Here is a 576716-nt window from a genome sequence, read left to right as displayed (position 1 = left end):
AGAAATTCTGTCTCAGATATATTATTCATCAAATGATATTTTTAAAGCACTTCAGTACAGCTTTATTTCAATTTTAGCCTCATAAAAAACAAGCATAGCATAAAGCAAAAGAATTTTTTCTTGAAAAGTCTTTTATGATCAATTTAATGGATGCAACAAATACACTCACAACTGAGGCAGTTTTGAGATAAATTGAATCACTTTAGTTCAAGATTTAAAGTAACTGTCAGCATGGGTTGAGTTAATCAATTTTACTGTTGTGAATATTGCTTAATACAACCCACTCTATTGAACAGGCACTCTGTGACAAGTATTGAAGTAGACGGCATGTAGGATACAAAGGTACCACATAGACATGAATGAAGTCTTCCCAGGGGAAGTGAAAATAAAGACAGGGAGGAAGGTAAAGCATATTTAGCATGCCTTTCACACTGTTTAAAGGATGGGAGACTCATACTTATATCTGTGTGTATATCTACATGTATGCCACTATATCTATCTCTCTACAGAGAGGTAAAGTTTTAAAAATCATACACACAAAGGGTGTGTAGTAGTCAGGATTTTAGTTAAATTATGGGAACCAACTCAATTAAGTATAAACAGAAAGACAATGTATTGAAAAGAACTTCTGTAATTACTGGACAGAGAAAGCAGGCTTACATGAAAGATGTACAGCTGGAAATTCGTTCCATAGCATTGGCCAGGAACTGCTGCTCCAGAAAACCCATTTTACTGAAATCCATACTGCTCCTTCAGAGGTCATTTTCTCTAGTCCCAGTGTTTTGTATTACAAACACTCATTGCAGGTCCCAGGATGCATCTGACCAGGACATGCTCACACTCTAGCTTCAAGGGAAACTGGGGAAGTGAGCTGCTGCTATCTGGATTTTAAGTTACAGTAAAATCTGTATTAGCTTCCTGTTGCTGTTGTAATAAATTACTACACACTTAGTGGCTTGCCACATCACTCCAATCTCTGTTCTCCTATTGTTACATGTGTTTGTGTGTGTGCACACATGCATGTGTGTGTGTGTGTGTGTGATCTCTCTGCCTTCCTCTTATAAGATGTGATGGCAGATAGGATCTGCTCCAATAGCTCAAGATGATCACTTTGTCTTTGTCAATTTCTCATCACTGGACCTAATACCTGACATTCACAACTTAAAGTAGGAAAGGTTTACTTTGGCTCATGGTTTCAGTCCATTGTTGGCATGGTGAAAGGTCCTGTGAGAAGAACAGCTGTTCATTCCATGGCATCAAGGAAGCAAAGAGAGAAAGAAGAGCCAGGAATGGGAATATACCCTTATATCCAGTGCCCTAACCCTTTCAATCAGGCCCTACCTCTGAGCATGTGAGTTCTGGGGGACATTTTAGATCTAAACCATAACACCTCAAGATTCTTAATTATATTTGCCAAAATATGACTAAATAGCAAATATTGATAGGCTCCAGGGAATAGAGCCTAATATCTTTGAAGGTCAGATGCAACAAATTATCCTTTATATTAGAATGGATGTGTCAATGTGCTCCACATCTCTGGAAATTTAAGGTGACAAACCCTTGACATTTTTTCAGATTATTTCCCACCCACTCTCTGACACATAAATGTCTTATCACCATGTCTAGAGAAGTTGCAACTTCATGCTTACTAGATCTAAATTTTAAAAAGTAAAGAATTTGTAAAATATGATACTCATCTGGATGCCATCAAAAAGAATGGTTAGTGTCTAATTAGTATATATTATTTATAATATAAGACCTTATAGACTTTTGTTAGAATCATGTCAGACATTCTATGAAATTAAATTGTCTTTGAAAAACAAGGGCATCAACTAAGTAGTCAAGCTCTTCAGTTCCTCTTGCTGTTCCCATCCTCCTAAACTCAAATTCTAGTCTAAGCTTCAATGTAGGTAGATTGTGGTACAGGTATTCAAGGCTTCCAATTAAAAAATGGACAACTTTCTATCTAGTCTAGTATATGTTCATTGAAGAAGGAAGAAAATCCAGAACACTTTACCATGATGTAATAGATATAATATATAATGCTGGTTTTGTGAATGAGGAACTGAGCAAATTCTCCCAAAAGGTATTCCATAAACCACACTTTGGAACACAAGTGTCTAAGTGTATTGGCTAAATAACGTTTCATTTGAATTGATCTTCTGCTTCCTCGGGAGCTACAGATATAGCCTGTAGAGCTCATCACAAGTTCTACAGTAGCCCTAGAAAGAACATATTGGCGGCTTCCCCACCTCCTGCGCGCCTGACAAGCTAGGGCTTCGTGGTGCCGAACCAGGCGCAGAGTCCCTGAGTAGGATCCAGTACGCTCCCGCAGCTATGGCCTGAGCCATTGTCCAGTTCTGCCACTCCCAGGACCTCCAGGCCACCCGGGACTTCCTGTTCCCTCAGCTGCGCGAGGAGGCCCCAGAGGCGCCTCGCGGAGCGACCCGGCTGTAGGGCACACCTGGCCCACTGGCAGAAGAGGGACTGGGTGTGAGTACACTTCTCCCAAGCAAGAAAAATTACCTGTTAAGAAGTGGGCACGAGTTGACAGTGGAACCCAAATGACAGTGGCGTGGCCAAGAAAAATTAATTTTGCTTTGTTGAGGTAAATCAACAAACTGGGAAGGTGATGGTTGGGGAGCATGGGAAGATGTAGAACTCCCAGAACCTGAAGAAGAAGGAAGTACTTGCAAGACACAAAAAACTTCCTGGCTTCAAGATTGTTTTATCCTTGTCTCCATCCAGTGACCTTAGTTCAGGAACAGAAAGCTGTGTTTCTAGTGCTCAAATAGAAACATAGTGATAAAGGAAAGGAAGAAATGCAGTTTGCCTTGGTTGGAGTCGTTAAGTGTTGAAGAAGGGGAATGTGTGACCAGTGCTCTGTGTATCCCACTAGCAAGCCAAAAGAGGAGTTCCACGGGGCGACCTGACTGGACCTGCATTGTGGTGGGTTTCACTTCGGGTTACGCTCGCTTCCACGCTGAGACCGCCGTGCTTCTGCTCGCACAGCTGCTGAACGAGGACAGGGTGCTCCAGGTGAAATGCAGGGCCTACGAGACCCCTCGGCAACCTGGCGACACTGAGCAGAGTGTAGAACTGAGTACCTTATATCCAGCTGCCACTGTGACCATTGACGGATTTAGCCTTTTTCAGCCTCTTCGTGACTGTAGAAACCAGGTAGCAAAAGCTGCAGCGTCAGGCAGCGAGGACATAGAGCTTATAAGAAATGGGGTCTGCAAGATATCTACACCATCATGGATCACGCTAGCATTGGTATTATGACCCTGTCCGCTTTCGATCAGATGAAGACTGCCTCCAACATAGGCGGGTTCAATGCGGCCAACAAAACAGCCCTCCTGCCAGGTCACAGTACATGTCTGTCGGCGCCAGCCCATTCACTGGCTTCTTCTATACGCTAGAGGTAAGCACACAGCCATTATTATCTCACGTTGCACTCGCAGTTGCAAGTAAACTCACTTCTGCTTTATTTAATGCTGCCAGCGGTTGGCTTGGTTGGAAAAAGTAAGCACGAAGAAGCTATCTAAAGGCAGAAGCCGAAGGTGCAACCAACTTCCTCATGAGCTGTAAGATTTGGGCTTCCAGATTCTAGACGCCATGGTGAAAGCATATGTTTGTCCCCGTGTAACACACTGGCAGCGGTGACAGATGATTTTGGCAGAGTTATTTTATTGGACGTAGCTAAAGGAATCGCAGTGCGCATGTGGAAAGATACTTTACGAAAATCCAGAAGACCCTGGGCTGATTTTTTTGCCCCAGTAGGAGGCAGTGTTTCATCCTGGGTGTTCGCGCTTTCTCTCTCCCACCTGAGCTCAGGTCGGGCGCTTTAGCAGTCATTGCTAAGTCCGCTCCTTTGCTCACCTCCTGGGTGCCTCTGCCTAACTTTACGTGCAGACGCCTAGGGGGGTGGTTTATCTGTTACAGTGTGGGTGCCGGTCCTGCTCGGGACACATCTGTGTGGGCTCCCTCTCGGGTTCGCAGGACGCTCCTGCCAGCTCAGTTCGTCAGTTCAGAGAGAGCCCCGCGCCCCTCAGCTTCTCCCACGGAACCGCAGCCAGGAGGTGACTTGAGAACATCTCAGCGAGCCACACACCCTGGAGTGAAACAGCGCCCTCTAAGGAGGGAGGAGAGAGCGCGCAGCTGCAAACCATCGGGCCACGTGTTTGTGCCGCACACCGGCTGGAAGCCATGATCACGGACGGGAGGAGCGGGCTTGCCCGCGCTTAGCGTGAAGAGTAATGGACTCAAGACAGTGAGGTACTCTGTACTGGATGGAGGCCACCGTCACCCTGCAGAGAGCTGCAGGGACAGCAGAATCTCCGCCTGCCACGTGCTCTGCCTCCGAGGAAATAAGTTTCAGAGAGATGCGTCGCTTCTCCTTGGAGGCCTTCTCCCAGCGTCAGACCAGTGTTCTCAGCGAGACTTGTGCAGCTGGCCAAGAAGACACAGCCATGCCTACTGTCGCATCCACTGTGGCGACCTCGCGCTGGCCTGGCCTGTCTTGGGGGACACAGCCCTCGGTCTCCTGTCCCTCATGTGCTGGCCTGAGGGCCTGCGAAGACGCAAGACAGTGTGGCTGCTTCTCTCCTGTCTCACGCAGAACTTCCTAGGTCACTTTGCCCTTCCTTGTCCGCGACCCACCCGCGCGCTTCGGTGGCAGGAAATTGATGGATCTTTTGTTTCTATTTTAATTAGGCCTTTGTTTTAAAGGCAAACCTGGTCATCTTCCAGAGTATTTTAGAAGAAGGGAATCCCAAACAGAAGGAAGGGAATGGGAGCAGAAGGATGGAGGGGCTATCAGGGCTTCAGTGCTAGCCGTAATTTTTGTTATCTCTTCTGTATAAGATATTTTACAATAAAATGATAGTGTAAAAAAAAAGAACATATTGTTCTCAATGTAGAATGTGTAAAAGTAATAAGGTCAGAGATTAACCATAAGGCCAAACAGACAGCCGACTATTAAGTGGTACAGTGTAACAGGTAACATCTAGCCTCTCTGGGAAGTGGATTATCTAAGCTAGATAGAATTTGACATAGCTGAAGAGAGAAAAAAATCTCAAATTCCCAAAAGTCAGGATAGAGATTCTAAAACTTAGCCTGTTTATAGACATACTTTTTTCCTTCTGAAATATTTTTTAATGAAAAACAATATAACAAAACATGCATTGCTATATGGCTGCCCAGCCAAAGCCTACAGCTTGCAGGCTCCCTTGCAGTGAAAGTAACTTGAATCTAGTCAGTGTGATGTGCTTGGAGAGATTGATATCTATCACTTTGAGGTTGCTTTGTGGTTAAGTGCTGTACTTTAGAAGCATAAAAAGATGAACATTTTCCTCTTTTTCCCTTTTTTAATTTTCCAGTCACTGGATATGTTACTGACTGTTACAGGTTTGCTACAACAGATCCACACTACAGCTTAGTCTTCTTGATAATTCTCAGTGCTTCCTTTCCTCAGTCATGATTGAGTATGACAGTGTGTATGTGCTTTTCAGCCAGTTCTGACCAAAGTGGTTCATGCATGAGGAGTGATTGAAAATTACAGTGTATGTTTAAGTTTTAAAAATGTATTGCACCGGGGATATAGCTCAGTGGAGCTATGGCTGCCTGGCAAGGGCAAGGTCCTGAGTTCAATTCTCAGTACCAAAAAAAAAAGTATTGCCATTAATCCCCCTCACAATAATTGCTCTTACTTCAAAAATACACCATTCTTGGCACTTTCTGAAGCAATTCTGGAAGTCTTAATTTTTAAAAAATTTAAACATACACTGTATTTTTTATTACATCTCCTATCACTAGGTACTACATCACTGAAGTCTAGTTCAGACGTATCCCAATAAAGGATATTTCTTGATTTTTTAAATCCCCAATCCTTAGCATAGACCCTGGAGACCTGGTTGGTCTCTTATTGACAGGGTTCAGACTATGACCTATACCCTTCTATTAGAGAAGCTAAGAAATAGAGTGCAGTAATTTCTTACTATCCTCTAAGGATTGATTCTACTAAGAATCAAAAACCTGGCAGGTTTCTGAGGATGCTTAAGTTTCTCATGTAAAATGGTATAGTATTTGTATAGAACCTCCACACATACATTCTACACACATACATACTTTTAAAAATCTCTAGTTTATGTACAATGCCTAATACAATGAAGATGCCACATAAATATTTGTTTTAATATATTATTTAGGAATTTTAAAAAATGGCAGAGTGGTGAGTGCCAGCAGCACGGTTTCTCCAGGACAAAGTGCCCAGGGTCTGAAAATCAACAACCCAGAGAGGAAACAGAGTAAATGTAGGGCACACGGAAACCATGAGGGAACTGACAGAGGAGAAGAAAAAATGATCGATTGCTACAGAAGAAACAGCTCACAGCCAAAGACTGGAGACTGCATAGTGTGGCAGAACACCTGGGTAGCCAGCCTGGTGAGGAGACAGCAAAAACAATTTTGCTGCTCACTGTGAAACGGAGACTAGACTTGGATTGAGAAAATTTTATGCAATTGGAGGCTGCAGTGAGAACACCAGACACCATTTCCTGAGTTAACAGACACTGTTTCCCAGAGTTAGTAGTTGGTGAGTGAGGTGGAAAGGCAACCCAGCACTCAGTTGCATGGATCAGCACTGGGCAGGCGGGGTAATCATTTTATTCCAAAAGGCTCTGACTTAAATTCCAACAGCAGAACAGCCCCGAGTTTGCTTCATTGCCAGCGCCCAGGAGTGGAAGGTGGGAAGGGCCATCCAGTCACAGTAGACTGCTGGCAGCTGAACAGTGGACTAGAGGAAATTCTGCTGAGAAGTAGGTAATGGGACTACCCGGACTTCACTCCTACAGCTAGCAGAAAGCAGTCTTGGCCCTAGCTACAAAGGACTGGAGGTATCCCCTTACTCTGCGACCAGAGGTGCAGGCAGGCAAGTGGCCTTGGCCAGAGGCAGGACAGCAACACCCCCACCCCCCATCATGTGCCCTGCGACCAATGGCCCTAATAAACAAGCTACCCTAGGCATCAGCGGGACAAGGGCATGCCCCACCCATATGGCTGGCACATGAGAGTAATCAGTGGTGTGGAACAGAGGAGCCCTTACAAGGTTTGGGAGGGGTCACCTGTGCACTGACCTGGGAGCAGCCTCAGGCTGGCTACATCTGAGGGTGCCACAGCAGGTAGGAGAGTGGTGGGGAGGCATGGGCAAGCTGCTGAAGGAAGTCTGGAAAGTTGTGGCTAAAGAATTGCCACAGCCTCCACATCTGGAGGCCAAACCCAGCTCCGTATCCAGCACTAATCTTACTGCAGACTTGGAGGGGTTGCTCCTCAGCACATTTTCAGGCTTTGTCTTGGACAGTAACACAGAACTGTGGACACCAGAGGAATTTTATTATTTTTCTTTTTCTTTGCTTGTTTCATTTTCCTTTTTCTGTTTGAATGGGGGGTGTTTTTGGTTGTTTAGGGTTTTTATCTTTATTTTTGTTCTGTTCTATTCATCTTCTTCCTCTCTTTCCTCAACTATTTTTCTTGACTTTATTATATTTTCATATGGGTGAACAATGTTTCCTGTCTTTCTGGTTGACTGTGATATTCTTTTGTTTTATCCTTCATTCTTTCTCTCCTGCCCTCTTCTCCAGTTTCTCAAAGCTTGGGTGTTCATCATTTGCCCTCCAGCCTAGCTTCTACTATATTTCTCTTCATTTATCTCTTAGTTTTATCCCCTATCTCTCTTAAATTTCCACCCAACAGAGTACAATCACTCTACTAAGGGGAAACTCATTGCATACAGGTTTCTGGTTTATGTTTGATTTCATTATATAATGGTAGCGCTTGCTCATACGATTAAAAATACGAAACTAATAGCTACCACAGTTTATCAGGCTTTGCTTGATGCTATTGTTATTGCTAATTGTACTACTTTAACCAGGATGTCATACCTCTTGTAATCAGTAGTTCTCCCTTGTATGACAACACTGTAATAGTCTGGGGTCACAACCATCACCATAGTGCAGTACCAAAGGAATGGGTACTGAGCTAAATATATAGCAGCCTCTATAGCCTAATAGATATTATCCTTAGTAAATTGGAAAGGTAGGATCTTGGGATAGACACAAAGACCAAGAGCCACCTAAATCTAGAAGAAATCTCTGAGGCATAGACATTTCCTAGAGACGCCTCAATACTAAGTAATAAAGCTATCTGCCATAAGAAATCTACAAGCAACAACTCAGAAAACAAAATAAAATTAGAAAATCACAAGATATAGAAGGGAAATGCAACCCCAGACCTCCTGTACATCCAGAATAAGTCCAGCAGACAATGAGATAGAGGAAATCAGAAGCCACCCATTTAAACTTTTTGAAATGATGGCAGTGGAAGGAAAGAAAGAAAGAAAGAGAGAGAGAGAGAGAGAGAGAGAGAGAGAGAGAGAGAGAGAGAGAGAGAAACCAAATGGATGAGGCAATAGAGAAAATAATCTTTCAGATAAAAAAATGACAATCAAAATGAAAGACATGCTCAATGAATTTAGAGTAGACACAAATTTTTTTAAATAGAGGAGCTTAGGAAAATAATGGAAATCAGGAATTCCCAAAATAGGAAAGAAATGGAATCCATGAAACAGATTCAAACAGATATCCAGGAGTTTAAAAACTCCATTGAAAGTACACGCAATCACTTGAACCAAGGTGAGGACAGAATATCAGATCTAAAAGACAGGATTGTGGTTACTGACCATGAAAAGAAAATAAAAATAGCAAGGGACCATGAAAAATCAAACCAACAATTGCAAAATGATGCAAAAAGAACAATATAAGAATGACTGGAGTCAATGAGAAAGCCAGAGACAGCACATATGGCATTAAAAAAAAAAACACAAAAAAAACAAAAAACAAAACCTGTTTACAGAAGTAATGGCAGAAAATTTCCCAAACTTGAAAAAAAAAATTAGACATACAAATAAATGAAGCATATAGAACTCCAAATAGCCATGGCCAAAATAAATCTACACTAAGACATATAATAATCAAAATTCCAGAAATTCAGCAGAAGAACAGACTATTAAAAGCTGTTAGAGAAAAGAAACAAATCACCTAAAAAGGAAAGCCCATCAGAATCATAGCAGACTTCTCAACATAAACCCTGAAACCAAGAAGAGCTTGGAGTGAAGCATTTGAAGTCCTAAAAGTCAACAACCTCCTACCCAGATTGATGAACTTCACAAAACTAACTTTCAAAATTAATGGAGAGGCTCGGGGATTTAGCTCAGTGGTTCTGCCACCTGCCTCGTAAGCACAAGGACCTGAGTTCAATCCCTGGTACCCCCCCCCAAAAAAAATTAATGGAGAAATAAGATGCTTCCATGATAATGTATTATTTAGGGACTAATGACAAGAAAAGCTCTGCATATGCTCAGTTCAGAAACAATTTTTTTGCAAATATTTTTGAGCCACAACTAGTTGAATCTGAAGATGGAAAACCTGGAGATACAGAGATTCAGTTGGTTTCCATATGTCCTTAGAATCATAAGTGAGAGATTTTTTTTCAAATAAGGAAAGAGTATTCAGATGTTCTGGACAATGAAGAAAGAATGAATAATCACTACTGCAGGGATAGAATTTATAATCTGCCTACTCTACTACTCTACTCTAGTGCCTGTACTAATAGATGAGTAGTAGATGCTTAAGTGAAGATGTGGATATTTAAATAAATAAATGAACAATGAACTTTTGGCTTAGTTTCTTACTAGTATTTTTTTTAGTTCTTTTATTGGTATATTTTAGGTATACAGTTCATCTACATTTATCATTGGGTGTTTGTACCTGTACATGATATATCTTGGTTCTTATTTTTTTCCCCTTTACCTGTGCACCCTTCACCCCCTCCACCCTTCCCTATTACATAGATTTCATTTCCTTCTTTTTTTTCCTTTTCTCATAGTTTTTCCTTTCCCTCTTTTCCTTTCCCCTTCCCCTCCCTTTACTCCTTCGTCTTTGGACCTTTTTTCCTATTTCAAATTATCAGTTATTCATTTTAATCATTTTAATCCTTGTTTACACTATCAGTTTCTCACACTAGTGAAACTATTTGGTATTTACACATATGTGTCCTATTTATTTCACTTAAGAGTATGGCCTCGATATGCATCCATTTAGTTATAAATGACTCTAGTTTTTTGTTCTTTATGGATGAGTAGTACTCCATTTTATTTAAAAAAACACTTTTTCTTTATCCAGTTTCCAGTTGATGGGCACTTGGGCTGCTTCCAAGCTTTAGCTATTACAAACTGTGCCACTATAAACATGGGTGCACATATATCACTGTGGTATGATTCTTTTAATTTTGGGGGGAAGATACCCAGCAGGGGAATAGCTGGGTCAAATGGGACCTCTAGTCCTAGTTCTTTGAGGTAACTCCATACAGTTTCTTACTAGTATTAAAAACACTCCATGGGGCTGACAGTCCGTCCACCTTCCCACCCAAACCTAGGCTGCACACAGCCCTGCTAACTGCCCTACTTCTTTTCCCATTATGCATCCTCTGTCTTCCATCACTATGTCTGGTTAGGGACCTATTCTAATCTAGACCATGCAAATTACAGTGGTGCATCCTGGCTGACTTCAAGCATCTCTTTGCACAGAAGACCTCTGCTAAGCACCATCAGACTCCTGGGCTTACTTTGCCACCACTAGCTTCTGCTCTACAGCTGAGTTGCATGCTGAGTCAAAGCCTGTCAACTTCCATGATGCTGCTTTTCTTCTCCACTTGTCTATACCCACTAAGTCCTATGTGCCTTGAAACCCAGCCCATTGTAATTCTGGCAACAATAAGTTATATTCAAATGTGGGTTTTAGTTGCTTAGAGCAAATAATTATACTAACACTGTGTAAACCTAGTCATATCAGAATCACTCATGCTGACAAGGTAAATTAAATTCAATAGGTCTACAGTGACTGTGAAGAATCTGCATTTTCAAAATTTTCCACAAGTAAGCTCTCAGATGTACACCTCAATTTAAGAGCCATTGTTTTAGAATTCTCTGAGTTCTATTGCTAGTAATTGTAAAACAAAGGATGTGACATAGGTCAAGAAGTAAAGGACCAAGTTTTCAAACGAGCTAACCATTTGACTTCAGGGTTAATATGAGAGGGAACCAATGGTTTTCTATGAAGTAAAAGGAACATAATTTGAGATCACTGAGGTCCCTTCCAACTTGGAAATTCTCATATACATAATAAAATGCAAAGCTTTTTAGAAGCATCAGGATTCTTGGTGAGGCAAGGGAAAACACAATTTTGAGGAGAGACAGATGTGAGTGTGAATTCTGCAATAGTCATTATTTACTATAGGATCATGGACAAATTGTAAATTTTGAAACACAATATCCTCATTTGAAAAATAAGAACAATATTGGCTCTCACATTTGTTATAAAAACCAAAGAAAAAATAGAGATAAAATTGTTTTTACCCCTTTGGGTTAATGTGAGAATTAAATGAGTTGAGACATGTAAGGCAATTATACACATATGACAAATGTTTGCTATTATTGTTTTATTTTTATGATAGGACTCTACAGAATTTCTGTCATACTTTTGATACCCATAAATGTCACTTCCTTTCTTTTTTACCTACCCTCTGGATATTTAATCTACCAAAGTGCTTTAAGCAGAAAGGTCCTAAACTCAGTGAATGTGTTAAATTGGTTTGAACTGGTTGAGTGACTTTGAGCTCTCCTTTTATCTCTTCTAGTTTATTTAAATGACTTATTTTTTTCTCTCTATTGCCAGTCCTGTGATAAGGTTCTTAGTACATAAAGCATACTCACTGAGTATTGTTCATCTGTTCCCTTGTAAGTGAGGTTCTCTCTGCTGCTTGTGTGATAGGATAATCAGATTGCCTGTAGGAAATGGCAGTCATGGAAGACAAATGAGCATAATATATGGTCTAAATTAGTATCAGTTCCTGCCCAATTAAGAGTGAAACAAGGGAAACATTTCTCTGAATGCAAACAAAAAGGGTACAGTCTCAACAGTGTTGTTGTTAATTAATCCATAGAGAGTTACAGATGGCCAATGACTCATTGATTTGAGCAGATGTGATTACCTCGAGGAATGGGCTACCCTGGACTTTGAGAGAATGTGAATAGATTTTTTTCACAACCATTTCCTGGAAGACTGAACGCATATTACTTCAGCAAAAATGAGATGAAACCTGAATGTAACTGACATGTAATATGTAATGTGGATGATGGAAGCATCTGGTACAACACCCTCATTTTAAGGATGAGGAAACTGGGATCCATAGAATTTTAATGCTTGCATGCCAATGAACTGTGAATCTAAACTTTTTTGCATAAACGTAGATAACAGAAACTATAGAACTAGGTTTATCTAGGACATCTAAACTTGTAATATTTGATGATGAACTTCTACATACATTTACAAACATTTGTTGTTTGTGGCCAAAAATGTCTGGAATATTGGAATTTATGTACATGAAATGAACAGAATGCTTGAAAGCACATAGTCCAGAAAATCTGGAGTGTCAGCACAATTGTCAGAGAGTGTGTGTTTTATACCTAATGAGAGATGGGGATAGCTAAGTAATTAATGGAGTAGAAAATGCATCCAGACTACTGGAATCCAGTTAGTGGCTATCCCTCTTACCAGCACTGTGTCTGACAAGGTTTCTTTTGCTTTCTTTGCCTCAATGTTCACATATGTATAATGGGATAATAATTGCTGGTACCTGCCTCTACTGCCAATAGTAAATGAATTAATATAAAGCATTTAGAAGAGTGTCTGTAAGGAGAGAAGGGAAAGGAAAAATTACGAGAAAAGAAAAAAATGGAAACAAAGTCTATGTAAATAAGGAAGGGTGGAGGGGTGAAGGGCGCACAGGTAATGGGGGAAAAAATAAGAACCAAGATACATCATGTATCAAGCACCCAATGATAAATATAAACATATTGTATACTAAAATGTACCAATAAGAGAATTTATGGGCCGGGGATTTAGCTCAGTGGTTTCGCCACCTGCTGAACAACCCCAAGGACCCAAGTTCGATCCCTGGTACCCCCCCCCCCCGCCAAAAAAAGCAGGAACAATAAGAGAATTTAAGCCGAAAAGGAGTGTCTGTACATAATAAGCATTATTAAATATTAACTTTTTATTTCAAAATGAGAAATTTCAGTTCTTATTTTTAAATAACTCAACAGCTATGGGCTGGTGGCAGGAATTTCAGGGAGTAGGGCTGCAGAAGGAGAAACCAGTGATAAGGCTTTCCAGGGACAGTCCATATTTCGGAAATAATTGTGGTCTTGTGTTTACCTTTTACACTCATGATTTTATCCTTCCCTTTGAAAACATCAGTTCAAAGTCAGTTCTACTCTAATCTTTTTTTTTGGACCGGGGATCAAACTCAGGAACTTGCACTTGTGAGGCAGGTGCAGTGCCACTGAGCTAAATCCCTGGCTAGTTCTACTCTAATCTTAATAATCATCAGAATTAACTGCTGGGGTTCTAGGGCAGTTCTTTATGACAATATATGGTAGCTGAGACCAAGAGTCTCTACTGGGCCTGAGAGGTCTCTGGTCTAAATGTCCCACTGCCTTTTTCCTTCTCACAGAGCCCTGGCCCCAGCCTCCCATGCTGAATGGCCCACTTTGCTCTTTCCATAGCGAATGTATATTTTAAACATACAGTTTTCTTCTATGAGAAAAAATATTATTTTAAGAACATTAAGTAATTTGGGGGTTACTAGCTGGATAACAATCAAATGTATACTTGTATTAAGACCCTCACCAAACTCTGGCAAGATTGTGAGACCTCCCTCCAATCCACTACTTCACTCTCCATAATATTAGTCCAAATTTTTAAAAATCACACCATAAAACTAGTATAATAAAGTCCAACAAAATTCTGATTGTTTTGCCATGGGTGACCACTTTGGTGGGACTTTAAAATATCATGTAGAAAGCTTTTAAAACATAAGTTTTTCACTTTAAGGATAAATTTATTCATGTCTAATGAAAAAGACTTAGTCAAATTTCTCTTCATAGACCTAAAACTCTGTATCATTTGCAGGACAGCAATGAATTTTCCCCTTCTTGTGGAAAATATGGAGTCTTATCTTCTGTACTGATAAATCATGCAATGAATTCCTACAAAAGATAGAGTTCTCATTATTGCAACAAATGGATTGTATTATACTTGCAAAGTTCCCATAAGAAATTGCCACAAAGAATTGTACTAGTTTGCTGTTGTTGTTTAATATTATTATATTTTAAATTTTCAGAGGGATCTACACTTTATTCCTATGTTAAAGGAAATAATGAAACATTCATTTGAATTCACCATTTCTTCTTACATTCTAACCTAAATTACTTCAATAGGTGTTTTAAAATGGGTTCACCTATCCGCTTCATCTGGAAACAATTTGTTATCAGTCAGACCATTTGTATACACATCCTAAAAAACTGGAAGTACATTTCTCCTTGGACATTTGAAACAAAATGAGAAATCTCACCAACAGAGTACTGAAAAAAATGTAGTGGCATCACATCATACTAATTATAAGGTTGTATACTAGTACCTAGAGTAAAAACTAAATGGTCATATCATACTAGGTATACTAGTATGATATACCTAGGTATACTAGGTATACTCGAATAAAAACTAAATGGATGTGAACAATATCCCTTGCCTGATTACTGGGTCTTTGTGTTGAGTATCACCTCCTTTGCTTTCTTTTTACATGTATTTATTTAGATAAAGTCAGACCTAGTCAATAGAAGGCACACCTCCAGTTTGGACAAGAATTTAATTAGCTCTGATTCTCTAGTATCTTGGTAGGTTTAGGTTGCTTTTTGCTGGAACGGTGTGGCTAGAAGATGTTATTGTTTGTGTCTAGATATCCTTCCAAAGCCTCATGCAGTCATGGGGGGAAGGACTTTTTCAGAGGTGGCTGGATCTAGAATATGTGGGGTTAAGGGGATCTAGATGCTGGGATTAAGGGGCAGTGATTAGTAAATTAGTCCACTGACTGATCTGGTACCACCCTAAGCCCAGTATCCTAGATAGAATATAAAAGGGACAGAAAGAACCTGCTATTGTCACTTGTGGATTATTGTTTCTCTTGTTGCCTTCTGCCTGCCACAAACTTTCTCCTCTGTAATGTCCCTCTGTCATGCCACCCTGCCTTGGAGCCAGTCAATTATGCATTGAAACCTCTACAAACTGTGAGCTAAATAAAACTTTTCTCTTTGAACTTCGGGTGTTGGATACTTTATCTCAGCAATGAGAAAAGTAACTAAGACAGATGATAATGCCTCAGGAGATCATAAGATAAGGCAAAGAAGAAGGAGAAGGGGTAAGAGAGGAAAGAGAAGAGAAAGAGGAGGAATAGGTAAGAAGGAGGAATATGTGAAGGAGGAGGAGGAAAAAGAAGAAAGAGGAAGAGGGAAAAAAGCAGAAAAGGAAAAAAATATATTGGATTATGGACTATGTGTTTGAAACTTTTACTACGAAAATTCGTTATGAAGTTTGTATAAGGAATACATTTTTATCACCCATTTTACAGAAGAGGCATCAGAGGCTGAAATTTAAATAATTTTCACTGGTTCACTTTGTGAGAGATTCTTTGTCTCACCTCTGTCTAGTTAAAAATTTCTCCTTCTTCGGGCAGATTTTCTCCTCTCCCTCTGTGTCCCAGAGCAGTGTGTGCAGATGATCACGCTGCCAGCTGCCAGGGCATTCATTTCCCCAGAACACTGTGAGCTTCCAGGGAGCTGGCATTTTCTCATCCGTCTTGCATGCTTGGCACCCAGCACAAAGCAAGTAAGCTGCAAATATCTACAGTGAGAATGAAAGAGCTATGAAGTCAAGTGGTAATATGATAACTTAGCATTGAAAAAGTTAACGGGATTCTAATAAAGACATAACTCACTCTTTATTGTAAAAACCCTGCCTACATTAAACCAAAGGAAAACATCTTTGTCAGATAACACTTTTCCTTCAATTCTTAAAATAGAAACTCTCTCTTTCCCTCCCTCTCTCTTCTCTCTCTTTCCCTTTGTCCTCTCATTATTTTTGCAGTGAGAGACATTTAACCTAGAGCTTTATGTCTTTGTTTTCAAAGTCATGTTACTATTTTTTGTGATCTTTAATAAATCTGCTCATCTATTACCCTACATTGTTAATAATCCTCTATGCACCCAATTCAGTTAAAACTGCTAACACTACTTTATGCTTGACAAAGCCAAGAAAACATAATTCTTGTCTCTTTCAATTCCTCTGTAGAAATATAGTGATCGTCAAGTCATCATAAGCTGTTTAAAAATATATATAGTTCTTAGAGATTTTAAGAAGTGCTTGCATTGGCTTGTTAGGGCAGCCATAAAAGACCATCATAGAGTGGGTACCTTAAATAGAATTTTATTTTCTTATAGTTCTAGAGGCTAGAAATCCAAAATCAAGGTATCAGTAGGCTTGTTTTCTTCTGGGTCTGTCTCCCTGGTCTGCAGATGGCTGTATTGTTTTGTTCATAGTAGTGAGTATCTTCCATTGGGGTGAAGTTCATCCCTTGGTGCTGTTCCATTCACCAAGAGGCCCACAGGGCTGTCCAGTTACCCAGCTCCACACTTGCAAGCCAGGCTTCTTACCTACTTTAAATTAGAAAACAGGTTGAGATTGTTTCTATACCTCAATTCCTCTCATCATTCACCTTACTGTGTGGGTTCCTGTTCCAGAGCACCCTAGTTATTCTGAGAGAAACTTATTTGGAAGGAATCACTAACTTGATAGTTCAGCTAGTCTCCCTGTGTCTGCAGATGAGCTCCTTTCTATGTGTGTCTTTACCCTAATTTCCTCTTTCTATTAGGACACCAGTCATATTAGGTTGGGATCCACTTTAGTCACCTCATTTCAAGTGCATTCCTCTTTATTTGAAGACCTTCAAATAGAGTCACATTCTGAGGTATGAGGAGTCAAGGCTTCAACCTACAAGTTTCACGGTGACACATTCAGCCTATACAGTGCGGAATGCCATGTCCATTGCTGGTGTTTCATTGGAGGGATGGGTCCTCAAAAGAGAATCTGTAGACAGGGCTGGGTGTCTCCTCCCAGCAGGTTCAACCCTGAGCCTAGTGGACTCTTTGTTGAGTTGTTAGGTTTAATGATGCCTGATAGGCAGGACAGAATTAGCCTAAAAATCTCTAATCTAGCTCCAAAGGTCTCAAAACTTACTTGTGCATGTGGTGCAGTGTTTGATCATGTTCTTTTATGAGGTGTTCTTCATCCCTCTGCTGTAAGCACTGAAGGTGACTATGATAGGAACAGGGAAAATGGTACCTAATAAACTACTTCATCCTCTCAGAACTATGTGGAAGATATAAAGTTATCTGCTGAGCAATGAGCCATGTCTAGGAAGTGCTGGGCAGTGGTAACTGCTTTAGGGTTTGGTCTCTGTGCTAACAGCCACCAAGCTTCCCTGCATACAGAGGAGGACAGCTCTTTAATGACAACTTATTTATAATGTCCGCACAGGAGCTTCCCCAATTAGTGACCAGCAACAGCCTGCAGTATCCTGAATGCCCTGGAAGAGGCCAGCTGTGTAAAAATGTCCCCTAGAATGATGACATTGTCCTCTGTCTATTTGTGGTGTCATTTACAAGTTAAAATAAAACTCTTTTGACAGGCGTTTTTGTTTCATGACTAAGAGTTGATAGCTCTGTGAATTGCAGTATGTTTTTATGAGCAGACATAACTCACCGGAATCTGCAATCCACTGGCACTTCTTCAACAAGGCCCTGACTGCAGAGGTCAGGCCCTTAGTTAGATATAAACACCTCTGTTTTCAAGTCCCCTGAGACACTGAAATGTTCAGTGTAGAGATACAGATGACAAACATACTCCTCCTGGCTACCATCTGCTTTCAGCCACCCCTGCCAGCTGCTGAGAAGAAATGGGATGAGAAACAGCACACGTTAAAAGTAACACAGTCTATTAAAACCCCTTGTGCTAGCTTTTGAAAGAATAAAATAGCTAAGAAAATGATCAAAGGTGCTTTGATATGTCACACTCTGGCTTACCCAGCTAACTTCTTTTATAGCTGCCACGAGAGATCTCCAAATCTGATCTCTTTTAGAGTTCCCACAGAGAGTGGCTCTCCAAAGGGAAATATAATCTGGACTTTCTAAACTGTTTTTCAAATTTTATATACATATATATATACATATATGTGTGTGTATGTATATATATGTGTATATATGTATTATATATATGTATACATATACATATATATACACATGTATGTATATGTGTATATATATGTATTAAATATGTGTATATATATATAGGAAAAAATGAATTACACTGAAAACCTATTTTCTCCCAAAATTGGTTTGCAAATTATCCCAATTGTTTACAGGATGGTGTCAGAATTAGGCTAATTTTCAAAAATAGAAAGTTGGAAACCTATTTCTCTCTCCTACCTATATTTATACTCATTAAAGAAGCTGTTGTTTATAGACAAAGTAAACTCAATCACTTCTGGGTAATAGCTTTGTTTCTCTTGCTCTAAAGGGAAAAAAGGAAATGACATTTTTATTTTTAGATCAATAATAAATGACTACAACTCATTTAGAATGCTAAGCAAGCCAATATACTGATTGGTTTATCAACAACAATTCTAAATGGTGCTTTAGCATTATAAATTAAATTGAATACTAGGCAAGCCAATATACTGATTGGTTTATCAACAACAATTCTAAATGGTGCTTTTGCATTATAAATTAAATTGAATGGAGCTTTAGGAAATTGGGCATTTCAATTGAAATTGTAAAAATCTCTGATCCACAGTACATAGGAGGAGGAAGTGACCACTACTTCACCCATAATAGTTCATGAAGGATCCCCAATAGGGCGTAGTTAGAGTTGGCCAGAACATCTGGTGTGAGTGACAGCCAAGAAAGATGAGAAGTAGTAAATCAAGTCAGCTTTCTCTCTACTATTTAAACTGTAGTGAAGGCAATGTATTCTGACCTCTTCCTATCTGACAATATTGTCTGCCTTTTAATAGTCCTGTCTCTATCCCAGATACTAAAAGCAAAATTTAAAGTATACATTTTTCCCTAGTATAATCTTTTCCTGACTTTCAGACTTTTTTCTAGGACCTCTGAGACGAGTCTATAAAGGGTCATAGGCATCCTAAAACCTACATCTTTAGAACTGAACTCATTATATTCTATCATTGACTCTTCTTTTCCCTGAGTTAACCTAATAGGTCAACAAGACACAGCAAAATTATCCTGATTCTTTCTTCCTTTTCTCTTTCTCTTTCATTGATCTAGTCACTGTAGTTTTCTCAACTCCTTCCCCTATCTCATACTTACTGTTACTGACTTGGTTAAAACCCTTAATACTTTCATTGCTTTGCTTGTTTGTTTTTTCAGCTTTTGTGGGGATCAGGCACTAATATTAACAGATTTCTGCCTTCATTTTATACTCTTGGCCCCTAAAATTGTAGCAAGAACTGTGCTGAGTAACGAGGATACAAGGACAAAAGATACCAGCCCAGCCTCATGCAACTGGAGAAATCATTAAACAGGATTTTTAAAAAAGATAGTGCACTCTATTATGTTTAATTGGTAGAAGGAAAGTAGTGGAGGGCCGGGGATTTAGCTCAGTGGTTCGGGCGCCTGCCTTGCAAGTGCAAGGTCCTGAGTTCGATCCCCGGTACCAAAAAAAAAAAAAAAAAAAGAAAGTAGTGGAGATGCAGACTTTGATAGTGTTTATGTCTGAATAGGATTTTGAAGGAGAAGTAAAAATTAGCTAAAGAAGTGGAAAGGATATTGCAAGCACAAGGAATGGTGTGTACAAATGCATGTGAACTGAGAAATCACAGTGAGTTCATACAACAGTGAGTAGTCTGAAGAGCTGAGAAGAAGGACAGGAAGAAAGCAGTATAAATATTTGTAAAAGCATTGAAAGATTTTTAGAATATGCGATGGTCTTAAAATATGTATAAATTTTTTCACGGCCCTTCCTCCCCAAAATGGTACTAGTTTCCCCTAAGCTTGAATGTGAAGCAAACTTGAAGACTCAGGTAATGAATAGAATGTGACACAAGTGATGCTATGTGGCTTCTGAGGCTAGGTCATAAAAAGATGGGCTTGTGGCTAGGCACAGTGGCGCACTCCTATAATCCCAGCTATTCAGGAGGCCAAAGCAGAAGGATCCCAAGTTCAAGGACAACCTGGACAATTTAGTGAGATCCTAACTCAAAATAAAAAATAAAATGAACTGGGGATGTAGCTCATTAGAAGAGCATCCCTGGATTCAATCCCCAATACAAATAAAAAAGACCACCTCTTCAATGGCTCTTCTTCATCTGGATAGGACACTCTCTCTAAGCAATCCAGAGAATACCCAATGCTGTGAGAATGCCCAAGTAACATGGGGATGAGGGGCAAAAGCCTTCAGCCAACAGCCAGCATCTACTTGCCAGCTATAAGAATGAGTCACCTTGGAGGTAGATTTCCAGCCCGATTAAGGTTTTAGATAATTGTAGTCCCAGGTGACATCTTGAATGCAATCTCATAAGGGAGGTTGAACCAGAAATACCCAGCTAACCCATACTTGAATTCCTGACCCACAGAAACTATGAGATAAGTATTTATTATTGTGTGAAGCTATTAAGTTTGGGATGATTATAGACCACTAAAAGAGGAGTGAAGTGATTAGACATGTTTAATAACAAAATGTAATGGTATTATGAACTACAGAGAAATGATTGGAGTGGAGATAAAATGAAGGTAAATAACCTACATAGTCTGTGACTAAGTAGAGAAATGATATGTTATATGCATGTACCAATTCCCCAGTTGAACATCACTTTTCTGTATTGCAAATGTACTCTAATAAAAATTAGGTATAATTTAAAATAACAGGAGACATATATTGGGTGAAAGAAAAGTAACAGTGGCAGTGATTTAGAAGCAAGGTCAAGTGCTATTGAAAACTAGAAAAACCTGTCTGATTAGTCCACATTTGACCTGAGATTGTCAGAACCGACTGATACAAGTGAGGCAGAAGAGATAGTGAACAAAGAGGATTAATTACAATGCCGCATTTGTACACACTAAACTTCTGGATACCTTGAAGTTTATTCTCTGCATAAATAGATCAGTGAAGTTTCAGAAGAAATTGTCTTCAATATCTTAAGATTAAGAAAGGCTCTCGAAAAGAATTGACTAAGCCCTCAAATATCTTTGCAGACAAAGGCACCAAAGTTCTGAGATGAGAAGCTCAAACATTCAACCAATGATACCAGTAGGGTTACCATATAAATTGAAGAAAATTTTTATACCATTCCCCAAATCAATTCTTATTTTCTCTATGTTCATTATATGAAGTAGGGTGTAGGAGCAATTTTTACTGAAATTTTATTAATCATAAGAAATATATATTTATTTTCAATTTTGTAGTTTTAGGATAAAATCCTAATCCAAAAACATTTCCATTACTTGCCTCCAAATATTAACCACCTTTTAAGCTTTCTTCATGTGGCCTTTTACAGATACCAACAATTGTGGATAAAAGAAGAACTCTTGAATGTCTACTACTCTAAATTTCACAATAATACAGTTATTTCTGTACATTTTATGGTTTCTGATAGACAAAATATTTCTGTTAACTAGGGTTTTAACTTTCTCGGTATTGCTTTTCTGTAATCTAATACAGTGCTTGGCATGAAAAACACTCATTAAACAGGAAGGGAAGGAGAGGTGAATGTGTTGCATTTACCTGTGAAATTCATTACCACTGTCTCCCTGCCATGGAACCAAGAACCTGCCCTCTAAGTAGTCTCTGCACTGGGTCCCATAGGACTAGAACTGTGGCCAGATCTGAATTACTGTTGTGGGAGAGACTTAGAATTTTCTGCCGAGGAAACCTCCTCCTCAGAAGCCCAACCCTATTTCTTTTCTTCCTTCTGCCAGAGTCTTTGCCTAGAATAGCAACTGGAGAAGTCAGTGTTCCCTCTTTGCCTTTTGTCAGCTTGGATCCCATATGCTCATGGAGGAAGTGATGGGGAGAGGCTCTCCCTGGAGAGGAATTCACTTAGAAACTCTCAGCACCACATTGCCAGGAGGGGCCCAGACTGCAAGGGGCATCTTTGTCTCTAGTTTTCACAATTAGAACTGCTATGTCTTGCACCTGTTAAGTGACCTGTGGCATACATCCCACAACAGACTGTTGGTATCATTGAAAGCTCTAAAATATTGGCCATCACTGACCTAGAGTTCAGTCCTCGCATTTCTGCTATTACAATCAGATTGTGAGATTTTTTTTAAATAAAAATTATTAGGCAATTATAACATTATCCTACTAATAGCCCCTTCTGGATCTGAGCTCTGAATGTGTCACATTTTAAAAACACTTACTTGTACCAGTTTTGAAAATAACTTATTGATTCTTCACTATCTTGTGTGCCCATTTTAAATACCTTTGAATTCCTGATAACACAAATTTGTATTTTGGCTTGTCCTTTACAAAAGACTGCTAAACTTGTTTTCCAGGCATACTATATCCTATTAGGATTTTATATTTTTTCACAGATTTATGTTAAACAGTGCCGAGTGGTTTTTTGAGGAAGGGAAGAGCACAGGGCAGAAGGTCTGTCACTGCTAGGGTCTCAGGGAAAAACTGGTTTGTCTAAATTCGGCTGTCATAATCTTCAAAGCGTACATGCCTTAGACTAGAGATTGCTAACTCAGCAGGTGCAGTGGGAGACCCAGACCACACCGGTGGTAATAAAAACCCTGGGAAGAACAACGGGAGCATTCTAACCACTCGGGAAATGCCACCCATAGAAAGCAAGGCATCATCTGCAAGGCACATGGGCTGCAGTATGACCCACTAGGCAGAGCAAGTCAATGCTATTGTGGGTGGTGGGCTCAATAGCACCATTGTGGCTGCTCTAATGACTTCAGTGACAGAGCAGGAAAAATTCCCTCTGGTTTCTGAGAGCTGAAATGCCCATTTCATCAAGCGGCCCACCTGCCACGCTCCCTCTTCAAGTGTGAAAGTCAGATTCAACCTAAATTTGCCAAAGGTTATGTTGCTGTCTTTTGAAGATCACACAGCTTCTTTGTTGCTGTTTATTTCCCAATATTTTGAAGTTGCATGCACACATAAACATGTGTGAGGGACTGAAATGCAGAAAAGAACAGACTGGTGTTCCAAATGTCACAGTGACTTAACTCAATTCTTCCTCACTCCCCACCGGCTCTTCATATGTTTGGTTTTCATAAATTAGGTCAGGTTGGTTTTGGTGCTCCCTGCCCATAAGGACACACAGATTTTATGTGGTATGTAGGATTTTTAGGTTGGAAAGAAAATAAATCAGACTAATTAATGCACACTGATGTCATAGTGATAAATCAGATTTTTTTCTTCCTGTCATACACTATTAAAGATAAAATTGCCCAGTGTTGGGGCAGAACAACTCTTCCTTATGTAAGAGAATTCCTCCATCCTCCTCAGGACATTTAGTAGCCACATCTGCCTCACTGCTGCCTCTTCCCTATCCTACTCTCCTACACTGTGATAACCCAAAGCTGCTTCCCTCCATCTCCAAATGCTCTCCATTAGAATCCACTGCCAGAGACTACCATGCTTATCACAGTGAGAACAACTGCAGTGATGCACTGAGTACTTGCTGGACACCAAAGTCTGTACTACCTGATCCATACTTAGTCTAGATAGACTAATCTCTACTTGGAAAATGCAGGTACTTGGTTAAGTGAATATTCGGGAGCAGAAAAGGTTTGGGTGTATTACTAAAATCGCACAGGAAGGTAAGTAATTCATGCCAAGTTTAGCCCAGACCAAAATAAGGAAATCTCAATCAACTTGAACTCAAAAAAGTTCTGCTTCATCACTGGCTATTTTTAAAAGACTATGTGCTACTTCTTAGGGTCTACTTTAAGAAATAGTGTGTTACTCCATTGCCACAACTCTAATAAAATAGCTGAGCATTGATTATTTTTATAAACAAAAGTGGTTTATCTAGCTCGTAGATCTGGAGGTTCAGGGGCATGGTCCCAAGATCATCTCAGCTCTGGTGAGACTCCATGTCAGATGGTGTCATCATAACGAGAGTACATGCAAGAGGGAGAGATCACATCAGCAGTCAGGAAGCCAGAGCACAGGGAAAGGCCAATTTTGTGGCCTAAACCTATCCACTAAACCTATCCTGTTAGGGGTCCCAGGATCTCTCATTATCACCACTGGAAGACCAAGCTACCAACACATGAACTCTTAAAGGACACATCCAAACCACCCCCAAACCATACCACAATACATAGTTACAAAACAGTCTGTAGCTATTTTATCTGCCATTGCCAAAACTTGAAGCATTCCTGTTCTCTGGACACCTAGGTATTTCCTTTAACTACAGCCCTAAACAATTTGGAGTATCTGACAGTTCTTGTGACTCCACCTGGCCTGGCCCACACCAATTCATCAGCAGCCAGGCAATGCTGCTCTGAAATTGGAGAGAAAAATTCCCACGGAGCTGTCATTTCATACAACTTCCTAGCAGTAGAGGTTTGCATTCAAAGAGCCTTACAATTGATTTTAACCCATGGCAGAAAGATGACCATGTGAGAATGCTTCTGTCTTTAAACAGTGGCTTCCTGGAGGAGCTTCAGGGCTCTCCAAACAGTGATGAGTATTTATATTGACTGAGGAACTAGAGATTGGCTACATCCATTTTTCATATTAGAATCCTTGACAACATGTGTTGTGTTTTTTTAAGAAAAGTATTTCCAACAGCTAAAAATACTTCCAGCTCAATGTTCACTGTTCTGTTTAGTGTTTGAAACAAGAATATACCTTGTTTAATTTACTAGGTTTGATCTCCAAGCAGGCTTTGTAATTTGAAGATTAATGCCTTGATCAGAAAAAAGTAAAGCTTCTTAATTATGTCATCTTTTTTTAGGAATTATGGAAAAGATAATCTCTGGTTTATTTTCTAGGCACTCTTACATGAACTTATGCTGAAGTTTTGGGGAACACTTAAAGCTCCTTACTTTCACAGATGGCTCTCTTCCACCATTACCTGTTTTCTCTCCAAGCACTCTAGAAGGTCCACATGAAAGATTTATTTAGCAAAAAAATCCAAGAGATTTTAACTGTGTGAAAAATCTCAGATGAGTGGCCACATGTAAAATGGGTTAGAATTCTAAGATAATGTTGCCTTTCTAAAGGGCTTGGATTGCCTTAGGAACCATATAGAGGTGAGGTCCTTGTGTTTTATTTTTGCCCTATGGAACCTGTACTGTGGGCTGGAGAAACCAGGCACCTAGAAATGCCAATGGACATAGATAAAACACAAGCCCAATGAAAGTCTGCTCCTTCTAGGCATTAGGCCAGGTAAAAGGGACCAAATAGCAAGAAAGGAAATTTTTAGAAAAATAATCATTCTTCTTCATCCAAAATCACAAAGACCATGGTCTCATTCTTTGCTAGCAAAAGCAGAGTGGGAACCTAGACTCCCACCCTTACCCAAATGATACCTAATAAGCATTAAGTGCAGTTAAGAACAGATGTGTTCATTTTACTTCCTGCTTAAGTTGTGATAGCTTTCATTTTGATTATGTCTGTGTCTCTAAGAATCAACGCAATTGTTTTTCACCACTAGGGAGATTTCTCCTTTTCTCTTGACTGGAGTTCAATTGCTTCATATTGTCTGGTTTTAAGGCATTTATTCAGAGGTATTATAAGAAAGAAAATACATTTTTACATGATACTTTTATCCAGAGCAAAATCAATCAACAAAATAATTTTCAAAATGATATAAACACACAAACTCTAGAATGAAAACCAAGATATTGTGAAGCAAGATCCCCAGAACTAAGGGGACTCCACCTACCCCAAGGTCCAGCTCTGCCACACACTCTTATTTCCTCATGCTTTATGTTTTCCTGGGGAGTCATATTCAATTTGTATTCCCAGCACAGGGACAAAAATAGCAATGAATTTTAAGTATTAAAGCCTGATATGATGAGTTTGATATAGTGGCCATTTGTTGGTTGATCTCATATTGTCTGTGTGGTAAATTTAAAAATTCAGTATAACAACAGTATGATCACTAGGTACAAATGAATGCTAATCCGCACCACTGGGGAAGTTAATTAAAATTTTGAAGTATGCTTATCAAGATTCCATGCTTCTTTCAGATTTGGTTTATTTACCTCAAATATCATTACCAAAATATACACTAAAGGATCTGTTGCATAGCATAAAATATATTGGTAATCATATGTGTTAATAATCAATAGTATTAACAATAACTGACTAATGTTTAAAGTGAATGATGTTTATTTGAAATATTGTGCTCTCTCTCTCTCAGTGAAGAATAATAATATAGCAGGTCCAGAAGTCATATATATTAGAAGACAGGCTCCTTCCTAAAACTGCTTTCCCTGTCAATGTCCTGTCCTCAGTCACTTCTCCTTTCCTACCACCTCTCGGGATAGGCTTTCAAGCTTGCTTTTAGGCATGGGCTTGTTCTCAAGTTGTCTTCTCATGAGAAGAGTAGTCTTTTAATCTCACAGTAATGATAACATGTACAGCAAACTGAGGTCCAAAGTAAGCCTGAAGCCAAACTCAGATGAATTCAGCCTAGATCAGTTGAATCACAGCTTATCCACAAACAGAATAAATAAATTCTTATTTATTATATCGACAGAAATTTTGTAGCATAATTACACTAATCTTGTAGCATAATAGATAGAAAAAACTATACATTCTTGTCAGTATAAGCTAAGTTTTGCTGCAGTAACAACCCCCCCACACACACACTTATTTATCACTTACATCAGTTGTCACCATAGGTCAACTGAGGCTCTGTTCCATAATTTCATTTAGGGACTCTGACATAAAATTCCTTGTTTGGACTTACTGGTCTTTTAAGCGAGGAACAAAGAGAAATAAAGGACTATGTGCTAGCTCTAGAAATTTCTGCTTAGAAATAACACATATGAATTTATTTACATTATACTGGTCCAAATAATTAGCATAGCAATGTCTGAGCAGGGCAGGATGCATAATTCCTCTACCAGGAGCAACACTACAGCAAAGGAATCCATAGGAAAACTTACACTTCACAGAGAGGCAGGAAATAATTTGAAAAAAAAATTGACCACAACAAAAATACCTTGAACATTTTGAGAACATAGTATAGAGTAGCTCAATTCCAATTCTTGACCCCATCTTTTATTTTTTTCCCTGATTGGCTCGAGTTTTGTTGTCCCTTGAATCTTCAAAGCAAAGAGCACATTTATGTATGCATGTGACTGTGCAAGCTATGGCATATTCCTCTGGTAGACTGAACCTATTGCTCTTCACAGGACAGACAGGCAGTGATGTAGGTCTTGCAATTTTTTCTCCCTAATATTATCAACAGTGCTCTGCTCTTCAAGCATCAGTGTTTTCCGTGGAAGATAAATTAGGTGTTATTAATTTTCCACATTAAGCGAAGTGTGTAGGGGACTGTATTGTTATAGGGATGTCATATTTTCTACTGCTTTGAAACAGCCCCCAAATGATGTAAAAATTGACACTAATGAAACACTCTACCCTACATCCACATTATTATTGATGTTATTGTTTAAATATGAAGTGTCTCCCAAAGACTCATGTATTGAGGGCTTTCCCCCATGTGCAGCAAAGTTCTGACTGGGGCCCAGAGAAGCGAATGGACCACGTAGGCTTTAATTTCATCAGTGGGCCGATCTACCAATAAGATCATAATTCCGTGGCATTATTGGGACATAATGAAAGAAAGAGTTGGAGCCTAGTTGATGGGTGTGAATCATGGGGGTCTGGCCTTGAGAACTATATCTGGCCCCTGGACCCTTTCCCTCTGGCTGTTGTTCTCTATCTCTTCCCACTGGCTGCCATGAGGTGAGAACCAGCTTTTCTCTGCCATGCCTTTCTGGCAGGATGTTTCTGCCTCCTCACAGCCCTAAAGCAATGGATCCAGTCAGCCAGCCACCAACACCTCTGAAACCATGAGCCAAAATAAACCTTTCATTTTTTAAGTTCTTTTTCTCAGTTATTTGGCCACAGCAAAGAAAAGTTGACTAACACAGGCCACAGAAAACACACCTGATATCTCATCCTAGCATGGAAAGAAAATTTTATACTTTTTTTTCTCTAATAATTAGAATTTAAAAACCAGTTAGTCAAAGTGGTTCATTATTTTTATTTTCCTTTCCTGTGGTTCTTTTTCAGCATCATTGCTTTGTATATAAGCTGGGATGGCCACCTTCTGTGAAGGAGGATTTGTAGGATAATTCAATTATCTATCCAGATGCTCAAGCAGGAGACCTAGGCATTTCCAAGGACGTGTATTCTATTTTCCTCTTTTTTCCCTGCTACTATTGCCTCAGTGCAGGCCCTTGGAATCATTTGCTGTACTAGTGCTTAACTCTCTAAAGGCCTTCCCACTTACCTCCACCCCCATCTCCATATAATAGCCTGTGAGACTAGAGAGTCCATCCTTAGTTTTCTTAGCTAAGAAGCATTGGATAGCATGTAACATAAGAACATTGATACCCTGAGACAAATTGTGCCCCATATATGAAACTTTAGCTGGTAATTTTGCATTTTTCTTTTGATACCTTATGTCCTTTTGGGGCACAAAAGAAAAAAGTCAAAAGATACATAGACTCTGTTTTGAAGCTTTCCTTATTGTTGGCCATCAGAGAAAAACAAAGGTCATTTGCACTTTAGATGACAGTAGAGAGACAGGAAAACTCAAGATATTTGAGCTCTTGATTGAGCCCTTGTGAAGTAACACAGTCTCATAACTTTCTAGTTGCTGAAAGTGCTTGAATACTTTTGGCTCTTTCAGGGAAAGACAAACCATTGCTGACATCTGAGTCTTAAGGGGACTTGAAAATAGTCATACATCCACTGTTGTAAAGTAGGTGATACTGTCTGGAATTAAGGAAAGAACAGTATTTGAATTTGGGGTTTGTGGTTAATCATAGTTGTTATTTTTCTATTTATATTTCCCATGTTTCATTTTGCAAAACTCTCTGTGTATATATGTATGCATATTTATACATATGTACAGGTGGGCACATTCATATGTGTGTATACCTGTACATATATACATACATATATACGTGTATACATATATATATGCACTGTGTAAATCTAATCTCCCTTATTTCTTATACAAAGTAATATGCTCTGTATTCACTTGTATCTTACTTGTAAACTCCTGAATGCACTTTGGAAATAGCTTTTTACCAGTTCATTAGTACTTTTTATTACTAACTATGTGTCTGCATCACAGTTTATTCAACTAGTTCTTAGGTTTTCTTTTTTTTCTTTCTTTCTTTTTTTTTTTTTTTTTTTGGTACCAGGGATCAAACTCAGGTCTCTCTGCTTGTGAGACAGGCGGTGGAACCACTGAGCTAAATCCCTGGCCCTCTTAGGTTTTCTTTGGTAAGTAGTTATTTCAAGACTTCTTCAATATTTTATTATTTCAAATAGTACTGTGATGTACAACCTTGTGCAAATGTTGTTTCATGTTGTGGATCACAATAAATTCCTAAAAGGAGTTTGTTTGGGTAAAAAGATAAATGCCTAGATATATGGTCAAACATTATTTGGGATGTTTCTCTGAGGGCATCTTTCCATGGTAGGGGTTTCTTTGTTTTGTTTTGTTTTTGTTTTTCAGTACTGGGGATTGAACTTAGGGTTTCATGAATGCTAAAAAATCAAACAAAAAACACTCTACCACTAATCTAAATCCCAGGCTGAGATTAATATCTGAACTGATAAACTTTAGACAAGAGATGGTCCTACCTAACGTGAATAGACCTCATTAGGAAAAAGTCCTCATCCCCCACAAGAGAAAATTCTCCAGCCTGACAGACCACATTGAAGATCAGCACCTGCTCTTCATTGGTCTGCAGCATGCTGGCCCACGCTGCAGGTTTGGAACTTGTTGGTCTCCACAGTGGCATGGGTCAATTCTTTAAAAGAAATATCCTTCAGTCTATATGTACATGTCCTGCTGGTTCTGCTTCTATGCATGAACACTCACAAATACAATGGTTATACCACTTTGCATTCCCACCAATCACAGATGAGAAAGTCTGCTTTACCACATCTCTATAGACAAGCTATTGTTAAGCATTTGAATTTCTGCCACTCTGATAGGTAATAAATGGCATAATGATATAGATTTAATTTCCATTTCTCTTATTACGAGCGAAACAGTACCTTTTCTTGTGTTTAAGGGCCATTTGTATGTTTTTATAATGAAAAGATTTTTATAATGTCTCTTTCTATGGACTAAACTAGATCCCTGTTAGAAAAGAAATAAGCCTGGGCACTCAGATATAAATTACTTAAGTAATAAACTGCTCAAATTGTCTTTTAGGAAAAGCCTCCAGAATCTACTCCAGGATGGTTTATAACTTGCTTCTCACAATACAGAAAAGAGCCAGCCTGTCTTGTCAATTTTCTTTTGACCTCACAAGCTCAAAAACCTCCCATGAAGTATATAATAACTCCCCCAGAAGAAGCACGCAACCTGTAAAACTCCTAAACTCCCCTTCCTGGCCATTCACTCAGCAACCAACTCCTCCCTTTTTCCTTCACGTGAGTCGCCCCTCTACAGCCTGCTGGGGAGTCAGACTTGATGTTATACCTCTTGGTATCCTGACCCATCACCATTTGTACAATCAAGGCTTTTCTTTTTGTAGAAAAAAAAAGAAAGAAAAGAAAATGGTGCCATAGTACTGGCTTCAATACAAGTTGGGCCATGAGCCCTTGCTCAGTAGCAGATAGACTAGGTTGATATGATTAGCAATTTTATTTCTAAGATTAATATAATCATTTTTTCTAATGAGAATACCCATTCTTTTTAAATGAGAATACCCATTCTTTTTAAATGAGAATACCTATTCCTTTATGGAATTCACAGTACAGATACTCTTTATGTTATTGTTTTAAATTTTATTTTTTATGAACCAGAATATGGTTAACAAAATAAAATATGCTAGGAACATTTCTTTGATAAAATGTGTCCTGATGAGAGCCTAGATTTTACAACAGATTTATGAAGCCCTAGGGAAGTAGAGATGCTTTGTGAGGGCACCTGGATTTCTGACCTGGCATCTTTCTGGTAACTAGGATAGTCTTTCCTTTCTTCTTCTCCCTCTACTTCCTTCCTCCCTATTATCCCAGGTTCTCTGAAGTTTTCTTTGTGCTAATTGAATAGACAAATCTGTGCCTTTTCCTTTTTGTAGTCAAATACTTTCTTTTATTAACACTAGTAAGTGTTATTAACACTAGTTGCTCAAAAGGTGCAAAGTGAACGCATTTCCAGTTAAATCTGTCTCCAAGGTGATAACTTGAAAGAAAACTGTAACAGGAATATTAATTTGCAAGACAAATTGCTCACCCCTAAGCGATATTCCATTTTCCCAAACTTGCTAGCAGGAAACTTGTTTAATGTGAATGAGGTTGAAGGGACTAGCAAGTAGTGAATTAGTTGTTCCTCGACACTAGACAATTACAAAACAGCAACTTACGAGATGCACACATCTTGTAGACATGTTCTATTTTCTTTAAATTTGAAAAAGTTGCATTTATTTTGAAACTCAGGAAATTTATTCAGCCAGTTCTCTTTGAAGGGGTTCTAGTCTTCTCCAATAATTCTATTACATATGCTTGTAATAAAAGCATATAATGAATGTAAGTTGTGTCACTTCACCATAAATTCCTACAAGAAGAGACTTTGGGGTCAACAAGAATTTAAGATTTATAAAAATTTGAATGCTTGACTTCTTTGTAAAAAAAAAATGGAGCATAAAGAGTGTTTGCTAAAGTCCCTACCTAAGGGAAAACGGGTTAGAGTTTTCTAAACTATAAAACTACAATGGTGAATATAATTTTGGAGACTGTGTGGGATTCAATAGATACAGCTTTGTTGCAGAAAGATTATATAACTGTTTATAAAACTTCACTTTTACCTTTATTAGGATGCTCTCATAATAAAATATGAGAAATGAACAAGAAAAGAAAAAGAAAACCATTACTAGAAGCTCACAAGTCAGAATTTTCAACAGAAGGAGACTCAGACTTAGTAGTTTCCTGAAGCTATTAAACCTGACCTCTGATTTTGTAAGGCCTGTACTCTGAAAGAATCTTTTGGACTAGAAGATTACACAGGAAGTAAACATGACAGAAATTGTCATTCCCCTTGTCACTCAAAAGACCCATCTGCTCCTGAGTTAAAGCCATTTTCTATTAAATTCACCAGCATGCTAATTAAAGAATGACTGGAGGACAATGATGCTGCCAGATGCTATGAAGATATATCACTGTCTTTTTATATGGTTAGGGAAACGTTTAAACCTGTAGCTGCTCTGTCTGCTCTACCCACCAACATAGCTAAATCTCATTTATCTGAGAAAAATCATTTCGTATTAGTGTCTTTCAAGGGGTAAAACAACTTAAAACAGGCTTTGATCAAATATTTAATGTCTTTGTACATGATTTAATTATACACATCAGTAATTACATGAGGGCAACTTGAACATGACATTCCTTGGGGTTCCAGATGTGTGTCCTGATAACTAATCATATTTCTCCTAGAAGTTATCCCTATTTAAAGGAGTAGAATCACAGAAATCCTCCAGCACAGGCATAGATGGGTGCTCAGCCCATGTCTATTACACTTTACTTGGGTGTATGAGCTTTACTGTATTTGAAATGCTCTCTTTGAGGAAAATTAGGCAAGTCAGAGAGGAGATGGAAATGGAAACTGGCATTAGGGTTGGCTTGCTATGGAACTTTTTTTTTTTTTTTTTTTTTTTTTTTTTTTTTTTGTGCTGCGTAAGGGTCTTGAAGGAGCTCCGTCCATCTCTGAAACAGCCCCTGGGCAGTGCTGACTGCTTTCTGTACCTCTCCCTTCACCACAAAGAAGGGGTCCTCCATGGACATGGCGTCCAGGCCCCCGGCCGCCTCCGCTGCTCCGCGCAAAGGGCGTTCGTGCCCTCCTGGCCTTCCTCTGCTCACTCACTGGCCTCGGCCGGGAGGACCCAGAGCGGAGGTTGCGCACTCGGGCCAGGGTGTCCGGAGGCCGCTGGTCCAGCGCTAGGTCAGCACCTCGGACCGAATCCTGGACTCCCTTGCTATGGAACTTTTGCTAATGATATCACGACCATCAGCCACCACAGTGTCTACTGATCACTTTCTTCAAGAAAATGTAAATCTATTCTCTTTTGTGAGAGCATTGTTTGAATTTTGGACGTTAGCACATTCTTCTCCCTTTTAAGTACATCCTTCAGAGCACTATGTTTTGATCAGCAGTGGATTTTAGCAGGAAAACAGGCTGCATATCACAAAATTAAAAACCAAAACACAACCATTAAGGGCTGCTAACATTAGGCGAAAATAGAGCCGTTTAAATGAAGATCACGAAGACTGAATATAGTCCCTTTCATTGATGGGTTTTAAGGTTTGTCTTAAATATTAAATGTAGTGCAAAGGAAAAAAATCAAAATAGTGTTGGAAGTTCTAGATCCGCTGCCATAACAGCAAACCCTCTCAGATTTTTGCATGACAGAATCAGAAGTAAGATGGGTCAGTAAATACAGGGTGCAAGACAGTCAGCATCTGCCTAGACTGTGGTGCAAATTTAGCCCAAAGACTTTGAGGTCAACTGGCTCCTTCTTCCCTGAATGCTTAGCATCTGAGTGACTACATACTTGCAAGCCATGATTAAAGCGTCAATTCCCTTCAGCCCTTACAGCTCCAAGGCTGTTTGCCTCCCAGAAGAACTGAGAAGAGATGCCCAGACACTGTTTCAAAGGTTCAGATCCATGTACTATTCAGAAACAGCATATCAGACATGAAGGCTTGCTTTTTTGCTGAGGAGACTGAAAGAAATTTGCTTGGAGAAAACTTATGATATTTTCAGTTCAATGCAGTAAATATTTTGTCACTCTCTTAGTGGACAGCTTGGTACCACACCAACTAACTCTAGAATAATATTCCCCTTCCCAGTTGAAAAAAAGGAGCTTCTATAGTTAATAGCTTTTGTTGCTTAGGAAAGCAGTAGTCAAAATGAAGTGAGAGTTTGGGAGTGGAGCATTGTTTTGTGAGCCAGTTGCTCTGGTGTGATTTGATCTATTTCATTACAACAGTGTCACACAGTATGACTCAAAAATCTGTGGATTTCCCCTTTTTCCTTTTCTGGGTTTGTTGTAATTGTTTCTCACTGTTTTTGTTTTTGAGGAAAATACTCACTATCCTATAAATGCCAGGGCTGTATTTGACAGCACGGGCCAAGACCACCAACATTGTTTCCTTTCTTGTTATTTATTTGGGAACAAACCAGCACAGGAGCTAAGAAGGTAAGCCACACTGAATTGGATGAGGAATCCATGGAATAACACAGTGGGAAAGAGTAGTGGTAGACAGTCCCTATCTGCTCTGTTTTAAATAAGTCCTCTGAGTGTCTTCCTTTCTGACTGTCAAGTTCAAGTTGACTCTCTTGTTTAAAAGAACCAAACAATCAATCAGGAGGTTACAACTTGATTCAGGTCTTTCAGGTTTCAAACCAACAACTTTCTGCAACCTAGAAGGAGGGATACTAAAAAAAATTTAAGTTTTAAAATAAAAAATCTGAATATTTCACTCCATTGAAAAAAATGGAGCATAAAATCTGTCAGAGGGAGATGGGGTTCGAGTTTTCTAAATTTTTAAGCCTGTACGTTTAGTTCTCATTGGCAACAATCCAAGAAAACATGTGTTGTGAATGCAGCCGCCAATGTATTCTGCCTCAGGCAAATGCTGAATTTAGACATTAAAGCACTAAATAAATAGGGTACCACTTGTTTTCTTTCCAACAGGATCAATCCATCCAGGTAAATTCTCTCTGTAGAGAAATTAAAAACTGGAGGAAATAAAATATTCTTGCATGAATTTCCTATTTTTTCTAAAAACATACAAAGTAAATTGATCCTTAAGAATCTAATTCATTATAAAAATTAAGTATACGTTGGGGCTGGGAGTGTAGTTAAATGATAAAGCAAGTGCTTGGCATGCACGGGGCCCTGTGTTCAATCCCCAACACACATATATGTAGTGAAATAAATGAAGATCCATTCATTACCTTGTGAGTCAAGTAAAGAGGGAAAAAAATTAGTTACCAATGTTAGTAGTCAATTACAAGAATGTAATTAAAAGTATATTAAACAGTATTGTGTTCTTAATTTATAACATGGCACTTAGAGACCCTGCTTAGGAGGAAATGGCTTTGAGTGGATTTTCCACTGGTAGGGTTATTCCATTCCACTTTCCTGAGATGGCTGGCTGTGGTTCAGGATGTCATTTGCAACTGTGTGGTAGGATAGCTGGATTGATCCTGCCTTATTAATCCCATCTGCTAACCAGTTGAAGTGTACAGTCAAGACAAAGCAATAATTTGCAGAGAAAATATTGTGTATGTTTTCATAAGGACCCCTAGCCCTTGCTCTCAGTAATAGTTAGAAGTGCTAATTCAGATAGGATTAATGAGCTAAGCCCTCTTCAGGACTTCATCTAAACCTCATTACCTGCCAAAGGCCCCATCACTGAACACCATCATATTAGGGGTTGTGGATTCAACATGAATTGGGGTGTGGGGATGGAGCACAGTTCAGTCCATAGAAGACCAAAAAAAACAAATGTAGTATTTATAAATGCACTTCTCATGAATTTATACTCTATTTTATTTACCATGATTTTTAATACTACTGTGGGTATGCAAAGGTGCAAAAATGATTGAGAGATACATTTCCTATAGATGAAACAATATTGCTATAAATATACTAGAATGTGTCTTTTGATCAATACATATAAGAGTGACTTGTCGGATCATAGTGTATGCATAAGTTTAGCCCCAAGTTTTCAAAGTGGCAGTACAAGTTTATAATCAAGCAGAAAGCCACACTGTTGAAAATTTTCAGATACAGACAAAATTATTGTTATTTCCTTCAATGAGAAGAAAATCCCACACTGGGATATATTTGTGTGTGTGTGTGTGTATTTTAATTTTCCATTATCTAAAAAGCTAGTGATAGAAATAAAAATTATTCTAGTACTACATATATATTATTAAATCATTAATAAATTACAGTCCCCTTGCCTTGCAATTTAAAGATGATTCTCTGAAGTGGAACTCAGATGCTACTGTCTATAAAGTTTTCTCAATTAGCAATAATGCCATTCATTTAAACTGTTTATGACGTTTGTGTCCCAATTTGTATTTTTGTCATGTTGGGTATCTCATCTTCTCTGATTTAGTAGTGGTTTCGATGTAGGAAAAATACAATTTCTGGCCTGCCAAAGAGTTTGTAGTCTCACAACACCATGGAATGATGTCAAGAACTAAAGGAGGAAGTTAGAAGAGTTTTATTAGAAATAAGGAGAAGAATAGCTCCTGGATTTCCAGGAGGAGTCCCAGATGAGTGGCTACCAAGACCCTTTATCGGGAGTAATTTACACAGCAAAAGCACAATGCAGGTACAACAGGTCAAACTACAATCAAACTATAGGATTACAAGTATAGCTGCTTAGCTAATATTGATCCACTAGGGAAGCCAGGCGTGTAGCAAGGGTATATGGCTAGCATCACTAACTTTAGCTTACCTGTAACTTCTAACTTTTTCTGATGCCTATCTGGACTTACTGGACAGGGTGGTGCTAATTACAGCATAATATCGATTGCTGTTTATCCCTGGAAAGGCATGGAGACCTGACCATTGTGTCTCCATCTTGAGGCCTGGCCTTCTTCAGATGTGACTCTAGCCACAATCTTGATGTCTTTATTTTTTTGTGCTGATTTCCTTGAGGACCCATGCCTCTCTGACTGTGTATTATTTTCAGTCTAACTTAGCTGCCTATAATAGTTTGAAGGCATGGAATATGAATATATATATATATATATATATATATATATATATATAATCAGTTTCACTTAGATTTTTGTCCATTTGCCCAGAGAGGTAGTTTGTTTGTTTGCATCTTCACTGCATAAATTATTTTCACATTTATTGTGGTAAATCCCATTCATTTATTTACAGCTTCATCTTGGATCAGTAACTCCTTTAGAGAACAAATGACTAAAGTCTTGATTTCATAAAATTTAAGTTTGAAGCTCTTCTCCATCTTGCCCCAGGGAGCAGGGTAGGGAAAGGAATGTGGGAGGAAGGCTGAAGGTCAAGCAATTTTTATTGTTCAAAGGAATGCACTGCAATATGCTCTCTTGGAGCTCTGGGAATTTAAATATCAGAAGGATTGCTGGCAGCTTAGGTATGCATATGCAGCGCTGTTTGGGAATGCTCATATGGTGTGCGCTGTGCTGTGCCTGGAACTGACGGCACCATCTGTTCTGTGCTTATTGAGCAATGGGACTTAGCCTGCTCTCCCCAAATGAGCACAAATGCACACACACATACACACACACACACACACACACACACAGGGCTCCAACTCCCACCCCAGAAAACACTTGACTTGCCTCTGTTTCAGGCTTAATTTCAGCAGGAAATTTGGATGAGTCAGGTATCAAAACACAGTCATAGTAGGGTCCTCCTCTCATGAAAAACTTGAGGTCCAAGTGACTAGGAAACTGATAATCATCACATGCCTTATAATGCCAGATGGCACTAGCAGGAAAAAAAAGAAGCATGCTGATAGAGTATCCCTGTGTAAGTCAAATCTGTACAGGCAATGTAATAAGACAGCAATATGGAAAAAAAGAACCAGCTTTTAAGAAATGTTAATAATAATTTTAACTGTGCCTACCTGTACATATTTACCCATTGTTTGGAAGTGGTAGGTTTTCCTCATATGATCATCATCATCTTCACCAAATAAAGGGAAACAAGAGGGTGATGTTCCATAGGTGCAGCTGTATTGTAGGAGATCATATGCCCTGACCAGAGACTGAGAAGTTGAGTAGCATGATTAATGAGCCATCAGTACAGAGAACATTTGCCCAGGATTTTCTGTGATTATCTTAATTTCAAGTAATCTTATTCTTTAAAAAATATGACTAAATGATCGGCTAAAGTTGGAATAATGTAATTTGCTTTTTATATAAGATTTTTTATATAAAAGGTTCACAAATCAAGAAAAGTTCTACTTTTTCAGACATAGAATTTTTATTTTTGATTTAGAAAAATATAGTCCACATAAAGGTGGCCCTGAGAATACAGATATATGTTGGTGTTATTGTATGTGGGTGGACGGAAGAAAAGATCATTTTCAAAGGTGTTGGCATAATCTGACGACAATCTCCTATTATAAAACAGAGAAATGCTGGGTAAAATGTAACAAGCATTCTCTTAAATATGTTAACTAAGCTTATAGGACAGTAAAAAGCAATTCTTGTGAGGCCAAAGTGAAAAAGAACAGAAAACCTCTGAACTCAGCTTGTAAACTGACCCTATGGGAGGCCTTTGGGTGAAGAGGCTGCTTGTTAATTTAAGCAATATAAGAGCTTCAGCTTTATGCCCAAAGAGTAACAGCCTGAGACAAAAATTTAATTCCAAATAGGATTTTTGCACATTCAGGAATTATCTACCCCTAAATATATAATAACTACAAAGGGAAAATAAATGTAAATAGTAATAAATAAATGTAAAATAGTAGATGTACAGTTTTACTATTTTACTAGTGGAATATCCTGATAGATATCAACTTAGTTACCTTTGTAATGCAGTCAGTCTTCTGTATCTGTAGTTTTTCCAGCCATGAATTCAACAAACAGCAGACTGAAAATATTTGGGAAAAATTTGCTTCTGTTCCAAACATGTACAGATATTTTTCTCATTATTCCCTAAACAATAGAAATAACAACTGTTTACATAGCATTTATACTGTATTAGGTATGAGTAGGCTAGAGATGATTTAAATCAACAGAAGGATATATGTAAGTTATATGCAAATATTATGCCATTTTATATACAGGACTTACATGCTGTATATACACAAGACTTTATATACAGGAGCATATGTGGATTTAGGTATTTGTGGGGGATGCCAAAGGACAACATTCCATACATACATCTTGACATTGAGAAGCACATCACTTCTCTGAGACCCTTCCCAGTGATCCATTACTTCAGTATAATCATGAAAAAAATCATCAGATAAAACCAGTTTGGAGGGACAGTCCTCAAATAGCTGAGCAGTGCTCTTGAAAAGTGTCAAAGTTGTGAAGGATGAGGAAAAAATGAGGGATTATCACAGACTGGAGAAGACAAAGGAGTCATGACAAATAAGTGTAATGTAAGATCCTAGATTACATCCTATAGCAAAATAATAATAATATGAAATCTCTAAGTTCTATTTTATTTTATTAACATTAGTTAATAATAATTTAACAAGTGTTATGATTTGGATCAAAAATGTTCCCCAAAAGGCTCAAGTTTTCAGAGGTGGGCTTTTGGAAGATTATTAGATAATGGGGCCTTGCCTCATCAATAAATTAATCCACCGATGAGTTCATAGCTGAATGTGCTGTTTGGAGGTAGGGCCCAATTGGAGGATATTGATATGGGAAAATATAACTCTCAACCTGTTAGATGTCAAATGTGCCAAGTCTGTGGTCTCACAACATTGAGGAATGAAGTCTCGAACCAACAGAAGAAGTTAAGAGAGTTTTATTGGAAATAAGGAAAAAAAAGAATAGCTCCTGGATTTCCAGGAGGGGTCCCAAGTGGGTGACCACCAAGGCTCTTTTTCAGGGGTAATTTATACAGCAAAATCACAGGGTACAACAGTGGGTTAAACTACAATCAACCTAGAGGATTAGAAGTACAGTCATTTAACTAATATTGATCTGATAGGGAAATGAGTCATGTAGCAAGGGTACATGGAAAGAACAGGCATTTTGGGGAAGGGAGGGGAGTATGGTTCTAGATGTTCTGGTGACTCACCTATGCATCTGATGCCTACCTGAAGCAGGTGGTGCTAATTACAGTACAATTTCAAATTGCTGTTTATCTCTGGGGAGGCTTGCAGGGTGCCGATTGAGGCCCGGTTCTCTTCAGATTTGCCTCTAGCCACAATCTTAATGTCTTTACTTTTTGTGTGTGCTGACTTATTTGAAGGCCTATTAATTTCTATCTAACTCAGCTGTGTACAATAACTTGGGTCACTGGGGGCATATCTGTGAAGGGTGTATCTATTGTGGCTCTCATGCTGCTCTGTTTCTAGCTTTCATGAGGTGAGCAGCTTTCTTCCAGCATCCCCTTTCACCATGCTGTTTCAGCCTTGGTGCCAGCCAACCTTGGAAACCTCTGAAAGCATCAGTCAAAATGAATCCTTCCACCTTTAAGTTATAGATGTCAAATACTTTGTCCCAGTGATGGAAAGGTGACTAATACAACAAAGTTAACTTTTTTATTTTGATAAATGTATTGTGATTATGGAAGATATTGAAATAAGGATGAAGGGAGAATGAAAACTCTATGGGGTTCTTGTATTTCTTTAAGCCTAAAATTATCTCAAAAAAATTAAGTGTTCAGAAGAGACAAACAGATACCAGTAACCTTATTGCAGTTTTAAAGGGGAACAAAACCCAAACCAAAACTAAAAATAAAACCAAGAGCCAGGCATGTTGGCACTCACCTATGATCCCAGCACCCAGAAGACTGAGGCAGGGGGATCACTATGAATGCAAAGCCAGCCTGGGCTACATAGTAAGTTCAAGATCAGACTGAATTACAGAGTGAGACTCTGTCTCAACAAAACAAAACAAACACACAAGCAAATGAAAAACAAAGCAAGAAAAGGGTGGGGAGAATCAAGTGAAAAAACAAAAAAAATAAGATAAAATGTGAAATTGAAAAGCCATTAAATCTGGCTGAAATCAATTATTAAACTCTAACAAGTAGGCAGCTTCTTCTTATTCTCCTTTGATACAACTACATAAAAGGATTACAACTATGTAAGAGGGCATGTGGGCATAGTGCCCATTCACACCCTCCCAGCATGACAAGTCACTGCTTAAGGCACTCTAAAACCCAAAAGGAAGTTGTCAGAGCAAAAGGCACTATCAACAGATCAGGTGGCTTGAAATTTCTTGGAAGTGGCTGCTAGTTTGTTTAACATAATTGTGGGTGGATAGTGTGACTTTAACAGAACCATAAAAACAACAAGGCATTCAACTAGCCCCAGATATTAGAAACGGGAAAAGCAAGGATTAGGGTAATATGATTCAAATGAACCAAACCTAGCTAATGATATGTATATTCAATCATGTAAATCAATTATTCCTGGTTCTTTAACCTATATTTGAAAAAGGAATTTGAGAAAATGTTAGCAGCATTGTCTGATAGCTCGGGAAAGTGTTACTACTTTTTTGCAACTTGGAGGTATAAAATGGGGGTTGAGGCTGGAATACAGGAACATTTTGATCTCTGACTTCAAATATAAGCGAGGTTCTCATCATTTCCTGTCTTAGTACAGTAAGTCCTCTATGAGTTCTGTTCCCAGAGAATTTTCGTTAGTCGATTTCTTTCATAAGTCTGGTAAAGTGACATCTTTATAGAAATATACAATGTAAAGAGTAAAAAAAAAAAAACACATACACACAAATACTATAGACTATTTGCACTTCTACAGTTACCTTAAAATGGTGGTACAGGGTTAGGTTTAGAGTGAGTTACTTCCGTGATTTGCTCAATCTGCGAATACGAAATGTGAGGTGCATTACAGCTCAAATGTAAGTTGAAGACTTCCTATATTTAACATTGTGGATACAAATCCAAGTACTGGAAATTTTTAAATGCAGGGAAGAAATCACAGAATGTGCTATTGGGAGCTGGATGTGTCTTTAGAGATAATCTAATTTGACCTTTCACTCCTGACATGCAGAAAATGAGATCTAGAAAGAATAGACTTGTCTAAGGCAACACAGGGCCATAGTGAGTCAGGCTTACGTTCTCTGTCTCCTGCTGCATTTCTTAAAAACAAAGGTATGAGCTGCTGTACGTGAACAACATGAAGACATCAAATCTCTAACAGCCTTTAAGATGTAATATGAAGTAGAAATACAATAGTGCCTTCACTTAGTTATTCATCAATTAGCAAGGAGACAAGTCATTTTCTTACAGTGAAAAAACGTACTTATTTTCTCTTTGAAGATTTTGAATTTAACTTTGAGGGGGACACAGAAAATGATCTGACCCACCAAGAAGCAAAAAAGAAGCACTCTCAATGAAAATAAATAAGATCTTACAATGAAGACATATGGGAACTGCTCACACAGTCTTTGATTCTATAAAGCTATAGAAGCATCCCCCTTAATTTTACACGGTCTATGTATATAAACCATGGGCTTTTAAGTGGAGCAATAAGCTAGTTTGAAACAAGGTATATTTTAGTTCATATTTTTCTGATGATACCTAGACTTAATATCCTACAAAAATAGGCATGCAAAAGGCATAGCACAGAATAATAATAAAATATCTTAGTAAACAAAAGATAATACTAACATGTAAGAACATAAATGCTGAAAATGAAAATACAGATTAAGTACATTAGAAAATACTTATTTTCAAAAAGCCAGCAGAGATACCTTTTATTTATTTTTTTTGAACACAGAAATGCTTTACTTATATAAACGCACACAAACTATAAAGCACTAAGAAATTTAAATATCCATGTCATAATGTGTTAGAGTCTGGATTTGGAGAGTCTCTCAAAGACCAATCAATGTGATAATAGCTTAGTTTCCAGGCTGTGGCATTACTTCAAGGTGGTAGAATCTTTAGAAGATGGGGTCTAGTGAAGGAAATGAAGCTACAGAGGGTGGTGACATGCCCTTTAAGAGGACATCACTCCCTGACCTCTTCTGTCTTTCTCTTTGCTTCTCAGGTGCCATTAAGTAAACAGGCACATGCTACTACCATGTTCTATGATGCCATAGGCCCACAGGTGATGAGATCAACTGACCATGAACTGGAATCTCTGAAGTGGTTAGCCAAAGTAGACCTTTTCTACTTTCAGCTGATTTAATTTTTTTTCACTTTTTGTTTATTTGTTTTTATTAGTATGTTTGTAGCACATTTCTTATGGGGAATTGGTACATGTAGATAATATGTCTTAATTCCTTTCTTTCAAATCTTTCCCTTCCCTCCCTTCCTCCTCCATCCATCTTACTTTTTTAACTGGGTATTTTGTAGCAGCAATAAAAAGCTGGTTTAACATAATGTAATGGTTAACCTTCATTGTCATCTTGACTGGCTTGGAAACTCCTGAGGAGATTAATAAAGCACACTTCTGGGTGTATCTGGGTGGACTGTACAGGCACAACTTTGGGTACCATATGTAGTCCTTTGCCCCTTCCTCTCTGGTGTTGTTCTCCTATTCAGCTTCCTGGCCAACATCAGCTAAGCGGCTTTCCTCCACCAGGCCCTTCTCGCATGCCATTTCTGTCTTCGAATGAGCCATCCATAGACTGAATTCTCTAAAACTATGAGCCAAGCTAAACTTCTTTTCCATTAAGTTTTGGATGTTGGACATTGTGTCCCAGTGGTAAGAAAGCTGACTAATACAGAAAATTAGTACCAGAGAATTGTGGCCATTTTTAAACTATATCTGAGCAAGTGGTTTAGAAGCATTTGGAACTGGCTTGAGGGAGGAGTTTGGAAAGGTTTGAAGGTGGTGGCTAGAGAAGCCATAGAATGCTGTAAGTAGAGGTTGACTGGCAATTCTAGTCAAATCTCAGAAGATCAGAATCATGACAGGAGTGCAAACAACAAAGGCCTGTCAAGTTGACAATGAAGCTTAACCATCACATTAGGTTAAGTAAGGTTTTCATTGCTGTGACAAACTCAGAAGATTTCAGTTCGGAAAAAGGATTTCATTGGCAACTGAATAGAGGCCATATATGTCACACTCTGGCAAAAAAAAAAAATTGTCTATATTTTTCCCATTTCCTGAGACTTGGTAGGAGACTGAGATTAAGCAAGATAGACTGATTGATATGGCAGAGGAAATTTCAAGGCAGCCCAAAGTGCAGGCTGTAACATGAATATTGCTGGCTGCTTTTAGCCCAATTTATAGTGAGAAATGAGGGCAAAAACTTGTCCTTTTTCCAAAAAGAACCACATGCAAAGTTGGATCAAAACAGGTATGGCTGCTGAAGAGATTAACTCTATTAAAAAGAAACCATGCCTGGCATAGTGGCACACACCTATAATTCCAGCACCCTGGGAGGCTGAGACAAGAGGATCAAAAGTTAGAGGCCAGTCAAAGCAATTTAGTGACTTAGAGAGACTCTGTCTCAAAATAAAAAATTTAAAAAGGGCTGGGGATGTAGCTTAGGGTAAAGTCTCTGAATTTATTCTCCAGCACCACACACACACACACACACACACACACACACACAAACACACACACACACACACACTCAAAGTACTTTGTAAATAGACAAGAAGAAAGATGTCTTGAAGACATCTCATAAATCAGCAAGAGCCCACCTATCACAGGCTCAAGGGTACAAAAATGTAAAGTTTTATTGAGGAGAGAGTCCCTGGGACCTTTGCTCATTTGGTTCTCCAGAAGTCATTGCATTGTGTTCAGCAATCCAGGCATTCAGAGGCCACTGTAGTCATAGTCCAAGGGACCCTGGCTACTGCTTGCACTGCTAGCAGATATAGGCATTGTCCATGTAATTCAGATTTTATTGACAAGCAGAATGCAAGAATTGTGGAGTCAAGGAACCTTCCATTCAGATCTAAGGAAGGTCTGTTAGGCCAGGGAAGGTGCCCCTGAGAATTCTGTGTGTGTGTGTGTGTGTGTGTGTGTGTGTGTGTGTGTGTGTGTGAGAGAGAGAGAGAGAGAGAGAGAGAGAGAGAGAGAGAGAGAGAGTATTCAAGAAAGTCAAAGATGCCAAAAACATGGAATTTCTGCTGAGGAAAGCTGCAGGCAGTGAACAGAGTCAGCCTAAGAGACAAACTATATGGGCTGCAACCAGCAAGACCATAGATATGGGGCCACCCAACCCCTCTGGAACTCATCTCACCACTGTGTGCCCAAGATGCTGGACATGGAGCTATAGGACTTAATGCTGGTCCGGATTTCACTTTTGTTGGTCCAATTCTTTTCTACTCCCCTATTTGTCCCTTTTGGAATATAAATGTTTACAATGTGCCATTGTGTCTTAGGACCATGTAATTTGATCTTGATTTTTTTTTTATAGAGGTGCACAGCTATGAGTTTGCCTCAAGTCTCAGAATAGACTTTGATTTGGACTTTTGAAAAATGCTGGAGTCTTTGGGGAAGGGATGTTTTCATTTTTTGGTTCTTCACTAGACAGTTGTATCATCTTAAGCAGAATCATTGTTATTGTATTATTTGGAGATCAAGTAGGGTCTAAGAATATGTGTTGGAGTATTAAGTTGATGAGAGGTGGGATGTGATGATTAAGTTTAATTATTAACTTCAATGGTTTGGGAACCACTGAAAAGATTAGTAAAGCATTTTTGAGTGTTTCTGAATGAATTCTGGAGGAGTAATTTGGCATACTATAACTAGTTCCTGGCCCCTTCCTTTCTGGTATTGTTTCCCTTTTCTGCTTCCAGCTGCCATCAACTAAGCAGTTTTGGTCTGCCGTACCCTTCCACTGTAATGTTTCTGCCTTAGAGTCAGATTCCCATGGATTGAATCCCTTGAAACCATGAGCCAAATAAAACCTCTCTTCCTTTAAGTTTTGGGTGTTGGATATTGTGTCCCAGTGACAAGAAAGCTGAATAATACCATAACATACATAAAGTGTACTTAATATTTATTTATTTTATGCATTTTTTGGTACAGGGGATCAAACTCAGGACCTTGCACGTGAAAGACAGGCGCAATGCCACTGAGCTAAATCCCTGGCCTGAGTATACTTAATATTTAAAGAATAACAGAATGTTCATCTTTGCTTGAATGGGTATTACTAAGTGATCAGTTTAGACTCTAGGCTGCGCTGTTTTTCCTCACTTCTTGATTCTTTTCTGGCTCATTCAAATTGACATTTTGGTTCTCAAAACTTATTTTTCCTTTTAATCTTTTTATTTGCATCTATTCACTTCCTGAGCCATATAGGCTTGTATCTATGAAGTCTGTGCACTTCATAATCAATGATGTTGTTGAAAAAGTGTGAAGTCCTCAATCCTAAAAGCTCCATGGAAACACAACTTTTGGCCACTAAGAGTGCTTCCTGTATAATCCAACATGCCTCGACGGCTCTCATCCCAGAGGAGACTTCTGGGTCAGCGTGCCACAGCTCCCAGCACAGAGGAGACTTCCAGGTTAGCATGCCACAGCTCCCATCTCAGAGGAAACTTCTGGTTCAGCATGCCACAGCTCCCAGGCAGGAGGAGGCTTCTGGATAGGCTTTCCATGGCTCTCAATGTATAAGAGGCTTCCAGGTAGGCATCCTGTGGCTTCCTGCACAGAAGAGGCCTCTGGGTTGGGGTGCCATGGCTCCTGGCCCAGAGGAGACTTCCAGGTCGATGTGCCATGGCTCCCAGACCAGGGGAGACTTCCAGTTCAGGCGTGTCACAGCTCCCAGCCCAGAGGACACTTCTGGGTCAGTGTGACACAGCTAGGAGCCCAGAGGAGACTTCTGGGTCAGTGCACCATGGCTTCCAGGCAGAAGGAGTCTTCTGGGTAGGCATGCCATGGCTCCAAGTGTAGAGGAGTCTTCCAGATAGGCATCCTGCAGGTCCTAGCACAGAGGAGGTGAGCCACAAGGATGGCAGGAACAACCCCCTGACCCCCCACATCAAAATGAGAAGACAGGTAAACAAGCCTCAGAACCAGAATTCCAGATCACCTACAGCAACCCCAAAGGGAAACAAGAATGAACACTCTGATACTCAACCACCTGGACTCCTTGAACTAGCAACAAAAGAGGATCTGGAAAAAATGAAATCAGAAATAATTTCTCACATAAGAGCGAAGATTGTGCCAATAGAGCAAGACATGATTAATAAATCTAGAGAGGACACAGATAAAAAAATAGAGGAGCTGAGGAACATGATGGAATGCCAACATAGGAAACAAATTGAATCCATAAAACAGATGCAAACAGATTTCCAGGAGATTAAAAACTCCATTGAAAGTCTATGCAGCAGAATGAGCCAGTGTGAGGACAGAATTTTCGATATTGAAGATAAGATTGCAACTAGTGACCAGGAAAAGCAAAAATTCTTTAAAATTTTAAGGGAACATGAGAAATCAATCCAGCAGCTACTAGATGATGCAAAGAAAAATAACATAAGACTGATTGGAGTCAATGAAGAAACAGGAGAGGGTGCAGATGACATAAAAAAACTGTTTACAGAAGTGAGGGCAGAAAAATTCCAAAGCAGGGGAAAAGAATTTGACATACAGATAAGTGAGGCATATAGGGCTCCAATTAGCTTCGATCAAAAAAAATCTACACATAGGCATATAATTGTTAAGATTCCAGAAACCCAACAGAAGAACAAAATTCTACAAGCACTTAAGAGAAAAGAAACAAATCACATACAAAAGAAAGCCCATCAGAATCAAAGCAGATTTCTCAGTACAAACCCTCAAGTCAAGAAGAGCTTGGAGTGATATGTTTCAAGCCCTAAAGGAAAACAGCCTCCAACCCAGATTGATGTACCCTGCAAAACTGTCTTTCAAAATTGATGGTGAAATAAGATACTTTCATGACAAAGAGCACCTTAGGAACTTCATGAATACCAAACCAGCACTCCAAAAAATTTTAGACAAAATCCTAGGAAAACACAATGAGGATCACAACCCCAGAAAGACCAGCAGAATGAATCCACTTGGCATGACAAGAAATTAAAAGCAAAGGGGGAGGATCAAACAAAAAGAAAAAGTCATGCAAATGATAACTCAATATGTATCAGTTATAACCATCAATGTTAATGGTCTCAACTCACCAATCAAAAGAAATAGACTGGCAGAATGGGTCAAGAAGCAAGATCCAACAATATGATGCATACAAGAAACACACTTAATTCAAAAAGAAACTCATAGACTGAAAGTTAAAGGGTGAAAAACAGTACTCCATGTGACAGGAACTCCCCAAAAAGCAGGAGTAGCTGTCCTCTTTGCAGACCAAGTGGATTTCAAACCCACACTGATTAAGAGAGACAAAGAAGGACACTACATCCTTGTAAAGGGAAGAATCCAAGAGGAAGAGATGACAATCATAAATATCTATGCACCAAACACTAGTGCACCCAACTATATAAAACAAATACTAACGGACATGAAAAACCATATATGCACTAATACAATAGTAGTGGGGGACCTCAATACCCCATTGTCACAAATAGATAGATCAACTAGACAAAAAACAACTAATGAAATACTAGAACTCAATCAAACTCTTGAACATATGAACTTAACAGATGTTTACAGAGTGTTTCACCCCACAAAATCAGATTACACATTCTTCTCAGCTGCACACGGGTCATTCTCCAAAATAGACCACACACTTCTCATAGAACATATTTAGGTAAGTGCAAAGGAATTGAAGTTATCCCCTGTATATTATCAGAACATAATGCGATGAAATTGGAGATCAACACCAAAAGAAACTGCAAAAACTTCATAAACACATGGAAATTGAACAACACACTTCTGAATAACCAAAGGGTCACAGAGAAAATTAAAGAAGAAATCAGACAGTTCCTTCAAATAAATGACAATGACAATACAACATATCAGAATCTATGGGACACAATGAAAGCAGTCTTACAAGGGAAATTCATAGCAGTGAATACTCATATTAGGAAAACAGAGTGAGCCCAATTAAACAACCTGATGCTGAACCTCAAGCTTCTAGAAAGAGAAGAGCAGGACAAACCCAAAGCTCATACAAGGGAGGAAATTATAAAGATCAGGGCAGAAATCAATGCAATGGAGACTAAGAAAACAATTTTAAAAAATTAATAAAGCCAAGAGTTGGTTCTTCGAAAGAATCAACAAAATTGATAAACCCTTAGCCAACCTTAAGAGAAAAAGGAAAGAAAGGCCCAAATCCATGCAATTAGGAGTGAAAAGGGTGAAATTACAACAGACCCAGAAGAAATCCAGAGAATCATCGATACCTACTTCCAGAACCTATATGCCAATAAGATGGAAAACACAGAAGAAATGGACAGATTCCTAGATACGTATGAATTACCAAAGTTGAAAGAAGAAGACCTATAAATTCTAAACAACCCAATATCAATCAATGAAATGGAAAACCTAATTAAAAACTTACCAACCAAGAAAAGCCTGGGTCCTGATGGCTTCACTGCTGAATTCTACAAGACATCTAGAGAGGAACTGCTGCCATTACTGTTTAAACTCCAACAAAATTGAAAGGGAAGCAATACTCCTGAATTCATTCCTGGAAGCAAGCATCGCCTTGATTCCCAAAGCAGAGAAAGACTCAACTGAAAAGGGGAACTATAGGCCAATCTCACTAATGAACATAGATGCAAAAATCCTTAATAAGATACTGGCAAACAGAATGCAGAAGATCATCAAGAAGATCATACAACCTGACCAACTGGGATTCATCCCACGGACGCAGGGATGGTTCAACATATGCAAATCAATCAATGTAATACACTATATCAATAGAGCCAAGGACAAAAACCATATGATCATCTCAATAGATGGAGAAAAACCATTTGACAAAATCCAACACACATTTATGATAAAAACCCTACAAAAAATCAGAACGGACAGTCTCTGCCTCAATCTCATCAAAGCCATCTATGAAAAACCAACAGCCAATATCATACTAAATGGTCAAAAACTGAAATGCTTCACACTAAAATCAGGGACAAGACAAGGATGTCCACTATCACCACTCTTGTTCAATATAGTTCTGGAAACATCAGCTATGGCAATTAGACAAGAGAAAGAAATGAAAGGAATAAAGATAGGAAATGAAAAAGTCAAATTGTCATTATTTGCAGGTGACTTGATATTCTATATAGAAGACCCCAAGAACTCCACCAAAAGTCTTCTAGACTTAATAACCAAATTCAGTAGAGTAGCTGGATACAACCTCAACACACAAAAATCAATAGCTTTCCTCCACACAAACAACAGAGTCACTGAGAAAGAAATAGGGCAAACAATTCCTTTCACAATAGCATCCAACAAACTGAAATACCTAGGAATCAACCTAACAAAAGAAATCAAAGACCTCTTCTCTGAAAACTATAGCACTTTGAAAAATGATATTGAAGGGGATATCAAAAAATGGAAAAGACATCCCTTGCTCCTGGGTAGGAAGGATCAACATAATAAAAATGACTATACTTCCAAAATGACTATATAGATTCAATGCAATCCCAATTGAAATCCCAGCAGCATACATCATAGACCTTGAGAAAACAATCCAAAAATTCATTTGGAACCAGAAGAGACCCACAATAGCAAAAGCAATCCTAAGTAACGGAGTCATGGCAGGGGGTATTACAATCCCCAACTTGAAACTATACTGCAAAGCTACTGTGATAAAAACATCATGGTATTGGCAAAGAAACAGAGATGAAGACCAGTGGAACAGTTTAGAAGATGCAGAAACAACTCCAAACACACTCAGCCACCTCATCTTTGACAAAGAAGCTAAACACCCTTACTGGAGGAAAGAGAGCATCATTAATAGATGGTGCTGGAAATATTGGGTTTCAATTTGCCAAAGACTAAAACTAGTTCTATATCTCTCACCATGCACTAAACTAAAATCAAAATGGATGAAAGGTCTAAATATTAAAACAGAAACACTGAACCGCCTGGAACAGAGGTTAGGTAAAACTCTTGAAGACATTGGTGTAGGAAAAGATTTTATGAACAAAACCTCAGTTTCCCATGAACTAGTACAAACAATAGACAAGTGGGATCTCTTCTTATTAAAAAGCTTCTGCACAGCAATTGAAACCACCAGCAGTGTGAAGAGACAATCCACAATGTAGGAAACAATTTTCATGTGCTGTTCCTCAGACAAAGGTCTACTATATAGAATCTACAAAGAACTTAAAAAAAATCAGACCTCCCCAATTTAAAGACCCAATCCAAAAATGGGCATCTGAAATGAACAGACATTTCTCAGACAATGAAGTAGAAATGGCAAATAAATATATAAAAAATATTCAACATCACTGTTCTTTTGAGAGATGCAAATGAAAACAACACTGAGATTTCACCTCACTCCAGAAAGAATGGCTGCTGTACTGAAATCAACCAACAACAAATGCTGGTGGGACTGTGGGGAAAGAGGAACCCTGCTCCACTGCTGGTGGGAGTGTAGACCGGTGCAACCACTGTGGAAATCAGTATGGAGATACCTCAGGGAAGTAGGACTGGAAGTCTCATTTGACCCAGCTATTCCCCTTCTGGGGATCTTCCCCAAAGAATTAAAAGAATCATACCACAGTGATATATGTGCACCCATGTTCATAGCAGTACAGTTTGTAATAGCTAAAATTTGGAAGCAGCCCAAATGCCCATCAACTGGAGACTGGATCAAGAAAATGTGGGTTTTTTAATAAAATGTAGTACTACTCAGCCATCAAAAATGAGAAATTAGAGACATTTATTGCTAAATGGATGCACATTGAGGCGATACTCTTAAGTGAAACAAACAGGACACATATGTGTAAATACTGAATAGTTTCTCTAGTGTGAGAAACTGAAAGTGTATATAAGGACTAAAAGGTGTAATAGATAATGTGAAATAGGAAGAAAAGGGGCAAAGTGGAGGGGGAGGTAGGAGGGGTAGGGGAAAGGAAAGAAGGGAATGGAATTAATATGAGAAAATGAAAATATGGAAACAAAGTCTTTGTAAATAGGGAGGGATGGAAGGGTTGAAGGGAGGGTAAGGGAAGGGGGAAAAAGTAAGAACCAAAGAGTATGTAACAGTGCCTATCTCCAATGATGAATGTCATTATATTGTACACCTAAAATGTACCCATAAAATGATATACAAAAAAAATCAGACATGCTTCCTTCCTGCATCCTATTTCTACTCCAGTCCTCATTATTCTTATAGCCAGTTAAGGTTACTTTTCCCTAAATCTTTCTCCGAACTAATCTCTAGGTTAGAAATAACATAACTTCATTTTGGCATCTAGGAGACTTAGAGAAACAGATTTTTTCTTTAACCCTGTGGTTCTTGTGAGGACTTGGGAGCTACTGAAACATACATGAGACAGCTTTTGCAATCATTCCTGCCCTACACAAGGGGCCTACATCACTTCATCGAGGAGCTATGGAGAGGTGAAAACATTTGCACATGGATACAGTTAGTAGGTGTCACCACTGCAGTATCACTCTAGATCATTCTGAACCAAAATACTGCTTTTTTCCTATGTTAATTCTATTGAGGTGAAATCTTGATTTCCTATGAAGCATCATTTCTCTTTTTGTGCTATTTATGTCTTCCATCCCTTGTGTGACTGCCATTACAACTTCAAAAATTACACCAACAAAGGTGTCTCTGAATAATTGTACACTTAGGAAGGGTGCTATTTTTTTTTCTTCATAAAACCCCAGATGCATAGTGCTCTCATTAAGCTCTGCTGACACATAAAATAAAACCCCTCCATAGTGATCTGTCTCCTCATTTGAAAATTGAAAGATAGGGAACTGAGCAACACATTAACCTTTCCAAGCTCTGTACTTAAGTTAATAAAGGAGTCATAGGAAGAGTCATTATATTTGGGAGCTGATGACTGGCAGTTTCTACAATGCAATGAACAACTAAATGTGCGGGTTATGATAATCAAATTAACATTTACTTCTATTGTATTCTGTTTGTAGGATCAAGGTGTAGCTTCGTGCAGTTTGAGGGAGCAATTTGTACTAAACTTATGGTATTTTTATCCATAATATTCTTATGCCATAGAATCCCTGTGCCTTAATGTATTTGTTTTCAAAGTATTGAGACAGAGCAAAGGAAATGGGGGTCATTGTAGAGAATACAGTGTGATGGTATGAGAAGGAAGTAAATATTTCCTGTTCTGCTATCATACCCCCTACTGCCTTAGTTCAATTCCTGTTTTCTGTTTTGTTTTGGTACTGTAGATTAATCCCAAGATCTGTGGACTGAACTACATCCCCAACTCTTTTTTTTTTTTTTTTAAGACAGGCTCTTGCTAAATCAGTTGCCTGGGCTGGGGTCTAACTTGTGGCCCTACTGCCTCAGACTCCCAGAGTGCTGGGGTTACTGGTGTGACCCACTAGAACCACCTTCAGCTCCTATTCTTAAGTATGATTAACTATTTCCATGATTGAGAAATCCAATCCAGGCAATTGGCCATTTGCACCATTTATCTCCTTTCTCCTCCTCCCTTCAGTGGCCAATATGACCTTCCCATATATATTTACCTTGATGTTATCCCCTTGTTTAACACCTTCCATTTTTCTGTCATTTGCAAAATCCTCAACATGAGTTAGGGGATCATTACTGGGTTGTGCTCAGTGAGCTAATCTGAGGGGTGACATGGATAAAAAATATATATATATATATATATATATATATATGGATAGATAGATGATAGATAGATAGATAGATAGATAGATAGATAACTGTCTTTTCAAAAGCTCTCAAGTAAGTTGTAATGCACAGTCAGGTTTGAAATCCTCAGGGGAAGGTGCCAAACCAAAATCACATGGACAAAAGGGGCCAAACCAAAATCACTTCAGACAAGTCCCTCCTCCTACTAGTGACCTGAGTAGTATCCTGTCTTTCTCAGGACTGTTGAGAACCTCTAATCATAAGATGAAGTCAAAACTCAGCACATACAGAAGATTGCCTCTGTGTAATCCCATACCTTCTCCAAGAACCCTGTGTTCCAAACAGAGAGCTATTTATAACTCTCTAAGTTTATGATGTTATTTTGTATTTCTCTCTATATATATTTTTGAGGCAGGGCTCACTATGTATCCCAGGGCGGCCTGGAACTCACGGTGATCCACCTGTCTCCGCCTCTCCCTCTTGAGTGCTGGGATTACAGGTATTCACTACCACGCCCAGCAACCTCTTTATTTTTGCAGATGCTCTTCCATTGCTCTGGGTTCTTTCTCCTTGTCTTCTACCTGGAAAACTCATCCTTTAGACTTCTTTAGAAATCTTCTTTGCTGAAATATTCCTAGCTCAGAAGAGTCATAACAAATAATCACTCATGCATGTTCTTCGTGCATGTTATTATTTAATATTATTAAATATTATTATTTAATAGTATTGCACTTGCAGTGTATTTTGAATTTTTTGTCTTCGTCCCTCTATTGTTCTCTATTGTTCATTAGCCTTCAGTTTTTTTGTTTTGTTTTGTTTTGTTTTGTTTTGTTTTTGGTAGTGGTGGTACTGGAGCTTGATCCTAGGGCCTCACACTTACTAGGCAAGCACTCTATCTCTGGGCTACATAGCCAGCCCTTTTTATTTTTTGAGACAGGGTCTCACAAAGTTGCCCAGGTTGGGGTCAAATTTGTTATCCTCCTGCCTCAGCCTTCCAAAATGCTGGGATTATAGTCATGTACTACCACATCCAGCAGCCTTTGATATTCTTACAGACAGAGTTAGAATCTTAGATAATTGGCAGGGCGGGGGGTGGTTCTGGTAATAATACCTTGCCCTTATACAGTATTTTCAATCAAATGGATGAATTTCTTTAAAGAGCAATTCCCCAAAAGATGGAATACCTAAATATTAGAAATAAAGGTAAATGACAAGAATTAGGCAGTCTTTGATCAAAATTAACTCAATAAGTCAAAAGTATGATTCACATCAATCACTGGCAGTTTGAGTCCTTTCTCTTTCCTCTTCAATCTGATGCTCTAGATCAGGGGTCCCTTGCTTGCTGAAAGGTACAGATATTTATCTGACGGTGTTCTGGAAAGCCTAATGCTTGCAGTAGTTGTTTTCTCATGAAATGATTTACATCAAGGATTAACTATCATCTACTGAGGAATCTAGTATATATACCAGGACTTATGCTTTGCATTAAACATAACAAAGATGCAATAAATATAATGGAATTATGCTCCAAAAATCTTTTGGGGCACAAGGAGATATTTGATTAATTCTGCCTAAACAATTATGCCTAGACCATGAATTCAAAGAATGTTAGTTTTGGCTTCCAAAAACTAATGTCTCAGTGAATAAATTGTTATTGTTCACAATAGAACATGTACAAACAAGATCACAATAATAAATTTGTTAATAGTTGTCCAGGAGCCCAACCCGTGAAAGATGCCAAGAATGGCAATAGCAGAATGCAATGATGAAGTAATCAGTGGAGCCAGACCTTTGTGTAGTCATTTAATGATACACTTAATCATTTATTAGTTCAAGGAGAGCCTTAGGTTTTAATTACAGTTGGTAACAGAGGACTTATTGACTGAGCCTGCATTCCTAATGTGAAGGTAGAAATCAAAATGTACCTTCTTCATTAATGGATCACGCTGACTTTAAGGAATGCAGAATTTCAACAAACTTACTTTTATAAAAAGAAAAATTACTCTGTTATTTTAAAAAGGAAATAAACCCTAGAAAAATTTAAATAAATATTTTAAAGTCACATGAATAAATTTTACTTCAAACTTCAATCTCACCCTCTTTCCAGGACATACAAGATTGGGTTACCATAAACAGTTGACTGGATTTATAATACAAATGTAAAGTGTTGCTGAACCCACTTAATTGATCATTTCCAAATATGCTGTGGTGTAGCAAATGGTACACTAGTAGGGCATAGTAATAAATGATATGTATTAAAAGGTTGCCATCCATCAATGATCTTCATGTCTGAGCTTCTTGCAAGACATAAGGTATGAGTAACTTGGGGAAAAAAATGATAATTTATTCAAGAACATCAGTAATGGAGAGCTATGGCTTAAATTTTCTGGCAGCTTCAAGAAAGCATAAGTAATTGAAATTTCCTGTTGTGATTCCTGTCTTCATATGGCAGAGCCTCCAACTTGAAAGATGGAGAAAATGTCAAGAATTTTGCTTATAAGCTCTTCGGTATATTCTGGCCAGTAGTGGGAATGGCCAGGACCTAGAGGCAGACAGACCTTGGCTGAAGCCCAGCTCAGTCACTTTTCACCCTTGCATGTTTGGCTTTCAGCTTCCTTATATAAGTGATAATGCTAATAGCAGCCTTAGAGGGTGGCTGTCAGGAATTAATGAAATAATATGTGAAAGGGAGCTTGGCATGAATATGCTTAATGAAGTTTCCTGCCCTTTTCCTTAATTTAGTGAGGCCCCAGGACTATTTCCCAGGTTTCTGGCGTCTCCTCAGCCTTCTTCCCAAAGCCAACATTAGGACAGAAAGACTGAGACACTCAGCTCAGGCACAAAATTAAGGAGATGCAAACAGTGTGGCTATTAAGACAATAATATTATAATGCAATGTTTTTTTTAAAACAAAACCACTATAAAAATAAAGCCCATGATGAAGACATTTAGCATTTTAAATTAAGATAGGATCCAACCCTCTTGTTACATGACACAGCCTCTCTTGCCTAACTAAACATGGACCTGTCAGGTCTTGCCTTTACTAATAAGTCTGAAATTTTGTTCATCACAGGTCTCTCATATTATTTTGATTTGAAAATATTTTTCTAGGTGCTATTTAGATAGATTCCCAGCCTTCTGGTAAGCATTCCATTTTATATCTGAGCCAAGCGGGTCTTTTGCCTCTTCCTAATGCCTCAAATGCTTCTTCTTTTTCCCAAGGCCCCATGTCTCAGTGACTTTTCTCTCTCCTTGAAATCTGACCTTCTGGGCTCAGGGCTCCTCAGCTGTAGACTGAAGTACAGTGGGTAGGCAGTCTCTCAAGTATATTTCCAACCATTCAGGAGTATGGTTTTATTTTATTTTGTTTGTGATGAGGTGTGGCAGGATCTTTCCTATAAAAGACCTGAATTTGAAGAAGCTCAAAAATTGGTAAATTCTGTGAAATTCCTACTCTTCCAATATCTGTGTCTGGTGAACTTTCAGTTACAATACTAGTCACTGATATTTACTGAGCTATTTTTATGGATCACACACTAACTTCTTCAAAAGTGGCCATTCGTTGAATCCTCACAACAGTCCTTTGAGGAAGACACCACTACTATTATCTTATTTTACAAAGGAAAAAACTGAGAGCTTAAGAGGTTTTCCTCAGATATACTGTAAGTAAATGTGAAAATTGGTCCCTTATTCACTGCTTTTCCAAATTCCTTCCTTTTAAGATGAAGACATCCATGAGAGCTCATTGCTGATTCCTACTCAGAGGTAATCCAGCTATTCTGTGGATATGTACAGTTGAACTGAAAATTTCACTTCTGTTTGTCACCAAGCATGGTGATGGTTCTCTGCACAGAATTCTTCCCCATTTAGGGGCAATGCCTTTTTCCTGCTTTGTACTTACCTTGGCTGGCAATTTACATAGAATGCATTGATATTACTAGCTCTAAATGCTCAAAGGAAATGTGAGATGGTAGGTTCAGTAGAACACTACATCTAAGAAGAATTTCTTCCAATTCACTTCTCCCCTGCATCCCACATAGGAAATGTGTCAGGTAGTGGCACTCGAGGTCTTCAAAGTCCATTGATGGGGAGGAATGACTGTAAGAAGCCAGGAAGCTCATGTTCCTGTCAGACCCTTGTGTCCCTTCTCCATCTCTGCCTGATGAAAAAGGGTAAGTCTCCATACCTTTGTATATACACACAAGAAACAAAACTGTGTCAGACTTAGCAACAGAGAGTTCTTTGGGCCTAAGGAATTGGCTTTTCTTCTCCCTGAGCTTGCAGCAGCACTTGTGACAGGCTTCCCTTGAGACAGCGTTGCAGCTCTGTGCTCAGCTCTGAAATGGAAATCTCCAATATAGTTTTCCTACTTTCCACCACTGAAGAATCTTTGAACCCAGGTGTGATTGTGTTAGTTGAACATTTATTATATGCGTAGCACTGGCTGAGGCATTGGGATATCAATATTCTATTCTTTAGTATTTTATAAACATGATGGAGGTTAAGACATTCAGAAGCAGCTGAAATAATACTGGGAGAAATTAAACAGGAGAGGTAGGAATCTTAAAGAAATACTTCAAAGGTTATTTATAAATAACAGTAATGATCTTGATATCTGATATCATGTCTAATGCCCAAAAGCACTTTTGCCTTTCATATCTTTCTAAATTGGAAAAGTAGTGTTCAGTATATGTGTGTGTGTATGTGTGTCAGTTATAAGCTGATGTTTCCACATAGATAGTTGTAAGTCTGACATATCCAAATGGAGTAGGTTATACTTATGTACATTATTTCAATTTAATTTAAGGTCAGCTTTAAATATGATCTCTAGACATTTCTTGAGTAGTTGGCTGCATTACTGATGTGCTTAAACCCCTTTGTCCTCCTTTCCTCAGTTAGAGCTATTCATCATCCACCCCATTAAGGGCCTGAGAGGCTGAGGACACTGTAGTCCATTTTTATCTGCGGTGAACTTGTCTTCCCTTGGACTCACACCCTAGAGTCCACCAGCATTACAGAGTGCATTACATACCAGGAAGGGGAGAGTGGGTATAAGATAATCTTGAATAAAATTGTCATTTGGAGTCATAAATTGATAAGGAATATTTTCCTGTCAGAGATCAAATTGATAAGGTCGATGTCAGTGGAGAAGACTCTCTACAAAAAGGAGACAGACTTTTTCTAAGTCTGCACTGATAAGAGTGTTTTATATTTTCAACTTTAGTGGCCTGTCATTATCCTAATTTGGTAAGCTCATGCTGCATAATATATCAACTGATCAGAGAAAGTAATTTTTCTTACTCCAAATCATGCTTACTTAGTACTTGTCACTATCTTTCATATATGCTCAACTCTCCTCTCACCAAGTAAACCTCTAACCAACGTTTACTGCTCCTCCCCACCCATTAAGTTTTCTGTTCAAACTGTTTAGTCACATCTACACTGCTTTTCCTAACACTACACATTTCTTACTAGTCAAATTCTGATCCTTAGTAACTCCTACCCCTGCTTTCTCTGGGATGCAAACAAACCATGGCTAGAGAAAGTAAGGGAAATGAGAACACCTGACACATTAAATATATGTTTTTATTATTTACTTTTCGTTAATTAACTTTGCTGGGATTTGAACCCAGCTCCTTTGCACTAAGCAACATCTTCAACCCTTTATACTTTGAGACAGGGCCTCACTAAGTCACTAACTTGCCCAGGATGGGCTTGCGTTTGCAGTCTTCCTGTCTCAGTTCTCAGGGTGCTGGGATTACAGGCATGAGCCACCACACTAGTTTCAATATTCTTACTCTATGACTTCAGTTGGCAAGTTATCCATTGATTTTTGTGCATGCTCTGTGCAGTAACTATCCAAACCTTCATTTCCTCTTATCCCCTCTTAACCTTGGCTTCTACGTCAAGGTTTCTGAGCAAGTGTTCTCTCACCTACCATTCCTCCACCTAAAGTATCTGTTTTTAGATGATATTAACATTCAATTTTGTTTTAATCAAATTTATTGAGGGTTCTTTTACATTTAATGGTAACACCTATATTAAGTGTAGTTTCCAGTACCAAAGTGGAGATAATTGTTTTCATTATGTGAAGTTATGTGATAGCATTCAGTTAATCTGCAACATTCACCATGACTTTAGACGGTGATCTATTTTTTGTCACTATAATTTTGCTTTTTCTAGGAATTATATAAATAAAATCATTCAATATGTACTCTAATTTGTCTTGTGCTCAGCATCATATATGTGAGATTCATCTGTTTTTAGATGTGAAAGCTTTGTAAAGAAAGCTTTGCTTGAACACAGGCACATTTCTTGTTCTGAAGTTTCCTTTGACTGATAATATTATTACTGCTCTAGTTGCCTTCTAATTACAATCTGCAGTGGTGCATCTTTTTCATCCTTTCATTAACTATCATGTTCTCATATATCAAGTTCATACTTTGTATACTGCACATAGTTTTTTCTTTTGTAAATCCACTTTGAATTTTTTTCCAGGACTGGAGATTAAATCAGGAGCCTTCATGCTGAGCTACATCCCTAGACCTTTATTATTTCTTATTTTGAAATAGCATCTCACTGAGTCATTAAATTGCCCAGGCTGGCCTCAAACTTGTCATCCTTCTGCCTCAGCCTCCCAGAGTGCTGGGATTACAGGTGTTCAACACCACCCCTTGTTACTATCACTGAATTTTAACTGAGGTATTTATATAATTTACATTTAATGTAACATTTAATACTAGTTATAAGTCTGCTATTATTTTTTTACCCTATTTATTTTTGTTCCTTTTCCCAGCTTCTTTTGGCATTATTTGCATAGGCTTTTACCTTATTCTATTGGCTTATTATCTGTACCTTTTTCACTTTTTACTGGCTGTATTAGAATTCACAATATTCTTATTCAAGTTTTCAGAGTATTTTTGAATGATTCAACTTCTTGTCTACTTATAACAGTATGTTTGCATTTTCTGCATTTCATCTAGTTATTTTTTTCATACTTTTTACTTATACATGTTACATAAACACATCAATTAGTGGTAAGCAGATATTCAACCTTACAAGAACAGTTTTAAAAAGAAAAATTATCTTTGCTATTTAGTCACACATTGATCATTTTGGGTTCTTTTTATTCCTTTGTGCATATCCATGTTTCCAACAGTACCATTTTCTTTGACCTAAAGATCTCTCTATATTTCTTGTGTTACAGAATTGATGGAAATGAAAAGTTTCAACAATTCCTTCCTTGCCAGGCATGGTGGCTCATGCCTATAATCCTAGCACTTGGGAAGCTGAGGAAGGAGGATTACTGTAAATCTGAGGCCAGCCTGGCTACATAGTGAATTCAGTGTCAGTCTGAACTACACAGCAGGACTTTGTCTCAAAAAAACCAAAAACCAAAAAACAAAATAAACCCACCAAAAAAATAAAATCCTTCCTTGGAAATCTTTATTTGCTTTTGTTTTTTAAAGAAATATTTACTGGGTGTAGAATTCTAGATTGACTTTTCTTTCATCAATTTGAAGACATTGTTATTTATGATTTATAATTTTTCATGTTAATTCATACATGTCTATTAAGTCATCCTTATGTATATTCCACATAATATATAATGAAATTACGCTTCCATTTTCCCAAAATTTCCTCTTAAGTCCTTACCAGCAGAACAATTAACATTCAGATTTTTACTGGAAATGTTTATGCTGATATAATATATAGACAATATAGGTTTTCACTACTGTTCTCACTTCCTTTTGAGCTTCCTTGAAGGTCTGTACTTCAAGCAACAATGTGTTTAAGGCAACCTAGGCTTTTTCTTCCTTATGTTCTTTGAAATTCTTCCAGCTTTTACGTACTATCCAATTCAAATCTAGTTCCACCTTTCAGTGTATGTTACAGCAGAACTCCACTTCTAGGTACCAAATCTCCATTAGTTTCCCATGGCTGTTGTAACAAATTACCAGAGATTTAGTGGAATGATTTATTCTTTCACAATGCTGAAGGCCATAAGTTTGAAATTAGTTGTCCCTGAGCCAAAATCAAGATCCAGGCAGGTCCACATTCACCTTTCCTGGAATCCAGGGCAGAATTCATTCCTCACCTCTTCCAGCTTCTTGTGGCTGAGGACATTCCTTGCCTTGTGAGAACATTCCTCACTCTAACCTCTGCATTCGTGATTTCACTGACTTCTCTGTTGTGTATCAGGTCTCCTGCCTCCCCCATCAAAAATACCTGTGATTGCCTTAGCACGCCCAGAGAATCCAGGATAGTCTCATCCCAAGAAACTTGTCTTTTCAGCCATATGAAGTAGCAATCACAGCTTTCAGAAAGAGGATTTGGATATCATGAGGGAGGAAGGAATAATTCAGACTACAACAGTGTATTTCTTTTCTTCAAGCAAAATGGTTCTTGTCTTTGCAGTTTCACTAAATGACAGCAGGACACACAGAAATCACCATATATAAGAAAAATCACTTTCTGGGGGTGGATTTATAGAAAGAAATACTAGGAAAGAAGATTGGAGATACCTGTAAAATGTAAGGTAGGATACAGGGTATTTTTGAAGTTTCTTTAAAAATTCAAAGTGTTTCAATATCTAAGACAAAGGATTTTTGTATATATCTAAATGAGAAAAAGTGAGAGCAGTCTGAGAGTCACAGCTTCACAAAGAAAAAATAAGATACAAAACAGAAGACAACATTGAAAGTCACCAGGAGCCTGGATAGTTCAGTGCAACCCAGGATTCTGAAAACAAGAAATGCATGCAGAAGTGGGAAAGGAGTTAAACTGAAATATAAGGTAAGGAAAACGGAAAAAAGAAAAAAGAAAAGATTTATGTGCCCAGAAAATAAGTGAGGGTCAATACAGGCTAGCTTGAAATGAAATCCAAATAAATAGAGAGATCCTTTGGCCTGAGATGCTTAACCTGGTTAATATACTGAACTGTTCAAATACATGAAAGTAAACAGAGAAACTAAGTTATGATGTAAGGTAAAGAGAGTCACCCCAAAAGCAATGGAACAAGCAACTATGGGACTGAAATCTCTGAAACCACAAGCCAAATAAACCTTCCCATCTTTTATGTTGATTATCTTAGTTTTTTTGTCATGCTCATGGTTGCACAAGTTTGTCTATGGTCATGTGGCCCTGTTCCTTTGGGCCTGTGGGGCACAGTATATCCTGGCAGAAGCTGCACACCTCAGCGCAGCCAGGAAGCAAAGAGAGAGGAAGAGGTGGAGCTCCAATATCCTCTTCAAGGAGACACCTACAGTGGGCAGACTTCCTCCCACCAAACCACACCTCTTAAAGGTCCCATCACCAATTAGTAGTGCAGCAGGCTGGGACCGGACCAAGCCTTTAAAACACAGGCCTTTGGGGGGTAGTCAAGGGCCAAATGATAGCACTGACTATCACACATCTTTCAGGTTGTATCTGAGCAGAACATGGAAGAATATATGGATTGAGTCAAATAAAGATCAGAGTAAGGGGGTTCCAGGTACGCACAGGAGAAGCTGGGTAAATTATGGCACTATTCTAATATTTGAGGTGGAGAGAACAGAATCAAGTATCTATTCTGGATATGTTACCTTTGAAATAACTATTAAATACCTAAGTGGAAATGTCAAGGAGGTAACTGTCAATCCAAGTCCAGAGCACAGAAGAGCACTCTGAACCACAGACGTTAATTTCGAAGTCATTAGCATTTGAGTGATAATTAATCTTATTGGACTGGATGTGGTGGGATGAGCAGATAGAGAGCAAGAACAAGTATTGAGCCCGGAGGCACTCCAGCAGTTAGAAGTCAGAAAAAGCAGCAGCCAAAAACAGAAAATGAGAAAGAATCAGTGAGGTATATGGAAGTCCAGAGAAATGTGGAACCCTGGAGGCCATGTGAAGCATTGAAGGAGATGTAATTTAGAGAAAAATCAGATACAACTTTATAGTCAATTTTATATTTACCAGTGAAAATCTGTTATGTTTAAAAGTAGCAGGAATATATACTAATTAGGGGGTGCTAGAATGCAGGGGTTTTTAGAAAGAAGATGGAAAGGGTGAAAGAGGAGACTAAGAAGCCCAAATCCATTCACCTGGGAGGGCTCTAATCTCGGAGAGTAATTTTACCCCCTTTTATTTTATTGAGTGTGACTGTAAAAAAAAAATTCTTTGAAAGTACACAGGATACTTTTTAAATAATTTTTGTTCTCATGATTCTACCACCCAACAGTATCATTTAATATTGCTGATTTTTTTCCAGAATTTGTTGATATAATACATAGACCATTAGCTCAACATGGAGACTGTGGAGATCAAATCCCTGGTTTTAAGTGATCTTCATTTACTGCTCTGAGTCCTTAACCTACGACTGTCTCTAGTTCAGTTGCTAAGGTGTAATATGAGAATAGCAGCAAAACCTACCCCCAGGATTTCTGTAAATATTAAATAAGATAACTCACAGAATGCTTAGAAGAGTACGTGATCTGAAGAGAATATTACATATGCTATTATCTAGTTGTAAACACATAACCATAATGAACTTTTTTTTGTATTAAATTCTTTTATTGGTACATTGTAGGTATACAACACAATTACATTTCTCATTGGGAACTCATATCTTTACATGATGCATCTTGGTTCTTATTTGTTCCCCATTCCTAGCCCTCCCTTCACCCCCTCCACCCTTCCCTATTTACAAAGACTTTATTTCCATTTTTTCCATTTCTCATCATTTTTCCTTTCCCTTCTTTCCTTTCCCCTGCCCCTCCCACTACCCCTACCCCTTTGGACCTTTTCTTCCTATTTTACATTATTGATTATTCATTCTAATCATTGGTACATTTTAGGTATACAATATAATGACATTCGTCATTGGAAATTTGCACCTTTACATAGTCTTAGTTCTTATTTTTCACCCTTGCCCAGCCCTCCCCTTCAACCCCTCCAGTCCTCCCTATTTACAAAGATTTTGTTCCTATTTTTCCATTTTCTCATATTAATCCCATTCCCTTCTATCCTTTCCTCTAGCCCTCCCACTTCCTTCCCCTTTGCCCCTTTTCTTCTCACAGTCTTACTTTCCTGCTAGTTCTTTCCATTTCATGTTATATCCTAATCAACTCCCCATCACACTAATCATTTTTAAAGGCCACACGGAAAACAAATTATACTTCACTCATTTCCCTGTTTTAACACTGTGAATTCCAAATTTCTGCTATTTAATTGATAAACATCACAGTTCTACATGTTCTGTAATATACTCATACATTTGTGCACCATATGCGTGTGTGTCCTAAGAAAGAAGCACACTGTAAGAGTGGCTGAACACAGATTTGAAGCAAATTGCCTGGAGTTTACGTTCCTTCTTGCCAGTTTACCAGGGCAGCAGGCTTATGCTTCCTGTGGCAGGTTCCTCATATGCATAAGGTTAGGTAAGTAATGCCACTTACCTCAAAGGCCATAAGGACTGAGTTAATAGATTGCCAGTGCTGAGAGCAATGCTTGTCAAGAAGTATTTAATAAATGTCAACCATTCGTTTATTTTGAAATATCTCTCAAGTATAATTATTAGCTCAAAAGTTATACTCATTAGGATGACCACTACCAGAAAAGCCCAGAAAATAACAAGTGTTGGGAAGGATGGCGCAAACCCTTGTGCACTGCTGGTGAGATTGTAAAATGGTGCAGCTGCTGTGCAGAAGAGTATGGAGTTTCATCAAACACTTAAAATAGAATCACCATATGACCCAGCAATCCCACTTCTGGGTATATATCCTAAAGAACTGAAAGCAGGATCTCAAGGACATATTTGCACATACGTATCTACTGAAGCACTAGTTACAGCAGCCAAGAGGAAGCAGACCAAATGTTTCCAACGACAGATGAATGGATTAAAAAGATGGTGTTGACACATAATGAAATATTATTCAGCCCTTAAACATAAGGAAATCCTGCCACATGTTACCACATGAAGCTTGAGGGACTTACACTGAGTGAAATAAGCCAGTCAAAACAAGGACAAGTACTAAATGATTCCAATTATATGAACTTTCTAGGGTGGTCACAATCATGGAAACAAAAAGTAGAATGCTGGTGGCTGGGAACTAGAGGGAAGGACATGGGAAGCTGATGAGCAGAGAGTCTTCACTTCTATTAGACTATGCATGCAATTACTGGTGAGTATACCAAATATGAATACTTACTTATTTCTGGTTTAAAGACTTTATAGGGTTTTTTTGGCATCATCCTTGATTCTGCATCACATAAAGATTCATGTGCTATTTTGTTTCACCATAAAAATACATGCAATATAAATAGGAAAAACAATGTTCTCTAAAGAATAAGTCTATTTGCTTTTATCAGGTAAGAATCATACATCTACATTTCCCTTTTCTTTCACAGCTACTCAGAAGTAACTTAATGGTTAATTACTGTAACTATTATTAGTCCAGGTTTGGAATAAATATACTTTTATTCCTCCCTCCATAAAACTTCTGCCATTATTCTATCTTAATGTGTTCTAAATGTTTTATTATAAGGAAATTCAGCTGGAAATCCGTAGAACATAAGATGTATATCAATAGAATTCTACTGCCCTCTTTGTTTCAACAGTAAATGTGTCAAGAAAGATATTTTAACCAAGGAAAATTTTTGTCCAGTTGTAAAACATACAGAAAAAATTGTTAAAACTCATTATGCTGTACTAACATGGTGTATAAATCAATACCAAAAGCCATTTTATGAAGTTAAATAATTATTCTTCATAAAGCCCTATTAGATTAAAAGAATGAACAAAGTTTCCCAAATTTAAACATTGTACTAATTAGTGAAATACTGATATGACCATTAAAATAATAAGGATATCCCCTTTCACCACTGTCATTCAACATTGTTTTGAATGGTGTACCTAACATTTTTTAAATTTAAAAACAAACAGTATTGAAAGACAAACATTTACATATTCATTTACATAAACATGTTAAAAGTAAACTGAGAAGTTTATAATTGCTTCTTGGCCTTTTGGCTAAGATTAAGTGGAGAAGTTTATGATATTAACTTGTGAAACATGCAATTAATCTAGCCTTTTAAAGATTGTATCCAAAAGACTTAGTCTACCTAGAGACATGTTTGTTTCAGGTATTAGAAACAGAATTAACAGTATTATTTTGCAGTAGAAATAAAAGTTTTCAGAAATGCTCTTTCTTTTATTGCTCAAATTCTATTCTGTTCTTGTATATAAAAGAGTTATCTACATGTTATGAAGCATTTAGAGGAGTTACTCCATAAATGCCAATTAGAGAACTGATTTGGCCTTAACCCATTTTTCCTATGTGTAAAATAATTAGCAACTACAAGGTAAAATTGCTTTTAAAAAATAGTAGCAAGAAAAAGAATGATTTTCTAATATAAATATATTTTCCATTGTACGAAACTCACATAATCATATAGTTTCATTTTTGTTTCAAATGAGTTACTTAACTTTGGCTGCTAGTTTGAATTATTGAAAACATTTAATTTTTCTTAATGGAAAAAAGTCCAATTAAGCAGTAAAAATTTCCAAAAACCCTTGGAAAATCTGTCACCTATAAACCAACTTGGTAAAGATGTAAATAAGCTGAAGAAAAAGAAGAAAAGGTCCAAGCATGGTTAACACAGATTTAATTTTAAAAAGTCAAAGTATAAAGGAGGTCGACATTTGCTCACATTTATTTCAAGAAATACTTATCACAAGCAGAACTCTACTGCCCTCTTTTGTCTCAAGAGTGTAACACAACAGAAGTGCCAGAACAGGTGTCTACCAGCAAGCACTAAAAGACAAAGGTGTAAGGTTGTGTTCTGGAATAGCAGCAAACTACTAGGGCAGAGGACACTTGCTTAAGTGACTTTTACTATCTGTTGTCTCAAATTTTGTTCACTGAATAAAGATTTACTGACTGTAAAAATGTTTTGATTATTGCTGAAAATACATCACAGAGAACAGAGCAAGTCAAAGTCATAAATTTAGAACTTTTTATGATTCTAATTTAGTGAGCCTAAGAAGTAGAAATCTAAAAATTATCAGATTTAACTTTGGCTGCACAACCTATCCTGCTTGCAAATGCAAGAATGTCTAAAACCAGCAAAAATAAAACAATTTAGGACTTTGTTGTCTTAGCCTCATAGCCATGTGATTGAAGCAGTCTTGTTAAGTGATCTAAAAACAAATTATGGATTCTCTTTGCTTAGCATTAAACTGCATCCAAATTTTCTCTAACAATTCCACTTTAAGTACTCAATCTTATAGTTGAGGTTTCTTTTTTTATAGGGAAAATACATATAGCCTTGGTTTTCTGATATCTATTGCCTTGGAACTTTCCTTTCTACCCCACGAATAAACAGAAAGTAGAGGGATAAAGAGGTTCTACTTCTATTGCAGAAATGCAATTAGTTATTTTTGCCAGTTGTACCCACCCACCATCTCAAATGAAGACATACTGTTTACATTTTCCAACAACTACAACCACCACCACCAATATTTATCCACATCAACTTATGATTTGGGGAATGAAGACAGGGATATTCTCTTAGCACCAACCTATGATTCCATGATTGCTGAAATTCTCCAATGGAAAAAAGAAGCTATAAATTGCTTTTATGACAGTGAAATTAATCTTTAACTGGACAGCCAAATGATAATGACCTTTTCTTTCACAATTTTAATATGTATTTTTCATAAAAAACACATTTCTCATTCATTTAACCAATTCATCCAAAGGAAAAAAGGAAAACACTGTAATTGCAAGTATCCTCACAATAACTTTTTATGAGATATACAAGAACAACATTTCAGCAACTTCCATAAAAATCTGGTATAAAAGTTAAAACATTTTAGAAATGATAAAATCAGTTTACCTAACTTACATTCCTTCAAAGACACATTTGCACGTCTTATCGTGGTTTGTAAACCAAATACAAAGTCTTTTTCCCTCTGAAATCCATATCAACTGATCACATTAGTTAAACTGCAGAAAGTTTCATCAGGATGCATTTCGATAAAAGCCATAAACACAAAAGCAGACAAACCTGGCATTTGGTATCGTGTACATGGCACATTTAGAAGGACCTGTTAATAAATTCCTGGAACATATCCATAAAATTCTAGGCACCTTTGCACATGCTGCACCTACGATGCTCACAGCATTCATGCAGAAGGAAAGACAACAATGTTCCCATGTTACTCAACAGAAAACTAAGGCAACTCATTGAAGATCATGTAGTCTGATCAGTAGCACAACACATTAACAATGGACCAGGATATAGGATAGGGCCTGTTATTGCTACTGATTTACCTCCCTAACTGCACTACGACATGATTCAGAGCATCAAAACAAGTATGAATTATTTTTGCCTGGAAAACAGACCACCAATCAGCATGGGTAACTTGCAAAGCATTCACAGTAAAACACTGGGATAAAGAGGGGAGCTGACTGAAGAGAGGGGAAGAGTGATCTGAAAGACTGTAATATGGCAAAGTTCTACAAAAACCTAGAATAAACTAGAACAAACTGAAAAATCATTCTAATTAGGAAGCCAATTTTCAGACCAACTGGAGTTGGTGCAGAAATAAAAAGGCAGGAAATTTTTCATCTTAATAACTCAGCGTTTGGCATATGTCCATGTAAATAACTCTGAAATTTCTTTGAGGTAGACAAATGTTAGGAATGAATTTATTTCATGCTTTAAAAGAAATGGAAGAGGGGCTCTATTTCTAAGACTATCTTTAAAAAGTTTTTACTTATTTTTTAAAACTCCTTTCAGTAAAGTGCTTAGATGTCAGCCATTTTATTGCATATTTAAAGGCTGACGTGAAGATCTTACAGCTAAAGAACCAATGTCAAGTTGGACTTTAATAAAAAAGGCCGGAACGCACATCAAAGTTCACAGCAAGTTTATAACTTTCTAGAACTTCTCTACTAGGCCCACACTGTTTCCTCTCGAGACTGTACTTCCTCTGTAGTCTCCATGAATCTCAGTCAGATCTGGTGCTCTTCCTTCAAAGTCCCACCAAAAGTATGTGTTGCTGTCACTGCTGACTGCTGCCCTGTGTCTCCCCTCTGGACTCTAAGCTACTCAGGGTCTTCAGGAATGTAAGATTCCCTTTGTAGCTTCAGTACCTACCACTCTACAAGCATGCACATGATTCACTGTCCCGTCTTCCTCACAATCTCCCAGCCAGCCCGTATTATGTGTGTTCAACCAACTGGAGGTTTATAGTTAGCTCTTCACATGACATTCAATGAATTATCCTAGGACTCATTTTTATTCCTATTGTTTACCCAGGAAGAGTTAATCTACCTGGGCAAGTAACTAGGTTACAATCTTGGTTCCTCTTTCTGATCTCATTAAATTACATTTCTTTCATTAAAACATCCTTATAGACTTAGAACATAAAACTAAGTCCCCATGAGTGGCAACAAAATGTGACATATAATGACTTATTGACAGATATTTTTGTTATTAAATCAGATAAAAATAAAATTTTGCTTGAACCCCATTTTTAAACAATTAACAAATCTGAGAATTTGAACTGACACATGGAATACCTCCAAGAAAAAAACACTATGTACTGAATGGAGGAACATAGCTATTAAAAGGGACATATTTTTGTACTTGTTTGGCCCCAATTTCTGCTACATAGATTGCTCCAGTCTTTCTGTTAACTTCCAGGAGATGTGGCAGAACCTGATCTGGTAGCTGGATGGTACTGATCACAGAACAGTCGCCAATGCTTCCCACTGGGGGTGCTGCCACAACCAACAGCCTGCTACGATTCAGCTGCGCCACGATCAAGTACTTCTCATCAGGAGTAAATCTAAGGGGAAAGACAGTTTACACCACAAATTCATCACAAATGTTTACTTTCTCAGCATTTTCATTCCCTGGAGTCCTGAACAATAGTAGGTAACTATCTCTGAATGATTCCTTTAATGAGAACTTAAATTTTATCTAATTCTGTTGAGAGAAGCAAGAGATCTGTGATGGTAGAGACAGAGATTAGTTTAAATTTAAAAACAAAAATTATCAATATGACAGTATTAAACAAAATTAAAGAACTCGAAACTACAGACTCAAACTATTATTTTCCTCATTTAAAAATTTTCCTTTTGTTTAAAAGTTTGCCAAAGGCTACAGGAGACACCTGTAGCATATCTTTATTATCTCTGATATTGGCATTCCACAGAGCACTAGGCGTTTAATTGCTTTCCATTTATATGGGATTCAAAACTCCAAGATATCACTTTTCTCTACACATACTTGTTTCAATCCATTTCCGCCTGGTTTTTCTTTTGTGATGATACTGAGGATTGCACCCAGGGCCTTGCACATGGTAGGCAGGCACTGTACCACTGAGCTATATCTCCAGACACTCTGCTTAAAATTTACAGTGAACATGATAAACCTTCACCTAAATCAGAGGAAACCTTAATGAGAGGAAGTAACATAAATCAACTAAGATAAGCATTTCAAAATAAAAAGAAAAAATAATCACCTGACTGAAGAAGGTCCTTCTTCTGTGAAACAGTTATTCCATGCGCCTAACCACTCCCCAGTGTCTTTACTGAACACTTGGATTCTTTTATTCCCTCGGTCAGCAACCCACACCTGAGAAACCAAAAGCATATCAACTGTGAAAAGAGTCACTGCATGAGAAGAAGGAAAAATAAGTGCTTACTTTTATTAGTCTTAAAAGACCCCAAAGACCAAATACCATAAATACCATTTTCAGCTGAGAAAAGACTAAAATTCAGAAAGGTTAAATGACTTGTCTGAACTGCACTTACAAGAAACAGGCCCACAATCTAATGGCTATCTGTCTTAATGTGCTCTCTATTGTATTAGACATGTGATTAACTAAAACAACTAAAAAAACTTGTGTAGTCCACAGTAATGCAGAGGATTAATAGATAGTAAAAAGCAACAGTGAGCCTTCTTCGTTCCTCTAGCAAGGTTCATCTTCACTGAGCACCACCAGCCTGTCAGTTCCTGGGCCAGGCAACAAGAGAAAAAAAGCAGCCTTGCTCCTTAGGAACTCAGCAAGGGAAGTATTTATTTACTCTTGTATCATTAAACCTATGCTATGTCTAAAGTGCTGAACCATTAAATAAGACAAAGGCTGGGAGATTTTAGTAACACATAAAGTATGATAACAGGTTTCATTTGGCTTTATCATATGGTGTAATGAGTTAAGAAATTGTTGGTATAAAAGAGAAAGTCCAGTTCATTCTAAAAGAATGTGTATTGCGTATTGTGTGCAATTTAATGGCATACACAAAGTGAAATGGTTTTTCATGACATGTACCTAGGGCTAGAGAGGCAGAAAAAATGAAATGGAGGAGAAAGGCAAAGCCTGCTGATCTCTACATCCCTCTTCAAGCTCTTTGGATTTCTTGGGTTTGTGGATTCCGGGACAATTTCTTCAGGGTAATCCTAACTCTATCAATGTGTGTGAATTTGGTGGCCATTGACTTCCTTTCCAAACAGAAATAAAGACTCATTATACCATTTCATAGAGAATCTGATGCCTAAGTAAATAATTTCTCAAGGTCTTTTCCTGATCTATGATTCTTTAGTAAAGATGAGTTTCCTTAAATATTTTGTCTCAGACAAATGACCAAAGAGGAAATAAAGTTTGCACCCTAGAACTGACTGATACTATATAGCAGTGATGGCAAACGTTTAAAGTGCTCAATGATACAAACAGCCTGCTGTAGCATGCTTGCTACAGGTTCACCACCACAGCTATATAAGTTATCAGTAGTGTCTTTTCTACTTAATACTCAACAAATTTTGATCATAGGAAATCCTATTTAAGAAATGAGTCTTTAAAAGGAATGAAATTTTCATATAGGGTTGTGGTGATGACTTAATAAGTTAAATCATTTAAAATGCTCCCAATAGAATTGCTGTTAGAAAAAGCACAGGCGTGTAGATCTTAACACTCATTTTTTATGACTTAGTAACACCAGAATTCTCTCAGCAAGTGACTCCAAAGCCTTTTAGGATACTGGTAAACACAGAAAGTTTGACTGGGGCTAGGTTTCTCATTCTCTGAAATTTGGACTTTTTCTTAGTCCACAAGGGAAATAATTAACCAAGTTCAGGAGGCTAATGTGTAAAAACAGAACTCTAACTTTCTAGTGCTCAATTTATACATAAAGTTCATCTGGTCAGTTAATTTCTTATGGTAGACAGGAATATTTAATGATCAAGACATTTATACTTTATTAAAAAATACCATGATTAGAAGGTTGCTTGATGGTCACAAAAGCAAAAGTGGAAATAGATTGTCTAATGTCATAAAGCAAGCAGCCTGATGTATCTATTATGAGTCCAAGATGTTTTGTCATTTAACAAATACATATGACTACTATGTGCCAGGCTGTAAGATATTAAGCAAGAGGTTCAGCATGTGCCTTTATATAGCCTACAATTAAGTGATTATAATATAGCATGACAGTTACCGTAATGGAGAATTACAGGCCACTATCAGAAAATGAGAATTTAATATAAAAATTTTTGAAGGAAATTTGGTTGTGGGAAGGTAATCTCAAAGTGGCATTTCTGCTTAGAAGGTAGGTTAAAAAAAGGTGGCAGCAGAAAGGGACAGAAAAGAGAGAATTAGATTGAAATCTGTTGGTTAAAGCTATTTCTAGGTGTGAGCTAATGAGGACAAGTTTGTCTACATGGCTCTCTTTTTCAGGGTTTCAAGATTAATCTCTAGTTCAAGCCCAGCCTGGGCAGCTGAGCAAGTTCCTGTCTCAAAGTAGAAAAAAAATAAAATAAAATAAAAGGAATGTGGGTATAACTCAGTCCAAGTACTGTGGGTTCAATCTCCAGTACTGAAAAAAAGATTAATCTCTCCCACCCCTTTTTGATCAACACATTCTTTTTTCACAAATTGAAAGCAATGAAACAGTTTTTTCCTAGTAGGAGGACAATACTTCTTTTCAGATAATTTTGTTTGGATCAATTCTTTACTCTTTCTCATCTATTTTGCTCACCGCTAAATAGCTGAGGAACCCCCTCATTACAGGAACAAAACAATTAAAGTATGTGTGCAGAGCCAGCTCCAGAGGAATTGCTCAAACCTACCTACTAACCAACACACATCCACACATGCCCAGACACACATGAATATGACAATGATCCAGACGAACATGCCCAGAGACACAGATCTAGACACACACACACACACACACACACACACACACAACCAATGTCCCACTCAATGACATTGTATTTTTACCCGACCAGCTGAATCAAGTGTAACACTGTGAGGTATATTGAATTTAGCAGGCCCTGTCCCATTTTCTCCTTGCAGCCAAAGGATCATGAAATCTACAAGCAACAAATATATATGGTCAGTGCAACATATAGAATGGCTTATACACTTGTATATTACATTTTTCAAATTGTAAAAAACTAATTATGTCTCCATTAGTTTAATTATATTTTCCTGGTTTCATGTACGCATATACCCATTTGCCTAATTCTTATACGGCTTCAGTTAACCTACTTCTTTAATTATCTCCACTTGAATTTGTTTATGATTGTTTCAAAATCATTGTTTAGGGTTTATGTCATCCTCTTCCTTAAACTGGCTCCTCTTCCCAACCTACCTGTTATTTGGTATTATCATTTCACTGAGCTTGAAAATTCACATTATGTTTTTATAGTGTGTCTCTCTTATTAACCACTCCAGAGTTTTGAACTGTGGTCCTCTGAAATATATGCCCATGTCCTAACCTCTTGTACCTGCAGATGAAATTAAATTAGGGATCTTGAGATGAGAGCATCATAAATTTAGAGTAGACCCTAAATCCCTGAAAGGGAAAGGAGTAGATCTGAGACCCAAAGACCTGGAGAAGGGGCCTAGTGAAGATCGAGACAAAGATGAGTTACCTGCCCCAAGGCAAGGCATGCCTGAGGTTAGGAGAGGCGAAGAAGAACTCTCCTCTAGTGCTACTAGCAGGAGCCTCACCTATCTTATAAATTTCAGACTTCTGGATTCTAAAAATGGCTAGAATAAATTTCTGTTGTTTAAAGCCGCTCTGTAGGAATTTTTTTTTTTTTTTTTTTTTTTTTTTGGTACTGGGGATCGAACTCGGGACCTTTCACTTGCAAGGCAGGCTGTGGAACCGCTGAGCTAAATCCCTGGCCCATAATCTCATGATGTTTCAATAAATTTAGTATGAAAATTTTAAACAAGTTTTTCTTTTCCGGAAGTGTGTATACATTTTTGGCAGACTCTGTATATTCTAATATAATACAGTTTCTTGTAAAACCTCTATTTTTAGAAAATCACTTTTCTACTAAAAACTTCCAAGAGACTCCTTAGGCCAGTGGTGACAAACCTATGGCACACATGCTGCAACAGGCACCAGCACTGCTATAGATAAAAGTTTTTAAATCTTCAGATAAGCTTTCAAAGACATCTCAAACCTTATTTTCCACTGTTCAGAGAGTACATTTTCAGCTGCAGTCCTGCTAATGATTACCTGTAGACTTTGTAAGATAAGGCCTGCTGGAACCCTCTGCCTGTCCCCTTCTCACCAACCACCAAAACCAATTTAGTTCAAGGAGTACTTCATGAAATCAATCTTGTCCTACTTCTCCAGTCAATTTAGTTTCTCCTTCTTCTAATCACTATTTTATTTTCAAAATCATTATCATAGATTGCATTTAATTGTCTCATCCATAACAGACCTACCTCTATTGATATTATGTAAAGAGGACATAGAACAGGGCCCTACTGAAAATATGGATGGTTAATCAGCCTGTAGCATATCTGACTCTGAGATTCTAGACTCCTAACTTCTCCATTCTTAATTAGATAGGCTACCCACTTATCTCAAACTGACTATAAATTTTCAAACTCCCTCCAGTTCCTTATGGAGGAAACTCCCAGGCATTGAGGTATAAGCCATAACAGCAAAATCATTCATTATTGGCACTCCAATCCAACTATCTTCCAGTTTTCTCCTAGTAATGTGTTTTAGTCCTTTACACACAATTCATGTATACACAGTTACAGTATTATACCATGTATAAAACAAATTAAATCTAATTTATATTTTTATGATATATAAAATTTAGTTATGTACCTTGGGACAGTTTGATCAATCTGTTATTCAATCCTCCATCTCCATCCACAACATAAATATCTCCTGTGTCCTCTACGTATAATTCTGCTGGATTATCAAATTGCAGGGGATTCAAACCAGTGCCTTTTTTTCCTGCAGTACCCAAGACTTGAATAAGATCACCAAAGGAATTGTATTTCTTAACAGTATGACCATAGGCTCCTGTAAAGATAGACGAGCATATCTCACAAATAAAACCACTATATAACATTCAGTTTTCAAATAGGCGGAGAACAAAATTTTGAAAGAATTAAACAGTAGGAAAAGGATGATAAGCTCGGATAATTTATTGTTATAACTGACAAGAAACAGAACATCTTTACGATACAGCCAAATTTGTTTATGAATCAAAATCTGAGTTACTCCAAAATAAGGAGACTGTAAGTTGAAAAAATAAACAAAAAAATGTACTCATATACAAAGTTCATGGTTAACAATTTTTTGTGCAACATTTTCTTTTTTAATCTCATGATCTTGAAAAAGCATTGCTTGCAGAAGGAAATCAAGAAGCAACTATAAAAGGAACAACTTACATTCAAAACTGTTATTTCAATCATTCATATACAGATCTTAAATTTTAATACAACAAAAAACTCCATAATAAAACTTTAAAAAAATATATTGTATTTTCTGCTGGTGGAAACAAATTTAAAATTGAAACCATTAACTTTTCTCTCCTAAGAGAAAAATAACCTTTGAATTAAAATTATCTTATAAGTGAAAGAATAAAGTAGATCACTAATTAGGGAAAACTATAAAGCGGCAAAAATAAACTTGAAGGCATAAAACTAACTGATAGGTATGCAAAAGACTAACTGAATACACTAAGCTTAACAGAAACAAACTGAACCAGTTCACATTACAAGTCTATCTTGAAAAATACATGTATTATTGTATTTAATTTGGACACTTAAGCTAAAGTTTATAGCAATAGTAAGAGAAAACAGTATTATCAGAGAAAGCAAACCTCAAAGTATCTGAAGAACTGACAAAGAGCGCAGAATACTAGTCAATAATTTTTTAAAGAAAATGACTGATTTGCAGCTATATTTTCATTAATCTATTCCTTTTAAAAACGGGGAAAAGAAATGTAATCTCAACCAGATCTCTTGGTGGGAAAATAAGCTATAATGGAAAAAATGAGATTGGTTATGCTCTTTTTATTTCTGGGAATCAGGGAAGTTTTATAAAAAAGAATAACATGAACAGAATGAATTAAAGGACAAGACCTTTAGCAGTGAATTCTGGGGGGGAAAAAAGAATACAAATAGTCAAATCTCACTGTAATGTTAAACTGTGATATTCTAGATTTTTTTTCTTAGCTAGATTTTTACCATCTACAATACATCTTAAAATAAATGGTTTATCCATTATCTGAGGCCCAGAAATCTTTTGAGTTCTGAGAAGATGTGTGGTGTGGCAATGGAATGACATATAAAAACTTAGACCTTGGACTGGGGATTTAGCTCAGTGGTTCTGTTGCCTGCCTTGCAAGCACAAGGTTCCGAGTTCGATCCCCAGTACCATAAAAAAAAAAGGCCTGTTGCTGCTTCCTTCAAATATTTCCTGATAATTAAAAAAAAAAAAGGAACATAACTTGGACAAGGAACATTAGAAATACTGTATTTATGATCCTATACCTTCCTGAGTCCTTAAGGGAATGCCAGCCCTTCTCTGGTATTGCTTTGTTAGTTCACCAGCACAAATGAACTGCTTTCTCTGAAAACTTCCTCTATACCTGTCATTTCAATTGTGCTTACTTTTCAACACTGTTTACAAAAAATATTTGCTAGTGGGAAGGATTCAGACATGCTTTGTCAGTAGAATTCCAAAACCATGAGCACCAGCTTCTTTGTACTCTGGACAACAAAGCAATTATGGCTTCTTAGCACCTCTTTTGAAAGAGAGCTGGTAAAGAAAATGTGTGGAGTCTATTAATTCTCTTTAAAAGACTGCCATTTTAGGGCCAGGGATTTAGCTCAGTGGCACCACGCCTGTCTCACAAGTGCAAGGTCCTGAGTTCGATCCCCAGTACCAAAAAAAAGATTGGCATTGCCAAAGTGGTGTGGACTTAGTCTGAGAAGAGTAACTGATGGTTTTTAAAGAGGAAAGGTCCCTTATCAAGTTTAAAAGAAAGATCACAATAATTATAGCCTCCCTATTGAATTTGTTAACTCTGCAGAATACAATAAAAGATTTTGAGAAGTAAGAACATGGGCAAAATGTGATTTCTAGTAAGGTAATTTAGCAGATACAGCTACACGTACCACTTCCTACATCTGTGATCCAGATGGACTGTTCATATGGTGTGCTGGCTGCAAACATACCATGAGGTGTGTCAACTGTGTAATTCCAGGCTCGTAGGAAATATCCATCCTCTGTGAACACTAATACTTTGGGGATGTTATCCCCTCTCTGAAGGTATACAAAAATAACTGCTTAGATAGGATCAGGGTTAAGGAATGGTTTTTTCATTTTGTCAAAAAGAAATAAAATTGAAAGATTAATTGAGAAATTTAGTAATGTTTGAAAAATTAACTTCAAAACCTAGTAATATATACAGTATATCATATTCAAAATCAAAATATTTACTTGAAACCCACTCCAAAGTCTCATAAGTAGCGTAACAGAAATAGTTACTTAATCGAGTAAAACATAAAGTCTGTAATTTCCTTTGAGTTCATTTTTTTAATTCCCATTATACTTACTTGAGCTACGTAAACCAATCCATTGAGTGAGTCAACTGCAACACAAAATGTCGTTCCAGTAAAGTATTCTGAATAATTAGGCCAACCCAAATCCAGCCGGTAAAGAAGTTTCTCCGTTCTCCAGGAAACTTGAAAAGCAAAGTTCCTTAAGACCTTAAGTAAAACCAGAAGATTAAAATTCAGTTTTCACTCTAGATAAGAAAATGGGGTTGGGTGGGTTTGAAGTTTGCCAGACTAAAATGATTCCTAAGAAATGCGCTTGTATGTATTTATTTGCCATTTGTACTTCTTCATCTGAGAAGTATATATTCATTTCAGACGCCCATTTCTGGACTGGGTCTTTAACTTAGGGGGGTATGATTTTTTTTTTAGATCTTTATATATTCTAGATATTAGACCTTTGGTTGAGGAACAGCTGGCAAAATTTTTTAAATATAGGAAAAAATGTTCAACATTACTGGTTATTCCAGTGATGCAGATTAAAACAACATTGAGATTCCATCTCACTCCAGAAAGAATGGCTGCTATCAAGAAATCAACCAATAACAAATGGTAGCAGGGCTGTGGGGCAAAAGGAACCCTTCTCCATTGTTGGTGGGAATGTAGACTGGTGCAACCACTGTGGAAATCAGTGTGAAGATTCCTCAAAAAACTAAAACTAGAGGTTCCATTTCGCACAGCTATTCCCCTTCTTGGTATCCTCCTGAAAGAACTAAAATCATCATGCCACAGCAATATATGCACACTCATGTTTACAGAAGCACAATTTGTAATAGCTAAATCTTGGAAACAGCCCCAATGTCCATTAACCGAAGAACAGATAAAAAGAAGATGTGGTTTGTTTGTTTTTTTATACAATGGACTCAGCCATAAAGGATAAACTCGAGACATTTCTAGATAAATGGATAAACCTTGAGATCATACTCTCAAGTGAAATAAATCAGACACACATGTGTAAATATCACATTGTTTCTCTGCTGCGAGAAATTAAAAGCATAAATAAGGACCAAAATATATAACTGATATTGTGAAACAGGAAGAAAATGTTCAAATGGGAAGGGGAACTAGGAAGGGGGGAGGGGGAAAGGAAGAGAAAAGAAAAAAACGAGAAAAGGAAAAAATCCAAACAAAGCTTTTGTAAATAAGGAGTGGAAGAGGAGTTGAAGGGATGGAAGGGGAATGGGGAAAAAGAAGAAGCAAGATATATCATGTACAAGTGCAAATTCCCTATGATGAATGTGATCATTATGTATATCTAAAATGTACCAATAAAAATTTAAAAATCTGAAACAGTAAAAATAGCTTCTGGTAAGCGATAAATAAAAGAAATGGGCTTACAAGTCTACAGATTAAAAAGACCACAATAAAGTCTGTAAATTATTCGACAATGTAGTAAGAGTTGCTGAACAAGAGAAAATGACATCCACAGTGACACTTTTAACACTAAGAAACCAAGGGACTCCAGTGGCCCGGCCTCAAGTGCAGGTTTTCAGACGAGCTAGTGCGGGAGGGAGCCAGGACCACTATCCAACACACCAGGACTGCGGCGCCGCATCCAACAGTGCCGTCCACACCACCCGACAGTGACTTCCTCACTAAACAACTCACCCCAGAGCCACAAAATCGCGCGTGCAAAACCAGACTTGCAAGAAAAAACCCAGCGCCTGCCGCGCAGACCCAGAATCTGGCCATGACCAGACAGAGGCAAAGGAAGAGTCTACAGGTCACGGGGAACAGCTAGGCAGCCTTGGGTGCGAGCAGTTCGTCGAAGCCCCTTTCTCCTGTCCCCGCTGCCTGTGGTGTGGACAATGAGAACGCAAAGGAGCACAGGGCCAAAGAAAACTTGAGAAAACTCCGTTCCGGGTTTCGAGGGCCTTCCCGGGGCCCCGCCCCCATGTCAGGGGCGGACATGCTTACCCAGTGACCACCCTTTCCCCACCCTTCGGGGTGGTCCAAGCGCAGATTCTCGTGGCCACCAAAATAGGGGTGCCTAAAGATATGCCTCACCCATTTGCCCTTCATTCTTTTTAATTTCATGTTGAAAAATCAAAGTATAGCCCTAAAACCTGACAAATAAGATTTAATTGACACTAACAAAACGGCTTACAGGCTCTGAGAAGGTTGTAAATCATATTTAATTTCGAAACATCCAGGCATCAGCTCTAGATGCCTACGTTCCCACATCAAGACCCCGCCGCTGGCCTTCAGGAAACGCGGCCCAGACTGGCGGCGCAGAGTTGAGCTTCCTTGAGCGCGACGGGTCTTATTGATAGTCCCCAAGAGCCGGTGGGGGTTGTTGGGGCAACCCGATAGGACGCCTGGTGCGGCAGGCGCTGAGGCTTTCGCGAGTCCCCCATCGCGAGGCTGTGTCCTCTTCGCCCGGCTCCGGGTGCTCTCGGGCCGCCGGCCTGCTCCCGGAAGACACGGAAGCTAGGTAACAAAGAGTCTGTCCCGCTGTCCGCTTCCTGGGCTGCGGGACCCAGGACTCGGGAGGAACGGCCGGGGATGCACGCCGCCCCGGCGGCCACGAGTCCTGGATCGCGGCAGTGAGGAGCGCGGCCCACGGCCGAGGCGCTGGTGCGGGCCGAGAGGCCGGCGCCTCCCTCTTCGCCGCCTGCAGGGCCCGGGGCGCAGGTGCCTCAGCTGCCCTGGACGTTTTACCCCGGAAAGTGGCTTCACCGGCTCCCGGCGGCGCCCAGCTTTCAGCTGCGCGGAACAGCGCTGAAATCTGGGTTTCTCTGCGGGACTCGGAAGACCCGGCTCTTCCCCGAGGTGTCCTGAAGCTTTGTGTGAAGAACCCTGACGGGAATGGTTTTTTGCTTTTAATAAAGTTTTTCTAAGTTTCGGATTTTAGAAAATTTTCCGGAGTTTGCAATACCCTACCTCCTCTCATTTTTCTCCTGCTCCTAGAGTGCTTTTCTTCTTCAACTATAAATATTTTTTGCTGTCAACGGAGCAGTCCAGGGATGAACATTTCATAATTGGACGTATAACTTAAACACGTGGAAACAGTCAAGATGGACAAAAAGTCCTTTGAAACCGTGCTGGATGAAATTAGAAAGGTAGTTACATTTGATTATTTAAATTCTATAATATACCACTTGCCATGGTTTAATTTTGGGGGTGCATTGTGTAAATTGCACAGAATAAAAGTCCTATCATTGCCAAGTGGGTACGAATTTTCACAAGGAGTGTAGAAGCCTGTAAATTGCGATGTTTCATGAACAGAAGTTATGTTAACACAGCTTGAGAATCAGTGCGATGTTGTGGAAATTATATTCAGTCCTTGGTTGTGAAGCAGCTTTACAGTATTTAATTTAAAACTATAATTTTGATAAATAATTGAATATTTCTGATTTTTACCTCATCTTTTATTACAGGAAAATGACCAAAAACTAGAACTTGAAAGTTTTTTTTAATACTGGTAATTATTACTATGAAGTATTTTTCACATTTAAAGATTAGCAGAATGTTTGTTGTCTTGGACAGAATTAAATTAAGTGTGACATTGTTTAAAGTCACTTTCTTAGGGATTGGCCGTCAGTATCCTAAGTTTTAAACAGTATCTTAAATTTCAAAACTTTTTCTCCTGCATTCTAAGTTTTTGCTTCTTTTCGAGGTTCTTGTGTGTATCCAGTTATGAACCAGACAACAATAGTTTTGGAGTGCAGTCTTGAGCCTAACTGTAGCTCAAGTATAAAAACAAGAGCTTACCTCTCTAGAACTGAGAGAACTTGATGCACCATAGTTATATCCTCCCCAAGTGCCTTGTTAAGGCGTGCAGGGCAGTTACTATTTCATACCTTTCTGTCTCTTGACTGACAACACAGAAATTTCTGCCATGTACTCTGGTGCTTGTTTCAGCTTATAAAGTTATTACTGAAATTGTTTCTGGACTTGCTGATTTACTTTATTTTATATAATGCTCTTTTCTCTTTCAAATGGACATGTTTGATTTTCACAACTTGAGAGAATTAGATGTTCCTTTTTGAACAATTTTCTACTTACACAAATCCAGTTTGCCCAAAGATTTGAAACAAAATACCAGTTTACTAATTGGATGGATAGAATTTGTAACGATTTGTTCAGGAGCATTTTTTTTTTAAATGCTGTTTGTAAGAAAATACTTTGTGACCTCAAGCCGATTTCTACTTTTAGATGAAACAGTGTCCGTGGGCCTGTTCTTTCCTTATCATGTATTGTAAAAATGTCTTGTAAATATTAGTGAGGGGAATAGAGATTACCCAGAGATGAAAGTTATTTTCATATAAGATGGCAACTTGGGTCCATATTGCTGGTCCGCAGTCAGTATTTGCAGGCTTTGTCAAATGCATCAACATTGTAGTAGTCTATTAAAATGGAATAAAGTAGAAGCACATGTAAAGTGGGCATTATTAACTGATTTTATCTTAATTCCTCTTAGACTGTGTAAATGTCATTTTAAACCAAAGCATCCCTTTCCCTGATTACCACTGTACTTAACCATTGTCATTAAAGCAAAAAAGCATGTAATAAGACTTTAGGAAAATAAATAAGGAAGAAAAATGGGGAAAAGGCAGTTCAATTTGCTTTTCAAAAAGGAGATAATAGCCATCAGTTAATGGGCACTTACTGTTTGCCTGGGTCCTGTTAACAACCCAGAAGATAGGTGCTTCTGATTTTACAGATGGTAGACTTAGTCTCTGTGAGGTTAATAGGCAGCTCATGGTTACCCAGCTGTTGAGTGGGGGGCCTGATAATCAGACTGAGGCAGTCTTACTCCAGAACATGATGCTGTTCTTGAGGGTACAGCTGTACCTCTCAGGCATTGGTGAAAAAAACCCAAACGTGTCAGGGCATCAGCACTGTCCAGGATTTAATTCAGCAACTCGCTTTTTACTCGCTTTTTCCAATAATGATAACCAAACCCCTTATTGTACATTGTCCGAATGCCATTTTTCCCCATTTCAGTGCAAAGCTACTGAGCAACCTGAATGTTTAGTTGATGGGTCTAAACATTTTCTCCTCGTAGAATGATACACAAGTATATGGAAAGTACTACTATTTTATAGCAAGAACAAAAGGATTAGGATTTTTGTTTTGTGGATTTTTTTTTTTTTTGACAGTTCTGGAAATGGAACCCAGGTACTCTACCACTGAGCTATGTGCCAGCCTTGGGATTAGTTTTTTATGATTAATGGCTATTGATCTATGATAACCTGGTATTTCCTCCTCTAAGGTTGACAAATAGCTTCAAGGGGAGCATGTGATATCAATTGGATCTAGATAATGTTGAATTAAAGCCACCACTTTCTCTCACTTGTAGGTTCCTTACAGAAACCTGACTTATTCAATACCTATTAGATGTCAGATCTAATATTGACTATTGTAATTCTCAGTTTCTTTTTTAGGTAGGTGGTAAATGGTATTTCCCTTTATGAATGAGGAAGCTTGAAAGGAATTCAAATGCCTCTCACAGGCCACACTGCCAGTTAGTGGCAGCCAGGGACAGTGAACTCAGGGCCCTTTAGCTCCTTGTGTTCTTATATCCCTGTGGAAGTACTGAGAGCCTCAACTAGATCTTGTCTTATTCTTCTTTCTCAGTGCATAATTGGTGCGCAGTAAATAATTCATGAGTAAGTAATATCTGATATATTTAGTCTTAATAACAATTTAGTTGGATGGGGATGTTTTGAAATTCTTATTCTTTATGTGCAATTTGTACCAGTGTTGAATCTTACTTACTTGAATTTTATTTCCTTTCTATTTTGTAGCGAGGCCCAGGGGGCACTCCTGCTCTGTCAGTGTATCCTTTACAGTGTGGAACTTGGGAGGTACAATGTCCTGTCACCACAGTGACTTCAGCTGCTTTTGCATTCCAGGGCCAAAGGAGACCTGTCACCATTGAGTTAACTGGCAGTTTTGATAGATGCATATTACTTTGCTGTTTATGTATATTAATGCTGCTTTTTTATTTTTTAGGCTGTTTTGACAGAATACAAATTAAAAGCAATTGAGTATGTGCATGGATACTTCTCTAGTGAACAGGTATTCCTTGTTATTTGTTTTTAAATAACACCTTTTTACACAAGTATTTTGGCTAATGTCTGTTTACCCTGCTGGATAAATGCAGAATTTTTAAAAATTTTTTGTTGCATTAAGGAACTTTAGATGTTTTCAGTTTGAACATACAACTACAGAATGTATAGATCAGGAATATTTTATAAACCTACCCACTTTTGCCACAATTCTTATTCTGGAATGATTTAAAAATACACTATCTAAAACAAAAAGCATTTCAAAATGTTAGTTATTCTAGGCGCAATATAAAAAATGTTTGTAATGGTAAAGTTACCTTTATTTGTATGGTATTTATAACACAATAATTGTAAAATTCACTATATTATAAAGTAAAACTTGAATAAGTGAAATATTCTTATGTGTTCTTATATGATGCTACTAAACAAAAAGTTGAATAACGGCACACACTGTCTAAAAAGTAATTTCTGTTAATGCCAGAAGATGACTAGTGTAAGTATGGTAGGTTAGTGAAAACTTTTATTCCACTTTAGGGAGGTTCAAAGTTTTAAGAAAGGAGATACGCACACACACACAATCTGGTAGAAATAGAAATGGACATCTGGAGAGCAGTTCTGGGAGTGAACAATGGATGATGCACCCATAGGTCAGGCTAGTAAATGCTCCAATTTTCATTTCTCAAGAGCTTGAAAATTTAAAAGTTTGAATAACTAACCCTGTACGAATTTTGCCTTTAAATTCTTAAAGGCTGTTTTATTATTTGTTACCTATACTGCCTTTTTAATGAGTTTTTCAGCTTTTCCACTGCTTTACCCAGTCATTTTTGTTCTTTTTTTTTTAAGTAACTGCACTTTGTTATCCACTTTCATTGATTTTTTTTTTAATTCATTAATTTTATTGGTATTTTTAGGTATACAGTATGCTTACATTCATTATTGGGAATTTGTACCTTTGCTCTTTTTAAAATTTAAGTTTTGAAGAGATAATTTCTTATAGCTAACACCTCTGCCCTCCCTCCCTTTCATTTGTGTGTCTGTATGTATGTGTGATGTTTTAGAGAAAACATCTTTCCTTGGTGGTGCATTTACTTTGCTAAAGTCCTTACAAACTTTATTAAGCCACTTCCTAATTGAGATATTCTAAATCTACTTACTATATTAAAATAAACATTGATAGTTTAATTTTTATAGTTTGTAAAACACAGTCTTTCTGTATCATAAAAATACTATTTCCATTAAGGTAAGGATAGGTACTCTTTCCAAATTAACTGGAGTACTTGTTTTTAATAGCAAACTATTAATTGTATGCTATTTGTGCATCTCTTTATAAGAAATGAAAATATTTTTACTTCACATGCCCCTCCAGTTTATATCATTGGCCTTGCTTTGTAGAATAATTGGAACCTTAGCACATTTTCAGGTACTTACAGTAAAATAGTTAACATAGATACACAGATTTCATGATTCTTCTTGCTTTTTTTTTTCTTTTGAGTATCTTTGAAGGCAGGGGTGGTAACCTGCCAAAACTTCAAAGTTAGAATCTTTTTTTTCTGGTACTAGGGCTCGAACTCGGGACCTTGTGCTTGCGAGGCAGGTGGTGGAACCACTGAGCTAAATCCTCGGCCCCTCAAAGTTAGAATCTTGATCCTTGGCTCACCTCTTACTGACTACCTCACAGTGTTTCCCCCACGCATTTCAACTCTGGTGGTAGAGGGTGGTTGTGGGAGCCAGCAAGAAACTGGGTATTTGAGCACTTAAAATGTTCCACCATGTAGAAGCTGCTTTAGTAAATCACAGTGATTCTTGTTTTTTAGGGAGTAGATCTCTGGTATGAGTGGTATAAGTAAAAGAGTAGATGTTAGTGGACCTACAGTAAATCACAAAATCACACCATTGTTAGTAATTAAAACTGTCACTTTCCATTATACATTTTCTATTCGTAATACATTTTTATATTCCTGAGCTGTCATTTTATTTTTGTCAGCCTCCTGTTTTTACGAAGATACTCTTTTTCCTCCATTGTATATTTTCCCTTCTAGACCGGTATTATCCAAGAGAACTTTTGTAATGGCGTGTTACTTTCAGTGATTTAAATTTACATAACCACACTTGGCAACTCTGTTGGACAATGCGTCTGTACTCTGGGACCTTGCTCATCACCCATACCCAGGCTGCATGTATTGAATAGAATTCCAGAAATCTTACAGAAATGTTTGGAAGCACACTGTCAATAGAGCTAAACTAATTCTTTTCTTTCAGGTGGTTGATTTATTGAGATATTTTTCCTGGGCCGAGCCTCAATTAAAAGCAATGAAGGCATTACAGCATGTAAGTAACTTATTTTTGTTTGGAATACAGAATTTAAGTAATGTTCTCAATTTTCCGTAATTCTTCTCAAATTACAATTTGTTTGCATCAGGAAAAACTAAACAACATATATATCCATCAACAGATGAACAGATTAAAAAAACATAGTATTTACACAAAAGATAAACTTGAATTATTTGTAGGAAAATGGATGTGACTTAAGTAAGTCAGACAAACAAGCTTAAATATTACATAGTATCTCTTATATGAGAAGCCCAAATTATAAAGAGCAAAATAAAAGATAGGCAATAGGAAGTAGGGAGATCTTTCTCAAATGGAAAGGGCATTAAAAGATGGAGTGATGGGAAGGAAAGGGGATGAAAAAAAGAATGAAGATGTGTTATGCACATGTACCAACTCCATACGAGGAATATAAATATGTACTAAACATGTACTAATTTAAAAAACTATGCTGGAAAATTTTGTATTCAGTGTAAGTTGCATATACTGTATTATTAAATTCTATACCACAGTATTTTAATTGACCGATTGGAGGGAAAATATTCATTACCAAGTAAAATAAAGGAATTAAATTAAGTACTTTTATGCACTTTTATTGTTTAATATCCATCTTTATCCTCTTATACTTAGTCTAAGAAGAGTCACCAAACATTATAGTTAACAGTTCTTTTGGCCTGTACTGTCCAAGTGATTTTCAGTGTTAATGGAAATCTGTATCCGTACAGTCCATTGCAGTGGCCATGTGGCTGTCGAACATTGAACCGTGTGCTTAGTCTATCTGAGAAACTGTAGTTTTAGTTTCATTTTATTGAAATTACTTTAAATGGTCACAAGTTTCTAGTGGCTGCTGCATAGGGTAATACAGTGTAGAACTTAGATCATCAGGGTGTTTAGATCAAACAGAAGTTATCTTGCTCTAGAAGAAAATTTGCCAACAAGTACTAGGCATGGTCAGGTTTAGTTGAAGCAATTTAAAGTAGGTTCTAGATACCTAAACTGATCTATCTGCCTAACAGTGTCTGGGTCTTGTTAGTGCTTCTTTTCCTCCTATATAACAATTACTTTTTTTTGATTTACAAAAGAAGGTTCTCTGTCATGCTTTGGAGGTGAAAGCCTTTTTTCTCCTCATAGCAGAATGAGCAAAGTAGAGAGCTCTTCTATAAGATATATTGCTGAGGACTTTGCCTTTTTTTTATCAGGACAACAAATTCATGATAGCTTTGAAGACCACTTGCTTTTCTCCCTACTTTAGAATTATAATTCAGAGGTGAAAAGTTTATCACAGGGACAAGTCATTACACTGACTTGTATTAAATTCTCACCTTTTCTGACTTTCTGATTTGACTGTTTTCATACTAAAGACTATTTGGTTGTATAAGGTATAATGAACATTTCTGTAAATTAAATGATTTAAAATAGTAATTCTAAGGATTTTTACAAATATATGTAAGGAAATTCATGATTAGGTATCAGTTTAAAACTATGCAAAGGAGTACATGTTTTTATCAATTCTTTTGGTACTACGTTAATGAAAGTGCTCGAAAAACATTAAAAAAAATCTTACATTGTTGCAATGCGTGTTAACATAAGACTCTTAAGAAAGTTATGTAACAGGGAAAGCTGTTTAACTCAGTGTTTCCCTAGCTTATGTGACCAGTGGGCCCTTTCCCACGTGACCGTAGCACCATGAACCACGGTCTTTGGGGAGTGTTGATTCGTGGCACACCTACTCTCACCTAACTGGTACATATAATTTTCATCTAACTCCTTCAGCAATTTAATCTCCTGTGTGTATAAATATCACCTTTTGGAGGAAAGTACTTGTTAATGTGTTTTACTCTATAAATTAACATATTGAGAAAAATGGATTAAAAAGATCACAGGATAATTTGATCTTTATCTGAAATGTTACATTGAAAGAGCATAAGTATAATTTACATATTATTAGAACTTCCTTTTGAATGGCTGGGACTTGCTTTTGAATAAATAATTTCACCTAAAATGTATAATGTCACCTAAAATGTTTATATTAATAACATTTAAGTATATTTTTTCAAAAAGAAATATCTAGGATGAAAGCTTTGTGTTGAAAAATAAACTATTTTTTTTTATCTTAATAGAAAATGGTGGCTGTTCACCCAGCAGAAGTGGTCAATATACTCAACTGTTTTACCTTCAGTAAAGACAAGCTAGTTGCTCTTGAACTATTAGCTTCGTAAGTATTTATTTTTTCCATTTTCTTCAAATTTGGATGCTTTTTAGCTTCCTCCTAACTCTTTGATGTGTTTTAGAATTATATAAATAGGTGGAACTCTTAATAAAATATAGTCAATGAAGAGGAGTGATGAATTCTGATTTCTTCATGTGAATAAATATCCAATGTACTTTTGTATACATGATTATAACCTATGAAATAGTGGGGCTTATGAAGATTATTTAATCTGATTTTTCTTCATTGCAGTAACTTGCTTTGTCTTTATACTCTAAAAAATTTGAAAAGCAAAATTGGTAAAGTCATAATACTTTTAAGAGTTAGACAAAAGTTCTTCTGCTTACTGACACATCTTTGGGCAAAGTATCTTTATTTTCTGAGCCATATTTCCCTCAATGGTAAAAATAAGGATAACTACTTACAAGGTTTATAATATTACTTTATAATTTCTAGTAATCAGTTAGATGAACCTCTCTTCAGTTACATTTACTATTGTTATATAAACATACTACTTAAAGTTGCTTATTAAAAGTAAGTTATCCAGGGCTGGGGATTTAGATCAGTGGTTTTGCTGCCTGCTGCGCAAGCACAAGGACCCAAGTTCGATCCCCAGTACCGAAAAAAAAAAGTTATCCCATTTTCTCCTTGTGTCATGGGAAACATTTACTCAGCTATGTTTGCATAAGCAAAAGCTGCTGACTTCTGTATATATGTCCAGGTGGTTAAGCAAAATGCTAAAATTGTGTTTCTTTGGTAGGAACATTGTTGATGTACAGAATTCTCGTCCCATTGAGGATTTATTCAGGATAAATATGTCTGAGAAGAAACGGTGCAAGAGAGTACTTGAACAGGTAATTTTCTGAAGATTGCTGTGAAAATGGCTGGTCTTTTTGAATGTTGTAAAGAAAAAAGTGCCCATCTTCCTGTGTTAGCTCTGGAGAATAATGTTGTCATGCAGGCTTAAGAGTGAAAAGCCAGTCAGCCCCTCCCCTGTACCTCATGAAGTCTTTATGTCTTGGTCCCTTGGTAGCACTTGGCCATAGTTCCAAGCCTTTGTTTTTAACTTTAAGTATTTAGAAACTTGACTTTTCAAATTTGTTAATCAGATTTATAAGAAATTACTACAGCAGAATTTCACTTTTATTGATTTAATATCTACAAAAGTGGGAATAGTAGTACTTGTCCAAACCTAGAAAACTTGATTCCTCATTTAAGGTAGTAAGCTCCTAGTATTGTGATGCCAGTAAACTGAATTAATAATTAGAAACCATGGGGAAAGGAAAGAAGGGGGAAAAAAAATAGGAGAAAAGGAAAAAAAATGGAAACAAAATCTTTGCAAATAGGGAAGGGTGGAGGGGGTGAAGGGAGGGCAGGGGAAGGGGGAAAAAATAAGAATCAAGATACTCATGTAATGGTACAAGATCTGAATGATGTATGTAAATGTATTTTATACCTAAAATGTACCAATAAACTTAATGGGGGAAAAAAAATAATTAGAAACCTGCTTGAGGGAGATGCAGGTTGGTGTCCCAGGCCTTGCAGCTCATACTACTTAGTATTCCCCACCTTCTCTAAACTCAGGGAGGGTAGGCAACTCTGGCTTAGTCCAGTGTTACTGTGGTAGAAACAAAGTCTGAGCCCGTGACGTTTTACTTGAATAATTTCCTCATTGGTTTTTTAAAATCTTCATGCCAACCAACCTATACTGCTATAGTTTTCTTCCTTATAGAGCATTCTGTTGGTGTCATTTTCCTTCTTGGAAATGTTCTGGAACTTTTATGTTCTGTGGGAAAGGTCTTTGATTAATGTAAGTTGCACAGCTTTTCCACAAAGTATACCTGAAGAGCCTTTAAAATATTCATACCTGTTAGCCTGAAAGTTCTTACCTTTTAGCCTGAAAAAATTTGTTCTGTGGAAATAAGTAGAAATATACAATTCATATTATAAGGACATTCACCTAATGTGATTTATAATAGCCAAAAGTTGAGGTGTCTTTTTAGAGTTAGGGGGCTGGATTATATAGCTCATATAATCATATGTGTTGTGAATGGATTTATAAAACTAATATAACTATATACATGTATATATACATGTAATTATATTTTTATGAATTATATTAATTATAAAACTATATATAGTTTTAAACATATCCAACGTAAATACACCTGCATAGTTTTATAATACATACAGATAGATCTGTTGGAATATTTACTTTATACAGTGATTTTCATTAATTTAATACATATTGGTTGAACACCAACTCAGTATATGTAAGGCTTCATTTCAGAAGCTTGGGATGCAGCAATAAATAGCTAGACCCAATCCCTTCCTTCACTGTCTCATAACTATGTAATATTATGTTGAACACCAGCCAAATAATTCTTGCCTATTCAGAAGGATAGCTGTTTGAACACTCTGTGGTCTGTTACTTGTATTTTTTCTCCTAAGTTGTATCTTCTTCTTTCATCCCTGTATCCTCCTTACCATCCCTGTACAATGAGTTTGGTATAGATTTGGACTCTGTTATTTCTTAGTGGTTGAAGAAAAGAAACAGAATAGACAATAAGACTTTTTTTGCACACAATTTATAGAACTTGTTATGAAGATATCTTTGTTTATAGGTCTATTAGTTGCAACATTAACAATATTGTGTTGCCTTTTTAGTAATTCCACTTAGGGTGATTTTTAAAAATTATTATTTAGGACATATAAGTGCTGACTGATATGTGAACAGACTGAATGAAATACTGTTCCTTAATTAGTGTTTTTAGCTGGGCTTCCCAATATCCTGAATACTTAACTGTTTGTTTGTTTGTTTATTACCACTGTCTTCTTTTTCACATTGCAGGCTTTCAAGGGCGGCTGCAAAGCTCCCCATGCTATGATATCTTCTTGTGGAACAATCCCTGGAAATCCGTATCCCAAAGGAAAACCTAGTCGAATAAATGGAATTTTCCCAGTAAGCACACTTTGATGACTGTATGTGAATCATCTTATGCCTAGGTGATATGTATTTTGTTTTGGTTTTTGGTTTGTTTTGGTACCAGGGTTCGAACTTGGGTCCTTATGCTAGCGAGGCAGGCGGTCAAACCACTGAGTTAAATCCCCAGCCCAGTGATATGTATTTTAAGTTAATGATATTTAAGAGAAAATACCAATTGATGATCCATCTGCAAAGGAAAAGAATTTTATGTTATCAGCATAATTCCTGGATTCACCATCAATTCAAAGTTCATGCGTAAACTTAACATTTAACATGTTTTTGTAAAATCTTCAGAACAAGCTAAACAAAATAGGATGATTTTGTTTTGTTTTCAGGTTTTGGTAAAGGAACATTTCTTAAATTCTCAGTATTTTTCAGATAGTTTCACAGTTAATATTTGAGAAACTCTGCACAGTGTCCTTCCTGAGAATCATGTTGCATAATAAAACTGCTGAGAAGTCCCTTAAAAAAGATACTTGTTTTTAATAGCATCTGGTGTTCTCAAATCACTTTATGAAATAAATTTTTTTAAAGATCCACTTTAGTTGCTGAATAACAAATAACCTAGGGGCTGTGTGGATTAAAACAGTAAAAATGTATTATCTCACTTAATTTTCATGGGTCAGGAGTCTGGGATTAGCTAGTTCTTTTGAGATAGTACATTTTTCTGAAAGCTTGATTTGGAGCTCAAGAATGTGTTTTTAAGGTAGCTCATTTACATGCCTGCCAAGTTAGTGTTGTTTTTTGGTAGGAGCCTCTTTGTTTTCGTCAGGACTTTTTCCATAGTGCTGCTTGGGTATCCTATGAACATGGCAGCTGGCTTCTCTCAGTTCAGATGATCCAAGAGAGGCCAAGTGGAAGCCTCAAGGCCTCTTATGACTTTGCATTGGAAGTCAAATGCCATCATTTGTGCAGTATTCTATAGTTACATAGGTCAGCCCTTTTCATTGGCTACACAATTCAGCCTTATCTGTTCTGGAACAGGACTGTAGAAGAACACTAAGAGATGTGGATTAGTGGGAGGCCATCTCGTAGGTTGGTTTCCATGCTAATGTGTAGTATTTAAGGACACACACTATCCAAAACACACGCTGTTACAGTTTAATCCTTTTTCTGATTTGCTCATTATAACAGTCTTTTGTAAGGTCCCCTGCCCTTAAAAACGTGGACAGTCACACTTAATATTTTCAGAGGACACTAGTTTTTTCTCATCTGTTTTCAACTAATACTGTTGTTCTTTTTCTTTCTTTGAGCATTACATATACTGTGACATTTCAAGTCTATAGTTGGTTTCTGTTTTTTTGTGGAGGAAAACAATGAGAACATGTTTTCTCCTTCTCTTTGACATCCCCTCTGTACATTACATGTTTATTTCCAAGTAACTCTGATGGTGCCATAAGGGTTCTATGACAGGAGGTTAAGAACTTCCTTATCAGGATTGTGCAGTCAGCCAGGGCAGAACTGGGTTTGGAATCTGAGTCTTACTCCTAGCAAGTTACATCCTTTTCTTCAACATAATACAATGTGGTTATTTGCTATTTTGGTTTAGGTTGGATTTTCTTTCTCTTTTTTTGTTTTGTTTTTAAGTTGTAATTTATTTAAACTTCATTTTTAAATAGGGAACCCCTTTGAAAAAAGATGGTGAAGAATGTACCAATGAAGGCAAAGGAATAGCTGCACGGATTCTTGGACCATCCAGACCAGTATGTTTAGGAAATAAAAGATGAAAGTTTTAATTTTTAATGCAGTTTTCTGTCTACAAAGAATAAATTAAGTTTTTGTGTTGCAAAGTTTCAGTGTAGGAGAAATTCTATGGGAGAATGGCCCAGGGCAGTGACAGTGAACTTTTTAGAGCTTTCAATGATACAAATGGCCTGCTAGGCACACGTGCCATAGGTTCTCCACCACTGGCTTAGGGAAATACAGTATAATTAGTTAGCAGTGTTATGGGCCCTTTTGAGGTTACATGTTGTATATAGTGAGATCTGTCAAATTATTTTTATTCTTTTCTCTTGCCACATTCACCTGTTCAATTGAAGTATAGAGTGAGGTGTTTGCCTTAACTGAGGTTTTGTTTTGGCCAAATCAATATAAGTAAAACAAAAATAAAGCCAGGTGGTTCAAAGTCTTTTCAAGGAAGTGGCTATGATGAGGCTGTAAACTGGACCAGAGTAGACACCCCCATGTGTGAGGGATTGTTGGAGTTCAAGGACTAGAGGCCTGTGCACAGCTACCTCGCAGTCCTCGCCTGTTCACATAGAAGAATGCAGTGGCTGTTGTTTGTAAGACTTAGACAGAAACTCATCCCCTCCCACTTCTACTCCAAAGGTATGTGCTCTCTGTAGGTATATGTGCAGAGTATAATTTAGCTTCAGGTATTTCTATTTCTTACATACATACCATCAGCTATAAAATAAAGTATGTGTGGATTTGTAGATTTCAAAAGACAATAGAAAGAACTAAAATAATGGACTCCTTATGCCATTGTACTTCTGTTAGAGTTGGAATTGTCAAGTGGTAAAGCAAGCAGTGCTTTTATCTTCCGAAAAGGAAGAAAGGATGGAAATGATAGGTTGAATTCCTAGAGTTTAAGAGGATATTGCCATTGGGGTTCTCAGGTAGGCGTAGGTGAGATTCCAAAATTAGCCTATTTTTGTGTGTTACTGAGGAGGAGATAGCAATTCTTGGATTAACATCAGCGGGGTCAGAGAGAAGTTTGCTATTTAGGATAAGCTCTGACCCTTCACTGGAGATGATTGGGTACTAAAATAAAAAGTACACAGCCCTTTTTGTCAAGATCTACCTTTGGAATTTGATAGGAACCACTCTTATTAAAAGCGAAATTTCCTTCATTTGTGTCATGTCTTAGTCTAGTCGTCTTTAAGACTAAATATTTTGGTTAAGTTTTATTTTGTTTTTTTGTTTTGCCAGGAGACAGCTTATTTGATTTTCTTCTAACTGCTATACCTTTCCCCCTCTTCTAGCCTCCTTCAACATACAATCCACATAAACCTGTTCCTTATCCAATACCTCCATGCCGGCCACATGCAACTATTGCACCAAGTAAGGAGTCCTTTAATTTCTACTTCTTTTTTGTCTGTTTATTAAATTGAAAGTAAGTACTAGTGTTGGTGCTTAGGAAACCTGCAGCTCTTCTAAGAGTTTGTGAGAGTTTAATTTTGCCCACAGTCAGCTTTTCGTGTCCAGCTACTAGTACCCTCTGTAGCAGTCAGTTTACTTAGGGTATTTTCCTTCTGATAAATTAATTGCACATTATTTTTATTCATTCTTTATTGTTATGGGTTTTCACTTCAGTAAATGATCCTCAAACCCTTTTTTGGTGGTTGGTGTGTAGAAGTATCATTAATGCATTTAATTTAAGTCAGGTACATATGCCTGACTGTAAGAATGGCAGATTCTTCCTGGCTTGCTAGTCAATGAGCTTATGTCTAGAAGGGCATGCAGTGAGAAGTAGGAATCACCCATTGTCTCACTGGTCTCTGTTTTCACTTAACCCTATACTCTAACTTCCATGTAAGATCTAACTTGCATATGACAGTATTAAAAATAGATTGGAATGCTACATTAATACAATTTGAACTCCTGGCCACAGAGTGATACTAAATTGTATATATTTTTTCTTTTTATTTTTACTTTAGGTGCTTACAATAATGCAGGTCTGGTACCGTTAGCCAATGTCATTGCTCCAGGTATACCCCCTCCACCTCCATATACTCCGAATCCAGTAGGAACAGGTAAAGTCATGTTATATTCAGTGTTAAAATAAGTAACTTATTCATTCACAAACATCCATTTGGAGGGGCAATTGTGTAGTGTGGTGTGTTCTAACAATGGAAACACAAGTTCAAGAGTCTGACAAGTCTGAATATGAGTCCTTGGTAGCACCAGGCTGCTTTCATTATCTTGATGGGCTTCCATTTTCCCATATGTAATAGAGAGTAACAATTTTAATAATATTATCCATCTGGACATGGTGGCATATGCCTGTGGTCCCAGGTACTTGGGAGACTGAGGCATGAGGGTCACAAATTTGAGGCTGCCCTGGGCAACTTAGCAAGATCCTGTCACTTAACTAAGTAAATAGGAACACTTTCAGTTAATATTAGATGACCTTATAATGTGTTGTATGCTGGGGAATCAGGGTACACAAACAGCCCTATTTACAAAGAGTTTGCAAACTAGTGAAAAATACATGTAAGGAAAGCAAGACAATTTCAGTATATTCTACTTCATTGGTTCTAAATTATACATTTTTTTATGGTTTAATTTCCCTAAAATTGGGATGTGGTTTACAGCAAATGAATCTTAAGTTTTGAGATATAAAGAGAATGAGCAATGCGACCATGTGCATATGTGGAAACTCAAAGGAGGGGGATCCAAACTAGTCAGTCACCCTAAAATAAATGTGAACTGTATGGTATACTGCTAAAGTTTGTTGACTCAGCAGTACACCTGCCATTTAACTGAATTAAGTTGAAGAAATAGCTAAGAAGAGACTGGTAATAAAATGTTGTATGAAGCATGGCAAAGTAAGAAGGTGATTTCTTGTGGCCAGGAGCTATTGGGCATTTTTTAAAAGCATCTTCAATTCCCCACTTGAGAGATTCGGATTCAATGATTTGGGGGGAGGGCCGAGATTATCTTTATTTTTAAATGATCTCCAGGTGATTTTTATCTTCAAGCAAATCGCTTCTTGGCCTTTTGGCTAAGATTAAATGTATCTTCAGGCACGTTTGAGAAATACTGTACTCTGTACATAACCCAGAAAGCGTCAGAGTATCTGGGGGTTTTTCAGGGCTTTCTGTTAACTACCAGATTTAAGAGAGCTAAGGCACTTTATACCTCCAAGTCTTTATTGAGAATCTTCGGGCATTTAGGGCAGATGGTTATCTGACTCAGCAAGGGAACTTCAGAGAAACTAGAATTACCAGATGAATACTCAAGGGGATGAGGGTTGGGTTAGCAAAGGATTTTTTCGCCCTAAGGCAGTTTATCATGTGCATATTTGTAGGGTGTGAAGGTGGTGGGTTGAATATTCCATGCATGGCAGAAGAGGGGAGGGAGTTACAATCTAGCCTGCTGTAGCCTGAGTTCCACTGCCAGTTGACATGGTGGCCCCATTGACTTTTGAATGGCATTAAGGTTCTACTTAGGTGTCCTTGGACCACATGTGGAAACACAGGCAGGTTATAGAAAAAAAAAAAAGAGCCATTTCTTACAAACAATATGACAAGTCATGAAGAAGTACAAATGCCACCAATTGGGCACCATGGGGATACGGGGCTTGTAAAAAGGTTAGAAGGGCTAATATTCCCAGCACTTCCCGTCTCATTCTTTTTCTTGATGCTCAGGCCGGCATCTTTCCAGAAAGGGGTGTTAAGCTTATGTGTAAAATTACAGTGTGTATTTAAAACCTAACAAGTTAACGGGAGGACAGCAGGATAGGACAGGGTGGAGGGAGAAGAAAGAACAATTGTTTATAATCCTCAGTGTTCATATATGTGTGATTTTTATTACAGGCATATTTTATTTTCTAACTATTTATTCATTTTGACACCTATTTCTGATTCTTAGTGTGTTAAATAATTTGATTAAAATTGAAATTAACGTTTATTTATTTACTTTTATGTAGAAAATGAAGACCTTTCCAATCAGTCAAAACCTACACAAAATCAAAGTAAGTACCAAATTTGATCCAGAGGTCACTGATATCTGTCATGGTTGTCTGCCTTGTTACTCACTGAGAACAGTGTGAGTTGAATGTGTTCAGGATGTTTTAGGAAAAGTTCTTGGATAAAGAACATAATTAAAACTTACAGTGGTTTATTAGTGCTATGTTTTATCACTATGAAATGCACATATTAACTGGATTTAAATTAATCTTACAACTTGATGTCCTATTTGCAAAACTTGCAGTGAAGTCTCAGTACTATCTGGAATCCGTGCATATTCATTTTATATTCTGATATTGGAAGCTTCATTTCTTTATATAAACACATAAACATATGGTATGGTAAAAATCCCTTTGACATATGGTAGATCAGATTCTACTTTTAGATTTATTTTTTTCAGTAAGTATTGTTAGGCATAATTTAACTTGAAAAAGAATGACAAGCACCAGAGGAGAAAGTGGAATTGGAAATGAAGTGTCACCCGGGTCTTGCCTCCAGGTGGCATCAGTGCTTAAGTATCTCATCGTCCCCTAGTTGAAGGTATGTGTGACCAGGAAGGAGGTGCCTTCTGGTATGGGACAAATACTGGCATCAGTTCTTCAATTGCAAAGTAGTACTCGAGTCTTAATTATTGTGGCACATGGTTATGAGGCTCAGTGGGAAAATTCTCCTCCCTGAGGATGGTACCTAATGAGTACTTCTGAGCTGGTTTCTAAAGGAGGTAGCATAGTTGGGTAGAAAGAACACTAAGTAAGATGTCAGGACATCTAGTTTTTTATCCTGGCTTTGTAACCACTTAGCTTTGTAACCTTGAGCAGGTCACTTAACTTCTATGAAAAGGAGATGAAGGACACTTTAATCTTCTGTTTCACTTCATTAACAATTCTATTTTGGAAAGAGGTAACCAGGTTAAATATCATAGTACCACTGGTAATAGTAGCATCCTTTGATTACCTATGCTGTGTTATTTGAGCATGATTAAGAAGTTAGTTTTTGTTTCTCCTTTTTTAACCTTATTAAGAAACTAAAACAATTGCATGGTTAAGAACATGGGTCTGACAAATCAGCATAATGAAAACCAGCAATTTAGATATTACAAGACCTGATTATACCTGTCATTGATTTTCTTTGAGATTTGTAAAATATGACAAATATTGTCGTGCATTTCTTTTGAGTTCAAATTGGACATTTTGGTGTGATGATAAATTCTTTCCCTTTTTCTCCACAGCATTTTCTACCCCAGCAAGTCAGCTCTTTTCACCTCTTGGTTCTAATCCTTCAACACCTGCTGCAACTCCTGTTCCCACTGCATCCCCAGTCAAGGCAGTAAATCACCCATCAGCATCAGCAGCTGCCACTGTTGCTGGAATGAATGTACCAAATGCTATCCTTCCTGTGTTCCCAGGGCAGGTCTCCTCAGCCATCCATACACCTCAGCCATCAATACCAAACCCAACTGTGATCAGGACCCTTTCGTTGCCTACTGCACCTGTAACTTCCATCCACAGTACAACCTCTGCTCCTGTTCCTTCCATTTTTTCTGGCCTAATGCCATTGCCAGGTCCTTCTGCTCCACCTACCCCTGCCCCTCAGGCTACGTCTATACTTCGAGCCACTCTTACTTCCAGTGAAGCATTTGCTTCCACTTCTGCCCCTTACACTAGTCACTTCTTTTCCACCAACACTACTGCTGCTTCTACCAATAACCCCAATTCCACTTCATTGTCATCAGTGTTTCCAGGTCTCCCTCTCCCCTTAACACCAACATCCCAAGGTGTATCCAATTCGACTCCTGTGATTACTGGTGGTTCTGCTCCCAGCGTTGCAGCTTCACTTGGCATAAATAATCCTCTTTTGTCTGTTTTAAAAGGCATTCTGACATCAAATGACACCAATTTAATCAATTCCTCTGTTTTGTCATCTTCTGTCACAAGTGGGCTGGCTTCATTATCCTCTCTTACTAATCAGAGAGCCTCAGCCCCTAACAAGTGCTATGCCCCATCAGCCCTTCCTGCCCCACAGAGGTCTTCTACTCCCAGGCTGGCCATGTTCCCAGGCCTGCCGTTTCCTGTGGCTTCCTCAACCGCCACTCCCCCTACACTGCCTGTGCAGTCTTCTTTGGCCACTGTTACATCCTCTTCAACATCAGTGCCAGTGAGCTGTGGCTCTTCAGCTGCCCTCTTGCATGGTCCCCACCCAGGTACTTCAGACCTGCACCTTTCATCCACCCCTGCTATGACAACTATTCCTGTTATGATCAAAACTGAACCCACAAGTCCTATTCCCTCCGCTTTTAAAGGCCCCTCTCATTCCATGAATCCCCCTCGTGGCACTTTAGGCTTGTCAGGGACTTTGGGCCGTGCATACACTTCTGCATCAGTGCCCATCAGTTTGTCTACTTGCCTTAATCCTGCATTATCAGGTCTCTCCAATTTGAGTACTCCCTTAAATGGTTCAAATCCCCTTTCCTCCATTTCCCTTCCACCACATGTTTCCTCCACTCCTATCACTCCAGTATTCACTGCTCTTCCTCCTTTTACTTCTTTGACCAATAGTTTTCCTTTACCTGGGAATCCCTCTCTGAACCCATCAGTATCTCTCCCAGGGTCATTAATAATCACCTCATCTAGCGCTGCCACCTCCACAGCCATGCCTCCTCCTAGCTCGACAGCAGCTGTTCTCTCAGGGCTCTCTGCTTCAGCGCCAGTCTCGGCAGCCCCCTTCCCCCTCAACTTGTCTACTGCTGTCCCCTCACTTTTTTCAGTTACTCAAGGACCTCTGCCCTCTTCAAATCCTTCCTACCCTGGCTTTTCTGTTTCTAATACCCCCAGTGTTACCCCTGCTCTCCCTTCGTTCCCGGGACTGCAGGCGCCCTCCACAGTCACAGCTGTCACACCACTGCCTGTTGCAGCCACAGCCCCCTCACCAGCGCCTGTCCTCCCAGGATTCGCTTCAGCGTTTAGTTCTAATTTCAACTCTGCTCTTGTTGCACAAGCCGGGTATGTGAATAGTTTGCAATAGGATAAAATTATTTTTCACATAAGTTTAGCTCATTGTCTTATGTTGTTCAAATGAAAGTCAAAATGGAATTATTTGGTGGTCCTAAATTATGTTTCTTTGGACCAAAACTTTAGCTCTAAAAAATGTTTCATGGCTCTTCAATGATGATAAGATAAATATATAAATGTCAGTGCTTATTAACAATTTTAGAATTTAGTATTTGGTTTAACTGTTACTATTACAAATACTATTTTAAAATACTAAAAAGTAATACTATTAGTATTTGGTTTAACTTCCTTACAGCATAAGTTATTAGATAAACTATAGACTTACGAAATTCAGAATAATATTCAATAAAAATTGAGTGGCTGATGTTATGGTTCTTTGCAAAAAAGGAATAGATTTCTAGGATTTTTTTTAACAAAATTGTGTTATGGTAAATATGTAAGTATTACTACTAATAAAGTTTTAGGATTTCTATTTGGTGATTTGCTTATAGCAGAAAGCATTATGTAAAACATAGATTTCCTGAATTCAAAATTACTTTAATTGAAATTGAGTGGCTGGTTTACTGGTTCCTTCCAATAGAAGAATGGATTCTAAGTTTTTGTTTTGTTTTAAATGTCTTATGATACTACTTGACAAATATATAAGCAACCTGTCTTATCTGCAGTTTGACCTGTTTTTCTGTCAACTGTAGTTTATCATCTGGACTCCAAGCTGCAGGCAGCTCTGTTTTTCCAGGCCTTCTGTCCCTCCCAGGTATCCCTGGGTTTTCCCAGAATCCTTCACAGTCGTCCTTGCAAGAATTACAGCATAATGCAGCTGCACAGTCAGCGTTGTTACAGCAGGTGAGCGAGTAATATCTGGTGTAAATAAAATAATGTGTTCTGTTAGTGATACGTAGGTATCCCAACATTGTCCAAAAGTAGGTTAGTTCTTCCCAGAATTGGCAAATTATGCTTGTTTTCTTTTAAAATTGTGACAAAGGTTAGGATGAAATCATCAGTATGACTTATTTTTCTTACTTGCAAATTTTTTAAATCTCAACTTATAGATTTTACTTAAAATGTGATCTTTTCAAGACAAGTTTAACTTGTCTTCTGTTTAGGCTATAATGGACCATTAAAGGAAAATGTCACTAGAAAACCTGTTAGCTTTTATTTGCAAGAATATTAAGTATTTTAATGGCATTTCTATGACTTCTCCACCTGAAGAAGTTTTAACATGTCATTTAAAATGTAGGAGACTGGGCCGGGGATTTTAGCTTAGTGGTTTCGCCGCCTGCTGCACAAGCGCAAGGACCAAAGTTCGATCCCTGGTACCTAAAAAAAAAAAAAAAAAAAAAAGTAGGAGCCGACCAGACTTTATCTTGCCAAACTTTGTTCTTTTCTTCCTTATCTGTAATATACCATAGCCAAAAAAGCAAGTCCAGAGTTGATTGAAGGAAACAGTCTGTTAAACTGTGCTTTTTTCTCTCAGGTCCATTCAGCTTCTGCTCTAGAAAGCTATCCAGCTCAGCCTGATGGCTTTCCAAGTTACCCCTCAACACCAGGAACACCATTTTCTTTGCAACCAGGCCTGTCCCAAAGTGGGTGGCAGTGAATATTTGAAAATTTTTATTCTTGGGAACAACATGAAATTTGCCTAAGAACTGCAGAGAACAATCTGACAAATGTGAAGTCAGCCAAAAGTCAGAAAATGAAAATGAGGATAATCCTAGGGAAATTGTGAAAAGAAATCCTAGTTGCATTTTTTAAAAAATGGTTTTAAGTATGAATACTCTCCATTCCCTTATGTAAATATGCTGACAATAAACTGTAAGGGGAATAGTATTTAAAAAATTATTTGTGGACTTTTCACCTTCCATCCTACAAAATTTTGTATCATGTATGTGGTCTATATAGAATATTAAAAGAAAAAACCGAACTCTTTATAGCCGAATACAGCCTTAAATCTGCTTGTATAGCATCCACGGACAGAAGTAATAGTTGTGCCTCAGATTTATGGGTTGCATGTGGCCCTGGGGAGTTACAACCCTTGGTATGCATGAGTGGTTCCTGTTAGTATCAGTTGGAACTCAGTATTCCGTATGTATCCGAAGAAGGGAACTGGAGACCCACCGTTATTTTTAATTTCTAGTATTTATGATCATACATACTGCTGAATTTAACTCAATATGTTTCAGGTAAGTGGAAAGGGTGCTTAATTATGTAGGCTCTAGAATGACTTTCAGGTGTTTTCAACTAAAACTATATATCCAGAACTACTTTCTTACAGAAATACAAGGAAGGCTTATTATTTGCCTTCAAAATAACTTGCCCTAATCTCAGCAGTATCCAGATGAATGAGGAACACTTGGGCCACCTCTGTTATTCATTGTACTCTGGAAGCTCTTGGTGAATGTTTACAATCATGGGATGTAATATTTTTATTTGTATTTAAATCAAATGCTTATCTGAAGTAATTATGTGACAGCAAATAGAGAAGACTTGCTCTGTTAGTAAATAAGCAGTGCGTACTCTATTTAAGGACCTGTGGTAATATAACATGATTGAATGTCATTAACTTAAGAGTGATAACTGCCACACTAGGGTGGGGGGTTAGAAAGAAAGAATTCCAATCCTGTGATTAAAAGTGTAAACTATAGAGTCTACTGTAGTACATTTCAGCATCTAGAAGTTTTACTTTTATAAAGATGGTGTCTGGAAGATGTTGCAAATGTATTTTCCTTCAACTTTTTAAGTATATTAAATATTCCTGTATGGTTAGTTTTTAACAATTTTTTAAAATAAACTTTATGAATATGACAAATACTTTATAAGTGTTTTATTAAATGCTTAGGCTTTTTGATTTTTTTTGTATGTGCAAGAGCTAATTTATTGAATTTTTTTGTCCAAATGTTGCAGCCCTATTTTACTATTGTTTGTCCATCTTTTAATTAATATCTTGTACAAAAGTTGTATTGTAATCAACATTTGAACCAACTGATACATATCTTTACTTTTTAAATTTTTTATTAGTACATGTTACAGTACATAATGATTATATTCATCATGGGGAACTGTGACATATACATAACTCATCTTAATTTTTTTCCATTCCGTGCCCCTTTACTGCCTCCCTTTTCCTTTCATCATTTGCTCCCCTTCCCATGTACAGAAGCTTTAGCTCTATTGCTTTTTCAGTTTTTCATCTCCTTCCCATCTCTTCCTTCCCTCCTCCCTCCATCTTTTGTTCCCCTTCCCATTTGAAAAAGATCTCCCTATTTCCTATTACCTATCTTTTGTTTTCCTTTTCATTTATATCTCATATGTCTTAATTACTTCTCCCTCATTGCTGAGACAAAAATACCCTGACACCCAAAGTTAAGGAAGGAAAGGTTTATTTAGTTCACAGTTTGTAGAGGTTTCAGTCATAATGGGCTGGCTCCAAGGCAGGGTGGCATGGCAGACAGGCATTGCAAAAGAGAAACAGTTCATTGCAGGCAGCTGGTAGCAAAGCATGCAAGAGACAAGACAAGCCTCTTTCTTCCCTCAGGCTACTGGGATTAGGGTGGTGTCAAACCAATCAGTGGATTTATTTAGTAATCACCCACTCTTAATTCTAGCACCCTTAATCTTAGCATAATCAGTCATATACTCTAGATCCAGCCACCTCTGGAAAAGCTCCACCTGTAACTGCATTGAGGCTTTGTGGGGACATCTAGACACAAGCCATAGCATATAAGAAGCCATGTGATATTTAAGCTTATATGTCTGATTTATTTCACTAAATTTTATGGTCTGAAGCTACAGCCACTTTTCTGTGAATGACTCAAGTTTATCTTCCTTTATGGAGAATGTGATAAATACATTTTCTTTATTCATATGTTGATGGACATACAGGCCATTTCCAAGATTTAGCTATTATAAGTCGTTCTGCTATAAATATGGATATGCATGTATCACTCTTTTGGAAAGATACCTAGAAGGGGATGGCTGGATCAAATGGAATTTCTGGTCGTAATTTTTTGAGGAATCACCACATTGGTTACCATAGTGATTATAGTAGTTTACATTCCCACCAACAATGTAGAAGGGCTGCTTTTTCCCCCTACAGCTTCACTAGCATTTGTTATTTGATTTTTTTTTTTTTTTTTTTTTTTTTTTTTTTTGGTACCAGGGATCAAACTCGGGTCCTTGCACTTGTGCAGCAGGCGGCAAAACCGCTGAGCTAAATCCCCGGCCCTTATTTGATTTCTTGATGGCTATTTTTTCTGGAATAAGATGGAATCTCAGTGTTTTAATTTGCATTTCTTGAATACCTAGCAATATGGAACATTTTTTAATATATGTATTGGCAGTTTTAATTTCTTCTGAGATGTCTATTCATTTTGGTTGCCCATTTTTTGATTGGATCTTTTATTTTAGGGGATCTTAATTTTTCGAGTTCTTTCTTTATGTATTCAAGATGTTAGGCTTTGATCCAAGGAATAGCTGGCAGTTGTTTTTCCTCATTCTGTAGGTTATCTCTTCACTCTCTGTTGCTTCCTTTGCTAGGCAGAAGCTTTTTAATGTGATATGATCCCATTTGTTGATGCTTAGTATTATTTATTGGGGTTCTGTTCAGAAAGTCCTAGCCTATACCTATGTCTTCAAGAGTTTTACCTATTTTATCTGCAAGCAGTTTAAGTATTTTCTGTTTTAACATTTAGGTCTTTGATCCATTTTGATTTTAGTTTAGCACATCGTGAGAGACAGACATAGTCTAGATTCAGTCTTCTGCATATGGATAGCCAGTTTCCCCAATACTATTTATCAAAAAGACTTATCTTTCTTCCTGTGTGTGTTTTTTACCCCTTTGTCAAAGCTGAAATAGCTGAAATGTGCCTGGGGTTGTTTCTGATTCTTCTGTACTGTTGACAAGCATGTCTTTTTTTTTTTTTTTGTCAGTTTCAAACTTTTAATCACTGTACCTTTGTAATACAACTTCAGATCTGGAACTGTGATTCTTCCTGCTTTGCTTTTGTTACCCAGGTCATCTTTTACTATTCTGGGACTTTCCTGGTTCAGTACGTATTTTAGGATTTTTTTTAAGACCTGTGAAGAAAGGTGTTGGTATTTTGATTACGGTTGCACTTTGGAAGTACAGTATAGACTTTTTAAAATAAACTCTAATCTTTATTTCTCTTTATGTTACTCTTGCAAATAGATGCATTATGTTTAGTTTTAAAATTCTATTCATTTATTTGTACATGTTTGTAGTACATAATATTAACATTCTTTGTGTGGTGTCAGTGCATGTACATAATGCATCTTAATTCCTTTTTTCCTTCCCCTTCCCTCCCTCACCTTTCTTGCTCCATCTCGTTTCCCTTCCCATTTGAGGAACATCTGTCTCCCTACTTCCTGTTATCTTTTATTTTACCCTTTTTTGTAATCTAGGCTTCTCATATAAGAGAAACCATGTGGTATTTAAGTTTGCATGTATGATTATTTCATTTAATATTATGGCCTCAAGGTGCATCCATTTTCCTACAAATGACTCGAGTTTATCATTTTGGCAGACATATTACAGTGATAACATGCATATCCATATTTATGCCATCATAATTCATAATAGCTAAATCTTATAAGCAGCATATATGTCCATCAATAGATGAATGGATAAAGAAATGGAGTACTCTCTGCCGCATAGTATAGCCATTTTGACTATATTGGTTCTGCCTAACAACAGGGAATCTTTCCATTTTCTGACGTCCTCTTCAATCTCCTTTTCAGAGTAGTGTAATTTTTGTTTTAGAGGTCTTTTACTTTCTTCATTAGGTTAATTCCTAAGTATTTAATTTTTCTTGATACTATTCTAAATAGTATTATTTTCATAACTTCTTTTTCTGAGTTTACTAGTGTACAGGAGCACTATCAATTCTGTGTTGATTTTGTATCTTGCTACATTGCTGAATTTGGCTATTCTAGGAGTCTTTTTGTAGAATTTTTTGGGGTCTTATATGTAGAAGGTCATGTCATCCACAAATAATGGTAATTTGACTTTGCCGTATGTATCACTTATTTCTTTCTGTTGCTTGATTGCTCTGGCTAATGTTTTAGGGACTATGTTGAACAGGAGTAGTGATAGTGGATGTGTTTGTCTTGTTCCTGATTCATAGGGAAAGCTTTCATTTTTTTTCCCCATTTAGTCTGATGTTGGCAGTAGGTTTGTCATAAATGGCTTTTATCAGATTGAGGTAAGATCCTCCTATACCTGTTTTCTTCAGGGTTTTTTTTTTTTTTTTAATCATGAATGGATGGTGAATTTTGTCAAGCTTTTTCTGCATCTATTGAGATAATCATGTGATTTTTATCCTTCTGTTTAGGTGATAGATTACATTTATTAATTTGTATATGTTAAACCATCCCTGTATCTCTGGGATAAAGTCTACTTGGTCATGATGTATGATATTTTTGATGATTTGTTTCATTGTTTCTCAGTATCTTGTTGAGGTTTTTTGCATCTATGTTCATTAAGGAGATTGGCCTGTAGTTCTCTTTTTTGGTTGGCTCCTTCTCTGGTTTTGGAATCAGAGTAATCAGAGTAATGCTACCTTTCAAGAGTGATTGAGAGTATGGGGTACTCCTTCCCTTTAGGTTTCATTAATGAGTTTGAAGAGTATTGCCATTCGGTCTTTCCTGAAGTTCTTATAGAATTGAACAGTAAATCCAGTAGGACATGGACTTTTCTTAATTGATAGGCTTTTTATTAGTATTTTATTTATTATTTCATTGTCTGTTACTGGAGTGTTGAGAGTTTCCAAATCTTGGTTCAGTTTTGGTAATTCATTTGTATTTAGAAATCCATCCATTTCTTCTGAGTTCTCCAATTTATTGGCATACAGGTTTGTGAAATACTTGCTAATAATCATCTGGATTTCGAGAGAGTCTATTGTGATTTTACCTTTTTTATTTCTAATTGCATTGATTTATGTTTTTCTTTTTGGGATAAGATTCTCTAAGAATTTGTCTATTTTTCAAAAATCAGCTCTTCGATACATTGGTGCTTTGATTTTTGGTTTTGGTTTTTTGGGGGGGTTTTTGGTCTCCATTGATTTCTGCTCTGGTCTTTATAATTTCCTTCCTTGTACTGTCTTTGGATTTGGATTGTTCTCATTTTTCTAGGACCTTGAGGTGCATCAGTAGGTTATTTGTGCTCACTCTGTTCTGATGTAAGCATTCATAGCTATAAACTTCTCTTTTAGGACTGCTTTCATTGTGTCCTATAAGTTCTGGTGTGTTGTACTAGCATTATCATTTAATTCTAGGAACTCTCATATTTCTTCCTTGATTTCTTTTGTGACCTACTGATTATTCAAGAGTGTGTTGTTTAATTTCCATGCATGTACAGAATTTCTGTGGGGTTTTTTGCCATTAAGTTATAGTCTGATAATGTGCATGGGATATTTCAATTCTTTTGCTATCTATAATTATTTTTATCCCAGAATATGACCTACAGTTACTATTATACTAGTTGCTAGAAATTATTTGTTCTTTTTAAGTCTATATTCATAAAATTTTAAGATGTATTGTACTACTTATATACTGTGACCATTCATTCGGAAAATAGATTGGGTAATCTTTATATAGTGTGATGCTAGTATAAGCTATATTTCTGCTATCCTAAGAGGCCCTTGAGCAGCGGACATAAATCCCTTTCATCTCTTAGATGTATTTCTCCAATCTTGCACATATAGGGCTTTCAAAGGTTTATATAAAAGTGAAGAAAACATTTTTTGAATGTTTGCACTAATGACTAGGTATTACTTTTATGTCTCTATTCCACAACCTTGTATGATAAGTACTGATAGCTTTGCTAAAGAAGCCAAGATGTAACACACAATTAAGTTGTAGATTTGAAAGAATAATAGGCTATTTGTACTACAAAGTGCTACAAAAACACTAATGGGAGGCCAGTTGGCTGGAGGAGGTGAGCCTTACTACCTGAGGTGGTCCAGAAAAGTTTCTCAGTGACATTAATGTCCTAAAGGATGACTAAGAGCAATTTTGGCACAAAACGACAGAATGGTAATATAGTCATAACTGGATAGAGCACAGTATTTAACTTGAAGCTAAAAAACAAAAGAGACATCCCTTCATAAACAACTTTAAGGAGTTGGGAATTTGTTCTGTAGTCAAAAGTTTGGAAATTTCTTAGAAAGCACTTTAGTAAAATCACTTAGGTTGCAGCATTGAGCTTATATTAGTGTAGTAGACTGAATGGTTATTGTAGAAATCCAACAATGAAGATTGTAAGACTGCCATAATGAAAAGGGAATAAGAGGGCTGGGAATTTAGCTCAGTGGTTCTGGCGCCTGCCTCAGAAGTGCAAGGTCCCGAGTTTGATCTCCGGTACCAAAACAAAAAACAACAAAAAGGGAATAAGAATGTTCTTATCTGTTCTTTTTATGTGAAGGCCTATAGTCCATATGTAATTTGCAGAAGCTGTTAATTCATATAATTGATTAAACTTAATGTTAAGCCTCACTACTTGATGGCCAGATAAGTTTAGCCTATAAAGTATAGTTGGTGTTATAATTTTAGAAAAGACTTGAAATCCAGTTTAATGAGATGGTTTTTAAAGGTGGCAAAACATATTAGTAAACAATATCTGGGGCCGGGGATTTAGCTCAGTGGTTCCGCCACCTGCCTCGCAAGTGCAAGGTCCTGAGTTCGATCCCCGGTACCAAAAAAAAGAAATAAAAGACTATCTAATTTTGTCATTTAAAAGATTAAAAAGTTGAACATTAGCAAGTAAGTTTATAAGAAGGATCAAAATTATTATCCTCAAGGTCCTTGTATTCAGATGAGACATTGTGGTACCAACTTTTTTTTTTAACTTACATAACCTCTAATAAAATTCTTGGTAAGAAGTAAAAGTCAGTGGTGTCTGTTACTCTTAATTGGTAAGGAAGAAATTAAATTACCCAGAAAAAGGCAAAAGAGGATTGTAAAGAAAGTGAAAGGAATAGCACAAAGATCTTAATTGTACTTCCTCTATATTAGTAATCACAACCCTTGTAAGTGGAAAGAAAGCAAGCTCAGAAAGTTTTCCTGCTGTCCTCTTGAATATTGAGGAATGGATCATTTCAAAGGTATACAAACCCAACAGAATAGAAAACACTTACTCATTGGTAAAGACCAGCCTAGCCATAATGCCAAAATTCAAGAGTAATATGAGAAATAATAGAAGTCAATCTTACTCAAGAAAGTATTAGAAAATTATAAATTATTTGCAACACAAAGCGTATGATACACCATAATGAAGTTGAATTTAGGAGGGCAAGATTAAAATAACAAAATCTAAAAGCGCTACTCACCACATTAATAAATGAAACACCATTTTCTCAGAATAGGCGCGAAAAGCACTTAATAAAATTCAACCACTGTAATAGTTTTGGGGTTTTTTTTTTTCAAGGTAAACTAGAAAGGGAATTTGTAGCATACATTATTATGAAGTGTTACAAGTATCTCATAAAGTTAAATCAATCAAGGAAAGTGCAGTCCAGCATTGTACTTGACATTCTAGTACAAAAGTAAAAAACAGGAATAGAGATGAAGATTTAAACCTGGTAATAATCATATGTGGCATACTCATTAGAACTAATAAAGTGTAGTGAGATTTACAGATGAATTATACCCAGTGATCAGTTTGCATTTTCACACAGCAATAGCAGGAAGCTATTTAAAAAAAGAACAGTGGCTTGTTACTGGGGAATAAATCTTACCAAAGATGTATAACCTTATAGAAAAAATTTTTAACTTTATGAGATTTATTGAAGCAAACTCACTTAAGTGGTAGACACACAGTGATCCTGGATACCAATACTGGCTGTCTGTAAAATAGCAAATTCAAATTGTCTTGGAATTCAACATGATTCCAATCAAAATTTCCACAGTTTTCAAGAAGTAGTATATGCTTATTTTTAAATTATGTGGATGGCCAAAGGATGAGGAAAAACAAAATACTTCTAAAGACAGATGAAGGAACTGATTTACCAATATCAAAACGATATTCCAGCTAGGCATCTTGGTACACATCTTGCCAAGGGTTCAAGGCCAGCCTGAACTGTAAGTTGTCACAGCCCGTGTTGCTGAAGGGGAGTGAGGAATGGTGAGAGATTAACAGACTTCCTCTCTCAAAATATGCTCTTTGTGGACCGGGGATTTAGCTCAGTGGAGCTGCTGCCTGCCTGGCAAGCACAAAGTCATGAGTTTGATTCCCGGTACCAAAAAAAAAATATGCTCCTTGGGAAGACTGTTACACCCATGGAATAAATAAAACAGTTATACAAAATATAATTTTCCAGGATTGGTCTCATACAAAGTACAAATGTTACTGGCCACCTTCCGACATCAGTACTACATAATACAATCAAAATACTTCCAAAGAGATCTTTGGCGATTGGTTGCCAGTTTACAAGTGATCACTCTCTCTGGTCATAGCTTAAAGGATAGGAATCACACAGGGGCCAATAAGATCTGGGCAAGCGCTTGTGTGCAAAGCCCTTCTGTGCTCCTAATTGTACAGGTCAATATTACTCCAAAAAAGGACTCTCTTAATGTCAGTTGCATAAATTGTAATCTCACTGCCTGCCTTACTACTTTTTTTTTTTGTACCAGGGATTGAACTCAGGTCATTGCTCTTTCGAGGCAGGCTGTGGAACCACTGAGCTAAATCCCGGCCCTCTTACTACTTTTAATAAGGATAAAGATGTGCTAATATTATATAGGCCGTCTTTTGTCATGATACCCCCTAATATTTCTGGCCCTTGATATCATGACCATAGACTACAAGTTCTAAAAAATACACAGACAACTCACTCGCCCCCATCAAATCATAAGACTTATTGTCCTAAAAATCAGGTCTCTAGTTACTCTGCTTGCCATCAGGTCTCTAGTTACTCTGCTTACTCTGCTTGCCTCTGTGGTTGGTTACATCCGTGGCCTTAACACAAAATATACAGTTTGTCAATTATTTAACAAAGCATCTCATGTTAGTGTCCTCACTCTTAAAGACATGACAATATCTGTTCTTAATTCATTAAATAGATTCAATCCTTTCAACCTGGCCAACGTAACATTGCTATGATCATGAAAATTCTGATTTTGCTGTTGCTACTAATAATGTTTACTAATCCTCTACAGAGTCTTCCTAAGACAACTCACTAAACTTGCCTCAAGACATCATCACAAGCTACAACTACAAAACAGAATGGGGAGATGCTGGGAGCGATGCGCTGTATATCACTATGGCCTAACTCACCTCCTCCCATGGAAGGCTTGGTGGAGCAAGGCCTGGCCTAGAAGTGGACTATCTTCCTTCCCACCTATTCGACAAAAACATCAAACATTATCTCCTACAGACCCTACCCATTCTCCCTGTTCCAATAAGACATCCCCTTTCAGTTTCCTTATCTACACTATAAATAAAGGTGCTAAAGATAAAAGCCAAACTTTTTGTCTCATCTGGACAAAGAGTTTCCATCTGGCCTTAAAAAAACTAAAAAGAGATGTCTAATTAAAAAAAAATGAGTAGCGTCTGTAAGAGGATAATGTTTAATGTTTTTTTTGACAAAGATAAAAAGATAGTCCTCTTCTCAGCCAGGCCTTGTTCTACTATGCCCTCCACAAAAAGAGACAAGTTAGACCATAATAATCTACAAGACATTGCTCCCAACACATAGTGAATATCCAAAAAAAAAAAAAAACACCTTGATATTTCAATTTTTAAGATTAACACCTTCGGAAGGAGAGGATTTTTAAAGTACACCAAGAATTAAATATATTGAAACCTCATATATTTGATATCACTGAAAAGGGAGGACATCAGACAAAACTAGGAGAATATATTTGTCACACAAACTGTCAAGTATTGATACATAATGCATAAATGTGTGTCAATACATGTATATATATTTAAAACTATGTATTAGTAAGAAAAAGCCCTCCCCTATAAAAGCAAGAAATGTGTATACAAGTACAATTCATTGAGAAGAAAACATGAATTGTAACTAGCCATTTTATTATCAAATATTAAAAGCTCTACAAAGTGTCATAAGTGATGAAACAAAGGAAATACTGGTACTCTGCCAGTAAGGTTAGATTAACGCCAACAAACACTTTGGAAAGCAATTTTGCAACAGTCTTATAAAGTTAAACAAAATGTATCAATTTGGATGTTTACACCTTGATTTTTATGACCTGGAGAAACAGTGGTGTTTATTACTTTTACAATTTGGTAAGGATGGAAATGTACAAAATAGTCACTGGGCTGGGGATTTAGCTCAGTGGCACCCCGCCTGCCTTGCAAGCTACAAGGTCCTGAGTTAGATACCCGGTACCAGAAAAAAAAAAAATTCATAGTGGCATTGCTTGTAATAACAAAAACCTGAAGTATTCCAACTAAGTGAACTCTGGCCTAAGGATACTATTACATATTCAGTAGCACTAAAGAATGTAAATGAACTTTAGAAACAATACGGTGTCCAAAGCAAATAAAGCTAAATAATGCATACATATACATGATAAAAACCCCTATAGAAAGTAGATGTTGAAAGGTCATTCCTCAGTGTAGGAAAGCTCATATATAACAAACCCGCAGTGATGATCATTTTGAGCTGTGGTGCTGCACACCTGTAATCCTGGCACTCAGGAAGCTGAGGCAGGGGGATTTCCAGGACTTCAAAACCAGCCTGTGCTACATAGTGAATTCAAAGCCAGCCTAAATTACACAGTGAGACTCTCTCAACCTCCCACCCACCTGCAAAGATCGTTTTGAATGGAAAAAAAATTGAAAGCATTTTCTCTCAAGACAGGAAAGAAGCAAAGGTGTCCACTCTCACCACTCCTGTTCAATATTGTTCTTGAAATTTTAGCTAAAGCATTGAGGCAAGAGGAAAAATATAAAGGAAACAAATAGAAAAAGAAGTCAAATTGTCCTTGTTTACAGATGATGCCAGTATGATCTTATACTTAAAAGACCCCAAAGACTCTCCCAAAAACCTTTTAGAGCTGATAAATGAATGCAGCAGTGTTGCAGGATATAAAATCGAATTTAAAAATCAATAGCCTTACTACAATCTAACCAAGCAGGTAAAAGAAAATTTCAGAAATGAACATTTCAGAATACTGAAGAAAGAAAGTGATAGAAATTGGAAAGACCTACATTCATGGGTTGGCAGAATTACTGCTGTCAAAATGACCATATAATCAAATGCAATCCCCATCAAAATATCAATGGTATTCACAAAACTAGAAGAAACAATCCTAAAAATCCTAAACACACACACACACACACACACACACACAAACAGAATAGTCAAGGTAATCCTAAACAAAAAGATCAAGGGTGGAAGCATCATAATATCTGATTTCAAATTATACTACAAAGTTATAGTGACAAAAATACCATGGTAGTGGAACAGAATGAAGGACACAGAAAACCACACAACTACAGCCATCTGAGAGGAGGCAAAAATATACACTGGGGAAAGTTTTTAATTAATAGTACTGGGAAAGCTGGCTATTTGTAAAATATTGAAACTAGATCCCTGTCTCATCCTGTACAATAATCAATTCAAAATGGATGAAAAAAATCTAGGAAGGCCTGAAACTTTGAAAATGCTAAAAGAAAACATAGGGGAATCATTTGAAGCCACGGGCACAGGCTAAGACTTCTTGAATAGCACACAGAATATTAGGAAGAATCAAGAAATGAGAAAACATCAAATTTAAAAGTTTCTGCACAGCATGAGAAACAACTAACAGAATGAAGAAACAATCTACAGAAGGGGGAAAATCTTTACCAACTACTCTTCAGAGGATTAATATCTAAAATATATAAAGAACCCAAAAAACTAAGCACAAAAAGTCAAACAGCCCAATTAATAAATAGGCAAATTGGGGCCGGGAATTTAGCTCAGTGGTTTCACCGCCTGCTGCGCAAGCGCAAGGACCTGAGTTTGATCCCTGGTACCAATAAATAAATAAATGGGCAAATGAACTGAACATATTCTTCTCAAAACATACAAATGGCCAATAAGTATATGAAAAACGTCCAGCATTTTTATCTATTAAGAAAATGCGTATCAAAAACCACACAGATTCTATCTCACCCTGGTCAGTAGGGCTGTCCTTTAGAATGTAAATAAATAAATACTGGCAAGGATTTGGGGAAAAAGAACACTTCTACACTGCTGGCAGGAATGTAAATTAGTACAGTCACTATGGAAATCAACATGGAAGTTCCTCAAGAAATTAAAAATTGAGCTACCATTTGATTCAGCTATACTACTTGGTCCAGTATATACTTGGAATTAGAAAACACACAATAGTGGTACATGCATACCTATTTTTACTGCAGGACAATTCACTATGGCCAATATATGGAACCAGTCTAGATGCTCATCAACAGAAGAATGAATAATTAAAATTGTGATATATATATATGTATACACACACTAGAATATTATACAGCCACGAGAAAGAATGAAATGACATAATTTGCAAGAAAATGGATGGATCTGGAGATCATCATGCTAGGTGAAAAAAGCCAGATTTAGACAAATATTGCCTATCCTCCCTAATATATGGGATCTTTTAGATCTTTTAACAGATGGCAAGAAAGTAGAAGGAAGACTATTATTAGACAAGAGGAAAGGATTAAGAGGGAGGGGGAGAGGATATAAGGGAGGATGGACATGAACAATATGTACACTGAACTTCCTATGTGAAAAGGGGAGGGTAGGGAAAGGCTTGATGGGGAGATGCAAATGATCAAAGCTACGTGTATGTATGATGCTGCCTTAATGAAACTCAGTAATCAGAATAACCAGTTTTTTAAAAAGAATGAAACATGCAAAAGAAAGGAAGACAGAAGGAAAGGAGAGAAGCAGGGAGGGAGGCGTTTTGGGTAGCAAATGCCCTAGAACATAGGCATGCATTTTAGGGAGAAATGATGTTGGATTACACCTGGCTGAAGAATGTTCCTTAAACAGTTTAGAACAGGAGAAAGGTTCAGGACTAGAATAGATTGTTTTAAGCAAGGATTTTGCTCTAAGCTGATCATTCAGAGAAAACACACTGAAAGAGGAATGTCCTGTAGGTCAAGAGTGAGACTATGATTAGAACATCTAAAAAGAGCTGACCTGTTTTAGGACTTTAGGGCAGGAACTGACAGAAGGAAAGTGGAGATATCATTGGGTGCACCTCCCAGCATCCCCCATGATGAAGTGGAAAGAGTCCACTAACGGTTCATCATCTGAGGCATGATCATTGACATTGAACAGACAAAGGAGGAGGAAACTTGAAAATGGGCTCGTTTTATTTCCCATAACCAGCTGTAGGAACTCAGCTAGTTGTAAGTGCTCATTATTTGTTGAAACCACTCTAGCTTTCTAGGCGGAGACGTTTGGAACATTTTGCAGGAAGAACAAAAACAGTTGCTTAGTCATATCCCAAGTGGATGTATATAGCAAGTTCCCCTGAGACTCTATCCAGCCGCCTCTGGGGAACAATTACTGTTTTTGTTGTTTTGAGTCTTGCACCTCAGTGAGGGGCAGTGATAGCATAAATGGAATTTGGCCAATATTAAGTGGAACTATGTTTAAAAATTAGCTAAACTCCAGCCTTTGCTGCATGTATGGGGTGGGGGTGGGGGAAGGGGCATCGAATTCAAAGGGAAAGGGTCTTTGTATTCCAGGAGGACTGAATATGCCCTAGACATGAGAAATGATGGAAACAGGAAATTTCCTGTTAGTCACAAAGATGATGACATGGTGGTAGAGGCCAGGAAGAAACAGGATGGAGTCTGTGTTTGACAATACAGAAAAAGGAGTGGGGCTCAAGTTTTCAGAGTTGTAGCAGACTGGTGTAGAACTAGACAGAGGTGCAAAGAGAGGTGATGAAAGTATTGACATACCCAGTCAATCAACAATCAACTGTACATCCACTAGAAATCAGGGTAAAAGGGAGGCATTGTGAAAACTAACCAAGTATTTCCATTTTAGAGAGAGGCTGAGTCCTGATGAAACCTCAAGCTTTCCATTTCGTTGATAAAGCGCATTACCGCTAGTCCTAGAGGGTGGGAGGGACACCAGGAGCCTTGGAGACAACGCTTGAACAGAGTTAGATACACACTTCGGGAGGGGGCGTCACAGGTGAGGTACTCTCGGTGTACATTCACTGCTTACAGAATTCGATTATGCATTAACAGGCAGAATCAAACATGGCATTGGCTCACATGTAATACTGGCAGCAGGTTTATTGGGTAATTCAAAATATGGGGTTAATGCCTCATTTGTATCTGGGCAGAAAGACAGAACTACATTAGAGACAAAGACATTCCTGAGATGCGGAAGTTTGCTCTGGCATGTCCAGGCATGTGAGGTGTAACAGGCCCGGACATTTTGAACGAAGAAAATTTTAAGTAGGGAATTTCCCGTAGTAAGTCCTGCTTGAACTACGGAGGCAAAATTCCCCTTTCACTGAGATACGTGTATGCAGTTCAGCTCCCACTCATGGTACTGATAGTTACCATTTTTCTATGTCAGTCATTATTCTGAGTGTTTTACATGTAATAAATCATGATTTTCACACAGACAACTCTGGTCTATACTAGTACTGTATCCCCATTGTTCAGTTGAGAAAAATGAAATACAAAGGGGTTACATAATTTACCTAAGGTTACACAGCTAAGTCATGGTAGAGCTAGGGTTTCTTTCTATCCAGGCAGTGTGAGCAAAGCCTGCTGTGGAGTCAGGTATCATTTCCACATTGGACTATAACGAGAATGTAAAAGGAAAATGCAGTGCCAGGGTGGCAGCACATGCCTGTCATTTCAGAACTCTGGGAGGCTGAAGCTAGAGGGGGCAAGTTGAAGTTCATCTGTGCACCTAAGTGATTTATTGAGACCCTGTCTCAAAAACAAAACAAATACCAGAAAAGTGGGGGAGGGGGGAGCACAAGTAAAGCTCAGGGCAAGAAGGCCTTGGTGTTCAATCTCCAATACTACACACACACACACACACACACACACACACACACACACACACACACACACGAGAAATGGAGAGAAAAGTCCAGGAGAGCAAAAGCAGACAGACATTGATTATGTGTGTGCGTTTGCTTTAAGCCTGTGTTTCTGGTACCCAGCCCTCTTCCCCTAAAGTTCCGAAATTCCCTATTAATTTTTATAATTATAGACTGAAGCGGCAGCCATGGTTATTACTGCAATTTGAGTTTGTGTAGAAGGCAGCTAACATTATTAAATATTTGGCAAAAGTAACCCAAAATCCGGAAAATTTTTAAGATGATGTTGCTAGGAAGAAAATAACAAGATGGTTGGTAAAAAACAGAAAAGACAAGATGACCAGAGAAAAATCAGACTTTGTTTTGTATTGTTTCACTTTCACACATAAGAAAACAAAGTATTTGTTTGGATGTTGACATAAGGGAGATAAAAATCAGAAAATTAGGCAACTGCTGTTTAAGTATTGGAATTTGCTCAAAATGGTCCAAATTATCCCTTCATTCGTTTGTTAAATATTAGCTATGTGCCTGCATTGCTCTAAATGCTGTGGGTGTAATGGTAGACAGTAACAGCCAGACTTTCTCCCCTCACTGAAATTTATAGCTTAAGGCAGGGACAATCAATATTCAATGTTCTATACTCCATATGGTCTCTGTCACAACTATTCAACTCTGTGGGTATAGTGCAAAAGTGGCTAGAGAAACAAATGGGACATGGCTTTGTCCTATAGCAGTGTACTTTAAAACAAACAAACAAACAAAAACATGTGGTAGAACAAATTTGGCTGGTAAGCTCTAGTTTGTCAAGTGCTGACCTAAAGGAAGAAACAGATGTAAGCCAAATATTTATATATATGATAACATGTGCAAAGGCCCTGTGGCAAGCAGACACGTAAAGAGTTAGAGGGACTGATAGAGCAAGTAAGAGGAGAGTCATGTAAATGAGGCTTGGAAAGGAAGGAGGAACAGACTTGTAGGGTCCCATAGAACAATAAAAAGTTTTGTGTACCACATTAACAATTGATCAGCGTGGATTATTTTAAGCAGGATAATGACATGACTAGATTGGAGATTTAAAAGTTCTTTCACTGGTGTACACTGAATCAGTTAGATTAAATTTCCTTTTATAGAAGATAGGAATGGATATATTTGCTTTGTGTAGCAGACACTTCATTGTGGTGAACAAATTATACGAGATACATAGAAGTGATTTAAAATATATAAATGGTACAGAAAATTACATTGTGATATTTTATAAGAAGCAATTCCATGAGGTCTTTTGAATTTTCTCTGTGACCAAAGACAGTGTGAACTCTTGAAAGAAATGCTTTTGTTTACACTGCCAGACTTCCTTCACCAAGGTGACTACTCCTCCGGGTGTTCACTGAGCAGAAGGAACTTCCCTCCCTCCATCAAGCCTTCCTATCTTCCCCTCTCCCAAGCCCATCCGGATTGCTGTGGGCAGCCCAGGCTTGGCTGGAAACCCATGAAAATCTACCAAGTATAAAAACTTCTTGAGAATGAGATGGATTCTGGAGTGGCTTCACCTGAGAAGCAAGATAAAGAGAATTTAGTGGGTAAGTTCCTTTGTCTTCCGTTTTATATACATACTAAACAAAGTGAGTGTTGAAGCATTAGAGAGAGTTATAGAGTAAGCACATACTATACTCACTGAAATTGGATTCCATTTCATTTAGCATCCAGTATTTTTTATTTACTGCTTATTTGCTTCTTACACAGCAGTCTACTTGCTATTTTTCTTCGTTTTGAGATGGAATTGTTTCTTGTATATCTTTTTTCACATTCCATAGCAAATATATGTTGAACAAGTTGATTTTTCTCCGCCTTGAAGTATATCAGATGACACTATAATTAAGAAAAATGTTGGCTTGAACTTCATGTTTGATAAATGGAGAAAAGTTGAGAAAAATAAAACTTGGCTCAGAAGTACCAACTACTGCCCTCAATACGAATGACTGTTACGTACTAGAAAGCATTTTACTTGCATTACGTTTTTAAATCTTACAATAATTCTGATGTAGATCCTCCAATAACTTCATTTTAAGCAGTCTTACAGAGACTAAAAACTTGCTGAAGGTGCAGAAAGTGATGGTGATAGTGTGAGTGTGATCTAATTTGTGCTGTATACTTCAAGTTGCTAAAAGTCATAGTACACATTGAAAATTGAGAACATGTTTGATTTAATTCATTTATAAAAGAAATATTAAACATGTCAAGACATTTACCTGAATTGGAAGAGAATTTGTTTCTATTGGAGTAGGCATAGCAGTATTGACATGCAGGAGGTAATAAATCTCATTTGAAAATGCAAGTGTGAGGTCTTTTCGAGGGTATCCTTTATCATCTTTTTAAATAAGAAGTTTCATGAGACATTTTAGTTTCTCTTTTAAAAGATTAAGATAGCACTTGGCAGATAGCATGGTTTAAACTGCAATTATCAGTGAGGTTTTTGCAAAGCCTCATAACTTTTCTTGGTTTTGAATTTTTAATATATTGAAAATCGTGCACTGTCGCAGAACAAAGCAAACAGAACCAGGCTTGTATTTCACAATTTGATTTCCAGTGATTTGAGAACTTTGTGAGAAATGGAATATCGACCATTCTCTGGGATTTAGGGAATAAATTTGCCCTGACTCTTCTCCAACTTGGATACATTAACAAGACAATGTTATTTGTTCTTTAAGCGGCTCAGAGATTTCCATTCCCAAACAGTGAGAGAATTATATGAATAGCTGAGTCTTTGTACCACCTCCAGCAGGCGTCTTATGTGGTAAGTGTGCAGCTGGCAAGCACCAGCTATTGAAATCCTCTTAAGTGCACCCCTAACTCTAAATTCATGACATCACATGTGTAAATTAAAATCATTTGGTCCTGGAGGCCTATTTACGAGGAGGAAATGCTATGAATCAGGGCTCCCTTTCCCCACAATTGTTAAACATTTGCTAGCACATCACTACTTACTAGCTTCTGTCATTCTCTCCTGCTTTCTTCTTCCTAAACAGGTAAAGTGAAGGTAATTAGAATCTACATTGCCTAAATTATAGATGTTCTTGTCAACATTAGTATGCAAAAGAATCCTCTTAGGAAACTTGTTAAAATGAGGACTCCTGGTCCCTCCCCAAAGAAATTCTAGTATTCTAGGTCTGGCTGGGCTTGAGATTTTTGCTTCCAAACCAGCTCCTAAGAGTTGGTGAAGTTGTCAGACTGAGATCACACTTTAAGTAGTGCTGTATTTCTTTTCAGCAATTCTGCACTTTCCTGAAAACTGTTCTTTGAAGTAAACTGTGTGCTTATTTCAGAGAAAAAGACTAGGGGAAAATGAACTAGAGATGATGAAGAGATAGTGTTTACCCCTAGGACTCGACTTTAGACTTTGTTTGATCCACATAGTCCTTGATTCTCTATAGAAAGAACCAAGGAGTTGCTAAAGTGTGCTGACAGGATTGGAAGAGGATAGAGAGCATTGTTACCACTTAGTCCCCAAACCCGGGGAAGGTGATTGCCCTCACTCCACACCCTTTATTTTCTTCCTGGGAAGGATTTGTTTTTTCTTGTTCTGGAAACACAAGGAACATTTTTACTCGACATATTTTTAAAATTTACTTTAAAAATTATAAATGTATCAAAATTAAGAAAGTTCAGAATCATAAACATAAAAAATTAAGAAAGCTCAGAACCACTATATTTCCACCACTCAGAAATAACCACTGTATATGCAGGCATGGTGGCACACACTTGTAAAACCAGCACTTGGGAGGCTGAGGCAGGAGGATTGGCATGAGTTAAAGGCCAGCCTGGCTACATAGACCCTGTTGCCAAAAAAACCCAAACAAACAAATAACCACTATTTGTAGCTTGAATAAACCACTGTTCACTAATTTTTTACCAAGTTTCTTTTTATGTATCTATTTCTAATTGGGATCCTACTTGCTATATAATTTTATATCCTTCTATTTTTTCTCTTAACTGATGATTTTCCTATGCTTCCATAAACTTTAAAAAATTATTAATAGGGGCCGGGGATTTGGCTCAGTGGCACCACGCCTGCCTTGCAAGCGCAAGGTCCTGAGTTCGATCCCTGGTACTGCAAAAAAAAAAAAAAATTAATAATATGATATTGTGTGGATGGATCATGCATGGTTCACTTAATTATTTTTCCATTGTTATACTTCAGCATGTTTTTTATTTACCACATGATAACTATCATGAGAATGTTTGAGTATAAATCTTTTTTGGTGCCGCTGGGGGTGGATACCAGGGCATCTTCACACATGTCAGGCAAATGCTGTAGCACTGAGCTGTGTCCCCAGCCCCTGGGCATAAATCTTAAGGGCAAAGTATTTGTGCTTGTGGCTAGCAATGCTGTCATTTCAAACAAAGAATTGAAAGTGAGTGGAGCATGGGGACAGAGGAGAATGATGCAAGAAAAACATTTTCTCTTTATTTTCTTCTCATAATGATGTGGGGGTGAGGGTACAGTAAGGCACAAAGTATGAAGGAGAACATGCAAGGGCATATGGTTCTCAGGTTAATTGACTCTCTTGAGAGAAAACAGTGTCTCATCTGATGGATCATTATTTCCACACAAGAATATTCAAACAGATCCAAATATCTATGTTGCTGAGCCTCATTCTGATACTTCAAAGTGGGAAAAAGTGTACCCTTCACTATTCATTTGGCATCCACTGTGGTTCATGAGGTGGCAACATAAATAAGATACCTGCTTTCAAAGCACTAATAATTTATAGGGAACACAAAGAAATTAGCTCAGAATGACAAAGAACTATGAAAGGTGATGATAGTGGGTGTATAGAAAGTCAAAAGAAGAGCAGCCAAGAGTAGGGGTGAGAGTTACAGAGAAACAACTTCCTAGAGGAGGAAGATGTCTGAGCTGAGCCAAGAGGCTGGATGACAGGGAGAAGGAGGGACCAGAGAATACAGAGGGCTGCACAAAAGATGTGTGAAGACATGAATGGTTTTCTGCATTATTCATGGGTGTCTTGGCTCTCTTGTTGGAGTCACTTTGCCCTTAAATGGAGACCATCGAAAGCTTTGGCACCTAAAAATCTGAAGGCCCCATGTGCTGAGAGACATGTGTCTGGTCTGAGTGGCAGGCTTGGGAGTTGCTGCTGAGTTCAGCTGCTGGAAATGAGAATCCTCTTGAGAAAGCTGCTGGGCAAGACTCTGGTGGTGGTGTTGGGCGTTGTCATGAATTAAGACACACGGGGCTTGAATTGTGTTGGCAACACTAAAATTCTTAAGCTGAATGGTGGATGTAGGTATCAAATCTATTCCTTTTCCAACCTTTTGAATGTTCTATCTCAAAATATATCTTAAGTAAATCTTTAAGAAAAGAGCAAATGGTAAAAAGGAACTCAGTATAAAATATGTTGTAAAGTTCATGTAAGTAGGCACCGATCATTGTTCTGGAGTTGAAATGTAAATCCGATGGTCTAGAAGGCTCTCAGGACAGGGGAATATTGTACTTGAAGGTTTATCATGAATAATAACATCACCACCCAGTTCTGATTTAGTAGTTCTGCAAAGGTATCTCTATTTTCTTTTTTTAAGGTTTCAAATGCTATCTCAAAGAGTTTATAATGTCATTTGCCAGATTACTTTAGCAGGTAAAAATCCTCAGGGGTCTAAATGTTTCACTGTATATTATTGAAAATGCATTTCTTGCACATACAGAAGAGTCATTACCCTATGGAGAGAAAGAGAGTAGGTCAGTGGTTGCCAAGGGCTGAGGGGATGGGAGAGTGGGGAAAGGCTGCTGATGGCATGGGAACTGGTCTGGAATGAGACAGTGGTGATGGTTGTTCAACATTGTGAATGTACTCAAAACCTCAGAATCACACAACTTTAGTTACTTTTATTGTACATGAATTATAGCTCAATAAACAAGCAAGGAAGAGTTTATTTACATCTGTTGTAACAGAGGCTGAATCAACTTGCCAGAGACAAAGGATGGTGGGGATTTTAAAGGCTGAGGTGAGCCAGGAGAAAATGCCTGGAGGAACTTGGTGGGAGGCCATCTACCATGTGTGTTTACTAATGTATTTCTCCTGTCTTCATGGCAGGAGGTAGCTTTACAACTTGGAGAAAGGTGCCCATCCAAGTTAGGCTTCTATTTCCCACAGAAACTGGGAGATACAGGCCTATCTTCCTTGATGCTTGTGTTCCAAAGGATAGCTTCTAAGTCCTTGAGAAAGATAGTCTCAGGTTATAGAACTGGGAAGAGAATTTTTAAAAGATTCTAATGTCAAAGGGACATAGAAAGAATTCACAAGCCAGGCGTGATAGTGCACACCTGTAATCTCAGCACTCAGAAGGCTGAGGCAAGAGGATTGCTCAGAGTTTGAGGGCAGTCTGGGCTACATAGTGAGTTCAAGGCCAGCCTGAACTACGGAGGGAGACCCTGTCTCAAAAAAAAAAAAAAATTCACAGTGACAAATTTTCTAAAGAATATTCTCCAAGAAAACGATAGTCAAGGGCCTAGAGCAAAAAAAAAAGAAGCCTGTCAAAGGTCGAGTCAAGCTGAGGGCTCTAAGGCCATCTTGGTCAAAGCTCACCTCTGAAGAATGCTAGGCCATTGAAGGATGATGAGAAGGCCTCATCGTATGACTCATGATTCCTTACATGTATTATTTCCTCTTAATTCTCAAGTTAGCTATTGTTGCCATCCTACAGAGGAGGAAACCAAGATGTAAGCAAGTTAAGTGACTTATGAGATGACATGTGGCTTCAAAGTGGAGTTGTCTGGCTCAGAAGGTGAGATCCACTGACTCTAGGCCTGCATTGCCTGACTCCAGTCTGCCCACAGGCTGGCTCTGCCATAGGCTTTTTACTCTCTTCTTTCTGAGAATGTAGCACAAGCTGTAAATTTTTCATCCTCAGAACTGGCTAATGTACTCTGGCTTTTATGTGAGTTATATGACATACACACAGTAAAGGGCACAAGTTCTAAGCGCTTGGCTTGGGAGACTGACTGTGCAAATGGACAGTGACCAGACTGTGTATGAAAACAGTGCTCTGAACAACAACCTGCAGCAACTTGCCCAAGAAACCAATCCCGTTGGATTGGATCAACAACCCCAGAAGACAGCCTCCAACATGTCAGACTTGCAGGAGGTAGATTGCTGTCTCTAGCAACAATCCAGGAAGCTAGACAACAACTTTTGTAAGAATCAGCCCCAAATGGCCAGGACTCAATTAATGACTTACAGCTTCCCTAACTTTTATCCCTGTTTCCAACTTAGAACCAACCAGAGAAAACCAAATACAGCCCCTAACTAGTCCCCACAGAACGCCCCACTCCTGGTTAGCCTGCTTGCAGCTTTTCCATACCAGCCACCCCCGTAGGACACTCTTGAGCCTTCCCTACTTTCCACTATATCATTTCACCACTCCTGTGCCTGCTCAAAAACAAGTGATGCTGGCTTACTCCTTGCTTTAGCAAGTTCTGAATAAATAGCTTTTGCTTTTCACATTTGATTGGCCTTACTTATTTCCTCAATGTGTAGAAGTGTATGTAATCAACACAGACAGGTCCAGCATCCCCAAAGTCTCTCTTATGTCCCTCCCCAGTTAATACTTCAACTACCAACAACCCCACTATCCAGAGATAGCTACTCCTATGACTTCAGTCATAGTAGCTTGTTGTCATTTAATAAATCACACACTCTAAGCCAAATCTTATACATGGAATGAGAAAGTAGGTACTCTTGGATGTGGCTTGTTTCACCTGATGTCACATCCATGAGATTCATCCACATTTTGCAGATGGCAGTAGTTTTATCCTTTTGCTTGCTGAGTAATACTCCTTGGTATGAATATATCACAACTTTTTTTATTCATCTGACTGTGGAGAGATTTGGTTGATTTTTCATTTCTTGCCTTTTATGAATAAGATGGCAATGAATGTTTTTGGACATGTTTTTTACCGTCAGCTCATTTCTCTCAGGTACCATTTACCAGTTGAATCATACTGATTCAAACAGTAGGTATGTGTCTAGCTTTAGTAGATACTTCTGAATAGGTTTTTGGCTGATCCTACCAATGTGTCTTCCCAGTAGCATATGTGAGCACGCTATAATCTTGGTAAAACATGGTATTGTTAGTCTGTAATGTTTGCTTTCTGGGAACTGTGTATCAGTATCTCAGTTGTGGTTTTCACTTTCATTTCCCTAATGTGTAATTTGCATGATTCTATTCTGGTGTTTAAAAATGTTATAATACCTAAATTACTTTTTCTAGTGAATAGTACTATAATAATACTATAATAATACTATTTTTCTTCTAACTAGTACTATATACATGCCTGTGATCAAATATTTTATGAGTGTTACCTAACATTTAAATGCCGTAGATCAAGCCAAAGTTGGAAAATAAACAACCAAGTCACTTAGCCTCTTTTATTTACTATGATTCATTTCTAGTTCTAATATTATCCAGGGGAGGCTAGAGATTTGGAATATTCTTCCCACTTTCATCCTTGTGAAAGAACCAAATGCTTCCTTGAGTGTTTATTCCAGGGCCTGAAGGGTATTTGAGACTCTGAAGCACAAAGTGTGGTACCTCAGTGCGAGTAACAGTGCTCAGGGGCACGCCTTGCCAAGTGAAGCTTGGTTATGCCTTCCTTCTGAAGTCAGGAAAGGCAGACAATTAGTCTGTAGAACTTGTGGTTGCCTTAGAGGGAGAATAAGATGGTGATGAAAACAACAATCAAGAAGTTCTGATTGCAAATGAAGGGTTGGCCTTAGTCATCTCAAAGTCTCTCAAGCTTCTGGGTCTTTCTCCTTTGTCAGTGGCTCTGGGCCTCAGGTTCCTATGTCATGGCTCTAAGTTTCCCTTTCATTTTTAAAGGAAGGTGTTGGCTAAGCATTCTTCTGTTCTTTTTCATAGCCATGAACACAAGGAAGTCTCTACTTACTTCCTGAGCTGTAGACCTCCTAGAAGTAAGCATAACAAAGTACTGATCAGTGATATTTATCCCTATTGTCTCTTTTCCCTCCTGGACTTGAAGTCTTGATGGCAAGTCCCACATCTTATTCTCCTTAGAGCTAGCTTTAGAGCTAGCAGTGTCTGGCATGTAGTTGGTAGCGTATTTGTTAAACGAATTACTGAGAAATTAGGGGCAATTTCTGGAAGGCAGCAAAAGCCAGTTCTCTAGCAGGAGTAAGCATATAGAATGGCTTTATAATTTAAGTGACAGTTGTCCACAGAAAATACCTATTTGTGGATTTGGCTACACCAGATGATTAGATGTGGTCAGGGCTTAGGTTTTTCTTCCCATCAGCCTCAAGAAAAGAGTCTGGCAGGAGCCTTGTACAAATTGACAGGAAGGCAGTATGGGAAATTTCTGAAGGTCTTTTGTAACTGAAAAAAAAACCCCATTTCTTGGGCCGGGGATTTAGCTTGGTGGCACTGTGCAGGCCTCACAAGCAAGCTCAGGGTCCTGAGTTCGATCCCCAGCACTGCAAAAAAAAAAAAAAAATTCCTCTGAGCCAGAACTGTAATCCTCAAATGCAGGTCTCAGCACAGCATCCTGGTCTTAAGTATAGGATGGACACCAGAGGGAAAGCTTGCAAAGCAGCATTTTGTGGTCTCAGTCCTGAGGGCTGAAAGAGCTCGGGACACTGAGCTACAGATCCTTCAAGGAGGCTGACAGTTGTACTCACTGTCCCACTGTAAACAGCAGCTAATGACACCCATCAGTTCTCAGTGAAGCTGGTGGACTTGGTGACTCTAATCGAGTGTAAATCTTGGATGGTTTTCATCTCTCTTTTCTTTCTCAGCATGCTTAGTACAACAGACCCCAGTCTGCTGCCCACATGTAATGATGCAAAGGTGAGGTCGGAGAGGAGCTCCTGCTCGTCAGGGAAGTTTGTGACAAAAATTCTTCATATGGCTTGGTGTTAAGCCTGAGACTAGTTTGAAAATGTGTAAGGCATGGCACAGGGCAAAAGTGTAGATTGTATCTTCCTTGGAATTCCAGTTGCTTGTGCATGCTGTACTGAAAACATCAGGTCCCAGAATCCCCCAAGGTGTCTGAATATCAAATATGGCAGTGTCAGCAGGCAGAAACACACCAAGGTGGCAAAATCAGGTTGCCTTCTGAGTACTTTAAAAAAGATTTTAGGGCCGGGGATTTAGCTCAGTGGTTTTGCTGCCTGCTTCGCAAGCGCAAGACCCGAGTTTGATCTCCAGTACCAAAAAAAAAAATTTTTAATACTAAATCATGCATCTAAACGTACTTTTCACCTCTCAGAATATAACAATCAAGAAGTCTAACATAATTTCAGGAGGATATGACTTGTGGAAAAAGGCATATGTGTCCTGTGGGTGAGGGTGCAGGTTGGTATCAACTCCTTGAAGGACATTTACCATCTATCAGAATGACAAATATTAATCCCTTCTGCTTAACATATCCACTGCCAGGAATTTATCCTACATAAGTAAGTACATAAAAACAGACATTTAGAAACATTCATTATAACAATGTTTGTCCAAGAGCAAAAGCTTAGAACTTGCCTAAATATTCAAAAGTACAAACAAAGAGCACAATAAAGGATGGATAGAACAAGACAAATGGGAAGAGGGAAAGGGTCCTGGAGACCAAGGGTGAGAGAAGAGGGGGAAGGGAAGGAGGGAAAATAAGTAGAATAAAGCTATGCCATGTACAAGAACCTAATAATCTCAATAACTTTAAAGATTATATGTCATAAACCTGAAATAGGATTAATAATATCAACGAGAGTGAAAATGATGAAAGGGGATTTAGAGCAGGAGGAAAGGGGATTATAAAAAAAGAATCCAGATGTATGATGTATATGTACCTACTCCCCTAGATGATTGTCAACAGCATGATTTGCAAACACATACTTATGAAAGGAAATTAGGTCCCAGTGAAATGGATTGGTGGTGATGGATTTGAAGTGGTATCATTTGGTGTTAGTGATGCTGACAGTTGGGCAAGGAAAAGACCATCATGACCCAAGTCTCCAGCCTGGGCAATCAGATGAATGTTCAAGGAATACTTGAGATATAGGCACCATATGGTATTTGTAGGATTCCTTAGGTGGCGATATCTAGAAGTATAGTGTTACCTAGTAGTTCTGGTGTTCATGTGGGGAATGTGACTTAATTGGGAGACATGTAGGGAGAACAGGGTGGGGGGCACTTGTATCAAGATTTTAGGAAAATATATATTTATCAGTAAGGCACATACAAGCCCGGTTAACACAGCCTTGTTTGTAAAAGCAATGAGAAGGGAATATAGAATGAGGATTAAAAAAGAGGTAAAATGGTAAATATGAAGAATTCTAAAACTAGGCAGCTTGACATGCATGTTTTACCAACAAAAATCCTGAGACTTGAGAAATTATGTATTGATACGACTAAAATTTTTAGGTGGTTGAGGCAGGACTTGAACTCAATTCTGTCTTACTGCATGGCAGTATTTATTAAGCCAAATCCTCCTACTATCATAATGTATTATCAACAAAAAGACATCTAATGTGATGAACCAACACTACTGAGTTCCATGAAAAGTCATTAATGTCAAATATCAAGATCTGACAAATCCCTGGAATTCCTATCCAAATATAAAGCAGGGTAATAGTAATAATGTGTGTTTACTAATGCAGATGTCAATGCATGGGTCAGAAGGAATATAAAATTAATTTCTTTTTAGTCCTCATCAAATCTTCCAAGGTAGGTAACTTTTGGATTCCCATTCTAGAAATGAAGAAAGGGAGACCTAGAGAGACTGTTAAGGTCAAACAGTTGATAAATGAAGGTACTGACACAGAAACTCATACCTAAAGGCTCTTCAAAATGTTTTTCCACGTGCTACATTGTCTCCTTCTCAGGATAATAGTGCCTACCGATCTACTTTGGGGGTCATTTTGAATTTCACCTGGAGAATTTATGGGGCCCATGAATGTGATTGCTCTAGTACAGATGGTCCCTAGATTACATTCTGAGAAACATTATTTTACGTGTTTTGAGAATAATATACATGTCAGCCCAATAGAAATATAGTGGAAAGAATTGCTGTTTGTTACTCTGAAATATCTTGAAAGGGATAGATCAATTTTAATTTCTAAAAACAGGAAATACCATTTGTGTGTGTGTGCACGTGTGTTTAACTGCATTCGTGAGTTTGAGTGAATTTAGGTTTCCTTCTCTGTAGCATCAAGTTTGACCAGCTGTCTGGACAAATTCCTCACATATTCAGCACCATGGCTTTTCTAGGAATCACATCATTTACAGGCTTACTTCTTTCTCACTTCTTAGGCATCAACAAAAACCGGCTTGGTGTATGTGGCTGGATTCTGTTTTCTCTTTCTTTCCTGTTGATGATTATTACCTTTCCCATCTCCATATGGATGTGCTTGAAGGTAACACCCTGGGAAGTATATGGGGCTCTCCAAATAAGCTGAGGAGCCATTAAGACTAAATGCTGTCACTTAATCTCTCAGATCATTAAGGAGTATGAACGTGCTGTTGTATTCCGACTGGGACGCATCCAAGCTGATAAAGCCAAGGGACCAGGTATGACACTGTGGCTGCCCCTGTCACAGATCATGGGTACCTCTTACTACTGCTTCAATCACCAATACTCTTCCTGGCAGCGCCTATGGAGAGTCAAAGAAAGATCATCAGAGCTCGAGCCCCCGCCTCTCTGTACAGTGGAAGGACGTTGTCATGTTTTGCAAGTTAGTGGGAATGGCCAGCAGTGTGACAGTTTAGAAACCTGAACCTGTTTCCTAACACTTCCTGTGAGAAGTCTGGTGAATGAACAATGAATGGCAGTTGCACTGCTACTTGTTATTTATTCCGGGGCTACTAAGAGCATATTGGGAGAATGAAGAGACAGTAAATGGTCCATATAGACCATTGAGTTACTCAGAAAGAGTGTTCAAAGAGCTAGATTTTTATTCTGCCTCTTTAAAAAGGACTACTGGGAAAACAAAAGATAATTTCTTCTTATTGTAAATTGATTAATAGACAGAACTGGAAACCAACGTACAACTCCTTTTGTCAAGTCCTCTGGTTCTTAAAATAAAGAACTTGAGGTCAACATAGATGTAATGATTTACTGATCATTATCCTTACAGTTGGAGGTAAAGATGAATGTTTAGGCTTTATAACACCAAATGCGGCATTTATTTCCATCTTTACAATCTTTGGAAAAAATATTTCAAATTGTCCATATTATAAAAGGATTTTGGGGGCAGGGGATTTAGCTCAGTGGTTCTGCCGCCTGCCTTGCAAGCGCAAGGATCTGAGTTCGATCTCCGGTACCAAAAACAAAAGGATTTGGGGGGAACAGGGTGAGGATGGGTGTCAGTTACTGAAACTCCCCAGAAATAAGATTTTGATTTACTATAACTTCTCTTAGTGTATGTTTAGTCGGACCCTACAAAATTATTCATGTTTGTTTTGACTTATAAGAATGATGATTAACTCTAATATTTTTGAGAAGATCTATCAAAAATTGTTTTAGAAAGTTCATGAAAAACAATGGCTATGAATTATATTTCTCTGACAAGACTTGTTTTCTGTCCCCATTTATGGTGTTCAGATACCTGTTTTGTGAAAAAGATACAAGCAACTTCCAAAGGCAAAGTCTGTAAATGAGGCTTAGCTATTTCAAGTAGTGTGACCTTAGTTGTCTAAGAATCTAAGGAAATGAGGGCAAGAATTGCTTATCAAAGATGTTCTTACGAGATTATCAAGACAGAAGTATAAGCATCATCCAACAGAGGATTAAAAGAGAAAGTTATGTCTCCCAGTCATACTCTATGTGATGGGGCTCAGATTATAAATTAAAATCAAAATAGAGCTAAGAGGGCCAGGACTTTAGCTTAGTGGCACAGTGCCTGCCTCGCAAGTGCAAGGTCCTGAGTTGTATTCCCTGTACCTCAAAAAAAAAAAAAAAATAGAGCTAAGAGAGGCAGAACAGCCATGACTTGGAGAACTCTAGGTACAAATGTATCTCTTTGAAATTAATTTTCCCTGAAGATTTCACTACTAAATGTCCCAGGATAACAACTCTCGTCATACATGTCCCTGGGGCTAATGACTTACCTCAGAATGTCATAAGGACCAGAGGGAAACAAGCCAAATTATTAATGGAAAACCCTTTTACAAATTGCTTATTATTCTGTGATAATAAAAGTATTAATGATAAGAGCTACCACTTTTTGGTCACTGTGTTTGGGGCTTTATTTCATTAGCATGTTGGTTCATGCTTTCTTTTCACTAGCTTTGTGTATGTATTAGGAAAGTGAAATTCAGAAAAGCTAGTGGACTGATTCCTACTGCAAACGCACTAACACTTCCTATTTCTCAGGGCTATGAACCTTAACTATGATGACCTGCCGCCAAAGATGAAAGAAAAGTAATCAGTAATTCTTGCCATGTCTCAGAAAGGTTTGGAGACCAAAAGAAAGAAAGCACCTGGTAGTGTTCTCTGTCATGCTATGGGCTCTTCCCATGGTACTCAAACTAAAAACTTGTTTTTGCTTTGAAGACAATAATAGTAATATAACCTTCCTGAAAATGAAAATAGATTAGTGTTCCCATCTTGTTGACAAGCATTGTAATTCTAATTCTTATAACTCCTACAGTAAAGAAAGAACAATTTTTAGGGTAATGCTAAGGTGTCAAATGAATTTTCTTATGTCCATCCTTCCTTGACAAACCCTAACCCCAACACTTCATGACTCAGAGAGGAGTAAAGACGCTTACAGTAGGGGGACACTGTTGTACTTGGACCAGAACACAGCTATGGAGAAACTGTTGATTCAGCAATGTACCATTCAGGGAATCTGAAGCCCTGTGAATATTTTAGTTCAGTAGTTTTGCAGTACAGTTGAAGATTCTGAGAATATAGATAGTCATCAATATTCAAGGGCAAAATCTATCGCTTGATATTTTTATATCGTTTTTTATTGTGTAGAAATGAATATCCATATTCTTTTAAATTAATGTCAAAAGAAGACTTGAATGAAAGTAAAAGATTTTAATTTCTAAGCAACTATTTTTCTTCAGTCACTGACTGATAGGGAGAACTCATTTTCTCCAAAGTTAGATATGCTCCAATCAAAATTTATCTGAGGAACACAGATAACTTCATGAAAATGCTGTACTATTTAGCCAGAGACTTTTTATTACAAGTATTTTCAATAGGGTAAGACATTAAATCAGTTTTCTTCTTTATAGGTTTGATCCTGATCCTGCCCTGTATAGATATATTTGTCAAAGTTGATCTTCGAACAGTTACTTGCAACATTCCTCCACAAGAGGTAAGAAATTACAGATGAGTTACTGGAAATAAAACCTATATCTTTCCTGTTCCATGGACAGCTGAAATTTTGTGTACATTTTAAAATTATATGGTGACAGATGAACTGAAGCCACCCGGGATCTGCTTGGGTTGCCCTCGTTGCTTTGGAATATACCAGGCTTTGTTTGGCAACTGAGAATGAAGGAAGTCAAGGCCAAATGCTAGAAAACTTGGAATGGCTGGGTGGGAGAAAGCCTGAGAGGAGAGATGCATTTGGCAGGGAAGCTAGGATGCAGATGACAGAGCAGAGGTTTAGGAGAGACAGGGAGGTCACTGGACTCGGGACAGTGACTGGTTATATTAAACTGTCTGTCATCTTCCAGAAGATTTTTTGGAAGTATCTACATGATTCACCTTTGGTTTTGACTTTAATTTTTTGTGTATATTTGATACAGTGAAGCCGAGTGGGTGTGGGGACAGAGCAAAGGTCGTACAGGGCTCACCTACATTTGGATTTCAAATAATAATTCTTGAAATGCTATGAGCAACTGACCAACAACAATAATTGTGGAGTAGGAAGAGGATAGAACTTATTGATAATCGGGTTACCCTCTCATAATCAAAGTGAACTAAAAAGAGAAAAAAATTGGGTAGGACCTAGGGTTGGGAAGGGCAAAGTGATGAGAAGTTAGGAAACTCAGTCAAGAAACGACAATGATGTCTCCCCATCACTGTCAGGAATGACAGGGAACTTAATGTTAGACTCATTCATGGAGCCCTTGGAAGGCTTAATGACCTAACTAGGGCTTCTCTGCTGTAGAACGGATAGTTCTAGCCTCTGTTCCCATCGTCTGCCCAGAAATCTCTCATTATCAAACTGGTTGATGCTGAGCCTCTCTATGAAGCTTGATTTTGCTATACTTGAATATAGAATGTGGTCTCTGGTGCCATCTATGTTTTCTAAGAAAAACTGCATCACCAAGTAAGATTAAAAAGTGAAAACCAAGATCACAGGTATTGTCAGGGAAGCGAGTGTTCTTTGTCTGTTAAGTGGAAGATGCTAGAGCTTCAGAAAGGCGCTACTATTACATTTCAAAATGGCAATGCTTATTCTTGCCTTCGTAAATCAAGGGCTGCTGTCTATGGGATGTAAGACTTCTCCAAGATAAAGTTACAGGTGTTGATTAGAGACCAAATCTGTGCAGAAATATTTTCATCAGGTAGGATCACATTATATTCAAGTCAGGACATGTTTTTGATGATGGCTAGCATAAATTGTCATTAATGGTTTCCTAGGGAAGAGAGCTCTTATGGCTGTCATTTTGTCAACTGCTGTGAAAGTAACATGTATGTGATTTTGCCCTCCCTCACCCTGCAGATCCTCACCAGAGACTCTGTGACTACGCAGGTGGATGGTGTTGTCTATTATAGAATCTATAGTGCTGTCTCAGCAGTGGCTAATGTCAATGATGTCCACCAAGCCACATTTCTGCTGGCTCAGACCACTCTGAGAAATGTCTTAGGCACACAGACCTTGTCCCAAATCTTAGCTGGAAGAGAAGAGATTGCCCACAGCATTCAGGTAAAGATACCAAGAACTAATAGCCTCCATCTTTAATTCGCTCATTGTAAGGGTCTGTGACTATCAGCAGTTCAGAACACTCCCTTACATGTGTGTTTGCACACTCACATACACACACAGATGCCTGCTCTGTGAGAGCAGAAGCAGTTTTTGTTTGTGATTTTGTTTGTCTGTTACCACAAGGTATACATGTACTTCAATGTCTGGATGGGAGAAGGGAACTGCAGGAACTGTATCCTTTACCCTTTTTCTTTGGAATTCAAAATTATGACCTAGCATTGAACATTTTACCCTTTTATGAGGATGTCAGAGACCGGATTTGTTTTCAGTTTTACTCCAGAAGTGCAGCATTTCACAAGTAATACTTGTATTACTAAATTGCAGTGGAATGTGAGTTAGAAGAAGATTTTTTTAGGACAGCAAAGATACCCCATGTCCGGAAATGTTAAAAATATAAAAAATACATTAACAGTAATAATTATTATCATTGAACTTGTAGTGTGTATGACCTCATCTCTTGCACATTTTAGTTTGTAAATTGCATTTCTGTATTGTCTTAAATCAATTACATTTTCTTCCTGAGCCCCCTTTTGGTAAGTTAGGACTTGAGTAGCTCTTGTTCTGTCATGTGGTCTCTTTCTTTAGGTAGTGCAAAGGCCCCAAGGTTTTATAGTTCTGAATGCAAGTCTCCCATATCATTTGTAAGAACCCCATGAGTTTTACAACTCAGATGCTTCCCATCCAAAACCAGGTCACTGGCTTCTTATGAAGTCTTACCAACTCCAAGATCCTGCAGAAATCAGACAGGTAAGGAATAACTTGCTTTGGGTGGTCAATATTTCTGCCCTCTCCTTTGGGCTCATTGTTTGTGAGCACATTGTTTCCCAACCATTCTTGACATCTCTCTCCAGGATAGACAGCAAGATGTCTTCCCTGCTTTTAAACTTTTAAAAAGGAGCAAATATACCCTTGACTTTAGGCTACTTTAAAAAAAATATTCCCTAAAAATTATGCACTAAAAAAGATGCCTTGTTTAAAAAAATATGTCTCTCTACTTATTTAACACTGGTCATGAAACAGAGGGTAAAGAAAGTAAGTACCCACTAATAATATTCACTGAATCATTTCTAAGCATGGTAGATGTGTTATATGTCTTTCCCTAAACCTCATGAAAATCCTGATGGGAAACCTGTCATAGGTGAAACATCTAAGAATCAGAGGGGTTAAGAAACTTGTGATTTACAGTTGCAAATGGCAGAGCCAGGATAAAATCCGTGTCCCTCTGAGAAGTCCATGCATTGCTCTCTGCTTGCTATCAGTGACAAGTAAATCCAGAGCCTTTGCTCAATCCAGATGGATATTACACATTTCCTGAAAGATGGTTGTAGAGTGGATTGTTCCAGTGGACCACCTATTAAAAGATTTGTCAGAATTTGTTCATGAAACCTTTGTGGGATTCACTTCAATTCCAAAAAGTGAGCCATGAGTTTGGGGAGAATTACCTTTCCAAAACAGTAGAAACTTATAGCTCATCATCTGTCCTTCCTTCCTTCCTTCCTCCCTCCCTTTCCCTCCCTCCCTCCCTCCCTCTCTCCTCTTCTTTTCCTTTCCTTTCCTTTCCTTTCCTTTCCTTTCCTTTCCTTTCCTTTCCTTTCCTTTCCTTTCCTTTCCTTTCCTTCCTTCCTTCTTTTTTGGTACCAGGGTACCAAGGATTGAACTCAGGACCTTGCACTTGCCAGGCGTGCACAGTGCCATTGAGCTACATAACTGGCCCATTTAGTTCTCTGATTAATATTTACTTTTTATAAAAATTTCTCCAAATAGACTTTGCTTGATGATGCCACTGAGCTGTGGGGGATCCAGGTGGCCCGAGTGGAAATCAAAGATGTGCGGATTCCTGTGCAGTTGCAGAGATCCATGGCCGCTGAGGCTGAGGCCACGCGGGAAGCCAGAGCTAGGGTAAGGACCACTCTGTACAGGAGGGAGAGCTGCCTCCTTCTGGGGCAGACAGGACAGAGCCTGAATGGAAGAGTAGGGTCTCTTGGTTATGGTTGTAAGAAAAGAATTTCTTGCTTGCAGATTTTCCCTTGAATTAAAAGGTGATCAACAGCATAATGTACCTTTTGGAAGCTGGGTAAGAGGTCAGTGGGATGCTTGGCAACTCGTTGCAGTTAACATTGTGAGGCCCAGCACTATTTGTGCATCAAAGTCCTAGAGAATTTAACAAAACAAAACAAGTACCCAGATGAAGTTGGTACCTGTTGTGGGCCCAGGTACCAACATCTTTATAAAACTTGTGTTTTGGAAACACCTCACTTGGTGCTTGTATTTTGAGCATCATTGGTTTAGATGTGTTAAGTATTACTGGATGTCTCAGTCAGTTTCCTCAGTGCTGAGACAAAATATTTTTGTCCCAGACCCACAGTTTAAAGGGGGAGAGGTTTATTTTGGCTCAGTTTTTGGAAGATTCAGCCTATATTCAGCTGGCTTTGAGGCAGACACAGCATGGTGGAAGTGTCCCTCTGCTGGAGGAAAACTGCTAATGTCATGGCAACCAGAAAGCAGAGAGAGAAGGGAGGTGCTGGGGAGGAGAGACCCTTCCAGACCACGCCCCCAGTGACCATCCTCTTCCAACCAGTCCTCACTTCCTAACAGCAGGTCAGCCATAGCATCCCCAGGATCCAGTCACCTTCCAAAAGTCCCACCTCTGAACTGGGAGACATTCTAGATGTAAACCAGCTCACTGGATGAAAAGGAAGTAATTACATGCAATGCAGATTAGAATCACAAAATTGAAACCTAGCCTGGCCCCAAGGGCTCTTAAAATATTGATCGGTAACTTTCATGTCTATGTAGATAGATTTCCCGAAATAGCAGACACAGAGAGCAGGAGCTTTTGTGTATTCTCTTTGGAATCTTCCTTGTGAGCAGATGAATGTTTTCTGTGCTCTCATTCCTTATTCATATTTGGTTTACCTGCTGAATTAAAGCAGCCCCTAAGTAGGGATTTGAAGAGGATGAAAGAACCATCACTTTTGCATATGAACAGTGAGCCCTGGCCAAGTTGTTCCTGGGCATTCTGGGAACCAGAAAGAGCACAGAGTGATGAAGAGAGTCCCCATGAGGTTATCAGGCTACTCCTTGTAATCGAGGGTGGCAAGAACTAGAAACAATTCTAGCATTATATGAATGAGACTAAATTGTCATCAGAATGAAGTAAAAATATCTCACATGATAAGTAAAAACAACAAAACAGCCAGTCAGAGCCCTTGAATTTCAGATATTTCTAAAAATGATTGCAGCAGTTAGGGAGACCCCAAAATGTTCTGGAACCTTCCCAGGATGGATGGACAAGTGTGTGTTTGGGTCAAATACAGTGCTTTTGTTTGTGTTTGAGAATGAAATCTAGAGACTTCTAATTTGTAAAATATCTCTCTGCGCTTTGTGCAGCCTCCTTGAATTTCTCCAATCACAATAGGATATGAAACTCTTATCCTGGCCTAAGAAGTAAGCAGAAGAAACACAGAATTAGGGCTGTAGGAGGCATCAACAGTGACCCAAAAAGGAAAGCCTTAGTCACAGTTACACATTTTATTCCTTTCATTTTAGGTCCTTGCAGCAGAAGGAGAAATGAATGCATCTAAAGCCCTGAAGTCAGCCTCCATGGTTCTGACCGAGTCCCCCATAGCCCTCCAGCTACGCTACCTACAGACCTTAACCACAGTAGCCACGGAGAAAAATTCCACAATTGTGTTTCCTCTTCCCATGAACATACTAGAGGGCATTGGTGGTACCAGCTATGATAACCACAAGAAGGTTAATGATAGAGCCTGAGGTAGCCAGTCCATTGCTTAGTGCCTGACCTGTGCTGTGGAGAAGTCAGCTGTTAGAGGCAATGAGAATTCTAGCAACGAACAAGGCATAGGAACTTCACAGCTGGAGTAGCACTAGTAGGGAAAATCTGCAGACACAACAAAAAGAAAAATAAAGCAAAACTGAGGGCTGTGTACTAGTTTTATTTTTAAGACATAATCAACCTTGCAGTACTCTTGTATAATCAATTAGTGATTATCCTGTCTTAGTAGCAGGCACTTTCTTGCAGTAGAGGAGGAAATCACTGGGTGACTATGATGGATTTCAGAATTATTTCTTGTTTTCAAAAATAAGTACCCTAGATCATTTGTAAAGTACCATAGGCCTCATATTTATACAACATAATTGCTTTACAATTCCAAAGTAATTACTTGTTATATCTCCAGTAGTTGCAATAAACCCCCTCAATGCTGCAAGTAATATCTGATTTTGATGTTAAAGACAGGATATTAGCCACAAACACGGTACCAGCCCCACAGGGCATCCTGCACTCAGCTCGGAACTGCAGCTGTCTTGGTGTACAGCACGTCCTGTTGGGACTGCTGGCCAATTCTCAGACTCCAGGCACATTTGTCAGAGGGTAGGACAAGGCACTGGAAGGCAGAAAATTCCAGTCAATTTATTTGCTCACTAGTAGGAATCCTTGTGAAAGGTTTTATTGGTTGAAACCACTGGGGAGCATCATCCTGAGGATTTCGTGTTTTCACTCTAGTAGTCCCAAGAGCTGCAAGTAATCAAGAGTTGTTTGTAGTCTGTTCCCTCTCCTAAATAACCTGATGCAAATAAAGAAGCCATAGAAAGTGAATGTGCTTTAACAGGTTATTTTGTTGCCAGGGTGGAATTTTCTTTTGATCTGTTCTGAGAGATGGGCTAGACTTTTTAAAGTTACTGTTTATTAACTGTTTTGTGTTACTCTGTGCTCAGTCTTTCATGGATACCAAGAAACAGCCCTTTTCTTACAGATGAGAAAGTGATGTCAAGAGATCCAATAACTTGCCCAGTTTCTCTCAGCCAGCGGGTGTTGGTTAGGGTTTTTATGAAGTCGGCCTGACTTCAAAGTCTATTCTTACACATTATTGAGTTTTACTTGGGGATGTGGAGGATGGTAGGGTAGGGGAACCGATGGCTCCAGTATTGGAGTACCAAACTTAGTTTCTGGATGTCAAGCCCCCACTGTAGTACTCAGGACTACACATGCATGTAAATGCACACTCCTCACATGCTTTGTACTCCTTTGCACACCCCACCCCCCCACAAAACCTTACCACCCTCACAGCCCCCAGTCCATCTCTGCTCACATCATTTCCCTGGCCCCTCCTCACATGCCTTTTGCTAGCACGTAGGCATTAGCTACATGTGAATGCATAATGGGGATCTCACTCTACCTTTGGTTTTTCAGCCTATTTTTCCCCATGAAATCATTATATGATTTTTAGACAGTCCACAGCTTATGAATCTCATGGTAGATTTTACTAACTCTATGGCTATGATTCCAGTGTTCCTACTTAACCCATAGGAATTGAGAACTTAGTTGCAAACTAGAAACCTCAGGTGGATTATCTACATGAGTCAGAAAATAAGTCCACAAAGTCATACCATTCAGACCTTTAACCTGTGACCCTACATTTTAAGAACAATGACACGGACTTTACACAGGCTAGGCCGTCTCTGTCACTGGGACCCATGTCGGGAGGAGAGTATTTTGCCTTTGTAAAAATCTCTTCTTAGCCTTTTCAGGAAATCTACTGTTCTTCCTTTTTTGCCTTCAGCTAACAATTTATAGCAAACTCCTAAATCAGTGGTTCTTACTAGAGATAAACATTATCTTACTCACTGGAACTTCTTTCTCAAAATATACAATGAACTCCCCCAAAGAAAATGAAACAAACAAAAACCAAAAGAACACACAAAAAGCAAGGAACGAATGCACAAATATTTGCATTCTGTGTGGATTGCAATTTGGGTGAAAGAGCTGTCAGAATCTTTAGGGCTATGGGAGATATAACTTCAAGTTATTCCATCCCTTTCAGCATAACCTGTATTAATTCTTTAGTACCTATTACAGTGGGTCACTGGTTACATTAATTACTAAGGCTGACTAAAGAAGGTTCCTCAGAAGGTGAGGATATTTGGGGACAAAGGAGCTGTAGAAGAGCCAGGAAAGGTCACAGCACTTCTGGAATATGAATGCCAAGTATAATATTCAAAATCCAGTCACCTACTCCTAGAGTAAGGCTAAAGTTGTTTTCTCATTGGGGAGAAGAGTGGAAAGGAGAGCAAGGCCACGAGAGGGAATCGCAGACAACTCTTTTGGAGAGAGAGACAGAAGGATTTATTCTCCTCACAGCGCAGCCCCAGGGCCCACAGTCATCCCATTAACATGTAAGCCAGGGCCGGTGATCTTCCCCTTTTAAGAACAAGGATGGCTTGGCCCTGATCACAGTGCTGAAACAGGATTTGAAGTTCAGACTTGTCTCAGACGTTTTCCCTTGGAGTAATACCATTGCTATCTTAGTTTGCTTGGGATGCTATAACAAAATAAAAAACAGGTGGCCTAAAAACAACAAACTTATTTCTCATAGTTCTGGAGACTGAGCAGTCGAAGAGCAATGCACTAGCAGACTTGATGTTTTGCGACACCGCACTTTCTGGTTCGCAGGGCAGAAAGAGTGAGAGGCCTGTCTGGGCCTCTTTTATAAGGATACTAGTCTCAATAATGAAGTCTCTGCCCTCACGATCCAATCACCTTCCCAAGGCTCCACCTCCTAATACTATCACCTTGAAGGTTAAGATTCCAGGATATGAATTCTGGGGAACACTGACACGGATGCCCATGGTAGACGCTTCCTGTTTGAGTGCCGATTGAGGTAATACTCATTCCAAGGGGCTCTGAGCTGCCAGAAGCTGATGGAAGGGCACTGAGAGGGCCTGGCAAAGGGGAGGCTGCTGAAGAGAACTCTAGATCAGAAGCAGTGTTGGTGATGAAAGCTAGAGAAGACGTGCAGGTCATTTAGCTCAGTGAGTTTGTAATCCTTTCTTTTAAAGCCTTGAAATATTCTTGTGACATATTGGGAGATAAAGACCCAGAGAAGTGAGGTGACTCCCCAAAGTCACAGAAATGAAATTATGCACCCTGTGTCTCAAACCGACAGTAATAAAGTATCAAGGAAGGCCAGTTTTTCTTACCATATGTTGAATCTTGTGTCACTCTAGTTTCTAGTTGGCATCATATCACACCGATTGGTCACTAAGTATATCTGGCTGTGTCACACTTTGAAGCAGGGATCCCTTGACAAATAATTACTTTCCAGAATCCTAAATTGGAAATGAGAGGGCAAGTAGCAAGATGCCCCTTTTGCTCTACTCTATTTTTCTTATGACAGAGTTGCGTACTTAATGCTGCAGTCCAATCCATCCCTTCCCTCTGTCTCCATTTCCTTTTCTTCTCCCTTTCTTCATACCACTCCTTTTCTTTCTCTCTCCCTCCCTCCATCCTTCCTTGACTTCCTATTTCTTTTAAACTCCAGACATAAATTTCCCACCTTTCATACCTTCCTTCAGAACAGCTTATTCTTTTAAGTTGCACCATCCTGAGTGGAGAAATGGAGAATGGCTATGAGAGAGAGAGAGAGAGAGAGAGAGAGAGACGGAGAGAGATGGAGAGAGAGGGAGAGAGAGGGAGAGAGAGAGGAGAGAGAGGGAGAGAGAGACAGAGAGAGAGGGAGAGAGAGACAGAGAGAGAGGGAGAGAGAGAGGAGAGAGAGAGGAGAGAGACAGGGAGAGAGAGAGAGGGGGAGAGAGAGGGAGAGAGACTGCAGAAAAATCAGTCCTGAGGACATCTTGATCTTAAACTTCTAGCCTTTAGAACTGTGAGAAATAAATAAACCACTGGTTAAGTTACCTAGTTTGTGGTTCTTTATTATGGTAGCCTCAGAAAACTACTAAACCCCATGTTTAGTGAGTGTAGGCCCATGATCTGGCAGCATGTTCTCAATGCTGGTGAAGAAATGTAATTGCCTCCTTCAAAGTTTTGAAACCTGGATACCTTTAAAATAAGATGAGGAGGTTTAAGGAATACTGATTCTGACAGTTTCTTATTTAATTAATATGAAGTGTGAACCAAGTACTCCCCATGTGACGCTCAAATATGCAACTTGTGGAGATTAACAGCTTTAGAATGACTCTACTGCACTTGTTTATAGTGTTTTATTGCCTATGCTGGAAAGCTTGTTTTATGCCCTTGATATGTAAAGCTTAAGTACAATGGATCTTCTAAATTCACTCCTGAACCAGTGTGATCAGTTCCCACCATGTGCAGTCTAGTAGTGCTGTTAAACACTACGAAAGGTGAGAAAAACAGTAGGTCCCTAGAAAGCGAACGGCAGAAGCCACCATGTGGCATTTCATTTAAGTGAGACGTGCAGGTTGTAGTAACAGGAAGAAATATAGCTTACATCTGACCTGACAATGTACTGCTTCATATGGAAAATTTTTGTGATAATTCATTTCTTTGAATTTGGCCTAACTCAAGGCTCTGACTACTGCAGAGCTATCACCCTGGATCTTATGAAGTCAACAAATTGGCCTGCATTCCTGTGGGCCAGAATCACTCATTCTTCTCCACACCCCCTGAGACGCGGTCAAAAGGGATCTATTTCTGTAACCGAACACCCTTACAACGTCACTATTTCCCCTTCCCTATTTGTATGAGATACCTAAGAAAATAACACCTTTCTTTGTGTAACCCCCTTCCAAAATAGTTGAACCACCCTTTGTTTTTTATTAAGTTATTCAAGGAATATCGCCAGATAGATCTTCCTTACAATAAAATGTTGGGTCTATGTGACTGACCCTGGGAAAATAGGAATCTGGAAGATAAAACTCCGGGTGCTTTGTTTCCCTGTATTATGGGAGAGCATGAGTTTCCTGCAGGCCTCCCCTTTACAGGGCTGCCCCATCTCAGCCTTTACCTCTGAGAATGCAGACTTGCTTCCCTTGAAAGTCTTGGTTTAGACAATTCTAGTACAGGAAAAAGAACACAAGTGTAAAACTTTTCCCTAAGTTTTCCCTTGTTTTAACTGCCAGCGTGAGAATTTTTTTTTTTTTTTAACCAATGTAACTTTACGCTTGTTTGGAACTTTATAACAGCTGTGTTATAAAAGAACAAAACCCAAAACAAAACAAAAATCCAGATCCTTCTGTGCTCTAAAAAAAAAAGATGACATCTTTAACAATCAATTTAGCATTAAAGGAAGACAGGCATTTTAAAGGTGAGAAGTCCAGGGTGGTGCATGCCTGTAATCTGAGCACTTAGGAGGGTGAGGCAGGAGGACTGCTATGAGTTGGAAGTCAGCATGGGCTATGTAGTGAGTTCAAGGCCAGCCTGAACTACATAGTGAGACCCTGTCTCGAAGAAAAAAAGTGAGAAGCAGAGGCCAAATTATGTTCAGTAAACTCGACTGTGTGTGCATCTATTTGCCTGTCCTTCCACATCGTGGTGGGAACAGGAGAAGGGTTAGCAGTTAGGGGGTCCTCAAAATTAAAGAAAACTAATTCACTAGCAGATTGTGGAGAAAAAGGTTAATTGCAGTAAATATAATTACTTCTCAATGTTGTTTTAGGTAGAATGTGAAATTATGGAAAATATTTTCTAATGGTCTTTTGGACATTTGTACTTTTTATTCTTTGCCTTCTTATCGTAAGAATTTATAATTAATTAGAATTTGGCAAGGAAAAAGGAGTCTTCATTGTGCTTTGTCTAAAAAATTCATTCATTCCAGATTTTCCCTAAAATGCTCCTCCTTGCTTCTCCTGGATTGTAACTTTGGTACACAAGCCAGCCTTTCTCTCTCGTGCCTAGAAATCCCTGCCAAAAAGGGCAGTTGCTTTTCTGCACATTTCTGTTGCTGACCAGAATCTTTCTGCTACCACATGAATATCTCTTTCTTAGCCTTGAAAACTATGAAGAGCTATTGACGTGAAAGGTTTTTTCTTCCATTTTGCCTTCTTTTTTGTGTTTTTCCCTTTTCTTTGCATTACCCTTCCATATTTGTAAGATACATCTCAGATGATCACTGAGATGGGCACAGTTTCCAAAGTTGTTCAGTCCAGTTGGCAGCAGAGATCAGAGGGTTGATTCATTATCACAAGTGAAGCTCAGCAGGTTTCCTAACTACAGTAGGGTCTAGTCATCTGCTCCTCAGGACAAAGGATTAGTCACCCAGACATGCTGTTTTCCTTAAATACACATTGCTCTCAGCAGGAGTCAGCTTCCTCAGCACCCTTTATGAATCTTATGAAGTCAACAAACTGTCTTGCATTTCTGTCGGCCAGACACTTGGTAGGGCAGGCACCAGGACCTTTTGAGCATGTCTTGCTGAGGATGAGCAAACATTTACTACCAGAGGCAGGATGGTAGTTGGGAGGGCGCACACATCTCATAGCTCCAGAACCAGAATGAAAAAAACTGACATACACTACAGAATACAGGAATTCTATGATTTTAGTGTAGATAAGTTACAGAAAACACCGCAATAACTGGACCATTTGAACATACATTTATATGGGCTTTATTTATATTAAGCATGTAATACACTTTGAAGAAAAACAGTGTAGGTATGAAACACAAATGGTAGCAACAGTTCTTTTAAACATGGAATTAGGCTGAATGACTCCAATTTATTTGCATTAATTAGATTTCCAGGAATAAATGTGAATACCCAGAAAATGTGCAGTAACTTAGCAAACACATGAAATAAACTAGACCCTGTTTGTTTTTGAAGAATTTCTATGAGAAATTAGCACAAGCTATTAAATTCTCCAAGTAATTCCACTACACAGATGTGTTACTCAATGGCTAGACAAATATAAAAAGTTACTAAGTATCATGGGAAGCACTTGGAAAGAAGGAAGCACTTAATGCAATTATAAAATGCACAGCTCCATGCCCAGGATAGTTTTATATAATACACAAATGGGCTTGGAAAATATCTTGCCAAAAACTTGAATTCCTCAAGTCACAGAAAAAGACTGCTTTGTACTATTTTTTGTAATGTGCATTATTTTGGCCCTTACAGAAATGGTCTTTTGTTCTTACCAGTAACTACTTTTCTATATTTCAATTACTTTTATTATAATTCTCTTTATTTTTAGTTTTCAAAAATTTCTCTCTTTTTATGGCACAAGACTGACAGTTCTTATGGGAGAGGTTTATTGAAACACTGGAAAAAACAAAAATCCACAGAAATTGACCTTCAGTGTTTAAGTGATTATGTAATCGGTGAGAGCACATCTGGCTGAGAGTAGAGGAGCATTGTGCATTTAATAATTATAATTTTAAAATGTCAATGCTGTTGAGATGATAGCAATTTTTTTGGCTGCTGGTTTCATTGTAAAGTATTCAATCATCCTAAAGAGATTCATACGGCCTGAAATCCTTAAAGGGATTTTAAAATCTTAAATGTCAAGGTTGAACTTCTGCTGAGAGAAAATCAAGGTGCAGATTATTATTCAATATGATGCTTTTGATTTTTGGCAGGAATTTTTTTCTTTCACCCCAAAGCTTTAACATTTTATACAAAAGGGATTTATACATAAATGTTGTGTGGACAGCCCAGCTTTCAGAGGAACGGGAATGCTAACTACGTAGGGAAAGTGGTAATGGGAAGTATTACTAAAAGAATGAAAAACAAATAGTCCAAAAAGAAAAACCTAGTTCACTAAGTAAAAGAAACAATGAGAGAGAGAGAGAGAGAGAGAGAAGAAGAAGAGAGAGATGGAGAAAGAGAGAGAAAGGAGAAGTAAAGTAGATGTTGTTGCTAGAATAGTTTTTTGTTTGTTTTTATTGTTCTTTAGTAAAACAGAATATTAGAAAAATGCACAGAAACAAACATCAGGAGAAAAATTAAATGCAAAGATAGGAAAGAAAGAAAAATGGATTGAGGCTTGCAAATTTAATATTCTCACTTTCTCCCAATAAAGTTAAGTCAAAAGAGACTCGGTTTAGTATATTTTGTTTCATCAATTTTTGTTTACGAGAGACAGCTGGCTTTTTTTTTCTTATTCAAAAAATCTCTGGTTGGGCTGGGTGGTGCATGCCTATAAGCACAGCACTTGGGAGACTTAGGCAAGAGGGTCACCAAGTTAGAGGCCAGGCTGGGATACACAGTAAGTTCAAGGCCAACCTGAACTACATATCAAGACTCTCAAAAAATTAAAACATAATTCTACATAGTCTTTCTGGTGGAAAGTGAAGGAAAATATTATACTCTATTTTAAAGTTTCTATCAGAATAAAACAGCTACTGAAATCCCGAAGTCCTTTGTTCCTTAAAATGGAAGGATATAGACAAGAGAAAAAATAGACAGTGGCGATCCTTAACCTACAGGCAATATTTCCCGAGAATTTCTGTCATTACTTTACAATACTAGGATCAATTCTAGGAAAATTTCTGAAGAAAACATATTAAATTTTGAACTAAGGCCAAAGAAACTCTTAGGATAGTAAATTTCATAAATGACCTCTCTGTTGACTTGAAAATCATCATATAATTTATTTCAGTTGGTACTATGCCTTCAGAGGTATGTTTATTTTTATGTGTGCATGCATATGTGTGTATTTGTGAATATGTGTGCAAATACTAGTATTTATAGCTTCCTTCCAAATTACACATTTCTCAGCCTTGGTATGTCAGACTAATTGAACATTTGAGAAATATTCACTTGCCATACAGTTGGTAAAGACAGTTGTTTTCATACTCTTATTATTGCTATCATGGCAAGAAAATTTAAAAGTTTCAAAAAAATAGTTCTCAAAATAATACAAGTATGAAAGTTTCCAATTTGTAAAATATTTGCATCTTTAATAATAGTCTTTCTTTTTCCTATTGAAGGATGGAACTGGTTTCCATGTTAATATTAAATAGGTGTTTTCAAAAGAAAATTTGACACTTTTAAAATGTAACTGTCATTACATTAATTCTGATATTGCTACTTTCACATTGTTCAACTTGGAAATACCTTAACTTCTAGCACTGAAATGTATGGAGAAAGGTTTTCTGTAATTTTTGTCTGGCTACATCTATTTCCATTTTTAATGTTGTCCTTAGAGTTGGTACCCTGGAAAAGAATTAAAGGGAAGATGACTTGGTAGTGCTCCGTTGTTCCTTATAGAGTCCTACAAGTCCTTGGAGCTTGCTACCGGTCCTTCCGGTCACAGATGCTATGCAGGGTCTTGGCAGCAGCTCTCTAACTGATCTTAACTCTATTGTCCAACTACTGAAGATGCTGGGGAGAGGGTGGGCTTCAGGAGATGCTGGTGGTGGTAAAGGTAGACGAGCTCACGTGCTGCATCCCTCTCTTGGAATAAAGTGGGCCTATCATCCACCAAGAGGAAAGGAAAATGCAGGGGTTACCTATGTATTACAACATATTTCCTCTGTGCGGGTTCATCATCAATTCCATCAAATTAATGGGTGGAAGTATTTTGTATTTGATCTGTGATCAGAATGATTTATAACAGACAGGGATTTTGTAGAGGAAGAGAGTGTATTGTACTATTGGTGTTGTGGAGAGATTTTTAAATTGTGTTTCACAGATACGTATGATGTGTTCTTGGTCCAGAGGAGAACTTGATGCAAGTTCTGACATGTTAGTCCCAGGAAAGAGCCTCAGGTGATTATAACCTCCCGGAGGACAGGGGAAGTAGCTGGGTTTCTACTTAACTTCTCAGAATGACTAATCAATCTGAGGTGAGCCTTCAGTAAATGTCAACTAAGGGAATGAACAGTAACAAATGAGACAATCATTACACTTCATTTGTGCATTTTAATACTTCATGGTTCATATGCTTAGGCTACATAAATATGAATGGTAATATTTATTTTCATTTTGTGGTTTTACTATTTAATATCAACAAGATCCTGATGGGGGTCAAGGGGTACTAAGTAACTAAGGAGCTATTACTGACTACATCCTGTTCTCTAGGAAAAGATATTTTATGTAATTGCTCTGATAATACCAGAACAGTTCTTTAAAAACAAAGTCTTGAAAATAAGGGTCTGTTTTATTTAACAAAAAACATATTACCTTATTTTTTCTACAGAAAGGAGTTTTAATGTATAGTATGTCATGTATTTAGTAAATATATATATTTTTAAATGAGGCAAAAATCCAAGTAATTTTTACTTACAGAAGCTATATCTGCCTATTTCCCATAGATTCTCTCTTTTTCCAAGGGGATGAAGGGAAAAAAGAAAAGAGAGAAGGGATGAGAAGAGCAGACAGAGAAAAAGAAGAACAGATGGAGAGAAGAGATGAGAAGAGATGGAGGAGAAATTTCTTTTTGTTAGAAAGGGATAGATTTGTTCTATAATTAATAAGCTCTCCAATTTATACATGATAACTTCATTAGAACAACAACTTGCAGAGTGAAATTTGGTGTAAAGCTAGCCTGGTTGAAAGGCTTAAAACAGATCTGTCATAATGATGCTTTCCTGATTACTGTATTCACTGATAGAGATGTGGAGATAGTCAGGTTACGAAGAGTTTCACTGCAAAAGTGTCAGGAAGTTGATTGAGAATTCTAGTTCTAAGTTTTCATAAATTGAGCCTAGTGTTAAATAGTAATAATCCCATGCACAATTTGGAACTGCTTAATTCATGTTAATTCTCATGCAAATTATGAGGTAGCCAAAAATGTAGCTAAGTATCTGCAAGAAGATAAAGCAAAAGAAAGGGGGATAATTAAGAAAGTATCATTACTAGTTTTGATAGTGAACTCCTGGGCTGTACAGTACTTTTTGTTTATATAGGTTCTTGGGGGAAATCCTTGAGATGCAGATGATACTTGGAGACTGTCCAATAGAAGATACTGCAGTCTACTTTATTCATTACAAGACTTTGAATGTGAAGTGCAGAGCTGCCTAAATGAAGGGAGGCAAGTATTAGACACATTTCACTTCTCTTCCTGTACCAGCACCAGCCGGGTCCTTTTCTCAATCAAAAGCAGGCTGGTGCTTACAGATGCCAAATGTAATGTGCTTGTATTACCTGAGGAGACATTTCGTTCCCAAAACCTCCCTTCCACCAGGATGTCCAGTTGGCAAGAGACTGGCTGGGACTTGGAAGGAATTCCAGGCAGTACCTTGATGTCAGTCCTTTGAGTACTTTAGACATCACTCTGTTTCTCCCAGCCTCATTTTTGTTTGAAATATATTTAGTAGCTTTTGGAAGATTAGTCATGAAACTATTGAAATTTTCACTTCCTGACTACAATTCTGCCATTTGATTTTAAAAAAAGAATTCTGCAGAAAGGCCATAGGAGGCTTGCTAATGAAGTCACTCAAATTCCTTGGTTTTGTAGGGTGAATGATCAGCAGTGCTAACAAATTATATTCAGGGCATAAGAGGGACCTCATGGCCCCAACTCAGTGATCTGAGGATGCCAGAGAATGATGCTTTCTTGCTAGATGAAAGAAGAATATGATCAACAGGCTGGCCCCCTGGAAGACTACTTCTGGAATTACTATTGCAGAGATTTCTATTGTTTTAATCAGATATGATTAGAAATCTAATAAAATATCCTACAGCTGCTTTTAAGTTCTGCATGTTTTTGTCTGGCTGTGCCACTCTGAGGGATAACCTCATATGCCACCTGTCAAAATGTTCTTTTATTCTACAAAGTATGTATAAAAGTCACTCTGGTTATACATATTAATAAATACCACTTTCTCCCTTCACCATCTGTAAAGATGTTTCTCATTATCATTTGTGGGTTCAATACTGCAAATAACAAGGCTCAATTCTTATAGAACACTGTCTTGTAGTGAATCTGACTCTATGGTGTTTCTTTGTCATAAAAATGTCACTCACCCTCTCATTTCCCACAAGTGTTGAGCACCAATAAGATATATTGCCATGTAAGAGCTCTACTCATAAAAATCTTTCCTAGAATTAACATATTCTTTGGTTTAATTTAAAATTAAATAGCAAATGAAACAAAGAGGATTTGAGGAAGATGAAAAGCAATTCAAATTCATGCAAGTGAATTCATTTCTATCTTTCTTTCCACTCTGTGCCAAATAGTAGAAAAGGTGATTTGTGGGTTCAGTTAGCCCTGGTCATAATTCTATGCTGTTCTCACCTAGAAAACTTGTCATAGTAAACAGTGTGTGTTTATTGTTCTTCCAGACTACCAACTAAAACCTTTCTAGTGATCACTGATTATATAATGAATAAAAAGTGTGATAATTGCACCTTCAAGGTTCACACTAACACAGTAAAAGCAGACTCCTCTCAAGCTCCAGAGAGAGTCTGTTAGCACCGTTAAGCAGGTTCATCTCTGTTGTGTAGATAACATGCATAAAATAAGTACATTTCCATCCATCCATGGCTCTGCCTGTGTAGGAGTGAGTACATCGTTGATGCCCCATGGGGAAGAGGAAAGCTGTGGTCTGAATTTGTCCTTGGATGCAAAGAGTAGACAGAATTCAAATCAAAGTATATTAGTACAGTCAGCTTCTCCGAGCAGCTTCATTACAGAAGTCCCCAGTTTTCTGCAGTTTATCAGAAGCATTTGGGGTCCTGTTTCAGACTTTTCCACGGCACTTGAGAAGAAGGCTGAATCTGACCTGTGGTCATCACACCTCTGAGCTGTCATTGTGGTGGCTCTGTGGGGACATCATGGGCTTGCTGCTGCCTGAGCCCTTCGGAGTGTCCTTCCCATTGGCACTCTTCTTGCTCTTGCACATCATTGCTGCAATGACAGTGAGGCAGATGGTGAGCAATCCCACTGCGATACCTCCCACAACAGTGACCAGGCTGAGCTCAGAGCTGGGACTGTTGAACTCCTGTGGCAGGACACCATCAGGAGGAACTCTCCCTTGAGGGATCTGCCTCTTGCTGGTGCGCTCCAGGGCAATGTGCTGGATGTTTGTTCCTCTGTTGTTTTCAGCACCGATTTCCCATGCCAGAGGGGGCATGCTCCTGATCTCCCTCTTCTTCCTGCTCTCCGCAGTCTCCTGAGGCTTCTCCTGCTGCACCAGAGTGTGGTACTGGTACTCCACACTTCTTTTGCCAATGCCTCGATTGGTGTTTTTTGATCTTACCGTATAAATGGTGTGTATGTACCATTCCCGGCCCAAAGCAACCTGGAAAACATAATCCTATTTGTTAGAAAATTAGGTTCCATACTAACCTAATTCAGGACTATGTGCAAGAGAAAATAATGGCAGAGATAATGGAAGTGATAATTTAGTCTGCAGAATTAATTTACTCAGTACTTTTCAGTGTGTAGTATGTGCAAGGCTTCATGTAAAGTACCCTGCACTATATCTTGTATAATTCTTTTTTTTTTTGGTACCGGGGATGGAACTTGGGTCCTTGTGCTTGCATAGCAGGCGGCGAAACCACTAAGCTAAATCCCCAGCCCCTATCTTGTATAATTCTTAAGGGAGTGTGTACTGGTGAGCATTTGGTATTTGCAGTCACAGGATGTGAGTGCTGTAAAAAACTTTTGATATGACACAGTCTAGCTTATTCACCTAAAAATGAGTAAATAAGAATACAACAGTTCAGTGCCTTGTTCAAGCTCACTCAACTCCTTAGAGGCAGAGGCAGGATTATAGCTCAAACCTTCTGAACCTCAGGATTCTTTTTCCCTATGTGTTTTTGCTTATTCACATGTAAGATCATGGCAGAGGGGCTGTGTTTTCAAGATTTTTCAGGGTCTGAGAGAAAAAGATAGATTTTTCTGATGACTCTGAACCCTTCAGGATTTTGAGAGGTCAGATCTTTAAAAATTAATAGTAAAAATGAAAAAAACCATTTAGACTTCTTGGTTGAGAAGATGTAGAATAACAAGTCTGCTTTCTTAAGATTCCTTCCTTAGGTTGAATATGAACTACACTTTTCCTGCCTGTATGAAAATCCTATCTGTATGATTTTCAGTAAATATCCCTAAAGGGTGAACTTGCTCCCAGAAGGATTCACAGCCTAAGCACATGTCTTAATGTGTTGAATTTTCCTGTTCAGTAGAACACCCTGCATGCCTCTTCACTGCCTAGCTCTGGTTCAGGATTTTCTACCTGGATTTATGAAGTCTTAGGGAGTGAAGATTTTGTTTGCTGTGCATAATTGCTTTTTTGTATACATCAGTTTATACAAATCACACTGAAAGATGGTCATGGAGAGTCAGGATGGTCAGGAAAGAAATTTTGAATAAGAAAAACAAATTACTCATCTATATCATATTTATGTTCTGGGCTGAATAATAGCCTTCATTTTACATGATCTTAAAATAATATCAGCACATTAACAAAAAATGATAGCTAAAATTTATGGAATGCATTATCTTATTAAATGTTCCCATTTTCCATATGAAATATTACTATAACTCCATTTACATATGAGACAGAAATGTTAGGTAACTTGCATGTGGCTCCATATTATTATAAGAGAGCTTGTTTGGGACCTACCTGAAAGAGTGGTGTTGAGTCAACTTTAAATCCATCAGATCCAGGCTGATTCACTAGGAGAATGGCTTCAGGGTCATCCACTGCTAGTTTAGCATTGAACAGGACATTTCCAAAACTGGTAGCTTGTGTCTCTGGCTGAGCTTTGTCCTTTAAGCAATAAGGAAAATGATGATTACTATAGATAACGCCAGCTTTTGCAAGGGCAGAATGTTTTGCTGTTAGTTTCGTGCAAATAAAAATTATCACAAAATTTAATTACATAATGCTTTAATTTAAAATGATGATACAGTTTTAAAACATAAGAAAAAGAATTAACCATGAAAAAATATATGCAGTTACTGTTTAGGTCAAAGCACTTACCACAATTTTAAATCTATACAAAAGTGAAGGAGAATCAGCTAGGCATCCATACTCTGCATTTGTCGGATTGTATTTGGGAACATAGCCATCAGCTCCAGTGCAAAGGAACACCTTCTCAATGCTACAGTAGAAGGAGTCACCCAGATTCTGGACGGGATCTACCATGACACGACCATAAATTATATCACCTGAAACAGATGTGGAAATATTGTTTTTGTTACATGATGGAGTGTCTCAGTTGTAAACAGTTGTAAACAGTTTTGACAATGATGACAAAGATTCTTTGCTTTGGTCTCTAATCTATCATCAAACGTGGAAAGCCTTTTTGTGTGTTAACTGCAGGAATTGGTCCACCCCTCAGGCCATAGATAAAATCACTTTGCAGACTGGCTGCAAGACTGAAGACTTGTGGAGTCTCAAATGGTCAGATACTAGTGGGAATAACCTCAAGGTCTAGCCTATAATTTGGCAATCATAATATCCCTTGTGGTTAAAGCCCTGTGTACATTAATTAGTTGGTGAGATATAAACTAATACAATGTAGAGTAACACTTAGAAAATATCAGTAAAAAGCTTAATTAGCGGCCAGGTGTGGTACACATGCCTGTAATTCCAGTACCTAGGAGGCTGAGGTAGGAGGAAATTGCAGCAAGTTCAAGGCCAGCCTGGACTACAAAGTGAGACCCTGTCTCAACAAAACAAAACAAAACAAAACAAATCCTAATTGTTCTATTTACTTTTGAAAGAGGGTTTTAATAAATCCTCCGGGCACTGGAACAAGTATTTCACTGCTATTACCAAACTCTTTGGGTGTGCTAGGTAAAATATCTAGGTGCTGGGTGCTGAGTATACACGAAGTGAAAAATAGGCATGCTCTTTGCCTATGAGGCATTTACAATCTCATGTAGCTGTGATATTTTAGTCCATGAAAATTGAAAAGTGAGCCAAAAAATTCAAGGAAAAAATCTCAGATGGGTTCCAAAAGTCACTTGGGTAAAAGAGATAGAGGTCAGCTTCTCAGAATAACAAAATAAGGGAACAAAATAAAAACACATCCAATAACATACACCTAATTTCAGTGACTCCTCATTGGATTCTAAAGTGACAGAACCACAGAAGAGACTATAAATTTCTCCCTCATATACAAACACACAAAAAGCAAAGCACCACGGATATACAGGACAAAATGAGCAACCCACTCATCTGTAAAGTAATACCTTCTGCAAAAGCAACATCACTCTCTTGCCCGAATCCCATGGATCCATCTGACAACCAGAGACTCTTCTTGGAGAGTAGGTACATCTGGGTATTCAAGCTAAACTCAGCTGCCACTGGATCACTGACCTAAAACCAAGAGTAAAGCCTTTTTATGTGTGGTTGATGGTTCTGAGGGTACACAAGCACACACCAAACTGTTCACAGACACACATGTTCACTGCACACTAACACAGAGATTACTAAGATCATGGCACAGCAAGTTTCATGTCCGACCAAGGCAACTGAGGAAACTCTAAGGTTGACCGTGTCCTTGAGAAGGCAAAATTGATGGAGTTAATTTTTTTGAATGGGACTAAAGAGCATTTCTTGAGTTCATTTCTGCTAGTTTTTGTGGCATACTAAGGACTTGTAAATATCACGGTCGTGGAAGTTGACATTTAGTGTGGGTTCTTTGAAAAAGAAACAATATTTCTTTTAATACATAATTAAAGGTGGTTTGAACTATAGGATTTTTAATTACCCTTGAAGATTAAGGACAAGATAAAGAAGTGCAAGAGAACTCTGGGGAAAACTCTCACATCTCTGAAGTAGCAAACTGCAGGAAGCAACAAGATGGAATCAGATAAGAGAAAAATATTCCTTGCATGAACTTAAACTATGGGTTTTGTACCCTGAACTATTACAGATAAAAGACAATCCTTTCCTCCTTCCCTTACTGTTTATCTGACTTCCTTTTATGCTCAGGATGCAAGAACTGAAGTCCTTCATTTGTGGAAAAAAAATTCATTGATCAAAGTAAACCATAACTTTAACAAAGTGGGATTCCATAAGTAATGGACAATAATTCTATGAGACACACCTGTTGGAATCGAATGTCAAGGTCAAAGGTGACAGGCTCTCTGGGGTTGCAGGTGACTGGCAGGCGGTACTCCTGATTGGAAGGTGTGGTGCATGGCACCAGCTTTACAGTGTAAGTCCCTGAGTAGTCACGTATCTTCGAGGAGAAGAGAAGACATTTACAGTTTTCACTTTAAAATCCGAGGCGCAATCAGAAGTCAGCAGAAACGGAAAATGGAGTAAGTTTTGTCACTTACTGCAAAGTCAGAGACAAAGCTCCATTGCTGTATAGGCTGGTTATAGGTTGGTTCACTCCTTATGAGGTGGAGGGAAAAAGTCAGGCCTGGGTGATCAGCTGATATGATCATGGAGCTTGTGAAGGAGGCTAGAAAAGTGGCAACAATCATGACAGTGTGGTGGTTAAACTGAAAGAACACACAACCATTTAGAGTTTTCAAAGTACCTTATCACAGGTCATTTGCTTTTACCCTTATATACTTGCAAAATTAACATGGTTGGTATAATTACTCTCCCCAGATGCAGAAACTGGGTGGAGAGTCAATATGTAGCTCTCCCAAGATCACACAGTAACTCAGTGCCTTTTCTGTTCTGTAATTCTTTCAAAGGTAATTGGTCAGAAATGCTTGATTTGCTCAGGGCCACTTTCCAGGCGACAGCAGCAGAAGTGAATGCATTTATTGTGCATCAAAGCTATGAATTGAACTTAAAATAGTCTATTAGCATCCGCATAGCTGGGCCAACCCAATTTATGAACAGAATCTCATTTTAATTAGATTTCCTGCAATTGAAGTTTAACAAAGATTCAGTTTATTAGAAAGGTGAACATGCAGGAGGGACTGTAAAGACCAGAAAATCCTCATTTCCCAGAATTGTCAATTACAATAAAGTAAAATGATTCTTTTTGGGCCTATATTTCTTTTAGCTCAATCTCATAAAATACAATGGATTCTTTTGCTTTTCTTAATTATTCAGCCCTTCTATCTCCTTTCTTAGAGCTCATGGATATGGAGATGGCAAATAAATTATTGTCCCTTTTGAATCTGACAGTTGGCACTCCAGTAAAAATGCAAACCAGTTTAGCAAGATAGAAAGTCAAGGGGCCGGGGATTTAGCTCAGTGGTTCCGCCTCCTGCCTTGGGAGCGGAAGGATCCGAGTTTGATCCCCAGTACCAAAAAAAAGCAAAGTCAAATTAAAAAATTGTGATAAGGGCTGGGGATTTAGCTCAGTGGTTCTGGCGCCTGCCTTGCAAGCGCAAGGTCCCGAGTTCAATCCCTGGTACAAAAAAAAAAAAAAAAAAAAAAAAAATTGTAATAAAATGTCTTGAATAAAATAAACAAGCACGGGACTTTATTGATTACTGTCTTTTAAAAATATTCTAGACACAGTGCATCACAGTGAGTAAAACTGCCTAGCCAGTCCTTATTAAACACAGCTAGTTTACAAGACTGAAACTTCAGTATGAAAGTCAAGTGCCACTTCTGAGTCTATTCTCACAAAACCTAAAAAAGAGCTGTGAACAGAGAAGTGTTTGCTGAATTAATCACTTGATATTCATTTTTTTGGTACAATCGAAGCAAAACAGAGAAAGGAATTGTTATTACTACATTCTCTCTATACGAACTCAAGAGGGTTTCCTTTTACATGTCCTCGGTGATTTTGCATTTTCTCTAAAAGTCCACATAACAGTAATTTTGTGGATGATGAGACACGGGTAAATAATTATCAAGCCCTCAAGGAGATAATTGCACATATAAGATTCATTTGACATGAAGGGCTTCAAAGCTAACCAGGAAGCATGTTGAAACGTGTGAGAATGGAAACACTATACGCTTGTTGTGTTGGGAGTGCTGATTAGTGGACAAAGGGGCTTACCGGGATGTGACAGCACAAATAAGCCATGGAACTGAGCCTCTGTCTTAAAGTTCACGGCCAGGCGCCCCTCTTCACCGATGCGCATGCTGGTCGGATAGAGAGAACCTACAAAGGGTGGAAATACAGGTGACTATAGACTGCTAATGTACAGATTCTTTCCAAAACTTAATTCAGATCTGTTTCATCTTGAAGTATTCTAGGCCAATGGTATTGTTAGAAGAAATGTGAATAATAAAAGTGGCAGAAGTTTCTTCGTTTTCTTTTTCTAAGGATAAAAGATGTCTATAAGGAAGGCAATATGAATTAGGTTACTGTCAAATACACAGATTAATTACCATAGGCTCTTTTTTTAAGCTTTAGTTTACAAATATGAAGCTATAAATTGAGAGACATGATGAAGTAGTCAAAATTGTAGAGACCTGGACATGTAAGTGGAACTGGGCCTGCATTTTTCAGAATGATTGCAAATTTTACAGGCTTACAGAAAACTAAAACTTCTCCAAGAAATGTTAACAGTTAGACAAAATTTAGCTCTGGATATAAGAAGCAAACAACAGATCCTTAATGCAAATGTTGAGGATCACAGAAAAGTCCTCATTAAGATTCATTTAAAAATACATTTTCTGGGCCAGGGATTTAGCTCAGTGGTTCCGCTGCCTGCCTTGCAAGCGGAAGGACTCAAGTGCGATCCCTGGTACCAAAAAAAAAAACACAAAAAAAACCCAAACTATTTTCTAAGGTGAAATGTAGAGTTAAAATACTTGACATAATCTGGAATGATTGTATAGGGTGATCATATTACTTGTCACATAACTCTAAGGTACTTTAAACCCTAGTAGATTCATATATGAGATGTGCTATCAATATATATTATTTCTATTTAATAAATGTACAGCTGGGATGATGCTTTAGATATTCATGGAAACAGAATAGTAATATTGTATAAGGCTAAAAAGAGAACGCACTAATTGTACAAATGGATTAATTAGCTTTAAACTTGTGGACTCTGAATTATGACTCTGATATGGAGATTGAAACAAAATTTTGCAGAGCCTTTGGACTCCACAGTTAGTTGAATTCAATGACCAGTTACAAAGACATTTGACTAAAGTATCACAGAATAACAGAATTTTAAATTGGAAAGAGATACTGGAGGTTTGTCTATCATTCAAAAGAAAGTAAGTACCAGGTAGTTTAAGCAATATGCTTGAGATCACACAGCTAGATAGTTGGAGAGTCAAAACTACTATATAGGACATAGTTTATAGTAGATTTTACCATGCATCTTTCATTTTAAGAAAGAAAATTGCATAACTTTTACCCTTGCATTCATCCCTTATTTTCAGTTGAAATTTCCTCTATCCATTTTCTAGAACCCATGTAGATCGTAGATTGTGTTGTGTGATACCTACATGATTAATCATCTAAGGTGAACTGCTAGACAAAAATATTCATGAAATGTATAAAGTTATATTTAACAATCATGTACTATACAAATTTTGAGGCATTGATATAATTGCATTTAACAAGAATTTTTCCACAACAAAAGTGAAATTATTTGATTAATGAATAGAATAAGAAAATATATTGTAAGTTGCTTCTATTATTTTTTGCTACAGTTAAAACAAATTCTCTTATGTCATTCAAATAGGTAAGAAAAGTCTTTTCAACCCACCTTGGAGTTCAGCTTCTGGTGGGCTGCCAATCCCATCATTCCACAAGATGGCAGTGTCATACACAAAAGTCAGACGAAGCTCTGACTTCAAATCGAAATGCTGCCAGCCTCCTACCCCAACTGGGGAATGGAACACATAGGAAACATACAGAGGAACTCGCAGGGTCACGTAGGACTGCACTAAGTTTAGGACCTAAAACAATAAAATTAAATCTATCAACACTATTTGTTGTTAACTCAATGAGCCTGAATTTGTACAATCTATTTTCTCCTCTCACTTAACTGAAGATTTTGAGTAATCAATGAGGAAATGGAAATGATAGTATTTTTACAACACTGCTTTCCCTCACTTAATTTTGGATCAATTAAATTATTGTTACTAGCTACCTTCGTTTGCAACAAAGGGTATGCACCAGCAATCCTTAAGATAAACATTATTTTAAGTGTACTACATTTAAATAGTATTTACTTTATGACAATTTTATTAAGCTATAGTCATGTATCATATAATTCACCTATTTAAAGTGGGCAATTCAATGAGTTTTAGCATATTCAAAGAATTGTGCAACCATCACTACCATCATTTTTTAGAACATTTTTATCACCTCCAAATGGAATGCCATATACTCTAGCATTCACCCACTATCCCTGCTCCCCATAGTCCCTGGAAGCAACTAGTCTACTAAATGTCTTTATGTATTTGCTTCTTCTGGACTATTTAGTCTGTTGCTTGTTTGGGACTATTATGAAAAATTCTGTTATTATATAAAGGGAGACTAGACAAGCAGTAAAAATCTGGAATCAACTATACTTAGTAATGACATATCATATTTAAAATGTTTCAAGAATAAGTAACTGAAGTGTCTTGCTTTGAATTTTATACTTTCCCCCTCCAGGTACAGAGAAGATGGGTTGGGGATTAAACTAATATTCACTTATCGAGCACTAACTACATTCCAGACAATGTACTAGATTTCCAATAAAAACTATTTAATATTTTCACTTATAATTATATTTATAAGTGTCTTTAATTATTCAGTCATGGCTGCCTCAAAATCTGAAATTGATTCAAAGCATTTACCTTTCATGGTCATTTTGACTTTTGGAAAGAGCAAGAAGACATACAATGTCAGATCCAGTGAATAAGGAGGATGAGGACATACCATGTTTTTACAAGCCCACATTTTCATGGGATGGCACTCAGCAGAAGCATTCACCAATTTTTTTTTTTACTCACACCTCATAAAGATACTCATGAAAGAAGACTTCCAGGATTGCTTCAGGAAGTGACAAGAATGCTAGGATAAGTGTGTTTGAGGTGAGGGGGAGTACCTTGAGGGGATTAATGGGAATGTGTCTTTTACTGTAATAAAAAAATGTTTTTGAGACAAGATCTCCCTATACAGTTCAGGTTGGCCTTGAACTCACAATGTAGCCTGGGCTGGCCTGGAACTCAAGGTAATCCTTCCTTCTCAGCCTCCGAGTGCTGTGTGCTAGGATTATAGATGTGTGTTACCACTTCCGGCTAAAATTTTTTGAATGGGTGAATGGACAGAAAGAGAAAGGCATAGGCAAATTACATCTCAAACAAATTTCCCACAGAAATCTTTAATGTAAATGCATGGCCCCACCAAAATTAGAACCCTGTTTATAGTCCATATGTTTTCTCCTCTAACATATCTCATTGCATTTCAAACAAAGCTGAGGGCAGTGCTAAGGTCATCTAACAAAAATGATCATTAATTAATTGTCAAAATATCTCTCCAAAGAATAGTAGAACAGATACAACCAGTCTCTTACACACAAGAGGAGATGGGTGTAGCTCAGATCACACTCCTTAGAAGTCCTAGCCAGGCTGTCTGACCAGGGCTCCCTCTGCACTGAGCAGACAAGAATAGATACATGAGTTAGTGAATAATTTATGTCATGAGAACTCTACTCTTGCATATCACACTATCATGGAGTTAAAAGTAAACTCCTCAAGTCATAAAAATGATGACCTGAATTGCCAATGAAAATATATAAAAGGGGAACCATCAAATCAATTATTTGAGTCCCAGCTATGTACAGTAGCTATCACTTGCCATCACCTGCTTGACCTGGACAGCAGGAAAGGTTCCCTTCAGTGCAAGTCCTTTGAGACAGTGTTTCCTAAGAGTGCTGTTATTGCTATCACAGAGTAATTGATCCTGAAATGCAATGTTAATGCTCTGGCAGTGTAACGGACAGTGACTAAGTCAATCCACCCTGTCCCTAGTAATTAAGATTCATATTTCATCCTGTGAGAAGCCACTATTTTTTTTTTTACAAAAAAGATTAACACTTAATACTTAATGGCATGGATTTCTGACTAAACTTTGGATTTTTGCCAATGCTGTACTTTATCCATCAAATATTACTGAGTGTACTATTTCACAGGGGATTACTAAAATTCACTTCCTATGAATAAGTTAATTGGAGTACAGCTCCATGACTAATTCTTTGATTTCCTTTGATTCTTGTACTAAAATAGAATTTGATCATTTTAGGACATGAAGTCAGCATCTTATTGCATTTTCTTATAATCCTGGGCCAGGTCTTCTTTCTGACTACTTAGGATCTCTGCATAAAGGAACTGCAGCCTAAATAGAACTGCTGTGATCATTCAGGTCACCTACCTATTTATTTCTTCAAAACTACAGAATGCAAAGCAATCAGTCTAACTTCTAGCTGTCACCTTAAAGAGTACACAATGTTCTTTCAGTCCGTACACAGGACATTTAAAGGTATTTGTTGATAGTAAAATAAATATATGGCAGATCTTAAACTGAGACATAATGAATGACTTCACCAGTTCTTATTGATGCTTTAAATTTCTTCAATAATCACAAAAAATACTTTAAATACTATATTTAAAGGGAAAGTATAAAAGGCAAATGCCCTGGAAAAGGTAATAACATTGTCAAATTTATATGACTTAGTAGCAAGTATGTATTTGGGGATGATACTGTCTACTCAAGGTACATAAGAAAGGCTGCTAATGGGTATGTGAGGTAGATAGGGAAGGGGGGGAGTAGAAAGAAAGATTATGTATTGTAATGAAAATTACGCTTATAATATTTTATACAGTGGGAACTCATGTTGAGAAAAATTGCAGTAGACTTAATTCTTCACTCAATTTGGTCATATAGTTGCAGCTACCCAACATACATATTGTCCTCTATCTTTCTTCTCTTCCCTCTTTCCCCCTCCTCTTTATCTTTGCAATGATGGGGATAGAATCCAGGGCTTCACACATGTTAAGCAAGTGGCCTATATCCCTTGCCCTATATTGTACTGATGTTTTCAAATTCATATAGAAATAAGATAGTGTATGTATCAAGACTAACATTTAAATTTCTATACCAGTGCCATTCAACAGTAATATAATGTGAACTGCATATGCAATTTTAGATTTTCTCATAATCACATGTAAAAACATAAACAAAAAAAGTGAGATCAAGGTAATAATACAGTCTTCTTAGCCAAATATATCAAACATATTCTGTCTTAGTATATAATCAATAGAAAATATTGTACAGTCTTTTTTGTATTAAGTGTTTGACATCTGGTATGTATTTACATGCCAACACCTCTGCATTCTACCAGCCTCACTTCTTAGGGCTCAACAAACATAAATGGCTGGTGGCAATCAGATTGGACAGCAGCACACAGCTGAACTCCTATACTCAATATCCTTCAACTAGAACATGCACATTAAAAATAAGAATCATTAAAACATTTTGTCAACATGTGTGTCTCACCTTTATGTAGAATATGTGGTTTTTGTTTACTTTACAGATTAAAAATGAAGGCAGAGCTGTTAGAATTTTATCTTTGGGCAAAGGCCTCTGGGTATTTTCCACTGGTTGAAATGTTTTTCTGTTGCTGCTTTTTTTTTTTGCCAGAAATGTGTACTCCATCAAGATAGTGGTGTCTGTGAATGTGTAGTGAAGGGTCATCTATCTTAATAGCTTCAAATTTCAATAAAGAATACACTTGGCTACTTAGTAGAGATCACTGTTTTTAATAAGTCCTTTGAATAGCACATGTCCAGGAATACTTGTGAGAAAGTGATGGTGGCTTTTGCTTAATTACAAGCAAGTTTGAAGATATAGGTATCAGAGAGGCAAGAGTAGACTCTGGGATGAGGGTCAATATTGGTTCAAAAACTCCTTAGAATTAAGAATGACTCTATGGGATATTTATAGTGACAGGCTTATAAATAATCTAAGTGACCAAGAGTGGAAAAGTTAACTATGATGGCACACTTATAAGGTGAAATCATGTAGTCATCAAAATCATGAATCTGAAAAATTTTCCTTGTCACGCAAAATGCTCACATGTTAAGTAAAAAGGCAGTAAGCAGAATATTATAAATTGCATTATGCCACTACTCTAAAAAAGTATGTGTATATTGAAAAGAGATTAGAAAATATGCCTGTGTACAAGGATAGTGGGATAATAGAAAATTTTATTTTCTTTTTTAAGAAATACTTTTTTGGTTCCCCAGATGTCTACAATATCATTTTCATTTAAAAAGCCCCATTATTAAAAATAATTGGTAATCTTGACAAAATAGGAAGCAATATACTATATGAAAGTTATACATTTTGGATTCCTCTTGCTATTTCTTGTGAAATCATTAATAGTGGTTTACATATAACAGAAACTTACTAAGTGTAAAATAAATGGTATGAAAAAAGTGACTTCTAAGATATTCTAACCTCAGAATTCATGTTGGTAAATCAAATAAACTAGTACAAAGGAGGCAAAATTACTCCTCAAAGTAGCTAAAAAACTTTTACTTTTCCCAAATCATACATCTTCTTACAAGTACATGACAATTTCATGTTTTAAATGCAACCCATAATTGAGGTTGTATTTCTGTGGCTTATTCATTCACATGAACAATGTTTTCAGTTCCTGTTTACCTAATAAATGAGAGAGTTACAATTCTTATCTCACATACAAACAATAAAAAGGGAAATGAATTTTTAAAAAATTTGTTTTTGAGAAAAACACTAAAAACTCAATATTTAAAAAAATTGTTAACTATAATAACCATCTTGCATCAAAAGTGTTTTTCATTGCAGAAATGTTAATGTTTTTAAATAAAGCAGGACACATGTAAAGGCGAAGTAGAATTATTTACAGAATTTATATTTTGTTTTCCTGCTATTTATCAGCTTTTATATTTTAGAAATTAATTAAATTGACTTTAGAGTTAAATGTCATTAGCAAATTTCCAAATTTCTTTTTCTTGGCAAGTAAAATTCTTAACTTTAAAAAAGTGACCATCTGACTGATGCAAGTGTATTTTATTGGCATGTAAGCTTTGTCTGGTATCCGTACCATTACCTGATATTTTCCCTGGTGCAGAATAATGTTCACTGACATTTTTTATTAGTTCACATTAGTAATGCAGAATAAGAAGAAAAAATGAAAACTGCAGCATCAGGATACAAGTCCAGTTTAAATTTTTTTCTTTCTTTTCTCCCAGAACACATATAAATACCTAGGAAATCCCTTTCACCTGCAAATGGGTTCAGCCATTCCCTTTCAACTTGCAATGTCATTTTTCATCTGTGAATAGATCATTTTTTCACCTGTAAAGTGGGGTTTCCTCTTTGAATGGATGACTGTCTTTCTGTGGGTGTACCATCCTCCTTCATCCACCAAACCAAGACCCAGATTATAGACTGACAAAGTCCACAGATTTCTGCCACCAAAAACACATAACTATTCCTAGTTCCAAACTGTAGTGTCTCTTCCTCTACCTGTTCCTAGCTCTTGCCCTCTCCCTCTCTCTCAAGGGCCTGCACTCTCATTCTTTGGATGTATACTGAAATTTCTGCCTAATAAACCTTCCTGAGCCTCTCAATTGACACAAACTGGAAAATTCTTTTCCTGCAACAGAAGTCAGTGAGCCTGTGAACGTATTTTATGGGTAGGGTGAGCTAGGTTCCTTATTTCAGCTTCACGAACCTCCTCAGACACTGTCTGGGGACAATGTCATCTGTCCCTTATTTGCTTATTTTTTAGTTTGTTCATATAAAAGAAAAACATGCAGTATTTAACTTTCTGAGTCTGGCTTATTTTGCTTATCATGATGGTCTCCAGTTTCATTCATTTTCCTGCAGATGACATGATTTTGCTCTTCTCTATGGATGAATAATATTCAGTTGTGTATATATCCAGTTTTTGGTCCATTCATCTATTGTAGGGGATCTAGGCTATTTCCATATCTTAGCTATTGTGAATTGTGCTACAATAAACATGGGTATTCATGTACCACCCTAGTAGTGTAGTTATTATGAGAAGGTAGTCAGATAACAATAAGGTCAGATAAAAGAAAAGAAACTAGTCCACCCAGATGAATAGCTAATTTAAGCAGCTAAGCCAAGCTTAGAGATGCAAAGATAAACACAAGAAAAAGAATCAAAGGTTGAGACATAAGGACTCTTCCCTCCAAGAAGACTATCATCCAGGATGTACTAAGTTAGTTAAGAGCCTTAACATCTCCTCTGTACCCTTGGCCTCAAGAAAACCTTACAAATACAAGATGACCAGTTTTCTCTTTGAACTCCTTTGAACTCAAGCTCCTTCCTGGTCTCTGCTTATGCCTATCAGATCAGGACAGGGACTCCCATTTGTATTTCTGCTCAGAAATCTTCTTTTATTATTTCTAATTAAACTCTCATAATTTCCTCTTTTGGTTTGTGACTTCATCTTTCATTGTTCACGGAACCATGAGCTTGGTTGGCACAGAAATTGTGATAACATCACTGGAGGTTCCACCAAGATTTGACATTAATAGTAGGTAAGTCCCCATGAGAGTTTTATTATTTTTTTCTTTTGCAATATATTCTTGTTTAACTGTGTTTCCATTTATGAGATAGATGTTTGTGCTTTTTTTTCTTACTGGGTAAACTTATAGCCTGATGTTTTTTCTGTCATTTCCCTGGTGGTAGCGTAGATGTGGGGAACAGCATGCCATATATAAAAGAGGTATTCCTCAGCCACTTAAAAGTGATGGGGGTGTCTGCTGCTCTAAAATCTGAAAGGACAGGTTTCACTGGGGAAATCTGGCATGATCTTCCTTCCACACTTGTCTGTCTCAGGTTCCTTTCTGGTTTGATCCTCTTCCACTGAGGGAACAATTTCATCTCTTGATGCTCTTGATGTTGGTCTTTTGAGAGAGATGAGAATGATAGCTCTTGGGTTAATTACTCTATTAACTCACTAGAAGCATGATAAAGACAAACCTCTTTCATTGCTAAGGACTCTTAATTCCAACTTTTCTACTCCTGTTTTTTTTTTTTCCTTTCATTTATTTGGAAGCATGATTTACTAAAGACTAGAGAGACCCACCCTAAAAAGGCTTTTAATCCCAATTCACTTTCTGCCTTTGGGGTAGCAAGGGTTTGGAAAATAGTGACAAGCTGAATAATGAAGTTTTTGTGCCTTGTATTCTGAGTTACTGTTGGATTAGGCACTTATCCATCCCTTCTCCACTGCCTGGGTAGGGTAGACTGACTAGTTTTTAAGGCCAATGAAGCATAGATGATTACATTAGTAAAACGGAAGGCAGTCTTTGGAGGTCTGCATAGGCTAATGGCAGCTTTAGTCAGAATGGGCATTAAAAGAACAGACAGCCAGAGGCCCTTGTCTCTGGGACACTGGCTCTCTCTGGTCATGATTTCTCTCCAGAATTTATCACTAGGCCAGCCACTGAGTTCTACACACAGAGATATGCTAACTGAGGGCTAAGAAAGGAAAAGCCTATGCCTAGTATGTGCCAAGCAGTCATAGGATCATGAAGGGGGCCCAAGCACTGGTAAAATAGGATAGTCATCTTCTAATCTCACTTCCTTGAGCACCTTCAGGTCACTGCTGCTGGCACTGGACAGGTCAGGTTTAAAATATGCCTTAGGTAAAGAGACAGAACAAAAGGGGATGGACAGGGCTGCCTTCTTTCCTCTTATTGTTTTTTCAAAACAGAAAGCTTGATATGAAGGGGACTCAAGATACCTTACTTCTTGACATGCATACTTAAAAAAGTAGCTAGGACTACTTTGAGCCCCAGGCTCCAAAGAAACATCATCTAGTCTTTTTCTACTCCCATACTAGGTCTGAGCAGCCTCTGAATGGCAAAAGTAGTTGCCAAAGAAGAACATATAAATTACAACAATATATCTTTAATAATCAGTCTGGCCCTTTGGAGAGAACATTTACATATACAACAGATGCAGCTATCAAAGGAACAGTTTACTATAGTGACTCTAATATAGAGGGCCCCGAGGAGCTTGTACTGTGGTAGCAATTATTCCAAAGATTGAAGTAAAGCAAGCTTAGGACCATTTAAAAAAAAATCCTTGCTTTCATGGGTATAAAAGGGTTTCTATCTCTTTTCCCTTCTGACTCTTACTGGTGTTAATTTATTACAAGGGATCTCTACTATGATTCACCTAAAAAGTGCTATAACACCCCCAGGAAAGGTTCTGACTAGTCTACTTGTAGTTATAACCTAAAACTATAACAGGTTATTATAATTCAACATGGCCTAGACATGTAGAGTGCAATCTGATTAAATGTGATTGTTTATATGTTCTCTATATTTTTTGTCTGTTCATCTGCCTGTTAATCTGTTTTAATAAATGGTTAAGATACCTGAAGCTGCTTCATTAAAGATTTTCTTTAGATCATATACATTTTATTTTTCATTTTTTTGTCCTTGTAGACTTCCAGCTCTTTTGAGACTTTCCATAGAAAATTGGTTGCATAGGTTTGTGGGGATAACCAAAATCACTTAAAACATTACTAGATGAGGGCTAATAGGCTCCAGGCTTACATCAGACTAGGTCCTGAAATCTCAACAAATTACTCAGAATCTGTTTGTATCTCTGATGTTCATCTTATGGTTATGGTATGACTTTTATTTTCAGTAATGAGAAGGCAGAAAAATCTTTTCAGAAGGATTTCATACAACAAGCTTGCCATCTACTTAAGGCAGCACAAGCTGGTTAAGAATTGGTGGTGTTAATTCTCACAGTGCTCTCTCTTATTAACTGAAACCTGCAGTTACCAGCTTTCACCTAATGGAATAGAGCTGTTAGCAGTTCACCCGTAGAAGCAGAACAGTGACTTTTCTAGTTAGCAGAGGTCATGGAGAGAAAACAGTCCTGCACTCAAAGAATTTAATAGAGGGATGGGAATTTTAAAAATTCAGCAAAGTAGAATCTATTTAGGGCATTTTATAGTCAGATTTAGTCTAAGGACTTAACACTTTTGAGGGCAGGCTTTGCATTCTAAATGACCTTGTCACACTAGTGAACTGGACATGTAGAATAAGACACAACTTTGGCAGGACAAATAGAAGACTGTCTGGGTCACACTGATAAAAGATGGACAAAGTACAGAAGACAGAAAACATTCCTTAGTGTGAAAAGAGACTACAGGCTAGATGAGGCCTGTGCAGAAGCTCTGTAGCATGAGTAAGGAATAACCAAATTATAATGGTATCCTATTACTGTATCTTAACTTTTTATACCAATGGATCATGTGGTTTGAGAGCTTCCTGAGAAAAGAACACTCAGAAAAGAAACAGAAGTGATTTAATGACTTACTGAAAGTAATCTCTGTGAAGGAGCACTAAAGGAACTAGAGATAATTTGACCTATAAAGGAAGAGGTTCAGATGCTATTACAAACTGTGTTGCTATAAATGTGGGTACACATATATCTCTGTGGTATGATGCTTTTAATTCTTTCAGGAAAATACCCATAAGAGGAATAGCTGGGTCAAATAGGACCTCTAATCCTAGTGTTTTGAGGAATCTCCACACAGATTTCCACAGTGGTTGCACCAGTCTGCATCCCACCAACAGTGGAGAAAGGTTCCTTCTTCCCTACATCCACACAAGCATTTGTTGTTGGTTAATTTCTTGATATTAGCCATTATGGAGTGAGATGATCTGTCAGTGTTGTTTAAATTTGCATTTCTCGAATGACCAGTGACACTGAACAGCTTTTCATATATTAATTTGCCACTTGTACTTCTTCACCTGAGAAGTGTCTGTTCATTTCAGATGCCCATTTTTGGATTGGGTCTTTAAATTTGGGGGGATCTGGTTTTTTTAATTCTTTGTATGATCTCGATATCAGGCCTTTGTCTGAGGAAAAACTGGCTACAATTTTTTCCCACTCTGTGGGTTGTCTCTTCACTCTCAGATGGCTTCTTTTTTCTTTTGTTATAATGTTTTATTAACAACAAAAACTGTAGGGATGGCATGAGTTAATTTTTTGGCTGTCATTTTTTTATTAGTACATATTTACATTCCTTGTGTAAAGTTGGTACATGTATATAACACATCTTAATTCTTTTATTCATCCCCTTCCCCTTCCCTCCCCTATCTCTTGATCCCCTTCTCATTTGAGAAAGATCTATCCCCATACTTCCTAGTATCTACCTGTTATTATTTTGCTCTTCATTTATAACTTGGTTTTCTCATATAAGAGAAGCCATATGATATTTAAACTTGTGTGTCTGCTTTGACTTAACATTAGAGTCTCAAGGTGTATCCATGTTCCTACAAATGACTCAAGTTTATCTTTCCTTACAGCAGAATAGTACTCCACGGTGTGTAAACACCGTATTTTCTTTATCAATTTATCTTTGATGGACATATAGGCTGCTTCCCAAATTTAGCTATTATGAATTGTGCTGCTATAAACATGGCTATGCATGTACAACTATAATATGATACCTTTACCTGTTTTGGGAAGATACCTAGAAGAAAAATACCTGAGTAAAATGGAATCTCTACTTTCAGTTTTTTGAAAAATCTCCATACTGATTTCCATAGTAGTTATACTAGTTTACATTCCCACCAACAATGTAGAAGGGTTCCTTTTTCTCCCAAAGCCTCTCCAGCATTTGTGATTATTACATTTGTTGATGATGACCATTCTTTCTGGGGTAAGATGGAATCTGAGTGTTGTTGATTTCTTTTTGTTGTTGTTGGTTTGAGACAAGGTCTTGCTATGTACTTTAGGCTGGTCTTGAACTCACTATATAGCACAGGCCAGTAGCCTTGAACTCACAGAGATCCTCCTGTTTCACTTTCCCCAGTGCTGGGATTACAGGCATGTGCACCACACCTGGGGCAGTGTTGTAATAATTTGCTTTTCTCAAATGGCTAGTGATGTTGAATATTTCTTTACGCATTTATTGACCCTTTGAACTTTATTTCATTTGCCCATTTCTTGATTGGTACTTTATTTGGGGGAATCTAATTTTTTTGAGTTCTTTATATATTCTGAATATGAGTCCTTTGTATGAGTAATACTTGGTGGTTTCCTTCAGTGCACAGAAGCTTTTTAAATTTGATATGATCCTATTTATTGATTCTTGGTACTATTTCCTATGAACCGGGATTCTTGCTCAGAAAGTCCTTGCCTACGCCTATGACTTCCAGAGTTTTACCTATTTTATCTTCCATCAGGGTTAGTGTTTATGTTTTAACATTTAATTCTTTGATCCATTTTGATTTTAGGTTAGTACATGGTGAGAGATATAGGTCTAGACTTAATCTTCTGCATGTGGATAGCCAGTTTTCCCAGCACCATTTATTAAAAAGGCTATTTTTCCTCTGCTGTATGTTTTTGGCCCTTTTGTCAAAGATTATATAGTTAATATATATTTTTTTGGTACTGGGGATCAAACTCAGGTCCTTGCACTTGCAAGGCGGCAGTGGAACCACTGAGCTAAATCCCCAGCCCTAGTTGAATGTTGTTAGAGTCATTTCTGCATCCTCTACTCTGCTCCACCAACCCTCATGTCTGTTTTTATGTCAATAATATGCTGTTTTTATCACTGCAGCTTTGAAATGTAACTTCAAGTCTGGGATTGGGATGCCTCTCACTTTGCTAAGGATTGGTTTTGCTATTCTGGGTCTCTTCTGGTTCCCTATAAATTTGAGCATTTGAAACATTAGCAAGTTCTAGTTCTCTGAGGAATGCTGTTGGCACTGTGATTATGATTGCATTAAATCTGTATATCAATTGTGGAAGTATGGCCATTTTGACTACTCATTCTACATATCCAGGAACAGGGGTATCCTTCTATCTGATGTCCTCTTGGATTTCCTTTTCAGAGTACTGTAGTTTTCATTTTAGAGGCCTTTCACTTCCTTAGTTAGGTTAATTCCAAAGTACTATATTTTTTCCTGCTGTTATTGTGAATGGTATTTTTTTCCTGATTTCTTTCACAGTGGGTTCATTATGCAATGATGAACAGTGCACAGAAATTCTATTGATTTTTCTGTGTTGATTTTGTATCCTGCTACATTGCTGAATTTGGTTATCAATTCTAGGAATCTTTTTGTGGATTTTTGGGTCTTCTATGCAGAGGATCAGGTCATCTTGTCCCTGAGCTGGCTATGGCAAGCAGAAACATAACTGCGTTTTGCCTCTGGCCACAGCTGAGGCCTCAATGGTTCCGTGAGGCTGCGGCCTCACCAGCAAGATTACATCAGTTGAAGACATCCTGGTTCTTTGAGAATCACATTAAACCAGTGGCAGACAGCACCACACACCTTACACCTCTGCATGCAGATAGGTGCACTTGGATGGTTTCTTTTGTTGGGCAAAGGCTTTTTAATAAGATGAGCTCCCAGTTGCTTCTTTGTAATATTTCCAGTATGACTGGGGTTTTGTTCATAAAATCTTTGCCTACACCTATGTCTTCAAGAGTTCTACTTATTCTCTCTTTCAGTAGATTTAATGTTTCTGTTTTAATATTTAGATCTTTGATCCACTTTGGTTTTAATTTAGCGCATGGTGAGAGACATGGATCTAGTTTTAGTCTTCAGCATGGAGAAAGCCAGTTTTTCCAGCACCATGTATTGCAGAGGTCATCCTTCTTCCAGTGAACATGTTTGGCCCCTTTGTCAAAGATAAGGTGGGTGAATGCATTTAGGGTTGTTTCTGCATCTTCTAATCTATTCTACTGATCTTCAGGTCTGTTTTGTTGCCAGTGCCATGTTTTTATCACAGTAGCTCTGTAGTATAATTTCAAGTCAGGGATTGTGATGCCCCTTTCTTTGCTTTGTTGCCCAGAATTGCCTTTGTTATTCTAGGTCTCTTCTGGTTCCAAACGAGTTTTAGGATTGTTTTTTCTAATTCTGTGAGATATGCTGTAGGAAAATTTTTTTCTTAAATTCTTTTATTGGTACATTTTAGGTATACAATACATTTACATTTATCTTTGGGTGCTTGTACCTGTACATGACGTATCTTGGTTCTAATTTTTTCCCCATTGCCTATGCATCCTTCACCCCTAAACTCTTCCCTATTTACATACTTCATTTCCATTTTTTAACTTTTCTCATAATTTTTCCTTTCCATTCTTTCCTTTCCCCTTCCCCTCCCACCACCCCTGCCCCTTTGGACTTTTTCCTATTTCAAAGTATCAATTATTAGTTATTAATCCTTTTAGTCCTTATTTACATTCTCAGTTTCTCAAACTAGATAAACTATTCGGTATTTACACATGTGTGTCTTATTTATTTCACTTAAGAGTATGGCCTCAATATGCATCCATTTAGTTATAAATGACTCTAGTTTCTTGTTCTTTATGGCTGAGTAGTACTCCATTTTATAAAAAAACCACATCTTCTTTATCCAGTTTCCAGTTGATGGGCACTTGGGCTGTTTCCAACCTTTAGCTATTACAAACTGTGCTGCAATAAACATGGGTGCACATATATCTCTGTGGTATGATTCTTTTAATTTTTTTGGGAAAATACCCAGCAGGGAAATAGCTGGGTCAAATGGGACCTCCAGCCCTAGTTCTTTGAGGTATCTCCACACTGATTTCCATAGTGGTTGCACCAGTCTGCACTCCCACCAACAATGGAGAAGGGTTCCTTTTTCTCCACACCCCTGCCAGCATTTGTTATTGGTTGATTTCTTGATAGCAGCCATTCTTTCTGGGGTGAGGTGGAATCTCAGAGTTGTTTTCATCTGCATCTCTTGAATGACCAGTGATGTTGAACATTTTTTCATATGTTTATTTGCTGCTTTTACTTCTTTGTGTAAGAAATGTCTGTTCATTTCAGATGCCCATTTTTGAATTGGGTCTTTGAATTTGGGAGGTCTGATTTTTTTCAGTTCTTTATATATTCTAGATAGTAGCCCTTTGTCTGAGTTACAGCTGCTAAAAATTTTTTCCCACATTGTAGGTTGTCTGTTAGCTCTGTTGGTGGTTTCTCTTGCAATGCAAAAGCTTTTCAATAAGATGAAATCCCAGTTGTTGATTCTTTCTGCTAGTTCCCATGCTACTGAGATTTTGTTCATAAAGTCTTTTCCTATGCCAATATCTTCAAGAGTTCTACCTAACTTATCTTCCAGCAAGTTTAGTGTTTCTGTCTTAATATTTAGATCTTTAATCCACTTAGATCTCTTTAGTGCATGGTGATAGATATGGGTCTAGTTTTAATCTCTGACAGGTTGAAATCCAGTTTTTCCAACACCATTTATTAAAGAAGCTATCTTTCCTCCAATGAAGGTGGTTGGCTCCTTTGTCAAAGACGAGGTGGCTGAGTATGTCTGAAGTTGTTTTTGCATCTTCTAATCTATTCCACTGATCCTTGTGTCTGTTTCTTTGCCAGTACCATGCTGTTTTTATCACAGTAGCTTTGCAGTATAGCTTCAAGTTGGGTATTGTGATACCCTCAGCCATGTCTGTGTTGCCCAGAATTGCTTTTACTATTCTAGGTCTCTTCTGGTTCCAAATGAAGTTTTGGATTGTTTTCTTTAGCTCTGTGAAGTATATTGTTGGAATTTCAAATGGCATTGCATTAAATCTATATAGCATTTTTGGAAGTATGGCCATTTTCACTATATTGATTCTTCCTACCCAGGAACAAGGGATGTCTTTCCATTTTCTTATATCCTCCTCGATCTCCTTTTTCAGGATGCTGTAGTTTTCAGTGTAGAGGTCTTTTGCTTCCTTTGTTAGGTTGATTTCTGGATATTTCATTTTTTTGGATGCTATTGTAAAAGGAATTGTTTCCCTAATTTCTCTCTCAATGAGGCTGCTATTTGTGTATAAGAAGGCTATTGTTTTTTGAGTGTTGACCTTATATCCAGCTACCCTACTGAATCTGTCAATTAAGTCCAGAAGTCTTCTGGTAGAGTTTTTTGGGTCTTCTATGTAAAGTATCATATCATCAGCAAATAATGACAGTTTAACTTCTTCCTTTCCTATCTTTATTCCATTTATTTATTTCTCTTTTCTAATTGCTGTGGCTAATGTTTCCAGAACTATATTGAACAGGAGTGGTGATAGTGGGCATCCTTGTCTTGTTCCTGATTTTAGTGTGAATGTTTTCAGATTTTGACCATTTAGTATGATGTTGGCTGATGGTTTTTCATAGATAGCCTTAATTGGGTTGAGAAAAAGACCTTCTATGCCAATTTTCTGTAGGGTTTTTATCACGAATTGTTGTTGGATTTTGTTGAATGCCTTTTCTGCATCTATTGAGATGATCAAATGGTTTTTGTCCATGACTCTGTTAATATAGCGTATTACATTTATTGATTTACGTATGTTGAACCATCCTTGCATCCCTGGGATAAATTCGACTTGGTCAGGGTGTATGATCTTCTTGATGACCCTCTGTATTCTGTTTGCCAGTATCTTGTTGAGGATTTTTGCATCTATGTTCATTAGGGAAACTGGCCTGTAGTTCTCTTTTTGGGTTGGGTCTTTCCCTGGTTTTGGACTCAAAGTAACACTTGCTTCCAGGAATGAATTTGGAAGCCTTGCTTCCCTTTTAATTTTCTTGATGAATTTAAAGAGTAATGGCATTAATTCTTCTTTAAATGCCTTGTAGAATTCAGCAGTGTAACAATCAGGACCTGGGCTTTACTTTATTGGTAAATTTTTTATTATATTTTCAATTTCACTCATTGTAATTGGGGTATTTAGAATTTCTGTATCTTCTTCATTTAACTTTGGCAATTCATATGTATCTAGGAATCTGTCCATTTCTTCTGTGTTTTCTATTTTATTAGAGTACAGGTTCTCGAAGTAGGTATTGATGATCCTCTGGATTTCTGCTGGTTCTGTTGTGACTTCCCCTTTTTCATTCTTAATTGCATGGATTTGAGTCTTTTCTTTCCTTTTTTTGATAAAGTTGGCTAAAGGTTTATTGATTTTATTTATTCTTTCAAAAAACGAACTCTTTGATTCATTAATTTTTTTATCATTCTCTTAGTCTCCATTGTATTGATTTCTGCTCTGATCTTTATAATTTCCTCTCTTATGAGGGCTTTGGGTTTGTTATTCTCTTCTTTTTTTAGGAGTTTGAGGTTCTGCATTAGATTATTTATCTGAGTTCTCTCTGTTTTCCTAATATGGGCATTCACTGCTATGAATTTCCCATGTTGAACTGCTTTCATTGTGTCCCATAGATTCCTAAATGTTGTACTGGCATCATCATTTACTTGTAGAAACTGTCTAATTTCTTCTTTAATTTCCTCTGTGACCCACGGGTTGTTCAGGAGGGTGTTATTCAGTTTCCAGGTGTTTGTGGGAGTTTTCCAGTTTCTCATGTTATTGATCTCCAATTTTATTGCACTGTGGTCTGATAATATACAGGGGGGTAATTTCAGTTCTTTTACATTGACTTAGACATGTCCTGTGAGCTAGCATATGGTCTGTTTTGGAGAACCACCCATGTGCAGTTGAAAAGAATGTGTATTCTGATTTTGTGGGGTGGAACACTCTTTCAATATCTATTAAGTCCATTTGTTCAATAGCTTGGTTCAGTCCTAGAATTTCATTGTTAATTTTTTGTCTAGATGATCTGTCTGTTTGTGATAGTGGGGTATTGAGGTCCCCTACTACAAGTGTATTAGTGCTTATTTGGTTTTTCATGTCCATTAATATTTGTTTTATATAGTTGGGGGCATTTATATTTGGTGCATATATATTTAGGATTGTCATCTCTTCCTCTTGGATTGTTCCCTTTACAAGGATGTAATGACTATCTTTGTCTCTCTTAATTAGTTTTGGTTTGAAATCTACTTTGTCTGCAAATAAGATTGCTACCCCTGCTTTTTTCTGGGTTCCTGTCATGTGGAGAGCTTTTCCATCCTTTTACTCTCAGTCTATGAATTTCTTTTTGAGTTAGGTGTGTCTGTTGTATGCAGCATATTGGTGGATTTTGCTTCTTCATCCATTCTGTCAGTCTACTTCTTTTGATTGGTGAATTGGGGCCATTAACATTGATAGTTATAATTGAGAGATATTGACTCATCCTTCTCATGATGTTTTACTATTGTTGGCTCTTATTTCTTTTTCCCCCTTTCCCTTTAGTTTCTTACCTTGTCTGGTGGCTTCCCTCTGTTGAGCCTCATGGAGTTGTGACCTTCGTTGCCTTTTTCTAGGATATTGCTTAGAATTGTTTGGAGTGCTGGTTTGATGTTCATGAAATTTCTCAAGTGTTCTTTGTCATCAAAGTATCTAATTTCCCCATCAATTTTGAAAGATAATTTTGCAGGATACACCAGTCTAGGTTGGAAGTTATTTTCCTTTAGGGCTTGAAATACTTGACTCCAGGCTCTCCTTGATTTGAGTGTTTGTGTTGAGAAGTCTGCTGTGATTCTGATGGGCTTTCCTTTATAGTTGATTTCTTTCTTTTCTCTAACTGCCTGTAGGATTTTGTTCTTCTGTTGGGTTTCTGGGATCTTGACTATTATATGTCTAGGTGTAGATTTTTTTTTGTCATGGCTGGGTGGAGTTCTATATGCTTCGCTTATGTGTATGTCCAATTCTCCTCCTCTGTCTGGGAAGTTTTCCACTATTACTTCTGTGAACAGTTTTTATGGTCAATTGCACTTTCTCCTGTTTTTTCATGGATTCCTATCAGTCTTATGTTATTCTTCTTTGCATCATCTAGCAGCTGTTGAATTGATTTCTCATGGACCCTTACTATTTTTAAGAAATCTCTGTTTTCATGGTCATTAGCTGCAATCCTGTCTTCTATATCTGATATTCTATCTTCAGATTCTCTTAATCTGCTCTGCATGCTTTCAATGGAGTTTTTAATGTCCTGAATATCTGTTTGAATCGGTTTCATGGATTCCCTTTCTTTCTTATGTTGGGCGATCATGGTTTCCATTTCTTTCTTATGCTGGGCATTCCTGGCTTCCAACATGTTTCTGAGCTCATCTATTTTTTTTTTTATCAGTTTCTGTTCTAGATCCTCTAATCATGTCTTTCACTCTGCTCACCATCTCTGTAGTTATCTGGGAGATTATTTCTGCTTTGAATTTTTCTAGAGCCTCATTCATCTGTTTTGTTACTTCCTGTGCTATCAGTTCAGGGTGTCCAGGTGGTTGATTATCAGACTTTTGCACCTCATTTCCCCCAGAAATTGCCTTTTGTGGGGTGGAAGTCTGGGTTTGTGGCTTGCTTAAATGCCTTCTCATTTTTGTTTTTGGTACTGTCCCTAGTTTAGTTCCTGGGTTGATATTATGAAGTTGTTTATTTTAAGTATCTTTGTTGGTCTATTTAAAACCCTTATGGAATGATTGCTTCTCAGAGGTGTCTACCAGATCTAGCTGGTCTTTAGGTTTTGAGTCTCTAATGGCTCAGAGGCTATCTCATTTTCATTATACCAAAAAGGAAAACTGTTTAGATCAATCACAGCATCTTAGCCCAAGTCATACCATCAGCAACACCATAGCATCAAATACCTCTTAAAGAATGACAATTTGTGGTAGTTATTAATCTATCACCTTTAAAAAATAAAGGGCCTCTTTCAAGGTGTGTCTCTCCTGTCACAATAGACAACATGGGCAGCAGTGTGCAGTTATAAGTGAATGAGTCTCAGTAAGCTAGTCCCAGACTCATGAGATTCAGGCAGATTCCTGGCTGTAAGTCCCAAGTTGAGCTCCTTGTCCTCCTGCAGGGTTGCACTGTGCAAGTTTCTACTGCAGGTTTCAGCTGCTTTTCCCCTGAAGAAAGTCCAGTTTCCGATGGGAGCTGATAATCCCTCCAATTTACCAATCACAGTGGTCTGGTGTGCCTTTATTGCAGAGATTCCCTTCACTTTTCCAGTGGGCTTATTTTCATCGGGGAGCCTGAGACAGGCACTCTCTCTGTTGTTCACTTCTGGAGCTCAGGAGAATGGCTTTTTTCCCCCTGTGCCTCTGCAGTGTGTAACTAAGTAGCTGCACAGCCAAAAAGCCAGAGGCCGGGGCGGAGGGGTGAGTATTGTTGGAGGCACCCTCGTGGCCCAGCCTTCAGCTGGTGGGCCTGCCCAGGGGTGTCCTCCTCACCCTGTCCTGGTGGCTGGTGGAAAGCTGGTGGAGCAAGCTGGAGTAAGCAGGTCCCAGTCAGCCTGCAACTGCTTGGTCCCACTTGGCCCTGCCGTTCGGCCCAGTCATCAGCTCTGCTGTAGGAATTTTGATCATGATTGCATTAAATCTGTATAACAATTTTGGAAGTATGGCCATTTTCATTATATTGGTTCTTCCTACCTAAGAACAAGGGATATTTTTTCATTTTCTGATGTCCTCCTCTATTTCCTTTTTCAGAGTACTGCAGTTTTCAATGTAGATAGAAGTCTTTTACTTCCTTCATTAGATTGATTCCTAGGTGTTTCATTTTTTTGCATACTATTGTGAAAGCTGTTATTTCCTTACTTTCTCTCTCAGTGAGTTTGTTATTGGTGTACAGGAAGACTATTGATTTTTGAGCATTGATTTTATATCCAGTTATGGTATTGATTTTTGTTATTAAGTCTACAAGTCTTTTGGTAGAGTTTTTGGGGGCTTCTATGGAAAGTATCATATCATCTGCAAATGATAATTTAACATCTTCCTTTCCTATCCTTATTCCTTTTATTTTTTCTCTTGTCTAATTGCTCTTGCTAATGTTCCCAGAGCTATACTGAATAACAGTGATGACAGTGGGCATTCTTGTCTTGCTCCTGATTGTAGTGTGAAAGCTTTCAGCTTTTGTCCATTCAGTATGTTGTTGGCTGTTGGTTTGTTGTAGATGGCTTTTATCAGGTTGAGATAAAGGCCAAATATTCCAAATTTCTGTGGGGTTTTTGTCATGAATGGATGTTGAATTTTGTCAAATATATTCTCTGCATCTATTGAGATAATCATGTGATTTGTGTCTTTAACTCTGTTGATATGGTGTATTAAATTTACTGATTTGTGTATGTTGAACAATCCCTGCATCCCTGGGATAAATCCTACTTGATCATGATGTATAATCCTCTTGATGATTTGCTGCATTGTTTGCCAGTATCTTATTGAGCAGTTTTGCATTTATGTTCATTAGGGAGATTGGCCTGTATTTCTCTTTTTTAGTTGGGTCCTTCACTGGTTTTGGTATCAGGGTAATGCTTCCAGGAATGATTTAGAAAGTATTATTTCTCTTTCTATTTCATTAAAGAGTTTGAGGAGAATTGGCATTAGATAGTCTCTAAATTTCTGGTAGAATTCAGCAGTGAAATCATTAGGACTTGGACTTTCCTCTGTTGAAAAGTTTTTAATCACATTTTCAATTTCAATGGCTGACATTAGGTTATTTAGAATTTTAATATGTTCTTGTTGCAGCTTTGATAATTCATATATATCTAAGAATCTGTCCATTTATTCTGTGTTTTCCATCTTATTAGAGTAATAGTTCTCAAAGTTTTGATGATCTTTCGGATTTCTACAGGATCTGTTGTGATTCTTCATTCCTAATTGCATAAGTTGGAGCCTTTTCCTCCCTTTTCTTGATGTTTGGCTAAGGGTTTATCAATTTTTTCATAGAACCAATTCTTCGATTCATGGATTATTTATATTGTTTTCTTAGTCTCAATTGTGGTAACTTCTGCTCTGATCCTTATAGTTTCCTCCTGGTATGAGCTTGGACATGACTGGTTTTTCTTTTTCTAAAAGCTTGACGTTTAACTTTAGGTTATTTATTTAAGCTTGTTCTGTTTTCCTGATTCACTGCTATAAATTTCCCTCTTAGGACTGCTTTCATTGCAACCCATATGTTGTAATACATTGTGTCAGTATTACCATTTAATGGTAGATACTGTTTAATTTCTCATTTAATTTCATGTGTAACCCATTGGTTATTCAGAAGGGTGCTACTTAATTTCCATGTGTTTATGGAGTTTTTGGTGTTTCTTTTGCCATTGATTTCCAGTATCATTGCACTATGGTAAGATAATGTGCAAGGGAGATTTCAATTCCTTTGCATTTACCTAAGCATGTTCTATGATCTGTGATCTATCTTGGTGACTCCCATGTGCAGCTGAGAAGAATGTGTATATTCTAAAGTTTTGGGTTAGAACATTCTGCAGCCATCTACTAAGTCCATTTGTTCACAAATTTGGTTCAGTTCTGAAATTTCTTTGTTGATTGTTCTATTTGTTTATATATGATAGTGGGGTATTAAGGTCCCCCATTATAATTGTGATTATTAGATTTTTCATGTCCATTAATATTTGTTTTATATAATCGGGTGTACCAATATTTGGTGCATATATATTTATAGTGGTTATGTACTCTTCTTGAAGTATTTCTTTAACAAGTATGCAGTATCCTTCTTTGTCTCTTTGGATAAGTATTGGCTTGAAGTTCACATTGGCTGCAAATAAAATAGCTACCCCTGCTTTTTTCTGGATTCCTGTCCCATGGACCATTATTTTCAATCCTTTGACTTTCAGTCTATGAATTTCTTTTTGAGTTAAATTGTGTGTCTTGTATGCAGCATATTGTTGGATCTTGTTTCCTAATCCATTCTGCCGGTCTATTTCTTTTGATTGCTGAATTGAGACCATATACATTAATGGTTATAGCTGATATGCATTGGGTTATCCTTATCATACTGTTTTCCTGCTGTTAGTTCCCTGTCTGTCCTGTTTGTTTAATTGCTTGCCTGGCTTGGTGGCTTCCCTCTATTGGTGTTCTTGGAATTGTGATTTTCATTTTCTCTTTGTAAACTGCCCTTCAGAACACTTTGTAGGGCTGGTTTGTTGGTTATGAATTTCTTCAGTTGTTCTTTGCAATGGAAGTATTTTATTTCTCCATTGATTTTGAAAGATAGTTTGGTGGCATACATTAATCTCGGTTGGAGGTTGTTTTCTTTTAGGGCTCTAAATACTTCACTCCAGGCTCTCCTTGCCTTAAGTGTTTAGTTTGAGAAGTCTGCTGTGATTCTGATGGGCTTTCCTTTATTGGCTATCTGTTTCTTTTCACTAACAGCTTTTAATATTCTGTTCTTGAGCTGAATTTCTGGAATCTTGATTATTATGTGCCTTGGTGTGGATTTATTTTGATCATAGCTATTTACGTTCTATTTGCCTCACGTATTTGTATATCAAATTCTTTTTTCAAGTTTGGGAAGTTTGCTGCCATTATTTCTTTAAACAGCTTTTGGATGACGTTTGTATTGTTTCTGGCATTCTCACTGATGCTGATCAATCTTATATTATTTTTCTTTGCATCGTCCTGCAATTGTTGGATTGATTTTTCACGGTTTCTTGATATTTTTAAGAAATCTTTCTTTTCATGGTCAGTAGCCGCAGTCTTGTCTTCTAGATCTGAAATTGTATCTCATCTTGGTTCAAACGATTAGCAATACTTTCTATGGAGTTTTTAATCTCCTGGATATCTGTTTGAATCTATTTCATGGATTCCATTTTTTCCTATGTTGGGCATTCATGGTTTCAATCATTTTCCTAAGCTCCTCTATTTTTGTTTTTATCTGTGTTTACTCTAGCTTCATTGAACATGTCCTTCACTTTAATTGTCATTTCTTTTTTTACCTAAAAGATTATTTTCTGTATAGCCTCATTTATTTGCTTTTTTGTCTCTGTAGCAATCAATTCAGAAAGTACCAGCAGGTGGCTTCCAGTTTCCTCTATCTCATTGTCCTCTGGATTTATCCTTGGTGCGCTGGAGGTCTGAGGTTTCATTTTGCTTCTGCGTCTTGTCATTTTCTAGTTTCTTATTTTATTTTGTTTTCTGAGTTATTGTTTGCAGATTTCTTATGGTAGATAGCTTTGTCACTTATATTGAGGTTTCTCTAGAAAATGTCTATTTCTCAGAGATGTCTTCTCAGTATAAGTGCTTCTTGGTTTTTGTGTCTATCCCAAGATCCTACCTTCCCAATTTGTTAAGGATGCAAGGTTGCTATCTACCTAGCTCAGCACCCAGTCCTTTGGTACTGGACTATGCTGATGGTTGTGACCCCAGACAATCACAGTGTTGTCATATAAGGGAGAGCAACAGGTATGAAATCCTGGCTAAAGTAATACAGTTAGCAATAGCAATAACATCAAGCACAACCTAGCAACTAACAAACTGTGGCAATTGTTAGTTTGGTACCTTTAACCACACAAGCAAACTCTACCATTATAGAACAAAATCCAACATAAACCAGGCACTTGTATGCAATGCGTTTCCCCTTAGTAGAGCGATTATACCCTGTTGGGGGGAAATTTAAAAGGGTAAGGGAAAAAACGGAGAGATAAGTAAAAAAGAAATATAGTAGAAGCAAGCCTAGAGGGCACAGGATGAACACCTAAGCTTTTGGAGATTGGAGAAAAGAGAAGAAAAGGAGTGAAGGAGAAAGCAAAAGAATATTGAGGTGAACCAGAAAGACAAGAGATGTGAAAATATCATAAAATCAAGAGAGATAGTTGGGGAAAGAGAGGAAGAGGACAAAGAAAATAGAACAAAATTTAAGGTAAAAAAACTTAAACTTAAACAACACACACACACACACACACACACACACACACACACACTCGCACACAGAAAAACCAAAACAAACAAACAAAGAAAAAGTCAACCAGACAGATAGCAGAAAGCAAATCAAGCAAACAAAGAATAAGGAAATTGATAAAATTCCTCTGGTATTCACAGCTCTCTTAGTGTCCCCGACAGAGCCTGACAGAGCCTGAGATTGTGCTGTGTAACCCTTCCAAGACTGCAGTTAAGTGATGAGTATGGGGCTGATTTTGGTCTCCACCTGTGGGACCTGTAGCAGTTCTTCAGTGAGCAACTTTTGCTGGGGCGGCTTACACATCTCCGAAGCCATTTCCCCACTGTTTTCTTAGCTGCTTTGGCACCCTCCAGTGCAGCCCGCCCAAAGTTGCTTCCAGGTCGGTGCACAGTCCCCCTGGGACCCCACGGCTTCCTCAATTCCACTCTGCTGACATTTTCACTGGTCTGGGGGAGAGGCACCCTTGTCCTGAGGCTGGCTAAGGCTGCTTGCCTACTTGGGCTGCCTGTCGCAGGGCGGGGCTGGAGTGTCCCCTTCCTGTTGCAGGTGAAAGCCCTTGCCCTCTGTGCCTTTGATCACAGAGCAGGGCTGGAGCCTCTAGTCCTTAGTGGCTTGGGATAATCCGGGTAGTCCCAGTCCCAGCTTCTCAGAAGCATTTCTCTCAATCTGCTGTCCAGCTGCCTGCAGTTTACTGTGAGGGAGCTCTTCCCTCTTGCATGCTGGGGCATTGGCAATGAAGTGGCCATGGGGCTATTTGGAGTGCAAGCTCCCTGTGCTTTCTGAAATAAGATGAAGATCCCTGCCCGCTTTGCTCTGTGTGTGGGGACTCTGTTCCCCCTCACTCACCAGTTGTTGACTCTGGGAGAACTCTGGGGAAGTTGACATTTGGGAAGCAATGTCTCCTGTTCTCACTGCTGTCTCCAATTACATAAAATATTTCTGATCCAAGTCCTGTCTTTCACAGTGTACTGCAAAATTGTTTTCGCTGCCTACCCGCTATGGTGTGGTCTCCATCTGCATTGGTGAGCTATTTCTTCTGTAGTAATGGATCCTATTTTCTTCTTCTCCTCTGTCAGTTCCCTCCTGGTTGTGTGTGCCCTCTCAGGACACAGACTCTGAGCATTTTGTCTTGGAGAAGCTGTTGCTGGCACTCACTGCTCTACCATTTTGCCTCCCTCCATGACCAAAGTCTTGAAGATATGATATAATCTATATACCATTCACTACTTTAATACATAAACCTACTTTTATAACTTTTTGTTGTGTCCAAATAAGACAGAGCATTGCTTGTAGTTCAAATACTCATTCATTACCATTTCAAATTATACCCGATATACTTTGACAATACTTCACTGGGGTTATAATAGAGAATCAATCCTCATTTTAGGTGGTTTGGTACAATATCACTGGTACCTGAGCATGTAAACAACAAATAATAATGTATACTTTGGAGATAAATCAGTATTTGAATTTTTAGATGTCAGAGTAGGTTCAGCGTCTCAGGCAATGATTATGTGCTATCCTTTTGATAAAAGATAACGCTACCTGACCCATTATTTAAAATACACATATTTTGATACATTGTTCCAGTAATTGACATGGATCATTACCATAGATTATACCATTCATGCCAATTGTCTGGTCCTCTTGTGACTAATAATCTACATACCTAAGATTTGAGTTGAGATTTAATAAAAAACCTATTACAGAACAGACCCCTTGGTTTATCCAGTGACTGAAACTGAGAAGTTAAAAATTCATACCTGTCCATCCGTCCCAATGGTGCCCCCACAGTCAGCCAGGAGCTCTGACATGTCATAGTAGCTGACAAACTCCCACAGACAGGCCTCCAGGTTCAGGTTCCGGTAGAAGCGTAAGGTGCTGGAGCCTCTGAGAGGTGCACTGTACTGGTAAGGATACATTTCTCCAATGACCTCTGGATTTTTTGTAGCATCAGTCAAGAAGCCATGGTGGGTCTTCACTTCCGTATAATCCAGAAGGTTGGAGCACTTGTGGTTTCCCACCCTTGTGCCATCAGGGCTGAGGGTCAGCTCAAAGTTGGAGAGTTCCCTGGTGGAGATGACAGGAAGCATGCCTACGGGGAAGCACAATCACCAAGTTTGTCTTACTGAGTCTGGGCACATGTTAGACTTACTTAGTTTTTGTGAATGCTTACGTGGTCAGACTTTTCAAAAGTGGGTAGAAAGAAGGCAGAAAGAATTGAAATAAGTAGAGAGACATGGTGCTCAAGTTGTAAACTGAGCATGTATTAGACTTCGTAATTTAGGGTCCTAAACTTTTCTATGGACTTGCTTACCCCCGTCACTTACCATCTATGTGTGGCATGATGACAGTGAGCTTGATGAAGTTTGGGTATTCTGGGTCCCGTGGGCCTGTGTAGCGTAATTTAGCTGAGAATGGCTCGGCACCCACTACCCCGGGCACTCGGGGCTGACAGAGACCTCAAAGAAAATGGACACATTTAAGCAAAAGAAGGTAACAGGTGACACCAAAAGAATATTTAAAAATTGGTGCTACAATCATTCTAGTTCTATATACTTTATTTATTTATTTATTTATTTATTTTTGGTGCTGGGAATTGAATTCAGGACCTTGCGCTTGCAAGGCACGCTGCAGAACCACTAAGCTAAATCCCCAGCCCCTATATACTTTAAAATTCCTTGTGGACTAAGGCATGGTTTAGAAAGTGTATCATAAGGAAGCAGAAGACCATGGCAGGGGGTCATTGCAGTTCACATTCTAGAAGCCTCTTAGCATTTTAGAGATTTAAGAATGTTTGATGGATGTCATGGCACACTTCTGTAAGGAGGTTGTAAATTCAAGCCTTGTGCAATTAAAACATTTAGCAAGACCCTGTCTGAAAAATAAAAAGTGTAAGACAAAACAAAAAAAAGCCTGGAGGATATTGCTCATTATGAAGGCCCTGGGTTCAATTCCCAGTACTGAAAAAGAAAATTGGAAAAAAGACAGTTATTGTTTAATATGATTTAATATGTGCTGGTCATTTCAGGTCATTTCACAAAATCACTTTAATATATAATGTGAACGGATATAGTAAAAAATGATTGAAAAACAAAAGAAAAAAAGCATAGTTCAATGAAGTAATTTAATGTTAGAATAATATATTTGATTAGTTGTAAAATATAAATTACTTATTAATAAAAATGAACAATGTAGTTTTTTTCTCCAGTGCTGGAGATTGCATGCAGGGCCTTGGTTCATGCCAGGTAAGTACTATAGCACATCTCAAGCCCTGAGCTACATCTCAGGTCCTAAATGTACTTCTGAATGCTGTTTGCAAAGAGGAATGCTAGAAATAAAAACATATACATATAATCTTTTTAAAGGCCCAATTGTTTGAGCTGTGGATGTGCTCAGTGGTAGAGTACTTGCCTGGGATTCTTGAGTCCACATTTCTAGGTTCAAGATGCAGAACCCCACCCTCACCCCATTCTTGTACAAGTGAAGAATTAGTTGATAAAGTAGATTTCCTGTCTTCCCATTGTGTGTCTAGCCATATCCTACTTCCCACCCCCAGTGCATCCTTGGCTGTAGCCTCCCTTGCAGTTACAAGGTAAGAGCAGTGCACACACCACTCCCCCTGAACTGTCCTTCCCCTCCTGCTCCCACAAACTCCTGCTTGTCTGACAACCAGTTGTGCTCCTTGCATGTTCATACCAGACCCTTGCCTTCCACCCTTTCTCTACCGATTCTTCCTCCTCTTCCTCTCATAAGCTCCCCATGTCTCTGTCATTCTCAATACATTCTGAGTTCTTCCATGCTTCCAATAGTCACTGGTCATGTTTTCCAAATTCAACCTAAGCATCACTCAGTGATGAGCTTTCCTGATACACCCAGGGCAGAACTAATTGTTCCCTTGTCATCTTTCAGTGTCTTATCCAGACTCAAGTGTGTGTCTGTCATCACCTTTCCTAAGGACTCCTTGGTGATGGAGTTCTGGCCTTATTTTTCATGTTGCTGGTATAAGGTGCTGAGCCTGGCATACTGTAGGTGCTAACAAAATGTAGAATGAATAACTGTTTTCTAATGAATATATCTGTAAAAATAGTTTACTTTTCAGTATATTATGGGGCACATGGTATATTTAAAAGAATAACCAGAAGTTAGACATCTGTCATATTCCTCGGTATCTCGGTGAGCCTCAAGCAATGCCTTTACCTTCCTCTCTGCCAATGGTTACGATAGAGCTCATCAGCTCCAGGCCTTCGTTGCCATTGGTGTTTACAGCACGGGCTGCGCACTGCACCCGGGAGCCAGGCTGAAAGTATATGGAGTCTAAGGTGATCATCTTGGACGATGTAAAAAATGTGTCAAAGTCCACCTCTCTCATGGGGCTGGTGACGCCATCAGGTCCTGTGGGAGCACTAATTAGCCATCGGTAGCGGGTCAAAGTGTCATTGATGTTCTCACTTGCACAAATGGAGCCTGTTTTGTCATAGTCTGAATATTTGGGGTTGCATGCCTATGAAAAACAAATAACTATGTTAGGAATGCTGTACAGAACAATGTGGAGATAGGTCCCCTCATGTTCTCTCTTAGTATTTTCATGAAACTTCCAAAATTTCAAATCGCATCCATGACAGCTTTTATGAACTCAAAGCTTTAATTTCAAACTTGAAATATGCAATATGCAAAATTATCTTTTTTTTTGTACCGGGGATCAAACTTGGGTCCTCGTGCTTGCAAGGCAGGCTTCGAAACAACTGAGCTAAATCCCTGGCCCCTATATATGCAAAATTGTTGACCACAGCATTGTGTCTTGAACCCCCAGAGTTGTTGAATTATCTCTATTCTTCTTTCCCTCATTTCTCTCTTCTCCCCTCCTCCATTCCTAGTGAGGGCATTGCAGTCCACCTTTCCCTTGGGGCTGGTCACACTGCCAGGGCCAGTAGGAGAGTTAGTCATCAGTAGCTGGTTTCCTCCATTCTTTCCATGTCCAGTGGGTAAGTGAATTTGATTGTCCTTCTTTTGCAATATTGCTTTAGTTGGTGTCTTCCTATCCATTCTCATAACAACCCCCCTGACTGATTCATGTCCCTTTTTTCCCAGCCAAGTGACATATAACTGCCCCAGTAACCCTTCAACATAACCCTGTAATCACGCTGTCCTTCTGGGTAAGAGCTCCTTGCTATCCAACAAATAAAGCTCAAGATCCTTCATACAGTGTTTAGAGATTTACATAATTTGGCACCAAATTATTATTTATGCCTGGTTAATTCACTAAGTATTTATTGCCTACTATTATAGGTAGGTCATTACTCTAGGGCTATTATGATATAGAATAAGTCATAGCTTTTGCTCATTAGAGCTTATAATTTAGAATAAGAGAAGACAATTATAAAAATAATGATAACACGCTGTTTCTTCTGCTCTTCATTCTTTGACTGCTGCTTATGTTGTGATGACTTGTTTTTGGAATGATCTTCCCTTAATTCTTAAACTATCAAAATTTTACCTGATTCTTCTAAGAATTCCCTCCTACATGGTGTCTCAGCTCTAGTTCTTAATTTGTAACATTCTTACAATAATGATCACATCTTGCTTTTTGTTTTTCAGCTACAAAGTCCTATGTTTTTCTATTGCTTATTTTGAAATTTTTAGAGTGCGCAGTTCATGGCTTATTTATTTTTCAGACATCAACATACACATCAGTTAACAAATCTTTGTTAGGCAAAGGAAGAAAAGTGCGAGCTCATTTAATTAATGTTATCTTTTCTTTTTAAACTTTAAACCTTAGACCTTGTAGAATTTTCCATTTATTTCTTTATGACAATATTTCTTGATGATTAAAGTTTACAGTTATTTTAAATCATTACTTTACAATTTCTCTCAATCTTTCTAATTTCCTACTTACTGTGATGCAGATGACAGGATAGCCAGACACAGGTCCAGCAACCTCCTTGTCTTTGGAAGTGTCATCATACAGTAGCAAGGACATAATTTGAGGAACAGAAGGAAAAGTGACATCTGCCATGCTGTTTATTTCTTCTATATACACAATGGCTTTGGCCATCTAAAAGAAAAAGATACTAATTAGTTAAATGTTAGAGTTTTGGTGTTTCTTTTGTACAGGACAATATCCATGATGCCCATGTAATATCTGTGATAAAAATTGTCACAATCAGAGTCCTTGCAGAGTCACAGGTCTTGTGTGGTTTGTTGCATGTGATGCTGGCACCTTGCTCATATCTCGTGGCTCCAGGGGAGAGCACCTGAGCCTGGGGCAGCTAATTCAAAGGTTGACCAGTGGTCCACAAGGTACTTGGGTTCTACTTTTTTTCTCCAATTGTGATGATAGTAGATAAATCTGTGTTCGTGGTGTGATGTACAAATTACATGAAAAAGTCAATTAGCTCATAGGGAGAAGAGGATGGAAGGGCAATCGGTGGGGCGAGGTGGCAAAAACACCTTGCTAACAATTTGCTGTGGCTCCTAAATAATCTTCAGACACCTGATAACTTCTATCACAGTTTGCAAACCTACCTTTACATGCACAGATGCTTTGTGACTTGCAATGGAGAGACACCCCATGCATCCACCTAACCTAGTGAACACTCAGCTGTACAGGAGACTCAGGGTATCAGCTGTCTCCCTCACAGACATTGGAAAGGACAGAAGTCAAAATGCAAAGTATGTTTTTCATTGAGTGCATATCATTTTTACACCTTTGCAAAGTTGAAAATTCTAAGTTGAATCACCCTAAATCAGGAATTATGTATACATTCTTTAAAAAAAGCTTTTATCACTAGAAGTGAGTTTAATGAATTTATTCCTTTCATCCACAAATTTCATATATTACTCCATGAAAATAATGATAAAAGATTAATTTTGATGTGATCGAAACTGAAACATTTTTTAAATAAAGATTTTGGCCTATTCTTCTGAATTATAAATATGACTTGAGAAAAAGTTGGGGCCGTCAGCAGAAATAGCACCAAGTAATTAAAATGACAAAAATAATTAAGAAAAAAATTTCCCTAATTTGACCTCATTCTAATAATGAAACAAATAATAAAAATGATAGTAAATTTACATAGGTATTTATATTAAATTGATGTATTCCTAAGATGAATTTAAAAATTAATTTAAAAAAATATTTTCAGTATAAAGGCCAAAATTCTATGGAAATTATGTGTATCATGAGGAAAAACTGGTTGCTGATCCAATACAAATTAATTGAGCATAGAAAACAAGTTTTAGGACTACAACGTTTTGGGTATAAGTCTTTGGACATCAAAGTTTAATCAAACTAGGGGGAATAGGTGAGAATTTTGAAAGTTGGTAAATGATTTTGTGGGTGAAAAAGCACGTTTTAATGAGTTGTGGTGCTGAATTGACATGTCTTCTGTGTGCAAAGCAGATGCTAACGGGAGTTCAATCCTCAATTCAGTCACTACTGACTGACAGCAAGGCAAGGGGCTGACAGGGGCTCAGTGACAAAAGGCTTGGAGTGGCTATAAACACAACTTGTCACAGAAAGAGAAGAATTTCTCGGTTATGATTAGAGGAAAATTTATTTCAGTGGTGACGAGGGATTATGCACACCCTTTTGTATAAAGCTTGTCTGAAATCTCAAGGCTCTATTGTACCATATGTGGTTTCTTACATGCATTTGCATAGTAAAATACTAACTCATAAACACATTGCAACCCTCACCTGTGTCTCTGCTATCATATTTTCATCAGGTTTGAGGTGAACTGTGAAGGCCTCTCGCATCTCTCTTAGTCCATCGAAGATTACTTCAATTTCAACAATGTGCTGGGTTTCTCCTTCCTTAAACTCAATTTCTACAAATGCAAAAGTCACAAATTTAAATGTTTTGCATATGAATACAAGAAGTTGAGGCAAGCTTTTTCTCTACATTGAAAAATGCATATTACTTTGTGCCCGGTATGTTTTTGTGTGTAAATGCATGTGTGTGCAAAAGGGAAGCAGAAGTTTGACAGACATCACTAGCTCTTACTATCCACGCTGGACCATAATCTTTTCTTTTCTTTTCTTTTTTGTTTTCTATTCTATCTAAAGGAAAATTCTAAACAAAAGTTACTAAGTTGATTTGTTGCCTCACTGTTTAAAAAACTGCTGAGTTATAGAACAATCAATAGTTCTCATACTGAGGACAATCAAATTCACCTCTTGTTCCCCAGAATTTCTAAATCAATGGGACCCACGTCATATGAATGGGACTGGAAATATAATTGTGAATGTATTTATGTTTATGTGTAGAAAAGTTGGATATAAAATTGAGTTTTTAAATGCAATATCAAATTATACTTCAAAACATTTCTCTCTGTTGTTGTTCTTGGAAATTTAGAAAAGTTATTATAAATAAGTATTAGTGGTTACCCTCCTTACCTAGTTCCTTCTCACTACAAGATTTGCTTCATTGTCATAAAAATTGAATTCATTTATCAGAATTATTTCTTAAACATTCAAAATGTTTAAATTGTTTCAAAATGTTAAATTCAAAAATGTTAAAATTTCAAAATGTTAAAAATCACTGGATTCGACTGAAATTATGAACAAGCAGTTGCCCATACTACTAAACTTAAATAAACTTTGTTGATTTTACTGTATCTTTTGAGAATCAGGATCAAAAGAAAACACACACACAAATAAGATATAGTCATTCCAAACAGAGGAGACAATAAATGTTGCTTTCTAATGTAACTATGGTTCAAAATCAATTATAAAGTCTTTGAGTTTAGCAGGAAAGAAATGCATTCCTACCATATCTTTTTGTACTTCAATTTTTAAATTATCAATTACAAAGAAAACTTTTTTCTTTAAAGTTGAGCTAGTAAGCCAGACATCTTTAAAACTAATTCTGTCTAGATAAAGCATTTTTTCCCCATGAGCCATAGTGTGCTCTTTGTGTTTGTCAGCCCTAGACTTCTCCAGCCCTGAGAGAACTCATGGTTTAGCTAATTATTTTTCACTTAACTTGCTTTTTTAAAAAATTATGTTTTATAATTTTATTAACAATTATTTAAATCATTTCATAATTTAAAATTATGTTTTAGAATTTTTAGAATTATGCTTTACAATTTTACTTTTTATTATGTCTATTTGAGGTATGCAATGTGACATTACAGATAATTTGGTTTGGTCTATGTGATGTGAAATAAAAAATTCATTTCTATCACTTAAAAATCTGGGGATTTCACTGGAAAATAAGATGTTTGAGTTCTTTTGTGCCTTCCTGCATGATAATAGGAGGTTATGATAGCACACGCTTTTCTCATCAAAGAATAAATTTTCTGGATCAATAACATTCCAATCACTCCATTTTCCCTTTGCGTTTCCCTCTCTTCACTCATTTTCTTCCTTCTTTCTTTCTTTCTTTTTTTTTTTTTTTTGGTACCGGGGATCGAACTCAGGTCCTTGCGCTTACGCAGCAGGCAATGAAACCACTGAGCTAAATCCCTGGCCCTCTTCACTCATTTTCGTTGGTTGTCTTTAGCAAGTATTAAAGTTTTATAACCCTTTGAATTATACAAACCAACTTTTAAAGAGTCAAAAATGATTTCAGCATTTAAATCATTTCTATCTGATTATATACTTGGTAGATGATAATCAAGTTTTTAAATCATATTTGTCTTAATCTGTCACTTTACTTTTCAACACAATTATTTTCAACTTTTATACTCAATTTTTATTACTTATTTGCAAAGGAATGACCTCAATTTAGACTATAAAAGGAAAAACTAGAGCATGTTTTACCAAAAAAAATTGTAAGTTTTTATTTAAACATAATATTGACACCAATATTATGTTTAAAAGACACTCAGTGATTTAAGATTATTTAACTTTTCTTTACCCCTAGTACTGGGGATGGAGTGCAGGGGCACTCAGCCAGTGCACTACACCCTCAATCCTTTTTGTTTTTATTTTGAGACAAGAGCTCTCTAAATCACTCAGATTGGCTTCAAGCTTGCAATTCCCTACCTCAGCTTCTCCAACCACTGGGATTACTGGCATGTCACCATGCCTGGGAGCATTATTTCACTTTTATCTGACTTCTTTTGTCAGTTCACTACATAGCAGTGATTTTGTTTATGTTTTAGCAAACAGAATCATTTTATTTCTAAGAAAAACAATTTTTGCTAAGGGTCCTACTACCAATATTTAGCAGGGTTTTTCTTCATGTAAAATCTGTTCATGTTAAAAAGGACAGATTTTAGACTTTATATTTTAGCAGCTAATCCATTTTGCTTTTTCTTCTTTTGGATTACATGTGATTTATTTTCTCAGAATAATCTGAGGGTAAGTTTGAAGCTATAGTGTTTTATCATTTTTTTACCATATAGGTAAAGAAAATAAACTTTTCTTTGTAGAAGATGTTATTATTTTCTATTTCCTAACTTCATTACTGATTCAGGAACATCTACCAGTTACTTTTTAAATTTCGCTGGTGAGTTAGAACATCAAGATGAATGCCTGCAGTATTATGGTTGTCAAGAAGTAATGATCACTGGAAATGAGAGGTAGATAAGCAGAAGTTCAAATAATTCATAAACTTGTTTTTTGATATAAGTTTATGTTTATTCTGTCAGTAAATAATTGCAAGAAAGAGTAAAGGAGGGAGGGTAGAAGGAGGGAGGAGAGAGACAGAGGGAGGGAGAGACAGAGATAGACAGAGAGAGAGAGAGAGAGAGAGAGAGAGAGAGAGAGAGAGAGAGAGAATTTATTTGTGCCAATTACTCATAAAAGTAGACAATGCAATGATCCCAAAATGTGGACCAGAGAGATGAAAGTCAACCTTAAGAGGCTCCTACATATGTCTCAGAGAACTCATGGTCTCTGTGCTTGGGATTTCACCAATTATTTTTTCCAGTACTGAGGATTGAACTGGGACATTCACAGTGAGATATATTTCCAGTCCTTTTTATTATTTTTTGTTTGTTTGTTTTACTTTGAGACAGGGTTTCTAAGTTGCCCATACTGGGGTCTAACTTGCAATTCTTTTGTCCAGAAGTGCTTGTATTATAGGTGTGGGCCACCACAGCTGGCTTTACCACATTTTTACTGCCCTTGATTGGCATAAATTTTTATAGCTTTGGGGGGTGGCAGGAGAGGAAGGGAAGGAGAAATAAAAAAATTATGTATATGTACCAACTCCCCATGATAAATGTAATCATTATGTACTGCAAATATGTACTAATAAAAAAAGTCAGCTGAGCCTTCCCAGTATTTGAGGTTGAGAGGTAAACTTGAAACTAAGTCTCATTTATAAATTTAAAATAGAACTATATAGATCATTACACTACACACTGTTTTATTTGAATCGCATAGCATCCTTTATTAAAGAACATTAAAGATCTGAGAGTTATATGACTTTCTACTCTCCTATCCTCACAAAATAAAAGCTTTCCCATCTTAAAAGCAAGGAAACAAACAAATGAAAAAGGTTTAGATTATAGGTTTGCTCTAAACTGAAATAGATTATCATCACAGTTATCATGCACATTTTAAATGTAACAGAAATTTTCAGGAAAATTATTATGTAATGTCCAATCAAGAGATGAAAATAAAACCAGCTGAAAGTTTAAAGTACACTCCAGACAGAAAGTCTTCTAACATATCTACTCAAAATTTCCCTAAGCCCTAACACATGTGAATCACAAAGGAAGCTCTGGGAGTCAAAAAGGAAAATTCTAGAAATAAATTGTTGTCTTTCTATTTAAGGAAACATGTCTATTTATATTCAAGCAGATGTTTCTCTTTGTCTTAAGGGTACAGCCCCAGGACACAGTGTTGGCATGATCCACTTGGTGACAGCCCCTGACCACCTACCTTCTGACACAGGGTGATAATCTTCCCCAGAGATGGCTGAGCCGTCTTTTGTGTGGACTCTCACGATGGAAACTTGAGAAGTGTCTCCTTGGCGCATCACTGGAATTTTTACAACCACAGACTGTCCTGGCTCTTTGGGTTCTGTGATGGTAAATTTGGTTTCTCCAAATTTGATCACAGTCTCTGAAATTGTGGAAAAAACACAGACAAATTAATCCTTAACAAAGAAAACAGTTTTTCTTCCATTTTAATCCTTCCTTTCATGTAGGAGGATACACTTCTGGCTTCTCTATTTCCTCAGTGTTAGTAATGAGAAGGAGAGGAAGGAGAAGGAGACATGTGTTGCCCAGTTGGTTTTTGTTTGTGTGCATGTGTATTGTGCTGGGAATAGAATCCAGGGCCTTATGCATGCTGGGTGAGTGCTTACCAGTAGCCTACATTCCCAGACCCCAACTTTATCAGTTTTAATAGTTTAGTTTGTTCCCCACATGTCTTAGTTATCTTTTCAATTGCTCTCGAACCCTTTTCAGAAAGAGGTTGTTAATTTCTGAGCCACCTAAAACCTTAACGGATAGATTTCTGTTCCCAATTCACAGGTGAGCATAAGCAATGGCTTCTTACTGTCAGCATCATCTTGGATCCTTATCAGAGTTTCATTTTGTTCACCAACTGCAGCCCCAAAAGGGGAGTTGCTTTGTGGGGTGCCAAGTACCAGGCGGAGTTCCTCTACTTCCTCATAGAGTGTATCATCCATCAGCTCAAGGATACATGGCTTTTCAGTCTCACCTGGAGCAAATAATAATGCCAGCAGGTCAATCATATCCCATACACCAAGAAGAATACAGCAACAACTAGGACAAAGGCATCACAAGAGCAATGATGTTGCTTTTCTCCTGCTGTATCAGTGCAAAGAACAGTGTTTGGCATGTAATTAGCCTTCAATAAATATTTACTGAATAATTAAATAAATGTTTAAACACAGGCAAGAATAGGCCCTTGTTTGCATAAAGAACTTCTCTAATTTCTGTTCTGAAGTTTTATCATTCATCTGAAAAGCAAGCAAAAGAGAAAATGGCCAATTTTCTTTATGAATTCTTAGCATTATGATCAGGAAGCAAATCTAGTAGATTTGTACTGGTTGGTCATTATTAATTTGACTGTATAATTAGTTTCTGGTATTATTAACTTTTGACTTATTGAATAAATCACTGAGCCAAGAACAATTATGTCCCTGGCTCCAACAAGTAGGACCAATATTATATCCTGAACATTCCCATATCTTAATAATTTTTAAAAACTTTTTTAATGACCATAAGATACCATCAGATGGATGATCACATTAATAATTCTTCAATTGTTGACCATTTGTTTCCAATCTTCTATTGCTGTGAATAATTTTGTGATAAATATCTGCATAGGGAAATCTTCCTGTACACTTTTATTTTTTAATGAATATATTCCAAGGGAAAAAGGATTGTGCAGTGGTAAATGAAAACAACTCAATCTCTCTGAGATTTGGTATCCAGACTGTGGAAAACAATAACTTGGAGAAGCATCAAAGAGACACTATTTTGTTCCCTGGGAGCCACAAAGGATCTTACCAAAAAAGTATTAAAAGGTACAGAAGAAACAGAACACAATGTTGAAAAGTGAACTGGACTTCCTCTGAAATGAGAAACTTCTCATGGCATGATGCTGCAATGTAGTGGACCAAGCTGGCACCAGTGTGTCCTTCTACAGGCAACAGCTGGTGAGTGACTCTAACACAAGTGTCCGCCATTCCCCTGGAGAGAGTGCTTGCTGGGAAGCCACTCTGGGGAAGGGCTGACTGTTTGAACCTGGTACCCAAAGGCTCTATTCAGTGGCTCCCAGTGTTATGTTCCCAAAATAACTAGGTGAAGGACATCCTCCAGAGACAACTGGCTATCAGATAACAGGCTGGAAAAAGACCCCATGATGGGTTTGCGGTAAAAGATACAGACCCAGCTCTTAGGGCCAGAGGCCAGGCTCATGCTGAGTTGCACGAGATTTAAAAACTATGGCACTCTCTGTTGTGCCTGCATCCAGTATAGATCTGGGGTCTGACTGCCCTCTTTATCTACCAGCATGAGCAGGGAGAGGGATATGTCTTGACTTGGATATTGCCCCAAAATTGTAGATTCTGGAAGAAAGCCACACATCCAAAATAAGAGAGGAATTTATATTTTTGCCTTTTTCTTTCTTCCTCCTTTCCTTGTTTGTTTTATGAGTGTATTATTTTTCCTTCTCTCCGTTTTTCTTTACTAGTTCATAAAGGGTAAGGGAATTCGCCCTTATCCATTTTCCTTGCTTCTTTTTTATCCTACCTCATTTTCTTACTTGGTTTTTTGCTTTCTTCATTTTTATCTATCTTCTTTTTAATTTCTCTTCCTTTAACTTTTTCTCTCATATTTCTATTCATGATATTCTCCTTTTCATCACCTATTTCTCATTATTTTTTTCTGTTATCCCTACTTAATTAGATAATCATCCCTCTACTCCATTAGGGTCCTTTGCTTCATCCTTTTTCCTTCTCATATCTTATAGTTTAATGTTTCACATTTTTCTTCTTTCATTCCCCTGTCTCCCATCCACCATATCTTTAGTAGTATAACCATAAGCATTATTAGTCTTTAGATAGTTGACTCTATGAAATTCTTGTTGAATACTTCCCCAAAGCCAATCTAGGGGGCATTGAGGGGAGAATAGCACAAGCCACACACCCAAATTATTAAAAAAGATAATGTAGGATGTTAGATCAAAGAGGTACTCAGTGAGATGACTAAAATGTAGAAAATATAACTAAACAGGTAATGAATGTAATAACAAAAATGATTCAGGACCTTTCAGAAGATACTAATAAAAAACTAGATGAGCTAAACAAAATGATACAAAACATGAATGACCAGTGTAGCAAAGAACTGGAGCCCATTAAAAGGTTTCAGTTAGAGATACAGGAGATTAAAAATTATATTGAAAGTACAGGCAGCAGAAATGACCAATGTGAGGACAGAATTTCAAAGCTAGAAGTCGATGATGCTTTCAAAGACCAATTATTCAAAGACACCTTGAAGACCACAAGAGAACATGAAAAAATGGGTCCAGCAGCTCCTAGATGAAGCTAAGGAGACTAATCTGAGTAATAGGAACAACTGAAAACCAGAAGACATGACAAATGGCATAAGGAACCTGTTCCCAGAAACAATGGTGGAAAATTTCTCAAATATAGAGCAAGAAATAAACAGGTAGACAGGTGAAGCATATAGAACCCCAAATCACAACCAAAAGAGAACTTTTCTATGCCATATAATTCTCAAAGTAACAGAAGTCCATCACAGGGATAAAATATTAAAAGCTCTTAGAGGAAAAGTGATGAGTCAAATACAAAGATAAGCCCATTAGAATTAAAGAATATGTTTAGCACAAACCTTAAAGACCAGGAAGGCTTGGAGTGAAGTATTTTAAGCCCTAAAATGTAACAATTTCCAACCCTGACTTACAAACCTGGCAAAACTTTCCTTCAAACTAACAGAGAATTAAGGTATTTCCATGACCATCAAACCAGCTTTATAAAAAATTCCCAAGGATATCCTAGAAAGAGACAATGAAGCCAACAATGCTAATATCTAAAAGAATGAATATACATGGCAGGATGAGTAGCTAAAAAAAATAGGAAAAAAAATATAAGGAAATCATCAGGAGGAAAACAATGCAATGACAGGAATAAATCAATATTTTTCAGCAATAATTCTCAACGTGAATGATCTCAACTCCCCATTCAAAAGACATATACTTGTAGAATGCATCAAGAAACAAAATCCAATGATGTGTAATATATAAGAAACATATTTAATTCCAAAAGGAATTCACAGATTGAAAACTGGGGACGGAAAACAATATTCCATGCAGTAGGAACATGGAGAAAAGCAGAAATAGCTATCCCAATTTTAGAAAAAGTGGATTTCAAGCCAAAACTGATCAGAAGAGGCCAAAAAGGTCACTGCATATTGTACTGGAACAATTCAACAAGTAGATATAACAATTATAAACATTTGTGTTCCAAACAGTCCTGCACTCAACTTCATAAAGCAAACACTACTGGACATGAAAAATCAGATAAATGTCAGTACGGTTGTAATGGGGATCCTCAATACCTCACTGCAAGGAATTTACAAAGAAATATCAGAATTGAACCAAATCTTTGAACAAATGGACTTAATAGATATCTACAGAGTGTTTCCTTCAGCAACAGTAGAATTACATATTCTTCTCAGAAGGGCATGGGACTTTCTCCAAAGTAGACTACATACTAGCCCATAAAGCATGCTTAAGTAAGGCAAAAGAATTGAAATTATCCTATGCATTTTACCAGATAGTAGTGCAGTGAAACTAGAAAGCAATGGCAAAAGAAACCACAAGAATTCTGCAAACACATGGAAATTAAACAATATCCTCTTGAATAATCAGTGGGTCCCAGAAGAAATTAAGACAGTTCCAAGGATCAAATGATTATGCCAGTACAACATTCCAGAATCTATGGGACACAAGGAAAGCAGACCTGAGAGCAAAGTTTATAGCTGTGAATGCCCACAACAGAAAAACAGAATAATTTCAAATGAAGAAGCTTTTCATGCACCTCAGTGTTCTAAAAAAACAAGAATGAGTCAAATCCAAATCTACCACAAAGAAGGAAATTATAAAGATTAGAGTAAAAATAAATACAATTGATACTAAAAAAAAAGTACAAAGAATCAGTGGATTGATTTGGTTCTTTGAAAGATTAAACAAAATAGACAAATCTTAGTCAGTTTTTTTCAAAACAAGGAAAGAAAAGACCCAAATCCACACAATTAGAAATAAAAAAGGCAAAATAACAACACTTCTGCAGAAATCCAGAAGATCATTGGTAATTACTTTGTGAATCTGTACTCAAAATGAAAAATTCAGAGCAAATGGATAGATTCATAGATATATATAAATATATATGAATATATGAATATATAAATATATATGAATATACATATGAATGTATATTCATGAATATATATGAATATATGAATATATATGAATACATGTTACTAAATCTGAACCAAGACATAATTTAATATCAGTCAATGAAATTGAAGTAATTAAAAAATGACCAACTAAGAAAAGCCCAGATCCTGAAAAATTCATTGCCAAATTCTACAAGAATTTTATTATCTGAAGTCAATACTCTTTAAACTCTTTAATAAAACTCTTTAATAAAACCAAAAGGGAAGTAGTACTTTCAAAGTCATCGCTGAAAGTAAGCATTACCCTGATTCTAAAAACAGAAAATGTTTATTTGCTGTTTCCACTTCTTTGTCTGAGAAATGTCTGTTCATTTCGGATGCCCATTTTTGGATTGGATCTTTAAATCTGGGAGGTCTGATTTTTTTTAAAGTTCTTTATATATTCTAGATAGTAGACCTTTGTCTTGAGGAACAGCTAGTAAAATTTTTTTCCCACATTGTGAGTTGTCTCTTTACTCTGTTAGTGGTTTCTCTTGCTGGGCAGAGCTTCTTAATAAGTTGAGATCCCAGTTGTTGATTCTTTGTGCTAGCTCACATGTGACTGAAGCTTTGTTCATAAAATATTTTCCTATGCCAATGTCTTCAACAGTTCTACCTAACCTCTCTTCCAGCCGATTTAGTGTTTCTGTTTTAATATTTAGATCTTCGATTCATTTCGATTTTAGTTTAGTGCTTGTGAGAGATACAGGTCTAGTTTTAATCTTTGGCAAGTTGAAACCCAATATGAAAAAAATGTTCAACATCACTGGTCATTTGAGAGATGCAAATGAAAACAATGCTGAGATTCCACTTCACTCCGAAAAGAATGGATGCTATCAAGAAATCAACCAATAACAAATACTGGTGGGGTTGTGGGGAAAAAGGAACCCTTCTTCACTATTGGTGGGAGTGTAGACTGGTGCAATCACTGTGGAAATCAGTGTGGAAGTACTTCAAAAAACTAGGAATAGAGGTCCCATTTGACGAGCTATTCCCCTGGTGGGTATCTTCCCAAAAGAATTAAAAGAATCATACCACAGCAATATATGTATACACATGTTTATAGTGGCACAGTTTGTAATAACTAAAACTTGGAAACATCCCAATTGCCCCATCAGTGGTGACTGCATAAAGATTTTTTTTTTTATAAAATGGAGTACTACTCAGTTGTAAAGAATGAGAAACTGGAGACATTTATAGCTAAATGACTGCACATTGAGGCCATACTCTTAAGTGAAATAAATAGGGCACACCTGTGTAAATACCAAATTGTTTCTCTAGTGTGAGAAACTGGAAGTGTAAATAAGGATCAAAATGTATAATAGATAATGTGAAATGGGAAGATAAGGCCCAAAAGGGAGGGGGAAGTGGGAGAGGTAGGGGAAGGGAAATGAATAAATATGATAAAAGGAAAAAATGGAAAAAAAATCTTTGTAAATAGGGAGAGGTGGAAGGATGGAAGGGAGAGCAGAGGATAGGGAAAAAATAAGAACCAAGATATATCATGTAAAAGTATGAATTCCCAATGATGACTGTCATCACATTGTATACCTAAAATGTACCAATAAACTTAATGAAATAAAAAAAAACAAACCATAAAATGAGTCAACCAAAAAAAGAATTACTGGCCAATGTCTTTAATGAATATAAATGCAAAACTCCTCAACAAAATCTTGGCAAATATAATGCAGCAAATCATCAAAAAAGATCATACACAATGACCATCCATGTAGGCTTCATCCCAGGGATGCAAGGATGGTTCAACACATGCAAGTCAATAAATATAATAACCACATAAACAGAAGCAAGGAAAAAAAATCATATAATCATCTCAATAGACAAAAAGCCTTTGACAAAATCTAACAACCATTCATGATAATATCCCTGAAGAATAGGTATTCAAAGTCTTTATCTCAATTTGATAGAAGCCATCTGTGACAAACCCGCAGCCATTATATATTAAATAGAGAGAAGCTGCAAGCTTTCCCTCTAAAATGAGGAACAAGATAAGGACATTTGCTATCACCACTCTTTTTCAATATAGTTTTTGAAACATTAGGAAGACCAATCAGGCAAGAGAAAAAAATGATAGGGATGTATACAGGGGAGGAAGAAGTTAAATTATCATTATTTTCAGATGATATGATCTTCTACATAGATGACCCCAAAAGCTTCACCAAAAGATTATTATAATCAATAGCCAAATTCAGTGGCACAAAAGGATACAAAGCCAACACTCAAAAATCAACAATGTTCCTGTAGACCAATAATAAACTCACTGAGAGAGAATTAGGGAAACAACAGTTTTCACAATAGCATCAAATAAAATGAAATACTAGGAAGGAACCTAACTAAGGAAGTGAAACACCTCTGTGATGACAACTACAGTACTTTGAAAAAGGAGATTGAAGAGGATATCAGACAATGGAAGGTTATCCTCTATTCCTGGATAGTCAGAACACATATAGTCAAGATGGCAATAATTCCAAAACTGTTATATAGATTTAATGTAATGTCAATCAAAATACCAATAGCATTTTTTCACAGAACTAGAGAAAAGAACCCTAAAATTCATATGGAACCAGAAGAGATTTAGAATTATAAAAGCAATTCTGGGAAACAAGGGAAAGGCAAGTGGCATCAAAATTCTGGACTTCAAGTTATACTACAAAGCTACAGTGATAAAAACAGCATGGTTTGGGGGAAAAACACGCTTGTGGATCAGTGGAACAGGTTAGAAAGTGAAGAAACAACTCTAGGGAGGGGAGAGAAGGAGGTTAAAAAAGGAAATGAGAAATGTCGTGTACATGTACCAACTCCCCATGAAATGTAATCATACTGTACTAAAAACATGTGCCAATAATAAATTTTAAAAGAATACATTCCTACAGGTATAATAATTGAATTAAAGTGATTGAATAGTTTCAGGTACTAGACACATATTAATAATATGGGATGTATTTCATCTCACTACATTTGAACATTAAGTTTAATTCCCAGCATTGTGAAAACTGTATATTTGATATGCTTTTTTCTGCTGAGTAAGTTTTGAATAAACAATATAGCCCACTACTGGGAATCAATAAGTGAATATGGAAAACAACCTGCCATTCACTGAAACTGCTGCAATCTACTTCATCTTATTATTTGTCCACATAAAGATATCTCCTAAACTTGTTGAAATGAAGGTGCTTTATTTCCCTCATATATATTTTTAAATAAACACCTGGCTTCCTCAAATTCCATAAACAAACTTCAAACTCAAACTTACCAGGGAGGAATGTGATGATTGAAATGTCAGTATTCGGGCGTTCTTCAAAGTCCATCATCACCTGCGCGGACCCTTGCCGTGTGTAGCATCTCACTGAAGACCTGTACTGGACATCCCCACTCCTGTGGATCACTGCAGTTACCTGCCCGTCATTTTCACTACCAGTGTATACTCGCTCTTTGAACTGCATCTTAGGCACTGCAAAAAACAAACAAACAAACAAATGAACAAACTCATGGATCAAAGTGAACAGAAAGTTCTTTAAGGAAAGAGCATTTTAGAAGATACAGCTTGATGGAGGGAACAGGAGAAAAGAAGTGAGAATTGGATCACAGTCTTGACTCAGTCATTTGGTAATGTTTTAACTTTGGGTAAATCACTTAACTTTAAGATTTTGATTTCTTTATTGTTTGTATTTTGCTCTGCTTATTTTGTGAAGTAAGGATATGCAACAAAATGCTAAAAAGTAGTAAAACAAAAAATCTTCAGGTCTTTCTAGCTGCATAAGTTGCTTGGTCATGAATTTTTCAGAATTTATTCATATGAAGAGCACTAAATATTGTGCACATAATTATAAACATAGTTTATGCAGATCATGTTGGGAAAGGTGATAGTGTGTGTATAATTATTAGGTGACATTTAAGCTGGGTCAATTAAATATAATTCTCATTAACAACAGGTTAGATTTCTGAAACAATATCAGAATTATCATGTTTAAGAGCATTCAAAATTTCCCTACTATAAAAGCCTTGAAAAAAATAGGTTTAAAATAGAAAAAAAATTGCCAACTATTCCTTGGAAAGAGGACTAACATCTAGAACATACAAAGAACTCAAAAATTAGACTTCCCCAAACAAAAGACCCAATCAAAAAATGGTCAATTAAAATGAATAGACACTTCTCAAAAGAAGTAAAAATGGACAATAAATACATGAAAAAATGCTCAACCTCACTGGGCGTTAGAGAAATGCAAATTAAAACTACACTGAGATACCATCTTGCCCCTCTAGAAAGAATGTGGTATTATCAAAAAAATCTATAACAAATGTTGGTGAAGTTCTGTTGCAAAAGGAACTCCTCTACATTGTTGGTGGGAATGCAAACTGGTAATAAGCACTATGGAAACCGGTGTGGAGATGCCTCAAAAACTAAAACTAGAAATTCCATTTGATCAGCTATCCTACCTCTAGGTCTCTTCTCAAAAGAGTTGAAGACATCATATTATAAGGATACAGTTTATAGCAGCACAGTTTATAAGAGCTCCATATTGGAAACAGTGTATATATCTGTCAACAGATGAATGGATAAATAAAATGTTGTATATATAAATGATGGAATACTACTGTGCCATACAGAAAGATAAATTTGATGCATTTCTAGGCAAATAGATGCAACTTAAAAACATACTGTTAAGTAAGTGAAATAGGTCAGACACACAAAATTAAATATTACATGGTTTCTCTTATATGAGAAACTCAAAAAATATATAGATACATGTATACAAATAAAGTACAAAGTAGAAGATAGATAAATAGGAAGTTTCTTCTTTGTAAGAGAGAATCTTTTTGTTTCTGAGTGTCTATTTGAATATAATGATACACAGTGTATTAACTATTGTTAATCTATTATTTTGTTATGAAATTTTGTTATATTTTTTAAAAAAGAAAAAGAATTCCCTTGTGATGATGTGTCAGAGAACCCTGCCCTATGTCTGGCCAGCTGCTTGTCTCATAACAGTGTATTTGGCACCTATACTTGAGTAGGGGCTGGCTGACGGAAATGGCAAAACGTGTGGAAGTAGAAAAGCCCACTGACTCTCAAGGATCTGTGCAGCTCCATCCGTGGCTCCACCCATCTGTGGTGAGGAAATTCCTAAAATGCCATCCAGACACTGATGGCACCACCACTTTTAGTCTTTAATATTTGAGAAGAATACATGCTTTCTTCCAGCACTGTCTAATTCTACCAAAATGAGCAGGAGGAGAAATGAAGACCTGGTCAGATAGTGTATTTGTATTGGTTGAACTGTGTCCATCCATCCCTGCAAATATCAAAGTCCTGAGCCCCAGTACCAAAATGTGGCCTTACTGGTGGGTGGTGTCTTGTAATCAAATGGAATAGGTCCTTAGGGTATGCTGTAGTCCACTCTAACTGGTGATCTCATGAAAAAGGGAAAATTGGACACAGAGACATATGTAGGGAAAAGGATGTGAAGAGACATAGGGACTAGACAACCATTTTCTGGCCAGAGAGAGAGGTCTGGAGCATCATTCCCTGACCATCCTTAGAAAGAACCAATTTGGCCAACACTTTCATTTTGACTTCTAGGCACAAGCTGTGAGACAATAAATTCCTTTGGTTTAAGCCATCATGTCTGTAGTCCTTTTTAATGGCAACACTGTCAAATGAATGTAGGTATACCATTCCTGTACATAGTTTGCCATTCTCCTGTCATTTATATAAACCCTAGCTTACCATTTTACTTATCATTGTAAAATTTATAAATACTCACAATCAGAGACAGAGTCGTTTATAGACACTGTTGCTTTGCTGGGCTCACCAAGGGCAGCATTCATAGGCATTCGAAGCACCAGTTCAAATTTCTCGATTCCTTCCAGTACTGGTTGTCCAAGGTCATCCAGAATGGTAACACGAACAGTCTGCATGTTGACTCCAGGTGCAAAATCTAAATTACGACTGATTCCCACATAGTCTGTTCCAGCTATGAAGTCACAAAAGAATTATTTAGTGAGAACTGAATTTTAAAAATTACTAAAAATAAATTATATAGATACATGGACATTCCTCCTTTCATAACAGTTCTGTTTCTGTGACTAGGTTGTTAAATGAATTGATTGCTAAATGGGAAACTGTATATAGTATCAACATTACAATATTCAGAACAAAGAAATGGTTAAAGGAAACTCCAACTTGATGACTTACTTTTATCTGCATAACTCTTACAGGTAGTACTGTAATGTCTAATGGACATAAAACTACAATACGGTACTGTACAGTACAACCAGCAAACATTACAGTAATATTCTACTGTAGAAGAAGCCATCATTAGGCTGCACTGCTATTCACATTCCTGCGTCATAAGTCTGAACGCAAATCATAAGTCTGAAAGGTTGGTCATAAGTCCTAACAGCTTGCCTTGTTTATCATTAAACAAGTAGGTCATTAAACAAGGAATATATGCATTTATAGCTTATTTTTTTAAAAGAGACCACTATAATACTATAGAAGAGTACCTTAACAAAAGGCAAAAGATTAGTGTTTACATAATTATTGAGGTAATGGTTCAAAGGTTTTGAACTTTATGTCTAATGGTTGGACACAGGGTTAGTTATTTTTGCTTTCTATGCTATAGTCCCTCCATCTTTATTAGAATCTTCCAATGAAGCTAATATAAGTGAGGTCTAAAACAATCAGCATGTCAATCACAGATGATCATAAATGATATATGAAATACATACTTTTCCAATTTTGTTCACGTTAGTTAAATGTCTATAGCTCTTATTTCTATGTTTCTGGACCTACTATAGAACATCCTATTTAAGTGTATGGTTGCCTGTTGGTTACTGGTACACATTTCAGGTACTATAGTTTCTGTCCCACATACTCAAGCCATACTCCTCCCCAGAGATGAGAAATTAGAACATACTTCAATTCTCAAAGACATATTTGATCTTTCTTTCATTTAATATTTTTCAGGCAATGGAATCTATCTATTTATATATGTCCTATCTATCTATCTATCTATCTATCTATCTATCTATCTATATCTACTGTTAACACTTCCACTTCAAGTAGTTAAAGCAAACCTGTCTTCCAATCTTTTACCATTACATACAGAAAGACTGGGAGGAGGGGAAGGTAGTTCAATCCTTCTGCTTCCTTCTTTGCTTTCATGCCTTTTGCTCTTCTGGGCTCTCATTTTAGATCTGCTTTGCCTTGGAATATGCACATATTTGAGTGTATCTATCTTTAATTCAGTTGTAAAATATCTGTATCACCTTGTTGTTCTTTCTGTGCTTTATTTTTCCTGTATCTTGTCCCTTATTCTCATTTCTCTCTCTTTCTCCATCTCTGATTTGAATTTTTCCCTTAAAAATTTCTAATTTGGGAAAAAAGTTTATTGGGCACCTATTACATACAAAGCATTGCTAGTTCTATTGCATTAAAAAGTTAAAACCTAAGGGTAATTTTTAAAACCATATGAGCCCTGCTTGCTTTATGTGCTGAATAATGATGTGTATATGATGTAAGTATGTTTGTACACATCACACATTCATTATAAAAGATGAATATGTGTATATAAGAGAGAGAGTTTTTATGCTGTTGGTCAATTAGGAAAAAAAGAGAAAATTTGAATCCTATGCTTGTCTTAAACTTTACAATCAACTTTATGAAGTAATATGTTCCAGAATAAGATATATATGAGTTTGTCTAAGAAGTGTGGGGGAAAGGTTTATAGATGTGGAGTACTTATAAGGACAGTTGGCTAGAAGGTGGGGAGGCAGCCAAGCAAAGATGCATATTTGAAGGCCATTTAAATATCATTTGATCTCTGTGAGGTGGTCATCATGAATACTCTGCACATAAGTCACATTAATTATTGAATATTAATATTATTGAATATTATTAGATTTTCTGAGTGGAAAACAAATTCATGGAAACATACAATTAACTCATAGCCCTTAAGTCTCTTTTCCTACAGTGTAAAAGAGTTCTTAGATTTACCTATCATAGAGTAATAATTTTAGGGGAAAAAAATCCATCCAGCATGCCTCACAAGGGTTGAGCATAAATTCTTTATTTTTCTGCCCTAATTATTTTGGCTGTAAATATTTGGTGTCATGGTAGTTGGATGCCCTAGAACAATCACAAAGACTGAGGTCGGAAACTGCTCACCATCTGCAGAAGGAGGGTCCGTTTTCTGAGATCTCACCGTGACACTGGAAGGCCTGGAGAGGTCGGTACCCACTCTCCACACCCGCACCTCCACGTGGCCCGCGCTCTCATCCACGGAGTACTGCACGTCCCCGAAGTAGAAGGTGGGTTCTGTGGAGAACGACAGAACCATTTTATTTTTTATTTTTACTTTTTCACATCAAATGCTTCCATCATGATTTCAGAGTTAGCTTCATCTCATATCATCATACTTTTTCCTTTAGTAAGCTAACGTCTCTTTAATATGTATATTTGTAATTTTCAGGTCAAAATATCACTGCTTGGGAACAAAGTACATTCTCATCTTGAGGCCTAAGAATTGGTTTGTTTCCCATATGTGAGATTATAAATAACTTCTAAATGTACCTCCGGCAAGTTTAGACAGACAAATAGAATCAAATGAAACATAACCCAAAAGACTGAGAATTTTTTTAAAGTTTGGCTTGGGTGCTCATTTTACCATCTCCTCTCAAATTTTCATTCTAGAACAGAGATGCTGCTGTGTGATTATGCTGTCTTTAGATCATTACATTTGGGTATATTTAGGTCTATTCTAACCACTAGACTTAGAACTTATTGGCATAACTAAATTGAGTTTATGTGATTACCAGTCCTGAAAACTTTAAAGGAAGCAATACCTAAGTGCTGGCTACCTGTAGTTTTGAGGATCTTCTATACCAATGGAGATTTCATTAAGAAGTTAGAACTTGTCCTCAGGTATGAAAATAATGTGACATAGGTCATTAAGATAGGGTATATGCTTTGGAACTTTGTATTTCTTTCCAGTATTGGTGATGAATTTGAATTGATTTACCTTCCTCCCTTCTTTTCATTTGGACAGTGCTGGAGCATGTGAGTGAATGTGTACAGATGAAGGTGTTATCTTACTAAATGCAGTCAAAGTAGACCTGGACTATAGGCCAATGCATTCCATACATTTCTCACTTCTAAGGAGGGGGCAAAGGTGAAGGCAGAGAAGCCCTGAGAATACTTACTCTGACCAGATGGCCAAACCAGGACATTTGCCTGTCTTTTCAAAGGCTTTTATAACTATTATGGAGGTCTGATCACCTGCATGCAACAAATGGTTTCTCTAAATCTCTTTACATTCCTGGAAAACTGCATCATCACCCAGGTTAGGTTTCTGAGACAGGGAGAGAGCTGTGAAACTCAGTAAGGAAGGATTGCCTATTGAATAGTGTTACCTCCCATCTTCCTACTCCTCACAGATCTGCATTAGAATGAACATATGGGCACAGAATAAAATCATTCAAGTGAGTTCAACCATGAAACACCAGAGAGATTATGTATTAGGGCAAAATTGTGTTTTGCATGTGTGTGTGTTTTCAGATTTCGTTCTGTCGACTACAGAACAAGTGTTTGTAAGTTCTCTCTTTTTTTGGTACCGGGGATCGAACTTGGATCCTTGTGCTTGCGCAGCAGGTGGCGAAACCACTGAGCTAAATCCCCGGCCCCATGTCTTTAATGTGTAGTTCACAAAAAAAAGAGAGTCCTATGTAATACTCAGAATTTATATCCAATTTGTCATTCAGAATGAAGATTAATGATAATAGTTACCACATGTGCTTTATGAGAGAAAGAGAAAGAGGAGCAGTAGCATGGCGCATGCAACAATGCCGCAGATCACGAGTAACAACCATACGAACAGTATTATCATACAGTTTAGAATGTGGTAGGTGCATTGATCATTACTTCCAGCAGAAAGAGGGTAATGAAAACTGAGTTTTAATCCTAAATCCCTCAATTTTAATACAGCAGTTAATAGAATTAGGAAAGTTAGTTAACTACTTCCTTAAAAGGAAGGAAGTGATTATTAGTAGTTTTAAATTACTTATATGATTTCTCTGCTTCTCTGTGCTCCACTGAGGATGACTAAAAATTGGTCAAATAAACAATTGGAATTATTGTAGTTGAAGTTTGAGGTGACTATTATGAGATTAAAACACAATTCAATAATTTCTATGACAAAACAAAACAAAAACAAAACCCCAAAGTTGAACTGCCTAGTTTCTTGTGCCATTAATAAAAAGAAATGGCTAGATATTCATCATCATCTTAGCCTCTCAGTGTAGATGAATGAGAACTGAAAATGTAGATGAAATCTCTAAAATTTGAATGTTTATAATTCTTTATTCAAAACTATATGTAATACAAGTGAATTATAGATCCTTGAAGCACTGTGATGAGTTACAAGGAAAATGGCAAGTTTTTTCGGGAACAATTTAATTGGTTCTGAGCAAGCAAAAGGAAGAAAGGGATAAATGGGTGAAAATAATGAACATATAAAGATAGCTATGCAAAATCCAGAATATTGCGTGTGCTAGCAAATAATTATTAGTTATGAATAAGACTCTTAACACACTTTTTTCTTTGGTAAACCTTTTTGTGGTCCAGGAACTTGTTTTATTATAATTTTTTAATTAAGCAAACTGAAGATCTTTGCAAATCAGTCATGGAAATACATTACAATTTAGAGCAAATTATATAAAGTCTATTTAATTCTCTAATTCAGCTCTGAAATACACCTTGTGTTTTATACTATATTCACTTTCACAGATTTAGTGGAGAAAACAGCTCGAGGCTGATACTATTACCGGGAATGAGAACATGATTGAGTAAAGCCAAACATCCTGCATCCCACACCCATACAACATCATAAAACAACCATTCTTCCTCACCCCACCATAGCCAGAAGCTATTCCAGAATGCATGTTTATTTCCTCTGCAGAGGGAAGATAAATCATAGCAAACTGTGTGTGCACAGCTCAAGGGAGGTTTTCAATTGGCTTATGAAAAGAGTGTGAAATTCCTACAGGATGTCAAAACCTACTCTCTGTCCTTTGTGGTCTTACACTTTTAAATCAAGTGCACAGATCAAAAGCACTGATTGCAAAGCAGTCTGTTTTAGCTCATTAAACATTAATAAGTCTTTCAGAGCTGGAGATGCTTTTACTCCACACAGCACAGATAGAATCACATTTGTTTCCTGCAAATGTAGAAGAAAAGGCTTGAAACCTATACAGGACATACACCTGCAACAAAGTACAAAGAGAAAGTTTCTTTTCCCATTGGTAAAAAAGTGCTGTGTGTGTGTGTGTGTGTGTGTGTGTGTCTGGGTTGATGTTTACATTTAAATTGTGTCTCATGAGATGAAAGGAAGACGCGCCAGGAGTAATTGCTACCTGGAGCCAAATTTTATTTACTCATGTGTACAAGAACCATCAGTCAAATAAGCTTTGTGGGTCTAACCAACATGTTTGCTTAGAAGTGAGTGGGGTAAGAGCTTTTATGTTGTCTTTTGGTTCAGTAATGAAAATAATGTAAAGGAGCCTCCTAAAATTGTCTCCCACTCAGATCTCTATTTTGAGCTTTGGACTTTGATAACTTATTACCTACTCAACCCACTTCCGTGGGCATCTCACGATAAACTTCTTCCAAACAGAGTCAACAGTCAGGTCCACTGCAATCCTCTGGGTTCTCTCTGCCTCACTGCCACTCACCTAGATGTAGCCAGAATCACTTACCTTTTGAATTCCCCCACTAAGCACTTCAGTAGACTCTTAACCAAAATGGCTATCCCCCAAAGCAGATTGCATCTTGGTAATTAATCCCTTTGCTGAAAAACTGCCAAGGTTTTTCTGGTTCTTAGAATTGTTCATGAATGTCTTAACATGGTTTACAGGACACAGAAATGTTTGGTCTCAGTTGTCTTTGAAATCTCACGTTAATGCCTTTTCTACTCAGTGATCAGTGTCTTGAATATCTTGGATAGGCACCTCCCGGGCTTTGGTGTATTTGATGATCCTACTGACTGTCACCTTCCTTATCTGAGTAACTCCTCTCTTCCTTCAGGCTTCTCCTGAGATGTTACTTCTGAGGAAAGCACCCACCTTCCTTGATTAAAGCTTTCACTTATTTTCCAGTATCACTGCGGATTTGTGTCCCCTACTGTCTCTGAGCCCTAAGGGGAAGAATATTGCTTCCTTTAGTCACTGGTGTTTTTCTATCTTAGCTCCATCAATCCTTGGTGATACGTTATCAATTAATGTCTATAAAATGAATTAGCATCAAGTAAGATGGGATTATTTATGGGTTACAGCAAATGAATAAATGCATCTCAGTAACAGGCAAGGGCAGTGTAGGAGCCTCTGAAGGAGAAAGGAGCTTGTCATTGACTTTGCCATAAAATTACTTTGTGGGGCTACCCCTTGCATCTAGAAGTCTACGAGGGAAAGTGAATCACAATGAACTCAAAGACAGGAACTCTTTTTTTTTTTTAATACTTTGCTTCCATGGTCCTCAAACTGAATGTGCCTTAGAGTAATCCTAGATTTAAAATGCAGATGTTTAAGGCTTCATCTCCAATTTATGCAATCAGAGTTTTCAGAGTTTACAGCTGTCCCAAGTATTGACATTTATTAAATGCACTTTATTTGTAGAGCAATTTTTGGTTCATGGTGAAATTGGGCAGAAGACACAGATTTCCCACATGCCCTATGCCTTGGCACATGCATAACACTTGTGTTTTTAAAAACCTCTATAAGCAAGTCACTTGGGGTCAGAAATCTGCTCATTGTTTTAATTAATTTCAGTGTTTTTAGCAATCTTGACTTTGTCTTAGATATCACACTAGTCTTAAATTCAGTTCCACGATGTCAGCCTCACAATCACCCTTTGAGGTATATACTATAGTAATCTTTGATGAAGAAATCAAAGATCAAGGAGCTGTGCCCCCAAACTGCACATCAGGGAAAGGGTGGAGCTAAGCTTCATATCTAGATAAAGCCATACCCTCAACTTCAATGAGGAAAGGCATCATAAAGATAAGTTTCATAAGATTTTAATGGACAAGAGTTTTACCAGCAATTCAGTGTATGAGAATATATTAAATAGAGATACTAATATAAGCATACAAAGAAACATAAAAGAATATTATATTCCATTCATTTGCATTAGAGTGCCATTGAAAACAAGCAAAAAATCCATCAGAAGAGGACTGATTAAAATATAGTTTCATAGGATGTAGTGATGCATGCCTGTAATCCCAGCACTCTGGGAAGCTAAGGCAGGAGAATCATAAATTCAAGTCCAGATTGGGCAGCTAAGTGAGATCCTGGGTCAAAATAAAAACATTTAAAAAAGGGCCAGGGATTCAGCTCAGTGTAAAGATACTGAGTTCAACTCCTAGTTATATATATGAATATATATATGTATATGCATCATAAAATGAACTACTAGGTAATTTTACACACACATACAGACCACACAGACACACACACAGAGACCATACATACACACACCCCAATTTTTAAAAGAGACCTAGTTGAGATATTGCTGCTAAAAGTGGCTCTGTAATGCTGTATCATATATGCTTCATAGGGCTTTATTAGCATTAATGATAAAAAATTAAGGCCAATCTGTTGTTTCTTTTTGTTAGCTTTGAATAGTTTCCTTTGTCTTTAATGTATTCTATAATAAAAGAGAGAATTATGCTCAAAATGAGCAGATTAAAAGTAGAACGGAACATCATTGTGGTAACCATGTGTGGTTGTCCCGAACTGAGTCAGGGGACAGGTAGTTAATCCACCCTTGATGGGTCACAGGAAGCAAAACTAAAGCATAACTCCAGGAAGCACAACACAAATTTTTTTCCGGCATCCCAGATGAGGAGGTTTCAGTCACCTAAAAATGCACACTAGAAAATGATAAGAAGCACCATAAAAATAAGTTCAAAGGACTGTGAATGCAAGAAATTATGTTGAGCAATAATAAAACCAATAAAATGTGCCAGCACACCTAAATAAATAATAGTGACAAGCATAAATAATAATCATAACTGATATTGCTGTGTTTAATGTTGAAATTAAAAATTGAGAGGATAGTATAGAGGTTATAAATGCAAGAGAGTTTGGTATCTAAATTTGTTTAATGTCCTTGTCATTTTCAAGAGGGCAAACTTTGTTAGACAGCTAATATTTTTGTTGAAATTATAAGAATTGTTATCAAAATGAAAGAAACTAACAGGAAAAAACTCAAAGGAAACTTTCTCGACACAACAAGTAGGAAGGCGAGGAAACTGAAGCAAAATTCATATGGAGAAAACCAAATAGAAAGCCTCAATATATCTAAAATTAGAATAAGTCCAAATAAAGATTTCCTGTTTAAAACAGCTTATTGAGTTGAACTATAAAACAAAACTACTTATCATTTATAAAAGATAGCTTATAGGTATAAAACAAAAAATAAGGTAAATGTAAAAACTACACAGACATAAATGTATATATTAGACTAAAAGAAATGAAAGCAAGGTGATATAGCAATATTAAAAGGCCAATTGTGCCTTCTGTGCAAGCGCAAGGACCTGAGTTTGATCCCCGGTACCAAAACAAAGCAAAACAGGCCAATTGTAACTTAGATCAAAATCTTTAATAAAGAGAAATTCTACAGTCCACCAAAATTTTATGATAAACTTGAATTTGTATTAAAATATGTCAAGAAAAATTGGCAGGATTATAAGAAAACAGTGATTAATCTACAAGTATAGTAGATTTTTTTATTGTACAACCTTTAGAAAATGATAGAGAAAACAGAACAATTTAGTAAAATACAAGAAAGTTACAACATAAGGTCTGTCTAAGGTGTTTACATGTTTCTGTCTCCCAAACAAAGACTAATAGCCAAAATAAATGAAATCTCCCATAAAACCACAAGAAAAATCCTAAAAGCAAATGGAAGAATTAGAAAATAATGTAAATATGCAAGTGTCAGAAAAGAAACTTGGATTTGTATGTATTTTTTTTTGTATTATTCAGGGAAACAAAAATTAGAAAACCAATGAGATTACAAAAGATTGGCAGAAGCTAAATAGTTCAACATTATTCTAAGATATAGCTGGTGAGAATATAAACTGATTCAATCACTTGAGAGAAATTTTTTTAATATGTGGTGAAATTAAAATTGTATAGCCAGCACAACCTTGCTACTCTGTTATTCTACCATTAGGTACATAATGTACAGAATTTCTGCACACGAGTATGTTTAACACTATATTAATTATACTTATAAAGCAAGGGGGGAAATTCAATATCTATCAGCAGGTGAAAAGATAAAATAAAACTTATCTAAAAGCATCAAAATACCAGATTTTCAAAATATAAGGCTGATATTTTTAAAAGACAAGTTGAAATAGATATAAATCTAACTCATGATTATTGCTGCTCTTGGAGACTATGGAGGTTGAAAGAAAACAGTAGGGACTTAATACTAGGTGTCATGTTTGATAACCTTTTTTAAGATCAGAAGTGGGCTGGGGTTTAGCTCAATGATAAAACACATGCTTAACACATACAAGGCCGTGGGTTCAAACCTAAGTAAGAAATAAATAAATAAATCTGAAGCAATTATAAAAAATGGTAACACTATTTAATTTTATATGGAAGGTATATTTTGCTCTATTACTTTTGTATTTTTCTGAGAGGAAAATTTTGTTCAACTCAGTTATAGAAAGGCATGCATACAAGGATTCTATTTTTTTAAATGTATGCTTTAACAAAATGAAAGAAAAAATCAAGAATATATGATAAACTGTTAATTGGTTATTTCTTAGGGATACATAGGATTATGAGGACATTTCATTGCCTTTGCCATGTATTTCTTACACAGATTTACTCATTACATATTTAACTTTTTTAAAGGTATCATGTATTTTTTTATAAATAGAAAAAACAAAGAAGGAGAAAAAAACCCTGATAACTCCTTCCTTTGAATGACATATTTTTAAAAAATGGTTTAAAATAATTTTGCGCCTTTCCCCATTTTGTTTCAAGAAGTACTTTAGATATATAAACATACATTCTTAAGAATGACCTCCTATCTAGTCTTCAGGAAGCATTTTCAAAATTCTTGTTGAAAACTGATGTTCAAATGTACATTCAATGGAAAAGCTTAAAAGCATATATCATTTAAAAGGCATCTTTTGACATTTTTTCTTGCCAACTTTAATTTTCTCAGGATAAAAAAGCTAATACATGCGTAGGATACTGATGTCAGAACCTTCCTATGATTTCAGCTGACAGTATACAGTAAACCTTTCTACAAAAAAGATAATGTTATCAGAGATTCCAGTACCAATCCAATTTCATTCCAAAACTCAGATCTGCTCAGTGTAAGTTCAAAACAAAATTTAAATGTCAGTCATCAAACTGTTGCACCATTCAGCAGCATGTGATGAGGCTTCATGAGTGCTCTTTATTAAAAAGCTATCGTCATATTCCATCCCCTCTAGGATTCTAGCAGAGGGTTTTTAAAATTTTAAATTTTTTCCACTCTCCCATTCTCTCTTGCTCCCTCTCCCCTCCTCTCTTTCCCTCTCCTTCCTTTGCTTTCTTCTTTTTTTGGTTCCCTGAACCCAGAGAGCACTGAGCTACGTGCTTTTATTGTGTTGTGCTGTTTTATGTTGTATTTTATTCCATTCCATTCCATTCCATTCCATTTTGAAAGAAGGTCTTGCTAAGTTGCCCAAGCTGGCCTCAAACTTGCCATACTCCTGTTTCAGCCTCCACAGTAGCTGGAATTGCAGGCATGAATCACCAGGACTGCAGCCAATCGTTCTTTATGGCAATGTTTCCCAAAGATGGCCACAGATCTGCATTTTAACTCCCTGAGGGATTTTTGAAGTGCCAGTTCAACAAAATCTCAATTTCTGACAAAGATCTTAAATGGTTTCAGGTGAATTACATGCATATAGGAGTCTGAGACTTAGTGGCAGCTAGTATGGGTGGGTGCAGGATCTCAGTGATTGCAGCGGGTGTCAGCTGCTGCAGTGCCGAGGTTCTAAGATGTGAGAAGGGCACACAACAACAACCAGGGAAGGAAACGTGAGCTGGGTCTTAGAGACTGAGTAAGGTTTGACACCCACAAAGGGAAGAGCATCTCAGATGGATGGAAAAAGAGGACAGGTGTGATGTGACTGCAGTATAGAGAACTCTGGGAGAGAGCAAAAAACAAGACAGGAAGGATGTCAGGATGAGAATCAGCTTGGGCAAGTCCCTGAATTCCATGCTAAGATCTAAGACAAGGGGAATTGCCACTAATTTTTAAGCTGTAGAAGATATACAGTCAGAGATCAGAACTTGGATTGTAAAAGAGAACTTTAGGAGCACAATGGAATAATTAAAATGGGTTTAGAAACTGGGGAATCACTCAAAGGAAAGGGAAGTCCAGCAGGTTCTGTTAGTGAGGTTTTAGCTAAGGTAGTGGAAGAGGGAATATTGAGAATTCAAATTGACAAGCAGTTCAGAAATAGAATGACAGTGTTTTGAGATGATGTATGTTTGAGGGACAATATCAAAGGGGATAATGGAGTGAGGTGACATACAGCTTGTCAACTAGGCAGCTTTTAAACTGAATGCTACTCATAATGTTACTCATTGGGTACTTGTCAACCAATTTCTCTTATACACACCTTATTTTAAAATTTTTTTTTCTAGTACATATTTGCAGTACATAATGATTACATTCCTTGTAGCGAGTTGGTACATGCACACACTACACCTTAATTCTTTCTTCATCCTCTCCTTCTCTCTGTATCTCTTGGTCCCCTTCCCTTTTGGAAAAGAAATGTCTCTCTGTTCCTTATTGCCTATCTATTCTTTTGCTTTTTAATTTATTTATACTTCAAGTTTCTCCTATAAGAGAAACCACATCACAGTTAAGCTTGTGTGTCTGATTATTTCACTTAACATTATGGTCTTAAGGTGTAGCCATTTTCCTACAAATGCCTCAAATTTATCCTTCTATATGGCAGAGTAGTTTATTGTGTATAAACACATTTTTTTCACCTATTCATCTGCTGATGGACATACACACCTCTTCCAGGATTTAGCATTATAAGGTGTGCTGCTATGAACATGGGTATGCATGTACCACTGTAATATGATGTCTGTAACTCTTTCTGAATGAGATCTAGCAGAGGAATAGTTGGGTTAAGTGGAATTTCTATTTCTAGTTTTTTGAGGAATCTCTTTTCTAATTTCCCTAGTGATATAACAGTTTACACAATCTTATCCTTAACTTTCGTTCTCTCTTTTCCAGTCTCACCTCCTGCCCCTAGCACTCTCATGTGGATGAATTTTCTTCAAATTCTTTGGGGAAGAATGTCAGTATATTAACAATCTCTATTATGCTGGTGAATCTTTCTTGTAGGGCAGATGAAAATTCTCAATTTTCTTGTGGTTAATAGTACAATTGAGAGCATCCTCTGGATTTTTCCAGAGATAATACATGTAATTAAATTTAAGGTTGTGAGTACAATTACTTGACAGGACTAGGAAAAATAATGTATTTAGTCAACATATCTGTTTTATAAGATGAAAACAAAGGCAAAAGTTGGAGAGAAGTGAGGATGAATCACTGATGGAAAGCATCCAAGTTATTTAATGTACATAAAATAAATTTCTTTCCAAACCTATATATTCAATGTGCACCTATCACTTTCCAGATTCCACTGACATAATTTGTTCAATAAAAAATCACTATATATTTACTTAATAGGTGAAACTAACACACTGAATATAAAAATATAGAAAAGAATAATTAATATTTTTTACTAATGTCTCCATTCCTGTACTATGCTAGAAGATATTTGGCTTCCCAGATGCCATTTTATGTAATAATGTTTGTATTTTTCTCTGTTATTAATAATAAATTTTCCCTTGGTATAAAACCAGAAGTGAGGAATAATGATCAATGAGTTAATGAACAAGATTGATAAATTTACTTCTGAAGTTCATTACAAGGGATCCTGAAAAGGGCTACTTTACTATCCTAAGGTGAATGGGCCTTAATTCAGAGTAAGGGTAGTATTATCAGAAGCTGTCTACTAAGGGGTATGACAGGTGCCTGGCAGGAGCTCCTCCTGCCCACACCCAGGAACTGTGGGCCATGGCACAGTGAATTCCACAGCCTTTCACAACTAAATAGCCTCTCTTTGGAAGACTGCCTAAGTGCCATTCCTCTCTGGACCACTTACTATCAGTATAACTGAAGGCAACTTTTGCTTCACATGTGTAAAACTGGGATGATAATAAGCCCTGCCACATGAACTTGTTTTGAAGATTCAAGGAGAGAATATATATATAAAAGGCTTAAAGCAGTGCATGGCATGTCACAGGCCCTCTGTAACTGTTATTCTTTATGCTCACTACACATGGCAGATATTGTATAACTTTATTACATATTTTGTTATATCTAAAAGTGAGCATGAGAGAGATCAGGCAAATAAATAATGCCCTGCATGTATGGAAAAGGACATTTATTATAGCATGTATGTTATTTCAAGAAAGATTTAAAAACAACCTAAATGCTTATTATTAGGAGATTGTTAAATATGTTAAAACTATACAATGGAATATTATACAGCATTAAAAGGATGAGCAGGGTTTGTAAGTATATGAAAAGGTTTTTATGATATATTGTTATATGAAATAAGTATGTTGTAGTACATATAATCATGTGATAATAACTTTTATTGAATACTTTCAGAGTATCTGAACTCTTTATATATGTGTATATGTATATGTACTTGTACATACTCAATCTTCCTAACAGAGGAAAACACTATTTTTAGATAGGTGCTATCATCACCCCCATTTTACAGATTAGGAAACGGAAGTCCAGAATTTAAAGATCAATTGTAATGAGTGGAAAAAATGTCAGACAGTCTGTCTCTAAATATGTGCTTGGTACAACTTCATTCTAGTAATAACTTCTTTAAAAAAAAAGAAAAAAAAATGTATACATGGGACTGCTATTTATGGAAAGAGCCACGTGAAACTAAAGTGAGGTCAAGGGAGAGATGTGGCTTTGGGAGGAAGATGACCACACTGTCACTATTTGTGTGCTATACTCCTGCTCAGAATTCATATAATACTCTTCTAATAAAAATATCATTACCAAACAAAGATCAACCTGTATAACCTGTCTTCTTTAAACATAATCTCAAAATACTACATTTAAGAAAAATACTATAGTGTAGGGAGCAATTCTACATGATTTTGGGGAAAAATCATTTCATAATTATATCATGATTAGGGCCTAGTTTTCCTGGCTACAGCATGTCCAGATATAACCCCATTTTCATCTGCAGTCACACCTAAAACCTCAATGGTCCCCTGATGCTGTGATGTTCCAGGGCAGGACCACACCAGCGGGAGACATCCTGGGAGGAACCAAATCTTCATCTGCATAGTTCCTCATTGTTCTAGGATCATTGCTGTTCCCTCTGAGTCAGTTGCTACTTTTGTTTCTGCCAGTGTTCTGAATAAAGGTGTGGCAAGCTCCAGGTCTGGGGTCTTTGCCACCCAGAGCGGCATTGATCAGGCCAAAACTCAGCTTCTTCCCTAAGTCTCATTTCTGTCTATATATTAATTCACCTTGTGCTGCTGTGTTTCACAGGAGACTAGGACTTACTGCAAAGGTTCTAGTAACGTCCCCTTTCCCTGTTCCCTCCACTATAAAGCAGAAAGTCTCTCTTTTCGTGATAAGGTCTTTAAAACATGTTTTACTCTTCCCAGATTCTGGCAGCATTATCAAATTGCTGCAGTATTTCAGAGTGTGGAGGATGAGTCTGCTTTCTATGGAACTGAGCCATTATTGCACTTTCAAAAAATTATTACTGAGGTGTCCCAAGGTCCTGCAAAGTTTGTGTCTGTCTTTCCACTCTTACGTATAACCTACTTCCAGTGGACACTGTCGCACGTGTCTGTCCTTTTCCCACTGCTCACTGCCCTTTCACACTGGATGCAAAGGACCCACCTACACTTGTGTCTCCCAGCACACAGAGTTCCCCACAGGCAGTGAGGATGGATTGCTTCTCTACCAGCTCTGAGAGAAGTATGAAGGCTGTTGTATGCACGTCACCACAAAAATGTGTGGGGACATAAATTAAGACTGGTGACTACTTTCAGGTGATCTAATGAAAAGCAATCATTTTGGTTGTAAGCTCATCATGTGTGTGAGATATCATCATAGTTAATGCAGTAACAATAATATAATAGCCACATTTACTGTTCTGAGACCTGAGTGACTCCATTTTAAAATTTGGCCCCATCTTAGAGTAAGGTGGCCTGGACATAAATTCTAGTTCCAAGAAAAACCACAAGATGTACTTTGGCCACCTGCCTGTGATAATGCTCAGCAGTCCCCTAGCAACTAGCCTAGCAACAGTTAATCAGTAGCTGCCTCAATGTCCCAGATGCCCTTCTCATGGCCTGCGACAGCTAATCAGTAGTTAACCCAATACCCCAGTATCCCAGATGTTCTTTTCGATGACTTGAGCAGCCGTTTGCAGTTCAGCGCGCAAGGCCCAACCAATTAGGTTTAAACTTTCAAAACTTGCTAAATGCTAGCCAATCGTGTGATTTGGGTGTGATTTGAAACCCCGTGCCTTTTTGGAAACCCCGCGCCCTGCTGTAACCTCTATAAAAACCCCTGGTGTTTTAGAGTCGGGGCTCTCAATCCTGACCCACTGCGTCGGTGTCGGATGAGAGTCCCTGCTCGAGCTTGAATAAACGACCCTCGTGTGCTTGCATTGGGAATGGCTTCCTGGTGGTCTTTGGGACTTCACAATCTGGGCACAACACTGTCTGCATTTACAAGTTGTATTGTCATCTCTAGAATCTTTGTTACATTAACTTTTATGTTCATTCAGCCTTGCAAGGTAATTACTTTTACCTGTTTACAAACAAAATGAAATTGAGGCTCAGAGAGGTTAAATAACTTGCTCAAAAATCACACAGCTAGTATGTGGCACAAGCAAGATTCAACTATAAGACACGGATACTATAACATTTGTATTTTTTATGAAGTAGTTCTTTATCTAAAAATGGTTTAATAACTATACAAGTGACTATCTATAGATATTTAGATTTTTAGAATATTTTCTTCAAAGATACATAATGAGAATCTGCCTAAAGGGGAAAAAAAAGGAAATTATACTCTGTGTAAGAGAAAACAACATGTTATATGTATCTATATTTCTAAAATGTTAAGATACATTTCTTTTTTTCTTCTTTTGGTACTGGGGCTCAAACTCGGGACCTTGTGCTGGCGAGGCAGGAGGCGGAACCACTGAGCTAAATCCCCGGCCCATGAAGATACATTTCTTAATTAAAAAACAAGATAATAGCATCGTAGGAAGAAGGAAAGAACATGAGCTATGATTTTATGCTTATTGTTCATGCCTTTAAATCTGTCACTCCTCCAGTAATCACCAATCAGAAATTATACATGTAAATTTTTATCCTTGCTCACTAAAGTGAACTTTATTAGATGTTCAGTGTGATTTATCTGGGAATCCCAACAGCTGAAAGAAGACAGACTATGACTAATAAGGTGTTAAACACAATCTGTGTGAAGTCTCTGGAATGAAAGCATGTGGTTGACACTCAAAAAATAAATAATCTTGACCACAGACTGCTTAACAATCTACACTTGAAACATGCCTACAGGAGGCAGAGGAAGGGACTCCATTTATAATTTAACAAATGTGGCCCTTTAAGGTCAGAATCCTTCCTTTGCTTTCTTGGTGCATGTTGCTTAGTAGGGCAAGAATTGTCAATTTTGTTGTACTTCTTCCCTGATAACAATGAGAAAAATCATTGTCCTCCTAGTCCCCTTAAGGTTACTACAAAGTACCTCACTGGAGAAGTCAAAGATTTGGATCTTGGATTTCTGGTCTGAAATATTGAGATAATCCACTGAGCCAGGTGAAGTTAGGTTACTAAGCCTTCAGGTCTGTGCATATTCGTCTGCCATTCTTAGAGATATGTGTTCTTCGTGTCAACATGCATTATACTAGTTGGCAGATAATTCTCTCACTTGTGAAATACAGTCAGAATGCTGAATTTCTGCATTCTTTAATGGAAAGGAAAAAGTTGCTTCTTCTCAAGGACAAAAGAGAATCAGAAAACCATTCTTGTCTCATAAATTATGACTAAGGGTTAGCAACCACAAACCAAGATGATAAAAATGTAGGCATAATGATTGTCATATGATTTCTCATATCCAGATAAAATATACTCAGTAAAATGTACTAACCCTAACGCTAACATCTTGTTTAATTATTTAAACTATTTAATTTATAACTGACTAATGATTAATCACTTAATTTACAGGAAGTAAAAACTAAAAATTTAAAAAATAAAATAATTAAAGTCATTATTTCCTAGGGTGCAGGTAGTAACCCCAAGTTAAGGCCTGAGGATGTCATGATGAAGACTTGCAAACTTCATGGGTAAAGGCTGCTCAAAGAGGAGGTGGAGCAATGCAATTGGACTGCTCACTAAGTGGCTTATGAAGGAAACTCAAAAGCTGATTTAGGGACATATAATGTTACTATAAAGCTATTTAACACTTCTACTCGCTACTGAGTATAAGCTGGAGCAGACAGAACTTTCTAGAGCAATGGCAATCCCTTGCCACAGACTTTAGGAAAAGATTTGATTTTCAGAGGATGAAGAATTCAAGAAAGCTGTAAACCACATATTTGGTTCTTGCAAGTACTGATGTTGTATAACCACAATAAATAAGATAAAGAAAGCTCCATACCTTTTGTCTGAATTTGATTATAAAAATAAATAAAAGCAAGAATATTAGGAAAGGTACCCTGCCACCATGCCTATCTTCATGCATTCACCCCTCCATTTATTTCATATTTATTAAATATTTGTTATAGATCAGGGTATGTCCCCCATGCCAGGAAGATTAATGGAGACAAACAAGCCCTCGAGTATGAAGAGTTCCTGGTCCAGTAGTTGAAACAGAAGACATATCCATGCACAGTGGTCATGGCATAATAATGGTAGTTAAACATAATGGTGTGCTAAGTTTTTTGCAGATGTCAGAATAATTATTCTTCATAACAATCTTAGGAAGCAGGTGCTATTATATGAACTAGGGTACAGAAAGGTTAAGCAACTGCCCCAAGATTATTTATGTTATAAAAACAGATGTGAGATTCAACACCAGGTAATATGGCTGCCTCTCCATGCACAAAGTAATTCTAACTACTTAAACTGTGCTATCCAATTTTACCACTTTATATTACAAAAGTGTATCTCTTTCCTCTTTCTTCTCCATGTGAAGTTATCATAATCTCCCTCAATCCTAACACCTCTTTGTCTACCACCACAATCACCATTGTTTGACCTTAAAAGTTTCTCCTTTCTTCCTTCCACTTGAATAATAACTTAACTCTATCCATTATCTTCAGGTTCCAAGATCAGTGATTTTGAAACTGAGACAGGACTTGATCCTCTAAAAGCTCCAGAAATACTTGGTCCAAGTTAACTCTTGCCCTTTTCATTGCAAAATCTAACCGCATATTGCCAGTCTTTGTCTGTCTTTGTCTCTGCAGAACTTAATACTGTGGACTACCCTTGCATCTAATCCTTTTCTTTTTGTGATACTATTATAGACAGCTGCGTTAGGTAGAAATATTATGGGCAGTCAGACAGGGCTAGGCCCTTGAGATAGTCAGGACAAAGGTAAAAACACATTACAACCATGGCTGGAGACACATCTGTTGGAGATCAGGCCTCAAAATAAAGACTAAATGACCAGGCCTACATACTTCCTCAAAAGACAAACACTGGGCCTAATGAAGTGTAGATACACATCAGTCAATCCAGTGGGTGACCAAGACCTCTGGATCCATTATTTCCTAGAAAAAGTCTTTCTTCCTTCCATGCATCCTTGTTATGTGACTTGCTTCCTCATTGGATCACTATTACCTAAGCAATTATATTTGTAACTTTATTGGTTGATCATAGCTGTAACCCACGTTGTACCTATGTGGGTTTTGCTCTATGAAACTTCCCTGTAAAGTAGAATTCCCAGTTACTCATTTGAGTCCCCTCTAGCCTCTCAGGAGGTATCCCCACAATAAATATTTTCCTCCTCTTAACCTCCCTTGTTCCTAGAATTCATTCTTTGATTTTAGAGAACATGAACTCTGCATATCAGACATCTAACAGGTTGAGAGATATAATATTTTCATATTTCATCTCCTGTTTCAATACCACTTTTTCCTGGCTCTTCTTTCACCATTTTCATTTCTTCCAGGTCATTAGCTGTGTTTTCTTTAAAGGAAAAATAGGAAGGTGACCATAACATACTTAGTAGTACTATAATTAGCAACTAGATTTTAAGACATCAATATGAATTAGCTAGGTGATGGTCAAGGAGGTAGAGTGGGAGGGCTTTCTGAGCAGAGGAAGCAGCACAGAGGTGAAAACAGGAGGAATAGACAGCTCTATATTTGGGAACTGCACAGTCTGGCAAGGTGGGATGTGCTGCTCATGGAGAGGAGAGGGCATAAATGAGGAAAGAGGGACACAATGCTCAGACCTGGCAGGACCTTGCAGCTGGAATCTCATGCCAGAAGTTAATAGGTGAGAGGTGTGCTCAGTTTGAAGAAAGTGAGGGGTATGATGGAATGTGCTTTTATGAGCCTGGAAGATGGACACTCTGGGGTTAAAGGTGGGAAAATTTGAAGCAGAGTGACTACAAGATTCTTGTAGGAATCCGGGCAAGATCTGAAGCTGACTTAGATAAGACAGTGGCAGTTTAGATGGGGGAAGATAGTAAGGGATAATAAGAGAGTTAAGGAGGTAGAGTTAAGATAGTAAGGGATAATAAGAGAGTTAAGGAGGTAGAATCAAAGATTTGGTGTGGGGAGTGAGAGGAAGGAGTTTATTACTAGCAGAACTCTTCAACAAAATGAGGAATTCAGGAGAAAAACCAGGGTAGAGCCAGGACTCACTGCTCTCCCTTATTTAGTTTTTTTTCTTTCCTGATTTTCTTTGATTTCTTCCAGAATGTAAGGCACTAAGCCCTGGTAACTTGTGTGCCTATATTACTTTTCTTTCACTATTTAAAAAGAAAAAGAAGATAGGAAGCAGTTTTTGTACATAACTAAATGATTGAGTCTTCCTTAATTAAAACACAAGGGTTTGATGGAGTTTCCCTCCTCAAAAATGTCAAGGGATGTGATGTTTTTATTATAGATAGCTAAGTGAGGTAGAAATATTATAGGCAGTCAGACCGGGCTAGGCCCTTGAAGAAGTCAGTGCAGAAGATGAGAACACATTACAACTGTGGCTGGAGGCATGTTTGTTGAAGGGCAGGCTTCAAGACAAAGATGAAATGATTAGACCTACTTCTCCAGAGATAAACAATCATGACTGGTACTCTAAATGGGCATCAGTCATCTCAGTGGGGGACCAAGACCTTAAACCATCCCTTCCAGTTAAGGTCCCTGGCTCATTCCTTCCAGGAAAGGTCCTTATTCTTTCCATGTACACTTGCTATGTGACTTGCTTCCCCATTGGATCAATATTACCTAAGTGACTACACACTTGTAATCTTTTTGGTTGACCATAGTTTTGTCCCACCTTATGCCCACCTCATGATTTTGCTCTATAAAACTTTGAGAAGTGGGCTCCTGGGAAACCCACTTTCCAGGTTCTCTTCTGTCTCTTAGAAGCTATCTTTCCCTTAATCAATATTTCCTACTCTTAACCTCCATTGTTCCTAGAATTCATTCTTTGATTTTAGAGAACAGGCACTCTGTGTATCAGACATCTAACAGGTTGGGAGTTATAATATTTCCCTTATATCATTTGGATGTTCTTATATCATCCCTGTACCATTTTGAACAAAGTAGTGAAGCTTGTCTTGGAGAATTAATCAAACATCGTTCACTAATGTTTGATTTGTCCTCTTAGTACACTGAACTAGATCCAGAATTCTTTACTATTTAAATGAACTGACATTCAGGAAGAGATGGTTCTAGGGGGGCCAGAGATTTAGCTCAGTGGTTCGCCTGCCTCGCAAGCTCAAGGTCCCAGGTTCCCCAGTATCAAAACAAAAAGACATGCTCTGCACTGATGTCGGTGAAAACAGGTGGATGGCACATGCACATTAGATTTGCTGGGAGGACAGGGATCTCAGGAAAGTGTGTATTTGTAAATCTCCATACCTCTTTCAATGCTGCTGTGCAGCATGGATTCTATTTTGCCATTTACTGAGATAGAAACCACACATACAGATATAAAGTCATCACCTCAAATGTTTCTAATTTTATTTCCTATTTATAGGATCATCTTGCAGCACTGAGACTGTGAGGATTCTAAGGCTTTGGCTTTTTAGTTTTTTTTTTTTCTTTTAAGCCTTCCCTGGCAGTAAGTGTGGTCCTGAAAATTGCCACTCTGAATAAATGTGATTCTTAAAAAGAATGAACTCTTTGTTGGCATTTTGACTTAGATCTTCAGCTTTGTGGACTGCTTCCTGGGACTGTGAAACTGACTGTTTGTGAAATTCCCTCAGGAAATTGAAACTGGGATCTATTTCAGCCCTATGAAGGTGTAAAAAGGAAGCTGTTTTCCTCTTACAATGCTTATACTCTCACTTTTTAAAAAGTGCTCACTATTAAAGAGCTACCAACCACTTTATTTCTTTTTTCAGGAATGTGTTTAAAGGCAGTGACCCTTATGTATTATGGCTTGGCTCATCCCAAAACAGTGCAGTTGTCTTCACAATGGATACTCTGTTACAGCCTAAGGGCCATGTGACAATGCACAGTAATTTAAAGGTGTCAAATCAAATGCTCAGTCTTCTGAATTTTTTGTGTGCAGGAGAACTGGCCTACCTGGAACCCAGGGCTGAGTTGTATGACCTCTGTGAGATTCCATCTCTTATGGAGCTGGGCCTTACCATTTGCCATGTTGTCTTGTCTGTTTATCTATTTCCTGGTCACAGTTCTCTAGGGACTTGGCTAATCCTATTCAATGCTGTCTCCTTTCTGACTTGGGAGTACCTGCCAGTTAGGTGGGGGCTAGTAAATATGTTACATTAGCAAAGTGCCTGGAACATTAGTGATGTTCAGCAGATATTTTAAGTGAACAAATGCGTAAACATACATTCACCCCTTGGTAATGGTGGGGAACTGGTTCCAGGACTCCCGGTGGATACCAAACTCCACAGTAGTTCAAGTCCCACACATAAAATGGAGTAAGTAGTGGTTGCATGTAGCCTACACATATCTTTCCATATACTTTAAATCATCTTTAGATTACTCCCCACTACTTAGTATTATTGTGATTATTTGTAACATGATGTAGTTCACTAGTTTTATCAAATGATATTACCTTTATACTATACTGAGCAATCATATCTTTCAGTCAATAGCAAGGTTTCGTGTATCATTTTTTTTCCTTATATCATTTTAAGACTTAAGACCAACTACCAAAAAAATGTATATATAAGAAGTATAAACTTTAGTGATAAGGGTAGAGAGAAAGGGGCAGCAAATGTCTGGCTCAGTCAGACAGGATGAAGACCTATCTGTTCCTGATCGAAGGCAGCATCTAGCTTTCAAAAGAAAAAAGGGTACACAGAGAATCTGAGATAATGTAAGAACTTCTAATTAATTAGAAAAGGATTTGTTGATTAGTTGGTTCTAGGGATCAAGCAGGGTTTCAAGAACAGTGAGCAAGTGCTCTATCACTTATCTGCACACCCAGCTCCCATCTCTGGTATCAGAAGAAAGCAAACAAATTCCACACCTGTACAGTATATCACCACTATGAGAAAACAGCACACATATTCCAAACCCTTTCGTTCTAAAACCATGAATGGACATGCTGCTCTTTAGTAATGGATGTTACGAAGCACACGTTTTCAACAACAGGCCATGGGTATGGATGTGCTAAATAATCTATCACACTCTTGTAGGTTCCCTGTGGTCTTTCACAGACACTGTCCTTTCTTTACATCACTGGTACATGCAGGGCAAGACTGAAGCACTCAGCTTTCAGCCAAGATGCTGTTTTCAGCTTAACAGCATTTTATGTTTTATGACTTCAACAAAAGAATACATCAGCCCTCTGTTACTGGAAAATAATTAGAATTTTCTGGTGCTAGTAAAAAATTTTAAGACATCTTTTAAAATTATTCAAACTTTAATAATTTTCTTCTTCTTTATGGTAATATTCCTTTCAATAGTTTTGATTTTACAAATTTTGAAGCGGCTTCCCAGCTTTATATGATTTTTAGCACTAAAATGTAATTTGTCAGTAACTGAGATCTTGAGGTTCCTATAAAGACTTAGTGGTCTTTATTTAGTGATAATAAATCAGCAATATTCATTCTCTGATATTTACAAGACGCTATTACATGGCCAGAACTCAATCTACTATTTAGAAGAAATGGGAACCAGGCAGATAGTGTTAGTGTGAATAAGACAAAATGAACACAAGACAGTATTTATCCATACGAATCCAACAAGAGTGCCAAAGCCCATGCCTTCAGAAAGGCAGCTGCTTCTGCTAGGTGGTTTGTTAAATGATGTCGAAAAAAACAATATGGTTTCTTATCCCATCAAAGTAGTAGATGGCACTAATAAGCTGGCCTACTGGTCCTGGAGGAATTATAGTTAGCAGAAGGTGAACCAGAATAGTTCATTTATAAGTTATCTTCAAATCTGTAACATTTTGATTATTCTAGGATAATATTCAGGTGAGTACTATGCTAAAGTATATATAGCTTTTTAAACTTGGAAAATTCTCTACTAGGATGCCTACTATCTTTGAGCATTACAGTGTAGACTCAGAAGGTAGCTGTATATATTAAATATACAAGCTGCCAGTATAATTGAGGTGGACCACAAGGGTTAATGCCAGGGAATTTGTGGTCAGACTGATTCAGTGTTTATCAGCTGTTCCACGTCGGGCAAGTTACCTAACCATTCCCAGATGATGAAATGAAGGCATAACACATTTGACTCATAATATGTATCTGTGTTTGTGCTTGTGTGTTAAAAGAAATAGTTCAAATTAAATGCTTAGCACACACCGGGCGGGCAGGGGTGTGTGTGCTCATTTAGCTATAATTAGATGAAATATATGCTATCTATGATACCTTGAAAAATAAAGACACGAGTTAATTTAAAACTGTGAGCAGCAGGATCCTATTCAATATCTCAACCTTGAATGACCCTAGCAGACCACATGCTTACATATGTACACTCTGAATTTAAGGGCTTATTTTCTGGGTGAACTGGCCCTGTGACCTGTTCAGTTTTAATCTGACACAGTTCCTTAGGCTCACTTTCTTGTGGGTGAGAAGGTCACTGTTCAGTGTAAATCACACAAAACGGTTAGCTGTTCTCATAATGATCTCTGGAGTCATTGCCTTTTCTGGTAATGGTGGTGAAATATTTTCATGAGACAAGCAGGAGAGATTCAAGTGGCTGCTTGCCAGGCTTGCATGTGTGCAGTGGAACAAAGCTCTTTAATACCTCTCCTGGGGTGAGCAGTGCATTGTAGCAGCAGTTGCAGAAAGACCCTGGGAGTCCACAGCAGCACAGCAGGCAGGACCCTGGAGGTAGAGTTAAGTACACACCCAATGCTATTAACCCCACTCCAGCAGTCTGTGGCCCTTGCTTTCTGTCTTTGTTTTAACCTGTCCCCCTTCTCCCTTGTAGAATTATTTCCCTTAACCGCTGGCCAGGAGGCTCTGAATTAGTCCTGAATTAAATAGAGAGGGCTAGGAATTGGGACCCTGTGGGGTCTCAGGTCCTCAAAAGCCCAAATCTAGAAAAGTCCCACTTCTGGAACTCTGCTACTTACATTTAGTGAACGATTCACTTCCATTCACAAATGTTCTTTTTTGTTAAAAATCAATGAATGCTATAACTTTGCAACCCCTCTCCTGAAATCATTGCAACAATAAAAAGAAATGATGTAAAATGATCATCAGAAAGTGATTTAAAATTAACTGAAAAGATTTACAAAGGGAGAGAATGACAGTACATTATTTAAGTTTTTAGTTATTTTTAAAAGGGGTAACGTTGAAAATCAATTTACTTAAAAGGCCAAAAGGTATACTTATTATTTGATAATTCCAATAATGTACTTAATTCTACACATTTCTATAATTTTGGGTTGTATAACTAGTGATAATTATCATTTTGCAACTAGTAGCAAAATATATCTTATATTAATATTTGGCAGAAATATAGTCTAATAGAATTTTATTATTCCACTTAGCATACTTAATTTATTATAAATATACAGAAATTTCTAGTGGATTGTTATCTACTCTTCCCACTGTCTTCCTCTTCCTTTTAGTATTCTTCTACCCTCAAGATTTCAATTATCTCTACTAGATGGGCAAGTTACAAACTGTCACTTATCTAGTCCAATATTAACAGCACCCTACTGCCTAGTTTTGCCAGAACATCTTAACAAAGCTCAAACTTAGTACTGTGAAAGACTTTCTCATCTTTTCAACTTCCTTTCTTAGACTGATTATTCTAACTTTCTATTTAAAATACCTTGCTATCTATATAATAGCCCCCAACCCTGCTCTGATTATTTCATTCTCTTATTTAAAACTTTCCAGTTGCTCTCTATTTAATATATTCTGACTTTCTCATTCATCCAAGGCATCCACAATGAGCTTCAACCAAGTTTTTCTAGACTCTACTGCCAATGAGTCCAGCTTTCTTGTTTCAATAGTTTTTGAAATACTGTCATACAGATAACGTTAGTTGGTAGTCACAAAAATTCTGTAACTTGAGATATTCAGGTGGTTCTTCATGATTCACATAAGGAAAGTACCCTGATGAAGAAAAGCAGACTGATCAAAAAGAAAGTTTGGTCAGGAAAGAATCATTGTCTAGAACATAGCTAAAGTATATCTTCACCTAGATTCCCAACACTCACTGTCTTAGCTACTTTTTTGTTGCTGGGACAAAAACCTGACAGCCACAAGTGAAAGGAGGAAAGGTTTATTTTAATTCACACTTTGTATAGGTTTCAGTCCATAGGCATCTGACTCCAACACATGGCAGCATAGCAGAGGGGCATGGCAGAGGAGAAACTACCCCATGGCATGGCAGGCAAAAGGTAGCAAGACTTCCTTCTTCCCTTTGTTATTCCATCCAAGCTACAAGCCTACTGGTTGGTGGGTTTTCCCTCTTCAGTAAATCCATCATCCACAGCCAGAAACATGCTAAACTAATCAATGGACTAATGTAGTATCAAACACACACGATCCAGTATTACACATCCACAGTCTGTCACTCCCCAGAGCCCCACCTATGAGTGCGTGAGGCTGTGAGGGGACATCTAGACATGAGCCATAACATTCTGCCTGGCCTCTAAAAGACTCATGTGTGTCCCTTTATGCAAAAAGCATTTAGTATTTCTCTAAGAGTTGCCAAAGTCCTAACAGTTTCAGCACTGCTGAAAAGTCCACGTCCAAATTCTCCTCTGAAAATGTAAGGCAAACTCTTAGCTGCCAGTCCCTATACAAATGAAGAGAAGATAAAAACACTTCCAACATACAATAGCACAAGATAAACCTTCCCATTCCAACAGGTAGAAATAGGGGGACACAAAGGAATGGGGCTGAAGCAAGACCAACATGTAGCAGAGTAAACATTAAATCCCGTAGTTCAAGTCCAGCATCTGGGGCAATCTGTGACAAGATATGAACTCCAAAGGGCTTGGTTGGCCCCACCTACTTTACTGCTGGTGGTTGCAGCTTTCACGGTCTCTCTCTTGGGCTGGCTTTGCTCACTCCCTGCAGCTTTCCTGATGATACACATTCATGGCTTTGCAATCTTCTAGAGTCTCCTTGGCACTTTTGGCTTTACACTCACAGCTTCACACACTCACCTCACAGGGGCACACTGCCTGGCCTCCCAGCTCTTTTTGTGAAACCTGGATGAAAGCTTTCCTGACCCCACAATGCTTGCATTGTGAATGCACCTAAAGCTAGCACCATGTGGATGATGCTAAGGTCTGCTGCCAGCTGGAGGAGTAGCCAGGTTTCCTTTTCTCTTGGCTTTAGGGGCTCAGTGCCTGGATTGCTGAGTGCTATGAACCCAATCCCAACGAACAAATTCCCTAGGCTACCACCATTCTGGAACATAGTCTTTCACCTTTGCAATTTTGAGGTTACAAAGGATGGGGTACTGCTGATTCTTATGGTATCTTCAGGGCATCTTTTCTATCATCCTGTTCTGAAGTACTTGGCTTTTTTAAATTTATTGAGTTTATTGATACAATATAGGTGCATGTTATGATCACATTCATCATAGGGAGTTTGTATTGATACATGATATAATTTTGTTCTTGTTTTTTTTTCCCATTCCCTTCCCTCCCTCCCACCCCTCCACCACCCTATTTACAGACATTTTGCTTCCATTATTTCCTTCTTTTCTTATTTTTTTCTTTCCCTTCTTTCCTTTCCCCTGCTCCCCTCCCTAGCTCCCTTCCCCTTTGAACATTTTCTTATTTCACAGTATCTATGATACATTTTAGACCTCATTCACACCTTTTAATGCTAACCTTTTCAACAGTCAAGTTCTCCCTTGCTCCACCTTTGCAGGCTGCAGCTTTACCAGAGTTTCTTTTCTGGCCAAACTCAAAACATTTAAAATCATTCTGCTGGGCCTTTTGCTCTTGATTTTTAAAGTAGAGCTGGCCAAAAGCCCCCAACAGTAGCCATGCCACTGTCTCAACATTAGAGTGCTTTGAAATTTCTTCTGCCAGATTAATTAGTACACTGCTCTTAATCTCAGTCTCCCCCAATGTCTCCAGACATGAACAAAATACAGACAAATTTTCAGCCAGAGCATAACATGCATTGCCTGGCATCCAACTGCTAATGTAGTTCTTGTTCTGAAATGAAACCTCTTGAGCTTTTTCTAGCTGCATTGGAGTCAACACTCAAGTCTTCTGCGCTCCAACCAGAATCTCCCATTAAGCTTGGCTCACAGCATTCTAGGGCTGCTTCTCCAGCCAGCATCTTTAAACCTTCTAAACCTCCAAAAACCAATTACAAAGGCTTCTGGACCACATGGTCATCAACAACTCCAATTCTCTGGCACCAAAATCTATCTTAGTTACTTTCTATTGTTGAGACAAAATACCTGACCCTCACAAATTAAAGGAGGAAAAGTTTATTTTTAGCTTAAAGTTTGTAGATGTTTCAGTCCATAGTTAGCTGGCTCCAAGACAGGGCAGCATGGCAGAGGGCCATGGAAGAGGAGAAAGAGTGCATGGCATGGCAGGCAGGAAAGAGCAAGCCTTCTTTCTTCTTTCCCTTCTTATTGGATCCAGGCTACCAGCCTATTAGTTGGTGCCACTCACACTCAAGATGGGTCTTCATCATTTAGTAAATCTATCATCCACACCCAGAACTATGTTAAACCAATCAATAGACAAACCCAATATCACACACCTGTAATCTAGTATCCCATACCCATAATTCAGTTACTTCCCAAAAGCCCCACATATGAGCAGTTTGAGGAAACATCTGGATATAAACCATAACACCCACCAAGGAGCTGGGCACTCAACCTTTCTTATAATAAGGCAGCTAGTCAAACTGGATTGCCAATTGCTCCAAAACCTTCTTTCCCTCATGCTTTTACTTATGTAATTTTAGAATAATTGGCCTTATTCTACATCTAAATCATTTTTATCTTTTGTAGGTTTCATCTGTTTCGCTCCTGACTCATACTGATTCATAACTAGCATTGTCACACTCTGCCTTCTTAATCTCCCTTTGTACTGTTTTAAATGATTATAACAAAAATTTTTGGACTTGTTGAGTAGATTTTAAGTCATGTAAGGCCCTAGCCTATGTCATAAGTATCTTTATTTTCCCCATATGTTATACTGACTAGGTACACAAGAAATATTTGCTGTATATGAATGGTTTCTCAGATTAGATTTTTCTAAATAAGACATTTAATGTTTTAGTTTTGTTCTTAAAGGGATCAATATCTGTGTCTAGTGTCCTTTCCATATGGAAAAACTGGTATAATTTCTATTTTAATAACTCCTACAATGCCTTCCAGGGAGTCAAAACCCATTAACATCTTTTGGTTGTCTCTGAATACTTAGTACCATCAATAACTATTAATACCTGGGATATATTAATTTTCTCAGTAGTTAGAAAATAATATTCTCATTTTTTTGATTTTTAATATTGTTCTGATTTGGGCACATTAACCAAGTTGTTAATTTAATTGAATTTGCCCATCCTTTATAATGACTGGCCTGACATTCCTTAATTGGAGCTTACATTAATATAAATAGTTGTATTCAGATGAAAAAAGATGGTGAGTAGGTCTTTCACCTTTGTACAAATGTGTAAGAACAATATTTCACCCACACACCATCCCATGATTTATTTTTCTAGCACTCAAAATTTTTGTTTTTCTAAGCTACTCCTGCTGTTGAGAAAGCTTTTCTGATTTCAGCAAGCCTTTAACTGACATTGAATTGAGTTACATTTGTTATAGGGCTCACTATGTTGCCTTTTACATGTTCCTTGATCCTATATGCCATGGTAATTTTTCCAGGGTGGTCGAGGAAGAGAGACACTTTAGAAAAAACCCCTGCGGGTTGTCATACAAAAGCAGAAACTGGATTTGGCCTGCATGTTTCTTAATTAACTTCCAATGACTGACAGCAAGATTAGTGAAATATTCTTGGCACTGACTTAATGCTTTTTGCAAGGAACCATTGTTGTGGCGCTAAACTGTAACCTTACCGAAACACTGAAGACTAAAAACACTGATGTAGGATGGTAAGATATCAGCATATAATGAGTGCTATTCTTAACATCAGACATGTTGGCACATAACATGCTGTTCTTCAAACACAATGAAAATTTTAGCTGTTTTTAAAAGATGTAATATAGATTTTATCAAGATACATTTCTGTACTGCTAGAGTCCCTCCCCCTCCTGTCACTCTCATACATTTAAGAGTCAGCACAGAGAGAACTTTTGGCCTTAGAGGAGATCTGAGACATTTGAACTGATGAGAAGAGACTAGTAATCCATGGCTTTGTCCTGGACTCTGGAGACACACAAATGACATTTTTATCATCTCACTGAGGGATAATCTAGCTTTGTAGAATCAATTCATGTTTTGAAGCTTAGATTGCTCTAAGTTACAAAGCTGCAAGGGATTGATTTCTTTTTAGTTAGAGAGTAGTCAGTTAGTGGATTCCTCACCCAGTACAGGCATCATCACAGATGCAGACATACCGATCAGAAGAAAAGTGTTGGCAAACCATGAGAGACACATCATTCTGATTGTGCACTAGGCTTGAACATTTGTTATACTCCAATCATGTAAATTTCAGTGACTGAAAATTTGGCCGCACTTTGAAACATTTCCATGTTTAACTATGTGTGAACTAATCTTTAAAATTTTTTTAAATTAAAAGATTCATTAATACATGTTTTTCGTACATAATGTTTATATTCATGTGTGGCACTGGTACCTGTACATAACACATCTTTTCCTTTTTGCATTCTCTTTGCCTCTCCTCCTTCCCTTCTCCCTCCATTTCTTGATCCCCTTCTGATTTGCGAAAGATCTTTCTATTTGCTCTTATCTACCTTTTATTTTGCTCTTTATTTATAATTTTTCTAGATTCTATGCCAATTTCCACGTTATGTCATACTTATATTTTAAGTGGTTTTGATGAGATTAAGGAGTTGTTATAACCTAGTGGTGAAGCACAAATCAAGAATTAAATTACCCTATGTTTGGGATATTTATCTAATACTTTACAGATGTGAGATCTTAAGCAATTTTCTAACACTTTAGAGCTAGCAACATTTTTATCTATAAACTTTGTACATGATAGGCAAAAATACCACAAGAGATCAACTTTTAAAACGAACAAAATGGTAAAAGTTAACACTCCCATTTTAAATTCATAGCAACAGAGGCTTAACGACAATAATGAAACCTGACCAAAAAACTACTAAGACAGAAGTTTTCCAACAAAGATGATCATTAAGCAAATTCTTCTAATATAATCTTTGGGTTTATCTTTCCTATCATTTAAAGAATTGGGGAAATATGTGCACGTGAGTAAAAAGCATCCCCCAAATAGGCTGGTTAGAAGCTTTTAGTAGCAACAGGGATATAACAGTGACTTAGCTTGCCACATGTTAAAAGTTACAGATTCGGTAATGTTACAACACTTAGACACTGAAATGTGTTTGATCCTTAGATTGTTTTTAGCACCTTCTTTGCTAGGATTATCACAGCCTTATAGTGACTATTATTTCCTATTCATCATTTCTAATTCTCTCCTTAGCATTCATGAAACCCACTTCTTTTTCTTTTAAGGCAATAATTGTACACAATCTGCCTATATTTAAGTCTTAAAGAATCATTTTTGCATTTCTCTTAAGCAACATTATATTCTCCCGTGACTTTTACTATTATCAGTAGTGTTAACTTGTAGCAATGTTTCTAGCACAGAACTCTGCCTAGTGCAGTTGCTTACTCCACATCCAGCATTTTAAAGTCAGGTAGGCTCTTCAAGCTAATTAAATGATCTGTCTGTCTCTAAACCTATTCTCCTATTCTATTTCAGTGACTTACACCAGTCTTAACCCAGCTGCCCTAGTTAGCAACCAAAGCATCACCCTTCAGTGCTCCCTATCTTTAATCTTTTCATGTCCAGCTGATTGTCATGTCACGTCCCTATTCCTCTGCATTCTCTCTTGGATGCCTGCTGGTTTCTGCATTCTTTTCAACCACCTGTTCAAGCTGCTATCACCTATCACCTATGATCCTGCCATGGCCCCCTGAGCCCTTCAGTCTAATTGCAGCATTGTAACTGAAACACAGTAATATTTCTAAAATGCAAATCTGACTTTGTCACTCTACTTAAAACCATTTAGTAATTCTCTATTTCTATTTCAACAGGAAAATATAATTCCTTTATATGGTAGATAACACTATAAGATTAGCTCCTTGTCCATTTTTCTAAATTGCTCTGTTATTCACTCCTTTGAGCTCAAGGTTTTTGCTGTCCTAGCTTTCAGTACCCTAGATGCATCTCATCTATCTAACCCATGCACTTGTGAGTCTTTCCCCTAGGAATACACTCTCCTTCTCTCATCATCAGACTACCTTAATATTGTTCTGAAACTCCAGTAAGGAAATCATGTTTTCAGAGAAGTTTTCCTGAACTTGGACTGGAAAATATGCTCCCTAGTAGAGCACTTGTCACGTTTATTTGATGCCTAGGTGCTGACTTTCCTGTGTATCCCCAAAGTCTGAAGGCCTATGAGTTAAGAGGCTGTAGTTCTCTCATGTACTGGTACATCCCTTACACCTACCCATGTGAGGGCAATTCACATGTTTTGAATAAATGAGTGAATATTAATTCTCAAAAATATTTGTTGAACAAAATGACTTTATTATTATGTTAGCTTCCTGTTACTTATACAGAGGTAATCTCTGTATAGGTAATCTCTGTATAACGTCATCGAATTAAAAGGTAATCAAATTAAAGAGAGGAAGTATTTATTTTGGCTGTGTTTGGAGGTGTCATTCCATAGTTACTTAGCCCCACTGTTCTGGGGCTGCGGCCAGACAACACATCACAGGGGGCAACGTGTGATGGAGCAAATGTGCTCACCTGTGGCAGCCAGGAAGCAAAAGAGATGAGGAGGAGGAATGAGGAAGAGGACAGGGTTCCGTGATTTATTGAAGGGCACACTAATGACCTAAGACTCCCACTATATCCCATCTTTTAAAATTTCTACCATCTCTCGATCATGCCACACTGGGAACAGACCTTTTACCTATGAGACTTGGAGGGAATCCACGTGCAAACTGCAGCAGCAACTTTATCCAGGGAATCCATCTTATGTTTCTCCCCGGCCAGAAAATCTTTAGAGTGACAAGTTCCTTTTCCCAAAGCTAAATTTATGCTGTACATTGTTATACATTTTACAGTATTATTTAAAATAAAAGTAACATTGATTTGCTTATGTTTAATTATGTACTTTCTGATGAATTTATTGTCTTCTTTGTTTTGCTATCCTTAGACTGCTTGCTTTGGTTCTTCTTATACTGTAGGATCTCAGTGGAAGTTGAGTGATTAAAAGAATCCTAAATCAGTATTTTCCAAGAAGATCACTTCCCATTTTTAGCAACTATACACCCCAGAGACATTTAAACCTATGGAAGAAAGGGAGGGTGATTTTTATTTTCACGTTTTTCTTTGTATTATTCTTGTTAAATACATATATGGAAGAAATATTGAAATGACTTCCAAAAAACAAGCAAAAAGGAACTCTCATTAAGTGATGAAAATCAGTATTTAGGTTGAGAAGTAGATAAAGGATTGAGGGAGGAAAGATACTATTTGGCAGAAGCGTATTCCCTTTTTTATTTGAAGATATTTTCTGGCATTGAATTTCAGGCAAGTGGTAAGGTAGAGAAAACCTAGATGAAATAAACATAGTGTTTTGACTTTCTGTGTTTTCATACTTCTGCATTTATTCTTCTATGTAGATGCAATTTTAGGGGTGGTAGCCAAGATATATAAAGTGTGAATAATCAAGATACTATATGATACAATTTTAAACAGCAGATTCCCAGGTAGAAGCTAAGTTGTTTGGCCCACACACTTGACCCTTCACCAGTCCCATCATGGATGCGTTTAAGCTTAGACATTAAAAAAAAGCAAGTAGATAAACAAAGGCTTTTTCAGATTCTTTCTATTAAAACATTTATAAATGTGCTGTTGGGGAAGTATGAGATTGTTCCATTTATGGGCACCCAGCTTTTATTTGTTGCCATTCCCCTTTTATTTAATCTCAGTCACTAGAGACCCTGGTGGTAAGGACTAAGCTCTTTTGGTCATTATTCAGGTTCCTCTATGTTGTCAAGCATTGCTTTCTTTTTCACATGTGAACTTGGTTTATAGTTGATCTTTACTGTGCCCACTGAATCTTTTTTTTTTTTTAGTACTGGGGATCAAACTCGGGACCTTGCATTTGTGAGGCAGGTGGTGGAACCACTGAGCTAAATCCCTGGCCCTGTGCCCACTGAATCTTGATTTTGAGATTCTAAGTGAATATTGCATTGTGGAAAACAATAAAATTAGATTCATTAAAATAAGACTTTAACCTGTTTCGTGCTTGACTTAGATATCTTTCAGTATAATAAGAGCAACCAAAAAGGGAAAGGAAAAAATGATGAGAAATGGAAAAAAATGGAAATAAAGTCTTAGTAAATAGGGAAGGGTGGAGGGCCTGAAGGGAGGGCTAGGAATGGGGAAAAAATAAGAACTAAGATGCATTATGTAAAGGTACAATTCCCAATGAGAAATGTAATTGTGTTGTATACCTACAATGCACCAATAAAAGAATTTAATACAAAAAAAAAAAAAAGAGCAACCTGGGGTTTGTTCAGAAATTAAATCATTGAGCCAAAGAAGGTTATGTCCAGAAGTTAAAACTCTTAAGAAAAACTTACCTCACAAATAATAAGTAAATAAAAGAAGAAGTTTGGATAGCTCAGCATTGGTATTTCTGAAATGAAAACTGATAGTCTTTGTGGCGATCTAGTATCATAAAAGAATAATTCCTAAGCTCCACTACAGAGAACCTAGCTAGACACATGCCATTTTCACTTAAGGACAGCCTTTCTCAAGAATTACAATGGCAATATTATAAGTGGATATTTGAAAATCTTCCCACCACAAAACCTATAATGATAACAAACAAATTTTAGATGTAGATTTTACAATAAAGGTAAACTAGGTCTGCAATCCCAGCACCCTGGAAGGCTGAGACAAGAGAATTCCAAGATTAAGCCTAGGCCGGGCAACTTAGTGAGACTTTGTATCAAATTTAAAAAAATTTTAAAAATGGGCTGAGTGTGCAGCTCATTGTAAAGGGTTTGGGTTCAATCTCCAGTACCCCCCACCCCCCAAAAAGAAGGAAAAGGAAAAGAAAATGATATTCTCAAGAACATAAAGTAAAAGAGAAATAAATACCAGAGTGCTAGGTAAAGTGGTTAATCTTGTGACTATCATGAGCAGGCTGCATTTGATTGGCCACATAATCACAGGAGCTAGAGCTAGGAATTTGAAACTGAAACCTCAAGTAAAAAGCCTGGATACTAAAAGAAGTATATGAGTTAGGATAAAACCTATTCTCTAGCAGAGCTTGTGTTTGCCTGAACTCTAGATGGGGAATAAAAAATGCTTAGTGACCCTCTCTGATATATGGATTTTAGCTCCTAATTTACACTATTTGGCATTGAAAATACTCAAATAAAAAGGATATTAACAAAGAAATTGGTCCTGGCACATAGAAATGAAAAACTACTCTGAAAGTTTCATTTCTTACCCTGGGTTGTACAGGTTTCCCACATATCAAGTTCTATTAAAAATGAGTTCATAGGTGAGCCGCTCCCAGCACCCAGGAGGAGGCTTCCAGGCTGCTGTACCACCCTGCTCAGTGGAGAGGAGGTAAGCCTCGCAGGCGCTAGCAACCACCCCCCCAATCTGTCAAAATGAGAAGACACGTAAACAAGTCTCAAAACCAGACTTCCACATCACCTAAAGCAACTCCAAAAGGAAAGGAGATGGAAAACTCTGATACTCAACCACCTGAACTCCCTGAACTGGCAACAAAAGAGGATAAGGAAAAAATGAAATCAGAAAAAATTTCTCACATAACAGTAGAGATTGTGCCCATAGTGCAAAACATGATTAATAAATCTAGAGAGGGCACAGATAAAAAAAGAAAGGAACTGAGGAACATGATGGAATCTCAACAGAGGAAACAAATGGAATCCATAAAACAGATAGAAACAGATTTCCAGGAGATTAAAAACTCCATTGAAAGTTTATGCAGCACAATGAGCCAATGTGAGGACAGAATTTCAGATATAGAAGATAAGATTGCAATTAGTGACCAGGAAAAGAAAAATTGCTCTAAAATAGTAAGGGACCATGAGAAATCAATCCAGCAGCTACTAGACAATGCAAAGAAGAATAACAAGACTGATCGGAGTCAATGAAGAAACAGGAGAGTGCATATGACATAAAAAACTGTTCATAGAAGTGATGGCAAAAAACTTCCCAAGGAGAGGAAAAGAACTTGACATACAGATAAGTGAGGCATATAGAACTCCAGCTAGCCTTGATCAAAAAAAATCTACACATAGGCATATAATTGTTAAGATTCCAGAAACCCAACAGAAGAACAAAATTCTACAAGCAGTTAAGAGAAAAGAAACAAATCACATACAAAGGAAAGCCCATCAGAATCACAGCAGACTTCTCAACACAAACCCTCAAGGCAAGAAGAGCTTGGAGTGAAGTATTGCAAGCCCTAAAGGAAAACAGCCTCCAACCCAGATTGATGTACCCTGCAAAACTATCTTTCAAAATGGATGGAGAAATAAGATACTTTCATGACAAAGAGCACCTTAGGAACTTCATGAATACCAAACCAGCACTCCAAAAAATTTTAGACACTATGCTAGGAAAAGACAAAGAGGATCACAACCCCAGAAACCTCAGCAGAATGAATCCATTGGGCATGACAAGAAATTAAATGCAAAGGGGGAGAATCCAACAAAAAGAAAAGTCATGATGAAAAAAAGCAGGAGTAGTTATCCTCTTTGCAGATCAAGTGGATTTCAAACGAAAATCTGAAACACTTCTGGTCCCAAGAATTTCAGATAAGGGATAGTCAACTTGTAGGTACAAATCTATTGTGAACATGTGTTTTCATTCCTCTTAAGTAAAAACTTAAGAACAGAACTGTTGGTTCTTAACAGTAATACAAGAAATTTCTATATTGTTTTCCAAAATGGTTTTATCATTTTACATTCACATTAGCAGTGTTAGAAAGTTCTAACTGGTTCACACCTAAGCTGACATTTGTTCTTTTCAAACTTTTAACTTCATCTCCCTAATGAGTGTGTAATATGATCTTGTTATTGTACTGATTATTTTTCTGATTCTAGTGCTGCACACATTTCCTTGTGCTGTACTGGATATTTATCATCTTCTTGTGTCTACTTTTTAATTGGGTTGCCTATTAATGAGCTGTAAGTGTTCTTTATATATTCTGCTCATAGGTTATATGTATTATAAACATGGTCTGTTTAAGGACTTTTCATTTTCTTAACAATGTCATTTAAAGTTCTAAATTTTGATGGAACCCCATTTATCAATTTTTTTCTTTTATACATCATGTTTTTTGTATCCTAGGAAATTCTTGCCTACCCTAAATTCATGAACATTTTCCCTTATAATTTCTTCTTAAAGTTTTATAGTTTTAGTCTTTCATATTTAGGTTCATAGATCCTTTCAAGTTATTTTTATGTATGGAAATAAAGGGTTGAGGTTAATTTTTTACATATGGATAGCAGGTGTTCTAGTATCATTTGCCGAAAACACTATCTTTTCCTCTGCTCTTGAGTTTAAGTTCTATAAAATGTTAATATTAAATAATCTTTCAAAACTCAGTGGACCATATATGTGTGGTTCTATTTCTAGATTCTCTGTTTTATTCCAATGATTTATATGTCTTTCCTTACTCCAACACTGCCTTGATTACTGTAGGTTTAGAGGAAGTCTTAAAATTAGGTAATAAATGTCTTCCGATACTGTTGTTTTTTTCTTTTTCTTTTTCTAGGTCCTTTGGACTCCTACATAACTTTTAAATTTCAATATCCAATTCTCCATTTATAGCAAGAATACATAGACTTGAATTTTTATATATACCTTGTGTTTTCTAATCCTGCTAAATTCAAGTACAAGTTCTAGGGGCTTCTAAAGATTTATTAGTATTTTCTCTGTAGATAATCATTTCATCTACATATAAAGATTTTGCTTCTACCTTGCCAATCCTATCCTAATTGTGTCATTTTATTGCCAGACTATTTTGGTGGGGCCTAGGTTTCAAAGTTTAATGGACAGATGAAGAGTGGGTATATCTGCCCTGTTCCCCACCTTAGGCAGAAAGCATTGTATCTTTTTCATTCATATAAGGCATTTTTGCTGGAAGTATGGAGTATATGTCTTATCTGTTGAGAAGGTTCTGTTCTACTTCTAGTCTCCTGATAGCTTTTACCATGAACAGCTGTAGAATTTACTCCAATACTTTTTCTCCAACTAGTGACAGGGTCATATGGCTTTTTTCTTTCCTCTGTTAAAATGATGACTTTTGGGGGTGGATCTTCCAATGCTGAACCAACACTGCCATCCCTGTAATAAAACCACTTTCTACATACTGCCAGATCTGACTTCTAATAGTTTGTTTTGTTAAACAAATTTTTATCTATGTTCATACATTTTTCTTCTATTATCATTATCCAGTTTTAGTATTAGCACAATGTTGATTTCCTAAAATAGGGGAGAAGTGTTCCTTCTTTTTTCTGCTTTAAATATTTGCTATAATTCATCAGTTAAAATGTATATGAGCCTGTTGTTGTCATATAAGTAGGTTTTCAAGCTAAGAATATACTTTCTTTAATAGGTTATATTCAAAGTTTATATTTCTTTCAGAGTTGGTTTCATTAATTTGTCTTCCAAGGTACTTCTTAGAAGTTCTCAAATTTATTTCAAAAAAGATTTTTGTAATATGCTTTCTATATCCTTTTAAATTCTATAAAATCTGTGGTAAAGTCCTCTAAATTTTGATATTATAATTAAAACAATGTATAATTAATATTGTGTAATAGGAAGAAAAGGACTAAAGGAGTAGAAGTGGGAGGGGTAGGAGAAAGGAAAGAAGGGAAAAGAAAAAATATGAGAAAAGGAAAAAAAATGGAAACAAAGTCTTTGTAAGTAGGGAAGGGTGGAGGGGGTGAAGGGAGGGCAGGGGAAGGGGAAAAAATAAGAACCAAGATACATCATGTAAAGGTACATGATCCCAGTGAGGAATGTAACTGTATTTTATACCTATAATGTTCCAATAAACTTAATGGAAAAAAAATGAGTTCATAATCCACAACTGTTATCCTCAGCAAATAATATACCATGAGTAAAAGGCAGCTGAAGCAATGCAAATAGATTTGAGTAATTTAAGATCTTTATGAATAACAAAGTTATGTAATGATCATTATTAAATAAAAATGTTTAACATTACTAAATACATAAAAGAAATATCTATATATGTACATATATTGATAAATAAGACATGATAGAAAGAAAAGGGGAAATAGGAAATAGCTTCTGCAAATGAAAATATAATTATTGAAATAAAAATCTCAGTGAGTGAACTAAGTAGCAAATTAGACATAAGTATAGGAAGAATTAGACAACTGGAAGATAGATCCAAGTAAAGGTAGAAACTAATAAAATAAAAAATGAACATAAAAGAAATTACCAAAAGAAAAAGCTGTTAATCATCATTTAGCCAGTGGGATAGTTTCTGAAATACTTCAGCTGAAAGGCGTCTATGCAGGGGCAACAGTGGATAAGGAAAAGTAGACAAGCCATCCCAAAATATTCTTTTTACTGAATGCCAATCTGGGTTACTGCAAATTTAACCTCTGGGTGGAGAAGATGAAGCTGCAGGGTGAAGCTGTGCTACCTGCTGTGTTATGTGGTCCAAGGAATAATTCCTTCTGGTAGGCTAAAGTAATCTCATAGCTGAATTTCTGAAGATTTGACAATAAAACACTTGAACTGCAAGTTGGATTTATTCTGGTAATAGTATTTTGTAGAACTGGGAAAAAAGATAATAACCATTTAAGTGGTTATCAGGATGTTACAGCAGTGGTTTATCTAGAGTTTATCTAGCCTACTGGGCTTGTCTCTAGTCTCTCTTTTTCTATATCATTCCTTCCTTCTCCCTTTCTTCCTTAGAGATGATGCTCTTTTCTTAATTTCTGAGTTCTTACTTTTCAGTCTGTTTTGGGTTTGTTCTCACAAAACACTTCCCCTTCCTCACTTCCTCCCTTATCCTGCAATGGACTTGCCAGTGCATTTTTATGAAAATAACAGCAATATTTGTTAAATAATTAATAAATATCCCTCTTAATTAAGAAACTGTCTTACAGTTTTCTTTTTTTTTTTGTATTAAATTCTTTTATTGGTACATTGTAGGTATACAACACAATTACATTTCTCATTGGGAATTGTACCTTTACATAATGCATCTTAGTTCTTATTTTTTCCCCATTCCTAGCCCTCCCTTCACGCCCTCCACCCTTCCCTATTTACAAAGACTTTATTTCCATTTTTTCCATTTCTCATCATTTTTCCTTTCCCTTCTTTCCTTTCTTCTGCCCCTCTCACTAACCCTACCACTTTGGACCTTTTCTTCCTATTTTACATTATTGATTATTCATTCTAATCATTGGTACATTTTAGGTATACAATATAATGACATTCATCATTGGAAATTTGCACCTTTACATAGTCTCTCTTGGTTCTTATTTTTCACCCTTGCCCAGCCCTCCCTTCAACCCCTCCAGTCCTCCCTATTTACAAAGATTTTGGTCCTACTTTTCCATTTTCTCATATTAATCCCATTCCCTTCTATCCTTTCCCCTAGCCCTCCCACTTCCTTCCTTCCTCTTTGCCCCTTTTCTTCCTATTTCACATTACCTATTACACATTTAGTCCTTATTTACACTTTCAGTTTCTCACACCAGAGAAACTATTTGGTTATTTACACATGTGTGTCCTATTTATTTCACTTAAGAGTATTGCCTCGATGTGCATCCACTTAGCTATAAATGTCTCTAATTTCTCATTTTTTATGGCTGAGTAGTACTCCATTTTATAAAAAAAACACATTTTCTTTATCCAGTCTCCAGTTGATGGGCATTTGGGCTGTTTCCAAGTTTTAGCTATTACAAACTGCGCTGCTATGAACATGGGTGCACATATATCACTGTGGTATGATTCTTTTAATTCTTTGGGGAAGGTCCATTATACCACCAGAAAAGATTAAGCAACACTGTTTATTCTTCTTTGTGCATTATCGGCTCTTGATTTGCGGAAGTACAATGTCCCTGTCCTGATGATGGTAAAGTTTGTTGTTCAGGGTTTGGAATGAGTTTAGGAAAGATTAAACTGGTTACAATGAGGCTGAGGGACCTGACAAGAGTGTATTACACTCTACATCTGAAAGGGAAAAGGTCTGCCTGAATTAGCTCAGTGGTGCTGGGAGCAGATGGGAAAAGACAATTTGGAGAAAAGAGAAGTATGCAGAGGACTCTTGGTCTGTTGAGTGAATTAAGGTAGAGGAGAGGTAATGACTGCTGGCAGCATTGTTGACAAACTGCTGGCCCATGTTTGCCTGGTCCTATGAAGCCTCAAAATCAAAATCTGAGGCACCAAAATTCACCAATCCTGCACTGTTGGGTGAAAAACTCTGAGCTTTGGCTACCCATTCATAATGTCACTTGGCCTGTCTACAGCAGGGCATTGTACAGCTCAGACAAAACACTGAGAATAAAATAGTGTGCAAATATTGTGTAACAGTACCAATGGCTCTTCCACTTCATCACCACTAGGGAGATGTGTTAAAGAGTGACAGAGCGGAAAGGTCATGTATTTGGGCACTTATGCTACTTTGCTGTTTAGCAGCACTGTAAATTCAGCTCATTCACTCAGCCTCTCTAATCTCTGTGTTGTCAGCTGTGAACAGGAATAAAGAGGTCACTCTTCACTCTTACAAAAATTTAGTGATACATATGTGAAATGACTTCCTTCTGTACCTTGATTTTCCTCCATAGGCATCCCCAAACAATCTGTACAGAAAAGGGTTTTGCCAACAAAACAAACTGGACTAAAGCAAGCATTAATTAAACTTTCTATTTTTAAATTAAAACTATCTCTTTGTAAGAGCAATGAATATGTATCAACAGATAGATATTTATATAGTAGGTAGGCCTGTGGCATGAATTCTTATATCAATTTTGGTTGACATTCAAAATACTGGCCCTCTCTCTAAGGTTGACTCAATTTAAAATAAAATTCCTGTACTTCATTTAAATACAGAATATAACTTTTTATTGAACTAATGTACAAAGAAAACATTTAAAATATTAGAGTAGCTTATACATGTAGGGTATTTTCAAAGCATAAGATAAAATCAAGAGTTTTTTCCATCTTCTCTTCATAAAATTATTTCTAATTTTATCAGTAGTGTTTTAGTATATGTACTGCTGAAGCGAGCACTATCAGTAGTGTTTTAAAACCTTCTGGTGACCAATGGGCATAATAGTATCTTTCACAGGATCATTAGGAGAAGTGAGCACAAGAAAGTACAGGCACAGGGCTTAAGCTTACCAGACACCTGACTACCTTTAGGTCTCAAATTCTTCATCCCTTCACTATCAAAAATCTTTCCTGAGGGCCAGGGATTTAGCTCAGTGGTTCCAGTGCCTGCCTTACAAGCACAAGGTCCCGAGTTCCATCCCTGGTATCAAAAGAAAAAATCTTTCCTGGTATTCTCAGTGTTCCAAGTTTTATGATTATTTGAGATTAAAGTCTTTTCATTATCCTCCAGTTTCCTTCCCTCAAGAAAGACTCTTCCTTCCTTTTTCATCTACCATGAGGAAAATGTCCAAGGGAAAAGAAAAATAGGTCAGCATTCAGGAGTCTTATGTCTCATTGTATTGCTCTTTGTTATCATCAGATATTATTTACAATCTTTTCTCTTGTTCTCTTTTCTCACAAGAAAGTGTAATCTGCTTCTTTTTCTTTCTTTCTTTCTTTTTTTTTTTTTTTGATTCCGGGGATCAAACGTGGGTCCTTGTGCTTGCGCAGCAGGCAGTGAAACCCCTGAGCTAAATCCCCGGCCCTAATCTGCTTCTTTAGCTGGCAAGATTAAGGTCTTTTTCACCTTTCCTCTTTCAAGATGTATTACTTCAGTGTAATTTTTCTCTAGGGAACTGTGGTCTAGTACATCCACTCCTCTTCATCTCTGGGGTTAAGGAACAGCCTTAATTTCCCAAATATTTATTACCTTTCCAGTTAGTCATTTAGCAGACTTTCCTGATGGGTTTCTTTGAAAAACAGGCTCAAACACTGAGATTAAAGTTACCGCCCCTCCCAAAATAAAAAAGCTTGTGAGAGAAAAACAAACAAACAAAAAGGAAACAAATTAGGCTTATTACATTCTTTCAATACTTCATCATGAAAAGTGCAATCACCTAATGGCAAGTGGCACTGTGAAAGAAACTACAGAGAAAAGAAAACACACAGAGGTGTGACTTTTGCCCTTTAAAATATTAAATTAAGAAATAGGAATTGAGACAGCCAATTATACTATGGAGTCTTAATCACAGTATAAAATCAAGCATAATGTAAATGTGTATAATGCTTTTACATTTGCATTTTTCTGTCTAGAAAATTATCTTTGATGTTCATCTCCCTGGTAAGAAAAAGAATTGTCAGCAACTTCCTACTTACCGTCATCCTTGTCTGGGAGGATTGTAACCTGAGCCCCTGGGAACTCGGAGCCCAGTCTCCCACCCATGGGCATGCTCAGAAGCACATGGAACATTTCCTCCTCTTCATACAAGGAGTCGTCAATCACAACTATTCTGCACATTCTCTCCCGCTCATCTTTGTCAAAGCGGACAACGCTGGTGTGGTCCTCAGGCCTAGATATGTAATCAGAGTAAGACAGCACTGAAGTCGGCACTGTTCCTGTTGCTGTTCCTGGAGCAGAGAGAATCCAAAAGGGTTTCATGCAGAGCATGTTACATGAGTATTTCATATACAGCATTCTAATGGTCATCTGTATATAGAAACAGCCTGGAATTAACTGCAGCCACATACTGTTATACAGTTCTAGCATCAGTGATGAAAATCAAACTTCTACTGTTTTCTCAAGTTTTTTCTGCCAGTGGACTTCTAGATGAACACAGTATCACAAAATAATAGCTCCTACTATTCAAATGCTTAAGATAGGTTAAGTGCCAAGCATGTTACACATTAATAATTAATAATTTTCTCATTAATAGTCTTGACTGCTCTTTTGGGTTTTACACATTTGTTAACTGAGCATTTCATTAGTTGAGTCACTTGCTCTGGGATCCAGGGTCAAGGCTGATACTGAAATTTGCTTTTAATCTTATTCTAGGCAGGCTTTCAAAAAAAAACCCCACCACATATATATATTTAAATATATATTTGTAAATTTAAATATATATTTGTAAATTTAAATATATATGTAAATTTAAAGTTGGAGATTTAAATCAATACTATATGTGATTTTGTCTTTTGCATATTTGGAAAATTTATTGGTTTGCTAGAAATGGTATTTAGTAAATTAATGAACATTATATAATATTAATTTTAGCTTTCTATTACAAAAATCACCTTACATAGGATGGTTACCCATGAGCAAAACAAATAGTTTAAAAGTGGTTCAAATGGGTTTCAAATTTATTTTCAATTAGTTTCTTTTCCTTGAATATATATTACTTTGACTTTTTAAACAAACAACAACCCCCTAATACAACAGCTTCTGTTCTTTATAATCTGAAAAGCCTTGAGTACTGTAGTAATGACCAATGGAGTCAGAGATATTTGCAGTATGTAGTAGTATATTCTTTCCAGGCACTCCCAGAGGAGTCCTCAAATGTACAGTACTGAAGCAAATGTCTAAATAAATGCTTTTTTGCTCTTAGGAAAGGCCTCATAATAAAGTACACCTCTCATTGCAAAATGCCACAGACTAACATATTAAAAAGGCTTATTTATATCCTTTGGATGCTGTTTTAGTTTTATTGTTTTGTTTTTGTACAAATTAAAGTACCTTGCTGTGTAGAACAGATCACCATGAGTTCCTGGCTGACATCTCCACTCCTTCTGATGGGAATGAACAGTTCCCCCACATCTTCTTCAATGGTGTATTCAGACTGGGGAATGAATACAGTTGATTCTAAGGAGAAAACACAATCACAAGTGCAATGATTTCCACCTTAGCTTCTTAGCTCTGAAACAATTCTATGCAAATTAAAATTTCTCTAGTGATGGATTTTTTCTTCCTGCATATTCTTTCAGAATAACACTACAAGGGGAAGGAGGGAGAAGGGAAAAGAAATAAGTAGAAAGGGTGCAGACATTGAGAGAGTGAATTTTTAAATCTAGACGCAAAATTCAAGATGGCTTTTATTGCCTGTTGTTGCTTTTTTTCCCCAAATGATAAATGCTGCTAACACAGTTAATATATATTATTTAATGTTTTTAAAATAGAAGTTTCTTTAGAATGCATACATTTATTCATCAGCGGGAAGGAACATTCTAGCAAGATAACGATCATATGTACACAAATTATATTTATATAATAAGTCAGTGATCGATTATTAACATAGTCAAAAAATTCAGAAATAAAAACCAAGAGAAGAGTATGTAAAGGTGCAAATTCCCAATGATGAATGTCATTATATTGTATTCCTAAAATGTACCAATAAAGTTAATAATATAAAAAAGTTCAACAAATAATAAAAATAGCATAATTAAATTTTGAAAAATATAGCACTATGTAAAACTATAACAGTTTTTTAGTTCAACAGTTGGACATGGAGAATCTGAAATAGATACTCCCATATTTGATTGGGAGTCTGTTTCCCTGAGTCTCACATCCACACAGAAAACCCTTCACGATAATTTTTAAAACAGTAAACCTCACTTCTTTTGGTTATTATAAACAATGTTGGAATTAGCAGCAGATACAGCCCTCAAAGGGGCACACTCTTCCCTGCTCTATGCCTTGGCAGCTAAGCTAAGGGGAAAAGCATCGAATGTGTCCCTTTCCCTGTGGCTTCAAAGAGAACAGAGATAGGGACTTGGAGAGCAGGAGCCAAGAGAGTCTGGCATTTTTCCTCAGCTCCCCTCTGGTTTCCAGAGCTGGCTTCAACTCCCTCCTCTACTCCACCTACAGCCATTGAGTCCCCTCTCAGGGCCCCTCAGGCCTTGAGGTTGTTAGGCAGGGACCCTCATAGCCTTGGGGTGCTTTACTATGCCTGGAGGTCTCTTGATCCTCACCCTCAACTTTGTAAAAGTCGTGATATTAAATTCTTCTAAGTTACACAAGAGAAGTTAGGGAGATAAGCAAGAATGAGTAAAGGAGCCTGAGAAGAACTCCCAATAATGGGGACAACAAAGAGAGTACAGGTGTGAGAAGCTGAGTACAAAATATGTGCATGGAGAAAGAGGGACCGTATTTCAAAGACTCCTGGCAAGTTTAGTAAGTTGAGAACTGACCTCACTAGATCTAGCAAAGTGAAGGTTCAGGAAAGTGTTTATCTTCACAAGAACTGTTTTGGTGGAATACAGGGGACAGACAAAGGGCTAAGTTTAAGGGAGAACAGGAGAGGAACTGAAGACTACATGCACGAGCACTTCTCTCAGGCAGTTTTGCTTTAAATACGATCAAAGTGGCATTTACCGAAATATCTTTGCTGATTTCTTATTACGGTCAGTTGTAGTAAGGCCACGAATTGCACCTACAAGTATGAAGTAAGATCTTACCAAATATAAATTTTCAACATAGAAATTATCCTGACTGTAGTATAAAAAAATACACCAAGTGCCATGGAACATTCAAATCAAATATTTGATGAATTTCTATTCATTAATTTGGGCAATTAGCCCAGGTGTTACCCAGGTTTGGGCAGCCTTTAGGTCATGAACTGCATGACATTACTGGAAGTATCAAATACTGTGGAAAGTTTGAGGTCTTTCTTAGGGTTTGTCATGGGCTGAATGTTTGTATCTTTTCAAATTCATGTGTTGAAGCCCTAACCTGCAATGTGAAGGTACAGGAGACTTAGGGAGTGAGGTTTCAGTGAGGCCTTGAGGGTGGGGTCCCCTGGGATAGGACTGGAGTCCTTATAAGAATGATACCAGAAAGCAAGGATTGCTGAGTGATACAGTGATTGTCCCTAGTCAGAAAGAGGCCCCTTACCAACAACTAAAGATACCAACATCTTGATCTTGGAGTCTCCAGCCTCGAGAAGTGTGAGAAATGAGTGTCTGTTGTTAAAGCTACTCCATCTTTAATATTTTCTTATGGCAGGTGGAGCTCAGCAAGACAGGAATGAATCATAAACAGCACTCATTCTATACTTCTAATCTATACTGGCCAATTTTATTTCCAAATAGGTCATCTAGGACAGTTTCATATATAGGATTTTAAATACCTAAACTCCTTTAAGATTTAATTCCTCAATACCCGAGCTTTGGTTCCTTTTCTACCCCATGTCTCGATCAGATTTGGTTAAACAAGCTTGTACTTTTTGTCAGTGCCAGTAGGTTGGAATTATGAATAATGAAAAACTTAGTGTCCTGACCATGCCCTCTCCTCTGAAATTCACTCCTACAATTGATCTGACAGAGGGTAAATAGGCTCAGGATCAAGTTCAGGCTCTCTGTTGACCTTACTTCTAACCAAAATGTGCGATCTGTGGGGGAAGCTAGAAAAGGGTATCAAAAAGACAAAGACTTCATTGGTAGCCTTTCCAGCTAACATTATTTTTCAGTTTTACTTTATGTATAAAATAGATGTGCATGTTGGCTGCTTCAAGTAAGCATAGCTCATTAAGTGTAAAATTTCTAAAAGCATCATTCTTGCATTAGCTTTAAAGATTATGAGCTAATACACATGGAGTTCTTACTATTTGCTGAGCCCTATTCTGAACACATTACACATACTGGCTAGTTTTCATTCATTTGTCTCTTTATTTCTGGGGGTACTAGGGGTCAAATCCAGGGGCACTCTAATAGTGTGCTACATCTCCAGCCCTTTTTATTTTTTATTTTGAGACAAATTCTTGCTAAACTGTCCAGGCAGGCCTTGAACTTGTGATCCTCATGCTCAGCTCCCCAGTAGCTGGGATTACAGATGTAGCACTCTGCCCAGCTCTGTCTCATTGTACAGAAGCTCTGTCTCATTGTACAGAAGGCACAGAGATTCAGTACCCCACTGAAGACTAAGGGTGTTAGTAGGTGCTGATGCTGGGTTTGAACCTAGAAAGTCCATTTCAGAGCCCCTAATCATAGCCATTCTGCTCTACTGCCTAGAAAGAACACTCTGTATCACAGGGAGCATCACTCCAACCACAGGAAAACAAAGGCTAAGCTGAGATTCTGAAAAAGACATTTAATATCCTGCTAAAGCAGAGAGAGAGCAGGGGCAGTCTAGGCATGTAAAAGGAAGCCAGAAACAAATATTTGTAGAACTCTTTAAATATTTCTTCAATATTTTTATAAAAAGTTTTATGTGTATAAAATTATCTGTATACAGAATTAAAGTTATTATGTAAAAGTATATAACATATATAATATACATATAGTATATATCCACCAAAAACTGCATACATCAGGAAAACAAAATCTTGTATAAATATTTTAATATTAAATGTATTGAGAGATCATTAGATTAATGCAAGTTACCTTTGGCCTCTGAAATTACAAGAGGTGCTCAAAGTGATGGGTCATTAGCTTTCAGATATTTATTAGTACAGTGAACTGCTGAAGTGTTTCTACATTTTTTTGGCAGACTCTCTTCTTTCTCTCTCTCTCTCTCATATATTGATATATTATATATTGATGCATTATATATGATACATTATATATAATATATTATTTATTACATATATAACATATATATCATAAAAGCATATATGTTGCATCCCATTCAAACATTAAATTGAAATTGTAGCAGTCTCTGGGAAGGAAGGTATTCACTAAGGGAAAAAGTAGGGGGTAAATAATAGAAATATACTCATTAAATACATAGCAATCAGTAGAAAAATGACTGTAGTTTCACACTGTCATATGTTAGCAATAATTATCTCTGTGGTAGGATTACAAATGACTTTTTATAAAGTTAATGTTTTATTTTTTATAGTTTTAGGTTTATAGAAAAATGAGTAGAAAATACATAGAGTTCCCACATTTCTCTACACTCTTTCCCTTTTCCAAGTTAGTAACACCTTGTGTTTGATTTTTGACCATAAGCATGTGTCACTTTGATACTTTCAGACTGGTACCCCCACCCTTCATTTGGAAATACAAAGCTGAATAAAACGAATGTATTCATTATTAGTCAATGTGACTATACTGCAATGAGCACTTTGATTTCTATCTGCAATTTTTACTTTTTAGGTCTTGACTGTGCTGCAATTTAGGCAACAAAATAAATGACTTCTGTCCTCAGAAATAAAAGAGTTGTAGCTATGTCTGAAAGAGGAGCTCATGCTTTCTCTGCTCAATTATATTGTACAGATTTTTTAAAAAAACCAATCTACTAAAAAGATGATGGAACAAAATATCTTTTAAAAATTTGCCATAATAGACCATGGAAGGAAAAGGAAATGAAATACTTGGATGAAAGCACCGAGTCTTCACTGCCTACACAAGCTGGCTCATTCAAAAACAATGGAGAAGAAGTTCTGGTAAATCTTCAGGCTACTTGAGCCTGTAGGTTGGCCAACAGCGTGGACACAGTGGGGTCTGCCAATTATAGGCTTGAATGTGGACATCTCTCTTACATTTCTACGTGTTTTACTTCCTTCGAAAGTAGCCTTAGTTATAATAATCTGGAGGATACAATAATGATGTATCAATAAATGGAGGTTCCTCCTTATGAGGTATGTTAGAATATGGAAGATGTAAAATAGTCAACTTTCACTCTTTTTGACTTCATATTTTACTGCATGTTTTTTTCATTTTTTAATCAGTAAAGAATAAGTTGTTCTTAAAAAATAAAATAGACCTAGTAATCCAGACTAATTTCAGCAAGGGCTTGAAGAAGATGCAAATGAAAATGTGCCTATACACATGACAGCTCATTACAAGCTTACAGCAGGATACCATGAGGTCCCAAAATTATCCCTCTATACTATGAAAATTTGTTAGCCTCAGTGAATGTTTGGGTAACTATTTTTCACTATATGTTTTTATTTTGTGAATGTAGAAACTTCCGGCAAGTTTTTCATAACTAAAATAGTTTCAGTCATGGGAAACCAAAGTAGTTTTAGTCATGACATCTTTGAGTATCAGAAACTATGTGCTGTACTTTTAACAACTGGTTATAATTTTTGTTTCTCTTAAGAAATGACTAATGTTTCACTCCAGTCGAGTTCAAAAAGGTCTGACACTGAGGCTAAAGCGCCTGTGTGCTTTCTTTATTGTTTCTCTGCCATCAGCTGCAGTTGGCTATCATCTTATTGATTCTGGACTTAAAATTTTGGCAGAGTCATCTCAAAATTTCAGCTAGCCACAGTGGATCTATCTTTATCAACCCTGCTAATGATGCAAAATTTCAAAAGTAATAATTAATATTTACATTGGATTTCATAGACTGATCAGCCAATGTTATCTGAATTCTATTTCATTAAATGGCTTTGTTCACTCATGCAGTTACAAGTTTGTCTTGTCTTTGTGTATGTTAATATTAGGATTTCTTTAAGTTCTACATTCCTTTAGAACAGTATCTTTCTTCTCTACTAAATATTATATATCATTAAGCTAACATATTCTCACCAAAGCTGATCACAAAGGTCAAATCTTTAAGCTACTAACTAGTTCATGGCTATATTTTTAAATCACAGAAATATAGAACAATTCCATTTCAAGCTGAAGTTTGCAGACATTTCTGTTGTGCAAACAAAATAATTACATAAAACATAGGTTTTAGCTATCTTTGCTAGGTATTTGGACTCAATAATTCTATTACTTGGGCTTGCAGTCTCCCCATAAGTGACCATAAAACTCAATTTACTCTGTTTTTTAAATACAAGATAAAAAATGAATGAGATTTTTATAAATAAGAAATTTTATCTCTTACATATTTTCCTTTATCAGACACAAGGATGTTTAATTGCTATCTATATGCTTCTAAGAGTGAGAACAGATGGCACAGATTTTGATATTTAGGGAACTTAATACACAGAAAATTAAAAAATGTTTATTCTAGAAAACTTTCCTTCTTTCTTAAAACTAGGTTAGATACTCCCATAGGCTTTTACTGTTCCTTTATCACAGCATATCATACTCTGTATTCTTAGCTTTAATAAGTTAGTAGAATTTGATCACCTAGTGTTAGGACTAATTTCAGAGTTAGCATAACTTCTGTACTCCAGTTCCTCAATTTCTACCTTTTAGCAGAACCCCTGGCATATAGCAGATGCTTATTTAACACTTATTAAATAAACATACACAGTATGCAATGGCCGAAAGTGGTCTTGATTATCTTCTTAGAACACTTGATTTTAATCACCAATTCTATCACATTTGAGGCTTGATATAGAAAGTGAAAAGAGAATAGAATAAGAAGGGAAGGAATTACTTCCTTGTTGTTACACACAAGAATAGGTGAAACAATATTGCTGTGGCAAAGTACACTATCTTGTTTTGGAATATTCTTTTCTGTTATTTTATCTTTCAAGTACTGCCTCTAGTGCTATTTGCAAAACTCTTACTGTAATGTCTGGCTCACTGAGAACAGTAGAAAACAAAACAACAGTGGAGATTACATTATGATTATTTCCATTTAACCCCTGCCCATGGCAAAGTCCTTTTGGATTTCTTGAGATTGAGTTAGATAAAAGAGCAAAGGGAACAGAAATGACCTGAAGCTCCCTCCCAGTCCTTCTTAACTCCTGGAAATCTATTGTGATGTTTTTTCATGGCAATCCAGCCCAGTGCCAGAGGGTCATTCCATGGAAGGGTTACTGATCAGTGTTACTGATCAGTGGAATTTCACAGAGAAGTGCCCATTCCCTTGAATGAAGTGCAATCTCCCCCATTTCTGTCAATACCCCCCCCCCAGTCAAACAAAACACCTGACTGCTGCTGAGACTATCAGGTGGCTTTTTCTCATATTCCTTATCCAGAAAATAAGTTAAATTTTTTCTGAACTTTAAATTCCTTACCTAATTGAACTACAAAGTGAGTGTTAAAAGGAGGGAGTCTGTGGAATCAAACTGAAACAAGGAAGAATGGCAAAGGAATAGAGAAAGAAAAAGCAGTGAGGTCAAAATGATATCAAATGGCTGGTTTTCCATGCATGCAACCCCAGGACCACAGACACCTGGTGGCAGAAGAATTACTAATGGAGGCGAACATCTCTGTTCAGCACTCTGTCTTCTCCTTATTCTAGTTTTTCTCTTTGAACTGTTTCAATTGATGAGGAGGCTGAATTTATTCAGATAGTCAATAATTGAGTGAACATATCTGTCTAGGAAGTTGTTGATATGCTATTCATGGAACAAAGATTTATTCCTTCTTCAATGTTCTCATGGCAGTTTGCTGAAAAATAGAAAAAGCCTACCAGTTCTAGACAAAACCATGGGCTTCCCATTCCCTTCCTAGTTAAACCGTGCAGAGGCAGGTACCAGGTGCCAGGACTAATTTGAGATTTTGTTTCCTCATATCCATGGCCTTCCCGAAGCTCTCAGGGATGGGCTGAGGCATCACTTGCACTACACTCTCACTGGCGTCTGCCACTGGAGTCAGACTGCACTCCTGCACAGATGCTGCAGGACACATGATGGTGATGACTAGAATTTCCAGGGGCTCAACTCTGTTGATCACAGAGCTGTGGTTGCAGAGGGGCACAAATATCTAGAGGTATCACAGGTATTGCTGGGCACATGTGGGGGTACTGAGAGTCACTTCAGGTTAGATAAGGAAGCATACAAGGTTGAGTATTATTTTTGCACTTGTTGTAGATGCTGATGCATAAAACACAGTCAATTAAAACTTTTACATAAATCATAACCATATAATTGAAAAAGTATAAATATATTGATATATTGAATATATTGAAGTATAAGTATATTAGTTAATAATATTGAATATATTAAAGTATAATATATTGATATATTAAAAAGCATATTGATAGAATTATAATGACATAATTATGATCATGTAAGAAGTCAGCATATATATATATTATATATACATTTGTTTGTGTGTATATAGAATTTATGTTGAAAAGATATTTTTGTTAGCTGGAGGTGGACATCTGTAATCCCAGCACACTGAGAAGCTGAGGCAGGAGGATGGACAACTAAGGAAAATAACAAGAACTTGTCTTAAAATAAAAAATAAAAACGGCTAAGGATGTGACTCTGGGAGAATATCCCTGGTTGGATCTCCATTACCAAAAGAAAAAGAAAAAGAGATTAGATTGTAGTGTTTGTGTAATGTGTGCTTTGTTTTATTTTAATATATACCACTGCTCACATATCACTGGTAGAGAGTATCACTGTGAGACTATAAAGCGGAAGGAAGAAATAAGTTTAAGTATCTTATTGCTTAAGGTAAACTATAGCAATTTACCAATTGGCAAATACAAATCTCGAGAAATGGCTTCTAGCTTTAACTAAGGGATAAACTTAAATGTATGAAATCTATCATAGGCTTACTTAAAAGAGGAAAGTTTTATTATTGAGCTACATTCCCTAAGCTCAGGACTAGAAAAAAGCTTAATTATTTGTATTCAATGCTGATAAAATTAAATGTAATGAAATGGTAACTGTTCTTTAATGGAAATTATAAATATAATCAAACTTCATATTTAACAAAAGGCAGAGATGTTAGTTAAGAAAATGATATTGGTGCTCCAGTTTTCTTATCCTTTCTCACCCTCTCTTTAATTAAATTTAGTCTTTTAACACAGGGATTTGCACATGTGTCTCCATTTCATGTACTCACTAGATTGTATCTTTACAGATTATTTAAGAGTTTTTTGATTGCTAAAGCAGCCTGGCAGTTTAAAAAGAAAGTCACGTCTGGCTTCCAACAGGATTTCAGCTTCAGAAGTCTCGGTAAGGTTTTTATAAATGCCAGCCCTCAAAAAAGTCAATCTTTTCTTTTTCCACCTAACTAGATCAAGACAAGCCAGGATTGTAGAAGTTTGGCAGGGAGGAAGGAAAAAGCTCAAATTACATTCAAAAGCATTAAGGTTCACTTTTACCAACATCAGCCAGGAGTGTGCTTGGACAAGAAAACATAATCTAAGAAAAATTTAGAGCGATGGCCTGAAGCCTCAGCTCATTGTCAGTGGGTGGAGTGGGTATTATGTCACAATGTGGAAACATACCACCAAATAAAAACTCGGGGCTGGTGAATATATGAAAGAAAGGTGAATAATTTTACGCTGTATGGAGAACAAATTAATTTCAAAATGATCTGATTCTTCAATCATTTGTTTAAAAGATATTTTATGACACCCAAAGGAGTTTAAAATTGATGCATTAATTTTAGAAAATGAAATGAGCAACATTGGTCCTAAAGGGTAGAAAGAAGATGTTGGTAGTACTTGAAAAAAAAAGTATAACTTCTTTTTATTACTTTTTGTTTTCCCTCTTCCCTTCAGTATATTCAAGAATTCTGAACTGTTAATCTAGAAAATTCTCCACATAGAAAAAATATTGAATTTCAAGCTTCCTCTACATTTGGTCACGAAGCCTGAGAGCAGTGATACTGCCAAGCTGACAATGGCTCTCACCGTCGCCTGGATCAATGATCTCCACTGTGGTCACGGCGGGGAACTCCAGGGCGGCCAGCACGGGCTCCGAGAGAACCACCTGGAAGGCCTCGGAGTGCTCGTGCTCCCCGTCACTCAGGATCCGCACTCTCCACGTGGCCCTGGTCTGGCCCGGGTTGAACTGCACTTGCCTCTGTGCTTTGCCCTTGAAGTCTTTGTCTTTTTTTGCTGTCCCGTCTCGTGTGCCAATACCTTCGAGGAAACATAACAGCAGTGTCTTAGCTTGTTTTCAGTTGGATTATTGAGGCTTTCCTTGTGAACATTTCATGTGCCACCCCATTTTGCAGAACAAAGTAGACCCCGCTGTGACTCTGGGACACGGGTAGTTTCCTACGCATTTGATGATGAAAGTGTTGTATTGGAGGCAACGAGATCATGATTCTGTTCTCCTCTTTCCTTAATTATGATGCAGCTACATATTCTTTGAGCTAAGTTTGTGTTATAACTTCATAGAAAACAAGGCTCAGTAAATTTATATTTATGTTGTTTAATATCATTATTTCTACAACTTCATAAATCTTAAAATTCTGCAGTGGATGCTTCTATGTGCTGCTGCATATTATAAAAACATAAGAAATATTCTCTGAGAAAATGTAATCTAATAAGACACTCTCTGAGTCAAAGAATTTTTTGATAATCTAATTCATAAATGCCCAAGAATAATAAAAAATTATAAAATTCCATAGGCATTTAATGAAATTTGAACCCTTAAGAGAATATAATTCACTGTTTGTCAACATGGTTAGGATTTTCTTTGTAGAGTGCCCAGAATTCCACGCAACCATGTGAACAGAATTGGAACACTAAGTGTCTAAGGTCATTATGAACAGCATGCTTGGCTTATTCAGATGGTTCACCCAGGGCCAACTGCAGTGTGCTGGGAAGGCTGAAGAATCACTCAGCCTCTAACTTAATCACAAGAGAACCATCGTCATTTCTGTGTCAGAAACTCAAACCATAGTGTATATTATTCAAAAAGCAGTGAACAAATTCAATGTTGTAGACAACTTTTATATAATCACAATAGTACTTGCATAGCCTTAAAAATGAAATCAGAATCTCTTAGAATCAAATTAATGATTTTCAAATATATTTTTCTAAATGTTGATATTTCCAGAGAAGTTGGTAGATATTCAAAAAGGGAAAAACACTCTTGTGACTATTAGATTTTTAAAGTCTGAAAATTACTTATTTGTAACATTTCTCATTTAATTGAAGAAATTATTATACTTCTGAAATTTTTTTTCAATGTGTGATGAAACTAGACCAAATATTATCCATTCAACCACAAATACTCATTGAGTACTTACTATATTCCATCCTATGTGCTGAGTTTATGTCAGAAAACAGACAAAAACTTTTGCCCTCATGCTGTTTATATGAAATTAATTAGAATATTTATTTTTTCATCTGAATACACTAAATCACTGGCTATTAGTTTAATCTTAAAATGAGTGTTAAGAAAAGACTTTGTTAAAAATTTTTGCCTTAGAGCTGTCAGATAAGACCTGACAGGTAAATATTGCATTGTATGCTTCTTTTTCGGTAGCAGGTAAACTATGATTTATTTAATGGCAAGAGGGAAGAAGAGTGCAAAAGTGGAATTCTAGCCAGCCAATCTTGTTGACTGCTGCAGACTTCTGGTCAGCTCTCTGGTTCATAATGCACACAGAGTGTTTGTCAACACCTCTTGGAGCCATCACAATTCACCACCAAGGTGAGGATGAAAGGAGCCATTCTCTGTGAGGTTCCAGAACACATGCTGCTCACTGACCCATATTTCCCCAGTGGAAAATGACCAGCAAACATCTATGAGTCTGCCTCTGATAGCGACTGCTTCATTTTCTGCTTTTTTTTTTTTTCCATCAGCAGTATGTTCTTTTCCTGAAGATTCAAAAGGCAAGTTAAAACCGCAAAAGGAACTTGTATAATATAGAGAATAGTTACTAGTTTCAACTAGACATATTTACTGCATGATGATGAAGATATTCAGCCTGATAAAAATAAGCTGCAATACCAAATCCCAATGGTTGCTTTTTAAAACCCCTATAATTTTTTACTTTGGTTATTAAGTAAAACTGCAATTGCATATTTCTCTTACATGGAAAACTAATGTGGAAGTTGAGCAAAGTACTTTAAGAATGAAAGAATAGATTTTATGTCCCTTCTCAGTCACAAAGCAATATTACTGATTTCTCACAGTTTAAAAAATGCTATAATGCAGTGATTAAGGGCCTGGGCCGGGCCTTGGAGCCAAATCTCAGCTCTGCCTCCTGCTAACTGTGTAAACTTGGGCATATTAGAACCTATTTTTCACCTATAAAATAGAGGATATAATGGTACTCTTCTTGAGAGGTTAACTTATGTAGTGTGTTGGAACCAGGTCTGGCACATGATAGGAACTCAATAAACAATAGCTGTCATTGTCACTCCAAAATCCATTTCTGAACCCAGCACCTGGGACACAATGAGCACTCAAGAAAAGTGAGTAAATGGCTGTTGTAAGGAATAAAAGCGATAAGTAAAGTGTTTAATGTGCATAATGAAGCATCTTGCCTTCAGTAAATGTTTAATAACTAGTAGCAATAAAATCTTTGAGATTCAAAGAACATTGTGACATACAAACACATGTTTAGTGTATTAGTGGATTGTAATGGTTATAAAATAAATAGTCATCTTTGAGAAAACACATCTACAAATTGTATATAATTCACGATGTACTAAATGTACACCAATGATGTTCTGTCTTTGGCTGTAGGTGACATTTTGTCTTTAGCTATAACACAGGCTGGCTCATTCTGAAAATCCTTAGGTGAAAGTGGAGGTTGTCTAGAAAGGGTTACAATGAAACATTCCCATTATAGAGCATCGATAAGGCTGTCTTCCAATTTAATCTGATTTCTATTCCGGGTCCTAATGTGAATTCTGTAACCATTTTTAGTGATGGCAGATGTGGGTCATCCACCTTACAGTTTACTAGTAATCACGTGAGGTTAACCAAGTAAAGCTATAGAGCTTATGTACAGCTGGTGGTATTTCCACATTTGGAGGAAATAATAATTTGTTGAAAACATAACTTTGTAAAAAGAGCTCTTGTTTGATACTTTAGTATTCAGCTTAATGAAACAAAACAAACAACAAAAATTTACGAATAAGTTGGATACAAAATCTGAAAAGATAGTTTTAAAATGCTTTGCAGCTACTAGCTTTCCACAAACTGTCCACAGGCTACTTATAAATAATTAAATAAACTCACGACAAGTGAGAATAAAATGCAAATAGATGAAAATATGACAAACCTTTCACTGACAGTAAGATATTATCTGGAGAGCTTGTGTGTACAGAGAAAGTGTCCCCAAAGGACAAATAAATACAGGCATGCTCTGGTTAAACACAGAGTGTAGGAGACAGTCATGCCTTAAATACATGTGAATAAAGAAGGTAGGGGCTGGGGACTTAGCTCAGTGGTTCTGCCTGCCTCGCAAGCACAAGGTCCCGAGTTCAATCCCCGGTACCAAAGAAGGTAGAAGCTGAGCCTCTCTGGTGGTGAGTCTGCAGGTAGACCAACCTCCCTAGAACCAGAATAACCTTAAGAAATCTGCAGTGAAAACATCTTTTCTAAAGTTAAAAAAATTAAATGTTTCTAAAGTAAGGAGCAATTAGTACTGAGAATACAAACATGTCAGGAGAAATTGGAATAAAAGCAAGGAATTATGGCTAAGGAAAAGGATAGTGGAGTGTGGGGGTGAGGGGAATAGAGTCTTTTCATTGATGGGGAAGCTACTAGTTAGAGATTCAAGGACCAATAAAATATGAAATTAATCATTTTGGAGACAGAATTACTAACCTTCCTTCTTTCCAACATTTCCCTAGATTCCTATCTTAGCTGATAATCTCACTGAATGAATCATTTTACCTCTATAAATTTTAACAGTTTAAATGTCTATAAAACATATGATATCAAAAATAATACAATCTCTTGGGGTGTGGCTATTTTTCATCAACATGTCAAATACTTTGCACTGTCTGTATCACTGCTTCAAAATGTCAACATACTTTTCTCTATGATTATGTGAAATCAATATGAAGTTAGAGTTGATAAAGTTTTATTCAAAAGAAATAAAGCAGGTGATCAGTATTTAACAGTTTAATGTTGGTTACAAAGAAAAGTCACAACATAAATCTTTTAAGTCAGGCATTGATGTTCATGGAACTTTTAGTGACTTACTTGAGTATTCAAGTACAACAAATAGTGCAATATATTTGAATACCTAATAAATTACGGAATAGTTTTTATTTATTTATGAAAGTAGCCCTTACATGTTTTACAATGATGCTTCAGCAGACTTCTATTTTATGGATAAATTATAGACTTGCCTAACCCTATTATTTTTAACTCCTGAGTGTTTACTTCTAATTTTGCAGGGTTATTTTATATCAGAGAAAATCACACTTAGGTTGAAAACTTGAAAAGTTTCATATTTTGACACCGATCTGCTATATTTTTTTAGCAGTTAAAGAATCTTTAAATGTCAACAGCTCCCTAAGCATTTAAACTAGATCAGTGAACTAAATTAGTATTTTAAACACTTTAGAAAAACTGTAAGTCTTTGGTAGAAAAAAATGGGATTTGCGACAAAAATGAAAAATTAAACTTACTTATAAATGAAGTTTCTCCCAAGTAACCTCTACGTTTAAGAACGACATCTAGAAATTTGGAGTCTTCATTGATCAGGTAATATTCCTTTTCAAAGGAGATCCATGCCCAATTCAGACGAAAATGCTGGTTGGTTAACTTGTTGCCACCTGGGAAATAAAAATTTAAAGTACTACATTAATGCTTTCTTGAATGAATGACCTTAAAAATTCCATATTTTATTTAAGTTTAGTTTATAGTTCATGCTAGGGATCTCTATCACTGAGCTGCATCTCCACCTCCCCCACCCACCCGAGTATTTTAAAATTGCAACTTTAAGAATATCGAATTTGATATCGAATTCTGGAAGATATACCCGGAGATGTAGCTAAGTGACCACTGTTTGTTACACAGTCATACAACAGCTGACCCAATCCTCCACAACTTCTTTGCTCTCTCTTAGGAGGGGAAGTTGACAGAGGGAACCGCACACTACCAGTGGTGATTTAGTTGCCATGAAATTGAATCGCCAAGTTGCAGGATGACCACAAGGTGCCGCTGGAAAGCAATCTTGTCTGTAGAGCCGGCGGCTAAAAAAGTTCTTTTGTGATGGTTTTAAAAACACATACAGCTTCACAAATACCTTTTTCTGGTTCACAGAGCAATTGGGTGGAAGGCTTTAATTATAACCACTTAGGGAAAAACAAATATCTCTTCTCCGCCTCTCTTCCCCACTAGATTCCACTTCATTCCTCACAGCAAACGGACAGCTCTTTTCACAGATTTCCATTTTCCTTTAAAGATAAGGCTCCCTCCTCCCACCAAGCCACTAGAAGGGAGCTGACTGCCTATCCCAAGAAAACAAATCTCCCGTGTGATCTTCCTAATGTCGAAGCTACTCTACTGGATATAGGAAAGGAGAAGTGATTACCCGCTGATCACTCTGCATCTATCCCTTAGTGTCTTTTGATCTACACCAATTACTTCAGAAGAAGGTGAGGCGTATAAACAAAGGCTTGAGTAATTCCTTTTAAATCTTTCTGGAAAAGGGTAAAGAAAATAGCCCAAATAATAAACATAGCTAGAGGCGAAGCTTTAATTCTAGTTTCTTCTCTTCTGAATTCACATAAAGGGAGCTACCCAAGAGAAAAAGAATCCTGATGAGGAAATGTCAAGACTTTCATAAACTGAGGAGTAACAAACTATGCTAGGGAAATGAGTGAACAAATACATGAAAACCCATTGTTTTCTCTAGAATATTTCGAAACTAAAAGCTATATGATTTTGAATTAACGCTAAAGATTAAAGAAAATACCTACACAGATGGCATTACAGAGGAAAACTGGTTTTCTTGTTTATTGTTGTTTGACTTATAAATTAGCATAATCCTTTTAAACAGCTGCTGGGCAAAGAATGCATGAAGCAAAAAGATGTTCATATCACTTGACCTCATCAGCACTTCCAGGGCAAAAACAAAAATATAAGGAAACATTCATTACAATATTTCTATAATAGCCCTAAACCTGAAAAACTTAGTGTTTACTATACTGTGGTATATCAAAACAATAACAGGCTATTTAACCACCAAACAATAAATATAAAATTCTTATCAAAACACTTACAGAGATGATACTGATGCTGTGAATGTAGCTACCTAAAATGTGGCCTTAAACGTGAAATTGTTAGGGTTTTTTAGTGAATGGAAGTAGGGACACTTTAATTTTTATTTTTTTAAGATATAAGTAGACTGGAGGCCAGGAATTTTGTGTCAGTTTAAGGAAACTCATTCCATATTTTCTCCTTATGAACTTAACGCATATCACCTCTGGGACTATGCACACTCCCAGTCTGAAGGGGAGAGGACAAAACTGGATGGCTCCTTGGACCTGGAGTCCAAGATTCATCTTCTTTCTTATTTGCCATAAGTGCCGGGCTACTTACTTTTCTGGACCTTGGTTTCCTCTTTGTAGCATCAAGTGACAATGTTAGTAGTTGCTACCTGTGAGTGCTTTGAGGATCAAGTGAGATAACCCATAAATGTGACATCATGGACCTTGTAGCACCATGTATCCACTGGTGACATCTTTCAACACAGGTCAGCCTGCTGTACTCTGCCATGCAGGCATGCTCAATCCACCCTGCACATTCATCATCGGAATAGTCATCTGCCTTAAACCTACTAGTGTTCCTTTCTCCTTTGCTCCATTTGTCTACAGCTGTTGTACACATCAAGTCAATCCTTATTTGTGGATTTTTAGGTTCACCCTGTCCTGCCTAGATTACTTCTGTTACCCCTTCATCTGCTTAATCAGGTCAAGCCCACATTCTTAAAGCTGGGGGGATCTGCCACCCTTACTCTTCCTGACTCCATGTCCTCTTGTCTAAAATATTCTTTGGCTAATGTGTTTCACTCCTCAGAGGTCACCTTCACCTCCTTCCTGACATCTCGTCACCCTGCAGCCACCTCACCTCCATTATTCCACAGTGTTCACCTCCTGATTACTCTGTATAATCAGGCATTTTAGCAGATATCTCTCATGCAGTTTGTACTAATTTACTCGTTTTACTAACTTACATCAGAAATTGAGTGTCCATTCTTTTACTACTGTAAGCATTTCATCAATTTAAGACATAAAACAAGTTGTATTTCTAAGTGACTTTTTACATGAAAACAACTTTATGTCCTACTTCTACATGGAGAGTATGGTTCTAGCAAGCCCAGGTTTTATTCCAAACTTCTTGTCGCACTACCACAAGCTATTCCTGGCCATCCTAACATCCACAATGTCACCCATCAATTCTTTTTAAAAGCTATTTTAACTATATGTATTTATGGCATACAGTATAATTACGTACACAAATGTGTTATGATCAGTCACAGTAGTAAGAATTTCTATCTCCTTAAATATCTGCTGAAAAAATTTTAATTTTAGAGGCTGAGAATAGGGATACAATAGACATAATGGGAAGATGGACAATGGCTATCAAAATATTGGGATAGAAGATATAAATTCTGGTATTCTACAGCATCCTAGGGATTACTGTTCACAATAATCTATGCTGTAGTTTGGATCTTGAGTGTTCCCTAAAGGTCCCTGTGTTAAAGACTTGGTCTCCAGCTTGGTGTAACTGAGAAGTGATCCAACCTTTAAGAGTGGGAGGAAATTAGGTCATTGAGATTGGTCCTCAAGAGGAACCCTGGCCACTCCTATTCCTTTCTCTTTGATTCCAAGCTGCCATAAGATGAGCATGTTGCTTCACAAAATATTGCCCATTATAATATGCTGCCTCACCACAGACACAAAGCAGAAGGACCAATTGATCATGGACTAGAACCTCTGAAACAGTGAGCCAAAAAAATCCTTTCCTTATTTTAAGTTGATTATCTCAGGTATTTTGTCATAATAATGCAAAGATGACCACCAACATATCCTACTGCAGTGATGGTGAACCTTTTAGAACTTGCAGTGATAAAAAACAGCCTGCTGTGGTACATGTGCCACAGGTTTGCCACCACTGGTCTATTGTATATTTTATGAATTACTAGAAGAGAAGACCTTAAAGGCTCTAACACAATGAAATTATAAAGAAAAATGATAATTATCCTGATTTGACCAGCACACATTGTAAACATACACCAAAGTGTTACACTGTCCCATCACTTCTTTTTGAAGAGAAACACTGAGCCACACACAACTTCTCACTGTTTTCTGCATTAAAATGGGTGCGTCTGCAAGTGCTATGTCATCTGCTCAGAATACCCTTGGATTTTCTACTCCTTCTAGCAATCTCTACTCTAAATTGTGACTATTAAGATTTGATTTTAACTCTTTTCTGAAATATTCCAGGAAAGATTATTCTCTGCCAAAGGTTACATATTGAAGAATACTGAATTACTGAGGGGTGTCTCCATCCTTTATAAAGCAGCAAGTTTCAATGCAGACCCAGCACTCTCTCTTATTCTGATTAATTTTTCTCTACCTTGCTCTCCACAAGTTCATATCCCATATATAGTTACTCTTTTGTTTGATCATTTTGTTTCTTCCCACAAGATCCAGGAGGGAGGGAGTTCATTCTGCTTATTGGTAGAAAATGAATATTGAATGAATTAGAAACTACTGTTTTGGTTGAAAGAAGTTGAGTAGTGCTTCATTAATTGAGCAGTCTACATTTCTATATAAACGTTACCTATCTTTTTATGAAAAAAATAATTGTTTTTGTGATATTCTTCTAAAATGTCACATACTTAAAGTTATTATGAATGTGAATTATTGGAGTTTGTGTTTATCTAAATGACATTTCCAGGGATTTTTGATAATTAATGGGCTCCTACTCCACTATAAAGAGGCATGAATTGTCTCAAGGATACCTAATTTCAGCTACACTTAAAAATTTGTAATTTTCAGGTTGGTGCCTATGTTCTGGAAGGATGAGTGTCCCAAGAAAAAAGGGGCCAAGTTACTGGTTAATCCAAGGTTTTGATATATGTATAGCTGAACAAGTTTGTCAGTATTTCACATATCTACCTTCTAAGATTTGAAATAAAATTCAGAAACAATATAGAGAAACTCTGCTTTATATCACAGTGAAATGGCCTAGGGTAGTCATTATAGTAACTTACAATTCACTCTAAACCTGGGATTTTTAAAGTAGCTAGTTATTTAAATAGAGAATATGAAGTCTATCAAGCTTAACTCTGACTACAGTTAAATATTATGTAACCCTTTTGAATCATATACATATGAATTGTATTTAGTTTTTGAATTTGTAAAATCTCAGTACACACTTATACAGGAATGATACAAGGATTTGAGTAACTGAGCTATAGATTATTTAACTTCCTTTTTTAAAACTGTGATCTTGTACAATTGAACTCTGTATTTTTTCTAAAGAAGGAAAGCCACCTTACCTATTTATTACATGCCATGTAAACTCTTCTAAAACCTCAATAAATGAGAAATAATGAATGTTAACACTTTAACAGAAGCTACCGCTTACCAAATGTTAAATTTTAGATGCAATTAAATAACTTAAAATCTGACAAATTTTACTTATGTATGATTCATTGCCTTTCTAAAATAGATTGTCATCTATGATGCTGAAAAGTGAATGACAACATCTCATTGGAAACAAATTAAAGTCCACAGCTTGTGTCATAAATCCACACAACAGGTGCCTGCAATGATGACTACACTCCCTAAAGCTCTGTCCCCAAACCCTGACACTAAAGTTATTAACATTTTCATGAAAAGACTCCTTTTGAACTTTTACAGCTGGACTTCAGGCTTCTTTATTTTCTTTTGCAATTCAAACTCAGTAGTTATTTTAGAATAACAAAGAACCGCAATCTTCAATTAGCCCTCCCTAAAACCACAGGGTTCCCTAAAAACAAAGCATAGTACTGTTGTTCATTCATAAGAAACTAGTGTCACAACTCTGACTTGTGCTAGTTAAAGGTGGGTAGTCCTTTAGCTTTAACAAATTTCTTCTTGAACAAAACTTGGTTACAAATAGATTGGTAAAATTTCATTTTTCCAGAATAAAGTTCAGTTTCTTGTTTCAAGATGAACTTGAAACAAAATAGACAGCAACTTTAAAAAGAAACTAGATATATTCTTTTAAATCAGCAATATAAATAGACATAATATTAGAAAAGATGAAGATAAAATGGACTAATTTATTGGGGAAATTAGATTGTTCTTTTAGGGGGAAAAGTCAATGATTAGTATCTATGCAATCTCTATCGGGATTGCAGGAGTTAGTAATTCCGGTGAGAATCTGAAAGTGCAAAGAAGGCTTTATTTCATTGCTGTTTCTGTGACAGGGTGATCTTCTCTTTGCATTACCTTTGGAATCTCCCATAAGAGAATCTCTGCAAGGGCGTAGAATCCTGTCCTTTGGCCCTTAAAATCAGGTTGACTTTACTGTTTACTAAAAACCACCTGGTGCAAAGCTGAAGCCAACTTGGCTCTTGCTGGGGCCCCAGGAGTTGGTATTCTCCCGTGGGAGGTGGCATGCACAGAGATAGTGTGCACGAAGTAGAGGTTGGCAAGTGCTGTGAAAGAGGCGCTGATAATGAGCTGTGGGAGCTTAAGAGAGTGAGGGATTACTCTAACCTGAGGGGATCAAAGACAAAGTCATGGAAGAGATACTGTTTAAATGTGTTTCAAGTACAGGATGGCATCTGGACATTCGAGGAGATGGAGAGGAAGGTGTTCTGGGAAGATTAAGTGTAAGAGAGATAAGAACTTCAGTAAAAATGGAACTTCAAAGAATCCAATTTGGTAGGAGCTCAGAACACTTAAAATACTTATTTCCTTTTCCTTTTGCTTTTTAATTGATTGGATATTGGAGACAAACAGTAGTTAAGATGCATCCAAATTCTGTATTAGAGGAAGGGAAGGGTTCTCTTCCTGAGGTGACCCAGACACTCAGAGATGACAAAACATTCACCCAAGAGCAGCTTTGCTTTGGATGACTGATGGAGCACCCAAAGAACTTGGAGATAGACTCTGAAGAATTGATAATACTTTTTGTAACTGTGTAGGCTACTTAATAATTTTAATGATTATTTTAGTGCAGTAGTAAGGTACTCAAATGTTGCTACCATATACAACTTTTGATCACTGACATTATTTTTCCCACCATTCTTTGCACCCCACATCCCCAATTCCCTGCTTTATAAATTCTGTAAAAGAGGCAGCACAGAACAAAGAAGTAAGAGAAAGAAGTAAGAGAAAATCTAGAGGGATACTGTATACAGAAAGAGAAGTGGTACAACACAGAAGTGGTACAACTGCCAAGGAAGTGGCAGTGCATATTGATCTCTATTAGACATACACACCCTTGCAGTGATCCTTTAGATTATCTTCAGGAAAGGCACAACCAAGCATACCTGTCTTAGTCAAAGGAATACATAGAGATATGATATCTTGGTAATCATTATATGAACTACATTGATGAGTTCAAAGATGGATTAGTTTGCATGCTATTCTGTAGGATCTAGAGAGAAGTTGCCAGACGGTGTGGGGGTGAAGATGGCAACTAACAAATATACCAACTTTCCCCTAGAAGTCAAAAGAGTATCATAACCCACTTTATCATAGGTAGTTTTCTTCCTTGGACATGTGATTTGATCACATATGCACCTAAATGCGTATTTGAACATGAGGTTTCAAAGACTTAAATTCCTATTCATCCTCTGTTCCAGAGATTGCTATTCAGTCTCTCCTCATTATTCCTGGGATCCATATTTGTGAATTCATCTACTCATACAAATTTACTTATAATCCCCCAAATCAGCACTTAAGGTTCTTTTGTGGTCATTCTTGGACATGTGTTTTGTAGTGTCAAGGCATTTGGAAGGTGAACATTTTGCATGGATTCACAACCTCAAGACAGCCATGACAGGCAACTAAAGGCACTCATGAAAGAGAACTTCTGGAACTGCTTCAGAAAATACCAAGAATGATGTGAGAAGTGTATTTGAAGCAAGGGGGAGTATATTGAGGGGATTAGTGGCAAGGTGTCTTTCGCTGCAATTAATAGTTAATTTAAAGATTCATCATATTTTTTATCATACCTTGCACTTTATGAAGAATGTATGTGTTAGATAAGTTTTGTTCACTCATGAGTTATATAGTGTTGCTGGCTATGAATACAATGCTAATGAATCAACAACATGTATCAAACAGCGTGTTTTTGAATGAAACACACATGAAGCAAGCTTATATACTGATCAGTTGATGAAATGTTGAGATTAGAACTCACAGGAACCTAACCTGGTATTTTCCAGGGAACAATCATTCAATGTTTGATAATTCAATATTCAGACAATTTTATAGACTCAAACTCCCACAAACAATGGCAATTATATTTGTTCAGCATAAGCCACAATTTTCTTTTGAGACGTTAAAAAATGGAGCATGAGAAGAGCATTCTACCCCTCAGTACATTTTTCCTCTCTTTTTTAAAAAAACATTTTTATTTTGTATTAGTCCACGTTTACAGTACATAATGATTACATTCCTTGTGAGGAGTTGGTACATATATATAACACATCTTAGTTCTTTTTTCATCTTGTTCCCTGCCCTGCCTCCCTCTTCCCTCTATCTCTTGGTCACTTGCCCACTTGCAAAAGATCTATCTCCCTGTTATCTTTTTATTTTGCTCTTTATTTATATTTTAAGTTTCTCATATAAAAGAAACTAATCAATATTTAAGCTTGTGTGTCAGATTTATTTCACATAAAATTATGGTCTGAAGGTGTATCCATTTTACCACAAATGATTCAAGTTTATCCTCCATTATGGCAGAGTAGTACTCCATTTTGTACAAATACCACATTTTCTTTTTCCATTTATCTGTTGATGGACATATAAGCTGCTTCCAAGATTTAGGTATTATGTATGAGTTGTGCTGCTATAAACATGGGTTTATGTATCACTATAATATATCATTAACTCTTTTGGGATGATACCTAGAAGGAGAACAGCTGGGTTGAATGGAATTTCTCTTTTTAGTTTTTGAGACATCTTTCCTTGGCTTATGCTTAGGGACCCTCACTTGCATTCTCAAATAGGCAACTCTGGCTTCATTCCAGCTATCCATCCTGGGCAATGACAGCACTGGGCTGTAGACATTGCTGTGGCTCATGGTTGAAAGGTGTATTGCCTCCTGCATGACTACCTGCCATAATTTGAAGGTATACACAGAGGATTTGGAGATATTATTAATTTACCTGAAAGTAATATACATGGAATGAATTCTGATTGCAGAATTGCCACTAATCCTGTGGGTGAACCTTAGGATAATTCATTCTAGGATCTCAACTAAAGCACAGCCCATACCTGGGGTTCATATGTACCTATGCTTAGGTAGGGAACTAGAGTGGTAGACCTCATGGAAGGTAATTTTCTTGGGCCATTAGGAGTCTTTGGAGAGGGAACTCATTGTAATGGAAATAAATGCCAGGTACAATAATGGACTCCATACACAGTTTTAATGATCATTGTGAAGCAGAGATTCAAAATGTAGTGTAAATTCACTTTTCTCTAACTCCTTCCCATGTTCCTGGATGAATGTTTGGATCTTAGGGAAAGAGAAAATTGTATGTGGACATTTAAAGTGATGCTTAATCTTTTTTATACAAAGGCCCAAGCAGCACTCTTTTGGATTTCTTTTTGCTTCAGTACAGAATGATAAAAAGATGACCATACAGCTCTAGGTCCCATGCCTAGGGGCTCTTGGGGCATACACTGGGTCCTTACTATGGAGAGCTGGCATAGCTATTTGGATTCCTGGTACAGCTGTGTTGATGTCACTGAGATTGGGCTTATTGCAGAGAACACCAACCCTTGGGACAGTAAATATAATCTTTCCTAACCAGAGCCATGACCTTGGACCAGCCAGCACTGGCACAATACAGGCACTGACCAACCAAAAAAGACACCTGACAAAAGCAACTAGGACATGAATGCATATATGAATGCCTGAATTCAGCTTAGCCTTGAGAACTCTGAAAATGTCCAAGAAAAATGGAAACACTGACAGTGTGGTCAGCATGATTTTAATAGTATGTGCACTGTCTCAATGCATCTCAGAGCAACTCCACAAATTAGGAATATCCACCTTCCATCGATAGGGTAAATGAGTGTCAGGTTAAATTGTCCACTTCGGGGCTGGGGATTTAGCTCAGTGGTTTTGCTGCCTGCTGTGCAAGTGGAAGGACTCGAGTTCGATCCCTGGTACCAAAAAAAAAAAAAAAATTATCCACTTCAAATTCCAATAGATATAGTACATGGCAGATCTAGCATTTGAATCCATTCTGCTAGTATTTTTTTCTGTACTCCTTCCTAGTAATCAGATTATTGTATTCAGGTCATTATAATTTATAAATTAGTGCTACTGAATAGAACCAAAACATTATCTGAGTGCATTTCCCTCTCCTATTAGCAAACACCTGGCCCCTAATGAAGAAGTACATGGTAAAACAAAGAATTGAAGGGTGAATTTCTAAATATTTGAGATGAAACCGTAGAAAAAGTAACACAAGTTGACTGAAGTCCCTCTTGTTTTATGAATGAATTTGGAGCCATCTTCAAAGCTGGGGAGGCTAGAAAGATATCCCTTCTTCCAGGCTGGCTGATGTGACCACAGTCACATGAGGCCTCAGGTGGGTCAGAATCTACAAGCCTGAGCCCGCAGGGATCCTTCACAGTAACTAAGCACCTTCCTTCCCTAGCTGCAGTCCAAAAGCAAATATATTAGTTTATTTCCATCCTCTGGAACAGATGAAAAGGTAAAAAGGCAGCACCATAAATTTGCATGTCCTTACTTACGGTGTAAGCATATTTTCTTAATCAAACCTGACTCAATTGTGGCCTACTTTACTTTCTTAGAACCTTAATGCCAATGGCATGAATGTTTTTACTGCTGGTATGTGTGCCTCAGATAAGGAATTCAGGTGTATAGCCACAGAGGACAAAGGACAAAACAAACATGTAATTGCAAGGTGAACTCTCATTCACCATACGGACTTTACTGGGTTATCATTTGGAGCCTTAAATTAAAAGCTAACTAAGTCATTTTAATGTTGTAATGTGAGCAGCTAAGGAATTTTTATTTATTTATTGCTGAAAATTCAAGTTTAACATTGTATTTTAAAGAAGAACACCAACTAATTCAAGATATAATTATGCTGGTGAACAATATAAAATAGACTCGAAACATTTTAGAACAGAATGCATATTAGACTGTACCCATTACTGGCCCATTTACCAAGCTCTAGAAAAGCTGGAATTTGAATACTATTACAAAATAGGTACTTGTAGAAGATAAATAAATTTGCAGGGGTTTTCACTTCTAGTCTGGTGGTCTTTCCATTTAAAAGGAAATTTTGTGATCTGAAATACTGTTTTAAAGCATAAGATAATAAAAATTGTGTGTTAAAATGTACAAATATATTTCAATTTGGGAGAACTTATTTTTTCCCTTTAATTTTCTAACATTTTTTCCTATTTACAAATAGGAATAAACATCTAAACAAACAGACAAACAAACAAATGACCAATACTTTCATAGAAATACTACCTGCTTTGTTGAAAGCTGAATGAAGTTAGCCAGGAACATCCACTCCCTGTTCTCCCTCTGGAGAAAGGAAAATATACAAAACCAAACACCTGGTGCAACAAGATTTCATGCATGCACTGCCTGAAGCCACGAATAAATTTAATAGATCTCTGGCAACACATTCTTAAAATAAACTTAAGAGCCTTCAGGTCTCTGCTCAAACCAGAACCTAATTCTTTTTGTGGCGCCAGACATCTCCCCCACCCCAAGGAGACAGGAAAGGAGGGTAGTGGCTCTAAGAACACTCTACCTCCAGGAGTAACCGGTTTAGCACCATTTAGTTAATTCCCTGTGAAGGAAGGTTGGTTTGTAATTCGTATTTGTGTAATAGTACCACGCATTACTATTAGACATCACCATTACAATTAATATGCATTACAGCCCAAACTATATTTTGGATTATCTTTTAACAATGCATTGTACCTACACTAAGAGACAAAATATATCAAAGAGGAAAATACAGAAGTACTTTAATCTGGTTGTTAAAAGGGGAAAAAATCTTTAATTTGTTTTATTATTATCAACACTTAAATCTGACGACCTGGATGGAGGGATTAGGGTGGGAAAACAGCATAAAAGCCGTTCACATCATAATTGAATTTCAACTCAATATGCTGAAAAGTTAGAGCTAAATGAGTTATGAGTTCTCATTTAGCTCTCTCATTTAGCTTTAACTTTCCAGCGAATTAACTTTCCAGCTAATTAACTTTCCAGCATATATATATATTTATATATATAGTTTTATATATATATATATATATATATATAGTTTGTTTTTGTTTAACTTGTTGCTATTGTTTTAAAATCTAAGTTGGTAGTAAGCTATTAGTTATATCTGTTTTTAGCAGAAAAATCAAGAGGATTTGGAGTTTTAAAATTTCTAGACTTAAAAAAGAAATATATGAAATCGTACCTGTTTGCATAGCTATTGCTCCTAAAAAACTAAACTGAAAAAGCCTTGTCATTGATTTCTGTTAAAGATGAAAGGAGAGAAGGAGGGAAGGAGAGAAAGAAAAAGTAAGGAGGGATAGAGGAGAGAGACGGACAAAGGCTAACAGAGAAACAGATGAAGAGAGTGGAGTCGGAGTACTAATATCATGTTTGTTCACATTTTTTTCATTTATTTCAGATTAGTTTTGCAAAGCTAGCTTTTGTGCTTAACTTGTATTATTTAATTAATCAAACTCTTTGGTGACTGCTCTGATCTCTTTAAAATATGCACCAATGCAGCCCTCCTTGGTGATTTCACTATCTTGGATTAATATAAAAGCCATTCATTCACATATTTAGCTGCCAAAAGAGAAAAATAACCAAAATAAGCATAAAGACAAGTTGGTATAGTTTTAGAGAACCAGTAACTACTAGAAAAAAAAAAGGAAAAGAAAATCAATGAAAAAACCTCAACATAAACAGTTTAATTCAATATATATATTGAATTCAATATATATATTATATATAATATATATTATAATATATTATACACACACACACAGACACACACATACACACACACACACACACGGCTGGGGATTTTGCTCAGTGGTTCCAGTGCCTCCCTTACAAGTGCAAGGTCCCAAGTTTGATCCCTGGTACTAGAAAAAAAAATCTTAAGGGGGCCAGGGATTTAACTCAGTGGTTCCATTGCCTTCCCCTTTGTGTGTGTGTGTGTGTGTATATATATATATATATATATATATATATATTTAACAGAGCTCTGTGCAAATCATACATACTAGGAAGTATAAAGAATTATAAAGGTGGTTCACGTATAGTCACTTCCTTAAAATTTAGGCTCTAGCAAGGGGAGCAAAACAGTACTATACATAAATTACAGTAGAAAATGTAAAATAAATGGGTAAACATAAGGTATTTGGGGTTCAGAGGAGCGGTGGGTGGGAGGGTGTTGTGTAGGGGAGCACCATGAAGGAGCATCGTGGATGGACACCAAAGGGCAGAGCCACTCTGAAAGGAAGGGATCAGAAAGAAACTGGTGCAGGGGAAGGACAGCCACATATGTGGGCAGCAAAGAAATAGTGGAAAGAAGGGAATCTTTGTGCATTGCTGGTTGAAGGGTCCTCAGAAAATTAAAAATAAATTTACCAAATGATCTACCCATCATACTCCTGGATATATACCTAAAATAATCAAAATTAGAATCTTGAAGAGAGATCTGAAGTACTATGTTTATTGCAACATTAGTCCTAACAGCTAAGATGGGGAAATAATGTCTAAGTGTCTGTCCATGGATGAATGGATTTTAAAAATGTGGTATATATGCACAGTGGAATCTTATTCAGCCTTAAAAAGGAAAGAAATCCTGTCATTTACAAAAACATGAATGAACCTGGGAGACATGATGCTAAATGAAGTAAATCAGGCACAGAAAGACAAACACTGCATGATCTTACTTACATGTGGAACCTAAAAAACTCAAACTTACAGAGGCAAAGAGTACAATGGTAGTTGCTGGGCACTGGGTAGAGATGTTGATCAAAGTGTATGAGCTTTCAGTAATGGAGGATAACTTCTAGAGATTTAATGTAGAGCATAGTGACTGTAGTTAATAATATTGAATTGCATGAAATTCACTAAGAAAGTGGATCTTAATTACCACCATATGCAAAATATGGTCTAACTAGGTGAGGTGAGAGATATGTTAATCAACTTGATCATGGCATTTCATAATATATACATGTATCGGAATATCACACTATATATTTCCCATATACTGTATCTACATATTTATGCAATTTTTATTTGTCAATTTTATTAGAATAAAACTGTTAAGTAGACTAAAGATAGGCTAGTGATGAAATATATCTTTCTGAAATAATTCCCAATTAAATTTCTGTCAATGGAAGAAAACCTGGAATTATGATACAATTTAGTCTCTATATATTACTATAAGAAAAATGAAAGTCTTGTCTCTAAAGAATAGGAATCCTTTGAATTTAAAAGTTATCAGTAAAAGAATTTATAAAACTAGAAACAAACGAACAAGCAAAAGAATACTTACAAGTGAAAAACTGGCTAAACAAAAATATCAACCATAATCAGTCATTATCATGTGTGTCAGTTACTTTTCTCTCATGGCAGAGGTAAAATACCCTACACTCAAAGTTAAAGGGGAAAGGGTTTATGTAGCTCAGTTTGTAGAGGTTTCAGTCCATAATCTGCTAGCTCCAAAGCAGGGTGGCTAGGGGCAACAGTTCATGGTGCCAGAAGACAGCAAAAGCAACAAGAGAGCTTAACAGAGTGTCTTTCTGCTCCTTTTACTTTATTCTGACTACTTAAGGCAGGTAGCACTCAGGCCCTTGATCCTAGCCTTCAGGCCTAGCCCCACCGTAAATTAATCACACACTATGGATTTAGCCATCTCCAAAATAGCCCCACCTCATTTGCATGAGGCTTTGGGGGTACATCTAAACACAAGCCATGGCATCATGTATACTCAATCTACTACTAGATGAGATATAACCTTGGTGCATACAGATGCCACACGGAAGAAGAATTTTTTATTAGAGTTCTTTTGGTAACTGATTTCGTATGGTTAGAAGTCAAGAAAGAAAAGGACCCTATGTGCCACTGAATAGCAAAAGTCCATAATCTATACCTTTTTTTCAAAATACAATAAAATTTTTTATTGTTGGTATATTTGGGATATATAATTATTACACTCATCTTGGGGGATTTGTACAAATGCATATCACATTTGAACATTTTTATTTCTCCCCCACTGCTCCTCTCTTCCCTTTCTCAGTTTTCCTTCTCATCTCCACTGAGTCTACCTTCTTATTTCTTACTATCTTTCCTTTATTTTGCTCTTAAAATCATTTATATTTTGGGTTTCTCATATAAGAGAAGCCATGTGACATTTATCCTCTGTGCTTGATTTATTTCACTTAGTATTACTGTTTTAGGATCATTTTTCTACAAATGAATAAAATAAGTTTATATCTTTTAATAAGTATGGTTTAGAAGGGCACTGAAGTCTTTTTAAAACTTCAAAAGACTTTAGTGGTCTTTGGGAAATAATTTATACCTGGGATACATTTGCTTTCATGTTAAAAATAATTTTCCAGAAAAAGTTAAATGTTTATATTTTCTACTCTTGTTTAAACATTTTTTAGTGAGGAAAAATATTTTATTATTGCAATATTAAGCTAGCAATGATAAGGTATTGCAGTAATCCCTCAATGCCATACTGTGTTGAAAATTTTAAGTAAACATTATTAACAAGTCTTATGAGCAATTCTCCTAAGTATTGTGTACAATAAATTGGTATTAGGTACTAAGATCTTTATCTGTATAAAGGTATTTCACTCTTTTTTTTTTTGGTACCAGGGATCAAACTCAGGTCCTTGTGCTTGCGATGCAGGCAGCCTAAGATCTTTATCTGAAGAGCCTAACATTTGGGCATTCAGTGTGAAAATTGGGCTTTATGTAAATGCACATAAATTCTGAAATACTTCTAATTTTTTCTTAGTCTGTAGGAAAATGGTGTAAAGGAAAGTAATCTAAAGGCCCATTTGTTTTGAGCAGTAGAAACCATGAGTGGATTTCTTGGGGGTGGGGAGGAGTTTTGGATCAAGTGTCTGTTCAAAAGCCAAACCACATCACTGGTGGAAATCACCTCTGCCTCTGCCTCTGCCTCTGTCTCTGCCTCTGCCTCTGCCTCTGTCTCTGTCTCTGTCTCTCCTTAAAAAGCAAGTGATAAAACGAGGATCAATGTGACAAGATTTTTTTTGTAGGCCAAGATAAACAATAGTTTTTTTCACTTAGTTAATATACAATGCAGGTGGAATTTTGTGAATATTCTAAGGGCTTGAGAGAATGATTATTGCAGAGAATTCTTGCTGATTATTGGCATTTCCTGGAACGGTGAGACCAGGGAGGCCAAGCATCCTACAATACACTGAATAGTCCACCCTTGGAAGAGTTGGACCTATCTGGCCCAAAATGTCAATTGTGTTAGTGTTGAGATGGTCTAAACTCATGTTCTGAAATATCAACATATGTAGCCTAACATTCTCATATTATCTGGCTTTTCTTGGTAATATCCTGTTTTCTTATGAATTGAATTAATAATATATGCAGTCAAATGACCTAACTGCCTCCTATTCTTAGGTAAATATGCAGAATTTTTCAAATTGATCATTGATGTGGAAAAGTTTCTAGTACAAAGTGTTTATTCTCTTGTTGCAGGAAGCAGCTTGGCCAGTAGTTTTCCTATTCAGAATTTATGGTTAATCCCACAGGAAGTTGGGGGTGAGGTAAGATCTTGAGAAATGTGCCAAACTGTGTTCAAGTGAAACTCTATGCATGATTTAGGTTTAGTATGAAATCAAATATGTGTGCAGTGCTTTCCATTCTAGATCTTTTCAGCAGATAAGCTCCACTGCAGCCCCTGAGAGTTGAGAATACCAAGTGAAAAGGCTTCCTAAAGCCATCGTAGGCAGACAAAACTAAGCACTGGACACAAGTTGTTCAGCTTTATGCATGTGTGTGTGTGAGTGCAGACACACACACACGGTCAAGCTTTATTGCCTATGCTCTTACAAAGAATAAAAATCCTTTCCAAAACACTCTACAAAAATACAGAACACTCCAGAGATTTAGCTCAGTGGTTCCGGCGCCTGCCTCCCAAGTGCAAGGTCCCGAGTTCAATCCCCAGTACCAAAAAAAAAAGATACAGAACACATAGCATCCTTTATACAGTTCTACACTGAACAACTTAGGAAAGGATTTCCCAAAATGTATGTTTTTAGAACCTTATTTTTTTTCCTGGCTGTTTTTAGGTGTTATGTTTTAAAATCACTTTCCATCAATTAAAAGTGAAATACACTGTACTGGGCTATAGAAATAGAATTCTTTACTGCAGCAATTCTTAGTGGCTTTGACACATGAATGTACACTAAGCATGTACATGGGAAAGCTTAGAGCATACAGCATTCTCAATCTCATTCCACCCGGGAACCCATTTCTTAAGGAATGAGTAGACATCTGTCCTACAGCATGCACTTTGGGACTAGAATAAAGCCTTTAAAAAACAGATATGAGGAGAAAGCCTTGTGCAGTATTAATCATACTCAGGTCATATAATTTCCAATGGCCCCACCAATATTTGGAATTTTACTTCAAAATCTGAAGGAACAAAATCCAATAGAATTAACATATTTACTTTTGGACTAGTAATAAAATTTTGGCTCAAGATACTTCCATTTCCTAATCCAAATGGTAAAGTAAATATGTTAATGTAGTGTAGAATGACAAAAAAGAAAGCTAAATTCAAGCAAACATAACTGACTATTGGTATACTTGTCCCCTAGAGACTATATTTATTGCTGGAAACACATTTTGCTTTTCTGTAGCTTAAGAGTATATACCCCAATCCTGTTTTTAATTACTCAAATGTGGGATCAAATCTCAGGAGAGACAAAGATTAAGATTTTGGCCAATTCCAAAAAAAACAAAGCTATTCAACCCCCCCCCCCCCTTTGAAGTGGATCTTAGTCCCTCTGGATATTTGAACCCTACAATCTGCCCAACTCTGATAAGGGATTTAAAGGCTTATTAAAAGAATGCTTCCAAAGCTACTAAAACAACCAGCACAGGAAGCATGGGCCAAACCAGGCTGTGGAAAGAGGATAATGCTGCAACATAAACTTTAAGGCTGATAAACAGATAAAAACTCTGAAAGTGCACTGTTCTCTAGTCTGTCCTTCTTCCTCACTCTGGTAAGTGACTGCTTCTCTGAGAATATCAACATAATACAGCTACTCTATACTCAGCATGTTGGAAGGAAGAACCCAATGGACTATAAAATGAAAACTGTTAATTAACCCTGTGTTATATACATATACAGACTATATATCCATATATGTCATAAGAGATATATCAGGTGCATTGAATACTTAGGGCAATAAATCATATCTATATATCTGTATCTACCCCAACTTTATGCTCCCAAGAAACTGAAAATTGTTTTAAGAAAAACTATACACTTAGAAAACCAGGCTGTGAGTATTATTTAATAAAATAGGAAAACTATTTATTAGGAATATGGAAGATTCTCAGAATGCATTCTTAACAGAGGAAAATCTATCTTTTAGCGCCTTATTGGTAACACAGTGAACAAGACTGGTGATCACCACCATTTCTTCTCTTTCTTATTCCCTTGCTTGCCTCTTTTCAACACGCAAGGGTTGGGAATAGGGTTGGTGGCAGTTGGGACTCAAGGCAAATGAAGGCTTGAAAATTGGCCTGAAATCCCCTCATATGTAAGCAAGGACTGAGTTAAGGAATCTGGACTTGTTTGGAGGACACAACCTCAGCAGTTCTTGGAACTGCACTGGCTTCCACCAAGGATGTAGAAAATGGTGCTGGATTAGGCAGAATGTCTCTGTGCACTTTCTGCCTTTTAAAACTCCTCTTTTGTGGCTTAATTTGTCTTTTGAAGGAGTTAAATAATCCAGCATTGACTCCATCAGCTTCCTGTTTCAATCTGTGCCATGAGATGTAGGGAAAAAAATCCCACAAGCCCTTTTCTATGGTCATATGAGATGATCCCAAAAAAGGCTTGCAAAGCGATCCCAAAAAAGTGATTGGATGAGAGTGTGAAGCTAGACTTCTTTGGTCAGTAAAAGTGAGGAAGGAGCACATTTTTAGAAGAAACCACACAGGAAAGATGGGAATGCTCTTGATGCTTTTTAGGGGCCTGATTAAATAGTACAGATTAAACCAGAATGAAGAATAAAGAATAGTATTACAAAATGTCAGTGAATATGTTCATACTTTTTATTCAGTATGAGATAGAAGCTTCATAGGGATTGGAAGGGTGTTTTTTGGTAAGGGAATTAAACTCAGCATGCTAGGGAGTGCTCCATCACTGAGCTACATCCCCAGCCCTAGTTTGTTTCTTTATTTTTCCGGTACCAGGGATCGAACTCAGGACCTTGCGATTGCAAGGCAGGCTCAGTGCCACTGAGCTAAATCCCAGCCCTTACCTAGTTTGTTTCTTAAATGTTCCCCAAATCCCAAAGTCCCGTATCTTAAGGGCTTGGTCTTCATCCTGTGTTGCTTTTGGGTGTAACTCTAGGAGATGGGGTCTAGTGGAAGGAAGTTAGGTCACTGGGAGCATGCCCTTAAAGGTGATATTGAGACTCTAGGCCTTTTTTCTCTCTCTTTTTGCTTGAATTTACGCTTGTCATGAGTTGAACAGTTTTTCTCCGCCACACAACTCCATGACATACTGCTCTAACACAGGCCCCAAAACAATAGGGCCAGGTGACCATGGACTGAAACTACTGAAACTATGAAACTATGAAACCAAAATAAACCTTTGCTCCTTATCAATTTATTACCTCAGGTATTATTTCATAGTCAAGAAAGCAAAGTCCAAATAATTTTATTTAAATGAGGCATGTCTCATTTGGTATTGTAGCCTAACATGGAACTTCTTTAGAAAGATGTGTCACAAAATATAAGCATGATATTCAACCAAGATTTTTTTAATGGAATCATATTATTAGAAAACATACTTCAGTGGAATTTACAAATAAATCAATCAGATTAGAAGCTGGCTAATTTATAAATATTTACTCTTAATTTCTTTTAGATTTTATATATTACTTATATGTTTCTTATAGTTTTATTTTCCGTTCAGGAATCATCTTGATGTTTGAGAATTTTTGGGCCATTTCTTATTGATATTTTAATGGTGATGAATAGTTTACTTTAGGAAAAAAAGAATAAACCAGAATGTACATAGTCTGATTTCTAGTGAGAAATAGGAGATTCAGTAAACTTCCTTGTCTATAATGGACTTGATTATTTGATACTGCATCATGATATCTGAGAAGTAAAGTTCTATTGGAAAAATCGGCCTGATCACCTGGATGAGAGAGGCGATTCTTCTTTTCCATTACAGTTGGCTACATTTCTGTGGAATCATCAAAGTTTACGTTAAGTGATAGGTTGAAGTCATTCAAAGAAAATTTAAAGGTTTGCCACAAATCTGTAAGCTAGTGTTATAATAACACTATTTTAGATTTTTTTCTGATTTCACAAATTTTCATAGTTTATATTCTTAGCTGACACTGTTAACATTCAAAAATGTCCTTGCGTATACTCTTTCAGTAATTTGCCTGCAGAGTGTTCCTGAAGGGCCATGTGTTAAAGGCTTGTGGTGCTAATGGGAGGTGGTGGAATGTTTAGGAGATAGAGCCTAGTGGAAGAAAGTTGGGTCATTGGCGGGGGTGCAGTTGAAGGAGATACTGTATTTGGACTCCAGTCATTCTTTTCTCTCTTTCTCTCTCACTGTCTCCTCCAGGCCCCCACTTTCTGGCCATCATGAGGCGAACAGACATCTTCCACCACACACCTGCCATAAGGTATTATGCCAACAAAGGCCCAAAATGATGGGCTGAGCAACCATGGACTGAAACCTCTGAAACCACCTGTCAAAATGAACTTCATTTAAGTTAATTTATCTCAGGCATTTGGTCACAGTAATGGAAAGTTAACACAACTCTGTTCACTTTGTGTTTTTTAATCTCTACCTATCCATTCCTATGAGAATTAGATATATTTTTTATACATGTTGTTTTGGAAGTAGTCCACTGAGCCTCATCAGTATTTCTATAAAAATATGGGCATCCTTTATCTAAAAATCTTGGGATCTGAAATGTTATGGATTTTGGATTTTGAAACATTTACATATTAGAGTGTGGTATATTTGAGATGAGATCCAAACTAAATGGAAATTTTTTTTATGTTTCATACAAAACCTTCTGCACATGTGTAAATACTGAATAGTTTCTCCAGTGTGAGAAACTGAAAGTATAAATAAGGGTTAAAATGATTAAAATGAATAATTGATAATTTGAAATAGGAAAAATGGTCCAAAGAGGTAGGGGTGAAGGGAGGGGAAGGGGAAAGGAAAGAAGGGAAAGGAAAAAAAATGAGAAAAGAAAAAAAAGGAAATGATGTCTATGTAAATAGGGAAGGGTGGAGGAGGAAATGAAGGGCGCACAGGTAACGGGGAAAAAATAAGAACCAAGATACATCATGTACAGGTACAAGCAACCAATGATAAATGTAAATGTATTGTATACCTAAAATGTAGCAATAAAAGAACTTAAGAAAAAAATAATTTGTGGATGAAACAAAGTTTAATGTAGAATTTTCCGCTTGTAGCATCCTGTTGGTGCTCAAACAGTTTCAAATTTTGAAGCATTTTTAATTTAGATACTTGGATTAGGGATGTGCAAAGTATGTGTGTGTGTGTGTGTGTGTGTGTGTGTGTGTGTCCATTTTCTCAATCTAGTTACTCTACAAAGCATTCTTGGTATAGTTCATGGACTAGTCATTCTGTGGATGCTGGGATATAGATTAAGAAGAGCAAATCCATGAAGCAGTGGAAGAAATGTCAGAGGAAGAGAGGTGCACTGTTTTGTTTGGTAAGGGTTAAGTTTAACAGAGAGCAACTACAGTGATTTGGAGAGGACATACCTAGGCCTGATGAATCCAGAAGCCAATTATGAAGAGCTGTGATGCCTTGTGGCTATTGAGAAGTAATAATCTTTCTGTACTTGTACGAAACAGCCTTCCTTCTAATACCAGAGTTTCTTGACTTATGTTAAAATTGGTTTTTCTCTTTCATTACTGTAAATCCTTTGCAGCCACTTATGTTGTTAGTGATCTCCTTAAAAATTTTAGCAGACTCTAACCCTATCCTGTTTTTCTTGAAAAAGACAACCTGAGCTCTATAGGATCTGAATGAATCAGATAGAAACTTCACTACACACACACACACACACACACAAACACACACAAACACACACACATGCACGCACACACACATACAAAATAGCTCAATGGCAAATAATGTACCAGTCAAAATGAGAAAATCTAGGTGGAAAATGTACTCAAGTGTGCCAAGTATAAAACTGGTTGGAACATTCCTGGGTTGCATATCCCAAGTATATGAGGTATGATAGAAAAATGCAGTGAATATTTAAAAATGTTTAAAATTTATTATAGTAAAAGACACACTGGCACTTAATCCTCTCAAAGTATTATTCTTGCTTTGAACACACTTACTCTATCATTCTTGCCACTTTCTAAAGCAGTTCTAGAGATCCTGTTTTGAGTGTCTTTAGTTGCCCTGTCATGGCTGTCTTGATATCCTGAATGGATATAAAACCTTTACCTGTTGCAGTCATTTTTGTCTCTGGGAAAAGTCAGAAAATGTCCAGTGCCAGATCCAGTGAATGGGGTGAATAAGGACATGCTATAATCCTTTACAAGTCTGCCTTTCCATTGGATGGCTGACAGCAGTGGCATTCACTGTATTTTTGTTCACAACTCATAAAGATACTCATGAAAGAGGACTTCCAGAATTGTTTCAGAAAGTGGAAAGAATTATGGAATACGTGTGTTCACAGAGAGGGATTATTTTGTGGAGGTTTAATGGCAATGTGTCTTTTACTATAATCAAATTTTAAATTTAAACATTCAATGTATATTTTTATTACACCTGGTGCCTTTGGACAAAAAGAGACCCTTCTTTAGGAGCATACGTGTGAGTAAGGTAGATGTGATGGTGCATGGACTCAGCAGCATCAATTTGCTCAGGAATTTGTTTTTCTTAATTGCTTTTTCTTACTGGTGTTCCATACATATAAGTTTGCCAAATATGAAGATTTTTAGACACATGAGATATTAAAAGGATTTGTAGGGCCGAGGATTTAGCTCAGTGGTTCCAGCGCCTGCCTCACAAGTGCAAGGTCCCAAGTTCAATCCCTGGTACCAAAAAAAAAAAGCATTTGTGGTCCAAGATGTCTACATTATTCCAGATATCTTAGTTCAGACCTTCTATAAGGCCATATCCACAAACATTGTAATGTTCTTGTTCTCCTGATTATGGCTAGTTGCAATAGTTCACGAATGTTGATTCTTACCAGTGCAATGCAGAAGATAGGAGACCAACTTAAATCTTAAGTCCCCAAATTCATTGGAAAAATTCTTGTAATGTAGTAAGGACCAAAGCTCACACTTGAAAAAATTACACACAGATTACATATAGATATTTTTACACTTTTTGGTAGCCCCACACCAATTCTAATTTTGTAATAAAATGGCACAATCTCCCCAAAACAAAGAAAACAGGGAAGAAGACAAAAACAGTAACATTTGAAACCTGGTGTCAGGAGGACAAGTATAACAGACTTAGAGTAGCAGAAAAAGGAAAAAAAATGAGATACCCTATACAAAGCCCAGAGACAAGTTGATGTGAAGGCTCAGAAATTGTTAATGTCAGATGGATTCTCACGGCTAGTCTTTGTCTTCTTTGCCAAAGTCACGTTCTGTACCCTTTCTAGTCCATATAATTTCTCTACATGAGGAATCTGATCTCATTTCTTATTTTCATAATTCCTGTACCATTAGGAAATCCTACCTCACAAACACAGCAGAAATAATCATTCTGAGATTTGCAGGTATATGTTTTTATAGAAGCTCTTATAGTTACATTCATTTTTATTCATCCATGCAACATTGTTCTTTAAACCACTTATACTAGCCAGAAACTCCAAACATGGACTCAGCGTGGTAGAGATACTTGAAATCGGAGCGTTGGGCACTCACTGTCAGAAGAAATGTTGACAGAGAGGAACATAACTAATTGTTACTAGAATTAAAATGCTACTTTGCCTTACCTTAGTTCAATAATTCAAAATGTAACTACAGTAGTTTACTCAAGTATTTCTGACATTTGCTCCAAATGTATTATTTTTCATTGTTAATATCCATCCAGTGAATAATAAAAAATAACAGCAAAGTCTCAGTGCCTCCTCTACCTCCAGGTAGGCATATTAGACTTCAGCCATAGCTTCAGCCTTAGCTCAGGATCTGGCAATTTTTTCCTCTGGTGTACTGATGAAGTGATGTCCACTTTAACATCCTCATAAAAATGCATGCCTATAGCAATTAACTTTCTTAACTAATGAACACAGCTGGTTCAACTTAAACGAGGGACTGAAAATAACCTTTTCAAAAGGTTAGGAGACACAGACCTATGAAGAGCTACTGAAGTGCTATGAAAGTTATAATTATCTCAAATTTGTGATGTTTCCCAGGAAAAGCTAAATCAAATATCTCTGGTACCTTAATTTCCTTACAATATTGACTTGCTTGGGACAATGGAGATGCATCCTAATTGTTTGACACACACTACATTTTACACACTTGAGAGCTGACTTCTGTTGTCCCTATTTATGAATTTTTCAGAAAAAAAATTATTGAGCTTCCTATTTACAGTAATTTGGTAACTCACCTCAGTACACTAAAGAAGGGCTTTATTAGGGAAATTCTGTTTGTTTTTAACACAGGAAATCTGATAGTTCTTCCATGTTTCAAAATATATTAGAGGGGCATGGGCACTCCTGGCACTCACACATCATGGTATATCTGAGTATCTAACTTTGGTTTCCCTCTGGCTCAAATTAGACATGAATCCCACTTGTCTGTTTTGTGTTCACATTGTCCCAAGAGAAGCAGTGTGGTTTAGGGGAAGAGATACATGCACTGAGGTTAGATAAGCCCAGATCTGAATTCCAGCTTGGGATAGTATCTCTCTTTGCTTTGGATTCCTATCTTGTAACATGTTAATAAATACCTTATAGGGTAAAACTTTGAAGGGAATGAATATAAAAAAAAAGCATGTAATCTTTAATTAATTATGGGAGTTTTTGTGTTTAACTTGTATGTATACAGAAGGTTGCATTGTTGAACAGCGGAATTTATTTTTCATTTTCCAGAGAAATTGGAAACTTGTCATCATTATGAGGGAAGGACAGGAGCCAAGAGTTGTAAATCAAGTTCCCATTCTTGTCTTTCTCTACCAGGAACCACTAATAAGGGGAAAATCTTTCAAATTAGGGCCATGAATAAAAGTTTCCTACAATATTACTACAATATACAAGAGCACAATTCTTATTTTTTAACTGATAGCATACAACAGTGTTTCTTTGCAATTAGTATTTTAATTATCATCAATATTTATTGATGCCCAGAGGGCCAGTAGCACTCTGTTGCATTTTTCATCATGATGGGTGTTGAAATGAAATCAGGTAACAGAATACAGAATGATCAATTTGTGAAGAATAATGATTGCAAATAGGATACTGTAATTTTATTTGTCTCTTGTTTTTGTAGTATAGAGTACTAGAATAGAGAGCATAACATGGTCATTAGATTCATCTAATTGGCTCCAATTAATCAGAAATGCATTTCAAAGTTCATTTCAGAACTATAACTCCTAGTAGGGCTCACACTGTTAAAGTCCCATTTTGAAATGTACATATTTAAAATCTTGTTTAGTTTCCTCTCATTCTGTTTTTCCTTTGCCATAAGCTTTTAATGTTTATAAACTGAAATAACATAAATCTAGACCACAAAAAGTAATATATAATAAAATATCCTTTTAAACATTATTTTCTTTACAGTTTAGTAAGTATTTGAGCGATCTTATTCTACTGCTTACAACTATACAAGAGGAAGGGAATAAGAGGGAGGGAGAAGGTGTAAGGAATGGTAATTAGGGGAGAGATATGAAGAAAATGTATTAGACACATTGAATCTCCCCCCAGATATGAAACTCCTTCCAAATATGAAACTAAGGGGGGAGGAAAAGGTAGTAGAAGTATGGGGAGGTGAAAATAATCAGTGTGTTATATGTCTATATGAACTTGCCAAAATGAAACTCTTTTATCTGTATAACCAATAAAAAAGTTTTTAAAAATCCTCAGAGAGATATTTATAACCCAAAACTGAAAGTTTCCTTAGAGTTTATAAAACACTGTTACAGTTTGTTAAGAGTATGGATTTTTAGACTTTGAGTTGTCCTACAGATCCAAAGGACTAAATTATGAAAAGGAAGAACTATGACCTGTTTTGTTAGTTCAAAGAAACTTAAATGTAAGCTGTTTTAAACAGAAAGATAAAATTTCGCTAGCATCAGTAAGTAATGCAAGAGCTTGAATTATCCTTAACTATGTACATAGCCTTAACTATGTACATAACTGAGATTTTCATATCAAAATTATTTTTTAAGTGAATAAAAATACCAATTTTATGTCACAATATATTCCAATCACTTTATCATTATCAACAAAACAAGCTGTAGGGGCACATTACATACCAAACACAACCAAGAAATGAAGGCCTGTCTCTGGAGTCAGTGGCTAGATAGACTTCTGGGGCAGGCAATACCAGCACCAGGCCATCCATACTGGGTGATTCGGAGATTGTGCTGGGCTGTACACTAACAGAGTGGGCATGGGGGAGCTGATGAAGAGGGGAATTTTAGGAGACTTCCTGGGGGAACCTGGTAGTTGGGTGAGTCTTAAAGATGATCAGAGTTGGCTCTTGGTTTCTAGGAAGAGGAACAGTGTGGGCAATGGAACAACTACACATAGAATGATTTGATTTCAAGAATGACCATATTGGAACAGGCCAGGAATGCTGGCTGAGGACACTACACTCGACTGCTGCCCCATTTTTTCCTCATAAAAGCCAAAAGAGGGCTCTATATAATCAATCAATTGAAGTGCCTTCACCTTCCATTAACACCTTATCTATATGGCAGTAGGACATCTTGTCCCACTAAAATTGTATGTATTGAGGCTGCCAACCAATTCTAAGTTATCAAATTCACTGGGAAGTTTTGGGTGCTTAAATTAATAAAAATATTTTCCCAAATACTTGCCAATCTTAAAAACCCTACTGGATAATTTTTTGAAATTTTCTTAATAAATAATAAAATAGTAATGATCATTATCACTATTGGTACTATTACTACCATGCTATTTCTATTAGTACTAGTACTTCTTCCACCAAGAACAATTATTGTGTACTTACTGGAAACGACATTCATTGCACAGTGTGCTACACACAGGATATTACTTATCATTCACATAGATGCTAGGAGATAGATACTGTTTTCATGCCCATTTTCCACCTAGGAAACTAGGCCTTAGAGAAGTGAGTTAGTTTAGTGAGATACAGCTAGTATTTCTGAAACCGCAGTTGAAAGTCATGTCTGTCTTACTCCAGAATATAACATCTTGAAAAACTCTGTGATCACAATAGTGTGACATCACTCTGCTCTCCCCTTGTTCTGGGCTTTCTGGAAATCTCATTTCAGATTCTATCATTGGCTCCACTTCCTCAAGACATCTTGTTATCACTGGCCTTCAGGACTCTGCCAGCTCAACCTGCTGGTTTCATACTCTGAGTCTGACTAAAGTTGACCCGCTCTCGCTTCTCCACAGACTACTCTAAAACACCTTGAGCTACCCAAACTCCTTGTTTAGCTCTAGAACAAGGCCATCCATTTTCCATTGCACATGTCTGCCTACATGTCTCACAGGTACCTGGGATTCTCATATGTTCCAAAGCTGCACTCCTCTTGGCTTAGCTGCTCCTCCTCTTGTGCTTTTTTCTGCTTAGCCACTTCTCCTCTTGTGTTTTATATTGTAGAAAATAATGCTTTGTCCTTTCAGCAACCACAGCACAACATAATCCCTGCTTCTTTCCTTCAATCATCTCTATCTAATCAGCCACCAAGTCCTAAACATCTCCGGAATTCATTTCCTCTTTTCTTAACCATTACAACTTTCTTTCAGGCCCACATAATCTTCTGCCAGGCTTTCTACCTAGCGTGCATTCATTCCTCCTATTTCATACTCTTTCCCTGTGTGTCCTCCCCTGATCTGCTCAATAACACTCCTCTAATGCTAGCTAAATCATACCATTTTGACCCACAGCCCCTTCACTAACTCCCTATTGACCTGAGGATAAAGTCTAAACCCTTAGAACAACATGCTCACACTTTCATGATTTGTGGCCTCCTGATTGTCTCAGTTTCACTTCCAGATGTCTCCACACTGACCTTTTATTTAAATCACACCAAACTGTCCACTAGTCCAGGAACACCATGCATGGAGCCATATGAACATCCACTGGACTTTAACTGATATTAAGTGAATATCTAGTATGTCCCATGTAGGGATCTGGATTGTTTCCTTCACTACTCTATCCTGTTTTCTAATGAAATTCTCAAGTCATTTAGTTTTAATTTAGTATTAATTCCAACTTTCAAATTATAGTCCAGAACTGATATATATGCCACAGATCAAAGACTTCCTGTGGTTTTATATATGCTAGGTAATCTCTAACAACCTGCTTTTGCCATAAATATTAGAAATATGCTAACATTGTTTTATATTTTTCTATTCAGATGTCCTGTGTGCTGTAATGAAGGCACATGTATTCTATCTATTTCATATTAGAATAAAAATAGTTTAGAGATTTTCTTGAGCTCCTGGCCATTCAAAAGCTAAATTCAGTCAGGTGTGGTGGCACAAGTCTATAATCTCAACATTTTGAAAGGCTGAGAGGCAGGAGGATTGGGCTACTTAGTGAGACACTCTCTCAAATTAAAATTTAGAAAGTAACTCAGTATCAAGTCACTACATTCAATCTCTAGTAACACGCACACATGCACATAGTCATACAAAGCTAAACTTAATAACTGTTTTATTCATTTATTCATGAACCTTAAAATGTGCAGGGCTTAAGGAGCTATGTTGAGATAGAAGATACCAAAATAAAGGAAACACAGTTGCTTTGGGGAGATAAACAGGAACACCAATTACCAAAATACTTAGGCATGATGCATATATGCACAGGACTCTGGTGGGTAAGGGGATATAAAAACATTGCTTCAGCTTAGTCAATAATGGTTTCCAAGACAAGAATGCAATGATGTGGATTCTTAAAAAACAGGAGGGTTTAGTGTAAGTAGGGAAAGATAGTAAGTGCATTGGAGCCACAGAGAGTACTAAATGCCAAGGCCATTAAAAGCCAGTGGTGAGAGAAAAAACAGAAGTAAAAAGAATTAAGGTAGCAGGAACAAGAATAAACAGTTCACATATGAGTTACAGGGCTGTATAACTTCTACTAAAAATTAACACTATCTACTGGTTAATGGAATGTCCGTCAAAGGGAAATGTTTAGTTTTTAGCATCAAGATGAACTTCTTTACATAGTGATGTACATTATTTATTCTAACTATGACCATCCAATATTTCTTTGATTTACCTTTCTAATAAATGAGGCTAAACCATGAACCTGTGGGTCAGCTTTTTCCATAAGCCTCAAGCTCAAAATAGTCTTGCTATATAATATTATGTTGTCTACCTAACAGAGGATAAAGAGAACACACTGTCTTAAATAAACGTTTGGGGTGTGTGCATTAAAAAATGGAAATATTTCACTGTAAACCAACTACAATTTTTCACATGTTGAAATAACTCAAAATCTTACAACAAAATATAAGTACCCTTTTCAAAAACCAGAATGCCCATTCTCTGGTTACAGATAGATTTTGATAAAATATCAGTTTTAAAAATCATGATATTTCTAAACAGGTTCCTTTCACTTATTTGTCCTTTTAATTTTCAGTCATCTGGTTTTGGATCTTTTTGAAACAATTTTGTATTCACTCAGGCCAGAAAATTTAAGGCCAGTTAGAACCACTTGCAGAAAATCATTCATATAAATAGGTTACTTTCTAGTTAAAAATTATCTTTCAAGGTTTGAGATACCTTGATTCATTAAGTGAACCTCTGAGGCAGGAAAAAAGGTTGACTGAATAAATAGTGCAATCTGGTCTAGGACTGAGCCCTAGTGGCGGGGGTGGTCAGGATCCACTGAAGAGGTTTAACATAACCAGAGGCCTCCTGCATGATTCAGTCTCCTCTGTCACTGACAGCTCCTCCTTGTTTCCTGAAGCAGTGGGAACATCAGCTTTCACACCAACAGCACCTCTGTGACAGCCAGGAACCAAGTGAACTCTCACTCCATGCCTGACCATGTAGAAATTTAGAGATGGAGCATCAGAGGGGAGGCAGAGGAAGGACAGTGCTACCTAATCATGCAGGGTCTCAGGCAACAGAACTTAGCTTCCATGTCTACAAGAAAATTTGAGAGTCTTATTATTATATGTTAAGCTTCTCAGCAAGAACTATTCAAGTTTTTGAAGTACTTTCTCAGTAAGCATTTTTAAAAGAGACTTTGGTATAATTTTCTGCTGTGATGATACAAGTAATTATTCTTTTGATAAATGATTTTTAAAAGAAGAATAAAAATTGAAAGTGAAATGGCAAAGGGAGTGGTTATCTTTTTCACAGATATAATCAGAAAGAACTATCAAAGAGAACAGATTAATCCCTCCCTTTAATGAACTTCAATTTCAAACATGGATATTATTGGATGTGTGTGTAAAACTAAAGTCAACCTCATAATTTTTATTTTATTTTATTTTTTTAAGAGTAGGAAAAATTTATTGGGAGAAATAAAGCTTCTGCCTAAGAGAGACAGAAGGGGGACTGGAAAGTGGGTTGCTCACCCTCCCCACTTTTCAAAGATGTTTTATACAACAAAGCCATGTGGTGAGAGGTGGGTACAAAGTGGGACAAAAATATAAGACCAAATGGAAATTTACAAGGTGGGCATGAGGTGGGAAAAAACCATGACTAACCAATAAGATTACAAGTACAGTCACCCAGGTAATATTGATTGAATGGGAGTCAAATGGGGGGAGCAAGTCACATAGCAAGCATACAAGGATTTTCAGTAAGGGTGGGAGTCAGGGATATTGGCAGATATCTGAGTCAAAAAAGAGCACTATCATAAATAATATTGTAGAAGACATGAATATATACACCATGAAATAACAATCAGTATCAGTTACATGAAACCCTTTGTCCCTTAATTTTGTTTTGCACCAAGAACATTTTAAATAAAACTTTGTTTTCCCACAGAAAACTTAGACCATGACCAATGTATACATATCACAATGATATGTTTAGCAATGTATTTCCCATGAGGCTATGGAAATTATTGGGGTCCCCTTTGTGAACAAAGGCTGGAATAAATTTTTTTTAGGCAGCCGTTCCTTTATTTACCAAGGGGAGTCCTGTCCTGTAGTTTTCCTAAGCCAAAGAGTCTTTATTATTATCTTAACAAATTTTTAAATGACCCATGAGAGCCAGATCATAATAATTAACACATTATTTTTGAAAGATTCCTGAGTTATTATATATAGACGACAATATGTACTGTATTTGTAAAACTAGTTGACATTATTTGGATAATCTGGCAACCTGGGAGAAACATGTCTTTAGTGACATTTATCTATAGTTACAGGCAAACATCTTAAAAAATCCAAAATGCAAAAGGGAAAAAGCTCAAGCACAACAGCTGTACGTGTAACAAATTAAACGGACAGACAAACACACACGTAAGACAACTTGTTTATAAACCAGAGTGCACTCAAATGTATTTGGCCAAGTTGAATTACAATAACTTTTATAAGTTTTAGGTTTATAATAATAAAAAAGACTAGTCAGAACTTTGTAAATCAATTAACAGAGATCTCTTGTAATAAGAATCAAAGGAATAAAAATCTTCTACACCTGTGAAAGCAAAGGCCATTTTAAGATGGGTCCTAAGCTGATAGTATATCTGACTGGAATACCCAGCTACACAGGCTTCTCATGGTTGCTTTTAGCCACATATAACTGTTTCCTCTAAAGGGACAGACTGTTACAAGCAATTTTAACCATCTCCAGTGGGGGTCTGCTCAGGCCATGTTTGCATGTAGAAGAGACTAAGTGACACTCTTTGGAGCTAAGTATCAGTTTTAAACAGTGAGGAAAGAAGGCCCGCCAAGGCTCCAACCTGCTGTGCTGCAGATGTCTACCTATGACAGTTTTTTCCATTTTGAAAAGAAAAACAAAGGAAAAGAAGGCATCCCTGTCTATCTCTCTTGTTCTGTGCCCAATCTAAGGTGCTCCTTAGACTTTTTCTCATCCAGTGTCAGTGGAAGCTGACTAGAGGTGCAAGGAAGAGAACAGAGCCAGGTTAGCTGTTCTTACCATTCTCTAATTTTGCCTGAGGGCTGAAAGCCAGATAAATCTGAACTAAAACTTTTACATTTATCTTTTGAGAGTTTCAGGATTAAAGCTAGACCAGTTTTCTATATGGCCCAGACATAAATGAAGGTTAGCTTTACTCTGGAAGGATTCCAGGGAGGGGAAACTCACCATTCTGGAAGCTTTGTCTTGAAGTCCAGCAGCCACAGAAGAGGGAAGTACCTTGACTCAAAATGTGTTATTTCTCAGGAGCAGGGCAGTGGAGAAGGTACAGAAGAGTGCCTTTAAGTATGGCACAAGAACTAAATCTTAACCATCGCAGGTATAGAGGACAATTAAGATCAGGAGATTTCCAGAGTGGATCTGCAATCCTTAGCAAAACATGTCTCTAGAGACAAAAGCTATGATTGACTCCAACTGAATTGCCAAGCAGAAAATCAAACCAATAATCAAAGAACCTGAATGGCTGCTTTTTGGCTCTTGAAAGAGAATGAAAGTGTTCTAACTATATTGTTTAGGGCTTACCCTTTTAATGAATTACTCTAAATCTTCAATATCTAATTTATGACTTAAATACCTTACAGGCTGTTGAGCAGCTCCCTGATGTTGCAGAAACATTCCCAAAGCCACGTCTCACCTTTTATTAACATACAAACTGAAATAGTGTCCTGTAGGTAGGCACTTAGAAGTGCTTGTTCGAACTTCTAGAGTGCAGTCTGGGAATGAGGTTCTCATGTGTCTGTCTCTTGGGCTTTTCTATAAGCGAATAGAGGGGTCACACAATATCATTATATCCTGTTATCTAAAGGTGACAAAAGCCTGTAATTTCTAGGAATCTCCTTAGCTGTTTTAGAGTCTTGGGATATAGAAAGGAAATAATTGGTTTAATTCTTTCTTCCCCCACTCTTTAGTTCCCTTGGATATAATAAGACCCAAATATTTTACCTCAAGACCTCAAAGTTGTGTCTTAGATCTAGAAATATTATAACCCCTGTCTGTTAGATCAGCAGGGCAGATGACTTGCCTAGAAAGCTCTTCTGAGGGGGCACATAACAGCAGACCACCTACATATTGCAAGACTATCACTTGGGAAAAACTACAGTATTTCCTTCTATCAAATTAGGATGCAGGGGTGTCCCATTTTTCCTGATAAATAGTTGATAATTTAAAATAATTGAAGGACTTTGTTCTCATCTTTCTTAGATCTTCAAGAATACATGCCTGCAATTGTCTTCTATTTAATCTCCTATCTGATTGGTAGGCCAGTAGGGGTCTTGTATAGGAACTGCTTGTGTTCTAACCAGTTGTTCCCCTGGCTGTCTCTCTTTCTGAGCTTCCAATATTAAAATATTTGTCTCTATATGTAGTAGCAGCTTGTAATACTACTTGTCTCTCCTTAGAAATCAGTGTTTGATTTAAGAGCAACATTACATCTTTTTAATCTAGTCCACAGGTCTGAGTAAGTTCTTTAAAAACCTCAATGTACACATCAGGGTCATCTGAAAACTTTCTTAAGTCTCATTTGATCTGTTTTAGATCACTGAGGGAAAAAGACACCTGAACACAGGTAGTCCCATATTTGTCATTTACTTTCTGCAAGGGTTATTGTCTTTGAGGGACCTCAACAACTTAGCTACAGATGGATGTAGCCTCATGGAGATTAATTATAGCTGGCCTAGAAACTCCACCCTCAGCACCTGGTGGTTAGGGTGAGGAGTAGCCTTAGCCTTAGAGGTACTTAATGCCTTAAGGGTGAGGTGTCTCTCGTTTTTCTATGGCCCACATTTATATTTGAACACAAGCAAGAATTACTTCTTAATGTAAAGAAAATCTCAATGTAAGATTATTTTGACCATTTTCTCTCTTTTACAGTATAATTCCAATTGTGAGATAGCATCATAGTACTTTCCTCTGTGTACTTGGCTTTAGGAGGAAGCCACGCCACATGCAGGTGTGGAGAAATACTAAATTGTTCCTTAATATATTCCAAAGGAGTAAGAGGTTCAGATATAGAGTCCCAGTTTGAAACAAGAGAAACAAATATGGCATCCTATACCTCTCTGCTTGATTCCTGTGCCCCCTAGTGCATCCCCAGGGCACCCCCAAGGTTTATACCTCTCCAGGGTAGGTAGCTACCATCTGGAGAGAGAGCCAGAAAATAAAACTGGACTGCACTATCTATCCTTTACCAGCACACGATCTTATCTTCCTGAGGTAACTCATCCTTACTCCAGTAGGTAATCTTAAAGTGCAAGTTATAATTGACTTCAGCCATAACAATCATGTTTAGAGAAGGAAGTATTGCTAGCAAGCCAAGAGGTTTAAACCACTGCTTTCTAGTTCCTTGAAAGAGAGAGGAAAATAAGTCAACACTCAAATTAGGGCACTTTTCCTGCAAAAGAGATCACCTCCAGAGATGATAAATCAGAGATTTTGCCCTGGGCCCTAGGGTAGAGAAAGCTCTGAGAAATTTCTGCTGTCTACCCAGTCATTTAGGCAATTTTTATTAGCAAGAAAGGCTACTTCTTTAAGGTCCATTTTAAATTTACTAAGTATTTGAAACTCATAGGTCCTCCTAGGGGCCACAATCTACATAGTAAGGGCACCTTTATCAACCTCTTATGTGCATGCATGAAGGAAGGGAAAGGCTGACCAAAATAGTCCCATATTCTAGTTAACGAGTAAAAGCACAAATGCAAGTTACTGATTGCTATTTTCCCTAGTGTAAGACAAAATAGTTGTTTTGGGTTGCCTTAGTTTGACTTTCTGGAAGGAAATGGTCTGACAATAAGAGATTTTCAAATGAACTCCCAACAAGTTGGAGAAAAGTTTAAGTGGAGTTTTAACTCATTAGCCAAGAGAAAAAGTCCAAATAAAACTCAAGCTGGTTAAACATTCCTATCAGCAAAGACATTTTTCTCCCTTACACACATAAATGATGAAGACCATGCCTAGGGGGAAGAAAAGGTTCAGGCAGTCTTTACTCTATCAATGATTTGTTTTGTACATTTGTCCAGAGGTCTGCTTTATTAGTAATAGAGAAAGCAGTCCAACCCTGTAGCTCAACTCTTAACAGAGGCTTAAGAAAGGGCTCTGAGGGCATCTTTTCAGATCACTCTGAGAAAGAGGATATCTGATGATCCCTTTCACCTCACTGAGGAGTCCAGATAGGGACACGATGTGGAGATTTTCTGCTGATTACCCAGACAGGCTGTTGGGAGCTAGTTTCTTCTGAAGGACCTTTGTGTATCTGCCAGAGAGTAGCCCTGGCCATGACCCCTCAGTTGTCACCTCAGTTTCCGCTAGTTCCATACAATCAGAGATCTGTCTCTGAAAGGAACCCAATTGTCTATCTGGTCAACATTCCACCCACCATTGGTGTCAGTGGGAGTGGGGATTCACCAGAGGGCAACTGAAGAAACCTGTCCTCTGCTTTGAGTGTGGCAGCTGCCCTAAAGGCAATTACTAGCTGGCAGAGTAACCACTGTTTGGCATTCTATAAGGGAAAGATAAAAGCCTGAACTGTCCTTGTCTGAGGCGATTTTATGAGACCCATTTTACAACATTTTTATGCAACTAAGTCCAAATGCAACATATACAAAACAAGAATAAAACATAATTTTAACAAAAGACAATGCATAAGAAAGACAAGAAATTTGCAAACATTTAAAACACACAACTTAAAATTAAGAAACTTTTGAAACAAAAGCCAAACAAAAGCCAGAATTTATGAAACAAAAAACAGAATCTATGAAACAAAGAGCCAGAGCCTATGAAATGAAAAGTAATAATCTATGAAGCAAAAAGACCAAATTAGAACCTATGGAACAAAAGCAAACTCTTACCTCCAACCAGTAATCTCAGTGGAAGACCTCCAAAATGATATAGTGGGAAGAGATGTACCTCCTAAACCTGTTAGATAACCAAAATGCAAGTTTGTGTTCTCTAAAATCAAAGAATGACTTCTAGGAACAACAGAGGTCGAGTAGGAAAAATGTGTTGGGAGAAAGAAAGCTTCTGCCTAAGAGAGACAGAAGGGGGACTGGAAAGTGGGTTGCCCAAACCTCATAATTTTAAAATTCAAGGGCAAATTATCATTTAGAATGTGAAGATTTTTATATATTGGGATGATTTTTAAATCTTATGCATAACGGTGAACCTGAATTTCTAATACTTAAATATAGTATGAAGATAGAATTCTTTATAAAAGAGAAAATGTACTAAGGCTGTACATTTCTTTAATGTACATCAATGAAAATGACAAATCACCACAGATTGAATACAGCTGAGACTCCAGTTGTCTTCTATGAAGCCAAACATTTTAGATAGTTCTAATGTACAGCACTGCCACTCTTCTTACTAAGACTTTAATTTAGGGAAATACTGTTAATAAAAATGTTATTTAATGTTACCCATTTATTATTATTATATTTAAGTGAATTAATACATTAATACATTTAAACATTTTCTCAGTTTAAATCATAGTACATATCAACAGATACATTCTGAAAAAATCCATTTAAGTTTTCAACAAGGTTCTAAGAGTGAAAAGGTATCTCAGGTCCTAAAATTCTGAGAACCACTGCTGCACAATTTGCATAAAAAATAATCACAAAAATACTCCAGGATTAAGAAAAAATATCCTTTAACTAGTTTTATATAAAATATTTCATAGCTGACCCAGAGAGATATACCTCTCTTTCTAAGGATTCACTCAGGCCTCTCTTTTCTAATATTATCTTGTGCCACCAGCCAGGCTCAAAGCTTAGTATTGAGAAAAAAATGAGATATGGTAATATGTGTCATTTCTACATATCAGAGTCTGTGCATTAAAAAATGAAAATATTTTACTGTAAACCACCTAAATTTTTTCATATGTTGAAATTTTACCTTGTGATCCTTTTGAAGTGGATTTTTATAGAACCATAGGAGATAATCTAGTTTAGACCTATGGTGATCCAGTTTATAATGTAAATGACTACTTTTCTTTCATTACATTACATTGCTTATTTTTGGGGATTCCCAAACATTTGCTCAAGTGGATTATTTCTCCTGGCTTGAGACCAGAAGAATCACTTTTAGCAGTAACTAGACACTAAAGACAGTGTCTATAAGACACTATGTCAAATCCAGGCAGTTTATGCTCCCATAAGAAACAAGTATTCTCTCCAATAGTTTTTGAGTAAGTTTTTAAAACAGTAATGCAAAGGAAAAGAATTTGAATTGAAAAATATTACTATGCCTCTGTTGCTGTGCACATTGGGATTAAAGATTTTGTGAAGACTTTTTTATATTAAAACAAAAAATTCTTTTCTGTAGTATTTCCCTAACACATTTCATTAGTGATTAGTGAAATCATTTTAGTGGCTAGATTGCAATCAATATTTTAGCAAAAGTAATAAAATAAAAAATGTCAATTTTTTTGAGGAATAAAGGTATGTTTCATTTCAGGAAACTCATTGTTTTCTAGTCATTGTTTTTATTTCAGTATAGGCCAAAATTTATATACATTTGAGCTTTTCTATGGTCTTCTCTTTCTTTGCCTTGATTGATCTTCTCATCTCCAGAAAAACCCAGAAGCCCAAAGACCCCTTTCAAGGAGGCTGCTCTGTTCCTCCTCACCACTCTCCACCAGATGAGGAGTAGGTGCTGATCTATTTCTTCCTCCTTAGTGTGTCCTGAAAGCTCTCTCCTTTTTTAGATGACACATTTTAATCTAAACTTTAGACCATTCTTTTTTATTTCATGACTCTAACAGTTGGTTTATAGCTCTCTTCTCTTTGTTATTTCTTGCCATGCTCAACAACAACAATAACAACAGCAACAACAATTCTTTAAAAACCTAACTAAACAACAATGAAAACAATGGAGATTTCTTCATATTGTTCATATCAAAAAATGCCCTCCTGCCATCACTTTCATCTCTAATAGTTTTTAATCATTATCTCACACAAAAAACATCATCCTAATATGTGAGGAAATGTCTCACTATCAGATCCATATGACTCCTCCAGGCTCCTAAGCTCTGTTGGAGGTTCTCAAAACTATCATAATGTTCTCCACAGATTTGCTACCTATTCAGGATTGAATTATCATTGAAGTTTGGCAACTCTTGTATTAATTTATTCTAAACTCTTCTTACTACTCCTACTAAGATGGCTTCTGAGTTCTGTCACCTCATCTTGGTCAGTTCTTTCTGTGAGCTTCAGTGATATTTAGAAGAGCAGCACCACTGAGGATACTACAGGAAGTCATGAGCCTACACCCCAGCTTTGTCTAAATCTAGGGTCAGTCCTTTCCTTCATTTCCATGCCACTTTTTGGCAGGGGCTACATCTTGCTCTCTTTGAGGCACCATATAAAGCCTAGCATAAAGCCTTCCATAAAGAATTCAACAGACATCTGTTGAAATAACATATAGTATACTTTGAAAATAATGACTGTCATAGATCATTTGGTAAAAATAAATCAAATTTTAATTCGTACACAGTCATGAAATTTTACTATTAGTAGTGATCTTTTTGTTTTTTTTTTTTTTCAGTCAGGGCCTTGCTATGTAGTTCAGGCTGTACTTAAACTTACTATATAGTCCAGGATGGTCTCAAACTCACAGCAATCTTCCTGCCTCAGTTTTCTGAGTGCTGGTATGACAGGCATGCACCACCATGCTCAACATAGAATTTCTACTCCATAAGAAACATCCTTAGATAGACAAAGTAAATGTGGCAAGGTATAAATCTGAATTGATAGATTCTGATTGATACACAGTTTTAACATTAAAATCTAAGAATAAATAATACTTAACATATCAATTGTAAAGGACCATGAAATTAGGTCAAACTAAGTTATATACTTTTAAGGGGGTCTAAATGAAGCTTAGATTTTATGCACCTTTAATATCACGGTCTTCCAAATTCAAAAGGATGAGGCACACTTATATATTCCATTTTTTCTTGCAGTTACCAATTTAACTGAATGTAAAGTACCTGGTGGTATAACATATTATAACATTTCAAAGCTCTATGTGACACAACTAAATACGAAAACTCAGACTAATTTGGTTTATACCAGGTATCAAATACTGGTAATTCACAGTATCTCACTGATGGGATTTTCTTTCACTGTAATTATTTGCTTAGTTTCTGCTATACATCGAAGGTTATATTTACTTTTTAAATTTTCTCATAGGCAAACAGTAGCTGCTGGACTGGGCCATCTATTTGTAAATCATTCTATTTTGAGCAAATGTTTACTTTGGAGTTGGTAATGGAGGTAAGCTCCAGGAGGACAGGTTGCTCTGTTCAGTTCAGACTTGTTTCTTACTGACTAGCAAGAAATCTTGAACACAGCAAAGGATGATAAAATGTGGCTTTTGAAGACTTTTCTTTTATTCTTGTGAAAATCTATGATCTGTAGATTGCCCACTATTTACTTGTCCAAGACTCTCTTAGTTTATATTGTTAGCTTTGTGCTGATATGGCTTAGTTTTGGCCTTTCTCTCTCCCAAGTATCCTGGCCAGATAATAAGTGATATTGTCGCTCTTTGTTCTTTCAGAAAATAAAAGGCCCTTGTCTAGCTAATGCATACAACAAGAGACTGCTTCTTGTCTACTTCGCACTGGCATCCTGCAGTAATAGCTCCAGTAGCATGCTATTTCAAAACTAATTTACTTAAGAATCTTTAATCATTTGCTTTGTTGTTATAATTTTCTTGACATAATATATAAAGTAGTTTCTAAGTAAAATAAAGCCAGTTAAGATCTATTCTTTATTTCCTAAAGGAATAAATTTTCTAGAAGTTAATACAGACTTCAAAGGCTTCCTTAAGTATTTTTCTGGTCATTTTTATGAGAAAATTCTCAGATATAAAATTTTGAGTGGATCGCTATTATGTGAAAACAAACAGGTAAAGTGAGCATTGATTTTGCCTTTGAAATGAAACTCATTAAAGAAAGTTTGTATTCTGCAGAGTAGCTAATGTCCAATATTACTCCAATATCCATAGAAACATTATTATTTCTCAGCACAGACATAATTGGGAACAGTGATGAGAAAAACTTATGGAGAACTAAATCGCATAAGACTATTTTTATAGCCATTTTGGTGTATGCGAGCCAGGGTTTATACTACAAAACTTTTAAACCTGGAAGAAAAATAGTCCCTTTGAACCTTCTAGTGTTTAATATACAAACAATAATATTTCTGGCTGTTTCATCTTCTCTGAACCTACTCAGTGAAGGCAATGAGCCTTGTCTAAATGACAAATTACAGTTCTATAAAAGCAGTTTCATCTTATAAGATTGAAGCTATGAACACATCTCAAAACTCATAGGTGCAAATAATAGGTTTGGAGAATGGTGGGGAGGTAAGGTGAGCTGCCTGAGGAAGAGGTCAAAAATAATTCTTTTACTTTCTTCTTGCAAATCTTTCCAAGAAAGTGCCAAGTGTTAATGAGAATCTCCAGCAATCCTGCATTCTTTTCTCCCAGAATTGGGGTACTGATTCACATTGGTAGAATAGAAAAACCCACAGAGATCCTTCTATCAAGCAAGTAAGTACCTTCAATAATTGCTAAGGTGCCCTGTCCATGTCCCTCATACATTATTTCTTATGTTACATTTTTAGATTCCATCTGTGTTTTTATACTCAGTGATGGTTAACAGACCGAAGCACTTTATAAACAAAGAGAAATACCATTTAGAAGGAAGTTACACATATAACAATTCCATTCTCCTCCCTTTTCAAAAGAAAAGTACCATAAACATACTGGGGCAGCCCGATAGAAAGTAGGAAAATTCTAATTACAGTAAAGATGTCCTCAAATTACAGCTAGACCAGGACTATCATGAGATTTACTTTATTTACCTGTTTCTAAATTCTGGACCATTATAGATTCACTCCCTTTTAGCCTTCTTAAACAAGGATCCTAATAATTATTCCCCAAAGAAAAATTAATCCTTAAATAAAGAATTACTTTCTCCATTTATATACAGAATGTAGCTTTATTCTGACACCTCTTTTATTTTTCAACTAATCCAGATAAAATTTTAGCTGGCCAAGCTAAATGTACTTGATATTAACTGCCAGACCACAATGAGACTATTGGTTCTCTTAGTGAGAGCCATTATATGAAAGATAAGTTTAAATATTCTTATGGATATTTAAAATATATTAATCATAGTTTTATCATAAATGAACTTCTAGATATTAGATACTAGATAGAACCACATCTGGGCTTTGTGAAAAGTCTACAAAAAGCCATAATACATGTATCACACTGGTCTAGTGAGAATAATTCTTTTAAAAATCCTATTTAAAACCAAGAACTTTACATTAGGATGTAAAAACTCAATAAGGGATTTTTTTCCAATTTCAGGGAAGGTGCTCAACTAGGAATGAATGTGTCTGCTCAACATGTCCTGTCTGTAAAGAAGAGAGAACAAAGTAAAACATACCAGAACTCATTGTCCTAGTGTCAATTTCACTCTTAATGACATGTGTACTTAAAAATATGAGTGAGATTTCTGTTACGTGTACATATTATAAGTATCAGGTCTTCAGAGAAATAATCTTGGGTAAACAAAGTTGAAAGAGAGTTAAATTCAGTATTTTTAATAAGACCAAAGATGACAGAAATAAAACTAGACCAAATTCCTACCTAGTTAGGTGAAAAAATTAATGGGAATTGTTAAAATAAAGTTTAAAAATCACAATCCTGGTGATATTGCATTAATGAAAATCATATATTAATACTGTATACTTATGGCTATTACAAATTCACATTTTCTTTTTAGACACCAATGTGGCATTATATTTCAAGAATGACAGACATTTATTCAAATTTTTATCTTGGTATCTCAAAAATAAAATAATTCCAGAGAATAACATTACACAAGAAATATTCATCATATTTACCATGATATGTATCATGAGCTTCAGTCTTTGGAGGCTAAGTTCCACAGGAGACTAACTGATGTTATTTGATAAAGGAAATGCTTGTGATCAAATGAGTATAAGAAATTCTGACTTAAAGGTTTCTTTTCCTCAGTTCTCTTTAATTTGCTTCTCTAGGAGACAGATAAAACAGGGAACATTTTCCAAATATGTTTGATCACAATACTTTCTTCATAGAATATTTCATGATCCTGGTGTTTTGTAGAATATATTCATGGAAATAATAGAATGGAGAGCCCTACTGAATGTTTCTTCTCAAGCACAAAGTTGTTTGTCCCTATTATGTGACCTTCTTAGTAACCCAAATGGGAGCACCAAAGCTCATACTCATTGCATATTCATCCCTGTAATTTTATTCATGTTTAGTGAAACATGGTAACACTGTCACTTCTGCCAGTGACAAAAGATTCCCTGGCCCTTGTCAGAAATTCAGAACCCCACTACGTAGAAAAAAAAGTACACTGTGCTCTGCGTAGTTTATTGTGCAGTGTGCTTCCCAGGGTAAAGCTTATCTAGAGATTCCTGTCTTGAGTGTACCACTAACTAACTACAATGATCTAACCATACCCTAAACCTTTCCTTGCTGTATTTTTATCATCCAAGAAATGGGTCCACCTATGTCCAATGCGTGCTTGTGTGGTTAAATATGACTTACCTGAAAGTTTTGAGAGTGTTGCTGTTGTATAACTGGCTGCCATCTAAGTCATGCTAATGAAGTAAGGTTGGATTAACTTGTAATTACAAGCTAAGAGGAATGTAATTAATTTTATAGCTCTTATGTGTTCCATTTTGTCATTACTAAAATCATATAATAAAATTATGAAATATTATTGCAAGAAGCAAAACTCAAAAAGAAAGCTCTTCAGGGGTATTGTGGTGCACAAGGCATAAGAAGATGGCATCGCTCACTACAGGGCTAATTACTTTCATTGTAATGTACTTTGTGTCTGTCCATTCTTGCACTTATTAGATGATTATTGAGACCTTTCTTTGTGCCAAGTGCTATTTCATGGTGAACAAATGTGGCTCCTGTCTTTTCACAGCTTGTAATATTTTTTCTAGAAAAGAAAAATTCTCAAATATTTTTGAAGAGTACAAGATTGATCTATATTTTATAGCATTTTGAGTAAATATTTAAAACAGTTTCATACACAGAGGAATTAAAGATTTTTATATCCTAGACTCAAATCCCAAACTCAAGTCCTGATAAATCAAATGTGATTTGTTGCAATCGATGAAAACTTTTAGTTTAGTGCAGCTTAAATTGGATTGAAGGCAGGCATAAAAACTATGGTCAACAAGGTTTGGGAAGTTAAAGCAATACTTTCTTTGCACATTAATTAAAGTCAGTAAAGAATCTCACTTTGTCAGACCTGACAATCACCACCTTTCATTTCGACCATTTTAATTAAAATACCTAGCAACTTGGCAGAAGTTCTACTGATTCAAACTGAACTACCACTTAACTCTTTTGGAAACATCTATCAGATTCCAAATTAAGGTATAGCAACAGCTATAATTTCATTATACACACAATGGATAAATATTTTTATTTCTTCCACCCACAATCATATGTCTGTGCTAAGACATCATATAAGAATAGTTTAGGCAGCAGAATGGGCTGGAGAGGAACTGGTATTCCTTTGTCTAAGCTCCCTCTGGGCATAATCCTTAGTATTATGGGACACAAAAAACAATACACAAAAAGAGACTATTTTCCAACTTCTGTTTTGAATGCATTTTTCACTATTTTCATTAAGAGTATCTGGGTTAGTGAGTAGTTCTTAATCTTCCCTTCTATGCACCCCATATCACATTCATGATAGATGCCATTTATGAATTCACACCTCTGACCCCACATGGATTTTGATACCTGGGCATTTGGAGTCTTGCCCACTCAGGAAAAGTGCCCTTCCTAAGACTAGAAAATTTCTAGAGATAGCAAACTATTCCCTCATAATATGCTTTTCATTGGCAGACCAAACAATCCAGAGCACACTCCAAAACACCTCTTTCATTTGCCTTTTCTATTCCAAGAGGCAAAGTGCTGCTGCCTCATCATTTCAGGACCAAATACTGGAAAGCAGAGTTTGGCCCTGTGGCCCAGACCCTGAAGAAACCACCCTAACTGGCCACTGATAAACCTACTACCCCTAGGGCCGGGGATTTAGCTCAGTGGTTCTGGCGCCCGCCTCGCAAGCGCAAGGTCCCAGGTTCGATCCCTGGTACCAAAAAAAAAACAACACACACAAACCTACTACCCCTGCTTGCCTTTCCCACAAACCACTGTAAACGCTCCTACTCAGGTTTTCTCTGTGCTCCCTCTGCTTCCTGACTCACTTCGTGCTTCCCCATTTGGCCTTGTGTGGCATGGTGCAGCAATTGCAATAACAGACATCTTTTCAATGGCAGTCATCTTCTGATCAGTTGGCTTCACCATACCTGAATAATGCAACCTACATATTAAAATAGGCCCAGATTTTTGTGAGTTACATGCTGCCATATGAAACTGTATGCTTGTTACTTTACTCAAGAGACATGTTGACATTGACATGTCTAATGCATGACTTTTCATTTCTCCCAAATCACAAGCTTCATGTCAAGAAATCATCTTGTTCCCAAATGTATCACCATCCAATTAGTTGAATCTGAAAGCCCGAGGTCACTATTCTATAATCTATGAAAATTGATCATGTCCTCTTATCTGGAAACTTCCCATAGCATCCACTGTACTATTTTTAAATTAATTTTATTGGTACATGTTAGGTATACAATATAATGACATTCATCATTAGAAATTTGCACCTTTACATAGTCTCTCTTGGTTCTTATTTTTCCCCATTCCCCTGCCCTCCCTTCAACCAACCCCTCCATCTGTCCCTATTTACAAAGATTTTGCTTCCATTTTTTCATTTTCTCATATTAATTTCATTCCCTTCTTTCCTTTCCCCTTCCATCCCCACTTCCGCTTCCCCTTTGCACCTCTTCTTCCTATTTCACATTATCTATTATACCTTTTAGTCCTTATTTATACTCTCGGTTTCTCACACTAGAGAAACTATTCTATATTTACATGTGTGTCCTATTTACTAAAGAGTATGGCCACAATATGCATCCATTTAAATATAAATGACTCTAATTTCTCATTTTTTATGGCTGAGTAATATTCCATTTTATTAAAAAAAACACATTTTCTTTATCCAGTCTCCAGTTCATGGGCAAGTGGGCTGCTTCCAAGTTTTAGCTATTACAAACTGTGCTGCTATGAACATGGGTGCACATACATCACTGTGGTATGATTCTTTTAATTGTTTTGGGAAGATACCCAGTAGGGGAATAGCTGGGTCAAATGGGACTTCCAGTCCTAGTTCTTTGAGGTATCTCCATACTGATTTCCACAGTGGTTGCACCAGTCTACACTCCCACCAGCAGTGGAGCAGGGTTCCTCTTTCCCCACAGCCCCACCAGTATCTGTTATTGGTTTATTGCATGATAACAGCCATTCTTTCTTGGGTGAGGGGGAGTCTCAGCATTGTTTTCATTTGCATGCCTTGAATGACCACTGATGTTCAACTTTTTTCATATTTTTTTTGCTATATCTACTTCTTTGTGTGAGAAATGTCTGTTCATTTCAGATGCCCATTTTTGTATTGGATCTTTAAATTTGGTAGGTCTGATTTTTTTTAAGTTCTTATAGATTCTAGATAGTTCCTTTATCTGAGGAACAGCAGGTGAAAATTGTTTCCCACATTGTGGGTTGCCTCTTCACAATGTTCAAGGTTTCTCTTGCTGTGCACAAGGTTTTTAATAAGAAGAGATCCCACTTGTTGATTGTTTGTGCTAGTTCATGGGCAACTGAGGTTTTGTTCATAAAATCTTTTCCTACACCAATGTCTTCAAGAGTTCTACCTAACCTCTGCTCCAGCCGGTTCAGTGTTTCTGTTTTAGTACTTAGCTCTTTAATCCATTTTATTTTAGTTTAGGGTATGGTGAGAGATACAAGTCTAGTTTTAAGCTTTGGCAAGTTGAAACCCAATTTTTCCAGCACTATTTATTAAAGAGACTATCTTTCTTCCAGTGAGGGTGTTTGGATACTTTGTGTAAGATGAGGTGGCTGAGTGTGTCTGGAGTTGTTTCTGCATCTTCTAATCTGTTCCACTGGTCCTCAGGTCTGTTTCTTTGCCAGTACCATTTTGTTTTTATCACAGTAGCTTTGTAGTACAGTTTCAAGTTAGGGATTGTGTTACCCCCTGCCATGTTTCTGATGCCTAGAATTGCTTTTACTATTTGGGCCTCTTCTTGTTCCAAATGAATTTTTGGATGGTTTTCTCAAGGTCCATGAAGTATGCTGTTGGGATTTCAATTGGGATTGCATTGAATCTATATAGCAGTTTTGGAAGTATGGCCATTTTCATTATGTTGATTCTTCCTACCCAGGAGTAAGGGATGTCTGTCCATTTTCTGACATCATCTTCAATCTCTCTTTTCAGAGTGCTATAGTTTTCAGAGAAGAGGTCTTTGATTTCGTTCATTAGATTGATTCCTAGGTATTTCAGTTTTTTGGATGCTATTGTGAAAGGAATTATTTACCCTATTTGTCTCTCAGTGAGTCTGTTGTTCGTGTAGAGGAATGCTATTGATTTTTGTGTATTGACCTTTATCCAGGGACTCTACTGCATTTGGTAATTAAGTCTAGAAGACTTTTGGTGGAGTCCTTGGGGTCTTCTATATGGAGTATCATGTCATCTGCAAATAATGACAATCTGACTTCTTCATTTCCTATCTTTATTCCTTTTATTAGCTTCTCTTGTCTAATTGCTGTGGCTAATGTTTCCAAGACTATATTGAATAGAAGTGGTGATAGTGGACATCCTTGTCTTGTTCTTGATTTTAATGTGAAGGATTTTAGTTTTTGACCATTTAGTATGATACTGGCTGTTAGTTTTTCATAGATGGCTTTTATCAGATTGAAGTAGAGACTGTCTATTCCAATTTTTGTAGGGTTTTTATCATAAATGCATGTTGGATTTTGTCACATGTTTTTTCTGCATCTATGGAGATGATCATATGGTTTTTGTCCTTGGCTCTATTGATATAGTATATTACATTGACTGATTTGCATATGTTGAACCATCCCTGCATCCCTGGGATGAATCCCACTTGGTCAGGGTGTATGTTCTGCTTGATGATCTTCTGTGTTCTATTTGCCAGTATCTCATTAAGGATTTTTGCATCTATGTTCATTAGTGAGATTGGCTTATAGTGCTCTTTTTCGGTTCGGTCTTTCTCTGCTTTGGGGATCAAGGTGATGCTTGCTTCCAGGAATGAATTCAGGAGTATTGCTTCTCTTTCAACTTCATTGAAGAGTTTAAACAGTAGCGGGAGTAGTTCCTCTATAAATGCTGTGCAGAATTCACCAGTGAATCCATCAGGACCCAGGCTTTTCTTAGTTGGTTACTTTTATTTTTTATTTTTTATTTTTTTTGGTACCAGAGATCAAACTCGGCCCCTGCGCGTGTGCAGCAAGCAACAAAACCACTGAGCTAAATCCCCAGCCTAGTTGGAAACTTTTTAATTACATTTTCAATTTCATTGATTGATATTGGGTTGTTTAGAATTTTTAGGTCTTCTTCCTTCAACTTTGCTAATTCATATGTATCTAGGAATCTGTCCATTTCTTGTTTTCCATCTTATTGTCGTATAGGTTCTCCAGGTAGGTATTGATGATCCTCTGCTGGGTCCATTGTAATTTCACCCTTTTTATTCCTAATTCCATGGATTTGGGCCTTTATTTCCTTTTTCTGATAAGGTTGACTAAGGGTTTGTCAATTTTGTTTATTCTTCTGAAGAATCAACTCTTTGATTCATTGATTTTTTGTATTGTTCTTTTAGTCTCCATTACATTGATTTCTGCTGTGACCTTTATTATTTCCTCCCTTGTATGAGCTTTGGGTTTGTCCTGCTTTTCTTCTTCTAGAAGCTTGAGGTTCAGCATCAGGTTGTTTAATTGAGCTCACTCTGTTTTCCTAATGACAGTATTCCCTGTTATGAATTTCTCTCATAAGACTGCTTTCATTGTGTCTCATAGATTCCAATATGTTGTATTGTCATTGTCATTTAATTGTAGGATCTATCTGATTTCTTCTTTAATTTCCTCTGTGATGCATTGATTATTCAGAAGTGTGTTGTTCAATGTCCATGTGTTTGTGAAATTCTTGCAATTTCTTTTGCTATGGATCTCCAATTTCATCACAGTATGGTCTGACAATATACAGGGGATAACTTCAATTCCTTTGCACTTAATTAAGCATGTTCTATGAGTGAGTATGTGGTCTATTTTGGAGGCCAGCCAACCCATGTGCAGCTGAAAAGAATGTGTATTCTGATTTTGTGGGGTGGAACACTCTGTAAACATTTGTTAAGTTCATTTGTTCAAGAGTTTGAGTTTGAGTATTTTGTTGTTTATTTTTTGTCTAGTTTATCTATTGGTGACACTGGGGTATTGAGGTCCCCCACTACTCTTACGTTAGTGCTTATTTGATTTTTCATGTCTGTTAGTATATTTTTATGTAGTTGAGTGTACTAGTGTTTGGTGCATTTATATTTATGATTGTTATCTCTTCCTCTTGGATTTTTCCCTTTACAAGGATGTAGTGTCCTTCTTTGTCTCTCTTAATCAGTGTTCGTTTGAAAGCCACTTGATCTGCAAAGAGGATAGCTACTCCTGCTTTTGTGGGGGTTCCTGTCCCATGGAGTATTGTTTTCCACCCTTCAACTTTCAGTCTATGAGTTTCTGAGTTTCTTTTTGAATTAAGTGTGTTTCTTGTACGCAGCATATTGTTGGATCTTGCTTCTTGACCCATTCTGCCAGTCTATTTCTTTTGATTGATGAATTGAGACCATTAACATTGATGGTTATAACTGATACATATTGACTTATCATTGTCATGACTTTTTCTTTTTGTTGGATTCTCCCCCTTTCCATTTAATTTCTTGTCATGACTGATGGATTCAATCTGCTGGGCTTCCTGGGGTTGTGATCCTCATTGTCTTTTCCTAGGATATTGTTTAAAATTTTTTGGAGTGCTGGTTTGGTATTCATGAAGTTCCTATGTGCTCTTTGTCATAAAAGTATCTTATTTCTCCATCAATTTTTTTTGTTTGTTTGGGTACTGGGGATCAAACTTGGGACCTTGTGCTTGTGAGCCAGGCACTGGAAACATCTCTATCAATTTTGAAAGATAGTTTTGCAGGGTACATCAATCTGGGTTGGAGGCTGTTTTCCTTTAGGGCCTGGAATGTGTCACTCCAAGCTCTTCTTGCTTTGAGGGTTTGTATTGAAAAGTCTGCTCTGATTCTGATGGGCTTTCTTTTGTATGTGATTTGTTTCTTTTCTCAAAGTCCTTGTAGAATTTTGTTCTTCTGTTGGGTTTCTGGAATCTTAACTATTATATGCCTATATGTAGATTTTTTTTTTTTTTGATCAAGGCTATTTGGAGTCCTATATGCCTCACTTATCTGTATGTCAAGTTCTTTCCCCTCCTTGGGAAGTTTTCTGCTATCACTTCTGTGAACAGTTTTTTATGTCATCTGCATTCTCTCCTGTTTCTTTATTGACTCTGCTCAGTCCTACTTTATTCTTCTTTGCTTTGTCTAGCAGCTGCTGGATCGATTTCTCATGTTCCCTTACTATTTTAAAGAAATTTTTCTTTTCCTGGTCACTAATTGGAATCTAATCTTTTATATCTGAAATTCTGTCCTCACATTGGCTCATTCTGCTGCATAAACTTTCAATGGAATTTTTAATCTCCTGGAAATCTGTTTGCATTTGTTTTATGGATTTGATATTTCCTATGTTGAGATTCCATCATTTTCCTCAGTTCCTCTATTTTTTTAATCTGTGTCCTCCCTAGATTATTTATGTCTTGTACTATGAGCACTATCTCTGCTGTTATGTGAGAAATTATTTCTGATATCATTTTTTCCAGATCTTCTTTTGTTGCCAGTTCAGGGAGTCTAGGTGGTTGAGTATGAGATTGTTCCATCTCGTTTTCCTCTGGAGTTTCTTTAGGTGATGTGGATGTGTGTTTTTGAGACTTTTTTATATGTCTTCTCATTTCAACAGAGTGGGTGTATTATGATGGCTCAAAAGGCTCAGCTCCTTGGCCCTGGGGGGACTCTGCTCCTTGGGGCTGGGGGCAGTGGTATGGTGGCCTGAAAAGCTCCATCCACTGTATTTTCAACTCACTGTTCTTAAGAGCATAAATGGCTCTGGCTTATTGGTCTTCATCTCAGTCCCTCCATTTTTCCTTTCCTCCTGGTTTCAGCTACATTGCCCTCTGTTTCTGAAGGAGTGGAGCTCTTCTCTCTTTGACATTTTTGCACAAATGACCTGCACTGTCCCTTTTGAGTGAACCACTTTCACCAGGCCCTTTCCTGTGTTATCTTGTTTTCATTCATTAGGGTTCAGCTTGAACAGTGCAACAACAGTCTTCTCTGGCAATGCTTGGGAAAGTTTGTCTTCTCTATATTAATTTGTCTGTCATTCCCCATCCATTTGTTTCTTTTTACCTTTTAAACTACTCACCATAATTTATAACCATTTAAAAACCTTAACCTGTTTACTTGTCTATTTGTTTTGCCCACATGTATTAGCACCATGAAGGCAAGAATTTTATATATTTTTTCATTGGTTTAAATCTTGTACCTAGTAATGTATTTGATATAAAATTGGCAGATAAAAATCAATAATCAAATGAATGAATAATAAATGAATATTTATGTGTCCACTCTCATTTTCACGTGCAGATTACTGGGTATGGCTTTTATAATATAAACAGGGGATTATGTAAAATTCCTCAGAGTCCTAGCTATAGCTTTATCTCTTTCCTTTCTTTCTTTGTCTTTCTTTCTTCTTTCTTTCTTTCTTTCTTTCTTTCTTTCTTTCTTTCTTTCTTTCTTTCTTTCTTTCTTTCCTCCCCCTTTTCTCTAAAAGGCATAGTCCAACAGATTCATTTTATACTGAACAATTTCCAGTCCAGGACACATTTTCCTTTCCCTCAGCAACATCCTTGACTATAGTTATGGAAGCTATCAGTAAAACCTATCCATCACAGAAATTTCTGGTTAATGGGTGGGCATATGACTTTAGCTGGTACAATTACAGTAAATTTCAGAATATTGTTAGAGCTAATGTAACATAAGGCTTGGTCTTCCCAGTGGACTTGATGGTAGCTGGTGTGAGCCTGAAGTGCTGTAGCCATTTTGCCACTCCAAGAGACTGAGGTCAACAGACAAAGGTGCACTGAACTAAACCAAGAAATAGAAGAGTCAGATTCTCAGGATATTAGTTCTAATTACCTTTGAAATCAGCCTCCCCTGACTTTAAATATACCTTTTTTGTTTAAACAAATTTCAAATTTTTTATCATTTCCAACAGAAATAGCTTTATTTGATATGGGTGATATGTGACTATTATAATTTGCACTTCACTTAAATTTTTTAAAGCATTTAATTCTCTAAATAATATTTTTAAACAGGTAGTGATTAATACATCTAAATATTGGGCTTTGGAATCTAATACAATACCCTTGGTGTGAATTCTAATGCTGTCACATTTTGGTTAATTTACCTCATCTATGTGAGTCTCTACATCTTTAAATTATAAAATATTTTATCTTAAATGTACTAATGGGAATGAATTGAGAAAATGCATAAGGCTCATGGTAGACATCAAGCCAAGGTTAGTTACTTACTATATTCAGGGCTGCGTTTTCATGTGATGACAATTTCTCCTTACTGTACCTTTCCCTTCCATCTCCAACAACTAATAGATATAATATTCCATGTGGCAATCTAAGAGACAATTCTGGATCGCAGATCTATGGGGTCACTTGACAATGCAAGTGAGTACACCTAAAAGAAACACAAATCTAACTCTATAAACATTTTCATAGTAATGACCCTGATGGAATAGAGTGCTGTGGTTTGGACAAATGTCCCCCAAAGTCCATGTGTTAAAGGATGCATCCCCAGTCCATGGTGCTATTAAGAAGTAGTGGAACCTTTAAGAGATGGGGCCTAGTGGGCACTCTCAGGACACCGGAGGAGTACCCTTAAAGAGGATGATCCAGCACCTCGAAACACCCACTGGCAACCAGTTTAGCCTCAAGGGCTGAGAGGTCCCTGGCCAACTGGAGACCTGCTCTGTCTAGCTTGCCACACCCACCTGCAACCAGTGAGACAGTGAAGAACCTCTACATGCCCACTGGCAAGCAGCTTAGCTGCATGGGCTGAGAGGTCCTTGGCCATCTGGAGTTATTTTTTCCTCATTACCTGTGTGCCCTTCACCTCCTCCATCCTTTCCTATTTACATGGAGTTTGTTTCCATTTTTTTCTTTTCTCATAATTTTCCTTTCCTTTCTTTCCTTTCCCCTTCCCCTCCCACTTTCCCTACCCCTTTGGACCTTTTCTTCATATTTCAATTTGTCAGTTATTCATTTTAATCATTTTAATCCTTATTTACACTTTCAGTTTCTCGCACTAGAGAAACTATTCAGTATTTATACATGTGTGTCCTATTTATTTCACGTAAGAGTATGGCCTCAATATGCATCCATTTAGCTATAAATGTCTCCAGTTTCTTGCTCTTTATGGCTGAGTAGTACTCCATTTTATAAAAAAAACCATATCTTCTTTATCCAGTTTCCAGTTCATGGGCACTTGGGCTGTTTCCAACCTTTAGCTATTACAAACTGTGCCACTGTAAACATGGATGCACATATATCTCTGTGGCATGATTCTTTTAATTCTTCAGCAGGGGAATAGCTGGGTCAAATGGAACCTCTAGTCCTAGTTCTTTGAGGTATCTCCATACTGATTTCCACAGTGGTTTCCACCAGTCAGCACTCCCACCAACAATGGAGAAGGGTTCCTTTCTTCCCATAACTCCACCAGCATTTGTTATTGGTTGATTTCTTGACAGCAGCCACTCTTTCTGGGGTGAGGTGGAATCTCAGTGTTTTCATCTGCATCTCTCGAATGACCAGTGATGTTGAACATTTTTTCATATGTTTATTTGCTGCTTTTAACTCTTTGTCTGAGAAATGTCTGTTCATTTCAGATGCTGATTCTTGAATTGGGTCTTTGAATTTGGGGGGTCTGATATTTTTCAGTTCTTTATATATTCTAGATAGTATTCCTTTGTCTGAGGTACAGCTACTAAATTTTTTTGCCCACATTGTAGGTTGTCTCTTAGCTCTGGTGGTGGTTTCTCTTGCAGTGCAGAAGCTTTTTAATAAGGTGAGATTACAATTGTTGATTCTTTGTGCTTGTTCCCAGGCTACTGAGGTTTTGTTCATAAAGTCTTTCCCTACTCCAATGTCTTCAAGAGTTCTGCCTAACTTATCTTCTAGCAAGCTTAGTGTTTCTGTTTTAATATTTAGATCTTTAATCCACTTCAATCTTAGTTTAATGCATGGTCATAGATATGGGTCTAATTTTAATCCTTGCCAGGTTGAAATCCAGTTTTTCCAACATCATTTATTAAATAGGCTATCTTTCCTCCAGTGAGGGTGGTTGGTTCCTTGGTCAAAGATGAGGTGGCTGAGTATGTCTGGAGTTGTTTCTGCATCTTCTAATCTATTCCACTGATCCATGGGTCTATTTCTTTGCCAGTACCATGCTGTTTTTATCACAGTAGCTTTGTAGTATAGTTTCAAGTTGGGTTTTGTGATACCCCCTGCTATGTCTCTGTTGCCTAGAATTGCTTTTGCTATTCTGGGTCTCTTCTGGTTTCCAATGAATTTTTGGATTGTTTTCTCTAGTTCTGTGAAATATGCTTTTGAGATTTCAATTGGGATTGCATTGAGTCTGTGTAGGAGTTTTGGAAGTATGACCATTTTCACTATATTGGTTCTTCCTACCCAGTAACAAGGGATATCTTTCTATTTTCTTATATTCTTTTTGATCTCTTTTTTCAGACTGCTGTAGTTTTCTTTAGAGAGGTCTTTTGCTTCCTTAGTTAGATTGATTCCTAGATATTTCATTTTTTTGGATGCTACTATAAAGGGAATTGTTTCCCTAATTTCTCTCTCAGTGAGTCTGTTTTTTTGGGTCTTCTAAATACAGTATCATATTATCAGCAAATAGTGACAGTTTAACATCTTCCTTTCCTATCTTAATTCCTTTTATTTCTTTCTCTTTTCTAATTGCTGAGGCTAATGTTTCCAGAACTATATTGAATAGGAGTGGTGATAGTGGGCATCCTTGTCTTGTTCCTGATTTTATTGTGAAAGTTTTCAGTTTTTGATCATTTAGTATGATGTTTGGTGTTGATTTTTCATAGATAGGCTTAATCAAGTTGAGATAAAGACCTTCTAGTCCAATTTTCTGTAGGGTTTTTACGATGAATGGGTGTTGGATTTTGTCAAATGGTTTTTCTACATCTATTGAGATGATCATATGGTTTTTGCCCTTCGCTCTGGTAATATAGTGTATTACATTTATTGATTTATGTATGTTGAACCATTCTTTTTTTTTTTTTTTTTTGGTACCAGGGATTGAACTTGGGTCCTTGCACTTGCGTAGCAGATGGCAAAACCACTGAGCTAAATCCCCGGCCCTGTTGAACCATTCTTGCATCCTTGGGATAAATCTGACTTGATCAGGGTGTATGACCTTCTTGATTACTCTCTGTATTCTGTTTGCTGGTATCTTGTTGAAGATTTTTGCATCTATGTTCATTAGGGAGATTGGCCTGTAGTTCTCTTTCTGGGTTGGATCTTTCCCTAGTTTTGGAATCAAAGTAACACTTGCTTCCAGGAATGAATTTGGAAGCATTGCTTCCCTTTCAATTTCCTTGGTGAGTTTAAAGAGTCATGGTGATAGTTCTTCTTTAAATGTCTTGTAGAATTCAGCAGTGAAGCCATCAGGACCTGGGCTTTTTTTTGTTAGTAAATATTTTATTACATTTTCAATTTCACTCATTGTAATTGGGGTGTTTACAATTTCTATATCTTCTTCATTTAACTTTGGCAATTTGTATGTATCTAGGAACCTTTCCATTTCTTCTGTGTTTTCCATTTTATTGGAGTACAAGTTCTCAAAGTAGGTATTGAGGATCCTCTGCATTTCTGCTGGGTCTGTTGTGACTTCACCTTTTTTGTTCTTAATTGGATGGATTTGAGCCTTTTCTTTCTGTTTTTTTTTAGTTTTTTTGTACTGGGGATCGAACTTGGGTCCTTGCGCTTGAGCAGCAGGAGGCAAAACCACTGAGCTAAGTCCCTGGCCTATCTTTCCTTTTTTTGGATAAGGTTGGCTAAGGTTTATTGATTTTATTTATTCTTTTGAAAAACCAACTCTTTGATTCATTAATTTTTTTGTATCATTCTCTAAGTCTCCATTGCATTGATTTCTGCTCTGATTTTTATAATTTCCTCTCTTGTATGAGCTTTTGGCTTGTTATGCTCTTCTTTTTCTAGGAGTTTGAGGTTCTGCATTAGGTTATTAGTTTGAGTTCTCTCTGTTTACATAATATGGGCATTCAGTGCTATGGACTTCCCACATACAACTCCTTTCATTTTGTCCCATAGATTCCTGTATGTTTTACTGGCATTATCATTTCGTTGTAGAAAGTGTCTAATTTCTTCCTTAATTTCCTCTGTGACCTATTGGTTCTTCAGGAGAGTGTTATTCATTTCCATGTGTGTGTGTGGGGTTTTGCAGTTTCTTATGTTATTGATCCCAAATTTTATTGCACTGTGGTCTGATAATATAGAGGGGGTAACTTTAATTATTTTACATTTACTTAGACATGTCCTATGAGTTAGCATGTTGTCCATTTTGGATACTGACCCATGTGCAGCTGAAAAGAATGTATATTCTGATTTTGTGGGGTGGACCCTCTGTAAACATCTATTAAGTCCATTTGTTCAATAGCTTGGTTCAGTCCTAGAATTTCATTGTTAATTTTTTGACTAGATGATCTGTCTATTTGTGACAGTGGTGTATTGAGGTCCACCACTACAATTGTATTAGTGATTATTTGGTTTTTCATGTCCATTGATATTTGTTTTGTATAGTTGGGGACATTCATATTTGGTGCATATATATTTATGATTGTCATCTCTTCCTCTTGGATTGTTCCCTTCACAAGGATGCAGTGACCATCTTTGTCTCTCTTAATTAGTTTTGGTTTGAAATCTGCTTTGTCTGAAAATAAGATTGCTACCCCTGCTTTTTGGGGGGGTTCCTGTCACATGGAGAACTGTTTTCCATCCTTTTACTTTTAGTCTATGAATTTCTTTTTGAATTAGGTGTGTTTCTTGTATGCAGAATATTGTTGGATTTTGTTTCTTAATCCATTCTACCAGTCTATTTCTTTTGATTGGTGAATTGAGGCCGTATACATTGATGGTTATAATTCATAGATATTAACTCATCCTTGTCATGATGTTTTTCTGTTGTTGGCTCTTTTATTTCTTATTTTTCCCCCTTTCCCTTTAGTTTCTGTCCTTGTCTGGTGGCTTCCCTCTGTTGGGCCTCATGGAGTTGTGACCTTCATTATCTTTTTATAGGATATTGTTTAGAATTGTTTGGAGTGCTGGTTTGGTGTTCATGAAATTTCTCAGGTGTTCTTTGTCATGGAAGTATCTAATTTCTTCATCAATTTTGAAAGATAGTTTTGCAGGATACAACAGTCTAGTTTGGAAGTTATTTTCTTTTAGGGCTTGAAATACTTCACTTCAGGCTTTCTTTGACTTGAGGGTTTGTGTTGAGAAGCCTGCTGTGATTCTGATGGGCTTTCCTTTGTAGGTGATTTGTTTCTTTTCTCTGACTGCTTGTAAGATTTTTTTCTTCTGTTGGGTTTCTGGAATCTTGACTATTATATGCCTAGGTGTAGATTTTTTTTTTTGATCATGGCTAGTTGGAGTTCTATATGCTTCACTTATCTGTATGTCCAATTCTCCACCTCTGTCTGGGAAGCTTTCTACTATTACTTCTGTGAACATTTATTTTATATCAATTGTACTTTCTCCTGTTTTTTTCATGGACTCCTATCAGTCCTATGCTATTTTACTTTGCAACATCTAGCAGTTGCTGGATTGATTTCTCTTGGTCCCTTACTATTTTTCAGAAATCTCTGTTTTCATGGTCATTAGCCGCAATCCTGTCTTCTATATCTGATATTCTATCTTCACATTCCCTTAATCTGCTGTGCATACTTTTAATGGAGTTTTTAATCTCTTGGATATCTGTTTCAATCTGTTTCATGGATTCCATTTCTTTCTTATGCTGGGCATTCATGGCTTCCAGCATGTTTCTGAGCTCATCCATTTTTAAAAAATCTGTTTCTGTTCTAGAGCCTCTAATCATGTCTCTCACTCTGCTCACCATCTCTATAGTTATCTGGGAGATTATTTCTGCTTTGAATTTTTCTAGAGCCTCATTCATCTGTTTTGTTACTTCCTGTGCTCTCAATTCAGGGTATCCAGATGGTTGATTATCGGACCTTTCTACCTCATTTCCTCTAGAATTTGCCTTTTGTGGGGTGGAAGTCTGAGTTTGTGCCCTGCTTAAATGTCTTCCCATTTTTTATTTTGGTACTGTCCTTGGTTTGATTCCTGGGTTGATACTTCAAAGTTGCTTATTTTAAGTATCTTTGTTGCTTGTAGTTAGAATCCTTATGGAATGATTGCTTCTCAGATGTGTCTTCTCAGAGGTACGTTTTAGGTTTTGAGTCTCTAATGGCTCTGAGGCTATCTCATTTTCATTATACCAGGAAGAACAACTGATTAGATAAATCACAACACCTTAGCCCAAGTGATACAATCAGCAATACCATAGCATCAAGTACATCTTAGAAAATGACAATTTGTGGTAGTTATTAATCTATCATCTTCAACTGTGTGAATTAAATTAAAATGGAGGACCAACCCAACATATGTTTATAGTGAATAAACTCTCCAATATAGCAACTTAACCCTTCAGGATAGGAAGTTAGAAGGAGTTGGGGAGGGAGGGATAGGTAGGTAGAAGGATAGGGGAATGTTAGCAGTGAGGCCAGAGGACACAGGTGAGAGAAGGAAAAAGAGAAGAAAAGAAAAATATAGAAGAAATATGAATTAGGGCCAGAACAGGAACACAAAGGGAGATGAAGAACAATGTGGGGCAGTAAGGGACTGAATGAGAGAGAGAAAAGAAAAGAGAAAAAGAAAGAAAAAAGAGAAAAATAAAAATATGAAAAGAATACAAAATGAAAAAAAATTAAAATTAAAAATAAGAGCAAAAAACCCTAATAATAATTTTGAAAATAACAAAGAAAAGATAAAAATGAAGGGCCTCCTTCATGGTATGTCTCTTCTGACACAATAAACAATGTGGGCAGCAGCGTGCAGATATAAGTCAATGAGTCTCAGCAAGCCATTCGCAGACCTGTGAAATTCAGGCAGATTTCTGGCTACAAGTCCCAAATTGAGTTCCCTGTCCTCCTGCAGGGTTGAACTCTGCAAGACTCTACTGCAGGTCCCAGCTGCCCTTCCCCTGAAGATAGTCTAGGTTCAGATGGGAGGTGATGATCCCTCCAACTTACCAAGTACAGTGGTCTGGTATTCCTTTATTGCAGAAATTCTCTTCACTTTTCCAGTGGGCTTCAGTTTTCATCAAGGGGCCTGAGAGAGGTCCTTGATCTGTTTTTCACTTCTGCAGCTCAGGACAATGGCCTTTATGCCCCGCTGTGCCTCTGTAGTGTGGAACCAGGTAGCAGCACAGCCAGGAGGCCAGAGGCAGGGGTGGGGGTTTAGGGGTGGGAATTGCAGGCGCCCACACAGCTCAGCTGTTCACAGGTGGTCGTGTAGAGGTATCATTGATATCTCACTGGTCACAGATGGTTGTGGCAAGCTGGACAGAGCCAGGATCCAGATGGCCAGGGACCTCTTAGCCCGGGCACCTAGGCTGCTCGCAGGTGGGTGTGTTCATGGGTCCTCCAGGACTCCTTTATGTTTTATTAAAAAAAGGTTTTTTTTGGTACCTTGCAACTGTGCAGCAGGTGGCGAAACTACTGAGCTAAATCCCCCACCAAGGACTCCTTTATTTTAGACCCCAGCTCCCAGGGCATCCTGACATCTTCCTCCTTAAGTGAGGTCATGAGGACCCATCTTTGTCTAAAGTCAGTCTCTCTTCCTGTTTTTGAATGTGATTGCTCTGTCTTGGTTTCTTTAGTGTCTGTCATTTCACCTCATATAGTATTTGCCAAACATTTCTCAGCATCAGTTGGAAATTCAGTTGGATTGAGGACTTTAGATTTTTGGCCCTTTGTCTATTTGATGCCAGAAATATACTTACACTGGTCTTCTTAGTCTCTCAGCCATCCTGCCTGGCATCTGATTTTGTAAGGATTTGGGTTAGATATTTTTGTATAGAAGGATCTGTCTTGTGCCCCTTAAATTCCATCAACAGACGGATAAAAGAAAGTTAGACTATTAACTTGGCTTAATTTCCTATAAGCAGGATGACTTTGGTAGGCAAAAGAATGGTTTTCCAAGGATATCCATGTTATAAACCCTAGAATGTGCAAAAATGTCAGTTGACATGGCAAAAAGGAATTAAGATTGCAGATGGAACTAAGGTTGCTAATCAGCTGGTTTTCAGATGGGAGGGGATTACCCTGTAATGTCGAAGTAAACCTAATATATTTATAAGAGTCAGTCCTCTTCAGTGAAAGAGAAAGATGAGAAGTTAGATTTAGAGAAATATTTAAATATGACTGATTTTGAACAAAGATGCCATGAGCCAAGGAGTACAGGAGCCCTTAGCAAAGGCAAGAAATCCTAATTTACTATTGTGTCATTTGTGTTCCTTATATATTTTAAATATTAATCTCTAATCACAGGTATGGTTTGAAAATATTTTCTTCCAGTCCATGGGTTGTGCCTTCATCGTGTTAATTATTTCCTTTGATATTCAGAAACGTCTTTCTAGTTTGCTGCAATCAATCTTATTTGTCTATTTTTGCCATTGTTGCCTGTGCTTTTGAAGTCCTAGGAAATCATCATCCAGATCAATGTCATGGAGCTTTTAGCCTATGTTTCTTATAGTACTTTAGAGTTCCAGTTCTTATTTTTAGGTGTTTTATTCATTTTTTAATTGATTTGGAGTTTTTTTTGCAAATTACATAACAGTCTAATTTATTGTTCTCAATGAGCATATCCAGTTTCCAAAAAAATATTTATTGGAGAGATTTTCTGTTTCTTATCATATGTTTTTTTACCTCTTTGAGAAAAATTATTTGTTTGTAAATACTTGAGTTTATGTCTTATTTTTCTATCCTGTTCTATATGTCTGTTTTTTTGTCAATACAATATTGTTTTGATTACATTAGGTTTATATCATATTTTGAAATCAGGAAATGTGACATCTTCAACTTTGTTTTTTCTTTTTTTTTCTGTTTTTTATTTATTTATTTATTTTGGTACAGGGGATGGAACTCGGATCCTTGCGCTTATGAGGCAGGTGGCAGAACCACTGAGCTAAATCCCCAGCCCAATATAAACTCCAGAAAGGAAGGAAGCTTGCTCTATATTTCTCTGAATCCTCCTCTGTGGTTTTTTTTGTTCTTTTTGTTTTTGGCACCGGGATTGAACTCGAGTCCTTGCGCTTGCACAGCAGGCAGCGAAACCACTGAGCTAAATCCCCGGCCCTGTTTTTTTCTATTTTTCACAAGATTGTTTTGGATATTTTTTTCTGGTACTACATGAATTTTAGGATATTTTTTCTATTTCTGTGAAAAATGACACTGAAATTTTGGTAGGAAATATATTAAATCCATAGATTGCTTTAGCCATTCTGTGAATTTTTAACAGTATAAATTTTTCCAACCCAGGAGCACTCCATACTTTGTGTGTATGTTCTCAAGTTTTCTAATGATGAGTTTACAGTTTTATTGTAGAACTCTGTCCCTTTGGTTCAATTTACTCCTAAGGGGTTTCTTTTTCTTTTGGGTTTTTTGTTTGTTTGTTTTGTTTTGCTGGCTTTTAAAAAAAATGTTATAACAAGTGGAATTATTTTCTTGCTTTCTTTTTTTAGATACTTCATTGTTAGTGTATAGAAATTACAGCAATAATTGTATGTTGATTTTGTAAACTCTAACTTTACTGCCTTTCTTTAGCAGACATGGATACACATTTAAAACAAATAATTCAATTAAAAATGGACCAAAGACTTGAACACACATTTTTCAAAGCAAGAGATGTGAATGGCCAATAGATATGTGAAAAAAATGCCCCACATTTCTAATCATCACGAAAATACAAACTAAAACCATGATATATTACCTCCTGTCTGTTAGAAATAGCTATTATAAAAAAAATGTGTGAGTAAAGCAGGGGCAAAAAAGAAATCCCTGTACATTATTGATGGGACTATTAATTAGAAAATGAGAGGTTCCTCAAAAAACTGAAAATAGATTTACTATATGATCCAGCAATTCTACCTTTGGCTATATATCAAAAGGAATTAAAATTGAACTCCCACATTTATTTCAACATTAGTCACAACAGTCAAGATACAGAAGCAATTTAGTGTTTACCAACTGATGAATGGATAAAGAAAATGTGGTATATTTACACAATGGAATATTAATTACATTGTATTTAAAAATTTACACCGTATATAAAATCCTGTCATTTATAACAACATGAATAAAACTGGAGGACACTATTCTAAGCAAAATAAGCAGGCACAGAGCAACAAATTCTACGAGATGTCATTTGTATGTGGAATCTAAAATACTCACTCTCACAGACTAAGAGTAAAAAGGTAGTTCTCAGAGGCTGGGGTTGCAGGGGGTGAGGAGGATGAATGGAAAAAGAAAAAAATGTTAATCAAAGGTTACAAAATTTCAGGCCAGAGGGATTAAGTTTTACTGATCTATTGTATTGCATGGCCACCAAAGTCAATTTACTGCATATTTCAAAACTTAAAATAAATCTGCAGGGCCGGGGATTTAGCTCAGTGGTTCTGCTGCCTGCCTTGCAAGCACAAGGTCCCGAGTTTGAGCCCCGGTACAAAAATAAATAAATAAATAAATAAATAAATATAAAATAGATCCATATCCACACATACACTGGTGAAGTGAAAGGTATGTTAATTAGCTTAACTGAATCTTTCTCTAATGTACACATAGATCAAAACATCATATTCCACACCATCAATATGCACAATTACTATTTGTCAATTAAAATTAAATAAAAATTATTATAAAATACAATTCTTTCTCTAGAGCCTGCTTATACCCTGACTTAGTGAAGTTAGACTCACTTTGGACTTTCGACATTCAAACTGTAAGTCAATAAATTTGTATTGTTTTCAGTCACTACATTTGTGATAGTTTGTTGCAGCAACAATAGGAGATAAATATAACAATTGAGAAATTTGTTTGTTTTTAGTGTTACGGTTTAAATCCAAGACCTTGCATGTGCTTAGTGTGTGCTTCACCAATGAACTACACTCCCAGTCATAAGAAATGTATTTTAATTCTTTGAGTTTCATTTTCTTTCTAAGTAAAATTAGAAGAGAAATTATTGACTGCTTTTATAATAATCATATCTGTCAACTCAGGTAAATTGCTGGTCACATAGCAAATATTCAATACATAGTCTCCATCTCTTTCCTCCATTTTCTGACCCATGACCACCCTGACACCATAAATCTTGCAATTATGCCTACATTTAAAACTGGGGTATGTGACTAAGATAATTATTCAATAAATATTATTAGAATTATCTCTCAAAAGTAGTAGTGTAATTTTTTACAGTGAAAGGAAAAGAGATAAACTGGTAGAATAAGAGCTATTAGCAAATACTAAAGAAATACTGTTTATATACAGCTTATCATCAGAGGATGTGAAATGACTTCTGAGCTAGGAGACACTGTGAATAAGTATGTCAGGAATTCCAAGTCAAAAAGAGCATCATAAACTATACTTTCTGTCTGTTAATAATAAAAGGGAGATGAAGTGGTAAGGGGGTCTTGGTTTTATCAACTCTTAAAAGCAGCAAGAATGTAGCTCCATTCCACCTGTTAGCAGTGGAAGGCAGCTTGTATCTAAGTGGCTCCAAAATAGTATTTCACGCCTGAAGTAGGAATAGGAAAATTAGTAATGCTAATTAAAGTTACTTAAAGGCTCACCTCTTTAAAATATTTTCTTTAAAATGTTTGCAGTTGTTCAAATAACTTGTAGATATAATCACAAAGTGAACTACAAAGCACCACTGTAGATTTGTATTCATTGATGATCTGTAGATCACTGATTTAGAAAGATGTTTAAAAGGTACTATGAAATGTGAAAGCTAAGCTTTAGACCAGTATATGTTAAGTGGGGTCCTTTTTTTGGTAAAACACATGATGTGGAAAAAGACATAGTAAATGCTAATTGTGATTCTTCTGGGTTAGTGAGAATTTATATGTGATTATATATATATATATAAAACCATATTTGGAAATTCTCTAAGTATACATGCTTAGAAAGAAATTTATACTTGTATAAAGGAAAGACTTAAATGAATCTCATTGATGAAAACTCACTGTAATAATCTTGCAGGTAGTAAAACAGCAATGTATTAAAGGACAACATCCTTTTGTTTGTTTGTTTTTTGAGACAGGGTCTTCCTATGTAGTTCAGGCTGGCCTTGAACTCACTATGTAGCCCAGAGTAGCTTTGAACTTGCAGCAATCCTCCTGCTTTAGCTTCCTGAGTGCTGAGATTACAGGCATGTACCACCATGCCTGACAAAACATTCATTTTTATCAAGATAAGAGCTCAGCTGTTTTTAATCTGAAAGGTCATTTCTATAAGTGAAGCCTGAATCACAGAAACTCAGAATTAATATCTATCCCAGTCTCTTATCCTACCTAGAAATCAGTTCTTTCCCCCCTGGACCAAATTCAGGGCCTTGTACTCGCCAGGCAAGTGCGGCACCACTGAGCTACATCTCTGGCCCTAGAAATAAGTTTTAGTATCCTTGACAGTGGTTATTCAGTTTTTACCTGAATGCTAAAGACACAAAGATTATTATCACATAAAAACACTATTCAATATCAGGCAACACTAATTAGCAAGTTTTTGCTTCCCTCTTAGTCAATCCTATCTTGTTCTTTTTTTTTTGGGTACCGGGGATCGAACTTGGGATCTTGCGCTTGCGAGGCAGGCACCGGAACCACTGAGCTAAATCCCTGGCCCGATCCTATCTTGTTCTTACTTCCAGTCATTGTTCTTGGTCTCATATCAAGAGACTTACAGGTATTTTCACATGAACTCTCTAAAGCTAGATGGGAAAATATATTGGGAAAATACAGCAAATGAAACTAAATCAAATTTGCACAAGTGTGTGTGCACATGTGTGTATTCAAAGGACAAGAAAAAACAGGTAAGATTCTTGAGCCAACAAAGTGGAATTAAGTAGGAGGACAAAGAGTGAAGAAGAAAGACACAGAAGGTCCACACTGAGCCTATACTGTGCTGATGTTACAGAGCCTCAGGGATTTGTTACAAAGACCCTGAGAGCCCAAGCGAGGAGCTAGATGCAAGGTCATTAGAATTTTGCTTAAATACCTGTTCTTGAATGAAAACAGCAAAGCACACTGGTACAAACTGGCAGTGGAATGGATCACAGGAAAACAATAATAGGTGAGGTTATTTCTAATTAATAGATATATTGAGTGATTAGTAAAGCATCAAAGGGGTTTCTGTGGATATCTTATCCTGTGGAAGAAATAGGAATATGGCAGAACCTGCATTAAACTATCTTGGTAGATTTTTAAAAAAGACTTCATCATGAGTTCAGTTGTGTCTACTGCTTACAATAGGAAAACTTGGTCTAAGTAACACAGTCGCCATGGGTTAAACAACTACCTAACATGACAGAATCATGTTTTTCTAGACTGTTGCAGAAGAGTCCTGAATCACATCCAGTATATACATCATATACTCAAGCTCAGCTCCATTCATATGTAATTCTTTAACTCCAAGTCTCAGAAGCCTACATGATCAACCAATTCTTTTTCTAGAATCCCCAAATTAAAAGCTATAAGGTATCCATAGCACATGGTCTTCTATTTTATTTTTGACTAATGAGACTAATTTATTTTCCTTTAGATTTTTCTCTTGACTTTTGAAGTTACTCTACATACTACTTCACCAGGAAAGAGAAATCAGAAGTTCAGTTATATTCTGCATTTTTCATACCTTCACTCCACATATTATTTTTGACTTCTTAGGATGTGATACCTGGACACTAAGTGCTGGGCAAGGAGACCCAAACATGAATCAAACTGCTCTTGCAGTTGAGAAGATTCATAAACATAAACATGAGAGGTAGTTCCAGTACAGAGTGTACATTCAGGGCTGCTCTACCGACTATTAAAATACTGAGTATATCTCTATTGACTAATGAGTAAGCAAGCAAAACCTTTACTTAATACTTTGACAGAGTCAAGACTCAAGCCTAAAATGCCTAAAAGAGCTCAAATTGTTATTCAAGATACTAACACCTCTTGCTGGTCCTAAAGTATTAAATTGTACTTAACTAAACTTTGCATTCCAGTGAGTAAGTTTTATGACTTCATTCATATAGATACTGTATGTACAAGAATCTCATTCATTCTGTAAAGCTTAGAAATAGTCTAGATAGAAGTGCTTTAGTTCAGGAAAAGTTGAGAGTAGATTTAGATTACGAACAAGATCATTAATGACAAGGGCAACTTTCTACCTATTGATGATGCTATATGACACTTAATATAACAAAATTAAAGGTGAAGAGTTTTATGTAGTATCCTGTGCCAAATTATAGCCCATGGAAAAAATCTTGTAGTTTGTGAGTAGTAATGTGAGGAGTAATTTGTACCATTATATAGTATTTGTCAGTATTTTTAGAAATAAATATATATATATATATATATATAACATTTTATGTTGCATAGTATTTTAACAAGCTTATATATTAAAATGTTTATCTAATTATTTGTGCTTCACTTATATCACTTGGTGAGAAAATTACATAAATATGTATGTGTGTATGTGCATGAATATATCTATATACTCATATATATATAATATTTTACAATTGGCATGGAATTTAAATTATTATGTAAACCATGCCCCATGGGTGGAAGACACAACCCTGTGTCTCACACATTGGTCCCTGACTAATCCTGTGCCTGTGAAATCCACACCCTGTCCTTGGCCACCCACTGACTCTGAGATGACCCTGAACTTTGTTTTCCCTCAGCAAGGGGCAACAGAGGCACTGACAATTAACCATCCTGATCGTGGATGAGGCCAGTGCCTGGGAACTGAAGGAAGCCCAGAGGGCTGGCAGATCCAGGAAGAAATTACAGATCTGGCCAGGAGTGGTAGTCTCAAGTAAAACTCAGGGCTGTTGTAAACTGCAGAAACCTTGTGGGGTTTTACCCCTTCAAGGCAGGCTAGTACTGGAGAACACACCCAGCACAGCATCTGCCATATTGCCAGAAAATGATTAATCGGTGCTATTTTGGGAATGGGTTGATTGGTTAAGACTGAGCCACAAATCAACTACAGATCAATTCCATGTCAGGAGTTTTGATGTTACAATTCCATTATGACTGAGAGACACCCATGGGAGACAGCATGCTAGACATAGATCCCCTGAGAAGTTTAAGCCCAGGCCTAAAAGGACACAAGCCTTGCCCTTTGGTATGAGAAACCAGGCCTGGAGAGTATGGCTTTGAGAGGTGGCTGAATCTCAAAGTGCTGGTGTTAAGTCCAGCAGTCTGCCTGAACCCTCACCCTGCTGTCTACATACAGCAGAAATTTGTGGTCTGATTGTTTTCCCCAGCTACCGAAGTGAACATGCCTTGGCTTGCCCTGTTGTCATCATCTGGATTATATGGACAGAGGAACCTCTGGAGCAGAGGGGCACTTCACAAACCCACAGACTATAAAGCTAGGCAAAGAAAAATGTGGCTTGCCGGATTCCTAGACTGCAGGTCCTGGAAAGAAGTGATTCACTCAAAAATACAGAGAAAGGTTTGTTTTTTCTTCTTTGATTCAATTTCTTTCTTTCTTTATTCTCCACTGGTTTTGGGGGGGTTGAGATGCCTTCATATTTTTCCCACTTTTCTCTCTTTAACTTTTTTCCTTTTTGAGTTTCTTCTTTTTCCTTTATTTTGCTCTCTATTTTTCTTCATTCTTCTTTGTTAATTTCTATTACTTTTATCTAATACTAATCTTTTATCTAATTAATTTCCTTTTATTCCTCAATAGGATACTTTATCTCATTTATTTATTGCTCCTTCTCTCCTTTCTTTGATTAATTTTTCAAATTTTACATTTTTTACCCTCCAGTTCCATTCCCTCTATCTATACTAGCATAATAATTAAGCTTTATGGATCTTTATATAAGTAGTTAACTATATAACATTACTGTTGAATAGTGTTCTAGTGTTTGTTGAGGTATATTGCATTTAGTAGATAATTGCTGTATGTCAGTATTTGGTATGTTCTAGTGTTTATACTGTAATTATAGATTTTTTTCTATGGTTAAAGGCAGTATGTTATTGGTTCTTAGGGCATGCAAATATCCACTTTGTCTTTGATGTTATTATTGTTGTTATTTTATTGCTATTGGCAGGGTAGCATAGTTGTTGTCATTCATTGTTTTTTTTCATATGCCAATATCTGAATGCCTTGGCATCATTAACAACACTGTAGTTCATTCCTGAAGAACTGGGTGTTGAGCCAAAACATTACAAGTTTCTCTCCCAAATAAATGGAGGTGGTTGGAAATTGGGATAGAAGCGAATGCCTATACTTAACCATGCCCAGAGTTCATCACTGAAAAGCAGACACTAACTAAAGAGTTCTCCATGCTAGCCACAAGGTCTTCCACTGTGATCAACCCTCAAACCTCAGAGCATGCGAGTCCATGTACCACCACACATACACACACACACACACACACACACAAATCAAAAAAAAAAAAACCCCAGGAGAAATATGATAAAACAAGGCAACAAAATACCTCCCAAAACTCCCAAATCCCTCAAAGCTACTTCATAGGGAATTGACGTGGAGGAAATAAAAAAAAAAACACAACCCAATTATTGCAAAGGATAACAGAGGGTTTTGTGTTTTTAAAAGGCCAATAAGGTGTTCAGTGAGCTAAAAGATATAACTAAACAAATAATGGGTATAATAGTAAGATGAGCAAGTCTACAGAAGACACAAAAAGATAGGTAAGCTAAAGAAAATGATGAAAAACATTAACAACTAGTTTAGCAAAGAATTAGAGTTAATGAAAACATATCAAACAAATTCAAAAGATTAAAAATTGTATTGAAAGTATGGGCAGCAGAAGTAACAGAGTATCAGAACTAGAAGATAACTAGTTAGGGACTAGTTATTCAGCAATACCTTAAAAACAGCAAGAGAACATAAAAAATGGATCCTGCAGCAGCTGTATGACACAAAGAACACTAATCTAAGATTAAATGGAATTAGTAAAAAATCAGAAGGTTTAAAAATGCTATAAAAACCTGTTTACAAAAATAATAGCAGAAAACTTTCTAAATATGCTGAAAGAATTTAACATACAGATAAGAGAGACATACAGATCACCAGATAAGAATGATTGGAAAAGAACTTCTCCATGACACATGACAAACTCCCAGAAATCTGTCACAAAGACCATATTTTAAAAGCTGTTAGAGAAGAGCAACAAATTACTTAAAAAAGTAAACCTATTGGGGCCAGGGATTTAGCTCAGTGGTTCTGGTGCCTGCCTCACAAGCACAAGGTCCCAAGTTCGATTCCCTGTACCAAAAAAAAAAAAAGTAAACCTATTGGCCAGGGATTTAGCTCAGTGGTGCCGCCACCTGCCTCACCTCGTAAGCGCAAGGTCCTGAGTTCGATCCCCGGTACCCCCCCACCCCGCCGCCAAAGTAAAACTATTAAAATTGCAGCAGACTTCTCAACACAAATTTCAAGGCCAAAAGAGTTTGGAATGGAGTGTTTCAAGCTCTAAAAGAGAACAACTTCCAACTCAGACTGATATATACTGCAAAACTATCTTTCAAAATTAATGGAAAAATAAAGTATTTCCATGACAAAGAGCACCTAAAGAAATTCATGACCAGCAAACCAACACTCCAAAAACTTCTCAAGGATACCTTACAAAGAGAGAATGAAATCAACAATGCCAAAAGGTCTAATAGAATGAATACACCAAACAGGTGAGGAGTTAAGTAGAGAGGAAGAAAAAGGAATCAGCAACAAGAAAATAATGCAATGACAGGAATAAATCAATATCTTTCAGTAATAACTCCCAAAGTGAGTGGTCTCAGTTCTACAATGAAAAGACACAGACAGGCAGAATGGATGATAAAATCAAATGCAATGGTATGCTGAATACAATAAACACATTTACCGCCCCCCCGCCCTGAAATTCTTAGACTGAAAAATCAAAGGATGGAAAACAATATTCCATGCAACAGGATCCTATTGAAAACAAATAGAAGTAGTTATCCTATTTTCAGAAAAGATGAACTTCAAGGCAAAACTGGTCAGAAAAGGCAAACAAGTTCACTACATATTGCTTAAGAAAGAACAATTCATGAGGAAAAGAAAACAATTATGAACATATATGTACCTAACACCTTGCACCCAAATCCATAAAACAAACACTACTGAATGTCAAATGTCAGATAATCATCAGCACAATTATAGTAGAGGACCTCAATACTGCACTGTCACAAATAGACAAATCAACTAGACAAAAAAAATCAACAAATACCAGAGTTGAACTAAATCTTTGAGCCAATGGACTTATCTATAAAGTGTTCCACAGCACAATAATAGAATACAAATTCTTCTTAGCAAAACATGGAACATTCTCCAAAATAGACTGCAGACTAGCTAGTAAACATACTTAAATTAATGCCAAGAATCAAAATTATCCAATGCATATTATTATATTGTAGTAAAATGAAACTACAACCCAATGGCTGAAGAAACTATGCAAATGCACGGAAATTAAATAATACACTCCAGGAATAATCAGTGAGTCACAGAATAAGTTAGACAGTTCTAAGAATCAAACGATCATGCCATACAACATAGTAGATCTTATGGGTTACAATGAAAATACTCCTAAGAGGGAGGTTTATATCTGTGAATGTTCACTTAAGAAAAACAGAACTAACTAACCTAGTGCTCCACCTCAAGGTCCTAGAAAAACAAGTACAATCCAAATCAAAAGCTAGTACAAGGAAGAAAATTATAAATATCAGAGCAGAAATTAATGAAATTGAGACTAAAAAAATACAAAGTAACTAAATTAGACAGCTGGTTCTTTGCGAGAATAAACAAAATAGATAAACTCCAATAATATCAAAAAAGGAAAGAAATTAATGCAATTAGAAATCAAAAAGGTAAAATCACAATAGATGCCACCAAAATTGAGAAGATAATTAGCAATCACTTTGGAAATCCCGAGTAACTCAATAACAGGCATTGAAATTAAACCAGTAATAAAAAAGCTATCAATTAAGAAAAGTCCAGGTCCCAAAGGGATTCACTTCTAAATTCTACAGGAACTTTAGGGAAGATATAATGCCTATGAGCTTCAAGCTCTTTAATGAAATTGAAAGGGAAGGAGTATTCCCAAACCATTTCTTTGGAAGCTAACATTACCCTGCTTCCAAAACCAGAACAGGACTCTATTGAAAAAGTCTCTCTAAATAAACATAGACATAAAAATCCTCAACCAGATATTAGCAAACACAATGCAACAAATCATACAAAGATTCTACATTATGGACTATGTGGGCTTCATTCCAAGGATGCAAATATGGTTCAACATACACAAATCAATAAATGTAATATATTACATAAATATAAAAAAGGACAAAAATCATGTGATCATCTCAATAGACATAGAAAGAAATCTTTGACAAAATCCAACATTTATTCATGATAAAAACCCTAAAGAACATAGGTATAGTAGGACCTTATTTCAATCTGATAAGATCTGTTTATGGCAAACCTACTGCCAACATCATGTTAAATGGGAAAAATGTGAAAGTTTTCCCTCTAAAATCATAAAAAAGACAAGGATATCTGCCACCACTGTTCGATATAGTTCTTCAAATATTAGCCAGAGCAATCAAGCAAGAGAAAGAAATAAAAGAAACATGTGTAAGAAGGGAACAAGTAAAATTGTCATTATGCAGATGGCATGATACTCTACATAGAAGACCTACAAAATTCCACCGAGAGACTCCTAGAATTAATAACCAAATTTAATAGCATAGTAGGATACAAAGTCAACACATGAAAATCAGTAGTGTTCCTGTACACCAATAATAAAATCACTGAGAAAAAATTATGGAAATAATACCTTTCATGATCATTTTTCATCAAGAAAAATGAAATACTTACAGAAATGTACCAAATCAAAGCAGTAAAAGACCTCTACAATGAAAACTACATATTCTGTAAAAAGAGATTTAAGATGTCATCAGAAAATGAAATGATATCCCCTGCTCCTGGATAAGCAGAACCAGTATCATCAAAATGGCCATACTTCCAAAACTAATATATAGATTTAATGCAATATCAATCAAAATACCACAGCATTCCTCACAGATTTAGAGAAAGCAATCCTAAAAGTGATATAGAATCAGAAGAGGCCCAGAAAAGGAAAAGCAATCCTGGGTAACAAGATCAATCCTGGACATGTCACAATCCTGGACTTGAAGTTATATCACAAAGCTATAGTGATAAAAACAACATGGCAGGAAAACTAGTTATCTACATGCTGAAGATTGAATCTAGACCCATATATCTCCCCATATGCTAAACTAAAATAAAAATGGGTCAACAATCTAAATATTAAAACAGAAACACTTAATTTGCTGGAAGACAATACAGACAAGACTCTTGAAGACAAAGACATAGGCAATGACTTTGGGAACAGAATCCCAGCTGCACAAGAAATAATACTAAGATTCAAGAAATGGGATTATATCCAGCTAAAAAGCTGCTGCATAGGAAAGGAAATCACCAACAGAATGAAGAGACAACCCACAGAATGGCAAATAATTTTTGCCAGCTACTAATCAGACAAAGGACTAATATCTAGAATATATAAAGAACTGAAAACAATTAGATTCCCCAGATTTAGCAACCTAACCTGAAATGAATAGGCACTTCTCAGATGAAGAAATACACATGGCCAGTAGATACATGAAAAAATATTCAACCTCACTGGCCATTCAAGAAATGCAAATTAAAACAACACTGAGATTTCATCTTACTCCAGAAAGAATGGCTATACTTAAGAAATCAACAAACAACAAATGCTGGCAAGGCTGTGGGGAAAAAGAACCCTTCTCCATTGCTGATGGGAGTGTAAATTAGTACAACCACTATGGAACTCAATATGGAGATTCCTCATAAAACTAAAGCTAGAAATTCCATTTAACCCAACTGTTACCTTTCTATGTATCTTTCCAGAAGAGTTAAAAACATCACATTACAGTTATACATGCATGCCCATGTTTATAGCAGCACAATTCATAATAGTTAAATCTTGGAAATAGCTCATATGTCCATCAATAGATGAATGGATAAAGAAAATGTGGTATTTACACACAATGGAGCACTACTCTGCCATAGAAGAGCCATTTGTAGTACAATGGATGTACCTTGAGAACATAATGTTAAGTGAAGTAATTCAGACACACAAGCTTAAATGTTGAGTGGGTTCTCTTACATGAGAAAGTCACAACAGTATATAAATAAAGAACAAACTAGAAGACAGTTGACAGGAAATAGAGAGATATATCTTTTGCAAATAGGAGGGGGACCAAAAGATGAAGGGAGGGATGAGAAGGCCAGGGAAGGGGGCGAAAAGAAGAATTAAGGTGTGTTATGTACATGTACCAACTACTCAAGAGGAATGTAATCATTATGTACTGCAAACATGTACTAATGAAAAATAAAAGTTGGTAAAAATTGTTCTATAAATCAATATATTGCTATAGAAATGAATACTTTGAATACCGCCTGTAGATTCAATATGAGTAGTTACAGGCACACAGGGGAAAGTAATATCTGATTCTAATAACAGGAGTAGAAAGGGTAAAAGATATTCAAGAAGAAAGGTAAAGCAAGGCTCAGGACGTAACACAGCATGTGCAGGCATTTTGAGTAAACATTGCGGATGCATAGCCTGGTTGTGCATCAAGAAGCGTCTGTCTTTCACACCATCCTAACAAGGGGATCCGTGAGAGTTGGAAAGTAAAGACTGCAGCACATTTTCACTTTAGAAAAGTAACTATTACAGCAGAAGGGAGGAAAGGTTTTTAAAAGATAATTTAAAAATCACATTTATATTTTTACGTAACTAGTAAAGAAGCTATATATGGAATGGGAGAAACAACAAGAGTCAAAGAGAGTCTTTAGGAGAACTGCATTAGAGCAATGTATTCCTTCCCTCAATATTTATTTATTTATTATTATTATTATTTGGGGAGGAGGTTTAGAAGGGTATCACTATGTAGTTCAAGCTGGCTCTGCACTCACTATGTAGCCCAGACTGGCCTTTAACTCCTGCCTCAGCCTCCTGAGTGCTGGGATTACAGATGTGTACCACCAAACCAGCCTGTAATATTTATTTATTGAATAAATTTAAGTACCTCTCTTGAACTGTTCTCCACACACTGTTTCCAGTGTTTGCAACTCATTCCTCTCACAATTACACAGGTGGAGCTGGAAGCAGCACGTGGCACACTACCAAGATACAAGGTTAAACCTTTCTGTACCAAAGAGTAGAGCAGAAGACCGAGGGGCAGCCGCTTTGGCTCTCACCTGAGCAATGAAGTCAGAGCTCTCCCGGAACAAAACCAGAAGAACTATGTCCTGACTTTCTCCCTGAAAGGTGTCACAAAGCCTGTTACTTTCCAAGCTTACCTGGAAATTAACTTGAAGAATAAACAACAGTTCTAAATTGAGAACCAATCATAACTACATCATTATTCTGTTCATCATTTTCCTGTAATTTATTTGTGCCAACAACACTTAATATTCTTGGCGCAGAGTAAATCTTATATTAAGTGGTAATTAGTCTCATTCTGGATACTTCTCTCCTAGAAATAATGTAAGAATTCTAAATGTAAACCATTTGATGGAATACTGCTTCCTTAGCATGATATTTATTCCCTCAACAAAAATTCTTATAGACAGATAGCTGATAATTGATTTTTTATTAAGAGTAGAACCAGATTAATAAATTAATAATTTTAATAAATGCAACTAGACATTCTAAAATAGAATGTTAAGGAAAACAATCTTTTCTCATTTACATAAACTTTTTTCACTGCAAGGAAATCAGTCTACACTTTGGAAGCAAGAACAAAAGCACCACACTTTATGTGTACATGTGTGGTTCACTCACTCAATAATCATTCAAAAAGTTAGCTAGCAGAAATCTCATTTTTCCTTATTTGCAATTAGGATTAAGTAAGACAAACTCTTGAAATATAACAGAAAGATACATGGTTTTAATCTTTATCAAGTAGAAAGTTAATATTATAAATAAAATTCATTAGTTATAATTTGTACATCAGATTTTCTTTCAAGAGTTTAAAAAGTAAGTAGTTTTCCTTTAATCTCACAGGAAAACAAATTTCACATTTTCATTACATAGAACCAAGAAGTACCTGTTAAATACTCATTCCTCCGATTAACATTGGCTTTTCAAGGAACATGCACACATACACACAGCACTAATTTTTCAATAACCTCACAGAGAATTTCAAAGTAAATGCTTTCAGTGTTTAAATTTATAAATATTCTTAAAAGTACATTTATTTAATTGTTTTTTTCTTTACAATAGTCACCAGGTGAGGCATCTCCCCACCGTGGTGACTACATCATTCTAATTATACTAAGCATAGTTAGGTGATTTCAAGATGTGAATAAACGTGCCATTTCATCATTGTCTCCAGCTTTTTGGGACTCTGTGCATTAGAGATTTTCAAACAAAACTATCCTTTGAACCTCACATTTGCTAAACCCAGATATTTTGGAGTGCTATGTTTTGATAAGATCAGGGTTACTAACTTTAACTTCCAAGCCTATAAAATTTATACTTCCAGCCTTTGGGGAAGGGAAATAAAACATGTAAGTTGAGCTCAAGAGATACAGGGTTTTTGTATTTGTTATTTTTCACAGGGAAAACTCCTTATTAATATTTTTAGTGAAAATTTTTGTTATGCTACTTACAACTTACAAAATGATATTAGAAGCATGTGTAGCCTTTAAAATTCATGTAACAGAGAAGTTCAAAGCCTCAGCAGTTCTCATCACTGTAGTCACCCCATCTCTTCTCCCCAACAAATAGACAAACCGTGTTGACAGCTGCTATGAAAAAGACAGGGGAAAGGAAGAAGGAAGTAGGTAGGATAAGGGAAAAAATTGTAATCCCAGCACTCTGGGAGGTTGAGCAGGATGATAACAAGTTCAAACCCAGACCAGGCAACTTAGTGATTTGGGTAAACACTGTTTCAAAATAAAAAACAGATTTTAAAAATAGGTCTAGGAATGTAGCTTACTGTAAAGGCTCTGGGTTAAACCCCCACTACTGGAAAGGAAGAAAGAAGGAGAGAGGGAAGGAGGAAGGAAGAAAAGGAGGGGAAGGAAGAGGGAAAAAAGAGTTACAGAGAGAGAGACACACACACAGAGGGAGAGAGATGGAGAGAGACAGAGTCAGAGAAACAGAGAGGGAGACAAAGAGGAGAAAAAGAAGGGGAAGGAGAAGAAGAATAAACAATGAGAAGACAAGATAATATGAAGGGAAAAGAAAGACACTCTGAAGCCTCAGAGGTGTAGCAGGAATACCAGTGGCAGCTCCCTGCAGGGTCTTTCCTGACAGGAACCATGCTGCACGAATGATCTTATTTCCATGCATTATCTTACTTGGTCTTCAAAAGAATTCTGTAGGTAGGTACTATTATGTGCATTTCACAAATGAAGTGGAGGCTAGGAAAGTTCCAGTCACTTGGCTCAGGCACACATCAGCAATCATGGCCAGGGACAGAGCCTGTGTTTGTTCCAATTCTGACTCCAAAGACTGTGTTCCTAATTATGATGTAAGGGAAGATAAGCAAGGTCAGAGGCTGACCTTCCTCTATACACATTTCAAAGAAATAAGGTGCCTCATAATTGATATCTTCAAAATGCCCTCTTAATATCCTCCTCTAGATCTATGCTTATGACTTCACTCTTTCTCATTTTAGTAAGTAGCACCATCATTCTCTGAAGGACATGAAACCCAGAAACATGCTTACTTCTCCTTTTTCCTTACCTTACAATCCAATCCATAAATAAGTCCTAAATACTAAGAAGCAAAATTCTACCACACCTACACTCTCCTTTCTATATCATGCCTATGTTACTGGATTAGTGTCAGATTAGTCTTCCTCTTTCCTCTTAATGCCCTTCCATGAATTCTCTACAGCTTTATTAATCATCCTAAAACACAAACCACAACATGTTATTCCCTAGCTTTAGATCAATTTGGTGGGCTTTCTTTTCACATAGAACAGATCAAAGTCACACCCTTGGTTGTACAGGCTCTGTACATCTGGTTGGTCCAGCTCTCCAGTCTCATCTTATGCCACTCTCTGGGATGTGCACTGAGCCCCAGGCATACTGGTGCTCTTCTCATGACCCAAACCAAGCACCTGCTCTGCACATGCTTCTCCTTCCTGCAATATCTCTTCTTCCCTTCTGCCTGTGGCAGCTACATCTTATTGTAAGTCTAAGTAAATCTCACCTTTCAAAAGCATTTCTTGAGAGCTATAATTTTTATATTATGATTTCTATAATAGAAACTTTATATTATAGCCTCTCGTGTACTTTAAACAACAGTGTATAAATGTTTTGTCTATTGCTTTATCCTCAGGAAAAATCCCAAGTCAAAGATCGTAAGTGTTGTATTTATCATTGTCTTCCCAGATCCCTATGAACACCAGTTATGGCTTGTGTCTAGATGTGCCCAAAAAAGCCTCACACGGTCATAGGTCGGGCTTTTCAAAGTTGGCTGGATCTAGAGTGTGTTATGTGGGGATCAAGGGTGTGTGATTACTAAATTAGTCCTCGGATTGGTTTGTCATAGTCCTGGGAGTGAATAATGGCAAAGCCTTCTTTGGGTGTGAGTGATAAGCTAAGGGCAGGTAGCCTGGACAGCATATAAGGGCCGAAAGAGGGCTGCTGTGGCTTACTGCTGGTGCTTCTTGGCTACTTCACTGCCTTCTGCCTTCCATGAACCGTTTCTCCTCTGCCATGACTTTCTGCCATGACTTTCTGCCATGCCACCCTGCCTTGGAGGCAGCCAGCTCTGAACTGAAACCACCACAAACTGTGAGCTAAATACACCTTTCCTCCTTTAACTTTGGGTGTTGGGTATTTTGTCTTAGCAATGAGAAAAGTAACTAAAACAACAACTGTAACAAAGTAGGTGCTCCAAGAAATATGTGTTACATAATTCAGTAAATAAATGAATATGGAATCTCTTTTTAGCAAATAAATTTCACCATAGAACCTTATGTTAAATCATATTCTGGTTCTCTTTGCATTCTCAATGGTTCCAGGAATGATAGAATAATGCCAATTCCAACTGTGACCTTGCCCACTGAAAACCATCTTCTGTTTCTTCCACCGACCCAGATGCAACTTAAAGACAAAGAATGGGATATTAATGAATTGTGTAATACATACCACAAATAAATATTTGATTTGAGATTATATTTATTCTAATCACCTGTGAAAAATTTGTTTAGATTTTAAAGGGTGACCACCATTTGTTCTGAGCCTAAGTGCAGAGTCATATTTATTCTCTAGACATGGTCTTGATAAGAATTCATACTCACCCAAAGACTTGACAATTTAAGAAAAGTGTCCTCTGAACTAAAGCCAATATAAATAGTGTATTCAGATGACACACAATTTTTTGGTGAACCTAGAGAATAATAACTAATAAAGTTTAGTGTGTAGTACTTTTTAATCTCAGAGAAAATCTTCTTTCATGGACACAACAGGTTTATTAATAGAATCATGTTTTAAAGGCAAAGATTCAGCACAGAGAGATGACTTGAACTATTCTGAACTGCTGGATGAGAAAAGGGAGGCTCACAAACATTTAGCCAGAGTAGCCAACTCTCCCTCCCAGGATCGGTGTTCTGGTAGACCTTTTGGACTCGTATAGACCAAAATATTTGTCCGAGTGCCTGAAATCATCTCAAGTTCTTATTATAGCTCTCTTAGGGATTGCCATCCTTCCTCTGGTTCTCATGTCACTCGCAATTAATTTTATTGTCAGGAATGTTTGCTTTTTTCTCTAAGCTGAATTCATCTATAAAATCTTTTAACATTTGTGCTCAGACCTCATTTTTCTATTTACTATTCTTACATATATTTTTCCAGCCCTAGAATTAAGTTCAAGCTAATTATCTGTAATTACTTTGCCCAGAGCCCTGAAGTTACTGGTCTTACTCAAGCTAAAACTTGCATTTCTTATATCTAGGATGAAGGGCTTCCAGGGGTCTCTTTTTGTCTGAGTATTTAATTGTCAAATAGGGAATAAAAATTTGAAAGCTCTGACCTTAATTGACATTTCATAGATAGAAATGACTTTGCAGATTTTTCTACTATGTCAAGATGCTATTAATATCTTTCAATGGCACATGAATTGAGGATCTTGGTGGATGGGAAATTGGGCACCAAAAGGCACAATCAAACACAGCAACAAAAAAAATGTCAGGCTGTGGACCAGATACACTGTAATGGTCAATGCAGATACGTGTGCTGCCCCAGTTCCAATGCCAAGGCTAGCAGGTAGAACTCACTTAGACTTCATGGCCATGCCATATGAGAGTTCAAATGAGGAACCAGCAGACCAGTGTTCATAATGAAGAAAAAAGTAAGGCTCCTCTTACTCCGTGTATCAAGCCGACGATCACATATCCCAACTCTTGCTTCCGCCCATCAAGAAACACACTGGGAATGAAGGGCAGAGCTCAGAGATAGAGCGCTTGCCTAGCATGCATGTGGGGCTGGGTTCAACCCATGGAACTACACACACACACACACACACACACACACACAAATCCACATATATACACACACACAAATATACTTCTTGGATCAAGCGCAGAGGACTTGAGACTTTAACAAAACCAATACAAGTTTACATAATACTTTTTAAAAAGGGCTGAGGATGATTTATGCTAATATAGCTTTCTATTTATCTGTCTTAATGTTGTCTCATATCTTACTAGAAAAAAAGCCGGGCATAACAAAATTTTTAAATACTTATGGTAGTTTTTCTGGCTTTAAAATTTCAGTAACTTACATAAAGTGTTTCTTTGTTTTTAAATTTTAAATTGTATAGTTGTTTATGTAAAATACTGACAACTTTTTCCTGAAAAGAATTTTTTAAGAATAACATGAGCTGCACACTGGTGGTTACTGTGAATCTTTTCAATCTTAAGTATATTTCACTTAAGATTTCAAAGGAATTTTTACAGCAGTTAGCTCCATGTGTTTATAAATATAAAAGCTTTACTAAAAATCTTTCTTGGTGCCACAGGGATTTAAACTAAAGCTAGGATAAGAGAATGTTCTAAAGGAATTCAAAGGGTCTAAAATTGTTTATAGAAATTTTTCTTAGAATATTATTTAATTGATCCTTCTGTTAAAATGGATGTCCGGTGTGGTGGTGCACGCCTATAATCCTAGCCCTCTGGGAGGCTGAGGCAGAAGGATTGCAAGTACAAGACCAGCCTGAACAACTTTACAACTTAGTGAGGGCCTGTCTCAAAACATAAAAGAAAAGGCTGAAGATGAGGCTCAGTGTGAAGGCCCTGGGTTCAGTCCTGAGCACACACACACACACACACACACACACACTCACCCAAAAGGAAGTTTTTCCTCCTAATTATTCCTTCAGTCTTTTTAATATTTGTTAAGTACATGCCATGTGCTCCACCCTAAGTGGGCACTGAGGTACAAAGATTAATGACCTCCTTTTGATGTGAAGGAGTTCCTTTCCTACTAACGGAAGTCTTCACATTAACAAGTAATCATAATATGACATTCTTGATGTAAATAAATTTAGGAATAGGAGCAGAGAGAAGGGTATGACTGACTTCCTTATCAGGATAGGATGAAACTTAGAGAGGAAATGACATTTGAGCTGGGGCCTGAGGAGTAATTAACCAGCTTTAGGGTTGAGAGGGGGGACATACCTGGGGAAGCTCTGTCAGCCTAGCTCTCACATCTCAGCAAAGTATTACAGGAGCTCCTTAGAAAGAAAACTACAAAGGAGCCAGAACAGCACTTTCATGTTAGAATACATTACAGAAAAACTATAGAGTTGAATGCTGAGAAGAAATCAGATAAGCATATATTCGACTCTAAAGGGGATAAACGAATAAATGTTTTCTTTCTTCCAACAAAATTGCAGAGTACTAGATCCAGAGTTAGAGTTCAAAGACGCAATCATCACACAGGATGTATTTCCCACATCTGCAGTATTATTATATGGTGCGTTACCCTCATGAAGATATAAAGGGTGAAATAAGAAAAAATGGAAGACACGTTATCTAAATCCCTAAGTGACTGCCTCCGGACTTGTATACCCAAGCTCATTAGGTAGATAACTGAAATTCAGTCCCAAGCTTCAGAGTTTGACTTTATAGATTATACCTATCCACTCACATATGTCTGTTGGCCTCAGAATGCCTAGGCCAATGGACTATTCTGACGTAACATTTTCACGCCCTTCCATAACATTCTAGTAAACATATTTCATGGCTAAATAATCATTTTCAGAACTACAATCTGATTCCAAGGACAATAGTACAAAATCAAGGAAAGTATGGCCTTTAAAGTACTTTAAAATAAAAATTGTCAACCCAGAATACACAATTTCTGTATCCTTTGTCTGCAGATCTTATTCTGACTTCATTCTTATCAAGCACTCTTAAAAACTTAGTCTGGAGAACCCAGAGAAATTCAAGAGTTTTCCTTCATCTTATGTCAATCTTAAACAAGAAGTTGTCAGTTATCACTGTTTGGGGGAAGAATCTTGGTGCTTGGTTGTGCAACTTGAAGGAGACACATCAGGGATGATTTCAGGGTATACTGACTAGCATTGTTTAAGGTAGATGATAATAAATCACTACTGCTAATACTTATAATATAATGCAAAAAAGCCCCCAAAAGGAATTAGGTTAAATCAAATTTCAGATGTATATGTGGCTTTTCCCCCTCAGTCTTGCAGGTTTATTCTTTCAAAAGGAAGTTTTCTTATATCACAGAAGTTCATAACAGTTTGCCAGAATCTGCATGAGCCCTGTAGCAATGCTATGCTTGTAGAAAAGAAGAGGATAAAGAAGAGTATCTCTGGAATTTTTCTTTCCAAGTGAAACTGAAGCTCTAAAAAAGCTCCTGATATGCTTTCATTCCTGCTTCCATAAAGACACAGATAATCTTTATAGGCCCCACCACATTTTCAGCACTTCCAAAAATAAGCCAGACCTAATCACCTAGTCATTCCCCATTTAATATTTTGAAATATGATACTATATTATATTTTACAACTTTTGAATGTAGATCAAAATTTTAAAGTAACTGTTACCAAACTACCCAACTAAGAATGTGAAGAATGGTAGAATAATAGTGTGTTGTATGTTTGGATGGATGGATAGATAGACGGGAAAAAATAAAATTTTAAATGTGTAGTCTTTAATATTTTAGAATAATAGTAGCCATCAGAATTTGAATTTGTTTTGTAAACTTAAAAATTATTTTGCTATAGAGATTTATTCAGTCATTCTATTAGATAAACCTGGTGTCTTGAACCAATAACTGACTACTTCAGGATCTTATTATATCCTTTATTTAAGTAGAATTTCTCCTTTGTGTAGCAAGATTGAACAAATGAATTTTTTTATGTTGGTTTCTTTCTTAGAACTTTGTTCCTTGCTAAGATTCCTTTTATCATTATACAGAATCCTAAACTATGACTTGATTACTTTCAAAGTAAAGACATTAGCTGAAGTGAGCCTCTGATTTTTGGTAGGAAACAAATAGTTGAGCCCAAGTTGAAACATTTTTTTGCCTCTCTGGCACCCAGCCCCTGGATGTCATTTTTAAGAACTGTGATCATGTTGTGTCCAGTGATATTTTAAACAAATGCTATTTAATGCTTCAATGAATGCAGAGGATAAAGATGCAATTTTTTTGAGATGAATGACATAATAGAGAGTGATTTTTCTTTTTAAAGTTATCCTAAGGAAACAGAAAACTGAGTCTGAATCTTCTGACTTCTCCCTTTTCTCTCACATGTGCCCTTTGTTTTCTGTGTCCTTTTCACATAATATAAGTATATGGTGAGGATCTTTTGTTTCCTTGAGGGCACACAAGAACAAAAACATCTTTATAATCAACCCAGAAGTGACCAGTTTTTCTCCAAGTCTACAGGGTTCAGAATAAGAGCCGTGAAGAGCTGGCAGTAATTTGGGGGGAATAATGTTAACACCATTGCGCAGGAGACTTGGATGGAGAGTCGGATTCCACTTTCTAAGTATTTTTCAGACTCTACCAAGGAACATTTGCAGCTAGACTAAAACTCATAATCCTCTAAACTAAGAAAATCATTAGACATCTTGAGATGGGCAAGAAAAAAACAGACCTTCATTTAGCACTGAGTCACTCGTGAGTTCAACAACTTACCCATTAGCATTAGTTCACATCAAAGTCATTTCCAGATCAGAAAAAGGTAGCCCGCTGGGCAGACACACCCAGGTGAGCACATGGCCCTGTGTGGAGCTAGGCTGAATCTCACATTTTCTGACACCTCAAGAAGTCAACCTGATGCAGGTCGTAATCTGCAGAACTGGATTTGACAATCTTATTTATACAGATGTGTTTGTTTAGTGCTTACAAATCATAAGACACAAAATAACTAGAATATTTATCTACGGTTGTTACAGAGTAAGACTGTGTCAGACTGGAACCATAAAGTTTTCTATAGCAAATGTCCTATTCTTCTCTGTATGTATTCAGATAAGCATAAAATAATACTTGATGAAGATTCCTTATAAAAATGTCAAAGAGCAACCAAGAAATTTCTCTCTCCTGTGTCCCATTACCAGGAGAGTAGAATACTTACCACCGTCTTCAACTGTAAAACGGAACATGTCACTTGTGGCATTGGCCCCCTCTTTCAAGACATAGCATATTTTCATGTCATCAATGTCAGCTAGAAAATAACCAAAAAACCCCAAGATTAATTACTAGAGCAAAATAGATGACTCGTTCCTTATGGACCATTCTAATGGGTATTATTTTTCTGTAAGTCTATTTAAATCTTCTAAGGAGAACAGTGCTATCTTATTTCTCAGATATCTAAGCCCCTTGATTTCAGCTGTCCCACAGAAATCAGATCCCTTACACAGATAGAGTACAAGACTTAGGTTATAATAATACCAAGGTGTTGCCCCTCCCAGTGGTATTTGCATGTTCATGTACCAAAGGAATAACTCCCTAAATATGGAATGTCAGACACCATGACAGGTGGAAAGAAAGATATTTTGGGGCATGGCAGATTTCCTGGCCCTCTTGAAATCACATCCTTTCCCTCCCTGTAGGACTGGGCCTCAGAAGAAAGAGGCTTTGCCTCCCCATACTGGCTCACTTTTCTTACCATTTTTATTGTGGCAGGCTGTTTTTAAGCTCTCCAGAATTTGAAAGGAAAAAATCCAGGAGTTATTTTCTCATTCCACAGATTAAAATAACTATGATGACTTAATATGGGGAGAATTTAAAGCAACAACAATAACAACAAAAGCCTAATGAAAATGAAAAACTGTATTCCTAGTAGAAAGTTATCCTTCCTCAGAAATGATCTTCATGTTACCTCCTACTCTATCAAATTTGCTTGCATGAATTTTTTTTCATTACTAAGGCACAAATTTTAAAATTTATTCATCCATTTCCCCTCCTAAAGACAAGACAATATAACAGATAATCATTTTGCTCTGTGATACACCCAACAGATCATTACTGTATTTGATCTGGGCCTATCAGTGAGCTTCCAGGGTTACAGAAAATCAGATCCTAGCTAAAAATAGCTTCAATGTGGTATGTGATATTTACTTCTCTCAATGTATTTTATGGTTTTTTAAAATGTCTTGAAAGCTCTGCTGAGTTCATGCTATGCTGGTCAAAGGCAGCTATATAAGACAGTGACTCTGAAAGAATTACCTAAAGTGAGGCAAGTATTAGGATCAACAAATTACTCCATGAATTCCTATAGTTCCACTTCATAGCTGTGAAGTGTATCCTCTATCCTCTCTTTGAAAGGTGACTTACAACCAGGAATGCCCAGGGAGGGGAAAATCTGACTTTCTATTTAATAGTGCTTTCTTTTTAATAGAGGTTATTGGAAGTGAAATAAGTCCAAGATGTTTTGTTCTCATCTAGAACTTCACTTTTCTCTACTATAATTCCCCCCAGTTACTGTCTAGTGTCATTTTTTTACCTTTCTGTACAGCTATCTTCCAAGGAGATTAAAACCTTTCATTTTTCTCTTAATCTTGACTTCTCACAATTCTTTTCTCAAAGTCTTATAATAAGTATAAGCTCAAATGTTTCTTATGAGGAAATGAAGGCGTGGTCTGGTAGACCACACTGGCATCTCTACCTTCAGGTGCCTGGATTTTGCAGCGGTAAGGAGTGAAAGGCCCTGCACAGCTCTTTGACTGTTTACTCTTCACAGTAAGTGAGGAAGCAGACCCTGCTGACTATACATCCCCACCTTAGGGATGATGACCTCAGGCCAAGTGTAAAACTCTCTTTTCCAATGCTCTCACCTTTTCTTAAGATTTAAGAAAATCTAAAAGCTGTACTAGGAGGTAAGAAAAACCTGTTCAATATTCCCAACATATGTATTAGTATTTTCTAAATAAAAATGTAATATTTAGGAGACATTTTCATTGAAATAACTTATAGCCTCGAAACTGATTTTTAAGAACTTGTTTTCATAAGTTGGAGAAAACCTGAATGCAATTACACAACACTCAAGTGTCACATTTCCCCTCCAAATTAGGAGACATGATACTGATTAGTTGAAACATACTAAAACCCTTTTCATTTTCCTTATAACTTTGTTAACACTCATTCATGGTTCAAAAAGGAAATGGTTTCTCTTACATGAAAAACCTAGATATAAACAAATTAAAGAACAGAATAAAAGATAGGTAATAGGAAATGGAGAGAGATCATTTGCAAAAGGAAAGAGGACCAAGAGATGGAGAGGTGGGGAGGGAGGAGGAAACAAAGGGGATTAAAAAAAATTGAGATGTGTTATGTGCACGTACCAACTCCCCAGGATGATTGTAATTATAATGTACTACAAACATGTACTAATAAAAAATTAAATAAAAAAGAAACACAAAAGAGAGACTTCTAAAATCTCAGGAAAGTAAAGACATTGATTATAATTGGATCACAGGTATCCCATAAAATAGCATTAGCATGCTGCAAATACACATATACACTAGCTTTCTTAAAATATGTTGTTTAGACATATCTGTATGTCTAATTTAAGTAAACAACTAGCTAGATTTTCTTCCAAATGTTAAGCATGAGATTACATTTATTTCCTTTTATCTACACAATCATTCTATTCTTAAAAAAGATTTTAAGTTTATTAATATGCCCAGTAACTCTACCTTGTTTAAACTCTTTGGGGCTATTTCTGCTTTTCTGAAAGTGATGCATCAATTATCCCACAAAAATATGCACTTATTGTAGAGAAAAAATAATCCAGGTGCTTGAGACAAGTGATTTAGACCCAAGGTGGGAGAGGGGCAGAGACACCTTGACAAAGAGGTGAAATTTGAAATATGTTAACAATTTCCCTAATTCACCAAGCTCTGTATTGTTACTTTTCCTAATAATGAACTTTAATAAGTTTTGCAAATAAGTTAATTTTTTTCTGCTAGGGACCAATATTAGTCAACAACCTGAAAAAATGAACTCTAGTTACCTTTGCTAAATTGATTTGATTCAGTGCAGTGAAAAATGCATCAAAACATAGGTTAGTTCATCCATTCATAGCAAAGCAAAAGCAAATAAGAGACTGCACAGTCCTCACCCTAAGCACCACTTTCATTTCTCCCGCTGGAAAAGCAGCCATTAGGCTCCCTGATGGAGGCTTCTCCATTTTTAATCACTTATCTAATCTTCATAAATAACTGCTGAGCACCAAACTCCAGCCTCAGCTTGTTCAAATGAGAGCTGTGTGATCAAATACCAACAGTTTTCCCAGTCAGTATTTGAGTTTGTATTGGAATGTGACAATTTAAAAATAAAATTTAAAAAGTTCATTATGGTAACCCCAAATCAGTGAAAAATATGACTGTCTTTAATGAAATAGAATAATGTTAAGGTTTGGGAGTTAAGAAATAATACTCCAATATTTTGAGTTGTTGGACTTGGTTCACAGAATTTAGATTATTTGCTTGTCTTCATTTAAAAATTCTTTTTAAAAAACCCTCTAAAAGCAAATTTCTTTTCAGAAGAAGGATTTGAAGTGCCATTTTCCATCCTCTAACATATTCTTTTCATCCTCTTTGCTTTCTGCAAAAATAAACCAGTGTAAGATTGTATGATACCACTAGACCCAGAAAACCTTCACACAAATGTTTCCTGCTGGTCTGGCTGACACTTGGCACTCTGATGTTTTCCTGTCCCTGCAGGCCCTAGGATATATTCAGGCTTACAGCCAAGAATTAGTAGGCTGGAGTGTGAGGCTCTTTGCCAGCATCACACAGAGAAGCAGTTCACTTTAACGCTACACTTTACTACATCCATGTTTACTAAAGCATTTGTTATGTGCTAACATAACACTGTTGCAGGAAAAGAACACCTCCATTGGGATGGCCTGGGGTTAAATCCATCTCTACCCTCACAGCCCCATAGGGTAGATCTAGTTTCCATTCTGACGTGAGTTTTTCAGGAAAGCAACACGAATCCCTTTGTAATGAAAGTTGCACATTCTAGAGAACAGAGCCCTAACTCCCAAGCCAGTAAACTGAATGGGCTTCTCCTTTCCCTCACTGAGGAATTCTGTGCAGATCACCTGCCCTTCCTGTCTCAGATTGTTTGCCCTCAAGGGAAACTCAGGTTAGAAAATCTCTGTTGCCTCAGAATACACGTGCTGAAGACAACTGGTAACTGAGTTTGTAACAGGGCAGAGAGGAGGCTTAAAATGATGAAATTATTTCCTCCCGCTACTACGAATCTTGTTTATGTATCTTCAGGTTCCTCCTAATGAAATGTGTATATAGTTTGGTGAGGAATATATTATTTTCTTATTCATCGTCAAGTATATTCTTTTTTGTGAGTACCCCAGTAGCATATTCTATATTATGTAACATATATTTGCCATAATTCTAAATACATGTTTATCTCTTATGTCTTTGGATAGGTGTTTGCCTGTAATATGAAACAGTATTAAATATTTTTTAAATTTAAAAGTAAATATCAGCAAATATTTTTCTTCACTTATACAGTTTCTAATAACCACAGCAATATCAGCACAATGAACTTAAAAATTAATTAAAGTAACATAAAAGGAATTTTTAACGCTAACTGATAAAAACGTGACTAAATACAACTTACACAATTTAACTCTCCTTAAGGTACTGAAAGCATCATGGAGGATGTGCAGCATACAAAATAGAGGGTGCTCAGGGAAAAGGTGTGCCAAATGCAGCAGAGTTAGAAAGTCTACCTCTGTATCAATTTGCCAAAGTCTTGCTCCTCCATTGGCAGCATATCTGGTCACTATCAAAATATTGGACACTGACGCTGCCTCCAATGATGGCCACTGCAGTGGAACATATAGCAAAAAAGTAGCTGCTTTCCAGGAAAGTAAGTCTATTTCTCCTTTTCCCTTTGTTCTATTCCCTTCACTTCTCTTGAGCTCTAACGCTCTCTATGTAAGGGTTTCAGTGACAGCCGTATACTCAGGAAATAAGATCTGGAATGTCCTTTGGTTATAGGAAAATAAAAGTGAAACATACCTTGGGTAAACTGATAGATGCTGTGGTTGCCTTTGCCCAGGTTCAGAAGATACCCATGTCGAGGGTCCTCTGTCACAACAAACTGAAGAGAAAAGTGCAGGCTGTCTCTGTCCTCCACTTTCAATATTTTGCTTGTGATCATGAAACCCAAGTGGCCAGTGGCCAGAGTGCGAAGTGTAGAGGCCCCTTTATTCACTGCAATTTGAGGAGCATTATTATCAACAGCTAAGACCTGGATCTTCATCACTTGAGGTCTCCTTGTTTCAAATACTGTATCGGGAAAAACATAGAAGTCAGTGTGCGTGCCATCCGTCACTGTGAAGGAGAAGCTGTCTTCAGTTGACTCTGTGCCATCATGTTTGTAGCTTATTAAGTTTTCATTCAAGTCTTGCTTGGTAAAAACCATGACAGGTCTGGTATTGTTGAAGAGTATATGACCGTGAACTGGCATCTGGGTAACAGTGAATTTCAGGAGTTTGTCAGGGGTATCTCTGTCTTCAACAGTGAGTTCAAAGGGAGTGATCAGCTTGCTTTCACTTTCGCTGAGCACCAAATTATGAATGGTGACCACTGGCTTTTTGTTGTCCACATCACTAATGGAAATTCGGAATGTTCGGAAGACAGGGTTACGACCATCAGTGACTTGGAACTCAAAACTGTCCATCTTCACCTCATCTTCTGCCGTGTGGATATAGTAGATTTTGTTGCCAGCTAGTTGAAGCTGAGTGAAAGATATGATGGACACTCCAGTTTGATCTGTGCATTCTAAGTGACCTCTTGTGGGAGCCCTGGTGATGGTAAAAACTAAATTTTCATCAGGACTGTTCAAGTCACTGGTGCTTAGTAGGTCTGTTGTGAGAGTGACTTTCCCACCTTCTTTCAGTGACACTCCCTTGCTTATGACATCAGGGAAGACAATGTCAATGCTCCCAATGGATACGTAAAAGTAACGATCTATGAGGGGATTTATTCCATCAGTCACATCAAATTTAATTAAGTCTCGAATGCCCTCTTGCCCATAATGAACATACTGAATTAAGTTTCTGTCCACTTCATCCTGGGTAAAATTCATGCCCAGTGTGATATTTTCAAAGGCACCTGTAAGTTTTCGCCTCTGTAATACGCCATGTTCTGGCCCATAACGCATAACATAAACCAAGGATTTGTCTTCAGAGTCTAAGTCAGTTGCCATTAATATTTTGTTGTTGATAATTTTCGTTTCCCCAATTTCTATTTCCAGTCCATTATTGATGGCCATTCTGGGAGTCTCATCATCAACAGGAATAACCATAATGAGGACCATCTTTTCCACAGAGTGCTTGCCATCTGTTAGTTTAATCACGAAACTGTCTTCCTGGGTCTCAGAGTCATCATGCTCATAAATAATGCTAGAACTCTCTATGATCTGGTCCAAGGTGAAACTTTTGACCAAAACTGTGCCATTTATCAACTGGTTCATGATATGACCATGAGTGGGAAATTGGGTAATAGTGAAAGTTAAATCATCTGGGGGAATGTCAGCATCTGCAGCATTGAGAATGGGTGTATCGATCACCAGACTCATGCCTTCCATCACCATAAATTCTCTCATAAACATTTCTGGCTGTTCATCATTGGTGGGAATGACTACAATGGGGAAAAATTGTCTCTCTGAAAAGTTAATGCCATCAGAACAACGAAATACAAATCGGTCTTCCACAGGTTCCACCCCTTTATGGACACTCTGGACATAGTTAATGTGACTCTGCCTGAGATCTTTTAGAGAGAAGGCACTTATGGCAACCCCTGCACTTGATTTCTCAGAGCCTGGAGCTGGAGAAATGTTTTCAACATAACCTGAAGTTGGCTGAATAACTATTGTGCACAAGATGTCATCATTCAGGGAGTCTATATCTTCTGCACTTATATGTGTTGAGGTAATAACACTTTTGTCACCTTCCAAGACTATAAACTGTTCACCCACAGAAATTATGGGAGACTGACTGTCCACAGGGAGGATGGTCACCCACACAGTAACACCCTGGATAGTATTGCCACTGATTCTCCATTCTTGAGACATATCTGACAGACTCAGGTTAAAAGAGTCTACTTTGGGCAACAAGCCAATCTCACCACTGGTGTGGACATAGGCCACAGAGCCTTCCAAGATGTCCCTTTGAGTGAACCGCTCTGCCGGAGCTCCACTGACCAAGATCTCCCCATACAAGGGTGGATCTTCTAACAGAAAAGTTAACATCAAATCATCAGTGTACTCATTAGTCCCCTTAATGACATTGGCAGTGATTTCAGTAGCCCCATTTTCTAAAACATCTAGATACGACTCTAGAGTGCCAGTCGGAAAGCTTAGCATGGGCACCACATGGTCCACTGGCCGAACATTCCGAACATTCACTCTGAGGGTGATGGGTACCACATGGTGTCTATCACTGACCTCCAAGGAGCAGCTATCAGCCAAGGACTCATCCCCATTATGAACATAGGAAATCCGGCCCTGTTTTATGTCCTCTATGTAGAAGAGCCCTCCAACAGGCAGGACCTGTCCAGACACTTGCATGTGGCCATGTTTGGGTGCCTGTGTAAGAGTGAAAGAGATATGGGCCACATCAGTGTCCACGTCAGTCACATGCAACTCAGTTTCACTCAAAATGTGGTGGCCCTTCTCCTGAATAGTGAACCCAGTGTTGAGAATATCAGGTGGCTGGTTGTCCACAGGCTGCAGGTAAAGGGTAAAGGTGCCAGGTGCCACATTCCCAGCTTGGTCCTCCACCTGGAACTGGAACTGAGCCACTCTCGCAGCCACTCCCAGTTCTTGACTTGGGGGTCTGTAAGCAATTTTATGGTGATTGATCTGGGCTTGAGTAAAATGGGTCACCACCACTGAGGGGTTGTCAGTAAGGACCAATGTGCCCAGCGGGGCTGGTGAGTGGTTTTCATCTGTGTCCATGGGGGGCTGGGTCACTGTGTACTGAAGCTCTCGGTCATCTGTGTCCAGGTCAGTGTAGCGTAGCCATTTTTTCCTCAGTGGTGTGAGCTGGGATTCCTGCACCACCATCCGAAGGGGACAGCCACTGCCCAGCTCTGGAGGGAGGTGATCCACAGGATGAATTCGTATCACAAACCTTTGTAGTCCAGATTGATTAGGGGGGTCATGGTTATCCTGGACTCTAAAGGTGAATTGATCCATCACTGCCCCAGGACTATGGGGCCCAGAATGCCTGTAGAACAGCCTCCCCTCTGTTATGTCCTTCTGCTGCCACTCTGTCACTTTTCGCTCATAATATTCTCCCTGCTTCCTCCAAAGCCCCTTGATCAGCTCCTGTGCCTCATGGGGAGGATGAGTTTGGCGGAGAAGCAGGTGCCCTGTGGTGGAGGAGGATGACTCTAACACAAAAAGAAGAAGAGAGTCATCAGAATCCATGTCAGTGGCACTCAGAGTGAAGGGCGAGATGGGCACTGTTTCACCCTCTGCCAGTGTCAGCCCCGTGTTGGCATTGAGAACAGGTGGCTGATCATCCACAGGTACTAAGGTGATGGGGAACAGAAACTGCACCTGGTGCCTGTTTCCTCCATCCACCATGCGGAGCACCAGGTTGTCACTCAGGGAAACATCTCTGTCATCATGCTGGTAGATCACCTGGCCGGCTGCCAGCTCAGCCACTGTAAAGGTCTTGGGGGCAGAGTTGCCACTGGAAGCACCCAGAATGACAAGGTGCCCGTGGCGAAGCCCAGCCACCACTTCCAGGCGCACTGCTTCCAGGTCATCTTCATCACTGATGACTAAGTTTTGTGGTCCACTGCCTGCAGGACTTGTGAGTGGCCGGGACTGTCCCTCATAGAGAATCAGACCAGTGTTCCGGGTGACCACTGGTGCCAATGTGTTCATGGGTTTCACCACTACCATGAAGGTGAAAGGGTCTGAGGCTACTCCTTCCGGGTCCACTACCTCTAGCTCCAGTTGGAAGAGACGCTCCTGGTCAGAGTCTTCAGAGGGGGGCTGGTAGGCAATCTTCAGGAGGCGAAGATCCCTCTGAGTGAAGGAGGAGAGGGGCAGGCTGCGGTCATCAGTGCTCACCAAGTAGCCCTGGCCAGGCTGGAAGGAAGAGGTGAGGTTGAAGATCAAGAGGTCCGGGGGAGACTCAGCATCCTCTGCGGCCAGCATGTCTGGAGTCAGGGCAGTAAGTACAAACTGGTCGACTTCCATCATCATCATGGCCACAAAACTGGGCTTGGGTGCAGTGTTCTCCGCCCCTCCGCGGATCCTCACCAACACCTGGAAGTGCTCGCGTTTTAAAGCAGGGCTGTCCACAGGAGCCCCTCGAGAATGCAGCTCCACTACCATGGGCACCCAGTCCCTGTTGGGTGAGTGACTGGGGGCTGTGTGGCGGTAACGCACGCCCAACTCCTGGAAAGCTCTGCAGTCCATCAAGAGAGGCTTGGGGACGCCGCCCTCTCTGACTTCTGCAGGAACCTGCGGGGAATGGAGGAGTTCCCCATAGCGAGGCAGCGCGCTCAGGCCGGACAGGATGCCCACGCGGCACTCCTCTGTCTCGGGCTGGTAGGCGAACTCCAAGCTCCGCGAGTCCAGGGCATTGCTGATCCCCAGCAGTTCTTCCACGACCAGGGGTGAGTTTCGAGTCACGACCTCCAGCTGAGTGAAGACCACTTGCACTTCCAGGACCAGAGGTAGCACCATCGCCCCTCCCTGAGAGTCATAGCGCAGCTGCAGCCGGACTCGGTCTCGCGACGGGCTGAGAGCGCCCAGGTGCGAGTAGCACACCTCGCCCGAGCCGAAGTCGCACGGGAAGCGCTTGGGACTCAGGCGGCCAGGCCGCTGGGCCAGCGCGTCGTTGTCCAACACAGTCACCGCGCAGTGGTCTCCGGGCTGCACCTGCAACACTAGGTCGTGCAGCGGGTCCAGCCAGACTTCACGACCGAAGGGCACCCGGAGTCCGCGGTTCGCCAGCACAATAGCCTCTTCCGCAGGCACCCCTGAAGCCCCCATGAGACCCGAGGACAACAGTGTTCGGCCAGGGGCAGCGGACTGAGCGGAGAAGCGGCTTACCAGAGACAGGAGCAGCAGCAGCAGCGCGGGCGGCGGCGCAGGTGTTGGCTGAAAGTTGGGGGAGTTGGCTGCTCCGCGCGCACGAGTAGCGACGCCCCGGGTCCGGGCTGCGTGCATGGTCCGAGGGTTACGTCTCCGACAGGTCAGTTCGAGAGCGTACAACGTGTCCGGCAGGCTACCGCAGACAACTTCGGAAAGCGCCCCACGCCTCCTGCCGGGTCCTCCGGAGCCCGAACTGGGCCAGAAGGATGGGAGAGCTGCAACCCGATGCTCAGCCCTCCCGGGCACAGCCCGCCTGGACTAGGGCTCGCTCCCGCGGAGAAGTGAGTCCTCTGCTCCTACTTCCCAGGTCCCCGGACCTCTCCTCTCGCACCCCCTTACTCCAGTCCTCCCAGGAGGCCAATCGTCGGTCCCGGGAGGAGGCCCCGAGTCGAGGGTTGGGTAGTGATTTCTGTCAATCAGTTCCCTGGGTCCAAGGCGGGGAAACTGCAGAGAGGGGAGGAGAGAGAAGGCGCAACAGGTTGTCTCGGAAGTGTGGGGAGCAGCGGCCTGGAGCTGCGGTCTCTGGGTCTCGCTTGGCTCTGGGCTCCCGGGTTTGGGATTCCCGCAGAAGGACAGGAACACTCCACTGTGCCTTATTCGCTTCTTGATCTGTTGGAGATAGATGATCACCCTCCACCTCCTTTCAATGAAATCCCTTCCAGAAGATGGTCATTTCTCACGGAAATGTGCAAAATCCTAGAGGAAGATTAAACACATTGTCGCCTAAGTCTGAATCCAAAGCCAGAGCCTTTCGCAAAGAAACTCTGGGACAGACGTATTTGTCAAAGAAGGACAGCTGCAGTGAGAAACCAAACCTAGAGCAGTCGCACGCATCAGCCCCCACGCTCCTCGCTGCCCCTAGTAAATTACAGTGGGCGCAGTCCTCGGATTGGTGAGTTTTCAAGAAGCCCCTCCTTTGCATCCAAAGTTCACAGAGTAAAAGGAATAAAGGGCATTTGGAATGCGTGAGAAATGCAGTCTGATCAGAATCACTAGACTTGCAGCAAAGAATAAATTCTAGGGAATGTAGCCCCAGGCTGTCCCAAAGCCGCCTCTGTTAGGGCAGCTGTCATTAGAGACGCCCCTGTTCTCTGCACAGTAATTAGACAAAGTACAAACTAAACCGACAAGTCAGCATCACATTTCTCTGCTTGCCTAGAGAATTGATAAGTATCCGGAGGCTAACTGAAATAGTTTCGGCCCCATTTCAGCGGGCTGGGTTTAAAGCCAGAGCTTGATTGGGCTCTTCCTGCCCTCTTGTGTTTGTCTGCTTTCAGTATTGTGTAAATCCCCTTTCTAAAGCCCCCACCCCCATTAAAACGCATTCTCAATTGAGTTTTTTGAGCAATCTTCCTTATTATCCCAAAATGTTTTATTGGGGATAATCTTTTTTCTCCAACCATACATCTGATTATTAAACAGCAATGCAAAAATTTGAATAATACTTATTTTGCCCCTTCTCCTCAAAGTTAAGAAATTGTTGCTGCCCTTTTAAATTTCAGTCTTAACTGCATGTGTGTGTAATTTTGGGAAGAAGTTTCTATCCTCTTCACTCTTGTGGGATTTTAGCTTGAGCTCCTGCAGTTGAAAATTTTCATCTCTGACACACCCACCAGTATTTTCCAGGCTACAACACAAATTCCATTCAAAATATCCCTGGAGATGTGAGATTCTGTTTCAGGAATCCCATAGGCAGTTTGTCTCTGGGAATCAAAGATGAAAAGTTCTGAAGTTTTTCAAAGAGAAGCAAGACATCAGTTAAATGACTTTTAGCCTTATTCTGTGTGCTGTCCCACTTCTAATTGATAGATACACTTTACAATTTTTGAAAAATGAACAACTAGTAACACAGGATGTGGATAAAACTGTATAAACATATGAGAAAATCCCCTTCAAACTCCTTGCCTATTCTCTTTGGAGTTACTACTTTATAATTTACTAAGATTATTTATTATTTCATAGAAACTTCAAGTAGCAGAGACATGGGACTATCCCATTTCCTTTTCACAAGTAAGTAGGAAGATGCCAAATGGAATACAGAATAAATTCCAAAATATAGCTCTTTCTATGTTATGTTTCAAATTCTGGTTGCGTGTTTTTGTTGAAAAATGTCAGCTGGAAGCCAGGTGTCCCTGAGGCATTGTGACCCTGGGTAAATTGTGATCAGATCCAGAGCAACAGTTTGACCCCTGATGCTTCCCAGTGGCTGCAGGGTTTTCCTTTCTTCCTCTTAAAGTCCAACTTGTTTGACTTGCCTGCAATGATAAGATCAGCATTTGAAGTGTGGTAGCATGCCTGAAGGGCAGAGTTCAATATTTTGTTTCATGCCCAAAAGAATACAGGCCACACTTACTTTTAAGTGGCCCAAGGAAATCAATAAACTATAATCATTTTGACTTTTAAACTTAATTTCCCTGGATTGAAGTAATGGAATGATTCCTAGGGTTATTGTTTTTGGTAAATGGCTTAGTTTTTATCTGATAGAAGGCAATGAATATGATGATTTGCTTAACTAAATTTCATTTTGATGATTATTGATAAATAGTGAAATATTACATTTTCATCTGAGTACTGAATCTAAATGATGATTAGCATCTTTTAAAATAAGAGCTCTGTGTTAGAAGATCTCTATGTTTAAATTAACAGTGAAATGTTATTTTAGGGCCAAAATTCTCAATATCAGGGGTAGGGATAATACAAATTAGTATATCTAAGCTTAATTTTTCATTTTTTTAAGTGTTGTAACACTTTCTGTGCATGCCCTGGGCAAAATAGTCTTAAAAGTAAATTTTCTTTACTGTTTTAAAATTAGTAATCTCCTCAAAATAACTTCAGATTAAAATTATTGGCTGTTAAAACTCAAGTCATTTCTGACCTGTTAAGCACCAGAGAATTTATTTTCTAAAATTAAGAAGGTGATGTGATGAATTTATGATTTAGGCAAGACAGGTATAAATCCAATGACAGGCCTGGGATTCTAAAGTAAGATTGAAGGTAAAGGTAGGTACATTTGATTAAATTTTGAATTTTTCAGAACAGTTTTCACTACAGAGTTTGTTATACTTTTCTTATGTTTTTCTACTGGATCATTAAGACTCTAATAGAGGACATTGCTTCATAGGTACTTTAAAAATACATGCAATGATTTCTCAATACTCCTGGCATTTTGGTTCCAGGACCCCTCAAATACCAAAATCTGTGAATATCCACATGTGTTACATAAAATCGTGTACTCTCTGCATATAATCTAAACATATCCGATGGTATAATTAAATCATTTCCAAAATACTTATGATCACTGATATAATATAAATACTAAATAATAGTCATTACACTATATTACCTAGAGAATAAAGCACGGAAAAATACTATACATGTTCAGTACAAACACAACATGTCCCCAACTGTTGCTAACCCTTAGTTGGTTGGATTGTGGATGTGGAACCCACAGATATGAAGGCTAACAGTGTGCATGGATAAGTGCAGCTTTGCATCAAGCATCTTTACTAGTTCTCAGCACCTTTTATTCTGTAATACTTTCCAAACCATGGCTTGCCTATGAACCCAAAATCTGACTGATTTCAGAGCTGAGAAGAGGAAGAGTAATCAGGCTGATACTGATTAACCAGGAATGGGCTCCAGGCTCACTTTTGGTATCTACTATGTGACTTGCAGTGCTTCCCCTTATGTCTCAAATACAAAACAAGGCATTCACTCTGTGTGGATACATTCCCATGGGTTCTAATATTATAGGGTCATAAACAAAATTTACATGGGCTATAGCCCTCACCCTTGTCAAAGACTGACTCAGTTAATAATAAAAATGTATGACTGTTACTGAATCAGAAAACTTAGCAACTTAAAGTTCATGCCCCTTGACAGTGTATCAGTTGCTCCTTTCTAAAATGTATAGAACAACATTTGCATTCATTGATGTATTGTGAGCAGCCTAAATACATCTCAAGTCATAATGTTTTAGCCAAAAGGAAAATTGAGATAAAAATCCAGCAATATAAACATTTAATTATGAGGACAGATGAGATTTCAAAGTAAATTTGTTATGAAGAGATACACGTAGCTTATAAGCAGCCAAACTTTCCAGACAAATTTATGTTCAGATAGGAATCTACTATAGATAAGAAGAAAGAACATTGGACTAGAAACTGCAAAATGTTTTGAAACTTGCTCTCCCACTTGCTTGCTTGAAGCTCAGAACAAGTCACTAAATCTATTTCTAAATATGTGTGATTGGGGAACAGGTAACATATATAAATACAACATGTATATGCACTTATGTATAGGTGTATATATAAAGTAGAAATGATGAAAAATGGTCTTTCTTTTCAATCGCTCCCTTATATGTAAATGCCAAATGGCTTGTAAGTAAAGATGACAAATGCTTAGTTTATTTCTGGTTCTCCTTATCTCATTTTTAGATTTGTTCCTTAATATCTTATTAATAGAAGATTTGAATGTTGTGACTAAAATAAACCACAATATTTGTATTAACTATATATTATTTCACTACTTCTGCATTTTACCTATATCGTCAGTCCTTCTACTTGTTTAATCTTTGATTTAAAATCATGCTCAATTTTTCCATTCTGTAGAAAAACAGTCTCTCTCAACAGCAATAACCCATGAAACTGGGCACACATTTCTCTTTCTGAATCTTGCCGAAATCACCTATATCTGCTTCTTAAACTGTCTCCTCAAAGTAACTTATGGACCTCCTAAAAGGTGATGCTTACCCCCCAAGTGATCTTATCCATGGTTTCACTCATTCTCTGCAATCCATCAACAACCTGGCAAGAATCTCTCCACAATATCCTTCACAACTGTCTTCTCTTTCCATTCCTGTCTGTCATCATTAGCCTCACTCAGTCGAACATTGTTTTTCTTCAAGGTTTCCTCAAATCTCATCCAAAGTATGGTGACAACTGTCACCTACATAGCTGTGCATAAAACAAAAGTACATCTTTATCATAGCAATTTTGCTAAAATTTTTTCTGGCTTCCCATTGCCTATCAAATGAAACACTTCTTTGTCTTTAGATTCTACACTGCCCTTTAAAATACTTTAGTTTTCATTGCCACATTAATTGTACATATTTATAGGTATAGTGCAACACATATTATGATTTCCTTGTATTAGGAACATTAAAAATGCTTTCTACTATTTATTTTGAAATAGTCTATTAATTGTCAGCTGTAGTTCTTCTACTGTGCTACAGAACATTTATTCCTGCTACATTTGCATTTACACCCTTGTTCATATCACATTTTACCATTTTTTTTATTCTCCTATTCTTCTTCTATAAGCAATGTTCTCCCTATTTCCTCTGAGAACCCATCAGAAATTTCAGAACTATAAGAGCCATGCAGACCATTTATTGTGACTTCCTCATTTCACATGTGAGGAAACTGAATCAAGAAGGTTAAGATCTAGGACTGGACTCCTGACTGACTCCAAGGTCTGTGTGTATATCCTACATTATACTCCAGTTCAAAGTGTAAGGGTAATCTCAAATACTTCCTTTTCCATGCAATCTTTATTCACAAGTTAATACAAGTTATGCATCTTCCACTATTTTTAGCATCCTTTTCCCTCTGCACCTCCTTTTAGGAGATCTTATTATTACACATTTTGCTGCATTTATCTTGTATAGATGAGCTTTTTACTACTTTAGAAGCATCTTAAGCTCACAAGTTGTGTTTTGCTCATCCTTTCCCTACATAAAGGATAAATGCTTTCATAAATATTCATTAATTTACATTTGATCACATTTTGTTCTTTCTTAAGTATTTTTATTTTTTTGTCACCTGTTTTTTACAACTTCTTTGCAAGGAAGCCAAGTGTGCTATTTAGTTTTCTTACTAGCAATCAACAGAAATTGACTGAATTAAGCAGAAAGGAATTGAAAAACTATTGGGTGGCTCCTATAGTTTCTGAGAAGACTCAGAACCAGAAGGCAATGCCACCAGAAGCAAAGATCCTCCTGCTTGGTTAGCACTACCACTGCTCCAGCACACTGTGCCTTGCAGGTGATATTCCCCTAGGGCCACTCTGAGACCACTCCCTCTGCTCCTGTGGTCTTGGGATATCACTGTAGACACTAATTAAATGAATCATTCCTTTTTCCTGGCACTGTGAATTCAAAGATCTAGGCACAACAAAATTATCCAAGCATAACTCATAGGCCCATGTCCTGGCTGGTAAAGACTTGGGGAAGTGAATGCCTGGCTTTTTTGGCTCTTGGTGTTCAGTGGGTCTCCTTCCCTCTAAGAGCCATACCATGGGAATTTCTCACTTGGAGGAAAGAGGTGTGAATTTAACAGAGCAAAACATAACTACTGATCATTGTAGCAGGGTGAGTATCAATAGCATCATTTTATATTTGATAAGACTGAAACATCATAGGGTTCAGCAATTTTTTTAGTCTGCGTAATTCTAATAAAGTTAGAAATAAGAGATTAAATAGAAGGGAATTAAAGGAATTAGATTTGAAATAATCTAAATATAAGTTGACTATTCCTAATCTGAAATTCTTGAGACCAAAAGTGTATTAGAATTTAAAGTTTCTCAGATTTTCAAATATCTGCATTTCATGGGATTGAAATCCATGCTTAAAAAATAGAATTCATTTATGTTTCATACACACTCTATACACATAGCCCAAAGAAATTTTATGTCATGTATTTTAGCATGCCTGCCTTTTCGACTGTAACCTATCACATGAAGTATGGAATTTTTCACTTGTGGCATTATGTCAGCATTCAAAAGTGTTTGACTTTTGGATTTTGTATTTTTAAGTAAGAGATGTTCAACCTCTATTGGTTTATTATTGGTCTGTTCTTTCTTTTACATCATGAGATATGCTATTTTTAACTTTTAAGAACATTTGATCAAATATTCCTACTTTTATTTTTTATACAGAAAAAGGGAGATTGAGCACAGCAGTAAGTAGAAAGAGCTTGCTTGCTGGACTTTGGGCAGGCTTTGGTGGTGGAGAGTTACAAGAGTCAAATAATTAGGAAGCTACTCAACCCACACAGTAGAGAAAACCCATCTTATTGAGGAGAGTCTCAAGCAGAGGAAGAAATGAAGAGAGCTCAAGTCTCTGGTGTTGCAGAGACAGAGCTGAGCCAGCAGTAAACAACCAGTGTGGCCTGAGGTTCAGCATAAAAACTTTCACCTGGCACCATTTACGGTATCCTACCCACTGTCACTTCTTAAGATTTTTTTGAAGCCAATGATCTGGGGGCATGAATATTCACAGCTTCTCCACCTGTGAGTTTTCAAACAAAGCTCAGAATGAAGTAGAATTTAAACTGTTTAATGAGAAACCACCATTTAGCTAAACCTAGAAAAACTAAACAGTGAACAAATAAGTAAAAAAACTCTTTCTCTACTGGGACTTAGGATTGAAAAAAAATTAAAACAATTTATAGGCACACTTCTGTAGGCATTTTTTTTCAGTTTTTATTTTTTATTAGTACATCGCAATATGTAATGATTATATTTGTTGTGCACAGTTGGTCATGTACATAACAGATTTCAATTCTGTTTTCATCTGTTTTCTCTCCCCTACCCCCTTTGTTTTTTCATCCCTTTCCTTTTGAAAAAATAAAACTCCATACTTCCTGTTATCTATCTTTAATTTTTTCTTTATTTATATTTTAGGTTTCTCCTATAAGAGAAACTATTCAATATTTATTTTTTTTTTGAGGAAATGTTTAATATGCATGTCTTATTTAAATAAATCCTCCAATAAGAAATGGAGAATTCATTGCCTTTACTTTGAAGGCTTTGTAGTTATCTGCCAAATTTATATGTGCAGCTCACCAACATTGCCTTACTGGAAATAGCAGTATTTCCACATAATAGTTCTCAAAAGGACTTAAAAGTCTCAAAATTCTGTGTCTCCTTTGGCTTGCTTCTCTCTTGATTCCACCCAGGCTTTATTAATGGTTTGCTTCATATCATCATCTCCATCTTCATAAATTTTCTTAGAACATTCATTAATCCCTTACTAGAATCTGTTTCAGCATCATAGGATGGCTTTTCTTTTTCTTTGCATTCTTTTTCAACCTGAGTCAAGTATTCCCATCTCGTGTTTTCCGCTTTCTTTCTACATAAGATAAGAAATGTATCAGTCTTGATTTTTTTTGAACTGCCTTCCACTGAGATAGATTTTAAGAGATTGTTCACAATCATAGAGTAACTCTTCCCATTTAAACTCTTTACCAAAAGATCAAATACCCTCTCTGTGAAATGCACCTGCAGATTCTCAGCAGGAACTTGATGAACTCCAGTTAAGGTAATGTAGATTTTCACAAACTTATCTGACTAATCCCATCCGTAATTACTGATTTTCACACTATATCCTGTTGTGATGAGAGCAACCACAGCAGCTGGTTTTTCATTGTCAAGAAATTCTGGTTTCTTTTGTGATTTTTGTTGCACCTTATTCTTATTTCTGTTTCAATCTTGGATTTTTCAGCTATCAGGGCATCTCATACTCTCTTCCTAGTGGCCTTTTCCAACAACACCTTTACCTCTTCTAGGTCATTCTGGAACTCCTCCAAAGCTGAAGCCATTACTCTATTGTGTATAAATGCCACATCTTTTATCCATTCATCTGTTGATGGACATATATGCTATTTATCTATTAGCATATAGGATTTAGCTATTATGAATTGTGGTGCTATAAACATGGGTATATATGTATCACTGTAATGTGATGTCTTTAAGTCTTTTGGGAAGATACCTTGAAGGAGAATAGCTGGGTTGAATGGAATTTCTAATTTTAGGTTTTTGCCCGATCTCCATACTGATTTCCATTGCTGTACAAGTTTACATTCCCACCAACAGTGTAGAAGTGTTCCTTTTCCTCGTCGACTTACCATCATTTGTTATTATTTGATTTCTGGATGATAGCCATTCTTTTTGAAGTGAGGTGGAATCTTGGTGTTGCTTTAATTTGCATTTTTCTAACACCCAGTCATGGTGAATATTTTTTATATATTCATTGGCCACTGACATTTCTTCTGAGAAGCATATATTCATTTCAGTAATCCATTTTTCAATTCTTTATTTTGGGTGGTCTAATTTATTTATTTTTTTTATATCCTACATTTTAGTCCTCTGAGGAGTGGCTTGTATTTTCTTTTTCTTTTCTTTTCTTTTTTTATTATCATTCTGTAGATTGTCTCTTTGTTGCAAGATCTTAAGAGACTGGAGAGACCAATGGGTAAAAGAGGAGGATTTTATTCTGGAATTTTAGGTGCACTCTGGCCCAACAGACTCGAGTTTAAAGGCTGAACCCAGAACAAAGGAAGGGCTCCAGTTTTATACATTTGGTTGAAAGGGGTTGGTGCAAAACTGATGGGTGGGCAAGTGTGGTGAGTCAGAGGCAGTTACTCATACAGTGACAGCTTTGTAACTTAGCCTCGAAAAAGAAAATTCCTGTGAGAACAGGCTGTTAGAGGACCTTGTTTACAGGAACATAGTTGTTAATCTTATCTACAGATAAGGGGGCAGAGCAGGGGACAGCAGTCACAGGGCAGGAGAAGTCCTGGGGCAGAATTGCTCAAGGCTGTGAAAACCTATTTTTCTCTGAGTTCTGGTTTATCTTCACTCTATTAGTCATTTACATAACTGTGCAGAAGCTTTTTCATTTGATATGATTTCATTTGTTAATTCTTTGTATATTTTCTTGTACAATTGGGTTCTATTCAGAAAGTCCTTGCCTATTCATGTCTTCAAGAGTTTTATCTATTTTACCTTCCCACAGATTGTTTCTGTTTTAATATTTAGATCTTTGATCCATTTTGATTTTGGTTTAGTACATGCTGAAACATATGAGTATAGATTTAATCTTCTGCATATGGATAGCCAATTTTCTCAGCATCATTTGATAAAGAATACTTCAGTGTATGTTTTTGGCCCCTTTGTCAAAGATCAGGTAGGTAAATGAGCCTGAGGTTGTTTCTCCATCCTCTAGTCTGTTCCATTCATTCACATGTCTGCTTTTGCCCCAGTACCATGCTGTTTTTTCACTGTAGTTTGTAATATATTTTCAAATCTGGGATTGTGATGCTCCTGCTTTGCTCTTGTTACCCAGGATTGCTTTTGCTATTCTAGGTCTCTCCTGGTTCCATATGAATTTTAGGATTGTTTTCTCTATACCTGTGAGGAATGCTGTTGGTATTTTGATTAAGATTGCAATACATGTATGTATCAGTTTTGGAAGTATGGCCATTTTGATTATAATGGTTCTGCCCCTCCAGGAATAGGGGATATCTTTCCATTTTCTGATATCTTCTTCTATTTCCTTTTTCAGAGTACTATAGTTTTCACTTTCTTAGTTACATTAATTTTTAAGTATATATTTTTCTTTGAGATGCTATTGTGAATGATATTGTTTTCCTAATTTCTTTCTCAGTGAGTTAATTATTAGTGTATGGGGAATACCAGTGATTTTTCTGTGTTGATTTTGTATCCTGCTATATTGCAGAATTTGACTATTAATTCTTGGAGTCTTTTCATGAAATTTTTTGGATCTTCTATGCAGAGGATCTTGTTGTCTGAAAATAATGATAAGTTGATATATATATATATATATATATATATATATATATATATATATATCTCCCTTCTATTTCTTTTTCATGCCTGATTTCCCATGCTAATGTTTCAAGGACTGAGTTGAACAGCAGTGGTGATAGTGGATATCCTTGTCTTGTTTCTGGTTTTAGAGGAAAAGCTTTCAGATTTTCCCCATTTAAAATGACATTTGCAGTAGGTTTGTCATAAATGGTTTTTATCAAGTAGAGATAAGATACTCCATACCTATTTTCTTCAAAGTTTTATCATGAATAAATGTCAGATTTTGTCAAAGCCTTTTTCTGTGTTTATTGAGATAATCTTGTGATTTTTGTTCTTCTTTTTATTTATGTGATGTACTACATTTTTTGGTTGTGTATATTGTACTATCTTTGCATCCCTAGGATGAAACCTTGTTGGTCATGATGTATGATCATTTTGAAGATATGCTGCATTCTGTTTGCCATATCTTGTTGGGGATTTTTGCATTTATGATTATTAATGAGATTTACCTCTAGTTCTCTTTTTAGTTGAATCCTTGTCTGGTTTTGGAATTAGGATAATGCTAGCTTCTGAGTATGACTTTGAAAGTGTTTTTTCCCCTCTCAATGTCATTAAAGATTTTGAGGAATATTGGAGTTAGATCTTCTCTAATATTCTTATAGAATTCCGCAGTGAATCCATCAGGACCTGAACTTTTCTTATTTGATAGTTTTTTTGTTTTTTTTTTCTTCACTTTCATTGCCTATTATTGGATTGTTCAAGGTTTTTATATTTTCTTGGTTAGCTTTGGTAATTCATATATATCTAGGAATCTAGCTATCAATTTTGAATGATAACTTTTCAGGATATATCAGTCTTTGTCAGAAGTTGTTTTAGAGCTTGAAACACTTCAAGGTCGGCTGGAGTTTAAGGTTTGTGTTGAGAAGTATGCTGTAATTCTAATGGGTTTTCCTTTATTAATGGTTCACTACTTTTTTTAACGGATTTTAAGATTCTGTTCTTGTGTTGAACTTCTGGAATTTTGTCTATGATGTATCAAGGTTTTTTTTTCTAATCATGGCTATTTGGGGATCTATATACCTCACCTACCTGTGTGTTAAATTCTTTTCCCATATTTGAACAGTTTTATGCTATTATTTCTTTTTCATCAGCTGAACATTTATTAAAATTCATAGAGCCATCTGAATATAATACAATATGCAGTGACCATGGTAGAGTAATAAAAATACAATATCAAATACTCACTATTTTGTGAGTTGAAAACTATAATATAAACAATTTAGGCCCTTTTTTTAAAAATGAAAAAGTATTTCTACTACAACCTTATTTCAAGCATTTTCAGTTAGATGCAGCTTTATATGTTTTCATTCACAATAAATAAAAGGATGCCCCATTAACTGTAGAGAAAATATATTACTTACTTCAATATTTGCACTCTGAAGTATACTTTGACATACATGAATTCAGGTAAGAAAATTAAACTGTTCAGTGGCAATATTCTGGCTGACAGTAAAGACTTGGACAGTTTTATATTTGGTTTGAAAATTTTACATGAGGGAAAAAGAAGCAAGAACATAAAGAACCATCATTGTATTTTTTCAATGAAGCACTCTAATTCCAGAGAAGGGATGTCCCATTTTGATTTCCAAGTGTGTGGTCCCAAAGATGAATTCTTTCCAGTCCCAGGACCTGCTTGTGGCTCTGAGGCAACACTTACTGATGAAGTGATGGGAGCAAAGTGTGAATTGCACTACAGAGGTAGTTGCTGTTAAAACCAGTTCCTGTATGGCTGGGCCCACTCAGAGAGAGAGGGCAGCCAGCATTATCAACACAGAAGGAAAGCATGCTTACTGAACTGCCCACATTGAGTTCCAAGCTCTATGCTATTATTTCTGTAAACTGTTTTTTGTGCCTTTTATGCTATCTTCTGATTTTCACTTATTCTACTTAATCTTAGATTAGTCTTTTCATCATCTAGGAGCTATTCAATTCATTTTTTTCATCTTCTTCTGTCATTTTTAAGGTATCTCTGAATAATTGGTCTCCAACATCAGTCTTGTCTTCTAGTTCTGACACTGTCCTCACCTTGATCACTTCTACTGCTCATATTTTAAGCAGAATTTTTAACCTCCTGAATTTTATTTGGTATCTTTTCATAAACTCTAATTCTTTTCTGTTCTGGACATTCATGTTTTGCATTACTTTGCTTATCAGCTAGCTTTTTATTAGTATCTTCCATAGACTTGCTGACTATTTTGTTTATTAATATCAGTATCTGTTTAGTTGGATCTTTTTTTAAACTCACCAAGCACCTTATCTTCTGGTTTTTAAAAATATCTTTCCTGTTATGCTTTCAAATGGTTTGACTGTGTGGCTTTTTATTTCCTCCCCCTCAGTGCCCCTTGGATTGGAGGTTTTGGAGACATTTTGTTGTCTTCTCATATTTCTGTTTTTTGTTCATTTTCTCTACTGAAGCTTGTGGGTTGATTACAGAGAGAGACTTTGTTGCTAGTATGGAGACCTCTTCAGTTAGTGTCTGCTTTTTAATGATGCATTTTGGATGTGGATAACTCTGAGACTGCCTCTGTTCCAGAATTTCCCTGCCCACATTTTTTGCAGTGTATTTGGCTCAGATCTAGTTATCTGGGAATAGGCTGCAGGATTGCTAATGACACCAAGGCTATCCAGATATTGGCATATGGAGAAAACCAGTTGATAACATCAACTGTGCTGCCTTGGGTATAGGAATAAAGTCAGCCACAAAATAGTGTCAAATATAAACTGGATACTGACATACCCTAAGAACCAACAATGTCCCACCCTTAACCATAAAAAAGAGATCTATGATTATAGTATAGACACTAAGACAAACAAAATATTGGTGTATAGTAAATATCTACTAAATGAGATAACTTTACTTCCACTAACAATAGAACAATATTCAATAGTAATAGCATACAATTCGCTATCTGTGGATTCATAAAGCTTAATGGTTATACTAGTTAAGATAGATGATGTGGGTAACAAGAGCATGAATAAATAAAATTCAAAAAATTAAGCAATGGAAGAAGAGAAGATTAGAAAGGTGAAATAAAAGGTCCTGCTAAGGAGTAAAAGGTGATTACTAGTATTAAAATAACAGAAAAAAACAAATGAGAAAAAAGAAAAAATGGTAACCTAAAGGAAAATAGGAAAAAATAATAAGGGAAACAATGAAAATTAAGAAGAAAAAAAAAAGAAAAGAGGGGAAAAGACTTCCAAACACCCAAAAGCCAATAAAGAAAGGAGGGAAAAATGAATCCAAACAAACAAAAAATTATTCTGTGTTTCCAAATGAGTGGTTTCCTTCCAGGACCTTCAAACTCAGAATCCAGCAAGTCATGATCTTCACACAGGTTTATAGCCTCAGGATTTGTGAGGATCTTCTTCACATAGGTTTATAGCCTTAGGAAGTCTTAGGACTTCTGCAGAAGTCCCTCCATCTGTAAACCCCAGACCACGGCATCTGACTAAGCCAAGGAACGGTCTTGCTCATGTTGGTAAATGGGGATGCAATCAGACTACCTGATGTCCCCTGGATTTAGGCAGAAGAACGAGGTCTCAAACAGACCACTGGACTTAATTCCATCACCTTCAAATCAGCTACCTGTGAAAATCACACCCTCCAGGGCTGACCTCCTACCACAGAGTGTGGATCCCCATGTCCTTCCTGGGTTGAGCTTGAACTTCTCAGGCAGTCTGTGCCTAGCCCTCACACTCTTCATGTCTGTCTTCTGTGGCTGTCTCTTGCCCATTCACTGTGATGGGGTAATACTGAAAACCCTGGAGTGAAGCTGTAGTGTAGTTGTTCTGTGGGTCAGTCTGACACAATCAACCCCTTCCCAAAATGGCACCTAACTCTCTCTCTCACAATATGGTGGGTGCTGCCCTGGATTTCATCTCCAATTCTATCCCTTGTGAAAGAATTACTCATAGAGTAAAAGCTCATGCTGTTTTTGCAGTTTACAACAGCTCTGAGATTTTCTTGGAGTGGGTGCTGCTGGCCCATTTGTTATTTCTCCATTAAGTACTGACTCTGGGGTTTTCCTTCTCTCCCAGGGAATTGGACTCATCCATGATCAGGTTGGTTAGTTGCTTGGCAGCTCTGTGGCCCCATGCTGAGGAAAGCCAAACACAGAACTGGCTAGAAGTTGGCAGTTTGACCCAGGCAGGGTACAGAATCCATGGCTCAGCATTGGCTGAGGACTAAGACTGTTCTCCTGTTACACTGCGACAGTGTGGCAATTCTATGTTGTGGTTGTTATTAATAGGCCTCCATTGAAGGAGCATAGTGTCTGTGGGAAAAAACATATTTGACAAAAGCCTGTAAGCACAGCACTCTTCTATTTTTCACATGAATTAAGCTCTATGAGGTAACCTAAGGAAAAAAATCTTTTAAAAAGTTTAATTTGAATAGGAAACAGTGCATATCTTCTACTGAGAAAAACCCTTATTTTAATAGCTTCAGAATAGAGTGATAGAGCCATAACGTATGGAACCAATTGTATATTTATTTCTGAGAATTAGTGTTTAAAATGAATTAGTTCTTAAGAGTGATTTAATTGATAGATCAGTTAATATTTTTTAAAAAAACCTCTGTGCTTTTATTTCTGAATTAATTTCTAGATCTGTTTTTCAGTCCCATTCTGGAGAGATAACTGCCTTGTTTCTACCAGTGCCCTATATAGTCTCTCAAGCCGTGTGCCCAAGTTGCTTCCATGAGGCTTATTTCTGTTTTTTTTTTTGGTAGGGATCCCACATTCCAGTTCCTCATCCTCTGACATTCTATCTGGATGTCAGCATATAACTTTTGTCATATAAGACAGATGGTGATTTGGCTACTGCCAGAAATCTCCCATGGCAGCTGGCCACTTACAGCCGTAAGTATTAGAAAGTCCATCTTTTATATAGCCCAAAACTGCCTGCTTGTGATTTCCATCTATTTTATTCTTTAGCAAGAACTGGATTCTATCTACTCCCTCTCTCATATGACAGCTCACCAGATATTTGAGATCAACAGTCATGTACCAACCATGTTATCTTTTCTTTCCAGACTAAATACTGTAGTGCTACTTCACTCAGTTGTACCTTAAGGCTGGTGTCTCACAGAACCCTTGCCATTGTGTTTACTTTGTTTCGAGATCTGATGAGTGGCTGATCTGGGATCTGTACCAAGGTAACATATATGAAGGAACTGAGTTACTCTATGTCAGCTACTACTTTCAGTCCTCACTGTGCCTTCATATTAATGAAAAATAACATCCATTATCCTGCTAAAATAATTGAAATACCAGAAGGGAATTAATTGGAAAGATGTCTGGCTCCAGTTTTATCCCTTAAATTATCAGAAAAACGAATAACAACAACCAAAATTTTTTAAAAAAGAAAAAGATAGGAAAGCTGACTGAATTATTGAGGATATGAACGGTTACAAGACTTGTTGCAAAGGAGTTAGTTTACTAGTAGTGTATTAGTTAGTTCCAAGTGGGGAGAGTATATTTTCAATCCTTGAAATACCTATTGAAACTTCAATAATTTTTCTTACAAACTAATCTAAGTTGAAGTGCTATATAAATAAGGATTTTTATCGCAATTCTGTAGGTAAAAGAAAAAAAAGCATAGTTAAAAATATTTATGAGAAGATGGAAAGCTAAAAATTGAATATATTGACTCATTATATTTGTAGATATGATGTGTTTAAAATGGTAAGTATGAAAAGGGCAATATGGAAAATTTATAATATTATGTATATGATGATTACAAGATACAAAAGCAAGACATGGACAAGAACTAGAGAAACATGCAGAAAGAAACATGACTACTACATTGATAGGTTTGTGGATTTTTTAGTCAGATTTCTATTACTGTAAGAAAATAGCAAAGATAATCAACTTATAAAGAGAAAAATTTTATTTTGACTTGCAGTTTATCAGTCCATAACTGATTGGCCTCATTGATTTTGGGGTCTGTGGTGAGATATCACACCAGGCCAAGGAAAATGTGGTGGATCAAAGGGACTGCCTTCATGGCTGGGAACTGAAAAAGAGAGGAAGAAGAAAGTGCTGGGATCCCAAAAATTCCTGCGAAGACATGCCCCCATCAGGAAAAGACATCCCATTGGGCCTCAAATTTTAGTTTCCACCATGTCCCAGTGGAGGCCAGGGACTTGGGACCAACCTTTCAACATGGACTTTGAGGGCCACTTATCCCAATCCTAGCAGTGGATGACATTTTTTTCCTTTTCATTTGTCATGTTTGCTGAATTTATAATAAGAGAAAAATTTAAATTATAACATTTATTTACATTTGTCGTAAAAGGTGAGTTAGTCTTTTGAAAGGTGAACTGAAGGTTTACTTTTTTTTTTCCAGACAAGGTGTTCTTGAATCACTACTTTGCCCTAGGCTGGACTTGAATTTATGATCCTCTGCCTCAGCTCCCCAGAGTGCTGCGATTACAGCAGTGTGCCGCCACAGCTGGGTAATCCTTACTTTTGAACTGAATTTGCACCACAGTTCAACATGCCTAACCATAGTTTCTTAAGTTAGATATTGATCATGCTACAGAGTGTAAATCTTTCCCTTTTTAAAAAATAGTTGGTTCCACTTTAGTAGCACTCGTTATAATAAAAACTGCATATATAATATGATTTATTTATTGATCACCTAGATTTTGAGACATTGTTAATAGAATGTACACATTTTCTTTCTTATTTGAAAGTATTAACTAAGCTACATCTACCACATATATAAGCCATTGAATACTAGGAGACTGAAAAAATTGCAGTAGAAGGCACAGAATGAAATACGGTTAAATGTTGTTTCATAACCAATGTTAATGTTCATTAACAGTACACAACTTTTTAGAATATTAGGGTCCTTCTTCAAGGGGATCCATCTTTTCCTTCAATCAGGACTATAAACTATCTTAAGTCTAGGAAGTGACTGAGGTACTGTGACTGTTTTTCTGATTTAGGTCGGACTTTTGTGCACCTGATCTGAAATTTTTTGTCTTGTACAGATCAAGTAAGAATTAAGCAAGCTTCCTATCTATTTCATTCCTAAGAACAGCATGACCAACTAGCCAAGGCCAAAGGTTTGCAGGGGTTGGACTATTCCATTTCCTGGGGGTTTTTTTGGTACCAGGGATAGAACTCGCTTTCGAGGCAGGCGGAGGCACCACTGAGCTAAATCCCCTGCCCTCCATTTGCTGTTTTGATTGACTCTGCTCTTCATTATAGTAACCATGACACCTTGCTTTGGCAATGGAGAGCTTCCAATTGGCCCCTGCTACTCCAGTATTATCACATGTGTTTAAATGTCCCCCCAAGCCTCATGTTTTCTCAGAGGTGGCTGAATCTAGAGTGGGTGATTGATTCATGGTGGGGCTGGGCTGGAGGGTACTAGGATTAAGGGCTTGAGTGCTACCCTACCTAAGTAGTCTGAATAAGATAATGGGGCAGAAAGATGCTCTTGAGATCTCTTGTTTTTACTGTCTTCTACTAACATGAACTATTGGCCCTTGCCATGTGCCACCTTGCCTTGGAGCCAGCTGATTATGGACTGAAATCTCTGTGAACTGTGAGCTAAATAAACCCTTTTCCCCTTTAACTTTGGGTGTTGGGTATTTTGTCTCAGCAATAAGAGAAAAATCAACTAACACACTCAGGATCCAGTTACTCCCATTATATTTCAGTTTCTCAATTCAGTGACTACAGTTCCCACTATAAAGGTCTAGCATACAGAGAAATGTAATCACAGAGCCCTTCAAAAAATGTATTTCTTACAGAATTGGTCAGAGTTATATCTTTTGGACTTTCTTGTTTGGGGGGAGTAGGTTTTCAATGACCAATCCATTCTAATATTTTGATCTTGTTAAGCCTTGAATCCCTCTCTGTATGTTAAACTAAGGTAGATCTGGCAGTTCCAGTTTGCTTTCAAAGAGCCATATTTTGTTTCATGTTTAAGTCAACCAAATAAACTGTTGGACTACTTCTAATTTCTCAAGATGCAACATGAACGGTAGAATTTCTGCTCACATTTGGTCTGATTCAATACAATATTCCTTTTACTATTAGTCAATACCTTTGTTGGTACATTTTAGGTATACAATATGTTTACATTTGTCATTGGGTGCTTGTACTTGTACATGATATATCTTGGTTCTTATTTTTCCCCATTACCTGTGTGCCCTTCACCCCCCTCCACTCTTCCCTATTTACATAGATTTCATTTCCATTTTTTTTTCTTTTCTCATAATTTTTCCTTTCCCTTCTTCCCTCTTCCTTGTTCCTCCCACCACCCCTACACCTTTGGAACTTTTCCTATTTCAAATTATGAATTATTCATTTTAATCCTTATTTACACTTTCAGTTTCTCACACTAGAGAAACTATTCGGAATTTACACGTGTGTCCAATTTATTTCACTTAAGAGTATGGCCTCAATATTAGTCAATACCTTTGTATCCATATGCACATATACTCATTGGAGTTCTACCTGTATAAAATACAAAAGTCATACACTTCTTTTGGAATGTTATATACATTCTCATGAGCCATGTTTTGTATGCCACCTTTAGTAGGCTGATGGGACACAAATCTTACAATAGGTTTAGAAGCAAAGAGACAAGATAGAGGAGCATCTTGAAGCAAATCAGATTTGGCTCACTTGGCAATTGCCTCTGAGGAGCCCATTAGAGTTTTCTTAGGCAATGTAGAGCTAATCCTTCAGGAAGAGGGGAAAGATCTATTCCACTGGGTGTGTAGAGAGCACTTCTACAAGGAAGGGGAAACTCTTCCCCTGGCAAAGACAACTTATCAGAATTTAGGGGATCAATCTCTCCAGTTACATCTAGGTTCTCCCACATGTACCTACTCAATTTAAAATATCCCATTATTTCCCAATCAGTGCCTGAAATTTAGTTATAGATGCCCAATAAGGATGGAAGTTCAACTTGTGTTATAATTTAACCAGTTGCAGGATGAGATTCTGTATTTAATTTTCAGCATTCTCAGCCCTGCACCTATAGGAGATAAAGGTATCTTTCAGGGCAAGTATAGAAGCTTTCAAGCTATTTATGCTTGGGATTCAATTCAGATTTTGAATTTCTGACCTCATTTTTTTCTTTCATCACTTCATTTAGCAACATTAGGAGCAACCAGCTAACCTCAATATATTAATTACTTTTTCAGAAATGTTAAAAGTATTATATACACTGCTACACAGTTACTTCCTCTAGGTGGTTGATTAGGAGTATTCAGTGTAGATAATTTTACACATTTCAATTATCTGTTCAAGTCATAGACTATTACGATTTATTTCTAAAAATAGTCATTAGCATTTAATCATATTAAAGACCCAACTCAAACCCTATAACCACTTCACATCATTCATCTTTATAACTCTGTTCAAGTTGATATATACAATTAATCATCATAAATCCAGCCACAAAAAGTTACAAAGTGCATATAAAGCAGGATATAGGGCTTAAATTAATCTAGAAGTCACTTTACACATTAATATAGGCAAACACTGCCTTTTTATATATGTGCCAATCTTATTGATTCATAGACACAGTTCTGTCCCTACTTAGAACTTTGACTCAAGCAACTAAAAGAGCAGCTGAAACTCATTTTTGGTAAGTATATTTACTTAACAAGTGCTTATTATTTTTCACAATATTTTTACACAGGTTTCTTGGATCAGATGACTAAGGTAACTCAAAATATTATATTTGATAACTGTAGCAAAAGAGTCTCTAGGAGACTCTAGGAGAAAAGGAGTCCTAGGCTAGGAGAATATGTGAAAGAAATCCAGCGACCTGGTTAAATGTGCTATTTAGTGATGTAAAGAAAAGAATGGATAAGAAAGGTGGGGTTGCTTAGTTAAAGAGTCATTAAGAAAAGTATTCAAATTTAAAAGTTAAACTAGTGGAGTGATTTCAGTGTTTTAAACTAATAATGAAAATGATATTTTAAGAAGATTAGTATGACATCCACTCTGTAGGGCCATTGCGATTGTATTGTAGTTCCCAGGAAATCATTGCGTGGAATGAATAGGGTGTAATCATGAGGGTTACAGCAGAAATAAGGAGAAAAGTGGAGGCAAGGACGTTTTGAGGTAAAAATGTGTCCATAGTTAGTAATTTTAAGACATAATTGTTGCATTCTTAATGAATGAAAAGGACTGTGCTAGAAATGAATGGAAATTTAGTGAATGAAGAAAGCAGGACTAAAGATAGCTTTATGGTTTCTAGCTAGAAGAGGGGAAAGTCATTTCACAAGAAACAGAAGTGGAACTGTCGGGGCTCTAGGATGTGGGAAACAGAGCTGGAGAATAAGACCTCAGAGTGACCTAAACAAGTGAACTTTTGCTTTAAGTTTTTTTCCCCCCCAAAGAGTGTGCATTAATGTAAATGTCTATCCACCCACATCTATCATGCTGCCATCAAAGACAGGTGGGCTATGATTTTATATACAAGGCTGTTAAGTTTCTTTGATCTACTCCTAGTATAAAACTATTGCACTCAAAAGTATTCATGTTGGGATTACAGAAAATAGTTGTAATGTCTCAAACCTCATGTAAACTTTTCTTCCAAGTCTTAGCCCTGTTATTTTCAACGCTGGAATAATATAATTATAATATTTAAAAATGAGTATCCTGACACTTAAAGTCTAGGAGTAACTTTGAAAAAAATTATATAGTCAAACAAATATTTGACACATTCATACATATTCTTCATAATGCCTTAAGATTTCTGCATATTGATGTCTGTCTGGCTGTGTGTTTGAGTATAGCTTTATGATGCGGGTGGATGGTTTTTGTCAAAATGCACAGTTAAGCTAGCTGGATCTTAACTCCAAAAAAATACTTAAGTTTTCTGTTTTATTTAGAAACACATTGCTTTTGTAGGTATGTTAGTATAGGTATATGTTATAATGGGGAGATTATCTTTTTCTCTTTAGATATAATGGAATATTTGACTTTTGGTGCTGAATGTCTGTGCTTCCTGGGGCATGTAGTTCCCAGTAGTCACGATATTATGTACCCAGACATGCTGCTGTGGCTGCTTCACAATCATGTCTTAGATGCTAAGTCTGCTATGCTGACCTCTGTAAGAGAGTTGTTAAAGGAGTAACAAAAATACATACCAATTTATGAGTACATAGATAACATATGTAAGTATATGTTGTATATAATAGGAATATAAAAATTTTAAAATACTTTCCTTATTTCAAGAAAGTATTGCTCTAATGTTATCTGGAAATTTTGTGCCTGAAAGTACTAGTGTAATATGACTATTAATATCAACATATTTCATAAGTGTTCTAGATAATATTAGATAGGGGAAAACCAGTATATTAAAAGAACTAACTGATGTTGCCAAATAGAAGCTTATTCTAAATACAGTTTCTTTCTTGGAATATGTTGTATGTCCTTAGTATTGGTGATCTAAATAAAGAAAAATGACTATTAGAATATCAGAATTCATTTGACTTCTCCAGTATGATACAATTTTTTTCTGTTTCCCATGTTGCTGACATGATATACTAGATTTTAGTAATAGAAAAATCTTGCTTTCAACAGTTTTAAGAGAAGTACTGCCTATGGTTTGTATAAATTCTTACACAATAGCAATAAAATCAGATAATCCAGTAGAGGTATATCAAATACAATACTCCAACTTGCTAATGACATTTTGCGTAAGTAGCTCATCAGGGGTAATACACTGCCGGTGAATTAGTGATCAGCTGGAGCAAGCATTCTGAGCTCTATGCACATCTTTCCACCAGCTGACTTTGATTACAGGCAGTGTGCAGGACATGCCTGCTGTGTGAGACACTGAATCCCTCCTGCGGCACCTTCTCCTTGGAGGGACAGTGGGAACTATAGTCCATCACAGAGCCACAGAAGTCATAGGGCAAGTCATAGTGACTTGTTCTGAAAGGAAATGAGAAGTTATACTTCTTTTTGGGATGTTGAGGAAAGAGAGCATCTTCTCTCCATATTATAGGGAGGAGGTGGGAAAGGCCATAAGCTTGAAGCAAATAATATGTGGGTTGTAGGTAACTGATTCATAACAAGTGTTCAGTGAAGCTTGTCAGGTGAAATTGCATAACTGTTCTAGACGCTTAAACATAAGATAAGCAAGCAACTGAACAACCAGCATATCCTGTCCTGAGAAACTTGCTCCTTCATGGGGGGAGAGTGACAAGCAAATCAACATGGAGGAAACAATGTGGTAAATATTCCAATGGGGCTAAGTCCTAGGTGCAGCAGATGCAAGGTGGAGGGAAATATCCTCTCTGCCTTCGTGTAGAGCCAGCCAAGAAGTTTTTATAGTGAGGATGAAAACCAAGCCTCAAGGAAGGGAAAGAGTAAAAAGTTGTTAAGATAATTCTTACTGGGAGATCAACTGTGAATTCTTTTTTAAAAATAATTCCTTTCACTTACCTCACTGTTTGAAATACTGTTCAGGAATGGTGTGTCATGCACTGTTCTGGGTGTGAAGGAATAAAGTTGTTTAACAGACCCTCACTTTTGCTTCTCAGCCAGGGGAGATTTAGGACCCCAAGGGACATTTAGTGACATTGGAGACAGTTTTGGTTCTGGGGCAGGGGTGGGGTGCTGCTGGTATAAACTGAGTAGAAGCGAAGGGTGTTACTGAATACCCTACAATGCACAGTGCATCTTCTGAACAGCCAAGGCTTTTCTGATCCTGAGTGGCAATGCTGGCTCAGTTTTGAAATCCTGTTTTAGTTTTTATAGAGCGTGCTGCTGGTGTTTTCTGTAGATCTCCATTGAGCTACCGTGCATATTCACTAAAAACCACAGGCACTTTCTCCTTTCTTGAACAATTGCCAATATCCAAATAAGGAACATCTTCAGTAGAGAGTTTAAGTCCCCTGACTTAGTCACTTCCTTGTTCCTGGGACTCAATACCCATCATGAACAGATTAAAAGAGGAGAGGTTTTGGTTCATGATTTTTAGAGATTTTTGGTCCATAACCTGCTGACTTCAGGGCAGATGAAGCATGGAGAAAGGGACTGTGGTGGAGGACAGCTCACATCGCGGGGCCACGAAGCAGAGAGAGAAGAGGGAAGAACTGGAGAGGGAGATAGATACACTCTACCAGGTTGTTCCCCTAGTGAATCACACCTTCCAACTTGGCCTCATCTTCAACAAGTCCTGCCTGTGCCCACATGGAAGGAATCTAAATATAAACCATAACGATCACCTTATTCCCAACCATCATCAGACCAAGGCCAGTCACTCAAAAGGCCAGTGCCAGGGCTCAAGGTGGGACCTGGACCTGTTCTGTGGAGTAGTTAATACTTCTGAGCTTTTTAATGGAATCACATTGAATCAAGCCTCTAATCGAGACAGCATCTTTGCTTAACTGTGCTCACCACACTGTTCTACTTACGCCACTTCCAATTCCTTGAGCTCTTCTTCAACAGATCACTTGAACAAGAACCCCTATTTTGGGCTCTGCTTCCAGGGATCCCAGTCAACAACTTGATTTGAATAAAATTAAACACTCAAGTGTGGCTTACAACTCTCAGGTCTCTATGTGACTTGGGGATGATTTATTGACTACAATAGTAATGCGAATGTCTTCAAGTCCCACTTGACGTGGATGAAGGGTAAAACTTTCCTTACATTTGCATGAGACACTATTGCCTATGAAACAGTTCCTCTCTCATGAACCCACTCTCATTCTCTGGACAATCAGAAAAGGATTCCATTAATTTTCATACCCAACTATTTTGAGAATTTTTTCCAGTGTCTCATATATAGTTACTTTTATTTTTATTCTATCTCTGTTTAGAGAAACTTTTCATTGTTTTTGCGACCTCCAGACTACAAACTGGTATCAGTCTATGGCCTTTTAGAAACTGAGTCACTCAGCAGGAGGTGAGCAGTGGGCCAGCTTCATCTGTATTTTCAGCCCTGCAAAAGGCTTGAATAATCCTGAACTGTCTCTCCCATCTGTCCATGGAAAAAATGTCTTCTATGAAACTGGACCCTGCTGCCTGAAGGGTGTTTTAGGAAACCACTGAGTCCACTGATTCTTTGCCTACAGTGCCATCTCCCAGAAACCTGTAAGTGCCAATATAATTCTGGCTTTCAACCCCTCACCTATTCACCCATCTATCCACCTACTTTTCAATAAATCTGTCCATCCATCTGATCTCACACCTTGAATGCATTCAAATATTTATTCAACAAGTGAAATAAATGTGTTTCCTATGTCAGGTAGCAGAAATGTGACTGTAACAAGCACAAATTCAGTCTCTGTTCCTATGAAGGCTATTGTTAAGTGTTGGATACTGATAAGAAAAGAGACCAACACGGCATAGATTGTAAACAGATTATGAGATGACCATTCACTAAATGAAACAAAAGGCCCAAAGTTGAGTTTATTATTAACTATAGCAAAGGAGAACATTTTGTGCTGGGACATCTCTTTAGCAGAGCAGACTGATGTTGTAGCTTAGGGGGAAAATGGAGTTTAGATTTGGCAGATTTTCAGGAGTGCTGTTGACATCATCTCCAGAGGCATAGTTACATGGATGAGGCTATTGTGGATCACTTGACATCTAGAGTCAGGTTTAAAGGATTGAGTCTGAGCCTGTTCCTGCTTGGCTGATTCCTGATTGGTGAGGAGCTATTACTTATTGTTGGCTTGCAAAACTGTGCTCCCTGAGGCAAATTGTCATTGATTAAATTGAATAAATAGGATGCCCATGTGTAAATACCGAATAGTTTCTGTGGTGTGAAAAACTAAAAGTGTAAATAAGGTTCAAGTGGTATAATTGATAATGTGAAATGGGAAGAAAAGGTCTAAAGTAGTTGGGGAAGTGGGAAGGGTAGGGGAAAGTAAAGAAGGGAAAAGAAAAAATATGAGAAAAGGGAAAAATGGCAACAAAGTCTCTGTAAATAGGGAAGGGTGGAGGGGGTGAAGGGAGGGCAGGGAAATGGGGAAAAATTAAGAACTAAGATACATTATGTAAAGGTACAAGATCCCAAAGATGAATGTAACTGTATTTTATACCTAAGCCAATAAACTTAATGAAAAAAACTGAATTTAAACAAATTCTAGTGGCTACTAGTTATTATAGCTATAAAACAATCAATCTTTTCCTAAGAAGATAGTTTTTATAAAACTTTCAATTGAGACTCATCTCATAATGGGATTTTTTACTTTTCTGTCCTTTACTTTCCTGTTTCCTATGTCTTGGTTACTGCAGCAGAATTAGCATACAATGCTGAGGAGAGGATGTAAAATTTGATTTCTTAGCTCCACAATCTGTTTCTACAATCAGTCGGAAAAATCAGTTTTAAATTGAATTGTCCATTTTTAATACAAGGTCATCAAAATCTGAAAGTGCTGGATTTTACATACATTGGAGATGGGTGCCATTTCTAAAATAGGGCACTTCTTTTTCACTCTCAGCTTTAAGATATAATTGACAAAATTGTATATATAAGATGTATAAAGTGATATTTTGATATACGTATACATTGTGAAATTATTAAATACAGTTAAGTAACATCTCCTTTACATCATATATTTATTTTTATAAGTCATGAGAACATTTAATATCTACTCTTTTAGGAATTTTCAAATACTGTATATGACGTATTATTAAGAGTAGCCACCATATTGTACAGTAAGTCTCTAAAACTGCCTCTATCATTATCCCAACATTCCCCTGCAACCTAGCATTTGGTAAGCTCTATTTGGGACTTTGTTTCTTTAAGTTTGACTGACTTTTTAAGCTTCCATATATAACTGGTATCATGCAATATTTATCTCTCTGTACCTGGCTTATTTCACTTAATATTGCGTTCTCCACTTTCTTCCATGCTTTTGTAATGGCAGGATTTCTATTTTTTAAAAAATCTCTTAATAATATTATACACACATGCACATGCCCCACATAGTCTTTATTCCTACATCAGATTCATTTGGACACTAAGGTCATTTTTATATCTTGTCTATTGTGAATAATATTGTCGCGAATAGGGGGAAAACACATCTCTGACCTACTGATATTATAGACAGCTAAGACAGCACTATTGCAGGCAGTCAGACAGGACTAGGTCCTCAAGGTGGTCAGGACAAAGGTGAAACACATCACTACTGTAGCTAGAGACAGATATGTCTGCTGGAGACAAGGGAGGCCTCAAGATAAAGACAAGGTGATCAGGCCTGCATACTTCCTCAAAGGACAAACACTGGACCTAATGAAGCCTAGATAGATATGTCACCCTGGCGAGTGACCAAAGACCTCTGGACTCATCATTTCCTAGAAGTCTATGTTCTTTCTATCCGCACTTGTTATGTGACTTGTTTCCCCACTGGACCACTATTACCTAAGCAACTATACTTGTGACGTTATTGATTGATCATAGCTGTAACCCACATTGTACCCATGTGGGTTTTGCTGTATAAAACTCCTCTGTAAAGTAGGGTCCCCAGACCACCCGCTTAGGGCCCCGTCTGCCTCTCAAGAGCTGTCCTATCAATAAATATCTCCCTACTCTTAATCACTGTTATTCCTATAATTCATTCTTCAAATTTTAGAAAACAAGAGCTCAACATATCAGACATCTAATAGGTTGGGAGATATAACATTTTCATATTTCATCTCTGGTATTATATCCTATATCGCTGATTTTCTTTGGATATAGACAAAATAAAAATGCCAAATACCATATCAGTCCTATTTTTAATTTTTGAGGACTCTCTATACAGTTTTTCATACTAGCTTACCAATTCACATTCCCACTAACAATGCATAAGTATTCCTTTTTCACCATATCCAACATTTATCTCTTGTCTTTTTGATAGTAGGCAACTTCACTGTCATTTTAATTTGCAATTCCCTGATGATTTGTGAGGCTGAGCATTTTTTCTTCATTTTGAGTCACCTTCTGTATATGGTATGAATAAGGCACCAGTTTCATTCTTCTGAGTGTGCATGTCCACTTTTCCCAACACATTGATTGAAGAGACTGTTCATCTTCCACTGTAGCACTTTGTGGAAGACCAGTTAACTTTAAATGTACGGGTTTATTTCTCTACTCTATTCCATTGGTTTATATGTCTGTCATTATGCTTACTGTCATATTATTTCAATTGCAATTGATTTGCAATGTATTTTGAAATAAGGCAATGTGACATTCCCTGCTTTTTTCTTTTTGCTCAAGACTGTTTTGGCTACTTGAGGTCTTTTATGATTTCATATGCATTTTACAATTTCATTTTTTCAATTCTGCAAAAAGTGCTATTAGTGATGGCATTGAATCTGTAAAACAGTGTGGATAGAATGGACATTTTAACAGTATTAATTCTTAATGTTGATGGACATTAAATATCCTCCCATTTATTTGTTTCTTCTTCAATTTCTATCATCAATGCATAGTAGTTTTCAGCATAGGGAATTTTACTTCCATGGTTAAATTTATTCCTAAGAAATTTTTTGACATTGATAATAAGATTAGTATCTTTATTATTTGGATCGCTTATTTTTAGGATATAGATATGTTATTGACTTTTATAAGTTGATTTTGTATACTATAATATTACTGAATTTGCTAATTATTTCTAGCAATATTTTCTAACAAAATTGTTATTTCTAACAAAATTTGGAGTAAAGTTTTCTATATATGAGATAATGTTACCAAAAATAAATTATTTTTGTCTTACTACTTGGATGTCTTTTATTTTTTAAATTTAAAAATTTTTCTTGTCTAGTTTGGCTAGCTCTTCTGGACTATATTTACTAGAAGTAAGAATGGGTATCTTTGTTTTGTTCCCAATGATAGAGGAAAAGTCTTCAGTGTTTTGCTATTGAGAATGTCACTTACTAGACATATATGGCCTTTCTTATGTGGGGGTACATTCCTTTTATATATAATATGATGAGAGTGTTTATCTGGTAATGGTGTTGAGTTTTATAAATGACTTCTGTCTCAACTGACATGATCATATATTTTTATAATTTATTCTGTCAGTGTTATGAAAACATTTATAGATTTGCATGTATTTATCCATACTTGCATCTCAGGTATGAATCTCATTTATTGTGCATTTTGATCCTTTCAATATGACAATGAATTCAGTTTGCTAGTATTTTATTGAAGATTATTGTATCTATGTCTATCAGGAATATTGACCTCTGATTTTCTTTTTATATGCTGCCTTAATTTAGTTAATGCTGACTTATAAAATAAGATTGGAAGTGTTTATATACCTTCAATTCTTTAGAAGAGTTTGAGAAGTATTAGTATTAATACTTTAAATTTTTGGTAGAATTCACAAGTCTTCACTGAGGTCCCAGAATGTTCTTCACTTGAAGGTTTTTAATTACTGATTCAATGTTCTTGCTCATTGGCCAGTTCCAATTTTCTATCTCTTCATTATTTAGTTTTCATAGTTCCTGAGAATATCCATTTCTTTCTTGTTATCCAACTTGTTGCCATATAACTGTCCATAGTAGTCTCTTATGATCCTTTGTATTCTGTGGTGTTAGTTGTAATGTATTCTCTTTATTTATAATTTCATTATTTGATTCTCCTTTTTTTCTTAATCTAGTTAAAATTTGATTTAGGGTCCTACCCTCACCATATTTCCTTACCATCCTAATGTGAGCCTAAAAAAATGCTTCTACATTTATTGTACTTCCTTCACATCTGATACGGTCTCAGGGAGATGGGCTCTAACTGCGTTAGAGTAACCAAGGGTAATCCCACAGCCATTGTATTACCATTAACAGTTTTGCTGGTGGACTGTGGCAGCCATGCTGGTTGTGACTGTATCCATAGTAACTCAGATTCTTCCTTCTGTGGAGACTCACAGCTGATTACAAAAAGCCTATTTACCATCCCAAATTACTCTCAAATTCTAGTAAAACAAAGGAGAAGCCAACCCTGGAACTCACTATAGCTGCCATCTCTGAGCTCTGCCCTCCCTCTTTCTTGAGAGTGGACTTTCATTACTGGGAGTTGTCATCACTAGGTGCTGCCCACTTGGAACTCCCCTGAGTGTACTTTAACTTAAAGCCCAAAATAGATGGGGTCACTCTGTGTCCAACTCCTGAGTTTTCTCATCAGCTTACTCTTACTTTGTAGAGTGCACTTTCCTTTTAATAAATCTCTGCCTTTCTTACTACTTTCGTACTGCTTACTCCTGCTATGTTCTCTGTTTGAGATAAGAAAAGCCTGGATATCAGGTAAGGGGGAAATCAGCTATCCAGTAACAGAGTGAGGGCTTTATTTTGAGGTATATTAAGCAGAATTCTTATTGTGTGGTTTCTGTGATTTTTTGGGGAGGTGACTCTTTTGGAGATAAAAGAAGGTACTGTTTCTATAATTCTACTTGACCCACATAGCTTAGCATGGCAACAACACATTTTACAATTCTATGCTTCTTTCACTCCACACTTGCCAATGAGTTTTTAGTTAATGAGTTCTATTTTTATGTAAAAATTTATTTCCATAGAGGTCTTATAGTGAAGACTTGGCTATTTATCTTTTTATTGCAGTAATGGTGAGCTCACTTTTATGTTTACTAACGACCATGACAATTTGTTATGATTTGCCGGCCCTTTTTAATTAAACTGTACATCTGTACATACATAAAAAATTTTAAGAGTTCATGGATATGAACTTCCCACCCCACACCAGTTTCATCCATACAGTCCAGGAGCTCATAGATCTTAGATGAACAACTTCTGTTCTAGAAACTAACTGACCAATGGCAAAAAGGGACTTAAAGACTGACATTTCAAAATTAAGAGTGATAGAGCCAGAGAGTTTTTCAAAATTTAATCCTGCTAAATCACAAAACCCATTTCACATCGTCTTGATTTCCTCTAATTCTCTTTCTTTTATATTTCCCTTCTGGAGTGTTTTGAATTTTAAAACTAGTAAACCAAGGTTGATCAACATCAAAACATTCCACCTAAACAATTTATTTTTGGTACCCGGGATAAAACTTGGGACCTTGAGCTTGCAAGGCAGGTGGTGGAATCACTGAGCTAAATCCGCAGCCACCTCCTAATCAATTTTTGATTCCTTCAAAGTGTCTTCTATGTTACTCAGCTTCAGTGTAGTGGATATAGTCATTTAAATTCAAACTATAAAAAATTGTGTGGAATTGGTATGAGTTTTATGCACAGGTTTATTGTCTTGTTTGCTCTGTGTTAAGTTGATATTTTCATTTTACTTTGTGACAGTGGGCATGCCACTTAGCTTCAGGCCTGTTGCCATTCCCTCCAAGTGAGAACACCTTCCTTCTATATCACCTGGCTGGCACTGTGTATCTATCTTTGATTCTCAAGGGATTGAAAGATCAAATCCTTTTTAGTACTACTGCAGGCAAAAGATTATTCATACATATGTGTCATAATTCACTCAGAAGGATTTTATTATGCAAACACCAAAATAATGTACCATCAAGTCTAAACATGTAGATAACATATATTGTCAGTCCATCTCTTCATGTCTCTTTCTACCTTGGCTCATCTTTGGAGGAGCAATGCTAACAGTTTGGAAAGCAGCTACACATTTCTAGAAGCAGACAAACTACAGAGTGACACACACTGTGCAGGGTGCAGTGACTCCTGTTGTTTATGGATCAGTGGCTAGTTGACTAGGCTGCAAAACCAGTCTCTAGTTCCAGACTTCAATCTGGAGTTTATGTTATCCTTTCACCCATATGTGCTAGGCTCTGGGTTTATATTGTGTAATTAGAGTAAAAACAAATCAAACTGGACTAAACCAAACCAAACTAAACCAAACCAAACAAAGCAAATGATCACCATTATTGGAGATCTTACAATTTAGCACAAGACAAATGAACAATTTAACTGCAAATTTTATCAGCATTACAGAAGAAGCATAAAAGATGCCTTTAAGGTAAGATAGAAAAAAATAAAGATAAGTAGAAAGGAGACAAAGGAAATCATAATTTTAAAATTGAACTTTTAATTAAAAACTGCAGCTTCAGGACACAAACTCAATCAAAACTTCCTAAGGTCCTTAAAGACACAATAAGCCTAGGCCATTAAATGAGCCATGGCCATTCCTTTTTACCTGTAAATGGGCCTTTTCACCTGTGAAATGGGACTTTTCCTTAAGGACAGGCTATCATTTTTTCACCTGGTGGCTGTCCCCTACGAATGAACCATTACCCTTCCCTGTATAATATGCCATTGCCTTTCAATTCCCAGATTTCCAGCCCCAAGCCTTCATAAATATACCAAGCTTGAAGTCACAATATATCTCTGTCCTTTTTGAGGGCCTGCACTCTATTTGTGTACTTTTAAAATCCTACCTAACAAACCTCTACTTCTTACTGATGTGCTGTGAAAATTGTTTCTCTGTGCTGGAAGTCAGTGAACCTGCAGCCTGCCTGTGGGTGATGTGAGTGAAGAGTCCCCATCTCCAATTTGGGGACTTCTTCTGATCCTGTCTGATAACTGTTAACAACTCCCAATTCCCCTTTTTATAGGAGAGAGATGCAATCAGAGATTTAATGACAGATTCTATAATTCAAACACAAGATAACACATTTAGCACATTTGTTTTTTCATAGGATTAATAAAGATGGCTGCTATTTTGGGAGCCAGTTCTGTAGGAGCGGAGAGTCACAGGAAAGTTACATCAGTGACCAGAGGGAGAGCAGCTGGAATGTGAGGGATGCAATGAAGAGATTTAAATATTTCAGAAGAGAAATTGCAACTGAATTGAATAAAAGAAGGGCAGTAGCATAGAAAGATTTTAGGAAAAGGCATCATATGAAAAGATTTGAGAGAAATTGGGTAGCTGAATGTTATGGCTTGTGTCTACATATCCCCCCCCCCCCCCAAAGCCTCATGCAGTTGTAGGTGGGGCTTTTTCTGTGTTAGCTAGATCTAGAATGTGTAAGGGTATGGGATTACTAAATCAGTCCATTGATTGGTTTGGCACCTGCCCTAAGCCCAGTAGCCTAGATAGAATATAAAGTGGGCAAAGAGAAGCTGCTAAGGTCTGCTTGGACTGGCATCTTTGCTACTTTGTTGCTTTGCTACCTTCTGCCTCTCCTGAACTGTTTCTACTCTGTGATGCCCCTCTGCCATTCCACCCTGCCTTGGAGTCAGCCATTTATGGACTGAAACCTCTCTACCCTGTAAGCCAAAAGAAACCTTTCCTCCTTTAACTTTGGGTGTTGGGTATTTGTCTCAGCAATGAGAAAAGTAACTAAGAATTTGGTAACACTGAGTCCAGGATATGGCACCATTTTCTGCAGTGATCAGCCTATGACCTGGTGGCAGATTGATTATATTGGAGCACTTCCATCATAGAAGGAGCTGTACTTTGTCCTTGGGGGCATAGACACTCCTTATGGATATGAATTTGCCTTTCCTGCATGTAATACTTCTGCCAAAACTACCATCTGTGGGCTCCCAGAATGCCTTATCCACTATAATGAAATTCCACACAGCACTGCCTCTGGCCAAGAAACTTATAGCCAAAGAAGTGAGGCAATGAGCTCATGCTCATGGAATTCACTGGTCTTACCATGTTCCTCACCATTCAGAAGATTGATAGAATTGTGGAATGATTGATTGAAAGGTGGAATGGTTTTTTGAAGACACAGTTACAGCACCAGTTAGGTGGCAGTAGCTTTCAGGGTTGGGGCAAGGTTCTTCCAAAGGCTGTATATCCTTTGAATTAGCATCCACTATATGCTGCTGTGTCTCCTACAGTCAGGCTTCATGGGTCCAGGAATCAAGGGGTGGAAGTGGAAATGGTACCACTCACCATTACCCTCAGTGATCCATTGGCAAATTTTTGCTTCCTGTTCCCATGACCTTATCCCCTCTGACTTAGAAATCTTAGTTCCAGGGGAAAAGGCTTGTACTAGGAAGCATAACAACGGTACCATTGAACTGAAACCTAAAACTTCTCCCTAGTCATTTTGGTCTCCTCATACCTCTGAAGAAACAAGCTAAAAATGGAGTTACAGTGTTGGCAGGGGTGATTGACCAGACTATCAAGGGAAAATTGGACTATTACTACACATTAGAGGAAAGGAAGAATATACCCAGAGTGCAGGAGATCCCCTAGGTGCTTCCTAATATTACCATGCTCTTTATGAAAGTCAGTAGGAAACTGCAACAAACCCAGTCCAGGTGGAATGACAAATGGTCCAGAATCTTCAGGAATGAAGGTATGGTTCACCCCACCAGAGAAAGAGCCAGACCTTCTGAGGTGCTTGCTGAAGGTCAAATAAATACAGAGTGGGTAATAGAAAAAGGTAGCCCTAAATACCAGTTACAACCCAGTGATCAGCTACAGAAACAAAGATTGTAATTGTAATATTGTTTCTAATATGATTCCAATGTAATGAAATGTTGATACACTTAATATTGATTCTTTTTTTAATCAAACACAGAATTACAGGAAGATTTATTCATAAAATACAAAGAAATGTTAATAAATACATGAAAAACTTACAAGACCTTTTACAAAAAACAGAAACAGTAAATATGTATTTAATTGGAAAAAAAAATTTTTTTTTTGTTCCGGCGATCAAACTCGTGACCTTGCACTTCCCAGGCAGGCAGCAGAACCACTGAGCTAAATCCCTGGCCCTAATTGAAATTTTAACATAGCCACATTTGGGAGGTGGAGTAAGGTAATGGGGGCATTATGATGGGTTTGAAAATCCTCCTTTATCCTTTTATCAGTTGACAGAAATTTAGGCTTTTTATTGAAGTGCATATACATAAACCAGTAATGGAAAGTAGTTGCTTCTGGAAACAGAATTTGGTATTACAGGCAAAGTAGATAGGTGTGTCCCATTTGGCTTTAGGCCTTTTAGAGTTACTTTATACTTTATGTACTTTTTTTTCTCTTTTTTGTTTTTTGTTTTTTTGGTACTGGGGATTGAACTTGGGTCCTTGCACTTGCTAGGTAGGTGGCAGAACTTTTTTGTTTTATTGAGGCAGGGTTTTGCTTTGTAATTCAGGCTGGCCTTGAACTCTATGTGCAGGCCAAGCTGGCCTAGAATTCATGGCATCCTCCTGTCTCAGCCTCCCAGTGCTGGGATTTCAGGTGTGCGCCCCACGCTGGCTATTTTATGGATATTTATAACTTACATACATGTAGACTGGGAGAAAGCTGAAAGAAGATGATGAAGCACACATATTTAAAGACAACATCTTTTTGAAGTTTATTAATGGTACTATTAAACACCTTATTTTTTCAGTTCACATGAAATTTTTGTTTTAAAGATTGAATTTATTTCAGAAGTACTTATAAACCAGTGAGACATGACTAAAGCATTTACAGTAAAGTTTTCAAATTTTAATACCTACCTTTTTATGGGATAAAAAAGCATTACCATTGTAGTATTTTTGTTTTTATTAAAATTAGTTCTTTTCAAGTTTGATTACTTCTAACAAATCCTGAGTTTTAGTACAGGCAGAGTATCCCTTATCCCAAATACTTGGGACCAGCCAGGTGCAGTGGTACTCTGCTTCTAATCCCAGCATTTCTGAGGCTGAAGCAGGAGAATCACCTTAAATTTGAGGCTAGCCTGGGTTACTACATAGCAAGTTCAAGGTCAGCTTGAACTACATAGGAAGACCCTGTTCTCATAACCAAACCAAACAAAAAGATTCATACCAGAAATATTTTGGAATATGTACATATACAGAACGTGATATGTTTTGGATGGAATCTCAGTCTAAGCATGAATTTCACTTATGCTTCATAAATGCTTTCTGTACATAACCTGAAGCCAATTGGATACAGTAGTTTTCATGTTGCCCGTGAATCATAGTTGCATGGTGTGGAATTGTCTACTTGAGCATTCCGGATTTTTGGATTAGAGATGTTAACTCTATAGTATTCCAAGGCAAGGTAGAAAAATGATCTTTTTTTCTACATGGGGAATTGAATCCAAAACCTTCACACTGAGGTATATCCTCAGTGTAACTTTTAAAATTATCTTTTATTTTGAGGTAGGGCTAAGTTGCCCGGGCTGGGCTTGAACCTGCAGTCCTCCCGCCTCAGCCTCCCAGAGTCCTGGGATTACAGGAGTATGGCACCACACCTAGCTCGAAACATAATAATTTGTACTGCAGATGTTTTTTATTTTCGTGACATCTACATTATACAACTCTAATCACTAAATTCTTCCTCATCACTGAAATATGTGCTCTTCTTTATCCTCGGGCACCGTGAATCCTCTGACATTGAGGGCCTCCTGCACTGGGTCTCCATTTGTTCTGTTCTTCAATCTTGGCTTGCAGGGAGGCGATGGCTTGGCTGAGACTGTCGAGAGCGGGGTCTTTCCCCTTCGTCTTCACTTTCTGCTACGTCCTCAATTTCTTCCGGTTCGGCAATTTTCTTTTTCTTTTTTTCTTTCTGCTTTGGAGGCTCACGTTCTCCGAGCATACTTTTTGGACAGGTATAACTTAAGTGTCCGCTTTCCCCACATTCATAATACTTTGATTAATCAAAGTAGTTTAGCCTTCGGATGAATTCAGCTGCTCTCCCATTGTCAATAGCAATGCTTGCCTTTATCACTCTACCAAACAACTGTTTGTTATTTGTGGCTCTGGTGCAGTTTTGTGCAGAGCCTTTATCCAAAAATAATATAAATGCAACCCCTTTACTCTTCCTCGTATCTTTGTCTTTCATCATAGTAACCCTTCAGGGACTGCGGCCCTGGCGCAGCGGGGCTTCAATCCTGATTTTGCAGCGGCCTGGGCATCCTGCTCTTGGGGCGGGGGTCGGTGGTGGGCGAAGAGTCCTGGGTTCGCGGCAGAGGAGGGGCCCTGCGCGGCTCCCTTCAGTCTGGCCACACTCTTAATATTGATTCTTAATTATTGTTAAACCTATGTTATAATGTTATAATGTTCAAGTTATGAAATGTTAAGAATAGACATCTCCCAAAGAAAACTTGCCTTCTATTCCGGAGAGGGAATTAATGCACTTCCATTTGTACACAGGGTAGTTATAACATGATAGGCATAATTATGAATTTGTCCTTGTGTCTGGAGACTATTTTAAAGAAATGTGTCCAGTTGTCAAGTTGACAAGGGGTGGATTGTGATAGTTGGTTTTGTAAATAATGCCAACTAAATTGGCTCAGTATAGTTCTGGGTGTGAAAGACTCACCCTAGGGAGAATTATCACCAGAATGCTATAAAAGGGAAACAAAGATTGTTTTTGTCTTCTTCAGAGGAGCTCCAGTCTTTACTTTCTCCATGGATGTCATCTCCTGGCTTCCAGCACAGACTCTTTAGCCTTCCAGTACAGACTATTTAGCCTTCTGATGCCGATCCTTTGGCCTCCTGATATGGACTCACACACAGGGCACTACATGGAGCTCCAGGCCTTCACCTAGATCCTTCAGATCCCCAGTGCACAGAGAGACCTTTTGCAATCTTCCACACGCTACTCTGTAGGCAGCCATTCTAAGCCAATCTGTAAATTCTTATGTTTGTATATTTTGTATTGTATCTGTTTCTCTTGTAAACACTGACTGATACATTGAATTATGGTGCACTTCAAAGAACTATGAAAAGTTATTTATTACTTTAAGTTTTTCACTTTTGGTTTTTGGGGCCATAGCAGTACTTATAGAAAAATAGGGACCAGAAAAGAGAGTGGCAGTAAACGGAAGGAACTCACATTTACTGAGCACTGCTTATTTAATTTTCATGTAATATTCCTTTTGCTATTCCAAGCTATGTCAAAAACTAACTTGCTCATTTTAAATCTTGGTTTTTATAAGAAGCATTAAAGCACTAGGGAAATGAAAGAACTTAACTTTGTAATCTCATTATTTCCTAATTTCTTCATAATGTCAATTTCATAGGTGATTGTGAGACCTAAATGAAATAATGAGTATGGTGCCTGACCGGGAGTACAGACTAAGAACCACTTCTCTTGTCTTTCATTTATCATTAACAACCTCTGGCCAGGGATTTAGCTCAGTGATTCCACTGCCTGCCTCGCAAGTGCAAGGTCCTGAGTTTGATCCCTGGTACCAAAAAAACAGAACAAAATAAAAAACAACCTCAACCACACATTATTTAGCTGACATGACATACCCTACCCATGCTGACAGTGCATGGAGATGTACATGTTTCTAGGTCTGCATGTATAGACATGCATATATTTCACACATTTAAATTTTGCAGAGGCTGGACTTTTGTCTGCTTTATCTTTTTTGTCTATTTGTTCCAGGGAAATGCTATGCATGAAATAGATGCTAAGAGATACTTTTTGAATTAAAGAAATACTTTTCATTTTATTAACAGATTATTTTTATTGACTTTATGTTTCAAATTAATACCAAGATTAAAAACAAGCAATACAGAACCCTACTGGTAGTATTAGTGAGAAATACTGATACAATTCCATCATCACCCAGGGGACCAAATTTCTAATATTTAGGGATGGTAAACAGCATTCCTAATATAATAACATGAAACAGACACTATTCCTACTTGTGTCTTTTAGATGTTGTACAGATTTTAGAGAAGGTGGAAATATAAAGTGAAAGGAAATATATCTATGAGGGTGTGGCACATTAGGAACATATAATGTATGGGAAAGACTGCCAGTGTAGGTAGCATGAGATACAGAAATGGACAATAGCCTCTTTCTCCGTGTTACCATCAAACCATGTATAAACTTGTGCAAAAGGACAATCATTTCTTAGAAATTTCTTCTATTTAGAGGATTAGAAATATTTTAGCATCCTTTGAAGAGCTAAAAGCCAATTCACGTCCTCCTGACTATCCTTACCCTACACACACATTCAGGGCTGGAGCCCCCTAAAGGTGGTGGACATGGTTTCAGTACTTCCTGTGAGAAGGAAAGAATCCATCTTCAGAATCAAGCTACCTCTCTAGCCTGGCATTATGAGAACTAAGTTTCTGAATGGAGGGAAATGATGTGAGAGTACTATACGTCAAAGGCAAAAAATCAAGTTTCTCCTGTACCTCTTTTGTCTCTGCATTCCTAATACCTGGGACAGTGATAGATACACAGTGCTCACAATTTTTGGAATTAATTTCACTCTGTATTTCCCACACTGGTCCTTGAGTGATGGGTGGAATGGGGGTGAGGTGTATCATGCTTAATATTTCTCATGTAAAAATCACCAAGTGATAAAAAATAATATAGTTATCTCTCAGGGAAACTGGTTCCAGAACCTCTGACATATCAAAATCCATAGATGCTCAAATCTCTTATATGAAGTGCCATTGAATGTGCATATAATCTTACACACATGCTCATGTATACAGTGGACCCTTGACTTATGAACTTGATCAGTTCCTGAGGGCTGGTTGTAACTAAGTCAATATAGCAGAGGTCTTACAGGTGAGATGTTTACAGGTACATGCTATAATAGCAAGAGGCAGATAAATCTCCCATTAACCTAATTACCCAAATTGTTCATATGTCAGGCCAGTTGTAACTTGAGGGTCCACTGTACTTTGTTGATTTGTTTTTCAAATGTAGTAAAGATGTATTTCCTTTAAAAAATCTTACAGAATAAGTATAGACATATTTTAATAAACTATGGAAATAACATATGCATAAGTTTGCTTCCTCTTAAATGATGACTTGCTGTGCTAAAAATATAAGCATAATTATAAAATTTGAGTACGTATTTTTTAAAATTAATTATTCTAATAGTATACATTTATGAGGTACAGTGGTGATCATTCATTACATGTATACAATATGATCAAATCAAGGCAGTTAGAATTTCCATCTCTAAATATTTTTAAAATTTTTATTATCATAATACTTGTACATATTTATTGGGTGCCTGTGATATTTCAATACATACATAAAAATACATTGATCAAATCAGGGCAATTAACATTTCCATCTTCTTATAGTTATTTTGTGTTTGGAGTATTTGAGTTCCTCTCTTCTACTGATTCATAAAATATGTAGCAGGTTATTGTGAACTAGGCATCCCACTGTCCTGTAGAATACTTGAACCTATTATTTCTTTCCTTTTAGTCTCTCCCTAATACTTTCCAGCCTCAGATAACCAGTATTATACATTCCAATCAATTTTTTAAAAAATCTACATATGAAAGAGAACATGCATCTGACCTATTTGACTTAGCACAATGCTGTCCAGTACTATCCATTTTGCTGCAATTGATAAGATATAATTGTTTTATATTTTATCTCTAGATTACATGTAATACCTAATATAATGTAAATCTACATAAATACTTGTTGTGCTACATTGTTTAGGGAGTAACAACAGGTAGAAATCTTGTATATGTTCAGTACAGACACGTTTTTAAGAAAATATTTTAGATCTATTAGTTTAATCTGCACCTAAAAAAATGCATGGATACAAAGGACCAACTATATCATGTATCTGAAAGGTAGCCCTTCAAAATGGCAAGTTATATATACATGTTAGAATATTAATATTAATACAGAGTCGATGTTTATAATAGAGAAAAAACAGGATTTTCCTTATATTCTCTTTGGAAACAAAACTTTCCACTAACTAACTTCATTGTGAAGACAAGATTGGCTTGTTACTTCCAGAGAGGGGAAGATTAAACATGCTTTTGTATGGTTTTTCTGTGTCTGCTTTCTATCTCAACTGTGAGATTTACTGCCTGTAAACAGCTGGGGCCATGCTAGGTTTTCAACTCAATAATTCATACCAACTCTCATCATTAAGAAGAGGGCTTAGAACTGATTTTGTAATCTGCCTCGTTTTTTTCACTAACCATGGTTAATAGGGAAAATACAGTACTTAGATAAAAGGGGGGGCCAGGAAATGTCTGGACCCTGTTCTATTCTTCGAAAGGGAATGGAACCAAAAAAATATCACATGCTATTATTAAAGCATATTTTTAGAGCTCTTTCTGGAAGAGGTCAGAATACATGAAACTACTTTATTATTATTATTATTATTTTATAATGTCTTTCTCTAAACTACCCACTGATAAAAGCAGAGCTCAGGATAAAATACTGAATTTCCAGACTTGGGCAGTCTAGATAAATCAAGATTTAAAAGAGGACAATTAATGTGCTTGTCAGTGCACATTCTTTTTTCATTCACCACCTTCATCCTCACCTGTTTCTTATACAAGTAATAAAACATGATAACATTTCAATCTTTTTATGATCACTAAAGTGTAAGATAGCTCTGAACATAGATTTTTGGTGAAAGGAGTCTAGGTTTTTGGGTAATATGTGTATTTTTTCTTCTGAGATCTCAGAGATCAAATAATGAATATACAAAGAGAACAATTTAAGGTATATTTTTATTATTATAAGTTGTTTTTCTCTTTTCCAGCCTATTCTATTTTTGCATATTCATGTTTATTTCTAGATTTTTAAAAACTATTGTTGTTTTATCATCTATGCATGTGAAACTACAACTAGAGTGATTTAAGAATATATTACAAAAAACAAAAGTCACTTGTCTTAGTTACTTTTACCATTGCTGAGTCAAATGCCAGACACTCAAGTTAATGGAGGAAAGGCTTATTGTAGCTTAGTTTGTAGAGGTTGCAGTACATAGTTGACTGTCTTCAAGGCAGGGTGGCAATGCAGATGGGGCATCACAGGGGAAAAACAGTTCATGGCAGGCAGAAGGCAGCAAAAGCAGCAAACAACAAGCAACAAGTAGTGAAAACAGCAGCTCTCTTTCTGTCCCTTATATCTTGTCCAGGCTACCCTAGGGCAGGACACCCTTAATCCTAGCATTGAACCATGAATCAATCTTAGCATCACATCATTAATCCCAACATCACACGCTGTAGATCCAGCCACCTACAAAAAGCTCCATCTACTACCACGTAAGGTTTTGGGGGGATGTCTAGATGCAAGTCATAATATCACTTAAAATATACAATTTTCAAAAATTAATATTCAGTCTGTTTGAGTGTCTTTTTTGTTTCTAGCTGGCCCAGCCTTTCAAAGATCTTTAGATAATGCCAGTCATAGTGTTAAGACAGGACAACAAGGTGAGGGGCACTAGAGGGAGGGAGACACTACTCATAATCCACCCATCATTGCTGTACACAGAACAAATCAAAAAAGTGTTATTTTCATTCTTTCATTTGAATCTGGTGCTATTCAAAAATTCTCTGAACAAATCAGAGGATGCTCTTTACAGTCCTTCATTTGCAAGTGAGCACAACCAATCAAAAAACACTGATCCCTATCTTTCATTTACCCTGTTGCACTGTCTTACCAGGGAATCCTCCATATGGTAGCAGTGTAATAACATATCTCAGGCATATAGTGGCCCTGATACATGCTGCAATTTCAGGACCTGTTGTGCAGGGGAAATTCAGTAATGTGAAGGTCTGGAGAAAGTAAAAATATGTGTATTGTAGGTTTCTCTTTCAAGTAGTTTAGTTCAAGTTAAAGCTCATAAAGTGGTAGAGAGATTTCAGATTAGAGGTTAACAAGAGCCAAGTTGGATAATAAGACTTTCATATAGTACAATTTCAGGCCAGGGTTTTAAGTCAGTAGGGGGCAATAGGCAGTGAATTAAGCAGAAGCCCAGGCATATAGGCTGGGGATTTATAGAAGGGTTGTGTGTGTGGTGGCAGGAGAGTAGATTGTAGAGAAAGGTTGCAGGTGAGAGACATGTGTATACTTAGGCACTGAGACTTAATGATACTCTGCTGCCATGTGTTGATGTGCCTAAGCCTGTTGGAATGCAGTCAGCCATGGTGAGGACTAGTTCAGCGTCTGAGCTTAGCAAATCCTAACAGTTCAATGAAGGAAAAACCTGAAGATCTGAGGAGCTGGGCAAGTTATGTACTACTTAGCTAGTTTTAGTAGCTACTTGCTTTGACACGAAGGCATGCTCCTGTGGGTGCATTTAAGAATGGTCTTCATTTACCCATCATTAGTTTTAATATTCTCCAACCCACTCCAGACAATCAAGTCATATGTAAATATATAAATAGTATAATGGTCTCAAGTGTAATAGAACATAAAACATGACAATGCACAAGAGAAAAGAAACCTACATTTGACTATTTGTTTTGTGGCAGTAACAAACTATATGTAATACAGCACTTACTGTAATTTCTAATTGGTTAAATTTCACAGTTTCAGAGAACAGTCTCTTACAAGACTGTTCTCAGCTTCAGATATCAACTGCAAGCTAATAGGGTCCCAAGCTATCCATATTTCTGACCTATTGGCAACATATTTGAGGGTCTCACTACTTTCTTGATTTTAATAATTCAAGAGAATGATTCCTAAAACTGAGAAAAACCATTTACTTTTTAATTTCAGTTTTATTATAAAGGGTAAATATTAGGACCAGCCAAAGGAAGAGACATAAAGTGTGAAAGGGCCTCAAAGTGCTTCCATGTCCTTAGGAACTGTCATAAAAACAGCACATCACTGCATATCACTAACCAAGGAGCTCACTTGAGTTTTTTCAGAGTTCAGACTTTTATGAAGTTTTCATTGTGAAACACGATTGATTGAATCATTGGTCACATGATTAAACTAATCCTCAGCCTTTCCTTTCTTCTCAAAAGGTCAGACTGATATTATGTATCTCAGATTCCTGATTCTCTAATTATGTGGTTGATGTTTCTGACAAAGCCAACCTCCATCATGTAAAGAACCAGGGAACTTTCATGAGTCCTTTGTTAGCACAGGCTCAGGTATGGGCCAACTGGCTATCAGGAATGGCAGACATTCCAGTCACTTGTGCAATCCCAAGGGTTTAGAAGTTCCCTTCAAGGAACCAGATATAAAGCCAATTAAGTTCTTTACTATGCCATATCCTGATATCATGTGGGAGGGGATAACACAGGGTATACAAATGCAAAAAGACAACCATCACTGGGAACTATCCAAAGGGGTTGTCTACTGTATCTTATATTAACAAAATCCAAATATCTATACATTAGTTAGATCTTTTATAAAATATTATTTAAATTATGGAAACCACTTTCACATAGTAGGTATTCAATAAATATTCTGGGGTATGTATCAAAATACAGTAAATTAAAATGTAAATGATTTCATCTAGAGAAATGAATTATGATATTTAGTTGAAAATCATCATTAATTCTACTTAGTTCAAAGATACCAGTATTTAGGAAAGAATTAATATAAATGTGAGTATCTATTAATTTGATACATTTTTCTAATAATATAATATTGAATATAACTTAGAAAAAATGTTTAATAAGAAAGCCTTGTAATCTTTTTCAAGATAAATGGAAGAGAAACATGAATGTAATTAAAATTTCATTTGCTCTTCACTATATGTCTGAGCTAAGAAACATTATTCTGCTTAATGCAGTAAATTTTCCTCCCTTCCTAATTTGGCACAGAAATTAACTTTAAGTACAATTTTTCCACTTAATTACAAAGTAAAAAGACTTAAGGAAAGATCAATAACAACCAGAATTAATCTTTAACTAGAGTTAAAATAGCAACTCAGTCATGTGGCTCAATAATTAATGAATACAATACATTTAAATAAATGTGGTCTTTACTTTTTAAATCATGAATTCAGATTAAATGACCTTGGATGCTATCATATCACATGCTTATGAAATTTAACTAAGTATATCCTGCTTGAAGATTAAATAGGAAGATTTAATTTATTTTATTATCTAGTCACATATTTTTGTAGTTCTCTGAACTAATTTTTTTCTTCTCTAGAGGTTAATGGTATAAAACTTTCTTTAATTCCACTCTTTCTTTTTTGATAAGTAGTCATTGAAAATGAACCAGAAGGGTATGCTCTTTTATAGAAGTTATGTCTTATCTTTATCTTTAAGAATAGTAGAATTATTCCAAGGTAAAAACAATGTATTCTTTGCCTTTGTTCTTTGCACACACAAAAAAACCCCTGAAAATGCAATAGAAATCTCTCGAGAAATACCACCTTATGATTCTGAGTTTCTTTCTTGGGACATTATCTCAAAACATAAGCCACCTTATTTTTAAATCATCTTGGATTGAATCTCTGTAGTTTTCTGGCAGCATAGATAAAACATGGAGAGAAGATATTGGGGGACCAATAGAACTTGTAAAAATTATTTTATTTATATCCATGAAAATACAAAGCTCAAGGGTATTTTAAAATAAATCCAGCAGCATTGTGAGAACCAGAAAGTTATGACTTGATGAAAAAAGAGGCATTTTCTTGCCTGGAAATTCAGATAAAAGATCATGAGGTCCCATGAAAACAGAATTCATGTATTAAATCTTCTCAATGTAACTGTTGTCATTGAGCTGTTTGGATTTAGTAGACTCTGAGATATGTTGGTACACATTTCTCAAAGATTTCATTGCTAGATGTATAAAGAAACTCAAGTCTCATCTAAGAATCTAAATATCTGTGGAAAATCTCTGTATCTTTCATCAGTTTTCATTCTGATAAAATCTAGGAGGCTGCTCTGGAAGTCAATCGGTCTAAAATTGTGTGATGGCATGAACTGTAAAATCACTGATAGGAAATAGAGTCATGACTGCAAAGGACTTTAACAGACATTCCACCTCTGAGCAGGAGAGAAATTTTCTAAAGAGTCAAGTACATGATGGGGCCCAGACCAGGGTTCAGATCATTTAAAAAGTCACAAACAGCAGCATTAAGTCCTTTTTAGTCACTGACTGTAGACAAAGTTACATGCTTTGCTCACTGAGGAAATAAAAAGAAATAAAAGATCCATTTTTTTTACTTTTAAAACATTTAAATGCGAAAGTAATTCATAAGTATAAATAGTTAAAAATAAAACGAGAGTAGTGGAAATATCACTAGGATGTCTAGGATTAAAGTCTGAGTTAAATACAGAGGCATAGGGATTTATGAAGGAGGAGAGGAGGTCTTTGAATAAAGGAGACAGATGCTGTTTACTCCAGGGTGATTTTGGAACAAAATAGCTCTCTAGATGAATGGGAACAAGAGACTACAAAGGTTTGGGGACCAATTGCAGAGGTGCAAGTATGAAAAATGAAGGAACTTACTGTTTTCACTTTAGAAATTCTCAAAGATAAGTATTCCAGTCTAGGATCTTCAGAATGAACTATAGGTAGAGAAATGGAGGTGCAGAAAACAGGAGGGTACTGGAGTACTTTGAGATCACAAGGAATTTAACTTTAAAAAGTTTTTATTTTTTTATCAGTAGATATTTGCAGTACATAATGTTTGCATTCCTTGTGAAGAGTTGGTATATGTACATAACACATCTTAATTCCTTTTCATTCTCTTTCCCTTCCCTCCCTCTCCTTCTATCTTTTGAGTCCCTTCCTATTTGAGAAACATCTATCTCCCCAAAGGACTTGAACTTTTATATGATGAGAATCATACAAAATTACTAATATTGGATTTTTAATCTACCTACCCAGAGACTTCATATTGTTCAATCTAATATGAATCAGTAACAGTTAATATTTGAACAAAATATATATGTAACTTTTAAAAAGATTCTTCTATATACAGAAATAAGAAAAATTAAGTAAAACAAGTGGTGGATGAGGCCAAATTAAAAAGATCAGTTTCCTTTTTTAAAAAGTAAATTTTATTTTATTTTGTTCCCCCAAATCCCCTCCCCTCCCTATGTATAAAAGCTTGTTTCAAGTACTGTATTTGAAGAGAAGAGAGGAAATATCCACTGATGCTGAAAAGGAAGAACTGGAGCTCAGGGCAAAGGGAAGAGTGGACTTGGAAATTCCCCCTAGAGGAAAGGACCTCTTGAGGTCAGATGAATAGCATCTTTAAGGAGAGAGGATATTGTGAGAAAAGGGTAAGACCAAAGACTTTTGTTTAAAAGTGAGGGGCAGATGGAGGACAAGTGGTCAAAAATAGAAGAGGAAATGTAATAATTCAGTGGACTCATACATAATGTGGGATGAATGCCAGTCATTGGTTTCAACCATTGGAAGAAAGTTCATAATCTTTGGGTAAGGCAGTTTAATAGCATCGTGGAAGTGACGCAAGACTATTTAAGAAGCAGGAGAGGGACCGGGGATTTAGCTCAGTGGTTTCGCCACCTGCTGTGCAAGCTCAAGGACCCAAGTTCAATCCCTGGTACCAAAAAAAAAAAAAAAAAAAAAGGAAAGAAAAGAAAAGAAACAGGAGGACATGGATAAAAGTGGTTATGGTTTTCCATTGGAAAGGGGACAGCACTGGCCTCTAAGTTCTGCTAGTTAACAGACACAAAATTCACTGCATTCCATGACTTCCGCACTCAAGGATGAGACATGATTGCTATAGTTCTGTGCATGTTTGTATTTCTCCATGGCACTCAAAATTCTTTACCTTAGAGCACACCAGGAAATAAATGAAATTGACTTAAAGAAGTTCCAATTTCAAATTAAGAATAAGAGCCCTGTTTATTCTCTTGGTGTTGTGTTCTTGCGCATTCCCACCCTGATCTCAGCTCTCAGCCTTGGAGCATTAATTTCCAGGTGCAGAGCCCCTGGTGGCATTTACATGGCTGGAAACTGCCAGGGCCCTTAGATTAGGGGTACAGATAAACCTGAGGGAAACTAGCACATGCAGCTGTGGCCTGGAAAGGGTTTTTTCTGTTCTTGTTTTTTGTTTAACCCAAACATCTGAACTTTAGTTAAGTGTCATCCATAGGAACCCTCATGATTCAATACATGATCTTATTAACTCCAGATTATACATTTCTTTACAAGACATTCTCATATTTTTTGGTAGCCTGGCTGTTTCTTTCATTTGTATCACAGCACACACACACACACACACACACACACACACACACACACACACACACAAAGGCTGAAAACTATTTCCAGAAGAAACAACATCAGCAACACGTGCAAATTATAAATAAAGCTTACCACAATCTGGTGAATGGAATGATAGGAAATTAGCCAGACCCCATTCCCTTTGCCATATACAATTGTATATTGAATCCTGGTTTCAGTAATTAAAATACTTTAGTGGTTATAATGACAAAGAGAATTTTCATAAATTATTTTTTTCTGATTACATATGTAATTTGAATATTAAACTCAACTTTTAATTTAAACTCAAATAAAACTTTAGTATTACATTTTTACAAATATCATACAGAAATCATACAGGAACCATCATACAGGAATAGGACTTCGTAGACTTTTGCTCTTTTATGCATATTACCCATTGTTAGGTGTTAGAAGTACAAGACTGGACCCTGATACCCAAGCCCCAGCCTAGATGTCTTTCTGATTGCCATAGTTTGGGAAATGTCATAGGACAAGCCTGAATCAGAGATGGGTAGATTGGGAGATAAGTATCTATTAGATGCTTATATTCATTCCATTGACCTAAAATAGTTTTGTGTTTAAAGTTTTTTGGCTTATTTTTGGTTTTTCAGCAAGGTACTGCTAATTTTTCAATATTTCCAGCATTTTTTCTTTTGCCTAATAAGCTTACTGAATTTTCTGAACTCTCTGGACACAGAAAGTGAGACATGAAGAACTTAGATTTAACACTGTCTTCAGATACAAATGAAAATGTTAAAATAGGGCTATGACATTTTGTGAATAAATCATTATTGTCTACTCTTAGGAAAAGAAATGGGAAAAAAGAATTTTTATATTTGAATAATAGTTGCACCTGATCCTTGAGGAGTTTTGACCTTAGGACCTACAGAGCATGTCAGTATACACTAAAATCGGAGAAATACATATCATGGCCATGAAAAATGCAATTTCAAATAATCTAACAAGAAAAACAATTGTTATACTTTTCAGTGAAGAGTTATGTGGGCTAGTATTCATAATTGTACCATTCAGTCCACTGAATCTACTGAGTTCTTGCTGCTATTCTAGGCACCAAGGGTGTAGCAATAAAACAAAATTCTGCTCTATGGGATATATGTGTCTATTGCTCCTCTGTGCCAAGTAATGTGCTCAATCCTGGGGTGGATAGAAGCATAGTTCTTAGCATTAATATCATAGTCCATGAGGAAGACAGATTCCTAAATAATAATAGGATGGAATAGCATGTGTTAAACAAAACATTTACTCAATAAGTCACTGGAAGGACATGTTTACTTAAGAGAACTTTACAAGAAAAGTGCTACTTTAAATAAAGCTTGTGAAAACACTTAAAAACCTAGATATTTAGAAAATATGTATGCCACAGGACATTAAATTTAGCTCTTATTGTTGCTTTCATTTGAGGGTTGGTAAAGCTAAGAGCAATGAGTGGCAAGATTCCTTATATCCTAAAAAAGTCAGAACATGTTGTGTTCGTTCTTTCCATTGAAGACTATTGTCACAGCCATTCTGAATCAAGCCATACTTTTATTTATTTGACTTGATCACAGATGCTCAGAAGAAACAAAACATAGAAAACTTAGTTTTATGGTTCCTATTTGATTATTACAAGATTTTTTCTGTCAGTGGTGTGCCTGCCAAGTAAGTAGTGTCCATTAATGATATTACAGTAACAATGAGTACTACTTCTTAGTTGTTTTGTACATAACCAAGGTGTTGATTATCATCAGAAGACAGACTGATAAATCTCACAATCTAGTCTTTGTTACAAGGCTATGCTCCTTAGATCATACAGTCACTCTTCAAGCTTCATAGCGAGAAATGAATATCTGCTAGTCGTATGCAGTACATATTAAAGAGGAGACATAGAGCCATAAAATTGTTCATTTGATTTTTTTTTTGTCAGTGTACTTGAAACAATTCTTTTAAAGACTATTGTTCTCTATTTTGGTAAAGTTCCCTGAACCTAAATAAAAATACAATTGTGGTAATTTTACAGAAGCATTTGTGGTCATTACTCAGTCCTCACAATTATTTTGGAAAACAAAACACATGGCACCCCAAAGGGAAGAGCAAAGGCTCTGCTTTGCACTCTTGGCATCAGATAAAGATCTCTTTATGTCCCCAAATGACTTTCCTCTTTGGATTAAAATGAAGCAGTGAAAGCCACTGCATAATAAACAATGATATTCTCCATTACTTTTTACTGGTATACTGGTGGAAATTCAACAGACAAACATTTTTGGTCAGCTTTTTCTCTCTTTTTTTAAATGATGCTTTTGGTGAGGGTTTCTTCTAACATACTACATTAGGTTAATGTGAGGGACAGCCATCTCAGTAAGAATAACTGGTCAACATTTATAACCTAAGGCAGATTAAAAATATTCTTTTTGCTCTCTATGTGGTGATTTTAAGCCATGTTCTACAAAACTGTGGGTTCCTCAATAACTTCCAGAAAATTTTTAAGGTCCAAACAGTTTTCATTGCAATACTGACACTGCTTATCTCTTGTAATATATTTGCCTTTGTATCGAGGAGGAAAAACGTAGTAGTGGACGAAACTCTCAGTGCCTTAGCATACATCAACAGTATATCAAAATATACAAGTGGTTATTGTATTTTTTTTTTACCACAGCCACATTTGCAGTTAAGAATATTATTGCTGGCTCCTAAGGCAGAGAAGCTGAGCCAGTCCCAGAACCCAGAAGGAAGCTCCCCCGCCACCATCCCAAGCTCCTAAGGCAGAAAAAGTGAGTCGCGCAGGTGCCAGATGCACCCCCCCCCCACAGTGGAAATGAGAAGACACATAAACAAGCCTCAAAAACAGACTTCTGGATCACCTACAGCAACCCCAAAGGGAAACGAGATGGAACAATCTGATACTCAATTGCCTGGACTCTCTGAACTGGCAACAAAAGAGGATCTGGAAAAAATGAAATCAGAAATAATTACTCAGATAACAGCAAAGATTTTGCTCATGGTGCAAGACATGATTAATAAGTCTAGAGAGGACACAGATAAAAAATAGAGGATCTGAGGAACATGATGGAATCCCAACATAGGAAACAAATGGAATCCATAAAACAGATGCAAACAGATTTCCAGGAGGTTAAAAACTCCATAGAAAGTCTGCGCAGCAGAATGAACCAATGTGAGGATAGAATTTCAGATATAGAAGAAAAATTGCAATTAGTGACCAGGAAAAGAAAAATTGCTTTAAAATTGCAAAGAAACATGAGAAATCAATCCAGCAGCTGCTAGATGATGCAAAGAAGAATAACATAAGACTGATTGGAGTCAATGAAGAGAGAAGAGAGAGTTCAGATGACATAAAAAAACTGTTCACAGAAGTAATGGCAGAAAACTTCCCAAGGAGGGGAAAAGAACTTGACCTACAGATAAGTGAGGCATATAGGACTCCAAATAGCCTTGATCAAAAAAAAAAAATCTACACATAGGCATATAATAGTTAGGATTCCAGAAATCTAACAGAAGAACAAAATTCTACAAGCAGTTAGAGAAAAGAAACAAATCACATACAAAAGAAAGCCCATCACAATCACAGCAGACTTCTCAATGCAAATCCCTCAAGGCAAGAAGAGCTTGGAGTGATGTATTTCAAGCCCTAAAGGAAAACAGCCTCCAACCCAGACTGATATACCCTGCAAAACTATCTTTCAAAATTGATGAAGAAATAAGATACTTTCATGATAAAGAGCATCTCAGGAACTTCATGAATATCAAACCGGCGCTCCAAAAATTCTAGACAATACCCTAGGAGAAAACAATGAGGATCACAACCCCAGGAAACCCAGTGGAATGAATCCATTGGGTGTGACAAATTAAATGCAAAGGGGTAGAATCCAACAAAAAGAAAAAGTCATGACAAGGCTTTGAAAACTTTTAACTTCATCTCCCAAATGAGTGTATAATTCAATCTTGTTATTGTACTGATTAGTATTTTTCTGATTCTAGAGTTGCACACCTTTCCTTGTGCTGTACTGGCTATTTATCACCTTCTTATGTTTACTTTTTAATTGGGTTGTCTATTAATGAGCTGTAAGAATTCTTTATATATTCTGGTCATAGGTTATATGCATTGGAAATATGGTCTGTTTAAGGACTACTTTTCATTTTAATGGTGTCATTTAAAATTCTAAATTTTGATGGAATAACATTTATCATTTTTTTTCTCTTTTACATCATGTCTTTTGTATACTAGGTAGTTCTTGCCTACCCTGAATTCATAAACATTTTCTGTTGTAATTTCTTCTTAAAGTTTTATACTTTTAAGCTTACATATTTAGGTTCATAGATCCCTTCAAGTTATTTTCATGTATGGAAATAAAGGGTTGAGGTTAATTTTTTATATATGGATACCAGATGTTCTAGTGCCATTTGCTGAAAACACTATCTCTTCCTCGGCTCTTGAATTGAGTTTATATTCTATAAAATGCTAATGTTAAATAATCTTTCAAAATTCAGTGGACCATATATGTGTGGTTCTATTTCTAGATTCTCTGTTTTATTCCAATGACCTATATGTCTTTCCTTACACCAACACTGCCTTGATTACTGTAGCTTTAGAAGAAGTCTTAAAATTAGGTATTAAATGTCTTCCAACACTTTTTTTTTAACTTTTCTAGGTCCTTTGTACTCCTACATAACTTTTAAATTTCAATATCCAGTTCTTCATTTATAGCAAGTATACACAGACCTGAATTTTTATATATACCTTGTGTTTTCTAATCCTGCTAAACTCAAGTACAAGTTCTAGGGGCTCCTACAGATTTCTTAGTATTTTTTCTGTAGATGATCATTTCATCTACATATAAAGATTTTGCTTCTACCTTGCCAATCCTATCCTAATTGTCCCATTTTATTGCCAGACTATTTTGGTGGCACCTAGGTTTCAAAGTTTAATGGACAGATAAAGAGTAAGCATATCTGCCCTTGCTCTCCACCTTAAGGAGAAAGCATTGTATCTTCTCCATTCATATAAGGCACTCTCCCTGGAAGTATGAAGTACATGTCTTTAATCTGTTGAGAAGATTCTGTTCTACTTGAGTCTCCTGATAGCTTTTACCATGAACAGCTGTAGAATTTACTCCAATACTTTTTCTCCAACTAGTGACAGGATCATATGGCTTTTTCCTTTCCTCTGTTAAAATGATGACTTTTGGTGGTGGATCTTCCAATGCTGAACCAACATTGGCATCCCTATAACAAAACCACTTTCTGCCTACTGCCAGATCTGACTTCTAATAGTTTGTTTTGTTAAACAAATTTCTATCTATGTTCATACTTTTTTCTTCTATTATCTTTATCCAGTTTTAGGATTAGCACAATGTTGAGTTCCTAAAATGAAGGGAGAAGTGTTCCTTCTTTTTTTCTGCTTTAATTGTTTGATATAATTTATCTGTTAAAATGTATATGAGCCTGCTGTTGTCATATAGGTAGGTTTTCAAGCTAGGAATATACTTTCTTTAATAGGTGCTATTCAAATTTTATATTTCCTCCAGAGTCAGTTTCATTAATTTGTCTTCCAAGGTACTTCTTAGAAGTTGTCAAATTTATTTCAAAACAGATTTTTGAAATATGCTTTCTATATCCTTTTAAATTCTGTAAAATCTGTGGTAATGTCTCCTAGGTCTTGATATTGTAATTTAAAAAATGTATAATTGATATTGTGTAACAGGAAGGAAAGGCCTAAAGGTGCAGGGGAAGTGGGAGGGGTAGGGGAAAGGAAAAAAGGGAAAAGAAAAATATGAGAAAAGAAAAAAATGGAAACAATGTCTTTGCAAACAGGGAAGGGTGGAGGGGGTGAAGGGAGGGCAAGGGAAGGGGAAAAAAATAAGAACCAAGAGACTCATGTAATGGTACATGATCCCAATGATGAATGTAACTGTATTTTATACCTAAAATGTACCAATAAACTTAATGGGAAAAAACTCAAAGAATATTATTGCTGAAAGTATGAAATATCAGTATCGTTGAATTGCAATACTTGAATTCCTGAATCCCTACAATTTATTTATAATGTGAGACAAACAGGAAGTATGTATAAAACATTTCTCCTCCATATGAAAATGTGATGAATAGCTTGAGGAAAAGTACTTGCACAATTGTTTGAGTTGCAAGTTCAAGTTCTCACAGATTTTAATTGAAAGCATGAATGACAGGCCATCTATGGTTATTTGGACTTGGATTTGATAGATATTATCTTAAAAATGAACAAAATGAAATTGTCATTTCAAGTAAAACAACTGATAGTGTTTGTTGCCAATGATATCAATTGAAACAAGAAAAATTAGAATTTGAAGAAATTTGTAGCTAACAAATGTAATTGTTTAATATTAGATGATAAAATGTGTCAACATTTGGAACATTCAATGAACTAGCATTTTACAAATGATCAATGCATAATGTTACAAATCATTCATGGGTAAAATATTGATATACCTTGTTCAAGGTATATCAATGGACTTTAATGCAATAAAGTATAAAAGCTCCATTAATATGGAGATTTATTTTTATTTCTTTTTTCTCATTGCAATTAATCTGTAAGAGACTATGTTTTACTGAAATTTAGGGTCATATTATAGAAGATTATCCAAAATTATTTTTAAAAACTATCAAGAGCCAGGGATTTAGCTCAGTGGTTCCAGTTCCTGCCTCACAAGCACAAGGTTCCGAGTTTGATACCCAGTACCAAAAAAAAAAACCCCAAAAAACTGAAGTGATAAAAAACTATCAAAGTACTTGTAATAGGAAAGTGGTCCAAGGGGAAAAGCACAAGAAATAGGAGGAGGAGAAATGGACATAAGTAGAATAACGATGTGGTATGTACAGGAACCTAACAACCTCAATTAATGTAAACATTATATGCCATGACATGAGCTAAGATTAATAATATCAACAAGAATGAAAAATGGGATAGGGGAATTGGAGGAGGAGGGAAGGTGGGGGAAGGAAGGGGAAAGGGATTAAAAAAAAAGAAACCAGCTTTACATGTAACCACTCCCCAGAAGACTGTAAACTGCACGAACTGCAAACGTGTACTAACTAAATAAAAAGTAAATTAAAATAACCAAAAATACCACTTCTACCTTTTCTAGCTTCATGTCTGTGTGAGGCCAAATTGTCTTTCTATACTTCAACCCAACAACGGAGTACTGCAGACTGGATGTGGAAGTATACATAAGATTCAGCTGCCTCCTATTGTCCTAGACATTGGATTGTCTTCCTCAAATGTAAAATAATGCCAATTTTCTCACTAATTTTTGTTTTGCAAAATAGCTATTGTTCATAAAACATTTATGTTAACATTTATGTGTTGCTGTTATTTTAAGTAAATTAATAAATACATAATTTAGAATGTTCTCCAATTGCATTTCTAATATATGAAATACACAAAGAAAATAAGAACCAAGATACATCATGTACAGGTACAAGCACCCAATGATAAATGCAAATGTATTGTTTACCTAAAATGTACCAATAAAAGAATTTAAGGAAAAAAAAAAAGATCTTTGAGGACCTTAAGAGATTTTAAGGGCATTTTAAGGCCAAAAAATGTGATGACTACTTTTTTCCAGTATTTTATAAAAATAATCAGAGGGAAAGTTATAAACAAAATAAAACAACGGAGGGAAATTGGAGATTGTATTATCTAGTGACATGTCAAGATTGTCTGACTGCAACATTGTTGAGGATGTAATTTTGGCTTTTATGTTGTGAATTACTGACATCTTGCTAAGAAATACTGCATTCAGATTGTAGAGGTACTAGTATATAATTTGGGGAGCTAATTTAAGTGAGCCTATGTAGCATAGTGTGATATTGTGGAAGTTGGGGTAGCAGAGATGAAATTTTTATCCACTCCTTATTATACCTTAGTTGTGTTGTTACTGGGCAAGTTATTTTATCTCTCCATGTCTCAGCTTCTTCCTTTGTAAAATGGGAATAAAAACATTACTAAAGTTAACTCTTACCTGAATGAACAGGTATATAAGTTGAATGAGATAATGTAACTAGAAATGTGACTATATTATAGTCATCCCTCAAGAAATGTTATCCATTATCTTTCTTCATGTTCCAGACCCCTTTCCACTTCCTATATTCCCCTACCTGCATTCAGTATTAGATATTTTAGTTATTACTGAACTGAGAAAAATGACTCCTCCCTTTTTAAAATTGCTGAAAGATTTCTTCTCTAACACATTAAAATGGGCATGTAAGTATAGTTACAAGAAGTGTTCAGTATATAAAGAAGTAATGTTTTAGATAAATAAGGTCAGAATTTCCAACAGACTAATTTTAATAAACAACATCATATGAAATATGCCTAAGGACATATTACATGCCCACCAACTTAATTAGCACAAAGACCATGCTTAATACTTAAATCTTTAATTTTTTAATGTTAATAAATCTTTACAAATAAGTTAGAGCCTTGAGACATTTTTCTTGGGTTAGGGAATTTTTGGAAACCATCCAGGATTTATAATACCAGAAGAGGAAAATTCTTCAACGGTGGCAAGGATGAAAAGATTAACATGGCAAATAAGGACTTTGTAATGAAAGTTTTTCATGTTAGGATTTACATTAAACTAACTGGGTATGTGTTTACCATTTTTCTGTCTTTACTCATGGTGTTCTTTTGGCAGGCACTGAAAGAATGAAGTGTCTTTATTGGAAGAAATGAACACATCACTTTATTTTGTATCAGAGGTATCAGGAAAAAATAATCAAAGGAAAGGATCTTTACAAAACTGTTCTTCTGATATCAGTCTTTCAATTTGTCTTCACAGAATTTGTCCAAACTAACCTTTCATGCATGGAATCTCCTACTTTACAGGAAGGAGAGAGGAATGAGATTTTACACATTGTGAGGGAGAATGGATCTGTCTTCTGAGTCTCATGGTAAGATGGGAGGCAGTTCACCCCTCAGATAGGCTGCATTTATATCCATTCAATCCCATAAAGATGAAGGGAGTCCTTACTACAGCATGGAAGCTGCTCAGATATTGTTGGCTAAATGTAGAGGCAGACAAACATTACTTTATGGTATTGATGTATTAGAAGACATAGACAGCTTTTTTGTGCCCTAACACATGACTCTGTCAAGTGGATGTTTTCTTAGATGTTAAAACCACTCTGAGATTTTTAAGGAGAGAAATAAAAATATATTTGAATGTCATCTCCAGTGTTACTATTATGTTTCTATTCTGGAAGATCAACATTTCTGCCTTAGGTTTAACAAGAGTTTATCTGATCTTCTTTTAGTTGATAGAAGAATAAGACAAAATTATATGGGATTATGACATTTTATAACTTTCTCTTTAGGGATCCTAAAATATTGTTAATTGGTTATTTTAGAGAAGCATGGCTTTTTCAATTCCTTTGGCTTGAACTTTACACTTTACTTTCTTTATTTTTATTCCCATTTATCATGGTTCATGTTCCTTTAGTTTGGTAAATTTAAACATTCACTTCTCTGGCCTACTTTCATATTTATTTACTTGTAGCTCTTTAATTTGCCATCTACAATATTTTTCTATCATATATGTTGGCCAAATTTCTTTCGTTTTTTAAATCTACTCATTAAGAAAATTCTTTTTTCCAAATAAGAATAAAGGTAATTTTTCTCATTTTCTAACATTTCTTAATCGTGTATGTATTTGAATGCTGATACTCATTTTGTATTTGAGAGTTTAACAAGTAAATGTTGAAAACTTAATCATAAAGTATTTATATTCCTAGCGACTGAGTATTGAATAATTATTTGAACTGAACCAAACTGTTTGTTGAAGGAAGAAAAGAAATTCCACATTGGCTGTCTTAAGTACACTGTTCTATCAGAGTTCTAGTTCAAGGTTCAAATAGAGACACTTAAGCTTAAATGGAGTGATTAATGGCTCTCATTGCATAAATAAATAAGGTAGGAATGCCGAGCTATTATTTTGAGTACATGCCTATAAACCTATGAAGTTAGTGACCCAAAAAGTCTTCCATGAAATTTTTAAAATCTAGTATTCTTTGTCATATTTCATCAAGATAATTAAAGAGTATTTTCTTTGTTATGCCTTTCTGATAACTAAACATTAAATGTCATGAAATATTAAAATATTTCAAGATATCTGAATATACAGTTCCCTCTCTCTTTGTTAATGCAAAACTATCAGAAATGATTTAAGTAAATTTATGGTGTTTTTTAAACCTCCATATTCTCAAGACATTTCTGCTCTTGGATGGAATTATAGCAAATTCTTTGTCACTGAGAAGTTATAGAGAAACAGTGACATGAGTATTTGTGATACATGTATGGTATCAGAAAGGGTTTAGTTAGAGAAGCAGAACTAGCAGAAGATATATATCAAAAGATTTGTTGCTAGAATTTGGCTTATGTGTCACGGGGCCTTGCTAGTTAAGTCCAACATCCCTATGGTCAGGCTGTCAGGAAGTACAACCTGGATTTCAGGAGCTGAAGCTGCCACCCACTTCGGGTGGAATTTCTTCTTTAAGGAAGGAAGCTTCACTTCTCATTTTATAGTCTCTTAACTGAATTAGGCTCATTCAGATTACAGTAAAACTTTTATTTGTGAGCATAATTTTTCCTAGAAGTATGCTTATAATCCAAAGCACTTGTATATAAAAGCAAATTTCCCTATAAGATATAATGGAAACTTAGATGATTCATTTCACAACCCAAAAAATTTGTATAAAAATGATTATGATATTGTAATAAAAATAATAAAGGAAATATAAAGAAAAATAAACAAATTACCCTGTACTTACCTTTGAAAACCTTTGTGGCTGGTGTTAGGGAGATGAGAGAGGTTTATTGTGCATGACGACTTTCACTATCAGTAAATGAAATCACCGCTACCTCTTGCTGCAATGGAATCTCATTTTGCGCACCTTTAACAAGGAACCTAATCAATGACTTGCTTTTGCCTCCTCTTGAGGATTTCATGGAAATGTGACATTGAATTATCATTAAACAGATTCCTCACTTGTACTGCTACAGCTTTATTTTGGTAGTGCTTTCTACAAAATTTTGTACTGTTTCTCACATTTTGCACATCTCCCTAATGTCATTTGAGTGAAGTGCCTTTTTTCTTCCTCCTCTGCAGGTGAGATCTCTTGCTTTTGAGAGACCATCATCTGCAATCTTATAATATATAGCGCTCTCTCTCTCGCTCTCTCTCTCTCTCTCCCATTGGCTCAGTTGTGATCATGTGATGTTTGGCATCATGTACTACTCCTATTGAAAGACATCACTCATTTATTAAGTTAAAATTTATTAGAAATGTTTGCTTGTCTTGCAGAAGATTTGTAGAACAAGTTACTCACAATCCAAAGTTTTACTCTATTTAGGGTTATAGCCCTTAACTAAAGTCAGCTGATTATGGGTTTTAATCATATCTGCAAAACACCTTCACACCAAAAACTAGATTACAGCTTGACTGAGCAAGGGTATGGTAGCATAGGCATGTTGATATATCAAAGGATTGTTACATCCAGAAATATTTCCACTTCCTTCCAGTGATTTCTGACTTCCCTTATTTCTTTTCCTGGTTTCTTTAGCTCTGTAATTTATTGATTTAAAATACAGACACTTCCCCAAACAGCTTATTTTTGCCAATTAGGGATGATTTTGGAAAGTCTACTCAGCCAGTTCAGGAGGCACATGTTTTTAGTTCCAGTACTCAGAAGCTGATGCAGAAGGATTGTGAATTTGAACACAGCCAGGGCAACTTAGTGATTCAACAAGATCTTGTTTCATAATAATAAAAAATAAAAAGAACTGAAGACGTAACTTAGTATGAAGCCCATGAGTTCAATCCTAGTATTCCTCCCCACCCCTCAAAAGAAAGGCTACTCATCCTACTCATAATACTGTACTCAGACTACTTGGAAGGATCTAACTCAGAGCAGTATCAAGTCCCAACTGAAGTCTCATGTCCTGGTAAGTATGAGCTAAAGAGTCATTTCCTTATTGAGCTTAGTAAGCTAAGAAAAAAAGAATGTAGACTTCTGGGAAGGTGGAAGAGTGCTAAGAAGCAACAGATCAACCTCTCCAAGATTCACTAGATACTGGAAAATAACAACTCAGAGAAGGAAAGAAGGAGGGAAGTGGATTTCTGGGACCCAGGAAGGATCTGCAAGAAAAAATAGAGTCCACAGAGGAAGTGAAGAGACAGACTTCAATGCAGAAAAAGGAAGAGTCAGTATAGGCTTTGTCCCCAGGTTCTGGCTCACAGTGTGAGAGAGGAGGCTCCAGTATACAAAGAATTAGTGAGGATGGGTGACTCCAGAGGACTTCAGGGAGAAATGCAGCACTAGAACAGAGCAGTGGATGCTGTGCACAATAACAGCTGGTGAGTGATCACAGTGATAGTGATTTCCATGTCCCTAGAGAGGGTGCCTGGCCAGATGCACCCCTTTTAAGGAGGGGCCATCTGAACCTGGGACTCAAATCAGCCTTGGGTTGGCTTCATCTCAGAGTTCCCAATGTTGAAATCCCACAGTGATTGGGTGAGAGACAACTGAGGGAGACATCTAGGGTCAGAGTCATGGTCAGGCCAGCAAGAGACACCCACAGTGTTGTAGGCCAAATGACTCAGGCTCTAACCCTATACCATAGACCAGTATCAGCTTAAACTGGATTTGAAAGTACCAGAACTGGCATCCAGCCATAATCCCACTGCAGGCTCTGACTGCCTCCTTTATCTGCCAGCAAGAATGGAGTCATGCTCTGAATTAGACACCACTGCAAAACTGTAGACCCCAGAAGATAACCACAGGCTTGAAATCACAGATTTTTTTTCTGTTTTTGTTTCTTTTTTATAATTTTTTTTTGTTTTTTTGTGTGTGAACATTGCTTTTATTTTTATTTTTTGGTTTTGTTTTGTTCCTGTTTTTGTTTTTTCCTTCTTTCCCTCCTTTCTTCACCAGTCTCTTGAAACTTGAGTAATCTTCCATTGTCCTTCAACCTTGTTTCTAATCTTTTTCTCTTCATTTATTTCTCTATGTTTCCTTCTTATCTCTTTTAAATTTTCTTCCATTAGAGTAAAATCGCTCTACTGGGTGCATATTTACTGTATATAATTTTCTGATTTGTCTTAGATTTTATTATATAACTATAAATCTTGTTCTATGGTTAAAGGTGGCAAATAAATAGTTGTCACAGTTTGTCATTTTAAAGTCTGTACTTGATGTTAATGTTATTATTGATTTTATTACTTTAGTCAAGGTTACATAGTTGTGATCAATTGTTTTACCTTGTATGTCAATACCTAGATTTCTTGGTGGTCATGAACAATACTATAATCCAGTAGCAAAGAAGTTGCTAAGCCAAACAGGCAGCAACTCTTCATCCCTAATAAACTGAAGATTCAGGATCTTGGGACAGATTCAAAAGTGAAAACCAGCTATGCCTAGACTTCGGAAAAGTAGTCATTTCCTAAAGAGGTCTCCATACTAGTAATAAACATAACTATCATAAGCAATTTACAATCCTCAATGCAGAAAACAAATAAGCAACAAAAAATAGAAAATGAGAAAACATATAAGAAAGATGCACCATGAAATTCTCAACTTGCCCAAGGCAAATCAAGGGGGCATTGAAGTAGAAGAAATTAATAACCTCCCAGCTGAATTTTATGAAATGCTGACAATGGAAATAGATCAATAAGTCTCTTGAAAAAATCAAAACAAAGATAGCTAAAGAGATGACAACCACAATGAAGGAAATGATTGGTGAGTCTAGAGTAGATATAGGTTAAAGAAAAATAGAGGAGCTTAGGAACAACATGGAAACCATGAATGCACAATGTAGCAAAGAACTAGATTCCAGAAAGAGACTCAAGTAGAAATCCAGGAGGTCAAAAATTCTACTGAAAGTAAAGGATGCAGAGTGAAGACAGAATATCAGGTCTAGAAGACAGGGTTGTGGTTGGTGATCATCAAATGAAAGATCTCTTTAAAACAGCAATGGACCATGAAAAATCAATCCAACAGCTGCCCATCCCAAAAAGTAAAGTTGGTATATTGAAGAGTTTATTCACTATAAATATATTTTGGGCTGGTCCTAAATTTTGATTTAATTCACATGGTTAAAGCTGATAGATTAATAACTATCAGGTGGTTGATTATCAGATTTTTCCGCCTCATTTCCCCCAGAATTTGCCTTTGGTGAGTTGGCTGTTTGCAATCTGGGTTTGTGCCTTGCTTAAGTGTCTTCTCATTTTTATTTTTGTTGTTGGTACTGTTTTTGGTTTACTTCTTGGATTGATACTTCAATATTGCTTAGTGTAAGTATCTTTGTTGGTTGTATTTAGAACCCTTATGGAATAATTGCTTCCCAGAGGTGTCTTCCAGATAGATATAGCTGGTCTTTAGCTTTTGAGTCTCTAATGACTCTTAGGCAATCTCATTTTCAGTATACCAGGAGGGACAACTGATTAGATCAATCACAACACCTTAGCCCAAGTGATACAATCAGCAACAATAGTAACATCAAGCACAGTTTAGAAAATGACAATTTGTGGTAGTTATTAATCTATCACCTTTAACCATGTATATGGTTTTATATATATAGCAAGTTTACCTTTTGGGATGGGGACTTAGAAGGAGTTGGGGAGGGAGGGATAGATAAGTACAGGAATAGGAAAAGGATAGAAAGGAGGCCAGAGGACACAGAAAGATCACGCAAACTCTAACAAGCTGTTGAAGACAGAATGAAAAAATGAAACACAAGAACAGAATAGCCTAACAGCAAAGGGAGGCTACAAACTATATTTACTTTCCTTTAACACTAATGACAATCGAATGAAGGAAAAAGAGAGAAGAAAAGAAAAAAAGAAAAAAGAAATCTAAATTAGGATAGGAACAGGAACAAAAAGGGAGAGAGATGAAGAACAAGTTGGAAGAAAGAGAGCAAGAGAGTGAGAGAGTGAGAGAGAAAGAAAAAAATAGAAAAAGAAGAAAAAAAGAAAAAAATTGAGAAGAGAAAAAAGTAAAATAATTTTTAAAAATAAAAAAATAACTTTGAAAATAAAAAATAAAAGTAAAGGGCCTCCTTCAGGGTGTGTCTCTGCTGTCACAATAGACAGAGTGGGCCACAGTGTGCAGATCTAGGTCAATTAGTCTCAGCAAACCAGCAGCAGACCCCTGAGGTTTGGGCAGATTTCTAGCTGCAAGGCCCAAGTTGAGCTTCCTGACCTCCTGCAGGGTTGAAATATGCAAAGTTCTACTGCAGGTTCCAACTGCCCTTCCCCTGGAAATAGTCCGGGCTCTAATGGGAGGTGGTAATCCCTCCAACTTACCAATATGGTTGCCTGGTGTGATTTTATTGCAGAGATTCTCTTCATTTTTCAAGTGGGCTTCAATTTTCATCAAGGAGCCTCAGAGAGGCCCTCTTTCTGTTGTTCACTTCTGCTCTATCTTCTGGAGTTCAGAACAATGGCCTTTATGACCCCCTGCACCTCTGAGGTGTGGAACCAGGTGCCAGCATGGTCCAGCAGCCAGAGGCTGGGGTGGGGGTGGGGGGCTGGCGCCTGCTCAGCTCAGCTCCTCCACACCTCAGTGCCCAGGGGGCGGTGCTACCAGAGGCCCTTGAAACTGGGCTCCTTGGCTCCTCAGCTCCTCTGCTCCTCTGCACCCAAAGGGCACTGTTACTGGCAGCCTGTGTAGCTTGACTCCTCTGAAGCCTTTGAAGAAATGGACCCAATAGATATGTAGAGACTGTTACACCCCAGAACAATAGAACACACATTCTTTTCAGCTGGACACTGGGCATTCTCCAAAACAGATCACAATCTCATAGAACATGCTTAAGTAGATCCAAAGGAATTCAAATTATCCCATGGATATTATCAGACCATACTGCAGTGAAATAGGAACTCAATGACAATGGAAAAGACAAAAACTGAAGAAACACATGAAAATCAACAATGTCCTGAACAACCAATGGGTCACAGATGAAATTAAAGAAAAAAAATATATTTATTTGCTGTTTGTACTTCTTCATCTTAAAAGTGTATATTCGGGCCAGGGATTTAGCTCAGTGGTTTCACTGCCTGCTGCGCAAGCGCAAGGACCTGAGTTCGATCCCCAGTACCAAAAAAAAAAAAAAAAAAAAAAAAAAAAGTGTATATTCATCTCAGATGCCAGTTTTTGAATAGGGTCTTTAAATTTTGGAGGTTTGATTTTTTTCAGTTCTTTATATATTCTAAATGTTACCGTTTTATCTGAGGAAAAGCTGTTGAAAATTTTCCCTCTCTGTGGGTTGTCTCTTCACTCTGTTGATAATTTCTTTTCTTTTTTTTTTTTTTTTTGGTGCCGGGGATAGAACTCGGGTCCTTGTGCTTGTGAGGCAGGTGGCAGAACCAGTGAGCTAAATCCCTGGCCCTTTTTTTTTTTTTGGTACTGGGGATCGAGCTCGGGTCCTGTTGATAATTTCTTTTGCTGTGCAAAAGCTTCTTAATAAGATGAGATTCCAGTAGTTAATATTTTGTAATATTTTCTGTCCAATTGGAGTTTTTTTTTCATAAAGTCTTTACCTACATCTGTGTCTTCAAGAATTGTACCAATTCCCTCTTCCAGCAGATTTAGTGTTTCTGTTTTGATATTTAGATATTTCATCCATTTTGATTTCAGTTTAGTGCATGTTGAGAGACATGGGTCTAGCTTTAGTCTTTGCCATGTGGACAGCCAGTTTTTCCATCACCATGTATTAAAGAGGCTAACTTTCTATCTTTCTTCCAGTGCAGGTGTTTGGCCTCTTTATCAAAGATAAGATGGTTGAGTGTATTTGGAGTTGTTTTTGTATCTTCTAATTTATTGCATTGATTTTTGGGTCTGTTTCTTTTTTTGCCAGTACCATGTTGTTTTTATCGCAGTAGTTCTGTACTGTAATTTTAAGTCAGGGACACAGCAAATTGAAAAGCTTTTGCACAGCAAAAGAAGCCAACAACAGAGTGAAGATACAATCCACAGAATGGGAAAAAAATTTTACCGGTTACTTTTCAGATAAAAAGACTAACATCTGGATTATACAAAGAATTAAAAAAAGTCAAACCCCCCAAATTTAAAGACTCAAATTCAAAAATGGGCATCTGAAATGAATAGACATTTCTCAGATGAAGAAATACATGCAACAAATAAATATCTGAAAAGATGCTCAACATCACCGTTCATTTGAGAAATGCAAATTAAAACAACACTGAGATTCCATCTCACTCCAGAAAGAATCACTGTCATCAAGAAATCAACCAATAACAAATGCTGGAAAGACTGGAGGAAAGGGAACACTTTGCCATTGCTGGTGGAGTGTAAACTAGTACAACCACTATGGAAATCAGAATGGAGATTCTTCAAAAACTAAAACTAGTGTTTAGCTATTCTCCTAGAACATTCTCAAGAGAGTTAAAAGCATCATACCACAGTTATATATGCATACTCATATTTATAGCAGCACAATTTATAATAGCTAAATCTTGGAAACAGACCATATGTTCATCAACAGATGAATGGATAAAGAAAATGTGGTATGTATATACAATGGAGTACTACTGTGTTATAAAGAAGGATAAACTTGAATCATTTGTTGGAAAATGGATGCACCTTGAGACCATAATCTTAAGTGAAATAAATCTTACATATGTTTAAATATTATTGCTTCTCTTGTGTGAGAAACATGAAGGGTAAATAAGGAACATAATGGAGGATAGATATAGGGAAGTAGGAGCAACATGTTCTAACAGAAAAAGGAACAAGGGAGGGGGAGTAAAAGGGAAGCAAGGGAAAAGAAAAAAAGAGAATAGAAGCCAAAAATGGAAACAAAGCTTTTTTAAATAGGGAGAAGAAGGGTTGAAGGGAGGGAATAGGAATGGGAAAAAAAAAGAATAATTAAGATATATGGTGTACACGTACAAATTCCTTATGATGAATGTGATCAATATGTATGGCAAATATGTACTAATAAAAATAAGTTAAAAATAATTAAGAAAGAAAAAATGTAAAATAGATATCTAAACCTAGTAAACAAACAAAATTTGTCTTGTGCTTTTACAAAGGGCTCTATAGATATATTTGAAGTGTAAATGAAAAAGGGTTTGTATCTATTATACATTGCTAAGGAGCATCTTAGACTTCCATTATGAATGACCACATAAATCAGCCAGTCTTCAAACTTTAGTGAATATTTATAATGTACAGAACTTTCAGCTCAAGAACTTTAGGAATTTATATTTTTACATTTTAAGTATACAATATAATGACATTCATCACTGTAGATTTGTACCTTTACACGACATATCTTGATTCTTATTTTTTCAACCTTCCATCCCTCTCTATTTACAAAGACTTTGTTTCTATTTTTAAATTTTCTCCTTATTAATTCTATTCCCTTCTTTCCTTTCCCCTACCCCTCCCAATTCCCCTTCCCCTTTGCACCTTTTCTTCCTATTTCACATTATTTGTTATACACGTTGATCCTTATTTACTCTTTCAGTTTCTCACACCAGAAAAACTATTCAGTATTTACACAAGTGTATCCTACTTATTTCACTTAAGAGTATCGCCTCAATGTACATCCACTTAGCTATGTCTCTAATTTCTCATTCTTTATGGCTGAGTAGTATTCCATTTTATAAAAAAAAACCGCACATTTTAAAAATCCAGTCTCCATTTGATGGGCAATTGGGCTGCTTCTAAATTTTTGGTGTTACAAACTATGCCGCTATGAAAATGGGTGCACAAATCTTCCTGTGATATGATTCTTTTAATTCTTTGGGGAAGATACCCAGCAGGGGAATAGCTGAGTCAAATGCAACCTCTAATCCTAGTTCTTTGAGGTATCTCCATACTGATTTCCACAGTGGTTGCACCAGTCTACACTCCCACCAACAGTGGAGAGGTGTTTCTTTTTCCCATAGCCCTGGCAGCATTTGTTATTGGTTGATTTCATGATAGCAGCCATTCTTTTTTGGGTGAGGTGGAATATCAGTGTTGTTTTCATTTCCATCTCTCAAATGACCAGTGATGTTGAACAGTTTTTCATATGTTTATTTGCTATTTCTACTTCTTTATCTGAGAAGTGTGTAAGAACTTTAGGAATTTATAGACTGAGAGTAACAGACCATATTAATTTGTAAGATAAGTAGAAATAAATTCAAAGACACAAGCAAACAAATCCAAGTACAGCTTTCATGTCAGTGAGATGTTATATCTGCAATACATATTGTAGTAAGAGTTGAAGAAAATAACATTATGCAAGGCAGATAGATCCTGAGGTTTTTGTTGTCTGTTTTCATGTGTGTAGCATGCCATCCACATAGGAACACTGATGCTCATTTAGCTTAGCATTATCATGCTTGTTAGTAGCAAAAATCACCATGAGCAAAATATCTACTCATAACTAAATTAGATAATTATGTGTAAAAATCAGGACAAAACTCTACAGCAGTAGCATTTGTATCTCAAAGATTTGCTTAGAAATTTGAATTTAGCAAATTTAGAAATATATTTGTATTTAGCCATTACTCAAGGGCCCAATGCTTACCGAATTATACTGCTTTATACTTAATTTTCTCTCAACACACACACAAATATTTGAAGTTTCTCTTTCTCTCCCTCATACAAACACCCACATCCTTAAGGGCTCTCTCACACATATTCTTACACACACCTACTGCTTGTATATCTTTGTCCATGATGTCTTCTACATATCCTCCCCAAAATATGTTCTCTATCCTTCTTCAGAACTCTGCTGTGAACTCTATATCTGTCCTTGCTTTATTTTACATTGTCTTATGGATTTTATATTTGGTACAAATCCTATTTTGAATTTTTTCATTTACATGAATATAGTTATGTATATTCTTTCTCTGATTATAAGTGCTTAGTAAATATTTTTAGTGGTGATAATGTTTTGAGATTTATTCCATGCTAAATTAATACTATATAGTAATTACAGAAAAACTATAAATATAGAATTTAAATTGGTAGCTTTTGTATTGCTTACATATATTTTAAGTACCATTCTCTTTGGGTAGAGGGTAGATTTTCTGTGTACTAAGTAATACAGATTGTAAAATTAAGTATAACAGTAAATATAACAATATCAGTTTTTACACATAGAAGGAAAAGAGAACTCCCTGGATTGATAAATACATATAATTTTGTTTAGCGTGTAGGTTACATGTATGTATATATTTGCCAAAACTCACCAAAGATGAAATATAGACTTTTGTACTTCACCACATGTAAATTACATTTTAGTTCAAAAGAATGGGATACTGCAAGAGTTAAATAGGAAAAGAAGAAAATCTTATCTCAGTTTGTATTACTGAGTGGTTTATAGCCTTGCCATAGACCAAATTTAGAGCAATGATGGAAAGGGAATTTTAGTTTAAAGTGTTATGGCTTTTTTACTTTACAGTTTCCCATGCCAGCAAAGGTTTTGTTTTACTCTAAATTTTTCTTTACTCGTTTTCAACAGCAATATCAAGAGAACCTCTTTGTGCATGTAGTTGAAAAACATCTACAATATGATGGAGAAGTGAAAATTGGGTCCAGTGATTTTGATCTTAGGAATATATTCATGTCATAAACAGTATTTTTCTGAGGTATGATATACAGTTGGCTGTACATAAAAATCTGATAAGTAGAAAATTTATTAATTATTTTATAAAATATAAATTTCTAAAATTTGCCATTAATTGTATTAATGTGAAAATTCGGGCAGAATAGTGTTTACCAGGAACATGTATAACCAAAAGACCTCATTTATCTTTTGCCTTCTGCCCAGAATACCATCTTCTCACTTTTCTTTTTGGCAAGTTCATAATTATTTTTAAAGACTCAGGAAATACTATATTTTTATGTAAATATCTCAGACTTTGCCTGATGGAGTCACATATTTTTTGCTTCCAATGTATTTATCCCCTTTTCTGCCAGAATATGTGTTATATTTCACTGTACCTGTCTTGGTCACCTTTACTTCCCTGATTGAAGAGCACATTCTTACAGATAGACTGCATTTTGCTTACCTCTCATATTACTGTAGATATGTATATTATGCTTGATACAGAAGAGATGGTTCAAGATATTTATTGAATAAGTGAATTATTGAATTGAAAAACATATTAAAATGATTTGCATGGTCTTTTCATCAACCGGAATAGATAAAAAAATAGAATCTCTCAAAATCTTTGTGATCTTTCTGATAAAACTTGATGTAGAAGAAGGAAAAGGATGTTTGGCTTTTGGGTCAGATTATAAAAACTATTGATTGATGATCCTGTTCCAAAACATTTATTTCTCTTGGTATAAATGTATCCTCTAGAAATATGTCATTTTTCTCCTGTCATTCTTGTCCCTGAATTCTGTGGTCTAAATTTGCAGAATGAAAATTTGCACAACAGCCACCTGTTTTTCCTGATGCTTTCCCTACTTTTCTCTGCTTAGGACACTCTTATCTCTCTTCAAGAATAAGCATAAATGTCTTCTCTCTTTTATAAATCTTTATGAGTCCTCTCTGGACTCTATCTTCCTTTATTATCCAATACTTTTGGGATGCATTTCTATTATAGACTTGTCACTTTGTGTTTATCTATTTGTTACTTCTATAAGTATTACAAGGTACAACACATATTTATTACCATTTGAAAAATGGAGACAATTTTTACTTTTAATTTGCAAACTAAATAACCAGGTGATAAAACTCACAACAAAGTGAAGACCTTCTTAAATTATCATGAAGTTAAAAGAAAGCATGTGATGACAGCCGAGCATGATTAAACTAATCCTGATTGCTCTCTGAATTCGTAAAATTTCATCCAAATTTATTGTAAATCCAGTGCCTAGTGCAAGTCAGCCTAGTGATTAAATTAATAAATAAATATATACACGTGAGGAATTATCTCAGGTTGATTTGCTTTGTGATGTTGTTTGTCACATCCCAATGACTTACAAATGGGAATAATATCATTGTGGTTGTCAGTTCTAGCACTAAGAACTTATTTCCACTAATTTCTCAAAGGTAGGGACTATGCTCTACCGTAGTGACTATTGGCTAGCCGGAACTTACAGGCTTTCATTACTTCTTAAATACTATCAGATAATGAAATTACATGAATTTGTGAAATCGGATTATGTTTCATGAAAAAAAGGGATCTATTTATGTCTTTTGTTTCTGTTACTTAAATTATCACTCTAATAAAGATTGAATTAATTTGAGCCCTTTCAGTTATTTATTTGAAATGTTATGGCAAGGATACTATTTCCAATGAAATATCTCGATACATAATGAAATACAGCATAATGTTTATGAGTATAATATATAAATAAATTTAAAATATTTTGGAAATCAGAAGTCAATTCATCCAGAAAAAATGTATATGGATAGCTCAGTATAGTGCTTAATACATTTTTATGGTTAAGTTTATGTAAGTCGTTTACTCAGTGACAAATTTTACATTTAGAGTTGCATTAAACTTTTGATTTTTTTTGGATAAGAATAGCGAAAAAATCAGAAATCATGAATGTTTTAGATTTTCCTCTAATATTCATATGATGGATAGTTTCCTACAACTATTCTAGTTGTATATTTTTATAAATATTTTCTCAATTTGGCCTTGAATTAACCTTCATTGGCAAATAAGTGTTATTTTTTAGTAACTATTATTTTTCTGCCTCCACTAAAGAAAAGAGAGCATCATATGATTGCATCTTGTAAGTTCAGGAAGCAAAATATGTCAAAAATAATATACTGTACTTACTACTATATAGTTTGGGAACTGTTGAAGTGGATTTAAAGAAATCAAAAATCATCTAAAAACAATATAAGTTTTACTTCTTAATAAAACATTTAAGCAGATTTGATTATACAAATTTTGGATGCTCACAGTATGACCTATAAGTCTGAGATAACTTTGGCTCATTTATTGTCAAAAGACATAAAATTTCTTCAGGTTGAGTAAGTTCATGTTCCCAAGTTTCATAATGAATAGGGTAGTCTGTATCAGCTCTATCCAATATAACTCTCTGTAATGATGGGAATATTCTGTTTGATCTGTCTATGATGGCAGTCAATAGCTACATGTGACTATTGAACACATTATTTCACTGTTTTTATTTTAAATTTTAACTTAAATAACCACATGAGGTCAGTGGCCACCATATTGGAAAGCACAGCTGTAGATAGCCCATTATTGGGGAAGATGCCAAGTCCACTTGTGAAAACTGATCAGTAAATGAGGGGTAGTACTACTAGAAAATGGATCTATATTTAGATGATCAGATAATTTGCTCAAATATCCTCTTCTATAATGAAAAATAAATGACTTGAAAAAGCAAAAATTGCCATAGAGACTAAATGAGATTTCCTAGAATAAAGGATTGTTTGACTGAGAAATACTAAAATATTTCTAATATTTCAATTTCTTTTAAAGTGATTGAAGATTTCCATAAATAAAAAAGCTACTGGCTGTCATCCACTGGAACACTGTGAGGCAAAGGAGTGTCAACTTGAACCGGTTCATCTTTGGGGTCCCAAGCTTGAAACATGTTTACCTATTTATTTATCAGGTTCAGGAATAAATTGTATTTGTTCAAGAGATATATAGTTTGAAAGCACCATCCCACAGAATACTTAAATAATTTCTTGGTAAAACTCTTAATAAGCAATGAAGATTAGGTGGTTGAGACTTTGAGTTAGGTATGTACATGGTCAGTTGGCTCAGAAAACAAACAAATTCCCCAAACTCTGTCTTGCAAATGTTTTACTGATCAGGATGTGAAAATGCGAGAGTGGAGAGCTTCTGGCTGGAAAATGATGCTTTTCTTCTAGAAACAGCTACCCAGTCTGCAACATTATTTTCTTATGGAATATAACATTGTCATAGGAATCCACGTTCTCATGGAAAAGTAAATCATGGAAATTTCACCTGACTTCAAGACAAAGATGTTCCCTTATTTTATCAATTTGAACTGTATGTTTAACACTTTCAGTTCTCTTGGATGCCTTTTGGATATAGGTAATTTTGAATAGTTTGGCTGATTGGGAATATGTATGGTGGTGGTGGTGGTGGTGTGTGTGTGTGTGTGTGTGTGTGTGTGTGGTGTATTGAGGAGATTAAATCACGGTCACATAGCAAGGTAATTACTAGTCCTTGCCAACCCCTAGTTATAAGCTTTGCATAACCTTGCAAAAATAGCTGCCTGTTTCTCTCTGTGTAAAATGAGGGTGGCAGTAGCACCTTCCTTGCAGGGCTAAGACAATAAGGTGAGTTAAAGCATGGGAAGTCCTTACAGCAGTGACTAACACAGGGTAAACACTCAACTAGTTACTACTGTCCTGATACTTTTCCCCTGCCTTTTTATATTTCACAATGATTCTATTACTCTATTAACCAAGAATTGTTCAATGGCAATATTTTTTATTCCTCCCTCTTCACCATCTTCGTCCAGTTGTTCAAGTCCTGCCCTTTAACCTTCCACTATTTATGTTTTCCTATAATCCTGGAAGCTTTGTGCAAATTAAATTTTAACTTCTTTACACACTGTGATTAAGAATGGACAGAGCCCATACACAGCAATATTCCTGGATCCTTTCCTCATTTGCTCTCAAATCTCTTCTATATCTTTAACTTAGTCTTGCCTGGAAGCAGACAAATTTTCTTCTGCCCTTGTGATTCATTGTCATTGCACCATCCTAAAACTGAGGTCTGCAACTGGTGACCTGTGGACATGTGATGTTGCCTCCAGCCTGTAAAACAAACAAAACCAATTATTTATAAGCAGTAAAATAGAAATAACTTAGACACTAAAACAATACAATAAATATACTATTAAAAGTAAGACTTCCATCCACTGCAGCTCAGAGTTTGTTTTTAAGGACAATTGTTAAGCTGAGTATCCTGGAATATACCTATTGTATAGCACTCTGGGAAGCTGAGGCAGGAGGATTTCAGGTTCTAGCCCAGATTTAGCAGTTTAAGAACTTAGCAAGAACTTGTCTCAAAACAAGGAAACAAAAACCCTGGGGATGTAGCTCAGTTCAAAAACCGTTTGTTCATTCTTCAAATGTATATACATAGAGAAGACAATTACTGTTAGGTTTTCTCCCCTCTTTAGATATTCTGTTCATATACAGCCTGTGTACCTCCATTCTTTTGTATTCAAATGAGAACATGCTGCATATAGTATTTTGTGCCTTTATTTAATGTAATTTAAAACAGTTTTAAAAGGCAACTAGTTCTACAAAGTATGAAACTAAAATAGTAATCTCCTTCCCTATTTCTGATATTATTGACCAGAGCCAATAGCTTTGAATTCCTGTACCTCCACAGTTACCCCCATATTTCTAAATGTCATATTTCTGATGTATCTAGACTTTTCAGGGTTATGTAGCTTCTAACATTTTTTGAAACTTTGCTTATCTGAAAAGGGTTTTATCACACTTTGCCACTGATGTGATAATTTTGATGATTAAAAATAATTTCTCGCTGAGTGTTCAAAGCTTTATTCTGTTATCTTCTGGCTGCTAGTTGTTCAGAAGACTGATAGCACTTTGGTCCTTGCTCCTTTGATATGCATTTTTCTCTTTCAGTAATTCTTGTAATTATCCTTTGTGCACAGAGTTCTGGAAGCTTCCTATCTTTGTACGAAAGTCTTCTTTTGTCAGTCTGGCAACTCATGCTCATGTCTAGGGAACTATATCTCCTCTCTATGCAATTTCTTATATAGGTATTGATCCTTAGTTTTTTAAATGTATTTTTTATGAAAAATTTTAAACTTTGTTTTCCAACTCTGTTTTGAATTTTCCACTCTTGTTATCATATTGTCAAATTCTTTTAATTCTTTCACCATATGAACAGGCTTCTTTTAAAAATAACATCTTTCTCATGTCAGGACCTGCCTATACATATGGATAGCTAGTTTGTGGAGAGCACAGTGTATGCCCTGGTCCCTGATCAATAAAGAGAACTGTGGTTTGGGCCGTGGTCTGTCCAGCTCTGATCTGACAGCCCCATACTCACCTCATTCACAGCAAATGATGGAACTCATGGAGGGCCTGACCCCCACACGCAGAGGTACCTGTACCAAGCATACCCACAGTATACCTGCCAATACGGAGTCGAAGAGCCTCTTAACACCACAGAGGCATAGGAAGGGGCCAAAAAAAGAGCTGCCTGGGCCCATCCAGCTGCCTTGTTGCTGCTACCTCTGATACATTTGCCTGGTCAGGCAGCTCTGCATAATGCCAGCTGTGCCACCACCTTCCTTCCATAGGTGTGTCTGTCCCTTCCTTCTTGATTGCTGTAAAGAATGATGGCACAGACATCTCTACTGTCATCACTATTGGGTTCTAGATGAGTGAGGACTGCTGCTGTTTAATTCAGTGGTTTGAACTTATTAATGTTCAGAATCTATTTCACACTGATTGTTAACAAATGTGCTAAGTCAAGGGTTCCTAAGCTCCAGGGCCACAGAACAGTGCTGGTCTATTAGGAACTGGAAGAAGTGAGTTGTAGGCAAGGGAAGCTTCTTCTATATTTGTAGCTGCTCCCTATGGGTGTGCAAACACTGTTGTGAGCATAGTAGGCACATGAGAGATTTAGGTTGCTCAGTCTTTATGAGAATCTAATGTTGATCTGAGGTGGTGATGCTAGCAGTGGGGAAAGTAATTATTATGAATGCAAATGTATACTAATAAAAAAAGAATCTTAAAGACCACCCCCATCCATGGAAAAATTGTCTTCCATGAAATCAGTACTGTACCTGGTACCAGAAAGGTTGGGGACTGCTATGAAAAGTGATTTTTATTTATTTATTTATTTATTGGCTAAAGACAAAGTTAATAAATACATATTTATCACTTTAAAAATATACATTCAAGGTAGTTGCAAGATGTAATACATCCCTATATGATTTCTTTCCTAACATTCACTATACTTCAATACATTTGTCAAAACCTCAGAAAAATGATACTCAATTTTTAGTCTAATATTATATATATTTTTATATCTTTGATGTATCAGACTTTTGAAAATTTCTCTTCTGCTGCTGGCTATGCTCTATTTTTTTTCTTTGATTATCTTGTCATTGGTCTTTCATGTTAGAAATTGGTTAAAAGCTGTGTGTGTATGCTTATGTGTGTGTGCATGTGTGTGTTTATGTGCGCATCGATGGGGCTTCTCTGTGGTGGGTCTCACTGCAGGGTGAAGTGGCTTGATGATTTTGTCTGGTGAAACTCTCAGCATTTGGTGTGTGTATGTATCCTCTTTCAGTCTGGTTGATTTTTCCTAAAACAGAGTCTCTGTTCTGACTGAAATGAAATGTGGTATAATCTCTTGAATGTTTGCCAAGAGTTGCTTTTCTTTATGTAAGTTTTTTACAGAATCTCGAGTTTTCAGCAAGCTAACTCCATTGCCAGGTGAGCCTGGTGTTAAGGTGCAGATTCTCATTTTCAATTCAACCTTTCATCATTCTTCCACCTGGGTATATGAGAGGCACTGCCTGGGTGGGTGGGTAAAGGGACAGGATTTGGGAGACCAGCTGATACTTCAGTGGACACTTAGACACATTCACTCGCATTCTAGCTTCCAAAATTTGGTTGATGCCACATCTTTTCTTCTTCTGTTTGTTCTTGGGGAGTTATGCTTTAGTAAATTCCCTTAGCATTATTTAGTGCAGTTTCAGGAGAAACTACCACCTTAAATCTACCAGTTTTGTATCCATGTTTTCTGTAATCATCCACTTATGCTCATACATTATCCAATCTGAACTCTAGCTTTGCTGAGTCTGGATTTCTGGTGTCACCTTTTCAGTTCCCTACTGACAATTTTTTTTTCTGTTTCTTCTTGTACATGCTGCTTTCTGTCTCTATTGGCTCCTGGTTGAATTAAAAAGCAAGGTTCTATCCAAGGAGCTCTAACTATATAATCTACATTTTTGTCTGGATACTTTGGATCATTGTCATAAAATAACACACAAAATACAAGATTATTGGGATAGCCTAGGGGAAAGATTGTGGTATCAGTATGTACTTGTTTTCCTCTTCTCATCTAGTCTATACAGTATTTGTGCTCAAATGCACTGACCTTTTGTAATTTTGCCACTTCAGTTGTGTCTACTTACTTCCAAATAGCTGATCAAAAATTAAATTTATTTAAATATTCAATTAATTTAGCATTTCAGAAATCAGCATCACAGAACAATTTCCATTGACTTTTTTGTGCCTTAAAAAGAAACAAAACTGGTTTATTCATAACTAAATACTTTAGAAATAACTCAAATTTGGTTAAATTTTTATATGATAAAATATTGTATATTTATTTAGAGACTAATAAATATATATCAAAAATGAAATAGTTATCTGTAGTTGTGAGGATAATTTAATAACAATGTATAGTTTACAGACTTTCTATCTCTGATTATACCAAAATCACACATTTTATACTGCCTATAACAAGTAGCAACATGTATTAAAACTTAAATCATATCTATAGTGTATATATTTTCTTTCATATGAAATTGCACTTAAAACTTTCTAAAATAATCAATGAATATGTCAAATATCTCTTAATCTTATTAAAGTAGACACAAACATTATTCATAAATACTTTGTAGTCACTGTTCTGAAAATACATTTCCTGTTATATTACACATGCCTTCCATGTGCTCAGCCACAAAAGTCTGCAACAGTCTCAGAATGTGGAGTTAAAGTTTAATCAGTCTTTGTTGATAACATGCATTGCCAGAGAGTGGACTGACCTGCTCAACTTGTTCTTAATGACATGCTTCTTGGAATTGTTCAGCTCAGCCTGACATTGCCTGGCTCCCAAGTGCCAAGTGCATAGGCATATTTTGCTCTCTAGCAACCTATACTTTAGAGGGTATCTTTGAATATCGGTTTTTTTTTCTTTTAGCAAAATCTATGTTGATATCTGTGAAATTTAAATTTATCATAAATCTTAAAATCAGAAAGTAGTCTATTTGTATGTCCTGGCTTTGGATTTCCAGAGTTTATTTCAAGAGTTACACTTGAGAAAAAAATGGTTTTATCTGACTACCATTAATTTCTTGATATATCACCATTTATGAGGTTTACTTGTTGAATTGAGTTAATTTTTTTTTGTACCAGGGATCAAACTCAGGACCTTGTGCTTGCAAGGCAGGCAGTGGGATCATTGAGCTAAATCCACAGCCCAATATATCACCATTTAACCAGTATTGTAAAATAAGAGAAATCTTGATTAAGATTTGCTGAGAAAGAAGCAACAACAGGCACAAGCACAATGGAGTATCTTTCTTTAAAACAAATGTAAGTGAGTTAAAAATCTTAGTCCCAAATCCATAATAAATTGCTTCATGCTCTGAAGAATTCATAAAGTGGCTTTTTGTCAGAGTTATCTAAAGAAAAAGTCATTAATCAATTTTTGGTTATTAATTTTAATGCAAGATTATGTTTATAGGTAAATGTTAATTTGTGCATAATTTTTTAAAAATGTGGAAGCTTATTACAAAATTTTCTCTCCACATTGATTCTCTGACAATGCTGAGATGTCTAAGAAATTTGGTTAACTTTAGAACATGTACTCATCAATGAATTAACAGAAAACAACATATATTGAGCACAACAGTATACCAAGTGGTGGAGATTTCTAAGAGGAAACAAGAAAGTTCTGTACAAACTAGGATCCAGGCATGAGAGAAAGAGCAGGGCTGCCTTCATCTCCAGGACACATTCTGCTTCTAGATTTGTTCATAGGAGCAAGATGTAGGTCATGGTTAATTTATTCTTATGACATGCATTAATCTGATAAATCACTCCTCTTGGAATTACTGAGTAATGGGGTGTAGAAAGCCAAGAAGTCCTTAGGGCACTTCCCCTAACACTGAGCATTGTGGATGCCAGGCTTTGCCAACTCAAGCCCCACCCTAGTTATTTATAATGAGCTTCTACTGAATGCATGTACTCTGTTTCTAGGGGATCAGGGATGAGCCATCTATTTGTTCTTTGTACAAGCTTTGGCCACACATATTATTGAGTTTCAAAATTTCTTTGTATCTGTGTTGAGGAGTGAAAGTGATACTATAGAGAGAGTAACAGTTTTTCCATCCATTATAGAAAACATACAACAATCTTCAGAGGCTCCAATACCTACAACATTTCTAAGGGGTGCATGACTGCAAAAGGTTCTAGATAAGGCAGTAGATTCCTGGCCATTGGCTTGGTGTTTACACCTAGCTGTCTTGTGTCTCCCAGACATTGCTCCAAATTTGATTTTCTGCTATCATTTCCAACAAATGTCCTTACATTATCCAGCCACTTTTATCATACATCCAAAATGGCCCACAGATTTCTGATATCTACACCGTTTTGGACTTTGTCTGAGATTGATTTCTTATTTAGAGATTATATGTGGAGGAAGCATCTCCAAATCCTTAGAACTGTTGGCTAAATTCTTCTTTTAGAGTCTTTGACTCTAAACAGACTGAACATTTTTGCATGGGTTTTTCCATTCAACAAATACTTCTTGGGCATCTACTATCTGCCAAGCCCTGCCCACGGTCACAGGATCATTAACATGAATGAGACATGAACCTCACATTCAGTTTGGGAAGTGAGTAGATTATAAGCATTATCTTTTAAAATACTTTCTCATTTTGGGCCAAAGAAAAACCCATCATATATCTCCTTGAAGAGTAGAATCCAACACAAACAAAAAGAAATGGAACTTTCCCACACTAAGAAATAATTTCATGTATGAGGGTGAAACATGGATAAAATCTTTCAAATTATTATGTAGATATCTTATTTCCCCTTAGGGAAACTACAGTTCTAGTAAGTGATTGACCTAAATTGAAATAAATGCCCTCAGGATCATAAAGATTGATGAAAACGTTGTTCACTTTTGCAGACTGTCCAAACAAGATGGCTCCTTTTCTGAATCTGTTTGTTCCAACTTTCTTTAGCAAGTTGAACTCAAGAGGCTGTGGAATCCTCACCTAATTGTCAATAGCCCTTTAAAAGTTGGGAGCTAATCCCAGATCCACGTTATTGACTTTGCTACTTTTCTCTGAAACAACTTTCAACTTCTTCAAACCTTGTTCTTGCTGGGCAATCATTTGGAAAACTTAAACATTTATAATCCTAAATCTTAATCATGTCATTATATCCTTCCTTTTGTACCTTCCAGCCTTTCTTTATTGTGTGGTTGAGGGTATATGAATGGCAATAGATGGTTTCTATCAGCAAGAAGAATAAATTTCTTCCAAAATAATTTTTTTTAGCAAGTTTATGTATGAGAACTTGACACAGTTGATGAACCAAGCAAACATGGTCCTGGTGATTGTGGGATTTTTGTCCAATGTGATGAACTTTAAATACACATGGGCAATTGTAACAAGACCTATAAAATGGCAATTGTAGCAAGTGCTATAAAAGAAGCATATGGTGGTTCCACTGCTCCCAGCCCAGAGGTAGGGGCATCTGGGCCGCCATTCCACCACTCCCGGCCCAGAGAAAAGGGCTTTCAGGCCACCTTTCCACCACTCCCAGCCCAGAGATAGGGGCTTCTGGGCCACTGTTTGACTGCTCACAGCATAAGGAGGTGAGCTGTGTGAATGCCAACAGCAGCCCCCACCCCATTGAAATGAGAAGACATGTAAACAAGTCTCAAAACCAGACTTTCAGATCACCTACAGCAACCCCAAAGGGAAACAAAGAGGAACACTCTGATACTCAACCACCTGGACTCTCTGAACTGGAAACAAAAGAGGATCTGGAAAAAATGAAATCAGAAATAAATTCTCAGATAACAGCAGAGATTGTGCTCATAGTGCAAGACATGACTAATAAATCTATAGAGAGGATAGAGACTAAAAAAATAGAGGAGCTGAGGAACATGAGGGAATGCCAACATAGGAAACAAATTGAATCCATAAAACAGATGCAAACAGATTTCCAGGAGATTAAAAACTCTACTGAAAGTCTACACAGCAGAATGAGCCAATGTGAGGACAGAATTTCAGATATAGCAGAGAAGATTGCAATTAGTGACCAGGAAAAGAAAAATTGCTTCAAAGTTGTAAGGGACCATGAGAAATCAATCCAGCAACTGCTAGACGATGCAAAGAAGAATATCATAAGACTGACTGGAATCAATGAAGAAACAGGAGAGAGTTCAGATGACATAAAAAAATCTGTTCACAGAACTGATGGCAGAAAACTTCCCAAGCAGGGGAAAAGAACCTGACATACAGATAACTGAGGCATATAGGACTCCAACTAGCCTTGATTAAAAAAAATCTACACCTAGGCATATAATTGTTAAGATTCCAGAAACTCAACCGAAGAACAAAGTTCTACAAGCAGTTAGAGAAAAGAAACAAATCACATACAAAGGAAAGCCCATCCGAATCACAGCAGACTTCTCAAAGCAAATCCTCAAGGCAAGAAGAACTTGGACTTACCTATTCCAAGTCCTAAAGAAAAACACGCTCCAACCCAGACTGATGTACCCTGCAAAACTATTTTTTAAAACTGATGGAGAAATAAGATACTTTCATGACAAAGAGCACCTTAGAAATTTCATGAATACCAAACCAGCACTCCAAAAAATTTTAGATAATATCCTAGGAACAGACAAGGAGGATCACAACCCCAGAATGAATCCATTGGGTGCAACAAGAAATTAAATGTAAAGAGGGAGAATCAAACAAAAAGAACAAGTCATGACAATGATAAATCAATACATATCAGTTATAACCATCCATGTTAATGGTGTCAATTCACCAATCAAAAGAAATAGACTGGCAGAATGGGTCAAGAAGCAAAATCCAACAATATGCTGGATACAGTAAACACACTTAATTCAAAAAGAAACTCATATATTGAAAGTTAAAGGGTGGAAAACAATACTCCATGCAATGAGAACCCCCCAAAAAGCAGGAGTAGCTATCCTCTTGGCAGATCAAGTAGATCAAAACCAACACTTATTAAGAGAGACAAAGAAGGACACTACATTCTTGTAAAGGGAACAATCCAAGAGGAAGAGATGACAATCATAAATATCTATGCACCAAACACTACTGCACACAACTATATAAAACAAATACTAACAGACATGAAAAATCATATATGCACTAATACAATAGTAGTGGGGGACCTCAATGCACACTGTCACAAATAGATAGATCAAGTAGAGAAAAAATAAGCAACAAATTACTAGAATTCAATCAGGGTCTTGAACAAAGGAACTTCACAGATGTTTACAGAGTGTTCCACCCCACCAAATCAGAATACACATTCTTTCCAGCTGCACATTGGTCGTTCTCCAAAAGAGACCACAGACTTAATCATAGAAAGTGTTTAAGTAAGTGCAAAGGAATTGAAGTTATCCCCTGTATATTATCAGACCATAGTGCAATGAAATTGGAGATCCATAGCAAAAGAAACTACAAGAATTTCATAAACACATGGAAATTGAACAACACACTCCTGAATTACCAATGGGTCACAGAGGAAATTAAAGAAGAAATCAGACAGTTCCTTCAATTAAATGACAATGACAATACAACATATTGGAATCTATGGGACACAACGAAAGCAGTCTTATGGGGGAAATTCATATCAGTGAATACACATATTAGGAAAACAAAGCGTGCCCAATTAAACAACCTGATGCTGAACCTCAAGCTTCTAGAAAAAAGAGAGCAGGACAAACCCAAAGCTCATTCAAGGGAGGAAATTATAAAGACCAGAGGAGAAATCAATGCAATGGAGACTAAGAGAACAATACAAAAAATTAATGAAGCCAAGAGTTGGTTCTTCAGAAGAATCAATAAAATTGACAAACCCTTAGCCAACCTTATCAGAAAAAAGGAAAGGAAAGGCCCAAATCCATGCAATTAGCAATGAAAAGGGTGAAATTACAACAGACCCAGCAGAAATCCAGAGGATCATCAACACCTACTTCCAGAACCTATACACCAGTAAAATAGAAAACACAGAAGAAATGGACAGATTCCTAGTTACATATGAATTACCAAAGTTGAATGAAGAAGACCTAAAAATTCTAAACAACCCAATATTAATCAATGAAATTGAAAATGTAATTAAAAACTTACCAACTAAGAAAAGCCCAGGTCCTAAAGGCTTCACTGTTGAATTCTACAAGACATTTAGAGAGGAACTACTGCCACTACTGTTTAAGCTATTCACTGAAATTGAAAGGGAAGCAATACTCCTGAATTCATTCCTGGAAGCAAGCATCACCTGGATCCCCAAAGCAGAGAAAGACCGAACTGAAAAAGAGAACTATAGGCCAATCTCACTAACGAACATAGATGCAAAAATCCTTAATAAGATACTGGCAAATAGAATGCAGAAGATCATCAAGAAGATCATACACCCTGATCAAGTGGGATTCATCCCAGGGATGCAGGAATGTTTCAACATATGCAAATCAATCAATGTAATATACTACATCAATAGAGCCAAGGACAAAACCATATGATCATCTCAGTAGATGCAGAAAAAACATTTGACAAAATCCAACATGCCTTTATGACAAAAACCCTACAAAAATTGGAATAGATGGTCTCTACCTCAATCTGATAAAAGCCATCTATGAAAAACCAACAGCCAATATCATACTAAATGGTTAAAAACTGAAATCCTTCACACTAAAGTCAGGAACAAGACAAGGATGTCCACTATCACCACTCTTGTTCAATATAGTTTTGGAAACATTAGCCACTGCAATTAGACAAGAGAAAGAAATAAAAGAAATAAAAATAGGGAATGAAGTCAAATTGTCATTATTTGCAGATGACATGATACTCTATATAGAAGACCCATGAACTCCACCAAAAGCCTTCTAGACTTAATAACCAAGTTCAGTCAAGTAGCTGGATACAAGGTCAACACACAAAAATCAATAGATTTCCTCTACACAAACAGTAGGCTCACTGAGACAGAAATAAGGCAAACAATTTCTTTCATAATAGAATCCAAAAAACTGAAATACCTAGGAATCAACCTAACAAAAGAAATCAAAGCTCTCTTCTCTGAAAACTATAATACTCTTATAAGAGAGCTTGAAGAAGACATCTGAAAATGAACAGACATCCCCTATTCCTGGGTAGGAAGGATCAATATAGTGAAAATGGCCATACTCTGAAAGTATTATATAGATTCAATGCAATTCCAAATGAAATCCTAGCAGCATACTTCACGCACCTTGAGAAAACAATCCAAAAATTCATTTGGAACAAGAAGAGACCTAGAATAGCAAAACCAATTCTAAGTAACAGAGACACGGCGGGGGGTACCACAACCCCCAAGTTGAAACTATACTACAAAGCTACTGTGATAAAAACAGCATGGTACTGGTAAAGAAACAGACCTGAAGACCAGTGGAACACATTGGAAGATGCCGAAATAACTCCAGACACACTCAGACATTGCATCTTCGATAAAGGAGCCAAACACCCTCACTGGAAGAAAGACAGCCTCTTTAATAAATGGTGCTGGAGAAATTGGGTTTCAATTTGCCAAAGATTAAAACTAGACCTATATCTCTCACCATGCACTAAACTAAAATTGAAATGGATTAAGGATCTAAATATTAGAAAAGAAACGCTGAATCATCTGGAACAGAGGGTAGCTAGAATTCTTGAAGACATTGGTGTAGGAAAGGATTTTATGAACCAAGCTTCAGTTGCCCATGAACTAGCACAAACAATCAACAAATGGTATCTCTTCTTATTAAAAAGCCCCTTTTCTTTTCTCTTGCACAGCAAGAGAAACCACCAACAGTATGAAGATACAACCCACAATGTGTGAAAAAATCTTCACCTGCTGTTCCTCAGACAAAGGTCTACTATCTTGAATCTATAAAGAACTTAAAAAAAAAAATCAGACTTCCCAAATTTAAAGACCCAATCTGAAAATGGGCATCTGAAATGAATAGAGATTTCTGAGACAAAGAAGTAGAAACTGAAAATAAACATATGAAAAAGTGTTCAACATCACTTGTCATTGGAGAGATGCAAATGAGAACAACGCTGCGATTCCACCTCACCCTAGAAAGAATGGCTGCTATCATGAAATAAATCAATAACAAATGCTGGTGGGGCTTGGGGAAAGAGGAACTCTGCTCCACTGCTGGTGGAGGTGTAGACTGGTGCAACCACTGTGGAAATCAGTATGGAGATACCTCAAAGAACTAGGACTGGAAGTCCCATTTGACCCAGCTATTCTCCCGCTGGGTATCTTCCCCCAAAGAATTAAAAGAATCATACCACAGTAATATATGTGTACTCATGTTCATAGCAGCAGAATTTGTAATAGCTAAAACTTGGAAGTAGCCCAAATGCCCATCAACTGGAGACTGGATCAAGAAAATGTGCGTCTTTTTAAAAAAATAAAATGGAGTACTACTCAGCCATAAAAAGTAGAATTAGAGACATTTATATCTAAATGGATGCACATTGAGGCAATACTCTTAAATGAAAAAGTAGGCCACACCTGTAAATATTGAATAGTTTCTCTAGTGTGAGAAACTAAAAGTGTAAATAAAGACTAAAAAGTATAATAGATAATGTGAAATAGGAAGAAAAGGGGCAAAGGGGAAGGGGAAGGGGAAGTGGGAGGGGTAGGGGAAAGGAAAGAAGGGAACAGAATTAATATGAGAAAATGAAAAAATGGAAATAAAGTCTTTGTAAATAGGGAGGGATGGACGGGTTGAAGGGAGGGCAGGGGAAGGGGGAAAAGTAAGAACCAAGAGAGATCATGTAAGGGTGCAAATTTCCAATGATGAGTGTCATTATAGTGTACACCTAAAATGCACCAATAAAATAAAATAAAATAAAATCTTATATATAAAGAAGCTTCTTTGGGCTACATATTCTCCACTACTCTGGCTAAATGATCTCATTTCTTCATTATGCTGCTTTAAAAACTGCATCATTCTACCTACTGAATGTTATTTTTTCCATTTTCTATAATTTCAAATTTAAATGAAAAGTTTTATTTTAGGAATAAAAAAATAATCACAGAAAAAAAAGAAGCATATGGTTTACTCTGAGAATGCAGAACTTGAGGACCAAAGTTATACTGGAGAATCAGACAACATCTATCTCCAGAAATGCTGTCTCAGCTGTGATCTGAAGGATATTAAGGCACCATCAGCCTTGAAAGGATAATCTAATCAGAAATTTGCCTTTCATAGTATAATGGAAGGCACTATCTTTCTAGTAAGCCAACTAAGAAAATACTAATTCTGATACAGCTCCTCAAAATTATACAAAATAAAATTTTAATCTTTAAAATAATTCAAGGTGATGACTTCAATTAAAGTGGTATTAAAAGGAGGAGTAGTAATCACTTGAATTTTGTTACCAAAATAACTTACTGCCATCTGCAGCTATCATTAACTCCTCTGTGGAGTACACACAGCGTGATGAGCAAGGAAAGCAAGTCTTTACTACATTTGTGGTGCTTCATTTAAGCTTAGTGTTATTTATGGAGCTCTTGGCCTTTGCAGCCTTTTTCTTATCTCTGCCAGAAATATCCTTGGATTTTACTTCATTGTTGTGGAGCCTTTATAGTTTATGCCAAGTGACAAATTTTAACATTCTGATGATTTACTCTGTATAGAATAATTCACAATAGCTTCCACATTAGTAATAATGAGGCATTTATCAAATATATAAGGCTCTGGGAGAATGACATACTATCCTGGGCGTGGCTCAAGTGGAACATCAAAGATTTAGCACTTTGAAGTGCAAGTTAGAAAGCAAATAAAATGTTTAGACCATGGAAGAGAGACTAGGTGGAATGTGATTCACAAATCAATTCTCATCTTAAAGCCTGCTTCTTGTTTTTCATTCAAAAGTCACTAAAAGCCACTGCCTTCTCACTCTAATTTACTTCTACTTAAATTACTATCTTTCCTTTGTTTCATTTATTCACATTTCATTCAAGCATCTCCATGACTTTGAAAACAGATACCTTCATATTGATTTTAATATTTGGACATTCCAGTGAAAAATACTATGTTCCTCAAAAAATAATGTGATGTAATAGTTTTAGCATCACATATAATTATTAATATATTGAGCAGAATCAATTAGTTTGGATTCAGTTTGAGGAATTTTAAACTCTGCTATTGGAGTTTCATAACAATGGAAGATGCATAAACTTCTGATTTGAAGGGTTGAATAGATATTGTATTGTAAACACAACTATTTGTTTACTATTGAAAATGTGCAGAAGGAAGTAAACTGTCACACTTAACACAATATTTGGAATCAGATGGATATAGGTTCAAATAAATAAAAACGAGGACCTCAGCCTTATTATTTTATTGTAATGACAAGGTTCTGTAGCTCTCTGCCCCAATACATAGAGGACCTAGTATAAGAGCACAAATGGATCCCCAAATTTGTTGTCTAAATATTTAAAAGTTGTACATGACACTAACATAACTTGAATAACTTTGAATAACTTGAATAAAACTTTTTTCTATCTTCTGCCTTCACTATGAAAATATTAAAATAACATAAGCAAAGCTTGCTTTTTATAGTACTAAAAACTGTCAAAATATCTGACCACTGAGTTTATTATTACCTATGTGGCCAATTATTACCTGGTGAGCCAATAAAGTTTAGATTATAAAATAAACATATACTTTACTTAAATTATTGCTATACAATTTTAGTGCCACTTTAGCAAAATTTCTAATTATGCTTTAATTAATATTTTTATGTAAATCTTGTCATAATGACACAGGAAATGAAATATAAAAATATTATATCTCTCAACCTGTTAGATGTCTGATGCGCCAAATTGGTGTTCTCTAAAAATTGAAAAATGAATTCTAGGAACAACGGAGGTTAAGAATATAAAAATATTTATTAAGAGGATAGCTCCTGAGAGGCAGGAGGGGACTTGAATGAATGTGTAGCCTGGGACCTCAATTTACATGGAAGTTTTGTAGAGCAAAACCCACTTGTGTACAGAGTGGTTTATAGCTATGATCAACCAATAAGGTTACAAGTGAAGTCACTTAGGTAATAATGGTCCAATGGGAAAACAAGTCACATAACAAGTGTGGATGGGAAGAACAAAGATTTCCCTAGGAAATGATGGGTCCGGAGGTGTTGGACATCCACCAGGGTGAGTGATGTCTGTCTAAACTTCACTAGGTCTGGTGTTTGTCTTTTGAGAAATTAGGCAGGCTTGGACATTTCGTCTTTACCTTGAGGCCTGATCTCCAGCAGATGTGTAACCAGTCATGGTTGTGATGTATTTCATTTTTGTCCTGAGTCTCTTGAGGGCCCAGCCCTAATTGACTGCCTATAATATTTCTATCTGATTTAGCTGTCTATAATACTATTATAAGTAATGATTTAAGGATAAAGAAAATATATTTCTAAATATATATTTAAAATGTAAGTCTTATTTAGGTTTTCAGAGAAATTTTCTTTTAAAAGATTCATAACTGTCTTTTACAATTCAAAGGCAAAATATATATTATAATTAAGTGGATAAATAAAAATCATTATGACTAAAGTTTTAAATTTTTCTGTTTTTGAATGTGTAATCACATCTTATAAAAATTTTACAAAAACAAAACTTCTGTAAAACACTGTTTGCAGTTTCTGTGTTCAGTGTCTTATAGATGTCATTCATAGCCCACATAGTGTGTTGGAACATTTAGGTGCATATCTACCTTGCTCAGTGATGTTACATTGGCAGCTTGAAATTGTGATAGAAGTATTTAAACTTCCCAAACTGGCCAGCACTACAGTTCAGGCTTTTTTCTCACAGAGAGCTGGCTGTTAAAGATTTGCCAGCACATCACTGAGTATTATGTTTCCCTGAGAAGCCTAATATGTGATCAAAACTTTACAGAAGGAAGAAGTGATTAATTTAATCAAGCGCTGCTGAAAGGTTGTACACAATGAGGGAAGAATACTATTTATAAATGTGTCAACATTGAGGTTCTTGGTTATTTGATTGAGAGTTTTAATCTGGAGGTAGGGAGAAAGGGCAGACTGAAAAGGAACAAAAAGTGAAGAAGTGTAAATCTATGGTATAAGTAACTATTTGACAACAAGGCAAGGAGAAGGTTTGGATGGTAAATAGAGCTTTGTTATAGTTCGTTTAAGGTGACCCATCACTGATAATATATACCATTGGCCATAAGTTACAATTAAGCATTTAAAAAGTAAATATTTATTAAAATCAATGACATAAACGCTTTTCCTAGGAACAGGTTTTTATAGTTAGATATTCCTAAGGGGTAGGAGGCTGAGACTGCATTCAAAGTACATATATAAAATTAAACAGTCTTTTGAAGTGTAAACAATAGTTTTGTCTTAGCTAAAATTGAATTGTGACGCCTTTTAATTATACATCTGTGATGATATACATTAAAGAGATGAGTTTTGGAGTCAAGTTAATACAAACTGACAACCAATTATGTCTAAACAAAATAAAAACTGAGCCAACCTCTTAGCAATAACAAGAAATATTCAAATAATAATATATCTGGAATTTTAAAATAATTGAAACAATAAAGATAATGGCACCTATTGAATCTTACTATTGCCTGGAATGGTGACAAGCACACATGTGCTAGCTTATTTTGTCTTTATAAAGTCACTGCCAAAGCACTATGAACCACATACTATTATTGTTTCTACTTTTGAGGTAACTGAATAATTTAAAATAGCCAGACACAGTGGAGCATGACTGTAATGCACAGCACTTTGGGAGGCTGAGGGAAAAGGATTGCAAATTAGTGGCCAGCTTGGACAACTTGGCAACTGAATGAGACCCTGTTTCAAAATTGTTTTTAAAAAGGAGCTGGGATATAGCCCAGTATCAAGACCCTGGTTTCAATTCCCAGTGTCAAAAAAAAAAAAGAAAAGAAAAGTTAAGTAACTTCATTAGATTCATAGAAATGAGGTCTGGATATCAGTAAAATTACTAACAGCAGATGGTTCAGAAAATAGAGTCTGGGATTTTCTTTTCTAAATCAAGGAACTGGTTATTATTTTTATGTCTTCACCCTGAAGATCATAAACCACTATAGATCACAAAGCCCTTGAGTACAGAAATGGATATTTTTCATTTCATCCCATCACTAAGCAGTACAGTGTACTTAATGAATAAATGTTATACTGAACAGTTATTTTAGTGAAAGGATCTGCTCCAAATTTTAAAACTATTTTCACAGAAAATATAGAATTTGTACAGTATTAAATCAGAGGCAGCAAAGTCAACATTCAGAAAAATCTGAATGAAGTTCTAAGTCCTCAAGAATGTTGCTATTGTAGCGTACCTGGGAACTTTGGCTAAAATCTGAGTTCCACCCTTATTATTCCTGTCTGAATATTACTGCCTTCTGGCAAAGCTGCATTGGTTGGTAGAGGTTTATCTTCTCAAATGGAATGCACTGGCAAGTGAGATGTGAAAAAAAAAAAAAGACTCAACATTCCTTGAAATCAAAGAAAAAAGGTGATCATGAGTTTAAAGGGAAGAATATCTGGCTGAGAATATATGATATAGTATCTCTGAGATCAGTCATATATTCATGGGATCCAAGTCTTTTAATTTCCAATGTGATTTATTCTATCAAGCTAATAAAGGTTACGTATTATATCTAATCCAAAATATTTTCTACAAGTAAAAAAAAACTGTTAGAAAACAAAAGTTGCCTTTGGTAGAAGAATAGGAAATTTGAAGAGCAGGTCAGTTGGACAGGCTCCTTCTGTTCAGTGAAGTTTGGTGCATCATTGACTACAATGTTTACTCCTAAAGTCAAAAGGACTAAGTTAGGGTTGAGATTGCCAGGCACCCTTTCCATAACAGGATGACTTGTGTTTTCTACAATGACTGCAAAATGGAGATAGTACCCATGAGACCTACAAGGACAGCCTGGGATTTTGTTAGAGAAATTTGCCTTTGTGGCATTTTGAGACACTAATATAAGCTGTTTCATTTCACTTAACCTTGTTCTGCAGGACCTAGAAATTTAATAGTGGAACAAATATGATTGGTCCTATTGGTTGCATAGATAGCTGAATCTTTCTGGCTAATACACAGAAGAGTACTTAGGAATCCAAGAAAAATGACTACTGTATAAGACCCATAGACACAGCTCTTATATCATCTTTCCACTCTGTCTTTGACACAGTTCAACTCTTAAATTTTGTATCTCCTTACTCAAGTTTCACTTCCTTCTCAGTTGTGAGACCAAAGTAACAATTCCCCACCCTGTTCTTATTTTCTCTACCTATAGTTTCTTATATTAATCATTCAATTCACTCATTATTCTTACAATACTTATAAGTTTTTTCTCTTTCTTTTCACTCCATAAATTTTTAGTTTATTTTATGGTTACTAAGGATCTAATTCTTTTAGTTTGCCTTTATTCAGATTTCCAAGAAGGAACAATCTTAAGTGTCCATTTTCTTATTTAGACAGCATGTTTTGAGCTCAAGTCATGTTATTACCATTGGCATATCTATAGATTACACATCTTTAAGTGAAACCTGACCCTGGCTCAATAAGTGGGGACCACTAGACTGGCTATAACAAAAAAGAGAAAAACAAGTATTGGTGATGATTTGTAGATATTGGAGCCATCAGAAATTCTTGTTGAGTGTGTAATGTGAAGCAGGAATTTAGCAAAACATTTTGGCAACACTACAAAAAATAAAATACAAAATTATAAAGTGATTCAGCAATGTCCCATCTATGTATGTATCAAATAACGATGATGGGCTGAGGATGTAGCTTAGTGAGGATGTAGCTTAGTGGTGCTGCACCTGCCTGGTAAGCACAAGGTCTTGAATTTGATCCCTAGTACTGCAAAAATAAAAGTCAAATAAAGATGAAAAGATGTTCACATAGAAACAAAAATACAAGTTTATAGCATCACTATGCAAAATAATCAAAACAGTGAAAAAAATCCAAATGCTCAACTTCATGAATGAGTAAAAAGGTGCTATATCTATATAGTAGAATATTTTTCAACAATAAAAAAATAAAGTATTGGCACATTCTACAACATGGGTCACATACTTCATTAATCCATTTATATTAAATGTTCTGAATAGTCAAATATATAGACATAGAAAGATTCATGGCTGTATAGGCTTTTGGGAGATGGAGAGATATGGCGAAGGTTGCAACTAAAATATGTAGAGGTTTTTTTGAGAATAATGAGAATAGCTTAAACTTGTGGTGGTTGCACACCCCTTTGAACATACTTCAATTCACTGCAGTTTACACATTAAATGGGCAAAGTCTGTGGTATGTGCACTATATCCAAATAAAGCTGTTTTTTAAAAATTGCAATCTTTAATAAATCTATTGATGATTATCTTTCATTTTCTGTATGTTCTTCCTCCAGTTGCCATCACCAATTCTTCCACTGAGGATAAAAAACAGGAAATGCATCTTAAATTCTTTCCTCTAGTTCATTCTCTTCTAAGTTTTTTAGATTCTATCTCCTTAATATTTCTAAATCCTTCCTTTCAACTCCATTTTGACTGTTTTCTTGGTCACTAATCTTGGCCTTCCTGCTACTGTAATGATGATCTTTCTACAATATTAATGAGAGTATGTCTGTAGGAACTGGTAAACATTCATCCATGAATCTTTATGACTTTCAGGATAATGTTCAAAATCACTGGATTAGCCTATGTGGTTCTTCATGAACTGGTAATGCTCATCTTTCCCCTTCCCCAATCTAACCCTTCTTTCTAGCCATATAAACCTACTTATAGCATCCTGAGCTTGCCATTTGACTTCAAATCTGCAGCTCCTGGAATGCTTACAGGGTCAACACATTTTTGAAAAAAAACAGGGAAAATAAATAAGAATTTATTTCAGATAGGACTATTACTATATTCTCTTATTTATGCTTTGGATGCAATAGAAATTTTCCTCCTGTAAGCAGTTGTTACTATCTAGAGCCTTTAGACTCCAGCCCCCAAAGGAACAAAAAGTAAGCACTGTGTGGGTTTCATGTATGTGTATGGGCATATTGCTATGTATCTCTTAGTGTGCCATCATGAGATAGGCATGCAGTAGTGTTGGGGAGAAAGGTAAAAAGCTATTGAGAAAAGGAAACCAACAAGAGTAACAGTTGCCATGGGTGGGACTGGCAAACTGTATACCACCCAGAAGCTATTCCTCTCTGATCTTTGAACAGAGGCAAGTACGTTGTCAACACTCCTTGAACATTAAATATCCCTAGGAACACACTATTACTCACATTAAGTGAATTTGCACTGTGCTAGAACATTCTTCAGTTGCTTCAGGTGGTGCTTTGTGAAAGTAATCCTTCTAATCTTTTAGGTGTTTCTGTTATCAGCAACATTGATCTTTATCTTATGTTAAAAATTAGATCATTTTAGCTCTATCTTGAATAATATCCAAATTTTCTTTATGTTTATTGATTTAGTTTTCTTCTTGTTGACTATAATTAAGCTAAACCTTGATTTGTTCCAGGGGTGATCCATTCTGTTTTGATCACAAAGATTGTTACTAATTCTTTTTTTTTTTTTTTTTTTTTGGTATTGGGGATCGAACTTGGGTCCTTGCACTTGCACAGCAGGCAGCGGCAAAACCACAGAGCTAAATTCCGGGCCCAACTGTTACTAATTCTTGATAAATGAACTTTCAGATGACTATAATAGGGTAAGCAATATTATAAGTACATTTTAATACTCTTTTACTAACTTAATAAAGACAAATTGTTTCTCAATTAACAACTAATATTTTCAAATAGTTGAATTAATCAGAATCAACCACACTGATGATTATTTTAGAGGTGTCAATGTAATATTGCTATCATTCAAATGTCAAGCAGATCACTGTAATATATTTCTTAATTTAATGCTGGGCAGAGACGGTCACAAAGTAATAGTAATCATTCTATTTTATTTTGCATAGTTTTGTATTTTATCCTTGTAGATACAGAAAATTTAGGAACTCTGAGACATGTAAAAAATAGTTTTGCAATGTATAACAGAAACGAGACAGTAAGGAGAAGAATTATTAGGGAAATGGATAGGAAAAAATGTAATTCCAGGCAATTGAATTGAATTTTCTGTCAACTCTCAGAAATTGAGACAAAACGTGCTCTTTTGCACATTGCTAGAAAGGTCCACACATTTGGAGCCAGGGCTTCCTCACCTATTTTTTTCTATCCTCATGCATTAATTCAGGACTTCAAGGCCAATTTAAAAAAGAAAACACTTGAATAACAGCCTTTCTTTTCCATGGGAGTGTTTTCCAGTGTCTAAAGAAGCTCCTTGAGATGCTGAGCCTCTATAAGTAAGATTGATACATTGATGTCAAGTATCATGTAATCTCTATTCTCATTGCATGGGAATAAGACTCTTTCAAAAGCATTCCAAAAATTGTGTGCTATACTTGTGCTTTCAGCATGAAAATTCATGTAAGTGTGTATATGTGCATATGTTCACACACACACACACACACTTTCTGACACACACAGCTTATTATCACACAACCCACACAAAATCCTCCAGATGTAAAACAATATTTTTTAAAGTCACAATTCAAAGAACTGTCTTCTTGTCTTTCTTCTCTAGGTGTCTCAGGAAATGTACTGAGAAACTATGGCATAAATAAATAATCTGAACCTTATTTGACCTTTCTGAAAATGTAAACTCTAGAAAAACTATAATGGCTTATTTAATTTCTGTCATTTTAATATACCAATGTATACATTTGTATATACTGAATATGAAATTGTAGAAAATGAATAAGGGATTTGCCTATATTTAAAATCCTAAAATTAAATTTTAAACTCAGAATATTATCTCTCTTGTATGCTTGTATTCTTAAATTTTCTTATGATATGGGTATAACTAGCTTAAGATAGAACTTTTTTACTTTTACTTATGACAGGCAACCAATGGAGAAAAATCAAAGCTTAAGTAAGTGATTAGACCAACTTGAAGCTGTCTTCAGGTGTAAAATTGCCACTTCCAGATTCTGGGTTCATTGAATCTGTGAAGCAATGAAACAGATACTTTTAAAAAATTATCTGATTTAGTCTCAGCAATAGAAATTTGTCCCATTCACCTAATTTTAAAATTACACTGGAGCTTTTTTCCTTTTGTGCCTTTAAACTTCAATCTTTAAAGAGCAATATATATATATATATATTTTGGTAATGGGGATCAAACTCGGGAAATTGCGCTTGCGAGGCAGGCGCCAGAACCACTGAGCCAAATCCCTGGCTAAAGATCAATAATTTTTAACATTCTCATGTTTTCTCTCCCAAAGTTCATAATTGTGAAGTTGATGCAGTTTTCCAATATTTAGGTGTTTATGTAGTTATTATCTCTGTATGCCATTTTCTATATAGAAAAATCAAACTGCTAAAAACAAATACTATCTGTTCATCTAACCACCATTCCTTGCAAAGTGCTGTGCAAATTTGTGCACTGGGTAGAACGGAAGTATGAAATAGATTTCTTCTGGAGGGCTAGCAGAAACACAAACATACACAATGCTCTTTGTAAATGGCAACAGATATATGGATGAAGTATTATAACAGAACAACAATGCATTCTCATGGCATTCAAATTTAATTTTGGTTATTTATATCTTATATGATTAGTAAACATAATTACACTGATTACAAATTTTTATTGCCTTCCTCCCCAGTAAAATAGTAACTGTAAGAGAGTAGAATTAACATGTTCACCATGGGGCTATAATTCAGATTTTGCTGCCCAGTGTCTCTGAACCAGCAGTGGTACATATGTGACCGTCCCATCAGGCAGGAGGCAACAGTCCCATCAGTAGTACAAGCCACCCAATGAGACAGTTATGCATGTACCAGTAATGGTGGTGGTTCAAGGAGGTGGGACCATTTTGAATCTGCCATTGTAATTTTTATAGCTGCAGGGCTGAGAACAATACCTGTCATATAGTGGTTGTGCAACAAGTATTTATTGAATGAATAAATTAATGAGTGAATGCATGAATGAACAAATGAATCAATTATTTACACTGGTGAATAAATGAATAAATAAATGAATGCAAATGAATGAAAAAGTGCACACAATCAAGTGTACACAATCAGGTATGGAATTTGTCATATCGAGGTAGCAAGACAGCTATGGTATTTGAGCTCTCATCTTTGGAATGACTAGTAAACATTTACCACATGAGCAAAAGAGGAAAATATCTGAGGCAGAGGGAGAAGTTGCAGGTTTATTGGTGTGAGAAAGACCTGATGTGTTTGGGAATTGTGAGTCACACACAGTTTAGCTAAAAGAGAAGATGTATCAGAAAATGACTAGAAAGAGAGCGAATGCATGAAATAGGGTACATAATAATAATGTAGTGAATGGAAGTGATTTTTATTTATTAATAAAAATGAATATTATGATGTGCTAAGTTATAATTTTCATATACTTTGATGTAATATTATTATTTGTTATTCTAGTCTTTTTTTCTTGCAGTGTATTTATCATTAACAGAAGTTAAATTCCTCGTTAAACGAACCAATTGTCAGGCAAGAGCTATGCATAGTTTTCACACATATCTCTTAGAGAAAGCTAAGAAAGCAGAAATATACTTATTTTGGCAGTTTTTAATGTGCCAAGTATTGTTCTAGACAAGAAATTAATAATATTTTTGAAAACAAATTTCAGGCTTTACAGCATACAAGGGTTTCTGTCCTAATTTTTCCACTGTATCAGAGTAGGATGAAAGCCATCATAAATAGTATGTACATGCACAAGTGTAATAACATTTTATTTCTAGATGTAAAATTTTGAATTTCATATTTTGTCATATATTGTAATCTTCTTCTGATTTTTTCAACCCTCTAAAGAAGTAAAAGCCATTCTTAGTTCACAAGCCACAAAAGAATAGAGAGTGAAAAATTGGGCCTAGTCTGCAGATCACTGGTGTAAACAATAGGAATACAAGCAAAAAGTAAATAATGAATAAATAAGTAAATAAAATCTCTCTACACAATATGAGATTTCCATTTTAGTTAGAACAGGAAGTAAACAAAGATAGTTAAAACTACTATGAGAAAAATAAAGCATGGAAAGAAGGGTAGGGATTGACAGGGATGTGTGTGATCTCTTACATGCATGATTAGGGAAGACTTCTCTGCCCTGGAGATGTTTGATCTGGATGAATTGAGGGAGTGAGCCTGGTGTTCTGGAAGGGCTCAGGCCAAAGGAAGAAGGAACAGTGAAGCTGTGAGGTAGACTCATGCTTAAAATGTTCCAAAAACTGAGGAAATAAGGAGCAGGAGGCAATGACATCAGTGGACACAAACAAGGGACAAAAGAAATCAGGGACTTAGAAACAGCTCTACATTCCTGGATCCAGTATCTCTGAAGCCAGGACTCCCGTCTAGGCAACCGAGGGCCTATCGTTCACTAAGGCAATTAGAGTTGAGTTCATTTGCCATTAAAAGACTGATTTTGTTTCTCTAATTATTTAAGATTGTGAAATTGACTAAGACAGGTTAGGGTTAGGGTTACTCTGATAGCTAACATTTCCAGATAACTCATGTGCCCAGCCACAGCCATGGGCTCTGAGGTTCATTTCTCTGCTTCTTTGTCTCTCTACTCAGCCCCAAGATTCACTTATCTTATTTGATAACATAAAGAGGATCTTGAAAATGAAACATATAATGACTGAACCTACAACAGTTACTTAATATATTTTCATCAGATGGAAAAAAAATGAAAAAAACTTCCCATATTAACAAAAAGTATAACTTATTCATAAGAGAAAAGGATATTCTTCTGTCTTTCAGGAAACCACTCATGAGCATGCTATAATTATGTGGTGACTCAGGTCCCTTTCTGATCCTCAATGATAGCATCAGGGCCAGTAAGGGATGTATTTTATGGCAGCAGGGACTCAAAGCAGTTTCTAAATTGTGGAGAGAGAGAGAGAGAGAGAGAGAGAGAGAGAGAGAGAGGGCAAGATATTTACCATTTTAGCCATTTGAACTGTATAATTAAATGGCATTAAGCACACTCATATTGTACAACCATTACCACTATTCTTTGCCAGAACTTTTCATCTTCTAAAACTGGAATTCTACTTATTAAACAATGACTCCATTCCCCATTCTCCCCACCCCTCAGTGACCACCATTCTACCTTCAGTCTCTGTGGATTTACTACTTTATATAGGTAGAATCATACCGTGTTTGTCCTTTTGTGATTGGCTTATTTTTCTCACATAATGTCTGCAAGGTTCATTAACCATGTTGTGTCATGTGTTAACATTTCCTTCCTTTTTATGACTGAATAATATCCCATTGTATATATAGTCTACATGGTATTCATCCATTTATTCACTAGTGGACACTTGAATTATTTCTATTTGTTATTGTTAATAATGCTGCCATGAACATGGGTGTATATGTTTGAGTTCATACTATTAATTCTTTTGAGTAAACACCTAAAAGAGGAATTGTTGGGTTACATGACTTTATTTTAATTTCTTTCACAATCATATCTATATCTTCTTCTTTTCATTTTTCAGGTTGTGCATTTTCTTTTTAATTCAATGGCAGTGAAACTTGAATACAGTGAAGTAATAATTCAATCATTTTAAGAACATTATTTTGGAAAGTAAATATCACATAATAATTTAATTTGGCAATTAGTAAATCTGCTGCAAAGTATATATGTTCTATTTGTTTCAAACAAACCATTATAATTATAAATTCTCATAGAAACTTCATCCTGCTAGACATTTTGGAATGTGACTGTTTTTGGAATCTTGAATAGAAAAAAACCTGAAAACATAACACACCATCAAAGATAAATAGAGTAAGACTTAATTACTAAATTACCAAAGGGATTTTAATAGATTTTGGGTTGGCAAAAGGATCTCCTTTATTATTGTTATAACCAGTATTCAGTTGACAACAGAGGCTGTTCTGAGCCTGGAGTCTAGATGAATAATACAAGCCTTTCTTTGGACTTGTGTACCTACAAAATGTTGATAATCATAATTATTACAAATATAATCTGCACCTGTCTATTGCTTACTTTGTGCCAGTTACCATGATAAATATCACACAGGTCTGTAGGAAATACAATAGATTACAAGGCTGCCTTTTATAATTATCATTGTGGTGGTGTGTGCAGCTGTCACTGATGTTCTTCTCCTTAATGAGAGCACTCTTGAGTTTTAGCTGAGCAGACAACTGTCTATTCGAATGCATTCCAAGTCTTCCTGGGGGCTCCAGTGGGCCAGTAAAATATGAACTCGAGACTTTAGAGAAGAGAAGTAAACTTCTGATTTGTTTAAGACATCACATTTTTGGGCATGTGTTTTTGTACTTAGCCTTTAAGCTTACTAATCCAATTCATTTTACAGATGATGTTAGTTAACCTGCCTAACTCAACAGGGCTTTGCAGACCACAGAGGTGATCTCAAAGTCCATGCTGCTCCATATCAGGGAGCATCACATACACCACCTCTAGCACTCGTCAACCCTAGCAATTTCTACAAAACAAAAACCTGTGCTTGTTGCATACATCAAGAAAGCAGGAGCAACAAGACAAATTGGGAGGAGAGAAGATGAATAAGTTAGGCCGTGTGGCATAGAACATAATCTCTGTATTGGCTGGAGCCCAAATTCAGAAATTTGAGACTAGTTTTAAGAGCTATACTGCATGCCTGAAAAATGAGGTGGAGCCATGACTATGACACTGTAGTCAGTCAGGGGCCATAAATAGTTCTGCTAATAGCACTCAAATGCTTAAAATTCTGCAGTGAATCCCTATTGTCCTCATGCAGTAGAGCCTGAAGTCTTTAGCTTTCTCTATAGGGCTCACCTAATCTCTACCTAATTTATCTTTCTGGGCTCAGCATCTTTTCATTCCAAGAGCAGTGAATTATTCCTCTTTGAATATACAGTGCTTTCATTACTTTGTCTTTGCATGTCTTCTGAATTGTGTTAAACATATTAAACTTAGTCTCAATTCTGTGACTTCTCCATTTGATAAAATCCTATTCATCCCTCAGGATGCTTTATAAGGATTGGTGTCTTTGTGAAGTCCTTCCTAATTCACCCAGGCTTAGTTAAGGATAACTTCTCTATGCTGCAAAGTACTGCACACAAATTCTTTAACATACTGTATAAAAGACTACAAAGTTTCTGAAAGTAGTGGGTGAAATTTCTAATCTCAGCACTCAGGAAAGTGCCCAGCATAGTAAGACACTACTACATGGATATCTTTTGGATAAAGAAGAGATTGTAGTAAAGTATGGCAGTAGACTGAAATAAAATGGTAATTAAGTATAGCTTATTATATAATCCATATTAGATATAATAAAATTATAAATAATTATTGTATTATTGCATTTTATATCTATACATATTGAAAACTATTGATGGTTTTATATACAGCTAAATGTTTAGACTGCCAACAATAAGAGTCTATCTAGAGATGAGAAAAATAATTTGATAGTAATGAAAAAATATACTTTTTGTTTATTGAATGTTGCAATTCATTAGAGAAAAAAGACAAAATAAAATGTACTGATTGAATTGCAATGCATGAAGAAAATGCTGAACTTTTGAGTTTTTATTTCGCTGAGTGTTACTATTTAAAAATGAGTTGTTTGGGAGTCTCTTTTAGAATTTCTCTCTTTTCTGTAAATTAAAACACTTGCCAATAGAGCAATTTATGAGTTATAAATTAAAAACTATAAAATAAATTGAAAATTATCCACTGGGACTCTATTTGTAGAGTGAGGAGTATTAATAACTAATGCTGTTAATTAATATGTAAAACATGACTTTCATTTTTAGACAGGGTCTTACTATTTAGTCTAGGTTGGTTTCAAGCTTCCTCTGTAGCCCAGGCCTCCTTCCTCAGGCTCCTACATGCTGGGATTACAGGTGTGTGCTACCACAACTGACATAGTTGATACTCTTTAGCCAACAAAGTCACCTTTCTGAATGCACTTTCTATTTTAAAAAGAAATTGATGAGAATTGCTCAATAGAATGCTTTCTATACCTAAATGATCTTTTCTTTTTTTTCATTAAGTTTATTGGTACATTTTAGGTATACAGTACAGTTACATTCATCATTGGGATCTTGTACCTATAAGTGATGTATTTTGGTTCCCATTTTTCCCCATTCCCTGAACTCCCTTCACCCCCTCTACCCTTCCCTATTACAAAGACTTTGTTTCCATTTTTTCCTTTTCTTATATTTTTTCTTTTCCCTTCTTTCCTTTCCCCTACCCTTCCCACTTCCCCTACTCCTTTTCTTTCAAGCCTAGATGTTACAACAATTAGGGCTCTCAGTTTGTGCTAATATCAGAAATAGCATACACTAAGGGCCTAACAAGCACTTTTTATCCTAGCACTGTGGGAGACTCACGGATTAGAAGGGCCAAATGCCGTGTGATTTCATGGAGCAACTAACCCTAATTTTCTAATATTAAATAAAAATAGAAACAGCATTGTATATATTTTATTCTTATAAATTTTCCTATGAAGAAGTAATAATCAGAGATCTTTTTTGAGGGCTATATAATAAAATTTTATAATTAAAATTGTAAAATGTTAACCTATTAGTAAATATGAAAATTAAACTTCAATATTAACACAAAATTTAATTTTTTGAAAACCCATGTCTTCCAAAATATATTATGAAAAATTTCAAAAAAGAATACTTCAAAGTTAAAATAATTTTACAGAAAACACCTATATACCCACTAAGTAGTATTTATCATTTATTTTCTACTATTCTTGCTGTACCATTTCTTTTTGACACATTTTAAAAGAAATGCAGAAATGAGTATACTCCTTAAGTATTTTTGCATGTATGTTATTAATTACAGCTTACATTTTCTACAGTATTAAATTTAAAATTTGCATATAAGTTAATGCAAAAATCTCCAGATTACATTTACTGTGTTGATAAATGCATACATATATATGCAATTAAAATGCCTATCAAGAATAGGATATGTCCTCTTATCTCTGATGCAACTGAAATGTTGCATCTAAACTAATTATTTGAAAATGCTGAATAGAAAGTGTTCTTACCACAAAGATAATAACTATATGTTGCAGTAATATGCTAATTAGCTACATTTAGTTATTCCAAAATGCATATATACTTCAGGGATCATGTAATATGCGGTAGATACACACAAAATTTTCTGTCACTCTAAAGGGGGTAAGAAGGAGGAAACAGAAAGTGCTCAGTACTTTAGGGAATTTCCCCACACCACTTCTAGCTCATTCCTGCTGTCATCTTCCTAATAGCAAGTTTGATGTTGAGGGTTTTCCTCCAGAGATTAGTTGTGCCTATTCTAGGACTTAATGTAAATATAATAATATGGTATATAGTTGTCTTAGTCCATTTTCTGCCACTATAACAGAATATCACAGGTTGGGTAATTTATAAAGGAGAGAAATTTATTTTTCAGTTGTGGAAACTGGGAAGTTGATGATAAAAGGGCCTCATGTGTAGTGAGGGCTTTCTTGCTACTTTGTAACACGACAGAGGAATGACATGACACATGGTTAGAGATGGATGGAGAGGGCGAGGGAGGGAGAAAGAAAGAGAGAGAGAGAGAACAAGAACAAGAGGGGGAGAGAGAAAAGAACTTTGTAACAAAGCCACCTTAGTGATATGGACCCACTCCCTTGATAGTGGCATTAATTCAATCTGGAGGATGAGCCCTCATGATCTGATAACTTTTATCTAACTTCTCAACACCATCTCAATGGCAATTACATTTCAACATGAAGTTTTATCATGGCTAATTTGATTTCTGTATGCCTCACTTATCTGTATGTCAAATTCTTTTTCTCTGTTTGGGAAGTTTTCTGCCATTAGTTCTGAGAAGAAGCTTCTTATGTCATTTGCTCTATCTCCTTCTTTTTATTGACTTCTATCAGTCTTATGCTATTCTTCCTTGCATCATCTAGCATTTGCTCGATTGATTTCTCATAGTCCCTTTCTATTTTTAAGAAATCTCTTTTTTCCTAATTGCTAACTCCAACCCTTTCTTCTATATCTGATCTTCTGTCCTTACATTGGCTCATTCTGCTGCATGTACTTTCAAGGGAGCTTTTAATCTCCTGGATATCTGTTTGAATCTATTTCATGGATTCCATTTCTTTCCTATGCTGGCCATTCATGGCTTCCATCACATTCCTGAATTCCTCTATTTTTTAATCTGTATTTTTCATTCTGGTCACCATCTCTATAGCTATGTAGCATTGATTTTTCTAGAGCCTAGTTCAACTGCTTTTTGCTGTTACTACTTCAGAGAGTCCAGGTGGGTGGCTTTCAGATTGTTCCATTTCATTGCCCCTGACATTTGCCTTTGATGAGCTGAAAGTCTGTAAGGGTTACATCTTGTTTAAGTGTCTTTTCATTTTAAATTTTTAAAAAAAGTTTGATTCCTGAGTTGATGCTTGTAAATTGCTTATGGTGAGTAGTGTTGTTGCCAGTATTCAGAACTCTTACTACTTCTCAGAAGGGTCTTCCAGGTGTAGCTAGCTTTTGGGTTTTGAGCTTCTTGCAGGATCCCACCTTTTCAGTTTATTGGGAATGAGAAGTTTCTGCCTACTTGGCCCAGCTGCCAGTTTTTTGGCACTGGCTTGAAGATTTTTCTTAAAGATCCTTAGGCAATCTCAGTCTTGGTATACTGGGAGGAACAACTGATTAGCACAATTATGTCACCCTGGCTAAAGTAGTACAATCAACAATAACAATAGCATCAAATGCAGTCTAGAAAATGACAAATTGTGCCCTTAATATGGCTTTTTCACCCTAAGGGGAGAAGATTTAAAAGGGGTTGGGGGTAGAGAACAGAAATAGAAGAAGAGGAGGAGGTCAGAAGCAAGGCTAGAGGACAAACTTTAGGAAACTGGTAAAAAGGACAGGTGGGAAAGACAAAAGGAAAAAAATATAAAGAACAGAACAGAACAACAACAAAAAACTAGAAATTATGCTCAATGAAGAAAAAACCAAACAAAACAAGAACTAGAAAGGAGGGGGAAAAAAGAAAGAAAAAGGAAAAAAGCCCCAAACGTCCAATTCAAGGTGTGTCTCTGCTGGCACTGTTAGGCAATGTGGACAAACATAGTCCAGAGCCAAATTAATTAATCCCAGAGCTAGTTGGAGCTTCTTGGTGGGGTAGTGGATAATCCCAGCCAGCCTGCCCCTTTAGTTCCTCTGAAGTTCTGGCTGATTTCTGGTTATGAGGCTGGAACAGGATTCTTTGAGCCTACAACAGCCTATGTATCTCCTGGTGGCTTGAACTCTGGTCCCTGACCTCCCTCTGACTTGAACTCAGCACCCACACTGAGGCACTGGAAATCACTAGATGGAGTCTGTTCACAGCTGTTGTGAGTTTCAAGCTCAGTTGGCTCCTCTCCAAGATGGCTACCAACCAACCACCCTCTCCTGGGTGAGGTCTGAATCTGGATAACTCACCAGCTGCTGCACTCTGATTTGTCCACTGATCCATTCCACTGGTGCATTTCTCTGTGGAGGCCTCTGGGGTTATCAGTAGTCATTATGCATCTTTTGGCCTGCTGTTCTCTTACAGAGAGTCCAGGCCCTGGGAGAGAGCACTGCTTGGTACCTCCCTCCTCTTCATTAAAATCTCCCTCTTTGGTGCATGCCCTACTGAGGTCCTAAGTCAGCGGAAGACGCCGAATCACCCTGCTGCAGACCGTCAGGTCTACCCACACCCTACTGAGGTCCCGAGTCATGCGTAAGATGCCGAATCACCCCACTGCAGACAGGCAGCCATCTGGTTCCACACTACAAAGATGCAGAGGACACCAGAGCACCAGACCAAGGTACTGAGTCCCACTGCTCCTGGTCCAGAGGAAGGGGCTTCCCAGCCACCATCCCCCCTGCTGCTCCCAGCCCACAGGAAAGGGCTTTTGGGTCACCATCCCTACCACTGCTCCCGGCCCCTGTCCCACCTCTCCCAGCTCAGAGGAGGTAATCCATGCAGGTGCTAACAGCCCCCCACCCCAGTCGAAATGAGAAAACACATAAATAAGTCTCAAAACCAGACTTCCAGATCACCTACAGCAATCCCAAAGGGAAATGAAATGGAACATTCTGATACTCTGCCACCTGGACCCACTGAACTGGCGACAAAAGGGGATCTGGAAAAAATGAAATCAGAAATAATTTCTCAGATAACAGGAGAAATTGTGCCCCTAGTGCAAGACATGATTAATAAATCTAGAGAGGATCTCAGAAACACGATGGAATCCCAACATAAGAAACAAAGGGAATCCATAAAACAGATGCAAATAGATTTCCAGGACATGGAAAACTCCATTGAATGTCTACAGAGCAGAATGAGCCAGTGTGAGGACAGAATTTCAGATATAGAAGATAAGAATGCAATTAGTGACCAGGAAAAGAAAAATTGCTTCAAAATTATAAGGGAACATGAGAAATCAATCCAGCAGCTGCTAGATGATGCAAAGAAGACTAACATAAGACTGATTGGGCTCAATGAAGAAACAGGAGAGAGTGCAGATGACATAAAAAATCTCTTCACAGAAATAATGGCAGAAAACTCCTAAGCAGGGGAAAAGAGCTTGACATACAGATAACTGAGGCATATAGGACTCCAAATAGTCTTGATCAAAAAAAAATCTACACATAGGCATATAATTGTTAAGATTCCAGAAACACAACAGAAGAACAAAGTTCTGCAAGCAGTTAGAGAAAAGAAACAAATCACATACAAAGGAAAGCCCATTAGAATCATAGCAGACTTCTCAACACAAACCATCAAGGCAAGAAGAGCTTGGAGTGACATATTCCAAGACCTAAAAGAAAACAGCCTCCAACCCAGATTGATGTACTCTGCAAAACTATCTTTCAAAATGGATGGAGGAATAAGATACTTTCATGAGAAAGAGCACCTTAGGAACTTCGTGAATACCAAACCAGCACTCCAAAGAATTTTACACAATATCCTAGGAACAGACATTGAGGATCACAACCCCAGGAAGCAAAGCAGAATGAACCCATCTGGCATGACAAGAAATTAAATGTAAAGGGGGAGAACCCAACAAAAAGAAAAAGTCATGGCAATGACAAGTCAATACGTTTCAGTTATAACCATCCATGTTAATGGTCTCAGTTCACCAATCAAAAAAAATAGACTGGCAGAATGGGTCAAGAAGCGAAATCTAACAATATGCTGCATACAAGAAACACACTTAATTCAAAAGGAAACACATAGACTGAAAGTTAAAGGGTGGACAACAATACTCCATGGGACAGGAACCCGGAAAAAAGCAAGAGTAGCTATCCTCTTTGCAGATCAAGTAGATTTCAAACCAACACTGATTAAGAGAGATGAAGAAGGACACTACATCCTTGTAAAGGGAAGAATCCAAGAGGAAGAGATGACAATCATAAATATCTATGCACCAAACACTAGTGCACCCAACTATATAAAACAAATATTAAGGGACATGAAAAGACATATATACAGTAATACAATTGTAGTGGGGGACCTCAGCACCCCATTGTCACAAATAGATAGATCAAGTAGACGAAAAATAAGTAATGAAATACTAGAACTCAATCAAACTCTTGAACAAATGAGCTTAACAGATGTTTACAGAGTCTTCCACCCAAAAAATCAGAATACACATTCTTCTCAGCTGCACATGGGTCATTCTCCAAAATAGACTACATACTCACACATAGAACATGTTTAAGTAAGTACAAAGGAATTGAAGTTATTCCCTGTATATTATCAGAACATAGTGTGATGAAATTGGAGAGCCATAGCAAGAGAAACTAAAAAAATTTCAAAAACACGTGGAAATTGAACAACACACTTCTGAATAACCAATGGGTCCCAGAGGAAATTAAAGAAGAAATCAGACAGTTCCTTCAACTAAATGACAATGACAATGCAAGATATCGGAATCTATGGGACACAATGAAAGCAGTCTTATGAGGGAAATTCATAGCAGTGAATACGTATATTAGGAAAACAGAACGATCCCAATTAAACAACCTGATGCTGAACCTCAAGCTTCTAGAAAAAGAAGAGCAGGACAACCCCAAAGGTCATAGAAGGGGGGAAATTATAAAGATCAGAGGAGAAATCAATGCAATGGAGACTAAGAGAATGATACAAAAAAATCAATGAAGCCAAGAGTTGGTTCTTTGAAAGAATCAATAAAATTGACAAACCCTTAGCCAACCTTATCAGAAAAAGGAAAGAAAAGGCCCAAATCCATGCAATTAGGAATGAAAAGGGTGAAATTACAACAGACCCAGAAGAAATCCAGAGGATCATCAATACCTAGTTCCAGAACCAATACACCAATAAGATGGACAACACAGAAGAAATGGACAGATTCCTAGATACATATGAATTACCAAAGTTGAACGAAGAAGACCTAAAAATTCTGAACAACCCAATATCAACCAATGAAATTGAAAAGGTAATTAAAAACTTATCAACTAAGAAAAGCCCGGGCCCTGATGGCTTCACTGCTGAATTCTACAAGACATTTAGAGAGGAGCTGCTGACACTACTGTTTAAACTCTTCAATGAAATTGAAAGGGAAGCAATACTCCCAAATTCATTCCTGGAAGCAAGCATCACCTTGATCCCCAAAGCAGAGAAAGACCCAACTGAACAGGAGAACTATAGGCCAATCTCACTAATGAACATAGATGCAAAAATCCTTAATAAGATACTGGCAAACAGAATTCAGAAGATCATCAAGAAGATCATACACCCTGATCAAGTGGGATTCATCCCAGGGATGCAGGGATGGTTCAATATATGCAAATCAACCAATGTAATACACTACATCAATAGAGCCAAGGACAAAAACCATATGATTATCTCCATAGATGCAGAAAAAGCATTTGACAAAATCCAGCATGCATGTATGATAAAAACCCTACAAAAAATTGGAATAGATGGTCTCTACCTCAAACTGATAGAAGCCATCTATGAAAAACCAACAGCCAATTTCATACTAAATGGTCAAAACCTCAAATCCTTCACACTAAAATCAGGAACAAGACAAGGATGTCCACTATCACCACTCTTGTTCAATATAGTTCTGGAAACATTAGCCATGGTAATTAGATAAGAAAAAGAAATAAAAGGAATAAAGATAGACAATGAAGAAGTCAAATTGTCATTATTTGCAGATAACATGATACTCTATATAGAAGACCCATGAACTCCACCAAAAGCCTTCTAGACTTAATAACCAAATTCAGTCAATAGCTGGTTACAACGTCAACACACAAAAATCAATAGCTTTCCTCTACATGAATGACAGACTCACTGAGAGAGAAATAGGGCAAATAATTCCTTTTACAATAGCATCCAAAAAACTGAAATACCTAGGAATTATCCTAATGAAAGAAATCAAAGACCTCATCTCTGAAAACTATGGCACTCTGAAAAGAGAGATTGAAGATGATATCAGAAAATGGACAGACATCCCCTGCTCCTGGGTAGGAAGGATCAATATAGTGAAAATGGCCATACTCCAAAACTATTATATAGATTCAATGCAATTCCAACTGAAATCCTAGCAGCATACTTCACGGACTTTGAGAAAACAATCCAAAAATTCATTTGGAACAAGAAGAGACCCAGAATAGCAAAAGCAATTCTAAGTAACAGAGACATGGCAGGGGGTATCACAATCCCCAACCTGCACCTATACTACAAAGCTACTGTGATAAAAACAGCATGGTACTGGCAAAGAAACAGACTTGAGGACCAGTGGAACAGATTAGAAGATGCAGAAAAAACGCCAGACACCCTCAGCCATCTCATCTTTGACAAAGGAGCCAAAAACCCTCACTGGAGGAAAGATAGCCTCTTTAATAAATGGTGCTGGAAAAATTGGGCTTCAACTTGCCAAAGATTAAAACTGGACCTGTATCTCTCACCATGCACCAAACTAAAATCAAAATGGATTAAAGATCTAAATATTAAAATAGAAACTCTGAATCAGTTAGAACAGAGGTTAGGTAGAACACTTGAAGACATCGGTGTAGGAAAAGATTTTATGAACAAAACCTCAGTTGCCCATGAACTAGCACAAACAATCAACAAGAGAGATCTCTTCTTATTAAAAGGCTTCTGCACAGCAAGAGAAACCACCAGCAGTGTGAAGAGACAACCCACAATGTGGGAAAAAATCTTCACCTGCTCTTCCTCAGACAAAGGTCTACTATCTCGAATCTCTAAAGAACTTAAAAAGATCAGACCTCCCAAATTTAAAGACCCAATCCAAAAATGGGCATCTGAAATGAACAGACATTTCTCACACAAAGAAGTAGAAATAGCAAATAAATACATGAAAAAATGTTCAACATCACTGGTCATTCGAGAGATGCAAATGAAAACAATGCTGAGATTCCACCTCACTCCAGAAAGAATGGCTGCTATCATGAAATCAACCAATAACAAATGCTGGCGGGGCTGTGGGGAAAGAGGAACCCTGCTCCACTGCTGGTGGGAGTGTAGACTGGTGCAACCACTGCGGAAAGCAGTATGGAGATACCTCAAAGACCTAGGACTGGAAGTCCCATTTGACCCCACTATTCCCCTGCTGGGGATCTTCTCCAAAGAATTAAAGGATCATACCACAGTGATATATGTGCACCCATGTTCATAGCAGTGCAGTTTGTAATAGCTACAACTTGGAAACAGCCCAAACGCCCATCAACTGGAGACTGGATAAAGAAAATGTGTGTTTTTTATAAAATGGAGTGCTACTCAGCCATAAAAAATGAGAAATTAGAGACATTTATAGCTAAGTGGACGCACATTGATTTGATGCTCTTAAGTGAAATAACTAGGACACATATGAATAAATACCAAATAGTTTCTCTGGTGTGAGAAACTGAAAGTGTAAATAAGGACTAAATGTATAATAGGTAATGTGAAATAGGAAGAAAAGGGGCAAAGGGGAAGGAAGTGGGAGGGCTAGGGGAAAGGATAGAAGGGAATGGGATTAATATGAGAAAATGGAAAAATAGGAACAAAATCTTTGTAAATAGGGAGGAATAGAGGGGTTGAAGGGAGGTCTGGGCAAGGATGAAAAATAAGAACCAAGAGAGACTATGTAAAGGTGCAAATTTCCAATGATGAATGTCATTATATTGTATACCTAAAATGTACCAATGATTAGTATGAATAATTGATAATGTAAAATAGGAAGAAAAGGTCCAAAGGGGTAGGGGTAGTAGGAGGGGCAGGGGAAAGGAAAGAAGGGAAAGGAAAAATGCTGAGAAATGGAAAAAATGGAAATAAAGTCTTTGTAAATAGGGAAGGGTGGAGGGCATGAAGGGAGGGTTAGGAATGGGGAAAAAATAAGAACCAAGATGCATTATGTAAAGGTACAATTCCCAATGAGAAATGTAATTGTGCTGTATACTTACAATGTACCAATAAAAGAATTTAATAAAAAAATTCTCTCTCTTCACTCTCCGTGTAGATTTCAATTCTCACCTCAGATCATTCCTGGGCACCAAGGACCCATTTCCCTCCTCCTTCTCCTCACACTGCTATATTTCAGTGTAAGGGAACCAAATCTCAGAGAATCTCTTTCTCTACTGCTCACCACTCCATCATCTTCCCAGAAGTCTCTTGACTCTGGGAGATCTCTCAGGATACATGTTCTCACTGCTGCCTCCAACTGTGTAAGGTTCTCCCAGTCCAGGTCTCCTTTCTCCATGAGCAGAAAAGTTATTTTCACTACCTTCCAGTCCAGCACCACATGGTCTCCTCAACATGAATTTTGGAGGGGACATTCAAATTATAGCACTAGTGTTTAAGTCTTCTTCATTCACAGCATAGTGATTTTGTGATTCGAACTTTTTATTGTCTGTATTAGTAGTTCATGGTTTTTGATCCCAGAGTTGTATTTTATTGTCAGGATATGCTGCAGTTTATTTCATTGTTCTTATTGCTAGGTATCAAGTATCTAATTTTTTGGATATTAATTTTAAAAACACTGCTACTGACTTTTTGTGCACACATACTTTTCTTTTTATTTGAAATAATGGAGGACTTTGTGATGGGGATTATTGGGAGTCAGAGTCCCCTGGGCAGGTCCTGCTTGGCACTTATGATTGTCCCTGAGGAAAGAGTTGACTCCCTACATTACAGGCTAGACCTGCAGCTCTTGTTTTGTTTCTGCCAGCCTCTTACCCTCGTACTGTGTGGAGAGCGAAAGGTTGAAATAACCTTCAGAGACCTCTGAGTCTCTTGAGAACATAATGAATCCTGGATATGCAGCTGGCACAAAAACAAGGATGGTTACTTGTAACGAGAGTGGTTAAATAGAAAGAGTTTGAATGTCTGTAATGCAAGGGAATGTTATTCCCGGAGTTGTAAAGATACATTTGACCTTTTCCCTGGAAAATAATTATGTACAGAGGAGGGGTTTGGAGTTGTGGAAAAGGTATATAAAGGGCAATAAAGTGGGAAGAGGGGTCTCTCCTCTGCCTCTCTCTCCTTTTTCTTTTCCTCAGAGGTTTTGTTTTTCTTTCATCCTCTCCCCTCCTCTCAGGTACTGTTCGACTAGTGACGGCTGGCACCATCACAGTACTGGTACTCATGATTTGTCAGTGCTCCTTAATCTTTACACCTACAATACAGCCTGAATCCCATAAGCCTCATTCACTTCTCACTCTCTTAAAGTTGTAGTCTATGGTATTCTTTAGGTTGCATATTGACTTGGACCAGAATCAGCCTAGATAAATGTCTCACTGGTGTGTTGATTAATTTGGAGTTTAAGTATTATCACTTGTTTTTTTATTCTTCTCAATGCCAGCATAACATGGGACAATGGTTTTAAAAATATCCCCTGGATACTCTCATGTAATGTCAATAATTCCAGTCCCATAGATTCTAGAATGTAGGATAGGTATTATTTAACCAACTGAGCATGACTCTAGGTCCAGTAGACCTATCCCTTACTTTCCCTCTGTAAATTTTTACTTTAGCTCAATGGTAGCCAGCAGTGATCTCAATATTTTCCCCTGAGGGATACAGGAGACAATCTATATATTTACCCACTTTGGGATGAGAAATGGCAAGGTGTGTGCATGTGTGCAAAAGTAGCAAAATGGAACATTTTACCAATGCTATGCTCCATTTAACTAGTTTAGTGTAGGTTTACCTGAGAATAACAGAGGGTCCAAAAGACCCACACCATTCCAGGATTTGTGTTTTTTTTTTTAAGGATTTAAAAAAAAAATTTTCTGGTAGAAGTAGTACAATTCAGTACAATGGCACATGAAACTAGATTTGCAGGTTTTGGAGGAGGTCAAAAGTGAATCATCAGATTACTCATGCATGGGTGATCCATTATGGTAAAATATATGTTTTCATAACAGAAGAGTCCTGTGGGTATATGATGATGATGATGATGATGATGATGATGATGATGATGATGACTTTGAAATTGGTTATGTGAGCCAAAGTTTCTGTGACAATGAAATGGAGCAAGAATGAACTAATACAGGCACAGGGAATACAGGTCTCCTTGATTCAGATGGTGAAGAAAACAGCAATGTGAATACATATTTGACTAGTTGAAATGTTGCAACTATGCAACCAAATGGAATGATCCAGTGTTAGAAGGGTCCAAAACTAGAGAAAGAGTCTTGCCAGGGGTGAAATGTATTGGACAGAATGCTAGCACTGCCATTCAGTGTTGGAAATTGTAACACACAAATTGTTACGAGATGCTGTGAAATACACAAAAGCTGAACTGCAAGTAAAATGTTCTGTATGCACCAATAGCCATATTCAAGAATGTATTTATTATGACATATCACTAGCTGAACTGAAAGCATTCATAGGTTTGCTGTACTTAGCAGGGATTTCTCATGGTAATCACAGGAATGTAAAAGACTTACAGAAAAGCAATGGGTCAAACTATGGCATAAAAATTTATGCTGTTGTAGATGTGAATATTTATTATGCTTTCAATTTAGACATTTATCCTGAAACTCAGCCATTATTGTTATTTTCATCGTAGTTCATATAGGAATTTATTTCTGATGTTATCTTTTAGGTTTTGTTAGCAAGTACACAGCTGATATGGAAATGTTACATCTATTCTAAATGTCCAATACATATTAAGAATTTATACTTTATTTTATTGATATTTTATGTTTCTGGTAACTACACACCATATAATATAATAAGAAACTCCTGACACAACAGCTAGACCACTGAATTGTCAAGTATGTCCTACAAAAAGGCCAGGAAAGCAAAACACATGTGTTATCATTGTAGAGATACATGTGTTTGGAATGTGCTATTGTCATGTGTGCAGACTGCTGTAGGTGTGAAAGCAAAGATTATGTTTTTGTAAAGTGCTATTGGTATTTTCATTATAGTTCATAAAATAATTTATTTGTGTTATTCTATTTTAGGCTCCATAGACCAAAAAACAGTAGATGTGGAAAATTTTGATGCTTTTTAAGAAACATTCAATAAATATTAAAAATCAATACTTTATTTTTGTGATTTTTTTTCCAGTTAAGTACTCATTGTTTAATATAATAAAACTCATAAAATTAAATAATTCAATTTATTAATGAATAATAAAGTAAATAATAAAGTAAGCAAAATAATAAAGTAAAATTAATACTTCATCAATAGAAATTGTACCATCAACAGAAATTGTACCTTTATGACAAAATTAGTGTTATGCTTTCATCAAGAGAAGATTCAGAGACAGTAGTCAAAATATTTGATAGCTATGAAAATGATGTGCATACAGAATGCCCTTAATACTTTTATTTGAAAATAAAAAGTGAATCTTAGGTGCTTTAGTAAAATAGATGAAAATGCTACACAATATTTTCTACATTTCTGTCCACAGCACATATGATAATGTGCATTATATACATTATACATTCAATGAATGTCTGTTGAACTCATTAATAAATGAATAGAGTAGGTCTTCTCTAAAAGGCACATGTTAAGACAAAGCAAACATTTTTCTCTGTTATTTGGCAGTTAGGGCAGGCCACAGCTGGTCAGAGCTGACAGATGCATGAAATACACATAAGGATCAACTGTCTGAACACATTTGGGAGCAGGCTGTTTTCTATGTTGTGTGTTATTCGTGAATGGATTAGAGACTGTCCATAACATTTTTTCATTGTCCTGTCTACAGAAAAAAACATGAAAATAAAATGCAGTAATTTACATAAATAGAAGTGATAACTGTATATGGTGATAGCACTAAATTGTGACTAATTATCCAAGTGATTTTATTAGTAAATAGCATACAACTGTAGAGAAATCTTTTATTGTGTGTTTTGTAGAATAGTCATAATGTGAATCAAAACTGAAAATAGTTTATCCTCATTTACTGATTACTACTCCTAAATGTACTAATTCCACTTCAAATTGAAAGCTCAAACACTGTATGAGCGGTCCTGCCATTTATGGAGACAGAGGGACAGAGAGAAAGGTAGAGATAGAAAGGAGGTGGCAATGACCCAAGCCTGTCCTGAGCAAAAGAGAAAGAAAGTGTGGGTGAAGAGTGCCTTTCATCACTGGCCACACCCTTTAGACCCTGAAGGTGTGGATTCACTCAGAATCCACACACTCTTATTGTTGATAAATAGATCACAGGCTGCCTTGTCTTGGCCCAGCCTCTCAGGGTTGTCAGAAAACCCTCCATGGCCATGGCTCTGAGGTAACATTCCCAGAGAGCTACTCAGAAAAATGACAGTGGTCATAGTATATATTAACCAGCACATTTACAGAACACTTAACATTTTGTGTAAAAACATCAAAGTTGAAGCATTGATCATATAATCATATGCCCAGCTGGAAGTATGGCTGGCTTTGGGGGGAAGATCATTGTTTCTGCATCGTTATATGTATTAGGTTTGAGGAAATTGTGAAATAAGGTAGATATGTCTCCAAAGCAAAATGCATTTGTAGAAACATTTTCTTAAACCTTCTATTCAAAGTGAGGATTAGAGACACAGAGAGAAGTTTCAAAACAATAAAACAATTTTGCAGGTGGAAGTGTTTGAGCAAAATGTTCTAATCTCAGGGTATGGTTTTAAAAAAATATAGGCAAAATATAATGGAACATAAGAACTTTTTTATGCTGGCTGGTTAATAAAAAGTAATAACATCCTGGAGTGTTTCAGAAATATCCAGTAATAGAGATGTTCAAAAATCCTTTATACTTTTTGCTACTCAGAGTTAAATTGTAAACTTTTCATTTTATTTGAAACTTTGCAACAATTCTGATGCATTTGATGACCTTGAGCCTTGATCAAAAGACCATCTAGAATAACACACCTTTATAAAGGATCTGAATAGGTATCAGTGGTTCCTTTATTGAAGATCAGTATCTTAGAGTTGTTACAGACTTCTGCTTCTTACATAAAGTCTGTAATCATAAAAGGAATAATAACATTTGTATAGTAAATAAGGTTTTTTCCTATTCTAACTTTATCACTTTTTAGCTATGTAATCTTGGGAAACTCATGTAAGTCCTCTGAACTTGTTTCTTCATTTGAAAAATGAGAATAAAAAGACTTAATGTGCTATCACAACAAAATACCCCCTAATAACTAGAATTTTACAAGAATTTTAAAAGGTGAAGAAAAAAAAATGTTGGAGAGTGCTTGCCAGCAACTCAGCTTCTCCAGGACAAAGTGCCAGAATCTGGAAAACAACAGTTGAGAGAGGAACCAATGTGAGTGGAGGGCACACAGGAACCAGCAGGGAACTGACAGGGGAGAAGAAAATAGGATTAAGTGATATAGAAGAAATAGATCATCAATGCAGCCACAGAGAGCCCCTGTGTAGTCACCTTCGGGGAGGCAGTAAAATCAACAACTTTTCCACTCATGAAGAAACACCGATCTGATAGGGACAGGGAGAATCTTATGCAGTCGGAGGCAGCAGTGACAACTTTTCCCCTGGGGATCCCCCCCCCGGGGGGGGTCAACAGTTGGTGAGTGATGATGGAGCAGCACCCCAGCACACAGCCACTCAGGGCAGAAGCAGGCAGGCATCAACATGTTATTTAAGAAAGGACTCAGGGCTGGAACTTCAGTCACAGAATACTCCCACAGTCACTTCACTGCCAACTGCTCAGAGAGGAACGAGGGAAGGGCAGTCTAGTCAAGGTAGATTGCCATCAGTTGGACACCAGATGGGGGGGAATTTAGCTGAGAGGTAGGGGCTGGGGCTGGGACCATTCAGACTCTGCCCTGGCAGAGGTGACTTGCTCCTCCATTCACAGACCTCAGTATCCAACACCACTCTGTGTTCTGGATGCAGACTGCCCTTGGTTTTCCAGTTTGAGCAGGAACACATTGCCTGGAGTTCTGTTCTTTAACATGAACCTGAGAAAAGGAGCTATGAATCCAAAAACATTAAACTTTTAAAAAACTATTCTTTGACTGTATGACTGTTTAAAAACTTGTATTTGGGCCGGGGATTTAGTTCAGTGGTTCTGCTGCCTGCCTTGCAAGCACAAGGCCCCAGGTTTGATCCCTGGGTACTGAAAAACTTGCATTTAATTGGCTGTATTATTTTCATTGTACTTTAAAAATTTTTAATTTCTTCTTTCTCCCTTTTTTACATTACTCCCCACACTTGTATGCCATTTTTTTATACTCTTCTCTTTTAACAGTGTGTTTGTGTATCCATGCTTTGCCTACCCTTACTTGTTTGATTGCTTTGTTTTGTTTTGTCTTGCATTGTTTTTTTTCCTCCCAGTATAGTTTTTTTGTGTGTGTGTGCCAGGGATCTCCCAGTATAGTTTTTTGAGGGTAAGGAAACTCCCCTGCTCTCTTATACCCCCTCCTATTTTTACCCATATCTGCTGGTTTGACTTCTTTCCCCTGTGTTTCCTTTATTCTCAATTTTACTTTTCTATATTATCTACCTTTTCCATGGAATCCCTTAATCTTTCCCTCTAATATTTACATCAAACACAGAACTTTTCCCTATCCCTATCTCTCACTACTAATTTTGTACATAATGTTCCCAGTTATCCCTTTCTAAATATATAATGAGATATCCTTAACACAATAGGTCCCTTTATCCCTCTCCTATTTCCACTTTCCCATACTACAGAGCAGAGGACTTAGAATTTTTTTTCCTTTTAGTTATATTTCATTACTCTTGCTCCTTTGGCATTACATGAACTCTTATCCTCCTGGGTTTTGGATGGTTGATTCTATAAAGCTACTGTTGAAGTTTTATTTTATTTTTTTTTGCCCGTAGGGAAGACATAGCCAACACATTTGGTGCACATTAATTGTGGGTCAACTTGGGTTGTTATAATGCTTACATTAAAAGTGTGGATTTCTTTTCTAGACTGAAGGGAGCCCCAAAACAGGGTCTTATGGCATATACTTTCTCAGCTAGCCCTGATAGGCTCCACTGCAATAGACTAACCTGTTAATACTGTAGTTGAATTACTTCCATAGGAATAATCCTGACTCAGAGAACAGTTGAGTGCCAGTGAACTTATCTGCCAAACCCACCATTATACTCAGGGAAAGGGACAACAGAGTTCCTAACTCAAGATCACAGGCTCAATCAGACTCTGCAAGAATGCCTGCAACCTGGCAAAAGAGGCCCTAAGTCTGAGTTAACCCTATTTTGTAAAGGATTGACCATAGGAGTAATTGGGGCATGATCATTCAGACTCTCTAGTGAAGAAGTGACTTGGGAATCATGTATGCAATAGCTCACTGGAATATCTAATTTGTGTTCCCAGTGGCTATTTTATTGGTTTAAGTTTTTGTATGTTTCTGGAGTTATTTGATAATGTAGGATTATCTACTTTTATGGTTTTATGTGTATATGAGGTTGTTACTCTTGTAGAATAGTGCTTTCATTGGCTCTGATTTATTAGCTAAGTTCTCTCCCTTGTCAAGAGAATAGACATAGTGGGTGAAGAGTATCTGCGAGGACTATCATATAGAAATCTGATAAGATTGAATCTGTGGATGCTGTTATAAAGTGAAACAGTTCTTGTGGAAAAACATAGAGACAAAGACAAAATCACTTAAAGTAAACAACAGAAGTAGCAAATACTAGAACTGGACATACAAAGCTGAAAATTACTCACGGGGAGGAAGCATCCTACTAAAAAGCTCCATATAACCACATACTTGCCTCACTTCTCTAGTCCCCAACCAACAGTAAACTTTCCCCCCTAAAAAAGGAGGGGAAAAAGGAGAAGGATTCATTTAATTAAAAAAATATATATATCTACAAGTAAGAGAATGGGAAAACAAGGAAATACAAGATCGCTGAACCCTCCAATTCCCCCAAGGCAGAACAAGGGGCCACAAAGTGAGAAGGAAACAAATTCCAGATAGCAGAAATCCATGAAAAGTTCTTAGAAGGGGATGATAAAAATAGATGAGTTCAAAGAGAAAATAAACCAAAAGTTTGCAACAATGACACTTAGTACACCCACAATAAATATCAGGAAAATAGGTAAACAAACAAACAAACAAAAAACCCAAAAAAACTACACAAGTTAAGCAAGATAGTTCAAAACTTGAATGATAGATTCAACAAGGACATTGAATCCTCTAAAAGATAGCAGATGGAAATACCTGAAATAAAAACCAGTATAGATTCATACATTCCAAAAATAACTAGTATGAAGACAGGATAATTGATACAGACAATAAAATAGAGAATTATGATAAAGGGCTCAAAGAAGCCAAAAAGAAAATAAGAGAACAAGAGAAGATTATTCAGCAGCTAATAGATGACAACAAAAAGAACTAATCTAAAGTTAATTCGAGTTAGAGAAAAGCTAGGAGACTACACAGATGGATTTATCAATATGATTACAGAAATTACCAAAGAAAATTTTCCAAATATAAGAAAAGATTTCAAAGTACAAGTAAGCAATGTTTATAGAACACCAAACAATTATAATGGAAGGAGAAGTTCACCAAGGCATATCCTCATTAAATTTGCAGATATACAACAGAAAACCCCAGAATTTTAAGGGCATCCAGAGAATAACAAAAAATCACAAACAAAGGTAAACCAATTAGAATCACAGCAGACTTCTCAGCACAAACCCTCAAGACCACAAAAGCTTGGACTGAAGTATTTTAAGCCCGGAGAGCAAATAACTTCCAGCCCAGATTAACTTACCCACCAAAGCTATCCTTCAAAATAGGAGAGAGAAGATCAGCTCAGAAGATATATGAGTGCTAAAAGAAAATACTCAAGAATACTCTCAAAAGAAACATAGGATTGGATGCACCTTAAAACACAGAGGAAACTAGTGAGTTCAGTGGATAAACACAATAAAAAACAAAAGGAAAAGTAAAACAAATAATATATCAAGAGACAAAGAAGACAATGATAATAAATAAACAACATATCTCAGTAATATCTATCAATGTTAATGGCTTCAACTTTCCAATCAAAAGACACAGACTGGCAGACTGGATCAAAAAACAGAATCCAAAAATCTGTTGCATTCAAGAAACCCATATAATCAAAACAGATACTTATAGACTTAAAGTTAAAGGATGAAAAACAACATTTCATGCACCAGGGCAATGAAGCCAAGCAGGGGTGGCAATTTTAATATCAAACATGGTAAAGTTCAAGTTAAAATGGATTAGAAAAGTCACTATCACCCTTATCCCCAAACCAGATAAAGAACCAACTACAAAAGAGACCTCTTTAATGAACATAGATACAAAAATCCTCAACAAGATATTAGCAAATAGAATGTGCATATTATCAAAAAGCTGATACACTGAGATCAAGTAGATTTTATCCCATAGATGCAAAGATGGTTCAACATATGTAAATCTATAAATGTAATATAGCAAATAACAGGATCAAGGTAAAAAACCACATGACCATAGCAATAGATGTAGAAAAGGCTTTCAACATAATCCAGCACCCCTTCATGATAAAAACCATAAGGAAAACAACTGTAGAAAGACCATATCTGAGTATGATAAAAGCTGTGACAAGCTAATAGCCAGCATTGTACTAAATGAAGAAAAACTAAAAATATTTCCTCTAAAATCAGGAACAAGACAAGGATGTCCACGATCATCTCTGCTATTCAGCATAGTACTTGAAACATTAGCCAGTGCAATTAGGCAAGAGAAATAAATAAAAGGGATACATATAGGAAAGGAAGAACTCAAATTATCATTATTTGCAGATGACCTGGTACTCTACATGGAAGGCCTAAAGAAGTCCACTAAGAAACTATTAGAATTAATAAACAATTTCAGGAAATAACAGGACACAAGATTAATACAAAGAAATCATTAGCATTTGTGTATACCGATGATGAATGGGTTGAAAAGGAAATATGAAAACAATACCATTCACAGTTCCTTCAAGAAAAATGAAATACTTAGGAATTAACCCAACCAAACAAGTGAAATACCTCTACAGAGAAAACTGCGGTAGTCTGAAGAAGGAGATTGAAGAGGATATCAGAAAGTGGAAACATATCTCTATTTGACAAATATTGTAAAAATGGCCATACTTCCAAAGCTGTTAGACAGATTCAATGTAGTCCCAATCAAAATATGAATGGTATAATTTATAGAACTAGAGAAAACTACCCTAAAATTCATATGGAAGTACAAGAGACCCTGAATAGCAAAAGTAATTTTGGGGAATAAGAGCAAAGCAGGTGTCATAGGACTACCAGACTTCAAGCTATCCTACAAAGCAATAGTGATAAAAATGGCGTAGTACTGGGGCAAAAACAGACATGTAGGTCAATGGAACAGATTTGAGGATACAGAAACATCTCCAGACATATTCAACTATTTGGTCTTTGACAAAGCGTCCAAAAGCATATGTTGGGGGAAAGACAGCCTATTCAACAAGTGGTGCTGGGAAAACTGGCTATGTTTGTAGAAGAATAAAACTGGACCCTTATTTCTCACCATATACTAAATTAAAATCAAAATGGATCAAAGATCTAAACATTAATAAAGAAATATTAAACCTTCCGGAAGACAAAATAGGTAAAACACTTGAAGACACAGGATTAGGAAAGAATATTCTAAACCAAACCCCAATTTTACAGGAAATAGCAGCAAGAATCAATAAATGGGATTATATCAGATTAAAAAACTTCTGTACAGCAAAAGATTCAATCAGTAAAGAGATAACCTACAGAATGGGAAAAATTGTTTTGCCAGCTACACATCAGACAGAGGTTTAATATTTAGAATATATAAAGAACTCCAAAAAATTAAACTTCCTAAAATTAAAGACCCAGTCAAGAAATGGGCTAGAGAAATGAACAGATACTACAGAGGAAGAAATACAAATGGCCATCAAATATATGAAAAAAATGCTCAACGTTTCTGACCAGTAGAGAAATGTCAACTGAAACAACTCTGATTCTATCTTACTCCAGAAAGAATGGCCATCATTAGGAAATCAAAAAACAAATGCTGGCATGGTTGTGGTGAAAAAAGAACTTTCTTACGTTGCTGGTGGCAATGCAAGCTAGCACAACCATTATGGAAATCAGTATGGAGATTTCTCAAAGAATTGAAATTAGAAATTCTGTATGAGTCAGCTATCCCCCTGCTAGGTATCTCCCTCAAAGAGTTTAAGTAATCATACTTCAGCGATACTTGCATACCAATGTTTATAACATCATAATTCATAATAACTAAATCCTGGAAGTGGCCTTTATACCCATCAATAGATGATTGGATAAACAAAATGTGGTATCTATATACAATGGGATATTACCCAGCTATGAAAAATGACAAATTTGGGGCATTTGTCGGAAAGTGGATGCACCTGGAAAATATAATATCAAATGAAATAAATCAGACACACAAGCTTGAATATCATATGGCATCCCTCATTTGAGTGAGGCAAAGTACAAACAAACAAACTGGTAAAAGACAGGAGAAAGTGGACAGATTTTGTACAACAGGGAAATGGTGCAGGGGAACAAGAAGAGGGACAAAGGGAAGGGGAAGGAGAAATGAAAGGAATAAAGATATGCCATTACAGAAGCCTAATAACCCTAAACAATGTAAACATTATAACCAACAACATGTGCTAAGACAAATAGTATCAATAGGTACAAAGAAAGATGGTTGAGGAACCAGAGGAGGAGGGGGAGAGGGAGGGAACGGGAGGAGGGTTAAAAAAAAAGCTGTAATATATACATGCAACCACTCCCTAAGATGACTGCAAACCACCTGAATTACAAACATGTACTAATAAAATAAAATGAAAAAAAAAATTTAAAAAGGAATTGTCTTGTACAAAGTTCATTTTAACCTGAGTACATAATGCAGATATTAATTGCCATTAGTTCTACATGATCCTGAGAAAGATTTTAAGTATTTTTATTAAATATTTCAGTTGTTTAATATTTTATAAAAGATACGAGAAAATGCACACACATATACAGGGCTTTTCTTCAAGAATTGATTAGATGTCTTAAAAACTGTTTCCAAAGTTTCTCTCTAAATATATTTCTAGCTTTACTTTTATTATTTTCTTTCTGAAATTGGATCATCTTAGAGTTTTTATTCAAATTGTATCTAGAAAAACTTACCAAATATTTCTTCCTTCTCTCTCTCTCTCTCTTCTTTTTCTTTCTTTCTCTCTTTTTTGTATTCTCTACACATAGCCATTGGGTGATGACGACTACTTTCTATATAATGTATATCGGAGTCTCAGTCTGGGGGAAGATAGTTTAAGAACCAGTTGAATGTTGCAATGATATTATTCAAAAGTTAACATTGCAGTATATTTATTTTTGAATTATTTTTTTAATAACATTTTGGCCCATTCTGACTACTCTTTATTTATACTGAGTTAAGGTAAATTTTGGAGACTATAAATAGAGTAATAAAGCAGAAAATCATTTAAAAATACTTTAGCAGAGAGAATCACACCAGGCAGAAAGAGGTTTTGTCTGGGAGATGAATGCTTTGAGTTTCTAGTTTTAATTCTGTTATTATATTTGGGGAACTTTAGGCAACGTACCATATTCAGTTTATTTTATTCTATAAAAATAAAAAAGAGGATGGGATATGTTCTTTAAAATCACCATATTTTCTAGGCTTTTGTGAAACGAAAGCCTTGAGTATTTGAACAGTTTTGGAATGTCTGATGTTATCACCATATAAGGGAATGGGATTTATGGGGAAACTTCTCTGTTCAATTTTGTATTGTTTCACTAGTTTCCATGCTTTGTTGTTGCTTTTGGAACTTTTAAAAAGCAAATATGTATTTTTAAACATAATTTCGTCTTAGTATCTCTCATAGGGAGGGGTGGAGGGGTTGAAGGGAGGGCAGGGGAATGGGAAAAAAAAACAAGAACCAAGATATATTATGTAAAGGTACAAATTCCCAATGATGAATATCATCATCGTATCGTATACCTAAAATGTACCAATAAATGTAATGAATAATAAAATGAATTAAATGTTTCTTCGCTATACTGAATTATCTGGAAATGTGTTTGTGACATACAGCACAGTATTTACTATTTCCAACATTCTGTGGAATATAGGACATAGAACAAAGATGAACAATGTATGTAGCCATTGGCCTCTTCTATATTCTTAAGAAAAGAAAATGATAATTTGTTAACTTTGCTCTTCACTCTTTGGCCCATTATAGTTTAGAACAAAAGACAATATAGGAGCAAGCATTTTAAATTACTAAAATTTTTTTCTGCACAAAGCTAACACATAAGACCTTTGTTGATACTCAATGAATATTTGCTAAAAATTTCGATTATATGAATGAATGAAAAAAATTCCTTTACAATTTGTCATTTTTCTTGTCTATGAAAAATTCTAACAGGTTGCTGAAAATTGACCATAAGGGTTCCCATAACCTAGAACTTAAGTTGGTGCATTATTTTTATTAATGACTTAGAAAAGATACAAAAATATCTTTTAGCAAACTGAATGAAACCTACACATTATAATTCTCACAATTTAATCTTAAAGTACTTCCTCATTATAAAATTAATATACTCAGGGGGTTGTTTTAGTTACAGTAATATTATTGTGACATTTATTGGTGCCAAATATGAGGAGTGAAAATTTAAATTCCCTGCACTGAGATTTAGGGGTATTTACAATTTTTAATTTGTAATAAAATGGAGTAATCATATTGTTGTATGATGGATTTAGATGTTCAAATCCCTCAATTCACGTATTTGCTTTTGTATGAAAATTAGTTCTAGTGCTTGAAACCAATGTTAAAAACACATTTAAAATATTTAAATTCTATTGTATCTTCTCCAGTAAACATTCATAAGGATTCATTTAATGTCCCAATAAAATATTTTTGCTGAAGAAAGAGTTTCATTTTGGTTAGTTAAAACTGGTTAATTACAGTGTCAAATAACCTCACATCAAAGGATTTAATAAATCAACATGTCTCAGGTTCTCCACCCACCTCAGACATGTTGGGAGTGCTGTGGGAAGGTCACCATCGAACCCATGAGTGATATCTGAAGTATCCTTCTTCAAAGATGCTTCAGACTCTTTAGCACTACCATATACTGCCTCAGCTGCAAATGTGCTTAACTAATGTTCAGATGTGGTTAAAAAAAAAATGTACCTTTAGCATTGGTTCCTTATTCCCTGCTCTGTCTGTCATCTATCATGTATCTCGGCATAAAGGTACAACCACTGTCAAGACAGAGTTCAAGATCTAAGCATAGATGATTTCCAGGAGATATGGTTGAGGCTTTTCTTTCAACGTGTGGCTTGTACTTCTGTGCATTCTATAGACTTATTGCTTAAATACACCAAGGGAAAAAAAGCAGGGTGGCCCACAAGCATAAGGCACTCTTGTGAGATTTAACTAAAAAGATTTCCTGAAACTGTGGTGTGTTGGGAGGCAATTCTGATCTTGGACTAACAGAGTGCCTCATAATTGACCTCCAGTGGAGTCATCAAGCATTTGAGTATCCATAAACTCCCAAAGTGTGGAAAAGCATGTGCTCTCTTCGGCAGCACATATACTAAAAGTGTGGAAAAGCTCTGCAAGGACCCATGAAGATGTCTGCCTGGCAAACTGGATGCTGTTTTCTCCAATTGGGCCAAATCCCACTGCTTCCCAGGAAGCCTTTGATAAGGAGATCAGTAGACCATCCTATATTCACTTATAGCTCTACATATAAGAAAACAACCACAAGTGGAACCCACTTTCAGCATTGAAGGTAATTACTTATAGAAAGTATCTTAGTGATTTTCTTACAGCTGGCACACAATACCCATTTCAAACACTTTAAAAGAGGAAAGGTTTATGTTGGCTCATGGTTTCAGTCCATGGTCACCCAGCTACAAGGCAGGAACGGGATGGCAGAGGGTCATGGCAGAGGTAAAACTGCTCAACTCATAGTCACCAGGGAGCAGAAAGAAAATGGAGGAGCCAGGGTCAAGAATACACCTTTCCAGGTCATGACCCCAGGGCCCAACCTTGAACATGTCCCCATCTCTTAACAGCTCAATCAGCTGCTGAATTCATCAATGGATTAATCCACTGATGAGTATAGTGCTCTGCTCCCACACCCAAGCACTTTCCAAACACATGCAGCTTTTGAAGGACATTTTATATCCAAATCACAACAAAAACCAAAAGTAAAATCTATCGTACTGGTGTTCATAAATATTATTTGAAATGTATTTTTGCACAGCATGGTAAATATAGTAAATAATAATTATTTTAGTTGATGACCATGTAAATTAGCTTGATTTATTTATTCCACATCATCCATAGTCATAATATCAGTTTATACCTCAAAATTCATACAATCATAATTTTGTCAATTTTCAATTTAAAAAAATTTAAAGTTACACTAAATGTTTTATATTTGTAACACTGGCTAAAGTTTTTCAAACTTTGTTTGTTGCTAATATAGGGAGCCATCTATTGGTAAAATCTTAATATATAGCTAGTTACCAAAGAATGCTTAATTCATTTGCCTACTTCTTACATCATTTCTTCAATGGGAAAAAGGAACACTCTTCTCTCTTAGTCATACTTGAACCTTTATGTACATCAAAGTAGTACAATAAGCATAGAAAGCTTCTACTCAAGGGTTCTGAAATGTTCTCGAATTTCTTGGTACTGAATTAAATTTTCTTTTAAGGAATATCACGGTTTTAAGTTACTAGCAGAGATTTAATTTTATTCTGGCAATGGCTACATATGTGACCGACACAAGTAACTGTTCTAAAAACACACACGGCAAAGTGCCTTGAGTGATAATGCATGATCCTCACCTTTGAGAGTTATAGTTTATAAATCTTACTCATTTTATTTGTTAGCTGACTTCAACTTAAAGTTTACGTGCAGTTCTACATAAATTCAGGGTTTGGACTTTCAAATCATTACAATTTTTTTCTTAAGGTGCTCAATATAAGATATAAATAAATATATTTGAAGAATAATGTCTCCCTCCTTGCTCCCATCACAGTTCAGTGTAAGAAGGCAAGGGCCTCTGGCATTTTTGTGCTTAGGTTCCTTCCCTTCTGTGACTCTGCACTCTGTAGATTCTCAAAGTTGTGTGGTGGATGGGGAAAAATGTCGATTTAACCAAGTTTTTAGAACTACATGATGTCATCATTTCCAGAACATAGTTGTGTTGAGAACAGTCCTCATTTGGTCTTACAGACTGAATTCTGTTTCCCCAAACTTCATAAGTCAAAGCTCTAACCACCAGTGTGATTGTATTTGGAGATGGAGATTTTTTTGGAGATGGAGTTAGGAGGTTTTTTTTTTTAGGTTAAATGAGGTCACTGGGGTGGGAATAGTAACTGGAGTCACTACAAGAAGAAGAAAAGATACCACAGAGAGAAAGTACCATGTGAGGACACAGGAGAAGGCAACTGTCTCTTGTGAACCAAGGAGAGAGGCTTCAAGAGAAGCTTTCTCACTTCTAGAACTGTGATACATAAATTTCTATCAAGTTACTTACACTGTGCTTTTTGTTATTGCAGCCTCAGCTGACTAATACACTTTGTTACACCAGTCACTTGGAATTGTGTATCATTCTATCATAAAATCATTTGGAATTCCCCTTACATATCGTTTCAATTTAACTCTTTCTTTTTATTCTCATTATCACTACTATTTATGGTACAAATCTGTCTTATTTCTAATACAGCATCCTCCCAATCAATGGAAAATTGCCAGAAAGGCCATCAAAAATAGATAATAATTCAAACTTCTAGTTTAAAAATCTGTCAATGGCTGTGCAGGTTTAGAAAAATTTAAATCATCAGATATAAGAAAGATAAACTTGCTTAAATCCATGTAATGCCATCTCCTATCCACACCAACCATTCTCCATAAACATCTCATGGACTAGCTCTATAAAATAGCCTAAAATCCCCTGGATATAGTTTCTGTTTCTGATCTTCCAGATTTTACCTTCCTTATGGAATATTCTCTCCATGTCTGCATTTGACTATGACTAGGTTCATACTCAGTTTAGAAGTTAATCCCCTTGAAACATCATGTCTGATTTGTTCTTCCACAGTTCTGACATAGATTTCCCTTCTTTGCAATTTATTAAGAATATCTCTTTACAAATTTGACTCTAATACTTATCATATTTCTATGGTGGTTTTAGCTGCCTGCATCACTAGACTGTGACCTTAATAAAGACAAAGACTTTCTTTCAGAATAAATACTGAATAAACATTTTTCACCTGCATGCATAAACAAATCTAAGTTTATCTCTGCATCCATGGCTTTAAATCAAATGACCAAAAATATTCACTACAGAAATAAAAACAAATAAAGCTCCATTATATTATGGGCATAAATCCATTCAACTGTCTAGTGCTTTTATTTTCAGCTTGTCTTTAGTTGGATTTAGAAACTACAAAAAGATTTACTACCACCTGCTTTCCTTGGAGCATAACAGATCATAAATATGTTGAAAATTGCTATATCACTTTCTTTGAAGAAGCTGAATTCATTTATGCATCTCATTAGGCAACTATATGAATGGGAAAAATAGGACTGTGTGGTCCACATCTTTAAAGAAGTTAGTGGGTGGTATGTTTTGTTAAAACACATTCACCACCACTCTCTCAGGTCAACTATAATTCAACAGTGATAAAGATTTCTAGACCACCTGCATTTAGTAGTTACGTTCAATTCTTTTAGACTGGGCCAACCTTTTGTAGGAAAAAAAAACAGAACCAAGAGCATGGAATTAGTCTAAAGAAACAAATATTAGAAACAGGTGTGAGATATTTCCTGGGGAAAATGAAGTACTAATTTATTCTAACTGGCAGTAGACCATGCTATATTTCCTGAAGAATTAGCTAGCTTAAAACATTTTGACAAAAGAGTTAATTATAAACTCTTTTTTTTAAGCCAACCTTTATAAAGCCCATATATCTGCATAAAATCAACATCAAGCAATTATGTAACAGCAAAAATGCTTTATTCCCCTTTTATTTCCCAATGATAGCATATTCTGTAAGCATAAGTTTATATGTGAAGCACATTTATGATATGCAAAGCTTGTAATCTACATTTTATACTGGCCACATATTTAATTCTTATAGCAAAATGTCACAGCATTTAGAGTTTAATTTAATTTAATTTTAAAAATTCTTTTATAGGTACATTTTAGATATACAATACATTTACATGTATCATTGGGTCCTTGTACCTATACATAATGTATCTTGATTATTTTTTCTCCATTCCCTGTGCTCCCTTCACCCCCTCCACCCTTCCCTATTTACAAAGACTTTGTTTCCATTTTTTCCTTTTCTCATAATTTTTCCTTTCCCTTCTGTCCTTTCCCCTTCCCCTCCCACTTCCCCTACCCCTTTGCACCTTTTCTTCCTATTTCAAATTATCAATTATTCGATTTTATCATTTTAATCCTTAATTACACTTTCAGTTTCTCACACTAGAGAAACTATTCCGTATTTACACATGTGTGTCCTATTTATTTCAATTACGAGTAGAGCCTCAAGGGCCGGAGATTTAGCTCAGTGGTTCCGTTGCCTGCCTCAAAGCTGCAATGTCCTGAGTTTGATCCCCGGTACCAAAAAAAAAAAAAAAAAAAAAAAAGAGTATGGCCTCAATATGCATCCATTTAGCTATAAGTGTCTCTAGTCTATCATTCTTTATGGCTGAGTAGTACTCCATTTTAGAAAAAAACCACATCTTCTTTATCCAGTTTCCAGTTGGTGGGCACTTGGGCTGTTTCCAAGCTTTAGCTATTACAAACTGTGCCACTATAAACATGGATGCACATATATCTCTGTGATATGATTATTTTAACTCTTTGGGGAAGATATCCAGCAGGGGAATAGCTGGGTCAAATGGGACCTGTAGTCCTAGTTCTTTGAGGTATCTCCATACTGATTTCCACAGTGGTTGCACCAGTCTACACTCCCACCAGCAGTGGAGCAGGGTTCTTCTTTCCCCACAGCCCCGCCAGCATTTGTTATTGGTTGATTTCTTGATAGCAGCCATTCTTTCTGGAATGAAGTGGAATCTCAGCATTGTTTTCATCTGCATTAGAGTAATTTATGTATTAATGTTATGTATTTTTATGTCCTCTCTATTATATAAATATTTGAGGTTGTGACATTGAATAAGTTGAATATTTTTAATTACAATATATGTTAAGTGTTTAATTTATTAGATATCTAGGGCTGGGGATGTGGCTCAGTGGAGCTGTGCCTGCCTGCCAAGTGCACTGTCCTGAGTTCTATCCCTGATATGAAGAAACAAATGTATTATATACCTGAAGTGGACTCAAAGTAGTAGAAGAAAGGAAGTGAAGGCAGCAGACAGCTACTTCACAGAGTTTTGCTAAAAAGAGGATAGAAATATGGGGTAGTAGATGGAAGAGGATATGCCAATTACAAATTATCCTTTACATATGATTATTTTAATAGTCACATGATTTTAATAACATCATGTACAAAGTTATGTACATTTCCAAGTTCAAAAATGTACAAAGTTAGCTTAAAATATTTTGTAAAACATAAAAATAACTGTAATAATAGTCTTTTGGGAGACACTTGGCTAGTAGCAGTAACATTAAAGTAAAATAATTCAGTAAAATGAACATTAGTACAAGGAACTTTCATGTCCAATCATGACTACCCAGAAATTGCCTTGGGTTTAAAAAATATTTCTATATATGGACTTTAAAAGCACTAGAGCATGCACTTAATCATAGTAAACCAGGAAACAACATCAAGCCAGTAGCTTTTTTCCTCATTTCTGACCTTTTACCTAGTCATGCACTTTGTGGATCTCTTAAAGTGAAGGATTCTTTCACTTCAGCTGTATTAATGCTGCTCTGAGGTTTTCTAAGTCAAACTCAACTCTACTAGCCAGACCCTGCAAGAAGTGCTAGTTGATTTCCTGTCTGCATTCCAAAGTCTTAAATTGGACCTAAATCCTTCTCAAGTTGTAAGAGGTGTATAAGAATCAGATCTTTTCTTGTTAACATCCCACACTTTCCTCCTATTTCTTTTACTTCCTGATAGTCCTTTGGTGTCCTTTTCCCACAGATGGTCTTCCAGCTGCTGTTAGTGATAAGATGTGTTCATGACACAAGCATTAAAGGCAGTGATAAATGGAGTTGATGTTATTCTGATCCTTTGCCTCATCATTCCTGGATACTAAAGACCAACATCCATGTTTGCATTGCTGAAATGAGGTCAGGTGTGGATTCTCATTGTATTTGTGATAATGTCTTAAGCAATACATTGAAGCATTCTTTGAACACCTTGCTGTCTTGCACATGCTTAACTGTGCTGTGTGCTGAAACTGAGTGGATATCTCAAAAGGATCTACTTTCGTTGTGAGCTGACAGGAAGAGATAATTAGGAAAATGATAGAGGAGACTCTCTGACTCTGTGACCTTACTAATAAGTGCTCCTTCATTCATTTCTTCAGTCGTTTATTTATGCTGCTCAAAATAAATACACGTTTAAAAGAAAAGGCAAGAAACAAAGATGTTTCAAAACAATCTTGTCTTCATCCTCTAGCCTAGTGTTTTAAAATCTCAAAATGGCATCTGTCATATAAGACAGCATAAATACAAGACTAAAAACTGGTCAAACAACTTGCCCATGTCAGTTTTCAAAGGTATGTGAAATGACTTATTTGCAGATGAAATTTTTCTTTTCTTTTCATGTGTTGTTTGAAATTCTTATAGAGGGTCTTATAAATATTCCCTGGTGATAGGAAATAAAAATTAACTACCTTATGTACATAAATTAACTTTCTTATGTCTAAACCTTGTTCAACTCTGTGGTAAAATATAAAGCAAGCACTAACTGCTTGATTTTATTCACTTATTACTGACACTAAATTTTGTTTATTAGGAAACTCTTTAAATTTTTTTCATTTGCATGTTTTATTTATAAGTATGTAATATACTGAACTGATATGTGACTATTCAGGTTCAGTGATTTCTGGAACAACTATATTACTTCTGAATATTCTATGCAATTATAATGTAAGATTATTTTAATATGAAATTAAAGATAAAACTATTAGTCAGAAAGCTGTATGACCTCTTCGGACCAGTAGATGCAATAGTTCAAATGAGTGACCTGTTTTGTGACTAATTTCTTGTTATCATGACTGACAAAATTGTTGCAAAAATTATTGTCATCATAACTTATATCCAAAATTACGAGACAGGAACATCCACATAGCAGTACAATTAAATTGCTGAATGCCCAAAAAATTTATCCCATGATCACTAGTATTTCATTAGACAAGTACTTTGCCCCTTCTGCTACAAAGTTCAGTTATTTCCTTCACAATGTTCCCATAGATCTTTGTGTGTCTTACTTTTGAATTTCATGTTTCAGATGTCTACAATCCCTGTCCATACACTATTTTTGCAAATTACACATATTTAGGGTATCATGTAATGTTTTGATACATGTATACCTTTGTAATATTCAAATTAGGTCATGCATATTTATCTCCTCAAGTATCACTTCTTTATGTTGAAACTTATTTTAAACTCTTTCTCATAGTTCTTGAAAAACTATAAAGCATATTATTGTTATATATAGTCACCATGTTGTCCAAAAGGACCCCAGAATATTTTTCTAACTCTTCTTAATAAAACTTAATACTCTTTACTCAATCTTTCCCTCTCCCTCTCTCTACCCTATTCCCCCAGACTCTGATGACCACCATTCTACTGTCAACTTGTATGAGTTTAATATTTTAAGGGTCTATATATGAGTCTTTCTTTGCCTCTCTTATTTAACTTAATGTGATGATCTCCATTTTCATCTATGTTGTTTAAAATTGAAAAAATTAATCTTTTTTGAATGGATGAATCATAATCCACTATATATATGTACCACCTTTTCTTTATGCATTAATTAGTGGTGGACACTTAACTCATTTCCATTTCTTGACTATTATGAATGGTGCCGCAATAAACATGAGAGTATTCATGTCTCATTGAAAAAGTGATTTTATTTCCTTTAGATACATATACAGTAGTGGAAAGGTGAGATCATATGGTAGGTCTATTTTAAAGTTTTTAAGAAAACACCATCTGGTTTTCCAAAATGGCTGTATTAATTTTTATTTCCAACAACAGAGTCACAGAGTTTTTTTTTTTTCCTCTACCTATCTTCCAGGACATACAATCTTTTGTCTTTTTTATCATAACTATTCTAACAAGACTGAGCAGATATCTCATTATGGTTTTGATTTGCATTTCCCTGATGATTAGTGATATTAAGCATTTTTTTCAGATATCTGTATGTCTATTTAGATTTATTGTTCATTGTTGGAGTATTTATATTCTTTTTTATCAATTTATTTACGTCCCTTAAATATTCTGGTTATTAACTGCTGGCCAGATATATAGTTTGTAAATATTTCCACTCTGTAGACTTTCTCCTTACTCTGTTTATTGTTTCCTTTGCATTGCAGAAGGTTTTTAATTTGATAACGTCCCATTTGTTTATTTTTGAATTTGTTTCCTGTGCTTTCAGAGTCTTATCCAAAAAATGTTTCCCATTTAGTGTCTTGAAGGATTTCTGCTATTTTGTTTTCCTATTACTTTCATAGTTTTAAGTCTTACATTTAACCTTCTAATTCATTCTGAGTTGACTTCTGTGTACAGTGAAAGAGAAGGGTGTACTTTCATTCTTCTGCATGTGAATATTATGGTTAGGACCTTCAATGGCCCCCTGCCCCAGTGGCTTGATCACTAGTGTATGGTGTTTCTGGGAGGTAGTGGAAACTTTAAGAGGTAGGGCCTAGAAGGAGGAAGTTAGGACACTAAGAATGTTGCTTTGGTGATTCAGGTTCTGTGTGTGTGCTCACATGTGTGCATGCATGTGTGTGTGTGTGTGTGTATGTGTGTGTGTGTGTGTGTGTATGTGTACCCACAGGTATTTTAGGGTATTTTTTCTAGTTCTGTGAAAAATGGCATTGAAAAATGACAGTGTTTGCCTACTGTCTCTTGTCTGCTTTCAGAATCCCAAGCTGCATGTAGAAACTTCACAGGTTGTGAGATGGAGAGAATTAGTTTCTTTTCCCTACGATTTCCATCTTTTCTCTTACAGTCTTAGAATTTTATTTTTCTCTGTTTGGAAAATTTTTATGTCCTATAACTACAAGACTTGCTCTCTCATCTCCTTCAGGATTACCCAAACATCATCCTAAGGAAAGAATTTTCTGACCAATTTATCTAAAGCTTTTTCTAAAGTATAATTTCTGAAAAGTAAACTTATAGCTCTGATGAAAATGAAATTGGACACTAATCAAATATTCATTTAACTCATTAGTTAATGAGGGATGTTGATCAATAAGATCTCCTTAATAAGATATTCATACTAGTTCAAAAGAAACTCTGAGAAATATGAATGCATGTATAAATGTATTGTATATATAAGCATACATACATATAGTCAGAAATGCTGCAATGAAGTTACTAATGGAGGTAAGACTCATACATTTTCTTTACAAAAATAAAAAATGATTAAAGTTGTCTTTTGTACAGGGGAGAAATCAGTTGATACTGTACCAGACAAAATCCAGTTGCTTGCAATGGACAATAATTATTTTCACTACTACGCTTTTCCTACAAGTTAATTTCTACCCAGACAGAACTGTAAAACGGCTGAGTCAACGAAAAGTATAAAGTGCATATCGTTATATTCACAGGGTTAGAGACCAGAGAAGAAAGGAAAATCTTACCCTTCCCCACTTTTCACCTCAGTTTTCTCATACTGACACACAGGACACCCTTGTGACATGTCATCCTTGGGCGTCCAGATGGGCACATACCTTTGACCTTGTGGAATACTTGCTCACACAAGAGGTGTGGAACCCATGAAACACCAGAACAGAAGATTCTAGAACTTGGATCCCAGAGCAGAAACCCAGTTGCCCAGGTCTTGTAGTTTCAGTGGCCTTCTGCCATACTATTTTACTAATTTATTTCTTCAATGGCATCCTTCATTTTATTACATTGTAAATTCCACTTGGTCAAGAATTTTTATCTGTTTATTCACAACAATTCCAGCCCTGAAAAAGGCTTGACAGATAGAAGATCCCAAGTAATATGATTGAATGAAATCTTATCCATTAAATGGAACATATTCATAAGTAGGTATTGAAGAAAAGCTTTATTGGTGCAACCACTGTGGAAATCAGTATGGAGATATCTCAAAGAACTAGGACTGGAAGTTCCATTTGACCCTGCTATTCCCCTGCTGGGTATCTGCCCTAAAGAATTAAAAGAATCTTACCACAGTGATATATGTGCACCCATGTTCATAGCAGTGCAGTTTGTAATATCTAAAACTTGGAAATAGTCCAAACGCCCATCAACTGGAGACTGGATCAAGAAAATGTGTTTTTTAAAATAAAATGGAGTACTACTCAGCCATCAAAAATGAGAAATTAGAGACATTTATTGCTAAATGGATGCACATTGAGGTGATACTCTTCAGTGAAATAAACAGGACACACGTGTAAATACCAAATAGCTTCTCTAGTGTGAGAAACTGAAAGTGTAAATAAGGACTAAAAGGTATAATAGATAATGTGAAATAGGAAGAAAAGGGGCAAAGGGGAGGGGGAAGTGGAAGGGGTAGGGGAAAAGAAAGAAGGTAATGGAATTAATATGAGAAAATGAAAAAATGGAAAAAAAGTCTTTGTAAATAGGGAGGGATGGAGGGGTTGAAGGGCAGGCAGGGGAAGGGGGAAAAAAAAGAACCAAGAGAGTATGTAAAGGTGCATATCTCTAAGGATGAATGTCATTATATTGTACACCTAAAATGTACCAATAAAAGGATATACAAAAAAAAAAAAAGAAAAGCTTTATGGTTTGGGCAATATTAAAGTAAAAAATATAAACCCTTTAGTATAGAAAAGTTTTTTTAAAAAATTTAATTTTATACAATATTTAGTATAGTGACAAATATCATGCCTTTTTAAACAGCTTTATTGAGGTATAATTCATATTCAGTGCAATTCAGCCATTTAATGCCTACAATTAGATAGTTTTTGTATATTCATAAATATCTACAACTATCACTGTCTCTAATTTTAGAGCAACACATTGCTTTGGAAGAGATTCCTAAACGTGAAATATGGATCTTCAGTTGTTCTGCTACAAAATACATAAATGAACCAAGTGCCATTTTGAAGAATAAACTTCAGTTATGTCTCTCTATAATTTGTTGCTAGAGAAAATTTGCAAGTAATCTTTTTCATAGATATTCTGAGAAATAAATGTTGCACAAAAAAATAAATACCTAAAGCTATAGATTAACTAATTTGAAGCATCTTACAATTTATTGTGGCTACAGAGTTTTTAACCCAATAACTCCTATTTGTTTACTCTAAAATGTGTTTCAGGGCTATATGATGATGTCAAGGAGTTACTGTATTAAATGGTATTACAATTTTTATATGACTCCATAATTTAAGCCAAACCAAACAAGAAATAAAAATCACCTTTATTCAACTTGAATTTTACTTTTTAAACTTGAGAATTGTACTTTTAAAAGTGAATAAAGAAAGCCTAGAATATCAATATAAAGTTAATGATAAAATGCAACCATGTCTTCATTTCCTCACCTCTTTTTTAATCCCTTACTTAGTCTATGGTCTTTTTCCACTGACATTCATTCATTTACAAAACTCTTGACAAAGAAGGAATTGCTTTGAGTTTTTTTTTTTTTTTTGTATTAAATTCTTTTATTGGTACATTGTAGGTATACAACACAATTACATTTCTCATTGGGAATTGTACCTTTATATAATGCATCTTGGTTCTTATTTTTTTCCCCATTCCTAGCCTTCCCTTCACACCTTCCACCCTTCCCTATTTACAAAGACTTTATTTCCATTTTTTCCATTTCTCATCATTTTTTCCTTTCCCTTCTTTCCTTTCCCCTGCACTTCCCACTACCCTTACCCCTTTGGACCTTTTCTTCCTATTTTACATTATCGATTATTCATTCTAATCATTGGTACATTTTAGGTATACAATATAATGACATTCATCATTGGAAATTTGCACCTTTACACAGTCTCTCTTCGTTCTTATTTTTCACCCTTGCCCAGCCCTCCCTTCAACCCCTCTATTCCTCCCTATTTACAAAGATTTTGTTCCTATTTTTCCATTTTCTCATATTAATCCCATTCCCTTCTATCCTTTCCCCTAGCCCTCCCACTTCCTTCCCCTTTGCCCCTTTTCTTCCTATTTCACATTACCTATTATACATTTAGTTCTTATTTACACTTTCAGTTTCTCACACCAGAGAAACTATTCGGTATTTACACATCTGTGTCCTATTTATTTCACTTAAGAGTATTGCCTCAATGTCCATCCACTTAGCTATAAATGACTTTAATTTCTCATTTTTTATGGCTGAGTAGTACTCGATTTTATAAAAAAACCACATTTTCTTTATCCAGTCTCCAGTTGATGGGCATTTGGCCTATTTCCAAGTTTTAGCTATTACAAACTGCACTGCTATGAACATGGGTGCACATATATCACTGTGGTATGATTCTTTTAATTCTTTGGAGAAGATCCCCAGCAGGGGAATAGTGGGGTCAAATGGGACTTCCAGTCCTAGTTCTTTGAGGTATCTCCATACTGATTTCCACAGTGCTTGCACCAGTCTACACTCCCACCAGCAGTCGAGCAGGGTTCCTCTTTCCCCACAGCCCTGCCAGCATTTGTTATTGGTGGAGTTCATGATAGCAGCCATTCTTTCTGGAGTGAAGTGCAATCTCAGCATTGTTTTCATTTGCATCTCTCAAATGACCAGTGAAGTTGAACATTTTTTCATGTATTTATTTGCTATTTCTACTTCTTTGTCTGAGAAATGTCTATTCATTTCAGATGCCCATTTTTGGATTGGGTCTTTAAATTTGGGAGGTCTGATCTTTTTAAGTTCTTTAGAGATTCAAGATAGTAGACCTTTGTCTGAGGAAGAGCAGGTGAAGATTTTTTCCCACATTGTGGGTTGTCTCTTCACACTTCTGGTGGTTTCTCTTGCTGTGCAGAAGCTTTGAGTTTTAAAATAAGTATAGTTTTTTTTGAGTTCTTTGAAAAATTATAGCCTAAAATCAAGTACTTTTTACTGGTAAAAATTAAACTTTGTTAATTGAAGAAATGGTTTTCTTTTAAATCTTTAAAGCCAAACCTAGTTGTCACACAGAAAACATAGTGTTGGAGGGATGAGTACCAAGACAATTGCTCCCCACAAGGCAGAGGGGAGCTCTTCTAGAAGAGGAGGAGGGAGAGATCACAGAGGTAAGACTTGAGACTTCTCAGCTCTGAAATCTCAGGAAGTAGGGTTGGGACACTGAGCTAAGTCCCTGTGGTTTCACATTGTCAAGCTTAATGGCAGTCTTTTCCTGGGTGCTGACGGGAAGGAAGAAGCCTTTTAGACAATTGTGTGGCATTCATTGGACTAGAGTACAGGAACTCAAAAGTGCCGAGTCAGAGTTATGGATGAAGAGGCAGTAGCTGAACTTTTGCCTCCCAAGTGGGAGTGCAGAAGTAAGAGGTTTAGAAATAGTACTGAAAGAGCACACACAGATGGAGTACCTATTGCTGAGGGAAAGGTCAGTTACATGAGGTCCCAGCTCAGTTCTCACAAGAACTGCAGGACTGCTAGGCCTCCTTGTGTGCACACAGAAGGGAGGAAGATTCAGAAGAAATCTGTTCAAAAATTTGGTTATGTTATGAGTTTTTGCCTGATATTCAATTCATTATTTAAATTCTCTGAAAATACCTCCAGTAATATAAAAAATAGAACTAAACTATATGCTTTATGGGTTTGTTGGATTGTTTGGACAATTCAGTGAGATGGAGTGTGTGTGTGTGTGTGCGTGCACACGCGTGCATGTGTGTATGTGGCACATCGCATCTAGTATAATCCAGGTCTAGGGTCCTGGTTGCTCTGTCTACCCCACGACCATATTTGGAAGAAAGAAAAATAGTTTTAAACATGTTAGACTATCTAATACATTCTTTACCATAGATGGTAAAAGTGGCATCCTGACCACCTATCTTATTAACTTAGGTCTTCTCCTTTTCTTCTTCCTTTAATGAAATGACAATAAAATCTATAGTGGCCATAATTTAGTGAATCCTTGTGTCTTGGATTTCATACATGTAAGCAATTGAACCCTGAAATAGTTAAGAGTGTCTATGAGAAAATTAGATTTAAGATCACCTTATATTAAAAAAATTAAGAAAATAATAATAATACAATTATGAGATAATGCATGTAGTTGCCTATCATGTCATCAACATTTTAACCTAACAGACATGAGAGCTAGGATAAGTAGTGGCAGGCACTCTCTGAGGTAAGTGAATGCAAACTGTCCTTTTGCAGCTTGCCATTTCAATGCAAGTTTTAGCAAAGCTTATTTTTGACCATCTATTCTAAAACTGTGTACCTAAAAACCACAAAATTCATCATTTGGGTACTTAAGCTTAAATGACATAAAGCATCCCTCAAACTCAAACTGCAGTGGTTATTAGCAAAAGGAACCCAAATACCTGGAAACAGAGATGGAAAGACTGTTCTTTTTTATTTAAATACCAATGAAAAGATATAAAAATTTAAAGAGTAATGAGGAGTCATACAAGTATAATGAATCTAGCTTTGTTCCTAGTTCCTTACCTTCTTTAAAACTTGCATTAACATATCTACCTCATCCAGAAAATATTTTTTGTATAACCCTGCCTAATTGTAACACTATCTTTATATAGTATTCTTTTAGCATTTATATACATAGCTTGTCCTATAGTCTAGTGAACTCCTTTAATAAGTTATGTGATAAATGTCTATTAGTTATTTCATGGATGTATTACTTACTCTTTTTTATTATAAGCTTCATTGATTTTCTGTTTGTTATTCCTTGGTATGTATTTAAATTTAATAGATATTTTATGCAGAGTACAATCCAAAATTATAAGTGAGACAAAACCCTGTTCAAAAAGAGTGTACTGTAAGCACTTCTGTAATGAAACTCATTCATATTTATTGAATCCTGAAGAAGTATTGGTCCTATGTTAGCTCTATTTTAAGGATTATTTGAAATGTAACTCTAAGTAATAATTATTAGAATATTTCAAATATAAATGAGTAAATATTTAAAATTACTTCTTCTTCAAGACTATTCTTTAGTTAGAATTTTGGGATAGGTTTAGTCTTGTTTCTTTTTCCTTTTCTTTATTTTAGCCAAATTCTTTTCATAATGTCTGGCCATGTGCCTTTGCACTTGCTCTAAAATCTCACCAGATGAAATTCTCATCTTTGAAACACTTCTAGTTTAGTTTCATAAATAATTGACAAAACTGAGAATACATTCAAAGATAATTAAATACTAATTTATTCCTAACAATTTGGATACTTAATATGTTTCTTGGATCCTTTAAGATTGAAAAAGAAATCAATGGAAATTATCTACTTTTAAGAGAATAGGAAAACAGTTGTCATTTTATAACTGGGGTAATAAAATCATTTTTATGGGGTTGAAATGCATTATTTAGAGGCCTTTTACCCACAATTCAGAGAACTCTGTTTTTTTTTAGGCAGAAGAGGATCACAGAACTTCTACTTGCAAATTATCCCAGTGATCATCTGGCCCGCTCAGTCATTCAGAGACACAATCCATTTTGCAGAATTGACTACTAGGTCATTGTCAATCATTTTTTGAATTTGTGTAGAGAAAGGGAATTTATTCCTATATTATCTTCCAAGGCAACCCTTCCATTTTTAGAAATATCAAAACAAAATAGTTCTTTGATTTAGAAGTTATTATTCAGTGCTTTTCTATCTGGAACTTTCATCCATTGGGCTTATTTTAAGTCTGAATGACTTATTATGTAAGTATGATCCTCCTTTTCAAATAATATTTAAACACAGTCATCTCCCTCTTGAATATTCTTTTTTTTTCTAAAATAAATCTCTTCAGTTACTTCAACAGCTCTCTATATCATATGGTTTCATGTTCTTTCATCAGCTTGGTGATTTTCTTCTATTTGATCTATTTGATCTAATTTGATCTATTTGATCTAAATTGATCTATTTGATCAATTTCTTCCTAAAATATAATGTCCAGAAGGAAGAAAATAATTCAGATGAATTCTAAATTCTTTCCAATAGAGTCTTTTGTGTATTTGACTTGAAACTCCTAATTTATTACAGAATAATTTCACAGTAGAGAGTTAAGATTTACACTAAATTTACTACTGCCACAATGTGGGTATACTTATTTAATTATTTATTTCAGACATCATTTTGTGACAATAGAGCCTTCCTAGTTTAGAAAGAACTAAAAATTCAGGTAAAGTGATCACCTTGAATTGTAGCTGGTGTTCAGGTGGGAATGCACATTTCCCAATCTTGGTTTCTCATGTAAAACTATCGGCTTTTCTTACAACATCAAAGGATACCCTGCAATGTGAGGCGCGGATTTTAAGCTGCCAAATGTTTGAATGAGTTACTCTTTGCAGCAGCCAGTGGAATGGGCGGGAGGAAAGTGGTTCTGATAAGGGAAGTGAGAATTTGAGTGTTAATGCCCTTCTCTAACCCATCCCTAGATACCACTTCTTTTGGTGTGAAGATAATGAAATAACAGTGATAATAATTGGACCAAAGTCACTATGTATAAACCAGATAAAAAAATCTCAGACCTGAATTTTATTACTTCAGTCTGCATAGTCAGCACTAATTCATGTTAAACTTCAGATGTGCGCATTTTTCCTTTCTTTCATTTTTCAGTAATTTATAGGTAAATATTCAGGACTCATAGTGTTGAACTTGTGATTAATATTAATGGAAACCATAACAAAGTCACATATGGTATTTGGATTTGTAGTTAACAGTTTGAATCCATTATCACCATAATTTTCAAGTAAATTAAATTATCGTAAATAATAACTAAGTTAACGGTCTTTTATTATGATAAAAGAAAATTTCTTGGTAGATCTACTTGTTTTCCTTCTTCTGGGAAATTTCAGGACAAGGATAGCGGGCCAAGAAATTAAAGAAAAATTGGTTATAAGAAATGGGTTATTTCTTTGGAACTTTGTCTCAGAAACAGTAAAAGCTAACAGTTCCTTCATTTGGGACAAGGTATTAAGCAGGCTTTACTCAGTGCTAACTATTGACCTTGGTCTCTTTGAATTCATTCAAAGGATGATGTGACCTCAGCTAAAGAGAAGTGGATTTGGAGGAATTCCAGGAAGACCCTCAATCTGTCAATTAGTGTACTGAGATAAACTATGTCCCAGGTAGCAAAAAAGGCTTAAGCTGCTTTTGAAGAACCCATAGTCAAATAAGGAAAGCAGGGACATAGGAATGGTCTGAGGTATAAATTCCATATTTTGGAGTTGTTGGAAGTTATTGGACTATGACAGCTGACACACTCTCTGAACCTGTTCACTTGTCTGGCCTCTTACATTCACACCATAGTTATGTTAGAAGTTTGTGAAAATATTTTGCAAAATGTATAATATCAGTATGAAAAAAATCCAATGTATATTAGAAATATCATTGTGCATGACACGGGATAATCACAAGCTATGAATATTTAAAAGAATAAATGAATAATAATTATGATCAGAGACCAAAGTCTAAGACAAGTTGAATTGGAAAGATTAAATACAAAATTGAAAGAGGATGAGGTAGAAGAAAGGTGATTCATGCAGAATTGAACTCCATGGTCAAAGCATGAAATTACAGAGAAGGTTCCAGAAAGGAACAGTCAGGTATGACTAGAGTCTGGTGTATGGGAGAAAAGGGAAACAGGAATGGGGCTAGGAGTAGAGTCTGGTTTTTACAAGAGTCTTGGGATTCACATTAATGAATCAGACAAACACTTTTCTGTAACAAATGAGGGACTGTTGCTGAGCAAAGGTATTGACAGCAAGACTTTGTCTTTCTGGCAGTGTAGATAGTGTTGAGAACAGTGGCTAGTCCCATGTTGGTGCTACTATAACAAAGTATTAACAAACAGCTAAACATGGAGTGTGGCAATGTGAGGAGAAAGAAGAAACCGAATGTGGTGGGGCACATCTGTAATCCAGTACTCTGGTAGGCTGAGGCAGGAGGATCCTAAGTTTGAGCCCAGCCTGAGCAACGTAATGACTTAGTGAGACCCTCTCTCAAAATAAAAAGTCTGGGATGTAGCACAGTGTGAAGGGCCTTAGTTCGGATTCCACTAAGGGGGTTGGAAGAGGTAGAATTGACCAGGCTTAGTGCTCAACTGAATACAAAGGAGAAGGAAGAAAAGATGTTTTTAGAGTTTTTTAATGGAAGGGAAATGTGAAGGTAGCATGAATTGAGACAGGACATACTGTATTGGGAGAAGTTTGAGAGTCTAAACTGAAAGTTCCAAGAATGTAGGGATTATGTTTTATTCATTGCACTGTCATCAATATATTCCAGTGCCCGGAATGTATTTAATATCTTGTATTTTTTTTTTTTTTTTGAAAAATGATGAGTAAATGCATAAGGAAAGCAGAAGAGAAGTATACAATTTGTGACATGTTGAATTTGAGCTTCCAGCCAGATGAAACACTCCTCTCTTCAAACCACCGTAACATATTTTTAATATCTTTCTTAAGCATTTACCTTTGAAATCATTCTTACCTTTTTCACAAGACTATAAATGTCGGGCAGGGGGAGGGTCAGGATCCATACCTAAGTTATGGCTATGGACATTATGGTATTTTATAAATAAATATTAAAAAATTTAAAATATTGAAAACATTAGGTTTGAACCTTAGCAAGGGCTGTTTCATGGCTTTGGTTTTTGCATGTTTCTTAAACTTAGAAGTGCTGCAATAATAGTTGATGATTTATATTGGTGTGGTTCACACTGACCTTAGTAATTTAGCAAGCAAACTTATACTTAATTGTTAACATGCAGTGAAATATGTGTGATAGGAGCCATATTCTGCTAAATATAGTTAGCTCATAGTAAGAATTAATGATCTATATGCCCTCCCTACTCTCTAGCAGGTTATTTATGAATTTTCTTAAAACATGTATGTTTTAAAAAATTCTTATTTAAAACTATCCTCATAGCTTTAGAAAGTTATGAGAAACTTTAGAAAGGAGACTAATGCATAGCAAAATGAACTTTGTTGAGTTCATGTTATGTCATTATCTTCAGAGCTGACCTCATCTTGACACCTTTAGAGAAGCTGGTACTGCCAGATTCTGTTAAACAAGGTGACGTTGATAAAGCCCATGCCTCTCTGCTTCAAACCCTAAAAATTGGCTGAAAGGAAAAGAAGTCATCCAGGAATATAATGACAGAAAGCCTAGCTTATAAATCACATAGGCATTTTGTCACTAATGCAAAGTCCATAGTGATAACTACTATTTTCAAATCCTGAAAGCAAAATGATTCACTCACTTAGCACAAATGTGATAGAATTTGGAGATTATATGTATTATACAATCTTCATAATATAAAGTGATATCAATTTAATATTACTTGTTTTATTTCTTCCTGTGTAAACTTTATATTTCTCAAGGAATTTGTAAATTATTCTCCATTTAGATTGCTGCAGTTTTCTATAAATTTGTAGACATTAATTATATTCAGCATCAAGAAAGCATAATGCAATCCTAATCAAAATTCCAACAGCATATCTCACAAAATTAGAGAAAGCGATCTTAAAATTCATTTGGAACCAGAAGAGACCTAGAATAGCAAAGCCAATTCTAGGCAACAAGGACAAGGCATGGGGCATCACAATCTCTGATCTGAAATTGTACTACAAACCTACTGTTATAAAAACAGCATGGTACTGGCAAAAAAATCAAACCAAAACAAAACCCCAAGGATCAAAGGAACAGATGAGAAGATGCAGAAACAACAACTGATGTACTCAGCCACCTTGTCTTTCACAAAGGAGCCAAACACCTTCACTGAAAGAAAGATAGCCTCTTTAATAAATGGTGCCAGAAAAACTGAGTTTCCACTTGCCTAAGATTTAAACTAAACCCATATCTTTCACCATACATTAAAATCAAAATGTGGCAAAGATCTAAATATTAAAATAGAAAAACTAAATCTGTTGGAAGATAGAATAGGTAGAACTTTTGAAGACATTGATGTAGGCAAAGACTTTATGAACAAAACCCCAATCACACAGGAACTATCTCAAAGAATCAACAATTGGGATTTCATCTTATTAAGAAGCTTTTTCATAGCAAGAGAAACCACTGAGAGAATGAAGAGACAACCGACAGTGTGGAAAACAATTCTACGAGCTGTTTCTCAGACAAAAGACTGCTATCTAGAATATATAAAGAACTCAAAAAAATCAGACTCCCCAAATTAAAAAACCCAATCAAATAATGGGCCTCTGAAATGAATAGACAATTCTCAGATGAAGAAGTAGAAGCAGCAAATAAACATATGAAAAAATGTTCAATGTAACCAGTCATTCTTGAGATCCAAATGAAAATGATGCTGAGATTCCACCTTACCCCAGAAAGAATGGTTGCTATCAAGAAACCAACCAATAACAAATGCTGGTGGGGGTCGGGCAAAAGGAATCCTTCTCCACTGTTGGTGGGTATGTAGACAGGTGCAACCACTGTGGAAATCAGTATGGAAGGGAGGGCTAGGAATAGGGAAAAAATAAGAACCAAGATGCATTATATAAAGGTACAATTCCCAATGAGAAATGTAATTGTGTTGTATACCTACAATGTACCAATAAAAGAATTTAATACAAAAAAAAAAAGAAACTGAAACTAGAGGTTCAATTTGACCCAGATATTCTCTTTCTTGGTGTCTTCCTGAAAGAATTAAAAGCATCATACCAAAGCAATATATGCTTGCCCATGTTTATAGTAGCACAGTTTGTAATACCTAAATCTTGGAAACAGCTTGTATGTTCATCAATCAATGAATGGATACAGAAAAATTTTAAAAATACAATGGAGTACTACTTGGCCATAAACAAAGATAAACTTGAGACATTTATAGCTACATGGATGCACCTTGAGACCATACTCTTAAGTGAAATAAAGCAGACAAAAAAGTATAAACGCTACATTGTTTCTCTGGTGTGAGAAACTGAAAGTGTAAATGAGGGCCAAAATGTATAGTAGACATTATGAAAGAGGAAGAAAATGTTCAAGTGGGTAGGAAAACTAGAGAGAGGAGTAGGGGAAAGGAAGGAAGGGAAAGGAAAAAAGTGAGAAAAGAAGAAAAAAATGAAAACAAAGCTTTTGTAAATGAGGGGAAGAGGAGTTGAAGGGAGGGTAGGGGAATGGGAAAAATAGAGGAATTAAGATATATCATGTACAGGTACAAATTCCCTATGATGAATGTGATCATTATGTATACCTAAAATGTGCCGATAAACTTTGTTAATTAAAAAAGAAAGTATAATAATGACCTGGAGTGATGTTTTAAGGTAATCTTCCCAGAAAAATCCTTACTCAGCTTTTATTTGAGTGGCATGAATCTAGTTCACACAGGCTAGGCAAACTAGACTGGGCCAATTGAATTAGAAATAAAAGCTAATACTAAATGAACCCCAAAGCACTAGAATTTACAGGCCAGCCCTCCCCAAATCAAGATAATTATTACACAGAAATAGCAAATTTGCTAAGCTCTTTCATCTCTTCCTGTACTGGTTAAAAACTGCCTTGGTTTTGTTTCTTGATTCTTTGTTTCATATTGTCTTTTTGATGCTAATTTTATTATGAAAAATTTCAAATAAGCAGTAAAGTTAAAATCTAGTAAAAAAACCATACATTTTCTGTCCATATCCCACAATTAATATTTTTTCACTTTCTCTGTCTCTCTACTGGACCAGATAAAAGTAAGTAAAATATCCCTTAAAGGTACTTCACCCTTAAGTGCCTGGCATGACTCTCCTAAGAGTAAAGACATTTTCCTGTATGATTACAATGCTGTTGTTAGGAAACTTAATAATAATTATGCAATATCATCAAATATCTAGTTTTTATTTCAAATTTCCCACACTGTTCAAATAATGTTTTTTGTAGCTTTTTTGGGGGGAGGGGTACCAGAGATCGCACTCAGGACCTTGCACTTGAGAGGCAGGCAGCAGAACCACTGAGCTAAATCCCTGGCCTTTTGTAGCTATTTTATTTAAACCAGAATCTGTTTGAAATGCAAAAATTTCACGACCATTAGTTGTGGTTGTAGTTCTCTTACTCTAGAAGTAGCCATTCTCCTTTTCTGCCATTCTTTCTCTCTGAAAGATTACAGCCAGTTCTCTTATAATAGTTGAGAGTCTGTCTGATTATTTTTATTGACCATTTACTTTTCTCCTGAACACTGTTAGGTTTTGAAGCTTGATTAGATTCAGATGAAATTTGAGTAGAGGAATATTCCATAGGTGAGGCTGTGGACTTTGTATTGGCACAAAAGCAGGAGGTAATCACTGTGTCTCTGCATTGTAAAAACACATCTTTCTCTAAGTTCTTAATAAGTGCAGCAGATAATATTTTACCTGTGAGTAATCTTTCACCAGCTGGTTTTAGCATCTATTGATGATCTGTCTCAGGAATTTCACAGAGGTTCCAAAATAATAATTGAAAAATTATATCCCTTTTATATACACTAGATTATTGTATTCTTCTGTACAGAAGATCCCTTTCTTTCTTTTTTCTTTCTCTTTCTTTGTATCTTTCTGTCTCTTTCTTTTTTCTTTTTCTTTTCTTTCTTCCTTTTCTCTCTCTCTGCCTCTTTCTCTTTCTCTCTGTCTCTTTCCTTTCTTTCTTCCTTCCCTTTCTTTTTTTTCTTCCTTCCTTCCTTCCTTCCTTTCTTTCTTTCTCTCTCTTTTTCTTTCTCTCTTTCCCTCTCTTTCCTTCCTTCATCTCCCTAGCTCTTTCCGTATGAATTCATAGATTTTAACCTATCATTTGTTAGATAAATTATACTCACTATTCTTTTTCATCCACCTATAATCCCAAATTCAGAGTGGATTCTGAATCCTTTCTTATATATAAGGTGTGATTAAAAAATGCAATACATATTTAAATTAAAAATTGTTTTCAAACACACTTTATGAAAAACTATAAGATTTAAAAGTGAATTGCTTCCTACCTGGAACCCAAGATCTCTCACTGACACACATTTTGAAACAATTGCTATATTGATTCTACATTCTTTCATTGAATTGTTCAGAAAAGCAGGCTGCTGTACAGCTGTACAAGGTTGTTCTGCCTTCCTGTAGAACAGCTTTTTATTGAATTACTTATTTCCAAGATATTGGATTGCATGAAGAGCTTTAAGAAACAGTCTTTTGATATTTTAATGCACTTTACTGCATGGTGGTTGTGTGTAGGACTTGAGGTTTAAATTTATTTCCAGTCTCACTATAGGCAGAAATCTGCTTATATCTAAGGGATTGTATATACCATATGAGATACAATAAAAATATGATTAACATTTAATCTTTAAATAGTTTATTATAATAAAAGGCATTGCCAGTAGCCCCTCTCAAGATACTCCCCTTGCTTCACACACATTTATCCCGTCATTATTGCTACCTTCTGAAGTAGTTCTGGGAGTCCTCTTTTGTGAGTGTTTTTAGTTGCTCAGTGTTGGCTCCTTTGATCTCCTGAATCATTTCAATATGTTTACCTTTTGTGTCATTTTTGACTTTGGGAAAGAGCCAGAAGTCACACAGTGCCATGTCCCATGCATAAAGTGGACGAGGATACATAATGTTTTTATGAGCCTGCATTTCCACTAGATGGCATTAGGCAGCAGCATTCACCATACTTCTGAAAAACACTCAGGAAAGAGAATTTCCAGAACTGCTTCATACAATGGCAAGAACAATGAGGTCAATGTGTTTGAAGTCACGGTGAGTATTTTGAGAGATGTTAGTGGTGCTGTGTCTTTTACTTCAATAAATTTTTAAAAATATCTAAACATTCACTATAATTTTGGACACTGTGTTACTTTTCTCTCGTTGCTGAGAAAAAATACCCAACACTCGAAGTTAGAAAGGAAGAAGTTTATTTGACTTGCAGTTTGTAGAGGTTTCAGTCCATAATCAGCTGGCTCCGAGGCTGGGATGGCAAACAGGCATCACAGAGGAGAAAGAATATGGTGTGCAGAATGCAGCAAAAATAACAAGAGGGTTTAACAGCATCTTTCTGCCCCTTTTATCTTATTCAGATAGATTAGGGTGTGCCAAACTAATCACTCACATATAGTAATCACATGCCCTTAACCCCAGCATCACACATTCCAGATTAAGCCTATGACCACATGAGGCTTTGAGGGGACATCTAGACCCAAACCCTAGCAGACACCTCTTTGGGGTATTTTCTTATACCTTAACAAAAGAAGTTTTAAGATCACTTTGTGCTGTAAGACTTTTGCAAGAGGGTTCTCAATTATCCTTGCCAAATACTTCTCAGAAATGTGAAGTTTGGCACGCTTCCTACTCAATGCTCTTTCCTTCCCTCCCTCTCTCCTTCCACAGATGGAGCCTGCACCCTGGACTGAAGCCTTCCTGCTGTCCTCTGCTCCCTCCTCTAATAAACCTCTCATGAATCAAACCCAGTTTTGTTATGCACTTTCCAGTGGACTACAGCATGTCCCAGTGCAAACAGCACTCAGAAACAAATCTTGGGGCCTAGGATCACTTTGGGGGACAGCTACATCATTGCTTCTAGGCTTTTTCTGTGGCTGGAACTGGGAAATGTTTTTCAAAAAATAGGCTTTAATATTGCTCATTCTACTCAAATTTAACAATGTCGTATTAGTTCTGACTCCTTTGTATCTCCTTTCTCTTACACTAAATATCACAATTTCTAATAACCTCAAGGCACATACTTATTTTTTTCATCACATAGTGTAATCAAAATGTTTTCAAAGTCACAATACCAATAGCACTACTGTCAGTAAACGCACAGTCAAGTTGAAGAATCTTTGCAATTATTATTGTCCTCAGAATACAGTTCATAGGGCTGTACACAGTACTATATTTAAGCTCCTTATAATAATCTTTTTCTTTCTGTGTTGATGTTAATAGTATTATATTTATCTAGGTACATTTTAATCCATTTCTGTTCAAATTTAGAGTTTGTGTTTTCCTTTTGTTTCTTTATTTGTTTTGGTACCGGGGATTGAACTCAGGTCCTTGAGCTTGCGCAGCAGGCGGCGAAACCACTGATCTAAATCCCCGGCCCTTGTTTTCCTTTTTCTTAATGTCTTAGGATTTAAGTAATTTAGATAGTTAAAAATATGAAATTACATTAAAAGGTATGATCAAAGAGGATTTTTTTCATATTTTTATTAGTACATGTTTGTGGTGCATAATAATCGCGTTCATCATGACAGATACGTAAATGTGCGTAGCATATCTTTATTCTTTTTTTTTTGTCTCCTTCCCCTCCCCTCTCCTCCCTCAACCCTTTTCCTTTTCACATATACAAAAGCTCTATTTCCTTTTTTTCTTTCAATTTTTTTCCTTTAAATCCTTTCCCTTCCTTCCCCCACTCCCCCATCTCTTGTTCCCCTTTCCATTTTGAACAAGTTCTTCCTATTTCCTAATCTCTATCAATCCCCGTTCTATTCCTTATTTATGCTTTGGATTTCTCACACGAGTAAAGTAATGTGATATTTAAACTTGTGTGCCTAACTTATTTTACTTATGATTATGGTCTCAAGGTGCATCCATTTATCCTTCTTTATTTCCGAGTAGCACTCCGTTGTATATAAACACCACATTTTCTTCATCCATTCATCTATTGATAGGCATAAAGGCTGCTTCCAACATTTAGTCATAACAAACTGTGGATGTATTTTTTTTTATCAGTTTTGTCTCTGCATCTTTGATATAGTTAAATGTTTTCATTAATTTATACACCCTTCTTGGGTTTCTCTTTTTTTTTTTGGTACTGGGGATCGAACTCAGGGCCTTGCGGCCTGTGAGGCAGGTGTGCGGTGCCTCTGAGTGAAATCCCTGGCCTTTCTTGGGTTTCTTTTAACAAAACTACAAATTTCACACACACACATACACACACACACACATATATATATATATATTCATATATATATGAGTGCATTTTATACAGTACTTATAAAATTTTTATTTTCCTTTCTGTCTCACACAAAGAAAACATAGGAAACACAATCAATAGTGGATCCTTGAATGTACTACCTTTTCTTTCCTGGAGACTGTCACTTTTCTTTCCTATGGCTCCACAGAACTTCACTCTTCAGTACAACATGATTATTCAAACCACATTGCTCTCATAATGATCTTGTAATAACTTTATTTTATAGGTTGCTTCATGTCTGTGAAGATCAAAGTTTGATTTCCTAAAAATGTTATTACTTGGTCAAATGTTGTATATGAATGGATTTTAATGAACTATTATAGAAATTATCTTGCCTAGGGTTTATACTATTTTATATGTTCCTCAATATGTTTGAATGCCTCTAATTCTAATGTTTCATTACAGTGTATACTGTCAAATTTATCAGTACTTTTTTTTTTTTTGGTTCCAGGGATCAAACTTGGGTCCTTGCGCTTGCGAGGCAGGCAGTGGAACCACTGAGTTAAATCCCCATCCCTATACTTTTTAATCTAATACCTGGGAGATGGCCTCATAGTATAGTTTTACTTTTATAATTTTAAAACCATGTTAGATGTCCACTGTGACAAATTGCACAGGGTTATTGACTTAAAGGAGGAAATGTTTGTATTAACTCACAGTTTTGGAGATTTCAGTTTATGTTTTCTTGGTCCTGTTGCCTTCAGACCTGTGGCAAGGTATGTATCCTGATGAGAGCTCACGGAAAAGGAAACTGCTCACCTCATGGCACCCAGGAAGGAAAGAGCAAGGAAGGCCCAGGCTCTCAATAAACCCTCCAAGATCATATCTTTAATGATCTAACTTCCTTCCTCCTTTTAGGAGGCCTCATCTCCTAAATGTTCTATCACTTCCTGACAGCAGCGTAGGCTGGTGACCAAACGTTAAACCCAGATTCTTTAGGGGGGCATTTTAGAACCAAACCATAACACTAATTTTGAGAGAGACTGATATATTTTTCTGCACATCGAGGTCTTTTCACTTTTATTTTTCTGTGAATTATGTTTGCATTTTTGCCCCCCCCCACTTTTTGATAGTGATTTTTTTTCTGTTCTATTTTTAATAATTACTTTTTGTCTCATGAAAAGTCCCTCTTTCTGGTGACAACTGCAAATATGTTTTCTTATTTTGTCCTTTGAATTTTGTATTTATAGTAAAATTAATTTGTCAAGCTTTATGTTTTCTCAGTTTTGAACCTGTCTTATTTATTTTACACTTAGAGCTCTGAGGAGCTTATGCTTATGTGTGATAAAAACACAATTTATCTTTTTTTAAAATGGCTGCAAAACTGACCTAACATCATTTATTAAGAAATCCATTTTTCCTCAGTAATTTGTGATGTGAACTTAATATGTAAAAAGACTATCATAAATTATCTAGAGGGGAGGCAATCCAATCACATCCCTCTTTCAAAGAGAGGAAACTTTTCTTGCTGTCATCAAAGAAAGAGATACATTGATAGAACAAAGTCAGAGAGATGATATGTTGCTAGCTTTAAAGATGGAAGAACAGAACATTAAAGATGGAACACAATAGCTTTGGGATCCAAACTTACTTGAAAAAAATAAAGACAAATACAGAATTGTAGGATGGGAAGTAGTAAAATCAGAGAGATTGATGAAGTGGAAGAATTGGCAAAGTAAACAAATGAGTGATGCAGTCATGATTAGAGTAGGTTGCGGTGAGTCTGAATTTGAGAATTATGAGCAAAACCCATTCTGGAGGATGAGTTGGCTAAATTGGCGTGGGGATTGGGTTGGCTGGAGTGGAGTGGAGGATGGAGGTGAAGATCCTTGGAGATCAAGAGGACGGTTTTTCTAGGGGATCATATGTGTTATCAATGGTGAAGTCACTGGCCAGGAGGGTGATGGGGTTTGGATGGAAAAACTGAGTAGCAGGTGCTGAAGGGGTGTGTGTGGAGGGGTGTGAGGTGATGGCAGTGAGACTGGTTGGCAGAAATATTTGTTCTAACTACAAAAGCTCTCTTCTAAAATCCACAAGTCTGAAATATCAAATCTCAGTACACGTCTGAAAATAAACAATCTCATAAACAGTATATAGTTAATTACTAAACATGTCCAGAAATTTAAGGCCTTGCCACTTATTTGTTCTCTGTTCGCTTGCTCATTGATCTGAAAAATTAGATTTAGGAAAAAGCATGCCCTAGAAGTTGAGAGAAATATTTGTTTTTGCCAAAATCTGGGGTTTACTAGCTTTGTTTGGATATTAGTTCAAGTTTTTAAGTACTTTACACATGAGCATAAGCAAAATGTGACAAGGATATGTTTACATCTGTTGTTAATGGTGAAAGCTTCCCTTTACTGCTCTTGTTTATGAAGCAGTCAGACACAGAGTTAAACACTTTTTAAATTTTTTTTGAGTCTATTTGAAATATGGTGATTTGCTTATGACTAGAAACTATTCCCAGCACAAGAAAGTATGTGCTTACCAGGCAACAGAACCTCAGAATTTTCCTGTACAGTTGAATGTTTTGAGGGCAAGGGGTAAAATCATGGAGAGCAAGTAATAAAGAATGGTTCTTTTTCTTAAGGTTTCAGAAAAATTAAAGGAGCAAAGGAGATGGAAATAAAATAGAGAAAGAGTAGTTAGGAGAGGAGAAAGATTTAAAAGATCTAGAAATAATGAGGCAATGAGTTAAAGGGAGATGTGTCTGCTATTGTGGAAAGGAAATAAGATTCTCTTGAGTTCAAATCTTGGCTTTTGATACTCCTCAATTACGAATGGTTGCAAAAAAAAGTATGTAATTCCCTAATCCTCAGCTGGCTCATCTGAAGGATGCATACTGATACGAAATGAATTGCGATATTTGAAAAAAATAATAAAGCCTAGTGGTTATCCTGATATTGGAGGTGTTTAAAAGAGATTCCTTTCCTCTAGGGATGTTTTATTTAAGACCACTGAAAGGCTAGTAACTTTTCACTGGCAACTATGTAGCAGCTATTTTTTAAAACAATTGTTCTGATTTATGTTAAACTTGATCACTTTTTTGTGAGGAAAGACCATTTGTAGAGATCACAGGAGACATAGCTACCAATCTATTACTTTCTCTTTTGAGATGTTGTATAAAAAGCAGCAGTGTTCTGAATCAGCCTCAGGAAGACGCTCTTCCTGATGAGCAGGTGGAAGCAAATGCCGGGCCAAAGTGCTTTGCTTTCCCATTCTGCCACTACCTTGATCAGTCAGCGCACATTCCTGCCCAATCTCGTTGGAGATTTGAATTACACATTGTTTGCTAAGCCTGACTCTTGGCCAAAGAGGTACTTAATGGCACTTATGAAAGAACTAACGATTAAATGACACCACCTCTCCAAAGCATCATTATCTTTCTGATGAGTGATGCTTTAAGCTTCACTGTGCTCCTGGTTCCTTTGAAGATCTTGGTCCCCATGAAAAGATCACCTAAAATGACCAGGTTTGAAGATGATGCATAACAACTGAGAGCTGAAATTGCTTCACATTGTACCCTCTGATGGAAGGGGAGGGGGCTTACTTTGAAGTTGGGAATAAGAGCTAATTCTTGATAGCAAGCCTCTGTACCCAGAGTATCTGGAAAATTCTACTTCAAATTCCATTTCTTAAAGTGTCAAACACACTTTTATACTTTACTATATATCTTTTATACTTAGAAAAAAATCCAGTTGTATATTTTTAAAATCTCATAGAGGGGGAAAATAATTAAGTACTTGACATTATTTGCACTTCTCTGGTTAAGCTTTTAAAAATATATTAAAATGCATTTGGCAGAAATGCAATTTAATGGTGACTAATTAAGTACAGTAATTATTTACTACTAACAAATAAATAAAAAGAAATTTTGAAGCTAGGTATTCTCTGTTCTGAATTTAAGACTTCATTTTTTTTTAAAGCAAACATTGTCTTTTCAGAAATGGGAAAGGCTTTTCCTAGCTAACAGCTCACAATATTTTCTGTATTTAAATTTATATTTTATAAACATTTCATAAGCTTTTACCATGTTCAAACAACATGATTAACACGATAAATTTATAAAGTTTAAAAGTAACCAGGAAATAGCTCCTGACCTCCAGTTTACTGTCTGATGGTAGAATAGTGACACGCAAAAGCATAAATCAGTATTCAAGAATTATATTCATAGCATTAAACAAACATGTAAGATCAGCTTATTTCCCCTGAGAGAACCATAGAAGGCAACAAACAGTGAAATCTGAAGTAAAATTTTGAGGATATGCTGAATGTCAGGAATCTATTAAGCATGCGGTGGTGAGCAGTGAAGAGACAATTCCAGCTTGGGTAGCATGGGGGAGATCTGAAGTCTCTAGTTTTGAGGCTGTCGAGTAGTTAAACAAGAATATTGTAAAGGTTGATTGTGGCTAAGAAATAGAAGACAAATATGAACATTGGTATTAAGTTTAAATAATCATTTCCAAAATTCTTAATTTATAAATGGCTTTTCCTTTATTGTGACGGACAGAAGGGCTTCTCTTAGTAGAAATAGAGAAAAGCCCTCTTAGTCATGAGCAACATGTGTTTCTTCATTTAGGTGTGTGGACAAACAACCTGCCTCTCACTGCACACATATATTTTAGGAGAAATTGCTACAGAGGTTGCCCAAATAAAAATCCTTATAAATACATTTGCAATTTCTTTTATTTCATTTTTTAAAAAAACTAATTGACCAGAATATTTTTAAGTTAAAACTAATGCTCTATTTCATTTCTCAGAAATATTTTCTTAGCTTTATCTTGGTGATTAAGAAATGCAAAGGGTTCCTAACTCATGATGGTTTAATTACAAATTTTCAACCTAATTATGGAATGAAAGCGTACTCAATCACAGACTAAATAAAAAAAAGAGATTAACTTTATTTATAATCTTCCCCAAAATGTGCTAAGAATTTTATATGCCATATTACATTTGTCTCACAATTTTTCTCTGATTTTTGAGTCATTATCATTACATAATTGTCTTATTACATTATTATTCTTCTTAATTTACTATATGCCAAATATCACAGAGCTGATATATAGCCAGGCAAGGATTCAGGCACAAATATTTTTAAACCTAGAGCTTATGATCCTTACCATTATGTGATGTAGAATTCCCCTCTCACTTGTAGATGCAAAGACAATTACATGACTTGATTTATTTTACATTACAACATTATAACTAATGGATATCATTTGAACTCACCTCCAAGCTGATTCCAAATGCCATGTTCTTTGTATGGTGTGACATAAAATGCACAGACAGTAATAGGAACAAACAAAGCTATAATTAAACAAACTAAAATATTCAAATGCACCTGTTTTCCATAAATTATATCAAAAGAAATTCTGGTATAATTTAATTAGACAGTGATAGTCATTATGAATGTGATAACATCCTTGAATTATTCATAATTCTCTTATTACTTAGGAATTTTATTCCCAATGATTTCTCTTTTAATTTTGAGTTGCATTCTTGTTTAGATAGTGTATAAAGTGAGAACTTGAAAAGCAAATCTTTAATGTAGATATCAGACATAAAAATGATACATTTAAAGGTTGGGTAATTGATTTAATGCATTCCTAGTTAGGGTTTTCTTGTAAATGCCAGAATAAGGAAGCAAAGAAGACATTTTAACTATTTCAGATACAGGGGAAGCAGCAAGATACAGAATATAGAAGAATAATAAATCATATTTAGTGGCTTATAAAGTAGTTATCACTGTTACATCACTATTCCATAAAACTAATTTATATTGGTAGTGTTGATCATTGGTGATTATGTATGTTTATGTTGCTATAGTTTGGATGCTGGTTGTCCCTAAAGGAGGTAAAACCTTTAAAGGAGGGGTCCTGTGGGAGATCTTCAGGTCACCGGCACAGCATACCTTCAGGCTGTGGGACTCTGTGGTTTCTGCTGTTCTCTTTTTTGTCTGGTCATGAAGGGAACACTTTTGTTTTGCAATGGACTCTTGCTATAATGTGCTGAATTCTCACAGTGCTAAAGTGGAGGGCAAGTTGACCCTGGACAAGAAACTCTAAAGCTTGAGCCAAAATAAACTTTCTGTCTTAATAAGCTGATTATTTTGTTATAGTGACAGAAAACGAACACATCTGTCATTCAAGACCCTAATCTATTTTTTAAAAATTGTGATAAAGTTTATTTGAAGAAGTAAAAGTGAAGAGTGAGGGAGAAAATGGCTCTGCAGGGTAAGCCTGAGCCAGGTAAAAGTGGAAAAAGCAAGCTAAAGGTACACCCTGGAGGATGCAGGGTGGGCTGTCTTCAGCAAAGCCAAGATAGGCTCTCTTTTTGTTTTAAAAAGACTTCTAGAATCAGACACCATGAAAGATATATTAACAATAATATAGGCTTATGTAGTGTTTACTATATGGCAGGTACAGTGGTACCTCTGTTCACAAATGCTTTGTTTGTGAAGAATTTAGTTCACAAACAGAAGCGATTGTTAAAATTTTGTTATTGTTTGCAAACTCTGGATCTGGTGATGAACATGACCATGGCTATCTTTCCCACATGAACATGAATGCAACCATCTTTTCCAGAATCATGGAATGAATGAAGTTTGTGAACTGAGGTACTACCATAGTAACACAAGAACTTCTCAAATATTAACATATTTAACATTCCTAAGAACCATATGAAGTAGAACTTGTTATTCTATTTGACAGGTGAGGAAACTGAAACAGAAAACGGCAGAGCTAAGATTTGGAAATATATAATCTGGCTTTTGAATACAGGTTTCTATAAGATAAAAAATTTAAAAAAACTTTATTTAAAAGAGGAAATTGAGAGAGGAGGAGGCTTCTGGTCCAAACTACCACTGCTTCCAGCACAGAGGAGGATTCTGGGTTGGCATGCCACAGCTCCCAGTGCAGAGTGGGGGGCTTCTGGGCTGGCCTGCCACCACTCCCAGAACAGAGGAGTTTAGCCATGTGGGCACCAGCAACAACCCCCCTACTCCCGACTTTGAAATGAGAAGACACATAAACAAGCCTCAGAACCAGATTTCCAGATCACCTACAGCAAGCCCAAAGGGAAACAAGATGGAACATTCTGCTACTCAACCACCTGGACTCCCTGAACTAGAAACAAAAGAAGATCTGGAAAAAATGAAATCAGAAATGATTTGTCACATAACAGCAGAGATTGCGCCCATAGTGCAAGACATGAGTAATAAATCTAGAGAGGACACAGATAAAATAATAGAGGAGCTCAGGAACAGGATGGAATTCCAACATAGGAAACAAATGGAATCCATAAACCAGATGCAAACAGATTTCCAGGAGATTAAAAACTCCACTGAAAGTTTGTGCAGCAGAATGAGCCAATGTGAGGACAGAATTTCAGATATAGAAGATAAGATTGTAATTAGTGACCAGGAAAAGAAAAATTGCTTTAAAATAGTAAGGGACCATGAGAAATCAGTTCAGCAGCTGCTAGATGATGCAAAGAAGAATAACATAAGACCGATCAGAGTCAATGAAGACACAGGAAAGAGTGTAGATGACATAAAAAAACCCAAACTGTTCACAGAAGTAATAGCAGAAAACTTCCCAAGCAGGGCAAAAGAACTTGACATACAGATTAGTAAGGCATATAGGACTCCAAATAGGCTTGATCAAAAAAAAATCTACAGCAGGCATATAATTGTTAAGATTCCAGAAACCAAACAGAAGAAAAAAGTTCTACAAGCAGTTAGAGAAAAGAAACAAATCACATACAAAGGAAAGCCCACCAGAATCACAGCAGACTTCTCAATGCAAACCATCAAGGCAAGAAGAGCTTGGAGTGACATATTACAAGTCCTAAAGGAAAACAGACTCCAACCCAGATTGATGTACCCTGCAAAATTGATGTATCTTTCAAAATTGATGGAGAAATAAGATGCTTTCATGACAAAGAGCACTTTAGGAACTTTATGAATACCAAACCAGCACTCCAAAAGACTTTTGACAAAATCCTAGGAAAAGACAACAAGGATCACAACCCCAGGAAGCCAAGCAGAATGAATCCACTGGGCATGGCAAGAAATTAAAAGCAAAGGGGGAGAATCCAACAAAAAGAAAAACTCATGAAAATGATAAGTCAATACGTTTCAGTTATAACCATCAACATTAATGGTCTCAATTCACCAATTAAAATAAATAGACTAGCAGAATGGGTCAAGAAGCAAAATCCAACAATACGCTGTATAGAAGAAACACATTTAATTCAAAAAAACTCATAGACTGAAAGTTAAAGGGTAGAAAACAATACTCCATGCAACAGAAACCCCCCAAAAAGCAGGAGTAGCTATCCTCTTTGCAGATCAAGTGGATTTCAAAGCAACACTGATTAAGAGAGACAAAAAAGGACACTACACCCTTGTAAAGGGAACAATCCAACAGGAAGAGATGACAATCATAAATATCTATGCACCAAACACTAGTGTGCCCTACTATATAAAACAAATACTAACGGACACGAAAAGTCCTTTATGCACTAATACAATAGTAGTGGGGACCTCAATACCCCACTGTCACAAATAGATAGATCAACTAGACAAAAACAAGCAATGAAATACTAGAACTCAATCAAACACTTGAACAAATGAACTTAACAGATGTTTACAGAGTGTTCCATCCCACAGAATCAGAATACACATTCTTTTCAGCTGCACACTGGTCATCCTCCAAAATAGACCACATACTCACCCATAGAACGTATTTCGGTAAGTGCAAAGGAATTGAAATATATTATCAGACCATAGTGTGATGAAATCGGTGATCAGTAGCAAAAGAAACTGCAAGAATTTGATAAACACCTGGAAATTGAACAACACACTTCTGAATAACCAATAGGTCACAGAAGAAATTAAAGAAGAAATCAGACAGTCCCTTCAATTAAATGACAATGACAATACAACATATCGGAATGTATGGGACACAATGAAAGCAGTCTTATGAAGGAAATTCATATCAGTGAATACACATATTAGGAAAACAGAGCAAGCCCAATTAAACAAGCTGATGTTGAACCTCAAGCTTCTAGAAAAAGAAGACCAGGACAAACCCAAAGCTCATACAGTCAAGAAAATTGTAAAGATCAGAGCAGAAATTAATTCAATGGAGACTAAGAGAATGATGCAAAAAAATCAATGAAGCCAAGGGTTGGTTATTTGAAAGAATAAACAAAATTGACAAACACTTAGCCAACCTTATCAGAAAAAGGGAAGAAAAATCCATGGAAAAAGGGAGGAAAAAAATCCATGCAATTAGGAATGGAAAGGATGAAATTACAACAGACCCAGCAGAAATACAGTGGATCATTTATATCTACTTTGAGAGCCTATACGCTGATAAGACGGAAAATACAGAAGAAATGGACAGATTCCTAGATACATATGAATTACCACAGTTGAATGAAGAAGACCTAAGAATTCTAAACAAGCCAATATCAATCAATGAAATTGAAAATGTAATTAAAAACTTATCAACTAAGAAAAGATCAGGCCCTGATGGCTTCACTACTGAATTCTACAAGACATTTAGAGAGGAACTACTGCCACTACTGTTTAAACTCTTCAATGAAATTGAAAGGAAAGCCATACTTCCAAATTCATTCCTGGAAACAAGCATCAGCTGGATCCCCAAAGCAGAGAAAGACCCAACTGAAAAAGAGAACTATAGGCCAATCTCACTAATGAACATAGATGCAAAAATCCTTAATAAGATAATGGCCAATAGAATGAAGAAGATCATCAAGAAGAACATACACCCTGACTAAGTGGGATTCATCCCAGGGATGCAGGGATGGTTCAACATATGCAAATCAATCAATGTAATACACTATATCAATAGAGCCAAGAATAAAAATCATATGATCATCTCAATAGATGCAGAAAAAGCATTTGACAAAATCCAACACACATTTATGATAAAAACCCTACAAAAAATTGAAATAGATGGTCTCTACCTCAATCTGATAAAAGCCATCTATGAAAAATCAACAGCCAATATCATACTAAATGTTCAAAAACTGAAATCCTTCACACTAAAATCAGGAACAAGAGAAGGATATCCATTATCACCACTCCTGTTCAATATAGTTTTGGAAACAATAGCCACAGCAATTAGACAAGAGAAAGAAATAAAAAGAATAAAAATAGGAAACAATGAAGTCAAATTGTCAGTATTTGCAGATGACATGATACTCTATATAGAAGACCCTAAGAACTCTACTGAAAGTCTTCTAGACTTAATAACCAAATTCAGTCAAGTAGCTGGATACAAGGCCAACACACAAAAATCAATAGCTTTCCTCCACATGAACAACAGACTCACTGAGGGAGAAATAGGGGAAACAATTCCTTTCACAATAGCATCCAAAAAACTGAAATACCTAGGAATCAACCTAACAAAAGAAATCAAAGACCTCTTCTCTGAAAACTATAACATTCTGAAAAGAGAGGTTGAAGATGATATCAGAAAATGGAAAGTCATTCCTTGTTCCTGGGTAGGAAGGATCAAAATAGTGAAAACGGCCATACTTGCAAAACTGCTATATAGTTTCAATGCGATCCCAATTGAAATCCCAGCAGCATACTTCATGGACTTTGAGAAAACAATACAAAAATTCATTTGGAACAAGAAGAGACCCAGAATAGCAAAAGCAATTCTAGGTAACAGTGACACGGCAGGGGGGTAATTACAACTTCCAACTTGAAACTATACTACAAAGCTACTGTGATAAAAACAGCATGGTACTGGAAAAGAAACAGACCTGAGGCCCAGTGGAACAGATTAGAAGATGCAGAAATAACTCCAGACACACTCAGCCACCTTATCTTTGACAAAGGAGCCAAACTCCCTCACTGGAGGAAAGATAACCTCTTTAATAAATGGTGCTGGAGAAATTGGGTTTCAACTTGCCAAAGATTAAAACTAGACCTATATCTCTCACCATGCACTAAACTAAAATCAAAATAGATTAAAGATCTAAATATTAAAACAGAAAAACTAAACTGACTGGAAGAGAGTTTAGGAAGAACTCTTGAAGATATTGGTGTAGGAAAAGACTTTATGTACCAAACCTCAGCTGTCTGTGAACTAGCATAAACAATCAACAAGTGTGATCTCTTCTTACTAAAAAGCTTCTGTACAGCAAGTGCAACCACCAACAGTGTGAAGAGACAATCTACAATGTGGGAAAAAATTTTCACCAGCTGTCCCTCAGATTAAGGTCTACTATCTTGGATCTATAAAGAATTTAAAATATTAGACCTCCCAAATTTAAAGACCCAATCCAAAAATGGGCATCTGAAATGAACAGACATTTTTCAGACAAAGAAGTAGAATTAGTAAATAAACATATGAAAAAATGTTCAACATCACTGGTCATTCGAGAGATGCAAATGAAAACAACATTGAGATTACACCTCACTCCAGAAAGAATGGCTGCTATCCTGAAATCAAACAATAACAAACGCTGATGGTGCTGTGGGGAAAGAGGAACCCTGCTCCACTGCTGGTGGGAATGTAGACTGGTGCAACCACTGTGGAAATCAGTATGGAGATACCTCAAAGAACTAGTACTGGAAGTTCCATTTGACCCAGATATTCCCCTGCTGGGTATCTTCCCCAAAGAATTAAAAGAATCATACCACAGTGATATATGCGCACCCATGTTCATACCAACACTGTTTTTGGACAGCTAAAACTTGGAAGCAGCCCAAGTGCCCATCAACTGGAGACTGGTTGAAAAAAATGTGGGATTTTAAAAATAAATTTTAGTACTACTCAGCCACAAAAAATGAGAAATTAGAGACATTTATTGCTAAATGGATGCACGTTGAGGCGATATTCTTAAGTGAAATAAATAGGACCCACATGTGTAAATGTCGAATAGTTTCTCTAGTGTGGGAAACTGAAAGTATAAATAAGGACTAAAAGGTATAATAAGCAATGTGAAACAGGAAGAAAAGGGGCAAAGCGGAAGGGGAAGTGGGAGGGTTGGGGGAAAGGAAAGAAGGGATGGAATTAATATGAGAAAATGAAAAAAATGGAAACAAAGTCTTTGTAAATTGGAAGGGATGGACAGGTTGAAGGGAGCACAAGGGAAGGGAAGGAAGTGGGAACCAGGAGAGATTGTGTAGGGGTGCAAGTTTCCAATGATGAGTGTCATTATATTGTGCACCTAAAATGTACCAATAAAATAAATTTTTTTAAAAAGAGGAATTGAAATGGTTTAAACATTTATTTTGGCTTACATACTTTTTTCTCAGTAAATGGCTGTGTGGATTAAATGATTAGATTTAACTTTGACAACTTGGTCAAGTGAAGCTAAAGAAACAAAGAAAATTTTCTTGGTTCTAAATAAAATTTCAAAACTTGATGACATAAGAATTGATTTAGTCACTATTCATTCTCAGGTATATTATTGGACACTTTTTCTTGCTCTTTTAAAAAAATAGCTTAAATAAGAAGCCAATTTAAAATTTACATGCTGCAGCTCAGGTATGCAAATATTTAACATTTTTGGTGTAATTTGCACAAATAGCATTATCTTGTCATTTAAATTCAATTTTAAATTTAAAACATTTTTTCTACGTATTTTAATAACCTGAGAACTCTCCTTTCAAAGGCTTTCCTTTCTTCTTCCCGGAGAAAGAAAGGAAATTGGGAAACATTGTGATGGCTGCTGGGCGGTGTCTGCCTTATAATCTTTGTTACTACTGTTGAAAGGAAAACTTGAAAAAATAAATTTAGCAGAATCTGAGTAAAGAACAATTCATGAATTGGTCAGCATATAGAGACAGAAGGGGCTCAGAGGGAGGTACAGTCAGCAGGGTGAGCACTATAGTAGCAAAGTAGAGAAATAATTCCCTTTCCAATGTGGTGACTGCCTTGTTTGAGCAGTCATCAGGGTTTTGCCTCCTTTATGTGATGAACTGGCTCCATATGACTGACAAAGACTTGACTTCTTGTGATTGGCTGAAAGACAGATGTTTGTTATACTCCTGATTTAAGTTTTGGTTGCTAACATACTAAGTTAGTTTGTAGTTCTCTACTGAGGACTCACAATCTGAGGAAACCTCAGGCCAAATTTAACTTAATACTACTGGTATTTATCTTTTACTTGGGCATAGCTATTTGGTCTCTTTTCCTGCAGCATCTGGAGCTTCTGTACTAGGACTCGCCTATTCTTGGAAGGTACATCCATCAGTGATATTTGTGGTCACATCTTTGGCTTCCAGTCATGTAATACATGGCTTTTGAGTCTTTTTTTGTCTTAACTCTGCCTTCTGTCAGTCTAGTATCACAGTCCACCACATTTTTTGGTCCCTGCTGGAGGATGAGGGTGGTTCTGTGTCTTCTTCTTGCCACATATATGAGGAACTTGGAGCACCATTTCCAGCCCTCCCTGTACTGTACTACTCGGGGGATGCCAGTAGCATCACTCATGGAAATCACTATCGGAAGTTGGTGGTGCACTGAAAAACTTGTTGGCTCCCACCCACAAGAACCTCCTTCCACGATCACTAGATAATTGTTGGAAATATTTTCAAGTTTGATATTTATATATTTTTTCTTGCTGCTGTCTCTATTCCTCCTACTGCCTTGTTATTCTCAAGTATGCTTCTTGCCTTTCTTAGAAACACATCATATGCATGTGTGAGTGTGCATGTGTATTTTTACTGAGGTAGTATTATCTATCTATCCATCTATCCAAATCAAGAGCAGAAATTGGATCCAGACTGCCAGTATTCAAATCCCAGTTCTCTACTTAATAATTCTAAAGGCTTGGACTAATTGCTTAATATATCTGAACCTCAGTTTCCTCATGTATGATATGTAACTAGTAATGGTATCTCCTAAGTGATATAGTTGTAAGGAAAAATGTTAGTATATTTAAGTACTCTGAATAACATCTGGCAGACAGTTAAATCCATAAGTGTTAATATCATTGATTATGCTATTCGCTCCACTTAGAACGGAATTTGTCTGTCTTCTTCTGTCATTAAAATACATCACAGTCTTTAAGACATATTTTAGTTTTGTCTTTTTTCAAAAGGCTCCCAGGAATAATATTTAGAGTTCCTCTCTTGTGGCTCTATATATAGTCCATAGAATTCATATGGTATTTTATATTTATTTTTAATTCTAGTTGTTATTTTACTTACCACTCCCATGAGACTAACATAATTAAGAGCATCAATATATTTTCAATATATATATAGATATCAATATATTTTCAGCATTTTGAATAAAATGTAGACTAGGCACTAGTGCATATTTATTAACACATAAATGAAGTGATTGTTCCTTGCCTTCATTCAGCTTAAGGTAATGAGCGCTTTCCTCTCTGAGACATTTACATCTACATATATATGCCTTGACAAATGGCCCTTGAGATGGCTGTGCATTGTGCACACAGGAGGACCTGATCTGTCTGTCCCCTCCCCATGACCCCATCTCACATGAGTCTTCACTCTTTCAGGCTGCTCTAACCATGCTCCTCTACTTCTTGAAAATCCTGTGTTTCTCCAAGCCCTTGCCTTTGCTCTCCTGGCTGCTTAGAGGCTGGCTCTCATATTTGACCCAAATTGTTTAAACATCACATTAAGAGAGAGGTCTTTGGCCATGTCATCTTTGCCTTATTCTTCCCCCAGCCAACACATAGGAGTCTTATCTTGCTGTTTCCCCTCCTTTGGGTGTTTAGTATATCACCTAATTTACTTTTTTATAGCCCATGTCTTTGAACAAAATGCAAGTTTCATGATATCAAGGATGTTGTCCAATTTTTTCAGTTATATTATTATATCTTCAGCTCTTAGAATGGTGCTAACAGGTATTTGTTAAATGAATGGATGAAGAAGTGACTGAAAGCGGAGTGAATGGAACAAGGAATGGAGAGTAAAGGTTCAAATCATTTCTCCTATTCTGTTACCTTCATGATGGCATGCTGGGTCCAACCTGCAGCAGATCCCCAAATCTTCCCATAGGACTGTCTCCTAATCAGAAAACTGAAATGTGAGGGTTAAGAAGTGATGTTGTATCTTTGCTTTCCCTACATGTCTTCATTTTTCCTCCTATATCTTAACTGCAGTCATGGAGATACCGTGCTTTGTATTTTTCTCCAAATTTATTTCTTCCACCAGATGGCACTATGTCTTCAATATTTTGAACTACAGGTATGTTTAAATTAATTTTCTTTGTTCTCCATACTGTATGGACCTTTATACTTAATGAATCTTTATACTTAATGAACTAGCAGTCCTAAATACCACTCTAAAATAAAAAGCAACTGAGCTCTCTTATATTTTATAAAACATTTATAAAAGGCAAACCAAAACATAATGAGGGTGATGAGTTCCACAGCAAAAGCTGAAAGAAACTCAATGTAAGTAAAAATTATCACATCCTCACACTGCAAATTTAAAGTGATATAGAAGTGAAAATTAATCAGAATGTATGTAGCATACATGTATATATACATAGGCTACATATTTTATATTATCTAGTATGCCAGCTGAATTTCCAGAGTGGCTAAAGGCAAGATTGACAAAAATGATTTATATTTCTTATATGGGTGGGGAAGTCTAACTCTTAGAACATTTAAGAAATTTCTACATATATGAAAGAAAAATTTATACTTATTTCCTTTACATGAAAGAGGGATGCACAAAGTGTGGGTTTGTGCTGTTCAGTTTCAAATTTGTATAAACAAAAAAATATGGAGATCAACATGATTTTGCCTTAACTTACATAGAATTATAAGTAACCTAGGTAACAAAATGTCAAAATCTTTTATTTACTTAAAAATATTTTCAATTTTTTTCCAATATTTCACAACATATTTTGCAGTCAGTAATTTGAAAATCTCTGAGAGAATTGAAAAATATCCGGATTAGAGCCATCTCATTAAGGTGTAAAACCAATGTTTCTTGGAATCTTGCTTTATTTCATCTTGTCAGTATTCTCAGATCTCCAGTTTCTTGAAGGTGAGTCCATAGTTCTTTACAGATCTCTCTGTCAAGCTTCTCTCTGTGTATGTTTGGTTTATGAGTATATTAAAATTTTAATATATATTTCTATTAAAAGTTATTGCTTTCCTGGAGAAAACACATTATAGTTTTTTTTGATTACTAAAACTTCTAGATTAGTCTGTTTTGAATCCTTTATAAATCATGTTTGATAATAAATATTTTTCTTCTCTATATATTTAAACTCAATTCACATGCTATCTTAAAGATGAGAGAACTAAATCTTCAGTACTATTATAATGCATATGTTAATGCGAAGTTTTGTCTGTCTGAAGTTTATTTCTTACGAAATTTTAAAAAAATCAAACACTGGAATTTCTCTTACAATCAGAGAATAACGTTAATGGCATATAACCTCCTGATTTGTGTTTGTTTACTTTGATAGGACTTGTTACACATGGCCTGTAATTTTTTTTTTTTTGTACCAGGGATCGAACTTGAGACCTTGTGCTTGTGAGGCAGGCGGCAGAACCACTGAGCTAAATACCAGCTCACCTTTAACTTTTATTTGTTTGCATTTTTATTTTTTGAGACAGGATCTTGCTGTGTATTTCAGGATAGCCTTTAACTCACTATGTAGCCCAGGCTGGCCTCGAACTGATGGTGATCCTCCTGCCTCAGCTTCCTGAGTGCTAGGATTACAGGCGTGCACCACCATGCCCAGCACATAGCTTTTAATTATTTCATATAATCTTACTTTACAGTAAACTTCACTCATGAAATTACATTATGTCTGGATTTATTTATGTATATCTTTATTAATGATGAATATTCTTGTCTTATGACTGTTAAATTATGAATCTTTCCTATAAAGAATAATTAGAAAATATAACACTAGATTTTGAGAGAGGGAAAAAAGGTAAAGAAGATGCAGAGAACAAGTAAAAGATTTAGCAATAAAGCCTGCAGATATTAAATGAAAAAATAAAGTACAGTTGAGTTTTTTGGGCTTTGGGCTTAGACTTTAACTGTTAACTCTGCTCTAAAGTATGGAAGGATCTGAGATATGTATTAGAGGAGTGCATCCAAGCAGACCTTAACAAGAGTAGTTAGGGAAGTTAACTAGGAAACTCAGTTTCCATGCTATAAAATAAAGAGTATATTAAACATGTGCATGGAAAACTATTCAAATATTATATTAGCAATGATAAAAGAAAAATAACATAATTATCTGAATGTGAATGCACAATTAACTGAATTGATAGGGATCAATTAGCTTAAATTAATTACCAACCTGATAGATTTTTTTTTTCTTTTTTGGTACTGGGGATCAAACTCAGGACCTTGCACTTGCAAGGCAGGCAGTGGGACCACTGAGCTAAATCCCCAGCCCTAGATTAAGTATTTGTGCCAAGTTTATAGACTCTACTTAGAACAATCAACTCATAAGCATTAATTTAACTTAGAATCACAAATGTTAGACACAAAGAACAGTGAAAATTTACAAGGGAAAACATTTAAGTAGAAATGATGGCTACCTCATGGTGAGATGGTGTAGCCTACAGTATCCTAGAGGTATATCAGAAGACTCACCAGCAAGGCCATTTAATTGGCTTATCCTGTTGATAGATCATTTTCTTTGAAAAAAATCAAAATCGGCCAGCCACTCAAACCTGTGCTCACTGACATACTATGAAAATAGCCCATTACTCTATTGCAATTATACTACTAAAAAAAATTCCACAATACAATGCAATTAAATATTATCCAACTTAGAATTGAACTTGGTTTTGCTTAATTTTTTAAAACAAATACAGACTTCCTTCAATTTTGGAAAATGGGACAATGACATGAAAAAAAAAAGGGTCAAAGCATTCCAAAGGTGGTTTTAAGAGTTCCAGTGCCAGAAAAAATCTATTTTTCAGGACTTCTTCAATTTTTAAGAAAGGAAATTTTCTGGGATTCTAAATGTCTTATAGGATAAGAATTTGTTTACTAACTGGAGAACATTTTTACTGATACATTATTAAGAAATGGTGGGGATTTTCCTCTATCTCATATTTCTGGCACTGTAGTGCATAGGCTCAATTCTAATTCTGTGGTCACTGCAAAATTATGTTTGGCAAATGTAGCTGAATGGTATAAAGAAGATCTCCAACATGACTATTGGAATAGGGATAATTTCACTTCTTTTCTGGGTGAAGACACAATAAGCCTGCAACCTAGAAGAAGACCCAGCTGTGTTGGTATTCTGATCTCAGACATCTACCTTTGCAGTTGCAGAACTTGAGCCCCATGGGTTCACAGATAACCTTCACCTTGATGGAAATTTCCATTGACTAGTAATGGAACAGAAAGAAGAACATACTGCAGTTTTAATTGTTGTGGGACTCAGGTTTTCTTTTAGCACTGCATATGGGCTTGAAGATATGGATAAAAGAAAAAATAAAGACAACAGGACTCAGTTAAATCATTCAGCTTAATGAGGTAAGTTGTAAACATAAACCCAGCACCACTTATCTTAGAAAGGAGAAAATGAAAAACCTTACAAATGACTGTGAAATCCAATATAACCAGTGATTACTGTGGTAGGAGAGGACAGTCCAGTGGTCCCTTCTCAGGTGTTGTAGGAAGTACATTGGACTAAAATGTACTCTAAAGGCTAGATGTCGCTTTTAGAATGGAGCCAAGCACTAAGAGTATCCTGGTGGAAAGCTGTAGATCTTAATGACCCGGGAGAGCTGCCTTGACAGCCCTAACATCCCTGCAGACTTCTGTGGGAGCTTTTCTCTTATTTTCATTTTCACATCTTTCAATACAATTTGGATGTTTTATTCTAATTATGAAGCACTTTTAATAATTGATAGTATGCCCTTCTTCAAAGTTATTTTGACCATTTTAGTCTAGTTTTTCAATTACACAAGCTTCAGTAGCATTTTTGTATTTACAAAAGACTTTTTTAGTAATTTTATTGAAATTATTTTTGTGACATATTAGATAAAACATACAGTGCATGTGCACCATTGTTACAGTTCGTATTATTTACATCTGTGCGATCCAATGAATTTTTGTAGTTTATTTATTTATGTGTTAGTTTTCTTCTTAAAGTTACTATATAAAGTATTCATAATTATGTTGTTATTATGAACAATGTATTTGCACTTAGATTTTTCAAATATTATTTTTAGTACATAGGAGACTCAAATTTGCATGAATTTGGTAATTATACATTTTTCTGAGTTCTTTTTTTCATCATATCTTAGTTGATTTTCTTAGTAGGCAATATTAAAATGTACAAATTATTATAATTTTGCTTATTTTTTTGATAGTTATTTTCTTGGGTTGCTGTTTAGTGTTACTGCACTAATTACACTATCTAAATAACATATTCAATAAGAATGGTGATAGTAGTATATTCCTATTATTTCTGACTTTAAAGGTAATTCCATTTGCTATCATTAATGTTGCTTTTGATTCAATTTGTCATATTGATGATGAATTTTTCTCTCTTATATTACCATGTTTTAATTTGTATTGAATTAATAGAAGAAATATTTCTATAATACAATCATTTTCAGTCTCATGGATTTGTGAGATGGATATTAATTGAGTTTCATATTTTATTTGGCATTCTAACTCATTCAATAAGCATTTATTGAACTTCCTTTTGCTTTTTACTGTTTCTCATATGTATACTATTTATAAACTATTTAGATCATTTATCACTTATGATCTTTTATTGGTTTTTATTTTTCTCCAAAATTGTCTTCAGTTTCCTTGCTGGATACTTCTTGTTCAGTCTTTATTTACATTCGTGCAGGAAAAATTATAATGGAATACCTGGCTTAATAAATATTGCTGCTTAGACTGAATCACTTATGGTTCCCTCACTAGTGCACAAAACATGGAGGCAGAGTTTCTTTGGAGTATAGACCTTGTATTCTGGGTTTTAATGCTTTGCTTAATTTCTTTTATCAATTTGATTTTGAGAAAAAAGATCTCAATACATTTTAGGAATTCATCCATGTTATACCAGAAGTATCAATACTTGAGCAATACTGGATCCAAAAGAAAACTTGATAGGCTTTTTTTGGATCTACCACCATTCATCATCATCATCATCATCATCATCATCATCATCATCATCATCATCATCATCACTACAATATCATATATTGTTTGCTTATATTTACCAAGAAATTCAATGCTGGCTTAATATTGTAAATGTGATGGGTTTGCTCTGAAATTGTGAGGTCATTATTTTCATAATTCTGCGCTAAATGAAAGGAGATGAATAATATAAGCTTTACTCTAGCTTTCTTCTGACACTTTAATGACATATTGCATGAGAAATGGAAAAACTAAAGTTTCTGGTCCCTATTTGATATGACAGCTGCCCTGTGCCTGGCAGAAAAGTCTGTGTCAATTTCTGAGCCTATCAAGTAACTCCATATGTTTTCCAAAGGTATGGCAATTCTCCCAGAGGAAGAATCATCAGATGGAATCAGAAATGTCTTTCACTGTTTCACTGATCTGCTGCCACTTCCAGCCCAAATCATGCTGAATTGTTGGATGGTGGTCTGGTCTTATTTATTTCTAAATAACCTGTTCAGTTTTTAATTCTTTTTTCTCTAGTCCCAATCAACACTATATTTATCAAAAATAAATTCCGTTGTTGTAAATATCCCTTTATTCCAGATTGGATCCTAACAGGAGAGTCTTTCTATTTTTATTGTTCTGATTGCTATCTCAATAAGTGCCTAAAACAAGAAGTTAAAATGATCTTCCAAGTCACATTAGTTCACTCAGCAAATATATTTTGAGCACCCACTCTGTTCTAGGCAACTATCATTCCAGGCATTGAAATACAGTGGCAATCAAGACTCACCATCCTTACTTGTAGAGAGAATTCAGTCTCTGGAGATCTGACTTGGCAATTTGTCCAGTTGCTCATTTTGAATTATATCATATCTCAAAATATATTCATTTAATGTAGCTGTCTTAATTTTAAAACAAAGGTATTTATAAATGGGCCAAAATGTAATATTTACTCTGTATACATAAAAGAAATTTCACATGAATGTCACCATTCAAGCACAATAAAAGTTCTCCAAGAGTCTTTAAACACTGGCTCTAAAACATGAATATATTTAAAAATCCCCAGGCCATTGTAGAATGGTTTCATTATGGGTTACTCTAATCACAAGAAAACATTATTTCTAAATTACATGTTTTTCATTTAAAAATTGATTGACATTTGTGGTAATCTGAGATTCTCTTAAATTTTAAAACTTGTTGTCACAAGTTAATTTTCATAAGTCTTAGAGCATTTTTAGCAAAAATAAAGAGGAGCAGGTTTTAAATACATATATTTTTTTATATGTCGATCTGGATGATTAGATCAAATCTTTTCAAAAAAGAGTAGTTAGGCAATATTTCAACCTTTGTAATACATACATTCATAGTTTTAAAATATAATTGGTATATATTGTTTCACTTCAAAGCATTGCTACAAATTTCCATTTATGCACTATATGATTTTCGTATAATAGATATTCTTTCTTGTTCATTTCTATTCAGCCTACAAGCTCAATAATTCAATTCTACCTTCTTTATCACCATCATTTCTAATATTGGTTCTCAGTGCTGCCATGTCATATCTTCATGTCTATGCAAATGCTAATCCAGCCCTCATTTTTCTTCTGGAATTTTTTCTGTTTCTTATTTAAAGTAGGAGCTTTGATTGTGTCTGGATGAATTGTCACATTCCACTGACAGTTTGGGGGCTTCTCATTACAAGCCATTTCTAACAGAATAGTTCTTTTCTGTCTACATCAGCTTGGTGCCTGAGGCTTTTCATTGTCAATGATTTTTATTGCTGCAGTCACAGAAATGTTACCAATTAAATTAATTACTAGTTCTTCACATGTTTATTAAAGAAGTCTTATAAAACATTTGTTTGAATTTCTGGTTAACTACACACATACATCATCCTCAAAGCAATCTGGGATATTCATATCAATACAGAAAGGTTAAAGAAGGCAGAATTGAGCTTCCAAGTAGGACAAAAGCAGGAGGAACTGACTAGTGTCATGGTTGACTCAAGATTTCAAAGTCTAGAAGGGCAGTTATTGGCCAAAGACAAAAGTTGTAATGAAACATTCAACCCAGCATTTGTTACTTAGGAAACATTTCCTTTTTTTTTAGGAGACATTTCTTGAAGTCCATTATACTGTTTTGTTGATTATAAATAGAGAATAAAATTGTCACTGTTCTGGGGAAGCTCCCACCTTTCTTGGGAAGAGACAAATAAAGAGACAATTACAGTAAAGCACTGAAAGTGCTACAGGGCCAGAAGGTTTTCTAGAAAGTAGAAGAGCGGGTCTAAATTCAAAGTGGCCACTAAGCATTCTGAGAAGTAGTCATCTTTTAAGTAGTCATCTTTTTAGCAAGACTATAGTTGGGGATTGGCTTCAGTTTTAGAAAAGAGGTAGTTATGAAATTCTGATACTTATCTCCAGTGTAGGGTCTAGGAGAGGACTTCAGTTCCAGTTGGGTCTTGGTACCTGGAAAAGTAACTGACCCTAGCAAAAAATAGAGAGGAGATTCAAGGCCATGTTCAAGAAAGGGGCAGCTATTTAGGGATGAAAAGAGAGTGCTTCTGGGTCCTGCAGAAGCAGGACCTTTTTTTAATTCACAGGACCTTTTTTTTTTTTGGTACTGGGGATTGAACTAAGGACCTTGTGCTTGCGAGGCAGACAACAGAACCACTGAGCTAAATCCCCAGTCCCACAAGACCATTCTTAAAAAGGAAAGACAGGAGTGGGGCTGAGCGGTTGCAGCCTGACTGGAACCTGCTTCCTCCGGCTTGCTCCACCATCTGGTGACCAAGACAGGCTTGTGACCAAGACAGAGTGAGGAGGACCCCCTGGGCATGCCCACCAGCCCCAGCTTGGCAGCATGGGAGCCTCCAACAACAAGCCCCCCCCGTGCCCCTACCTCTGGCCTTCTGTCTGTGCGGCTACTTGGTTCCACACTGCAGAGGCACAGGGGGACATAAAAGCCATTGTCCTGAGCTGCAGAAGTGAACAACAGAGAGAGGGCCTCTCTCAGGCTCCATGATGAAAACAAGCCCACTAGAAAAGTGAAGAGAATCTCTGCAATAAAGGCACACCAGACCACCATGCTTGGTAAGTTGGAGGGATCATCAGTTCCCATCAGAACCTGGACTTTCTTCAGGGAGAAAGGCAGCTGAAACCTGCAATAGAATCTTGCAGAGTGCAACCATGCAGGAGGACAAGGAGCTCAACTTGGGACTTACAGCCAGAAATCTGCCTGAATCTCATGTGTCTGGGACTAGCTTACTGAGACTCATTGACTTATAACTGCACACTGCTGCCCATGTTGTCTATTGTGACAGCAGAGACATACCTTGAAAGAGACCCTTCATTTTTAAAGGTGATAGATTAATAACTACCACAAATTGTCACTTTCTAATGATGTATTTGATGCTATAGTGTTGCTGATTGTATCACTTGGGCTAAGGTATTGTGATTGATCTAATCAGTTGTCCTTCCTGGTATAATGAAAATGAGATAGCCTCAGAGTCATTAGAGACTCAAAACCTAAAGACCAGCTATATCTGGAAGACACCTCTGAGAAGCAATCATTCCATAAGGGTTCTAAACACATCAACAAAGATACTTACAAGAAGAAACTTCAAAATATCAACCCAGAAACTAAACCAAGGATAGTACCAACAAAGAAAATGAGAAGACATTTAAGCAAGTAACAAACTCTGACTTCAACCCCACAAAAGACAAATTCTGGGGGAAATGAGGTGGAAAAGTGCTGGGTACCCTGAACTGATAGCACAGGAAGTAACAAAATGAATGAGGCTCTAGAAAAATTCAAAGCAGAAATAATCTCCCAGATAGATACAGAGATGGTGAGCAGAGTGAAAGACATGATTAGAGGCTCTAGAACAAAAACTGATAAAAAAAAATAGATGAGCTCAGAATCATGCTGGAAGCCATGAATGCCCATCATTCAAAAGAAATGGAAACCATGAAACAGATTCAAACAGATAGTCAGGAGATTAAAAACTCCACTGAAAGCATGCAGAGCAGATTAAGAGAATCTGAAGATAGAATATCAGATATAGAAGACAGGATTGTGGTGAAGGACCATGAAAACAGAGATTTCTTAAAAATAGTAAGGGACCATGAGAAATCAATTCAGCACCTGCTAGATGATGCAAAGAAGAATAACATAAGACTGATAGGAGTCCACGAAAAAACAGGAGAAAATACAATTGACATAAAAAACTGTTCACAAAAGTAATAGTAGAAAACTTCCCAGACAGAGGTGGAGAATTGGACATACAGATAAGTGAGGCATATAGAACTCCACCTAGCCAAGATCAAAAACAATCTACACCTAGACATATAATAGTCAAGATCCCAGAAACCCAACAGAAGAACAAAATCCTACAGGCAGTTAGAGAAAAGAAACAAATCACTTAGAAAGGAAAGTCTATCAGAATCACAGCAGACTTCTCAACACAAACCCTCAAATCAAGGAGAGCCTGGAGTGAAGTATTTCAAGCCCTAAAAGAAAATAACTTCCAACCTACTTCCATGTTGTTTCATACTTCCATGTTGTTTCATACTTCCATGACAAAGAACACCTGAGAAAGTTCATGAACACCAAGCCAGCACTCCAAACAATTCTAACAAATAACCTAGAAAAAGGCAACAAAGGTCACAACTCCATGAGGCTCAACAGAGGGAAGCCACCAGGCAAGGTAAGAAACTAGAGGGAAAGGGGGAAAAAGAAATAAGAGCCAACAACAGTAAAACATCATAGCAAGGATGAGTCTATCTATCAATTATAACCATCAATGTTAATGGCCTCAATTCACCAATCAAAAGAAGTAGGCTGACAGAATGGATTAACAAGCAAAATCCAGCAATATTCTGCATAGAAGAAACACACCTAACTCAAAAAGAAATTCATACACTGAAAGTAAAAGGAGGGAAAATGGTTCTCCATGTGACAGGAACCCAGAAAAAGCATGGGTAGCATTCTTATTTGCAGACAAAGTAGATTTCAAACCAAATCTAATTAAGAGAGACAAAGATGGTCACTACATCCTTGTGAAGGGAACAATCCAAGAAGAAGAGATGACAATACTAAATATATATATGCACCAAATACAAATGTCCCAAACTATACAAAACAAGTATTAATGGACATGAAAAACCAAATAAGCACTAATACAGTTGTAGTGGGGGACCTCAATACCTCACTATCACAAATAGACAGATCATGTAAACAAAAAATTAACAACAAAATTGAAGAACTGAACCAAGCTATTGAACAAATGGACTGAAAAGATATTTATGGAGTGTTCCACCCCACAAAATCAGAATACACATTCTTTTCAGCTGCACATGGGTGGTTCTCCAAAACAGACCACATGCTAGCTTAGGACATGTCTAAGTCAATGTAAAAGAACTGAAGTTACCTCCTGTATATTATCAGACCATAGTGCAATAAAATTGGAGATCAATAACATGAGAAACTGCAAAACTCCCACAAACACCTGGAAATTGAATAACACCCTCCTGAACAACCAGTGGGTCACAGAGGAAATTAAAGAAGAAATTAGACAGTTTCTACAAGTAAATGATGATGCCAGTACAACATTTAGGAATCTATGGGACACAATGAAAGTAGTTCTACATGGGAAATTCATAGCAGTGAATGCCCATATTAGGAAAACAGAGAGAATTCAGATAAATAATCTAATGCAGAACCTCAAACTCCTAGAAAAAGAAGAGAATAACAAACCCAAAGCCTGCACAAGAGAGGAAATTATAAAGATCAGAGCAGAAATTAATACAATGGAGACTAAAAGAACGATAAAAAAATTAATGAATCAAAGAGTTTGTTTTTTGAAAGAATAAATAAAATCAATAAACCTTTACCCAACCTTATCAGAAAAAGGAAAGAAAAGACTCAAATCCATGCAATTAAGAATGAAAAAGGTGAAGTCACAACAGAACCAGCAGAAATCCAGAGGATCATCAATACCTACTTCGAGAACCTGTACTCTAATAAAATGGAAAACATAGAAAAAATGGACAGATTCCTGGATACATATGAATTGCCCAAGTTAAATGAAGAAGATATAGAAATTCTAAACACCTCAATTACAATGAGTGATATTGAAAATGTAACAAAAATTTTACCAACAAGGAAAAGCCCAGGTCCTGATAGCTTCACTGCTGAATTCTACAAGACATTTAAAGAAGAACTAATGCCATTACTCTTTAAACTCATCAAGGAAATTGAAAGGGAAGCAAGGCTTCCAAATTCATTCCTGGAAGCAAGTGTTACTTTGATTCCAAAACCAGGGACCCAACCCAAAAAGAGAACTACAGGCCAATCTCCCTAATGAACATAGATGCAAAAATCCTCAACAAGATACTGGCAAACAGAATACAGAGGGCCATCAAGAAGATCATACACCCTGACCAAGTCAGATTTATCCTAGGGATGCAAGGATGGTCCAATATTTGTAAATCAATAAATGTAATACCCTATATTAACAGAGTCAAGGACAAAAACCATTTGATCATCTCAATAGATGCAAAAAAGGCATTTGACAAAATCCAACACTACATTCATGATAAAAACACTACAGAAAATTGGAATAGAAGATCATTATGTCAACCTGATTAAGGCTATCTATGAAAAACCAACAGCCAACATCATACTAAATGGTCAAAAGCTGAAAAGTTTCACTCTAAAATCAGAAATAAGACAAGGATGCCCACTATCACCACACCTGTTCAATATAGTTCTGGAAACATTAGCTACACCAATTAGATAAGAGAAAGAAATAAAAGGAATAAAGATAGGAAAGGAAGAAGTTAAACTGTGATTATTTGCTGATGATATGATTCATTACATAGAAGACCAGAAAAACTCTACCAAAAGACTTCTAGACTTAATTAACAGATTCAGTAGAGTAGCTGGATATAAGGTCAACACTCAAAAAACAATAGCCTTCTTATACACAAATGGCAGACTGACTGAGAGAGAAATTAGGGAAACAATTCCTTTTACAATAGCATCCAAAAAAAGAAATATCTATTAATCACTCTAACAAAGGAAGCAAAAGACCTCTACACTGAAAACTACAGCACCCTGAAAAAGGAGATTGAGGAGGATATAAGAAAATGGAAAGACATCCCTTGTTCTTGGGTAGGAAGAACCAATATAGTGAAAATGGCCATACTTCCAAAACTACTATATAGATTTAGTGCAATGCCAATTGAGATTCCAACAATATTCTTCACAGAACTAGAGAAAACATTCAAAAAATTTTTTGCAAGCAGAAGAGACCTAGAATAGCCAAAGCAATTCTGGGCAACAGAGACATGGCTGGGGGTATCACAATACCCAACTTGAGGCTATACTACAAAGCTACTGTGATAAAAACAGCATGGTACTGGCAAAGAAACAGACCCAAGAATCAGTGGAATAGATTAGAAGATGCAGAAACAACTTCAGACATACTCAGCCACCTCATCTTTGACAAAGGAGCCAACCACTCCCATTGGAGGAAAGACAGCCTATTTAATAAATGAGGTTGGAAAAAGTGGATTTCAACTGCCAGGGATTAAAACTAGACCCATATCTATCACCATGCACTAAACTAAGATAGAAGTGGATTAAAGATATAAATATTAAAACAGAAACACTAAACTTGCTGGAAGATAAATTAGGTAGAACTCTTGAAGATATTTGCATAGGAAAAGACTTTATGAACACAACCTCAACAGCACAGAAACTAGCAGAAAGAATTAACAATTGGGATTTCATCTTATTAAAAAGCTTCTGCACTGCAAGAGAAATCACCAACAGAGCTAAGAGACAACCTACAATGTGGGAAAACATTTTTAGCAGCTGTAACTCAGACAAAAGGGTACTATCTAGAATATATAAAGAACTGAAAAAAATCAGACCCCCCCAAATTCAAAGACCCAATTCAAAAATGGGCAACTGAAATGAACAGACATTTCTCACACGAAGAAGTAAAAGCAGCAAATAAACATATGAAAATATGTTCAACATCACTGGTCATTCTAGAGATGCAAATGAAAACAACACTGAGATTCCACCTCACCCCAGAAAGAATGGCTGCTATCAAGAAATCAACCAATAACAAATGCTGGTGGGGGTGTGGAGAGAAAAGAACCCTTCTCCATTGTTGGTGGGAGTGCAGACTGGTGCAACCACTGTGGAAATCAGTGTGGAGATACCTAAAAGAACAAGGGCTGGAGGTCCCATTTGATCCAGCTATTCCCCTGCTGGGTATTTTCCCCAAAGAATTAAAAGTATCATACCACAGCGATATATGTTCACCCATGTTTATAGCTGCACAGTTTGTAATAGCTAAAGCTTGGAAACAGCCCAAGTGCCCATCAACTGGAAACTGGGCAAAGAAGATGTGGGGTTTTAGTATAAAATGGAGTACTACTCAGCCATAAAGAACGAGAAACTAGAGTCATTTATAGCTAAATGGATGCATATTGAGGTCATACTCTTAAGTGAAATATTTCCAGACATCAGAAAAAATATCAGACCAGGTTGAGAACCATTTTTGTATATTTTACAGTTTGGATAGTTTTATAACATTATATTTGCTTCATATATACATTTCCTAAATTTTTTTTCTCTATTTCTTTCCTAAAGGATGGCTCAGTACTTTGGGATGAAAGACATCAGTGGGGAATTTCTAAAGAACTACCAATATCACTACCATAGAGCTACTTAATTCTGTCCTCCTTCACTGGCCACTATAAAAATGAATCAAATAAATTTTTTAAAAATGCAGAGCAATTGGGATTTCTCTTTTAAGAGAACTGTCACTGGAGCTTGAGTTTTGTATAAACTAATCAACCAAATGCACTGGAGATACTGTATAGATATGCTCACCACATGAAATGTGAGTGACAAGCCCATGGATTGTTGGAGCAACCACATGAAGCCCTTGAGCAGTTTCGCTTTGCATTACATTAGCTTGTCTCTTTTCATTGATAATATATCTAATAATAAGCATTGATGTCAAATTACATTTCGTGGTATGACATTTCATTTCTATTCTTCCTCACAGAGTTAATTTTTTGTATTGCAAAATAACATCACTCATCAGAATAAATTCACTACTTAGCATCTAGAATTTTGCTTGACATTTGGTAAATATTTACTAAGTGATTGACTGCCACCAACTTAGCAAAACCTTGTATCAATATAAAATAATGAAAAGAGTTGTGTTGTAGCTCAATGGTAGAATTTGATCCCTAGAACCACTGGATCCCCAGTGGATTCCCAGAACTACTAAACAACAACAAAAAAACAACAAACAACAACAGCAACAAAACTCTTTTAATCCTTGTAGTAGGTGATCTGGTGCACAGGCTCTGTGAAACACTCATTTCCCCAGGGTCCAGGAGTGTTGGCTGCTGATATTTCAAACTGAGACTTCAGTCAGAGGGAGCTGAGGCCAATCTGCATCCAATGCTGGCTGATTTAGTTGCAGAATTGCCTTACTTTGAACATCTTTGAAGGTTCATCCTTGTATGAATGTTTTCTTTGGGAAGGACAGAGGTTGTGTAATAGCTCACTTTTCCCTCTGCCCATTTCTCCCCCACCCATGTGGTTACCTCCTAACTCTCAGAAAGCATCTTACACACAAATATCCTTACCAGGTTCTGTTCCCCTCTGGACCTAATTCTTAGCAGTTGGTGTGAGGAGCACATCACAGAAAAATAATATAAAACCAAAATGTTGGACCTAGTAGCTTGTGACCTATTGACTACAAAATCACCATCAAGGGTAAAAGGTGAAGAGGCAACACTATCTGCTGTTCTGAGGCAACACAGTTGCTGAAACTGCCTCTGATGGTGAAAGAGGATGAGTTGCTGCAGTTCTCAGTGGTGTGATTCCTCTCCTTTTGTGCTCCAGAGAACATCTGGCAAAGTTAGGATCCAAGTCTGATCCAGTAGAGTTGAGGATTAAAGAAAAACCCAAGTTATGGTAGAGGGGAAACACTTGTTGCAGTATTTCAGTTGGTGGAAGGGTTGGGAAAGCTAGAAGTGTTAGAGCAATGGGATGAAGATGGCTCTTTCTGCGAAAGCTGGAAAATGACTCATCACCAACTTATGGCAAAGTGTGAAAGCCAAGGGACCCTTGGCAGCCTATAAGGAGGCTCATATCCCCTTTAGAAAATCCTGGGCTTTGGTCCCAGTGCTTAATTATAAGAATAGTTGAATTCTAGAGAAGTTCAAATTCTCGAGCTAGATAAGTCTGCTCTGCCATGATGAGAGAGTGTGGGAAGAATGGACCCTTGAACTTGGGATATGACATTTGGGTCTGTTCATTTGAAAGCCACATAACCCTGGTCACCCCCACCTCTCTTGGCCTGCAGAAATCCACTCACACCTGCTTATGGGTGATACAGAATGTTTGCCCTGCAACACAACATGTGTTCTCCATAAGGTCTACTTCTACCTCTTCACTATCCACTAAAGTGTAGAGTCAATTAACAGCAAAACCCAGACAAATGCTGGGCTTACTAAGACCAATACAAACAGAGGAGTGTATGTAGAACTCCATTTAGAGGGTGCTGGAGCAAAAGAATGGAATGTGATGTAGTACAGTTATAAAATTACTTTCTCATAATACAGGATAGAATATTCTGGAAGGGGCCTCTGGAGATGGTGCTTATATGCTGCTAGATTGGCCCTTGGAACCTTGGAAAATGAAGGCTCACATTAAGTGAAGCAGAAATGGTAGACCTACCACTGTAGATGTGCTGTGGGTCAAGCCTGAAGATGGTTCTTCACCTCCTTCATCCTCCCTTTCTCCTCCTCCATAGACTAGAATAACAGACTGTGTCTGTTTGACTAAGATTATAGACCCTGGATGGCTTAGCCCCAGGAGATAGTTACATTATGTATCCTTCTTCCTTGTTCCCTTTCTGTGCATCCCCTGATCATGAGACAATCATGATATGTTCAGCCTAGGCCATGAAGCACTATTTACCCTGCCTTCTCTCCCTGTTTGTATTACACTATAAATAATGAATGTGCAGGACACCAGGTGACCATTAGCTCATCAGGCTATGGTTCTACCTGGTCCCAGCTATCAAACATAATATCTTGGTATGTATCTTTTTTTCTTGTTTTTATTTTTATTCATCTCTCACCACTCTCCCTGGCTTTGGACCTTATGCTGTGTGGGTTATGGCATAAATGGTGAATGAAGGGAACAAAAAGCCCAGAGAGGAGGAAAGGCCAGAATGGCCATGCTTTGTGAGACTTCTGTTATTGTGGAACTGTAGTATCCTCAGTGATACTGGGGAGCCCAGTTCTATAACAACATCTTTGACCATCAATCCTGACCCAAAGGAGACAATATGACTGAGCTTCTCTACAATGTTGGTTCCTCTCCCCCTTATTGCTTCATATACAGTGTCTTCTATGCTGTAGAACTTTCTGACCTTACATCCTCTGATCATTTTGCTTCTCTAATACTTAATTGACCTTAAATAACAAAATAAAATATAACACACTCACAAACACATAACCACTTATACAGACATTCTTTTCAACAAGTTTCTCATCTGAGGCTGCTTTTGAGGCCACCATGCTACTAAGAAGACAGTAAAATCCAACTCAAAGTAGACCATGGCTGCCTCTCCATTGATGCATCAGTAGAGAAAGGTCCTTTTCCAGTTTGAGCAGAAGAAAAATTCCACTTGCTGTCACTGTATTTCTCAGTTACTTCAATTTCTCTGTGCCCTATTGCTATAGTTTGGACCTTGAATGTTCCCCAAAACCCATCTGTTTATGGCTCACATTTGGAAGGTTTTGGAACTTTTAAGAGGTGGGGCCTAGTGGGAGGAAGTTAGGTAATTGGGAGGTGTGTCCTTGAAGAGCATGTGGACAGATGTGCTCTGTCCTTTGTTCCCACATGGTGTGCTGCCTCATCATAGGCTGTAAAAATGAAATCAACCTATCATGGGCTGGAACCTTTAAAGATGTAAGCCAAAATAGCCCTTTTCTCATGATAAGTTAATTATCTCAATGATTTTGTTATAGTGGTAGAAAACTGATACATTCATATTCCTGAGTACTTACATGCTAATCAATGCCTATCTTCTAAGAACAAATAAAAATAAACATTTCAGGTTGTTTATCCCTTATATGTATTTGAAGTTTCATATTTTGATGTGACAGACTCTATTAGATATGAAACTTCAATGAATGTTATAAAAAGTAGAACAATGTAACTGGCTTTTTGTTGAGAAACAATTGTAATTTAACTTTCAATATATTTGTAAGGCTGTGAATTTCTAGTTTTATGTTCAGTGTGGAAAATCATCTCTATGAATTTCTAATTGTATATTTGGGAATGTTTTTATTTCATGTAACCTCATTGGATTTGGCTTTTCTGGCAATATCAGTTTCACTCTGACCTCCCCTCCACATTTTTTTCCCTATTGCCAGCCAAAAATAAATATAATTCACACATTTCACTCAAGCAAACATATTTCAGCCAGAAAATATTATGCATGTTGGCTTATTTTAGGGTTATCTGATTATATTTCCCTTTCAGATGAGCTTCCCAGATCTCTGGAACAAAATGTTTCGAATCTTGATATTTGAGCTCTGTTTAAGAGATTCTCTGTTGCAAAGCAGAAAGAAACTAGATGCTTGACACATATCATTAAATGTAACATGTTTTAATTATGTTGTGCATTACATTCTCCAGATGGAAAGAAATACAAGTAAGATTATTCAAGCTTTCAATAAACTGAGAAGGATGAATAACTCAAGAATGCATTAAATATTGCTTGCATCTTCAAAATAGAATAAGCCCAATGAATAGATGAAAACAGAAACATTAACAGAAATATTACTGTGTGTAGACATGGCCTGAAAAGGAATAAATGATATGTTTGGATATAAAATCAATAAAATTCAAACTATAGAAAGAAAATGTTTGAGAGTCTGGGTGTGAGGTATTCATGGTATAATACTGACAGATGTAAATTTTACATCTTTGGAAAATTTAATTCACTTTGGATCATACACCTAGGTAGAAAATGCAAAACTATAGAACTTCTGAAATATAGGATAAAATACATAGTATTTGTTTGTGCATATATGTTTAAGTAAATATTTTATTATGAGGATTGTGGATGATATTTTGTTGCATTTCAGTTGTTTTGTGAAAATAAGAGTTTGGAAATTGTTACCAGTTTCTGCTTTCCTGGATAACCTCAAGATTTGCATAAGATAAATTCATTCCTATTGGAATATGATTGTTACTCTGTTATGGCTTATATCTAGATGTCCCCCCAAAGACTCATATGGTCATAATTGGGGAGTTTCCAAGGTGGCTGGAGTAGGGTGTGTAAATGTAGAATAATGGTGTGATATTGAGATTAAGGGTGCCCTACCCCGGGTGTGGGTGACACGACCTAAAAGATGGGTACCCTGAGTGGAATATAAAGGGACAGAAAAAAGCTGCCTGCTACTTCACTGCTTTGCTGCCTTCTGCCTGCCAAGAAGAGTTTCACCTCTGCAATGCCCGTCTGTCATGCCACTCTGCCTTGGAATCAGAGAGCTATGGACTGAAACCTCCACAAACTGTAAACCAAAGTAAACCTTTTTTTTTAACCTTGGGTGTCAGATATTTTGTCTCAGCAATAAAAAAGTAAAGAGGTCATACTCTTATGGCTGAGTTTGACTCAATGAATATTTCAGATTCCATAAGAAGTGCATCAATATTTATTTTTTACTTGACTAGTTCATAATTATTAATAATTATAATTTAGTAATAATTTAATCACACACTTGTCCAACTTTCATGAGAGTCTATTATTTGATAGGTATTGCACAACACACAAGAAATGAAGACAATGAAATGAATTTTACTTCTTTGCTATGACCTCTAATTTCCTAAAACACCAAAAAACATACTCTTCTTTGGAACAGTCTTTATGGGAAATCTAGGAATAACTAAGAACAATTACAGAATATGAGGACTTAAGGAAAAAGAATAACAGAAATATCTTACCTCTCAGGGTCACTCTTTCTCTTCAGCTGCCTAATTTTTTTTTGGTATCAGGGATCTAACTTGGGTCCTTGCGCTTGTGAGGCAAGGGACAGAACCACTGAGTTAAATCCCTGGCCCTAGCTGCCTAAATTTTTAACAATATGAATTTTTATTTTTGCTACTTTTTGAAAATGTCCTATCTCCTACCAAGAAGTATCCCTTTTGTGACCATGACTATTAAATAATATACTTTAATTACTTTATACAATGACCTCAACTTGAATTTGTCGTATTTCCCCATCATTATATTCAATATATACATTTTTAAAACAGAATCTTAAAAGTAATGTTGAATTTTTCTCAGTGTGTACTACCATCAGGGACACTAAGTCAAATCTTATAATTGGAGATGTTGAATTTTACAAGTTAGTTGAAAGGGTCTATATTGGGTAATTCTTTATAAGTTAACTGATTGGTGTTTGTACTTATTAAAAAGTTAGGAACTCAGACATGTAAAGAGTTTGGAAGCTGTTACCATTATTGTTACAGCAACACATATATATATATATATATATATATGAACAACTTTTCTTATGTGCATATTCTCACAAATCTTACAACTTTTGCAAAATTTCACCCAAATTGGACTATAGATATACATATAAAGTACAAAACTGTAGAACTTCTGAAGTATAATATAGGATAAAATTTACATAACCCTGGTTTTATGACCTTTTAAATATATAAAAAGATAATTCTTGAAAAAATGGTGCTGAAACTTGTTAAAATTAAAAATGTCTGCTTTGTAAAAGAAACAAAATGAAAAAACAAACCACAAATTGGGAGGAAATAGGTGTAAAATATACATCTGATAAGGGATTACATCCAATATACAAAAAAATCTTAGGGCTCTATATTTAGAAAATAAACAGCTCAATTAAAAATGTATGAAAGATATTACCTTTATCAAAGAAGATTTGCATATGGCATGCAAGCATATGAAAAGATAATCAACATCCTATGTCATTAGGGGAGGACAAACTAAAATAACAGTGAAGTGCCACTAGATCTCTATTAGATTGATTAAAATTTAAAGAAAGGGAGAAAGAAAGAGGAAAGAGGAAGGAAGGAAGGAAGGAAGGAAGGAAGGAGAAAATTGACAACCCTTAATGCTAAAGAATGTGGAGCCATAGCAATTTGCATTGATTTTTTGGATCGTTCTCTTAGTCTCCATTGCATTGATTTCTGCTCTGATCTTTCTAATTTCCTTTCTTGTATGAGGTTTGGGTTTGTTATGCTCTACATATGTGTTCATAATAGCTTTGTACTTGATCATAGAAACTGGGAGCAATCGCTCCCAGCCAGGGGTGAACTAGTGAGATGTAGAGCCACATGGGAGCCTGCAGCACCACCCCAGTGCCCCCTGCTCCCCAGCCTCCTGTTTGCGCGTGTACCTGGATCCACACCAGGTGATTTTGTCCTGAGCAGAAGTGAACAACAGAAAGATGGCCTCTCTCATGCTCCTTGATGAAAATTGAAGCCCACTGGAAAAGTGAGGAGAATCTCTGCAATAAAGGCACACCAGACCACCATAGTTGGTGAGTTGGAGGGATCATCACCTCCCATTGGAACCTGAACTATCTTCAGGGGGAGGGCAGCTGCAACCTGAAGTAGAACCTTGCAGAATTCAACCCTGTAGGAGGTCAGGGAGCTAGACTTGGGACTTGCAGCCAGAAATCAGCCTGAATCTCAAGGATCTGCTGCTGGCTTGCTGAGACTGATTGACTTAGATCTGCACACTGCTGCCCATGTTTTCTATTGTGACAGCAGAGATATACCCTAAAGGAGGCCCTTCATTTTTTTTTTCAAAAATTTTTTTCTTATTTTTATTTTTAAATTTTAGGGGTTTTTTTTCTATACTTTTCAAATGTTTTTCTTTCTTCTTTTTCATTTTTTTTCTTTTCTTTCTCTCTTTCTCTCACTCTTTCCCACATTGTTCTTCGTCTCCCTTTTTGTTCTCATTCCTGCCCTAATTCAGACTTCTTTTTCTCTTCTTCTATCTTTTTCCTTCTCCCGATTGTCATTAGTGTCAAAGGAAAGTGAGTACTGTTGATGGTCTCTCTAGAGGAAGACTTGGAACCCACGAACTCACTGACTTTTAAAGAAAGAAAAGGAGACAGCCTGGGGGAAGAAGCAAGGCTTTTATACATGTAGGAAAGCAGCTTAGTTATTCTGGCTGTCTTCTTTCTGATTTTAAGCTCTGATGATAACCAGTGACTTGAAGTGACTCATAAAAGCTACAGGAGAATTCACAAGTCCCCTGTTTCCGTTCACCAATCCCTTACATCAAAGAGCACACCGCAGCCCTCTTCTTATCAGATAGTATCAAGAGAGCAGGACGATCTCAGCCAAAATCAAGCCCACCGGCCCACCATAAACATCACAGATGTGCATAGTGAGTCGTATCTCTCTTACCACCCATAGAGTCATTGGGTCCCAGTCCTCTGATCCCGGGCAATGGTAAATCTAGGAAAACCTGTTTTTCTCCCATGAAACTTTCACAAGGTCTCAAAGTTTTCTGGCATTCTTTTAACAAACAGACTTGTGGAATTTCCCAGAAATGACTTAATTCTCTTAGTTAACAAACTTCTTGTGATCTATTCTTACAACTAGATAGCTGAATTCTACCATTTCCCACAAGTACAGTTTCTAGCTTCCCTATTACCAAAAGGTTGTTCTGTTCTTGTCTTTGTTCTTTTATTCTGTCTTTTCCTCTTGCTTCAACAGTTCCCTAGAGTTTGCATGATCTTCCTATGTCCTCTGGCCTCACCTCTAAAGTTTCCCTAGCCTTCTATCTATCCCTCCCTCCCTATCTCCTTCTAAGTCCTCATCCTGAATGGTAAAGTTGTTATATTGAAGAGTTTATTTACTATAAACATATTTTGTACTGGTCCTTGATTTTGATTTAATTCACATTGTTAAAGTGATAGATTAGTAAATACCACAAATTGTTATTTTTTAAACTGTGCTTGACGCTATTGTGTTGCTGATTGTATCACTTGGGCTAAGGTGTTGTGATTGATCTAATCAGTCGTCCTTCCTGGTATAATGAAAATGAGATGGCCTCAGAGTCATTAGAGACTCAAAACCTAAAGACCAGATATATCTGGAAGACACCTCTGAGAAGCAATCATTCCATAAGGGTTCTAAATACAGGCAACAAAGACACATACAGTAAGCAATATCTAAGTATCAATCCCGGAACTAAACCAATGACAGTACCAACAACAAAAATAAAAATGAGAAGACATTTAAGCAAGGCACAAACCCAGACTTCCAGTGCACCAAAAAGCATTTCCAGAGGAAATGAAGTGGAAAACTCCAATAATCAACCACCTGGAAACCCTGTACTGATAGCACAGGAAGTAACACAACAGATGAATGAGGCTTTAGAAAAATTCAAAACAGAAATAATTTCCCAGATAACTACAGAAATGGTTAGCAGAATGAAAGACATGATTTGAGACTCTAGAACAGAAACAGATAAAAAAAAATAGATGAGTTCAGGACTATGATGGAAATCATGAATGCCCAACATAGGAAAGAAATGGAATCCATAAAACAGATCCAAACAGATATCCAGGAGATTAAAAACTTTATTGAAAGCATACACAGCAGACTGAGCCAATCTGAAGACAGAATGTCAGATATAGAAGACAGGATGGTGGTCAGTGACCATGAAAAGAGAGATCTCTTAAAAATAGTAAGGGACCATGAGAAATTAATTCAACAGCTCCTAGATAATGCAAAGAAGAATAATATAAGACTGATAGGAGTCCATGAAAAAGCAGGAGAAAGTACAAATGGTATAAAAAAACTGTTCACAAAATGAATGGCAGAAAATTTCTCAAACAGAGCAAAAGAATTGGACGTACAGATATGTGAGGCATATAGGACTCCAACTAGCCATGATAAAAAACAAAAAACAAAAGTACACCTAGACATATAATAATCAAGATCCCGAAACCCAACAGAAGAACAAAATACTACAAGCAGTTAGAGAAAAGAAACAAATCACCTACAAAGGAAAGCCCATCAGAATCACAGCAGACTTTTCAACACAAACTTTTAAATCAAGGAGAACCTGGGGTGAGGTATTTCAAGCCCTAAAAGAAAACAACCTCCAACCTAGACTGATGTATCCTGCAAAACTATCTTTCAAAATTAATGGGGAAATAAGATACTTCCATGACAAAGAACACCTGAGAAACTTCATGAATACCAAACCAGCACCCCAAACAATTCTAAACAATATCTTAGAAAAAGATAACAAAGGTCACAAACTCATGAGGCCCAACAGAACAAATTCATCAGGCAAGATGAGAAATTAAAGGGAGAGGGAGAAAAATAAAAAAGAACCATCAACAGGAATATAACATGACAATGATGTCAATACATATCAGTTATAACCATCAATATTAATGGCCTCAACTCACCAATCAAAAGAAACAGACTGGCAGAATGGATTAAGAAGCAAAATCCAGCAATATGCTATATACAAGAAACACACCTAACTCAAAAAGAAACTAATAGACTGAAAGTAAAAGAATGGAAAACAGTTTTCTTGTGACAGGAACCCAGAAAAAAGCAGGGGTAGCTACCTTATTTACAGACAAAGTAAATTTCAAACCAAAACTAATTAAGAGAGACAAAGAAGTTCACTACATCCTTGTAAAGGGGACAATCCGAGAGGAAAAGATGACAATCATAAATATATATGCACCAAATACTAATGCCCCCAACTATACAGAACAAATATTAGGGGACATGAAAAACCAAATAAGCACTAATACAATTGTAGTGGGGGACCTCAATACCCCACTATCACAAATAGACAGATCATCTAGACAAAAAATCAACAACAAAATAGTAGAACTGAACCAAGCTTTTGAACAAATGGACTTAATAGATGTCTACAGAGTGTTCCACCTCCCAAAAATCAGAATATACATTCTTTTCAGTAGTGCACATGGGTCATTCTCTAAAATAGACCACATACTAGTTCATAGAATTTGTTTAAATAAATGCAAAGGAATTGAAGCTATCCTATGTATATTATCAGACCATAGTAAAATTAAACTGGAGATCAATAGCATACAAAACTACAAGAACTTCACAAACACATGGAAATTGAATAACACTGTCCTGAACACACAATGAGTCACAGAGAAAATTAAAGAAGAAATTAGACAGTTTTTACAAATAAATGATAATGCCAGTGCAACATAGAGGAATCTATGGGACACAGTGAAAGCAGTTCTATATAGCAAATTCATAGCTGTGAATACCCACATTAGGAAAACAGAGTGAGCTCAAATAAACAACCTAATGCTGAACCTTAAGCTCCTAGAAAAAGAAGAGTAAGACAAACCCAAAGCTCATACAAGGGAAGAAATTATAAAGATCTGAGCAGAAATCAATGCAATGGAGACTAAGCGAATGATACAAAAAATCAACAAATCAAAGAGTTGGTTTTTTGAAAGAAAAAATAACATCAATAAACCCTTAGCCAACCTTATCAAAAAAAAAAAAAAAAAGAAAGAAAAGGCACACATCCATGCAATTAAGAACAAAAAAGGTGAAGTCACAATGGATCCAGCAGAAATTCAGAGGATCATCAATACCTACTTCGAGAACCTCTACTCTAATAAAATGGAAAACAGAAGAAATGGACACATTTCTAGATACATGTGAATTACCAAGTTGAACGATGAAGATATAAAAATTCTAAACACCCCAATTACAATCAGCGAAATTGAAAACATAATTAAAAATTTACCAACAAAGAAAACCTCAGGTCCTGATGGTTTCACTGCTGAATTCTACAAGACATTTAGAGAACTATTGCCACTAGTCTTTAAACTTTTCAGTGAAATTGAAAGGGATGCAGTACTTCCAAATTCATTCCTGAAGCAAGTGTTTGATTCCAAACCAGGAAAAGGTCCAACCAAAAAAGCAAACTATAGGTCAATCTCCCTAATCAAAGTAGATGCAAAAATCCTCAGTAAGATACTGGCAAACAGAATACAGAGGGTCATCAAGAAGATCATACACCTTGACCAAGTCAGATTTATCCCAGGGATGCAAGGATGGTTCAACATACATAAATGAATAAATGTAATACACTACATTAATGGAGTCAAGGACAAAAACCATATGATCATCTCAATAGATGCAGAAAAAACATTTGATACAATTCAACACCCATCCATGATAAAAACCCTACAGAAAATTGAAATAGAGGGTCTTTATCTCAACTTAATAAAGGCTCTCTATGAAAAACCAACAGCCAACATCATAATAAATGGTCAAAAACTGAAAACCTTCATGCTAAAATCAGGCACAAGACAAGGATGTCCACTATCACCACTCCTGTTCAATATAGTTTTAGAAACATTAGCCATAGCAATTAGACAAGAGAGAGAAATAAAAGGGATAAAGATAGAAAAGGAAGAAGTTAAACTGTCACTATTTGCTGATGAAATGATATTCTACATTGAATTCAAAAAAGCTCCACCAAAAGACTTCTAGACTTAATTGACAAATACAATAGAGTAGTTGGATACAAGGCAAACACTCAAAAAATAATAGCCTTCTTGTACACAAATAACAGTCTCACTGAAAGAAATTTGGGAAACAAGGCCTTTCACAATAGCATCCAAAGAAATGAAATATCTAGGAGTCAATCTAAAGAAGAAAAAGGCCTCTACATTAAGAACTACAACACTCTGAAAAAAGAGATGGGAGAGAATATAAGAAAATGGAAAGATATCCCTTGTTCCTGGGTAGGAAGAACCAATATAGTGAAAATGATCATATTTCCAGAGCTGCTATACAGATTCAATGCAATCCCACTTGAAATACCAACAGTATATTTCACAGAGCTAGAGAAAAGAATCCAAAAATTCATTTGGAACAAGAAGAGACCTAGAATAGCAAAAGAAATTCTAGGCAACACAGACATGGCAGGGGGTGTCACAATCCCCAACTTGAAATTATCCTACAAAGCCACTGTAATAAAAAGAGTACTGCACTGGCAAAGAAACAGACCTGAGGATCAGTGAAATAGATTAGAAGATACAGAAACAACTCCAGAAATACTCAGCTACCTCACCTTTGACAAAGGAGTCAACCATCTTCCCTGGAGGAAAGATGGCCTCTTTAATAAATGGTGTTCAAAAAACTGGATTTCAACTTACCAAAGATTAAAATTAGACCCCTATCTTTCACTATGCTCACAACTAAAATTGAAGTGGATTAAAGATCTAAATATTAAAACAGAAACACTAAACGTGCTGGAAGAAAAGTTAGGTATGACTCTCGAAGTCATTGGCATAGGAAAAGACTGTATGAACAAATCCTCAGTAGCACAAGAACTAGCACAAAGAATCAATAACTGAGATCTCATCTTATTAAAAAACTCCTGCACTGCAAGAGAAACCACCAACAGAGACATGCACAATGTGGGAAAAAATTTTACCAGCTGTTCCTCAGGCAAAGGTCTACTATCTAGAATATATAAAGAACTAAAAAAATCAGACCCCCCAAATTATAAAGACCCAATTCAAAAATGGCCATCTGAAATGAAGAGACACTTCTCAGAAAAAGAAGTAAAAGCAGCAAATAAACATGTGAAAAATGTTCAACATCACTCGTCATTCAACAGATGCAGATGAAAACAAATTCCACCTCACCCCAGTAAGAATGGCTGCTATCAAGAAGTCAACCAATAACAAATGCCGGTGGGGTCGTGGGGAGAAAGGAACCCTTCTTCATTGTTGGTGGGAGTGCAAACTGGTGCAGCCACTGTGGAAATCAATATGGAGATACCTCAAACAACTAGGACTAGAGGTCTCATTTGACCCAGCTATTCTTCTGCTGGGTTTCTTACCAAAAGAATTAAAAGAATCATATCACCGTGATACATGCTCACCCATGTTTATAGTGGCACAGTTTGTAATAGCTAAAACTTGGAAACAGCCCAAATACCCATCAACTGGAGACTGGATAAAGAAGATGTGATTTTTCTATAAAATAGAGTACTACTCAGCCATAAAGAATGAGAAACTAGAGACATTTATAGCTAAGTGGATGCACATTGAAGCTATACTCTTAAGTGAAAAAAATAGGACACATGTGTGTAAATACTAAATAGTTTCTCTGGTGTGAAAAACTAAAAGTGTAAATAAGGATCAAAATGTATAATTGATATTGTGAAATAGGAAGAAAAGGTCTAAAGGAGTAAGGGAAGCTTACTCCTTACAGGAAAGAAAAGAAGGGAAAAGATAAAACATGAGAAAAGGAAAAAAATGGAAACAAAGTCTTTGTAAATAGGGAAGGGAGGAGGGGGTGAAGGGAGGGCAGGGGAATGGGGGGAAAATAAGAACCAAGATACATCATGTAAAGGTACAAGATCCTAATGATGAATGTAACTGTATTATATACCTAAAATGTACCGAAAAATTTAATGAAAAAAACTTGGAGCAATCAAAATGTCCTTGGAGCAATCAAAATGTCCTTCAGTAGGTGAATGAATATAAATATTGGGGTGCATCTAAATATGAAATTTTTTCAAAATAAAAAACAAATGAGCTATAAAACCATAGAAAGAAATGCAAAAACCTTACAAGTACATTGCTAAGTCAAGATAGCTAGAAAAGTCTAATTAATATATGATTGCAAGTATGACATTCTAGGCAAAGAAACAAAGCAAAACAAGAGAACTATGGAGACTGTAAAAATTTTACTGGTCATTGGGACTTTTAATATATAAATAAATGGTTGCCAAATGAAATTCTAATTCATAATTTTTTCTATACTTACTGGTTGGCATTTTACTTTAATATAGAGTATTCCCTTCTCTATAATTGTTTCACTCACTTATTCATCCATTCATTTATATATTTATATGGGTATAGACTTATGAATTCCCATTTTACTCCAGGGGTTATATTCCAGAATTATCATTATTCGTTTACTCCTTTGAATAGAGAAAGCCCCATTTAAAGTGGCATCTTCACTCTTTTAACATGTCTGAATATTATTTGGCCTTTTCTTTCTTTTTTTCTTTCTTTTCTACAGAATCTTCCACTCCCACTTTATAGTTTCCCTGGCCTAGAATCATTCATAATCCCAAGGAGTCTTGGCTTTGTTTAATGAAGAACTCTATTTAGGAACCAGTATGGATTCCTGGTGTCTTTCTGAACTTCTAGACCTTTTCAGTAGGCAAAATCAAAGGAGTAGGGGTAGTGGGAGGGGCAGGGGAAAGGAAAGAAGGGAATGGAAAAATGATGAGAAATGCAAAAAAAAAAAAAGGAAATAAAGTCTTTGTAAATAGGGAAGGGTGGAGGGGGTGAAGGGAGGGCTAGGAATGGGAAAAAATTAAGAACCAAGATGCATTATGTAAAAGTACAACTCCCAATGAGAAATGTAATTGTGCTGTATACCTGCAATGTACCAATAAAAGAATTTAACAACAACAACAACAAAAAAGTAGATGAACATACTTGAGTGTGGACAGGCCCCTTTAAATTTGCATTGCTGTCTCTACTCATCCATCTACATGTGTTAAAAACGGTAAGATGACAATTCCAATCTAGTATTTCAGGATTTTTTCTCACTTTCCTCTTTTCTATATTTGTATTTTATCAAGAAGTGAGAAATCTGGGTCCCATAATTGCCAGTATATTCACTTAGTTTTCATACCCATGTATATAACCAATTTTCTAGCCACATATTTGATCTCCTTTACTCACCCATACCTAGAGACTTCTGCAGACAAACTAAGGCCATGCTGCAAGCCGCAGCTTCTCTAATTTTGTGTTATTCTAACATTATTAGAGTCTCCCTCTCCCGTTACACTATCATATTAAAAGAAACAGAATATTAACAGAAATGGAATAGTTTCCTCTGTTTAAAAGGATATCCAATGTTATTATGCAGGTTACCATGCTAAATTTTGGACTCAGTAAAAATTTGTATCTTGGTCTAGTACAAAATGAATAATTCCTCCTGAGAACCAGAATAATCACAAGGAGCAATAAACAAATATGCATGTTAAATTGTAGAACATCCATTAGCTATCCAGTTGGCCCAATGCAAAGTGGAGTAAGTTTATTTTCCTTTCTTGTCTACTATCATCCCAACCCATGAGTGCCTGCATCAGCCCCAAAGGGATGGCAAACTCTGAACTGGTATGCACTTGGTACTTGGATCTGGTGTGGAGGAGAGGTTTGCTCCATCAAATGTGCTGTGACACTGCCAGGCCAGAGAAAGGTGACAGCACTATGTTTCTCCTGTAGACATTTCAGGAAACATGCAAGAGAGCCTTCCTCATGAATACCTTGCCCTGTTATTCGGGAGGGTGGAGAGAAACAAGAGAATACAAGCATCTCCCTTTACATATTACCCCATTGCTGCTCTAAATGTAGTGGGGACAGAGACTGGACAGTGGGTACAAGGAGGTGAGGCATGGCAGTACCCAGAGCTGCAGAGTCTGAAGGTGGTCAGAAGTAGAACTGTGTATGGGCTGGGGTTCCTAGACCCTGGTGTGTGCTCTGTTGTCTTACTGAGAATCACTTACAAAGCAAAAATTCAAAGATAAAATTGTAAGAATTCCAACATGGTGATCAGAGAACAAATATTAAACTACAAATGTAGGGGCTCATTTGAAAATGGGGACCTGTGTGACTATAACAGTCCAGGAAGCTGGCCTCGTACGTATTATAACAGATGAAAAGGACATTCATCTTTGTCCCAGTTCTGGATTCATCTCAAGACAGAATGGCAGTCACAATGTACTTCACAAAAACTTTAAGAAGGTGTGAGTGGAAAGAATGGGGTGTGGAAGCATAGAGCACGAACAGGTGTTAGAGCAAAGGCCTGGGTAGTGGGATAGATGGAGAAGAGCTATGACCATCCTACATTCCCTGAGAGCAAAAACCAGGTCTTGCTTTCATGTGGTGGGACTCAGGGCACCAGGATCCACAGTGTTTTATATAAATATGACTGTTATTGTATTCAGATTAGAACTCTGTTGACATTGGTACCTCAGCATTTCCTCCATTTTATTAGCTCATCAGCAATGACACCTGGAAGAGTTAGCTCGGCTTTGTTCTAAAACCCCCGACATGTGCTTGGCACATGGGAGGTGCTCAGCAAATATCAGCTGAATGAATCAATATGCACCCACACATGTTCAAAAATCACATTCAAGGTAATTCAGTCTAGTTAATATTCTACTTTGTTTAACTCTGAGTACTATGAAAATATTTCTACTTTTCTCCTTTGCTAAATTTTGGAGCTCAGTAAAACTTTGCAGATTGGTCTAGTAAAAGAATGATGAATTCCTTCTGAAAGCCACAAAAACTTCAAAAAAACCAAGTATGTTAAATTTTGGAACATCATTATGATTTGGGGTGGACACGCATATATGAATGAAGAGAATGCCACACTGATAAAATAACCAGGCACGAGCTCCAACAGTTACTTAGGATAAAATTCTGTAACATTTTAAATGCATTTAACCATGGAAGCAAGTCCTTCTGGAGAATTTTCCCAATAACTTTCTAATGCACAAATTGCAGTGATAGGGTAGAAGTAAACTGTGAATTGGAGAACACAGACACATCACGTGTTAGTCCTTTTTACTCCCCCTTCCCCTTCCCCTCCTTTCCCTTCTTCTCCTTCCATCCTTATATCCCCTTCTCATCTGCTTAAGGTTCTCTGTTCCCTATCCTTTCTCTGTTCCCTCTGTTCCTCTTCTCTGTTCCCTATCACCTCTCTTTTATTTTGCTTTAGGTTTCTTATATAAGAGAAACCATGTGCTATTTATCCTTCTGTGTCTGATTTATTTCTCTCAGCATTATGGTCTCAAGGTGCATCTGTTTTCCTACAAATGACTCAAATTTATCCTTTATGGCCGATACACACACACACACACACACACACACACACACACACACCACCTTTACTTTATCCAGTCATCTATTGTTGGACATATAGGTTGTTTCCAAGATTTAGCTCTTGTGAGTTGTGCTGCTATAATCTTGGGTATTCATGTATCACTATAACATGCTATCTTTAACTCTTTTGGGAAGATACTTAGAAGAGTTATAGCTTTGTGGAAAATCTAGTTTTAGTTTTTTTGAGGAATACCTATACTGATTTCCATACTGGTTGTACTAGTTTACATTCCAACCAATAATGTAGACACATTCCTTTTCCTTCACAACTTTGCCAGCAGGTTGTTTTCTTGAGTTCCTGATGGTAGCCACTCTTTATAGAGTAAGATGGAATCTCAGTATTGATTTGATTTGCATTTCTTTAATGACCAGAGATTTTGAACATTTTTTCATGTATTTATCGGCCATTTGTACTTCTGAGAAGTGTCTATTCATTTTATTTGCCTAACTTTTTGGGGGGAAGGTCCTTTATTTGAGGGGGGTCTTTTTTGAGTTCTTTATATATTTTACATATTAGACTTCTGTCCAAAGAGTAGCTGGCAAAAAATTTTCCCCATTCTATACATTGTCTTTTCATTTGGTTGATTATTTCCTTTGCTGTGCAGGTTTTTAATTAATTTAATTTTAATTAATTTCATATTATTTGTTGATTCTTTGTGTTATATCTTGTGGAATTAGGATTCTGTTCAGAAAGTCCTTGCCTATGGCTTTGTTTTCAAGTTTTACCTATTCTATCTTCCAGCAGATTGTTTTTGTCTCAATATCTAAATCTTTGATCCATTTTTATTTTATTTTAGTATAGGGTGAGAGATATGGTTTTAATTTATCCTTATGTATGTGGAATATCAGTTTCCCAAGCACCATTTGTTAAAGAGGCTATTTTTTTTCCAGTATGTTTTTGGATCTTTTGTCAAAGATCATCTGGCAGAATGTGCCTGGCGTTGTTTCCACATCCTGACTTCTGGTTCATTGATCTGCAAGTCTGTTTTTGTGACAGTACAATGCTGTTTTTATCACCATAGCTTTGTAACGTAAGTGGAGATCCAGGACTATGATTCTTCTTGCTTTGCTCTTGTTGCTCTGAATTACTTCTGCTATTCTGGGGTCTCTTTTGGTTCCATATGAATTTTAAGATTTTTCCTAGTTATGTGAAGAATGTTCTTGATATTTTGTTTGGGATTGCATTGAATCCATGAATCAGTTTCGGTACATGATCATTTTGAAAGCATTGATTCTGTCTATCAAGTAATAGGGGATGTCTTTCAATTTACTCATGTCTGCTTCGATCTCTTTTTTTCAGAATAATATAGTTTTCACTATAAATGACTTTTACTTCCTTGGTTAGGCTAATTTCTAAGTATTTAATTCTTTCAAAGCTATTATAAATGGGATTGTCTTCCTAATTTCTTTCTTGGTGGGTCTAACCCAATTATTAATTCTTCACCTTGAGAGATAATATGAGAGAGATGTAGAATAGAATGTTCAGGAAAGATATTTTTACATTTCCTATTTTTATGTGTCTTCTGAGGCTCCATCTTTCAGATCAATGGCAATGACAAGGATACTTAACTGAGTGCACCTCTTAGGCCTATGTTTCCTCTGATAAATCTGGTCTGAGCAAAAATTCTGAATGTGCCATACTTCTTATGGTGATCTCAATCTCTTCCTTTTTCTCTTTACCCTGACCTGGTTAGCTAGTGCTTTAATGGCCTCCTGCTATTCCTGGTCAAAATGTGTTCTCAAGGTATTATGGATAAAGCATTTAATGGAAGTTCAGAGGCTGGTCAAAGCCAAGTTCTATAGTTTACTCAGTATTGAACTTTAAGAAAATCACATTATTTTTCTGAATTTGCATTTCATCATCTTGAAAATAGGTATATTGGTACCATTTTGTGAATTCTAAATGGTTATCATTCAAATCTACTCAAATATGAACTATTTAAGTATTTTATAAGTAGCCTGAGGGATCAAACATTATGAGTTGAATTTTCCATTTCTGTATTAAATTTAAGAGACAATAGTTACCTTTGATTTTTTTGTCAAATAAAAAATCTATGATAGAATTTAGCAAGTATTGTACAACATGTTCATATAGGTGTACATACTGCATAATAAGTTTCATGAAAGAAGACATTAAAACATGTAGCCTACTGTTCTCATGTCTGAGGGCTTTTGACTTTTAAAGTTTTAGACTCTAAGCTAGAAATGAAGACAATTTTTTTATCAGTACTTTAATGGAGCAGCCCAACTATTATGAGGAAACCAAGAATTCACAGCCATCATCTAATGCACTCAGTTCATTGCTTTTAGATGTGATTGACGTAGCAATTGTGCTTTGGTGTGAGAATATTGACCAGTTGAGATGGGTGTGAAATGTTGAACATATTTTTAAATGAACTGAAGATGAAAATTTCTGTGATCCTTACAGCTTGCCTATATTGATTATGTCTAAGGATTTGCTGCTGTGAGTCTTATAACCAAAGCATCCTTTGATGTCTATGTGAACACCAACCTATTGATGAAAGACATAAATGTAACAGTGTCAGTGTAAAATATTGCCTTTGATTAAAAGATGATGTGTAAGGTAAATACCATGTTTAAAGCTTAAAAATGTGGTCAGTTTATTTGAATTATTTAAGCATAGGGAATTATACCTGATCAAAAAACACATCAAAAAAGTCTCATAATTTCCTGCTTGAAATTCTATAAAATTGCCTAAGTTTGGTTCTCTTGTTGTAATATGTGGGAACACTTTTCTCTTCCTATAAGGAAAACGTTAAACCTTACACTTTAAACTAAACAATAAATTACCATTGATTTACTAGTTATACCTAAGCTATTGTAGTTGTCTATTATTTAGGAATCTGAAAAAACATTTAAATTCCTCTAAAGACATTTTAATTTCTTTAATATTCAAGGACGAGATTACAAAGTTAATACTGGGAATTGATTCCTTTGCTCCATATATTTGTCAGCAAGGAAGATAGCACACTCAAATAAGATGATTAAAGATAGATAGTTAAATAAAAGAACACTTTACAAAGTTATATTAACTGAGCTAAGGAAACCAGCAAGAGATGCTACCCTCAGGACTAGTAACTGCAGGAAGCTCCTACCAGTCAAGATTGGAAGGGAAATGGGCATTAGAAACCAGACAGAAATGTCACTGTGGATTCAGATGTGGTAGTAGTCATAGGATGTAGTAGTCATAGGAGAGGGATGATACACAGGTGACCTGGTTTGGGGGTAGGTAGCAAAGCCATTGCCAACTTGCAGCCTAGTAAAGTTTAGCCTGGAAATAAATACTGTGATCCACTCCCTCCAACATGTAGATTTCCCACTAATCCTTTCAGTGGCCCCAATCCAAGAAGTCAAAGGGGCTTATGCAATTTATGAATTCATTTTCTCAAGGCACAGAAAGGATGATGAAGCATAGATTGTGAATATGGAGGGAAGACGGAAAGCCTCTTGCAAATTCAATATTTCATTGTGTCAAATATTTCATCTTACAATAAATCCCCCTCCAGTATATTTTCCTTTAAGAAAAATATGTTGTCATGGTTGAAGATATATAACTTCTGTTCTTTATGCTGAATTTTTCAAGTACATTTTCGCCTTTCCTCTCCATCTCTATTTACAAATATTTTTATTTTATTTAAGGTATGGGTAACATGACTTATTATTTAATCATTTTTAAAGGCATGGGTAACACTAGACTTGCTCCAAGTATTTTAAAGCCATGTCTTAAAGCAGTTATTTTAGGAAAAGTTTTAGTAGCACAAACTTGATTATATCTCATAGCATAGAAAGCTATCTTACAATGATTTTGCTAGGAATATGTTTTTCTGTCATTTTATGAAAGGCTGTATTCATTAGCTCAGACAAATATTTAACTGAAGTATGGGTTATTTTATGGGAACAGAGAGATGCTTTGGTTTTTCAGAATGGTGAAATACAAATGTGTACACTGAATAATACCTTTGTTTAGATGAGTTTAAAAGGCTAATTACCTTTTTTGTTGTTCTGTCTTGCTGAAGACAATTCATGGACAGATTACTTCCATATTAAGGATAGATTTAAGTGATGTGAATGAAAAAACAAAATACCCACAAATGAATTTGCAGGCAGACACATCTTAACTGGGTGATCTAAAAATCACTCAATGGACACATGAGTTACCTGAACTTGTAAAGAGTTGACATAGGATGGCATCCTATGTATTCTGCCTGATGTCATTGTAATCATTGGATTGTAACACGTACAAGGCAGTGACAGCAAAGAAACTCATTTCACCTTTTCATTGACATCTGAAATTGTATCTGTTTTCTCCTTGATTCTGGAGGACTGACTAAATAGCCCTAGTTGTTTTCCTTCTTTGCTCTCTGAGAAAGTTTCTTTGTTTTTCTTTCAACTTTGATGTGGTGTTCACTGATTCTGTGTATTTGGGGACGATAGTTATAAATAACATTTGACAAAATGCTGAACTGAAAATTAACTGGAAAGTGAAGTCATTTGAATCAAGTCTAAATTTGGTGACACTGAAAAGAGCAACGATAGGTTTTGTGTATCTCAAATGCTTGACTTAAACCCATGTTGCAGTCTCTTTTCTTTTTGGATATGATGAACTTAAAACTTTGAATCATACACTAGTTCTTTAAAAATATTTTAATAGGTACTTCCTCTGCCTAGCGGGCATAAAGGACATCTAAGAACATAATAAAACTGTTGATGTAAAACGCTACAAATAATTTTTATGATATTTAAAAATTAGTGCACTGAGGTCTGAAAAAACCAAAATGCCATGGTTGTAGTAAAACGTAAGTGTATTTAAGTATTACAATGAGCCCTTTAAGTCATAGGTTAAGATATACTCTCCATTGAATCTATCTTAGGAGTCAATCAACCATGAATTACCTAATAAGCTTGTCTCTTGGGCATGATACTGTACTCTGGAGTAATGCAGCAGCTTGGTGAGCTGGTACTCATTACGATATGTAGAAAAAAATGTTAGCTACTAAAAATATACAGTTTGATGACAATAAAATATTATCAATTCTAATAATTACTATTATTTACTTTAAACATATTTGAGAAAAATGTGTAATAATAGATTAAAGATTATTAATGTTAGTATCAATATAGGGATTAAATTTTGGCTTTAACAATGCTAGTGGTGGACCTTTGGATTATGTCAGTTTTCTGAATCTACTTCCTCAGCTGTTATCACTGACCTCATGTAGTTTTTGTGAAGATTCAATGAGATAATACTTTGAGGGTGCCTAGAACAAAGTAAAAATGCAAGAAGTTGTAGTTAAAGATTTTTTGACTTTTTTAAATTCAGAAGCTATAAAAAAGCATTAAATAAATTAAGATTTAAAAAAACTACTAAGTAAAGGGAGTTACCATGGAAGTTATAGCCCTGCAAGAGGAAGCTAACACAACATTTCCATTTGTTTATTAACAATTACATATTTAATATTTACTATGTATCTGGTGTTGATGTAAGCACTTTACAAATGCTAACTCATTTAATTTATTCACAGAAGAACTCTTTGAACTAGGTAAAATTATTCTTTCCCATTTTGTAGATGAGGAAATTGAAACACAAAGAGATTAAATAACTTGCCCAGCTTCATATAGCTAAGAGTACCATATTAAAAATCACTAGTAGTAAGGGATTCTGTTTCCAGGGTTTGTGCTCTGAACCATTACATATACTACTTACTTATGTGATGATGATGATAATGGTGATGATGATGATAAAAAAAGCCTATCACATTACTAAGTTCCATGCATGTTCTAAGCAACATGCAAGTTTATGAAACAATACAATATGGTATTATTCTACCTGTACATGAGAATACGAACCATAGAGGTTTTATACAACTATGCTCACTTAGAGTAGAAGGATTAATGAATGTTCATTTAAACAAAATGTGTTTTATCAGGACCATACACATTTGAATAGGCAAAGTACTGCTTTTATTCAAGTAATAAATATGGCTATAAGATGCATTTGATGATAACATTTCCATAAAGAAAAAGCTTGGTGGTCTAGAATGCTAACATGTTTTTGGCCTCTGAAAATGTCTGTTGGTCACTGGCGAAGACAATGGACTGTACTTGCGCTTGGTAGGATGTCGCTGCTGTAGTAACCTGCTCCTGTGCAAAGCCCCTGACATCCTCTCCTTATAGTAGCCAGAACTGCATTTTTCTCTTGTGCTTGCCTGAGACTGTGACACTGATAGGTCATTTTATATGTAGCTATGAATTCTACTGGGCCCGTAGTAAGTCCCACTGAGCACCTAACATGCTTCCTTGTTCCTCTTTTTCTCATCACATAATCTGCTCCTCCTAACAATTTATCTTATTATACCTCCCTGTGCCTTCAACTTCCCTTGCCTTCTAATTTTTTGTGTTACTGCTGCCAACATTATCTTTCTGGAACATAGCTTGGAACTTTTCCAGTTTCTCCATTTTCAAATCTCAAATTTCTTGATATGACAAAACATCTAAAATGAATCAGATACAAGGGTATGATCTGCTAGTAATAAACAAGGATGTATAGAATATCAGTGTTGAATTATAACTTGATTTATCTGACATTATCAGCATTACTGGTTTAGAAGAAGCTAAAGTGATTATCTTGAAATACATTATTCATCCAGAATAGTAAACAAGTAGCCGTGAATTTAACTGTAAATTGTATTAATACATTCTTATTACCTTGTAGGTTGCATAATATAGTTCAATAAATATTTATCTTGAGGGGGAAAAAAGACTGAAACCTCAGGGCTTAACTTTTCAGGAAGATAATTTTAATCAAGTAATACAATAGAAATAATGAGTTGACAATAGATATTTAATAGATAAATAACTTAAGCATTGTGTGTGTTTCAAATATCATTCTACTTAGAAATTGTGATTACGTAGTTGAGACAAGTTTTCATGTCTTTGGAAAGTGCTTCTACAACTTTAGACAACCCACACTCCAACTCTAGCTGTGAAATTGTTGCTCAGTTGGAATTCTCCACCCATAGACCAAATCATTTTGATAAAATGAAGAAAAGGAACACACACCCCATCATGTTCCCAGCAAAACTACATAGTATAATCTCATGCTGCAGGGTTCCAAATAGTCCAAGCTATTTTAGAACAACAGTGTCTATTTTTCATTTTGAATTACTGCAATTTCAGTAGCAGCTGTTGCACTGAAAATTATAATGGTCAACATTTAATCAACACAATGTTTTTTCCCCCTTCGTCAATCAATCATTTGCTTCAGTTGCCATAAAAATGTTCAAATTTTAGTTGTTAGTTAGAACTTTAAAAGCTTCATTATAACCTGGCTCAACCCACTGATCTTTTATTATTTCCCACTACTTCCTAACATGCAAGCTGAGCTCTGTTCCAGCCGTTCTTTCGTTCTTTCCCTAATACAGCAGCCTCCTGTCTCCTCCCCTTACTTCACACTTCTAGAAAACCATCTGTTTTCCTCCCACTCAGTGCAAACACTGTCTTTTTAGATATCAAAAGCAAGTCTCACCTCCTGAAGAACGTTATCTTTAGTATGCTAACTTAGCTTTATATGTTTATTTCCCCATCTCTAGATTTCCATAAGCCTTTCAATTTCATGTCTTCATTGAATACTATCAAGCAAGGCAAGAATTGCCTCTCATACTCTTCTTGGTCCCTTGGTCCTTGGTCCTTTATGAAAGTGTCTCAACACAGGAAAAATCTTGGTATATCATTGTGTGCTAATGGAGTAACATTTATTTCTCTTTCTTTGGAGTTTCTGTAATATTTTATTTTAACACTTTATTCTCACTGTGTATCCCTTGCATTAAAGTTACTGGTATATATCTCAGATTTTTGGTAACTTGAGCTTATCCTGCCTTACACTGATTCCTTGAGCATCTACTCTGCATCAGGCACAGTGTGCTGGGCACTGGAGAAAACAAAATGAGAAAGATCTCCTCCGTCAAAGAGCTCAGAGTCTAGTAATTTGAGGGGAATAGAAAATAATCATGAGATAAGATGGGAGCTGCAGCAGGTCCTGACAAAGGCTGGAGGAGCTCAGAGGACAGATCCACTGACCTTGGTGAGAATGAGAGGGACATAATGATTAAGATGGGTATGGAAGCAGGAGCAAGACTTCTTCAACATTACACTCGGTAAGATATCGAGTACCATTTAAAGAATTATGATGAAATAAAAGCTCCTATGACCCAAACTAAAAGTAACAATTGAGAAAACAGTGTCAGTGTCAGTGTCCTTTACATGCTTCTCCCTAATGCTTCCTCATTCCTCTCTCTATATCCCAGACTCAATTTCTTCCCTAACTCGGTATTAATCAGTCAACTGCATTTTCTGCAACATATTATTTTTCCCAAATAATGTCAGAAAAGGCTGCCTAATTTTCTTTTTTTAAAGTATGACATAAATAGAATCATACCAGTCCTTTATTTTGAATGCTGAAGTCAAACCATGTAACTGACTAATTAATTCAGCTGTGACATTTCTGTGGAATGCTGTGACACCATAGAGCCTCCAGAAGTTTTCTCTAAAGGTGGATGAGGCTTAGCATACTTCCAGTTTCAAAATCTTTGCATAAAATTTATTGATTAGTGCAGCACTAACAACTCTTGATCTGCACAGTGAATAGTAACAAACGATTTTGATTAGGCTGATTTAGATTGAACATGTAGGTGTGATTTAAAACATGAGTAAGATAATACATCATCATAGCTTACATACATTTTTCCCTTTTTCAGAATTGAAACTAAGAATAAAGCCCCAGGGATTTAGCTCAGTGGTTCTGGCACCTGCCTTGCAAGTGCAAGGTCCCGAGTTCTATCCCTGGTACCAAAAAGAACAAAAAAAAAGAAACTAAGGATAAAAATTATAATTGCATTTATATTTAAGTCCAGAAATATTTCTTTTTCCATCACTATGACAATTCATGTTTAGAATATCTATTAATGATTTCAGACAAATGACATTATAAAAATTATTGCTACTTGATTAATCTTAATCTTTGAAGATAATGACAAATATGCTTTGATATTATTATATTTTCCTCCTATTTGTACCTTTTTAGCTGCCTAATTAAAATAGTGTAATACTGACGTAACAATCAAATTGTTATTGAGATTCCTTATATAAACCATGTTACAAATATATGCATACATGAATTTTTAATTGGCCTTAGGTCCCAAGCTTTTGGCTTTTAATGAAGTAGGAGAGACAATTGCTTGGGAAGCAACTTGGTTTTATTAAAACTGACATATTTGTCATTAAATTCAGCATCTCTTTGATGATTTTCTGATAATTATTATTTTGACTCTGTGTCATTAATGTTTGTGTTTCAAAATTAGTATTATTATATGTTACTGATTCCTAAAATAAAATCCAACATGTGTATGAAACTGCAGGGAGAACTGAAGAAGAATTAATAAGTTAAAGGAATATAAGACCTAAATGAATGAGCACGTGAATAATACAGAATTTGTTTGTAAGAATATTGATAAGCCAGAGTATGTCCCTCTGTACTGATGCTGAATTAGTTTCTGACTTATTACAACAATTATTCAAATGATCTTCCCTTTTTAAAAGAATATCAACTGTTTAGTTTATGTTAGAGATGTATATGCCTAGGGGTAAGAAAACATCTATAAAATGTGGGGCTACATGGTTAATACTGAGAGAAGAGACATTGGAACTATCATAAGCAACAACATATGTGTTGCTGTAGTGAAAATTACATTATCAGAGAATCATTTCACTGGCTGTAAGTTACAAACTAATCAGTTTGGGTCATTAAAACAAGACTTTATCCATAGATAATCCTCTTTCTATGTATCGAGTCTATCTGGTATTCTAAAAGTCTAAAAGCTACTCAGAAGTATTTTATATCCTCCCAGCACTGTAATGAAATACATTTTCCATGAGAGTGTCCTGTGATGTGTGTGTGTGTGTGTGTGTGTGTGTGTGTGTGTGAGAGGGAGCGAGCAAGCCTGCGCTGAGGAAGAATTCTAGTATTAGATATCCTGAGATGGAACCCTGACTCTCACTTATACCAGTGTCTGTGATGTTTGAGTGTTTAAGTTCCTTGGACCTCTTTCTCTTCATCAGTAAAATAAGGGAAAAAATCAGTGCCTGAAAAAGTTGTTGTGGAGATTAAATTATATAACCTATTCTAAGCCCTTCGAAATTTAGGGATACCTAAGGCATATCACAAGCACTAAGAGTAGTAGTTTTATTATCAAGTGACACATAATTTATAGATAGGTAAGGGGGCCCAAAAACATTTAAGATACCAAAGAAAACATACATATGGTTGTAAACACTGCGCTCTAGAGACTTTGGTTTGAATCATGGTTCCCTTCTCTTACTTACAAAAAATATTAAATTTCACACAATACCTGGAATTACAGCACTGGATATTTAAAAATTAAGCTGCGTCTTTATTTTGCTTACTCAGTACTAGAAATACTTCATAAACATTTCCTCATAACCATAGTTCAGAGCTCTAGCACAAACCTATCCCTGAGCTATCTTTGTATCCACACGGTCAGCTTGTCTTACAGATAGGGGTGCTCAAAACGTGTTGATAGAGTGGATAATTTCTTACTTTCAGCGTGTCTGTTTAGCAAGATCAGACACGATTTGAAAGCGCTTCTCCTTTCCAAAATTTCCTCATCCTATTACCTTACAGGTGATTAGATCAAATAGTATGTAGATATAAAATGGCCATAATTTTTACATCTATTTTCACTTATACACACATTTTATTTACTCCACAAATACCGTGTGATTTCAGCTTATTCTATAAAGTAATCTCCAAAAGAATACCATATTCTTCACGATAAACAGCAGAATTTAAAGACAAAACGTGGCATTGTAGAACACATTCATTATCCTATGTGTGCAATAGAGGGCGCTGGTGTGCTATCAACGGTGGCGACTCAGGACTGGTGATGTGTCAGGTTGATTTTCAGTTTGGCTAGCTTGAAATAATTGAAACGATGAATAAAATTTTTTTCCTTGATGAAAACAAAAGAGAATGTCAGCAATATTAATGTTATATAATACATGGATATCTAAACAAATATTTAAGCTTGAGTTTCTTAAAAAAAACAAAAAATGAAAACAATTTACTTCTCTGTGGGCTCACTCTTCAATATTCTACCCATTCAAGTTTGCGTGGATACAAAAATTAAAACTATTAGTAGTTTATGTATAGGGAAACTATATACATTTAACAAATTATATTTAATATTTTAAGCTTTTTATATTAGAATGAGAAATATGTCCTTTAAGTTTTTACAGGTTAGAAATTTAGGATGTCACTATTCCAACAATAATAATGAAGACTTTACCAGGGATGTGATTACAGGAATATATTCCATGCATTCAGTCCAATATTTATTTGAAAAAATTAACATGAAGCGACATTCAAACCATCATGTGCAACCACAAAAACAAAGTCATTCTAAAACTATCCAAAATGATTAATATCTATTCACTTTGTATTTTTCATGGAATATTTTAGCACTTAGACAAATTACAGTTTGGGAACAGTGTCTTTGTGTTTTTATTTTCCTCGTGGTGTGTAGTGTTGTGTTTGTGCATCCATGTCCCCGCATGTGCGCACATGTGTGTATCTTGTGGGAAAGGGGCCAAAGGCATAGATAAATAAGAATACATATTTAGGACACATTGGTGACTTTTTAGTCTGACAGTGTCTCAGCCTTTATGATATTGCCCAATATGTAAACGATTTGAACTCAGATGTTACAATATATTGTTTTTCATCTTATTTTATGAAAAATAAAGTAAATTTTCATAGCCAAATAATAAGAGAATGACAATAATTACTACAGTGTGTATCATTATCTTCAAGCTAGTTATTCAGTACAAGACATAAACCAAAAAGATTCTTACAAAAAAGAAACAGATAACAAGACAAACTTTCTTTTCTTTTTTTTTTTTTTTTGGTACCAGGGATCGAACTCAGGTCCTTGTGCTTGTGAGGCAGGTGCCGGAACCACTGAGCTAAATCCCTGGCCCAACAAACTTTCTTTTCAATGTAGTAATATAGACTATTAGTATAATTTAAACAAATTAGCATATATATTGCAATATTTTTAAAACAGTGGAATATGTAATTTGGGGAAATATTTGATCTTCTCCCTACTTTATCTATTTTTCTTCTATTATGCTCTTTTTATATATACAACATATTATATATACTATATGTATTTTTCTCATATAAGAGAAACCATGTAATATTTGAGCTTGTGTGTCTGACTTATGTCACTTAAAATTATGTTCTAAGTTGCATCCATTTACCTACAAATGCCTCACATTTATCTTTCTTTATGGTGGTGTAGTACTCTATTGTGTATAAAAACCATTTTCTTTATGCATTCATCTGTTGATGGACATATATGATGGTTCCAAGATTTTGCTATTATAAACTGTGCTGCTATAAACGTGGGTATGTATCCCTGTAATATGATGATTTTAACTCTTTCAGGAACATACTTCAAAGGGGGACAGCTGATTGAAATGCCATTTCTACTTTTATTTTTTTGAGGAATCCCTACACTGATTTCCAGTTGTTGTACAAGTTTACATTCTCACCAACAATGCAATAGAGTTCCTTTCCCTCCACATCCTCACCAGAAATTGTTATTATTAGATTTTTTGATGATAACCATTCTTTTAGGGGTAAGATGATATCTCAATATTGTTTTAATCTACATTTCTCTGATGGCCAGTGATGATGAGCATTTTTTCATGTATTTATTGGCCATGTGTACTTCTGAGAAGGGTTTATTCATTTTGGTTGCTCATTTTGTGATTGGATCTTTTATTTTAGGGAGGGTTTAATTTTATTCTTTTTTAGTTCTTTATGTGTTCTTGATTTTAGTCCTTTGGCAGTGGAATAGATTGCAAACTTTTTCCCCATTCTGTAGACTATCTCTTCATTCTGTTGGTTGTTTCCTTTGCTGTGCAGAAGCTTTTTAACTTGATATGATACAATTTGTTGATTCTCAGTGCTATTTCTTGTGTCATTGGGGTTCTGTTCAGAAAGTAGACATTTGTATTTTTCTGGACTGCATAGTATCTAAAGTATCTGCCTATATTCGAAATGATAGGAGATCTTATGAATCTTGGATAGAGCCCAATCAACCTCATATTACAGAAACTTAAAATGCCATACATTCAATTTTACCTCTGTTTTTACATCTGTTTTTACATTGGAACTTCAACATTAACACGTTCCTGCCTCCAAGGTGGATTTGGGGCCTGCTAGGTCAAAAGAAGCAGCTAGTTGTGATCTTGTCACCCTCCTAGTGCTCAGGGCAGCACCACCCACAGTGCAGACTGGAATCCTCAAGGGTCAGTGCAAAAGTAAGTTTCCTCATCAGATCAGTTCTGTGTGCAATTTGGGTTACTGTTGTCATCTATACAACAAAAACCATGGTCCCCAGACCTCCTACTGGGTCTGTAAAATGTTTAACTTTTTTAACTAGTCACAAGTGAAGTCAGATTCTGTTACTATTCAATAACACATGATGGTGACATACTTGGAATTTTTCTTCTCAGCAAAAAAAGAATTTATAGCTCCTTTTCTCCATTCCTTTAGGATATAAACTTTGTTTGTACACATAAAAGGGAAGCAACCCAAACTCTCAGGTTGGTCATTAAACATAAGGTTTCAAGCAAAATACAGTCATGTGGTGATTAAAACATGTGGCGAACTCTGGGTGAAATGAGAGGAAGCAACCCTCTAATTCAAAGTGAACTATAAGCAAGTTCATGAGCATTCTAGAGGATGGGTCCTGGAATGAATAAACAAAGATATGGGTCAAGAATCACATACAAAATGTTCAGCAAAAATTAATATGTAAGGAAAAAAGAAATGTAAACTAACAAAATATTTTAACCCATTCTTTGATAAGGAATTATGAAAGCTTATTTCAAAATCCTACAAGTTATATATAATTTTATTGAATATATCTTAAGTACAGCTAGTTCTCATTAGTTTATATAGATTTTATTAACTAATCTCCAACACAGTACTTTCTAAAAACAAAAGAACTATCAAAGAAAAAGAAAGAAGGCAAGCAGGAAAGCAGGAGACAGGGAGGGAGTAAGAGAGACAATGAGAGAGACAGCAGCAGATAATTACAATACTCATTTCTGGATTCTCCAGGAATGAATGGAAACTTCTGAGAGCTGACTTTGTTGTTTTGACTGTCAACATCTCTTTGCACACAGGACTATAATTGTCAGGAAGTACAGGAATGTGCCCTTTCTCTTGAAGTTTTCCTTTGCAATGCAAACAACTTTGATGGGCTTACCCAGCAGCAGGTTCAAGGTATTTCCTTATATACTTTATCTTGTTTTTAAATTGTATTTCTCTTTGGATTTGTGTTCCTTGAGTCTTTTCTACAAATAGATATTCTTGTTGCTTCCTCAGACTCTCGTTATCATTTTCCAAGAAATTAAACTAATTTCCAGGGAAGTGTTTAGTCTCCATACTGCTCATGGTTTAACACACTGTAGATTTTGGTCCGGTGTTGTTTGAGTAATGGTGAAAATTTTCAACCATGGCTGCTACCATGGTTATTTGTAACTATGAAATACCTGTGTAGGTATTTTGTGTTCTGCATGTGTGAGCAGAAGTGAATCTGTGCAGTGGGGGGCACTTGGGTGATTGAAAGGACGGGGTTTACTGAACAATCATAGTGCGAATGAAATCGAGAAATCTCAGATGATTCTATTCCAAACAATAATGTACCTCTAAGATGATTGATATGGAAGGAAAACAAGCAGGTTCGTTGGGGAAGGTGATGGGTTTACTTTGGAATGAGTTGCATGTGCTGTCTCTATGGGGTATGGAGATGATGATATTAGTAGTGGATGTGAAATAGCGTATGATGTAACGAATACAGATTTACAAGTCAGAGCGACCAGCATTCAAATATTAGCTTTGTTATTTGCTAGCTGTAGAGCCCTGATAGAATATCATGAGATTTTATTCTCTTGATGAAGTTTGGGAAAAAATAACACTTGAAAGTAAGTAGCCACTTTTTCTAGTCTCTGCTACCTTCAGTCTTTGGTGGCTGAAAATAGTTATATGGACAGTAGATGTACTACTTTTCCAATAAATATTGTGGGGCCCATTGTGGCATGTCAGCCCTTGGAAGCTCCGGAAGTTCGGTAGTTCCTGTTCTGGAGAAATAAAATAAAATGGCTACTCCCTTGAGGGCATCCTATAAATGTATCTTTATTGAGTACTAACTGATTTCATCTTTCTCTGGAGCTCCCATTACCTCTGAAGGCAACAGAAAAACATCAATTAACTGAGTAAAACGTATAAATTTCCCGACTTAAAACTTTCTCCTTACCAGTGACTATTGAGTCAATTTGGAGAATTTAAAGTTTAAATTCAAAAGAAAAAGTTTAAAGAGCATTGTTCTCCCAAAGTATATTTTTGCCTTCCTAATCCACCTTCATCAAAGGGCAGACAAGGGAAGAGAACCATAGCATTTTCATCAAGGTAGAGAAGAGAAGATGGGAAGGGCTATGGAGCTTGTGGTGCCCCTTTAGCTCTGCCACAGCAGGGGGTAGAGGATTGGTCATGTCTGGAAAGCTGAATGAATAATGAATAGTCTCACTTAGCCATTCCATTATGCCAGCACCTGCTGCTTTGGTCTGTGCTTGCATCTCTTTCCCTTAGGTATGAGTGCTAAACTGCGAGGGTCCTCTGTCCAGGCTTCTGAATTCTGGAATCCTTAGATGCATTTACCACCTGTATCTCCACTCCAGAACACATAAAGCCTCTGTGTCCATCCAGAGATGCTAGGAAGAGATACTGGGCTGCACAGTGCAGCATGGAAATCATCTCTTAGGAGCCATCATCTTACTCCCACTTGTAGGTACTTTTTGCACTATTCCTCCATCCAAAAATATTAAAAATTACATTTTATGATAAAGTTGATTAAATATAATCTGGGCTGGATTGATGATTATATATTCATTAGGATTATTCTTTTTACTTCTGATTTTCAAATAAATTAAAATTCAAACATGTTTGTGGGCACCTCAGAGGTCTTGTGGGCCATAGGTACTGTGCTTATCATGGATAATGGCTAAGCTAGCCCTGTCTTTAGCTAGATAATAGATCCTGGAGTCAGAAAGACTGGGTGGAAAAATACCCCCTTAAAGAAAGAATTTGTGAGATACAGATTATTGAACATTTGCTGCAGTTTTAATAACACACGAGTCCACAAAGTAATAGGAAGGGATTAAGAAAATGAGAATGTGTCAAGAATATTTTATGTACAATTATGGCTGAGAACTAAAGGCAAGACATACATTATGAAAATGATTGCCATGCTTGCACATATATAATTGATGATTACTAAGCTAAGCAATACTTAGGGTAAAACAAGAAAATATACTTATGTTTCTGCTTAACATCTGTTTAATATAAAACTGTAGGAACTTTAGTTATTTTAACTTGCATCTCTATTGTTACCATTAAGAAATTTCCATTAGAAATTTTAGAGGATTTTATTTTTTAATCCTATCATCTATCTTATATTTCACTTCTTAAATTATTTATATTTTGAGTTTCTCTTATAAAAGAAACAATGTAATATTTAACTTTCTGTGTTTGATTTACTTCACTTAGCATTATGGTTTCAGATGCATCCATTTGCCTACAAAAGTATATCCTTTTTTATGGCTGAGTAGTAATGAATTTCAGCTGTATTTGCTAATATGACTAAAACAGTCCAAATATATGTGTCTGAATTATTTAAGTTTTTTCTAGATAATGTTCTATGTAGTCATGGATGTTATTATTATTTTATTGAATGGAATTTTATAAGGTGGGAAAATTACACATCTAAGTGATTAAGTCAGCTTTAATATAAAACTCTTCAATAGTATTTATTAATATCCTCATTTTTTAAATTAGCCAAAAGATATATTTGATATATTATAGTAAGAACAAAAGGCAAGTTACGTTTGCAGAATTCTAGATGTTCAATATTTCCATGGGAGTACTATCTCAAATAAGCTAATAAATTATGATAAAGTGTTATGTCAATTACTTTTTGCTGTACTATGACACTACAAAACATAATAGCTGTTTATAGCTTTTTTTAGCTCAAATTTTGAGCACTGACTTTAGACAAGTAGTTATTCTATCATGGAACAGCCTGATCTGATATTATCCAGACTTACTCTTGTTTGTACAAGAATAAGTTGGTAGGTGGCCTAGAACTGGCTAAGCAGGATGACTAGGGAAAGTGGACCCTCTCTGCACATGGTCTTCCTCCAACAGGATGGTCTTGGCTCAATTATATGGCAGAATGAAGTTCCTAGAGAGCAGGAATGCATACAGTCTCAAGTCCTTGCACACACTACCTTCTTTGTATTCTATTAGAAAAAGTAAATTACAATGTGATTCCTGATTGAGATTCAGTGAGATAATTACATTCTGCTTTTTGATGAGAGGAGATTTAAAGTCCCTTTAGAAAAGGATATGAATACAGACAGGGGAATAATAAGCAATCTAACACAAATGTTATTTGATTTGCCTACATGATGTAATTGAGATGTAATTGGCTATCGCCTTTACTCTTGCCTTTTTTCCCTCCAAAGGAAGAAATTGAAAGCATAAGAATACGTGCATCTTTTGAGGCTGTACATGACAGTACCTACAGCACTACACTTGTGTCTCATAGATTACAAAGGTTATTTGTTTCCTCAGCCTTTGCCAGGTCAGGTATTTAAGATAGCTAGACTGTTTGAAACAGTACCATAGTTAGCATATAGAAATGATGTCTAGCATTGCCAGTGCCTGGTAATGAAGGAAATAAACAATAGCAATAGCAAAATAAATAAATAAATAATAGTAAAGCTGATTGAAACACTGACATACCTCCAGTATTGAAGTCTGGAAATTTCTCTCTGATTGTGCTTTAAAAATTTGACATAGGTGGGGGATTTAGCTCAGTGGTTCCACTGCCTGCCTTGCAAGTGCAAGGTCCTGAGTTCGTTCCCTGGTACAAAAAAAAAAATTAATGTATAGTCTCCAAGAAGTTGATTATCAGTAAATTTGACAAGTTTTTGAATGACCTGGCCTTATTTCTGAACCACTATTTTCCTTCAATGTAGACCAAAAAATGGGAGCTTTTTGAGGACAAAAATTTTACTTATCTAGTTTATCTCTATATACCAAGGGCCAAAAACTTAGTATGTCACATGCTAAAAATATTCTTAAATGTGTCAATAAATGAATGTAACATCTCTTTACTCTTCAGCAGGCCTATATTGTCTACACTTTGATTTTTTAACACAAATCAGTCACTGAAATAAAGAAAGTGGCTGAAAAATAGTTTAAAATAATATCCTTTCTTAGGGCATTGTATTAGTTCAATCTCCCAATGCTAATTCCAGCCCCTGACAGCCACAGCTTAAAGGAGGAGAGACTTAATGTAGCTCATGGTTTCAGGGGTTTCAGTGCATGCTTGGCAGGTTCCAAGACAGAAACATCACAGTGGAAGAGCAGGGTGGGGCAGAGGTGCTTCTTTCCAGGAGCCCAGAAGCAGAACAGAGGAGCAGAATCAGAGAGGAGGGGGGCAGGAACCATATACTCAAGGCTATACCTTCACGACCCACCCAAACACACCCAGAAGTGTGTTTTACCAATCCCCCAGTGTATCCCAAACCAAACAAATCGACAATACAGTTTAACTGTCACAGTCATATTATCTGCCTTGACACAGTATTGTTATTTTTTTCAATGAAAATTATAAAATGTTTAAAGTTGCAAAGATGTTAAACTAATTATATGCAAACATTGTACCCTAGATAAGTATATTTGTTATCTGAAAGTTTAAGTGTAGAATGATTCTTAAATGTTAAAAACAGGTGGGGTGTAAGGAGAGAGAGGAAGAGAAATGTTTTATAATGGTAATATTTTCTACATTCAATAAAAAGATAATTAGGGTTAGATAAAATATTTTTGCCAGTTGTCATTTGAGAATGCATTTACAGAATACAAAAGCATGGTTAAGCTTATTTTATCGATAATTTTCTTATGAATTTAAAACAAAATTCAAGGACAAAACACTTGTATTCTATCTCTGGTATTGCAGTATTTTCCATTAGCATCTTGTGAAAAGCTGCAGAGAGGTTTGAGATGTGGGGAATTTGAGCATTTTTTTTGACTAATGAATAATCCTCCATGGACATCTAGAAGGTAGAGGGACTGTTTTTCCCATATCAATAACTGTTTTCAAGGAGAATATTGAATGAATCAGTGTTCAGATGTTTGGAACAAAAGGGATCCTGCATTTTTAGCTTAGATAAAAATATTTTTACAAAGTCAAAATGTTCTGCATTGAATTTTTTAAAAAATTACAGCTGGTTTTTCATGTAAGCACAAACCCCCAGTTCCTCTCCATCCCTAGCCTGTGCTATGTGCATGGAGATTAGCAGATACACTAGAAACATGTAGACTATATGAGTCCTGCTATTTGAAGTAATATTGCCAAGTTTTCAAAAATCAAACATCTTTAATCAGTATTTCTTCTTTGAATGGTTCAGCAGCTTTTTATTGCTATAATTGTAAGCCCTATTAACACTTATTAAGTCAAATGGTCTTTCAAGTTTAAAAAATAGCTTTGATTTTTCAAATTACATACAGAAAAGACGAAATGATGGGGAATTTTGGTGAAATTTACAGAAGTTTCCGAAGTCTTCATTATAGACATTTCTAAGGCTCAATTGAAATAAATTACATTTAAAAATAGCTATGTAATTAAATAATGAAATAGAAAAGAATCAAGGAACTTTTGACTAAAGGCATATTTCTACAATAGTAAAGTTTACAAAAGTAAAGTTTCAGGTCTAAATAAATATCAGTGGTTCTTATGTTTCCCAGAAAATGCTCACATTGGGCGATCTGGCTGAAGAACCCTAGGATTCCAGTTTTGAGTCCCTTGCACCCATCTCATGTTGCACTGCCTTCAGGAGCACAAGCAGGGAGCTCAGAGTCACTCAGCTGGGTTGTAGAACAGGAGGGGACTTCTCCTGGCCACTGGTCCTTTTTCTGACCTCTGGGCCTTCACCTAGTCCATTCACTTCCTCAAAATATTTGCTGAACCTCAAGTATTTTTCAGGACACCTTGTCCTTTATGAACTGGCCTTATTGTCATCTGTTTGGTGAGGCTTCACTTGACTTCATCAAGAAAGGATTAAGAGGAAAGCAGAAGTGTGTGTGTGTGTGTGTGTGCGTGTGTGTGTGTGTGTGTGTGAATACTAGCTTCCCTGGCTAAGATTAGATAGATGCTTGCAATCTGAAGGACTGTCTGCCTTGTTCATCGAAGAACGTTTCCTCTGTTGTTTTTCCCTGGAAGGTTCATTACTTGAACATAGTATCTGCACTTGACAGAAGAGATGCAAAGGAAAGAGGAATAGAAAAAAAGAATTTAAGAATTAAAAATAAGCTTTTCTGGATTCTCATATAAAAATGAGTGTGTGTTTATAAATAAATACTCTCATATTGGACATATAACTCTTGTCAGCTTAAAGATTTTTAAAATGTACTTTCTGTATCCCTTATTTTATTTGGTCACCCTTAGCTTTTTGGTGTCTTTAAAGTAGTCCAATCCACCCCAGTTAGCCAAGAAGAAAAACAACATGCTGATTTTGCCTCTACTTGTGTTCTAGAGGCTGTGTCAGTACTATCGTTGGGTTTCAAACCAATTTAAAACTTAATGATAAAGATGAACCATTTTATTGTTTTGATTTTGTGGGCTAAGAAACTAAAAAGGGCACAGTGGGGTTGCTTGTCTCTGTCTATGGTATCTGAGACTTCACTTGGGAAGATTTGATGGCTAAGGATGACAACCAAAGGCTAGAAGCCCAGAGGGTGACCTCCAAGGTAGGTGTCTTCATTCATGCACAGGCACAGTGCTAGCACTGAGCTGCCTGAAGGGCTGTGTCCAGCTGAGGTACGGCTGGAATACTTACACATTAATTTTTAGATGAGTTTGGGCTTCTTACTGTGTGATCCTGGGGTTCTGAGAAGTACTTCCTAGGAGAATCTGGAGAGTGAGCATACTGAGAGAATCAGGTAGGAGCTGCATAGTTTGTATGTTGCTTCTACTTGTAGTTAGATGCCATCCAGAGTATCAAAGAATCTGAAGACATACATTAGAAATTGCATTAACTACATTCAAATTGGATTATTGTATCCTTGGGTGTTTCAGTCAGCTTTTCATCACTACAACAAAATACCTAAGATATTTACTTTTTATTTTGGCTCATGCTTTGGAAACTCCAGTCCATGATGAATTGGCCCTATGGCTCTGGCCTGTGGTGAGGCACCACATTATGGAAGAAGCTTACGGCAGAACAAAACTACTTGTTTCATAGCCAGGTACCAAAAGGAAGAGAAAGAGGCTGTCATTCTCATAATCCTGCTAGAAATCTTGCTACTCAGCCCCACCTCCTAATGGTTCCACTGCCTTCAAATAGCACCACTCTGGGAACTAAGCCATTTTTTTTTCTTCCTAATACAATACCATGAAATGAATACAAAGCCTTTGCACTGAGCTTCATTTCTTTTTAAATTTTGAGATAGGCTCTCACTAAATTGCCCAAGCTGGACTTGAACTTGTGATCCTCCTAACAGCCTCCTGGAGGGCCAGGATTATAGACCTGCGCCCAATTTTAGGGCTGTAACACATGAGACACTGGGGGACATTTGACATCCAAACTACATCTCTGGGCTATGAAAGAGATGTGGAAGAGAGATTGGAGTTGTGAAGAGTCCAGGGAAGAGAAGGCCAAAGAAAGGGGAACTCCTTTCACAGCTGCTGGTTTTTGGCAAATAAGACTCCATCTAAAGGCTCATTGTTTAAATTTGGCTAGTTTCATGTCTTACCTCCCTGTTCCATTGATTATTAAGAGTGAATTCATTACCTCCTACCTCTTTCCACTCCTAACCCTTCAAAACTAATTCTTCAAGGGGTGATTTCTACTAATCACCTTGCTGCTCCATCAGAGTGCTGCATGGGAGCTGTCAGAAACCAGGAGGTAAACATTCAGCAAGCATAAAACAAATGTGTACACCTGGACATTCCAATAAAACATTTCTTGGAGTTATTAGAATACTTAAAGAATTTACTATCTCAGGTATTGAAAAACACTGCGCTATTATAAAACATATATGCACAGGACAAGGAAGAAAAGTAAAATTTAAAAAGCAACACATTCAATGGCAAAGAACACATTTTCAATAAAAGCTCAAAGAAAAATAATGAACAAAGAGGACAATTGCGGAAGTAATTCTTACTTAAAATTGAAAGTACTATAAATGAAAACAATATATGACAAATCCCATAAACAGGTGTTTTAAATTATGAAACTGTTTTCATGATTTATAGAAATAAATTGCATGAGTTGTAGAAAATATATAAATTTATACTATAAAATAAATTTAAAATAGGTTTATGAATTACAAATTTACACTTATAAACAGATTACAGAAAATTAACTTGTATGAAGGGTTGAATTTTTTCAGAAAAATTATTAGAGGAGAATTCACAAGTTTACTGTACCCAGTGTACATTTTGTATGGTTTTATCAGAAATCCATCCCAATGTTTTCACAACCTATAAAATGTTCTTAACAGCTCTAGTGAAAGTTGCACTAGGAAAAGCAATTCTTCTTGGATTTACCAAAAGAAACTGATATCACTTTTAATTATTTGATTGAAAATAATATATTTTATATTAAAATAAATTGTAATGATAAAAATGACTGCAGAAAAGTGAGTCAGAAAAATCTTACGTTTAATTAATGTTCTTAAAGTATTACTATTTATTGTATCACATAT

At 36.6% G+C, this 576716-nt stretch overlaps 4 protein-coding genes and 1 pseudogene across 5 annotated transcripts; 2 read left to right on the top strand and 3 right to left on the bottom strand.

Moving 5' to 3' along the window:
- Window positions 1–67246: 67246 nt before the first annotated feature.
- Window positions 67247–80548, bottom strand: Nhlrc3 (NHL repeat containing 3). 2 transcript variants are annotated; one of them, XM_087199531.1, is made up of 7 exons: window positions 80414–80548; window positions 78497–78649; window positions 78056–78203; window positions 75750–75950; window positions 73892–73983; window positions 71135–71247; window positions 67247–70456 (listed from the first exon to the last, which is right to left on the bottom strand). In XM_087199531.1, exons 1-7 carry the CDS (start codon window positions 80531–80533, stop codon window positions 70204–70206), a joined length of 1080 nt encoding a protein of 359 aa, XP_087055657.1. In that variant the 5' UTR covers window positions 80534–80548; the 3' UTR covers window positions 67247–70203. The 2 variants fall into 2 exon arrangements, with proteins under 2 accessions (XP_087055657.1, XP_004874117.1); XM_004874060.4 differs by lacking the exon at window positions 80414–80548 and adding an exon at window positions 80105–80401.
- A 146-nt stretch (window positions 80549–80694) lies between these two features.
- Proser1 (proline and serine rich 1) lies at window positions 80695–103561 on the top strand. Its single transcript, XM_004874059.4, has 14 exons — window positions 80695–80930; window positions 81407–81558; window positions 84458–84523; window positions 86773–86841; window positions 88962–89056; window positions 89811–89904; window positions 91902–92012; window positions 93656–93739; window positions 95021–95099; window positions 95696–95791; window positions 97690–97734; window positions 98958–100728; window positions 101430–101580; window positions 102212–103561. Exons 2-14 carry the CDS (start codon window positions 81514–81516, stop codon window positions 102332–102334), a joined length of 2829 nt encoding a protein of 942 aa, XP_004874116.2. The 5' UTR covers window positions 80695–80930; window positions 81407–81513; the 3' UTR covers window positions 102335–103561.
- Window positions 103562–119165: 15604 nt separating this feature from the next.
- Stoml3 (stomatin like 3) lies at window positions 119166–139371 on the top strand. Its single transcript, XM_004874057.3, has 7 exons — window positions 119166–119366; window positions 130114–130217; window positions 130299–130371; window positions 133048–133130; window positions 134490–134693; window positions 136518–136652; window positions 138303–139371. The coding sequence occupies exons 1-7, from the start codon at window positions 119315–119317 to the stop codon at window positions 138525–138527; spliced, it is 876 nt and encodes a 291-aa protein (XP_004874114.1). The 5' UTR covers window positions 119166–119314; the 3' UTR covers window positions 138528–139371.
- Window positions 139372–145119: 5748 nt separating this feature from the next.
- Frem2 (FRAS1 related extracellular matrix 2) lies at window positions 145120–359232 on the bottom strand. The gene is made up of 24 exons (XM_004874055.3): window positions 353321–359232; window positions 348400–348489; window positions 265062–265208; window positions 260364–260594; window positions 250656–250781; window positions 249302–249553; window positions 207939–208088; window positions 205534–205743; window positions 203022–203219; window positions 195321–195485; window positions 194700–194882; window positions 190560–190690; window positions 188758–188916; window positions 187062–187365; window positions 185192–185323; window positions 184625–184956; window positions 159024–159216; window positions 157349–157453; window positions 155712–155839; window positions 155477–155611; window positions 154617–154743; window positions 153400–153587; window positions 153040–153186; window positions 145120–151713 (listed from the first exon to the last, which is right to left on the bottom strand). Exons 1-24 carry the CDS (start codon window positions 358497–358499, stop codon window positions 151204–151206), a joined length of 9522 nt encoding a protein of 3173 aa, XP_004874112.2. The 5' UTR covers window positions 358500–359232; the 3' UTR covers window positions 145120–151203.
- Window positions 359233–366285: 7053 nt separating this feature from the next.
- Window positions 366286–367024, bottom strand: LOC101713367 (calcyclin-binding protein pseudogene; annotated as a pseudogene).
- Between the last annotated feature and the right edge of the window lie 209692 nt (window positions 367025–576716).

The sequence above is a fragment of the Heterocephalus glaber genome, unplaced genomic scaffold (assembly GCF_053883595.1).
Source record: "Heterocephalus glaber isolate CG9 unplaced genomic scaffold, H.glaber_assembly_v1.0 deba00001720, whole genome shotgun sequence".
Classification (NCBI taxonomy): Eukaryota; Metazoa; Chordata; class Mammalia; order Rodentia; family Bathyergidae; genus Heterocephalus; species Heterocephalus glaber.
Note: the sequence above shows the minus strand (reverse complement) of the source record. Positions and strands in the feature narration are given on the sequence as shown.

What these genes read in the sequence shown, in the direction of transcription:
- Nhlrc3 (XM_087199531.1), bottom strand. Translation starts at nt 80,533, where the DNA reads ATGAAATTAAAAAGAATGAAGGGCAAATGGGTGAGGCATATCTTTAGG. An exon ending in CACTTGATTCAGCTGGTCGG is followed by an intron (nt 71,248 to 73,891) that starts GTAAAAATACAA and finishes TTGGTTTCTCAG; the next exon opens with GTGTGGGTTGCTGACCGAGG. An exon ending in GAAGGACCTTCTTCAGTCAG is followed by an intron (nt 70,457 to 71,134) that starts GTGATTATTTTT and finishes CTTTCCCCTTAG; the next exon opens with ATTTACTCCTGATGAGAAGT.
- Proser1 (XM_004874059.4), top strand. Translation starts at nt 81,514, where the DNA reads ATGGACAAAAAGTCCTTTGAAACCGTGCTGGATGAAATTAGAAAG. An exon ending in ACATGCAACTATTGCACCAA is followed by an intron (nt 95,100 to 95,695) that starts GTAAGGAGTCCT and finishes TTTTTACTTTAG; the next exon opens with GTGCTTACAATAATGCAGGT. An exon ending in AGTCAGCGTTGTTACAGCAG is followed by an intron (nt 101,581 to 102,211) that starts GTGAGCGAGTAA and finishes TTTTTCTCTCAG; the next exon opens with GTCCATTCAGCTTCTGCTCT.
- Stoml3 (XM_004874057.3), top strand. Translation starts at nt 119,315, where the DNA reads ATGGATTCTGGAGTGGCTTCACCTGAGAAGCAAGATAAAGAGAATTTA. An exon ending in CCATATGGATGTGCTTGAAG is followed by an intron (nt 130,218 to 130,298) that starts GTAACACCCTGG and finishes TTAATCTCTCAG; the next exon opens with ATCATTAAGGAGTATGAACG. An exon ending in AGATTGCCCACAGCATTCAG is followed by an intron (nt 134,694 to 136,517) that starts GTAAAGATACCA and finishes TTCTCCAAATAG; the next exon opens with ACTTTGCTTGATGATGCCAC.
- Frem2 (XM_004874055.3), bottom strand. Translation starts at nt 358,499, where the DNA reads ATGCACGCAGCCCGGACCCGGGGCGTCGCTACTCGTGCGCGCGGAGCA. An exon ending in GATCCAAGATGATGCTGACA is followed by an intron (nt 194,883 to 195,320) that starts GTAAGAAGCCAT and finishes CCACAATTTCAG; the next exon opens with AGACTGTGATCAAATTTGGA. An exon ending in ACCAGAAGCTGAACTCCAAG is followed by an intron (nt 157,454 to 159,023) that starts GTGGGTTGAAAA and finishes CACCCTTTGTAG; the next exon opens with GTTCTCTCTATCCGACCAGC.